Source organism: Triturus cristatus, chromosome 5_1, assembly GCF_964204655.1.
Source record: "Triturus cristatus chromosome 5_1, aTriCri1.1, whole genome shotgun sequence".
Taxonomy (NCBI): Eukaryota; Metazoa; Chordata; class Amphibia; order Caudata; family Salamandridae; genus Triturus; species Triturus cristatus.
This window is the reverse complement of record NC_140587.1, coordinates 82,874,532-83,451,247: the sequence shown is the minus strand read 5'-3', so window position 1 is coordinate 83,451,247 and position 576,716 is coordinate 82,874,532. Positions and strand designations below refer to the sequence as shown.

The following is a 576,716-nucleotide window of genomic DNA, read 5'->3' as shown; positions in this document are numbered from 1 at the left end:
GGCCCCTGCGGTGGCTAATGCAAATGCGGGGCGAGAACCCCAAGCTGCTGCGGTGGTCCATCTCGCTACAAGGGATGGACTTTGACGTTGAACATCGGCCCGGCAATGACCACGCCAACGCCGACGGCCTGTCCCGCTTCTTCCGCCTTGACGAGGAGAATCCCCAAGGAGATGGGTGACTCTCCATGCCTTCGGCTGGGGGGGACGCCTGTTGGACCCGGCCTCGTGGCGTGGTCCTTACCCCCGTGGATTGTGCCCGTTCCCCGCCCCGGCCTTCGCGGGCCACCCTTCTGAACTGTACCGAGACCCTTCATCCTGAGCTGCACGAGGTCGCATACCCCTCGTGGCTCCGCCATCTTGTTGGCATCCACGTGACTCTGTGCACCAGCCAGCGCGACCCCGCTCAACCCGGCCTCGACCCCAGCGAAGCCCCGACATCGAGGCACCACGAACTGGCCAGGGGGTGCCGCAGGAACCATTCATCGCCCCCGGCGGAGGACAGTATCGATGGGACCCCCAACTGTCCTCCCCTCTCTAGGTGTGATCGCCCTGCAACTCTCTTGGGCCTGGCGCCTCTCCTGCTGGGCGTCTGGCCACCTCCACCTGGCCTCTCCGCCCCCCCCGGGCGCCTGGGTCCGGACATCAAAGGGCTCCAGACCTATATCTGGGGCGACCCCGCCACAGACCGGCAGTTGTATCCCGGAGTCGAGAGCCCTGCTGATTGAATCGCGGCTGACCCTACGGAGAAGAACTTTTGTCGGAACCATCACGAGCCCTGCTGACTGCGTCGCGGCTCCCTCTTGTGAACACTTCGAAGCCACCCGGAACATCGGAGCCCTGCTGACGCTGTCGCGGCCCAACCTCGCTAAAACCTCCCTCGGAGCCCTGCTGACGACGTCGGGGCTCGAGCTGAGCAGAAACCATCTCGAGAGCCCTGCTGATTTGATCGCGGCTCTCCACGAACTATACGCCAGAGCCCTGCTGACGCCGTCGCGGCTCGACCCCTCTGAGATCCGGAGGTCCTCCAGCTTGAGGATAAGAACTGGGCCCCGGGTACCCTCGTACCGCACTCCTGCCAAAGACTGTCCCGCTACCCCTACCCTTCCAAAGAGACACTGAGACTTTTGGTGGATCCCTCGATCCCTTCGTGTAAATATTGACCTCGTAACCTTTTGAATGCTGATAAAGAATTGCTTGTCTTGAGTCAACCTCCTTGAGTCCTGTGTGGTGGTGTTACTGTGCTAGTACGTAATAGGAGAAGGATCTCTCAGGAGACTTCTCGGCAGCGCTCGGCTACTTCGTGCAGTGTGAGGGCCCCCCCTTGGTGGTCTCACCGACTCCTCGGGGTCCGCCTTCCAACAACAGTGTTTTACTGCTAGTCTGTGAGGGGTGTGAGAGTGTTTCGGGCAGTGTGTTACTGCTAGTCTGTGAGGCGTGTGAGAGTGCTTTGGGTAGTGTGCTACTGCTAGACTGTGAGGGTGTGAGAGTGTTTCGGGCAGTGTGTTAGTGCTTGTCTCTGAGGGGTATGAGAGTGTTTCGGGCACCGTGTTACTGCTAGTCTCTGAGGGGTGTGGGTGTGTTTCGGGCAGTGTGTTACTGCTAGTCTCTGATGGGTGTGAGAGTGTTTCGGGCAGTGTGTTACTGCTAGTCTCTGAGGGGTGTGGGAGTGTTTCAGGTAGTGTGTTATTGCTGGTCTCTGAGGGGTGTGAGAGTGTATCGGGCAGTGTGTTACTGGTAATCTCTGATGGGTGGGAGAGTGTTTCAGGTAGGAGGGGTGTGAGAGTGCTTTGGGCAGTGTTACTGCTAGTCTCTGAGGCCTGTAAGAGTGTTTCGGTTAGTGTGTTACTGCTAGTCTGTGAGGGATGTGAGAGTACTTTGGCAGTGTGATACTGCTTGTCTCTAAGGGGTGTGAGAATGTTTTGGGCAGTGTGTTACTGCTGGTCTCTGGGTGGTGAGAGAGTGCCTCGGGTAGTTGGGGTATTAGAGTGCTTTGCGCAGTGTTACTGCTAGTCTCCGAGGCCTGTAAGAGTGTTTGTCTCTAAGGGGTGTGAGAGTCTTTTGTGAAGTTTGTTACTGCTAGTCTATGAGGGGTGTGAGAGTGTTTCGGGTAGTGTGTTACTGCTAGTCTATGAGGAGTGTGAGAGTGTTTCGGGTAGTGTGTTACTGCTAGTCTATGAGGGGTGTGTGATTGCTTCGGTTATTGTGTTACTGCTAGTCTCTGAAGGTGTGAGAGTGTTTCGGGTAGTGTGTTACTGCTAGTCTCTGAGGGGTGTGAAAGTGTTTCAGTTAGTGTGTTACTGCTAGTCTATGAGGGGTGTGCGAGTGCTTTGGGTAGTGTGTTACTGCTAGTCTCTGATTGGTGAGCGAGTGCGTCAGGTAGTAGGTGTGTGAGAGTGCTTTGGGAAGTGTGTTACTGGTAGTCTCTGAGGAGTGTGAAATTGTTTCGGGTGGTGTATTACTTCTGGTCTCTGAGGGGTGTGAAAGTGTTTTGGGGAGTGTGTTACCACTGATCTCTGAGGGGTGTGGGAGTGCTTTAGGTAGTGCGTTACTGCTAGTCTTTGAGGGGTGTGCGAGTGCTTTGGGTAGTGTGTTACTCCTGGTCTCTGAGGAGTGTGAGAGTGCTTTGGGTAGAAGGGGTGTGAGAGTGCTTTGGGTAGTGTGTTATGCTAGTCTCTGATTGGTGTGAAGGTGCTTCGGGTAGTGTGTTACTGCTAGTCTGATTGGTGTGAGAGTGCGTTGGGTAGTAGGGGTGTAAGAGTGCTTTGGGTAGTGTGTTACTGTTGGTTTTTGAGGGGTGTGAGAGTGCTTTCGGTAGTAGGGGTATAGGAGTGCTTTGGGTAGTGTGTTACTGCTAATCTCTGAGAGGTGGGAGAGTGTTTCTGGTAGTGTGCTACTGCTAGTCTGTGAGGGTTTTGAGAGTGTTTTGGGCAGTGTGTTATTGCTAGTCTCTGAGGGGTGTGAGAGCGTTTCAGGTAGTGTGTTACTGCTAGTCTATGAGGGGTGTGAGAGTGTTTCAGGCAGTGTGTTACTGCCAGTCTGTGAGGGGTGTGAGAGTGTTTCGGGTAGTGTGTTTCGGATGGCCTCTGAGGGGAGCGAGAGTGTTTCAGCTGGTGTGTTACTGCAAGTCTAAGAGGGGTGTGCGAGTGCTTCAGGTAGTGTGTTACTGCTAGTCTCTGGTGTGAGAGCGCTTTGGGTAGTAGGGGTATGAGAGTGCTTTGGGAAGTGTGTTAGTGCTAGTGTCTGAGGGTTGTGAGAGTGTTTCGGGTAGTGTGTTACTGCTGGTCTCTGAGGTGTGTGAGTGCTTTGGGTAGTGTGTTATTGCTGGTCTCTGAGGGGTGTGAGAGTGTTTCGGGTAGTGTGTTACTGATAGTCTCTGATGGGTGCGAGAGTGCTTCGGGTACTAGGGGTGTGAGATTGCTTTGGGTCGTGTGTTACTGCTAGTCTGTGAGGGGTGTGAGAGTGCTTTGGGTAGTATGGGTGTAAGAGTGCTTTGGGTAGTGTGTTACTGTTAATCTCTGAGAGGTGGGAGAGTGTTTCTGGTAGTGTGCTACTGCTAGTCTGTGAGGGTTTTGAGAGTGTTTCGGGAAATGTGTGTTACTGCTAGTCTCTGAGGGGTGTGAGAGTGTTTCGGGTAGTGTGTTACTGCTAGTCTCTGATTGGTGTGAGAGCGCTTCAGGTAGTATGGGTGTGAGAGTGCTTTTGGAAGTGTGTTACTGCAAGTCTCTGAGGGGTCTGAGAGTGTTTCCGGTAGTGTGTTACTGCTGGCCTCTTAGGGGTGTGAGAGTGCTTCGGGTAGTAGGGGTGTGAGAGTGCTTTGGGTAGTGTGTTACTCCTGGTCTCTGAGGGGTGTGAGAGTGCTTTGGGTAGAAGGGGTGTGAGAGTGCTTTGGGTAGTGTGTTATGCTAGTCTTTGATTGGTGTGAAGGTGCTTCGGGTAGTGTGTTACTGCTAGTCTGATTGGTGTGAGAGTGCTTTGGGTAGTAGGGGTGTAAGAGTGCTTTGGGTAGTGTGTTACTGTTGGTTTTTGAGGGGTGTGAGAGTGCTTTCGGTAGTAGGGGTATAGGAGTGCTTTGGGTAGTGTGTTACTGCTAATCTCTGAGAGGTGGGAGAGTGTTTCTGGTAGTGTGCTACTGCTAGTCTGTGAGGGTTTTGAGAGTGTTTTGGGCAGTGTGTTATTGCTAGTCTCTGAGGGGTGTGAGAGCGTTTCAGGTAGTGTGTTACTGCTAGTCTATGAGGGGTGTGAGAGTGTTTCAGGCAGTGTGTTACTGCCAGTCTGTGAGGGGTGTGAGAGTGTTTCGGGTAGTGTGTTTCGGATGGCCTCTGAGGGGAGCGAGAGTGTTTCAGCTGGTGTGTTACTGCAAGTCTAAGAGGGGTGTGCGAGTGCTTCGGGTAGTGTGTTACTGCTAGTCTCTGGTGTGAGAGCGCTTTGGGTAGTAGGGGTATGAGAGTGCTTTGGGAAGTGTGTTAGTGCTAGTGTCTGAGGGTTGTGAGAGTGTTTCGGGTAGTGTGTTACTGCTGGTCTCTGAGGTGTGTGAGTGTGCTTTGGGTAGTGTGTTATTGCTGGTCTCTGAGGGGTGTGAGAGTGTTTCGGGTAGTGTGTTACTGATAGTCTCTGATGGGTGCGAGAGTGCTTCGGGTACTAGGGGTGTGAGATTGCTTTGGGTCGTGTGTTACTGCTAGTCTGTGAGGGGTGTGAGAGTGCTTTGGGTAGTATGGGTGTCAGAGTGCTTTGGGTAGTGTGTTACTGTTAATCTCTGAGAGGTGGGAGAGTGTTTCTGGTAGTGTGCTACTGCTAGTCTGTGAGGGTTTTGAGAGTGTTTCGGGAAATGTGTGTTACTGCTAGTCTCTGAGGGGTGTGAGAGTGTTTCGGGTAGTGTGTTACTGCTAGTCTCTGATTGGTGTGAGAGCGCTTCAGGTAGTAGGGGTGTGAGAGTGCTTTTGGAAGTGTGTTACTGCAAGTCTCTGAGGGGTCTGAGAGTGTTTCCGGTAGTGTGTTACTGCTGGCCTCTTAGGGGCGTGAGAGTGCTTCGGGTAGTAGGGGTGTGAGAGTGCTTTGGGTAGTGTGTTACTCCTGGTCTCTGAGGGGTGTGAGAGTGCTTTGGGTAGAAGGGGTGTGAGAGTGCTTTGGGTAGTGTGTTATGCTAGTCTCTGATTGGTGTGAAGGTGCTTCGGGTAGTGTGTTACTGCTAGTCTGATTGGTGTGAGAGTGCGTTGGGTAGTAGGGGTGTAAGAGTGCTTTGGGTAGTGTGTTACTGTTGGTTTTTGAGGGGTGTGAGAGTGCTTTCGGTAGTAGGGGTATAAGAGTGCTTTGGGTAGTGTGTTACTGCTAATCTCTGAGAGGTGGGAGAGTGTTTCTGGTAGTGTGCTACTGCTAGTCTATGAGGGGTGTGAGAGTGTTTCAGGCAGTGTGTTACTGCCAGTCTGTGAGGGGTGTGAGAGTGTTTCGGGTAGTGTGTTTCGGATGGCCTCTGAGGGGAGCGAGAGTGTTTCAGCTGGTGTGTTACTGCAAGTCTAAGAGGGGTGTGCGAGTGCTTCGGGTAGTTTGTTACTGCTAGTCTCTGGTGTGAGAGCGCTTTGGGTAGTAGGGGTATGAGAGTGCTTTGGGAAGTGTGTTAGTGCTAGTCTCTGAGGGTTGTGAGAGTGTTTCCGGTAGTGTGTTACTGCTGGTCTCTGAGGTGTGTGAGTGTGCTTTGGGTAGTGTGTTATTGCTGGTCTCTGAGGGGTGTGAGAGTGTTTCGGGTAGTTTGTTACTGATAGTCTCTGATGGGTGCGAGAGTGCTTCGGGTACTAGGGGTGTGAGATTGCTTTGGGTCGTGTGTTACTGCTAGTCTGTGAGGGGTGTGAGAGTGCTTTCGGTAGTATGGGTGTAAGAGTGCTTTGGGTAGTGTGTTACTGTTAATCTCTGAGAGGTGGGAGAGTGTTTCTGGTAGTGTGCTACTGCTAGTCTGTGAGGGTTTTGAGAGTGTTTCGGGAAATGTGTGTTACTGCTAGTCTCTGAGGGGTGTGAGAGTGTTTCGGGTAGTGTGTTACTGCTAGTCTCTGATTGGTGTGAGAGCGCTTCAGGTAGTAGGGGTGTGAGAGTGCTTTTGGAAGTGTGTTACTGCAAGTCTCTGAGGGGTCTGAGAGTGTTTCCGGTAGTGTGTTACTGCTGGCCTCTTAGGGGTGTGAGAGTGCTTCGGGTAGTAGGGGTGTGAGAGTGCTTAGGGGAGTGTGCTACTGCTAATCTCTGAGGGGTGTGAGAGTGTTTTGGGTAGTGTGTTACTGTTTGTCTCTGAGAGGTGTGAGAGTGTTTCGGGTAGTGTGTTACTTCTGGTCTCTGAGGGGTGTGAGAGTGATTTGGGTAGTGTGTTACTGCTGGTCTCTGAGGGGTGTGAGAGTGTTTCTGGTAGTGTGTTACCACTAGTATCTGATGAATGTGAGAGTGCTTTGGGTAGTAGGGGTTTGAGATTTCTTTGGGTGGTGTGTTACTGCTGGTCTCTGAGGGGTGTTAGAGTGTTTCGGTAGTGTGTTGCTGCTGGTCTCAGAGGGGTGTGAGAGTGTTTCGGGTAGTGTGTTACTACTAGAATCTGATGGGTGTGAGAGTGCTTCGGGTAGTAGGGGTGTGAGAGTGCTTTGGGTAGTGTGTTACTGCTAGTCTCTGAGAGGAGTGAGAGTGCTTTGGGTAGTGTGGTACTTCTAGTCTATGAGGGGTGTGAGAGTGTTTCCGTAGTGTGTTACTGCTAGTCTCCAAGGAGTGTGAGGGTGCTTTGGGTAGTGTGCTACTGCTAGTCTCTGAGGGGTGTGAGAGTGTTTCGTGAAGTGTGTTACTGCTAGTCTTTGAGGGGTATGAGAGTGCTTCAGGTGGTGTGTTACTGCTAGTCTGTGAGGGGTGTGAGAGTGTTTCAGTAGTGTGTTACTGCTAGTCTATGAGGGGTGTGTGAGTGCTTTGGGTAGTAGGGGTGTTAGAGTGCTTTGGGTAGTGTGTTACTGCTAGTACCTGAGGGGTGTGAGAGTGTTTTGGTAGTGTGTTACTGCTAGTCTCTGAGAGATGTGAGAGTGCTTTGGGTAGTGTGATACTGCTAGTCTCTGAGGGGTGTGAGAGTGTTTCAATAGTGTGTTACTGCTAGTCTCCAAGGGGTGTGAGGGTGCTTTGGGTAGTGTGCTACTGCTGGTCTCTGAGAAGTATGCCAGTGCTTCAGGTAGTAGGTGTGTGAGAAACTTTGGGTAGTGTGTTACTCCTAGTCTCCAAGGAGTGTGAGGGTGCTTTGGGTAGTGTGCTACTGCTAGTCTCTGAGGGGTGTGAGAGTGTTTCGTGAAGTGTGTTACTGCTAGTCTTTGAGGGGTTTGAGAGTGCTTCAGGTGGTGTGTTACTGCTAGTCTGTGAGGGGTGTGAGAGTGTTTCAGTAGTGTGTTACTGCTAGTCTATGAGGGGTGTGTGAGTGCTTTGGGTAGTAGGGGTGTTAGAGTGCTTTGGGTAGTGTGTTACTGCTAGTACCTGAGGGGTGTGAGAGTGTTTTGGTAGTGTGTTACTGCTAGTCTCTGAGAGATGTGAGAGTGCTTTGGGTAGTGTGATACTGCTAGTCTCTGAGGGGTGTGAGAGTGTTTCCGTAGTGTGTTACTGCTAGTCTCCAAGGAGTGTGAGGGTGCTTTGGGTAGTGTGCTACTGCTAGTCTCTGAGGGGTGTGAGAGTGTTTCGTGAAGTGTGTTACTGCTAGTCTTTGAGGGGTATGAGAGTGCTTCAGGTGGTGTGTTACTGCTAGTCTGTGAGGGGTGTGAGAGTGTTTCAGTAGTGTGTTACTGCTAGTCTATGAGGGGTGTGTGAGTGCTTTGGGTAGTAGGGGTGTTAGAGTGCTTTGGGTAGTGTGTTACTGCTAGTACCTGAGGGGTGTGAGAGTGTTTTGGTAGTGTGTTACTGCTAGTCTCTGAGAGATGTGAGAGTGCTTTGGGTAGTGTGATACTGCTAGTCTCTGAGGGGTGTGAGAGTGTTTCAATAGTGTGTTACTGCTAGTCTCCAAGGGGTGTGAGGGTGCTTTGGGTAGTGTGCTACTGCTGGTCTCTGAGAAGTATGCCAGTGCTTCAGGTAGTAGGTGTGTGAGAAACCTTGGGTAGTGTGTTACTCCTAGTCTCAGAGGGGTGTGAGAGTGTTTTGTGAAGTGTGTTACTGCTAGTCTCTGAGGAGTGTGTGAGTTCTTCTGGAGGTGTGTTACTGCTAGTCGTGAGGGGTGTGAGAGTATTGTGGGCAGAGCGTTACTTCTAGTTTGTGAGTGCTTCAGGTAGTGTGTTACTGCTAGCCTCTGAGGGGTGTGAGAGTGTTTTGGGCAGTGTTTTACTGCTAGTCTGTGAGTGCTTCAGGTAGTGTGTTACTGCTAGTCTCTGAGAGGTGTGAGAGTGTTTTGGGAGAGAGTTAGTGCTAGTCTGTGAGTGTTTCAGGTAGTGTGTTACTACTAGTCTCTAAGGGTGAAGGAAGTGACCCAACTAGGGTCACTCTCGACCTCCTCTAGCCTTCTAGTAATAAATGATGATACAGTAGAGAATACAAGCAAACTAGTTTATTCACAAAATACACTGCAGTGGAGTCCAGTCTGACCAGCCTCCTATGATGGCTGTCGATGGACTGACTCTAACAAGCATAAAGTTACATTATGTAGGTTGTGGAATCCACAAAGACCCGCCTACTATAGAAAAGTACTGGTAGCTGTCGTAGTACAATGGGGGCACAGAACATCGATTCCACAGCCTGGTACAAGCTATCTACTATCCAAGGACGTCTGGCCTATCCTCCGCTCTACAAAGTGGGAGAAGGCCTCTATGTAACATAAAAGGCATGCATTAATGAGCAAGTTTCAACATTGGAGAAATTAAACTTACCAAGGACCATTTCTCATAAATGAGCAAGTAACTGTTTCGATTATAATGTAAAACGGCGTCTTTGAGAACTAAAATGGTGGCACAGATTTCAACCTAACTAACGCAACACCTGCCTCAACTGATTGCGTCTACACACAATATGCAAATATAATGTATTAGCTATGTAAATGCTATCATAATATTGGGTAGAACACAAATAAGATGACAATATTATGTTTCAATTCTATCAGACCCTCCTTTTAGCATTATATGCTAATACGGACACCTTCATTCTTGCTATCATGTTAGTTTGTTTACAATTCTAACAGAGTAAAGGAAAATATAGTTATACAGACGATAATATGTCAGGTACGAATATGTATATAGACGTTGCCAACGTAACGAAAAATATGACCCTAAACATTAGCAGTTCAAGGAACATCAGAAATAGAACGTGTAAGGGAAGTAGTTGAACCAAAAACTCCTTCATTCAACTGCATGATAGTATCAAGCTCTTTTTGAAGCATTATAGTTGCATTTGTATCATGAATCAAAATTCTTTTGGGAGTGAGATACGTAGTACAGTATGAGCAACACAAGGGAAGACACTGAATCAAAACACAGCAACAAATTAAAAGGACAATAAAATATATCACCTTTTCTAGAATCCAACCCCATCCACCGCACAAAGACCAGCTCCAATTTCTGCTCTCCATCCCTTTAACATTTTCCAAAATGTCTAAAATATGTTGTGTAATATTCTTCTTTTTCATATTCTTAATACCGACTATACACTGCTCTCCTATTATTGCACATGCACCACCGTTTTTGTCTCAAATAAAATCTACTGCATATCTTGTTTGTTTGGTGTGTATGTGCATACTTTCCAACTGAGTGGTGATGTCCCATATAGCTGCCACTGTAGAATTAGAAAAAGGATATATCCAAAGGTGATACCATTACTATAATTATTAACTTCCAAATCAGTAACTCCCTCACAGAATTCCTTGGTCAATGTTCTTTTTGCCAATCTTATATTTGGTCTATTTAACCTACAAGGTACCCCAAGAGGTAGCACCATTCCCAAAGCCACGTCCTCTGTACCATTGTACATATTTGAATACGTACCATATGATAAAAAATAAAAACCTGGATGTGCATAGAGTGGACCTTGATAATCTAATAGAGCATATCTAGTAATCATTCCCTTCACACTGGGATCATCCTTTCTCCCTAAACGCATTACATCATTACATTTTTGTACATTACTTCTCCAGAACAATTGAGATACAAATAAGCATAAGTACTATTTATTGCAGGGCAACACGCAGGATAAATACCTGCCCTATGAGTGACAGTCAGATCTTGGTAGTGCCAGCCTGTCAGGGTGATACTTTTTTTTACTAAGGAACAGATCACCACAATACATTTCAGGCATGCATTCAGGGTACCCTGTTCCCCTCGGCTTTCTGTAGTATAAGCAAGGTCCAGGATATCCCAGGCCAAATTTACCTTTTACCTCTACGAATTGGGGAGGACGAACATATGTGTAATTCACCAATTACAAGGGATAAGCGGCGCATAAACTTGTAACAGAATCAGTGGGCTAACAAGCTGTGTTATACCAAAGTATTTTTGATGTGTGTCTAAGAAGACATTGCTATACATGGCTCTTTTGCTACCATCTGAGGAAACAGTCTCATATAAGACACATGATGAGGTAACTCCAGAGTACTCCAATGCCCAGAAGAGCCACCCTCCCACCAATAGAAACAACAATGTACCTACAGCCCAAAATGTTTTCTTCCTGAGCAACCATTCAAAACTAGTCTGCCCCAGTCGCAGGGTAACAAAAAACTGTTCATCTTCTACAAGGGGACAACCAAATAGATACATGTTCGCTATAATCTTTCAAATAGAATCACCAGAGAAAGAGACGTCATGTAATGGAACCAAGGATGGAAAGGACACAAAAAAAGAAACAATGAAAACGTTGAAAAGATCAGGGTCCATCACAAGCCTCCCTGGCAGGCTTCTATTGTTCACTCCTCGGTGGTGCTATTGAACACTTTCGCGTTGGAGCCACACTGTTGCAGCCCATCATCAAATGTTCACTGTTCTCAGGATAGGCACTCTCCCTCCTTGGAAAATACCCTCAGCTCATCCTGTCCTGCGTCACAAGCAGTGCACTAACATTTTCCAATCCCTAGTCTAATGGGAAAATGCAGAAATTAGGGGCATTGGCACTAATCTTATCCAATAAAGTCCATCCCTAACTACGCTCACTTCTCTTCTGATGCACTACCCTTTTCGTCGAGGACGCAAATTGTACCTTTCTACTCCAAGCACCTTGGAGAAGAATTTGAAATTAAGGGAGTGTTGGAGACCGATACTTACGCTCCTGTGGATCAGATGGAGGAGCCTGGGCAGCCCTAATTTCTGGGGAAACTGCCGCATTCAGAACTGCCTCACTTTCCTCCTCCGTCTGTGTCCAGGTTAGTTGGGAATAAATCGAGGGACCCTCTCAGTTTCGTAGTCCCCTATCCCCTCGTGAACACAGGCATCATAGGGGAGAGGGAGCGGTACTCGCTGACAATGAGAGGTGTGGATCCAGTGCTTCTGGCTGTCCACTCTCATTGCCGTCCTTTTCGTGATGAGGACCAAATATGGTCCTTTCCATCTGGGTTCCAAGCTGCCTCGCCTCTGGAAATTCTTGCCAAGCACGTAGTCGCCGGGCGTATGATTTGCCTGGGCCCCTCTGGTGCTGGAGGCAAAGCCTCGTGAATCTGTTGATGAATAGAATGTAAACTTTTAGTAAGATCATATAAATAATCGACCAACAGAGGATAATCAATTTCAGAAATCCTTTTCGGTCTAGGGACGCACCACACATTTGCGGGATGGCCAAAGACCACCTAATAGGGCGATAATCCTGTTCTAGAATGCGCTGTCATTCTTGTGGACAACAGGGCAAGGGGCAATGCATCTGGCCATTGCAACCCAGTACTTTCCTTAAATTTTGCCAATATTAGGTTGAGAGTATCGTTATACTTCTCAACTAAACCTGCTGACTGAGGGTGATTGGCTGCATAGAATTTTTGCTTGATGTGAAAACCATTGCACACCAGTTGGATCACCTTTGCGTTGAAGTGACTTCCGTTGTCACTCCAAATCAAACGGGGCAATTTGTAGCACAGGAAAAACTCCTTAATAAGAGCCTTTGCCGTTGCCATGGCAGTGTTTTCCTTTGTTGGGTAAGACTTAATCCATTTACTAATGCACAAACTACCACTAACACAAATTTCAAATTATTAACTCGCTGTAGCTCTGTGTAATCCATCTGCAGTACCTCAAAAGGGAAAGAACGGGGTGCAAAATAACCAGAAGGTGTAGGGGTTGTGTTTCAAACAAATCATGCAGTGTTTCACCAGATGAGCAGCAACTTTTGAAATGTTCCCATTTTGCCACACAGGATCTAACAATTTACAAATGCCTTTGGTGCTAATATGAGCCAGACCATGTGCCATGGTAACTACTGGAAGTACATATGCATCTGGTAGCATCCATCTCTGTTTCTTGGATTTATCAGTCCAACATCCTTTGTCATCTAGGCGCCCTGTACTCTCCTGCCACACTGCCAACTCCTCTACTGTTGCCTCACTCTAGATTTCTCTAACACTCTCCAACGAATCTCAAAACATACCAACATCTGGCACCCATCTAGCAGGATCTGCCACAAACATTTTTGTCGTTCTCGATCTGGCTGTCTCTTTCGCCATCTGATCTGCAAAGGCATTTCCCCTCCTGCCTCATCAGTAATTGCGAGTCATTTGGGAAGAGTCAAAGCTGTCAGGAGTCTCTCTATCAACAGGCCATGCTGAATTTCGGCCCCATGTGAAGTCAAGAATCCTCTCTCTGCCCAGAGGTGTCCAAAATTATGGGCCACCCCAAATGCATTCTGGCTGTCAGTATAAATATTGACGGCCAGTCCTTCACTGAATTCACATGCTCTTAAAAGAGCTATTAGCTCAGCAGCTTGTGCTGAATGATGAGGAACACGTGACGTCTCAACTACAGTGCGCTGGGTGGTGATAGCATACGTCGCTGTAGTGGTGCCATCTGACAATTTGAAGCAAGAGCCATCGACATATAGTACCCCATGAGGATCAGATAAGGGAATGTCAGTCAGGTCTACCCGTCCCTTTGTCTCCTCCTCTGTACGGAACAGACAATCATGGATGTCCTTGTCCTCTTCTTGCGAAGTGAGGGGAAGTAACGTGGATGGATTCAGTGTGGTATAACTTTTGATAGTAATATGAGGTGCAAACAATGTTAATTTATAACCAGTCAGATGAGCACTGGTAAGGTGCTGCTTCTTTGTTTTGTTCAAAAGTACATCCACAGCATGCAGTACCAATAATGTGAGATCAAGATTAAGAACAAGCCCTACCGATTGTTGGATAGAGACCACCGCAGCCGCGGCGGCTCTTAAACAACTCGGGAGGGCTCTGGCGACAGGGTCAAGCGTAGCAGAAAAATAAGCACACAGCCTCTGCTTACCTCCAAAAGCTTGTGTTAACACAGAGAGTGCACATTCAGCCGCTTTGTTTACATACAACACGAAGGGCTTCTTATAATCAGGTGTGCCAAGCACAGGTGCAGAGCAAAGCACAACTTTTACTTGTTCAAAAGCACGCTGACATTCATGTGTCCAAGGCAAAGGTTCATGCACATCTTTAGTTGTTAAGCGAAGCAGAGGCTGTATTATTAAAGAATAAACAGGTATCCAGTGACGAAAATACGAGGTGATGCCTATGAAAGCATGCACATCCCTCTGAGTCACAGGGACAGGCATCTTAAAAAGCAAAGCCAAATAAATACTGGCTGTCAGGATGGACAGGAATGCTAAAAAAAACATTTTTCAAATCAGAAAAGAAATTAGCTGTGGAAGGAATCATTGTTAAAAGGACGGCAATATCAGGGACTACCGGAAACTGAGGGACAACTATTTTGTTTCTTTCTCGCAGATCAATCACAAAACGATAGACATCAGGATATGCATCAGGGGAATCCACAGGTGCCTTTTTAAGAATAGGGAGAGAATGGGGCTATTGCACACGTTTGCCACGGTCTCCTCAACCACGCCCGATTTGATCACGTCCTGTATAATCTGCATCAAAGCCTGTTACCCAACCTGTGATATTTTGTATTGGAGAATACGAGGGAGCACAACATTATCTTTGACCTTGATTGAAACCGGTGGTATCTACAACAACCCCACATCCTTATCTCCTGTGGCCCACAATGAAGACGGCACATTCGTAAATTCAACAGGAAGCGGTGCATCTTTCACCAAACACTGTTTTGGCAGATAAACACCATCCAGGGAACAATAAATGGTAGTATATAACTTCTTCAACAAATCCAATCCTAATAAATTTCCCACACAATTTGCTGTGAACAAAAATGGGGAGTCCACAGTAAAAGCAAGAGGTCGGGAAATGGGGCACACAACGGGTATGCCTGAAAAACCTACAGAGATATTATTACGGCCATACAAATCTGCCCCCGGGACCAGCGGATGAGAAACAGGGCTATTCATTGCACCTGTATCCACCCAAAAAGTCTGTGCCGAACCATGCAAATCTACTGTGACATAAGGACCACACTGATCTACAGGAATTTGGACTGGTCCCTCACCCTGACCCTTGCTGTCCTAGCTATAGGACATCCCTGTAACTTCATCCATATCATAATCATCATGATAGTACTGCCTTCCCCGGGCATCATTGAAATAATTTTGATCTGTACAATCCCCTGAAGATGTACCAACTTGATCCTCTTCCCGATCAACCTGTCCACAGCCCCTTCCACCTGGACCCTGCCCCCTGGGTACTGCAAGCTTCTGTAACAGTTCTAGACACTCGCTTCACCAATGTCCTTCCTTTTTACAATACGCACTTTACAATACGCACACTGATTTGGCCCCAAGGGCGCACCACCTCTACCAGCACCCTGTGACCTTAGAGTCGGACCAGTGCCTCGGCCCCTTCTGGACCCCCTTGCAACCTGCTGTAGCAACACCCACGTCTTCAAATCCTTACTCTTTTTCTCCACCTCACCTTTTCCTCATTTTCTCGATGCTCATAACACTGAGCCATACTCAATATCACTGAAGGGGAGGAAGTAATCCGAGTACTCTCAGAAAATTGCAGCCGGGCCGCAATTTCAGGAAGCAAATTCGTAACAAATCTATTCACAAAAAGACGAACACTGCCTTTGACTGACAAATCCTGCCCACTGAAATCTAAGAACACCCCTTCAAAACGAGTGAAAAGATCTGACACACTCTCCCCTTTCTTCTGACGACATGCCTTTAACTTGACCCAATCCACCCGTCTAGGTGGGATAAGAGAATGCATATAGGTAATAATGCGGCTTGGCAAAGCCAACATTTCAGCTTTGGGCTTTTCACCAGCCTTTCTCTCCTTGTCCCATGCCCTAATCTCATTCCAAGTACCACCCAGCTCCACCACATGATCCTGCGTATGCACTTACCACCAAATGTCCACTGGCACCAAAAGCCCCAAAAACATCTCAATGTCTGCTAGAGTCATAACTGACGAGGAGGCAGCCTCTGTTAATTATTTATAATATGCGGTAGGATTTTTCGTCCCATAACTGACTCTTAAGAGCAAGCACCTCACTTTTCTCCCATAGGGTATAGACCCATTGTTCCTGAAAATGAGCCTCTACCCGCTGCTGAACCACATCTCTATTCTGGTTGCGCTGTTCTGGGATCTCAGGGTAAAAAACAGGGTACACCTCTTGTGAGAAGTTGGCCTGGTATATGATGTTCACTAGTTAAAGTGACCACCTTGTACCATGCCAAGCAACCCTTATGGTGTGGTTGTAAGTCAACCTTTTCGGACTAGCTGCCCTAGTGGTAGCGTAGGCTAAGCAGTCTTTGAGGCTAAACTCGTGAAGCGTGTTAAGCAGGCTGTTTTACCAAATGTAACCCCCTTTTATACCAATGAAAGGACACCACACAGATATATATTGAAAATAAATATGTATTTATTTCTCAAAGTATCCCCTAGACTCTTTATGAGCACAGGAGCACAAATCGTTAAACAAGAAAACGTTAGAATACACAGAAGTTGCACTTTATATGGATAGGCCCTGGTGGCCGCTCAAACCATATACTAAAATAGTGGTATAAGTACCACGAACAGAAAAGGGAAAAGGCCTAGGGCCTCTAGAATCGCTGGGCCTACAAGGAGCTAACTTCAGTTAGTGACCAGGAGGTCCACGGGTTGCGTGTGCAGAGCAAATAATCACACGCGAGCTCCCATAGGTTTTCAATGGGTGCGTAAAAGTTACAAAGTTACTGCAAAAAGGATCTTCCGGATGGACTATGAACTCAAGATTCGAAACACAGACACTAGAGATGATACTCTACACTTGGGCACCGGAGTGCCAGCTTTACCTCACCCACAGGAAGCGGGTGCATAGGTCTCGAAGTGCGTCGGGTTTCTTCTATCTGTTCAATGGAGCCTGTAGTCAAAGATGCTGCAGGCGATCGGTCCGGAAGAGATGCGGTGGATCCCAGAGTGGATCGGAGTTGTAGAAGACCTGTAAGCAGAGGGGACAGTGTTCACAGTCACTAGCAAGTGACCAGCGTGGCACTAGGTGGGTACCAGGCGATGTCGGGTGCAAACAGGAAGGAAGGTGTAGCTTGTCTCTGCAGCCACGTGGTCCCTGAAGGTCGACGACGTCCAGGAGTCGGTTCACGAGCTGTCCCACGCAGGCTCTCGCTGTCGGCGGTGTCGGCCACTTGATCGAAGCAAACAAGCCTTGGCAAAAGCAATTGTGGTGGAAAACGAAATAAGCTGATGGTTCTGACCAGCAAGGTCAGAGGGACTGCTCCTTTGGAGGGGAGCAAGGGCCAGTCTGGAGCAACCAGACCAGCGGTGTAGTTCTTGAAGTTCGTCGCCAAGATGGCCACTAGCCAGCGGGCCAGCAACCGGTTAGGCGCGTCGAGTGGCAAAATGCAGAAGGGCCCCACGCAGATCGTGGAGATGCTGGAGGGCTCACCTTTGGTGCAGATGCTGCTCGGATGTTGGGCTTCTCAGATCCCAAAGCACAACTTGGAGGGAGCCTCGGTTGTTGCACTTGCAGCTTGTCGTGGTCTTTTCAAGATGGCTGGCTCCACGTGTCTCGGTGCCTCCACGGGTCTCCTCTTTTCAGGGACTGTGGATCGGGCGGTGAGAGGTCTGGAGGTCCAGGTCTTGTCAGTCTCTGGGCTCGGGCTCCGGCGGGAGGCGGCGGCAAAGCAGACATTGATTCGCTGGATGGTGCTTGCGTTAGCAAGGTGGTCACTCCCTGACCACAGGGGAGATTGGCTTCAGTCCTCTGTGCGGCAGAGCGTCGAAGTTCCCGTCATCTTCTTGTAGTTAAGTTGATTCCAGGATGTCTGAAGTCTTAGGACACAGCTCCTACCTTTAAGCGGATTCTAGGGGCCGGACTACCTGATAGGTCCCTCCCTAAGGGTGGGACCAGGAAGGGGGGTGGTTACACCCCCAATCCTTTGTCCAGCTCGCCCCAGGCCCGGGACTGGTGTGCCCCAGGACTGGATTGAACTGGCATATGCACCGAGGCTCCTTGTGAGCCTCACGCATGTCTGGTTTCTTTCAAGCCCTACCTGACCAATACACAAAATCCTGTCTGGGGTGGTGCACGCACCTCCCCTGGCAGGAAACCCTTTGTCCACACCTCCCAAGCTGGAAGGACTCCCAGCAGCAGGAGGGCAGACTTGTGTCTGTGGTCCAATTCGTATGACACCTTACTCGACATGTTTTGATAAAGCCAAACCAAAGTTAGCATTTAACCGCGAGGTTCATAATGCACTTAAGAGTATATGGTATGACGATATCTGGAAACAGTAGAAGGAAGTTGTTCTGACCACTGCAGACAGGCTCAGCTCATGCCAGAGCACCATCTCACATGGAACCAAGCACTCTGCCTTCAGGATTGTTAAGGCCTGCCATAGGAGTGACTTATAGGTTAACATGTGTCCCATTTAAGGTTAGGTATAGGTATACTACACCTAAGTAAGAGGTGGTTACACCAACTTACCCCAGCTGAGTGATCAGCCAGTTGTGTCAAATTTGTTAGGCCAAGCCTGGGGTGTCATAATACATGCTTCAGCCCCTGGCAGGCCTTAGATACACCAATGCCCTGGGTACCTAGTGTACACTGGTACAGGGGCTCACAGGGTGATCCACTTCCAATTGGTTATGCACCTAGGGTGCATAGTGTAAATTTAGTAGAGAGAACAGCAGGCTGGGGGTCTGATTGGCAGGCCCACAGCCTCAATATGTCAAAAACCAGTGAAGCAAAAAGCAAAAATTTGGGGTGACCATAGGATAGCAGACCCTACTCTCCTACACAACCCCCCCCAAACGCAGGGACATTAAACTAGCCTTGACCAGTCTCGTCTTCATGTCCTAAGTGGAAGTACCTGGAGAGACCATCTGCATTCCCATGGTCAGTACCTGGCCGGTGCTCCACTGTAAAGTCCATCCCCTGTAGGGAAATGGACCACCTAAGCAGTTTGGGGTTCTCACCCTTCATCTGATTTAGCCACAAGAGGGGCTTATGGTCGGTCTGAATCTTGAAGTGAGTGCCAAACAAGTATGGCCTCAGCTTCTTCAGGGCCCACACCACAGCAAAGGCCTCCCTCTCAATAGCTGACCAATTCTTCTCTCTGGGGGTCAACCTTCTGCTAATAAAACCAATGGGTTGGTCTTGACCATCTACATTAAGTTGTGACAGCACAGCTCCCACACCCAACTCAGAAGCATCTGTTTGGACAATAAACTCTTTGGAGTAGTCAGGACTTTTCAGGATAGGTGCAGAGCACATGGCCTCCTTCAGGTCATCAAATGCCTTTTGACAGCTTACTGTCCACTGAACCTTTTTGGGCATCTTCTTGGATGTCAGATCATTAAGAGGAGTCACAATGGACCCATAGTTCTTAACAAACTTCCTGTAGTACCCAGTCAAGCCCAAGAAAGCTCGAACTTGAGTCTGGGTGGTTGGAGGGGACCAGTCCTTGATGGATTGTATCTTACTCTCCAGTGGTTGAACTTGGCCTCCACCTACAAGGTGGCCCAAATACACAACCTTACTCTGCCCTATCTGGCACTTAGTAGCCTTGATAGTGAGGCCTGCCCTTTGCAGAGCCTCAAGAGCCTTCTTCAGGTGGATCAGGTGATCCTCCCAGGTGGAGCTAAAGACAGCAATGTCATCAAGATATGCTGCACAAAAGTCATCCAACCCAGTAAGGACTTGGTTCACCAGCCTTTGGAAGGTGGCAGGTGCATTCTTCAGACCAAAGGGCATCACCACAAATTGGTAGTGCCCACCTGGGGTTGAGAATGCTGTTTTGGCCTTAGACTCCTCAGCTAATCTGATTTGCCAATAGCCAGCTGTCAAGTCAAATGTGCTCAAAAACTTAGCAGAAGCTAGTTTGCCTATGAGCTCATCTGCCCTTGGAATAGGGTGTGCATCTGTCCTGGTGACAGCATTGAGACCCCTGTAGTCCACACAGAACCTCAACTCTCTCTTGCCATCTTTGGTGTGAGGTTTGGGGACCAGAACCACTGGGCTAGCCCAGGGGCTCTCTGAGGGTTCAATGACACCTAATTCCAGCATTTTATGTACCTCAGCCTTTATACAGTCCCTGACGTGGTCAGGTTGTCTGTAAAGCTTGTTCTTTACAGGCAGACTGTCACCAGTGTCCACCACATGGGTACACCAGTCAGTTTGGCTAGGTATTAGGGAAAATAGATGTTGAAATGATTGTAGAACTTGTCTACATTCAGTCTGCTGATGGGCAGTGAGGTTGCCCCCAAGGGTCACTCCTTCAACTGAGCCATCTTCAGGGTTCTGAGACAACAGGTCTGGGAGAGGGTCACTCTCTTCCTCCTGTCCCTCATCTGTAGCCATGAGCAAGCCCATGTCTGCCCTGTCAACATATGCTTTTAACCTGTTAACATGGAGTACCCTGTGGGGACTCCTGGGAGTTCCTAGGTTCACCAAGTAGGTGACCTCTCCCTTCTTTTCCAGGATTGTATGGGGTCCAGACCATTTGTCTTGGAGTGCTGCTGGGGCCACTGGCTCCAACACCCATACCTTCTGTCCTGGCTGAAACTCAACCAAGACAGCCTTTTGGTCATGCCAAGCTTTCTGTAAGGCCTGGCTTGCCTCAAGGTTTTTGGATGTCTTCTCCATATACTCAGCCATCCTGGAGCGGAGACCAAGTACATAGTCCACTATGTCTTGTTTAGGCTTTTTGAGAGGTAACTCCCATCCTTCCTTCACTAAACACAGTGGGCCTCTTACAGGGTGCCCAAACAACAATTCAAAGGGGCTGTAGCCAACCCCCTTTTGTGGGACCTCTCTGTAAGCAAACAGAAGGCAGGGTAGAAGGATGTCCCATCTTCGCCTGAGCTTTTCAGGTAATCCTTTGATCATACCCTTTAGGGTCTTGTTGAATCTCTCAACAAGCCCATTGCATTGTGGGTGATAAGGGGTGGTGAACTTGTAGTTGACACCACACTCCTTCCACATAGCTGTCAAGTATCCTGACATGAAGTTGGTACCTCTGTCAGAAACTACCTCCTTAGGAAACCCCACTCTGGAGAATACTCCTAGCAGGGCCCTGGCCACAACAGGAGCTGTAGTGGTCCTAAGGGGAATTGACTCTGGATACCTGGTGGAATGATCCACTACCACCAGTATAAATCTGTGCCCAGACACAGTGGGAGGATCCATGGGACCCACTATATCTATTCCCACTTTTTCAAAGGGGACCCCCACCACAGGTAGTGGTATTAGGGGGGCCTTTGTTGTGCCACCTGATTTGCCACTGGCTTGGCAGGTCACACAGGAGTGACAAAACTCCTTTGTATCTTCATTCATATGAGGCCAGTGAAAGTGAGGGACAAGCCTGTCCCAAGTCTTGTTCTGGCCTAAGTGTCCTGCTAAAGGAATATCATGGGCCAAGGTAAGAAGGAAGCCCCTAAATTGCAGAGCTATAACCAACCTCCTGGTTGCACCAGGCTTGGGGTCTCTAGCCTCTGAATAAAGGAGCCCATCATCCCAATACACTTTATGGGTACCTTGAGCATTCCCAGCAGCCTCAGCAGCAGCCAGCTGTCTGAGGGGTTCAAGAGAGGGACAGGATAACTGAGCCTGCCTCAAGTCAGCCCTTGAAGGTCCCCCTGTCCTCAGAAACTCAACCTGATCAGGTTCAAGCTCTTCAGGGATAGTTCCTTCAGGGTTCTCTAGATCAGCTTCCTGGGAAGGTTGATCATCACTCTGAGGCAGGGGGGAAGGCACAGCCTTGACCCTCCTGTTCTTCTTCTTGGTAGGTGCTTGGTCCATTGTTCCAGGATCCAAGACCTGTGGTTCAGTAAGGCACTTTTTGGCCTGTGACCTGGTCACAGCAAGGACATGTGGTGATATACCTAACATCTCTGCATGTGTCCTGTACTCCACTTCAGACCATAGAGAACTCTCTAGGTCATTGCCCAACAAACATTCTACTGGGAGGTCTGCACTAACCACAACCCTTTTGAGGCCAGTTACCCCTCCCCATGAGAAGTTAACAACTGCCACACTATGTGAAGTAGTGGCATTGCTGGCATTGGTCACCAGGTAATTCTCACCTGGTATGTACTGTCCAGGATCCACAAAGCCTGGTGTCACCATAGTGACACTGGCACATGTGTCCCTGTAGGCTTGAGCCACTTTTTCATTAATTAAAGGAGTCTGTCTGTACTTGCCCAGGTTACTGGGGCTCACAGTCAGGGACAAATCTATGTCCCCATCACAGATCAAGACTGCCTGTGTCAGGGTTCTGTCTAAGTCAGAATCTCCTTCAGTTCCCATAGTGATTCCCACTACACCCTTTGTCTGGGCACCAACACTGCTAACAGTAGTACTGGGAGCAGGTGCCTTAGGGGCAACAGTGTTGGGGGCTCCACCCTTTTTACAATCACTAGTCCAGTGAGTTGTATTCGTGCAAGAGTTGCACCAGGGTTTCTTTTGACCTTCTTTCTTCTTCCCTTTAGGCTGGGACCCACCCTCTTTAGTACTAGTTTGGGGCCCTGTTGAAGTCTTCTGGTATTTAGATTTCTGATCTCCACCCTTTTGGTCTGTTTTCTTCTGATCACCCCCTTGGTCCTGGTTCTGGTTCTTTTGCTTAACCCTGGTTCTGACCCATTTGTCTGCCTTCTTTCCCAATTCTTGGGGAGAGGTCAGATCAGAGTCAACCAAGTGTTGATGCAGTTGCTGGTTTTGACAGTTATTTAAAATCTGTTCTCTCATCATCAAATTGTACAATCCTGTATAATCAGATACCTTACTTACCAGCAACCAACCCTCCAAAGCCTTATTGGCACATTCAATGTATTCAGACCAGTCCTGAGTCTGTGTCTTCTGGGTGTCTCTGAACATTAACCTGTACTGTTCAGTGGTTAAGCCTAACCCATCAACTAGGACACTCTTCAGGACTCTGTAATTTCTGACATCCTCTTCTCTAACAGTGAGGAGTCTATCTCTGCCTCTCCCCTCAAAGGAGAGCCATAAGATTGCTGCCCACTGGTCTTCAGGAACCTGCTGCACTTTGCAGGCTCTCTCAAGAGCAGTCATCCATTTGTGGATGTCATCCCCACTTTTGTAGGGGGGCACAACCTTGGACAGGTTCCTATTATCAAAGACCCTATCTTTGTCCTTAGGGACAATGCTGCCACCAGTGGGTATAGACCCACTCTCTCTAGGTTGCCTAGCCTTGTTCAGTTTCTCTTCCATCAGGGCTACCTCTAACTCCTGCTTCCTGATCCTCAGCTGGGCTTCCTGCATTCTCCCTCCTCTGAGGGGTGGTCATCCTTCTCCTGGAGTGATCTTGAGAGCCTCTAGAGGTATGAGAAGCATTAGATTCACCTGAGTGATTCCTTTGCCTCCCAGACCCCTGGTTAAGTCCACTGGGGAGATCCAATGGGGGGATCCCATTGTCAGTCCCCAATAGCCTTAAGTTAGCTGGGCCACGTATAACACTTGGCACTGGGCTAATTCTCCCTTCATCCTCACTACCTTCTGTATCCCCACCACTTTCCTCCTCTGTAGTATGATTCTCATCTAAGGGATGGCTATTGGAAAGGGGTACTTCAGTAGCATCTTCAGAAGGGGGGCCTCCTGTTCCTGTCCCCAAGGGGCCTAACTGGGAGGCTTTCCTGAGAGCTTTCTGATCTTCATCAGCCTGTAAAAGCTCTCTGAGTTCAGCAGAAGTAGGATTCTTGGGCTGTTTAAGGCCCCTGATATTTGCCAACTGCCTGAGCCTATTTTGATTAAGGGTAGCAAAGATGGATGGTGCCCTCTGGGGGTCACTCTCAACAGAGATGGGTACATTGGACCCCTCTGCCCCAGCCATTGCTCTTAAGTGTGGGTGGATGTGTTGCAATCTACCTACACTTGGGTTTACCTACTAAACCTATCTAGTAGTTGTAGTCAGGGTGTGCTACTCCCTTTGCTCTACAACACTAAGTTCAGTAGAACTTAAGTATATCTAATCTTGTTTTATATGTACCTATAGGTACCTATGTGATCTTTCAATTGGTAACCAAGAGATTACAATGGTAAAACACAGCAAGCTCAAATCCAACCGCTGCTCACCAATGAGAAGTTGGCCTGGTATATGATGTTCACTAGTTAAAGTGACCACCTTGTACCATGCCAAGCAACCCTTATGGTGTGGTTGTAAGTCAACCTTTTCGGACTAGCTGCCCTAGTGGTAGCGTAGGCTAAGCAGTCTTTGAGGCTAAACACGTGAAGCGTGTTAAGCAGGCTGTTTTACCAAATGTAACCCCCTTTTATACCAATGAAAGGACACCACACAGATATATATTGAAAATATATATGTATTTATTTCTCAAAGTATCCCCTAGACTCTTTATGAGCACAGGAGCACAAATCGTTAAACAAGAATACGTTAGAATACACAGAAGTTGCACTTTATATGGATAGGCCCTGGTGGCCGCTCAAACCATATACTAAAATAGTGGTATAAGTACCACGAACAGAAAAGGGAAAAGGCCTAGGGCCTCTAGAATCGCTGGGCCTACAAGGAGCTAACTTCAGTTAGTGACCAGGAGGTCCACGGGTTGCGTGTGCAGAGCAAATAGTCACACGCGAGCTCCCATAGGTTTTCAATGGGTGCGTAAAAGTTACAAAGTTACTGCAAAAAGGATCTTCCGGATGGACTATGAACTCAAGATTCGAAACACAGACACTAGAGATGATACTCTACACTTGGGCACCGGAGTGCCAGCTTTACCTCACCCACAGGAAGCGGGTGCATAGGTCTCGAAGTGCGTCGGGTTTCTTCTATCTGTTCAATGGAGCCTATAGTCAAAGATGCTGCAGGCGATCGGTCCGGAAGAGATGCGGTGGATCCCAGAGTGGATCGGAGTTGTAGAAGACCTGTAAGCAGAGGGGACAGTGTTCACAGTCACTAGCCAGTGACCAGCGTGGCACCAGGTGGGTACCAGGCGATGTCGGGTGCAAACAGGAAGGAAGGTGTAGCTTGTCTCTGCAGCCACGTGGTCCCTGAAGGTCGACGACTTGACCGAAGCAAACAAGCTTTGGCAAAAGCAATTGTTGTGGAAAACGAAATAAGCTGATGGTTCTGACCAGCAAGGTCAGAGGGACTGCTCCTTTGAAGGGGAGCAAGGGCCAGTCTGGAGCAACCAGACCAGTGGTGTAGTTTTTGAAGTTCGTCGCCAAGATGGCCACTAGCCAGCGGGCCAGCAACCGGTTAGGCGCGTCGAGTGGCAAAATGCAGAAGGGCCCCACGCAGATCGTGGAGATGCTGGAGGGCTCACCTTTGGTGCAGATGCTGCTCGGATGTTGGGCTTCTCAGATCCCAAAGCACAACTTGGAGGGAGCCTCGGTTGTTGCACTTGCAGCTTGTCGTGGTCTTTTCAAGATGGCTGGCTCCACGTGTCTCGGTGCCTCCACGGGTCTCCTCTTTTCAGGGACTGTGGATCGGGCGGTGAGAGGTCTGGAGGTCCAGGTCTTGTCAGTCTCTGGACTCGGGCTCCGGCGGGAGGCGGCGGCAAAGCAGACATTGATTCGCTGGATGGTGCTTGCGTTAGCAAGGTGGTCACTCCCTGACCACAGGGGAGATTGGCTTCAGTCCTCTGTGCGGCAGAGCGTCGAAGTTCCCGTCTTCTTCTTGTAGTTAAGTTGATTCCAGGATGTCTGAAGTCTTAGGACACAGCTCCTACCTTTAAGCGGATTCTAGGGGCCGGACTACCTGCTAGGTCCCTCCCTAAGGGTGGGACCAGGAAGGGGGGTGGTTACACCCCCAATCCTTTGTCCAGCTCGCCCCAGGCCCGGGACTGGTGTGCCCCAGGACCGGATTGAACTGGCATATGCACCGAGGCTCCTTGTGAGCCTCAGGCATGTCTGGTTTCTTTCAAGCCCTACCTGACCAATACACAAAATCCTGTCTGGGGTGGTGCACGCACCTCCCCTGGCAGGAAACCCTTTGTCCACACCTCCCAAGCTGGAAGGACTCCCAGCAGCAGGAGGGCAGACTTGTGTCTGTGGTGGCAGCATCCATTTTGTGGAGCTGAGGCTATGTCTGATTTTACCCGGGTTTCAGGTACTGTACATGTCGTGTCCCTCTTGAAGGGTGGAATGCTAACCCCGTCGCCAGAATTGGCGAGGGGTTAGTATTCCAATTCGTATGACACCTTACTCGACATGTTTTGATAAAGCCAAACCAAAGTTAGCATTTAACCGCGAGGTTCATAATGCACTTAAGAGTATATGGTATGACGATATCTGGAAACAGTAGAAGGAAGTTGTTCCGACCACTGCAGACAGGCTCAGCTCATGCCAGAGCACCATCTCACATGGAACCAAGCACTCTGCCTTCAGGATTGTTAAGGCCTGCCATAGGAGTGACTTATAGGTTAACATGTGTCCCATTTAAGGTTAGGTATAGGTATACTACACCTAAGTAAGAGGTGGTTACACCAACTTACCCCAGCTGAGTGATCAGCCAGTTGTGTCAAATTTGTTAGGCCAAGCCTGGGGTGGCATAATACATGCTTCAGCCCCTGGCAGGCCTTAGATACACCAATGCCCTGGGTACCTAGTGTACACTGGTACAGGGGCTCACAGGGTGATCCACTTCCAATTGGTTATGCACCTAGGGTGCATAGTGTAAATTTAGTAGAGAGAACAGCAGGCTGGGGGTCTGATTGGCAGGCCCACAGCCTCAATATGTCAAAAACCAGTGAAGCAAAAAGCAAAAATTTGGGGTGACCATAGGATAGCAGACCCTACTCTCCTACACCTCTCTTATTGGAAATTGGGACACTGTAGTTGGAGTACGGTGATGTAATCTTTCTCGATAACCGAGGAGTGTCCCAACATTATCAAAAACTTCTGCAGGGGCCATACCAACTGAATATACACGATCTCGAATATCATAAATAAATTGAGGAGCTATGCCTCCAATACACTGTTCACACAAGCCAATCAATGTAGTCGACATATGTTGAAGGGCATACTGTTGTACAAACGCATCAAAATCTTTCATCACACTCCATATATCTTCCACACTATAAATTGGATTCTGAACCCATTGTGCTGCCTGATTTGCAACCATCTTCTTCTCCTCTTCAGCCACATCGGACCGAATCAATGCCTGCAACATACGCTCCCGTGTCGCCCCCCAATTCCCTCCATCTGACCCCCGTATTGGTGTTCCAATACTACCCAACACCACGGATGAAATGCCATGTGGAAGACACAAGAGGTACAGACGCAAGTGATAGTGTCAGCAATGACTGTGTGCTGGGTGTAAGAGTAGGAGGAGAAACATGAGGGGAAGCAGCAGACACTGTGAGGATGCCTGCATTCACCACACTCGCAGGTTGCTAATTTGGAGGGGAGACAGATAGGGCTGGAGCCGAAGCTGTTGAATCTGCAGAAAAACCAGATGGAGGCGGTGGGGCAACGGAGGACTGAGACAATGGAACAGCAGAATATATAAATTCTCTGCGAGGCATAGGGAGGTGGGGGACGAGTGTCCAACAGATTCTCCACAAAGGGATCCTCATCCTCTTGAACAACATAGGACTTATTACATTGCAATCAAAACTTCCTATCTGCACACCTTTTTCTGTTTGGCCCTTATCATAAGCTATAGCTTTCTGAACCACTGTTTGCATTGCCTTCTTCTTGGACTCTTTCTCGGCACGTATACGCCTCTGCTTAGCTTCCTTCTGCCTTACCTGCAAAGTATCAAACATCGACTGCCTACTTCTTCTAGCAAATAATTTATCCTGTAAATAATTCAATTTTTGTTCATCAAAGGTACCATCTAGTGGCCACTAAAGCTCAGTATTGTCCCTCGTATACTTGTGCCACAATGTACGACACATAATAGGGCCAATACCGTGATTCACATACATCTCAAAACTCGGAGTGCCTTCCGGAGGCGCAGGCTGCCTGTCCTCCAGCCCATGCTCAGCAGGACAACAGCGGCACCCCAAGCACAATGCTATACTCCAACAAGGCATTCTAGCATCAGAAGCATTCACTCTCCACCCAAATCAACACACACACACAATAAGAACACACAAACAAAAGAGCTCACCAAGTCAGTCCTCAGACTGCACCAAGACAAGTCAGTCCACAGACTGCACAAAGACAAGATAGGCTCTAGCCCCAGACATTTTCAATATTAAACTAAATTCAGCAAGTGGCCTGGCAGAACATTAAAAAATGCTCCGTATCACACGGGTCCACAGACCCACCAAGTTAATCAAGACGGCGCCGCTCTTACCAAACATCAAGATGAACTCACCTGGTGCACATAGGTCAAACCAGAGTATTCTCCACTTTAGACTCTTTGAACAAAATGGTCAGATCCAAGGGTTTTGTCTTTTCAGGACCCCAGCAGAGATGACCAATAGACGAGGAGCCGCCCTATCAGACAGGCAGGGCAGCCGCGAGAACCAAGCTCTATCATATGCGGATCCCTGATCCGACCGGACACAACCCCGACCTCTTCGACCGGAGTACGGGCAGGTTGGGTCACCTGGTGGAGTCCCTGTTCGGGCACCAACTGAAGGAAGTGACCCAACTCAGGTCACCCGGGTCACTCTCGACGTCCTCTAGGCTTCCAGTAATGAAGAGTTGATGACGCAGTAGAGAATACAAACAAACTAGTTTATTCACAAAATACACTGCAGTGGAGTCCAGTCTGACCAGCCTCCTATGATGGCTGACGAGGGACTGACTCTAACAAGCATAAAGTTACATTATGTAGGTTGCGGAGCACACAAAGACCCGCTTATTATGGAAAAGTATTGGTAGCTGTCGTAGTACAATGGCGGTACAGAACATAAGTTTCAATTCCTCAGCCTGGTACAAGCTATCTACTATCCAAGATCGTCTGGCCTGTCCTCCTCTCTAGACAGGTGGTAGAAGACCTCTATGTAGCAGAAAAGGCATGCGTTAATGAGCAAGTTTCAACACTGGAGAAATGAAACTTACCAAGGACCATTTCTCGTAAATGAGCAAGTAACAGTTTCAATTATAATGCAAAATGGCGTCTTCGAGAACTAAAATGGTGGAGCAGATGTCTACCTAACTAACGCAACATCTGCATCTACTGATTGCGTTTACACACAATATGCAAATATAATGTATTAGCTGTATAAATGCTAACAAGCACGACTAAGATAACAATTTTTTCAAGGGGTGTGAGAGTGTTTTGGGCAGAGCGTTACTGCTAGTCTGTGAGTGCTTCAGGTAGTGTGTTACTGCTAGTCTTTGAGGGGTGCGAGAGTGTTTTGGGCAGTGTGTTACTCACAGTCTGTGAGAGGTGTGAGAGTGCTTCGATTAGTGTGTTACTGCTAGTCTCTGAGAGGTGTGTGACTGCTTCGGGTAATAGGGGTGTGAGAGTGGTTTGGGTAGTGTGTTACTGCTAGTCTCTGAGGGGTGTGAGAGTGTTTCATGTAGTGTATTACTGCTAGTCTCCGAGGGGTGTGAGAGTACCGTCGGTATTTAGAGTCTTTGGGGTTTCCACCTTTCCACCATGAGGGCTTTAACAGATCCCCTCATGTCTTCATTGAGTCTGCGTCTGAAGAGACACTGTGATGACTTAAGGAAGTCTTATTCTTGAAATAACTCTGCAACAACCATTTCACTTATGACCCTTGGCGGTCTTCTTTCTTCCTCTAACAAGGCTGCACAAAGACTGGATGGTACATGACTGTCCATTTATTTATTGCGCTCAAAGAACTGTATTTATTGTCATTACCAAGGGCTAAGTGAACCAGTGAACAGAGTCTGAGCCCCCTTGTCTTGAATTTATAGTGAATTCATACACATCTGCTCCAGGTCTCCGCCTCTGGCTATGTGGTGAACAATGAGCTTGACAAGAGCAGCTGGTTTGCCACCAGGCAACATCACAATTTTGCACATATACTGAAGAGCAGTTACACTTGCATGCACCAATGAGTGTCTTATTCACATACTATATACACTAATATAGATGGGCAGAGCCAAGATGTTGACTGGGTAGGACATTTCTTTGATCCTCCACCTGGATTCATCTGTATACCCACTACTCTGACAATCCAATTCCCTGGTGATGCTGCTGGGTTGCGGAGAGACACTCCAGAGAGACTGGGTGGACCCAAACAGTAAAAGACATTGATTGATTAAGGTTGAATAGTGACCATAAGTGCTAGGGCATTGCAGCAGAACATGAGTAAGTAGGAGTGTGATGACCAGGTAGGGCACCCCAATGCGAGAAGAAGCAGCAATGTCCAGCAGAGGTGTCTGAGCCGGAGGCAGACTAGAGGAGCACCTGCCTGGGGCAAGGGGAACATGGATCTTGACTTGGCCTGTCTACCCTCAAAAGTAAGGTTTTTAGAGTATTGCCTAAGGACAGAAGGATCACTGTGGGAAACAAGGAAATGAAGGAAGACAAAATGAAGGCCCTCAAGGCTAGGGTGGAACTCATAGAGCGCCACAAGCACTGGAAAGGTAAATGACCCAAGGTAGTGGGGAGGAAGAACGAGAGGAGGGGGAGCAGGAGATATTTTCAAGAGCAAGTGGCACTCGTAGAGCTGGAGGAGAGATCCCCGGCAGGAAGGAAAGAAGAGCCAGGTTGTGCTTAGAGCCCAGGGACAATAGAGACCCTGAGACATCAGGCATGGGTGCCAGAGTCAGATTGCCCAATGGGATTGTCCGTAGCTATGTACCAGGGGACGACAGAGACAAGTGGCTGATATGAGAGAGCTCTCAAAATGAAGAAGGTGGTTACACAACACTGGGGAGCACTAATATGGGTATCAGTGCCAGTAGTTGGTAAGGATAGACTGCTTACACCTGAGGATGATGTAACAAAATCCTACTGGCACATGAAGGCAGCACTTGAGTTGTTTGGTCTCACACCTAAGGAGTACAGAGAGGACCTTCGGACATCACACAAAGGGGCAATACATACATGGGTGGACATTGTAGGGCACCGGATGGTTGGGTAAAAGGATACCAGGTCAGTACCTAAGGAGGGCTATATAATCTGTTGGTAAAGGAGCACATCCTTACAAATTGCCCCTAAGAAAAGTTACACCAACATCTAGAAGAGTCAAAGCTAATTGGTCCACGACAGCTGGGCAAGATAGCTGATGAGTGGGTTAAGACAAGAGTAGCCAAGAATGCCCACTGGATGATACCAAGAAGGGGGCAGGTGTTAGGCTCACAGAAGGGGAGAAAGGAAGGGAGTAAACCTACCAAAGATGGTCCCTCAGAACCCTAAGAAGTGAGCAAAACCCAGCCCACCTCCAGCAAGCAGAGTAGTTGGGACCCAGGGCTGAAGAATCTCTTCAACAAGAGGTTGTGTTTTCACTGTCAGTGGCCAGAACACCACCAGGGGGCTGCAGCATGCCCCAAAAGAAAGGTTACCACTAGGGTAACTAGTATAGCCTTTGAGGAGGACACCTCAAATGAGGTCCTAGTAGCTTTGAATTGGGAGAAGGGTCCAGATGGTAAGCTGGTGAGCTCTGAGGGTAGGAGTAGGCACTTCCACCACCTCAAGGTGAATTGGATCCCAACCACTACACTGAGAGACACAGGTGTCAGTCACACGCTAGTGGTGGACAGGTTGGTGTCCCCAGACCAGTATTTACCAGGAGAGGAAGGGGAGGTCACAGACAGCCATGTGGCCTTGGTGTCCCTAGAGGTAGGGAGTACCCTTAGCTGGCATAAGGTGGTAGTCAGTCCTGACCTCCCCTTAGATTTCCTCCAAGGCAATGACCTCCCAGAGGTTGGTCTGAGCCCAGAAGGGGCAGCCATCTATGGCGCTGCCAGTCCCAAGGATCCTGGGGGTCTTGTCCCTAAGATTAGGAGACGTAGGCCCCAGAGAGGAGATATGGGTGGGAAAGAAAGGTCTTAGTTAGAGACCTAGGGATTCAGGGGAAACCTACAAAAAGTAAAGGAGGACCCCAAGACTGGCCCTGGTGAGGTCTCTCCTGACACCAAAGAAGTGCTGGGGTGAAAGGCAACTGCTCAGATTCAGGATGCTAGCAGGACCTCAGGTAGCACATTCACCTGTCAGTGGGGATCTTAGGGTGTGGTTCTGGGCACTGACAGCTGTCATTAGCCTCTGTTGGGTGCTTGCCATTGTGGACCACTATCCTTGACATAGCCAATAAGTCTCGCCTTTGGGACCTTCTAAGTGTTTAGTTATCCAGCACAATATCCTTGGTGCAACAACATTAACCGTTGCATGGCTAAACACTTATAATGTCCCAAAGTCGAGACCTATTGGCTATGCCACTGCTTGTTTTACTAGTTGAAAACCGAGGGAGGAAAACCGGAGCTATGTCTGCAACTTTTACGTAGACGTGGGTTTGTGTACATTTGAAACGAACCATTAATCATGCTGTCAGTTTGGTAACGTAATTATTTTGATCGTTTACTCATTCTCATGATAACCATATTTAGCGCTTGAAAAATGACCTGTCCTGCAGTGCATTTTCATGTGCGTTTGTGTAATTATCAACGATTAAAATCTCTCACAGTTTTCAGACTCCATATTAACCATCCGTGCTTCTAACATGGCGGCCTCTGCACAGTAACGCGACTTTCCTTGGGGCACTACTAAGCATTTGCAACTCAAGCCTGCACAAGACAGGCGTATTCTGAGCTTTAACACAATGCAGACTTGAAGGAGTCCTTTTAAAAGCATGGTCTAGCCCCAAACTTGAAATAATAACTTGCAGTGACGCACAACCTGACTTTGATTGCAAAACATTGATAAATATGACACCAATCAGGTATTTGGAAGGGTTGTCAACCACACGCCCCTTTCTGACACAGAATCAGTAGCAATTTGGAATTCCATTTTAGGAGTCAAAAAGCATTTCCCACTTCTCAAATTAGAGTGGTAAGCAGCAATAAGCATTTAAATGGTCGCGAAGGCCGAATTATAGCATTGTTGACCGTTAAAATGATTTGTTCACCTGGCCCTGCGATATCTCGAGCGGTCCAGCGGGGAGAGGAATCCCGGCCTTATGCAGGCCTGCACACCATGAACATAAGCTGGGCAGATGTGCTTTGAAAGTTTGTTTACATATTAAGTGGAACTAATGCACAACTTTAGAAATGTTAATAAGAGAAATGTGTATATCTACGGTTAAGTGGTGTTAAATAAGTTAAGGTCCCGCCCCCAAAGCTTCAAATAAGGTCCATGTTAGGCAGAGGTGGTTAATGACAGACCGCTGCCTGGCATCCGAAATGGGTTAACAAAGGCCCCTGCAGGCAAGGGACCATTCAAGAGGGGTTCCATTCAACCCAATGCCAATGAATGTGGAGATATGGGAGACTCCGGGGTCCGTCAGCACATCCTGAATGGAGGCTGTGGTAAATTACTTGTTAGCTTTTCTTCACTGTGCTCTGATGGAATGTTGCATGACATCATGGAATGCCTGGGTGCCTCTCTAGGGGAGATTGTCAGTTGGTGTACTCAGGCTAAAGAAGTATCTTACATGAACTAATGGACTCTGTACTTCTTTACAACAGAGGCCAGAGTTAAGTGGGGTGGGGTATGATGTAAGCGATGATCTACGTTAGAAGCCAGCCACACTACTTTATTCCTGAGAAATATATATGAAGGCCAGGGCAGGAGGCATGCGACGTGGCACTGTGCACAACACCGCTTCCGAGCAGATGGCCAAAGGGGCATTTTCATTCTTTCTATCACGTTTTTCTGAGTTGTTTTGTTATCATGCAAGCATCATTAAAAAGGCTCTCCGTCTGCGTATGTGTGTGTCCTCGATCACGACAGCATGGTGAGACGATCGATGCCTAAGGTTTCGCAGCAAACTACACTTGGCTGGGGCGGAAAAACAAATGCTCGTATCACAGCCCCATCTCCTTCTTACTCTGTCTACTTTCCACATGCAGCAACATTACCAAAGGCTCCAGACTGTACCCGATGATCGGGACCACTTGGCAAGCTCGCTAGAGGCAGAGATGTAATGCAATTGACTGCAGGTTTACGATTCCCCCACCCCACGCACTAATGCACTTTATACTTCAGGGACTTCATCGGCAAGAGGCTATGCTGTTTGTCCTGTGTCAGCTAGGATGAATGAGTTAAGACTGCGCGCCGCGAGTGGGGGAAGCCTGACTAAGCTGCCGCACCTTGGCTGCTGCACCTTGGCGTGCACGCAGGCTGCCACAGCTGATGGCTGCCACATGAATCTGATAGAGCGCTTTCAGCACTCTATATTGTATGGTGCACTGTACTCATGGTTAAGACGCACTTATGTGTATTCTTATCATTTGCAGTGTTTTATGATTATTAAGATGTATTTAGTTGAACCATTTAAACAGTAAGCGTAGTGAATACATTTAAGTAGGACAACGTATGTATTGTAATTCCTGAATGTATAAGGTATTATACATATTATATTCATATAATGTAATTGTGTTTAGTTGAATTTGCCCGAGTCTAGGCCCAAATTTGCAGATTGTTTATAGTTTCACATCTCCTTGATCTGTCGAGAAATAAATAATTAAATACATGTTGTGTTTGAAAAACCAAATGTTCTCATCCTACTGCAGGTGCCGGAATGCAAAACTCATTATTGGCAGATTGAAGGAGATACCCGGAATGTCTTTGAAGATGGCTGAAAGGAGAGAAGGGAGGATGCCTTCCATGTCTGGCCTATCTGGGAACCAAGGCCATCCGAACAAAGAAGGTTCATCATGCCCCTGGCTGGAAAATCACCACACAAAGTTGCAATGGAAATGTTTTGATAACATATTGCAGATCGAACCTCATTTTGGTATGATGTGTAGGGAAAGGACAGTGAAACCAGACTTTTGCTAGCTTTCTGAGGAGAAGGAGCATCTTAGAGCGAGCTCCAAAGCCTTAAGCTAATCAACCCATTTGACGTGAGTGCTTCTTAGGAAGTCAACACGTGCTGACACCTTTGGGAAATGATGGAAGGAAATTAGGTAGAAGCTCTATTTAGAACACTGTAGGGAAAGTTTTTGTTTATTCCTAATCAAAAAAGATCTGGACTCCGCATCTATTCTTTGTTGCATTCTGATTTTGGAGTTCATTATCCCATGCCTTTTGTGTCGAATGACCTATATTCGTAGACTCGGCTCTGTGTTGATCTTTCTATATCTATATGCTTTGATTCTCCGCTGTTTCTACATCCAATTGTTTTTGGCCTTATAATAAATCGACAAAACTGAAGTTCGGAGTCTGTGGTCCTTTAAGGCATGTATATATTGAAAGTATAATCCTGAATTGTTTTGCTACCCTCAACCACTTTTAGTAGGTAACTAAAAGACCATCTGCGCCAAATCTAGTAGGAAAGATAAGGGGTGCAAGTTGGCGTAATCAAATCTGTCAAAAGCCTCTGAACTCTCCCGCGGCAAGACCAGAAAGGAACTTTCACTCGCAAGTCAGTCCCGAGGTAGGAGCATTTATCCTAGCGTACTCGCATATGCCTCACATTTGCTTTTGTGTAACAGGCAGCGCTTATTTGAGTGAAACGGATAACTTTTCTATCCCTTAGTACCCGACTCAGTGTGGTGGGAACAAACTATTCAGCCCTTCCAATCGACTTGTGGGAGCGTTTCAGCTCAAACAAACTAGTCTAACGAGTCACGCAAGGTCCTGGGAAACCTGTCAGCCATGACTTTCTGTACTCGTAATGACTTTTGTGAATCTACCCTTCTGTGTTTACGGGGTACTGGGAGGATTGCACTGTGACCGTAATGAGGAATGAATGTGCTGGGTGTCTGTTCTATGACTGATACCCAGCTGTGAGTGTCAGGAGGCGCTTCACCCTTGGGATGTCATCAGCCAACCCAGTGTGTTCTGGGAATTGTAGTCATAGCGGCTGCCATTGCTGACGGTAAACAACCTTTACAACGAAACTTTTACAACGCGATGCCATTACATCGCGGTCTTTACAACGCAAGTCGTTACAACGACTTGCGCTAGATGGCGCTCTAGGACAAGGAATAGTATAATTTACTATCCAACACCTTCCCTACTGTACGTAGACTGGAGTTGGAATAGTAAATTATACTACTCCTAAGTCCAGCGCCCTCCAACGCAAGTCGTTGTAACAACTTGCGTTGTAAAAACCGCGTTGTAATGTACCGCGATGTAAATGTATGCGTTGTAACGTCATACATCCATTGCTGACTGCGCAGTACCAGTGTGAGCGATCTAATGATTTGTGTCAGAAAAGCCCAAGGCTGGAGAGAGAGAGATGATTCCGTAGTACAGTGAGTGGGGGATTGGGGCGCACAGGGTGATACTGGCTTTGGAGGCTGGAAATATGAGTATGGGTGCAGTGTGGAGACAGCAGTACTTTGGGGACAGACGTGGTGCCCTCGCTCTCCGAAGCTCCTTTCATGCTGGTGTCTGGATTGCATCTGACAGGCTTTGCTCTCGGAGGCATGTGCTCCTCTGCAGTACTTCCATACATTTGCAGGAGAACCGCTGGGCCCAGTCCGGTATTTGTCTTTGAAGTCGTGTGGAGCCCGAAGCGCCGGCAGGTAGCGCACAGCGTTTACACAGTCTGTGCTTCTGCGGTGGGTGTGTAACCTTTTTACCTCTCCCGCCTCGGCCCTCGGTAATTGCCGCGCTGGTCTCTTGTTGACTGTCACGCCATAAAGCTATCTCTTGAGAGGAGTGCAAACAGGAAGAGGCCCGAGGTAGACGGACAGGGGCTGACAGCGCAGACACTTACGGCAGGAGCAGTGGCGCGCACACACAGATAACAAGCAGGAGTGGTGCGCGCACGTCGACATAAACAGATGGCCCCTGCGTGCCGCTGCTGGTGTTTCAGTGCGAGAACCACGGCCTGCATGAGGGGGGAGAGACACTGAATGGGACACAAGCGCAGGCATGCTAATTAAAAACAGATTGCCCCCTGCGCGCCGCTGCTGGCTCCAGAGAGCAAAACGCTCTGGGAGTAAACATTTCACAAGAAGCTGGGACCTCCACACGCCTTTGGCCAATTGCATACTAAAGCCAGACGCAAAGGCCAATCGCATGTGAGGACCACAGGCACGAGCTTCTACTAAAGCTGGAGTGATTCAAAGAGGTCAATTTCCTATGCAGCGCATGCGCACTGCCATATGCTTGACCTAAAAGGGGCCATCCAAAGAAGGAGATGTCCCAGGCAGAGGAGAGATATAGAGGATTTCTTATAGACGCCAGATCTCTAATCAAAAGCAAAACAGAATTTGCCGAATTTCTTGGCCCTTATGATCAAGAATGGGTATTTCCAGCGATCCCTGAGCGAATTACTCTTCCGGTCCCAATCTGTTGGATGCTATCACCCCTGGATATTTGATCATCAGACTGGATAGAACAAACAGACTAGGATGTGGCCTAGCAATTTCTCCGTAAGGCAATATATCGCTGCTTAATGGATCCCTTTCAGAACGCTAGCACCTATGAGGCACTGCATTTCTCTATAAATATACACCCAACAAAATCTTTTGCAGGCACCTTTGTATTTAGACCAGCTGGTCCGAGAACTGCCTTCATGGCAAAACTAGCAGATATGATCGAACTGCTCCTCTGTAAAGATAATCTTACCTTCATGGGAGATTTAAACTTCCATTTGGAGTATGAGAGGTGTAAGGACTCTATGGACTTTCTGGACTTAATGCCGTGTTTTGGACTCCCCCAGATGGTCAATGCTCCCACACAGGAAACAGCCTTTACGGAGGCAGAACAATAACAACGTCTTTACAAGAAATTATTTTACAACGAGTATGCCACAAATGCCATAACGAATTTAGTTGCATTAAAGGTAAAGGCATATTCGTAGTAAAAAAAAATGACATCCATTACGGCCAAAAGAAATCGTAGTACCCTTTTGCCCGTAATGGAGGAGGAGTAATGTGCACTACATAACCACTGGCACGACTTTCATAGCATTTGATAAAGGCTGTTCTGCTGCAACGCGTTATGCTGTATGAAAGGAATGCACATTTTAAAATGAAAGCACTGAGCTGAATAAATGCATTTTCATAACCTCAAGAGTGCTCCATTTGTTTCAGGTGGCGGAATATTGCTGAGGATTTCAAACGTGCAGGGCAGATACACGCTGGAGGCACCCGTCTAAAAAGAGTCCCGCAGACTGTGTGGCAATTGTTGGATGATATATAGATATAAATATATTCTCAACAAAACCCCTCCATTTAGAAGAAGTAGAGGCCACTCGGGGAAACCTTTTGGAAACACTTTAATGGACAGCTTCAGGCATGATGCATTTCGGCTATTACTGCCTTCGTCGGATGCCGCTGCTTCCAGGGTGTTGTCCCAACCACGCCTTTTGAAATGTCCTGCAACCCTCCCATTGGTGGGGGCACTCACCACCCCAGATCATGTGCTTGCAAACCAGTTGCAGCATGATTGAAACTACAGCTCCCAGAGTTCTCCATTCCTGTGTAAGTGATGCGTGGGGAGTCTTAACAGATTTACGCCCAATTAAGCTGGTGCTGTGCAGGGCAAGGCGTGGCGTTCCCAATTTTGACAAGTCCCGGTTTTTGTTATGTCCTGGTGCTTCCTCGGGTCCCCTTTATGTTCTAGCCCCCAATTCAAGTGTCCACCGGGCCGCAGGCTGTAATTACAATGAATCCCAACCTCTCGTGGAGTCACTAGCCGCACCTGGCAGCAGCCCTTGCTTGGCTTGCACTGTGAGGCGGGCCAGAGCAATTCCAATACCTTGGATGACAGCAAAACTACAGAAGCAGACACCAGTTTACGCTCCAGCCAACTTGCGGAACGGGGCCTCTTATCGCGTCTCTGGCTGACGTGATAATTATTCACAACAAAACCCCTCCATTTGGAAGAAGTAGATGCCACTCGGGGAAACCTTTTGGAAACACTTTAATGGATAGCTTCAGGCATGATGCATTTTGGCTATTACTGCCTTCGTCGCTGCTTCCAGGGTGTTGTCCCAACCACGCCTTATGAATATATATATATATTACCTACTGGCGGTCGCCAGTAGGTAGTTATAGTTAGGACCACGTTTCCATAGGAAAACCTCAACATTCTATTTTGAATAACTTTGGCGCCGGTCGACGAATCCTCGCGAATTTCTCAAAATAGGTGGGGCGCTACGCTCCGCTCCTACCCTGAAAGTCTCGGGGGGATCCGTCAAGCGGGGGCTGAGATAAAAGGGGGGTCCCAAAACGCGTTTTTCCCATGCATTTTTCCATAGGACCTTTAGAACGAGCTACAGCCCGAACGGCTGAACAGAATTACTCAAAATTTGGCAGAGAGGTAGTCCCTAGGTCAAGGAAGTGCCTTTTGTAGGTTTGGTGTAAATCTGTTCAGTAGATTCTGAGAAAATAGCCTTTAAATCAATATATATATCTGAGCCCGCTTACGGTACGCTTACCGTACGCTTACGGTAAGCGTACGGTGGCGTGCGCGAGCGCGATTCTGATTGGCTCTTAGATCTTAGTAAACATTCGAATCGGTCGAAACCAGGAAGCGGCGGCCGCCATTTTGTGTATTTCACTCTGAAAAAAAAGAGTGAAAACAAGGAAAGGGGGCAATGAGGAGAGTTACAGACCCCCTAACATTTGTAAGGGGGTCAAAGAAGGACAGAAAAGTACAAAAAAAACATTTATTGATTTTAAAAAAAATCACGGGGTACGCGTACGGTAAGCTTACGGTAAGCGTACGGTAGGAAAAAAAAAAAAAAAAATGAAAATCAGATTTAAGTGTTTAGATATTAGGGGGCTCTAAAAAGAGCCGTTGTGTTTATGAAATGATTTTTTAGTGGTACCTACAAGTAAGTACCGATGCAGAGTCTAAGGTTCAAGAGGAAGACTCTGTTCCCTTCATCATTGAAGTGCACACCATCTCCTCTATAAATGTCTTGCATGTCATAACGCAAGTTGTTGTGGTAAATGGCACCCATACCATAGTCACGGAGGAAAGCAGAAACAGATTTGTTGACGTGCTTTCTTGCTTTGTCATCGCACCGCGTGCCCACCGTGCGTGCACGGCACTAACTGCGTAAAGTGGGCGCGCGGTGCGCGAAGCGCACCGCGTGCTCACTGTGCGCGCACGGTGCGCGAAGCGCACCGTGCGCGCACGGAACGAACTGCGTTAAGTGGGCGCGCACGCCACGAATGGCGTAAAGTAACTTAGCATTTAAAAAACCGTACAAATTCACTGAAAAAACCATAGGTTTCACACACGTTATAGTTAGGAATTAGCATTTAAAAAACCTTGCAAATTCACTGAAAAAACCATAGGTTTCACACATGTTATAGTTAGCAGAAATTTTACTGATAAAAAACCAATGAAATTCCCCCGTTATAGTTAGTGCAGGCAACTATAACTCACGCGACCGCAATCTTCTGCTGATGACATATGTGTCTTTATGAAAAAAAAATATTTGTAATATATGTATAGCTAAAAATGTATGGAAGAAGACATGGGCAAATAAGTGTCTAAATACAGTATTAGCATCAGCAGAGGATTGCGGTCGCGTGAGTTATAGTTGCCTGCACTAACTATAACGGGGGAATTTCATTGGTTTTTTATCAGTAAAATTTCTGCTAACTATAACATGTGTGAAACCTATGGTTTTTTCAGTGAATTTGCAAGGTTTTTTAAATGCTAATTCCTAACTATAACGTGTGTGAAACCTATGGTTTTTTCAGTGAATATATATATATATATTACCTACTGGCGGTCGCCATTCGAATCGGCCGAAACCAGGAAGCGGCGTCCGCCATTTTGTCTCTCGCACTGAGTGTTATTTATCAAAAATGAAGCCCAAAAACATGTAAAGGGGCTGTTTTGACAACTCCCACCCACATAGTCATGTTGAGGGAGTCCCCAAAGATCCCCCAAGAGCAAAAACGTTTTTTTTTTTTTCGGCAATTTCGCCGAGTACGCTTACCGTACGCGTACGGTAAAAAACTAGAAATAAAAAAAACACTATCCACACTCACCCCACCCCCTGTGCTTTTGGTGTCCGCAGGCCAACAAATGTACAGGGCATATTGAAGCTGAAAAAAAATCTAAATTTTGTCAACATGAAATTATAAAATCGAAATAAAAAAAACACTATCCACATTGACCCCACCCCCTGTGCTTTTGGTGGCCGAAGGCCACCAAATTTTAAAGGGCTTATTAAAGTTGATAAAAACCGTGCACGGAACGAACTGCGTTAAGTGGGCGCGCACGCCTCGAATTGCGTAAAGTAACCTAGCATTTAAAAAACCGTACAAATTCACTGAAAAAACCATAGGTTTCACACATGTTATAGTTAGCAGAAATTTTACTGATAAAAAACCAATGAAATTCCCCCGTTATAGTTAGTGCAGGCAACTATAACTCACGCGACCGCAATCTTCTGCTGATGACATATGTGTCTTTATGAAAAAAAAATATTTGTAATATATGTATAGCTAAAAATGTATGGAAGAAGACATGGGCAAATAAGTGTCTAAATACAGTATTAGCATCAGCAGAGGATTGCGGTCGCGTGAGTTATAGTTGCCTGCACTAACTATAACGGGGGAATTTCATTGGTTTTTTATCAGTAAAATTTCTGCTAACTATAACATGTGTGAAACCTATGGTTTTTTCAGTGAATTTGCAAGGTTTTTTAAATGCTAATTCCTAACTATAACGTGTGTGAAACCTATGGTTTTTTCAGTGAATATATATATATATATTACCTACTGGCGGTCGCCATTCGAATCGGCCGAAACCAGGAAGCGGCGTCCGCCATTTTGTCTCTCGCACTGAGTGTTATTTATCAAAAATGAAGCCCAAAAACATGTAAAGGGGCTGTTTTGACAACTCCCACCCACATAGTCATGTTGAGGGAGTCCCCAAAGATCCCCCAAGAGCAAAAACGTTTTTTTTTTTTTCGGCAATTTCGCCGAGTACGCTTACCGTACGCGTACGGTAAAAAACTAGAAATAAAAAAAACACTATCCACACTCACCCCACCCCCTGTGCTTTTGGTGTCCGCAGGCCAACAAATGTACAGGGCATATTGAAGCTGAAAAAAAATCTAAATTTTGTCAACATGAAATTATAAAATCGAAATAAAAAAAACACTATCCACATTGACCCCACCCCCTGTGCTTTTGGTGGCCGAAGGCCACCAAATTTTAAAGGGCTTATTAAAGTTGATAAAAACCGTGCACGGAACGAACTGCGTTAAGTGGGCGCGCACGCCTCGAATTGCGTAAAGTAACCTAGCATTTAAAAAACCGTACAAATTCACTGAAAAAACCATAGGTTTCACACACGTTATAGTTAGGAATTAGCATTTAAAAAACCTTGCAAATTCACTGAAAAAAACCATAGGTTTCACACATGTTATAGTTAGCGGAAATTTTACTGATAAAAAACCAATGAAATTGCCCCGTTATAGTTAGTGCTGGCAACTATAACTCACGCGACCGCAATCTTCTGCTGATGACATATGTGTCTTTATAAAAAAAAATATTTGCAATATATGTATAGCTAAAAATGTATGGAAGAAGACATGGGCAAATAAGTGTCTACATACAGTATTAGCATCAGCAGAGGATTGCGGTCGCGTGAGTTATAGTTGCCAGCACTAACTATAACGGGGCAATTTCATTAGTTTTTTATCAGTAAAATTTCCGCTAACTATAACATGTGTGAAACCTATGGTTTTTTTCAGTGAATATATATATATATATATATATATATATATATATATATATATATATATATATATATATATATATATATATATATATATATATATATATTCACTGAAAAAACAATAGGTTTCACACACGTTATAGTTAGGAATTAGCATTTAAAAAACCTTGCAAATTCACTTAAAAAACCATAGGTTTCACACATGTTATAGTTAGCTGGACATTTCACTCGTGAAAAACCATTGAAATTCCCCCGTTATAGTTAGTGCAGGCAACTATAACTCACGCGACCGCAATCCTCTGCTGATGACGTCAGATATTACATCACTGTATTTAGACACTTATTTATCCATGTCTTCTTCCATTAATTTTTAGCTATACATATATTACAAATATTTTTTTTTCAGAAAGACACATGTGTCATCAGTGATGTAATATCTGACGTCATCAGCAGAGGTTTGCGGTCGCGTGAGTTATAGTTGCCTGCACTAACTATAACGGGGGAATTTCAATGGTTTTTCACGAGTGAAATGTCCAGCTAACTATAACATGTGTGAAACCTATGGTTTTTTAAGTGAATTTGCAAGGTTTTTTAAATGCTAATTCCTAACTATAACGTGTGTGAAACCTATGTTTTTTTCAGTGAATTTGTACGGTTTTTTAAATGCTAAGTTATGTATTTATTTAATTTTTTTAAAGGTTTTTCACCGTGCGCGTACCGTACGCGCACGGTGCGCTTCGGGCACCGTGCACGCGCTGTGGGCGCACAGTGCTCTTCGCGCACCGCACGCCCACGTTACGCAATTCGCGGAATTTTTCAGTTTCTACAGTACGCGCACGCTACGCGCACTCCGCGATTTTTCGAAACAAAATTAAAAGAAATTTTGGCCCTTGGGGGTCCTTCTGGGACCCCCTGACAAAGGCTAGGGGGTCAGGAATTGTCCACCCTGCCCCCTTTTCACGTTCTCCACCTTTGTTTTTCACCCCCTCAGACTGCGAAAGACAAAATGGCGGCCGACACTTCCTGGTTTCGACCGATTCGAATGTTTACTAAGATCTAACAACCAATCAAAATCGCGCTCGCGCACGGCAGCGTGCGCGTACGGTAAGTTTTACCGTACACGCACGGTGCGCGCTTATAGATATATATATGCTTTTAAATGCTATTTTCTCAGGAAATACTGAACAGATTTACACCAGACCTGCAAAAGGCACATCCCTGACCTGAGGACTACCTCTCTGCCAAATTTCAAGTAATTCTGTTCAGCCGTTCGGGCTGTAGCTTGGACTAAAGGTCCTATGGAAAAATGCATGGGGAAAACGTGTTTTTGGACCCCCCCTTTTTCTCAGCCCCCGCTTGACGAATCCCCCTGAGACTTTCAGGAAAGGAGCGGAGCGGAGCGCCCCACCTATTTTGAAAATTTCGCGAGGATTCGTCAGTCGGCGCCAAAGTTATTCCAAATAGATGTTGCGGATTTCCTATGGAAACACGATCCTGACTATATCTACTGGCGACCGCCAGTAGATAATATATATGTATATATATATATATATATATTCACTGAAAAAAACGTAGGTTTCAGGGACGTTACAGTTAGTTGGACATTTGACTCATATAAAACCAGAGAAATTCGCCCGTTATAGTTAGTTTAGCTAACTAAAACTCGCACCTCCGCAATGCACTGCTGATGACGTCACATATTACATCACTCATGACATGGTCAGTGATATCACTGATGACATCACTGATGACATCTCAAATGACACCGCAGAAGGGGTGTCCATCACTCATAGCAAAGTACCTTCTATGAGAGACTCCCTTGTTACCACTAACCCTGAGATCATTGAAAACTCTACCTGGTTGTAAACGCATAATGGATTTTACAAATGCAAGACGTGCAAAGCATGTATCCATGGTGTCAATACTGACACCTACTCCACCCCATTTTGCAATTGGAAATACAAAATATCAAAACTCCTCACTTGCAAAATCGAATACGCGATTTATGTACTTGTGTGCCCATGTGGCCTGAAATACATAGGAAGTACGAAACTCCAAGTACACAAGCGTATTCTGCAACACCTTTGCGCCATCACAAATCAGAATAATACATATCCAGTAGCCAGACATTTTAAAAAACTCCATCAATCAAATAACAGAGACCTTAGCTACTTCGTGATTGACGCCGTACCCCCTAGCAGAAGAGGTGGAGACAGACATTACAAACTCAGAAAACTAGAAACCAGGTACATTTTACAATTAGACACCAAGTACCCAGGGGGTCTTAACGTTACAAAAGACCTATATACATGCCTATAATAACGAGATGTCCAGTACAGTTTGGGTTTATACACTTATGCCTAGTTGGTCACTGTAGAAACTGTCAAAACTTGAGAAATATATAGGGAATTTTATTGTTTGATACATTTTTACCATTATATATTGGTTTTATGTATTTTATTAGGTGATGACCTTATTTATGGCAGATGGTTTTTACAGGAAAGATGTATATGTATATGTATATATTTATGCATTTAGGTATTTATATATTTATTGAATTATCTATTTATAGGTTTATCTACATTCAGTTATTCTCATTGAGATTTTTTAGAACTAGCACAAATCCATCTTGCACGTTTATCTTGCACATTTGCACTCTACCCGTAGATCAGGAGGTACATAAGAATTCTATTTCAGATTCTATCAAACAATAGTCGCAGTTACTAACTTTACCTCTGACCGGTATCCCGGCATTGTTAATTCATCCAGGGAGTATAAAGTATTTTACTTTTATAAATCAATTTATATTTTGTTCCTATCGCACCATGTATATATCTCTTAGGCTCAGGAATAGAGCTATTTCAGCACACAATCAATTCCTGAACCATCTCATGATTTGTATGTGACACAACAACGTGGAATACATACGGTATTCCTATCATGAGTGTTTCTTCTATTTTTCTAATGAAATTATCAGCTGCTTTTTTATGATAACTATTTTATAGCAGGGGCGTGGCTTGAGCGCCGAGGTGTCATGGCGGATCCTGTGTGAGCTCCGCTCCGTCGCGGGACTCAGAAGCGACTTTGGAGCCTCACTCACGCATTTCTATTGTAAGGAGGGACTGCCATGTGATGTGGGCATCGCGGTGAGTCTTCTGGCCGCTTTTTTCCTTGCGCTTCATCGATTTAGACGGTTTTCACCGTAACGGCAGTTTTTTCCTCTCAGAGATGCGAGCGGCTGCCATTTTGTCGCGCATATCCGCGGCGCTCGCATCTCACTCTCCTGAATGCGTCTTCACAGACTGGCATCTGAATTGAGGCTTTTATGCCTCCAACCAGTTTCCTTACAGTCTGAAGCCCACCACGGGCATTAATATTTACAATAATTTCCGGTTTTCAGTATCTCCTGTTGCTGCAATGGTTTTTCATCGATTCATCGTTTGCTACAGTCTAAGTGCTTTTCCTCCCATGTACTATATAGCGTGAACTGCCTATATCTTTCATGGTTTCTTCAATTTTTGCTGGTTTTGTGAGGTGCTTTCTCTCTGCCGTCGTTGTGCCACTTTCAGTCATGGTGTGGTTCCATTGAACTTTGTTACAGTGTCCATCGGTATAATAGCCTTGGGATAGAATATGCCTCGTAAAAGTCTGGGCTTACCTCCATATCAGGTTGCCAAACCTTGATTTTACGCAGTGTCCCTGCTTAAGTGGTGTTACTACTTCCCTGCATTAAAGTGACGTCAAGTTTTTGTCGCTTTGGGATTACTGTGTGTCTGTCTTTCTGCTGTTCAATGATGGCTAGCGATCCCCACGTACCCAGGCCCTCGGTTTCTGGTACAAAACCGAAAAGGCACAAAAATGATCCGCCTTCGCCAATTTTATCATCACAAAATCCAGTCCTGGATTCCATTTTAGATGAGGTTCGAGGCCTTCAGCCCTTCATGTCCGCTACCAATGACAAGCTTAAACAAATTGAGGAAAGATGGATTGTTATGGAAAGTAAGGTACTAGACCTTAAGCAACGGGTCAGCGACATACAAGATATCTCTACAAAGATTCCTTTACTTGAACAAGAAGTTCTTAAACTAAAACTCCACACAGAGGATCTTGAAAATCGCAATCGTAGAAATAATCTACGCCTTTTTGGCCTGCTGGAAAATGTTGAAGGGGCTGACTTAGTATCATTCCTAAAGAAATTCCTTCCAGAGCTTCTAGACCTTCAGTCTGCATCAAATCCTCTCAACATACAAAGAGCGCACCGGTTGGGTCGGCTTCAGCCTTCTGCTAACAAACCACGTGGAATTATAATGCTGTTCTTGGAATTTACCGAACTCATGCAAGTTTTGAAGGCTGTTAGAATCAAACGTCGTCTTATCTGGTCTGGACATAACATTTTCATATCTCAAGATATATCTATTGCTACCAATGCCAGACGCAAAGAATTCCTGGCTCGTCGGCCTCAGATGCGGCAGCTCAATATTCAATATAGAATTCTTCATCCCTGCCTTTGCAAAATCCCTCATGAGGGTCGCACACGCTCTTTTGAGGATCCAGATAAACTCAAACTTTTTCTTCATAATTTCTCCTCACATGGCATGGATACTGGTTCTTGATTTCATTCACATTGCCGGATTGTTTCTTTTTTATTTGTTATATTGATTTGCCTGTTTTCTTCTATTGATTTTCTGTCCTCTTTATTCTTGTGAGGCTCATATTCCCTTCATTGTTTTCTGTATCTGCTCTCACTGTGGTCCGCGTCCTTCGGTGTCACTACGCTCCTCGCTCTTAGATCTTCTTTCTTTTTACAGATCTGGATGTTTTTCCTTGATCTGTTTACTTTTTTCTACTTCTCTCTTTTGCCTCTCTTTCCTCTTCCTTTTATTTATCTCTATTTCCCTTTTCCTTGTTTTTCCTCATTTTTAATCCTGTTTCCATGTACAGGTTTTTCTCCTAAGACTTGGTCTTTCGTTTTACTTACTGAAAAATGTCTTTCCTTCTTTTTTCTTGTCAATCCCGCAGTCCTGTGGTCCTATGTCCGTACGTTCTCCTGCATCCAGAAGTATGGTTAATGTCGTTTCGTGGAATGTTCGTGGTCTGGGTCACCCCGTCAAGCGTCAGAAGGTATTGTCTCATCTAGCTAAACTTAACACCCAGGTTGCTTTTTTACAGGAAACCCACTGCAATGACAAAGAATCACTTAAACTTAAACGTCAATGGGTCAATCAGATTGTTTTCTCTCCTGCTATTGATCGGCATGGTGGTGTCGCTATTTTATTTCATAAATCTATTAATGCACAAATTATATCATCTGAGTGTGATCCGAATGGTCGATGGGTATTGACTGAGGTTATCATAAATAAAAGACAAGTAACTTTGTTTAATGTTTATGGGCCTGTTAAACCTAACACTGAATTTTGGCAATCTATAAAACTGAAACTATTGTCAATTTCCAATTCTAATATTGTGGTTGGTGGTAATTTTAATAATTGGTTAGACCCGTTCACTGATAGGAAATCCAAATGCAAGTTCAAACCTGACAAGTCCCACAAATCATTTCAAACAGCCATCTCCTCTCGCCCACTATTTGATACATGGAAAACATGTAACCCTGATACCTCAGAATTTACATTCTTTTCACCTGTACACCATACTAGGTCTCGTATTAATTATATTCTTGTTTCCAAATCACTGCTACCTTGTCTCCAGTCTTCTGACATTGGGTCTATCTTTATATCTGACCATGCCCCTGTCTCCACCCATATTGACTTCTCTCTCACCACTTACAAACAAGGTAGATGGCGTTTCAATAATTTCCTTTTATCAGATCGTACTTTTACTTTAGAAGCAACCTCCTTTATTAAGGAATTCTTTTCTTTCAATAATTCTTTAGATACCTCCTTACACAACAATTGGGATGCTTTTAAAGCATCTTTCAGAGCCTTCACTATTGCCTATTCCTCAAAGAAGAAAAAATTGCTGCATACTAAATATAAAGAAACCTTAGCCCGTATAAAATCGCTAAAACATAATTATTATTCTTCCAAATCTCCCTCATCACTACAAGAATTAATCAAAGCTAAATCCACCTTGAATAAGATAGTCACAAAGGATGCCTGTAATATCCTCCTCAAGATTAAGTCAAAATATCACGGAGGCCAACACAATGCCGGGAAAATGCTAGCAAATTATCTAAAAATTAAATCAGAACGTAAAGTTATTGGCCCCATTCATTCAGAATCGAACGATTCACTCCTTTCGTCTGATTCTGATATTATTGCCACATTTCAATCATATTACAATCTCTTATATACAGAAACTACCAAGCCCTCTGAAGAAGATTTTGCTTCTTTTTTCCGTGATATCCCCAAGCCCAAAACTTCCCAAGACAATTTCCAACCCCTTGAAGAAGATATTTCCCTACAAGAATTAACTGATGCTATTAAATCTTTGAAGAAAGCAAAAGCTCCTGGCCCCGATGGCTTTTCAATTGAATTACTTTCTGCTTTCTCCTCAATTTTTGCGCCCAAATTGTTAGAACTTTTTAATTCTTTTATCTCCAATTCTCAAGCCTGTGGTTCTTTTTTGGAAGCCCTTATCATTGTAATCCCCAAACCAGATAAAGATCCCTCCTATTGTAAAACTTTTCGTCCTATTTCACTAATTAATTATGACTGTAAAATTTTTGCTAAAATATTGGCTTCTCGTTTAGAGAAAATTATCCCTATACTCATTAACCCAGACCAAGTTGGTTTTGTTAAAGGTCGTTTGGCCTCTGATAATGCCAGAATGTTTTCCAATATTCTTGCTCTTAGTAAAAAATATCCTTCCCCACTAGCTGCTCTATCTTTGGATGCAGAAAAAGCCTTTGACCGTGTTAATTGGGAGTTCTTGATTCATACATTACAATGGTTTGGTTTTGGCCCGAAGTTTATTTCATATGTTAAATTGTTATATACCAATCCTAAAGCATGTATTTTTGTTAACGGTCTCTTTTCCTCTTATTTCTCCCTTCAAAGAGGTACGCGTCAGGGCTGCCCTCTTTCACCATTATTTTTCCTGTTATGTTTAGAGCCATTTCTGGAACGTATTAGAAGTAACCCTCTCATTACTGGTTTTAGTCTCAAGACTCAACAAATTAAGTTGTCTGCCTATGCTGATGATGTTCTTATTTATATGTCTAATCCTGTATCTTCCTTACCCCCCTTTTTGCAGGAAATCGCATCATTCGCTAAGGTTTCAGGATACAAATTAAACTTCTCTAAAACTGAGATTTTACCCTTAAATCCTCCATGTTATAGGTATATGTTTGAATTGTCTAATTTCACATGGTGTCCTCAAAAAATCAAGTATCTTGGCATATGGTTCTACCCCAACATTTGTGATACATTATCTCATAATTTCTCTGCCTTAAAACTTAAAATTACTAATTTGTTAAATCTCTGGTCTCCTTTGTTCCTCTCTTGGTGTGGCAGACTTGATACAATTAAAATGATGATTGTCCCCCAGATTCTGTTTATATTGTCTATGCTACCATTTAAAATTCCTAAATATTATTTTTCTCAGATTAATTCGTTATGCACCAAATTTCTATGGAATAACAAACATGCACGTATTGCTTTGTCTAAACTGATTCGACCTAAAAATGAGGGGGGGGGGGTAAGATTCCCTGATTTTAATTTATACCATAATGCATTTTTGATTCGTCAATTTTTTGCTTTGTCCAAGGATTATCAGGATTTATCTAAGCCTTCATGGGTTAATGTTGAATGCTCACTGTTAAATGATTTTTCAATACGAGATGTTGTTCACATGACTAACTGTACTTTTATTTCCAAATACCCTATTTTGAAACATTCTCAAGTTTTGTTACACACACTTTTCTTTAAGAAATTGAACAATTACCAATCCTTTCTAGTGTAATCACTTTGGTTTAACAAGTACATCAAATTTCGCCACAAATCATTCTACTACAAACAATGGAAAGAAAAGGGTCTCTTTTATGTACACCAAATGATTGTTAATAATGTGATTCTTTCTTTCCATCAGTTGCAAGAATCTTTTCAACTGCCTGATTCCTGTATTCAGCAATATGATACTTTAGCTTCAATTCTACAGGGGTGTCTACAGAAATTCCTCTCTCTACCAACTCCTACTTCCTTTCTTCCTGATTCTTCATTATATCAAATCTCTACTGATACTATTCCTAGTGCCTCTTTTATCTATAAATCTTTATCTACCCCTATCTGTACACGGATCAAATCTAAGGTTGAACTGGAGTGGGAACAGGACCTCTCTTTGACACTATCGATATCACAATGGGATAAGTTTTGGCAGAAACTATTCAAGACTTCCAAAGCTGCTAATCTCACACAGTCCCTATTTTTTATTTATAATAGAGTCGTCATTACTCCTCTTATATTACATAAATTCAACCACTCTGTCACATCATCTTGTTGGTCTTGCCCTAATGCTGAAGGTTCTTTATTGCATTTATTATTCTATTGTCCTAAGGTTTATGCTTTTTGGAATGATATATGGTCAAAATGTACACTGATTTTTTCTCATAATGTACAACTTAATATTCAAAATGTATTTTTAGGCACTGTGTCGCCAGATTTTGATCTAGTTACTCCTGTTTCACCATTATTGGATTTATTTCTTGCTGTGGCTTTTAAAGTTATACTAACTTGCTGGAAAGACAATTCTAAATTATCCATTTTTCATTGGTGGAACTATATATGTGATGAACATAGAATCGCCTCTATTCCTCAATCTTCCATTCATCTACAAATTAAATCTGACTTACTATGGCTACCCTTTACGTCTTTTCTATCATCAACAGCATAATCTCTTCCTACTCTTAGTATCTAGTTCTCCTTCTCTGCCTTTCTGTCCTCTCTCTTTCTTCTCCTTTTCCTTTCTTCCTCTTTTCATCCTCTCCTTCTTTCTTTTCTCTCTTTCCTTTTTGATAAAAAATTAACCTCCTATTTAAATAGTATATTCATTCTAGTTACCTACTCAGGATCTTTTTATTCCATTATAGTATAATAATCCTTGCTTTTGTTTCTTGTTCTTAGCAACATTAATATTAATGCTTACATAGTATGTAACCTTTTTATGTAGAATTCGACTATTGTATAGTCACTATTCATATATGCTTGCTTGCTTATATTTTTTGTTCTTATTGGCTAAGTCCATATTTGTAATCCTGTGCTTTCTTACCTTCAATAAAAATTATTTAACTAAAAAAAAAAACATTTTATAGCACTTTAGCACTTTATCCAGCACTATTTATTCACTTTTATGGACACGTAAGGATACAGTACATAACAGTTTAGTATTTAGGGTATTTCCTGTTCTCTCATTAAATGTTTAAATTAAATTAGAAATGAGTTTGGGGCATATTGTTTTTATAGATGATACTGTGAATATAGGAACCGTATATGCATGTATTTTACATAAATATCTTTGGTTTTTAAAATTGTTAATTATTTTTAAACAATTCATATATCTTGTAATCAAATATAATTTTACATCAGGGGTTGTTATTATTTGAAATTGCACTTGACAGCGAAATACACAAGTAACTTGTCTATGTCTATAGTACTGTTGACCACGTGGGGTCTGTTTCAGTTGCACAGTCACTTTAAAAACACACAGAAAATGCACTCCTTTGTCAAGTGAACAAGGCTCACGAGAGCCGAAACGCGTATTGACGACAATGGAAGATTAAAATAATCTTAGCACCTACTCTGGGTCCGTGTCCGTCTCTGGTTTCCTGCACTGTGGATTCCAGACGGAACAAAGTTATGTATATATATATATATATATAAATGTATGTCTATATTATCTACTGGCAGTCGCCAGTAGATAGTTATAGTTAGGACCGTGTTTCCATAGGAAATCCGCAACATTCTATGTGGAATAACTTTGGCGCCGATTGACGAATCCTCGCGAAATTTTCAAAATAGGTGGCTCCGCTCCTTCCCTGAAAGTCTCGGGGGATTCGTCAAGCGGGGGCTGACAAAAAGGGGGGGTCCCAAAACGCGTTTTCCCCATGCATATTTCCATAGGACATTTAGTCCAAGCTACAGCCCGAACGGCTGAACAGAATTACTTGAAATTTGGCAGAGAGGTAGTCCTCAGGTCAGGGATGTGCCTTTTGTAGTTCTGGTGTAAATGTGTTCAGTATTTGCTGAGAAAATAGCATTTAAATCAATATATATATCTATAAGCGCGCTCCGAGCGCGTACGGTAAGCTTACCGTACGCGCACGGTGCCGTGTGCGAGCTAAATTCTAATTGGTGGTTACATGACTGTAAACATTCGAATCGGTCGAAATCAGGAAGTGTCGGCCGCCATTTTGTGTGTCTCACAATGATAAACAAAGGTGGAGAACGTGAAAAGGGGGCAACGAAGAGAGTTGCAGACCCCCTAGCATTTGTCAGGGGGTCCAAGAAGGTCACAAAAGTATGAAAAATACATTTAAATTTTTTTTTTTTAAATCGCGGGGTGCGCGTACGGTAAGCTTACCGTACGCGTACGGCAGAAAATAAAAGATAAAAAAAATAGAAGTAAAAATCAAATTTAAGTGTTTAGATATTAGGGGGCTCTAAAAAGAGCCGTTGTGTTTATGAAGTGTTTTTTTGTGGTACTTACAAGTAAGTACCGATGCAGAGTCTAAAGTTCAAGAGGAAGACTCTGTTGCCTTCATCAGTGAAATGTACACCGTCTCCTCTATAAATGTCAATCTGCGGACAAAATTGGTTGGACCAGTTCCACTCTTGCCTTTGGCATATGTTAGAATATACAAAGGCAGATTGAGGAAAAAGCGACATCAATTGCACAAAGGTGTCCTTAATAAGCATTTCCAGACCTACCCCAGTTAAAGTGCCTAGGTCATTTCCACCACAGTGCACAATAATAAGGTTAGGCTGTGGGAGATGTCGAAAGGTTTTCACCAAAGGCATTAATTGGTGCCACTTTAACCCTCTCTGACCAATCCATTTAATGTCTACATTTGGCAAAGCAAGGTCTCTCACCATACCTCTTTTTTCTGCATACTTTTCACTCCAGAAGACATAGCTGTGACCTACAATCCACACTGTGAACATCTTTCAAGGAGATCTGGATGCACTCAGGAGGTGTCTTTCAGTAGAATGGCAATATGAAATGAAAGACAGTTGTAAAATGGAGGCATACATATTTTTTTTTAAATAAAAAGAACTCATTGGCTGATTCAAATCATTTTACAGTTAAAACTAGGCTGTATGTGTACATTTTTAGAAGCATGTTTTGTATTGGTTCAGAAAATTGTGTTCCCACAGAAGATTAATTTGGATTTGCTGTTAGGTTTGACAGGTGAAGCACTCTTGCTCTTTGGATTTGAAACATTGTGTGCTGAACTTCTGACCTCTCTGCTCACAGCAGTGTTCCAGGAGCTGTTGCTATGGTAGCAGGCAGAAGTCAAGTTGGGGGAAGGGTTCATTTGGAAAAGGGTTGAAGTTTTCAACCAATAGAAATGTGTGATTTCATTTGAAAAAATGTGGGAAGCACTGAGATTTGTAATTAACATGTATATGTGTGAAAAAAGAGAGGGAAACATTGCCATTTACTGGTTCTGGAGAGAGGAGAGAGGTGTAGAGCTCTGATATTCTGACTCTGATAGTCTGCGGTTTGAGTGCCACATTTCTTTCTCAACTAACTAATTTTAAAGGTGAGATATGAGTTTGAGAGAGGATGTATGTGGTGATTTTTTGATATAAATATTAGAATTGTGATTCTTCTTTAAAAGTTATGTTTTACATTTTGTGGTTTGGGAGATATTTAACTGTCTTGAACTAGTAAAATATTATGGAGTGTGTTTTCACCATAAGTTAAGGTGTACTGATATCACTGAGGAATACTGTTTTGTGCCTAGAATCAACCCATGAGTCTGTGTGCACACAGGAATTGTTGTCAGAGATTTTAATTGTGTTGGTCCGGTTCTGTAAGAATGGCATTTGTAGGAAAGGGGCAGCTTTCTTTTTGTAAATATGATGGTTTCCATTCAGCATAAATCAGTAACACACAAATGGGAGGCAAATGCTAACACATTTGAAATTGATATAGCAGATTTTGCTTCTAATCATGCAATTGCTGAGCTTGGTCATACATATACAAAACTGCAATTAAACCTTGCCACACATGTACTTTTACATACATTACTACAATGTTTATGCTGTTATGGATGCATGCATGGATATGTCTCTTGTAACTGAAAATACACAGTCTGCAGAAGCAGACTCTTAGCACACACCCAGCTGTTTATCCTGTAGAATCATGCTTAGTATTCACAAGTGAGTGGTGTTTCAGGTAGCAGTGAGTAACGCTAATACATTCAACATCACTAAGGCTGTTTTCTTTTGCTGGAGTGTAGTCAGTCACCAAGGTTACACATGTTCATGGTCTCAAAAAGCTGTTTGCACATGTGCTGTTTTCTGTTTCTGAAAACTGTAATGAAAATGTATCAGACTGTTAGAGTACTTATCACTTGCAGAAAAAAACAGTAGTAAGTGTGCTTTGAAATTGGCAAGCAAATTTCGTTTTCTACCTAGAATCACACCATGAGTCTGTGAGCACACAGGAATTGTTGTCAGAGATGTATTTCGTGTCACTCTGGTTCTTTTTGGATGTATCCATGCATATGTCTCTTGTAACTGAAAATACACAGTCTGCAGAAGCAGACTCTTAGCACACACCCAGCTGTTTATCCTGTAGAATCATGCTTAGTATTCACAAGTGAGTGGTGTTTCAGGTAGCAGTGAGTAACGCTAATACATTCAACATCACTAAGGCTGATTTCTTTTGCTGGAGTGTAGTCAGTCACCAAGGTTACACATGTTCATGGTCTCAAAAAGCTGTTTGCACATGTGCTGTTTTCTGTTTCTGAAAACTGTAATGAAAATGTATCAGACTGTTAGAGTACTTATCACTTGCAGAAAAAAACTGTAGTAAGTGTGCTTTCAAATTGGCAAGCAAATTTCGTTTTCTGCCTAGAATCACACCATGAGTCTGTGAGCACACAGGAATTGTTGTCAGAGATGTATTTCGTGTCACTCTGGTTCTTTTAGAATTGCATTCGTAGGAAAGGGGAAGCTTGTTTTCTGGAAATGTGATGGTTAGCATTCAGCCCAAAACAGTATCTCAAATAAGAGGCAAATGCTAACATATTTGAAATCAACATGGTAGATTTTTCTTCCACTCGTGCAATGGGTCATGTAGTTGCCACATGCTAAAAACTCATATTAACTCTTATCACACATGTAGTCTTACATACATGTTTACAGTGTTTATGCAGTTATGTAAGGGTCCATTCAAGTCTCTCTTGCACCTGACAGTAGACAGTCTCCAGAACCACACTCTTAGCAGAGAGCTAGCTGTTTTTCCTATACACTCATGCTTACTAATCAGCACTGTGTGGTGTTTTAGGTAGGAGTGAGTAATGCTAATGCATTGAACATCACCAAGGCTCATTACCTTTGCTGGAGTGTAGTCAGTCAGCCAGGTTACTCATGTACATGGTCTGAAAAAGCTGTTTGGACATGTGCTCTTTTCTGCCTCTCTAAACTATAAGGAAAATGTGTCAGACTGTTATAGTTATTTTCACTTGCAAAAAAAACAGTAGTAAGTGTGCTTTTGAATTGCAAATCAAATATCGTTTTCTGCCTAGAATCACACCAAGAGTCTGTGTGCACACAGGAATTGTTCTTAGAGATGTAATTCGTGTTGGTTTTATTGTGTATTTCACTTGTAGGAAAGGGGTAGATAGTATTATAAGATTTGAAAAGCTCATAAAAAATATAGTAATATATTTAAATTACAAAAAGGTATTTTTTTTTAGTTTCTTTCAGGTATTGCTGCAGAGCAGTGAAGGAAATATAAGATGCCTATAAAATCAAGAAAGCGAAAAGAACAGAAAAAACATGTATATTTGAAGACAACTGGAGGACCCAAGTTAGTTGAAGATGCTCATGTTGGAAAAAAGAAAAAGTCTTCTGGTAAGCAGACAAAGGAATTCTTTAAAAATATATTCAAAAAAAGGAAAAATTTCAAAAATGTCCCCACTGGAAAAACTGTTTCAAGTAGAAAACAACAGGACAAAAGTGAGAATTTACTAAATGCTAATGTACAAGCAGAAGCAATAAAGATTGACTTAAAAAGAAAAACAGCATTTAAAGAGATCCGTAGAAAAATGTTTCAAAGAAGAGTGATGTCCAATTTGCTAAAGGATGTGAAAAAATATAAGAAAAAAATGAAATTGTACAAGAGAAAAAAAGATATTGAAGCCATTGTAGCTAGGGCTTTAGAATTGAAAAGAAAACTATTCATTTTAATTTTGAACAGGATGCGTACATTAGAAAAAATGGTCAATGTAATGAAGTCACAAAGCAAAAAGAAAAGAGTAGTGAAAAGAAATAACTTTTGTAAAGTGTTTTTAGGAGAATGGATGCATAGTTCAAGTACTGAACCATTTTTTAATGAAGAGAGTTATCTTCAAAGTAATAGTTTGCTGAATGCAGTTGACACCACTGGACAAGCTTATGAAGTGAAAGATGGTTGTATAATGGAAAAGGAGAAAATGGTTCCAAGAAATGAGGAAGAAGTGATTGCGGATGAGGTTATGGGGAGACGTCCTAAAGCCCCAGTGTATACTTGGAATTGTAGTAGTATTTGTACTTTGCGACAGGAATCTATTGATAAATTACGTGAGTTTTTAAGAGAATATAGTAAAAAGAGTGTTAAACAGAAGATTAAGGTGCTTCAAGGACTAGACCCATGCAGAGTGAGAGAGAATACTGGTTTGCAAGGACATTCTCTTGCTTGTCTATCTAGGAAGTTTGCCAAAGTGTTTTTCACCATTTTAGGATGCTGGCAGTTCATCATACTGAAATTAGAAAATTTGTGAGAAGATTGTACTTTGCTAAAAGTCCAGCACTAAAGTTAAATGAGTTGAATAGGGCTCTGTTCCGTGGAACTGTATCAGATGTTGAGAAGGTTACTGATGAAATTCAGTTAAGTTACTTTGGTCCAGAACAAGAAAGTGCAGGGAATGACACAGTTATTGAGGAAAATGTGGAAGAGAATGTAGAACCCTCCGTAAATAAGAAATTTGAAGATCAAATAACAAAATTTGCTATCATGTCTAATGAAAGACCAAATATTACTTGTATTTGTTGCCGGAGAAGCCATTATAAAATCCAAACAAGGAATGTTGATCTCTACAAAAAAAGTGAAGAAGAAGATAATTATAAGTGGAAGGATTTTGCAACATATATATTTCTTGAAAATTGTTTTGATTTGGGTGAAGATCATCGTATTTGTAAATACTGTTACAACAAGTTAGAAGAAAATAAAATGCCAGCTAGAGCTGTACATAATAATTTAGAATTGGTTGATATTCCTGCAGAACTTTCTGATTTAAATACGTATGAGTCTATACTCATTCAATGTGTCCATCCGTTCCAGACCATAGTACGTATGGAGCCCAAAACTGGTAAATTACCTCCTTCAGATTTACAGAGAGGTTTAAAAGGAAGAGTTGTCTATTTGCCGTTGGATTTGAAAAAAAATATGGAAACTATTGATACAGATACTTTGGAAACTGAACCATTAGTTATTCTGGTTAATGGTGTACCTACAAAGAGTAAGAAAATTTGGCAGGAGCTGGTAGATGTACGGAAAGTACAAAGAGCAAATTTATATTTGAAAAGGAATAATAAATGGTATGAATCAATTTATATAGATGACGATGAAGAAGATTTACTAGGAGACACAGACACACCAACTGGGCAAATTGAAAAAGTGGACAAGTCAAAAGAAGAAGAAATTTATGAACATTTCAGCATACATCCTCTTCATTCAAAAGAAGTTATGGCAAACACTATTGATCTGTTTCAGATGAAAAAAGCCAAAGGAACTCCCGTAAGTGTATGGGAGGAGAGTTTGGAAGCTCGTTGTTTTCCCCAGCTGTTTCCTACAGGAGAAGGTGGACGATACGATGAACGTCCAGTCCAGATTCCTGCTTCTGAGTATCGGACTACAAGATTATATGCAGAAGATCCCAGATTTCGTCAAAGTATTCCTTATTTGTTCCATCTGTTATTTGAAAGTGACTTGTCTGCACTATCTTATGCAGTAAATCACATTTTAAAAAGTGGAGTACATTTACATAATGTGTCTGCTAAGGATTTTATTAACAAAGTGCAGCAGCGAGATGATCATTTGGAATCACAATTGATCAATCTGATGGCTTGTCAGCGTGGGACAAATGAATATTGGTACCGACGCCATGGAGAATTGAAATGTATGTTACGGAATTTAGGAACTCCTACATGGTTCCTTACCCTAAGCTGTGCAGAGTACGCTTGGGATGATCTTCTGGATTTTCTTCGAGAGGCAAATTCAAACATTAAAAACATCGAATATAAGACAGCAGGAGAACTGTGCTCATTGGATCCGGTTAATGTTTGCAGATATTTCAATCATAGATTTGAGGCTATGATGTCCTTCATCTGCAATAAAAAAAATCCACCTCTTGGAGAAGTTGTGGATTTCTTTTGGAGAAAAGAGTACCAAGCAAGAGGTGCTCCTCATATTCATATGCTGTTGTGGATCAAGGATGTCCCAAAATTTGGAACAGATGCTGATGAAGCAGTTTTATCTTTCATCGAAGAATATGCAACATGTGCTATACCTAAAAGCACAGAAGAGAAAAAGTTAAAAGACCAAGTTTTGCGTTTCCAAAGTCATCGGTGTGGAAAATACTGTCGACGGAAGTACAAGAGCAAAGATAAATTCTACACAAAATGTCGATTTGGATTTCCCAGACCTGTTCTTTCAAAAGGAAGAGTTTTATGTCAGCTGTGCGACATACTATTACAAGAAAATCTCCAAAAAATACGTACAACCTAAGAAGAAAAGAAGAGTCAAAATATATAAATGACTACAACCCAGTCATTTTATCCATGTGGAATGCTAACATGGATATGTGGCAGACAATTCTATTGCTGTTGCTCGGTATGTCACATCGTACATTACTAAATCTGAGAAAACGGAATTGAAGGAAATGTGGGAAGAGATTTCTCACGAGAAAACTGTCAGTAAGAAGCTATACAGTTTCAGTTTAAAGATGTTATCGCATCGAGAAATTGGATCCTACGAATGCTCAGATAGGTTATCATCTGCAAGTCTGTACTCGAAATCCAGAAGAATAATTTGGGTAAGTTTAGGCCTTGCAGCAATGCGAAATCGGGTACTGAAATTTGTTGCAGAAATTGAATATTTGGCCTAGAACGACCCGGAAAGTACAGATATTTTGAAAACAAACATGTTGGACACGTATTACCCAAAAAGAAGTTGTCATCTTGAGAACATGTGTCTCTATGAAGTGCTGCAAAACTACAATTTTTCACGGAAAGCCACAGAAGACATCAAAAATGGAAAATATAAAGTCATTGGTGAGGAAGGATGTTTGGTGAAGCAAACAAAAGGAAGTTTGATTAATCATAAGAAGCTGAGTTGCGACACTACTGACAAAAAGGAATTTTACTACTTGGCACTTTTACAGCTGTTTAAACCATGGCGTACAGAGGACGAACTACTTGGAGAATTTCAAAGCTATGAGGATTCATTCAATGCATGTAAAGATACGATTGAATGCAGTACTTTCATAAATTATGTGCAAATGTTAAATGAAGAAATTGAACAGGAAGCAACAATTGCAGCTGAAGTAGCTAGAGACAGTTCTCAAGACAGCCAAAGTTCTGAAACGCTCAGTCAAGATCCCCTAGGACAACCAATTGTAGAAAATGAAGCTGCAATAGCCATGAATGAAGTTGAAACAGCTATGAATCAAGCTCAAGAAGATGTAATAGACTTACCAAATTTGGAACAACAACTGAATGAAGAACAACAACAAATTTATGAAGAAGTCAGAAAAAAAATTGATCACGGATTACTACATGAAAATGAAGAGTGCACATGCACATCATTTGAGCCAATCAGGATGTATGTGAGTGGACAAGCTGGAACTGGAAAAAGTTTCCTAATTAAAGTCATCAGAAGATACCTACAGCAAAAAACAGATTCAACTTTGTCTTGTGTTGTTACTGCTCCAACTGGGTTAGCAGCATATAATATAAAAGGAATTACCTTACATCGCTTGCTAATGTTACCAGTGGAGCATGAGAACAAAATAGAATATCACAAGCTTACAGGAGAAGCATGCTTCGAAGTTTCAAGAGTGTTGAAGAAGATGCAAGTTCTCAGTATTGATGAGGTAAGCATGGTATCAAACTTAATGCTTGCCTTTGTGCATTTAAGAATGCAGCAAATTCTAAAGAGAGACTATGACGTGTTATTTGGAGGAAAACATGTTATAGTTTTTGGGGATCTTCTACAGCTTACTCCAGTTAAAGGACAACCAGTGTTTAATACTGTGACACATGAAGACATGAAGAAGTCATTAGGAAGCATTGGTAATGCGAATATTTGGTCATTCTTTGAGTACAAAGAACTTACTACCAATATGAGGCAAGCAAACGATGAAGATTATGCAAGTATTCTGAAAGATATCAGAATTGGACTACTCACAGAAGTTGGCAGAAAAGCATTACAGAGTCGGTTGCTACATAATTTATTTCCAAAGGAAGAAATAGTTGCAGAGAAAATATACAAGAACATTGCAGAAAATAATACTGTAATCTGCTTAATGCCAACACTACGTGAATGCTCGATATTCAATGAGGAACTTTTGAAATTGGAAAAGGAAGAGATTAAGAAAATGGAAGCAGTTGATAAAATTCAGCATGAGGGAATTACTATTACATTAACAGGCAAACTGAACAATAAATTGGATTCTCTAGAGAAGAACATTTCGAAAACAGCTGGATTAGAAAAAAATCTATATCTTTGCATGAACTGTCGAGTATTTTTAAGGAGAAATTTGGATGTTGAAAAAGGTTTAGTGAATGGAGCTATGGGTAAAGTTGTGGGTTTTGTGAAATACCAGAAAAAAGATGGAATTGAATTTTTAAAAATGAAATTTGATCAGATTGCAGAGGTTAAAGAGATTAGTCGTTGTTCAGTCCGTTTTTTGCTTGTAAAAGTCTTTTATGTACGTAGGAAGCAGTTTCCATTTTCTCTAGCATATGCTGTAACTATTCACAAGTCTCAAGGATTAAATGTAGATAGTGCTTTTGTAAACATTGGTTCTACTGTGTTCAAAGAAGGTATGGCATATGTTGCTTTGTCACGAGTGAAAACATTATGTGGTTTATTCATGATAGAGTTTGATGACTCAAAAGTTAGTGCAGATGCAAATTGTGTAAAGGAGTATAATAGATTAAGAAGAAGCTATGCTCCTCATTTAGGTCAGTATCCTGTGTTGGAAAAACGTGTTGTTTCTCGGAAAAGGAGATTTGAGAATATCTGTAATGAGGATGTAGAGAAGAGAAAACAAAAAGAGACTCATGTGATTGCAAGCAAAAAGAAAAAGGATAATGTTGAAGAGGTTGTTGGTTGTCATTTTGAAAATAGCTCTGGTGTCAACTGCTACGCTAATGTAGTGCTAAATGTTGTATTTTATCTTGAACGTTTGCAAGAGCAGATAATAGTAAATCATGATAAAAGCTTCTGTTCTGTGCTAAGTCTCCTTTATGAGAAGCTGAGTATCGATAAAACTAAAATAGAAAGTGCTACTGGAATTAGAAATCTTTTAGATGTATGTTCAGGACGTACACAGTTTACTCAAAATGTCCAACAAGATGCACAGGAATTCTTGATGTATGTCCCTATGGTACTGGAAGATGAAGGCATAGATATAGGGAATATGTTCGGTCTCTCTTATAAATGGGAACATACTTGTGAAAACTGTTTCTACACATGCAGCTCTAATGTTGATTCAGAAAGGTTTATCTATTTAACATTGCCAGAAAGTAAATCAGTGAGTTTTAGTAAATTAGTTAAAGATGCCAATCATAGCATGGAATGCTGTGAATCTAAATCTGACATGTTTTCAACGTTATTTTTAAAGAAATATGGACAGTATGTAATTTTAATGATGCAACGTTGTAGAGCTGATGGTTCAAAATTGGACACTTTAATAAAGAAGTTTATAGGACAGCAATTATCAATTTCAGGAAAAACTTTTGTTACAGTTGCAATAATTTTCCATGATGGACCTACTGTAACTTCTGGTCATTACACAGTTTATCTTAAATGTGAAAAAGGCTGGACACTGTGTAATGATTCTCAATTGGTTTTTAAGCAACGTTTGCCTTTTGATTTAGCAAATTCCTATTTAATTTTTCTGAAACCAAAATTTTAGATAGAATTTGCAACATCTGTACAAATCATTTTTGCAATTTTATTGGATTACCATTGGAAATTTCATCAAAAAAGATTTTAAAAATTACCATTTGGCCTAAAGGGAAGGTAACAATTTGTATTGTGGACTTCTTTGACACATAATATTTTGGTGATTATGCTTATGCAACAAAAATTTTAAGACGATATTTAGTGGAAATAGTTATTGTTCTTAGATGATATTTTTAAAAAATATGTTACATTTCTATAAAGGTATGTTTTAGTGAGAAGAGATTCTGGGCTTTTTTTAAACAATCTTTCAGATTGTTATTTTTTTTTGCCCGCTGTTAAGTGATGAATGCAATTGCTTTCACGATTTACAGTGAAATGCAATATATTCTGAAACCAGCAAAAAAAGGGCAAACAATTGTTTTTAAATATGAAAATATGTGTACTGTATTCTAAAATGTATTATTAAATATTAATACTTTTTTCTTTTTCTTCAGATTGAGAAAAAAAAATCACGAAAAAATAAACCTTTTTTCTAGCAATTTAAATGAAGCATTTATTAATAAATACGTTATTTTGTTGGTCAGGTAAGTGTGAAATTTCTGTATTTATCACACATTTAGTTTCATGCTGCTTTTTTTTCACTTCTCCTCTCTCTGCTTTTCTCATTTCCGTTGTACTCCCTCAAGGACCTTGTAGGGTAAAAAAAAAAAAAAAAGGGCGTACCGTACGCGCACGGTAAAAAAAATAAAATAAAAAATTAATTAAAAAAAGTTGTGAGGTAAGGTTGACTCTTAAAAGAGCCGTTGTGTTAATACAGGGACAGAGGAAAGAAAGAATGGGAATATTAACAAGGACCACAGATGTGCTGGTCTATTTTATTGTTTATTAGGGAAACACTGCTCTCCCCATGAACAATTAGACCATAACATCTGGTGCACCTCATTTGTACCCTCTGAAATCGAGGGTTCGTTTCCAGAGGAGCAGAAGAGGGTGATGCTCCCATCGCAGAGGAAGGGCTCGGCTGAGCTGCCGAAGATGTACTCAGCTGAGCTTCTGCGGGTGTGCTCGGGTGACTTTCTGAAGGGTTTGCTTCAGAATGTCAAGCAAAAGTCCTGGGATGTACATCCCTAATGTGTCTCAGCATAGTGTGATTACCAAAGGAATACTTCTTCCTTGGGTTACCTCTAGATAAGACACGCTCACAAAGTGAGCAGGTGACTAATGGAGCATTTACCTTTTTCTGCCCCTCTGGAAAAGTAAAATACTCCCAAACAAAAGAATTCTTTTGTTTCCTCCTTCTCTGCCTGATGATGCTGCTGCCCTGCTCACTCTCAGAAGAGGTCTGCTGCTCTGCCATTGTATCCCAAAGACAATTCAGCTCCTTCTCCTAAGAAATCACAAGCAGTAATGAGGGGAATGGGTGTGGTGTACGAAGATTCCAGAACTGAAAGTAGTTTAAACCAATCAAAAGTGTAGTTTCTTGATCACATGACCAACCGTACGCGCACGTTAAGCTTACCGAGCGCGTACGGTAAAAGTACGCATGCGCGTACGAAAGACACGCGCACGCGCGCATGCGCATTGCAGGCACGCTCGTACACTTCCGCGTAACGTGCGCGCGCGCGTGCGCGTGTAACACATGCGCTTACGCGTCGCGTAGGAAGTACGGACGCCTACGCAAATTGCGTAAGCATGCGCAAACAGAGTAGAAATATTACGTACGCTCACCGTACATAAAGTGAAGCGTGCACTTACGGTAAGCTTACCGTACGCGCACGGTAAAAAAAAAATTTAAAAAAAGGTTTGTTGAAGATATTAACTATGTTATACAACTATATCTAACCATTTATTTAAAAAACGTGAATCATTATAAATTGAAGAATGATTTAAAACCATGAATATATACATAGGTAGAATAGTGTTTAAAGGAAAAAATAAAAAGGAAAAAAATGATGTAAAAAAAAAAAGAAATTCAATAAAAAACCATAGGTTTCACACACATTATAGTTAGGAATTAGAATTCAAAAATCCAAGCAAAAACACAAAAAATATAGATTTCACACGCGTTATATTTAGAAATTGGCATTTAAAAAACCTTGCAAATTCACTGAAAAAACCATGGGTTTCACACACGTTATAGTTAGGAATTAGCATTTAAAAAACCTTGCAAATTCAATGAAAAAACCATAGGTTTCACAAATGTTATAGTTAGCTGGACATTTCGCTCGTAAAAAACCAATGAAATTCCCCCGTTATAGTTAGTTCAGCTAACTATAACTCGCGCACCCGCAATCCACTGCTGATGACGTCACATATTACATCACTCATGACATGGTCAGTGACATCACTCATGACATGACTGATGACATCTAAAATGACATCACTGATGACATCACTGATCATTTCAGATGTCATCAGTGATGTCATCAGTTATGTTACTGACCATGTCATGAATGATGCAATATGTGACATCATCAGCAGTGCATTGCGGGCGCGCAAGTTATAGTTAGCAGAACTAACTATAACGGAGGAATTTCTATGGTTTTGTACGAGTGAAATGGCCAGCTAACTATAACACCCTTGAACCCTAGGTTTTTTTCTGTAGATTTCTAAGGTTTTTTACATGCTAATTTCTAACTATAACGTCTCAGAAACCTATGGTTTTTTTCAGTGAATTTCAAAGGTTTTTTAAATGCTAATTTCTAAGTGTGATAGTAGTTATACCAATTTTTTTGTACTGATTTTCTACAGTTTTTTAACTGTTTATTTATAAAGATTTTATTAATTAAATAACATATATTTTTCTGAAAATTTCAACAACAAAAAAATTGATATTGAAATCTTGATTACTTTTTTTGTTTTCATTTTTTATTTTAATATATTTATATTATTTTCTTTTAAAAAAATGTTTTGGAGTTTTGGAGTCGCGCACTCTAAGTGTACACATCACGGGGGGTGCGCGGATTCTAGCTGCCATTTTAGAAAAGTTGTGAAGGATCCGCGTACGGTGTGTGATGGCTGCGTGTTTTTCAGTTACATCATAAACATTTAATATTACGTGATGTGCACGATTGGTATGCGACCAGTCCGCGACTCCTGCTCCCACGCATTCGCAACACATGTGCATTACTGTACGAGATGCTTGCACGGTGGTGGGTCGCGCGTGACGTCATATACGTGCTGGGGCGCGCTGGGAGCACGACTCCCGCAAAAAAAAGTATTTTCCAAAATGATATGTATGTGTATTTAATATACATATTAGGGCAAAAGATTATCGAAGAAATTCATAAAAATAATATATTTGTACTTATGATAAACCTATATTATTTTTAAATATATTTTCGCGAAGTCGGGTGCATGCATCGTGAGTGCAGAGAACCAGGACAGCAGAGCTGCTGTAGAGCCAGAGAAACCAGGTCAGCAGAGCCGTTGTAGAGCCAGAGAACCAGGTCAGCAGAGCTGCTCTAGAGCCTAAGAAGCAGGCCAGCAGAGCTGCTCTAGAACCAGAGACCCAGGTCAGCAGCGCTGCTCTAGAGCCAGAGACCCAGGTCAGCGGAGCTGCTCTAGAGGCCGAGAACCAGGTCAGCAGAGCTGCTGTAGAGCCAGAGAAACCAGGTCAGCAGAGATGCTTTAGAGGGAGAGAACCAGGCAGGTCAGCAGAGCTGCTCTAGAGGCAGAGAACCAGGTCAGCAGAACTGCTTTAGAGCCAGAGAACCAGGTCAGCAGAGCTCCTTAGAGGGAGACAACCAGGTCAGCAGAGCTGCTTTAGAGCCAGAGAACCAGGTCAGCAGAGCTGCTCTAGAGGCAGAGAACCAGGTCAGCAGAACTGCTGAAGAGCCAGAAACCAGGTCAGCAGAGCTGCTCCAGAGCCAGAGAACCAGGTCAGCAGAGCTGCTTTAGATCCATAGAACCAGGTCAGCAGAGCTGCTCTAGAGGCAGAGAATCAGGTCAGCAGAGCTGCTTTAGAGGGAGAGAACCAGGTCAGCAGAGGTGCTTTAGAGCCAGAGAACCAGGTCAGCAGAGCTGCTTTAGAGACAGAGAACCAGGTCAGTAGAGCTGCTCTAGAGCCAGAGAACCAGGTCAGTAGAGCTGCTTTAGATCCATAGAACCAGGTCAGCAGAGCTGCTTTAGAGCCAGAGAACCAGGTCAGCAGAGCTGCTCTAGAGGCAGAGAACCAGGTCAGCAGAGCTGCTTTAGAGGGAGAAAACCAGGTCAGCAGAGCTGCTTTAGAGCCATAGAACCAGGTCAGCAGAGCTACTCTAGAGCCAGAGAAACAGGTCAGCAGAGCTGCTTTAGAGCCATAGATCCAGGTCAGCAGAGCTGCTCTAGAGGCAGAGAACCAGGTTAGCAGAGCTGATTTAGAGGGAGAGAACCAGGTCAGCAGAGCTGCTTTAGAGCCAGAGAACCAGGTCAGCAGAGCTGCTCTAGAGCCAGAGAACCAGGTCAGTAGAGCTGCTTTAGAGCCATAGAACCAGGTCAGCAGAGCTGCTTTAGAGAGGAAGAGAACCAGGTCAGCAGAGCTGCTCTAGAGCCAGAGAACCAGGTCAGCAGAGCTGTTCTAGAGCCAGAGAAACCAGGTCAGTAGAGTTGCTTTAGAGGGAGGGAACCAGGTCAGCAGAGCTGCTTTAGAGCCAGAGAACCAGGTCAGCAGAGCTGCTGTAGAGGGAGAGAACCAGGTCAGCAGAGCTGATTTAGAGGGAGAGAACCAGGTCAGCAGAGCTGCTTTAGAGCCAGAGAACCAGGTCAGCAGAGCTGCTCTAGAGGCAGAGAACCAGGTCAGCAGAGCTGCTTTAGAGAGGGAGAGAACCAGGTCAGCTGAGCTGCTCTAGAGCCAGAGAACCAGGTCAGCAGAGCTGCTCTAGAGCCAGAGAAACCAGGTCAGTAGAGCTGCTTTAGAGGGAGAGAACCAGGTCAGCAGACCTGCTCTAGAGCCAGAGAACCAGGTCAGCAGAGCTGATTTAGAGCCATAGAATCAGGTCAACAGAGCTGCTCTAGAGTCAGAGAACCAGGTCAGCAGAGCTGATTTAGAGGGAGAGAACCAGTTCAGCAGAGCTGTTCTAGAGCCCAAGAACCAGGTCAGCAGAGCTGCTCTTGAGCCAGAGAACCAGGTCAGCAGAGCTGCTTTGGAGGGCGAGAACCAGGTCAGCAGAGCTGCTCTAGAGGGAGAGAACCAGGTCAGCAGAGCTGCTCTAGAGCCAGAGAACCATGTCAGCAGAACTGCTTTAGAGCCATAGAACCGGGTCAGCAGAGCTGCTTTAGTGCCAGAAAACCAGGTCAGCAGAGCTGTTGTAGAGCCAGAGAACCAGATAAGCAGAGCTGCTCTGTAGCCTAAGAACTAGGTCAGCGGAGCTGCTCTAGAGCCAGAGAACCAGGTCAGCAGACCTGTTGTAGAGCCAGAGAAACCAGGTCAGCAGAGCTGCTTTAGAGGGAGTGAACCAGGTCAGCAGAGCTGCTTTAGAGCCAGAGACCCAGGTCAGCAGAGCTGCTCTAGCTGACACTGACTGACTGACATTGACTGATTGACACTGACTCACACTGATTGACTGACGCTGACTGACACTGACGGACACTGATTGACTGACACTGACTGACTGGCAATGACTGACACTGACTGACTGACACTGACTGACTGACTGACGCTGATTGAGTGACACTTACTGACACTGATTGGCTGACACTGACTGACTGACTAACACTGACACTGACACTGACTGACACTGACTGCCTACTCTCTACTACTCACTCTCTACTACTCTCTCTTTACTACTCACTCTCTACTACTCACTCTCTACTACTCACTCTCTACTACTCTACTACTCTCTACTACTCACTCTCTACTACTCTCTACTACTCTCTACTACTCTCTCTACCACTCACTCGCTACTACTCTCTACTACTCACTCTCTACTACTCTACTACTCTCTACTACTACTCTCTGCTACTCACTCTCTACTATTCACTCTCTACTACTCTCTACTACTCACTCTACTACTCTCTACTACTCTCTACCACTCACTCTCTACTACTCTACTACTCACTCTCTACTACTCTCTACTACTCTCTCTCTACTACTCACTCTCTACTACTCACTACTCTCTACTACTCACTCTCTACTATTCACTCTCTACTACTCACTCTCTACTACTCACTCTCTACTACTCTCTACTACTCACCCTCCACTACTCACTCTCTACTACTCGCTCTCTACTACTCTCAACTATTCACTCTCTACTACTCACTCTCTACTACTCTACTACTCTCTCTACTACTCACTCTCCAATACTCACTCTCTACTACTCTACTACTCTCTACTACTCTCTCTGCTACTCACTCTCTACTACTCTCTACTACTCACTCTACTACTCTCTACTACTCTCTACCACTCACTCTCTACTACTCTAATACTCACTCTCTACTACTCTCTCTCTACTACTCTACTACTCTCTACTACTCACTTTCTACTACTCTCTACTGCTCACTCTCCACTACTAACTCTCTACTACTCGCTCTCAGCTACTCTCTATGACTCACTCTACTACTCACTCTCTACAACTATCTCTACTACTCACTCTCTTCAACTCCCTCTCTACTACACACTCTCTACTACTTGCTCTCTACTACTCGCTCTCTACTACTCTCTACTACTCACTTTACTACTACTCACTCTACTACTCACTCTCTACTGCTCTCTACTACTCACTCTCTACTACTCCACTACTCTCTACTACTCACTCGCTGCTACTCACTCTCTACTACTCTACTACTCTCTGCTACTCTCTTTCTTCTACTCACTCTCTACTACTCACTCTCTACTACTCACTCTCTACTACTCACTCTCTACTACTCTCTACTACTCACTCTCCACTACTCACTCTCTACTACTCGCTCTCTACTACTCTCCACTACTCACTCTCTACTACTCACTCTCTATTACTCTACTACTCTCTCTACTACTCACTCTCCAATACTCACTCTCTACTACTCTACTACTCTCTACTACTCTCTCTGCTATTCACTCTCTACTACTCTCTACTACTCACTCTACTACTCTCTACTACTCTCTACCACTCACTCTCTACTACTCTAATACTCACTCTCTCTTATACTCTCTCTCTACTACTCTACTACTCTCTACTACTCACTTTCTACTACTCTCTACTGCTCACTCTCCACTACTAACTCTCTACTACTCGCTCTCAGCTACTCTCTACGACTCACTCTACTACTCACTCTCTACTACTCTCTCTACTTCTCACTCTCTACTACTATCTCTACTACTCACTCTCTTCAACTCCCTCTCTACTACACACTCTCTACTACTTGCTCTCTACTACTCGCTCTCTACTACTCTCTACTACTCACTCTACTACTACTCACTCTACTACTCACTCTCTACTACTCTCTACTACTCACTCTCTACTACTCCACTACTCTCTACTACTCACTCGCTACTACTCACTCTCTACTACTCTACTACTCTCTGCTACTCTCTTTCTTCTACTCACTCTCTACTACTCACTCTCTACTACTCTCTACCACTCACTCTCTACTACTGTCTCTCTACTACTCTCTATTACTCACTCTCTACTACTCACTCTACTACTCACTCTCTACTACTCACTCTCTGCTACTCTCTACTACTCACTCTCTACTATTCTCTACTACTCTCTCTCTACTACTCTCTCTCTACTACTCACTCTCTACTACTCACTCTACTACTCTCTACTACTCACTCTCTACTATTCACTCTCTACTACTCACTCTCTACTACTCTACTACTCTCTGCTACTCTGTCTACTACTCACTCTCTACTACTATCTACTACTCACTCTACTACTCTCTACTTCTCTCTAACACTCACTCTCTACTACTCTACTACTCATTCTCTACTACTCTCTCTCTACTACTCACTCTCTACTACTTTACTACTCACTCTCTACTACTCTCTCTCTACTACTCACTCTCTACTACTCACTCTCTACCACTCACTCTCTACTACTCTCTACTGCTCAGTCTCCACTACTAACTCTCTACTACTTGCTCTAAGCTACTCTCTACTACTCACTCTACTACTCACTCTCTACAACTCTCTCTACTTCTCACTCTCTACTACTATCTCTACTACTCAATCTCTACTACTCCCTCTCTACTACACACTCTCTACTACTTGCTCTCTACTACTCGCTCTGTACTACTCTCTACTACTCACTCTACTACTCACTTTCTACTACTCGCTCTCTACTACTCCACTACTCTCTATTACTCACTTGCTACTACTCACTCTCTACTACTCTACTACTCTCTTCTACTTTCTCTTCTACGCACTCTCTACTACTCTCTACTACTCACTCTCTACTACTTACTCTCTACTACTCTCTACTACTCACTCTCTACTACTCACTCTACTACTCACTCTCTACTACTCACTCTCTACTACTCTCTACTATTCACTCTCTACTACTCTCTCTCTACTACTCTCTATTATTCACTCTACTACACACTCTCTACTACTCTCTACTACTCTCTCTCTGCTACTCACTCTCTACCACTCACTCTCTACTACTCACTCTAATCCTCTCAACTACTCACTCTCTACTACTCTCTACTTCTCTCTTATACTCACTCTACTACTCACTCTCTACTACTCTCTACTACTCACTCTCTACTACTCACTCTCTACTATTCTCTACCACTCACTCTCTACTACTCAACCTCTACTACTCACTCTACTACTCTCTACTACTCTCTGCTACTATCTTTCTTCTACTCACTCTCTACTACTCACTCTCTACTACTCTCTACCACTCACTCTCTACTACTGTCTCTCTACTACTCTCTATTACTCTCTCTCTACTACTCTCTCTCTACTACTCACTCTCTACTACTCACTCTACTACTCTCTACTACTCACTCTCTACTATTCACTCTCTACTACTCACTCTCTACTACTCTACTACTCTTTGCTACTCTGTCTACTACTCACTCTCTACTACTATCTACTACTCACTCTACTACTCTCTACTTCTCTCTAACACTCACTCTCTACTACTCTACTACTCATTCTCTACTACTCTCTCTCTACTACTCACTCTCTACTACTCTACTACTCACTTTCGACTACTCTCTCTCTACTACTCACTCTCTACTACTCTCTACTACTCACTCTCTACTACTCACTCTCTACCCCTCACTCTCTACTACTCTCTACTGCTCACTCTCCACTACTAACTCTCTACTACTCGCTCTCAGCTACTCTCTACTACTCACTCTACTACTCACTCTCTACTACTCTCTCTACTTCTCACTCTCTACTACTATCTCTACTACTCAATCTCTACTACTCCCTCTCTACTACACACTCTCTACTACTTGCTCTCTACTACTCGCTCTGTACTACTCTCTACTACTCACTCTACTACTCACTTTCTACTACTCTCTACTACTCGCTCTCTACTACTCCACTACTCTCTATTACTCACTTGCTACTACTCACTCTCTACTACTCTACTACTCTCTACTACTCTCTCTTCTACTCACTCTCTACTACTCTCTACTACTCTCTACTACTCACTCTCTACTACTCACTCTCTACTACTCTCTACTACTCACTCTCTACTACTCACTCTCTACTACTCTCTACTATTCACTCTCTACTACTCTCTCTCTACTACTCTCTATTATTCACTCTACTACACACTCTCTACTACTCTCTACTACTCTCTCTCTGCTACTCACTCTCTACCACTCTCTCTCTACTACTCACTCTACTCCTCTCAACTACTCACTCTCTAATACTCTCTACTTCTCTCTTATACTCACTCTACTACTCACTCTCTACTACTCTCTACTACTCACTCTCTACTCACTCTCTACTATTCTCTACTACTCACTCTCTACTACTCAACCTCTACTACTCACTCTACTACTCTCTACTACTCTCTTTCTTCTACTCACTCTCTACTATTCACTCTCTACTACTCTCTACTACTCACTCTACTACTCTCTACTACTCTCTACCACTTACTCTCTACTACTCTACTACTCACTCTCTACTACTCTCTACTACTCTCTCTCTACTACTCACTCTCTACTACTCACTCTACTACTCTCTACTACTCACTCTCTACTATTCACTCTCTACTACTCACTCTCTACTACTCACTCTCTACTAATCTCTACTACTCACTCTCCACTACTCACTCTCTACTACTCACTCTCTACTACTCTACTACTCTCTCTACTACTCACTCTCCAATACTCACTCTCTACTACTCTACTACTCTCTACTACTCTCTCTGCTACTCACTCTCTACTACTCTCTACTACTCACTCTACTACTCTCTACTACTCTCTACCACTCACTCTCTACTACTCTAATACTCACTCTCTCTTATACTCTCTCTCTACTACTCTACTACTCTCTACTACTCACTTTCTACTACTCTCTACTGCTCACTCTCCACTACTAACTCTCTACTACTCGCTCTCAGCTACTCTCTACGACTCACTCTACTACTCACTCTCTACTACTCTCTCTACTTCTCACTCTCTACTACTATCTCTACTACTCACTCTCTTCAACTCCCTCTCTACTACACACTCTCTACTACTTGCTCTCTACTACTCGCTCTCTACTACTCTCTACTACTCACTCTACTACTACTCACTCTACTACTCACTCTCTACTACTCTCTACTACTCACTCTCTACTACTCCACTACTCTCTACTACTCACTCGCTACTACTCACTCTCTACTACTCTACTACTCTCTGCTACTCTCTTTCTTCTACTCACTCTCTACTACTCACTCTCTACTACTCTCTACCACTCACTCTCTACTACTGTCTCTCTACTACTCTCTACTACTCACTCTCTACTATTCTCTACTACTCTCTCTCTACTACTCTCTCTCTACTACTCACTCTCTACTACTCACTCTACTACTCTCTACTACTCACTCTCTACTATTCACTCTCTACTACTCACTCTCTACTACTCTACTACTCTCTGCTACTCTGTCTACTACTCACTCTTTACTACTATCTACTACTCACTCTACTACTCTCTACTTCTCTCTAACACTCACTCTCTACTACTCTACTACTCATTCTCTACTACTCTCTCTCTACTACTCACTCTCTACTACTTTACTACTCACTCTCTACTACTCTCTCTCTACTACTCACTCTCTACTACTCACTCTCTACCACTCACTCTCTACTACTCTCTACTGCTCAGTCTCCACTACTAACTCTCTACTACTTGCTCTCAGCTACTCTCTACTACTCACTCTACTACTCACTCTCTACAACTCTCTCTACTTCTCACTCTCTACTACTATCTCTACTACTCAATCTCTACTACTCCCTCTCTACTACACACTCTCTATTACTTGCTCTCTACTACTCGCTCTGTACTACTCTCTACTACTCACTCTACTACTCACTTTCTACTACTCACTCTCTACTACTCCACTACTCTCTATTACTCACTTGCTACTACTCACTCTCTACTACTCTACTACTCTCTTCTACTTTCTCTTCTACTCACTCTCTACTACTCTCTACTACTCTCTACTACTCACTCTCTACTACTTACTCTCTACTACTCTCTACTACTCACTCTCTACTACTCACTCTACTACTCACTCTCTACTACTCACTCTCTACTACTCTCTACTATTCACTCTCTACTACTCTCTCTCTACTACTCTCAATTATTCACTCTACTACACACTCTCTACTACTCTCTACTACTCTCTCTCTGCTACTCACTCTCTACCACTCACTCTCTACTACTCACTCTAATCCTCTCAACTACTCACTCTCTACTACTCTCTACTTCTCTCTTATACTCACTCTACTACTCACTCTCTACTACTCTCTACTACTCACTCTCTACTACTCACTCTCTACTATTCTCTACCACTCACTCTCTACTACTCAACCTCTACTACTCACTCTACTACTCTCTACTACTCTCTGCTACTATCTTTCTTCTACTCACTCTCTACTACTCACTCTCTACTACTCTCTACCACTCACTCTCTACTACTGTCTCTCTACTACTCTCTATTACTCTCTCTCTACTACTCTCTCTCTACTACTCACTCTCTACTACTCACTCTACTACTCTCTACTACTCACTCTCTACTATTCACTCTCTACTACTCACTCTCTACTACTCTACTACTCTCTGCTACTCTGTCTACTACTCACTCTCTACTACTATCTACTACTCACTCTACTACTCTCTACTTCTCTCTAACACTCACTCTCTACTACTCTACTACTCATTCTCTACTACTCTCTCTCTACTACTCACTCTCTACTACTCTACTACTCACTCTCGACTACTCTCTCTCTACTACTCACTCTCTACTACTCTCTACTACTCACTCTCTACTACTCACTCTCTACCCCTCACTCTCTACTACTCTCTACTGCTCACTCTCCACTACTAACTCTCTACTACTCGCTCTCAGCTACTCTCTACTACTCACTCTACTACTCACTCTCTACTACTCTCTCTACTTCTCACTCTCTACTACTATCTCTACTACTCAATCTCGACTACTCCCTCTCTACTACACACTCTCTACTACTTGCTCTCTACTACTCGCTCTGTACTACTCTCTACTACTCACTCTACTACTCACTTTCTACTACTCTCTACTACTCGCTCTCTACTACTCCACTACTCTCTATTACTCACTTGCTACTACTCACTCTCTACTACTCTACTACTCTCTACTACTCTCTCTTCTACTCACTCTCTACTACTCTCTACTACTCTCTACTACTCACTCTCTACTACTCACTCTCTACTACTCTCTACTACTCACTCTCTACTACTCACTCTACTACTCACTCTCTACTACTCACTCTCTACTACTCTCTACTATTCACTCTCTACTACTCTCTCTCTACTACTCTCTATTATTCACTCTACTACACACTCTCTACTACTCTCTACTACTCTCTCTCTGCTACTCACTCTCTACCACTCACTCTCTACTACTCACTTTACTCCTCTCAACTACTCACTCTCTAATACTCTCTACTTCTCTCTTATACTCACTCTACTACTCACTCTCTACTACTCTCTACTACTCACTCTCTACTACTCACTCTCTACTATTCTCTACTACTCACTCTCTACTACTCAACCTCTACTACTCACTCTACTACTCTCTACTACTCTCTTTCTTCTACTCACTCTCTACTATTCACTCTCTACTACTCTCTACTACTCACTCTACTACTCTCTACTACTCTCTACCACTTACTCTCTACTACTCTACTACTCACTCTCTACTACTCTCTACTACTCTCTCTCTACTACTCACTCTCTACTACTCACTCTACTACTCTCTACTACTCACTCTCTACTATTCACTCTCTACTACTCACTCTCTACTACTCACTCTCTACTAATCTCTACTACTCACTCTCCACTACTCACTCTCTACTACTCACTCTCTACTACTCTACTACTCTCTCTACTACTCACTCTCCAATACTCACTCTCTACTACTCTACTACTCTCTACTACTCTCTCTGCTACTCACTCTCTACTACTCTCTACTACTCACTCTACTACTCTCTACTACTCTCTACCACTCACTCTCTACTACTCTAATACTCACTCTCTACTACTCTCTCTCTACTACTCTACTACTCTCTACTACTCACTTTCTACTACTCTCTACTGCTCACTCTCCACTACTAACTCTCTACTACTCGCTCTCAGCTACTCTCTACGACTCACTCTACTACTCACTCTCTACTACTCTCTCTACTTCTCACTCTCTACTACTATCTCTACTACTCACTCTCTTCAACTCCCTCTCTACTACACACTCTCTACTACTTGCTCTCTACTACTCGCTCTCTACTACTCTCTACTACTCACTCTACTACTACTCACTCTACTACTCACTCTTTACTGCTCTCTACTACTCACTCTCTACTACTCCACTACTCCCTACTACTCACTCGCTACTACTCATTCTCTACTACTCTACTACTCTCTGCTACTCTCTTTCTTCTACTCACTCTCTACTACTCACTCTCTACTACTCACTCTCTACTACTCTCTACTACTCACTCTCCACTACTCACTCTCTATTACTCACTCTCTACTACTCTCCACTACTCACTCTCTACTACTCACTCTCTACTACTCTACTACTCTCTCTACTACTCACTCTCCAATACTCACTCTCTACTACTCTACTACTCTCTCTACTACTCTCTCTGCTACTCACTCTACTACTCTCTACTACTCACTCTACTACTCTCTACTACTCTCTACCACTCACTCTCTACTACTCTAATACTCACTCTCTACTACTCTCTCTCTACTACTCTACTACTCTCTACTACTCACTTTCTACTACTCTCTACTGCTCACTCTCCACTACTAACTCTCTACTACTCGCTCTCAGCTACTCTCTACGACTCACTCTACTACTCACTCTCTACTACTCTCTCTACTTCTCACTCTCTACTACTATCTCTACTACTCACTCTCTTCAACTCCCTCTCTACTACACACTCTCTACTACTTGCTCTCTACTACTCGCTCTGTACTACTCTCTACTACTCACTCTACTACTCACTTTCTACAACTCTCTACTACTCGCTCTCTACTACTCCACTACTCTCTATTACTCACTTGCTACTACTCACTCTCTACTACTCTACTACTCTCTTCTACTCTCTCTTCTACTCACTCTCTACTACTCTCTACTACTCTCTACTACTCTCTACTACTCACTCTCTACTACTCACTCTACTACTCTCTACTACTCACTCTCTACTACTCACTCTACTACTCACTCTCTACTACTCTCTACTATTCACTCTCTACTACTCTCTATTATTCACTCTACTACACACTCTCTACTACTCTCTACTACTCTCTCTCTGCTACTCACTCTCTACCACTCACTCTCTACTACTCACGCTACTCCTCTCAACTACTCACTCTCTACTACTCTCTACTTCTCTCTTATACTCACTCTACTACTCACTCTCTACTACTCTCTACTACTCACTCTCTACTACTCACTCTCTACTATTCTCTACTACTCACTCTCTACTACTCAACCTCTACTACTCTCTCTATTACTCTCTACTACTCACTCTCTACTCTCTATTACTCACTCTCTACTCTCTACCGCTCTACCTCTCTACCTCTCTCTCTACAACTCTCTACCTCTCTACCTCTTCCTCTCTACCTCTCTACCGCTACACCTCTACCTGGCTACCTCTCTCTACCTCTCTCTACATGCAAAGATATGCACATATATATATGCATATATATGCATATGCATTTATATATATGTGTGTCTATATTATCTGCTGGCGGTCGCCTGTAGATAGTTAAAGTTAGGACCGAGTTCCCATAGGAAATCTGAAAATTCTATTTTGAATAACTTTGGTGCCGGTTGACTTATCTTCGTGAAATTGTCAAAACTAATGGGGCTCTCCGCTCAGCTCCTACCCTGAAAGTCTCGGGGTGATTCGTCAAGCGGGGGCTGAGAAAAAAGGGGGGTCCCAAAACGCGTTTTCCCCATGCATTTTCCCATTGAACCTTCAGTCGCAGGTACAGCCCGAACGGCTGAACAGAATTACTTGAAATTTGGCAAAGAGGTAGTCCTCAGGTCAGGCATGTGCCTTTTGCATATATGGTGTCAATCTGTTCAGTAGTTCCTGAGAAAATTGCAGTTAAATGTACATAAATATCTATATGCGCGCACCGCGCACCAAATGTCCGCGAGCGTAATTCTGATTGGTGGTTAGATGTCAGTCAACATTCCAATCGGTCGAAATCAGGAAGTGTCGGACGCCATTTTGTGTGTGACAGTGATAAAGAAAGGTGGAGAACGTGAAAAGGGGGCAGGGTAGAGAGTTCCTGACCCCCTAGCCTTTGTCAGGGGGTTCCTGAAGGACCCAGAAGGGTGAAAAAAACATTTTATTTTCTTTCAAAAAATCGCGGGGTGCGCGCACGGTGCGCGCATGGTGCGCGCACCGTGAATACCCTTAAAAAAACAAAAAAACATTTTAAACTGTTTATAAGTTTATAGAAGATATTAACTATGCTGTTCAACTTTATCCAAATAAAAAAAAAAAGAGCTGAGCCATTCCATATTACAGGATACAGTCAATCTATAACTATATACATAGGTAGTTTATTGTAAAATAAATATATAAAAAATATAATAATACATACATAAATTAGCATTTAACCCTTTCCGTGCTCATGACGGAACCACTCCGTCATGAGCCACGGGTGCCGTGTGCTCATGACGGAGTGGTTCCGTCATGCTGCGGCCGTTGGCGGCCGCTCCGCCCACGCGGCGCTAATTCCCCGCCTGTGCGGGCGATTAGCGCAGTGGGCGGACACGTGACGGAACCACTCCGTCATGAGCACAGCTCACCCGTGGCTCGTGACGGAGTGGTTCCGTCACGAGCACAGCGCCACCGCACCTGCCCCCAAACCCCCCAAGCGCCGCGGCGGAATTCCTGCCACGGGCGAAGGGGTTAAAAAACCTTAGAAATTCACTAAAAAAAACATAGGTTTCACACACGTTATAGTTAGAAATGAGCATTTAAAAAACCTTGCAAATTCACTGAAAAAACCATAGGTTTCACACATGTTATAGTTAGCTGGACATTTCACTCGTACAAAACCATTGAAATTCCCCCGTTATAGTTAGTTCAGCTAAGTATAACTCGCGCGCCCGCAATCCACTGCTGATGACATCATCCAGTGAATATGTGTCTTTCTGAAAAATAAATATTTTTTATATATGTATATCTAAAGGTTAATGGAAGAATAAATGGGTAAATAAGTGTCTAAATGGATGTTTTTTTGGTAAAATTAATTGTATAACTGACTTATTAACAGTATCTTAGTGAATACAGTGATGTAATATGTGACGTCATCAGCAGTGGATTGCGGACGCGCGAGTTATACTTAGCTGAACTAACTATAACGGGGGAATTTCAATGGTTTTGTACGAGTGAAATGTCCAGTTAACTGTAACATGTGTGAAACCTATGTTTTTTTCAGTGAATATATATATATATATACACACATATATAAACATATATATAATCTGCATTTCTATATAAATACAAATATAAATGCATGCATACATATACATATACATATATGCATACATATGCATGTTATGTACATGAAAGTTTGAAAAACACTAATACAAGCAAAGCTAAAAAGCCACCTAATTACAAACAGAATTGCTTTAACTTAAACGAGGGCGAGACCTATTGCATTTTCAATGCTTGTCTACTTTGGTTCCATCAAGAAGGCATTCAGATGTGTCACAAATTTGCCATAAATTCTGAATGGTAGCACTCTAGTTGCTCATTAGATCACTGTAGTAAAGCTACTGCTCACCAGGGAAGTCTGCTGCTGGTATTCAAAGTGCATGTTTCAGTCTGCATGTCAGAATTTTTTAATGAAATAGAAGACGATTTGAGAAGTCAAAATGTGCCCTAATTTTCTTTCTGCAGCACTAATCATAATTTCTGTGGCAAAATGAACCCCCTCATTTTTTTCCTTTGCAAATTAAATGTTTAAGTGTTACCACTTTATTTCAATCAAGATGGCTTCAGGTGTGCCATACTTTTGTCATAAGTAAGACTGTTAGCTCTAGTTGTTCTTTAGGCTTGGGCTCTTTTGTCTCTGGTGGTCATCTTGGGAGACTTATTTGTTATGAAGTTTCCTAATTTCCTCATTTACTACAGTCTCCTCAGTAGGAAATACTTTCAGTTTTTACTTTGATTCCATCAAGAAGGCATTCAGATGTGTCACACATTTGCCATGAATTCGGAATGTTAGCACTCTAGTTGCTTATTAGATCACTGTTCTCACTGATCACTGATCACTACTACTCACTCTCTACTACTCTACTACTCTCTACTCTCTCTACTACTCACTCTCTACTACTCTCTCTACTACTCACTGTCTACTACTCTCTACTACTACTCTCTACTACTCACTCTTTACTACTCTCTACTACTACTCTCTACTACTCACTCTCTACTATGCACTCTCTACTACTCTCTACCACTCACTCTCTACTACTCTACTACTCACTCTCTACTACTCTCTCTCTACTACTCACTCTACTATTCTCTACTACTCACTCTCTACTACTCACTCTCTACTACTCGCTCTCTACTACTCTCTACAAATCACTCTCCACTAGTCACTCTCCACTACTCACTCTCTACTACTCGCTCTCAACTACTCTCTACTACTCACTCTCTACTACTCACTCTCTACTACTCACTCTCTACTACTCTACTACTCTCTACTCTCTCTACTACTCACTCTCTACTACTCACTCTCTACTACTCTCTCTACTACTCACTGTCTACTACTCTCTACTACTACTCTCTACTACTCTTTCTCTACTACTCACTCTCTACTACTCTCTATTACTCACTCTTCTACTCTCTACTACTCTCTGCCACTCACTCTCTACTACTCTACTACTCACTCTCTACTACTCTCTCTCTACTACTCACTCTCTAGTACTCACTCTACTACTCACTACTACTCACTCTCCACTACTCGCTCTCTACTACTCTCTACTACTCACTCTACTACTCACTCTCTACTACTCTACTACTCTCTACTACTCTCTCTACTACTCACTCTCTACTACTCTCTACTACTCACTCTCTACTACACACGCTCTACTACTTGCTTTCTACTACTCACTCTCTACTACTCTCTATTACTCACTCTACTACTCACTCTCTACTACTCGCTACAACTCACTCTACTAGCCACTCTCTACTACTCTCTACTACTCACGCTCTACTATTCCACTACTCTCTTCTACTCACTCTCTACTACACACTATCTACTTCTCTACTACTCCCTACTACTCTCTCTCTACTACTCACTCTCTTCTACTCACTCTCTACTACTCTCTACTACTCACTCTCTATTACTCTCTACTACTCACTCTCTACTACTCTCTCTCTACTACTCTCTACTACTTACTCTACTACTCACTCTACTACTCACTCTACTACTCACTCTCTACTACTCTCTACTACTCACTCTCTACTACTCTCTACTACTCACTCTACTACTCACTCTCTACTACTCTATACTACTCTCTCTCTGCTACTCACTCTGTACTACTCTCTACTACTCACTCTCTACTTCTCACTCTCTCTCTACTACTCTCTACTACTCACTCTCTATTACCCACTCTCTACTACTCTCTACTACTCACTCTCTACTACTCACTATCTACTACTCTCTACTACTCACTCTCTACTACTCACTCTACTACTCTCTACTACTCACTCTCTGCTACTCTCTCTAGTACTCTCTACTACTCACTCTCTAATCTCTATTACTCATCCTCTACTCTCTACCTCTCTACGTCTCTCTACCTCTCTCTCTACTACTCTCTACCTCTCTACCTCTCTACCTCTACACCTCTACCTCTCTCTACCTCTCGCTACACGCACACATATGCACATATATATATATATATATGCATATATGCATTTATATGTGTATGTGTGTATATATATATACATACATATATACACATATATATAATCTGCATATCTATATAAATACAAATATAAATGCATGCATACATATACATATACATATATGCATACATACGCATATTATGTACATGAAAGTTTGAAAAACACTAATAAAAGCAAAGCTAAAAACCACCTAAGTACAAACAGAATTGCTTTAACTTAAACGAGGGCGAGACCTATTGCATTTTCATTGCTTGTTTAGTTTGGTTCCATCAAGAAGGCATTCAGATGTGTCACATATTTGCTATAAATTCAGAATTTTGGCACTCTAGTTGCTCATTAGATCACTGTAGCAAAGCTACTGCTCACCAGGGAAGTCCGCTGCTGGTATTCAAAGTGCATGTTTCAGTCTGCATGTCAGAATTTTTTAATGAAATAGAAGAGGATTTGAGAAGTCAAAATGTGCCCTAATTTTTCTTTCTGCAGCACTAATCATAATTTCTATGGCAAAATGAACCCCATCATTTTGTTCCTTTGCAAATTAAATGTTTTAAGTGTTACCACTTTATTCCAATGAAGATGGCTTCAGGTGTGCCATACTTTTGTCATAAGTAAGACTGTTGGCGCTCTAGTTGTTCTTTAGAACGCTCTGGGACATTCTGTCATTGGACTATACTTGGGCTACATCTGGGTGATATTTGTGCTACATTTGAGCTCTTTTGTCGCTGGTGGCCATCTTGGGAGACTTATTTGTTATGAAGTTTCCTAATTTCCTCATTTACTACAGTCTCCTCAGTAGGAATACTTTCAGTTTTTTACTTTAAATCCATCAAGAAGGCATTCAGATGTGTCACACATTTGCCATAACTTCAGAATGTTAGCACTCTAGTTGCTCATTAGATCACTGTAGTAAAGCTACTGCTCACCAGGGAAGTCTGCTGCTGGTATTGAAAGTGCATTTTTCAGTCTGCATAACAGAATTTTTTAATGAAATAGAAGAGGATTTGAGAAGTCACTCAAAATGTGCCCTAATTTTTCTTTCTGCAGCACTAATCATACTTTCTATGGCAAAATGAACCCCTTCATTTTGTTCCTTTTTAAATTAAATGTTTTTAGAGTTACCACTTTATTCCAATCAAGATGGCTTCAGGTGTGCCATACGTTTGTCATAAGTAGGACTGTTAGCGCTCTAGTTGTTCTTTAGAACACTCTCGGAAGCTGCAGTAGAACACAAAGGAATCAACTGACAGTCTCTGCCCTTGTTGGATGTACATGTTTTACTGAGAATGTCAGACTTTATTCTCACATGACTAAGAAAGATAATGTGAATTTACAGAAAGTATGCTCTCAGTTTAGCTTATAGATTGCCTTCCAAACCTCTGTGGGAAAAGCATGAGAAAATAGTTTTCTCTCAAACATGATTCATGATATCCCAGCAGAAGGCTTTTTCACATGGTAAAATCACCTTAGAACACACCACAATTCCTTAAATGAGTATGGTACCATCAACAAATGATTTATAATGTAACTAAAGTCTTAAAACCTTCTATTAACTGCAATGCTTTTTAATGAGGTGCTATCATGTATATTGGTCCCAAGATGGCTGCCAACACTTCTTGGATTAAGTGCTGACAGCCAATCAGATCTCACGATGAGATGTGCGGTTAGGCTCCGCCCAGATATATATGTAATTTTACTTTTGATTTTCTCAGGAACTACTGAACGGATTTACACCATTTAACATAAAAGGCACGAGTGTAAACCAAGGGCTACCTTTTAGCCGAATTTGGTGTAATTCCGTTCAGCAGTTCGGGCTGTAGCTGCGATTAAAGGTTCCTATGGAAAATTGCTTGGGTAAAATATGTTTTGGGACCCCCCTTTTGTCTCGGCCCCCGCTTGATGAATCACCCCGAATCTTTCAGGATAGGAGCGGACTGGAGCGGTTCACCAGTTTTGAAAAATTCGCGAAGATTCGTCAACCAGCGCCAAAGTTATTCCAAATAGAATTTTGCGGATTTCCTATGGATAATAGGTCCTAACTATAACTACCTACTGATGACCACCAGTAGGTAATATATATATATATATATATATATATATATATATATATATATATATATATATATATATAAATAAATATATATATATATATATATATATATATATATATATATATATATTACCTACTGGCGGTCGCCAGTAGGTAGTTATAGTTAGGACCCCTTTTCCATAGGAAATCCGCAACATTCTATTTTGAATAACTTTGGCGCCGGTCGACGAATCCTCGCGAATTTTTCAAAATAGGTGGGGCGCTCCGCTCCGCTCCTACCCTGAAAGTCTCGGGGGGATTCGTCAAGCGGGGGCTGAGATAAAAGGGTGGTCCCAAAACGCGTTTTTCCCATGCATTTTTCCATAGGACCTTTAGACAGGGCTACAGCCCGAACGGCTGAACAGATTTACTTGACATTTGGCAGAGAGGTAGTCCTCAGGTCAAGGAAGTGCCTTTTGTAGGTTTGGTGTAAATCTGTTCAGTATTTCCTGAGAAAATAGCATTTAAAAGCATATATATATGTGGGCGGAGCCTAACCACACATCTCATCCTGAGATCTGATTGGCTGTCAGCACTTCATCCAAGAAGTGTTGGCAGCCATCTTGGGACCAATATACATGATAGCACCTCATTAAAAAGCATTGCAGTTAATAGAAGGTTTTAAGACTTTAGTTACATTATAAATCATTTGTTGATGGTACCATACTCATTTTAGGAATTGTGGTATGTTCTAAGGTGATTTCACCATGTGAAAAAGCCTTCTGCTGGGATATCATGATTGAGAGAAAAATATTTTCTCATGCTTTTACCACAGAGGTTTGGAAGGTGATCTATAAGCTAAACTGAGAGCTTATTTTCTGTAAATTCACATTATCTTTCTCAGTCATGTGAGAATGAAGTCTGACATTCTCAGTAAAACATGTACATCCAACAAGGGCAGAGACTGTCAGTTGATTCCTTTGTGTTCTACTGCAGCTTCCCAGAGTGTTCCAAAGAACTACTAGAGCGCTAACAGTCCTACCTATGATAAACGTATGGCACACCTGAAGCCATCTTGCTTGGAATAAAGTGGTAACTCTTAAAACATTTAATTTCAAAAGGAACAAAATGAGGGGGTTCATTTTTCCATAAAAAGTATGATTAGTGCTGCAGAAAGAAAAATTAGGGCACATTTTGAGTGACTTCTCAAATCCTCTTCTATTTCATTAAAAAATTCTGACATGCAGACTGAAACATGAACTTTCAATACCAGCAGCAGTTTTCCCTGGTGAGCAGTAGCTTTACTACAGTGATCTAATGAGCAAAAAGAGTGCTAACATTCTGAATTTATGGCAAATGTGTGACACATCTGAATGCCTTCTTGATGGAATCAAAGTAAAAAACTGAAAGTATCTCCTACTGAGGAGACTGCAGTAAATGAGGAAATTAGGAAACTTCATAACAAATAAGTCTCCCAAGATGGCCACCAGAGACAAAAGAGCCCAAATGTAGCCCAAATATCACCCAGATGTAGCCCAAGTATAGCCCAATGACAGAATGTCCCAGGATGTTCTTAAAAACAACTAGAGCGCTTACTGTCTTCATTATGACAAAAGTATGGCACACCTGAAGCCATCTTGATTGGAATAAACTGGTAACACTTAAAACATTTAATTTAAAAAGGAACACAATGAGGGGGTTCATTTTGCCATAGAAATTATCATTAATGCTGAAGAAAGAAAATGAGGGCCATTTTGAGTGACTTCTCAAATCCTCTTCTATTTCATTAAAAAATTCTGACATGCAGACTGAAACATGCACTTTTAATACCAGGAGCAGACTTCCATGGTGAACAGTAGTTTTACTACAGTGATCTAATGAGCAACTAGAGTGCTAACATTCAGAATTTATGGCAAATGTGTGACATATCTGAATACCTTCATGATGGAATCAACGTAAAAAACTGAAAGCATTTCCTACTGAGGAGACTGCAGTACATGAGGAAATTAGGAAACTTCATAACAAATAAATCTCCCAAGATGGCCACCGGAGACAAAAGAGCCCAAATGTAGCCCAAAATCACCCAGATGTAGCCCAAATATAGCCCAATGACAGAAGTGTGCAAAACACTTATTATTTAGTGTTTTTGCAGTGTTATATAGTGCAGACTTGTCAGGTATTGGAGTGCTTTACATGAGCATTGGTTACATCACACAAGCACATATTCATTTTGGTTGTAGACATGGGGAGACTAAGTGATTTGACCAGAATCACAGAATGTCGAGCTGAAGCAGAAACTTCAACCTGGTTCCCCAGTTGCAAAGTCTGCAGTTCTGGAAGTAACACCACATCCTCTCCCCTAAGTGCAACATTTAATCAAGTGGTCAACTGGATAAAAAAACATAAAGATAACAAATAATTTAAAAGTGCTTTGTCGCTATTTGAAAACTCAGACAAAATGTCCTTATTTTAGTCTTTTAGAGCACTAACCATAATTTTGATGCCAATAAGACCCTCTCATATATGTAATTTCTAAAGGAAATGCTCTAGGTATTACAGTTTTGATTACATCAAGATGATGTCAGGCGTTCCACACTTTTGTAATAAATATAGAATGTTAGCAATCTAGTTGTTCATTGGGATACTGTTGAGAGGCAAAGGCCAGGGGCACGGACTCTGAAAATTGAAGGCAGGTAGGAGAGTGCAAAGGCAACAATTTAACCACACTGAGCAGGCAGGAAGGGCCGTGGAAGCACAACAGACTATGGAGGGCAGTGGAAAGGGGGGCAGGGGCAACAAACCAACAATACAGGACTTGCAAGAGAGGCTGTTGGAGGGAAGATCTATTACGGGTCAAGGAAGCTAGAGGCGGTCCCCAGAGCCCCGGGAGCCACCACAGAACTGAGCAGGAGAGTGAGTCAGGGACAAAAGGGGCACCTTAATTTGAGCCGGGGTGCCTAGGAACGCTTGCTCCAAAAATGAAGAAAACAGACATATGAGACATGGAATTGGTGGCAGAATACAATGGCAGTTTAATGAGAAGATACAACTTCAAAGAAACCGCAGAATAGAGACATAAAGTCCAAAATACAGAATCCAGATAATCATACAGCTGTCATGATATTCTCTGTATCTCAATTAATGTACTGACAGAGAGAGAGAGAAAACACATCTATAAATGCATCATGAGAAACAAGTTACACCAAGGAAAATGTTACCTAGGAACACTCACGTTTACTCTTAGAGCAAGCATCCCTGCAATTACAATACAAAATCTTTTAAATGCAAAAGTAAAGAGAACAATGGTTAAACATAACATGACATTTCATATAGGTAAAATAGAATAAGATACTTCAAGCAAAGCAGAGCAAGACATTTTAAGCAAAGGAAGACAAGAGCTCCCAGCTCTTGGGGAAAACCTGCACAGCCTGTTAACCTACATACAGACGGCGAGGTAGTCCGTCGATATCTGTGGGTGCTCCCTTTTCATATCATTTTGTGGGCTCCTTTGCACGCTACATCTACCTACGTATGCTACCCAAAAGCTTCGTCTGCAGATTTTACCAGACATTTCGTCATTTACCCACTTAATGCTGACAATGGACTGGGTGAAAAGGTCAGTCTCTCAGGCCAATCGCTTATCGTAAGTTCCATAGAGCAAGCAGAAAATAATGGGTATTGTACGGGAATTCAATATATTCATGTACAAAATCTCCTCAGTTCTCCTAACTTGACGCTCTGCGGTTGCCACTTCCTTAAAAGCGGGAAACCTGCCCAGGAAGCAAGTACCAGTCCAGGATGCAGCCTACTGTATGTCGACAGCTTCAGTGGGATGTTGAACTTTGATACCGAGCACGGAGCACTCGGGTAGGGTGGGGGCTACTAGTTTGGAGCAGAAGGCCTCGCAGACCTGCCTTCAGACTGCTATACACTAAAATTGCAGAGCTATGGTCAATTTAACAAAGAGGCCTACATATTGAACAGAAGGGCCTACACAGGGGTTTTATGCTGGCTGAGTGGTAAGGATGTCTCAGGATAATTATATAGCAACACAGGACCCGCTGGTCAATTTAATACGGCCTACAAATGCGGCTGGCAGGGCAAGGACAAGGGTCTCATACTTCAGGTGTGGACAGAACGGGCCAGGGGCCCCCTGTGATACAAAATCTACCCTCCTTCAAGGCTGTGGCAATGTAATAGACCATTGTGGGCAGAAGGAAGAGGCAATGGCAGTACAACCATACATGCCAACAGACCCGATTCAGCCAGGAAACGTCCAATGTTTTTAAGCTCAAATGGGCTTTATTTGATCTGTCTCCTGTCTACAATATCCTCTTTTTCAATGTAACTCAAAGGGGAAAATCAATACCCCAGTTTTTTTTCAAAATCTCCCTCTTACCAAGTTCAAAATGTTCGCAAGTATGGTACATTGGATCATGGAAGGAAATGGGATAGGGACATGGACTTGGATAACAGAGGACAAGAGGGACATGGAGAGGTGCACCAAACTGACCCTGCAGGGCAGGCATCAGGGTTTGCAGCAGCACAATACACCACACAGGGCATGCAGGACGGGAGTGCAGCACAACAATCCATAGAAAGCAAGAGGGAGGGGACAGGACCATGCACATGGACAACAGAGAACAGAGGGGCAAGAGGCAATGGTAGCTAGCTGACCATAATGGACAGACAGGAGAGAAAGCTGCAGCATTACAGACCATAAAGGGCAGTAGGGACGGATCAGGGGCATTACAATGGAACAGACAAGCCAGGAGGGAGGGAGTAGGGGTCTTCATATGTAAACAGAGGGCTGGGGGCAAGGGGGCAGGGCAGGAGCAGCAAGATAGCCATGGAGGTCAGGCAGGATGGGCACTAGAAGCAAGACACACCATGAAGAGCAACAGTGAGACTGTGATGGCATACACACAGACCATGGAGGGAAGGTGGGAGGGGGTCAGGGGCAGCTAACTGACCACACAGGGAAGGTGGGAGGGGCCATGGCAGCACAGAAGACCAATGGCTATGATGGGCAAGAAGGAGGGTGCAGGGGCATGCACAAAGGACGATGGAGGATAGAAGGGAGGGTCAGGACCTGTGCACAGACAAGAAAGTTCAGGGGAAGGGACCTCACAACAGACCACACGGGGCAGGCAGGAGGAGCAGTTGCAGCACAACAGACCAGGGAGGGCAGAAGGGTGTGGCAGTACAATGGACCATGTAGGACAGGAGGAAGAGGATAGGGGCATGGCATGTGGACAGGCAGGGTGGAGGTGGCAGGGACAGGTTACAGTCATCTGACAATGCTAGGCAGGTGGGAGGGGACTGGCAGCTCAACAGAACACTCAGAGTAGATAGGAGTGGCAGGTCCATGGGACATGGTGGGCAAAAAGGATGGAGCAGGGGCATGCACAAAGACATCGGAGGGCAGGGGGAAGGAGAATAGGGGCAGCAAGCTAAGCACAAAGTTTAAGCAGGAGGTCAATGATGGGGCATAGAATTGGGCAATGGAGGGCAGGAGGAGTGGACTGGTACATCATACTAAATTGAGGGCAGTGGCAGCACATCAGACCATGCATGGCAGGAGGGAGGAGGCTATTCCATGGATTCACACAACAGAGGATAGGGAGGAGGGGGATGGGGCAGCAAGCTAACTGTTCAGAGAAGGCGGGTATTAGGAACTTTATTGTTTTTAAAACATTGAGTCTGTGCGAACTACTTAAAATATGAACAAGTATGCAGCATAATCTCACTTTTATTCAGGAAGAAGAGGACGTTTGTGACTGTGACTCCGGGCTCACTTGGCAGAAACACCCCCTGACCCTCCACCCCCTATCGCAAAATGTAATGCCCGTGAAAAGGGTAGGTGAACACAGTGTTATATAGAACATAGTCCTGAGAGCACGATTGAAAATGAAAACTAGATATAGTGTATGGTATAAACTATGCACCAAAAAGTGTGATATAAGATGAACCGGGCGTGAAATATAATATGCAATACATTGTGCGCAATGACAGATTCATTGGAGAGCGCGAGATAGCACAGGCACTAGCGCGTGCTATGCGATATGCGCCTTGGAGTGTAATATGCACAGGGCAGTGTTGTGTAACCTAACTAGTCTCTAAAGTTGTAATATAAAATATGTGCTGGGGAGTGTAACGTTGCATATGCACTGTGACACAGATATGGATCGCAGATTGTAATATGTATGGCATAGCACTGTGCGTTATAACATAGGCATCGAGGAAGGCACGTTAGATGGGGCAATATAACCCGTGCGAAGACAAGTGTGGCATGACATATTCACGGGGTGGTGTTACAGTGCACATGGGCTAAAGAGTGTCATAGCATATGCACTAGCTAGTGGAATACAACACAGAGGTGTGTGGCACTCGGCAGGCAATGGTGGGTGTAACACAGCATTGGGCTCTGTCAGGAGCGCGCTGTGACTCTCAAGTGATGTTCGTCCCCTTTCCAGAGAGTAAAATAAAAAGTATTACACATCCGGCAGTGGATGTGTGTTTTATTAACCGTGAGGGGGGTTTCTTGCATAGTTTTGGTCGAATTTTTGTCGAATCCCCTTTGAATGGCTTGGTGTGCATGTGTATTAAATGTGCCCGTCAATAGCTACCCATGTTTGTATAAATAAACGACAAGGGTGTCTACCGGGATTAGGCACGGTAGGGCATCAGACATGTCAGAGCTTCACTAGTAGTGTAAATACATTCCACGTGGATTCATTGCATGCATAGTCGCCTTTTAATGAATATCCCGCAAATCGTCATGGTGATAGGTACGTACGGTTTGTCCAGCATGTCCTAGGTGTGTCTATAAATAAATATTTTTTTAAAATAATAAAAAACAGTGGCCGGCCCTAGGGATTGGGGTCAAAAAAATATAATTAGGAGACAGGCCCTCGGGGATGGGGTCATCAGGGCCAATAAATTAGAATAAGAAGGGGAACCACACAGCCCCCCTTCTTAAAAAATTAAAATAAATAAAAGACTGGCATCGTGCCGGAGGCCATGCCCCCTCCGTGCAGCACTCTGCAAACGCGCCCCCAACAGGCATCTCCAGTATGCGCCAGGGAGCTGCGCTGCAGACAGGTGTTCTGAGGCCAAGCCCCTTTTTACACCTCTCTGCAACGCAGCTCTGTGGCGCTTACTGGAGGTACCTAGTGGTCTAGTTTGACCCTAGGGACCCTTAGGATTCAAGGGGACTTAATCTCTCAACTTAGAACAGCCACAGGGCGCGTTTACACAGTGGTGAAGGGAGGGGACGGGGCCTGAGGTGACGTGTGCAAACACGCACTATGGCACGTTTTAAATTGGGGATATAATTTCCCTTCAATACTGAGGGCCCCTGGGGGCTAACTAGCCCACCAAGTGCTTCCAGTAAGCGCCACTGAGCTGCATTGCAAGGAGGTGGTCCAGGCCGTGCCACTTTTTACACCTCTCTGCAACACAGCTCTGTGGCATTTACTGGAGGTACCTAGTGGGCTAGTTGGACCCTAGGGACCCTCAGGATTCAAATGAACTTAATCTCCCAACTAAAAATGGACACAGGGCGTGTTTACACAGTGGTGAAGGGACGGGACGGGGCCTGAGTTAACGTGTGCAAAAACGCCCTGTGGCTTGTTTTAAGAGGTAGTTTTAATCCCCATGCCCTATTATGTACTAGGGGCTTACAGAGGAGGTCATGCTAATCACAGGGGGACCCCAACGCATAATGTTCCCTAGTGTATGTAGGTGTTTTCACTGTATTCTAAGTGTCTTTTAACATAGCACTGGCTCTAGGACTGGCTAGTCAGACTCAGTTACCACCAGTATCCGTCTGAAAAAGTTGAGGGTACAGGATGATTTTGCAACAAGGCTTCTTTCTGCTCTTCTTTTTGTTCTTTCTGCACGTTATCCTTCTTCCTGCACTTATCTTCGTATTTGAGGACTTCTGTTGGTCCTTTCTGCACTTCTTTTGTTTCTTTCTGTGCATTTTTTCTTCTTTCTTCACATGTCCTATCTCTGTAGGCATAGTTAGAAATTAGCATTTAAAAAACCTTTGAAATTCACAGAAAAAACCATAGGTTTCATGCACGTTATAGTTAGGAATTAGCATTTAAAAAACCTCAGAAATTCACTGAAAAAACCATAGGTTTCAGGGGTGTTATAGTTAGCTGGACTTTTCACTTGTACAAAACCATTGAAATTCCCCCGTTATAGTTAGTTCAGCTAACTATAACTCGCGCGCCCGCAATGCACTGCTGATGACGTCACATATTACATCACTCATGACATGGTCAGTGACATCACTCATGACATCACTGATGACATCTCAAATGACATCACTGATGACATTACCCTGAAAATTGCTTCGAGAAATGTGCTCGTAACAAGCTGCTGGGGAGTGCGGCCTTGCCTGCGGGCAACTTTGGAGCTTGATATATATATATATATATATATATATATATATATATATGTTTATACTTACCTGTAAAATAGATACATTAATGGGGTAAAGGCAATCGTGGTAAAGGCATAGTTGTTATAAAAAATAGTTGTGGTTTAGACTAAGTAGTGGTTAAGGAGTCAGTGTTTTGATTGTAGTTGTTCAAGTGGTCGTTGTTTCATCATACAACCCTCCCACACATAGCGCATGGCACACCTTGAATGTTATATTTTCCAATGATTCTCGATTGAGGCTTAGCAAGATCCTGTCGCTTAGTTGGTCAGGCCACTACGCAGTTGCACTTTGCTGACCGGGTAGACAAGAAGATTTAAACAGTAACAACATTAGGGCATGTAGACGTTGTATAAGATTATTGGGAGAAACTCTGTCTAAGGCACTTAAAGCCAGGGACAGTACTGACTATGAGGAGGTGGAACTGGCCACAGTGGAGTTCTCATCCTAGCTCAGCTTTGCACTAGATGTGGTAGCCCCCATCAAGAAAATCTAGATGCATAGAAAACTGCCCTCAGCTCCCTGGATTACTGAGTGGCTCAGATTACCGAGACACATAAAAGACACATACAAGACTCATATTAAGGACTATAAAGCTGCTATTAGGGGAGAGAAATCAATTTTCTGGACTAATACGATTAACTTGGCCAAATATACGAGGGAACCTCTCAAGGCTGTTAATCTCTTATCTGCTCCCAAAGTCGATACTAACACAAAGGCATCCCAGGAATTCTGCAACAAACTGGCAAATTATTTCTAATCTAAAATTCTTACAATTTACAGGGAATGTGATCTCCCCATTGACAAATTACAGAGGTCAGAACTTCAAACTGAGCCTAACTCCTCTGGGCTCAGACAAGAAATAGGGGTGCATACAGCTGATCTAATATGCTTCACTCCCAGAACAGTGGACCAAATGGAGCATCATCTTCAGGGTATAACTTCAGGGTCCTCCTTTTCACTATGCCCCCCGAATGTAATGCATCTAGTAGCCAATACCATTGCTCCCTTCTTGACTTTTGCTATGAATAAGGCCATGAACACAGGATGCTATCCAAGTATGTGGAAACAAGCCTCAGTCAGGCCTTTACTATAAAAGCTGAATCTGGATCCCAGTGACTTAAAAAAGCTACTGTTCCATCTCTTTGCTCCCAAAACGTCTGGAGAAGCATCTCAATGTACAGCTTATGTCCCATATTGAACAACAGGATATGTTAGATGTTTCTCAGTTTAGATGTAGGAGCAGTCATTGCGCGAAAACAGCTTCAGTCGGGCGTTGGACAGTATTAGATCCATGGTTGATATGGGTCAGGCCGCAGTACTGATCCACTTGGATCTGTCCACAGCCTTCGATATCATCTCCCCGTCCATTCTGATAGATCAACTTCAGTATCTAGGGATCAAAGATTGCTCACTAGATCCACCAAGATGCTTTTTCACAGATAGGTCACAGATGGTGACAATCAACCAATTCAAGTCGGACTCTTTCACCCTCCCATGTGGGGTTCCCCAGGGATCTTCCCTGAGCCCAAATTTGTATGTATGTATCCCCACTGGCAAACTGATTTTGACGTTTGGATTACAGGCACTGCTATACGCCAATTATACCCAAATAATTGTCTCTATCACTAAAGACATTGAGTCCGCCTCAGCCATCTTCAGCATTGTATGAAGATGGTGGCGAAGTGAATGAGAGATAACTGCCTAAAAATAAATGGAGAAGACAAGACAGAGGTCCTAATTTTAGGTAACCAGCCCCAACTGCCAAGCCATGCCTTTCCTGGACCGGAAACAAGCTTCCTAGGACCGGTTTCTGGCATTTCTGCCGTCTTCAGCCAGGCTTGCTTGAATCCAGTGGCAAAGTGAGCAAGGGACTCACGTCTGAGCATACCCTGCCAACTTATGGCGAACAGAGCGGTACAAAAGGGGGTGGTGATGGACGGAGCATCAGAACCAATCAAACACTCACACCCAGTCAACAGATCCGGGTTTGATCCATCACCGTTTTTTAGCCCACTCTGCCACCCCAGTTCAGACATGGCCATACGCAAATCAGTCTGACCCTGTGCCTCATGGGAAAAGTCCAGCCCGAACTGCCAAGCCATGCCTTTCCTGGACCGGAAAAAAGCTTCCTAGGACCGGTTTCTGGCATTTCAGCCGTCTTCAGCCAGGCTTGCTTGAATCCAGTGGCAAAGTGAGCAAGGGACTCACGTCTGAGCATACCCTGCCAACTTATGGCGAACAGAGCGGTACAAAGGGGGTGGTGATGGACGGAGCATCAGAACCAATCAAACACTCACACCCAGTCAACAGATTCGGGTTTGATCCATCACCGTTTTTTAGCCCACTCTGCCACCCCAGTTCAGACATGGCCATATGCAAATCAGTCTGACCCTGTGCCTCATGGATACAGTCCAGCCCCAACTGCCAAGCCATGCCTTTCCTGGACCGGAAACAAGCTTCCTAGGACCAGTTTCTGACATTTCAGCCGTCTTCAGCCAGGCTTGCTTGAATCCAGTGGCAAAATGAGCAAGGGACTCACGTCTGAGCATACCCTGCCAACTTATGGCGAACAAAGCGGTACAAAAGGGGGTGGTGATGGACGGAGCATCAGAACCAATCAAACACTCACACCCACTCAACAGATCCGGGTTTGATCCATCACCGTTTTTAGCCCACTCTGCCACCCCAGTTCAGACATGGCCATATGCAAATCAGTCTGACCCTGTGCCTCATGGGAACAGTCCAGCCCCAACTGCCAAGCCATGCCTTCACTGGACCGGAAACAAGATTCCTAGGACCGGTTTCTGGCATTTCAGCCGTCTTCAGCCAGGCTTGCTTGAATCCAGTGGCAAAGTGAGCAAGGGACTCACGTCTGAGCATACCCTGCCAACTTACGGCGAACAAAGCGGTACAAAAGGGGGTGGTGATGGACGGAGCATCAGAACTAATCAAACACTCACACCCAGTCAACAGATCCGGGTTTGATCCATCACTGTTTTTTAGCCCACTCTGCCACCCCAGTTCAGACATGGCCATTTGCAAATCAGTCTGACCCTGTGCCTCATGGGACCAGTCCAGCCCCAACTGCCAAGCCATGCCTTCCCTGGACCGGAAACAAGCTTCCTAGTACCGGTTTCTGGCATTTCAGCCGTCTTCAGCCAGGCTTGCTTGAATCCAGTGGCAAAGTGAGCAAGGGACTCACGTCTGAGCATACCCTGCCAACTTATAGCGAACAAAGCGGTACAAAAGGGGGTGGTGATGGACGGAGCATCAGAATCAATCAAACACTCACACCCAGTCAACAGATCCGGGTTTGATCCATCACCGTTTTTTAGCCCACTCTGCCACCCCAGTTCAGACATGGCCATATGCAAATCAGTCTGACCCTGTGCCTCATGGGAACAGTCCAGCCCCAACTGCCAAGCCATGCCTTCCCTGGACCGGAAACAAACTTCCTAGGACCGGTTTCTGGAATTTCAGCCGTCTTCAGCCAGGCTTGCTTGAATCCAGTGGCAAAGTGAGCAAGGGACTCACGTCTGAGCATACCCTGCCAACTTATGGCGAACAAAGCGGTACAAAAGGGGGTGGTGATGGACGGAGCATCAGAACCAATCAAACACTCACACCCAGTCAACAGATCCGGGTCTGATCCATCACCGTTTTTTAGCCCACTCTGCCACCCCAGTTCAGACATGTCATATGCAAATCAGTCTGACCCTATGCCTCATGGGAACAGTCCAGCCCCAACTGCCAAGCCATGCCTTCCCTGGACCGGAAACAAGCTTCCTAGGACCGGTTTCTGGCATTTCAGCCGTCTTCAGCCAGGCTTGCTTGAATCCAGTGGCAAAGTGAGCAAGGGACTCACGTCTGAGCATACCCTCCCAACTTATGGCGAACAAAGCGGTACAAAAGGGGGTGGTGATGGACGGAGCATCAGAACCAATCAAACACTCAAGCTATCCTGGCTGAAGAGGGGTGAAACCCCGAAACCGGTCCTAGGATGCTTGTTTCCAGTCCAGGGAGGACCTGGCTTGGCAGTTCGGGCTGGACTGTTCCCATGAGGCACAGGGTCAAGACTGATTTGCATATGGCTGGGTTCAAACTGGAAAGGCATGGTGAGCAAAAAAACGATGGATTTAGGCCCAGATCTCTGTATTGGGGTGAATGTATGACATTGTTCTGCATTCTGTCCATCTATTGTTGTTTTTGCATTTGTCACCCCGAGTGGAAAGGGTATGACCAGACGTGGGTCCCGTGCTCTCCATGCCACTGGAATCAAGCTATCCTGGCTGAAGAGGGGTGAAACCCCGAAACCGGTCCTAGGATGCTTGTTTCCAGTCCAGGGAGGACCTGGCTTGGCAGTTCGGGCTGGACTGTTCCCATGAGGCACAGGGTCAAGACTGATTTGCATATGGCTGGGTTCAAACTGGAAAGGCATGGTGAGCAAAAAAATGATGGATTTAGGCCCAGATCTCTGTACTGGGGTGAATGTATGACATTGTTCTGAATTCTGTCCATCTATTGTTGTTTTTGCATTTGTCACCCCCGAGTGGGAAGGGTATGCCCAGACGTGGGTCCCGTGCTCTCCATGCCACTGGAATCAAGCTATCCTGGCTGAAGAGGGGTGAAACCCCGAAACCGGTCCTAGGATGCTTGTTTCCAGTCCAGGGAGGACCTGGCTTGGCAGTTCGGGCTGGACTGTTCCCATGAGGCACAGGGTCAAGACTGATTTGCATATGGCTGGGTTCAAACTGGAAAGGCATGGTGAGCAAAAAAACGATGGATTTAGGCCCAGATCTCTGTACTGGGGTGAATGTATGACATTGTTCTGCATTCTGTCCATCTATTGTTGTTTTTGCATTTGTCACCCCGAGTGGGAAGGGTATGCCCAGACGTGGGTCCCGTGCTCTCCATGCCACTGGAATCAAGTTATCCTGGCTGAAGAGGGGGGAAACCCCGAAACCCGTCCTAGGGTGCTTGTTTTCAGTCCAGGGAGGACCTGGCTTGGCAGTTCGGGCTGGACTGTTCCCATGAGGCACAGGGTCAAGACTGATTTGCATATGGCTGGGTTCAAACTGGAAAGGCATGGTGAGCAAAAAACGATGGATTTAGGCCCAGATCTCTGTACTGGGGTGAATGTATGACATTGTTCTGCATTCTGTCCATCTATTGTTGTTTTTGCAATTGCTTTTTCGTCAGTCTTCACACCTGCTGACTTAGAGGCTGCCCGCCCACCCGGTTTAGATGTTGCTGGTTCTATGGCCGAGAGATCGCGCCAGTCCTGCTCCCCCCGCCTGGAATCTTCTCCCTTGTTGACAGTGGCACAACCAGAAGCGACTGGAGGTGGGACTCCAGCCAAGAGTCCAGCTGAGCTGATTACGAAGTGCCTTCTCACCAAGGCAACTGTGGTGGGATGACCTCCAACTTTGAGTTAGCCGAATTGAAGGAAAAGAGGTAAAAACCTGCCTTTTTTCCTGTTTCCTCTTCCGTTTCTGTCTTGTACCTCATCGTCCAGGTCCCTCCTTTGGTGCTCTGACTCAGCCGTGATGCCAAACGACTACGTTGTCACCGAGATCTAAGGTAAGCTACTTGTACTATTGTCTTATTTATAGTGTGTTGACAATCACTGTAGACTTGTGTTGTGTGTGTGGCATGAAATATGTAAAACAAATGGACATAACACATTGCCTACATATTTATTGCATGCAAACATGACACATACGAGTATTGATGCAATAATAAGTTGTACTTAACTGTGTCAAACCACCATAAACCTCACTCCATCAGCAAACCACCCCCAAGACACCGCCAGGTCAACGAGAACATCTAAATCAGCTCAGCACAAAGCCTGGAGCCCGACGGCAACTGAGTACTGTGAGCCAGCAAAGAAGACCGCAGCTGTCTTCTCTCCATAGCCTCAACATTTAAATATGGCGGCCGGACCACAGTCAGCTTGGCAGAGTACTTGGGACATCTGTTGCAGCAAGACGGCGGTAGTCCGATCAAGATTTAAATCAGGCCCTAATTCTGGACATTCCTAAATACCAGTTAGTATCAGACAAACGAATTAAGCTGCACTGGTTACCAGTACAAAAGTGCATTCTGTTTAAAGCCTTGTGCCTTGCTCACAAGGCTCTAGATAAATTGGGTCCTGGAGGAATGAGATCTATTATCCAGAGATATGTCCTCACCAAACATCTGTGTTCAGCAAATCAAAACTTGGTAGTTATCCCCAAATTTCGGCAGGCAAGATTGGGAGGGAAAACCTTCTCAGTTGCTACAGCCAAGTTATGGAATTCTCTTCCTCAGCAAATCTCTAGCTTGGAGACCCATGCTTCCTTTAGAAAGGCACTGAAAACTTGGCTTTTTACTCGGTAATCCTACCGATATAGCTCAGAGAGTCCTTTTTGTTCACTTCGTATCTAAACTACCTAGTCTTTAGCGTCTTCACGCCTTCAGTTAAGTGGGTGCTCTAATAAATCTCATTTCATTCATTCATTTCATGATGGCACTTGTCTTTTACCTCTGGTGGCCTGGGTCCACCTTACTACTAGACCCAAACTGAGGACTAAGTGCACCCCTACAGCACTTGATTATTAGGGTAGTGAAGAACAGCAGTCAGAGGCTTAATCAGGGAAGTGATATGGGTTAGGCACTATCAGTGACATGCATCAAAATGAGAAATTGCGAGTCCTTATTTGCGATTTTTTAGGAATCGCAAATAAAGACTCGCAAAACACGATGCACCAAAAAAAATGCGAGAAAATAGCGATTCGCTAAAAATCGCTAATGAAATTGCGATTTCGGCATTTGCGAACTCGCTATTAGCGATTTCGCAATTAGCGAAATCGCAAATACCGAAGTCGCTTTTTGATGCATCCTGATGACATCACAACCAGGAAGTGAGCAGCTCCAGCCTCATTTCCAGTGCACAGTCTCAGGGAGAGGAGGGAGCTGGCTCTGGGAGCTGAACAGGAGTGTGACAGAGACAGTAGAACAACTTTTTCAAACTAATGGAAGCCTCACAAACAGCAGAGGAGAGCCCAACAGGCAGGAAACGCAAAATTAAATTTGCAGAAAAAGAAATTGACACCCTCATTGAGGGAGTAGTCCACAGCCATGATAAGCTGTTTGGAAAGGCATCATTGAAAGTGGCAGAGCAGGAGAAAAGGAAAATCTGGCTCCGGATCCAAAACAGGGTCAATGCCATTGGGGTGACACACCGCACCATTGAAGAACTGAAAAAAAGATGGTACGACTTGCGCAGTCGGGCTAAGGTGCGCATTGCTGACCGGCTCAAGGAGGCAAAGAAGACAGGAGGGGGAACACCAACAGACACTGGGAACACTCCCATGGAGGACTTGGTTGAATCCACCATCCAGCCAGAAGCTGTTGTTGGTGTGACCCAGCTGGACACGTCCGGAGCAGCAAACACATCTGAAGGTAAGATGAATGTATGTTACCTTTTTTTTTAAATATAAAGGTAGAACATGACCACAGTACAGCCCAAGTGCAGACTTTGAACATCCACTACACAATGTATTCAGTAGGTGAGGGGCATTATGGGAGATGTATTCAGGTCAAGCAGTTACAATGTCAAATCTCAGAGTAACAACCCAAAAAAGTTTAATAGAGTATATATTCATTAACAAAGGCAAAAATGTATTACTGTGAAATTTTTATCACAGACATTAAATAATGCAGTTTTGCACTGTTTCACCTCACAGATGCTCAACGTGTAGAAGCTGTGGATAGCGATTCCCCAGACATGCAGGACACCAGCGCAGGTGAACAGATGGACACACCCGTGGTGCAAATAAATCCCTCACGTCCAACAAAGTCACGCAGGGCTACTGTACCATCCCTAGTCACCATGGAGTGTGATGATGAGGCTGATGCAACACCAGGTGGCAGCCATGGCCAGACAACTTCCATCCCACAACCACAACCACAGGTCCCCAGAACCAATCACAGAGTCCGGCGTAGGAGAGGAAGAGCACTCAGGACACAGCAGGAGGAGCAACCAAGTGATGTCTGGGGTGGTCTTGAGGGACAGATGCTCCGTATGCAGCACCTGCAGACAAAAAACACACGTTTAGTACAATTACAAATTGGCAAGATGGCTAGCAACATAGCAGTACTGTCTGAAAGTGTGCAGCAACTGAGCAAGGTGATGCATGAGGGAAATGTATCCCAGAAGAGACAGCATCGTCAACTAATGCTGCACCTGAAAATGTTTGCAAAATCAAACAATAGGTTGGCCACGACAACTGCACTGCTGGCACGTAGGTCTGTGACCATGCAAACTGAAATGTGCCATTGGAGCGGGGATGTGGCCAAAGCACTGGACCAGGTGACCAATGCAGTTGAATTGCTTAATGCCTCCACAATTGCGGCAAACATGTCCACGCCGGAAGGGGGTAGTGAGGGTGGCTCAAGCCTAAGTAGTTTGGCAATTCCAGTCCACACTGCAGGAAGACGCAACACACGCAGCAGTACCCCCGCCGCTTCCAACATTACGGATGACAATGCTGGGTCTGACAGGCGTCTGGGTGTTCGTGGGAAAAAGCGCTAGACTGGCATGTACAAGTACATTCCACTATGGTGACGTAACCATTGATTTGGATTTGACTTTTCACTGACTGACAAGTAAATTTACATTTGCAAACCACTTATGTTCATTGCACTGGTCAGATTACAAGTGTGCTTGAACACTCATGACATTTTTATTTAATTAAAGAATACCTTGATAGCAATATTCAGTTTCTGTGTCATCATTACTCACCTCAGAAATAATTTTGTGTGATGTCAAATCTTCTCCTACACCCTTCTGCTGCGCTTGCCCCTTGTGCTGCATGGTGGTGTGGCACTTGCTGGTTCCCATCCTCCGATTCGCTGTCAGACACCTCGATGTCCATTCCTCCCCTTGTCGCTATATTGTGCAGCATGGCACATGCTGCTACTATCTTGCAGCATTGTTCAGGGTTGTACTTCAGTGCTCCACCGGTCTTATGTAGACATCTAAATCGGCTCTTCAGCAGCCCAAATGTGCGCTCTATGATGTTCCTTGTCGAAATATGTGCTGCATTGTACCTCTGTTGATTGGCAGTTGTGGGATTGAGGTAAGGCGTCATAAGGTAATTACGCAAGGCGTATGCGCTGTCACCTACATGTAATGGAGCAAAGAGTCAGTGGCAGCTTCACATTGACATACGTACAATGACAGTGATAAACTATTACATATATTTACCAAGCAGATGTCCCTCTCCAAATTCTCCCCTGACAAGACGGGTGTGTATGCCACTTTGCCTGAAGATATAAGAGTCATGTGCACTACCTGGAAATTGCGCAACAATGTCAGTGATTATGTTTTTGGCATTGCAAACAACCTGAATATTGAGGGAATGGTAACATTTCCTATTTCTATATAAATATTCCTGTGTTGCAGGGGGACATATTGCCACGTGGGTGCAATCAATACAACCCAAAACATGTGGGAAACGAGCTATCTGGTAGAACTCCTGTTTGGTTTTTGCAAGGTCAAGCGCAGTGGTAGGGAACTTGATGTGAGACCCGATCAAGGCCATCATAGCATCAAGGAATGCTTTCAATATTCTTGAAAGTGCGCTTTGTGACACACCTCCCGCTACAGCAATGACCCCCTGAAAACTGCCTGACGCCAGGAGGTGTAGGCAACATAGGACCTGCACATGCGTTGGGATGGCATTGGTCCTACGTGTCTGTCGTTGCATAATGGGGTCCAATTCATTGATTAGGTCATGGATCATTGCTGCATTGAGCCTATACTTATCGTATATCTCATCCTCTTGCTGGCCTAGCAAAGTTATGCGGACTCTGAAGATGCGCTCATTTATTCGCCTCCGTCTCTGTGCGGCAGCCTGCAGCCTCATCCTCCTCGCCATCAGGTAAATCCCTGCCATTGTGAACAGTGCTGGCTCATTCTGGCTGTGTTTAAATGGGTTTCAGTTGGTTTTCACCTGTCTCTGATTTGCACTCATGATTACCACCTGGTTGTGATCCTTCTTATTTAGCTATCGCAAAAATGCGATTTTCATGGGAATCGCTATTTGCGATTTTTCATGCATCCATTTAGCGATTCTCTGTTTGCGATTCCCTATTTGGGAGATGCTAATACCGATTCGCTATTTGAATCGCAGAATGTTTTGCGATTCCTTATATTTGCGAAAAGTTGGTTTTTCGCAAATCTACAGTTGATGCATTTCAACACTGTCATTTGCGATCGCAAACGGCCAATTTTTGCGATTCGCACCGTTTGCGATCGCAAAAAGGTTTGATGCATGTGCCTGTAAGAACTCTGCAACGCATGCAATAACACTTCATTAATCAATACCCAGCCAGCGATTTCACTTTTAAAAAGGCAAATTACTTAAATGCACAAAACAGTTAATACTAATCATAGAATAACAAATGTATAGAATGAAAACTTCACTTCTGTGGGGAGCTCTCTCTGCTTTCTTGCCTTTCCCTTCGCCCAAACTTCTGTGCTACAGCCTTAGCCCAGGGGACCGGAGTCACCCACATGGAGGGAGCTGCAAGTGTCGGGAATGCAGCGAAACGGACCACAACTCCCAGATGCCCTAGAGGCACGCACAGCGTACCGAACATCAGAACCCGCCTGGTGGCACTTAAAACATCAGTCGGGCTCCCGCAGCACTGGAGCTCTCTCTGCTTTCTTGCCTTGCCCTTTGCCCAAACTTCTGTGCTACAGCCTTGGCCCAGGGGACCGGAGTCACTCACATGGGAGGAGCTGCGAGTTTCGCAAGTGCCGCGAAACGGACCACAACTCCCAGACGCCCTAGAGGCACGCGCAGTGTACCGGACATCAGGACACGTCTGGCGGCGCTTAAAACATCAGCCGGGCTCCTGCAGCATGGGACACGTGGGTGCACCCGGGCCAAGGGTGGGCCCGTCCGAGCCCGTCAGAGACCGAAGGAGGCCGGGCAGGGCTACACCACTGATTGCTGGGACTTACTGATAAGGTACTGTGTCAAATTATTGTATTGCCCCATTGGCTTTCTCTGTATCACGGGACACCAGCATGAGTAAGACTAAGGCTATAACAGGGCAGAGTGGCGTGGGGACCTTGGATGCCTTCCTTTTGAGGGCTGAGTCAGTCTTAAATCATGAGATCGGACTTACTGAAAGAAGATTATCCCTCGATCCACAAACCTCATCTACACGGAATGCTTCCCCTATCGCTTTGCCTTCTTCCAACACGGAGGTAGTTTCTTCTCCTCCAAATAGATCAGATACTCCAGAGTTAGGGCCAGTAGTCATAATGGCACCGGAGACTAGCGAAATATCGCATAGATCACCTGTTACAACTAGGGGTACAACTAGGGGTCAGAAAGCCAAGATAGCGCATGGCCATACTCTCGCACCGCCAGTCAAGAAAAGAAAAGGGCAGGGTAATTGTAAACAAACTCAATCTATGTTGAAACATACAGGCCGTAAAGTCTGTCAATCAAATAGCGAGCCCACACAGGGGATGACACCGGTCCTGAAAGAGACGCTGAAAGAAGTGGAATTAACACTTATTATGACGAAAGAAGATCTTCTATGTAAACTATAATTAATGTTATCGTCCCTATTAGATCCCGTAGTGCAACTTTCCCAAATCGAAGCCAGGCTAGCCTGCCTCGATAAAATTATACTGGCCCCCTCTCGAACATCATTAGATAATTCTGGGAGGAGGAGTGAAGACATCATAATAGTTAATCATCCAGAGAGTCTTGGAACCAATAAGGGCCAGTCTAATTCTAAACCTGACCTTCCCCTCAGGCCTATTCTCCCCGTATCTGAATCCAGAAACATGGATAAAGTAACTGTAGAGGCCCCCTCAGCCGTGGGTGATGCAAAACAGGGAAGTGCCTTACCCACACAGGGTCCACCTAGGGATGTTGCAAGTACGGACAATCATACTCGATCTACGAGAGCCCAGCTTTTAACCTCTATGAGGAGACAGTCTCCCATTCATGTGGTCTCCCAGAACCCACCTACTAATTTACATTAACCTCCAGAAGTAACCCCATACACCGTGTTGTTGGCAAATATCCCTACTGTATCACCCAGTTCCAATGAGCACTGGTCTTTGCTGATGAATAAATCTCTTAATTTCCTCAGCGTAAGGACTGGGATTAAATTCAACCCTTTATTCTCAGAATTTAAGATGGTTCGTAGAATAGGCTGGGTCGGTCAGTCCAGAAAGCAACTCAAAGGGGATTGTGCTGTGCTATCATTCAGGTCTCCGTATTTGGTCCAGCTAATATTAGACAGGGCGGGTAAAGGGCCTGTTAGATCAGATGAGATCGCCATATTACCCTTGTGGTATTTCTATCCTACTCTTGCATACCCACAGCATATTGCCGAGGTGAGGGGGCCCCTTCATGATAACTGGTCAAGATATGCAGTTCCAGTCAGTAATCACTTCGACATCTTTAATACATTAGAAGATGTCGACTGACTGACCTATAAGAGTAACCGTATAAGACCCGTAGACAGGCAAGTTGGTTATTTTGGACACAAGGTGTCTAGGCAAGAAAATAGACCTCCACTTTTAACAGAGCATGATAAGCCTATATCATATATGGCACGCAAAGTAGAAGAAGCACAGGTTATGGGGTTTACTCTTTGGGATCAGACCCCTCTCCTGGATTCTTTAACCTGACAAATGTCAGTGGAAGAACCCCAGGTCACCGATTCTACTGCTTGGGACCAGGCTCTGCTACCTAAATTACCTAAGCCCCGGACCACAGTCCAGCAGCAGATATGTCACAAAGCTGGTAACTCTCATGATCTGGTGGTATCCACCTCCCCCCTCACCACTGTGAGCACTGGTTTTAGTCTTGTATCATGAAATATATCAGGATTACGTTCCAAGATCAGTAATCCTCAACATACGACATTATGTGCTTTCAGGAAACGTGGCTTAAGGAACCATTACACATGAATGGCTTTAGAACATTTAACACTCATGCCATAGGGGGTCTACACGGTAGAGCCAAAGGTGGGCTCTGCACATACATATCTAATAAGTTACATTTTACTAAAACTGAATCTTACCTTGAGTCCCCTTACTTTCAAGTGTTATTATTGTACTCAACCGCCTCTCACTGTACGCTATTGGTTAATTTCTACAATAAAATCTCATCTGAAAGTGTCTCTAACGTGGTTAAGAAACTGTGCAATGAACTAAGAACATTGCGTAATGCAAATGCCAAAGATAAAATGCTTAAATGTGGGGATTTTAACTGTGCCTTGTGCCCTTATGAGGATGAAGAAAGGACGCCCTCCTTTTTCTGGATAACCTAAGACTATCTGGGGAAATCGTTAAGCCAAGTGTCCAGCAACATCAGATGGTTCTTACTACTTTTAGTTTGCAACCATACCTAATATTTGTACCCAATGGTTTGATAGGTTGCTACTAATAAGACTGAGACTGGGGACCATCCATAGACTTGTTTCTTTCCCAAATATGAATGACTGGGCAAGTGAGTTACAACCATGTCCATGAGAGAATCAATTGTTCCAATCCTCAATTCATATTTTGCAAATTTTATGCAGAGCTAAGAAAGATCTGGATAGTTCCAATTTTAAAAACCTGGGGGTTGAGACAATGCCAACCAGCCTTTATCAAACTCCAGTTCCTAGAAAATGAACATGTAGCTTGGAGGATATCTATATTTTTTTTAAAAGTCCTTCATCTAAGAAAGAGTATCGTGATTTAGGTCTCAAGAGGTTATCATTTGTATGCTCATTATTTTATTCTTTTTCAAATATATATATTCATGAATTACACATCAAGTTTACAAAAGTTTTTATTGGATACTGTATTTTAATCCTGATGTAAATTTGCGCACTATTCTTGAATTTTCTTATCTGTGCTTTTATGATTGTTATATCACTATCGAAATAAAGCTTATTTAGATTTGATTTGACTTCTGTGGTCTGTTGTGATCTAGAGATCTGAGGGAGAAGGGTTGTCAATGCTCAATAATGTAAGGCCTCTGTCTACGGTCTTTGACATGGAATTCTTAATGAAAAACCTATTTCTTTTGTGTTTGTCACAGAGAATTCGCAACAAAAAACTGCCTTCCTATTATATGTCCCAGAGTTCGCAACCTAAAACTCCTTTCTGTTGTATTTGTCAGAAAGATCACAATACAAACCCTTCCTATTGTTTGTATCAAAGAGTTCACAAAGTAAAACCTCTTCCTACTGTGTTTGTCATGGGGTACATCATACAAAGCCATTTTGTGATGGGTTTAACATAGGGTCAGTGTTAACAATGAGTTTATCACGTATGTACAATGGATTTACTTCATGGTCAGCCTAAAACAATTGATTTCTGTTGGACCCGGCCGCGTGGCGTGGTCCTTAACCCCCTGGATTGTGCCCGTTCCCCACCCCGGCCTTCACGGGCCACCCGTCTGAACTGCACCAAGGCCCTTCACCCGGAGCTGCACGTGGTCGCATACTCCTCGTGGCTCCGCCATCTTGTTGGCATCCACGTCACACCGTGCACCCCCGCTCAACCCGGCCTCGACCCCAGCGAAGCCCCGACATCGAGGCACCACGAACTAGCCAGGGGGTGCCGCAGGAACCATTCATCGCCCCCGGCGGAGGACAGTATCGATGGGACCCCCAACTGTCCTCCCCTCTCGAGGTGTGATCGCCCGGCAACTCCCATGGGCCTGGCGCCTCTCCTGCTGGGCGTCTGGCCACCTCCACCCGGCCACTCCGCCCCCTCGGGCGCATAGGTCCGGACATCAAAGGGCTCCAGACCTATATCTGGGGCGACCCCACCACAGCTCGGCAGTTGTATCCCGGAGTCGAGAGCCCTGCTGATTGAATCGCGGCTGACCCTACGGAGAAGAACTCTTGTCGGAACCATCACGAGCCCTGCTGACTGCGTCGCGGCTCCTTCTTGTGAACCCTTTCTGAACCACCTGGAACATCGGAGCCCTGCTGACGCCGTCGCGGCCCAACCTCGCTGAAACCTTCCTAGGAGCCCTGCTGACGACGTCGCGGCTCGAGCTGAGCAGAAACCATCTTGAGAGCCCTGCTGATTTGATCGCGGCTCTCCACGAACTGTACGCCAGAGCCCTGCTGACGCCGTCGCGGCTCGACCCATCCGAGATCCGGAGGTCCTCCAGCTTGAGGATAAGAACTGGGCCCCAGGTACCCTCGTACCGCATTCCTGCCAAAGACTGTCCCGCTACCCCGACCCTTCCAAAGAGACACTGAGACTTTTGGTGGATCCCTCGATCCCTTCGTGTAAATATTGACCTCGTAACCTTTTTATTGCTGATAAAGAATTGCTTGTCACAAGACAACCTCCTTGAGTCCTGTGTGGTGGTGTTACTGTGCTAGTACGTGATAGGAGAAGGATCTCTCAGGAGACTTCTCGGCAGCGCTCGGCTACTTCGTGCAGTGTGAGGGCCCCCCCCTTGGTGGTCGTACCGACTCCTCGGGGTCCGCCTTCCAACATTTGGTGGCCAGCGACGGGATCCGAGCCGAACGCAGTACGTACCAGCCAGTACCCACTAGCTACCCATCCAAACGAACAGCATCATGAGCAGCCAGGAAAACAACGCGACAATGGAGTTCCAGCCCGAACGGCTGGAAGAATATACGCACAAAGAATTAAAACAGTTCTGCAAAGACAAAGGCATTGCAACCACCAGCCTAGGTACCAAAGAGGAGATGCAGAAAGCTCTGAGGGCATGGTTGGAGGCCGGGGCAGGCCCCTCCCAGGAAGAAGGGCCCTTGCCCCTGACTGAGACCACAGCAACCGCACGGACTCCGGCAACCGGAGGAAGAAAGAGCCTAGAAACCGGCCTCTCCGAAGAAGAAATACAAGAGCGGGAAAAGGTCCGGAGCCACGAGCTAGAGCTCGCCCGACTGCGGCTGGACGGCGAACTCCAGCTGGCAGAAAAGAAACTGGCCCTAGAGCAGCTGCGCCTTCAAGAAGAGATAGAGGAGAAGAGACGACACCGGGAGTTGGAGGAAAAGAAACTAACTCTTGAGCACGAGCGCAGTCTCAAGGAGCTCGAGATCAAGGCCAAGAACGGAGGGACCGACACCCCCAGTACTAGAGACACTCTACCGCCTTCCGAGGCCAAGGTACATATCCCGAAAGAGGTCGTCAAGGAGTATTACAAGAATGACGACATCCAACAATGGTTCAAGGCCTACGAGGTGGCCATGACCTCTCATCGGGTGCCCCGAAAAGACTGGGGCGCGGGCCTGTGGGGGCGGTTCCTGAGTGAGGGGCGGGACACGCTGCTCCAGCTACCGGAGGAGGTGATGACCTCCTACGATCACATGAAGGAGGCCCTGCTCACCCGCTACGGGCTAACAGCGGAAATGTACCGCCAGCGGTTCAGAGACTGCAAGAAAATCCCGGGTACCACATGGGTGGAATATGTGGACTTTTTCAGTCGGGCCTTAGAAGGGTGGATCAAAGGGAGCAAAGTAACCACCTACGGGCAGCTGGTCGACCTCATCGTGTGGGAACACCTTTCCAACAATTGCTTCGTGGAACTGAGACAGCACCTCCTCGACAGCAAAATGACCGACCCGCGAAAACTTGCCGTCGAGGCCGATCGATGGGTCAACTCCCGGGTCCCCCGGAACTCAATGGGGGAGTACCAGAGGAACCCCAACGGACCCCCCCGCCAGCGCGGTGGGGGGGGAGGGCCGAACAGGAACCGAGACCCTCCCGCCGGGGCCCCCAGGAGCCCCCCTCTAGGGCCACCGCAGCCACATCTCTCCCCGAGCCTAGCCCGAAGGGTGGGCCCGGCCTGACCCGGACCACGGCCACCCGTGACCTGCTACGGCTGCCAACAAACCGGACACTTTGCCAGCGATCCGGCCTGCCCCCTGAACCGAAGAAACGGGGCCGGCGGGCCCCCGCCCCGGCAGCTGACAGCCGCCGCCTTGGGGGGAGGAGAAGAGGAAGAGGAGGCCCTCGACCGAGAGAACACTGAGTGGGAGCCGGCAGCCATGTCCCTGGTCTGCCTGGGTAGCCGAGAGATGGTACCCTGCACCCCCATCCCAACCAACACCCAGAAGTACCGGCAGCAGGTCACGGTCAATGGACAACGGGCCGAAGCCCTTCGTGACACAGGCGCCAGTATCACCGCTGTCCGCTGCCACCTGGTGACCCCTGAACAGATTCTACCGAATGTGCTGTGCCCCGTACGGACGGCCGACAACAGTGAAAGCCTATGCCAGATGGCCCTGGTCCCCTTCGAGTGGGGAGGGGTGACGGGCCTGCTGAAGGTGACAGTGCGCGACGACGCCCCGGTCGACTGCCTCCTGGGGAACGACTTGGAAAGTTCCCCCTGGGCTCAAGTAGAGCGACGAGAGCACCTCCGAATGTTGGGACTGGCTGATTGGGCCTGCGCCATCACCCGGTCCATGACCACCCAGGCCCCCCGCTCATCCTCGACCTCCGGGACCGCCCAACCCGAGGGGCTCACACCCCCTCCCACCAGCAGCGAGGAGGAGGCGGACACCGACCCTGGACCCAGCGAATCCTCCCCCGAAGAGATGGCTTCTCCGAGCGCCCTCCCAGAGCTGACACAATGGCGACACGAAGGGGGCCCCACCCGAGAGCAGTTCCAGCAAGAACAACAGTCCTGTCCCTCTCTCGAAGGGGTCCGACAACAGGCGACCGCACAAGCCAACGGTGACCAGACCGGCACCCACTGGGTCTACTGGGCCGAGGGCCTGTTGTACAGTGAACAGAAAGTAGCAGAACTCGGGGCCAGCCGCGTGTTGGTGGTCCCCCTCCGCTTCCGGGAGTTCCTTCTCAACCTGGCCCATGATGTGCCCCTCGCCGGACACTTGGGGCAAGACAAAACGTACAGTCGTCTGGTGACCCACTTCTACTGGCCCCGGATGCGGAGAGATGTGGACAACCACTGCCGGTCCTGCCAGACCTGCCAAGCCAGCGGAAAGACGGGGGGTCGGGTCAAGGCCCCCCTCCAGCCCTTTCCAGCCGTCAGCACCCCGTTCGAACGGGTCGGAATCGATATTGTGGGACCCCTGGACCCCCAAACCGCCCTGGGCCACCGCTTCATCCTGGTCCTCGTGGACCACGCCACCAGGTACCCGGAGGCGGTCCCGCTAAGAACTATAACGGCCCCTGTGGTCGGCCGGGCCTTGATGGGGATCTTCTCCCGAGTGGGATTCCCCAGCGAAGTGGTGAGCGACCGCGGCACGAACTTTATCTCCAGGTACATGCGGTCCCTGTGGCAACAGTGCGGGGTCACATACAAGTTCACGACCCCCTATCACCCTCAGGGGAACGGACTGGTTGAGCGGTTCAACCGAACATTAAAAGGGATGATCCAGGGCCTGGAAGAACCCCTCAGGCGGAAATGGGATGTCCTGCTGCCCTGCCTCCTGTTTGCCTATCGGGAGGTCCCGCAGAAGTCCCTGGGGTTCAGCCCGTTTGAACTATTGTATGGACACACGGTCCGCGGACCGCTCAGCCTGGTCAAGGAGGGCTGGGAGATGAAGCCCCGAGGCGCCCCTCCTGACGTCTACCGATACCTCCTGACCCTCCGAAACCAGACCCGCAGGTTCCGAGCCATGGCCGAAGCCAACCTCGAGGCCAGCCAGGAGGACATGAAGCGGTGGTACGATCGCAACACCTCTACTATAGAATTCGAGCCAGGTCAGAAAGTAGGGGTCATGGCCCCGGTCGAACCCGGCGCCCTCCAGGACAAGTGGACCGGGCCCTTCAAGGTGGTGGAGAAGAAAAGTCCCGTCACCTACCTGGTCGATCTGGAGTCCCCCCGGAACCCCCTCCGGGTCCTACATGCTAACAGGCTAAAACCCCACTTCGCCCGGACCGAACTGAGCCTGCTGCTGGCGACTGACGAAGGGGGCGAGGACGATTCCGAGCCCTTGCCCGACCTCTTGCAATCCGACATTCACGATGGATCAATCGAAGGGGTCCAACTCGCCTCGTCCCTGACCCCGGAACAGCGCAACGACTGCCAGCAATTACTGCGGGACTACGCAGCCCTCTTCTCTCTCACCCCGGGGGTGACCCACTGGTGCGTCCACGACGTCGACACCGGGGAGAGCCCCCCCATACGACACAGAGCCTACCGGGTGCCTGACCGAGTGCGGGCCTGCATCCAGGCCGAAGTAGCGAAGATGCTGGCCCTGGGGGTCATCGAGCCGTCCGACAGCCCGTGGGCCAGCCCTGTCGTCCTGGTGCCCAAGGCCGCAGCTCCCGGTCACCCCCCAGAGTTGTGATTCTGCGTGGACTACCGAGCCCTGAATGCAGTAACCAAGACAGACGCACACCCGATACCCCGGGCCGACAAACTCATCGACCGCCTAGGGGCCGCTCGCTACTTGAGCACGCTGGACCTCACCGCCGGGTACTGGCAAATCCAGCTCACCCCCGGCGCCCAAGAAAGATCCGCCTTTTCGACCCCGGATGGGCATTACCACTTTCGGGTGATGCCCTTCGGAATGAAGAACGCCCCGGCCACCTTCCAAAGACTGGTGAACAAGGTGTTGGCCGGGCTTGAGGCCTTCAGCGCGGCCTACTTAGATGACATTGCTGTGTACAGCAACCACTGGGCCGAGCACCTCCTCCACCTGAAGGCCGTCCTGGCCGCCCTCCAGCGGGCCGGACTCACGATCAAGGCCAGCAAATGTCAAATCGGCCACGGATCCGTGACCTACCTGGGCCATCAAGTGGGGAGCGGGCAGGTGGCCCCCCTCCAAGCGAAGATAGATGCCATCCAGACCTGGGAACCCCCCACTACCCAGACCGCTGTCCGGGCCTTCCTGGGCCTCACCGGATACTACCGGCGGTTTATCCGGGACTATGGGAACATTGTTGGCCCCCTCACAGAGTTAACGTCCAAAAAGCAGCCCAAGAAGGTACACTGGACACCCCGCTGCCAAACAGCCTTCGACACCCTAAAGACAGCCATGTGTACTGCTCCGGTGCTGCAGGCCCCGGACTACCAGAAGGAGTTCGTGGTACAGACGGACGCCTCTGAGTATGGGATCGGGGCCGTCCTATCCCAAGCCGACGAAAAGGGGCTCGACCGACCAGTGGCCTTCATCAGCCGACGACTACTGCCCCGAGAGCAACGCTGGAGCACTATTGAGCGTGAGGCCTTCGCTGTGGTGTGGGCCCTCAAGAAGCTCCGGCCCTACCTCTTTGGCACCCACTTCCGGGTCCAGACCGACCACCGGCCCTTGCAATGGTTAATGCAAATGCGGGGCGAGAACCCCAAGCTGCTGCGGTGGTCCATCTCGCTACAAGGGATGGACTTTGACGTCGAACACCGGCCCGGCAATGACCACGCCAACGCCGACGGCCTGTCCCGCTTCTTCCGCCTTGACGAGGAGAATCCCCAAGGAGATGGGTGACTCTCCATGCCTTCGGCTGGGGGGGACGCCTGTTGGACCCGGCCGCGTGGCGTGGTCCTTAACCTCCTGGATTGTGCCCGTTCCCCACCCCGGCCTTCACGGGCCACCCGTCTGAACTGCACCAAGGCCCTTCACCCGGAGCTGCACGTGGTCGCATACTCCTCGTGGCTCCGCCATCTTGTTGGCATCCACGTCACACTGTGCACCCCCGCTCAACCCGGCCTCGACCCCAGCGAAGCCCCGACATCGAGGCACCACGAACTAGCCAGGGGGTGCCGCAGGAACCATTCATCGCCCCCGGCGGAGGACAGTATCGATGGGACCCCCAACTGTCCTCCCCTCTCGAGGTGTGATCGCCCGGCAACTCCCATGGGCCTGGCGCCTCTCCTGCTGGGCGTCTGGCCACCTCCACCCGGCCACTCCGCCCCCTCGGGCGCATAGGTCCGGACATCAAAGGGCTCCAGACCTATATCTGGGGCGACCCCACCACAGCTCGGCAGTTGTATCCCGGAGTCGAGAGCCCTGCTGATTGAATCGCGGCTGACCCTACGGAGAAGAACTCTTGTCGGAACCATCACGAGCCCTGCTGACTGCGTCGCGGCTCCTTCTTGTGAACCCTTTCTGAACCACCTGGAACATCGGAGCCCTGCTGACGCCGTCGCGGCCCAACCTCGCTGAAACCTTCCTAGGAGCCCTGCTGACGACGTCGCGGCTCGAGCTGAGCAGAAACCATCTTGAGAGCCCTGCTGATTTGATCGCGGCTCTCCACGAACTGTACGCCAGAGCCCTGCTGACGCCGTCGCGGCTCGACCCATCCGAGATCCGGAGGTCCTCCAGCTTGAGGATAAGAACTGGGCCCCAGGTACCCTCGTACCGCATTCCTGCCAAAGACTGTCCCGCTACCCCGACCCTTCCAAAGAGACACTGAGACTTTTGGTGGATCCCTCGATCCCTTCGTGTAAATATTGACCTCGTAACCTTTTTATTGCTGATAAAGAATTGCTTGTCACAAGACAACCTCCTTGAGTCCTGTGTGGTGGTGTTACTGTGCTAGTACGTGATAGGAGAAGGATCTCTCAGGAGACTTCTCGGCAGCGCTCGGCTACTTCGTGCAGTGTGAGGGCCCCCCCCTTGGTGGTCGTACCGACTCCTCGGGGTCCGCCTTCCAACAATTTCCAATCAAATAACTGTAAAGAACATCTCCAAGGGGCGGAGCCACCGTGGACCCTTCTTATCTTTGAACCCAAACGCAGAAACAAGTCCCTCCTATAGCACTTGACCTCGGGGTAATGAGGCAGAGCAGTCCAGGGCTTACGTCGAGAGCGGTGTAGGTTACAAACTCTGAACTCCGCAAAGAATACAATGACCCTTAATAGATCAATGTCCAGCCAGTGCTTTTAGTTTAAAAAAGGAAAAGTACCACAACACAACCACATACTAAACATAACCTTAGAAATATACACATTCATTTGATGATAAGTGAGGTCTACATGTAGAAATGTTATTAATGATTTATTATGAATTTGTTAAGACGTTGTGAATTATGAATAAATGATGGACATTTGTAGAGCGCACGGCTACTCAACATGAGTGTCCCAGCGCTAAAAGTCTTGGACTAACAGACCAGACATCCACCCATGCTCTAGAAAAACCAAGTTTTAAGAAGTCTCTTAAAAATCGCCAGATCAACCGTAGGTCTGAAAGAGGCCGGGAGACGGTCTCATGCTTGAGATCCCAAGAGCCTGAAAGATCTTCCCCCAGAACGGGCGAGGCGTATTCTGGGGACACAGGCCATGGCCATGGAGGATGACCTCAGAGTTCTGGCTGGCAAGTAGCGGCTGACTCTTGTCCTGGGATAGCTAACACCCCTTCCATGGAGGGCTTTAAAGAACAGTACTAGGGCCTTAAATTTGATCCTTTTGCTTATAGGGAGCCAGTGTAATGCCTTTAGGCGCAGGGACATGTGTGTACTGGGCTTGAGCCTAAGGAGTACTCTGGCCACAGCATTTTGAACCACTTATAGGCGCTGGAGGAGATGACTGGGAAGGCCCAAGTACAAGATGTTGGCATAGTCCAGTCTGGAAGTAACCAGAGCCTGGATCATGGTTTTCCTGATGTCCAGACAGAGAAGAGGAAGACATTTCCTGAACATACGTAGCAGGCCATAGTAGATGCCCACTACGGACTGGACTTGGGATCTCATTGAGAGAGTGGTATCTATGTGGATACTGAGATTTGTTACCGTGGTTTGAGCCGAGAGAGGCAGAGGCTTCTCCTCAGGCCACCAGCGTCTCCAGTCCTCCACGGACAGGGTACCAAAAAAGATTATTTCTGACTTCTCTGTATTACATTTCAGTTGGTTCCTGCTGAGCCAACTGAACACCATGGTGAGGCACGATCTGATCCTATCGCCATCAAAATCAGCTCCCTTCTCAGTGTATGATATTATTTCGGCCCCACAGGCTTCCGCCAAAGATGCAAGGGGCGACATATATAGATTAAAGAGAGTGGGGCTCAGATCAAACCCTGAGGGACCCCTACTTTCAAGCTGGGAAATGTGGACGCGAATCTAGTTGCTCAAATTTCTTGGCTTCTGTCCTCCAGAAAGGATGCCAGCCATTCCAGTGCAGATCTGCCTATACCATGGTCTCTCAGACTCTCCAGGAGTCTATCATGTGGGACCTGTCGAAGGCCGCCGACAGGTATATTAAAATAAGAATAGCTCTACCACCATGGTCAAGCTTCTCTTTGATGTGTTCAGTAACCCCCAAAAGAGCTGTTTCAGTGTTAAAATTGGCCCTGAAGCCAGATTGACTGATGTGAAGCAGATTATTATTCTCTGCAAAGTCAGAAATGACTCTATTCACATACTTCTCCAACACCTTAGAGAGAGATGGTAGAAGAGAGATGGGCCTGTAATTGGCAAGCACAATATGGGAATTCTTATAGCTTATTTGAGTCAAATAAAGAATTGACTGAGCATCTCTACATCCAAAGCAAGGCCTCTGTAGCGCCTGCTCGGTATCTGTCTCAGATGTTTGGTGTTGGGGTACCGAGAGCCCCTTTCTGTGTTATTTGTTACAGAGTTTCACAATGTAAAATCCCATCCTATTGCATTTGTAAGAAGGTTTACAGTATGAACCCCTTCCTACAGTATGCATCAAAGAGTCTGCAATGTTAAACCTCTTTCTACTGTCTTTGTCTGGGGTTGATCTATGCAGACCCACGCCCTGTGTGACACGGGGTCTGCATTAAGAATATCTCTATCTGGCCTGGGCATTGGAGCTGCTTTATAGATGGGGACACACAGCTGCTGCCCAATCCAAAAATACTAAAGAATACAGGGCAAAGCCAATGCCCAGCTCTGCCAAATACCACGCATCTCGGGTTACTATAACGCATGTTAGTGCTGGTGTCTGCATTATCGCACCAAAATGCTATGACACGCATAATAACTAGGGGTGGGAGAGTTGGCGTTGCGCCACTACGCGGACAGGAGCCCACGTCCTGCGGCCAGCCGAGTGTCCGTGTGCCCGGGACAGGGGTCCTTCATGCTTGGGCAAGCTTCCCGATCTCCCCGGCCTGGCTGGGTTGAGAAGCAGGGACCAGCCCCAGGGCTTGGATTTCGGGCAGCGCCTGGGGTGCCTGGTACGGATCCACCTGAGCCCTGCAAGGCAGATGGGTGTCCTTCGGTCCCAGCCACCTGACCATGCATTTTCCCCTCGGCCATCTGGTCATGCACAATGCTTTTCAATGGGGTGACTAGATGGCCGGGCTTGCCTGGAAGTTCCGATGAGGGCTCGTCCGACTCCCCGATCCCAGTCAGGGATCCAGGAGGTCAGGTGTCCCCTCCATCACTCGGTGCGCACGGTTACCAGAAAGAGGGGTAGCTATCCTCTGGATTACTAGGGGCAGGGTATGCCGGAACACCCCACCTTGGCTGGCTGTTCTCAGCCGGGGACCAGATGGGCTAGGCCCAGACACCACCTCCCCACCATCCAGGTGCTCCCTCCTCCAGCCCACGGCATGGCAAAGTGCCTGGGATGAGCTTCATCGGTCCTGGGCAGCCCTCCCCTGGGTGTCTGGGCCCGATAGCTCCTGCGGGCCTCCCCATGACTGAGGCCCAGCCGGGGTCTCCGACCCCCGGGAAGCGGAGCCCCCGAGCACTGCAAGGGCAGGCGGGACTCCTACCACGAAGGCTCGGGTGGGCAGATGGGCGTCCTTTGGTCCCAGCCATCTAATCGTGCCTTTTCCCCTTGGCCATCTGATCGCGCGCACTGCTTTACAATTGGGCAACCAGATGGTCGGGCCCGCCTGGAAGTCCCGATGAGGGCTCATTTGTCTCCCCATGAGGGCTCATTTGCCTCCCCGATCCCAGCCAGGGCTCCAGGAGGTCAGCGCGTCTGCGCCTAGGGTTACCAGAAAGGGGAGTGCCCTTCCCTCAGATTACAAGGAACAGGGCACTCCGGAACCACTCTTGGCCTAGCATTACTCAGCCGGCAGCCAGACGGGCCAGGACACCCCCCCCCCAGCCCGGGTTCCGTCCTCGGTACTGCCACGTGGCAGGGTGCCCAGGACAGGGTGCTACGGGCCTGGAGAGGGTGCCCCTGTGCCTATGGGCCCGGGAGCGCCGGCTGGGTCCAGGGCCCCTGGGTCAGGTGCTCCAGCCCAGGGCCCGTGGCCTGCCCCTCTGCCAAGGGCCTGAGACGGGGTTCCGTCGTGCCCCGGGGAGTCTCCCCCTGCTTGGCTGGGTTCAGTACCTCCCCACCCAAGGCTCCGTCCTCGGTCCTGCCGCATGGCAGGGTGCCTGGGATGGGGTCCCACGGGCCCCGGGAGGCTTCCCCTGTGCCTCTGGGCCCGGAAGTCCCGGCTGGCTCCAGGGGCCCCGCCGGGCCCCGGGTCGGGTGCTCCAACCCTGGGCCCCAGCCTGCTGCTCTGCCAAAGGCCCGATTTGGGCTTCCGTTGTGCCAATGGAGCCTCCCGCTGTTTGACTGGGTTCAGAAGCTCCGGCTAGGGCCCTGGGGAGGGCGGCCTCCCCTTCCCGGGGTCCGTCCTCGGTCCTGCTGCGTGGCAGGGTGCCTGGGATGGGGTCCCACGGGCCCTGGGAGGCTTCCCCTGTGCCTCTGGGCTCGGAAGTCCCGGCTGGCTCCAGGGGCCCCGCCGGGCCCCGGGTCGGGTGCTCCAACCCTGGGCCCTATCCCCCAGCCTGCTGCTCTGCCAAAGGCCCGAGTTCGGCTTCCGTTGTGCCAAGGGAGCCTCCCCCTGTTTGACTGGGTTCAAAAGCTCCGGCTAGGGCCCTGGGGAGGGTGGCCTCCCCTTCCCGGGCTCCGTCCTCGGTCCTGCTGCGTGGCAGGGTGCCCGGGACAGGGTCCCATAGGCCCGGGGAGGCTTCCCCTGTGCCTCTGGGCCTGGGAACCTGGCTGGGTCCAGGGGCCCTGCTGGGCCCCAGGTCGGGGGCTCCATCCCTGGGCCTCCTCCCCCGGCGTGCCACTATGCAAAAAGCACCGAGATGGGGTTCTGTTGTGCCTGGGGAGCCTCCCTCTGCTTGGCTGGGTTCAGAAGCTCTGGCTGGGGCCCCTGAGGGCCCCGGCAGGGCGGCCTCCTCACCCCGGGCTCCGCCTGAGGTCCTGCCACATGGCAGGGTGCCCAGGCCGGGGTCCCGAGGGCCCTTTGAGGCTGCCCCTTCGCCTCTGGGCCCAGGAGTCCCGGCTGGGTCCAGGGGCCCTGCTGGGTACCGGGTTAGGTCATTCAGCCCCGGGCCCCATCCCCCAGCCTGCCGCTCTACCAAGGGCCCGGGACGGGGGTCCGTCAGTCCCGTGCAGGCCTCCCCCGCTTCGCCTGCTTGTCAAGGTTTCAGCGGGCCCTGACCCAGAGGGCCCGTCGGCTCCTCCTTGCAGCTTCCATGGCTGAGGCCCAACTGGGGCCACGGGCCTCCGGCCCCCCATGCCCCAGTGCCCGCTCACTCTTTCGTTAGGGCACAGAGCGACCAGATGGCCTCCCTTTCGAGCCCGGTCATCTGGTCGCGCCTTTCCCCTCGACCATCTGGTCGCACCTTTCCCCTCGGCCATCTGGTCGCATGTAATGCTTTCCTATCGGGTGACCTGATGGCCGGGCTTCCCTGGAAGTCCGGATGAGGGCTCATTCGCCTCCCTGATCCCAGCGAGGGCTCCAGGAGGTCATGCACATTTGCTCCTTTGGTTCCCTCTGTCACCTTGTGTGCACGGATTATAAGAAAGGGGGGGTAATTTTCCTCCGGATTTCCTTCGGAATATTAGGGAGAGGGTCAGGCAGACCTCTGTGAGGTCCGGCGATTCTTAGACAGGGTAAGGCAGAACCCGGGCCTGCCCACCGGGGCCCCCAGGGGCCCGGGTACACACCTGCCTCTCGGCCCCTTTCCCAAGGGTCCTTTCCTCTGAGCCTGTTCAGTTAGACCTCCGTGAGGTCCGGCGATTCTGAGACAGGGGAAGGTAGCACCCGGGCCCCCTGGCCGGGGGCCCCAGGGGCCCAGGTCTGCACCTGTCTCTCAGCCTCTTCCTGATGGGCCTTTCCTCTGAGCCTGCTCGCCCCGGGAGCAGGCAGGGATGAAAAGTCGGCATCCCTCCCCACACACAGGGCAGCCTGCCAGGGGATGCCCCGGCCATACTCTGATCGATTGGGCACTCTCGCGGAGCGCCTGGTAACGCTTTTTTCCTCCCAACGGTGCAGTCAGACTCCCAGAGGGGAAGCCTTGAACAGGGCCCCCGGGCTGTCTTGCTGCGTGGGCAGTGGACGGACGTCGTCACCTTTCTCCCACCTCTCCTGCGCCCGCAGGTGGTGAAGGACTGGGCAATTTTTAAGACCCAGCGGTACCAGGGGACAACACCAGAGACCTTCGGGGTTCCCCTGTTTTGGCATACTAAACAAACAGAGACACGGGACTCATCCTCTGGCGTCGAAAGATCGTGTTTAATGACTGCAGTCAGGAACAGAAGTCACAGAAGTATCATACGAGATAGATTCTACGGAGACTGCTCGATTTGTACAAAGCAGGTCGCTCCTTAAATACTGAATATTATGCCTCGGGCAAACATTCCTACAAGTTTACAATTATTCCCGTTTCTGTATTCCAAACAATAAGATCACACAACATCACATTCCCATCTCCAGGTGTCCGGCCTTCAATCACACAATTCTGACATCCCTCTATTGAAAGGCCGGACCGCCCCATAATAAAATTGCTCACCTCCTCATCATAAAAGGCTAGAGGGAAATACAGGGACAGATGCAGAAAATAGGAGAGTCAGATAAGACATATTCGTAGGCAAATAAAAGAAGCGTGGTCTATTGTATCAGGGTCAGTAATCTTGCTCAAGCAGGACAAGACAGAGAACCGGTGTGGCAGGGTCAGCTTCGGGCGGCAGAGTCAGCTTTCGCCAAGTCATGCGGAATTCAGCAGAACGTACACTAAGGAATACGTGTCCTCGTGAGGTTACCCAAACAGGGTCATCGCTCGGACATCGCACATTCACTGACTATGTGAGGGCAATGATTCAAAATGGATGTTGTGCACAAAATGAAACCCGTAGGTTTGAACACGAAAACCAGCAATATATGACAAATCCTTCAGTGCAGCGTTGCGAAAACACTCGCCCATACTAAACTCATCATTTGCGATTCACTAATACCAAAATCGTCACGGTGCCATTAGGTCCAAAACACGGGTTCAGTTTTCACGGAACCTCAGACCCTCCTTTTGCCCTTACATAGGCAAGCACTAATCGATATCTGAGTTGATACCTATTTTCATCAAATCACTGAGGTGTTGCTGAAGCATCATCCTTTCCATCAGTACCTCTCTAGTAATAGGCGGCCTTCTTATACAAGTCGCAGCACAAAGGCCACATAAGGCAGGACCACACTGGACACAGAGACAGCACGAAAACAGGAGAACTAAAACAACCCCAATGACCATCAGAATCTTCCATCCCCACGCAGATAATAGATTCCAAACCCATCCAGTTAGCGACCATTCTCCTTCATCCACATGTATAGAATCAGAGATCTTATGCAATTTGGAAATGGCCTCATAAACTGTCAGAGCATTATCCGGAATGAAAACACAGCAACTCGATCGGATCACTTTACATACTCCACCTCGATCTGCAAGTACAACGTCTAGAACCATACGATTCTGCAACGTCATAAGGCGATCCGCTTGAAGCTCAGCTGTCAAGTTACCAAGGGCACCAGCCGTTACATTAACAGTGGATTCAACTACACGAGTCAGTTGTCTCAGGTTCCTACTATTGACCATAGGTCCCCAAAATGGCAGGAAACCCATGAAGAAGTCTCCCACTTCCTGGCCAGCAGTATCCTCCTGACTAACAACACCTCTCACAACTCTAGTCTTGTGATAATCAGAGGCAGCAGTAAATGTCGGCGGTAGTAAGTTAGCAACATAACATGTTCCCGAAAAATCAGGGGGCAACCATGTGTATGCTCGATCATAACAGACAAAGTATGTACCCTTGGCAGCCAAAAACGCAGGGGAAGACTGTGATGGGAAAACGTACGTTTCAGTACAGTCACTCTTCCCTAGCTGAGCTCTCGGATTCTGACCATTGCCTTGCAAACAAAAACAACCTAAGTGGGGTACGACCCAAATCGGAGACGAACTCTTGCGCTGTTTCTCGCCCAGACTAATGCTATACCCAGTCGCATTCCAACCCACATAAGCTCGCAACTCATCTTTGGGAATGGATGAATATGCATCGATATCTCTACTCATATCGGTAACTCCTCTTACCATGGCTTTATTGCTGGAGCTATATTTTGTGCAGCGCGGTCGTCGCGGGGGATAGGTCTCCAGTGCAAAAAGGAACATAGTCTGGAATGCCCACGATGACCCATTATAGCTAAAAGGCAGAACTAGATACGGGATACCCTTATCAGCGGTATGCGGCATCAAACCACACACCCAGCAATTAGTCATATTCATCACTAGTTGGTGTTGGTGCAGGAGTTGAATAAACAAATTGTTTACAAACTCAGAACATCTAGCTTGTTCGTGTTCAGGCAAAGGGTGGAAGGAATGCGAAGAAGCAGTAGTAGCGGAAAAAGAAACGTGAGGAGGCACCGTAGACATAGCAGGTACAAAAATTAACTGGATAACAAAAACAACTCCACCCACCAAAGTTATCAAGACAATCAAAAACATTAGGGCACACTGGATCAGGAAACATTTGTTGTGCAATATTTCATGCCATTTCACTTTACGCTTAATCACAGTATTAACACCTCGCAGCTCAGGAAGCTCCATCCTCTACTCGAGCCGTCCGTGGCGGTTGGTTTGTACCTGTTCAGAAATACGTCCGTTAGCCTTGGGAGTTCCCAAAAACTAACCGGGGAAACCAACCTAGTGTCTGGTAACCTGCAAATCAAAACTAGGCACACGTCACGGCCCGACGGCGAACCCGGATGGCCGGTTCAAGAACACACATACAGCAAACTTCCTGGCTGAGGAGAATACAATTGTCCAAAAATGAGTTGTCAGGGCAGAGGAGGCAAAAGAAAACAAAAAAAGGGGTATTCACTTTATTAGTCCTTGGAATGGGAGCGTAAAGAGTAACGATGTCTTCCAGGTTGTTTCTGCTCTTCGAACAAAGGACCAGATGACAAAACAGTGTTCAATTGTTCAGGTGAATGTTTGAATGGAGTAATGTTCGGATCCAGGGGCAAAGGCACAGTTCCAGGTGGAGCAGCAGTGTTCTTCAGTTTAGCTGACTCAAGACTGTTGAATCATGCATCGCTGAACGGGACAAGCCTAGGAACACACTCTGTCTCAGAACTGCCAATTCCCTGTCTAATCCACTTGTCATATGGTAAAGGAAGTGGTACACGCTTCGTATGGGCAGCGTGCACCAAATGCTTTCTTCCAGCCAATCGAACAGCAGTCCGTGTTGACAACAGGACCTGGAACGGTCCAATATATCTTGGCTCCAAGTTTCTGGATTTCCCAAAGTTCTTTACGACAACCAAATCGCCAGGTTGTAAGTTGTGTCCTGGTCCCTCTGTTGGTTTTGGCAGAGCCTCAAAAACCTGTTGATGAATGGCACTTAGTTTAGCAGTCAAGTCATAAAGGTTATCGATCAACATGGGATATTCGAGCTGGGTAAATTCCTTAGGTCTAGGGACTCCCCAAACGTTCGCAGGACGACCAAACACAATTTCATACGGGCTAAGCCCTACTCGAGAGTGAACAGTCGCCCTAGTGGACAGAAGAGCCAAAGGCAATGCATCTGACCATGACAATCCAGTAGTTGTTTGGATCTTGGCTAACTTCAATTTCAGAGTCCCGTTATAACCCTCAACAAGACCTGCGGACTGTGGATGATTTGCACTATGGAACTTCTGCCTAATCCCCAAACCCATACACACACTCTTCATAACCTTTCCCACAAACTCACTTCCATTATCCGACCATACAATCCGTGGCATGCCGAACCTAGGGAAGAACTCTTTGAGAAGGACTTTGGCTGTAGACAGGGCTGTATTATCTTTCAAGGGGTAGGCTTCGATCCATCGTGAAAATGCACAAACTACAACAAGGACATACTTAAGGTTGTTACACCTTTCCATATGAATGAAATCTAATTGAATAATCTCAAAGGGACAAGCCGCGGGACCAAAATGACCAGCTGGAGTTGGAGTTCCCTTGCCAGGATTATGCATCAGGCACACCATGCAATTCTTAACCACCCTCTCCGCACACTTAGAAATTCCATCATTCTTCCATACTGGGGCCAACAACTTGCAAATTCCTTTCGCACTAATGTGTGCCATTCCATGTGCCATTGTAACTACTGCAAGCACATACGCATCGGGTAACATCCATCTCTGATGTTCAGACAGATCAATCCAATAACCAGTCGAATCTAATTTACCCATACTTTCTTTCCACACATTCTTCTCACTCTCAGTAGCCTCCTTCTGAATTGACTTCACACTCTCAATCGTATTTTCACACATTCCAGCATCCGTAACCCATCTTGCAGAACTTGCAACATACATTCGACTCATCATGTTCTTTGCCGTCTCTTTCGCAACCTCATCTGCAAACGCATTACCACGACCAACATCATCCATAACCTTCCGATGCGCACTGCACTTCACAATCACAACTTGCTTTGGCAAAGTAAGTGATTCCAGAAGCTCATTCACCAATTGTCCATGCTGTATTTTTGTCCCGTGGGACGTCAAAAATCCTCTCTCTTTCCATAATCGTCCAAAACTGTGTGCAACACCAAACGCATACTGACTGTCGGTAAACACATTCACTCTCTTTCCCTCGGCCAAGACACATGCTCTCGTCAACGCAATCAACTCTGCAGCTTGTGCAGAATTCTGACTTACTCTCGCAGTCTCAACAATCGTAATCAATGTCGTCACAGCATCCGCAGCAGTCACATCACCATTCGGCAACTTAAAGCACGAACCATCCACATACAAAGTACCATCCGGATCTGACAACGGGGTATCTTTCAAATCGATCCGACCCTTCGTTTCTTCTTCAGTTCGCAAACAACAATCATGTGGTTCTGAATCACTCGACTCTACAGTAGTCGGCAACAATGTGGCTGGATTCAACACACTACATATTTTAATCTGGATATGGCTTGCCAAGAGTGTCATCTCATAGCCTGACAACCTAGCACTCGTAAGATGTTGAGTTTTCGTCCTGTTCAATAGAGTATCTACTGCATGTGGAACCATTACCACTAACATATTATCCATGACCAGACCAGCAGACTGTCGAATAGACACAGCAGCTGCCGCTGTCGCTCTAAGACAACTCGGCAATGCTCTTGCTACTGGATCTAAAGTCGAAGAAAAATACGCACACGGACGCTGTTTATCACCAAATTGTTGCGTCAACACACTCAACACACAACCCTCTCTTTCGTGAACGTATAGTGTAAACGGCTTACTGTAGTCGGTAGTTCCCAACACAGGAGCTGAACACAACGCATCGCGTAACTCAGAAAAGCTCTTCTGACAGTCATCAGACCAAGGCAGAGGATTCGAAACATCTTTGCACGTGAGAGCTAACAAAGGCTTTGCTAACAAGGAAACATTTGGGATCCATTGTCTGCAGTATGATGTGATACCTAAAAAGGCACGTACTTCTCTTTGAGTGCTTGGCACAGTCATTTGAGCAATTGCTCTAATTCGTTCCGGGGTCAACCTTCTTCCCTCCTTTGACAAGAGATGACCTAAGTAGGTTACTTCTTGGCAACAATATTGTAACTTAGAAGGAGACACCTTATGATGTAAATCAGACAAATGCTGTAGCAAGGAAATCGTAGCCGCTTTGCAAGTTGCCTTGTCATCAGCAGCTACTAAAAGATCATCGACGTACTGGATCAGAGCAGCACCAACAGGTAACACAAAGGTATCAAGCTGGCTTTTCAGAGCCTGACTATATATCGAAGGACTCTCACAATAACCTTGAGGTGCGCGCTTGAATCTAAAGCTACGACCACCCAAGGAGAAACCAAAAATGTCCCTACTCTCTTCTGCTATCGGGATGCTAAAGAAGGCATTCTTCAAGTCAATCACCGAGAACCAGGCAGCTGAAGCAGGAATCAATGTCAATAAAGCTGTAATGTCGGGAACCACAGGAAACTGTGGAACCACAATCTTGTTCACTTTTCTAAGATCAATTACAAACCGATACACAGGAGGTTGGGAAGAATCGGTACGTTTCAAAATCGGCAAAACAGGACTATTACACACGTTACCTCGTGTTTCTTCAATCAGACCCTTCTGGATCAAATCATGGATGATCGCTAAGAGTGCTCGTTCACCATCGCTCGAAATTCGATATTGCGGAATTCGCGGTAATCTGACATTCGGTCTAAGCTGAACAACATATGGAGGAATTTCCAAAAGACCCACATCATTAGGACCCGTAGCCCAAAGAGATTCAGGGAGTGAACGCAGTTCTGGTGGAAGTCTATCTGTCGACACATACATAGGAGAGATCACTTTCCTACCCAATGTAAGTTGTACTCCCGAAGGGGAACAATGCAACATCGCATACAATTGTTTCAACAGGTCCAAACCCAACAAGTTCTCACCACAACCAGTAGTCAAAATCAACGGTGCTTCTAACTCACGTGGTCCAATTGAAAGGGACAAAGGACTAGAGACTAGATTACGAACAGGGGCGCCAGAAAATCCTACTGAGACATTCGTTAAGCCAGACAAAGGTGCGCCAGGGAGTTTAGAATGTATGATTGAACTTTTTGCCACACCAGTATCCAACAGAAACGGCTCAACCACACTTAATATAGCTACTGAAACGTAAGGCCCACTCTGATCGACTGGAACTGACACTACTCCCTCTCTTTGTCCATGGCTATCCTAGCAATCATTATACGCAGCACTCTCGCCCTCGACATAGTAATCATCTACATGGTACTGTGGAGATCTACCAGATTGCACCTTCGATTGATCAAAACAATTAAGAGAACTCTGTGACGGAAGAGAACGCTCATTCTGAGAAAACGCAACACCACGTCCTCTACCTGTAGAGACTTGTTGAAAACCACCACGACCTCTCTGAACTAGCACACCATTCATACGTTGTCGCAAAACAGGGCACTCGTTCTTATAATGACCCTCTTCCTTGCAGTATGCACATTGATTCAATCCTAACAAGGGCCGAGAAGCGAAATACTCCGGTCTCAGTGGTACTTTCGGGAACTGTGTCTGTTGCTGAAATTGCGAACGTTGCTGCAAATCGTTCTGATTCGAGCGAGGCAGATACGCCTGCTGCAACAACACCTTAGTCTTCAAGTCCTTCGTTTTCTTTTCTACTCGTTCCTTTTCTTCCTTATCTCAGTTCTCGTAATATTGGGCTGTAGCTAGAATCTGAGCCGTTGAAGAAACAGCCCAAGCACTTTCTGAGTCTTTCAATTTGTTGCACAAGTCAGGCAACAAGTTAAACACGAATTTATCGACAAATAGTCTCTGGCCTCCCTCCGAACTCATGTCTTGACCACTGTGGTCCACAAAAGTCTCTTCAAATCGCGTGAAAAAGTCGGACACACTTTCATCCTTCTTCTACTTACAAGCCGACAATTTATCCCAGTTAACTCTCAACGCTGGCATCAAAGTCTTAATCAAATTAACCATCCTATTCGGTAACTCCGCTACTAGGGGCTCAGGCTTTGCACCTCCTACTTGGAGAGCATCCGCAGATAAAATAGCCATCCAGGTACCACCTAACTCGTTCGGATGAACCTCATGGCGGATCTTTGCCCATATCGGTTGTGGCACTACATTGCCAAACAACATCTCCATATCTGCAATGTTCATAATACAAGCGTCCACTGTCTGGGACAATTCCTTATAGTAACCAGCAGGATTCTTACGTGGGTCTGGCAAAGTCTGTTTTAATGCTAATACTTCAGACCTTTTCCATGGGACATGTATCTAAACTCTCTGAAAATGTGCTGGAGCGGCCTGAATACCTCTCCCTGCATCAGCCTGTACCGCATCACGCCATACTGGCGGGACCTCTCTCATAGGATACTGTCCTAACGTCTTCATTGCCGAAGAATCATTCGCAAACAAAGCTCTAGAGGGCAGTACAGACCTATAGGCAAGAAGCCGTTCTAACGCATGTCTAGCTTCAGAACCCACTATCATACCTTTCGCAAATTGACTCTGGAGTTCGAGCATTTCAGTAGGGGCTGAGTCTAATTCGTTGTTATCCCATTCATCTCGCAACAACTTACACATCTCCTCAAACACATACCTCTGAGTCGGTTCATTCCATTGAGAAAATGTATCGTAAACTATACGAGAACTATACCAATCGGGTTTCAAAATCCACCTATGAGCCATCGAATCTAATAAGGCTCATTCCCCAGGGTCAGGGAGCTGGCTACGTCTCTGCGTGGAATCAGAAACGACGGGCGCAATTAGCGACCCAAAAAGAGGAGTCAGAAAACTAGGGACGGTGTTGGTTACTCGCCGACGAACGGAAGGTGAAATAGACATAAGAGCAGGAGAGACAGCGTTCAATGAAAGCAAAGGAGCAAAAGGAGTAACAGAAACAGGAGTAACAGACGTAGTAAGGTGAGGTGTAGTAGTTAAAGACGAAAGAGGCAACCCAGGAAGAGGGGGTGCCGGAGGAACATAACCCAGCTGAGGAACAGGAGCAGGAACAGGTGGTGGAGGAGGAACTACCAAAGGCTGACCAGCAGCCGGTTGTACAGCAGGGGGAACCAAAAGAGCTGTAGGACTTTGTACATAAGGAGGTGGCAACTTCAATAAATAAGACATCAGAGGATCCTTTTCAGGGTCCTCTATCGGCTTATCGGGACATGATGGCAAAACAGGGTAGCACTTATCAATTGCCATGCTATATTGTCTAGTGGAAATCTCGATCGCTTTCTCTTCTTCACCTTCCTTAAACTGCCTAGCAGCTTGCATAATCGTGACACCTTTTTCTCGTTTATCCTTTTTAGCCTGTTTGATTTCTTTCTGCTTGGCTTCTTTGCGCCATAGACGAAAGGAGTCAAACATCGCCGGCCGGGTTTTCTTCTTAAATAATTTCGCTTCCAAATTATCCAAAATTGAAGTTTCAAAGCTACCATGTTGTGGCCATCTGAGAACACCATCTTTCCTCGTATAGTGGACCCATACCGCATTATACGTGATGGGGCCCACACCATGCTTCGAATAGAGTTCATAAGTCGGAGTTCCAACCGGAGGTATCGGACAAGAGTCCTCCAATCGGGAATCCTTGTTGCAACATCCAAGACAAGACAAGAAACCAAGACTACGGTTAGGCATCTTCGCTCACTAACCGAGTTTCAAACTTCAAGGGGCTATCTCTACCGATACACTCGTAAATGTGCAAGACCCTCGGTTTTTGGGAACTGCAGCTACCAAATAATCCTAAGGACCAAACTAAACCAAATGCAATGGAACCATGCAAACCAAAACTAAGGACCAAAGAACTCAAGTTACCAAACAAAACTAAGGAACAAACCTGAGGACTGGGAGCGACCCACTTATACTTAACTGAAAGATCAATGACGTCACCAGGAAGACCCGTCTATCGTCTCGCCGTACTAAGGACTACGCCAGGCTCCAAAACAGGTCGATAGTCAGGGCGCCAGTCCTTTGCAGATGTCTGGAAGCGGGAACCTTCGCGGGGAAAGACCTTCGGACCACTTATGCGACATACATGGATCGATGAAGTGGGGTGCACCTCCCTCGGAAATTTCACACGAAGCTCCTCACAATCTTCAGGCTAGGACTGGGACCGCTCGATGTCGAGCCACGCTTGGGCGCCAACTGAAGGACTGGGCAATTTTTAAGACCCAGTGGTGCCAGGGGACAACACCTGAGATCTTCGGGGTTCACCTGTTTTGGCGTACTAAACAAACCGAGACACGGGACTCATCCTCTGGCGTCGAAAGATCGTCTTTAATGACTGCAGTCAGGAACAGAAGTCACAGAAGTATCATACGAGATAGATTCTACGGAGACTGCTCGATTTGTACAAAGCAGGTCGCTCCTTAAATACTGAATATTATGCCTCGGGCAAACATTCCTACAAGTTTACAATCATTCCCGTTTCTGTATTCCAAACAATAAGATCACACAACATCACATTCCCATCTCCAGGTGTCCGGCCTTCAATCACACAATTCTGACATCCCTCTATTGAAAGGCCGGACCGCCCCATAATAAAATTGGTCACCTCCTCATCATAAAAGGCTAGAGGGAAATACAGGGACAGATGCAGACAATAGGAGAGTCAGATAAGACATATTCGTAGGCAAATAAAAGAAGCGTGGTCTATTGTATCAGGGTCAGTAATCTTGCTCAAGCAGGACAAGACAGAAAACCGGTGTGGCAGGGTCAGCTTCGGGCGGCAGAGTCAGCTTTCGCCAAGTCATGCGGAATTCAGCAGAACGTGCACTAAGGAATACGTGTCCTCGTGAGGTTACCCAAACATCGCCCATTCACTGACTATGTGAGGGCAATGATACAAAATGGACGTCGTGCACAAAATGAAACCCGTAGGTTTGAACACGAAAACCAGCAATATATGACAAATCCTTCAGTGCAGCGTTGCGAAAACACTTGCCCATACTAAACTCATCATTTGCGATTCACTAATACCAAAATCGTCACGGTACCATTAGTTCCAAAACACGGGTTCAGTTTTCACGGAACCTCAGTGGGTGACCGTTTTCGAGAAGTTGCCTGTGACTCTTGGCTGTGGATCACTCGGCTTGCGCTTCAATGAAGAACGCTGCTAGCTGCGAGAATTAGTGTGTTCCTCCGTCTGTCTGAGGGTCGCTCGATCGTCAATCGCCCCGGGGCTTCCCCAGGACGCACCTAGGGCTGTTGCAGGGTTAGCTCCGCTGCCCTTCGTCCCCCCACAAGGTCAGACCCCGATCGACCGTGGCAGGGTCCCTCACTGGGTCCTGCCATGGAGGTACACTGCCGGTGCGCCTAGCCCCGCTTCCCCGCCTCGGCGAGGGTGGGGGGTAGGCAACCGGTCCGCCCCGGGCCCGACCTGGGGCACCTGGCTACGTGCCGCATGTGGCTGTCTGTGGTGCCCCACCGGCTGCCCGCACGCATGTGCCTTGGGTGCCCACCTTCACAGCTGGCTTCCTGGGGAAGGCACCTGGCCTTCCCCGGCGGCTCCCCCCGACGCTTTGGCATTTTTTGCCGAATACGACCTCAGATCAGATGTGGTGACCCGATGAATTTAAGCATATTACTAAGCAGAGGAAAAGAAACTAACCAGGATTCCCTTAGTAATGGCGAGGGAAGAGCCCAGCGCCGAATCCCTGCCCATTGGCAGGCGCAGGAAATGTGGCGTTCAGAAGACTGACTCCCCGGGGTCGCTCAGAGGGTCCAAGTCCATCTGATCGAGGCTCACCCCTTGGATGGTGTTACGTCAGGAGCGGCCCCCGGCGCGTCAGGATTGGGTCTTCTCAGAGTCGGGTTGCTTGGGAATGCAGCCCAAAGCGGGTGGTAAACTCCATCTAAGGCTAATTAGGGGCACAAGACCGATAGCCAACAAGTACTGTAAGGGAAAGTTGAAAAGAACTTTGAAGAGAAAGTTCAAGAGGTCGTGAAACTGTAGAGAGGTAAACGGGTGGGGTCTGTGCAGTACGCCCGGAGGATTCAACACAGCGGGAATGTCGGTGGCCCGGGAGTTCCGGATCCCCTCTGCGGAACTGGTGCCCAGGCCCTACCCAGCCCCCGCAGGGCACATTCCCTCCGCGGCTTTGCGCTGCGACTGGCTCCGGGTCATCTGGGAAGGCTTCGGAGTGGCAGGTGGCCCTCCACTCTGGCAGAGGGTGTTACAGCCCCCTGGCAGCAGCTTTGCCATGTCCGTGGGGCTGAGGGAGATTCAACTGCCTCTGTGCCCTCCCACGGATACCTGTTCCCGGGGGAATGGGGCCCCCTGCTCCCGGCTCGACTGTCGACTGGTGCGGACTGTGCTCAGTGCGCCCTGACCGCTTCGCGCCACCGGAAACTCTGGTGGAGGTCCGTAGCGGTCCTGACATGCAAATTGGTCATCCGACCTGGGTATAGGGGCGAAAGACTAATCGAACCATCTAGTAGCTGGTTCCCTCCGAAGTTTCCCTCAGGATAGCTGGTGCTCGGAGCTCCCAGTTTTATCGGGTAAAGCGACTGATTAGATGTCTTGGGGCCGAAACGATCTTAACCTACTCTCAAACGTTAAATGGGCAAGAAGCCGGGCTCGCTGGCATGGAGCCGGGCATGGAATGAGAGTGCCCAGTGAGCCACTTTTGGTAAGCAGAACTGGCGCTGCGGCATGAACCGAACACCGGGTTAAGGCGCTTGATGCCAACCCTCATCAGACCCCAGAAAAGGTGTTGGTTGATATAAACAGTAGGACGGTGGCCATTGAAGTCGGAACCTGCTAAGGAGTGTGTAACAACTCACCTGCCGAATCAACTAGCCCTGAAAATGGATGGCGCTGGAGCGTTGAGCCCATACCCGGCCATCGCCAGAGCTTAGAGCCGCGGGGGCTAAGCCGCGACGAGTAGGAGGGCCGCTATGGTGCACACAGAAGCCCGGGGCAAGGGCCCGGGTGGAGCCCCCATCAGGTGCAGATCTTGGTGGTAGTAGCAAATATTCAAACGAGAACTTTGAAGGCCAAAGTGGAGATGGGTTCCATGTGAACAGCTGTTGAACATGGGTCAGTCGGTGCTAAGAGATGGGCGAGCGCCGTTCGGAAGGGACAGGCGATGGCTTCCATTGCCCTAGGCCGATCGAAAGGGAGTCTGGTTCAGATCCCCGAACCCAGAGTAGCTCAGACGGGTGCCCTTGCGGCGTCCAGTGCGGTAACGCAAATGATCCCAGAGAAGCCGCCCTGAAATGGGTTCACCCGAGAGAGGAGCCCGAGCCTTGGAAAGCGTCGCGGTTCTGGCGGCATCCGGTGAGCTCTCGCTGGTTCTTGAAAATCCAATAGAGATGGTGTAAATCTTGCGCCGGGCCGGACTCATGTCTGCAGCAGGCCTCCAAGGTGAACATCCTCTGGCATGTTGGAACATTGTAGGTAAGGGAAGTCGGCAAGTCAGATCCGTAACTTCGAGATAAGGATTGGCTCTATGGGCTGGGTAGGTTGGGCTGGGCGCGCGCTGCGGCTGGATGAGGCACCTCCCCCGGGTCGGCGGCGGCTCCGGACACAAGCTGGGCCCTTCCTATGTACTGCCCCAGCTGCGGTGGTCACCTCTCACCATGCCCCCTCCATGGGTGTGGAGCCGGCGTTCTGCCTCAGCCGGCGCCTAGCAGCTGACTTAGAACTAGTGCGGACCAGGGGAATCCGACTGTTTAATTGAAACAAAGCCTCGCGAAGGCCCGAGGCGGGTGTTGACGCAATGTGATTTCTGCCCAGTGCTCTGAATGTCAAAGTGAAGAAATTCAATGAAGCGCGGGTAAACGGAGGGAGTAACTACGACTCTCTTAACCTATTCTCGGTTGTAGTGGCCTTTACCTCCCAGTGGTCCAGCCGGTAACTGCCTCTATAGTGCTAGACTCTGCGTAGAGAAGTCTATAGATACAGGCCAAACAAGGTTCTATCATGGCGGCAAGTGTGATAGTGAGAAATGGCGAAGCAAACAAACAGAATTCCAGATGGGGTCGTTCCTGGAGATTAAAAATCCTGTTAAGATGGCGTAAGGAGGTGCTGTCTTTTCCAGAAATCATTCACCTCCTCACTAAATTTGACAATCCAGCACCCGCTTCAAACAATGCAACAAGCAACAACGATTCAGATCACGATATAGGCCTTAGTTCACCCTCCATAGCAGAAGAAGACACAACAGTAGACCTCAGCGAAACAATTGAGTTTGTGGCCTCCTCAGCCAAGAATGACATCGTCACAGCCAACTTTGAAAATCTAACTGATGTGTACGAGGCCAGCAAAGAATCAATAACAAAGAAAAGTGACTACACAAAAAAAGTCACATATTGGAAATACCCAAACGAAAAGTATAAATGTGACTTGTGTGGAGACATATTGGGAACTTTTAAAGATTTGAGAAAACATGTCTCCAACAAGCATAAAGGCTTCTATCTCAAAACTTATTGCTCAAAATGTGACAAAGAAGCCGAATACAAGAATATTGCATGATATTATGCCAAATGTAAAGGAAGACCCCAAAAAGGAGAGCTGCCATTCCTGTGAAGCTGCTGTGACCTCAGATTTGGAACAAAGATTGGAGTTTCATAGCATGCTCGGCATGCGCATCCAAGAGCGCAAAATTAGGCTAGACTATCAGCTCTAGCAAGCAGCAAACCATCAAAATTATGGTCACAGGAAGAAATACTGCTATTAGCAGAATTGGAAAAAGTGTATGAGAACAAGAGAAATATTAATGTGCTGATGGTTCCACAAACAGAAAACAAATTGCAGAAAAAAGAAGAGGTAGAAGAGATAAGAGTAAAAAAATCGGCAAAAGATGTACTGCAAACATCAAGCGTTTCTGAGAATTACTCTTGCGTAGAACCAGAGGTTACAGTGAAAGTAACAACAGAAAAGTGAAGAGACTTTGTCAATTGCAAACGTCCGTAAAAATTCAAGAACTTTGAGCTGGAGGATAGAATCACAGAAGTCGAGAAGTACACCCAAAACATAGAGCAACACGATGCTGCTATGGATCTGATGGATGAGATAGTGACATATATCTCAGAAAACACCACTGATATAAGTCCTGGACCAGCAAATCGTAGAGAATCAGCAAGTGAACTCAATAATGAGCCTATGAACTCTGCTCAAGATGAGGTCCAGAATGCCTCAGTAGGAAACTAGATAACAAAAAAGACAAGAAAAATGGAAGGCTTAATCGGACACACAAGAAAAATTATGCAAAAGCTAAGGGCAGCTATAAAGAATACCAGGCAATGTTTAAAAAAAGACAAAAAGAAAATTGCCAGGATTATCACTGATGGGGCAGAAGATGCCACTTGCCAAATCAGTGATGATGACATTTTCCAATACTACAAAGGCATAATTGAAACAGAAAACAAGAAAAACCCTAAATTCATACCCATTCATAGAATACCGGACGAATGGGAAATTGGGAATTTATGTAAAGAAATTAAACTGCTCGAAATCACTAATGCTTTTAGAAGACTCAGATTTAAAGAAAGCAGTGGGGCCTTATAAGATTGGTCTGAATGACTTGTATAAGTTGCATAGCAGGCAACCAAGAATGCTGCCCAGAATTCTATCGTCTTGGTTATCGATGAGAAGAGTACCAGAAAGTATCAAAAAGAACCGATCAATATTGATACCTAAGAATGTACCGATTAGTGAACTTAAAAAAATCAGTAATTGGCATCCAATTACCATTGGTACTGCATTCATGAAGGTATTCACAAAAATATTAACTAAGAGACTCTCATTTTTGGTTGAATTGAATACAAGACAAAAAGGCTTCATGAAGGTCACTAGCAGTAGTGTTCATATATATCTCAAAAGCCTTTGACTCTCTCAGCCATGGTCACACGGTCACATTCTACAGAGCTCCATCATACATCAGAGACATAATTAAAGACTTAAACATTGACTCAACAACATTTTTCAAGGGAAAGAACAACAAAGCAACTCCTGAAATAACAATGAAATCTGGGGTTAAACAAGGTGACTCTTTATCCCCACTGCTATTTAACATTGCCATGGATCCTCTGATCTGTGATCTTCAGAAAAACGGAAAGGGCTTAACATTCGGATCTGATGGTCTTATTGAGCAACTCACCGCTCTCGCCTTTGCCAATGACATTGCAGTACTCAGCAGCACCTGGGAAGGAATGAGTACAAATCTGAAAATCATTGACAAATTCAGTAAAACAACAGGATTAAAACTTAATGTGAAAAAGACACATGGATTTTATATCACCATAAAGATAAAATCCTGATTAACAATTGTAAACCATGGCAGTTTGAAAAACAAAATATTGAAAACATTCATCCAGGAAAAAGTGAGAGATACCTCTGATTGACCTTTGATCCACACACTGGCCATACAAGCAGCAGCAAAATTAATGAGGTTCTTGTTAATTGGGCTCAAAAACGTGATAATCTACCACTTAAGCCCACGCAGAAAATAGAAATTTTGTGTCAGTGGGGAAAGAAATCCCTGTTGAGCTTGACTCTTGTCTGGCACTATGAAGAGACCTGAGAGGTGTAGGATAAGTGGGAGGCCCTTGGGCTGCCGGTGAAATACCACAACTTTTATTGTTTTTTCACTTACCCAGTGAGGCGGGGGGTGAGCCCCATGGGGCTCTCGCTTCAGGCTCCAAGCACCCAGTTCCAGTCGGGCGCAACCCGCTCCGTGGACAGTGGCAGGTGGGGAGTTTGACTGGGGTGGTACACCTGTCAAACGATAACACAGGTGTCCTAAGGCGAGCTCAGCTAGGACAGAAACCTCCTGCGGAGCAGAAGGGCAAATACTCACTTGATCTAGATTTTCAGTATGAATACAGACCGTGAAAGCGGGGCCTCACGATCCTTCTGACTTTTTGGATTTCAAGCAGGAGGTGTCAGAAAAGTTACCACAGGGATAGTAGGCTTGTGGCAGCCAAGCATTCATAGCGACGTCGCTTTTTGATCCTTTAATCTCAGCTCTTCCTATCATTGTGAAGCAGAATTCACCAAGAGTTGGATTGTTCACCCACTAATAGGGAACATGACCAGGGTTTAGACCGTTGTGAGACAGGTTAGTTTTACCTTACTGATGATGTGTTGTTGCAATAGTAATCCTGCTCAGTACGAGAGGAACCACAGGTTCAGACATTTGGTGTATGTGCTTGGCTGAGGAGTCAATGGGGCGAAGCTACCATCTGTGGAATTATGACTGAACGCCTCTAAGTAGGAATCCCCCCTAAACCGTAATGATACCGCAGTGCAGTGGAGCCTCAGTTGGCCTGGGATGGCATGCCTGTCTCGGGGGGCCGGTGCGAAAAAAATGCTCGCTTGGGGACTGGAGTGCGGACGGAAGGGGGCTGCCTCCATCGCCCTTAGTGCACCGCATGTTCGTGGGGCACCTGGTGCTAAATCATTTGTAGACAACCTGATTCTGGGTCAGGGTTTCGTAAGTAGCAGAGCAGCTACCTCGCTGCGATCTATTGAAAGTCATCCTCTGAGCAAAGTTTTTGTCTTTCCGTGCGTGGGCTTCCGTGGAAGCCCTCCTTCACCACACACAGGGGTGGGTCCCTCTGCCGCCGGGACGGTGGGAGGGACGCGGAGGGGGCGACTTGGACTCACGGAAGGCTGGCTCCACCATGTGCCCTCCAGCACGGAGACTTCCCCCTCCCGTCCCTGTGCCACTGGGGTGTGGGGATGGGGGCCACCATTCCTTGCAGGTCAGCAGGATGACCAGATAGCCTGGGCCAGCCGGCCCCACCCCCCTTCCTCCAAACAAGTCGAGCAGGGAGGTGAGCAGCCCCGGGGAATGAGCCTCCCGAGCAGCAGCCTTGGAGCGCCTGGCCACCATCACTGTCATCGGATGGCACAGGTGACTGGGTCTGACTGTCTCAGGCCACCTGGGCACTGGGTCCTCCTGGGCCATCTGGTTGCTTGGCTGCGCGACCAGATGGCCCCGCAGGCTGGGTGACCAGATGGCCCTGCGGGCCGGGCGACCAGATGGCCCTGCAGGCCGTGTGACCAGATGGCCCTGCGAGCCGAGTGACCAGATGGCCCAGCAGGCTGGGTGACCAGATGGCCGGCCTACAGGCTGGGCTTTATCTGACTTTTGTCCTTACCCAGGATTCTGTAAGCCTCCACTGGGAGCTTAATAGTCGAGGAACATGGGGTCCCCGGGCAGGCTGGCGGGGAGAGGACGTGGCCTGGGCTTAACTCTCTTTGGTTCCTGCCGAGGGTCCGGGTACTGGGGTCGGAGGTCCAATGGGGCCTGGGGACCTGGGAAGGCTCTCCTGCCTGTCTAAGGTTTGGAAGCTGGGACTGGGCCCAGGGCTCGAGCTCTGTCCGGCAGGCCCCGGGGTGCTGGAGCCCCCTGTCCTGCAAGCCAGCTGAGGGTCCGAGCACTGGGGATGGGGGTCTACCTGGGCCCGTGAAGGCTCTCCCCAGCCTGGCTAGGGATCAGAAGCTAGGACCGGGGCTTGAGCTCCGTCCGGTGGGCCCCAGGGTGCGGGAGCCCCCCGTCCTGCAAGCCAGCCGAGGGTCCGAGTGCTGGGGACGGGGGTCCACAAGGGCCCCGGGAGGCTCTTCCTGGCCTGGCTAGGGTTTGGAAGCTGGGACCGGGCCCGGGGCTCGAGCTCCGTCCGGCGGGCCCCGGGGTGCGGGAGCCCCCCGGTCCTGCAAGCCATCGGAGGGTCCAGGCGCAGGGGACGGGGGGCCATCAGGGCCCAGGGAGGCTCTCCCCGGCCTGACTGCGTTCAGAAAACCGGCCGGGGAGAGAGGGTGGCTAGCTAACTCCGCTCCTCTGGTGGAGCGGAGGTTTCTGCCCACCCATTGCTAGCTCCTCAGATGTGCAACGCGACGCAGTGCTGCACCTCAGAAGGGTGTTTGAGGGTGTTTACTTAGCAGCCTGCCAGTGGAAGTATGTGAGCAGGCCCAGGCAGAGAGGGGACTGGTTATGGAGATCTCTCTCTGTCTCGGCCCAGCTGCGTTTTTTTCCTTTACTTTGTTACAACCCTTGTATCCTTCCTCCTGTTCTGGATGGCCTTAGCTGTGCTGATCGCGCTTTGATGATAACTCTTCCTGCTCCACACCAGCAGTGCTGTAGAATGTGTAAAAGCTGCTCAGAAACAGCACAACATAACATCAGACATGCTTCACAGCCTGGGACCCTGGACTAGCTCCCCATCACTTAATACATCTCTATGCATAGGCACCACAGGGGCCAAGAGTGCTACAATACCATCGGAAGACTTCACTGTACAGCCTATTGTGATGTAATGTGGAAAGGGGAAAAAGACACATCTTCAAAGAAAGGAGCCTTAAAGAAAATGTAGCCATGCAAAGTGATTCTCACAAGAAAAACAGATCCACAATGTATAATCATGGTTTTTGTGCTCAAGCGATTTTTTTACCGAACTGACACTTGGCACTTCTTGGTGGTGTGTCAGCAGTATCAGGTCATGTCAGCAGTATCATGTCATGTGAGCAGTTTTTGTCATGTCAGCAGTATCAGGTCATGTCAGCAGTATCATGGCATGTCAGCTGTATCAGGTCATGTCAGCAGTATCAAGTCATGTCTGCAGTATCAGGTCATGTCAGCAGTATCAAGTCATGTCAGCAGTATCATGCAATGTCAGAAGTATCAGGTCATGTCAGCAGTATCAGGTCATTTCAGCAGTATTGCGCCATGTCAGCAGTATTATGACATGCAAGCAGTATTATTTCACATCAGCAGCATCAGGTCATGTCAGCAGTATTATGTCATGTCAGCAGTATCAGGTCATGTCAGCAGTATTATGTCATGTCAGCAGTATCAGGTCATTTCAGCAGTATTGCGCCATGTCAGCAGTATTATGACATGCAAGCAGTATTATTTCACATCAGCAGCATCAGGTCATGTCAGCAGTATTATGTCATGTCAGCAGTATCAGGTCATGTCAGCAGTATTAGGTCATTTCAGCTGTATTATATGTCATGTCAGCAGTAGTATGTCATGTCAGCTGCATTATTTCATATCAGCAGCATCAGGTCATGTCAGCAGTACAAAAAAAAAAATGAAATGTTGTACTTGTATAGCGCACTGCTGTCCCAGCAACGGGGCGTCCTGGTACTTGTAGTCATACAGCTGTGGAACCCTTCCTGGCTTTCCCTGTGAAATGTCCACTCCTGGGCACCCCCAAGGTGAAGCCAGGCATCCCCAGCGCTGTTGAGGCCGTTGTGGAGATTAAGCAAGCTATTGCCCAGAGTTGCAGAGTGGGACCCATGATTAGAGTAGCCACTGAGGCGAGAATTATCAGGTCCGAGGAAATTGAGCCCAAGACCCGCCGAGGTGGGAATTGAACCCTGGTCCCGGGCCAGCTCTCTGCATCAGGGTCTGCCGCTCTAACCATTGAGCCACACTTCTCCACAAGTATCAGGTCATATTATCAGTATCATGTCATTTCAGCAGTATTTTATCATGTGAGCAGTATCATGTCATGTCAGCGGTATCAGGTCATGTCAGCAGTATCAGGTCATGTTAGCAGTATCATGTCATGTCAGCAGTATCAGGTCAATGCAGCAGTATCAGGTCATGTCAACAGTATCAGGTCATGTGAACAGTATTATGTCATGTCAGCAGTATTATGTCATTTCAGCAGTATCAGGTCATGTCAACAGTATCAGGTTATGTCAACAGTATTACGCCATGTCATCAGTATTATGTCATGTCAGCAGTATCAGGGCATGTCAGCTTTATCAGGTCATGTGTGCAATATTATGTCATGTCAGCAGTATTATGTCATTTCAGCAGTATTATGTTATGTGAGCAATATTATCACATGTCAGCAGTATCAGGTCATGTCAGCAGTACCAGGACATGTCAGCAGTATTACATCATGTCAGCATTATTACGTCACGTCAGCAGTATTATGTTATGTCAGCAGTATCAGGTCATGTCAGCAGTATTATCACATGTCAGCAGTATCAGGTCATGGCTGCAGTATCAGGTCATGTCAGCAGTATCATGTCATGTCAGCAGTATCATGTCATGTCAGCAGTATCAGGTCATGTCAGCAGTAATAGTTCAAGAAAACACTGCAGGCTTTAAATACACTAAAGCTGTGGAACTGAACCCTTTTGTGTGTTTTGCTTCTCTGACAGGAAGTCAGAGGTCAGCAGCAGAGGTCGCAGCAGAGGTCACAGGCAGAGGTCGCAAGCAGCCCCAGGATGTTTTCAACAGCATGAGGGGGCTTCAGCTGTCTCCCAATTCAATAAAATATTAGCCAAGTCAGGCTTAATGTACACCCCAATGACTTGTGTCTGAGGCACAGCTGCAGCCGCATCCTCCAGGTTTGTTTGTGTGAATTGGCCAGTAGAGTGGAGATACTGGGAGCTCGCAGCCCTCGTGATCCTGCTGCCCCATTCCTGCAGCCTCTCTGCCCCACGGAGCCTGGAGTGGAGACATTGGGAACTCGCAGCCCTCAAGACCCTGCTGCCCCATCCCTGCAGCCTCTATGATCCACGGAGCCTGGAGTGGAGATATTGGGAGCTCACAGCCCTCGAGATCCTGCTGGTCAGTCGCTGCAGCCTATGTGCCCCACGAGTCTGGGGTAAAGAGATTTGGAGCTCGTAGCCCTCGAGATCCTGCAGGCCCATCTCTGCAGCCTATGTGCCCCAAGGAGCCTGGAGTAGAGATATTGGGAGCACCCAGCCCTTGAGATGCAGCTGGCCCGTCCTTGCAACCTATGTGCTCCACGGAGCCTGGAGTGTGGATATTGGGAGCTCAAGGCCCCCGAGACCCTGCTGGCCCTTCCCTGCAGCCTATGTGCCCAACGGAGCCCAAAGTGAAGATATTGGGAACTTGCAGCCCTCGAGATCCTGCTAGCCCACCTTTGCATTCTCTGTGCCCCATGGAGCCTGGAGGGGAGATATTGGGAGCTCGCAGCCCTTGAGATCCTGCTGGTCTGTCCCTGCAGGCTACATGCCCTATGGAGCCTGGAGTGAAGATATTGGGAGCTCGCAGCCCTCGAGATCCTGCTGGACCATCCCCGCAACCTCTGTGCCCCCCGGAGCCTGGAGTGAAGATATTGGGCTCTCGCAGCCCTCAAGATCCTGCTGGTCCGTCCCTGCAGCCTATGTGCCCTACGGAGCCTACAGTGACGATATTGAGAACTTGCAGCCCTTGAGATCCTGCCGGTCTGTCCCTGCAGCCTATGTGCCCCATGGAGCCTGGAGTGAAGATATTGGGATCTTGCATCCCTCGAGACCCTGCTGTCCCGTCCCTGTGCTGCATCCAGCCTCTGTGCCCCACAGAGCCTGGAGTGAAGATATTGGGAGCTCGCAGCCCTCGAGATCTTGCTGGCCCATCCTTGCAGTCTCTGTGCCCCACGAGCCTGGAGTGAAGATATTGGGAGCTCGCAGCCCTCGAGATCCTGCTGGCCCGTCCTGCATCCTATGTGCCCCATGAGTCTAAAGTGAAGATATTGGGAGCTTGTAGCCCTTGAGATCCTGCCAGCCCGTCTCTGCAGCCTCTGTGCCCCGCGGAGCTAGGAGTGGAGATATCGGGTCCTTGCAGCCCTCAAGATCCTGCTGGACCATTCTGCAGCCTATGTGCCCCCAAGGAGCCCGGAGTAGAGATATGGGGAGCTCACAGCCCTCGAGACCCTGCTTACCCGTCCCTACACTGCCTGCAGCCTATGTGCCCCATGGAGCATGGAGTGAAGATATTGGTAGCTCGTAGCCCTCAAGATCCTGCTAGTCCGTCCTTGCATTGCCTGCAGCCTCTGCGCCCCACGGAGCCCGTCTTAATACTCACAGCAAGACAGACTGACTTGAGGCTCTGCGAGTAGGTGTCAGAGCAATGCCCTGATCTGGCAGTCGGCGCTCCTGTACAAAGGTGTCATATGAGGAATATTTGAGGCAGAGGCGTAGCTTCAGGGGGCTGTTTGGGGTGTCACACCTCCCTAAAAATGGTATTTTCTAGTAAATAGTTGGACACAAGTTGGGTATGGTGAAGTGTCTGTCGGTTTTTACCTGGGGGTTTTACATGCCCACTCTGGCAACACTAACTCTAAAACTCTCTCTCTCTCTCTCTGTCTCTCTCTCTCTCTCTCTTTCTCTTTCTCTCTCTCTCTCTCTCTTTCTCCCTCTCTTTCTCTTTCTCTCTCTCCCTCTCTCTCGCTCTCTATCCAATTCGGGAAACAGCGTTCACAACGCGTGCATTACAACGCGTGCCTTTACAACGTGGTTGTTACAACGACCGCGTTGTTACAATGTGAACCATTACATCGCAAGTCATTACAACGACTTGCTGTAGGTGGCGTGCTGGTGTTAGATTTAAAATCCAACGCCTTTCCTGCTGTTGCACAAACTGGAGTAGGAATAGTAAATAATACTATTCCTAAGTCCAGCGCGCCCCCTACAGCAAGTAGTAATGACTTGCAATGTAATGGTTCTCGTTGTAACAACGCAGTCGTTGTAATGACCATGTTGTAAACGCATGCGTTGCAACGTCATACATTCCTCTCTTCCCTCTCTCTCTCTCTCTTTCTCTCTTTCTCTCTCTTTCCCTCTTTCTCTCTCTCTCTCTCTCTCTCTCTCTCTCTTTCTCTCTCTATCCCCTCTCTCTCTCTCTTTCCCTCTCTCTCTCTCTATATCTCCATCTCTCTCTCTCTCTCTCTCTCTCTCTCTCTCGCTCATTCTCTCTCTCTTTCTATTCTCCTCTCTCTCTCTCTATTCTCCTCTCTCTCTCTGTCTCTCTCTTTCTCTCTCTCTCTTTCTCCTCCTCTTTCTCTCTCTCTTCCTCTCTCTCTCTTTATCCCCCTCTCTCTCTTTCTCTCTTCCTCTCTCTCTCTCTCTCTATCCCCACTCTCTTGCTTTCTCTCTCTCCCTCTTTCTCGCTCTCTCTCTTTCTCTTTCTTTGTCTCTCTCTTTTTGAAGGCTTCAAAATGTTGATTAGTTTGAAAAATGTGCTTTACGTGCCCCTAATAATCCTCCCATCTCTCTCTTTCCATCACCCCTTCAGCACTCTCATGTTCTGCTTCTCATAGAACAAGTTTTAACAAGATATCTGAGCCTGATTGTTGGGAAATCTGTCTTATTCTTGCTCAATCTCATTGAGCAAGCTACGCCCCTGATTTGAAGATGCGTCTGATGCATGTTTTGGAGGAGAATGGCTCAGTGGGGTGGGAGAGCATTTCATGCTACAAGGAACTCCTATTTGTCATTTTCTTTTAGGAGTTTTCTAAAGCGCTGGTAAGAGATGGGTTGCCAGTTCGTAGTGGTGAGAACAGTGAAAGAGGAGGTATTTTTGTGTTTATCTGTTAGACTTTCTCATGCATTTTACGGCGAAAGGCCTGGGTAGACTAAATGGGTGAGGCTGTTCCTGAAATACCCAGACTGCCTCCCAAACATGCACCACACAGCACCTCACCTCTGTTGCACCCTGAAAAGTAGGTATTTGCCTCAACTGCGCTCCAGAGCCTCCCCCAAATGCGCAGCTTTGAAAGGCCTGCTGCGCATTTGGGGGCAACAGATGTGAGGTGCTGTGTGGTGCATGTTTGGGAGGCAGTCTGGATATTTCAGGAACAGCCTCACCCATTTAGTCAAATAAATCTGATTATTTCAGGACATGGTGATGCATGTTTGGGGTTCAGCTCAGTGCATTTTGAGGGACAGCCTAGTGCAGGGTTTCCAACCTGGGGGCTGCGGCCCCATTGATGGGTCACTAGCTGATTTTTGGTGGGAGCAATAAATAAAGATGTCTTTAAATTCTATGTATAACTTCACACATGCTTGAAAGGCAGAGGTCAAATGTCAGCTATGTCTTCTGATAAATGGCTGCAGAATTGGGGTGAACTTTTCTTGCTCGGACTACAAAGTGAGAGGAGTTTTTAAAGTGAATTATGTGACCCTCTTGCTGGAGTACAAGGAATGTGAAGGGAAGGCTCTAGGATGCTGTTTTTTGCAACAAACAACATGTAAATACCTGTAGATGAACTAAATGCAATTAAGTTAAGAAATCAAAAATAAAGCACGTGTGTTTTGTAATTCTGAAATGGGCTGGCAGGGTGGGACTGAGACAAGAAATAGGCCCCGGCACCACAATAAAAGTACCCCCCATTAGAGAATTAGAAAGCTAAAAAAGAGGCCCATGTTTGCAAATTCGGGCAGTATTGAGCTTTGCTGTGTTTGCTGAAGGCAATTTTTGTGTTAATATCAGGAAAATCAACAGTAAAAACTGTCCCAGGACACCACAAAACAGGCCCAACAACCGGCCCACACACTGACCAGTCGACCAGCCCGCCCGACAAAGCCAGGTTGCCATATAAGCCCGTCAGATCTTGTGTGCTGGAAACAGAGATTTTAATAAGATCAAAGAAATCCAGACACTTTACTTGGTGCTGCAGAATTGATCAATATTCACAGAAACCCGCTCTCCACACATGGTCTTTTGTTTGCAGTATAGTTCTATCAGTCAAACATAATGTCAGTGGAACGTTCCAGGCAACTGCAATTGAAAATGTGCTGTCCGTAAATGACAACGTGCTACCACACAAAGCTTTAGATACATTTTAAAATCGCCCCCCTCGTGTCTCTTGCAGGTAGGTGGGTCACAAAAGTTCAAGCTTCTAAAAAGTTTGGGAACCACTGGTCTAATGCAAGTTTGAGGTGCTGTCTTAAGCACATTTGTTGTACACTGATTGTCAATGATTGGATGTTGTCCCCGACACATTCTCTGGCACCCTTAGCCCGTTTAAGGAAAAAGCAGCACTAAGAATGAGTCAGCCCCTTGGTTCACCCCATCTAAAAGACCTACATAGTCAATGTAAAAAACTGGAAAAACTATGGAGAAAAGACTATAAACCAGACGTCATGGAGTCTTTTAAATGAGCACTTGGAGCATACCATCAGCAAATTAGAGTAGAAAAGAGGGCATACTAGTTCAATTTAATTAATAAGGCTGACAGTCCAAAAACTATTTTTAATATTGTTAAATCATTTATCAATCCACATTGTTTTGAACAAGAAATCCCTCCTTCACAGGATCTATTTGATCAAATTGCTGATTTCGTTGAGGAAAAAGTCATAGACCTTAGGAAAGATTTTACGGACGGTTTTTCTCCTCCCAATGACAATCAACTCCGGGAAAATAGCGAACTCATCGGTTTTAAAGAGATTAATTTGGAACAATCTAGACAAGCAATTCTTTCCTGTAAGTCAGGTTCCCCGTTCGATCCTTGTCCCCTAAAAGTTCTACATGCGCTAGTAGATATAATAAATCCAACTGGCAATCAGATAATTAATTCAACTTTCAGGCTAGCGAAAGTTCCTGAAAATTGGAAAATTGCAGCTGTGAAGCCTCTTCAAAAAAAGAAAATCCCTGCCCCTACCACCCTTTCCAATCTCAGACCAATCTCAGCCCTTCCTGAGCAAAATCGATGAGAAATTAGTAAATACACAAATAAATGACTTCTTCCAAAATGCCAATATATTACACCCCAAGCAATCGGGTTTCAGACCGGACCATTCAACAGAGTCAGTGCATCCAAAACTTTGAGATTCGCCCTTTATGAAGGCAAGGATGCAGTGCTGGTTCTGCTGGACTTGTCAGCCACGTTCGATACTGTCTCTCATGATATTTTGAGAGATAGGCTTGCACATAGCAGAATTACGAACAAGGCACTAGCATGGATCACATCTTTTTTGGAAAACAGGCACCAGATAACACTGGGTAGTTATAAATCTGAGAAAAAACGGGTGTCTTCAGGGGTACCTCAGGGTTCCTCCCTGAGTCCAACTCTTTTTAATATCTATATGGCGCCACTCCTCACCCTGCTATACACATTTGATGTTGAAACCATAGCCTATGCCGATGATACGCAGTTGATTTTTACTCTTGACAAAAACTCTTCAGTACCAGAAGAGAAACTTCATCACTGCTTAACAGCAGCGATAGACTGGATGAAACTGAATCATCTAAATGCAACAGTTCAAAAACAGAATGATGATGTTTGGAAAATCTAATTCATTTTGCCCAATTCAGTGGTGGCCTTCTAATTCAGTCCCGCCTCCCAATACAGTGGATACGGTGAGAAATATAGGAATCTGAGAACGTTTTTTGATCTTCTTCCGTTACCCGCTAGGAAAACGGTTACAGCTGCTTTAATTCTATCTTCTTTGGACTATTGTTATAGTCTGTACGCAGGATCGAAAAAGACGGTCTTGAAATGACTGCAGATTGTCCAGAATGCTGCAGCGAGGTTGGTCCTGAAATTGCCAAAAGGCTCTCCCTCAGCAGCAGCACTGAGAACTCTTCACTGGCTGCCTATTCATAAGAGGATTCTCTTCAAAATCCTGACTATTACTTATAGAGCCACAAGAGCCACGGGACCAGGATACCCAAGATCAAGAATCACTTCATACACTACTATTCCATTATATCCGCCGATGATGCCGTAGGTCTGGAAGCATAAAGTGCTCCAAATGCGGACACAAACTCATTTAGAATTTCCTGCACTCCGTATCTCTGTTCCCCTTACCGTTTCGAATCATCTGGATAGTCTGTGGTGTTCGGCCGTCGCATATTTTAGCCGCTAAGTATCTACCCACTCTACCCCCCTCTCCATAGGCCCTCGCTACCTGCCTCCTTGCCATATATTTGAGTTCATCATCAGCATAGTTTTGATATTCAGATAGAAGAACTCTAATGTCTCCTAGTATTTTGGCGTCTTGTGTCCGCTCGTATTCACCTTCCAGAGTGCGCAGCTTATCTTCCCGCATTGTCAGTTGCTGCCGTATGTCCTTAAGAATACCAGCGTTTGTGCTTATACAGACGCCACGGATCGTTGCTTTAAAAGCGTCCCAAAGCATGCCGGGATCTTTCATAGTTGGCGCATTTTGATCAAAATATTCCTGTATCGCCTGACCTATAGTGTCTACATATAAGGTATCTAGCAATGCTTTTGCGTTAAACCTCCAACTGAAGGGGGGTGGCGCATAATGTGGCATTTCCAGGGAGAGGATCACCGGGTTATGATCAGACAACGTTCTGGGTAAATGCCTAACCGCTCGTGTCCATAATGCTATATCATCAGAGACTAACCAGTAATCTATGCGGGACCAGCTACCATTTGCTGCCGATGCGTGTGTGGCCTCTCTCCCCTCTGGATTCCTTCTTCTCCAAATGTCAGTAAGTCCCCTATCCACCATTTTGTCCTTTAATGTATGCAGCGCCCGTCTGTGTGTCTCAACCGTAGCCCCAGATCTGTCAAAGTGATCACATAGTGCGATATTAAAGCCTCCTCCCCATATCAAGAGTGTGTCCTGTAAATCCCTTAGTATACCCCACAATGAATGATAAAATTGCAGGTCATCAACATTTGGACCATACGTGTTCAGAATAGCCAGTCTTTACCCCCGTAACATACCTGTGACAAGAACATAGCGCCCTAAGTCATCCGCCACAGTATTATCAATAGTAAACTGTAGCCCCTTTTTAACCAGAATTAGAACTCCTCTAGAATATGATGAATACGAAGAATGGTGTATTGTCTCAGCCCACTTGCGCCCAACACTATTGTGAGCTGTCGATGCACAGTGCGTCTCCTGCAGGAGAGCAATGTCTATGTGCAATCCATCCAAATAGGCTAGCGTTTGCCTGATTTTTTGGGGGTTATTAAGCCCCCATACATTCCACGTTAGCAAGTTTAGATGTCTAGCACTCAACAGTACATCAACCATCTTCCATTAGTGATACCAACGCAGACATATGACAAAGATTTAGTTAGTGCCTTCCAACTAAGTTCCAAGCATAAAGTGACCTCATTATTCTTCTGAACATATATGTGGATTTCAGCGATGCTTCTCATGCACCGTGGCCAACAAAACAATTCCCCAACCCAAGCCATCCTCCCACCACCCACTTCAGCATCCCAACCATGCCAAAGACATACCCCACAGAAAAGAACTAACATAAATTAAACTGATTTCGGGGGTTACCCTCTTCGGGGGTCCACCAAGAACACACATCTCCATCCAACTAAATGGATGTGGACAGGTACACTTAAGATTTGGAGCTGTGTAATTACTGCAACATTACATTCGGCCTACTATCTAACAGCTTGTCGTTACTTATCCACTTTGCCCATGATATCCATCCATTCTGTAGCACACTACAGCTGCCTACGGGAGTGCAGTGGTTCCCACCCCTCAGCAACAAAACCAGCAGTCAATTCCTGTGATGCTACATAAAGGTGAAGATCGTCACTTAGGAGCAGTTCCCAGCCCCCACCCATCCCATCCGCCCCGTCATTCCTTATACCCCCAGTCTTATTACTGCCAGGCAGAGTTCAGCAGTGACATCCTACAATGTGGCCTTGTGGTTTAATGCAGTATCTCCTCTGCCAGGAATCAATAAAACGACCCCGGCCCCACCAGGTCTGTACGCCCTATGAAGTGATATAGTTCCAACAGTTCGTGCGCAAAGTCAGCATAGTTCGTATCGTTTATACTTACAGTCACCACCAGACCTGTCTAGTCCCCAGCCAGCGTGGATTACCGGGGTCCTCTTCCAGGACCTCTGAGACTGGCTCATTACCTTTACCTTATCATGTGTAACAGACACATCAAACTCTCACGCCCCGCAGGTAACATCCAAATTCCACCTCATCTGCCCTTAGTCTGCGTCTCAGTTTTGCTCCGTTCTCTGTTGTTCCTTGCGTTTGGCGCCAACCTTTTTAATGAAATCCAGTGCTCCTTTGGGCGTTTGAAGGAGTGTTGCTCGACCCTCATGCGTCACTCGGAGCCTAGCAGGATATAGCATGGCATAATCCCTGCCAAGGTCTCGCAGATTTTTTTTCACCGGGTTGAATTCTTTCCGCGCCAGCTGGACCGTAACTGTGAAGTCTGGATAAAATTCCAACGTATTACCCTGATGTGTGATTTGCCGTTTCTCTCGCGCCAACCTCAGTATAGCATCCCGATCTCTATAGTTAACCCCTTCAGTGCCCATGACGAGCTGGACTCGTCATGGGCCGCGGTTGCGCTGTGCCCATGACGAGTCCAGCTCGTCATAGACCCCGCCCGCTAATGCAACGGCCGGCACAGGGCGGGGAAAGGGGCGGGCACTGAAGGGGTTAAGGACTCTGGCAACTATAGGTCAAGGGAGTGCGCCAGGTTTTGGCCGCGGAGCCAGAGACCGATGTGCTCGCTCAATCAAGAACATCGAGGAGAGGTGTTCCGTGCCAAAGATACCGTGGATCAGTTCCTCCACATACGTTTCCATCCGCCAAATATTTGTGGATTCCGGAACCCCCGTGATTCTGATGTTATTTCGCCGTGACCTCGCCTCCAAATCCTCTGCCTTATTTTTTAGCACGTCTAATAGCTGTTCCACCTCTGCACATTTTTGGGCCGTGGCTTGTGACACATCCTCCACTGCTCCGATACGATTTTCCGCCTCCACCAGTCTTTCCCCATGCCCATCCAGCTTGGCCGCCATATTGTCGACACACAGCGTGATAGTATCCAGCTCACCGTTTATGTCTTGCAGACTCTGTTGGATAGCTTGCAGTACTCCTTCCATTCCCGTGGATACCACCTCACCAGCGTCAAGAGCAGCGTCCGAGATTGTGGCAGCGCACTTTGCCTGTCGTTTAGTTTTGAATGGGAGTTTGGATTGGTGCTTCTCTGGTTTCCCCATGTCCTGCTCTCCCACAGCCATGTACTAAGAGAAGCAGAACCGCGAAACTCCTCTGTGCAGACACCTCAGACTGTCGCTTGCAGGTGCAGTGGACCCAGGCAGCCCAGCACACGAACCTCCTATATCTGTCTAGCTTCTCAGGCGTCTATGTCCGCACCTCCGCACTATGTGCAGATCTTCAGCTGTTAGTCTCTTGCAGCCATATGACATGCAAAGCGGGCATCAGAACTCAGCGCGTGACCTTCTTCACCATGAGCTATGATTTCTTCCACCAGGTTCGCAGCCAAATTCACCTCAGCCGTTGTTCCAGGCAGACTTTACCCGCAACTCGCTACATACTTCAAGGAGCAGATAAGAGGGACGAAAGCCAGTCCAAGCCCCCTACATTTGATTGCGGCTTTAATGGAGCCAAAATGCACCGGATCGTCGCCCTCTACCTCCTCCCGTACAGCGCCGCTCTCAGGGGCCAGATATCTTCAAGTCGCCCTCACTGCATCCGGGTCGCCCTGCAGTTACATTAGTTAACCGCCATTCTCCATCCAGCCAAGCTTGCAATCTTTCCCTCTGGGGCAGCCTGACGCATCTCATTTCCACAGGGATCCTACACACTCCCCACTCGTACCTTTGAAGTGTTGGGTGTCCGTGTATATTTTGGCGGCAGCGCTTTAAGTTCTACCCATACTCCTCTCCACAGCGCGCTCTCACCGGCAACGGTTAGCTTTGTTATCAGCAGCCGTAATTTCGAGGCCTTTCCAGGAGCCTCCGCAGTAGCTTTCATACAGTCTTCAGGACAGAAGCGCGAGCACAGCACACTGGGTCATTATTGGCGCCTTCAATGCCGGGGCAACAAAGCGTCTCGCAGAGATAGTCCCTTGGTCTCCTCGACGCGTTCCCCAGTCTCAGAGGTCTCCGTTCTTTCCGCACGGCGCCATCTTGTTGTCCGTCAATCGCGTCTTTTTCGTATCGTCTTTATTCGAATTGTGGGTTCTACAGCAACATTATATGGTCCTCCTCACCATCCGGGCGTGGGCACCTGTGTCCGATCACGAATGCGGCCGTTCTCCGCTAGTTTTCAGCTCAGTGCATGGTAGTTATTGACGCTTTTCGAACCTGTCCGGCGGAGCTGTCTTAGGAGGCAGCCATTCCGCTGTGCGCCCTCTAGCGCCCCCCCCCCCCCCGAGCCTGAAGGCATGATTTACTCTGTCACTGTAATAGTTAGCACAATGAGTTCTGCAGCCCACTGGTGACATTTAACCCCTTCGCTGCTAGGCCTCCCCCCCCCCCCCCCCCGTGCTAAGCCTTTTATTGGCTATTTGGGGTAGTGCGCGCTTAGGCCCTGTAACTTTTTGACCACATAAGGTATCCACGCCAAATTTGCGTCCTTTTCTTCCAACATCATGGGAATTCTAAAGGTACCCAGGGTTTGGGAATTCCCCTGGAAGGGTCCCAGAAATTAGCCAAATTACAGCTACATTTTGGTTTTTGGGGGAAAAAGGGCTGCAAATGTAAGTGTCTGGGTTTTTCCCTGCAAATGGTATCAAAAAAGAGTTTGTGGGGCTGAAATCACCATTTTCCCAGCTTTTAGGGAACGACAGACTTTTGTCAGAAAACCAATTTTTTTACACAGTTTTGACATATTTCTGGGACATAGCCTATTTTTGCTATTTTTTGTGCTTCCAACCTCCTTCCAGTTAATGGTAGAAATGGGTATGAAAGCAATAATGGAGCCTGAAAAGCTATACATTTTGAGAAAAGTAGACAAAATTCTGAATTCAGCAAGGGGTCATTTGTGTAGATCCATCAAGGTTTCTTTATAGAAACTAACAGTTAAATATAGGAAAAATTGAAAATTAGTTGAAAAAAAACAGCATTTTGTGTCAACGTTTTCACTTGTAACTTCTGCTAATTATGACAGCTCTTTGAAAGCAATATACCGTTACATCCGCTGGACCTTTCTGGTTGTGGGGATATATAGGATTTGTAGGTTCACCAAGAACCCGACGAACCCAGAGTCAAAAACTGAGCAGCAGTTTGCAATGGCTTTTTATTATGTACCGGGTATTTAGCAATTATTGGGGGAAAATGTATACATGGAAAAATTGGCATGAAAGACACCTATGTATTTCTGAAATGGGAACACATTATAGAGTTTAGAAATAGTAGATATTTGCACATTTTCGAAATTGGGAATCATCATACTAGCATGAGAATTATCGGTCATTTTTCAAAATGTCTTCTTTTTTACACAATGTCTTTCATTTGGAAGGCAGAAATGCATCGAAAGTAGTAAATAGGTAATAACAGTTGCTTTACAAATCTGAATTACCTTAAGTCTCCCGGTACAAATGGTACCTCACTTGTGTGGGTCGGCCTAGTGCTCGCGACAGGAAATGGCGCAAAACGCAACGTGGTCACACCTCAATTTCGCAATGAAAAATGACCCTTTTTTGGCAAAGTGCCTAGATGTAGTTTTTTAATGAAAGCTCTGCCGGCACCTAGGGAAACCAAGCCAACCTATACATTTTTGAAAACTAGACACCCAGGGGAAACCAGAATGGGGTGACGACTGCCTCCCACCAGGTTATGTTACCCAGAATCCCTTGCAAACCTTAACAAAAGGCAAAAAAAAACACATTTTCCCCACATTTCTGTGGTGGAAAGTTCTGGCATCTGTGTGGATCCACAAATTTCCACCCACCCTGCGTTCCCCAAAGTCTTTTGAGAAAAATGGTACCTCACTTGTGTGGGTCGGCCTAGTGCCCGCGACAGGAAGCGGTGCAAAATGCAACGTGGTCACACCTCAATTTCGCAGTGAAAAATGACCCTTTTTTGGCAAATTGCCTAGCTGTAGTTTTTGAACCATAGCTCTGCCGGCACCAAGGGAAACCTGGCAAACCAATATATTTTTGAAAAGTAGACACCAAGGGGGATCCAGGATGGGGTGAATTGACTACCTCCCACCAGGTTCTGTTACCCAGAATCCCTTGCAAACCTAAAAAATTTGCAAAAACAAACACATTTTCCCCAAATTTCGGAGGTGGAAAGTTCTGGCATCTGCGTAGATCCACAACTTTCCACCCACCCTGCATCCCCCAGGGTCTTGCGAGAAAAATGGTACCTCACTTGTGTGGGTCGGCCTACTGCCCGCATCAGGAAACGGCGTGAAACGCAACGTGGTCACACCTCAATTTCGCAGTGAAAAATGACCCTTTTTTGGCAAAGTGCCTAGCTGTAGTTTTTTAACCAAAGCTCTGCTGACACCAAGGGAAAACTAGCAAACTTATACATTTTTGAAAACTAGACACCCAGGGGAATCCAGGATGGGGTGACTTGACTGCCTCCCACCAGGTTCTGTTACCCAGAATCACTTACAAACCTAACAAATTGGAAAAAAAACTAATTTTCCCAAATTTCTGTGGTGGAAAGTTCTGGAATCTGCGTGGATCCACAAATTTCTACCCACCCCGCGTTCCCCAAAGTCTTTCGAGAAGAATGGTACCTCACTTGTGTGGGTCAGCCTAGTGCCCGCAACAGGAAAACGCAACGTGGACACACCTCAATTTTGCAGTGAAAAATGACCCTTTTTTGGCAATTTGCCTAGCTGAAGTTTTTTAACCATAGCTCTGCCGGCACCTAGGAAAACCTAGCCAACCTATACATTTTTGAAAATAAGACACCCAGGGGACTCCTGGATGGGGTGACTTGAATGCCTCCCACCAGTTTCTGTTACCCAGAATCCCTTGCAAACCTAAAAAATTGGCAAAAAAACCTAATTTTCCCCAAATTTCTGTGGTGGAAAGTTCTGGCATCTGCGTGGCTCCACAAATTTCCACCCACCCCGCGTCCTCCAAAGTCTTACAAGAAAAATGGTACCTCACTTGTGTGGGTCGGCATAATGCCCGCGTCAGGAAACGGCGCAATACGCAGCGTGGTCACACCTCAATTTAGCAGTGAAAAATGACCCTTTTTTGGCAAAGTGCCTAGCTGTAGTTTTTTAACCTTAGCTCTGCCGGCACCTAGGAAAACCTAGCAAACCTATACATTTTTGAAAACTAGACGCCCAGGGGAATCCAGGATGGGGTGACTTGACTGCCTCCCACCAGGTTCTGTTACCCAGAATCACTTGCAAACCTAAACAATTGTCAAAAAAACCACATTTCCCCACATTTCTGTGGTGGAAAGTTCTGGAATCCGCGTGGATCTGCAAATTTCCACCCACCCCGCGTTCCCCAAAGTCTTCCGAGATAAATGGTACCTCACTTGTGTCTGTCGGCCTAGTGTCCGCAACAGGAAACTGCACAAAACGCAACGTGGACACACCTCAATTTTGCAGTGAAAAATGACCCTTTTTTGGCAAAGTGCCTAGCTGTAGTTTTTTAACCATAGCTCTGCCGGCACCTAGGGGAACCGAGCAAACCTATACATTTTTGAAAGCTAGACACCCAGGGAAATCCAGGATGGGGTGACTTGACTGCCTTCCACCAGGTTCTGTTACCCAGAATCCCATGCAAACCTAAACAATTGTCAAAAAAAACACATTTTCCCCACATTTCTGTGGTGGAAAGTTCTGGAATCCGCGTGGATCTGCAAATTTCCACCCACCCCGCGTTCCCCAAAGTCTTCCGAGATACATGGTACCTCACTTGTGTCGGTCGGCCTAGTGTCCGCGACAAGAAACTGCACAAAATGCAACGTGGACACACCTCAATTTACAGTGAAAAATTACCCTTTTTTGGCAAAGTGCCTAGCTGTAGTTTTCGAACCATAGCTCTGCCGGCACCTAGGGAAACCTAGCAAACCTATACATTTTTGAAAACTAGACACCCAGGGAAATCCAGGATGGGTTGACTTGACTGCCTCCCACTAGGTTCTGTTACGCAGAATCCCTTGCAAACCTGACAAATTGTCAAAACAACCACATTTTCCCCACATTTCTGTGGTGGAAAAGTTCTGGAATCCGCATGGATCCACAAATTTCCACCCACCCCGCATTCCCTAAAGTCTTCCGAGATGAATGGTACCTCACTTGTGTCGGTCAGCCTATTGCCCATGACAGGAAACGACACAAACCGCAACTTGGACACACCTCAATTTCGCAGTCAAAAATTACCCTTTTTTGGCAAAGTGCCTAGCTGTAGTTTTTTAACCATAGCTCTGCCGGCACCTAGGAGAACCGAGCAAACCTATACATTTTTGAAAGCTAGACACCCAGGGAAATCCAGGATGGGGTGACTTGACTGCCTTCCACCAGGTTCTGTTACCCAGAATCCCATGCAAACCTAAACAATTGTCAAAAAAACCACATTTTCCCCACATTTCTGTGGTGGAAAGTTCTGGAATCCGCGTGGATCTGCAAATTTCCACCCACCCCGCGTTCCCCAAAGTCTTCCGAGATACATGGTACCTCACTTGTGTCGGTCGGCCTAGTGTCCGCGACAAGAAACTGCACAAAATGCAACGTGGACACACCTCAATTTACAGTGAAAAATTACCCTTTTTTGGCAAAGTGCCTAGCTGTAGTTTTTTAACCATAGCTCTGCCGGCACCTAGGAGAACCGAGCAAACCTATACATTTTTGAAAGCTAGACACCCAGGGAAATCCAGGATGGGGTGACTTGACTGCCTTCCACCAGGTTCTGTTACCCAGAATCCCATGCAAACCTAAACAATTGTCAAAAAAAACACATTTTCCCCACATTTCTGTGGTGGAAAAGTTCTGGAATCCGCATGGATCCACAAATTTCCACCCACCCCGCATTCCCTAAAGTCTTCCGAGATGAATGGTACCTCACTTGTGTCGGTCAGCCTATTGCCCATGACAGGAAACGACACAAACCGCAACTTGGACACACCTCAATTTCGCAGTCAAAAATTACCCTTTTTTGGCAAAGTGCCTAGCTGTAGTTTGTGAACCATAGCTCTGCTGGCACCTAGGGAAACCTAGCAAACCTATACATTTTTGAAAACTAGACACCCAGGGGAATCGAGGATGGGGTGACTTGACTGCCTCCCACCAGGTTCTGTTACCCAGAATCCCTTGTAAACCTAAACAATTGTAAAAAAAAAAGAATTCTCCCACATTTCTGTGGTGGAATGTTCTGGAATCCTTGTGGATCCACAAATTTCCACCCACCCCGCATTCCCCCAAGTCTTCTGAAAAAAATGGTACCTCACTTGTGTTGGTCAGCCTAGTGCCCGCAACATGAAACGGCGCAAAATGCAACGTGGACACACCTCAATTTCGCAGTGAAAAATGACCCTTTTTTGGCAAAGTGCCTAGCTGTAGTTTTTTAACCATAGCTCTGCCGGCACCTCGGAGAACCGAGCAAACCTATACATTTTTGAAAACTAGACACACAGGGAAATCCAGGATGCGGTGACTTGACTGCCTCCCACCAGGTTCTGTTACCCAGAACCCCTTGCAAACCTAATAAATAGACAAAAAAAACACATTTTCCCCACATTTCTGTGGTGGAAAGTTCTGGAATCCGCGTGGATCTGCAAATTTCCCCCCACCCCGCGTTCCCCAAAGTCTTCCAAGATAAATGGTACCTCACTTGTGTCGGTCGGCCTAGTGTACGCGACAGGAAACTGCACAAAACGCAACGTGGACACACCTCAATTTTGCAGTGAAAAATGACCCTTTTTGGCAAAGTGCCTAGCTGTAGTTTTTGAACCATAGCTCTGCCGGCACCTAGGGAAACCTAGCAAACCTATACATTTTTGAAAGCTAGACACCCAGGGAAATCCAGGATGGGTTGACTTGACTGCCTCCCACCAGGTTCTGTTACCCAGAATCCCTTGCAAACCTGACAAATTGTCAAAACAACCACATTTTCCCCACATTTCTGTGGTGGAAAGTTCTGGAATCCGCATGGATCCACAAATTTCCACCCACCCCGCATTCCCTAAAGTCTTCCGAGAAAAATGGTATCTCACTTGTGTCGGTCAGCCTATTGCCCGTGACAGGAAATGGCACAAACCGCAACTTGGACACACCTCAATTTCGCAGTGAAAAATTACCCTTTTTTGGCAAAGTGCCTAGCTGTAGTTTGTGAACCATAGCTCTGCCGGCACCTAGGGAAACCTAGCAAACCTATACATTTTTGAAAACTAGACACCCAGGGGAATCCAGGATGGGGTGACTTGACTGCCTCCCACCAGGTTCTGTTACCCAGAATCCCTTGTAAATCTAAACAATTGTAAAAAAAAACACATTTCCCCCACATTTTTGTGGTGGAATGTTCTGGAATCCTTGTGGATCCACAAATTTCCACCCACCCCGCATTCCCCAAAGTCTTCTGAGAAAAATGGTACTTCACTTGTGTAGGTCAGCCTAGTGCCCGCAACAGGAAACGGCGCAAAACGCAACATGGACACACCTCAATTTCGCAGTGAAAAATGACCCTTTTTTGGCAAAGTGCCTAGCTGTAGTTTTTTAACCATAGCTCTGCCGGCACCTAGGAGAACCGAGCAAACCTATACATTTTTGAAAACTAGACACCCAGGGAAATCCAGGATGCGGTGACTTGACTGCCTCCCACCAGGTTCTGTTATCCAGAATCCCTTGCAAACCTAAAACAAAATTCCAAAAAAAACACATTTTCCCCACATTTGTGTTGGAAAGTTCTAGAATCTGCGTGAATCCACAAATTTCCACCCATCCCGTGTTCCCCAAAGTCTTCCTTAAAAAAAGGTACCGCACTTGTGTGGGTCGGCCTAGTGCCCGCGACAGGAAATGGCGCAAAATGCAACGTGGACACACCTCAATTTTGCAGTGAATAAAGACCCTTTTTTGGCAAAGTGCCTAGCTGTAGTTTTTGAACCAAAGCTCTGCCAGCACCTAGGGAAACCTAGCAAACCTGTACGTTTTTGAAAACTAGACACCCAAGGAAATCCAGGATGGGGTGACTTGACTGCCTCCCACCAGATTCTGTTACCCAGAATCCCTTGCAAACCTAAAAAATTAGCAAACAAAAACACATTTTCCCTACATTTCTGTGGTGGAAAGATCTGGAGTCTGCGTGGATCCACAAATTTACACCCACCTTGCGTTCCCCAAAGTCGTCCGAGAAAAATGGTACATCAATTTTGTGGGTCTGCCTAGTGCCTGCGACAGGAAACGCTGCAAATTACACCATGAACACACCTCAACTTCTCAGTGAAAAATGACCCTTTTTTGGTTCAATGCCTAGCTGTAATTTTTTAACCCTAGCTCTGCCGGCACCTAGGGAAACCTATTAAACCCACACAATTCTGAAAATGGTATGGCTTGGGTGGATCCCCCAAGGTTTTCTTACCCAGAATCCCCTGCAAACCTCAATTTTAGATGAAAAAATCACTTTTTTCAAACATTTTTGTGTGGGAAAGTTGTGGCGTCACCGGGCTGACACAAATTTCATACCACCCAGCGTTCCCCCGGGTCTCCCGATAAAAACCGTACCTCACTCATGTGGGAGGCCCAAGTACCCGCGACAGGCAAGGGCCCAAAACGTAGTGAGACGACATCAACATTTCCTATCTCAAAGCAACCTGGTTTTGCAAGGGGGGTACCCTGGGTTCTTGGCCCTGTGCTCGGCGGCCACCTAGGGAAACCTACCAAACCCACACATTTCTGAAAACTAGACACCCGGGGTCTTCCAGGGAGGCATGGCTCGTGTGGATCCCCCAACGTTTCCTTACCCAGTATCCCCTGCAAACCTCTATGTTAGCTGAAAAAATCACTTTTTTCGCACATTTATGTGTGGGAAAGTTGTGGCATCACTGGGATCTCACAAATTTCCTATCACCCAGCGTTCCCCCAGGACGACCAATACAAAGAGTGCCTCACTTGTATAGGTGGCCCAAGTACCCGCAACAGGCAAGGGCCCAAAATGTAGTGAGGCGACATCAAAATTGCCTATCAAAAAACGACCTGGTTTTGCAAGGGGGGTACCCTGGGTTTTTGGCCCGTTGCTCGGTGGCCACCTAGGGAAACCTACCAAAACTACACATTTATGAAAACTAGACACCCAGGAGATTCCAGGGAGGTATGGTGTGAGTGAATCCCTCAACGTTTCCTTACCTAGAATCCCCTGCAAACCTAAATTTTAGCTGAAAAAATGCACTTTTTTCACACATTTTTGTGTGGGAAAGTTGTGGCATCACCGGGCTGACACAAATTTCCTTTGCAAAAAAAGGGCCTGTTTTCACTGTGAAAATGTGGTGCGTTTGGGCCGTTTCCTGTCGCAGGCACTAGGCCTACCCATACAAGTGAGTTACCATTTTTCACGGAAGACTTTGGGAAACACGGGGTGGGTGGAATTTTGTACATCCACGCAGATTCCAGAACTTTCCACCACAGAAATGTGAGGAAAAAGTGTTTTTTTGGACAAATGTTTCGGTTTGAAAGGGATTCTGGATAACAGAACCTGGTGAGAGCCAGTCAAGTCACCCCATCCTGGATTCCCCTGGGTATCTAGTATTAAAAAATGTATAGGTTTGCTGGGTTTCCCTAGGTGCCGGCAGAGTTAGGGTTCACAATCTACAGCTAGGCGCAATCCCCAAGCAGAGATCCACTAGGGAGGGGTACCATTGGAAAGGGGAGATTCTCCCCTTTCCAACGATACCTCTCCTGAGTTTCTATGTGCTCAGGGGGCTGAGATAGTCCCCTGAGCACGTAGAAACTGAAACTGAAATGAGCCTCTTGGCTCATTTCAGTTTCGGTTTCACTGAAATTACATCAGCGCGACGTGCGCACCGATCGTCATTTCAGGGAAACCAGGGGGGGCCTCGGGAGCTGGGGAAGCTCTTCCCCAGCTACCGAGGCTTTAGGGGAGAAAAGGGAATCCCTCTGGTGCCCGCACCAGAGGGATTTCCGGTGCTGTGTGTTATGACGAGCTGGACTCATAATGAGCACACGACCACTGTGTGCCGTGACGACTCCAGCTCGTCATAAGCACCGAAGGGGTTAACTTATAGGCCCTAGATAGACTGTGAGTACAATATATTAGGGACTAAAAAGTAAGGTAAATATTCCAATCAGGGGAGTACCAATGTTGCAATGTTGAAAGAATGAGCACAAGCATTTTATCAATGGTTATCAGGGGTAAAGTGCACAGAGTTCAATAGCTAGTAAAAATAGAGCTCTGCAGAAAGGGCAAATTTACAACACCTCCTACCTCCCTTTACCTCTACCTGCCAATTGAAACCTAAACTACCCTTACCACCATTTATCACTACCCAACACTGAAACCTAAAACCCCTTAGTACCCGGTACCCTTACCCATGTCTAAATGCTAAAAACACCTTTACTGGTCTTACAATCCTCTTTCTTAACCCACATCTGAACCCTAAAACCTCTTAAAAACCCTTAACACCCAGAACCCTTATAAACAGAAACATGATTTTTCACATTTAATGTAATTACTTTGCAGAATGTAGGTAAGTTGTAAATGACAATAAAACATACACCCTGTGATTACATGCCTGCCTTTCGATTATCCTTCGAAAGAATGATTATATACATTTATCAGAATCTGCGGCTCACAGACCACTAGCAAATTTTTTAGGGTCAATTCAAAGTCCCCAAGGCTGTCACAGTCCCCCCCAGAAATTGCCCACTATCTTCCATGTGCTGCAGGGTCCCTTTTGAGCTGCAACATACCTACCACCTCTTCTTATTAAATGGAGAGCCTTTTCCTATTTATTGTTATGTTTCTGTTAGTATTTCCATTTGTTCCAGTTCTTGTAAACGAACACACACAACTTTATTCTTTCTATAACTCTCCCATCTGAATGTTTCAAAAAGTTGCCACAAGTCAAGGCACTTACGATTCTTCCTCTGGTGTCATTCTAGCTGTAAGGAAGGGTTCTAAGTCTACCCTCCATGGCTTAGGCTCTTTGTTACCATACCAAGAGAGGCTGCCCTGAAGTTATCAAGTGCCTGATAATGAGTTTCTCCGTGTAATAATGCCAGGGCTTAAACCCCTGTTTACACACGGGTCGTAATTACAAGTTTATAGGTATTCATTCTGTTGTGTAGATCCCACTAATCCGTAGGATCTGCACATTTGCGGACAGCGTAAACTTTGGGTGAGGTGCCTAAATGATTCAAAGCACCCCCGCAGGTTATGTTGGCCTAGAGCTAGCTCACAGTACCACCATAAGCCCCCCTAACCCAACAAGTGAGCGAATGGTTTCTGGCAACCACTGAACATGACAACCCCGACCCCTCAACGATCGTGGTAATAGATCAGAACCCTTCCGCTCAGTCACTCGTGTTCTTTTGTTCGCAAAGAAATATACAGTGAAAACACAATGAGACGTTTTCAATATATTTATTGAACCAATGTTATTCTTGTATAAAATACATGTACTGCGATAATCATTAGACAGAAGCAGATGAAAGTGATTACAAGTGCGAAAAGAGTAAATAGCAGATAAAGTTCCACCATTGTATTAAGACAGTGTATATATGCAGGCATATAAAACAAGGAAGTAATCAGGCATATTTCTCCTATGCAATCACTACACTGTGTAAGTCTGGAGGGTGTGTAGGTCTCGAGCCAAGAATACCCCCCTTGGGCTAATGCAACCCCCTTACCTGGCGGGAGAGAATGTAGGACCCCGTCTTGGTCATGAATTGAGCACCCCTCACAGGGATGTCAGGTACATGTTCTGCAAAGCCAAAGCACACAGGCCCCTCCGTGTCAGCTGAAGTGCCTCCTCTACTAATCCTCTGAGATGCTTATTATTTATAATAAAAAGCATCCTTGCATTGTACATATAGATTAGCAATGTTTTGGATATGTAGATAGCCCTGCCACCCCGTGGATGAAGATAGAACGACATTAGTACATCATGCGTCAAGGCCTTGTACTCGTGTTTGAGACATGGTGATAATGTCGTGCAAAGTCAGATGTGTAAAGAAAAGTAGTTTCAAGGAAACGAATCCCACATTATCACGCACGCGAATATGTGCGAAAGGTCACAGCAGTAATGTCATTGTGTAGAAAAGATGATAATGTAGTAAAATGTGTAGCGTTGCTACATGGGCCGAACTCGGGCATCTAACAACTGCCCCCAATCCTGATCGGATGCCTTAAATAACTCAAGCTTCCTCAAACTTTGCAGGCCAAACCGGCCAAAATGTGATAGGGGAAAACCTACAGTATTTACAGTAACACCAAAATCACCATGTTATCACCCACAAACTCAAAATAGGTGGTATTTATTGCCCCCAATAAATAAGGTATCCTGTATTACCGGTATTTATTAGGTGCGATGAACAGCATCTGAGCTCGGATTCAGGGCCCAAGTCTCCGACTCTTGCAGCAGCAGAATCAGCCCTCAGTGCAGAGGATGCGAGAGAGACCAGAGCACCATCAAGAGGAGACAAAGAGCCCGAGAGGACACAGAGCCCCTCGGAGGGGACTAAGATAAGGGATCCCAAGCCCCACCTCGCAGCCAGGCCCATGGGAACAAGTGCCCTCTGAAACTGAAAACACTGAGAGCCTGAGAGGGAGGGGAGGGGAGACATAGAAAACAGACTCCCTCTGACAGGAGATAAAGCTGCTATTGGTGGGCAGCGCGGGAAGCAGAGGCAGACCCTTTAGAGTGGAAGAATTGTTCAAAGAAGAAATGCCATGAGAGAGGAGATCGGACCCTGAGAGATGACGGAGCCTTTCAGAGAAGGAAGAGAGACCTGCAAGGACACAGCCCTCGGCGCCCCATCCCTCGGTCTCTGTCCCCTTCATGCCCACTGCAGGCTGAGAGCGAGAGAAGAGGAGCCGCTAAAGGACCCAGAGACAAAGGTCTCACCATAGCGAGATGAAGTCCACAACGTGGGACCCACGCACATAGTTCTTTGAAGCAATGTAACTGGCGCATCCATGGACCCACATGGAAACTCGGTGCCCATGAGCGCTGCACTGTGCTGAGTCCTAGCGATGGCACAGACTGGCACACTGCACATGGTTCAAGATCAGACAGCGTGATGCGAGAGCAGCTGGGTACTAACGGCTGCAGCAGGTATTGTGCCACCCTAAGGGAACCACCCCCAAACGTAAAAGGATGTTGACAGGGCACAGCACCAATCAGGCAAACAAGAAAGACGGGAGAAATTATAAAAACAAAGTCTGAGACAATAGAGAACCAGATGGAACCAGGAAGAGCCAAACTCATTACAAGAGTACAAACAACATACAAACAATCTCCACTTTAAAATTAGGGGTCCAATGGAGAGAGGGGGATCAGGTGACCTCAAAACAAAACCGATTCAGCCGGGAGTTTTCAAGTCAGGGAAGTATTGGACAGCTGGCCGAGTTAGTACAAAATAAACAGCCGGGAACTGAGGAAGGAAACATAGAGTATCCTAGGCACCCACTTGTGCCAAGACTATCATGCAACGAGGCTACTACAGAGTCCCCAAGTAATCGCGACACCACCGTCCCTGAAACAACTAGGAGGGACACATGCACCGTATGGTTCACACCAGAATATAGATCTAAAGGAAGACATGACATCATGAACCAAGGTAATATACTGCGTTTGCTGTCTCATATACCAACCTTGACAGAGGTGTCGACGTCAGACTTGGCTTCAATAAAATGCATTAAATGTAAGGACGCCGTGGAAGGAGAAAAAACAAAAACAACCTGGACATCAACATCAATTGCACAAAAAATACTTCTAGAAAGCAACACCTTTAAAAATTGGGGGATAAACATCACCCCGTACACCAAACCAGAATACCCTGATTTGCTTAGCCCAGAAAATATAATGGCAAGCGAAGCAACTGCAAATATATCAATAACTTCGGTGCTAAAAGGAGTTGTGGGGCCCAGTCAATTAAATAAAGAGCTTCCTCCAGCAAATGTCAGAAACTGCCAGGTTTCCACCACACAATCAAATTGGGAAACAGATCTAAGATGGATCTCAAGGACAATAAATAATCGAAAAAATTGACAGCACAACAGTCCATTGAGAAGGACCAGCACAAAAGGGTACCTACGAATATGCTTATGGAATGTAAATGGATTAGCCAATAAACTGACAGACATAGACGTTGTCACTTACACAAGAGCTTTTGATGTCATAGCATTACAAGAAACCTGGCAAACTGACCCTTTGCACCTTCAAGGATACTTGCGCTTCTTTACTAGTGCACTTAAGGGGGCAAAATATGGTCATCTTCAAGGAGGACTAGTAACGTATGTCTCGATCTCAAGCATATCTACAGCTCGTGAAATTGGCCCAACATCTCCAGCAAAAAAAGGAAAAAACCTGCATCCTGGTTCTGGGGCAAGACCTGACTTGAAGACACGTTGGAATATAAAGACCTCGACGTGAAGATAGATAAACAAGGCCGATTCAAGGCACAGAAAGACAGCTTTAGATATAAAGGTCTTGCCTTTGCAATCTCTCAAAATGCACTAAATAATAAATTAAATGGTCCATCGATTCTGGCCTTGATACAAGTGGCACGTGCTAAGATTCTGCCAACAATTACCTCTGGCAGCGAGGCGCAGAGAGGTAGAGACGCTAAAACACTTGACACTACGGTCACAGCTTCTTACAGGGTTATTTTTGGTCTGGCCAAATATACTTCACCTGCGCAAATCAGGCTAGAGTTTGATATACAAAAACAGTCCTTGGCAAGAAAAGGGGCGTATATTATCATCTGGGACAAATTGCGGAAATCCACACAAGGAACACTAAATGAACACCTGTGGAAGGAGGTACAACAAACCGCCTCACCGGCTGCTAAATATCTCAAAAGCAGCCTGCACAATATGGGTCTGAATCATCTCTGGGATACCCCCACATATACTAGCTCATTTGAAAAATTGGTCTGGAAAACGGTCAAATATCTTTCATGGATTGAGGACAAGGCATCACTCTCGAAAAGGGCACACGGATGGATGGCCCTGAATACTTACACAACCCCAGCTGCTGAAAACTATTTTGATTTGGGCTATACTAAACCCACAAAAATAAGTTCTTGAAGCACAGACTTGATCTGTTACCCTGTATACAGCACTTTCCAAATTGGCTAAAGGAAAAAGCGGGTATGATCTGCCGCTTATGCGGCTCAGCGCAAAAAGATCTGCTCCACCTGCTATGCACAAGTAAAGATCTCTCACAAGAACGGAAAAAAACGATTGAAGCTATGTGAAAAGAAAATTCCAGTACAACTGCAATAAACTATTCTAGTCAGTACGGAGGATCTCAGAGATTGTTCCCCGTTTTATTTATTTAAATCTGGACAGTAATGCACTTTACTACAGTGTAAAGTACTTTTTGCACTTTTATTGAAGCAGTAGTGAAGGGAATAAATGGACTGGAATTAAGTACCTTCAACCTTGAAAACTGATAATAACTTGATTAGGAGAACCTGTTTTCTCTGTTATGAATCTTTTTTTTAATGTGTATTATGAGACCTTTTATGTAAAACCATTTTAACTTGATGTTATTTTGTATTTCAACGGTTTTAAGTAACTATGCAAATAAATTACTTACTTACTTACTCCCCTGAATCCTAATCTTGGTTCATGATGCTGACACCGTCTTCCTCAGAGAAATCCCCTTGCCACTTTCGTTGCTTTATTTAGAACAGGAAAGCTCCTTTATGGAACACTCATTTTGGATATTTTGTCTCACTTACGTGATTATCTTTTTCCTCATAATATACAATTTTCTGTTGCTTGATTATTTTAATATGTATGCCTGGATGATTTATTCCCAGAACGTTTTCACACCAATTTCTGTCAATGCTCTGTCATTGCTTTCACTGCGATTGAAATATATATCAGATGTCAACTCCTTTCTTGCACTTCAAGTCGACAATGAAAGGTCCATACGACCAGTGGTGGAACCTTATTGATGACTTTACCAAGAGATTGACTTTCAAGCATCCCTGCTCTATCAAGTGCCAGCAAATGGAGGATGGTTTGTGTTAGAAATGAGGGGGCTCTGGTTGGCGCAGGTGTGTACCCACAACAAGCAGGGACCCTTTACTTCTTGTCAGGGCGAAGGATGACTCCCCAGAATAACCCCTGCTTACCCTCTAGGTGCGTGGCGCGAGCAGTCTAGGCTAAGTCTCAGGCGTACACGGTTAAGCAAATGCAATTACACATACAGTAAGTCCCTTGCATACACCACAAACGGACACCAATCAGGAAGTATATAAAAATGAGCTTTTATGTAGATTCAGCAGATTCAATACAAGGCCCAGTAACGTTAAACTGATGGGGCCAAAATTCTTAGGAATACGGTAAAGTTCTCTTTGTTACGGAAGGTAACTGTGGGTCTCAGCGCACTTCGTGCTGAGGCGGCGACCGGGAAGCACACGGCAGATGACAGGGAAATCAGAACGTTGCGGACCCTGGATCCGATGCGAGCTCGCGGTCGAGTTCGTAAGTACAGTACCTTGTTTCTTGACGCAAAGGCGGGTGCGGGATTTCAGCGGCTCTTCGACAGAAGGGCGAGGCGGCGTCCAAGGCTCCCACACTTCACGATGGGGGTCTGATCTTCAGGCTCACGACAAGAGTGGGGTGTTGCAGGTGGCGGGTGAACAAAGCGGGGCAGCCGGGCATGCAGATTACGTCCGGGCCGTCCGAGGCTTGGAGATGCTCACAACACCGATTCCGGCGGGAGGGTGAAGGTGCACAGCGAGCCTCCAGCGAGCGAGGTGACAGGGGCAGCCCAGCACAGCGTAGGGGGAGCGGCTCCGATCGAGTGAGGCTCTTCCCAAGGCGGGGGCGGCTAAGCAGTCCTGGTCACGGCTCAGGGAGGGACTGGGGCACGAGGGTCACAGCTCCGGCGAGGGAAAGGACACCACAGTCCAGCGGCAGGCGAGTGAAGATCAGGTAGAGCCCAATGGTCCTGGGGCTCCGTTCAGGGGACAAGCTCAGTTCCAAGCCCTTGGAGATCGTTTTGGAAAAGCACAAGTCTTGAAAGTAAAAATTAAGCAAAGTTTTCAGCAACAGTTTCTCTTCTCCCCTTTGGCAGCAAGGTCACCACTGCAGGCCAATCCCCCAGGACAGGGACAGTCTTCCTCCTACAGCTTTCCCGGTGCCTCCTCCTCAGGCAGAGATTCTTCTTGGTCAAAAGCGGATCTAGTTTCTTAGGAGCAGGGCTCCTACATTTATACAGCAAATCTTTTGTTCTCCCAGGCCAGGGGGGCCCTTGCCTAGTTCAGTCCGGTTTCTGAGCACTTTGTTTACGCGATGCAGGCTTCTTCTTTCAGAGTGCAGGGCAGAGTCATCAGACGCTCCACAGGGGGCGGAGCCGGCATTGAGGTGGCAGAGCACTGTCCTATTCAGAGCCTAGGAGTACTCCTCCCACCCATCTACCTGTCGATCGTCCTATTCACCACCAGGCTACTTAGCCCTGTCCATCTGGGTTCCCCCAGCCCTGTCACTCACACCAGCCAGACATCAGACACACATCACGCAGAGTCGGCTGAAATGTTTAGGCAAGCAAAGGCCAGCTTTCTAAAAGCGGCATTTGCAAACGCGGAATATTAAAATAAACTTTGGGAAAAGATGTACCTTATTATTCCGAGTTCAGGCATACTAAACTCGATCTTCTACCATGTTCCCTGGGTCGGCTAGGATCATAGGATGTAACAATCCCAGCCGCCCATACTGGCCTATGAGAACAGGGTAGCCTTACAGTAGTGAACAACAAGATGGCGGTCATTCACTACTAGGACATGCCACGCATCCAGGCTTGTCCTACCTTATGCTTGCAACGCACCCTGCCCGTGGGCCTACCAGAGGGGTGACTAACATGAAGTTAAGGGAAGGATTAGGGACCGGCAAGTGTGGGCACTTGCCAGTCAGCATGTCAGTACCAGACTGCACGCAGGTTCTGCGATGGCAGACCTTAGACATATTTTACCGGCCGCTTCTGTGGGTGGCACAACCAGTGCTGCAAGCCCACCAGCGGTGTTTGCATTTACATGCCCTGGCGCTCCTGGCGCACTTTACTGGGGTCTGACAATAAACCAAACAATCCAAACATGGAATCCAACCAACATATACAATTTACCTAGGGAGCACTCGCACCGCGACACTGGTTGGCAGTGGTACAGCGCGCTGAGCGGCCAACACCATAAAAACACATGAGGCACAGCGACAAAAAGAGGGAGGGAGGCTAGGCCAAGGTGCCAGGTCTAACAGTTTGTTACTGTAGTGTAGTTTGCTACAATAGTATAGACAGGATGTAGAGCGGGGTCTCCAACATTTTCTGTAATATGAGCTACCTATGTTCAATTAAACGCATCGAGAGCTACTAATATTATTAATGTAGTAATAGTGACCACATCAAACAAGATGACATTAGTAGCCACTATATTCAAGATTAGGACCAGCGATCAACTCAGTGAGTGGAGCGGGCTTGGTTGCTAGCAATAATGTAAAAAAGGCTTTGTCAATGTGGAATTCCACTGCATGGGTAATACATAACAGCCATAGGTGCAATGCCTCTCGCATCAGAGCAATCACATTTGTAAACAGCCTCCCCAGTGCCACATGATTTATCACTCAAATATCAGCTTTAAATATTTTTTAGAAATTCAGCAGATTTTTCTCCAAATATCATATTATGACTTTTGAAAATCGGTACATTTGCGACTTAAATAACCACTCTCAATTTTGGTAGACATAAATTAATTAACCCATGCAAAAGCTTCTATTTAGTAAGCTTAGCTGCACACAGGATAGCTACTCACAGGTAGCTGGAGAGCTACCAGTAGCTCACGAGGTACTTGTTGGATAAGCCTGATCTAGAGCTTGCTCAAGTCCAGTCCATGTCCCTAAAGCTCCTGGCCCAATTTGGAAGATCAGCGGTGTTTCAGCGGTCCTGAAGGCATTCGCAGTGGTTGAGGAGTGAGTATAGGAAGTGTTTCTAAAAGTGGTATTTTCAGAATTGTGACTTAAAATCCAACTTTACCATTGAAAGGTTTTTTAAATTAAAATTATTTAGAGAGAAAACTCAACATCCCTTCCTACTCCCAATCAAACGTTATCACATATTAAATGTAATGAGGCAACCTAATGTTATCCTAATGGAGAGGTGCAGTTGTGAAAAACACATTTACAAGTTTTTCACGACCAGGACTTGTTAAAACTTAAAAGAACATGTCCAACTTTTAGGTACACTTCACCCTGGCCTTTGGGCTTCGGGTGACAGACTGATGGTTTAGGCCTGAAAAGAGTTATTTAAAACTTAAATCATAGTTTAAAACTGCACACAGGCTGCAATGACAGGCCTGAGGCATCTTTTAAAGGGCTACTGAAGTGGCAGAATCAGGGCTGCATGCCATAGGAAGCAGTTAATTTACAATCCCTGGGTACATGTAGTATCACTTTACTACAGACTTACAAGTAAATTAAATGTGGCAATTGAGTGTAAGTAAATGATAGCATGTTTAAAGGGGAGAACTCAAGCACTTTAGAACTGGTTAGCTGTGGTAAAGTGCACAGAGTCCTAAGGCCAACAAAAACAAGTGCAGAAACAGGAGGGGTAAAGGCAAAACGTTTTGGGGTGACACTGCAGAGAGGGCCAAGTCCAACAGTTCACCGTTTTGAATGGTGTCATGCGTTCTTTTCCATCCCACTTCACAAAAAGAGTCTGTTTCTCTTTGCATTTTGGTACTAAAATAGAATTTTGCCATGTTGCTGTGTCCCACAAAGGTATCCCGGAAAGTCCCTCAATCTTTAACCAGATCTTGAAAAAGAATCTGGAGTCTCTGAAATTGCCATGCAACTCAGTCCCTGTGCAGCATATTTATGATCTGCTGATGTCGGTGTCTTGTTTGCAGGGTTCTTGTATCACAAGAAGCCTGCAAACAAAACACCATTGTATAGTTGAATCACTTGGTTGAGAACGGACATAAAGGTGCCGATTCCGATCCGGTAAAAAAAAATTCCGTACGACTCGTATCCGTATTTTTTTCCGAACGAATCGTACAAGTCACATCTGTAGGAGAGTAGGGTCTGCTATCCTATGGTCACCCAAAATTTTTGCTTTTTGCTTCACTGGTTTTTGACATATTGGGGCTGTGGGCCTGCTATTCAGACCCCCAGCCTGCTGTTCTCTCTACTAAATTTACACTATGCACCCTAGGTGCATAACCAATTGGAAGTGGATCACCCTGTGAGCCCCTGTACCAGTGTACACTAGGTACCCAGGGCATTGGTGTATCTAAGGCCTCCCAGGGGCTGAAGCATGTATTGTGCCACCCCTGGCCTGGCCTAACAAATTTGACACAACTGGCTTAACACTCAGCTGGGGTAAGTTGGTGTAACCACCTCTTACTTAGGTGTAGTATACCTATACCTAACCTTAAATGGGACACATGTTAACCTATAAGTCACTCCTATGGCAGGCCTTGTCAATCCTGAAGGCAGAGTGCTTGGTTCCATGTGAGATGGTGCTCTGTCATGAGCTGAGCCTGTCTGCAGTGGTCGGAACAACTTCCTTCTACCGTTTCCAGATATCGTCATACCATATACTCTTAAGTGCATTATGAACCTTGCGGTTAAATGCTATCTTTGGTTTGGCTTTATCAAAACATGTCGAGTAAGGTGTCATACGAATTGGAATACTAACCCCTCGCCAATTCTGGCGACGGGGTTAGCATTCCACCCTTCTAGAGAGACACGACATGTACAGTACCTGAAACCCGGGTAAAATCAGACATAGCCTCAGCTCCACAAAATGGATGCTGCCACCACAGACACAAGTCTGCCCTCCTGCTGCTGGGAGTCCTTCCAGCTTGGGAGGTGTGGACAAAGGGTTTCCTGCCAGGGGAGGTGCGTGCACCACCCCAGACAGGATTTTGTGTATTGGTCAGGTAGGGCTTGAAAGAAACCAGACATGCCTGAGGCTCACAAGGGGCCTCGGTGCATATGCCAGTTCAATCCGGTCCTGGGGCACACCAGCCCCGGACCTGGGGCGAGCTGGACAAAGGATTGGGGGTGTAACCACCCCCCTTCCTGGTCCCACCCTTAGGGAGGGACCTAGCAGGTAGTCCGGCCCCTAGAATCCGCTTAAAGGTAGGAGATGTGTCCCAAGACTTCAGACATCCTGGAATCAACTTAACCACAAGAAGAAGACGGGAACTTTGACGCTCTGCTGCACAGAGGACTGAAGGAAATCTCTCCTATGGTCAGGAAGTGACCATCTTGCTAACGCAAGTACCAACCGGCTATTGAACGTCTGCTTTGCCGCCGCCTCCTGCCGGAGCCCGAGCCTAGAGCCCAACAAGACCTGAACCTCCAGACCTCTCACCGCCCGATCCACAGTCCCTGAGAAGAAGGAACCCGTGGAGGCACCGAGACACGTGGAGCCAGCCATCTAGAAAGACCGACGACAAGCTGCAAGCGCAGCAACAGAGGCTCCCTCCGAGTTGTGCTTTGGGTCCTGAGAAGCCCAACCATCGAGCAGCATCTGCACCCAAGGTGAGCCCTCCAGCATCTCCACGATCTGCGTGGGGCCCCTCTGCACTTTGCATCTCGACGCGCCTGCCCGGTCCCTGGCCCGTTGGCTAGTGGCCATTTTGGCGACGAAACCTAAAATCAACGACGCTGGTCTGGTTGCTCCAGACTGGCCCTAGCTGCTCCCCAAAAGAGCAGCCCCTCTGACCTTGCTGGTCAGAAAAATTAGCTTTCCTCTCTTTCCATGACTCCTGCCTTTGCCAAGGCTTGTTTGCTTCTTTTGAGTCGCCGACACCGCCGACAGTGAGAGCCTGCGTGGGACAGCTTGAGAACCGACTCCTGGACGTTGTCGACCTTCAGGGACCACGTGGCTGCGGAGACAAGCTACCCTTCACCACCTGTTTGCACCCGACATCGCCTGGTACCTACCTGGTGCCACGCCGGTCACTGGCTAGTGACTGTGAACTCTGTCCCCTCTGCTTTCAGGTCTTCTACAACTCCGATCCACCCTTGGATCCACCGCATCTCTTCTGGACCGACCGCCTGCAGCATCTTTGTCATCAGGCTCCATTGTATCGATAGAAGAAACCCGACGCACTTCGAGACCTATGCACCCGCTTCCTGTGGGTGAGGTAAAGCTGGCACTCTGGTGCCCAAGTGTAGAGAATCATCTCTAGTGTCTGTGTTTCAAATCTTAAGATCGTAGTCCATTCAGAAGACCCTTTCTGCAGTAACTTTGTAACTTTTACGCACCCATTGAAAACCTATGGGAGCCCACGTGTAACTTTCCTCACTGCACACGCGACCCGTGGACCTCCTGGTCACTAACTGAAGTTAGCTCCTTGTAGGCCCAGCGATTCTAGAGGCCCTAGGCCTTTTCACTTTCCTGTTCATGGTACTTATACCACTATTTTAGTATATAGTTTGAGTGGCCACCAGGGCCCATCCATATAAAGTGCAACTTCTGTATATTATCACATTGTCTTGTTTAAGAGTCTAGGGGATACTTTGAGAAATAAATACATATATATTTTCAATATATATCAGTGTGGTGTCCTTTCATTGGTATAAAGGGGGGTTACATTTGGTAAAACAGCTTGCTTAACACGCTTTAACGAGTTTAGCCTCAAAGACTGCTTAGCCTACGCTACCACTAGGGCAGCTAGTCCGAAAAGGTTGACTTACAACCACACCATAAGGGTTGCTTGGCATGGTACAAGGTGGTCACTTTAACTAGTGAACAGCATATACCAGGCCAACTTCTCACATTGGTGAGCAGCGGTTGGATTTGAGCTTGCTGTGTTTTACCATTGTAATCTCTTGGTTACCAATTGAAAGATCACATAGGTACCTGTAGGTACATATAAAACAAGATAGATATACTTAAGTTCTACTGAACTTAGTTGTTGTAGAGCAAAGGTGATAGCACACCCTGACTACAACTACTAGATAGGTTTAGTAGGTAAACCCAAGTGTAGGTAGATTGCAACACATCCACCCACACTTAAGAGCAATGGAGGGGGCAGAGGGGTCCAAGGTACCCATCTCTGTCGAGAGTGACCCCCAGAGGGCACCAACTCTCTTTGCTACCCTAAATCAAAATGAGCTCAGGCAGTTGGCAAATATCAGGGGCCTTAAACAGCCCAAGAACCCTACTTCTGCTGAACTCAGAGAGCTTTTACAAGCTGATGAAGATCAGAAGGCTCTCAAGAAAGCCTCCCAGTTAGGCCCCTTAGGGACTGGAACAGGAGGCCCCCCTTCTGAAGATGCTACTGAGGTACCCCTTTCCAATAGTCACCCCTTAGATGAGAATCATACTACAGAGGATGAAAGTGAGAAGGGTACTGATACAGAAGGTAGTGAGGATGAAGGGAGAACTAGCCCAGTGCCAAGTGTTATACGTGGCCCAGCTAACCTAAGGCTATTGGGGACTGACAATGGGATCATCCCATTGGATCTCCCCAGTGGACTTAACCAGGGGCTTGGGAGGCAAAGGAATCACTTAGGTGAATCTAATGCTTCTCATGCCTCTAGAGGCTCTCAAGGTCACTCCAGGAGAAGGATGACCACCCCTCAGAGGAGGGAACATGAGGCCAGAATGCAGGAAGCTCAGCTGAGAATCAGGACACAGGAGCTAGAAGTAGCTCTGATGGAAGAGAAACTGAGTAAGGCTAGGCAACCTAAGGAGAGTGGGTCTATACCCACTGGTGGCAGCATTGTCCCTAAGGACAAAGATAGGGTCTTTGACAATAGGAACCTGTCCAAGGTTGTGCCCCCCTACAAGAGTGGGGATGACATCCACAAATGGATGACTGCTCTTGAGAGAGCCTGCAAAGTGCAGCAGGTTTCTGAAGACCAGTGGGCAGCAATCTTATGGCTCTCCTTTGAAGGAAGAGGCAGAGATAGACTCCTCACAGTTAGGGAGGAGGATGTCAGAAACTACAGAGCCCTGAAGAGTGTCCTAGTTGATGGGTTAGGCTTAACCACTGAACAGTACAGGTTAATGTTCAGAGACACCCAGAAGACACAGACTCAGGACTGGTCTGAATACATTGAATGTGCCACTAAGGCTTTGGAGGGTTGGTTGCTGGGAAGTAAGGTATCTGATTATACAGGATTGTACAATTTGATGATGAGAGAACAGATTTTAAATAACTGTCAGAACCAGCAACTGCATCAACACTTGGTTGACTCAGATCTGACCTCTCCCCAAGAATTGGGAAAGAAGGCAGACAAATGGGTCAGAACCAGGGTTAAGCAAAAGAATCAGAACCAGGGCCAAGGGGGTGATCAGAAGAAAACAGACCAAAAGGGTGGAGATCAGAAATCTAAAGACCAGAAGTCTTCAACAGGGCCCCAAACTAGTACTAACGAGGGTGGGTCCCAGCCTAAAGGGAAGAAGAAAGAAGGTCCAAAGAAACCCTGGTGCAAATCTTGCAAGAATACAACTCACTGGACTAGTGATTGTAAGAAGGGTGGAGCCCCCAACACTGTTGCCCCTAAGGCACCTGCTCCCAGTACTACTGTTAGCAGTGTTGGTCCCCAGACAAAGGGTGTAGTGGGAATCACTATGGGAACTGAAGGAGATTCTGACTTAGACAGAACCCTGACACAGGCAGTCTTGATCTGTGATGGGGACATAGATTTGTCCCTGACTGTGAGCCCCAGTAACCTGGGCAAGTACAGACAGACTCCTTTAATTAATGAAAAAGTGGCTCAAGCCTACAGGGACACATGTGCCAGTGTCACTATGGTGACACCAGGCTTTGTGGACCCTGGACAGTACATACCAGGTGAGAATTACCTGGTGACCAATGCCAGCAATGCCACTACTTCACACAGTGTGACAGTTGTTAACTTCTCATGGGGAGGGGTAACTGGCCTCAAAAGGGTTGTGGTTAGTGCAGACCTCTCAGTAGAATGTTTGTTGGGCAATGACCTAGAGAGTTCTCTATGGTCAGAAGTGGAGTACAGGACACATGCAGAGATGTTAGGTATATCACCACATGTCCTTGCTGTGACCAGGTCACAGGCCTAAAAGTGCCTTACTGAACCACAGGTCTTGGATCCTGGAACAATGGACCAAGCACCTACCAAGAAGAAGAACAGGAGGGTTAAGGCTGTGCCTTCCCCCCTGCCTACAAGTGATGATCAGCCTTCCCAGGAAGATGGTCTAGAGGACCCTGAAGGAACTGTCCCTGAAGAGCTTGAACCTGATCAGGTTGAGTTTCTGGGGACAGGGGGACCTTCCAGGGCTGACTTGGGGCAGGCTCAGTTATCCTGTCCCTCTCTTGAACCCCTCAGACAGCTGGCTGCTGCTGAGGCTGCTGGGAATGCTCAAGGTACCCATAAAGTGTATTGGGATGATGGGCTCCTTTATTCAGAGGCTAGAGACCCAAAACCTGGTGCAACCAGGAGGTTGGTTATACCTCTGCCATTTAGGGGCTTCCTTCTTACCTTGGCCCATGATATTCCTTTAGCAGGACACTTAGGCCAGAACAAGACTTGGGACAGACTTGTCCCTCACTTTCACTGGCCTCACATGAATGAAGATACCAAGGAGTTTTGTCGCTCCTGTGTGACCTGCCAAGCCAGTGGCAAATCAGGTGGCACAACAAAGGCCCCCTTATTACCACTACCTGTGGTGGGGGTCCCCTTTGAAAGAGTGGGAATAGATATAGTGGGTCCCATGGATCCTCTCACTGCATCTGGGCACAGATTTATACTGGTGGTAGTGGATCATGCCACCAGGTATCCAGAGGCAATTCCCCTTAGGACTACTCCAGCTCCTGTTGTGGCCAGGGCCCTGCTGGGAGTATTCTCCAGAGTGGGGTTTCCTAAGGAGGTGGTTTCTGACAGAGGTACCAACTTCATGTCAGGATACTTGACAGCTATGTGGAAGGAATGTGGTGTCAACTACAAGTTCACCACCCCTTATCACCCAAAATGCAATGGGCTTGTTGAGAGATTCAACAAGACCCTAAAGGGTATGATCAAAGGATTACCTGAAAAGCTCAGGCGAAGATGGGACATCCTTCTACCCTGCCTTCTGTTTGCTTACAGAGAGGTCCCACAAAAGGGGGTTGGCTACAGCCCCTTTGAATTGTTGTTTGGGCACCCTGTAAGAGGCCCGCTGTGTTTAGTGAAGGAAGGATGGGAGTTACCTCTCAAAAAGCCTAAACAAGACATAGTGAACTATGTACTTGGTCTCCGCTCCAGGATGGCTGAGTATATGGAGAAGGCATCCAAAACCCTTGAGGCAAGCCAGGCCTTACAGAAAGCTTGGCATGACCAAAAGGCTGTCTTGGTTGAGTTTCAGCCAGGACAGAAGGTATGGGTGTTGGAGCCAGTGGCCCCAGCAGCACTCCAAGACAAATGGTCTGGACCCCATACAATCCTGGAAAAGAAGGGAGAGGTTACTTACTTGGTGGACCTAGGAACTCCCAGGAGTCCCCACAGGGTACTCCATATTAACAGGTTAAAAGCATATGTTGACAGGGCAGACATGGGCTTGCTCATGGCTACAGATGAGGGACAGGAGGAAGAGAGTGACCCTCTCCCAGACTTGTTGTCTCAGAACCCTGAAGATGGTTCAGTTGAAGGAGTGACCCTTGGAGGCAACCTCACTGATCATCAGCAGATGGAATGTAGACAGGTTCTACAATCATTTCAACACATGTTTTCCTTGATACCTAGTCAAACTGACTGGTGTACCCATGTGGTGGACACTGGTGACAGTCTGCCTGTAAAGAACAAGCTTTACAGACAACCTGACCACGTCAGGGACTGTATAAAGGCTGAGGTACAAAAAATGCTGGAATTAGGTGTCATTGAACCGCCAGAGAGCCCCTGGGCTAGCCCAGTGGTTCTGGTCCCCAAACCTCACACCAAAGATGGCAAGAGAGAGATGAGGTTCTGTCTGGATTACAGAGGACTCAAGGCTGTCACCAGGACAGATGCAACCCTATTCCAAGGGCAGATGAGCTCATAGACAAACTAGCTTCTGCTAAGTTTTTGAGCACATTTGACTTAACAGCTGGCTATTGGCAAATCAGGTTAGCTGAGGAGTCTAAGGCCAAAACAGCATTCTCAACCCCAGGTGGGCATTATCAATTTTTGGTGATGCCCTTTGGTCTGAAGAATGCACCTGCCACCTTCCAAAGGTTGGTGAATCAAGTCCTTACTGGGTTGGATGACTTTTGTGCAGCATATCTTGATGACATTGCTGTCTTTAGCTCCACCTGGGAGGATCACCTGATCCACCTGAAGAAGGTACTTGAGGCTCTGCAAAAGGCAGGCCTCACTATCAAGGCTACTAAGTTCCAGATAGGGCAGAGTAAGGTTGTGTATTTGGGCCACCTTGTAGGTGGAGGCCAAGTTCAACCACTGGAGAGCAAGATACAATCCATCAAGGACTGGTCTCCTCCAACCACCCAGACTCAAGTTCGAGCTTTCTTGGGCTTGACTGGGTACTACAGGAAGTTTGTTAAGAACTATGGGTCCATTGTGACTCCTCTTAATGATCTGACATCCAAGAAGATGCCCAAAAAGGTTCAGTGGACAGTAAGCTGTCAAAAGGCATTTGATGACCTGAAGGAGGCCATGTGCTCTGCACCTATCCTGAAAAGTCCTGACTACTCCAAAGAGTTTATTGTCCAACCAGATGCTTCTGAGTTGGGTGTGGGAGCTGTGCTGTCACAACGTAATGTAGATGGTCAAAACCAACCCATTGCTTTTATTAGCAGAAGGTTGACCCCCAGAGAGAAGAATTGGTCAGCTATTGAGAGGGAGGCCTTTGCTGTGGTGTGGGCCCTGAAGAAGCTGAGGCCATACTTGTTTGGCACTCACTTCAAGATTCAGACCGACCATAAGCCCCTCTTGTGGCTAAATCAGATGAAGGGTGAAAACCCCAAACTGCTTAGGTGGTCCATTTCCCTACAGGGGATGGACTTTACAGTGGAGCACCGGCCAGGTACAGACCATGGGAATGCAGATGGTCTCTCCGGGTACTTCCACTTAGGACATGAAGACGAGACTGGTCAAGGCTAGTTTAATGTCCCTGCGTTTGGGGGGGGGGGTTGTGTAGGAGAGTAGGGTCTGCTATCCTATGGTCACCCAAAAGGTTTGCTTTTTGCTTCACTGGTTTTTGACATATTGGGGCTGTGGGCCTGCTATTCAGACCCCCAGCCTTCTGTTCTCTCTACTAAATTTACACTATGCACCCTAGGTGCATAACCAATTGGAAGTGGATCACCCTGTGAGCCCCTGTACCAGTGTACACTAGGTACCCAGGGCATTGGTGTATCTAAGGCCTACCAGGGGCTGAAGCATGTATTGTGCCACCCCTGGCCTGGCCTAACAAATTTGACACAACTGGCTGAACACTCAGCTGGGGTAAGTTGGTGTAACCACCTCTTACTTAGGTGTAGTATACCTATACCTAACCTTAAATGGGACACATGTTAACCTATAAGTCACTCCTATGGTTGGCCTTGACAATCCTGAAGGCAGAGTGATTGGTCCCATGTGAGATGGTGCTCTGGCATGAGCTGAGCCTGTCTGCAGTGGTCGGAACAACTTCCTTCTACCGTTTCCAGATATCGTCATACCATATACTCTTAAGTGCATTATGAACCTCGCGGTTAAATGCTATCTTTGGTTTGGCTTTATCAAAACATGTCGAGTAAGGTGTCATACGAATTGGAATACTAACCCCTCACCAATTCTGGCGACAGGGTTAGCATTCCACCCTTCTAGAGGGACACGACATGTACAGTACCTGAAACCCGGGTAAAATCAGACATAGCCTCAGCTCCACAAAATGGATGCTGCCACCACAGACACAAGTCTGCCCTCCTGCTGCTGGGAGTCCTTCCAGATTGGGAGGTGTGGACAAAGGGTTTCCTGCCAGGGGAGGTGCGTGCACCACCCCAGACAGGATTTTGTGTATTGGTCAGGTAGGGCTTGAAAGAAACCAGACATGCCTGAGGCTCACAAGGAGCCTCGGTGCATATGCCAGTTCAATCCGGTCCTGGGGCACACCAGCCCCGGACCTGGGGCGAGCTGGACAAAGGATTGGGGGTGTAACCACCCCCCTTCCTGGTCCCACCCTTAGGGAGGGACCTAGCAGGTAGTTCGGCCCCTAGAATCCGCTTAAAGGTAGGAGCTGTGTCCCAAGACTTCAGACATCCTGGAATCAACTTAACCACAAGAAGAAGACGGGAACTTCGACGCTCTGCTGCACAGAGGACTGAAGGAAATCTCCCCTATGGTCAGGGAGTGACCATCTTGCTAACGCAAGCACCAACCAGCTATTGAACGTCTGCTTTGCCGCCGCCTCCTGCCGGAGCCCGAGCCCAGAGCCCAACAAGACCTGGACCTCCAGACCTCTCACCGCCCGATCCACAGTCCCTGAGAAGAAGGAACCCGTGGAGGCACCGAGACACGTGGAGCCAGCCATCTTGAAAGACCGACGACAAGCTGCAAGCGCAGCAACAGAGGCTCCCTCCGAGTTGTGCTTTGGGTCCTGAGAAGCCCAACCATCGAGCAGCATCTGCACCCAAGGTGAGCCATCCAGCATCTCCACGATCTGCGTGGGGCCCCTCTGCACTTTGCATCTCGACGCGCCTGCCCGGTCCCTGGCCCATTGGCTAGTGGCCATTTTGGCGACGAAACCTAAAATCAACGACGCTGGTCTGGTTGCTCCAGACTGGCCCTAGCTGCTCCCCAAAAGAGCAGCCCCTCTGACCTTGCTGGTCAGAACAATCAGCTTTCCTCTCTTTCCACGACTCCTGCCTTTGCCAAGGCTTGTTTGCTTCTTTTGAGTCGCCGACACCGCCGACAGCGAGAGCCTGCGTAGTACAGCTCGTGAACCGACTCCTGGACGTTGTTGACCTTCAGGGACCACGTGGCTGCGGAGACAAGCTACCCTTCACCACCTGTTTGCACCCGACATCGCCTGGTACCTACCTGGTGCCACGCCGGTCACTGGCTAGTGACTGTGAACTCTGTCCCCTCTGCTTTCAGGTCTTCTACAACTCCGATCCACCCTTGTATCCACCGCATCTCTTCTGGACCGACCGCCTGCAGCATCTTTGTCATCAGGCTCCATTGAATCGATAGAAGAAACCCGACGCACTTCGAGACCTATGCACCCGCTTCCTGTGGGTGAGGTAAAGCTGGCACTCCGGTGCCCAAGTGTAGAGAATCATCTCTAGTGTCTGTGTTTCAAATCTTAAGATCGTAGTCCATTCAGAAGACCCTTTCTGCAGTAACTTTGTAACTTTTACGCACCCATTGAAAACCTATGGGAGCCCGCGTGTAACTTTCCTCACTGCACACGCGACCCGTGGACCTCCTGGTCACTAACTGAAGTTAGCTCCTTGTAGGCCCAGCGATTCTAGAGGCCCTAGGCCTTTTCACGTTCCTGTTCATGGTACTTATACCACTATTTTAGTATATGGTTTGAGTGGCCACCAGGGCCCATCCATATAAAGTGCAACTTCTGTATATTATCACATTGTCTTGTTTAACGATTTGTGCTCCCATGCTCATAAAGAGTCTAGGGGATACTTTGAGAAATAAATACATATATATTTTCAATATATATATGTATGGTGTCCTCTCATTGGTATAAAGGGGGGTTACATTTGGTAAAACAGCTTGCTTAACACGCTTTAACGAGTTTAGCCTCAAAGACTGCTTAGCCTACGCTACCACTAGGGCAGCTAGTCCGAAAAGGTTGACTTACAACCACACCATAAGGGTTGCTTGGCATGGTACAAGGTGGTCACTTTAACTAGTGAACAGCATATACCAGGCCAACTTCTCACAACATCCGACCCGTGAAGTACGATTCGTACGGGAAAAAGTACATAATAATCGGCCCGATCCGTACGAATCGTAGCGGGAAAAGTTGTACGAGACATACCCGGACACTTTTCCGTACGATTCGTAAAAATACAGTCCGAGCGTACAAGTACGATCCGGACCGGCTATCCGATTTACGAATCATACGGAAAACGTCCCGTACACGGGGAATGACTCTACCCGCTACGAAGCGAACTTTGTATGACTCGTAGCCCGGGAAAAGCTGTTCCCGGGGTACGAGTCGTACAGGCCCCCGCGTATGTACATACCATACCCCCCGCGTATGTACGCACCGTACCCCACCGCGTATGTACGCACCGTACCTCCTGCATATGTATGCACCGTACCCCCCCCGCGTATGTACGCACAGTACCCCACCCGTGTATGTACGCACCGTACCCCCCATGTTTGTATGCACCGTACCCCACCCGCATATGTACGCACCGTACCTCCCGCGTATGTACGCACCATACCCCACCCGTGTATGTATGCACCGTACCCCCCCGCGTATGTACTCACCGTACCCCCGCGTATGTACGCACCGTACCCCACCCGCGTATGTACGCACTGTACCCCACCCGCATATGTACGCACCGTACCCCCCCACGTATGTACGCACCATACCCCACCCGTGTATGTACGCACCGTACCCCCGCTTATGTACGCACCGTACCCCACCCGCGTATGTACGCACCGTACCCCCGCGTATGTACGCACCGTACCCCACCCGCTATGTATGCACCGTACCCCCCCACGTATGTACACACCGTACCCCACCCGCGTATGTATACACCGTACCCATACGGTGCATACATACGCGGGTGGGGTACGGTGCGTACATACATGGGGGGTACTGTGCATACATACGCGGGTGGGGTATGGTGCGTACATACGCGGGGGGTACGGTGCATACATACGCGGGTGGGGTACGGTACGTACATACGCAGGGGGTACGGTGTGTACATGCACGGGTGGGGTACGGTGCGTACATACGTGGGGGGGTACGGTGCGTACATACGCGGGTGGGGTACGGTGCGTACATAGGCGGGGGGTACGGTGCATACATACGCGGGGGCCTGTACGACTCGTACCCCTGGGGACTCAGCTTTTACGGCTGTTATTGGCTCCCGTAAAAAAAGAGCCGTACGGAGTGCCGTAGGGACGAATCGTACTTGCTGGGCCGTAAAACGCTGCTTACATACGTACGGATGTTGCGTACAGGCTGTTCCGGATCAGATTCGTAGGGTTTTTTTACCCGTACAGTCTTTTGTACGATTCGTACGGAAATAGGCTTTCTGTACGAATCGTACTTCCTAGGTTGTATGGACAGTTTACTGGGTACGAGTCGTACGGAGAAAACGCTCCATACGACGATTCGTAGGGCCTTTTTACAGGATCGGAATCGGCACCAAAGTGTTCCTGAGTAAAATGCAGTATTGTCAGAAAGAGGCACTGTATCTGGGACATCACATTGAGAAGAGGGGAAGCAAGTTGTTGCAAGAGAGATTCTCTGCCAATCTGAAAATTAACCCTCCCACTATTCAGAGAAGTCAGGCTGTTTCTGGGAAGGATGAGCTACTGTCGTCAGTGGCTTCCTCACTTTTGAAAAGTGGCCAAACCTCTGCAGAGGTTAACACACAATAATGTGTCTGATCAGATACCATGGGACAACAACAGCATGAATGCTTTCCTAGAGCTGAAGGAAAATCTTGGTCGAGTCACAGCTAGATTGCAGTGAATGGGAGGGCTGTGCACTTTCAGTGCTTACCAAAATGCATGGTGATTCCTGAAGACCAGTAGCATATCTTTCTGCCAAACTTGACCCCATAGTCGCAGGACTGACCAGCTGTGTAAAGCGGTCGCAGTGGTTGGTGTTAGTATCAAGAAGAGTGGGAAAGTCATGGTATATCCTCTTACAGTGATGGTTCCTCACATGGAAATATTACCTACTCGTACCAAGACCCAACATTTGATAAATAGATGGCCCACACTTTATGAGAAGGTCATACCAGCTCTTCAAAATCTCCTGAAGCTTAAATCATGCCAAATTGTTACCTCTGCCTGAATCGAAAACTGAAGGAGGAAGTTGAACATGGCTGTCTCAATGTCACAGAATTGTGCACCGACCCAAGACCCAATATCAAATAAGAACCCCTTGAAAAGCCTGATTATGCACTATTTGTAGACGGCTCTTGCTTGAGACATGATGGGGGAAAGTTGAGAGTTGCATATGCAGTCTGTACCATTCAAGATGTGGTGGATACCTCATGGAACCCCGGTGGGACCTCTGCCCAAGTGGTTCAATTGGCTGCACTTCCCATAGATTGCTATGTCTCAGCCAAAGGAGAGTTACTATTTTCAATGATAGTTAGTTTAGCTTTGGTATTGGCAACTGTTTTGGACAGGGGGTTCATGACGCCTCCTGGATCTCTGATTCGGAAAGGAGAAGGAGAATGTGTAATAAAACTACTTGAAGCATTGAATATGGCCAAGAGATTACTGCAGGTAAATGTGCAGCACAAATGAGGGGTAATGAATATGCAACAGCTGGCAAACCAATATGCAAATGAGGTCACCCAGTACTGCATTCTAGTGTCCTGTGCACTTCATGGGTGATATTCAAAGGAAGCTTTAAGTGAGACAAATCTCAATTTATTGTTGTCTGTTGTTATTTGGGAGGAAGAGATTGCATGAAGACGTGCCAGTGGTAGAACAGCAGGCCTGGGTCAGAGCAGGTTGTGCAAAGAATGAGGGTGGGATTTGGGTTTCAGCTGATGGAAGACCTGTGTTGCCAGACAGTCTGTTGTGCCCGATGGCCAGACATTTCAATGGTCTCATACACAGTAAACAGACAAAATATCGAGTTCAAATTATCGACCTGCCAGAATATCGATGTTGAAATATCGTCATGCCACAATATCCACAGTCAGAATATCGTCGACAAGAATATCGAGTTGAAGGTAAGAAATATCATTTTTTAAAACATCGATGTTAAAAATATAGTTTTTTTAGTTAGTGTTAGGTATGTTACTATTGAATTTAAATGTATGTGTTCTATATTTTTTGTGTAAGTATTGCTTTTGTATTTTAGTATATCTGTTAAATTTTTATAAGTTATTCATTTTGCTTTTTAGTTCCGTAGCAGTTTGTGGGTTTATAGGGGAATAGGGTGGGAAGTAATTTAATTATAATACATTTATCAATAATTTTTAGAAGTTATTAATTATTTTTTAAATACATTTTGCGTTTTATTTCCGTAGCGGGTTGTGGGTTTATAGGGGAATAGGGTGGGAAGTAATTTAATTATAATAAATGTATTAATAATTTTGATAAGTTATTAATTATTTTTTAATTACATTTTTCGTTTTATTTCCGTAGCGGGTTGTGGGTTTATAGGGGAATTGGGTGGGAAGTAATTTAATTATTAATTCATTAATAATTTCTATTAATTAATATCTATGTATCAATAATTTATAGCGTTAAATGTAATTAATTTAATATTAATGATTTATTAATTTGTTATTAGTAATGATTAATTAATTGTTAAATATGTTAATTGTCTTATTTTTTAAGAGTGGGCTGTTGGTTTATAGGGGAGTGGGGTGGGAAGTACATTAATTATAATTAATTAATTGATGTTTTTATTAATCAATTTTCATGTTTTTCATATTTTATATTGTTAAATGTGCTTATTAATTTATTATTAATTATTTATAATTCGGGATTAATATTTATTAATTAATTAATAATTATGTTAATTATGGGTTTTTGTGCGTTGATAGGGGAGTAGGGTCGGAAGTAATTTAATTTTAATAATTTTTTTTTTTTTAATGGAACGCCATTTTATAGTGTTAATTGTGTGAACTAATTTATTAGTTATTGTTTTTAATTTGCTTGTTAATTGTTATTAGTTAATTAATTGTCAATTATGTTAATATTGTCATGTTTTACAATATTGGTAGTGTTGTTTATAGGGGAATATGGTGGGAGGTAAGTTACTTTTTGAATAATTAATTATTTGTTAATTAATGATAATTATTTTGCTGGAGTGGGAATACTAAATTATTACCCTCCGCTATCCAACACTTTCCCTACTGTTTTATGTGCTGGAGTGGGACTAGTAATTTTTACCCTCCGCACCCCCGTTATCCAACACTTTCCCTACTGTTGCACTTGCTGGAGTGGGAATAGTGATTTTTACCTACCCGCTATCCAACACTTTCCCTACTGTTGCACTCACTTGAGTGGGAATAGTAATATTTACCTAATCACTAATATTACATCAATTTTATCTTTTTGTCACAATTTCACTGCATTGGTAAAAATAAGTATCACAATTTCCTTAAGAATACTCTAAAAAAGGTATATTTCTATCAAAACTATGCAACTAGGTACCCCCTGGAGACTTACATATACACAATCCCCAAATTAAAAACATCTTTATAAAAAACAGTTGATCAAATAAACAAGTTGTCGACGCGGCGTTTCAGTGGATCACAGTTGGTCAACTCGACCTTCTTCAGGACAAACTTCGAAAACAAGGATGTTCTTTTTAAAATCTCCTCCAAATTATAAGGTGTCACTCAGAATAATTAAAAATAGATCAACCTCGTGGAGTCAATCATACTTCCTCACATGGAGATTCAAGGATGACTTTGTAACCTTAATTTAATATAATTCTGGTCCGTATGCCTTGAACAAAGCATGTTTTTAAGTCGTAGCTGTTTCTATCCTAGGTTCAGAGAGAATTTCAAATTTTGTATTTAGCGAGACATCAATATATGTATCTCGCTCCTTGCATATCGGTAAATCTGCAACTCGTCCTCCCGATCAAGTATTCCAAGTTTCTGCAGCGAACCGGCTCCACCACCACGCTCCCCAGTCTCTCCCAGGAACACTGTGGGACCTCATTGCTACCTCATACCTCTTGAACCCTGACTAATCTCACAACTAAGCACAAATCCTTGATATCCTCCTTGGCAAAATCCACCCTCCACTCCAGATATACTAAAGACAAGCTGCCACTATTGGAACTGGACTCCACACTCTTGACTTTTATGTCCAGTTCCTTCATTCGTCTCTCATGCTCTGAGAGCATCCACTCCAATTTATTTTCCTCCCTGTCACTCTCTTTTCCAACCTGAGCTACGCGAGCGCCATCTCATGCACTCTGCTTCTCTCTGTGTCCTCCAACTCCTCTGGAGACAGCCCCTTTGAAGACACACTGCTGCCCTCCCTAGAAAGCATCCTCCCTTCAGGCAGAACCAATAGCCCATCCTCTGCTAAACTAAATTCTCTGCCTCCAGGATAGGCTCCTTGGTATGCCCACTGGCATTCCTTGCTTCCCACCAGGTCCTCGGCGCTTTTTTGTATCCCTCCTTTCTGGTGAGGCCTCTCACTGAGATTTTAAATTTCTTGCGGATGGATTTCAATTGTGGCACAGTGTAAGTTTCCACCCTATCCTCTTCAAAATCGATATATGCAGATGCCATTGATCCTGGTTTGACAATGACGAAAATTGGCAGTTCACAAGTTGCAGAAAACTCCAAAAAGAAAACCTTCACCAAATGGTATGTGGATGCGTAATGGTCTACATTATCTTAGTAGTGTACACCAATCACTGTATATTAGGCACAAATGCTGGTACTTATCCCACCAATGCCACCAATGTTAGAAATGGGAGTCTCTAGTTGGCAAAGGTTTGCACCTTTGTCCAAGTAGGGACCCTTGCTTCTAGCCAGGGTAAGGGAGTACCCCCTTAGACAACCCCTGCTCAGCCCATTGGTAGCTCGGCACGAGCAGACAGGCTTATCTCAGAGGCAGTGTGTAAAGCATCTGTGCACACATACAGTAACACAGTTAAAACACTGCAAATGGACACCACACCAGTTTAGAAATAAAAGGAAATCTTTATCTAAACAAAACAATACCAAAACGATAAAATAAATCCACCTTACATATGTCAAGATATCACCAAAAATAGGTTATTAATAGAAATAAAGCTTGTAGCAACAAATGGCTAGACCTTTGGCTATTACGACATTGTATAAAGTACAGCACCGACCGCAAGGTGCGTGCCATCGGGCTCGGAGTCACAAGGTCCCCTAAGAACAGTACTTTGGCAAACGATGAAAACAAAGACGGTGCACAGCGTCGGCAAGGTGATGTTTCATTGGCGCTGGGCGGCGTTGGTTCCTTACGACCAGAAGGGATTTGAGGCATTGGTTTCTTACTGCACTACAAGGGAGGTGAGGTGTCGGTTCTTTACTGTTGCCAGGGAGGTGACATCGCGGTGGTGTCGAGGAATCAGTTTCTTACGACGATGCGGGGTCGATGGATTTGGGAGGTCACACATGTCAGGTATTGACTCCGCAATGATGAAGCACCGGCATCGGTGAGGTCGGGGCTGTGGTGAAAGTCAGGGCGATGCATCGTGAGCGTCACAAGCAACAAGCAGTGCCCTCGGCACTGGTGCAGGCAGCGGCCTCGGCAACGGCGTCAGAGTCGGTATGGTGCAGCAGGCGGCAGGTGGGCGGGGCTGCGGTGAAAGTCGGGACGGTGCGCCTTGCACTTCACAAGCGTGGCCCACGACTTCGTTGCAGGTTGCCTCGCCGTCATTGGTGTTGCTATTTCCCTCTGTGGCAGCTGAAACAGCAGTTCCAGCTGCAGGAGGACAGAGGAAACAAAGTATTTGCATCCCTGAGACTTCAGAACAGGAGGCAAGCTCTACACCAAGCCCTTGGAGATCTTCTTCAAGCAGGATACACAGCACAAAGCAAAGTCTTGGTCCTCTGCTTAGCAGAAACAACCACTGCAGGTCAACCCTACACAGCACACATCAAAGGGGCAGTACTTCTCCTATAGCTTTCCCAGCTCTTCTCCTTGGCAGAGGTTCTTCTTGAGTCCAGAAGTAATCTAAAGTCCAGGTGTCTGGGCCCCAATTTTTATACTCAATTTCCTTTTGTTCTTTTGTGGCAGAGAGGCTCTGTGCTCAGTCAAAACCAGTTCCGCCCTCTCTGGTCCAGCTTCCTGGCATTAGGTGGAGACAGCATTGTCCAAGGCAGACCAGGCCTATTCAGGTGCAGGGAAATCCCCTCCCACTACTCTAAATGCCTTCCAGGTCTATTCAACCCAACCCTGACTCATCCAACAAAGGCAGGACTCACCTCAACCCCCCGTGACTCTCTGAAGAGAATGCACATCCCCTGCCACGTCACTCAAAGCCAGACAGTCAATCTACAAACCAGCAGAGGCACATAGGATGGCTAAGCAAGAAAATACCCATTTTCTAAAAGTGGTACACACAACATAAAAATAATCTTTACTAAAAGATGCATTTTAATATTCTGAGTTCAGGCATACTAAACTCCATCTTTCTATCTTGTCCCAGTGGGAAGTTATACTTATAAGATGCTATAAATAATCTCCCATTCTATCCCATGGGACAGAGAGCCTTCCCATAGTGAAAAATGAAATACACTGTATTTCACTATCAGGACATGTCACACACGCCAGTATATGTCCTACCTTTCACATACACTGTAATCAAAGGGAAGGTTAGGGCTTGGCAAGTGGGTGCACTTGCCAGGTCAACAGGGCAGTAGAGACTGCATGCAGACACTGCAGTGGCAGATCTGAGACCCCTTTGAAAGGCTGCTTGTGTGGGTGGCACATTCTGTGCTGCAGGTCCACTGGCAGTATTTGACTTACAGGCCCTGGGCACACACAGTGCACTGTACTAGGGACTTAGTAGTAATTAAAATAAGCCAATCATAGAGCACTTGCACTTAGTAACAGCAGTGGCAAAGTGCCCAAATCATCTAGTCCAGCAAGAACGAAGTCCAGCACACAGCAAATATACAACAGACAGAAGCAAAAAAGACAGGGGAAAGCCACGCCAAGGATGCCAGGTCCAACAGCTGTTGTCCAGACTGCACCCATACCTGCCAGGGTCCCATGCCATGTGTGGCACATCCAAGCAGACAAAAAAAATGATAGGAATGTCTGTAATTTGCCTAACCACTGGCAAATGCTCGGGTCACATCCTTCAGGAAAGTGCCCCCTTTTTCACATGGTCACTCACACTTTTTGCCTGGCATTTGATGACATTTTGTCTGAAGTGCACTGTGTTCTGCTAACCAGGTCCCCAGTGCCAGTGTTCTTTCCCGAAAACAAGTTAACTGCAATTGTTCCCCAATTGGAAAAACATTTAGCATCTCTGTAAGTCCCTAGTAAATGGTACCCCAGGTACCTAGGTCCTGGGCACTAAAGAGGTTCCCTAAGGTCTGCAGCATATATTGTACCACCCGAAGGGACCCACCACCAAACCCATTTCCTCTCCCCTGATATCTCAATGATGGGCATTCCTGCTTCACGATCGCGCACAGCGTCGCGATCGTGGAGCAGGGATGCCCCACTAGACACCAGGGATGTGTTTTTTCTGTTTAAGAAGCGACCCCTTGGGCAAGGGTCGCTTCCTTGGGGCCAAATAATTAATAAAGACTTTTCTGGGGCAGATCGGTCACCTAACTAGCCGTTTCTGCTCCCAGGGGGGGGGGGGGGGGGCAGAAAAGCCCACTAGACACCAGGGATGTGTTTTCTCTGTTTAGGAAGCGACCCCTTGGGCAAGGGTCGCTTCCTTGGGGCCAAAAAATTAATTAAGACTTTTCTGCCCCCCTGGGGGCAGATCGGTTGCCTAACTAGCCGTTTCTGCTCCCAGGGGAGGCAGAAAAGCCCACTAGACACCAGGGATGTTATTTTTTGAGTAAAGGAAGCGACCCCTTGGGCAAGGGTCGCTTCCAGCGGGCAATTTTTTTTGACCATTTGGGTAGTTACATAGCATATTATAATGTTTTTTGTTATATTTTTTGTGAATTGCAATTGTAATGTTTTTTTTTTTAACTTTTTTGTTCTAGGTGAAGGCTTTTGCTCTTTCCAGTTTGCGGTTTCGTTACTGGTGGTTCTGCTGTTTGTGTAGTTTGGTAAGAGACTTTTTTCTTTACAATGTAAATGTGTTTGATTTCTCTGCATGAATTCTTTTTGCAAATGGTGTAATAATAGCAGTATGTTTTGTTTTTGAGTGACAAAAACTGTTTGCATTGGTGCACGATGTGTATTTATTTTGTTGTCTTGAGAGTAATTTTTTTTTCTTCTTCTTTCTAGTTGGATATCGTTGGTTTTTGCTATGTCACTGCAGAGTAGGTTCTGGTGAGTAGCTGTCTCTTGTAATTGAATTGTATAGTTTTTGAGTACATTGATCTTTGTTGTAAAGGTACACATTTCTTTACTTACTTGGTTTGCACATTGTTGGTTGTTGTTGACTTGTTTGTGCAGTCTTCTATCTTAGTAAGTATAATGGCTAGCCGCAGGATTACTGCTCAGCAGGTTGTTGGTTTGCTGTTTGAGTCTTCCTCTGACCATGGTTCAGAGACTGACTCTGCATCTGAGGGAGAGGAGGCAGGGGACGATTCTGGCAGTGAGTTTTCTCTCCATATGGAGTCATCGGATGATGAAGATACTCTTAGTGCGGATGAAGTGCCTGTGTTAGAGGAGGAGACTGATGTGCCAATAGTGCGGCAAGATGCATCTGGGCTGCAGCCTGCGGCTGCAAGGCTTCCCGTTGGTGTAGTTCGGCAAGAGGCTTCTGGGCTGCAGCCTGCGGCAGCAAGGCTTCCCGTTGGTGTAGTGCGGCAAGAGGTATCTGGGCTGCAGGCTGGGGCTGCAAGGCTTCCCTTTGAAAGTGATGACCTCTGGGTTGCCCCTGGCATGGTGCAGGCGGAATTGCCAGAGTTTACTGGTGTTCCAGGGTGTAGAGTGAATACTGAAAACTTTTTGCCGATACATTTTTTTCAGTTGTTTATGGACGATGTGTTTTTGGCAGAGATTGTTGAGCAGACTAATTTGTATGCCGAACAGTTTTTGAGGGACAACAGTGCCAGTCTTAAGCCACACTCTAGAGCTACCCGGTGGACTCCCACAAATCTTGAAGAGATAAAGAAGTTCTTGGGTTTAACTTTTTTGATGGGCTTGCTAAGGAAGCCATTAATGTCTTCATATTGGTCTAGCAGTCCCTTGATGGCAACGTCTATTTTTCCAGCAGTCATGAGTCCTGACAGGTATTTGCTTCTGCTTCGGTTGATGCATTTTGTTGATAATGGTTTAGCGTTGCCACGAGATCACCCTGAGTGTGACCGTCTTTTTAAGATTAGGCCTGTTCTTGATCACTTTGTTGATCGATTTTCTGAGATTTATGCTCCTGGGAAAGAAATTGCAGTGGATGAGTCTTTGGTGTTGTTCAAGGGCCACTTGGTTTTTAGGCAATACATTCCTAGTAAGAGGGCACGCTATGGAATAAAGCTGTATATGCTGTGTGACAGTAGGACTGGATATGTCTCTAATTTCAGGGTGTACACCGGTAAGGAATTAACCCCCCTGGTTGTCCGTCCACTTTTGGAGAGAAAATTGTTTGGGAACTTGGTAGAGGATTTTTTAACAAAGGTCACCATTTATATGTAGATAACTTCTACACTGGTGTGCGGTTGTTCAGGGAATTGGCCAAAGTGGACACTGTTGCTTGTGGCACAATCTGCTCTAACCGTAAAGGTTTCCCAAAAGAACTTGTTTGTCAAAAGCTTGTGCGGGGACAGTGCAGTGCGTTGCGTTGCGAGGAGCTTCTTGCTGTAAAGTTTTCAGACAGGAGAGATGTCTACATGCTGACTACCATCCATGATGAAAGCACTGCACCTCTGACTGTTTGGGGTCAGGTCGCTGAAGCGCGCAAACCTGTGTGCATTTTAGACTATAATAGGCACATGGGTGGTGTTGACAGAGTAGATCAGAGGTTGGAACCGGATGTATGTCGTTACAACGCACACTTTTACAACGCATGCACTTACAACGCATTTTTTACAACGCAACATCCATTACAACGCATTCCATTACATAGCATGACACTACAACGCATTTTTAAAAACGACCTTTACAACGCATTCCATTACATCGCATACTACCTTTACAACGCATACCATTACAACGCATAATATTAAATTGCATTCAAGGTAAGTATTAGATAGTATAGGGGTAAAAATTACTTTTCTAACTCCAGGGGGTGCAACAGTAGGGTAAGTGTTGGATAGTATAGGGGTAAAAATTACTATTGTAACTCCAGGGGGTGCAACAGTAGGGAAAGTGTTGGATAGTATAGGGGTAAAAATTACTATTCTAACTCCAGGGGGTGCAACAGTAGGGAAAGTGTTGGATAGTATAGGGGTAAAAATTACTATTCTAACTCCAGGGGGTGCAACAGTAGGGTAAGTGTTGGATAGTATAGGGGTAAAAATTACTATTCTAACTCCAGGGGGTGCAGCAGTAGGGAAAGTGTTGGATAGTATAGGGGTAAAAATTACTATTCTAACTCCAGGGGGTGCAACAGTAGGGTAAGTGTTGGATAGTATAGGGGTAAAAATTACTATTCTAACTCCAGGGGGTGCTACAGTAGGGTAAGTGTTGGATAGTATAGGGGTAAAAATTACTATTCTAACTCCAGGGGGTGCAACAGTAGGGAAAGTGTTTGATAGTATAGTTGTAAAAATTACTATTCTAACTCCAGGGGGTGCAACAGTAGGGTAAGTGTTGGATAGTATAGGGGTAAAAATTACTATTCTAACTCCAGGGGGTGCAACAGTAGGGTAAGTGTTGGATAGTATAGGGGTAAAAATTACTATTCTAACTCCAGGGGGTGCAACAGTAGGGAAAGTGTTGGATAGTATAGGGGTAAAAATTACTATTCTAACTCCAGGGGGTGCAACAGTAGGGTAAGTGTTGGATAGTGTAGTGTAATATTATGCGTTGTAATGGTGTGCGTTGTAAAGGTAGTATGCGATGTAATGGAATGCGTTGTAAAGGTAGTTTTTAAAAATGCGTTGTAGTGTCATGCTATGTAATGGAATGCGTTGTAATGGATGTTGCGTTGTAAAAAATGCGTTGTAAGTCTAGTGCATTGTAAAAGTTGCGTTGTAAATGTTGTTCCCCGTTGGAACCTTACACTGCTCTTCGTAAGGCTTACATTTGGTACAAGAAGTTGGCTATCCATCTTTTCCACTTGGCAATGTTTAATGATTTTGTTGTGTTCCAGGATTCTTGCCCTGAGTCAAAGATGACTTTTGCTGAGTTTCAGGAGTCTGTGATAGGCAGCCTTGTTGTAGTGGAACAGGCAAGTGTTCCTAGAGTTGGAGTGGTGGAGGATGTTGCTAGATTGAAAGATCGCCAATTTCCTGATCACATTCCTCCCACACCCTCAAAAGATTTTCCCAGTAGGAGATGTAGAGTCTGTTGGCGAAGAGGTACGCGGAAGTAGAGTCGTATGTACTGCCCCGACTGTCCTCCTCAACCTGGACTGTGTGTCCCTGCTTGTTTTAGAGCGTACCACACGCAAAAGAATTTTTGGGAGCATTCATGAGTGGTTAAGTGAACTGCCTGATCTGTATTCTTTGGAAAATTTGATTCTGTTTCAAGGTTGGTGTTAGTGCAATGTATTTAGTTGCTGATTTTGTGTTTGAAGATTTGTATCTATTTGGGATTTGTTTGTGTTTTTATTTTTTTCTAAAAAAATCCTAAATGTGATGGTGGTGTGTGTAGGCTGGCGCTAGGCTGTTGGTGTGTGTGGACTGGCACTTGGTTGGTGGTGTGCGTGGAATGGTGCTTGGCTGGCAGTGTGCGTGGACTGGCGGTGTGCATGGACTGGCGGTGTGCGTGGACCGGTGCTTGGCTGGTGGTGTGCGTGGACTGGAGCTTGGCTGGCAGTGTGCGTGGAATGGTGCTTGGCTGGCGGTGTGCGTGGACGGGTACTTGGCTGGCGGTGTGCGTGGACTGGTGGTGTGTGTGGACTGGTGCTTGGCTGGTGGTGTCTGTGGACTGGAGCTTGGCTGGCGGTGTGCGTGGATTGGCGATTGGCTGCCGGTGTGCCTGGACTGGCGATTGGCTGGCGGCGTGCCTGGACTGGTGCTTGGCTAGCGGTGTGCGTGGACTGGTGTTTGGCTAGCGGTGTTCGTGGACTGGCGCTCTGCTAGCAGTGTGTGTGGACTGGCGCTCGGCTGGCTGTGTGTGAGTAGTGACTTTCTGCTGGTCACTACACACACTGCTAGCTGAGTGCCACTCCACGCAATCCATCAGCCTGTGTAGTTGCTGTGTCAGGATTGTGGGCATGTGAAAGTGATGGGCCCTTGAATGGCGCTGTGTGCTGGTGTGAGTTTTGTTATGTGATGGGCCCGCGGCTGGCGGTGTGAATGGTTTTGTATGTCTCACACGTATGAAAGGTGTATGAATGGCCTGTAAAGAGGTTGGTGCCTTGTTGTGGCTTTACAGCTCACGAGCTGTGAGTCAATGGTTCAGTTTCTCGCCCTTTCAATTATTAACAGTGCATTTCATTTTTGTGAAATCACTTTCTAATACAATTGTATCTACTGAACCATCACTCACCCTCGTGCCAAATCCAACCAGTATGTGTGTGTGCTTGAGGATTAGATGGCTGTGCAGTAATATTTGTCTTTCTGAAGCAGGGTGATCCTTGTCCCTTTTTGTGAATTTTGTAATGTGTTTTGCTTTTGTGCGTGGTGGTGTGAATGGTCTTGTTTGTATCATGTATGAAAGGTGTGTGAATGGCCTGTAAAGTGGTTGGTGCCTTGACGTGGCTTTACAGCTCACGAGCTGCGAGTCATTGGTTTGGTTTTTTGTGAATTTAATTATTGACAGTGCATTTCATTTTTGTGAAATTTCTTGTTAATAAAATTTAATACACTGAACCATGACTCGCCCTCGTGCCAAATCCAACCAGTATGTGTGTGTTTGAGGAATAGATGGTTGTGCAGGAATCTTTGTCTTTAGTTTCTCTGCCAAGGTGTACTTTCCATGTAAGAATAACCCACCAACTGTAGATATTGTTGAAAACCCTTGGGAGTTCATGGTGATGTCTCTTGTGAATTCAAAAAGTTTTTTAATCCCCAATGTCCTGCAAACCTCAACATGTCTGCCACATTTTCATTGCAATATTGTTCCAAAATTCTCACGCTGTAGAAACAAACCAATAATTATGTCTAAACTATCTGGTTTTGGAAAGGGGGTCATTTGGGTTTTTGGCCCGGTGCTTGGCGGCCATCTAGGGAAACCTACCTAACCCATACATTTCTGAAAACTAGACATCCGGGGGCTTAAAGGGAGGTATGGCTTGTGTGCTTCCCCCAACTTTTCCTTACCCAGAATCCCCTGCAAACCTCAATTTATCTGGGAAAATCACTTTTTTCACACATTTTGGTGTGGGAAAGTTGTGGCATCACCGGGCTCACACAAACTTTCCACCACCCAGCGTTCCCCCAGGTCTCCCAGTAAAAATGGTGCCTCACTTGTGTAGGAGGCCCAAGTACCCGCGGCAGGCAAGGGCCCAAAACGTAGTGAGGCGACATCAAAGTGGCCTATCGCAAAACCACCTGGTTTTGCAAGAGGGGTCACTTAGGTTTTTGTCCCGGTGCTCGGCGGCCATCTAGGGAAACCTACCAAACCCATGCATTTCTGAAAACTAGACACCCGGCGGCTTCCAGGGAGGTATGGCTTGCGTGGATCCCCCAACATTTCCTTACCCAGAATCCCCTGCAAACCTCAATTTTAGCTGAAAAAATCACTTTTTTCACACATTTTGGTGTGGGAAAGTTGTGGCATCACCGGGCTCACACAAATTTGCCAACACCCAGCGTACCCCCAGGTCTCCCGGTAAAAATGGTGCCTCACTTGTGTGGGAGGCCCAAGTACCCGCGGGACAGGCAAGGGCCCAAAACGTAGTGAGGCGACATCAAAGTGGCCTATTGCAAAACCACCTGGTTTTGCAAGGGGGGTCACTTGTGTTTTTGGCCCGGTGCTCGGCGGCCATCTAGGGAAACCTACCAAACCCATGCATTTCTGAAAACTAGACACCCGGCGGCTTCCAGGGAGGTATGGCTTGCGTGGATCCCCTAAAGTTTCCTTACCCAGAATCCCCTGCAAACCTCAATTTTAGCTGAAAAAATCACTTTTTTCACACATTTTGGTGTGGGAAAGTTGTGGCATCACTGGGCTCACACAAATTTACCACCACCCAGCGTTCCCCCAGGTCTCCCGGTAAAAATGGTGCCTCACTTGTGTGGGAGGCCCAAGTACCCGCGGCAGGCAAGGGCCCAAAACGTTGTGAGGCGAAATCCACATTGCCTATCAAAAAAATGTTTGGGCCCTTGCCTGCCGCGGGTACTTGGGCCTCCCACACAAGCGAGGCACCATTTTTACCGGGAGACCTGGGGTAACGCTGGGTGGTGGTAAATTTGTGTAAGCCCGGTGATGCCACAACTTTCCCACACCAAAATGTATGAAAAAAGTGATTTTTTCAGCTAAAATTGAGGTTTGCAGGGGGTTCTGGGTATGTAAACGTTGGGGATCCACGCAAGCCATACCTCCCTGGAAGCCGCCGGGTGTCTAGTTTTCAGAAATGCGTGGGTTTGGTAGGTTTCCCTAGATGGCCGCCGAGCACCGGGCCAAAAACACAAGTGACCCCCCTTGCAAAACCAGGTGGTTTTGCAATAGGCCACTTTGATGTCGCCTCACTACGTTTTGGGCCCTTGCCTGCCGCGGGTATTTGGGCCTCCCACACAAGTGAGGCACCATTTTTACCAGGAGGCCTGGGGGAACGCTGGGTGGTGGTAAATTTGTGTGAGCCCGGTGATGCCACAACTTTCCCACACCAAAATGTGTGAAAAAAGTGATTTTTGCAGCTAAAATTGAGGTTTGCAGGGGATTCTGAGTAAGGAAACGTTGGGGGATCCACGCAAGCCATACCTCTCTGGAAGCCGCCGGGTGTCTAATTTTCAGAAATGCGTGGGTTTGGTAGGTTTCCCTAGATGGCCGCCGAGCACCGGGCCAAAAACACAAGTGACCCCCCTAGCAAAGGCCACTTTGATGTCGCCTCACTACGTTTTGGGCCCTTGCCTGCCGCGGGTACTTGGGCCTCCCACACAAGTGAGGCACTATTTTTACCGGGAGACCTGGGGGAACTCTGGGTGGTGGTAAATTTGTGTGAGCCCGGTGATGCCACAACTTTCCCACACCTAAATGTGGGAATAAAGTGATTTTTTCAGCTAAAATTGAGGTTTGCAGGGAATTCTGGGTAAGGAAACGTTGAGGGATCCACGCAAGCCATACCTCCCTGGAAGCCCCCGGGTGTCTAGTTTTCAGAAATGCGTGGGTTTGGTAAGTTTCCCTAGATGGCCGCCAAGCACCGGGACAAAAACCCAAGTGAACCCCTTGCAAAACCAGGTGTTTTTGAGATAGGCCACTTTGATGTCGCCTCACTGCGTTTTGGGCCCTTGCCTGCAGCGGGTACTTGGGCCTCCCACACAAGTGAGGCACCATTTTTACCGGGAGACCTGGGGGAATGCTGGGTGGTGGTAAATTTGTGTGAGCCCGGTGATGCCACAACTTTCCCACACCAAAATGTGTGAAAAAAGTGATTTTTCCAGCTAAAATTGAGGTTTGCAGGGGATTCTGGGTAAGGAAACGTTGGGGGATCCATGCAAGCCATACCTCCCTGGAAGCCGCCGGGTGTCTAGTTTTCATAAATGTGTGGGTTTGGTAGGTTTCCCTATGTGCCGGCAGAGCTAGGGTTCAAAAACTACAGCTAGTCACTTTGACAAAAAAGGGTCATTTTTCACTGCAAAATTGAGGTGTGACCACGTTGCGTTTTGCGCCGTTTCCTGTCACAGGCACAAGGCCGACCCGCACAAGTGAGGTACCATTTGTCTCGTAGGACTTTGGGCAATGCGGGGTGGGTGGAAATTTTGTGGTTCCATGCAGATTCCAGAACTTTCCATTACAGAAATGTGGGGAAAATTTGGTTTGTTTGTCAATTTTTTAGGTTTGCAAGGGATTCTGGGTAACAGACCATGGTGGGAGGCACTCAAGTCACCCCATCCTGGATTCCCCTGGGTGTCTAGTTTTCAAAAATATATAGGTTTGCTAGGTTTCCCTAGGTGCCGGCAGGGCTAGGGTTAAAAAACTACAGCTAGTCACTTTGACAAAAAAGGCTCATTTTTCACTGCAAAATTGAGGTGTGACCACGTTGCGTTTTGCTCCGTTTCCTGTCGCGGGCACTAGGCCGACCCGCACTAGTGAGGTACCATTTTTCTCGTAGGACTTTGGGGAACGCGGGGTAGGTGGAAATTTGTGGATCCACGTAGATTCCAGAACTTTCCATCACAGAAATGTGGGGAAAATGTGTTTTTTTTGTCAATTTTTTAGGTTTGCAAGGGATTCTGGGTAACAGACCATGGTGGGAGGCACTCAAGTCACCCCATCCTGGATTCCCCTGGGTGTCTAGTTTTGAAAATATATAGGTTTGCTAGGTTTCCCTAGGTGCCGGCAGGGCTAGGGTTCAAAAACTACAGCTAGTCACTTTGGCAAAAAAGGGTACGTTTTTCACTGCAAAATTGAGGTGTGACCTCGTTGCGTTTTGTGCCGTTTCCTGTCGCGGGCACTAGGCCGACCCGCACAAGTGAGGTACCATTTTTCTCGTAGGACTTTGTGGAACGCGGGGTGGGTGGAAATGTGTGGATCCACGCAGATTCCAGAACTTTCCATCACAGAAATGTGGGGATAATGTGTTTTTTTTGTCAATTTTTTAGGTTTGCAAGATTCTGGGTAACAGACCATGGTGGGAGGCACTCAAGTCACCCCATCCTGGATTCCCCTGGGTGTCTAGTTTTCGAAAATATATAGGTTTGCTAGGTTTTCCTAGGTGCCGGCAGGGCTAGGGTTCAAAAACTACAGCTAGTCACTTTGGCAAAAAAGGGTCATTTTTCACTGCAAAATTGAGGTGTGACCATGTTGCGTTTTGCGCCGTTTCCTGTCGCGGGCACTAGGCCGACCCGCCCAAGTGAGGTACCATTTTTCTCGTAGGACTTTGGGGAACGCGGGGTGGGTGGAAATTTGTGGATCCACGCAGATTCCAGAACTTTCCATCACAGAAATGTGGGGAAAATGTGTTTTTTTTGTCATTTTGTTAGGTTTGCAAGGGATTCTGGGTAACAGACCATGGTGGGAGGTGCCGCGGGTACTTGGGCCTCCCACACAAGTGAGGCACCATTTTTACCGGGAGACCTGGGGTAACGCTGGGTGGTGGTAAATTTGTGTAAGCCCGGTGATGCCACAACTTTCCCACACCAAAATGTGTGAAAAAAGTGATTTTTTCAGCTAAAATTGAGGTTTGCAGGGGATTCTGGGTATGGAAACGTTGGGGATCCACGCAAGCCATACCTCCCTGGAAGCCGCCGGGTGTCTAGTTTTCAGAAATGCGTGGGTTTGGTAGGTTTCCCTAGATGGCCGCCGAGCACCGGGCCAAAAACACAAGTGACCCCCTTGCAAAACCAGGTGGTTTTGCAATAGGCCACTTTGATGTCGCCTCACTACGTTTTGGGCCCTTGCCTGCCGCGGGTACTTGGGCCTCCCACACAAGTGAGGCACTATTTTTACCGGGAGACCTGGGGGAACTCTGGGTGGTGGTAAATTTGTGTGAGCCCGGTGATGCCACAACTTTCCCACACCTAAATGTGTGAATAAAGTGATTTTTTCAGCTAAAATTGAGATTTGCAGGGGATTCTGGGTAAGGAAACGTTGAGGGATCCACGCAAGCCATACCTCCCTGGAAGCCGCCGGGTGTCTAGTTTTCAGAAATGCGTGGGTTTGGTAAGTTTCCCTAGATGTCCGCCAAGCACCGGGACAAAAACCCAAGTGACCCCCCCTTGCAAAACCAGGTGTTTTTGAGATAGGCCACTTTGATGTCGCCTCACTGCGTTTTGGGCCCTTGCCTGCAACGGGTACTTGGGACTCCCACACAAGTGAGGCACCATTTTTACCGGGAGACCTGGGGGAATGCTGGGTGGTGGTAAATTTGTGTGAGCCCCGTGATGCCACAACTTTCCCACACCAAAATGTGTGAAAAAAGTGATTTTTCCAGCTAAAATTGAGGTTTGCAGGGGATTCTGGGTAAGGAAACGTTGGGGGATCCATGCAAGCCATACCTCCCTGGAAGCCGCCGGGTGTCTAGTTTTCATAAATGTGTGGGTTTGGTAGGTTTCCCTATGTGCCGGCAGAGCTAGGGTTCAAAAACTACAGCTAGTCACTTTGACAAAAAGGGTAATTTTTCACTGCAAAATTGAGGTGTGACCACGTTGCGTTTTGCGCCGTTTCCTGTCGCAGGCACTAGGCCGACCCGCACAAGTGAGGTACCATTTTTCTCGTAGGACTTTGGGCATCGCGGGGTGGGTGGAAATTTTGTGGTTCCATGCAGATTCCAGAACTTTCCATTACAGAAATGTGGGGAAAATTTGGTTTGTTTGTCAATTTTTTAAGTTTGCAAGGGATTCTGGGTAACAGACCATGGTGGGAGGCACTCAAGTCACCCCATCCTGGATTCCCCTGGGTGTCTAGTTTTCAAAAATATATAGGTTTGCTAGGTTTCCCTAGGTGCCGGCAGGGCTAGGGTTAAAAAACTACAGCTAGTCACTTTGACAAAAAAGGCTCATTTTTCACTGCAAAATTGAGGTGTGACCACGTTGCGTTTTGCTCCGTTTCCTGTCGCGGGCACTAGGCCGACCCGCACTAGTGAGGTACCATTTTTCTCGAAGGACTTTGGGGAACGCGGGGTGGGTGGAAATTTGTGGATCCACGTAGATTCCAGAACTTTCCATCACAGAAATGTGGGGAAAATGTGTTTTTTTTGTCAATTTTTTAGGTTTGCAAGGGATTCTGGGTAACAGACCATGGTGGGAGGCACTCAAGTCACCCCATCCTGGATTCCCCTGGGTGTCTAGGTTTGAAAATATATAGGTTTGCTAGGTTTCCCTAGGTGCCGGCAGGGCTAGGGTTAAAAAACTACAGCTAGTCACTTTGGCAAAAAAGGGTACGTTTTTCACTGCAAAATTGAGGTGTGACCTCGTTGCGTTTTGTGCCGTTTCCTGTCGCGGGCACTAGGCCGACCTGCACAAGTGAGGTACCATTTTTCTCGTAGGACTTTGGGGAACGCGGGGTGGGTGGAAATGTGTGGATCCACGCAGATTCCAGAACTTTCCATCACAGAAATGTGGGGATAATGTGTTTTTTTTGTCAATTTTTTAGGTTTGCAAGGGATTCTGGGTAACAGACCATGGTGGGAGGCACTCAAGTCACCCCATCCTGGATTCCCCTGGGTGTCTAGTTTTCAAAAATATATATAGGTTTTCTAGGTTTCCTTAGGTGCCGGCAGGGCTAGGGTTCAAAAACTACAGCTAGGCACTTTGCCAAAAAAGGGTAATTTTTCACTGCAAAATTGAGGTGTGACCACGTTGCGTTTTGCGCCGTTTCCTGTCGCGGGAACTAGGCCGACCTGCACAAGTGAGGTACCATTTTTCTAGTAGGACTTTGGGGAACGCGGGGTGGGTGGAAATTTGGGGATCCACGCAGATCCCAGAACTTTCCATCACAGAAATGTGGGGAAATATGTTTTTTTGTAAATTTTTAACGTTTGCAAGGGATTCTGGGTAACAGACCATGGTGGGAGGCACTCAAGTCACCGCATCCTGGATTCCCCTGGGTGTCTAGTTTTCGAAAATATATAGGTTTGCTATGTTTTCCTAGGTGCCGGCAGGGCTAGGGTTCAAAAACTACAGCTAGTCACTTTGGCAAAAAAGGGTCATTTTTCACTGCAAAATTGAGGTGTGACCATGTTGCGTTTTGCGCCGTTTCCTGTCGCGGGCACTAGGCCGACCCGCCCAAGTGAGGTACCATTTTTCTCGTAGGACTTTGGGGAACGCGGGGTGGGTGGAAATTTGTGGATCCACGCAGATTCCAGAACTTTCCATCACAGAAATGTGGGGAAAATGTTTTTTTTTGTCATTTTGTTAGGTTTGCAAGGGATTCTGGGTAACAGACCATGGTGGGAGGTGCCGCGGGTACTTGGGCCTCCCACACAAGTGAGGCACCATTTTTACCGGGAGACCTGGGGTAACGCTGGGTGGTGGTAAATTTGTGTAAGCCCGGTGATGCCACAACTTTCCCACACCAAAATGTGTGAAAAAAGTGATTTTTTCAGCTAAAATTGAGGTTTGCAGGGGATTCTGGGTATGGAAACGTTGGGGATCCACGCAAGCCATACCTCCCTGGAAGCCGCCGGGTGTCTAGTTTTCAGAAATGCGTGGGTTTGGTAGGTTTCCCTAGATGGCCGCCGAGCACCGGGCCAAAAACACAAGTGACCCCCCTTGCAAAGGCCACTTTGATGTCGCCTCACTACGTTTTGGGCCCTTGCCTGCCGCGGGTACTTGGGCCTCCCACACAAGTGAGGCACTATTTTTACCGGGAGACCTGGGGGAACTCTGGGTGGTGGTAAATTTGTGTGAGCCCGGTGATGCCACAACTTTCCCACACCTAAATGTGTGAATAAAGTGATTTTTTCAGCTAAAATTGAGGTTTGCAGGGGATTCTGGGTAAGGAAACGTTGAGGGATCCACGCAAGCCATACCTCCCTGGAAGCCGCCGGGTGTCTAGTTTTCAGAAATGCGTGGGTTTGGTAAGTTTCCCTAGATGTCCGCCAAGCACCGGGACAAAAACCCAAGTGACCCCCCCTTGCAAAACCAGGTGTTTTTGAGATAGGCCACTTTGATGTCGCCTCACTGCGTTTTGGGCCCTTGCCTGCAACGGGTACTTGGGCCTCCCACACAAGTGAGGCACCATTTTTACCGGGAGACCTGGGGGAACGCTGGGTGGTGGTAAACTTGTGTGAGCCCCGTGATGCCACAACTTTCCCACACCAAAATGTGTGAAAAAAGTGATTTTTCCAGCTAAAATTGAGGTTTGCAGGGGATTCTGGGTAAGGAAACGTTGGGGGATCCATGCAAGCCATACCTCCCTGGAAGCCGCCGGGTGTCTAGTTTTCATAAATGTGTGGGTTTGGTAGGTTTCCCTATGTGCCGGCAGAGCTAGGGTTAAAAAACTACAGCTAGTCACTTTGACAAAAAGGGTCATTTTTCACTGCAAAATTGAGGTGTGACCACGTTGCGTTTTGCGCCGTTTCCTGTCGCAGGCACTAGGCCGACCCGCACAAGTGAGGTACCATTTTTCTCGTAGGACTTTGGGCATCGCGGGGTGGGTGGAAATTTTGTGGTTCCATGCAGATTCCAGAACTTTCCATTACAGAAATGTGGGGAAAATTTGGTTTGTTTGTCAATTTTTTAAGTTTGCAAGGGATTCTGGGTAACAGACCATGGTGGGAGGCACTCAAGTCACCCCATCCTGGATTCCCCTGGGTGTCTAGTTTTCAAAAATATATAGGTTTGCTAGGTTTCCCTAGGTGCCGGCAGGGCTAGGGTTAAAAAACTACAGCTAGTCACTTTGACAAAAAAGGCTCATTTTTCACTGCAAAATTGAGGTGTGACCACGTTGCGTTTTGCTCCGTTTCCTGTCGCGGGCACTAGGCCGACCCGCACTAGTGAGGTACCATTTTTCTCGTAGGACTTTGGGGAACGCGGGGTGGGTGGAAATTTGTGGATCCACGTAGATTCCAGAACTTTCCATCACAGAAATGTGGGGAAAATGTGTTTTTTTTGTCAATTTTTTAGGTTTGCAAGGGATTCTGGGTAACAGACCATGGTGGGAGGCACTCAAGTCACCCCATCCTGGATTCCCCTGGGTGTCTAGTTTTGAAAATATATAGGTTTGCTAGGTTTCCCTAGGTTCTGGCAGGGCTAGGGTTCAAAAACTACAGCTAGTCACTTTGGCAAAAAAGGGTACGTTTTTCACTGCAAAATTGAGGTGTGACCACATTGCATTTTGTGCCGTTTCCTGTCGCGGGCACTAGGCCGACCCGCACAAGTGAGGAACCATTTTTCTCGTAGGACTTTGGGGAACGCGGGGTGGGTGGAAATGTGTGGATCCACGCAGATTCCAGAACTTTCCATCACAGAAATGTGGGGATAATGTGTTTTTTTTGTCAATTTTTTAGGTTTGCAAGGGATTCTGGGTAACAGACCATGGTGGGAGGCACTCAAGTCACCCCATCCTGGATTCCCCTGGGTGTCTAGTTTTCAAAAATATATATAGGTTTGCTAGGTTTCCTTAGGTGCCGGCAGGGCTAGGGTTAAAAAACTACAGCTAGGCACTTTGCCAAAAAAGGGTCATTTTTCACTGCAAAATTGAGGTGTGACCACGTTGCGTTTTGCGCCGTTTCCTGCCGCGGGAACTAGGCCGATCCGCACAAGTGAGGTACCATTTTTCTCGTAGGACTTTGGGGAACGCGGGGTGGGTGGAAATTAGGGGATCCACGCAGATTCCAGAACTTTCCATCACAGAAATGTGGGGAAATATGTTTTTTTGTAAATTGTTAATGTTTGCAAGGGATTCTGGGTAACAGACCATGGTGGGAGGCACTCAAGTCACCCCATCCTGGATTCCCCTGGGTGTCTAGTTTTCGAAAATATATAGGTTTGCTAGGTTTCCTTAGGTGCCGGCAGGGCTAGGGTTAAAAAACTACAGCTAGTCACTTTGGCAAAAAAGGGTCATTTTTCACTGCAAAATTGAGGTGTGACCATGTTGCGTTTTTCGCCGTTTCCTGTCGCGGGCACTAGGCCGACCCACACAAGTGAGGTACCATTTTTCTCGTAGGACTTTGGGGAACGCGGGGTGGGTGGAAATTTGTGGATCCACGCAGATTCCAGAACTTTCCATCACAGAAATGTGGGGAAAATGTGTTTTTTTGTCATTTTTTTAGGTTTGCAAGGGATTCTGGGTAACAGACCATGGTGGGAGGCACTCAAGTCACCCCATCCTGGATTCCCCTGTGTGTCTAGTTTTCAAAAATATATAGGTTTGCTAGGTTTCCCTAGGTGCTGGCAGGGCTAGGGTTCAAAAACTACAGCTAGTCACTTTGCCAAAAAAGGGTCATTTTTCACTGCAAAATTGAGGTGTGACCACGTTGCGTTTTGCGCCGTTTCCTGTGGCGGGAACTAGGCCGACCCGCACAAGTGAGGTACCATTTTTCTCGTAGGACTTTGGGGAACGCGGGGTGGGTGGAAATTTGGGGATCCACGCAGATTCCAGAACTTTCTGTCACAGAAATGTGGGGAAATTTGTTTTTTTTGTCAATTTTTTACGTTTGCAAGGGATTCTGGGTAACAGACCATGGTGGGAGGCACTCAAGTCACCCCATCCTGGATTTCCCTGGGTGTCTAGTTTTCAAAAATATATAGGTTTGCTAGGTTTCCCTAGGTGCCGGCAGGGCTAGGGTTCAAAAACTACAGCTAGTCACTTTGGCAAAAAAGGGTCATTTTTCACTGCAAACTTGAGGTGTGACCACGTTGCGTTTTGCGCCGTTTCTTGTCGCGGGCACTAGGCCAACCCGCACAAGTGAGGTCCCATTTTTCTTGTAGTACTTTGGAGAACGCAGGGTGGGTGGTAATTTGTGGATCCACGCAGATTCCAGAACTTTCCATCACAGAAATGTGGGGAAAATGTGTTTTTTTTGTCAATTATTTAGGTTTGCAAGGGATTCTGGGTAACAGACCATGGTGGGAGGCACTCAAGTCACCCCATCCTGGATTCCCCTCGGTGTCTAGTTTTCAAAAATATATATAGGTTTTCTAGGTTTCCTTAGGTGCCGGCAGGGCTAGGGTTCAAAAACTACAGCTAGGCACTTTGCCAAAAAAGGGTAATTTTTCACTGCAAAATTGAGGTGTGACCACGTTGCGTTTTGCGCCGTTTCCTGTCGCGGGAACTAGGCCGACCCGCACAAGTGAGGTACCATTTTTCTCGTAGGACTTTGGGGAACGCGGGGTGGGTGGAAATTTGGGGATCCACGCAGATTCCAGAACTTTCCATCACAGAAATGTGGGGAAATATGTTTTTTTGTAAATTTTTAACGTTTGCAAGGGATTCTGGGTAACAGACCATGGTGGGAGGCACTCAAGTCACCGCATCCTGGATTCCCCTGGGTGTCTAGTTTTCGAAAATATATAGGTTTGCTAGGTTTTCCTAGGTGCCGGCAGGGCTAGGGTTCAAAAACTACAGCTAGTCACTTTGAGAAAAAAGGGTCATTTTTCACTGCAAAATTGAGGTGTGACCATGTTGCGTTTTGCGCCGTTTCCTGTCGCGGGCACTAGGCCGACCCGCCCAAGTGAGGTACCATTTTTCTCGTATGACTTTGGGGAACGCGGGGTGGGTGGAAATTTGTGGATCCACGCAGATTCCAGAACTTTCCATCACAGAAATATGGGGAAAATGTGTTTTTTTTGTCATTTTGTTAGGTTTGCAAGGGATTCTGGGTAACAGACCATGGTGGGAGGTGCCGCGGGTACTTGGGCCTCCCACACAAGTGAGGCACCATTTTTACCGGGAGACCTGGGGTAACGCTGGGTGGTGGTAAATTTGTGTAAGCCCGGTGATGCCACAACTTTCCCACACCAAAATGTGTGAAAAAAGTGATTTTTTCAGCTAAAATTGAGGTTTGCAGGGGATTCTGGGTATGGAAACGTTGGGGATCCACGCAAGCCATACCTCCCTGGAAGCCGCCGGGTGTCTAGTTTTCAGAAATGCGTGGGTTTGGTAGGTTTCCCTAAATGGCCGCCGAGCACCGGGCCAAAAACACAAGTGACCCCCTTGCAAAACCAGATGGTTTTGCAATAGGCCACTTTGATGTCGCCTCACTACGTTTTGGGCCCTTGCCTGCCGCGGGTACTTGGGCCTCCCACACAAGTGAGGCACCATTTTTACCAGGAGGCCTGGGGGAACGCTGGGTGGTGGTAAATTTGTGTGAGCCCGGTGATGCCACAACTTTCCCACACCAAAATGTGTGAAAAAGTGATTTTTGCAGCTAAAATTGAGGTTTGCAGGGGATTCTGGGTAAGGAAACGTTGGGGGATCCACGCAAGCCATACCTCCCTGGAAGCCGCCGGGTGTCTAATTTTCAGAAATGCGTGGGTTTGGTAGGTTTCCCTAGATGGCCGCCGAGCACCGGGCCAAAAACACAAGTGACCCCCCTTGCAAAGGCCACTTTGATGTCGCCTCACTACGTTTTGGGCCCTTGCCTGCCGCGGGTACTTGGGCCTCCCACACAAGTGAGGCACTATTTTTACCGGGAGACCTGGGGGAACTCTGGGTGGTGGTAAATTTGTGTGAGCCCGGTGATGCCACAACTTTCCCACACCTAAATGTGTGAATAAAGTGATTTTTTCAGCTAAAATTGAGGTTTGCAGGGGATTCTGGGTAAGGAAACGTTGAGGGATCCACGCAAGCCATACCTCCCTGGAAGCCGCCGGGTGTCTAGTTTTCAGAAATGCGTGGGTTTGGTAAGTTTCCCTAGATGTCCGCCAAGCACCGGGACAAAAACCCAAGTGACCCCCCCTTGCAAAACCAGGTGTTTTTGAGATAGGCCACTTTGATGTCGCCTCACTGCGTTTTGGGCCCTTGCCTGCAACGGGTACTTGGGCCTCCCACACAAGTGAGGCACCATTTTTACCGGGAGACCTGGGGGAACGCTGGGTGGTGGTAAATTTGTGTGAGCCCCGTGATGCCACAACTTTCCCACACCAAAATGTGTGAAAAAAGTGATTTTTCCAGCTAAAATTGAGGTTTGCAGGGGATTCTGGGTAAGGAAACGTTGGGGGATCCATGCAAGCCATACCTCCCTGGAAGCCGCCGGGTGTCTAGTTTTCATAAATGTGTGGGTTTGGTAGGTTTCCCTATGTGCCGGCAGAGCTAGGGTTCAAAAACTACAGCTAGTCACTTTGACAAAAAGGGTCATTTTTCACTGCAAAATTGAGGTGTGACCACGTTGCGTTTTGCGCCGTTTCCTGTCGCAGGCACTAGGCCGACCCGCACAAGTGAGGTACCATTTTTCTCGTAGAACTTTGGGCATCGCGGGGTGGGTGGAAATTTTGTGGTTCCATGCAGATTTCAGAACTTTCCATTACAGAAATGTGGGGAAAATTTGGTTTGTTTGTCAATTTTTTAAGTTTGCAAGGGATTCTGGGTAACAAACCATGGTGGGAGGCACTCAAGTCACCCCATCCTGGATTCCCCTGGGTGTCTAGTTTTCAAAAATATATAGGTTTGCTAGGTTTCCCTAGGTGCCGGCAGGGCTAGGGTTAAAAAACTACAGCTAGTCACTTTGACAAAAAAGGCTCATTTTTCACTGCAAAATTGAGGTGTGACCACGTTGCGTTTTGCTCCGTTTCCTGTCGCGGGCACTAGGCCGACCCGCACTAGTGAGGTACCATTTTTCTCGTAGGACTTTGGGGAACGCGGGGTGGGTGGAAATTTGTGGATCCACGTAGATTCCAGAACTTTCCATCACAGAAATGTGGGGAAAATGTGTTTTTTTTGTCAATTTTTTAGGTTTGCAAGGGATTCTGGGTAACAGACCATGGTGGGAGGCACTCAAGTCACCCCATCCTGGATTCCCCTGGGTGTCTAGTTTTGAAAATATATAGGTTTGCTAGGTTTCCCTAGGTGCCGGCAGGGCTAGGGTTCAAAAACTACAGCTAGTCACTTTGGCAAAAAAGGGTACGTTTTTCACTGCAAAATTGAGGTGTGACCACGTTGCGTTTTGTGCCGTTTCCTGTCGCGGGCACTAGGCCGACCCGCACAAGTGAGGAACCATTTTCCTCGTAGGACTTTGGGGAACGCGGGGTGGGTGGAAATGTGTGGATCCACGCAGATTCCAGAACTTTCCATCACAGAAATGTGGGGATAATGTGGTTTTTTTGTCAATTTTTTAGGTTTGCAAGGGATTCTGGGTAACAGACCATGGTGGGAGGCACTCAAGTCACCCCATCCTGGATTCCCCTGGGTGTCTAGTTTTCAAAAATATATATAGGTTTGCTAGGTTTCCTTAGGTGCCGGCAGGGCTAGGGTTCAAAAACTACAGCTAGGCACTTTGCCAAAAAAGGGTCATTTTTCACTGCAAAATTGAGGTGTGACCACGTTGCGTTTTGCGCCGTTTCCTGCCGCGGGAACTAGGCCGATCCGCACAAGTGAGGTACCATTTTTCTCGTAGGACTTTGGGGAACGCGGGGTGGGTGGAAATTTGGGGATCCACGCAGATTCCAGAACTTTCCATCACAGAAATGTGGGGAAATATGTTTTTTTGTAAATTGTTAATGTTTGCAAGGTATTCTGGGTAACAGACCATGGTTGGAGGCACTCAAGTCACCCCATCCTGGATTCCCCTGGGTGTCTAGTTTTCGAAAATATGTAGGTTTGCTAGGTTTCCTTAGGTGCCGGCAGGGCTAGGGTTCAAAAACTACAGCTAGTCACTTTGGCAAAAAAGGGTCATTTTTCACTGCAAAATTGAGGTGTGACCATGTTGTGTTTTGCGCCGTTTCCTGTCGCGGGCACTAGGCCGACCCGCACAAGTGAGGTACCATTTTTCTCGTAGGACTTTGGGGAACGCGGGGTGGGTGGAAATTTGTGGATCCACGCAGATTCCAGAACTTTCCATCACAGAAATGTGGGGAAATTTGTTTTTTTTGTCAATTTTTTACGTTTGCAAGGGATTCTGGGTAACACACCATGGTGGGAGGCACTCAAGTCACCCCATCCTGGATTCCCCTGTGTGTCTAGATTTCAAAAATATATAGGTTTGCTAGGTTTCCCTAGGTGCCGGCAGGGCTAGGGTTCAAAAACTACAGCTAGTCACTTTGGCAAAAAAGGGTCATTTTTCACTGCAAACTTGAGGTGTGACCACGTTGCGTTTTGCGCCGTTTCCTGTCGCGGGCACTAGGCCAACCCGCACAAGTGAGGTCCCATTTTTCTCGTAGTACTTTGGAGAACGCAGGGTGGGTGGTAATTTGTGGATCGACGCAGATTCCAGAACTTTCCATCACAGAAATGTGGGGAAAATGTGTTTTTTTTGTCAATTATTTAGGTTTGCAAGGGATTCTGGGTAACAGACCATGGTGGAAGGCACTCAAGTCACCCCATTCTGGATTTCCCTGGGTGTCTAGTTTTCACAAATATATAGGTTTGCTAGGTTTCCCTAGGTTCCGGCAGGGCTAGGGTTAAAAAACTACAGCTAGTCACTTTGGCAAAAAAGGGTCATTTTTCACTGCAAAATTGAGGTGTGACCACGTTGCGTTTTGCGCCGTTTCCTGTCGCAGGCACTAGGCCGATCCGCACAAGTGAGGTACCATTTTTCTCGTAGAACTTTGGGGAACGCGGGGTGGGTGGAAATTTGGGAATCCACGCAGATTCCAGAACTTTCCATCACAGAAATGTGGGGAAAATGTGTTTTTTTTGTCAATTTTTTAGGTTTGCAAGGGATTCTGGGTAACAGACCATGGTGGGAGGCACTCAAGTCACCCCATCCTGGATTCCCCTGGGTGTCTAGTTTTGAAAATATATAGGTTTGCTAGGTTTCCCTAGGTGCCGGCAGGGCTAGGGTTAAAAAACTACAGCTAGTCACTTTGGCAAAAAAGGGTACGTTTTTCACTGCAAAATTGAGGTGTGACCTCGTTGCGTTTTGTGCCGTTTCCTGTCGCGGGCACTAGGCCGACCCGCACAAGTGAGGTACCATTTTTCTCGTAGGACTTTGGGGAACGCGGGGTGGGTGGAAATTTGTGGATCCACGCAGATTCCAGAACTTTCCATCACAGAAATGTGGGGATAATGTGTTTTTTTTGTCAATTATTTAGGTTTGCAAGGGATTCTGGGTAACAGACCATGGTGGAAGGCACTCAAGTCACCCCATTCTGGATTTCCCTGGTTGTCTAGTTTTCACAAATATATAGGTTTGCTAGGTTTCCCTAGGTTCCGGCAGGGCTAGGGTTAAAAAACTACAGCTAGTCACTTTGGCAAAAAAGGGTCATTTTTCACTGCAAAATTGAGGTGTGACCACGTTGCGTTTTGCGCCGTTTCCTGTCGCAGGCACTAGGCCGATCCGCACAAGTGAGGTACCATTTTTCTCGTAGAACTTTGGGGAACGCGGGGTGGGTGGAAATTTGGGAATCCACACAGATTCCAGAACTTTCCATCACAGAAATGTGGGGAAAATGTGTTTTTTTTGTCAATTTTTTAGGTTTGCAAGGGATTCTGGGTAACAGACCATGGTGGGAGGCACTCAAGTCACCCCATCCTGGATTCCCCTGGGTGTCTAGTTTTGAAAATATATAGGTTTGCTAGGTTTCCCTAGGTGCCGGCAGGGCTAGGGTTAAAAAACTACAGCTAGTCACTTTGGCAAAAAAGGGTACGTTTTTCACTGCAAAATTGAGGTGTGACCTCGTTGCGTTTTGTGCCGTTTCCTGTCGCGGGCACTAGGCCGACCCGCACAAGTGAGGTACCATTTTTCTCGTAGGACTTTGGGGAACGCGGGGTGGGTGGAAATTTGTGGATCCACGCAGATTCCAGAACTTTCCATCACAGAAATGTGGGGATAATGTGTTTTTTTTGTCAATTTTTTAGGTTTGCAAGGGATTCTGGGTAACAGACCATGGTGGGAGGCACTCAAGTCACCCCATCCTGGATTCCCCTGGGTGTCTAGTTTTCAAAAATATATATAGGTTTTCTAGGTTTCCTTAGGTGCCGGCAGGGCTAGGGTTCAAAAACTACAGCTAGGCACTTTGCCAAAAAAGGGTCATTTTTCACTGCAAAATTGAGGTGTGACCACGTTGCGTTTTGCGCCGTTTCCTGTCGCGGGAACTAGGCCGACCCGCACAAGTGAGGTACCATTTTTCTCGTAGGACTTTGGGGAACGCGGGGTGGGTGGAAATTTGGGGATCCACGCAGATTCCAGAACTTTCCATCACAGAAATGTGGGGAAATATGTTTTTTTGTAAATTTTTAACGTTTGCAAGGGATTCTGGGTAACAGACCATGGTGGGAGGCACTCAAGTCACCCCATCCTGGATTCCCCTGGGTCTCTAGTTTTCGAAAATATATAGGTTAGCTAGGTTTTCCTAGGTGCCGGCAGGGCTAGGGTTCAAAAACTACAGCTAGTCACTTTGGCAAAAAAGGGTCCTTTTTCACTGCAAAATTGAGGTGTAACCATGTTGCGTTTTGCGCCGTTTCCTGTCGCGGGCACTAGGCCGACCCGCCCAAGTGAGGTACCATTTTTCTCGTAGGACTTTGGGGAACGCGGGGTGGGTGGAAATTTGTGGATCCACGCAGATTCCAGAACTTTCCATCACAGAAATGTGGGGAAAATGTGTTTTTTTTGTCATTTTGTTAGGTTTGCAAGGGATTCTGGGTAACAGACCATGGTGGGAGGTGCCGCGGGTACTTGGGCCTCCCACACAAGTGAGGCACCATTTTTACCGGGAGACCTGGGGTAACGCTGGGTGGTGGTAAATTTGTGTAAGCCCGGTGATGCCACAACTTTCCCACACCAAAATGTGTGAAAAAAGTGATTTTTTCAGCTAAAATCGAGGTTTTCAGGGGATTCTGGGTATGGAAACGTTGGGGATCCACGCAAGCCATACCTCCCTGGAAGCCGCCGGGTGTCTAGTTTTCAGAAATGCGTGGGTTTGGTAAGTTTCCCTAGATGGCCGCCGAGCACCGGGCCAAAAACACAAGTGACCCCCCTTGCAAAACCAGGTGGTTTTGCAATAGGCCACTTTGATGTCGCCTCACTACGTTTTGGGCCCTTGCCTGCCGCGGGTACTTAGGCCTCCCACACAAGTGAGGCACCATTTTTACCAGGAGGCCTGGGGGAACGCTGGGTGGTGGTAAATTTGTGTGAGCCCGGTGATGCCACAACTTTCCCACACCAAAATGTGTGAAAAAAGTGATTTTTGCAGCTAAAATTGAGGTTTGCAGGGGATTCTGGGTAAGGAAACGTTGGGGGATCCACGCAAGCCATACCTCCCTGGAAGCCGCCGGGTGTCTAATTTTCAGAAATGCATGGGTTTGGTAGGTTTCCCTAGATGGCCGCCGAGCACCGGGCCAAAAACACAAGTGACCCCCCTTGCAAAGGCCACTTTGATGTCGCCTCACTACGTTTTGGGCCCTTGCCTGCCGCGGGTACTTGGGCCTCCCACACAAGTGAGGCACCATTTTTACCGGGAGACCTGGGGGAACGCTGGGTGGTGGTAAATTTGTGTGAGCCCCGTGATGCCACAACTTTCCCACACCAAAATGTGTGAAAAAAGTGATTTTTCCAGCTAAAATTGAGGTTTGCAGGGGATTCTGGGTAAGGAAACGTTGGGGGATCCATGCAAGCCATACCTCCCTGGAAGCCGCCGGGTGTCTAGTTTTCATAAATGTGTGGGTTTGGTAGGTTTCCCTATGTGCCGGCAGAGCTAGGGTTCAAAAACTACAGCTAGTCACTTTGACAAAAAGGGTCATTTTTCACTGCAAAATTGAGGTGTGACCACGTTGCGTTTTGCGCCGTTTCCTGTCGCAGGCACTAGGCCGACCCGCACAAGTGAGGTACCATTTTTCTCGTAGGACTTTGGGCATCGCGGGGTGGGTGGAAATTTTGTGGTTCCATGCAGATTCCAGAACTTTCCATTACAGAAATGTGGGGAAAATTTGGTTTGTTTGTCAATTTTTTAAGTTTGCAAGGGATTCTGGGTAACAGACCATGGTGGGAGGCACTCAAGTCACCCCATCCTGGATTCCCCTGGGTGTCTAGTTTTCAAAAATATATAGGTTTGCTAGGTTTCCCTAGGTGCCGGTAGGGCTAGGGTTAAAAAACTACAGCTAGTCACTTTGACAAAAAAGGCTCATTTTTCACTGCAAAATTGAGGTGTGACCACGTTGCGTTTTGCTCCGTTTCCTGTCGCGGGCACTAGGCCGACCCGCACTAGTGAGGTACCATTTTTCTCGTAGGACTTTGGGGAACGCGGGGTGGGTGGAAATTTGTGGATCCACGTAGATTCCAGAACTTTCCATCACAGAAATGTGGGGAAAATGTGTTTTTTTTGTCAATTTTTTAGGTTTGCAAGGGATTCTGGGTAACAGACCATGGTGGGGGGCACTCAAGTCACCCCATCCTGGATTCCCCTGGGTGTCTAGTTTTGAAAATATATAGGTTTGCTAGGTTTCCCTAGGTGCCGGCAGGGCTAGGGTTCAAAAACTACAGCTAGTCACTTTGGCAAAAAAGGGTACGTTTTTCACTGCAAAATTGAGGTGTGACCACGTTGCGTTTTGTGCCGTTTCCTGTCGCGGGCATTAGGCCGACCCGCACAAGTGAGGAACCATTTTTCTCGTAGGACTTTGGGGAACGCGGGGTGGGTGGAAATGTGTGGATCCACGCAGATTCCAGAACTTTCCATCACAGAAATGTGGGGATAATGTGTTTTTTTGTCAATTTTTTAGGTTTGCAAGGGATTCTGGGTAACAGACCATGGTGGGAGGCACTCAAGTCACCCCATCCTGGATTCCCCTGGGTGTCTAGTTTTCAAAAATATATATAGGTTTGCTAGGTTTCCTTAGGTGCCGGCAGGGCTAGGGTTCAAAAACTACAGCTAGGCACTTTGCCATAAAAGGGTCATTTTTCACTGCAAAATTGAGGTGTGACCACGTTGCGTTTTGCGCCGTTTCCTGCCGCGGGAACTAGGCCGACCCGCACAAGTGAGGTACCATTTTTCTCGTAGGACTTTGGGGAACGCGGGGTGGGTGGAAATTTGGGGATCCACGCAGATTCTAGAACTTTCCATCACAGAAATGTGGGGAAATATGTTTTTTTGTAAATTGTTAATGTTTGCAAGGGATTCTGGGTAACAGACCATGGTGGGAGGCACTCAAGTCACCCCATCCTGGATTCCCCTGGGTGTCTAGTTTTCGAAAATATATAGGTTTGCTAGGTTTCCTTAGGTGCCGGCAGGGCTAGGGTTCAAAAACTACAGCTAGTCACTTTGGCAAAAAAGGGTCATTTTTCACAGCAAAATTGAGGTGTGACCATGTTGCGTTTTTCGCCGTTTCCAGTCACGGGCACTAGGCCGACCCGCACAAGTGAGGTACCATTTTTCTCGTAGGACTTTGGGGAACGCGGGGTGGGTGGAAATTTGTGGATCCACGCAGATTCCAGAACTTTCCATCACAGAAATGTGGGGAAAATGTGTTTTTTTGTCATTTTTTTAGGTTTGCAAGGGATTCTGGGTAACAGACCATGGTGGGAGGCACTCAAGTCACCCCATCCTGGATTCCCCTGTGTGTCTAGTTTTCAAAAATATATAGGTTTGCTAGGTTTCCCTAGGTGCTGGCAGGGCTAGGGTTCAAAAACTACAGCTAGTCACTTTGCCAAAAAAGGGTCATTTTTCACTGCAAAATTGAGGTGTGACCACGTTGCGTTTTGCGCCGTTTCCTGTGGCGGGAACTAGGCCGACCCGCACAAGTGAGGTACCATTTTTCTTGTAGGACTTTGGGGAACGCCGGGCTGGTGGAAATGTGGGGATCCACGCAGATTCCAGACCTTTCCATCACAGAAATGTGGGGAAATTTGTTTTTTTTGTCAATTTTTTACGTTTGCAAGGGATTCTGGGTAACAGACCATGGTGGGAGGCACTCAAGTCACCCCATCCTGGATTCCCCTGGGTGTCTAGTTTTCAAAAATATACAGGTTTGCTAGGTTTCCCTAGGTGCCGGCAGGGCTAGGGTTCAAAAACTACAGCTAGTCACTTTGGCAAAAAAGGGTCATTTTTCACTGCAAAATTGAGGTGTGACCACGTTGCGTTTTGCGCCGTTTCCTGTCGCAGGCACTAGGCCAACCCGCACAAGTGAGGTCCCATTTTTCTCGTAGTACTTTGGAGAACGCAGGGTGGGTGGTAATTTGTGGATCCACGCAGATTCCAGAACTTTCCATCACAGAAATGTGGGGAAAATGTGTTTTTTTTGTCAATTATTTAGGTTTGCAAGGGATTCTGGGTAACAGACCATGGTGGAAGGCACTCAAGTCACCCCATTCTGGATTTCCCTGGGTGTCTAGTTTTCAAAAATATATAGGTTTGCTAGGTTTCCCTAGGTGCCGGCAGGGCTAGGGTTAAAAAACTACAGCTAGTCACTTTGGCAAAAAAGGGTCATTTTTCACTGCAAAATTGAGGTGTGACCACGTTGCGTTTTGCGCCGTTTCCTGTCGCGGGCACTAGGCCGATCCGCACAAGTGAGGTACCATTTTTCTCGTAGGACTTTGGGGAACGCGGGGTGGGTGGAAATTTGGGGATCCACGCAGATTCCAGAACTTTCCATCACAGAAATGTGGGGAAATATGTTTTTTTGTAAATTGTTAATGTTTGCAAGGGATTCTGGGTAACAGACCATGGTGGGAGGCACTCAAGTCACCCCATCCTGGATTCCCCTGGGTGTCTAGTTTTGAAAATATATAGGTTTGCTAGGTTTCCCTAGGTGCCGGCAGGGCTAGGGTTCAAAAACTACAGCTAGTCACTTTGGCAAAAAAGGGTACGTTTTTCACTGCAAAATTGAGGTGTGACCACGTTGCGTTTTGTGCCGTTTCCTGTCGCGGGCATTAGGCCGACCCGCACAAGTGAGGAACCATTTTTCTCGTAGGACTTTGGGGAACGCGGGGTGGGTGGAAATGTGTGGATCCACGCAGATTCCAGAACTTTCCATCACAGAAATGTGGGGATAATGTGTTTTTTTGTCAATTTTTTAGGTTTGCAAGGGATTCTGGGTAACAGACCATGGTGGGAGGCACTCAAGTCACCCCATCCTGGATTCCCCTGGGTGTCTAGTTTTCAAAAATATATATAGGTTTGCTAGGTTTCCTTAGGTGCCGGCAGGGCTAGGGTTAAAAAACTACAGCTAGGCACTTTGCCAAAAAAGGGTCATTTTTCACTGCAAAATTGAGGTGTGACCACGTTGCGTTTTGCGCCGTTTCCTGCCGCGGGAACTAGGCCGACCCGCACAAGTGAGATACCATTTTTCTCGTAGGACTTTGGGGAACGCGGGGTGGGTGGAAATTTGGGGATCCACGCAGATTCCAGAACTTTCCATCACAGAAATGTGGGGAAATATGTTTTTTTGTAAATTGTTAATGTTTGCAAGGGATTCTGGGTAACAGACCATGGTGGGAGGCACTCAAGTCACCCCATCCTGGATTCCCCTGGGTGTCTAGTTTTCGAAAATATATAGGTTTGCTAGGTTTCCTTAGGTGCCGGCAGGGCTAGGGTTCAAAAACTACAGCTAGTCACTTTGGCAAAAAAGGGTCATTTTTCACTGCAAAATTGAGGTGTGACCATGTTGCGTTTTGCGCCGTTTCCTGTCGCGGGCACTAGGCCGACCCGCACAAGTGAGGTACCATTTTTCTCGTAGGACTTTGGGGAACGTGGGGTGGGTGGAAATTTGTGGATCCACGCAGATTCCAGAACTTTCCATCACAGAAATGTGGGGAAAATGTGTTTTTTTTGTCATTTTTTTAGGTTTGCAAGGGATTCTGGGTAACAGACCATGGTGGGAGGCACTCAAGTCACCCCATCCTGGATTCCCCTGTGTGTCTAGTTTTCAAAAATATATAGGTTTGCTAGGTTTCCCTAGGTGCTGGCAGGGCTAGGGTTCAAAAACTACAGCTAGTCACTTTGCCAAAAAAGGGTCATTTTTCACTGCAAAATTGAGGTGTGACCATGTTGCGTTTTGCGCCGTTTCCTGTGGCGGGAACTAGGCCGACCCGCACAAGTGAGGTACCATTTTTCTCGTAGGACTTTGGGGAACGCCGGGCTGGTGGAAATGTGTTATCCACGCAGATTCCAGACCTTTCCATCACAGAAATGTGGGGAAATTTGTTTTTTTTGTCAATTTTTTACGTTTGCAAGGGATTCTGGGTAACAGACCATGGTGGGAGGCACTCAAGTCACCCCATCCTGGATTCCCCTGGGTGTCTAGTTTTCAAAAATATACAGGTTTGCTAGGTTTCCCTATGTGCCGGCAGGGCTAGGGTTCAAAAACTACAGCTAGTCACTTTGGCAAAAAAGGGTCATTTTTCACTGCAAAATTGAGGTGTGACCACATTGCGTTTTGCGCCGTTTCCTGTCGCGGGCACTAGGCCAACCCGCACAAGTGAGGTCCCATTTTTCTCGTAGTACTTTGGAGAACGCAGGGTGGGTGGTAATTTGTGGATCCACGCAGATTCCAGAACTTTCCATCACAGAAATGTGGGGAAAATGTGTTTTTTTTGTCAATTATTTAGGTTTGCAAGGGATTCTGGGTAACAGACCATGGTGGAAGGCACTCAAGTCACCCCATTCTGGATTTCCCTGGGTGTCTAGTTTTCAAAAATATATAGGTTTGCTAGGTTTCCCTAGGTGCCGGCAGGGCTAGGGTTAAAAAACTACAGCTAGTCACTTTGGCAAAAAAGGGTCATTTTTCACTGCAAAATTGAGGTGTGACCACGTTGCGTTTTGCGCCGTTTCCTGTCGCGGGCACTAGGCCGATCCGCACAAGTGAGGTACCATTTTTCTCGTAGGACTTTGGGGAACGCGGGGTGGGTGGAAATTTGGGAATCCACGCAGATTCCAGAACTTTCCATCACAGAAATGTGGGGAAAATGTGTTTTTTTTGTCAATTTTTTAGGTTTGCAAGGGATTCTGGGTAACAGACCATGGTGGGAGGCACTCAAGTCACCCCATCCTGGATTCCCCTGGGTGTCTAGTTTTCAAAAATATATATAGGTTTGCTAGGTTTCCTTAGGTGCCGGCAGGGCTAGGGTTCAAAAACTACAGCTAGGCACTTTGCCAAAAAAGGGTCATTTTTCACAGCAAAATTGAGGTGTGACCACGTTGCGTTTTGCGCCGTTTCCTGCCGCGGGAACTAGGCCGACCCGCACAAGTGAGGTACCATTTTTCTCGTAGGACTTTGGGGAACGCGGGGTGGGTGGAAATTTGGGGATCCACGCAGATTCCAGAACTTTCCATCACAGAAATGTGGGGAAATATGTTTTTTTGTAAATTGTTAATGTTTGCAAGGGATTCTGGGTAACAGACCATGGTGGGAGGCACTCAAGTCACCCCATCCTGGATTCCCCTGGGTGTCTAGTTTTCGAAAATATATAGGTTTGCTAGGTTTCCTTAGGTGCCGGCAGGGCTAGGGTTCAAAAACTACAGCTAGTCACTTTGGCAAAAAAGGGTCATTTTTCACTGCAAAATTGAGGTGTGACCAAGTTGCGTTTTGCGCCGTTTCCTGTCGCGGGCACTAGGCCGACCCGCACAAGTGAGGTACCATTTTTCTCGTAGGACTTTGGGGAACGCGGGATAGGTGGAAATTTGTGGATCCACGCAGATTCCAGAACCTTCCATCACAGAAATGTGGGGAAAATGTGTTTTTTTTGTCATTTTTTTAGGTTTGCAAGGGATTCTGGGTAACAGACCATGGTGGGAGGCACTCAAGTCACCCCATCCTGGATTCCCCTGGGTGTCTAGTTTTCAAAAATATATAGGTTTGCTAGGTTTCCCTAGGTGCTGGCAGGGCTAGGGTTCAAAAACTACAGCTAGTCACTTTGCCAAAAAAGGGTCATTTTTCACTGCAAAATTGAGGTGTGACCACGTTGCGTTTTGCGCCGTTTCCTGTGGCGGAAACTAGGCCGACCCGCACAAGTGAGGTACCATTTTTCTCGTAGGACTTTGGGGAACGCCGGGCTGGTGGAAATGTGGGGATCCACGCAGATTCCAGACCTTTCCATCACAGAAATGTGGGGAAATTTGTTTTTTTTGTCAATTTTTTACGTTTGCAAGGGATTCTGGGTAACAGACCATGGTGGGAGGCACTCAAGTCACCCCATCCTGGATTCCCCTGGGTGTCTAGTTTTCAAAAATATATAGGTTTGCTAGGTTTCCCTAGGTGCTGGCAGGGCTAGGGTTCAAAAACTACAGCTAGTCACTTTGCCAAAAAAGGGTCATTTTTCACTGCAAAATTGAGGTGTGACCACGTTGCGTTTTGCGCCGTTTCCTGTGGCGGAAACTAGGCCGACCCGCACAAGTGAGGTACCATTTTTCTCGTAGGACTTTGGGGAACGCCGGGCTGGTGGAAATGTGGGGATCCACGCAGATTCCAGACCTTTCCATCACAGAAATGTGGGGAAATTTGTTTTTTTTGTCAATTTTTTACGTTTGCAAGGGATTCTGGGTAACAGACCATGGTGGGAGGCACTCAAGTCACCCCATCCTAGATTCCCCTGGGTGTCTAGTTTTCAAATATATATAGGTTTGCTAGGTTTCCCTAGGTGCCGGCAGGGCTAGGGTTCAAAAACTACAGCTAGTCACTTTGGCAAAAAAGGGTCATTTTTCACTGCAAAATTGAGGTGTGACCACGTTGCGTTTTGCGCCATTTCCTGTCGCGGGCACTAGGCCAACCCGCACAAGTGAGGTCCAATTTTTCTCGTAGTACTTTGGAGAACGCAGGGTGGGTGGTAATTTGTGGATCCACGCAGATTCCAGAACTTTCCATCACAGAAATGTGGGGAAAATGTGTTTTTTTTGTCAATTATTTAGGTTTGCAAGGGATTCTGGGTAACAGACCATGGTGGAAGGCACTCAAGTCACCCCATTCTGGATTTCCCTGGGTGTCTAGTTTTCAAAAATATATAGGTTTGCTAGGTTTCCCTAGGTGCCGGCAGGGCTAGGGTTAAAAAACTACAGCTAGTCACTTTGGCAAAAAAGGGTCATTTTTCACTGCAAAATTGAGGAGTGACCACGTTGCGTTTTGCGCCGTTTCCTGTCGCGGGCACTAGGCCGATCCGCACAAGTGAGGTACCATTTTTCTCGTAGGACTTTGGGGAACGCGGGGTGGGTGGAAATTTGGGAATCCACGCAGATTCCAGAACTTTCCATCACAGAAATGTGGGGAAAATGTGTTTTTTTTGTCAATTTTTTAGGTTTGCAAGGGATTCTGGGTAACAGACCATGGTGGGAGGCACTCAAGTCACCCCATCCTGGATTCCCCTGGTTGTCTAGTTTTCAAAAATATATAGGTTTGCTAGGTTTCCCTAGGTGCCGGCAGGGCTAGTGTGGTAAATAATTTAATTACCGGGACTTAATTTGATACAGAATCTTAATAAAATAGCTCAGTAAAATAAGAGGCAGAATCCGTGGTATAAGAGGTTCAGAATGGGCTTTATTCCAATGGACGATTCGAATCGTGGCCTCCAAGTTCCATCACCACGGGGGTTCAGGAAGTGAAGTACATACTTTATTGATAAGTAATCATTTTTATAGAACAGACATTACAATGAAACAAATGCAGGAGGCGTAACAATTGATAAGGAAGATAACATTATACATGCGTAATGAAAATGGGCGTGATTGAGCGTAACAAAGGAACGTCATTGGTTGTGATGTCACACAGGGTGGATCTATGAAATAATTTCGCAAAGTCAGCAGAAATACTTGGCAGAGATGCGCACGCAGCAGCATGACGTGTGATTGACGTGCAACTAGGGGGTGAAGGGGACTTGACATTTAGCTCTACATGTGGAGACAAGAAGTCTGGGGGGTCAAGTCAACCTAATCCCAAATCATATCTAACATCCTATGTTTAAAGAACTATGTTATCCACAAAGGAAGGACTCTTGGACAAAATCTATTCTATACTGACTGTGTGTGCGTGCACAAGCGTCTAAGTGTCTACATGAGATGCAAGGGGCAGAAACCTTCCATGGTAACGGGGCTATGAATTACTTGTATGAGGACAGAGAAGCCGGGCCTTTTGCTCAGTAGCTGAAGGAAATGTTTACTTAAACTACTAGACAGGAATGCATCGGCTGAGGAGCGAAACAGATAACTTGAAGGTGAAATACAGTTTTTGGCAGGCAGGCAGACCGGCCGAGGCAGGCACCGTTAGCCGCACAGGGAGTAGGACAAAGTTCATGGATACAGATGCGAGCTCAGACTGGAGCTGTCAGAGGCAGAAAGCAGGGAAAGGCTTGATGGCAGAATCAGGGCCTACTCGCCTGAACTGCAAAAATGGAGTAACTAAGCCATATAAAGTCGGTGGCCTTTCGTACTTAGGAATCGAATATCCAGCCCATTCATGGCGGATCTGAAAGAGGACATGTTGACGGTGGACGCACATGTATTTGCGTCTTCATAACTGGAACTGGAGGGAACATACATGTACTTGTAACATGCACATAGAACCGTTGGGGTCCAAGATAGGGGACATAACTGACCAGAAAAATCCATATTTCCACATTCCCTCCTTGTCCCCTACTTGCCCGTCAAGAGATATCAATCTTCATTAATCCATCGATCTGTTCATATAGCATCATTTGTTCTTCTTTCTTCTTCCGGGATCTTGAATGAAAATCTTGATGTGGAATACACGATGTGGCACACAGACCACAAATCGCTGGTCCACATTGCAGGCATAAGCAGCAACTGAATAGTATAAGAAGGCCAATACCTAGGAAGGATAGAACTCTCCATCCCCAGGCTGATAACACGCTCCAAAACTACCCGGACCAAGTCCAAGTGCCTGGATTCTGGTGTATCTGGCTCACAATCTTATGAAGGCGGGTTATAGCTTTATATACAGATGGCGAATTTTCTGGTATGAATACGCAGCAGCTTGATCCGATGACCCTACAAGCTCCGCCCCTATCGGCCAGGATGACGTCAAGGACAAGACGATTTTGAAGAACAACAATCCTCATCGCAGACTGCTCCTCTGTCAAGTTGCCTAGGGCGGAAATAGTTTCATTCACTACGGCTTCAAGAGTCCTAGTTAATCTACGTATTAGCTTACTATTGGTAACTGTACCTATATAGGGAAAGAGCCCTTTATTAAAATCTACATACTTTTCCCATGTCGTCTCAGTGTAATCGACAATTGGGAGATCTCTCCGTTCTCTATTGTGTACTAAATGAATATTTCTGTGGTAATCAGGAGGAGCTAGGAAAACAGGTGGCAAAAGGAATGCAATGTAGCAGGTACCATCCCAATCTAGAGGCAAACGTATATATGCAGTCTGACCACATACAAAGTAGGAATGGCGAGAAGCTCTAAACGAAGACTTGCCTTGATCACTGAATTCTATTACAGTAGTGCATCTACTATGGCCCATATGTATGGAACCATTCTTTCTTACACACAATTCACCCTTAGCTGGGAACACTGACATGGCAGGCAAAATTGGTGCAACTTCGGATTCGATATTCAGGATCATGAGATTAAGTGTAAAATTACCTAATCCATATACTTCATTTTCTAGATCAGTTCCTGTTCTCTTGGGACGACCCTCCTTGTCGGGGTAGCAGACTTTGAGTAAAACTAAGTTCAGATTTCCCCATACCCAATTGTCTTGATAAACTGCTGTGTTTGAGTCTAAGGAATTAATTAAACTAAACCATGCTCCACAGGAGCCATTGTGTGTAAACGGATATGGAAAGAGAGGTAGAATTCCTTTATAATTCTGATAGGGAGGGAGTCGGCCACATATCCAACAATTTGTAGCATTGCTAACCTGATGGGAATGATGTAACATACTAATAAAAGTGTTATTGCGCAGCGCAAATCTATATGACAATTCATGCGGAGGTAATTCACTAAAAGAATGTTCAGCAGTAACATTATAAACATGTCTAAAAATAGGATAACATATGTGCAACAGTATACTTGCAGTAATTATTAAAAGACTTAGGAAAAACAGAATTAATAACGTCACTGTGCAATGACTACGCAGTGATTTACAGTACGCATGTCGTTTCAGTTTTATCCTTTTGTTTCTTTCTCTGTACAGGTCTAAGGGATACATGTCAGAGACAAATTCGACCGCTTCACATTGGAGAGGACTTAAACAATCAAATTGCCTGACTGGTTAGACCTGAGTTTTAGTTTATATAGTTCACGACTATTTAATTCAACCAAAGGAAGTTTAGAGTCACTCGGGAAAGACACGCAAGGTGTGTCGTTTACATCTAATGGTAATCCATGAAATTTCTTGATATGACTTGAATGTATCCAGCCTTTTCTGCCCTCGATCTTCACGGCTGTCCTTGTGGTGAGCAGGACCAATTGCGGCGACTTCCACCTAGGATCCAGCTGAGTCTTCCGATCAAAGTTCCTCACTAAAACTAGATCCCCCGGAACTACGTCATGGGGTTTCACCTCAGTGTTGTCAGGAAAGGCTGCAGCTACCTGTGAACGACAAGATTGTAGTGCAGACATCAAGGAAGCCAAGTAATCTGTCAGCATATTACAGTCAACATCAGTTATTTTACGGGGTATAGGCGTCCCCCACATATTCGGTGGTCTTCCAAAGATCACCTCATAAGGGGATAGCCCTGTTCGAGAGTGTGCTACCATTCTCATGTGAAAGAGTGCAACTGGTAAAGCTACTACCCAGTCAACACCTTTCTCTCTACATATTTTGGACAATCTGATTTTCAAAGTTTGATTATGTCGTTCCACGAGACCTGCTGCCTCGGGGTGTCGGACACAATGAAACTTCCACTGATATCCTAGCAGAAGTGAAACATGTTTCATCAGTTCGGATGAGAACGGCTGGCCGTTATCTGAATAGACAACACGTGGTAAACCGTACCGTGGGAAGAATTCTCGAACTAGCTGCTTGGCAGTGGTCGGGGCAGTGTAATCTGATACTGGGTAAGCTTCGGTCCAGCGGGAAAGAGCGCAGACAACTACGAGAACATATTTGAATCCTCGACATCGTTCCATCTGGATATAATCCATCTGGAGGACTTCAAAAGGGTGATCAGGAGGCTGAAATCCACCCTGCTCTACGGGGATGCTTTTACCTGGGTTAAACTGACAACATATCATACAGGTACGGACTTTTTGCTTCGCTGCTGCTCGTAAATGTTTGTTGAACCAAATATGTTGAATGCTGTCTAGCATAGCTTTCTCTCCTAGATGCGCTGGACTGTGTATTGTATTTATGATAGCTTGGACCATAGAGTCAGGAAGAAACCATACAGATTTCTCCTTCGTCATCCATCCCTGGTCCGTTTGGATCCCTCCTAATTCCGTCCATTTCTTTATTTCGTCTGGTGTAGCATGTGTCTGTATGTCAATTACATCAAGAGCGGGATCCTTAATCGTCATACAATGTGTTGGTGTCTGGACTATTGTCTTTGTCATGTCGGATGTGCGAGTTTGCGCAGTCTGTTTAGCTGTTCTGTCAGCTAAATCATTGCCTTGAGAAATGATATCAGTAACTTTCGTATGAGCTTTGCATTTCATAATCGATATTGCAGTGGGTAAATGTATTGCATCTAACAGAGCATGAATGAGGGACCCGTGCTGAATGTGGGCACCGTGAGAAGTTAAATAACCTCTCTCTCGCCACAGCACGCCGAAGTCATGTACAACTCCGAATGCATAACGTGAGTCAGTGTATATGTTGACTTTCTTATTTGTGGCTTGGATACAGGCTTGTGTCAGAGCAATAAGCTCTGCTGCTTGAGCTGACAAGGTATTTATACAGTTTGTTTCAATGACTTCAGTATCTGTTGTGACTGCATATGCGGCCACTAAATCTCCTGTACTTGTTCTCATACATGAACCATCTACATACAACGTCAGGTCTGGATCTAACAATGGAACATCTGTCAAATCTTGTCTGGGTTTCGTCGTTATTGTAATAACTTCAATACAATCATGAGCTAGTGGGTCTGTTCCGATTACAGGTAAAAGTGTGGCAGGATTCAATGTATTACAGCGTCTGATTTCTATGTGTGGCTGAAACAATGTTAATTCGTACCCTGTAAGTCTCGCTATGGTCAAGTGTTGTGTTTGCGTTCGGTTCACAAGAACCTCTACTGCATGCGGTACTTGTACTGTCAATGGATGTCCTAACACTATGGCATCGCTTTGTCTTATTGCTAAAGCTGTTGCTGCCACTGATTTCAGGCACGCAGGCAAAGCCTGGGCTACGGGATCTAATGTACTAGAGAAATAGGCACATGGTTTGTGTGATCCTGCTTGTTCCTGAGTGAGTACGGACAAGGCAGTACCTTCTCGTTCTGTAACAAAGAGTGTAAAATGTTTTCTGTAACATGGTGTTGCTAAAACAGGTGCTTGGCATAGAGCTTTCTTTAAGCTTTCAAAAGCTAGTGTGTGTTCCTGAGCCCAAGGGAGGACAGTCGATGTGGCCGCCTCCTGTGTTGTCAACTGAATGAGTGGTTTTGCTAAAAATGCATATTGAGGGATCCACTGCCTACAATATGAAGTGAGGCCTATAAAAGCCCGCACCTCCTTTTGTGTCTTGGGTATTGGCATATTTGCAATTAGCTGGATGCGATCTGGTGTAAGCTGCCTTCCCTCCTTGGACAGCGAGTGACCAAGGTAAACAACTCGCTGGACACAGAATTGCAGCTTAGAAGGGGACACCTTGTGTCCCTTTTCTGCCAAAAATTGTAATACCGTCAGTGATGCTTTCTCACATTCAGGTTCGTTTCTAGCGGTGATCAGCAGATCATCGACATATTGAAGCAGGGCAGTGTTGACTGGCATGTGTATACTGTCAAGTTCTCGTTTCAGTGCTTGGCTATAGATGCTGGGGCTTTCTGTAAATCCTTGAGGTGCGCGTGTGAATTTAAAGCTTCGTCCATTTAAACTAAATCCGAACAAGTATTGGCTCTCCGGATCTATTGGGACGCTGAAAAAGGCATTCTTGAGATCAATTACAGTAAAGAATGTTGCGTTCGAATCAATGGCTGTCAGTAATGACGAGATATCGGGGACCACAGGGAATTGTGGCACAATGCATTTGTTTAATTCGCGCAGATCAATAACCAATCGATATACTGGTGGAGCCTTTGGATCAGTTCGTTTAAGAATCGGAATTATCGGTGAATTACATACATTGGAGTCGGTCTCCACAACCACTCCTTGGGCAATGAGCTCGTCAATGATTTGCAGTAAAGCCACTACAGCATCTGGTGGTAACTTGTATTGTCGTATTCGTGGTAGTACCACTCCTGCCTTTAGTGTGACTCGATATGGTGTAATGTTCATGCAACCAACATCTGTAGGGCCTTGTGCCCATAAATGTGTGGGTAAAGTCTGCAGTCGGGAATCCATGTCTCGGGTCACATAGTGCCCTTTGAAATCTCGTAAAAACAATCTCACTCCTTCCGGAGAACAACATATTATCGCTCCTAGAGCTTTCAATGTTTTTATACCTAACAAGTTTTCTGGACATGATTTAGTAAGCAATAAATCTGCAGTTCGGGTCAAGGGTCCGATCGTAAGTGGAAGAGGCTGTGATACTTCATTAACAATAGGTTTTCCTGAAAAACCAAGGGAAATATTCTGTGAGCCTGAGAGGGGTGCCTCCGGAACTTCACTACGTTTTATAGTTGTTCGACTTGCCCCTGTATCAAGTAAAAATTTTCTATCTTGGCCTAATAGTTCACTATGTACATAAGGTCCTTCTTGGTCTACAGGGACCTCGATAAGGGGTAAGTCAACTTCCCTCTCTAGGCTGGTTCATGCGTATCGTTGATAATCAGGATAGTCATACTGTGCGGTCTGGTACAGCTGTCGTGTCGTTGTTTGTGTGGCAGCAACAGGCAGCGCTGGTGCAGCTGGCACAAACTGTATAGACTGTTGTGGAGCTGGCATGGACTGGGCATGCTGCGGTGCTCCTTGTTCATTCTGATCCTGTCTGAGTGGCCGTGGCCTTTCCTTTGCAATACCTATGGCGATATTACGTTTCAGGACTGGACAATCGTGTACATAATGAACTGCCTGTTTACAATAATTGCATGTCCCTTTTACAGGAACTGCTGAATCTCCGGAATGTGTCACACCCTTTTTGTGACCGTCAGTTGGAACTGTCTGGGAGACTAACATTTTCATTTTTGTGTCTTTCATACGTCTTTGTTCATGTTCTTGTTCTTCTCTTATTCTATTGTGATGATACTGTAACATTTGTAACATTTGTGACGGGGTGTTACCTTGCCAGGTACTTTCGAATTTCAATACTCTATTCTTCACTTGGGGCAAGGAATTTTCAACTAATTTTGTCACAAACAGATGTGGATATGACTCACTACTTGCTTTTATGCCACTATTTATACCAAAACATTTCTCGAATCGGGCATAGAAATCACTAGTGTCTTCATCTTGTTTTTGCTTACAGGCTGAGATTGCACCCCAGTCTTCCTTTTTCGTAGTTAATAAACGTGGCAGTACCTGTACTAGTAAACCTGGTAGCGCTTTAACTTTATCCCCGAGCCCTGAACCTGCAGTTCGGGCCTTTTCTTCTGCTTCTAATGCTGTCCAGTCTATCTTTTGGTCTCCCACTTCCCACTCTTTTTCCTTAAGTTTTTCATAAATGCCAGCAGGCATTAATACCTTTAATATTGTCATAATGTCAGGATAGGTATATTCTCCCATGAGTAACATGTCTTTAATTTCTCGGTGAAAACCCGCTGGGTCTTTGTCATGACTGGGTACTACTTTCTTCATTTCTAACAATTCTATTTTAGATATGGGCGTATATACAAATACGCGTTTAAACTGATTGTCTTCGCCTTTTATTGGGTGCACTTCTCGCAAGGGATTCTGTCTATCTATGTAATACGGCGTTCTTTCCTTGATGGGCAGTGAGACATGTTCTGGGCATACAAAGAGAATGTACTGCTTTCTGGATTCTAGTATTTCTCTAATTAACTTAGTACCTGAACCTCTCCATCTATTCGTGAGTAATTCAGTCAATATATCAGGTAAAGGACCAGGATCGGAATGTTCGTTCTTGTATAATATAAGAAGTTGTTGAATCATATAAATCCCAGCTAAACGCTGTTCATCTGGGCTGAGGTTCAAAAACGTGTGTGGGCTCAGGGTCATATCTACAATCTACTAGAAGTTCCTTAAGTGTGCGGGTATTTATAAGTTTGGGCGTACGTGGATGTGCTGATTCTTGAAAAGTAAGTTTATTTATTCTGGGTGGCGTAGAATACACGCTGGTAGCACCTCCGGTAGCCCCATCTGGGGTACTGGGCGCGAAAGGATTCGTTGATCGTGATACAGCAACTATAGGTGTGGACACAGCTGTAGGAGCAGCTGTAGGAACAGATGTGGAAACAGATGTGCTTGCCGGAACTTGTGTCAGGATTTGATGCTGTAGGGATACAGCTACAGGATCTTGGCGTTGAACCTCCCCGGCAGACGGTCTATGTGGTGCAGGGTTAGCATACTCGGGAGCTGCGTCATCTAAATATGAGGAAAGAAAAACATCTTCTGCGGTTCTGGGATGCCTCTTTGGTTGTGCTTTTATTGGAAACAATGGGGGTGGCAAGTCTTTTGGTATCTCCGGAGTAGCCTTAGGTAATCCTTCGGCCAGAAGGGGATACATACCATTCATAAGGGCATTTCTTTGTCTATCTACTTGTTCTGATTTTACTCGTGTACCTTCTTCAATTAACAGATTTTCTCGAACTTTATTTGAATTTTCCTTACTTTTCTCTTCCTGTCTACGTGCTTTTTCTGTACGTCTATACGATTCTTTACGCCATAATTCAATGGCGTCTTTCTGTGACTGTCTAGCTCTCCTTTTCCATAACTCTTCTTCTACTTTCATGATGCACTCTGCATCCCAGGTCCCAGCTGCGGGCCACCTCTGACTTTCTGGTAATTCCTTGGTGTAGTCCACCCATAAATCAAGAAATAATATGGCGTCTAAGCCATGTTTGTGATACATAAAGTGCCCTGGAGTGTCCCTAGGAGGAATAGGAACAGCTTCTTCGAGTACCCCTTTTCTAGTTGAGATCTGTCTTAATTTCGAAAAGAGCGGCATACTGACAACTGATCTGATACTTATTCTTAAACACACTTAATACAAAAGCACAATAATGAACAGTCATTCATACCACAATATGCAGAACGTATTTAAAACATTTAACATTTAACATTTAATGAACAACAATGATGGCCGTTCACTAAGCATAATACCCGATACTAACTAGATAATTCTGACTTCATATACTAGACATACTCGATATACTGCTAAACAGTACATATACACTGCTGAAACAGTGCAGACCGGATTTGTGTACCCAAATCCGTCTTGACCGGCACAACCTCTGTGCACGTCAGAACGCCTCCCCAGCAATGGTACTCACCGGGTAGCTCGGAACGGAAGGCCTCGGAACGGAACTGAACTGAACTGGACTCGACTCGACTCGAAAACTTCGGAAACTTCGGAACATCGGAAACCTCGGAACTTCGGAACTTGGTGGGCCTCTGTATACCTCGGATCTTGCTCTCTCAGCTAGGCTCTGGTTGGGATACTTCGCACTTCTCACCGCCTCGTCTGGGTGTTGATCGCAGCCTCAGTCGCCCCCGCTTGACCGGAGGGAGATACAGGAAATCCTGCTGGTACGCGTTGTTGTCCGTCCAGCTGTGGCAGGAGACCGGGCCTGCAACGCACCACCGGCGCGTGAGATGAGAAAGTGTCCCTGTTCGGGCGCCATTCATGTGGTAAATAATTTAATTACCGGGACTTAATTTGATACAGAATCTTAATAAAATAGCTCAGTAAAATAAGAGGCAGAATCCGTGGTATAAGAGGTTCAGAATGGGCTTTATTCCAATGGACGATTCGAATCGTGGCCTCCAAGTTCCATCACCACGGGGGTTCAGGAAGTGAAGTACATACTTTATTGATAAGTAATCATTTTTATAGAACAGACATTACAATGAAACAAATGCAGGAGGCGTAACAATTGATAAGGAAGATAACATTATACATGCGTAATGAAAATGGGCATGATTGAGCGTAACAAAGGAACGTCATTGGTTGTGATGTCACACAGGGTGGATCTATGAAATAATTTCGCAAAGTCAGCAGAAATACTTGGCAGAGATGCGCACGCAGCAGCATGACGTGTGATTGACGTGCAACTAGGGGGTGAAGGGGACTTGACATTTAGCTCTACATGTGGAGACAAGAAGTCTGGGGGGTCAAGTCAACCTAATCCCAAATCATATCTAACATCCTATGTTTAAAGAACTATGTTATCCACAAAGGAAGGACTCTTGGACAAAATCTATTCTATACTGACTGTGTGTGCGTGCACAAGCGTCTAAGTGTCTACATGAGATGCAAGGGGCAGAAACCTTCCATGGTAACGGGGCTATGAATTACTTGTATGAGGACAGAGAAGCCGGGCCATTTGCTCAGTAGCTGAAGGAAATGTTTACTTAAACTACTAGACAGGAATGCATCGGCTGAGGAGCGAAACAGATAACTTGAAGGTGAAATACAGTTTTTGGCAGGCAGGCAGACCGGCCGAGGCAGGCACCGTTAGCCGCACAGGGAGTAGGACAAAGTTCATGGATACAGATGCGAGCTCAGACTGGAGCTGTCAGAGGCAGAAAGCAGGGAAAGGCTTGATGGCAGAATCAGGGCCTACTCGCCTGAACTGCAAAAATGGAGTAACTAAGCCATATAAAGTCGGTGGCCTTTCGTACTTAGGAATCGAATATCCAGCCCATTCATGGCGGATCTGAAAGAGGACATGTTGACGGTGGACGCACATGTATTTGCGTCTTCATAACTGGAACTGGAGGGAACATACATGTACTTGTAACATGCACATAGAACCGTTGGGGTCCAAGATAGGGGACATAACTGACCAGAAAAATCCATATTTCCACACTAGGGTTAAAAAACTACAGCTAGTCACTTTGGCAAAAAAGGGTCATTTTTCACTGCAAAATTGAGGTGTGACCACGTTGCGTTTTGCGCCGTTTCCTGTCGCGGGCACAAGGCCGATCCGCACAAGTGAGGTACCATTTTTCTCGTAGGACTTTGGGGAACGCGGGGTGGGTGGAAATTTGGGAATCCACGCAGATTCCAGAACTTTCCATCACAGAAATGTGGGGAAAATGTGTTTTTTTTGTCAATTTTTTACGTTTGCAAGGGATTCTGGGTAACAGACCATGGTGGGAGGCACTCAAGTCACCCCATCCTGGATTCCCCTGGGTGTCTAGTTTTCGAAAAGATATAGGTTTGCTAGGTTTCCCTAGGTGTCGGCAGGACTAGGGTTCAAAAACTACAGCTAGCCACTTTGCAAAATAGGGTCATTTTTCACTGCAAAATTGAGGTGTGACCACGTTGCGTTTTGTGCCGTTTCCTGTCGCGGGCACTAGGCCGACCCACACAAGTGAGGTACCATTTTTCTCGTAGGACTTTGGGGAACGTGGGGTGGGTGGAAATTTGGGAATCCACGCAGATTCCAGAACTTTCCACCACAGAAATGTGGGGAAAAAGTGGATTTTTTTGTCAATTTTTAGGTTTGCAAGGGATTCTGGGTAACAGATCATGGTGGGAGGCAGTCAAGTCACCCCATCCTGGATTTCCCTGGGTGTCTAGTTTTCAAAAATATATAGGTTTGCTAGGTTTCCCTAGGTGCCGGCAGAGCTAGGGTTCAAAAACTACAGCTAGACTCTTCGCAAAAAAATGTGTAAATTTTCAGTGTGAAAATGTGGTGTGTTCACCTTAGGTTTTGAGCCACTTCCTGTCGTGGGCATTATGCCTACCCACACAAGTGAGGTACCATTTTTATCGAGAGACTTAGGGTAGTTCAGATTTGTAAAGCAACTGTTATTACCTATTGATTTTTGATGCATTTCTCCCTTCCAAATGAAAGACATTGTGTAAAAAAAAAAGTCATTTTGAAAAATGATCAATAATTGTCATGCAAGTATGAGTATTCCCAATTTCGAAACTGTGCAAATATACACTGTTTCTAAACTCTGTAATTTGTTCCCATTTCAGAAATACATAGGTGTCTTTCATACCAATTTTTCCATGTATACATTTTCACACTATAATTGCTATATACCCGGAACAAAAAAAAAAACCCATTACAAAATGCTGCTCAGTTTTTTACTCTGGGTTCGTTGGGCTCTTGGTGAACCTACAAGTCCTATATATCCCCACAACCAGGAAGGTCCAGCGGATGTAACGGTACATTGCTTTCTAAGAGATGTCATAATTAGAAGAAGTTACAGGTGAAAACGTTGACACAAAAGGCTGCTTTTTTCAACTAATTTTTAATTTTTCCTATATTTCACTGTTAGTTTCTATAAAGAAACCTTGATGGATCTACACAAATGACCCCTTGCTGAATTCAGAATTTTGGGCTACTTTTTAAAAATGTATAGCTTTCCGAGATCCATTATTGCTTTTCTACCCATTTCTACCATTATCTGGAAGGAGGTTGAAAGCACTAAAAATTGCAAAAATAGGGTATGTCCCAGAAAAATTTCAAAACTGTGTAAAAAAAGTTGGATTTCTGACAAAAATCTTTCATTCCCTAAAAGCTGGAGAAATTGTGTTTTCAGCCCCACAAACCCTTTTTTGACATCATTTGCAGAGAAAAACCCAGACGCTTTCATTTGCAGCCACTTTTCCCCATTTTTCACAAAAAAAACAAAATTTTGCTGTATTTTGACTAATTTCTGGGAACCCTCTAGGAGAATCCACAAACCTTGGGTACCTTTAGAATCCGCATGATGTTGGAAGAAAAGGACGCAAATTTGGCGTGGATACCTACTGTGGTCAAAAAGTTACAGGGCCCTAAGCGCGCACTACCCCAAATAGCCCAAAAAAGGCTTAGCACAGGAGGGGAAAAGGCCTAGCAGCGAAGGGGTTAAGTACATGTACTGGGCACTGGTCATTACTACACGATGGCTTTACTGAAACTTATGGTGTTTGGTATCTAACACCTATTCTTAATAAATCCCTACTGATGCAAGTAGTAGATATGTTAAAACATGCACCATGTGGGCACCTTAGCGGTGCCCATGCAAACCTGCCAGCCTCTTAGTGTGCTGGCTGACTGTTATTGTCCAGCCTGCCACCACAACTTATTAATGACCCCCTGCATATGAGAGCCCCCTTGATTCCCCTAAATTCAGTATTTAGGTGCCCCCCTGATACCAGGAACTCAGATTCGTATGACTGAAGAAAGAAGAGGACAAAGAATAGCCGAAGAAGCGAGAACTGCAGACTGCACGTAGACTTTGACGCTAAACCCTGCCTGCCTACCTGCTCCTGTCCCGACAATCATGACAACCTGACTTGTCCTGCCGCTGTGCATCCTCCAAAAGCCTTGGAGGGCCTCCAGTACTTCACCCCGCCATCAGCCTCTCCCTTGAAGTGGAGGAGCCACTTCCCCGCAGCCTCCAGGCACCGCCCGCAACTTCCGGTAAACCGTTCTGCTGTTCACCGGGGCCACAGACACAGCAGCTAACCAGCAATAGGTCACTGTGCTCCAGGAGGTCAGATCCATCTCTCCACCAAGTGTTAAGATGCCAGGACCAACCTGAGCCGCCCTGCACCAATTCCAGGGGCACAAGACCCCATGCAGCAACCAAAGCTTGTTTGAATGTCCAGTCCGGACTCCAACACCGAAACAACCGACCAGCCTAACAAGGAAAGTCAGCATCGCAGAGGCCAGCACGAGAGTGCTCCAGCTGTCCTGTTTTGTCCCTCTCTCCAGGTCTAAAGGAGAACTATGAGTGGCTTTGACGCACGGGCCCAGCCGACCAAAACCCTGTGTACCTGAGCTCCCGGCACAGTTCTACGACAACCGACTGTGACCCCGCTTCTCCCAGGACCCTCACATACTGAGTACCCTATTGGGAACTCCGGGACTTGTACCCAAGTCCCCCTTTGCAGCCTGTTTCTAGTTAGCCCCCCTCTTTGCCTACGGTGTAGCACGCAAGGCTACCATCCCATCCAGCACCTCTGCGCCCGGATGCTCCAGGTCAGGTAAACTCAAACTGATGGTGGTACTTTTAACCTTGGCCCCCTACCACCTTACCTCCTAAAGGGGACCCACGGAATACGTTTGCAAGTACCTGCATGCAGTATATGTTTCTTTCTCTATAGGAAAGTATTACCTCATAAAGACACATTTGTGCTACCCTATTTGTGCTACCCTACATTTGTGCTACATTTGTGCTACCCTATTTGTTCTTGCCCTGTAAAAATTTAGATTTTGAAAATACTTACCCAATTACAATGTAGTTGGTGTTAAAATATATACAAAAGATACTTGTTATTTTTCTAAAATGGTCTTTAGTTTCTTCATGAGTGTGTCTCATTTATTGACTCTGTGTGTTCAACAAATGTTTTAACACAGCCCTCTGATAAGCCTGTGCTCGCCCACACTACCACAAAGAGAGCATTTGGGAATATTCATTTATGCCCTGTAAGCCGATAAGGATCGTCTGGACTTTCTACATAGTGTAACTCATTTTGGTGCACTACATAAAAAGCCAGCTCCCTACACATCCCAAACCATCCTTCTTTCGCTCGCTGTGCCACTGGAGCCAAGCTGTACCCGACTGAAAAGCCCCCGTCAGTGTGAAACCTGTCCTGGGTCACTTGTGTTCTGCTGCAGGAAGGACCTGGTCAGGCAGTTCGGGCTGGACTCTTTCCCTATTGGAGCAGGGTCAAGGCTGATTTGCATATGGCTGGCTCCATACTGAGGTGGCGCGGAGAGCAAAGGAACGATGGATTGGGTTAGACAGATTGAAGCATTCCTGCCACCACCTTCTGTGTGTTTGATACCTCGAGCAGTCCTGGCATTTTAGCTCACAGCTCTCGCTTGCCATGAGTTTTGAGATATTACTCGTCTCATAATGTAAAACGACAAACTACAAGTCCCAGAATGCACTAAACGCCAAAGATCAGCTATAGGCGTTCCTGCTCTGTGCATTAAAGGAAGCTTGCATTGGTTCAACCCCTGCTGTATCTGTTTATGGCCAGTTAATGAAGCTTTGTGAAACCTTCAATTATGAAAAAGCTGAAGCGTCTTCTATTCCCTCGTCCTTTTCGTTCCTCCACCTCTTGTTGCTGCCTTTTCTCTTCAGACATTCTTTTTTCTCCCCTCTCTCTGCCTTTGTGTCCTTCTTTCCTTCTCTTCCCCTTTGGTTCTTTCACACAATGTTTTACCACCCGTGTATTCCTTCTGCTTTCCCTTGTTTTCTCAGAGTGAAAGTCTTGGTTTCACTTTGAAGTTCCTGTATTTCTCTCATCCCTCTGCCGTCCTCTCACGTGGCCCACCCAGTCTGGGGTGATTCCTCAGCCTCTCCGAGGATCGGGTTGCTGCAGTCAGAGGTGAACTTTCACATTAGCGCTGCGATGTCTCTTTGGGGGCTGTAAGCGCTCTATCCATGCAATTACAATACAATTAGCGAGGCCGTATTTAGTGGACCCAGAGGAAAAGTGTCAGGCGTGTTTGAGACTATTCACCTTTTTAGCAGCGACCAGTGTGCCATTTAGGGCAAAAAACTCAGTGCAACCGGAATTAGGGAGTCCGGGACACGCAAGAGAAGACACACAGACACTCCTACTTTACAGAGAACCAGAAGGTCCCAGTCCACAGAGGAGGAGACACACAGACACTCCTACTTTACAGAGAACCAGAAGGTCCCAGTCCACAGAGGAGGAGACACACAGACACTCCTACTTTACAGAGAACCAGAAGGTCCCAGTCCACAGAGGAGGAGACACACAGACACTCCCATTTTACGCAAACAGAGAAACGAAACGTAATTTTACCTTCCTGCATTCTTGGGACCATGGCTGCCGCAGCTCAGGGCAGAAATCTCAAAGAGGAGGCCTCTTGTTCCATCTGTTTGGAATATTTTACTGATCCTGTGACTATCGACTGTGGACACAACTTCTGCCGCGTCTGCATCACTCAGAGCTGGGAGGGAAGAGATGGAAACTTCCCCTGTCCGCAGTGCAGAGAAATATCTCCAGGGAGAAGCCTCCGACCCAACGCGCAACTCGGAAACATTGTGGAAATGGTAAAACAGCTTCACCTGCCCCCCGTGGAGCCCCCACAGGAGAATCTGTGCGAGAAACACGGGGAGAAACGGAGGCTGTTCTGTGACGAGGAAGAGAGGTTGATATGTGTGGTCTGCAGGGAGTCCAAGGACCATAAATCCCACTCAGTGAGACCCATCGAGGAGGCTGCAGAGGAGTACAAGGTATGTGTGCGGGTGTTATGGGATCACAAGTTAAGTCACTCCCTGAGACTCAAAGGGAAGGGTGCAGAGGAGTACAAGGGAAATATTTACAAGCCCCTTGCACCACCCGTGTGGCACATTTTGATCCCCCATATTTGCAAGGACATGTAAAGCCACACAGCTGGGCTTTTTGTGTCCTTGTAAATACGTCCCTTTTCATGTAGCACTATGCGTGAAAGGGGCGTTCCATGGATGTTGCTGTGTGTGTTCCCACGCAGCACCCATGGATTCTGCCCCATTCCCAGATTTACAACCTTTCGTAAGCCTGGGAATGCATCAGAAACCTACAGCTCCCCAGGGGCCCGTAGGGAGGCGCAACGAGGAGAAATGTTTTCATTTCTCCTCGATTTTTCCTCTTTCTATGCGTGCAGCACGCATAATGCAGCACGCATAGAAAGAGCAAAACACCTCTTGTGATTGTTTTTATGCAGGAAGGTGTCATTTCCCACAACCTCCCCACAACATAGGCACCCTTGCACCATGGTGGAAGGGTGCCTGCATTGGCGCATGGCAGCCAATTATGTGCCAGCGCAAGGGAAAGCACAGGGATGCGACATATTATTGTAAATATGACGCATCACTGTGCTTTAAAAGTGACTCAGTGCGGCGCAGCCAGATGGCTTGCAGTGCTGCGCTGAGTCTCTTTCTTGTCAGGTTGTCATGGGATCACAAATGAAGTCACTCCTTGAGTAATATAGGGAAGCAGGTCCGGTTCTAGAGAGTGGGCCAGGCCCACCCAAGGAAGTGCCCTGGCCCACCCAAGGCCAATGAGATCTGGAAATCCAGGGTTTGTTGTGTTATCCCTAATGGTCACCAGATAAAAAAATAGGACTACATTGAGAGGGCTGTCCAGGAGTAGAAAGGTGTCCCAGCTCTAGGGTCACAAGTCCCACACATTGAGACCCGTAGAAGGAGCTGCAATTTACACGGTGTGTCTGTATCAATTCAGACATAGGTAATTGCTTACTAAGGGCTCCATGGATAATTCTGCCCAGGAGCACAGCGTTGGTCTGTAGGAACTCAGAGATCACTCATTGCACTGCAAGGTCTCCCTAGACAATTCTGCACAAGAGCACAAGGTGTGAACCCCATAGAAGGGACTTAACAAGATAACAAGGGATGGTATGTCTGTGCCAGCCCTGTGGTCACATGTCCAACACCTTTAGCCCCACAGAAGATGCTGCAGAGGTGCACAAAGTAAGTCTGTGGGTGTTCAGGGTTTACCAGTGAAGTCACTCCATGAGTCCCATAGCGAAGGCTGCAAAGTATGACAAGTTTTGTGCCGAGATGAATGAGATACAAGGCACTTCAAAGATTCCATAGAGAGGGGTGACAAAGATCACAAGGTTTGTGTGTGGGTGTTCAGGATTCACATATGAAGAGACACTTTGTGAGTTCATACAGGAGGCTGCAGAAGAACATAAGGTGTGTCTGCAGGGGTTCAGCGATCATTGCATTCCTAGGACTCCAGAAAAGGCAGCTCAAGGGCAGAAAGGCATGTGCGTCACAGCCTGGGGCGCATAAGGCCTGCACCCCGAGTCCCAAGGAAGAGGCTGCAGAAGAGCACAAGGTATGATTGTCATAGACCTACAATCACACATCCCACACCTCGAGTCTCATAGGTGAGTCTGAAGGATGCCCAAGAGTACACAGAATGGCTGTGAGTGTCCAGGGATACTTAGTGTTTCTATGATCTTGATTGATAAGAAGGCCAGAGACTTCTGTCTATGAGGACTTCATGGTACCATAAGCAATGGTCTGGGATCTATTAAGAAGGTGGTCCAAGCGTGTATGACGTGTGTGTGTGTGTGTGTGTGTCTCAGGATTCCAAGCACAGTGAGTGATTAGAAGTTGTTGGAAGGCGGACCCCGAGGAGTCGGCGAGCCTACTCAGGGGGGCCCCCCCACACTGTACGAAGTAGCCGAGCGCTGCAGAGAAGCATCCTGAGAGATCCTTCTCCTATCATGTACGAGCACAGTAACACCACCACACAGGACTCAAGGAGGTTGTCTCGAGACGAGCAATTCTTTATCAGCACTTAAAGGTTACGGGATCAATATTTACACAAAAGGGGATCGAGGGATCCACCAAAAGTCTCAGGGTCTCTTTAGAAGGGAAGGGGTAGCGGGACAGTCTTTGGCAGGAGCTCGGTACGAGGGTACCCGGGGCCCAGTTCTTATCCTCAAGCTGGAGGACCTCCGGATCTCGGAGGGGTCGAGCCGCGACGGCGTCAGCAGGGCTCTGGCGATCAGTTCGGGGAGAGCCGCGATCTGGTCAGCAGGGCTCTCAAGATGGTTTCTGCTCAGCTCGAGCCGCGACTTCGTCAGCAGGGCTCCGAGGGAGGTTTCAGCGAGGTTGGGCCGCGACAGCGTCAGCAGGGCCCCGATGTTCCGGGCGGCTTCAAGGTTTCAACAAGAAGGAGCCGCGACGCAGTCTGCAGGGCTCGTGGTAGTTCAAGCAAGAGTTCTTCTCCGTAGGGTCGGCCGCGATTCGATCAGCAGGGCTCTCGACTCCGGGATACAACTGCCGGTCTGTGGCGGGGTCGCCCCAGATATAGGTCTGGAGCCCTTTGATGTCCGGACCCTTGCGCCCGGGGGGGGGCGGAGAGGCCGGGTGGAGGTGGCCAGACGCCCAGCAGGAGAGGCGCCCGGCCCAAGAGAGCTGGAGGCCGATCGCACCTCGGTGTGTGGGGGCGGTTGGGGGTCCCATCGATACCGCCCTCCGCCAGGGAGATGAGGTGTTCACGTGACACCCCCTGGCCAGTTCTTGGTGCCTCAACGTCTGGGCCTTGCTGGGGCCGAGGCCGGGTTGAGCGGAATCATGAGGGCTGGCATGCAGGGTCACGTGGCAGGTGACAAAATGGCGGAGCCTCGAGGTGTAGGTGACCTCGTGCGGCCCGCACGGGTAGCTCGTGGAGGCTAGGGCGGGGAACGGGCCCAATTCCCGGGAAGTCAGGACCACGCCACGAGGTGCTCTGTAGAGAAGGAGGCTCAAGAGAACACAGTGTGTCTGTGTGTGTTCTGAGACCTCGAGGGGTGCTGGACTCTGTAGCGCAGGAGAAGCAGAACTACACAGTATGTCTGTGAGTGTTCAGCGATCTCAAGCCCTGTGGGATCTATAGCGAGAGAGACCCAAGAGTACACGGTGCGTCTGTGTGTGTTCTGGGACCTCAAGGGGTGCTGGGCTCTGTAGCGCAGGAGAAGCAGAAGTACACAGTATGTCTGTGAGTGTTCAGGGATCTCAAGCCCTGTGGGCTCTATAGCGAGAGAGACCCAAGAGTACATGGTGCGTCTGTGTGTGTTCTGGGACCTCGAGGGGTGCTGGGCTCTGTAGCGCAGGAGAAGCAGAAGTACACAGTATGTCTGTGAGTGTTCAGGGATCTCAAGCCCTGTGGGCTCGATAGCGAGAGAGACCCAAGAGTACACGGTGCGTCTGTGTGTGTTCTGGGACCTCGAGGGGTGCTGGGCTCTGTAGCGCAGGAGAAGCAGAAGTACACAGTATGTCTGTGAGTGTTCAGGGATCTCAAGCCCTGTGGGCTCTATAGCAAGAGAGACCCAAGAGTACACGGTGCGTCTGTGTGTGTTCTGGGACCTTGAGGGGTGCTGGGCTCTGTAGCGCAGGAGAAGCAGAAGTACACAGTATGTCTGTGAGTGTTCAGGGATCTCAAGCCCTGTGGGCTCTATAGCGAGAGAGACCCAAGAGTACACAGTGCGTCTGTGTGTGTTCTGGGACCTCGAGGGGTGCTGGGCTCTGTAGCGCAGGAGAAGCAGAAGTACACAGTATGTCTGTGAGTGTTCAGGGATCTCAAGCCCTGTGGGCTCTATAGCGAGAGAGACCCAAGAGTACACGGTGCGTCTGTGTGTGTTCTGGGACCTCGAGGGGTGCTGGGCTCTGTAGCGCAGGAGAAGCAGAAGTACACAGTATGTCTGTGAGTGTTCGGGGATCTCAAGCCCTGTGGGCTCTATAGCGAGAGAGACCCAAGAGTACACGGTGCGTCTGTGTGTGTTCTGGGACCTCGAGGGGTGCTGGGCTCTGTAGCGCAGGAGAAGCAGAAGTACACAGTATGTCTGTGAGTGTTCAGGGATCTCAAGCCCTGTGGGCTCTATAGCGAGAGAGACCCAAGAGTACACGGTGCGTCTGTGTGTGTTCTGGGACCTCGAGGGGTGCTGGTCTCTGTAGCGCAGGAGAAGCAGAAGTACACAGTATGTCTGTGAGTGTTCAGGGATCTCAAGCCCTGTGGGCTCTATAGCGAGAAAGACCCAAGAGTACACGGTGCGTCTGTGTGTGTTCTGGGACCTCGAGGGGTGCTGGTCTCTGTAGCGCAGGAGAAGCAGAAGTACACAGTATGTCTGTGAGTGTTCAGGGATCTCAAGCCCTGTGGGCTCTATAGCGAGAGAGACCCAAGAGTACACGGTGCGTCTGTGTGTGTTCTGGGACCTCGAGGGTTGCTGGGCTCTGTAGCGCAGGAGAAGCAGAAGTACACAGTATGTCTGTGAGTGTTCAGGGATCTCAAGCCCTGTGGGCTCTATAGCGAGAGAGACCCAAGAGTACACGGTGCATCTGTGTGTGTTCTGGGACCTCGAGGGGTGCTGGGCTCTGTAGCGCAGGAGAAGCAGAAGTACACAGTATGTCTGTGAGTGTTCAGGGATCTCAAGCCCTGTGGGCTCTATAGCGAGAGAGACCCAAGAGTACACGGTGCGTCTGTGTGTGTTCTGGGACCTCGAGGGGTGCTGGGCTCTGTAGCCCAGGAGAAGCAGAAGTACACAGTATGTCTGTGAGTGTTCAGGGATCTCAAGCCCTGTGGGCTCTATAGCGAGAGAGACCCAAGAGTACACGGTGCGTCTGTGTGTGTTCTGGGACCTCAAGGGGTGCTGGGCTCTGTAGCGCAGGAGAAGCAGAAGTACACAGTATGTCTGTGAGTGTTCAGGGATCTCAAGCCCTGTGGGCTCTATAGCGAGAGAGACCCAAGAGTACATGGTGCGTCTGTGTGTGTTCTGGGACCTCGAGGGGTGCTGGGCTCTGTAGCGCAGGAGAAGCAGAAGTACACAGTATGTCTGTGAGTGTTCAGGGATCTCAAGCCCTGTGGGCTCTATAGCGAGAGAGACCCAAGAGTACACAGTGCGTCTGTGTGTGTTCTGGGACCTCGAGGGGTGCTGGGCTCTGTAGCGCAGGAGAAGCAGAAGTACACAGTATGTCTGTGAGTGTTCAGGGATCTCAAGCCCTGTGGGCTCTATAGCGAGAGAGACCCAAGAGTACACGGTGCGTCTGTGTGTGTTCTGGGACCTCGAGGGGTGCTGGTCTCTGTAGCGCAGGAGAAGCAGAAGTACACAGTATGTCTGTGAGTGTTCAGGGATCTCAAGCCCTGTGGGCTCTATAGCGAGAGAGACCCAAGAGTACACGGTGCGTCTGTGTGTGTTCTGGGACCTCGAGGGGTGCTGGTCTCTGTAGCGAAGGAGAAGCAGAAGTACACAGTATGTCTGTGAGTGTTCAGGGATCTCAAGCCCTGTGGGCTCTATAGCGAGAGAGACCCAAGAGTACACGGTGCGTCTGTGTGTGTTCTGGGACCTCGAGGGGTGCTGGTCTCTGTAGCGCAGGAGAAGCAGAAGTACACAGTATGTCTGTGAGTGTTCAGGGATCTCAAGCCCTGTGGGCTCTATAGCGAGAGAGACCCAAGAGTACACGGTGCGTCTGTGTGTGTTCTGGGACCTCGAGGGGTGCTGGGCTCTGTAGCGCAGGAGAAGCAGAAGTACACAGTATGTCTGTGAGTGTTCAGGGATCTCAAGCCCTGTGGGCTCTATAGCGAGAGAGACCCAAGAGTACACAGTGCGTCTGTGTGTGTTCTGGGACCTCGAGGGGTGCTGGGCTCTGTAACCCAGGAGAAGCAGAAGTACACAGTATGTCTGTGAGTGTTCAGGGATCTCAAGCCCTGTGGGCTCTATAGCGAGAGAGACCCAAGAGTACACGGTGCGTCTGTGTGTGTTCTGGGACCTCGAGGGGTGCTGGGCTCTGTAGCGCAGGAGAAGCAGAAGTACACAGTATGTCTGTGAGTGTTCAGGGATCTCAAGCCCTGTGGGCTCTATAGCGAGAGAGACCCAAGAGTACACGGTGCGTCTGTGTGTGTTCTGGGACCTCGAGGGGTGCTGGTCTCTGTAGCGCAGGAGAAGCAGAAGTACACAGTATGTCTGTGAGTGTTCAGGGATCTCAAGCCCTGTGGGCTCTATAGCGAGAGAGACCCAAGAGTACACGGTGCGTCTGTGTGTGTTCTGGGACCTCGAGGGGTGCTGGGCTCTGTAGCGCAGGAGAAGCAGAAGTACACAGTATGTCTGTGAGTGTTCAGGGATCTCAAGCCCTGTGGGCTCTATAGCGAGAGAGACCCAAGAGTACATGGTGCGTCTGTGTGTGTTCTGGGACCTCGAGGGGTGCTGGGCTCTGTAGCGCAGCAGAAGCAGAAGTACACAGTATGTCTGTGAGTGTTCAGGGATCTCAAGCCCTGTGGGCTCTATAGCGAGAGAGACCCAAGAGTACATGGTGCGTCTGTGTGTGTTCTGGGACCTCGAGGGGTGCTGGGCTCTGTAGCGCAGCAGAAGCAGAAGTACACAGTATGTCTGTGAGTGTTCAGGGATCTCAAGCCCTGTAGGCTCTATAGCGAGAGAGACCCAAGAGTACACGGTGCGTCTGTGTGTGTTCTAGGACCTCGAGGGGTGCTGGGCTCTGTAGCGCAGGAGAAGCAGAAGTACACAGTATGTCTGTGAGTGTTCAGGGATCTCAAGCCCTGTGGGCTCTATAGCGAGAGAGACCCAAGAGTAAACGGTGCGTCTGTGTGTGTTCTGGGACCTCGAGGGGTGCTGGTCTCTGTAGCGCAGGAGAAGCAGAAGTACACAGTATGTCTGTGAGTGTTCAGGGATCTCAAGCCCTGTGGGCTCTATAGCGAGAGAGACCCAAGAGTACACGGTGCGTCTGTGTGTGTTCTGGGACCTCGAGGGGTGCTGGTCTCTGTAGCGAAGGAGAAGCAGAAGTACACAGTATGTCTGTGAGTGTTCAGGGATCTCAAGCCCTGTGGGCTCTATAGCGAGAGAGACCCAAGAGTACACAGTGCGTCTGTGTGTGTTCTGGGACCTCGAGGGGTGCTGGGCTCTGTAGCCCAGGAGAAGCAGAAGTACACAGTATGTCTGTGAGTGTTCAGGGATCTCAAGCCCTGTGGGCTCTATAGCGAGAGAGACCCAAGAGTACACGGTGCGTCTGTGTGTGTTCTGGGACCTCGAGGGGTGCTGGTCTCTGTAGCGCAGGAGAAGCAGAAGTACACAGTATGTCTGTGAGTGTTCAGGTATCTCAAGCCCTGTGGGCTCTATAGCGAGAGAGACCCAAGAGTACACGGTGCGTCTGTGTGTGTTCTGGGACCTCGAGGGGTGCTGGGCTCTGTAGCGCAGGAGAAGCAGAAGTACACAGTATGTCTGTGAGTGTTCAGGGATCTCAAGCCCTATGGGGTCTATAGCGAGAGAGACCCAAGAGTACACAGTGCGTCTGTGTGTGTTCTGGGACCTTGAGGGGTGCTGGGCTCTGTAGCGCAGGAGAAGCAGAAGTTCACAGTATGTTTCTGAGTGTTCAGGGATCTCAAGCCCTGTGGGCTCTATAGCGAGAGAGTCCCAAGAGTACACGGTGCGTCTGTGTGTGTTCTGGGACCTCGAGGGGTGCTGGTCTCTGTAGCGCAGGAGAAGCAGAAGTACACAGTATGTCTGTGAGTGTTCAGGGATCTCAAGCCCTGTGGGCTCTATAGCGAGAGAGACCCAAGAGTACACGGTGCGTCTGTGTGTGTTCTGGGACCTCGAGGGGTGCTGGTCTCTGTAGCGCAGGAGAAGCAGAAGTACACAGTATGTCTGTGAGTGTTCAGGGATCTCAAGCCCTGTGGGCTCTATAGCGAGAGAGACCCAAGAGTACACGGTGCGTCTGTGTGTGTTCTGGGACCTCGAGGGGTGCTGGGCTCTGTAGCCCAGGAGAAGCAGAAGTACACAGTATGTCTGTGAGTGTTCAGGGATCTCAAGCCCTGTGGGCTCTATAGCGAGAGAGACCCAAGAGTACACGGTGCGTCTGTGTGTGTTCTGGGACCTCGAGGGGTGCTGGGCTCTGTAGCGCAGGAGAAGCAGAAGTACACAGTATGTCTGTGAGTGTTCAGGGATCTCAAGCCCTGTGGGCTCTATAGCGAGAGAGACCCAAGAGTACACGGTGCGTCTGTGTGTGTTCTGGGACCTCGAGGGGTGCTGGGCTCTATAGCGCAGGAGAAGCAGAAGTACACAGTATGTCTGTGAGTGTTCAGGGATCTCAAGCCCTGTGGGCTCTATAGCGAGAGAGACCCAAGAGTACACAGTGCATCTGTGTGTGTTCTGGGACCTCGAGGGGTGCTGGGCTCTGTAGCCCAGGAGAAGCAGAAGTACACAGTATGTCTGTGAGTGTTCAGGGATCTCAAGCCCTGTGGGCTCTATAGCGAGAGAGACCCTAGAGTACACGGTGCGTCTGTGTGTGTTCTGGGACCTCGAGGGGTGCTGGGCTCTGTAGCGCAGGACAAGTAGAAGTACACAGTATGTCTGTGAGTGTTCAGGGATCTCAAGCCCTGTGGGCTCTATAGCGAGAGAGACCCAAGAGTACACGGTGCGTCTGTGTGTGTTCTGGGACCTTGAGGGGTGCTGGGCTCTGTAGCGCAGGAGAAGCAGAAGTACACAGTATGTCTGTGAGTGTTCAGGGATCTCAAGCCCTGTGGGCTCTATAGCGAGAGAGACCCAAGAGTACACAGTGCGTCTGTGTGTGTTCTGGGACCTCGAGGGGTGCTGGGCTCTGTAGCGCAGGAGAAGCAGAAGTACACAGTATGTCTGTGAGTGTTCAGGGATCTCAAGCCCTGTGGGCTCTATAGCGAGAGAGACCCAAGAGTACACGGTGCGTCTGTGTGTGTTCTGGGACCTCGAGGGGTGCTGGGCTCTGTAGCGCAGGAGAAGCAGAAGTACACAGTATGTCTGTGAGTGTTCGGGGATCTCAAGCCCTGTGGGCTCTATAGCGAGAGAGACCCAAGAGTACACGGTGCGTCTGTGTGTGTTCTGGGACCTCGAGGGGTGCTGGGCTCTGTAGCGCAGGAGAAGCAGAAGTACACAGTATGTCTGTGAGTGTTCAGGGATCTCAAGCCCTGTGGGCTCTATAGCGAGAGAGACCCAAGAGTACACGGTGCGTCTGTGTGTGTTCTGGGACCTCGAGGGGTGCTGGTCTCTGTAGCGCAGGAGAAGCAGAAGTACACAGTATGTCTGTGAGTGTTCAGGGATCTCAAGCCCTGTGGGCTCTATAGCGAGAAAGACCCAAGAGTACACGGTGCGTCTGTGTGTGTTCTGGGACCTCGAGGGGTGCTGGTCTCTGTAGCGCAGGAGAAGCAGAAGTACACAGTATGTCTGTGAGTGTTCAGGGATCTCAAGCCCTGTGGGCTCTATAGCGAGAGAGACCCAAGAGTACACGGTGCGTCTGTGTGTGTTCTGGGACCTCGAGGGTTGCTGGGCTCTGTAGCGCAGGAGAAGCAGAAGTACACAGTATGTCTGTGAGTGTTCAGGGATCTCAAGCCCTGTGGGCTCTATAGCGAGAGAGACCCAAGAGTACACGGTGCATCTGTGTGTGTTCTGGGACCTCGAGGGGTGCTGGGCTCTGTAGCGCAGGAGAAGCAGAAGTACACAGTATGTCTGTGAGTGTTCAGGGATCTCAAGCCCTGTGGGCTCTATAGCGAGAGAGACCCAAGAGTACACGGTGCGTCTGTGTGTGTTCTGGGACCTCGAGGGGTGCTGGGCTCTGTAGCCCAGGAGAAGCAGAAGTACACAGGATGTCTGTGAGTGTTCAGGGATCTCAAGCCCTGTGGGCTCTATAGCGAGAGAGACCCAAGAGTACACGGTGCGTCTGTGTGTGTTCTGGGACCTCAAGGGGTGCTGGGCTCTGTAGCGCAGGAGAAGCAGAAGTACACAGTATGTCTGTGAGTGTTCAGGGATCTCAAGCCCTGTGGGCTCTATAGCGAGAGAGACCCAAGAGTACATGGTGCGTCTGTGTGTGTTCTGGGACCTCGAGGGGTGCTGGGCTCTGTAGCGCAGGAGAAGCAGAAGTACACAGTATGTCTGTGAGTGTTCAGGGATCTCAAGCCCTGTGGGCTCTATAGCGAGAGAGACCCAAGAGTACACAGTGCGTCTGTGTGTGTTCTGGGACCTCGAGGGGTGCTGGGCTCTGTAGCGCAGGAGAAGCAGAAGTACACAGTATGTCTGTGAGTGTTCAGGGATCTCAAGCCCTGTGGGCTCTATAGCGAGAGAGACCCAAGAGTACACGGTGCGTCTGTGTGTGTTCTGGGACCTCGAGGGGTGCTGGTCTCTGTAGCGCAGGAGAAGCAGAAGTACACAGTATGTCTGTGAGTGTTCAGGGATCTCAAGCCCTGTGGGCTCTATAGCGAGAGAGACCCAAGAGTACACGGTGCGTCTGTGTGTGTTCTGGGACCTCGAGGGGTGCTGGTCTCTGTAGCGAAGGAGAAGCAGAAGTACACAGTATGTCTGTGAGTGTTCAGGGATCTCAAGCCCTGTGGGCTCTATAGCGAGAGAGACCCAAGAGTACACGGTGCGTCTGTGTGTGTTCTGGGACCTCGAGGGGTGCTGGGCTCTGTAGCCCAGGAGAAGCAGAAGTACACAGTATGTCTGTGAGTGTTCAGGGATCTCAAGCCCTGTGGGCTCTATAGCGAGAGAGACCCAAGAGTACACGGTACGTCTGTGTGTGTTCTGGGACCTCGAGGGGTGCTGGTCTCTGTAGCGCAGGAGAAGCAGAAGTACACAGTATGTCTGTGAGTGTTCAGGGATCTCAAGCCCTGTGGGCTCTATAGCGAGAGAGACCCAAGAGTACACGGTGCGTCTGTGTGTGTTCTGGGACCTCGAGGGGTGCTGGGCTCTGTAGCGCAGGAGAAGCAGAAGTACACAGTATGTCTGTGAGTGTTCAGGGATCTCAAGCCCTGTGGGCTCTATAGCGAGAGAGACCCAAGAGTACACAGTGCGTCTGTGTGTGTTCTGGGACCTCGAGGGGTGCTGGGCTCTGTAACCCAGGAGAAGCAGAAGTACACAGTATGTCTGTGAGTGTTCAGGGATCTCAAGCCCTGTGGGCTCTATAGCGAGAGAGACCCAAGAGTACACGGTGCGTCTATGTGTGTTCTGGGACCTCGAGGGGTGCTGGGCTCTGTAGCGCAGGAGAAGCAGAAGTACACAGTATGTCTGTGAGTGTTCAGGGATCTCAAGCCCTGTGGGCTCTATAGCGAGAGAGACCCAAGAGTACACGGTGCGTCTGTGTGTGTTCTGGGACCTCGAGGGGTGCTGGTCTCTGTAGCGCAGGAGAAGCAGAAGTACACAGTATGTCTGTGAGTGTTCAGGGATCTCAAGCCCTGTGGGCTCTATAGCGAGAGAGACCCAAGAGTACACGGTGCGTCTGTGTGTGTTCTGGGACCTCGAGGGGTGCTGGGCTCTGTAGCGCAGGAGAAGCAGAAGTACACAGTATGTCTGTGAGTGTTCAGGGATCTCAAGCCCTGTGGGCTCTATAGCGAGAGAGACCCAAGAGTACATGGTGCGTCTGTGTGTGTTCTGGGACCTCGAGGGGTGCTGGGCTCTGTAGCGCAGCAGAAGCAGAAGTACACAGTATGTCTGTGAGTGTTCAGGGATCTCAAGCCCTGTAGGCTCTATAGCGAGAGAGACCCAAGAGTACACGGTGCGTCTGTGTGTGTTCTGGGACCTCGAGGGGTGCTGGGCTCTGTAGCGCAGGAGAAGCAGAAGTACACAGTATGTCTGTGAGTGTTCAGGGATCTCAAGCCCTGTGGGCTCTATAGCGAGAGAGACCCAAGAGTAAACGGTGCGTCTGTGTGTGTTCTGGGACCTCGAGGGGTGCTGGTCTCTGTAGCGCAGGAGAAGCAGAAGTACACAGTATGTCTGTGAGTGTTCAGGGATCTCAAGCCCTGTGGGCTCTATAGCGAGAGAGACCCAAGAGTACACGGTGCGTCTGTGTGTGTTCTGGGACCTCGAGGGGTGCTGGTCTCTGTAGCGAAGGAGAAGCAGAAGTACACAGTATGTCTGTGAGTGTTCAGGGATCTCAAGCCCTGTGGGCTCTATAGCGAGAGAGACCCAAGAGTACACAGTGCGTCTGTGTGTGTTCTGGGACCTCGAGGGGTGCTGGGCTCTGTAGCCCAGGAGAAGCAGAAGTACACAGTATGTCTGTGAGTGTTCAGGGATCTCAAGCCCTGTGGGCTCTATAGCGAGAGAGACCCAAGAGTACACGGTGCGTCTGTGTGTGTTCTGGGACCTCGAGGGGTGCTGGTCTCTGTAGCGCAGGAGAAGCAGAAGTACACAGTATGTCTGTGAGTGTTCAGGGATCTCAAGCCCTGTGGGCTCTATAGCGAGAGAGACCCAAGAGTACACGGTGCGTCTGTGTGTGTTCTGGGACCTCGAGGGGTGCTGGGCTCTGTAGCGCAGGAGAAGCAGAAGTACACAGTATGTCTGTGAGTGTTCAGGGATCTCAAGCCCTGTGGGGTCTATAGCGAGAGAGACCCAAGAGTACACAGTGCGTCTGTGTGTGTTCTGGGACCTTGAGGGGTGCTGGGCTCTGTAGCGCAGGAGAAGCAGAAGTACACAGTATGTTTGTGAGTGTTCAGGGATCTCAAGCCCTGTGGGCTCTATAGCGAGAGAGACCCAAGAGTACACGGTGCGTCTGTGTGTGTTCTGGGACCTCGAGGGGTGCTGGTCTCTGTAGCGCAGGAGAAGCAGAAGTACACAGTATGTCTGTGAGTGTTCAGGGATCTCAAGCCCTGTGGGCTCTATAGCGAGAGAGACCCAAGAGTACACGGTGCGTCTGTGTGTGTTCTGGGACCTCGAGGGGTGCTGGTCTCTGTAGCATAGGAGAAGCAGAAGTACACAGTATGTCTGTGAGTGTTCAGGGATCTCAAGCCCTGTGGGCTCTATAGCGAGAGAGACCCAAGAGTACACGGTGCGTCTGTGTGTGTTCTGGGACCTCGAGGGGTGCTGGGCTCTGTAGCCCAGGAGAAGCAGAAGTACACAGTATGTCTGTGAGTGTTCAGGGATCTCAAGCCCTGTGGGCTCTATAGCGAGAGAGACCCAAGAGTACATGGTGCGTCTGTGTGTGTTCTGGGACCTCGAGGGGTGCTGGTCTCTGTAGCGCAGGAGAAGCAGAAGTACACAGTATGTCTGTGAGTGTTCAGGGATCTCAAGCCCTGTGGGCTCTATAGCGAGAGAGACCCAAGAGTACACGGTGCGTCTGTGTGTGTTCTGGGACCTCGAGGGGTGCTGGGCTCTGTAGCGCAGGAGAAGCAGAAGTACACAGTATGTCTGTGAGTGTTCAGGGATCTCAAGCCCTGTGGGCTCTATAGCGAGAGAGACCCAAGAGTACACAGTGCGTCTGTGTGTGTTCTGGGACCTCGAGGGGTGCTGGGCTCTGTAACCCAGGAGAAGCAGAAGTACACAGTATGTCTGTGAGTGTTCAGGGATCTCAAGCCCTGTGGGCTCTATAGCGAGAGAGACCCAAGAGTACACGGTGCGTCTGTGTGTGTTCTGGGACCTCGAGGGGTGCTGGGCTCTGTAGCGCAGGAGAAGCAGAAGTACACAGTATGTCTGTGAGTGTTCAGGGATCTCAAGCCCTGTGGGCTCTATAGCGAGAGAGACCCAAGAGTACACGGTGCGTCTGTGTGTGTTCTGGGACCTCGAGGGGTGCTGGGCTCTGTAGCGCAGGAGAAGCAGAAGTACACAGTATGTCTGTGAGTCTTCAGGGATCTCAAGCCCTGTAGGCTCTATAGCGAGAGAGACCCAAGAGTACACGGTGCGTCTGTGTGTGTTCTGGGACCTCGAGGGGTGCTGGGCTCTGTAGCGCAGGAGAAGCAGAAGTACACAGTATGTCTGTGAGTGTTCAGGGATCTCAAGCCCTGTGGGCTCTATAGCGAGAGAGACCCAAGAGTACACAGTGCGTCTGTGTGTGTTCTGGGACCTCGAGGGGTGCTGGGCTCTGTAGCCCAGGAGAAGCAGAAGTACACAGTATGTCTGTGAGTGTTCAGGGATCTCAAGCCCTGTGGGCTCTATAGCGAGAGAGACCCTAGAGTACACGGTGCGTCTGTGTGTGTTCTGGGACCTCGAGGGGTGCTGGGCTCTGTAGCGCAGGACAAGTAGAAGTACACAGTATGTCTGTGAGTGTTCAGGGATCTCAAGCCCTGTGGGCTCTATAGCGAGAGAGACCCAAGAGTACACGGTGCGTCTGTGTGTGTTCTGGGACCTCGAGGGGTGCTGGTCTCTGTAGCGCAGGAGAAGCAGAAGTACACAGTATGTCTGTGAGTGTTCAGGGATTTCAAGCCCTGTGGGCTCTATACCGAGAGAGACCCAAGAGTACACGGTGCGTCTGTGTGTGTTCTGGGACCTCGAGGGGTGCTGGGCTCTGTAGCGCAGGAGAAGCAGAAGTACACAGTATGTCTGTGAGTGTTCAGGGATGTCAAGCCCTGTGGGCTCTATAGCGAGAGAGACCCAAAGGTACACGGTGCGTCTGTGTGTGTTCTGGGACCTCGAGGGGTGCTGGTCTCTGTAGCGCAGGAGAAGCAGAAGTACACAGTATGTCTGTGAGTGTTCAGGGATTTCAAGCCCTGTGGGCTCTATACCGAGAGAGACCCAAGAGTACACGGTGCGTCTGTGTGTGTTCTGGGACCTCGAGGGGTGCTGGGCTCTGTAGCGCAGGAGAAGCAGAAGTACACAGTATGTCTGTGAGTGTTCAGGGATCTCAAGCCCTGTGGGCTCTATAGCGAGAGAGACCCAAAGGTACACGGTGCGTCTGTGTGTGTTCTGGGACCTCGAGGGGTGCTGGTCTCTGTAGCGCAGGAGAAGCAGAAGTACACAGTATGTCTGTGAGTGTTCAGGGATCTCAAGCCCTGTGGGCTCTATAGCGAGAGAGAGACCCAAGTGTACACGGTGCGTCTGTGTGTGTTCTGGGACCTCGAGGGGGGCTGGGCTCTGTAGCGCAGAAGAAGCAGAAGTACACAGTATGTCTGTGAGTGTTCAGGGATCTCAAGCCCTTTGGGCTCTATAGCGAGAGAGACCCAAGAGTACACGGTGCGTCTGTGTGTGTTCTGGGACCTCGAGGGGTGCTGGTCTCTGTAGCGCAGGAGAAGCAGAAGTACACAGTATGTCTGTGAGTGTTCAGGGATCTCAAGCCCTGTGGGCTCTATAGCGAGAGAGACCCAAGAGTACACATAATCTGTACCGGGATCTCAGTAGGTTCTGTGGCTCTTTGCAGAGAGGGCGCCAGGAGTACAACTTATGTCTGTGTCTGTGCCGGGATGATAGATCTCATGCCATGAGCCCCATGTGCAGAAAAGCACAAGGTATGGCTGTTGCAGCCCAGGGATCAGTAGTCACTAACTGAGAGTCCCAGTCCCACAGAATTGGCTGCTGAAGAGCACAGGGCGTGTGTGCCACAGTCTTCCAATCACACTTTGTACAAGTGAGCTCCAGAGAAGAGGCTGCAGAGGAGCACATGGTTCATCTGCTACAGCCCTGGGAGTACAGGCTGCACACTTGAGCCCTACACTAGGGTGTAGAAGAGCAGTGATCATTCACCACACTCTAGAGCAGCCACAGAGAGCCCTGCCAGGAATGCAGCCCCACCTGTGATTAGCGAGGTAAGGGCCTGAGTCGCGCCCAGGGTTGAACACACTGGCCCATAGTTGTCATTGCACCCAGGAGGAGATTGCTGAGAGGTTTTCTCCCGCTGGGTCCTCTCCCCCCCCACCCCCCACCCTTCCCGAGGGGCTACTTTCTTCTTCGAGTTGGATTGACTGTAGATTGTCCGAGATAAAGGGACTCTTCAGAAGGAGGGAGGAGTGGCCTAAACCACCTGTGCTCAACCAGGGGGGTTGTCTTTGGCAGGAAGGGAGTAGGGACCCCTCACTGAGCCCTCTTTGTCTCTGTTCCCGTCTGAGTTAAAGCAGCACATTCCCGCCCACCCATCCCTAAGATTCTTCATAGCAGAAGATTTTAATTTCGCCATAATTGTGGTAAAAACAAAGATTATTGGCAAGCTTATGGCACCTGGAATTGAAATTGTTCAAAACTCACCTTGATGTGGGCTACGTGCTGGTGACCGTTGCCTTCAAGCTCTTCCCGGGGGAGCTCACATCATGGCGTCTCTTTTGCTGGGAGGGCTGTGAAGCGCTTGTATCATTGCTGGCTCTCGCTCCCTGGTTATTTGACGTCACTCTTGTAAATTCCTGATATGCCGCATTGTAAAGAAAATAATATTATGCCCATGATGAATATATTTTGACAACAATGTTAGAAAAAGAAAGTTACGCCGAACTGATCAAGATGTTAAGACTTGCAATGTTGCCATGGTGTCAGTCTGCAAGATGTGTCATCACAGTCCTAATGTCTATCATGTCTTATTCCTCACATTTCAAACTGTGCACCCAATTTATTAGGAGCAAGTTAAAATTGTTGTGTTTCACCCACCACTTCAGAGGTTTTATGGTAATTGTAAGGATTAGAAGAGCAGGGATTACTCCCAACATTCCAGAGCCACAGAGACCCCACCCAGGAGTAACTGAGTGATGACCTCATCGGAGTTTGGCAGATGCGGGGATCCACCAAAATGCGTCGTCCGCTCCGCTTAGAGTCAGGAGAAGCACCATGTTTCCATAAGCAGCACCTACCAGGCCTCCATCAGCAGCACCCCCCTGGGCTCCATCAGCAGCACCTCCCTGGCCTCCATCCTCCCTGGGCTCCATCAGCAGCACCTCCCTGGGCTCCATCAGCAGCACCTCCCTGGCCTCCATCAGCAGCACCTACCTGGCCTCCATCCTCCCTGGGCTCCATCAGCAGCACCTCCCTGGGCTCGATCAGTAGCACCTCCCTGGGCTCGATCAGCAGCACCTCCCTGGCCTTCATCAGCAGCGCCTCCCTGGGCTCCATCAGCAGCACCTCCCTGGGCTCCATCAGCAGCACCTCCCTGGCCTCCATCAGCAGTGTGAGAAGGTGGCCTGATATATGTTGTCCACTAGTTCTAGTGGGCACCTTGTATCAGTCCAAACAACCCCTTATGGTGAATAGGTTAAAGACAAGCTTTATTGAAAGCTCTCCTAGTGGTAGCTATGGAGAGCAGCCTTCAGGCTAAGTCTTGAAGGAATGTAAAGCAGCTTGTTTTACCAGTCTATAATCTCTTGAATGATCAAATGAAAGGACAACCACACCAGGTATATATTTAAAATATATGTATTTAGGATAAAACACACCCCTCTAGTCTCCTTATGAGACTGGAGTTCGAAGTACTTAGTTTACAAGTTAGCAATCTACAGTAATAGCACAAATACACGTTTGGGCCCTAGGGGCGTACCAAACCATATACCAATAAAGTGGTATAAGAACCACGACTGAACTAGACACTAGGCCTAGAGCCTGTAAAATCGCTGGGACCCCACGGAACCACCCAAGGTAGTGACACAGGGGACTCACGGAGGCCGCGTGCAGTGTGTAAACACAACCGCGGGTTCCTGTTAGCTTCTATGGGCAATGTTGCGGTTGGAAATTTAAAGATTAGGGACACTTAGAATCGAGTCAGGACCAAAGCATTTTTGGACTTAAGAAGTTCTAGGGCTAGCACCCAGGGGAGCACCGAAGTAGTTGAGTTACCTCACCCAGGTAAGCCGGGTGCATACTAGTCTTTTGGTGTCGGGTCGCGTCGTCGATTGCAATAGAAGCTGGCAAAGAACTGCGGCTGCCATGAAGAGGAGAAGTGTCCGAAGAGATCCAAGCCTGGATCTAGGATGGAAGGAACCTGAAAGCATAGGGGACAGTCTGGGTCACTTACCAGTGACCGAGGGCAGGATGGACCAATGCCCACAGATGTCGGGTGCTTCAGGTGAGTTGACGGGTGTCTTGACTCTTCAGCCACGAGGTCCAGGAGGAGTCGACGAAGTCCACGAGCCGGATTCAAGCCGTGCCACAAAGTCTGTAGAGTGCTGCATTGTTGGCAACCAGATTGGACCCAACAATCCTTGGCAACGGCAAATCTCGTGGAAAGAGAAGAATGATGTCGGTGCAGACCAGCAAGGTCTGAGGGACTCACCCAGCGAGGGTAAGTCAGGGCACTTCTGGAGCAACCAGTAAAGCCCAAGCAGCAGAGAAGATGCCTTCGTGGGGACTCACTAGCCAACGGGCTAGCGATCGCGAAGGAGCCTCGAGCGGTCGCACTGGAACCTGGCCCACAGGTCACTCGTTGAGTGGAGGCCAGAGATCTTTGGTGCAGTCTGTGCTCAAGGCTGGGGCTACTCGAAGCCCAAAGCAGAACTTCGAGGCTGAACAGGAAGTTGATGTACCAGCAATAGTACGCGGTGCCCTGGGGTCATGGTTTCTCGTCACCCACAATAGCTACGGGCCTCAGCTTTGCGGTGGACTCAGGGAAGCCACGGGTAAGTCAGGAAATCCACCTCTGGTGATGCAGAGACTTCGGCGTCCAAAGGGAGCTTCGGAATTGCAGGCCGGACAGTTGCTTCTTTCGTGCCTGCCAATCAGGGGAGTCACTCCTTGACCCCAAGGGAGATTTCTTCAGTCTTCTAGTCAGGATAGAACGTCGAAGGTCCAGGATATATGTTACAGAGTTTCGTCCAGGGTAATCTAAAGTCTCAAGCACTGGGTTCCCATACTTATACTAAGTTTGGGGGTTGGACATACTCTAGAGACCCACCTATGGGAGGGTTTGGAAAGAGGGGTGCTTACAAAGGAAATGGGTGTCCAGATTCACGCCAGAGCAGGGGCAGGTAGCCCCTGCAACCGGTTTGAACTGGACTATGCACAGGGACACCAAGTGTGCCCCCAGTGCAGGACCTCAAAGCACCAGAGAGTGCACATCTGCCTGTCTGGGGAGGTGGTTGCATCTCCCTGGGACAGGAAACCTATTGTCCAGGCCTCCCCTGCTGGAGTTTCGGTCAGCAGCCGGAGGCCAGACCCGTGTCTGTGGCAGAGGCATCCATTTTGTGATGCCAGGGCTCTAGAAAGTCCTACCGGGTTAGACCTGTGTGAACATGTCTCTCCCTCTAGAAGTGTGGAATGCTACCCCAGCCACCAGAACTGGCGGGGGGATAGTATTCCAAAGCGTTTGACACCAAACACAACATGTTTCCGTGCAGCCATCCCAAAGTTAGCATTTACCGCAAGGTTATAATGCACTTAAGAGTATATGGTCAGCATCAGAGGAGGTACTCCGAACGCTGCAGAGGGGCTCTGCTCATGCAGGGACACCCTCTCACATAAAAACCAAGCACTCTGCCTTCAGGATTGTTAAGGCCTGCCATAGGAGTGACTTATAGGTTTTATATGTGTGTGCAATGATAGTGATATAGGTAGCCTATACCACAGTAAGGGGTGCAAGCACACCCTTACCCAGGTTGCAGTAGCAGAGCCGTGGTGCCATTTTGGAGAGCTTCCCAGGGGTGGCATAATACATGGTTCAGCCCCTGGTAGGCCTCTGAGGTACCTATGCCCTAGGTACATAGTATACCATATACTAGGGGCTTATATGGCACTCCAGAATCCAATTAGATATATACCTAATGTACATGCAAACCATTTTAGAGAGGAAGCAGCTAGGCTGTGGTCCTGATTAGCAGGGCCACAGCCAGACTAAGGTTGAAAAACAGTGAAACACCAGCAAAAAGTGGGGGTACCGAAGTGAAGCAGATCCTACTCTCCTACACAACCCCCCCCCAAACGCAGAGACATTAAACTAACCTTGACCAGTTGAGTCTTCATGTTCTAAGTGGAAATACCTAGAGAGTCCATCTGCATTGGCATGGTTACTCCCAGGTCTATGTTCCACTGTAAAGTCCATCCCCTGTAGGGAAATGGACCACCTAAGCAGTTTGGGGTTTTCACCCTTCATTTGTTTTAGCCATAAGAGGGGCTTATGGTCTGTCTGAACAAGGAAGTGAGTACCAAACAAGTATGGCCTAAACTTCTTCAGAGCCCAAACCACAGCAAAGGCCTCCCTCCCTCCTTGACCAACGTTTCTCTCTAGGGGTCAGCCTTCTGCTTCTTAAAGCTATTGGCTGATCCTGACCTTCATCATTCAATTGTGATAGTTTCTCCCCTACCTCCAATTCCGATGCATCTGTTTGGACAATTAACTTCTTGGAGTAGTCAGGACTCTGCAGAATGGGAGCAGTGCACGTGGCCTTCTTCAGGTCATCAAATGCCTTTTGAAATCCAGCTGTCCACTGAACCTTTTTGGGCATCTTTTTAGACGTTAAGTCATTCAGGGGTGTCACTATTGATCCATACCCCTTGACAAATCTCCTACACTACCCAGTCAGGCCTAAGAAGGCTCTCACCTGAGTCTGGGTAGGTGGAGCAATCCATTCCATTATGGTTTGGATTTTGCTCTGTTGTTAAACCTGGCCTCCGCCTACAAGGTGGCCCAAGTACACAACCTGACTCTGCCCTATCTGGCACTTAGTAGCCTTGATAGTTAGGCCTGATTTATGCAGGGCCTCCAAAACATTCCTCAGGTGGACCAGGTGATCCTCCCAGGTGGAGCTAAAGACAGCAATATCATCTAGATTTGCTGCACTAAAGTCTTCCAGGCCTGTAAGGACTTGATTCACCAACCTTTGGAAAGTGGCAGGTGCATTCTTCAAACCAAAGGGCATTACCACAAATTGATAGTGCCCACTAGGGGTAGAAAATGCTGTCTTTGGCTTTGCATCATTAGCTAGTCTGATCTGCCAGTAGCCAGCTGTCAGGTAAAATGTGCTTAGAAACTTGGCTGAGGCCAAAGTATCCATTAGCTTATCTGCCCTGGGGATGGGATGGGCATCAGTCCTAGTGACTGCATTGAGACCCCTGTAGTCTACACAAAACCTCATCTCTCTTTTACCACCACTGGCGTGAGGTTTAGGTACCAGGACTACTGGACTAGCCCAAGGGCTAACTGAGGGTTCAATCACACCCAGATCCAACATCTTTTGGACTTCTGTCCTTATACAGTCCCTAACATGGTCAGGTTGCCTGTAGATCTTATTCTTCACAGGTAGACTGTCCCCAGTGTCCACTTCATGAGTGCACCAGGTGGTCTGACTTGGAGTCAGAGAAAACATATGTCTAAACTGGCTGAGAAGGTTTCTGCAGTCAATTTGCTGCTGGGCAGTGAGGCTCCCTGCCAAGGCTACACCATCAACTGAATCATCATCAGGGTTCTGAGAAAGCAGGTCAGGGAGTGGGTCACTCTCTTCCTCCTGTCCTTCATCAGTAGCCATGAGCAAGCCCATGTCTGCCCTGTCAACATATGGTTTTAGTCTGTTGACATGAAGTACCCTGTGGGGACTCCTAGGGTTCCAAGGTCTACCAAGTAGGTAACCTCCCCTTTCTGTTCAACTATTGTATGGGGGCCACTCCATTTGTCCTGGAGGGCTGCTGGGGCCACAGGCTCCAACACCCACCCTTTCTGTCCTGGCTGGTAAACAGTCAGTACAGCCTTTTGGTCATGCCAGGCTTTTGCAGTTCCTGGCTAGCCTCAAGGTTTTTGTTTGCCTTTTTCATGTACTCGGCTATCCTGGAGCGGAGACCAAGCACATAGTCCACTATGTCTTGCTTTGGGGGCTTGAGAGGTAACTCCCATCCTTCCTTCACCAAACACAATGGACCCCTGACAGGGTGACCAAACAAAGGTTCAAATGGGCTGTAACAAACCCCCTTTTGAGGCACCTCCCTGTATGCAAATAAAAGGCAGGACAAGAGAAGGTCCCATTTTCGCCTAAGCTTCTCTGGGAGTCCTTTAATCACGCCCTTTAAGGTTTTGTTGAATCTCTCAACTAAACCATTGCATTTTGGGTGATAGGGTATGGTGAACTTGTAGTTCACTCCACACTCCTTCCACATAGTAGTCAAGTAACTAGACATGAAAATTGCTCCCCTGTCAGATACTACCTCCTTAGGAAAGCCTACTCTTGAGAATAAACTCAAGAGAACTCTTGCCACCACAGGTGCTGTAGTGGTCCTTAGGGGGAATTGCCTCTGGGTACCTGGTGACATGATCCACCACCACCAGTATAAACATGTGCCCAGATGCTGTTTGGGGATCCATGGGACCAACAATGTCAATCCCTACCCTTTCAAAGGGCACCCCCACCACAGGTAGTTGTATTAGGGGGGCCTTTGTAGTGCCACCTGCTTTGCCACTGGCTTGGCAGGTTACACAAGAGCGACAAAACTCCTTTGTGTCCTCAGACATGTGGGGCAGTGAAAGTGAGGGACAATTCTGTCCCAAGTCTTGTTCTGGCCTAGGTGTCATGCTAGGGGAATATCATGGGCTAGTGTCAATAGGAAACCCTTAAACTTCAGAGGTATAACCAACCTCCTGGATGCATCAGGCTTGGGGTTTCTACTCTCTGAGTAAAGGAGTCCATCATCCCAATAAACTTTATGGGTGCCACTAGCATTCCCAGCAGCCTCATCAGCAGCTTGCTTTTTGAATGGTTCAAGAGAGGGGCAGGTTTTCTGCTCCTGGCTCAGATCTGACCTGGAAGGGCCCCCTGTCCCCAAGAACTCAACCTGGTCGGGTTCAAGCTCCTCTGGGACAGTTCCTTCTTCAGGCTCAAGATCATGTCCCTGAGGAGACTTGTCAGTATTCTGAGTCAGGTGGGTAGGCTCTGCCTTAACCCTACTGCTCCTCCTCTTGTGAGGCACCTGGTCCATTATTCCAGAATCCAGGGCCTGTCCAGTTTTAGACGTTTTGGCCTGTGACCTAGTCACAGCAAAGACATGAGCAGGGATCCCTAACATTTCTGCATGTGTCCTGAGCTCCACTTCAGCCCAAGCTGAAGTCTCTAGATCAATGCCAAGCAAGCACTGTACTGGTAGGTCTGCACTTACCACAACCTTCTTAAGGCCAGTTACCCCCTCCCCAGGACAAGTTGACAACTGCCAGAGAATGGTCTGTTCTGACATTGCTAGCATTGGTCACTTGGTACATTTCACCAAGTATAATCTGCCCAGGATCCACAAGATCTTTTGATACCATTGTGACACTTGCTCCTGTGTCCCTGAACACCCAAGCTTCTACTCCATTTATCAAAGGCTGTTGTCTGTATTTGATCAGGTTACTGGGACTCACACAGTGGGACATATCCATGCCCCCATCACAGACAAGCACAGCCTGAGTTGGAACTCTGACTAGGCCAGAGTCCATCTCAGAACCCAGGGCAACCCTACTATACACTTATTCTGAACATCGCCACCACCTATTGTAGCTGTACTAGAGGGAACAGTTGCCTTAGGGGCAATGGTGGCTAGAGTAGATTCTTTGGACTTGGTGCAGTCACTGGTCCAGTGAGTTTTCTGTTTACAGATTTTGCACCAAGGTTTCTTTTGGCCTTTTCCCTTTGACTATGACTCCCCATTAGAATAAGATTTTTGGGGCCCTTGCGAAGACTTCTGGTCTTTACCCTTGTCCCCACCCTTGTCAGAGTTCTTAGAATCCTGCTTCTTTGGGTCACCACCTTGGTTCTGTCCCTTCTTCCTCACCCTGGTTCTGACCCATTTGTCTGCCTTCTTTCCCAATTCTTGGGGAGAGGTCAGATCAGAGTCCACCAGGTACTGGTGCAACAGCTGATTTTGACAGTTATTAAGAATCTGCTCCCTCATTATCAGATTGTACAATCCTATGAAGTTACACACTTTACTGCCCAATAACCAACCTTCCAGAGCCTTAGCAGCACAGTCAACAAAGTCAACCCAGTCTTGATTTTGTGCTTTTTGGGTATCTCTGAACTTTAACCTGTATTGTTCAGTGGTTAGGCCAAACCCATCTATCAGTGCACTTTTCAAGACCTGGTAATCATCAGCATCCTCTTCTCTTACAGTGAGGTGCTTGTCTCTACCTTTGTCTGCAAAGGAGAGCCATAAGATTGCTGCCCACTGACCTTGAGGGACCTTCTGTACTTTACAGACCCTCTCCAAGGCAGTTATCCATTTGTGGATGTCATCCCCACTCTGGTAGGGAGGGGCAATCTTAATTAGGTTTCTATGGTCATAAGACCTCTGCCTATCTCTAGGGAAATTGCTGCCACCAAGGGACTCTAGTCCCTCCTTTTTACTAGCTCTGTAGAGCTCTAGGGCTTCCCTATCTAAGGCCATCTGCTGCTTTCTGAGATCAAACTTGTCTTGCTCATATTTCAGCAGTCTCTCTCTCCTTTCCTGGGAGGTTTCCCTCCCTCTGTGAGAAGAGACAGAGGTCCCTATAGAGGAATTAGACTGGACAGATCTCCTTGACAGAGATCTAACCCTTCTCGCCCTACTTTCAACTCTGCCTGGAGGAATAAAGGAGGGAGCATTGTTGTCATCCGCTTCATCCTCATCCAGGAGAGCAGGGTTCACCAGATTCTGATCATTGTCATCAGTCTGGTCAGCATTAGAGTTAGGGTCAGGGGAGTTTCCACCCCTAGGCCCACCCTCACCTGCTGCCCCACCCACACTGCCTACCCCATCAGGCTCACTAGGCCCTGAGATATCATCCAGCTTAAGTATCTTTATGTGCTGCTGGGTGGTTGGGCTTTTGCCTGTCTTCAGCTTCCTAATGGAACATAATGCCCTAAGCTGAGCAAAGGAGAGATCCTCATATTTATAGGGGAGGAGCTCACTGGCTCCTGGCAAGGACCCACTGGTTCCTGGCTGACTAGACATTACTAATGTGGTGTGGTGTATTGCACTACCTACACTAGTGTGGCCTACTAAACTGTCTTGAGTTGTAGAAAGGGTGTGCTATCCCTTAACACACAACTCCAAGTTCAGAAGAACTTACTGTAGCTAAACTTGATATTATATGTACCTTAGGTACCTTTAGTGGTTTTCAGTTGATCAATTAAATTGAGATTATCTGGTAAAACAATAGCAAGCTGGAATCCCACACACTGCACACCAATGTGAGAAGGTGGCCTGATATATGCTGTCCACTAGTTCTAGTAAGCACCTTGTATCAGTCCAAACAACCCCTTATGGTGAATTGGTTAAAGACAACCTTTATTGAAAGCTATCCTAGTGGTAGCTATGGAGAGCAGCCTTCAGGCTAAGTCTTGAAGGAATATAAAGCAGCTTGTTTTACCAGTCTATAATCTCTTGAATGATCAAATGAAAGGACAACCACACCAGATATATATTTAAAATATATGTATTTAGGATAAAACACACCCCTCTAGTCTCTTTGAGACTGGAGTTCGAAGTACTTCATTTACAAGTTAGCATTCAACAGTAATAGCACAAATACACGTACCAAACCATATACCAATAAAGTGGTATAAGAACCACAAATGAACTAGACACTAGGCCTAGAGCCTGTAGAATCGCTGGGACCCCAAGGAACCACCCAAGGTAGTGACACAGGGGACCCACGGGGGCCGTGTGCAGTGTGTAAACACAACCACGGGTTCCCGTTAGCTTCTATGGGCAATGTTGTGGTTGGAAATTTAAAGGTTAGGGACACTTAGAATCGAGTCAGGACCAAACCCTTTGGTTCTAGGGCTAGCACCCACGGGAGCACCGGAGTAGTCGAGTTACCTCACCCAGGGAAGCCAGGTGCATATGTGTCTTTTGGTGTCGGGTCGCGTCGTCAATTGCAATGGAAGCTGGCACAGAACTGCTGCTGCCATGAAGAGGAGAAGTGTCCGAAGAGATCCAATCCTGGATCTAGGATGGAAGGAACCTGAAAGCAGAGGGGACAGAGTCTGGGTCACTTACCAGTGACCGAGGGCAGGATGGATCAATGCCCACAGATGTGGGGTGCTTCAGGTGAGTTGACGGGTGTCTTGACTCTTCAGCCACGAGGTCCAGGAGGCGTCGATGAAGTCCACAAACCAGATTCGAGCTGTCCCATAAAGTCTGTCAAGTGTTGCGTTGTCAGTGACCAGATTGGACCCAACAAGCCTTGGCAGCGGCAAGTCTCGTGGAAAGAGAAGAAGGATGTCGGTGCAGACCAGCAAGGTCTGAGGGACTCACCCAGCAAGGCTAAGTCAGGGCACATCTGGAGCAACCAGGAAAGTCCAAGCAGAAGAGGAGTTGCGTTTGTGGGGACCCACTAGCCAACGGGCTAGCGATCGCGAAGAAGTCTCGAGCGGTCGCACTGGAACCTGGCCCACGGGTTACTCGTGGACTGCAGGCCAGAGATCTTCCGTGCAGTCTATGCTCAAGGCTGGGGCTACTTGGAGCCTAAAGCAGAACTTCAAGGATGAACAGGAAGTTGATGTACCAGCAATAGTACACGGTGCCCAGGTGTCACAGTCCCACGATAGCCACGGGCCTCAGCTTTGCTGTGGACTCAGGATAGCCTTGGGGAAGTCAGGAAATCTACCTCTGGTAATGCAGAGACTTCGGTGTCCAATGGGAGATTCAGAATTGCAGACCCGACAGTTGCTTCTTTGGTGCCTGCCAAGCAGGGGAGTCACTCCTTGACCCCAAGGGAGATTTCTTCAGTCTTCTAGTCAGGATAGAACGTCGAAGGTCCAGGATATATGTTGCAGAGTTTCGTCCAGGCTAATCTAAAGTCTCAAGGACTGGGTTCCCATACTTATACTAAGTTTGGGGGTTGGACATACTCTAGGGATACACCCATTTCCTTTGTCCAGTTTCATGCCAGAGCAGGGGCAGGTAGCCCCTGCAACCGGTTTGAACTGGCTTATGCACAGGGACACCAAGTGTCCCCCAGTGCAGGACTTCAAAGCACCAGAGAGTGCTCCCGCCCAGCCCCAATACACATCTGCCTGTCTGGGGAGGTGATTACACCTCCCTGGGACAGGAAACCTATTGTCCAGGTCTCCCCTGCCGGAGTTTCGGTCAGCAGCAGGAGGCCAGACCCATGTCTGTGGCAGAGGCATCCATTTTGTGATGCCAGGGCTCTAGAAAGTCCTACTGGGTTAGACCAGTGTGAACATGTCTCTCTCTCTAGAAGGGTGGAATGCTACCCCCACCACCAGAACTGGCGGGGGGTAGTATTCCAAAGCGTTTGACACCAAACACGACATGTTTCCGTGCAGCCATCCTAAAGTTAGCATTTATCGCAAGGTTATAATGCACTTAAGAGTATATGGTCAGGCTGCACCACAAACTGCATCAGAGGAGGTACTCCGAACGTTACAGAGGGGCTCTGCTCATGCAGGGGCACCCTCTCGCATAAAAACCAAGCACTCTGCCTTCAGGATTGTTAAGGCCTGCCATAGGAGTGACTTATAAGTTGTATATGTGTGTGTAATGATAGTGATATAGGTAGCCTATACCCTAGTAAGGTTTGCAAGCACACCCTTACCCAGGCTGCAGTAGCAGACCTGTGGTGCCATTTTGGAGTGCTCCCTACACACTATTGTGATGAGACTATTTACAACTGAAAACAAAATTTGGTGTTGCATCTAGGAATGCACACACCTTCATTTTTTTTAATTTGTTTTTTTTTGCGTATTTTCTTCCATTGCGTGTCTAAAAGTTATACACACAATTCTAAGACATTCTCCCTTCATTATTAGATAAACATTGGTTGGCATGAATTACTGCAATCATATTAGGGAGTAACTCATCTATTTTTATTCATGTATCACATTCTTTTTATGCATATATATTTATAATGGCAACTTCATCTGAACCTCCGCATTTTTTGTCTGAAAAAGGAGAACCTGTATTGCCATGGAAGAGATGGAAATTAATTTTCGACTCTTACCTCATAGCTATAGGGGGTGAGAAATGTTCTGCATGTCTCAACCAAGCGACATAATTTACATAATTTAGGTATTGATTGGAGATGTATTTATAAAAGCCTTGACTTAACTGAAATTGGAAATGAAACTGGTGAGCCTAGTAATGTATATGACATGCCTGTTTTAATATTTTGGTTCACATATTAATGTAGTTTTGGAAAGACATAAATTATTTTCTAGAGTCCAAGGTAAGACAGAGAAAATATCTAAAACATTAGCTCGTACATGTGATTTTGAGCATTTAACTGATTCTTCGATCAGAGATCACATTGTTAGATGCACAAATAATGTCAAGATACAAGAAAAATTATTGAGCAAAAATCCTAACTTAAAAGATGTAGTCGCTATTATTGAAGGTATGGAAAACACCAATATGTGGGTACGTGAGATGCGTGAAGGGAAAGGTAAAGATAGTTCAGGTTAAAAAAATGGCTGTTCAGAGTCATCAGTCAATGAGGTAAACAGGATAGATAAACTGTGTGACAAAGATAATGAAAAAACTGGATCTTTAGTGAATAAGGATGTTGAAAAGAAGTTTGATAAAAAAGAAATATACTCAAAATGATACTAAAAATAGTAGTCCTAAATGTTTCAGATGTGGCAGTGAAGGACATTGGACAAACAGTCCAGGGTGCTTTGCGAGATTTGCATTTTGCAAAAATTGTGGCAAAAAATGACATTATGCTTGAGTATGTCGTGGACTTAAACGACAAAATGTGAATTATTTATGTGATGAAACTAAAATAGTTTCTAGTATACGTGAGGATGGGAGTGTGGATGCAGATCCCATTAAGATGCCTGAGTGTGAGTTTTCAGTGGGTGGAAAAAAGAAATATCTGTGTTGGCAGATTCGGGATCACCCTATACAATGATAGGTGATAAAAATTGGGAAACCACATTTGGTTGTGAGGATATTGAACTGTTACCTTCGGACATTAATCCTGTAGGTTATGGTGGTGTAAGAATTGATGTTTTGGGTTATTGTGTTAAAAAGATTCAATTTGATGATCGTGAGACTGTTGGTAAGATTTACATAGCAAAGAGGGGTGACAACCTCCTCGGTTGGAGACATCAGAGAGACATGGGAACTACACTTAATCCCAACAGTAAACAGAAGGTTTTATTACTCTCTAGGGAAGATTTACCTTTAGACATTTGTACGAATTTTCCTGAAGTTTTTAGTAGTAATCTTGGTCTTCTAAAAAGTTTCGAACATAAGATTATTTTGAAGAATGGCGCAACGCCTTTTGTAGCTAAAGTGAGGAAGGTTCCTAATATGATGATGGAACCATTAGAACGTGAAATTAAGAAACTCAAGGACAAAGGGGTAATTGAAGAGATTGAAAGCTCGGAGTGGCTGGCTCCGTTAGTTTTGGCACCAAAGGATGGTGGGAAGGAGATTTGGCTTCGTGCAGATTGATGAGGTTTAAACAAATTTGTTTTGGTTGACAGACAACCTTTACCGAACATCACCGAAACTTTAGCTCTCATTAAGGATGCAAAAATGTTTAGTGTAATGGATTTGTCCTCTGCTTACCACCAGGTTAAGTTACATCCAGAATCTAAACATTTGACTTCATTTGTTAAACCCATCGGAGCATTTCAATTTGTGAGAATGCCTTTTGGACTTGCCGCGGCATGTTTCCAAAGAATAATGAAGCAAGTGTTGCAAGGTTTGAACAAAGTCTTGTTTTTTCAGGATGATATATTGGTCCACGGCAAAGATCTTGAAGAACATGATGACATTTTATAGAAAGTCTTAGAAAGGTTGCAGTCTGCAGGGTTGGTGATTAAAAAAGAGAAATGTAAGTTTAGAGTTACTTCAGTGACTTACCTTGGTCACACGATTTCTGGTGAAGGAATCAGTCCTAAAATGGAGTTGGCAAAGAGAATAATTGAGGCTACTAAAACTGTTAATAAGGATCAGATACGTTCATTTCTTGGTTTGGCAGAGTTCTGCTCTAAATTGATTCCAAAGTTTGCTTCCATTTCTCAGCCTTTGAGATCTCTATTAAAGAAAGGGTCTCAGTTTGTTCGGTCAGATGAGTGTAATGAAGCTTTCAATCGTGTGAGGAGTTGTATTTCAAAGTTACCTACTTTAGGCAACTTTGATGTGAATAAAAAAACGATTTTATCCACAGATGCAAGTATCTGTGGATTAGGCGCTGTTCTTTCTCAGATTGTCAATGGTGAGTTGAAGGTAGTTGCATTTGCTTCCCGTGCTTTGAGAGGTGCGGAAGAAAGATACTCAGTGATTGAACGGGAAGCGTTGGCAGTGTTTTGGGGAATTCTTAATTTCAATTATTCTTTATGGGGGATACCGTTTACAGTGAGATCTGATTATAAACCTCTTTCAAGGATTTTTACTTCTAGAGAGATTGACAACCTTTCTCCCAGAATTTCTCGTTGGGTTGATGGGTTATCCAATTAGAATTTTGTTGTTGAGTTTGTACCTGGTTCAAAAAATTGCATGGCAGACTGTATGTCGAGGTTACCTATCCAGTCTGAAGTTGTCAGTGTGGATGTTTCATTTATAAATTGGATTTGTGAGTCAGCTTTGGAAGACAAAGAGTGGGCTGACGCTTACGTGAGTGATCCTGATTTCAAAATTTTGAAAGATTTCATTGTGAAAGTTTGGCCAGATAAGAAGATGTTGTCTTCCACTATGAACAATTACTATTGTGTGAAAGATGAATTAAGTATTTTGAATGACAAAATATTGAGAAGCAGACGTTTAGTTGCTCCTTCAGTGTTAAGATGCAAATTGATTAATTTGGCACATGAGGGCCATTTGGGTCGTAACAAGACAAAAGCGAGACTTCGGGAGTGGTACTGGTGGCCAGGCATGGACCATGAGGTGGAATGTGTTGTGAAAGACTGTAATGTGCCAACAATGATAAATCTAAAAAAACGTTCTCTGCACCAATTTCACCAGTAGAAGTACCTCTTGAACCGTGGACAAAATTAGGTTTGGATATTGCTGGTCCATTTGAGTTGCTTACCCGTGATGACGTTTTGTTATTTTACTTGTGGTCTACACTTCTAAATGGGTGGTAACAAAGTGTGTTCTAGTAGCTAATTCTCGAAGTGTAATTGATTTCCTCAAGGAGGAGTTCTCTTGAGAGGGATTTCCTAAGACCCTTATTACTGATAATGGTGCACAATTTGTGTCTTTGGAGATGGAACAGTTCCTTTCTATTCTAGCCATTATTCATTTTAAAGCTGCTCTTTACTCACCACAAGCAAATGGGCTCGCTGAGAGCATGAACAAAATTGTTAAGAGTTGTGCTGAACGAGCAATCCAAAACAAATTATCCTTGAAGGTGGCCTTGAGAGAGACTTGGTGCACCTAATAGTGTGACATCTGTATCACCTTTTTCTGTTCTCAGGGGATGGAAACCTCATTTTAAGTTAAATCCAGTTTGGTTGTGATTAGATACTTCTGTTCTTGACCAACCCTCTGTGTCTGATATTAATGTACGAAGAAAGAATTATCAAAACAGATATAAAACCAATTTTGATAATAAACATTGCACAAGGCAGGCTCTGTGGTGTGTTGGCGATACTGTTCTTGTGCGAAAACCTGGTTTTGTAAAAAAAGGTCTTTCTAAATTTATGGGTCCTTTTGTAAACTCTGCTGTCAAAAGAAATGTTGTGGAGTTGGATTCTGGTGATATTTGGAATATGTGTAAACAATAAGTATGAAGTTCCTATCCGAAAGAAAGATGACGAGTCATAACTGTGGGGTTGAAACCAGTGAAACACAGTAGAGCAATCTCCTTGTTGGAAAAAGACCCTCACCCACCTGACAAGTAGGTGTCTTGCTTCATCATCGGGTCTGCTACTACTCGGGCCGGCGCTGCAATGCCCGATCAGGCACCCGTGATGGGGCCTACTTCACCGGCGCCTGAGATCTTTATTCCAAAGCCGACAGGTGAAGTGTGAGTAAGGGTCCTAGTGTAGGTGAATGTGGATTCTAAAGTGAAGTTAAAATAGAGAAAAATAGTCCAATCCAAAATAATTTTAATGAAGTTGGCTACTTCCCTAGTTAAAATGAGAAAATCGTGTATCGTCACTCAATGTTGTGCATTGGTACGCTTAAAAAGAGGTCGACATGTTTCATGCCCTATTATCAAAATCGATGGCAATTCTTCAGGACCTTATCAAGTACTACCTACACATTTTTTGGTGGTGGTCACCCAACACAGCCAGTGAGAAGCGGCCACCTTTACAGCACCCTAAAAAATGTGGGGGTACCTTTGGTATCAACAAAGATTATCAAGTATTAACCTGTAATGATAAAAACAGTTAGGACAGTCAGAAAACAAAGTAATAAAACGTCATTTCAATAATAGCCAACACTATTGGTTCAAAAATAGTGACAGTGCATCAAACACATGCAATTGGCCCATGGGCTGTGACATGCTTGATGCATTCAAACTGTATTCAATCAGTCTAAGAGCGCTCAAGTGATGAAGAATAAAGATGAAGATGCTTAGAAAAAATAATATATAAAAAAGTTGAATTTTTCGCAGTAGAGATTTAACACGGAAAGTCTAGCTGTTCCGAAATCAGATTAACACACCACAAGAAAGTACCTCACCCTCATTGAGTCCGTTTCGGGACATAACGGTACCGGTCGCCGTCGACACTGTAATCTAGTGTCCTGATATGTAGTAAATCATATTAGTTCTTAAGAAGATGCAGAACAAAATCAGTTAGGATCCTATTAGATAGAGTGCCAAATGTATAAATCATCTTGGTAACCAACGATGCAATAAAAATCACTGTGGAGTTGGTCAAACACGCATATGGGTATCGAGGGTCCGTTTGAGTTACTCCCACCCATGTGAATGGTACTGAACGCATAGCGTGGACCAGGCGGAAAAAGCCCGTGCATACTAGTATATTGTAAACAGTAAGCGGTAACATCAATACAGGCTGAGAAGAGGCGGCAAAGCCCGTGTAAACTAGTAAACCCCAAGTAACAAGCGGTAACAATATTAAAAGTAAATTTGCTTACTGTGGAAGGGGTTATGCCAAACTCGGCAAGGAGTGCCGCGGGTCTCAAAATACGGTCGTACTGCTGCGTGTAGCAAAAATAGAAACGATATGTTTACTCACGGTTCCCTTAGTCGAATCACAGAGTTAATCCTACCCCAAACGGAACGCCCGGTCCACACGGTCTGGTAACCGGAATATTACAGCCTCAGGTATATAGGAAGGCAAGACGAGGAGGGCGTTTCCCCAGCGCTTCCGGGTGGGTGCATGGAAAGCTAGAGCGCCGTACAATAACCCGCGCCATGTTGGAAGAGTAATCACGTGACTCAAGTAGAGACAAGTGAAAGTACGAATGATGGAACACAGGAGCACCTTTAGATGTGCTAAGACCAACACTAAAATGACCACCCACTTTAAAGATAGACAACATCCTCCCGATTCTCACTGGCTGTGTTGGGTGACCACCACCAAAAAATGTGTAGGTAGTACTTGAAAAGGTCCTGAAGAATTGCCATCGATTTTGATAATAGGGCAAGAAACATGTCGACCTCTTTTTAAGCGTATCAATGCACAACATTGAGTGACGATACGCAATTTTCTCATTTTAACTAGGGAAGTAGCCAACCTCATTAAAATTATTTTTGATTGGACTATTTTTCTCTATTTTAACTTCACTTTAGAATCCCCATTCACCTACACTAGGACCCTTACTCACACTTCACCTGTCGGCTTTGGAATAAAGATCTCAGGCGCCCGTGAAGTAGGCTCCATCACGGGCGCCTGATCGGGCATTGCAGCGCCGGCCCGAGTAGGAGCAGACCCGATGATGAAGCAAGACACCTACTTGTCAGGTGTGTGAGGGTCTTTTTCCAACAAGGAGATTTCTCTCCTGTGTTTCACTGGTTTCAACCCCACAGTTATGACTCGTCATCTTTCTTTCTGATAGGAACTTCATACTTATTGTTTACACATAGTCTTTCGGGCGTGTATGCTGGACCTCATTATAAAAGCCCGTGCCATTACTTCCCCTCTTTGTTGACTCTGATATTTGGAATATGTCTTGTTTAGTGAAAACTTAAAATCAAAGTTCTCGACTTATTCATCATGTTGGTATAAACCATTTTAACAACACTTCCAATAGAGATCTTATGAGACTAAGAATGAAACATAGATGGTATAACGATTATATAATGTGTTCTGGTTAATTACAAATTGTTGCTTTCTTTTGCATTCATGACTACTTTCACAGTTTAGCTTATGCTATTCTACGCTCTCTTATGTCAAATTTATCTTGAAGTAGTTTTCACTTATTTTAATTGAATTTTGCATGTAATTTTTTTTTGATTTTATAGAAGGGAAGATTTGTTGTGGTTTTCTCATCTTTAGAATTGTCACCACGTCAGTACATGATGATGCTCATGCTCTATATTCTATTTTGTGTTGGTTCTGTTTAGAACCTCATCTGGCAGTTTGAGCTGGATCGAGGTCCGTGAGGGTTGTTGTTTAATACTTCTGAAATTAAACTACATTTGGATCAATTCGTGTTGGGATTCATACTTTAAAACAGCATAATACATGCTTCAGCCCCTGGTAGGCCTCTGAGGTACCTATGCCCTAGGTACATAGTATACCATATACTAGGGGCTTATAAGGCACTCCAGAATCCAATTAGATATGTACCTAATGTACGTGCAAACCATTTTAGAGAGGAAGCAGCTAGGCTGGGGTCCTGATTAGCAGGGCCACAGCCAGACTAAGGTCGAAAAACAGTGAAACACCAGCAAAAAGTGGGGGTACCCATGTGAAGCAGATCCTACTCTCCTACAAGCAGCACCTCCCGGTGGTCCATCAGCAGCACCTCCATGGGCTCTATCAGCAGCGCCTCCCTCGGCTCCATCAGCAGCACCTATCTGGCCTCCATCAGCAGCACCTCCCTGGCCTTCATCAGCAGCGCCTCCCTGGGCTCCATCAGCAGCACCTCCCTGGCCTCCATCAGCAGCGCCTCCCTGGGCTCCATCAGCAGCACCTACCTGGCCTCCATCAGCAGCACCTCCCTGGGCTCCAGCACCCCCCTGGGCTCCATCAGCAGAAACCCTTTCTAAAGGCCCATCTGCTGCTGAACCCTCGGTCACTGTACGAAAGATGGAAGTTGTTCTAGAGTCCACTTTTCCTGACTTGTGCCGCTAGGGGGCGCCTGGTGATCTAACACAGGAAACCAAAGACATTAACCCCCTCGACCTGGGAGAAAAGTCAATTAATTTTCCTTTCTTGTTTTTCTATAACAACATATGGGGCTGGTTTTGGACTTTTTAGCAAAGCTGCCATGTCTTCAGCGGCTCCGCTGTTACCACAGTGATCTGCCTAGCGGAGATCTCGCAGTCGGGCTTCGATCCAGTCAACGGTGGATCTCTGACCTCTGACCCGGCAGCGCTGAGCTTGGACTCCATGCACAGCTGCCCACCTACTGCATATGATGACTGCTCTGCTGCTATCTCTACCGCACGGCACGCGCTCTCTAATGTCATCATACAACTTAGGTAAATAACAAGTCAGGGGCTGATTTAGAGCTTGGCAGAGTAATTTATTCCCGCCATACCAAGGAACCAGCGGCCGCCAAATGTAGAGGTGTCCGCCAGCCTTGCGGCCAACTCTAAACATTGGGAGGAACCGCTGCTACGGCGGTTCGTGCCAATGTTGTAAAAGCCTGACCCATGGCTCAATCAAACATGAGGGCCACCTGCCAAACTTTTACATTTTACTATCTGCCAAAGCAAACTCCCAAAGAGGGCGTTCGTTTTTGGAAACTGTAAGGTAATGACCCCCTGCACCATCTCAGTTGCCTCCCGTCACCTCTGAATCAGGCAGAGGGTGTTAAATGTCACCCCTGACGGCAGGAACTCCACAACGTCAGTGACGTAGCCGGAGTCGGCTCTGTCACTGAAATACTTGCGGCCCAGGGGTGGATTGGGATCGAAAATAGGCCGGGCACCCTATTAAAAGTAGCCCACATTTGCGGATTGTGCCTTTTCTTAAAACACTGCTTCAGTGTTTTAAGTATTATAAAAAAGATGGAGGGGGTTCTATAAAAAAGGCATGTTTTCTTAACTTCACTGAGATAAAAAAAAAAAGTGCAAATGTTGCCAGGACCCTTTGTGCACTGATTAGTTCACAATGGTGAACCACACCTGAATATAATAACAAATCCAGAGCACTACACAGTTATGTCATCATGGTCTGACAATGCAGCAGATGCAAAGCTTTATTGTCGAGGCATCCAAAGTTCAGTGACAAGCAGGTCAGTATCATGGGACAACAAGCATTTACAATGCAATGGTCTCGGCCTTGGTAAAGTTAGAGCTATTGGCATTGCTCATGACATTATTTTTGTTTATGTGCTTGTTTTTAAAACATTTCAAGAAACGGCATTGTCATGAGCAATGAGCCAATAGCTCTAACTTTAACAATGCCGAGACCGTTGCATTTAAAGAAACGGCATTGTTATTTACAATGTCAATAGCTTAATCACTCTCAAAAGCGAGATTTATTATGCGAGCATTATTTGGGAAGTTTGGCAAACCCATAATTATGAGGAAAACGCTGCAGCATCGCAAAATGCCCGTGGCCCACACTAATATGCATGATGAGTATTTGGATCCCATGCCCATTCCTTCTTTGTCCTCTCTGCTGAAACTGCTCTCTGAAGTGTCAAATTTTATTAATACTAAACAAAAATCGCACTACCGTGCCAGAGCCAGACTTGGCGTTGATAATGATTGTTTGAAAAGGGAACTTTGAAAGGATACGAACTTGAGCAATTCTGGTTTCAAAATACAATAGAACACTGTAGAGGCATGCGTCTACTGACTGTTATATATAATTTGGGATATATTTCTTAATCTGTCGAGTTCAGCCACTGCATGATTATATTGTTGTCTCTTTTTGAAACTCAGGAGCAGTAACCTTGTCGTGGTGTCACTAGGGCTTCAAGTGGATGCTTTCTCAATATTATATACAAGCCACAGTTACTGCTAATTTATCTTATGCAACTAACAACGATTGACAAAGCCAATAGTCCTAACTTGTTGTAGGTAGCATGTTACTTGCTGTATCAATATGCCTGGTTGCAATGACAAAAGAGACAGCAAAATACAATTCGTATCGACCCGGCGCAACACCGTCCCCCACCCCCACCCATGTTTTTTTATCCCACTTAAAGCCCTGGGTAGGATACTCAACAACAGGGCCGAACTGGAACCCCAAAGTAGGCCTGGCAATTATGTCGGACCAGCTGGAGGGTCATGGGGGAACATTAACTAGCAAGTCGTCAAATAGCAAAGGAAGCCAGCGCCGGGCATTTTACCACTTTGTACTATCTTACCAGCTAGGACAACCTACAAGATACATATCTTCTTTACTAAATAACAATTGTCGTTATTGGTAAAAAGTATTAACTGGCGCTGACGGCCCTCTCTCCAAGAGGCCTGGTTCTCCCAATTCCAGGAATGGCGAAGGAGAGACGTTTTGACACCTGCTTCAGGAACTCATTGCTACCCTTTCACCAAAAAAAAGCATATTCTTCGCGAGGGTAGCTCAAAGAGCACCTCGGGAATAAGGTAAAGAGTTATTCGCTTGTACCAGCTCCATCAAAAGCAACAGTAGTGCAACAATCAGTTCCACCTCACACAAGCCACACTAAGTTGCAGCAACGAAACCAACTGCTCCCGATCACTACATGCAGACTAAAGATTGCCGCTGTCTCCAAAGCGCAGCACCTCATGCACTAGAGCAAGCTTCACTGGCAACAACAGCACTGACACAAAAAGCAACGCTGACAATAATACCAAGAAACGCCATCACTATATGCTAGCTGCTGCAGCACCACTTCCTCATCACCACAAGTAGGAGTGCCACCATCAGCACTGACACTGCAACCAGTTTTAAGCACCCTCGCTGTCAGCTCGAGCCATCAAAACAACTGCCACCAGCACCAAAACTATGCTCATTCACCACCACTACTGCTCTCCTAATAATCCCAGAACACCTGCAACAGCACAGTCAACAGAGCAACGCCCTCAAGCCACCCCAAGCAGCCGTACCATCACTGTTACTAACGCCACTACCTCTAAGATCGATTCGAAAAGCACAGGGATAACGCAAGTGAAGGCCGGGTGACGGTCCCATGTCAGACACCCCGTTCTCAGACAAGCAGAGCACCTCTTACCTCCCGCACTGGCCGCCCAACAGAGAAACAGCAGCAGCGCTCCTGGAGCTGCCATATCCGAGCGCAGGGACTGCTGTATCGGAGGTTCCGCCTACCCCCCTCTTATTACGCTTCCTTCTTTCCGCTTTGTTCGCTGAGCGCCGGAGGTATGGGCCGGGCACACACACTGAGCGGCGGCCCTTTCACCGCTCCCAGTGCTACCCTACCCTCCCACCCCCGCCTGACGTCATTCACCCGCCATGTTCCCCCACCCTCAAAGGTTCAAGAGAAGCACCCTATGCACTGCACATGCGTAAAACCAGCGGCCACGTTAGGGCCAGGCAACGTGCCAAGAGCGCTTAGTTTAAACGGCATTGGCTTTCATTCTGCTCGCCTTCGTTTGCAATTTTGGCTAGTGGGTTATTAAGCTCTGAAGCCTCTTGTTTTGTTCTAGTCACATCCACTGCATCCTGCTTTGAATGACAGCAACTATACGAGAGGAGCGACCAGTCATCCAATAACAAACGAGCTTTCACGAAATAGGCCGTTTGTTGGTTGCTCATATGAAGTAGAAACAATTTGTCCAATCCTATAGAAGTACTACGATCCTATCACTGTGTTTCAAAACAACGTCAGTAAAAGCGAAAAAGGACTACAGTAATCATCACAGTAGTGGTCTTTTTGGAACGGGGTTCGTTTTAAAACACAGAATAGCTCGCAAGATAAAATGCAAACAACGCAGCGTCCTTTTCGGATTCGGGGGCGTGTTTGTCTTTTCTCTCCTCCAGCCATTGGCTGGAGGAGAGAATGAGACTTTCTTTAAAAAACACGCCCCCCCGATCCGAAAAGGACGGGGCATGATTGGAGTGACGGGACCTCTTCTCCAATGGCTGGCCAGCATTTACTAGGCCAGCCAATGGAGAACAGGGGAGAAGAGGGGCGGGTGCAAGCCCCTCTTCTCAAAGACATTAAATCTCCGGACTTCCGGTCTGCCGACTGGATGGTCCCGAGACCTAAAAACAGCCGACACGTGTTTCGCCTTGGACGTCTTTCTCAAGCCTGTTGATCGAAGGAATGCATGACAAATGTATACTATAAAAATAAGTAAGACACAATATCTTGCAATTGCTTGTGCTTATTCTTATTTTTTTTTTACATTTTTGCTACCCTTTTCCTCCGTAATAACATTGAAGGATAGAAAGTTCTCTTCTGCAGAAACCACGGCTAGAAGAAAAAAGCTTTGTATCTGCTACCTTGACAGACCATCATGAAATAACTGTGTAGTTCTCGGAATTTATTATTGCATTAACATATGGAAGAGCTTCTTTTTCATGTATATTTCTACAATAGTTGGGTGGCTTAGTGTTTGTCTATGCATTTGAGCACACACTACTTGTTTTGTATACCTACTTGCCCTACATTTTGGATGTGCAAGCTGTTTGGTTGTTACCACTGCCGCCTCTTTGTATTGTTCACACCTGAATATAAGTGAGACCACTTCTGCTCAATCCCCCTGCTATATCTGCATACATTGGCTGGCCAAACAGGAGACTGGAAATTACACCTCCGCTTCCTTAGTAAAAGGGTAAATGGAGGCCCAAATGCCCCCAGAAAGGCCGCTCAAGCCACCACTGGGCCACCTGCAGCATCTGAACAGCACAGACACAGCACAAATCGGCCATCACTACTGGCCAAAAGAGCGTCCCACAGCTGCAATTCAGATACTGGCCCATAGCTCATTGCCTGAGTTGCTTCCTAACCAATACGACCCTGGGTCTGCCTGACTGCAAATGCGGCAGGTGGACCTTAAGGTTAGCAGAGTGGGTACTCCCTGTCCATTATGATAACGTACTCTCTCTGCCGAACTCTAAATCAGCTCCTAAATGGTCAGTGTGGGTTAAGGATAAAAAAGGAAAGAGAATGTGGTGAACGCATCTGGAGACGCACTTAAGACTCCAATAAAAATCAAAGTTGAAAGGCTCACGGGTGGCAGGGCGGGCGGGTCGCGGGCAGACCGGGAGGGGGTCACTTTGGGGGGGTTGCTCATATTTAACAAAAATAAAATACAAAAATAAAAATAAACTTACCTTTGCGCCGGGACCCGCGTCCCCGCCCCTGCTGTTCTTTGTCTCAGACGGAAGCACAGCCAGGCCCCACTGACCAATCACAACGCTGCAATGCAGCGGTGTGATTGGTTTTGAACATCCCGGTTGGAGGCTTAACCAAGGAATGTGAGTCTGGGCTTGATCTCTATTAAGGCTGTAATGCAGCCAGCATGGACAACAGGGAAAATGCGCATGACTAGTTTGGGCAGCCCGAGAGGGCCCACCAAACAGTCACTGCGCACTTAGGAGTGGGCAAACCACTCCTCCCCTGCCCTGCTCCAAAAGCAGAGCAGCCCACCCACACGCCTACCTGCAAAGCAGCAGGAAGCATAAAATGATAATAACAAAGTTATTATCATTTTATGCTTCTTCGCAGTGCTTAAAAGCAGTGAGGCGACGCTCCTCCGCCATAGCAGAGGAGCCGCTACTGGTTACCCTTTTCATGCCGCATGGGGTATTGTGGTGGCTGGCCCTTATTCTCTTACCTCTGCTGCTCATGGTATGCCTTAAGCCAGCATGCCCCTGCCAGGTGACCCTGCCTATGGTAATAGTAGCACTCTCTAATGTCTGTCTGCAGCCAGCCTCCCTGGCCTCTACTACCGTAACCTGTCTGAAACCCTCTACAGTTTTTAGCCGGATCCCCCATTGTGACTGGTGCCATCTGTATGGCTGCGGTCATCTCTGCTCCCTCGAATGGAGTCTTTTTCAGCTTATGCTGCACTCATTTTGCTTTGCCTCTTTGGGTCTGCTCCTGCTTCTCTCTATCCTTTTCTTGCTTTTTTATGTAGTGGAGTATATGAGCTTGTATTTCCTGCCAGGATTTGGTATCTAAACCAACTACGCTGTCCAGCCTGTTCTCTATCTCGGAGGGTAACCCTTTCTTCATAATATTATAAAATAATGTGACTTGTGGGCCTGTGTTGGCCCACGGCTTTTCAGCTTCCTGTCCCCATCTCTACTTTATGCTTTCCTCTTGCTTCATGGTCTCTGCCATTAGCTCTCCTACACCTGGGCGGTCAGAGAATATTTCTCTCAGAGCGGTCCATATCGGGGTCCTGTACATAATCAATGCCGCCCGTCATGCAGGATATTTGTTAGGGTGATTGCTGGAAAGCCAGCTTGGGTGAACACTGTGTTTGTCTGCTCCCAAATTAGGCTGCTAAACAAGCACTTAAAATCGCCTATCGCTAGGTTCATACCTGCATGTAATACATTTTCCTGCCCCATCCAGCAATGACGGTAACTTTGTTCTCAAACCCCTCTTTGTCCATCTGAGACCATGGCATGTATATAACCCATGCCGCAATCTTCTGTAGTAAAGGGTAGATTCTCTGTCTAGGTGACTCTATGGGTTTCTACTCAACACAGCATTCCTATCTTGTGAGGCATTGCTGCATGTATAGAAAATCTCAATTGATGTTTCCTCATTCATGCCTGATGCAATCCTCCGCTACTGCCATGTCCTCTGGCTTAAACAATCCTTCCCTCGACCAAAACCTGTCATATTGGTCCCTCTCACATGTGAATATCAAGGACCCCCTGTAGAACAGTGTAGTTCCTGGGACAGGGCAAAAACACAATGAAAAATATAGTTCCCAGGCAACCTAAATTCACATAAATACAATATTGTACAAGAAATGAGTTCAATAAATGAGTTTCTAAAAATCAATAATATTTAATCAGAAACCAAATATATAAAAAATTACATCAAATTCTTAACATTATTTAATTTATATTGCACAAAATGTCTGTAATAATTAAAAACAATAAGTGGCAGAGATACATTCTTCAACAATGAGTAGCAGAGATAAATTCTTCGACGCGCATTTCGGCACAGTGAGTGCCTTCGTCAGGAATTGCCACCAATAATCCTAAAAATTGATTAAAAAAGGGGCATTTAGAACTCATTCTTGTGATAATTACATTCTTGTGCTTTGTATTATCAATATAAGGCTGTGTTACAGTCTGCTAATGGCTGTTAAATATACAATAACAAATAACAGCATTTAATTAAAATGTTATTTTTAAAAAATTGAAGAGAGACAAAAGAGAAAAAACAGATAAAGAAGATCAGAGTAGGTGAAAATCTAAGTAAATAGTGAAAAGATAGAATAGACCAGATTCCCATAATGTTGCCTTTATCTATGTCTGTTTCTTTAAAGGTCACCGATGTGACGATAAAAGGATATATATAAACATATTCTGATTCTTACTTATATTGGGAATATATGAAGTTTGGGTCAAATAAAATGTGGATGACCCCAGGATATTGAGGAACAATCTCACTCTGAAAATGTTGAAAATAATCTTTCATGAAAAAGGAGTTATCTTGTAATATTCTATAATCTATTCTATAAATGATTTCTGTGATGACGGTAAATTACTTTTAGCGGAAGAGCGACGATGCTAATAAAAGATGATCCGAAGGAAGTAAATTCTCAATTGGTTGTTCTGGATTTAAAATCTATAAATGTTGAATATGAGAGACTTAGCATAGTACGAAGATAACAATGGAGACTTTCTATCACCCTAACTTGTCTGCAAAATTGCTCCATATGTATTGAAATATATTTAATAGGGTATTTTGGGCTATCGTGGCTATTCTAGTTTGTCTAATAATTGCTCTGTTTTGGTTAAAATTTAGCTAGCTATTTCAGGAATAATGAAAAGGCGCTTTAATGAGGCTTACCTTAAAAATAGAGAGTAAGTATCAATACGTATGTTCGGTGGCGCTACTATAGGAGTCTTCATATCGGGTATGTTAAAAGTATTTATCTAATAAATAAAATATAAATAAAAGGCTACTGAAATATATATTCTCACATAGCAGTCTAGAAACTGTGTGATATTAGGTTTCTATAGTCCAAACCCCTCTTTGTCCATCCGAGACCATGGCATGCATATAACCCATGCCGCGATCTTCTGTAGTAAAGGGTAGATTCTCTGTCTAGGTGACTCTACGGGTTTCTACTCAACACAGCATTCCTATCTTGTGAGGCATTGCTGCATGTATAGAAAATCTCAATTGATGTTTCCTCCTTCATGCCTGAAGCAATCCTCCGCTACTGCCATGTCCTCTGGCTTAAACAATCCTTCCCTCGGCCAAGACCTGTCATATTGGTCCCTCTCCTCAGTTCAATCTGATAATAGGTCACATAAGGAGTACGCAAAAGTCTTACCTTCCTTTTTGGCTATTATCTCCCTTGGGGTTAGTTTATCTTTGTCATGCACCCGGGCAGAGCAGCCCATATCCTCTTTGCTGCTTCCCTTGTATGCACGCACAGGTGCAATTCTGTTTTTCCTACATCACTGGTGGGTAAATACCAGGATGCTTGATCCCTTATTTTCTATTCAGTCCCTCTCTTTTGTTGACTAGACGGTGTGGCTCTCGGCCCTGATAGTAGCATTTCATCTACCTCTGTTTCTTTTCAGCACTGCACCCTGTGCCTGGCCCTGTGTCCCTCATGAACGGAACACACTGTCCTGTATTATTACTATAATTCCTTGTTGCGTGCTCTTTCTCTCTCGAGCATCAGATCATGCATTTTTCCTCGTGCCATCTGGCCTGTCTCCTTTGCTCTGAGGTATGTGCTGCTTTCATTGACATGGCGTCTCCTTCAAATTCTCTCTCCGTTTCCTCTTCGGCTACCTGGGCAATCCCTGTAGCCCCACCCTTGTCATCCGTCCCCGGGGGACTGGAGCTCCCTTCTTCTCCCGAGCTTGCTAAGTCGCTATTGAGAGCCACCACAAACTTTCCTGACACTCATTTATGCTCACCTGAACCAGTGGGAATGTGTGCTTTACTTGCCTGTGAGGTTCCATGTGTTAAGCGTTGTGGACGGGAAGTCGAGCTTTTGGGAACCATCCCTAGGGACTTGAGCTGAGCTGAAGGTGTCTGGGCTCGCTTGCTTTTGTTTCGCTCGGGCTTGGACCTAACTGTCCTTTTTTCACTGGGGGGCTTGTCGGCTTCTTTAATTGCTGGATTTGAGTATCCCAATGCAAGGGGAGCTGTTGTGTGTACATCCATCCCTGCATATGCTGGGGGAGGTGCCGATGCCTTGCTCGCTATAGGCATTGTGAGGCTATTTGTATTAGCCTCCTCAAAAATGGCCCATAATTCTAATATTGACTCTCTTTTGTCTCTCTTTTGACCTGCATTAAGGTTTTATATGTGTATTAGTATGTTCAATTATATTTGTGTGCCTCCTTAAGCCAGGGATATGTGTGTGCCTTTGTGTATAAGTTATACAAAACAATAGGGCAACCCAATAAACCCCAAGGATTTGGGTATAATGTAATTCCAAAAAATATATAAACCTTGAGGATTTATTTCATTAATCTTTCTTAGTCATACAGTCACCTTAGTGAGCTTAATTTCAAAAAGAACCTAGAGGTAAACAGTAATTAACACAGTTCATTATTTATTCATTTTTTTTAATTCTTTTTTTAAATTTCAATATAGCAAAAATTCGTATATACAAAAAGGAAAAGATACATTTTCATTTATACACTGGCAACAAAAGACTACTGTCAATTCAATACACATAGAAAACAGTAGTTATTGACACTTTTTACAATGATGAACCATCCACAGTTTGGTCATGTATCAAGAAAACTCTTGTTTCAATATTTGTAGTATCAAAGCACATCAGATGGGTACTTGTTTACACCAAAGAAGTGTCACAGCGTCGACGTTTCGGTATCCTATTAGAAAATGTTAATCAACGAGACCATCTTCAGGACCAAAGTTGCGCCATGTATCTATTATAAACAAATGTATTACATTACTTAACTCATTAATACAAATATACATCTAAGTTCTTCATATTGGTATTGCCTATACAATGAAGGAAAACAGGTGTATCCAAGGATAAAAACCGATCTAGTGAACAAGATCCCAAACACCATAAAGTATATGACTTACATTTAAAATCTCCAAGACACAACTCCATTAGTCAAGCCAGTACGTGAAATGTAACCACTAATTAATATTTCTCACGCAGCGTGACCCTCACCACTTTGTGAACCTATTTATCATGTTAATGTGGTGGAAACGTGCCACTTACTATATTGAGACCATAGGTTAATCAAGGTCTATTGAATCAATTCTTCCGCAGTCTTCAAAAGAAGAGCTTGGTTTCTAAAAATGTATACAAAACGCCGCAAATCAAAAGACTATCAAAGACATATTAAAAACTTTCCATAAGTGCACTGTTTCGAACAAACAAAGTATAACATAACAAGAAAGCCTCTCAGCCACTACTTACAGGAAACGCCCCCTATCGTCGGCGGTGTATGAGTCCTTATTCTGTGAACAAACAGACACCCGCATAATCAGTAAACGTCAATGCCATGTCTATAGTGTCTTTCTCAATCAAATCAGCAATCCATCATACTTTCATGACTTACTATTTAGCAGAAGTCTACAGCTATTCTCCTTCCATTACGCGTCTCGCCAAATAGTCCGAGCATGAATGCTGGGGCGACGCGAACCTAAATAATGGCGTGGTCTCAGACATCATTAGTACGCGGTAGACAGGTCGGCCATCTTTGAGTGTAGTACACGCGACGGACTACCCTAATATCCGGCTGGCTTCCAGATACGTCACAACTAGTGACAACCAATTCATGACAAAATAAACCGCCTAATTACAGGCGTCCATCTGTCTTACGAAAATTTATTATATTTAGTGACACCACAACTGTTATGAAGTCGCTTATGCGGAACCATGTCCAAATCGTCTTATTACAGGTGAAAAACTGTCGGCCATTTTAAGGTGGGCATATTTGCACTACAAATAAGCAGATAAAGTTCCGACCTACTGCCACCATACTTGTTTCTCCCTGGAGCTAGAGTAGTAGGAGAGCAAATCAGAAAGCCACAAGTCTAACCACACAACCTAGCTAATACTATCCATGTAAGCTAGGAAGCCACTTAAACCCATAAGTGTTGATGACTATATCAGAAGTATGAATCAGATGCTTTCATTATAGAACTGATAGGTGGTATATAGTCCTACAACATCAAAGACAACAAAATGGTGATCATATAGTTTACAGTGTCGCCAAAGTTTGCCATTCAATAAAGGAATTTAATCCCCTCTCCACCGTTTTAACTAGCCAAATCCACCTGTTTTCCTTCAGAGTCAATAGGCGTTCAACATTCTGTCGCCTTTTTGTGTTCTTAATAGTCTCTAGTACAAACCATTTCATTTCAGTAGGGTTATGTTCTTTTTCCACGTAATGCTCTACCATAGGTGCAGTAATGATTCCACATCTAATACGCGATTGGTGTTGTATTATATGCTTTTTGACTTCTTGTGTTGTTTTCCCTATATAGTATAGGCCACAGGGGCATTCTATACAATATATGACATTTCTTGTCAGACAGTTTGTATGTTGGCGTATTGTCCACTTAATTCCATTCAAGACACAGGATTTTACTACTGATGTCGTTGGGCAGGCTATGCAATGCCCACATGGGTAGTGACCAGTTATGGGTGCTAGCCCCCACAGGTTTGTTAGTGTAGTCGGAGCAGGTTCTTTATACGCTTTTACGAGCGAGTCCCTTAGATTCTTTGCTCTTTTGAACGCAAACCACGGTCTCGAAAGCTGTTGTTCAACTTTCTGTACCAAATGCCAGTTTTTTGACACAATCTTTTTGATGGAATTAGACTCAGTGCCAAATGTCATGACACAGGTAATGATTTCAGATGTGGGAGCACGTTGGTCCTTACTCTGTAGGAGTGCCTCCCGATCATAATACCAAGCCCTTTTGAGTGAACGTTTCACAAGCCTGTATGGGTAGCCTCTCATCCCCAGTTTTGTCTGTAAGATTTTGGCCTCTCTGAAATAATCCTACCGTCTGGTACAGTTCCGTTTTATACGAAGGAACTGACCAAACGGGAGGTTATCCCGTAGGTTCCGTGGGTGGTGACTAGTGTATTCGAGCAATGTGTTTCTTGCTGTCGGTTTTGTAAATAGACTAGTGGCTAATGCTCCTTCATCATTCCAAATTTTTAGATCCAGAAAATTAATAGACTGTTCATCAGAGTCTAAGGTAAATTTGAGATGATCACTTTGTTCATTAAGCCATACATGGAACTCATGTAGTCTCGAAGTAGGCCCCTCCCAGATCATAAATACATCATCGATGTATCGAAGATATTTTTTAATTTCATTTTTGAAGGGGTTGTTGTTGTAGATTACCTCTTCTTCAAAGGCAGCCACATACAAGTTCGCTATATCCGGAGCAAAAATTGCTCCCATAGCGACTCCCTTTACTTGGCCATAGAAGTCGCCATTGAACAGAAAATAATTTTGTTCCAAGGCAATCTTTGCACATTCGATAATGAAGTCAGATGGTACCTGATGGGGACGTGGCCTTCTTTCTAATGTCATATGAATTACTTCTAGGGCCTCTCTTTGCGGGATACTTGTATACAAGCTTTCTATGTCCATCGTGACTAGAATGTTATGCTGCTTGTTAAAAGGTTGACCTTCTACTGCTGTGATCACATGTGTGCTGTCTCTAGTGTAAGATTGTGTTAACATTACAAAAGGTTTTATGAAGAAATCAACATATTCAGCTAATGGTTGTAAGATGGATTGGCAACCAGCCACAATTGGTCTTCCGGGTTTTTTTTTGTCGTCCTTATGTATCTTAGGTAGCGTGTAGAACGCAGGTGTGGAGAAGTCATTTTTGTTAAGATAAGCAAATTCTTTTTGGCTCAACCATAAGTTGTCCAGTCCATTCCTCGTTAGGTTTAGGATCTTTGATCTGATCTTATCTGTGGGGTCTCTCATTAATTTAATGTAATGGGTAGTGTTGTTCAATTGTCTTAATGCCTCCAAATCATAGTCAGATTTATCTTGTATGATGATACTTCCCCCCTTGTCAGCAGGTTTGATAATAATATCATCTCTGCTGGCAAGCGTTTTTAGGGTATGATGTTCCTCCTTGGTTAAGTTATATTTATTTTTGAACATTTGTTCAATTTCCATGAGTACCACACTTTCAAAGGTCACTAACTCCCTCGGGATCAGATTAGTGGCGGGATAGAAGGTAGAAGAACATCGCAAACCTGTGACATTATTTTGTGTGACACTGGGAGTCCTATTGAACATGTATTTAAGACGAATCATCCTAAAAAACTTATATAGTTCAATCTGTGTTGTGAAGATGTCATTTCTGTTAGTCGGTACATAGGAAAGGCCATGACTCAGTAACTCAATTTCCTTAACAGATAGTTTATGTTTAGAAAGGTTGAAAATGGGGACTACCTCCAAATTTCCTCGGTTGTGGTCAGTCATTATACTTGAGTTCTCCTTTGTGAGCGGATCTACCACTCGTAGTATGTGTTCCTGGTTTGTCTGTGTATAAGTGTCACTCTTACCAAAACTTATATGCTTCAATCTGGAATCCATAACAATTTTAGTAATTTGGAGAAAATACAACTCAAATAACATTTTTGAAGTTTTGTTTGTCTAATCGTAGGGGCAGTCGTACACGTTGCACTCTTACAAACAATGTACTGGGAGCTCAGCAATTTTGCAATAATGCATCAAATAATTTGACTGAACATTTCAATAAACACAAGCTAAAAAGTGCATATGTAGTATTACAACACAGGGCGAATATGCAATATGTTAGAATAGCATCTGCACAATCTCACTTTTTGCAGTTAACACAGTTTGCAATTAATAATCAACATCAGCACATACACAATACAGTTTAATAATGGTTGATATAAAAAATAACTTTGTCAAAAAATGTGTACGCTCTCAGCACAGATTAACCTCTAAAAAGGGAAGACTTGTGTGGAACATGTTCCTAAGTTAGCTGGATCGTCTGCCAATATTTGCTTCTAGACAAAGATGGTATTCATAGAAACCTGTAGTAATAACCAGACTCTGTTAGCCACACAGAAGTTACGCCCAGTTTCCTTGGTCCAATTTTCCCCCATGTCTGAATTCCACCCTGTTAGATGCCCAGGGTCCAAGGTAGATGCACCTTCCACACTCTTTCCAGATACTAAAGGTGTTAAGAAACCTGTTAGCACTTAGAAATCGTTGAATCTAAAAAACTATGAGACTGAGGTAGCACGTCCGCCCAATCAGGGTAGATGTATCAAAAATTAGTATCCTGGGAGTTATCAAGGGCTATCTTTACCTTCTCTAGCATGCTCAGCTATTGAATAAAGGTGACTTCCGCGGGAGCGCCTCCAAGGCTGCCTTACGACTGTTACAGTTAAGACATATAAAATAGGTAATATGCCAGATCCTGGGTGTGGCAAGGTGCTTAGGTTGATCTTTTTGTGCTTCTCCCTAATTTACCATACGCCAAATGCTGTAGACTATGTTTTAAGTTCTGATATAGTTTCTTACCCTCTATGATGGTTGCTTCAGGATGGACCACTGCCCTGGGGATTCAGCAGAACTTTCAATCAATTTCAGCGTCTGCCCGCTTTTCTTGTTTGCGCAATCTTGAATCCATCTTGGTGGACTCTCCTTTCTTCGCCTGCAGTCGGTTTCGAGGTCCCAATCAGCTCCTGGCTGGCTCCTCAAAATGTTGCAGAAGACAAGAAGTGTTAGATTAAACAGGAACAGTTTGTTTAATTAAACATTCTGGCCGGGAGAACAGTTACAGGCACAAGGTCTGATGACTGTCAATTTACAATCTGTAGGTATCTTTCTTTTATACAGAACATGTTGGGTTGTAAAAGTTTTCGGCGTACCATATACGGTGAGAAACTCCTCTCTCCTCCGTCCTCCCTCCTCCCCCTGCCCCTTATATTTCCAAGGAAGTGTCTGAGGACGATAGCAAGCGGATTAGTGGCCTTGAGATTGAGTGGATTCTTGTGATAGTGTGGTAAGTCGCAAGAGGTGCGAATATCTAGGGCATGTTAGTTCACCGAATTCAGAGCTTAAGAGGCCCATAAAAGGGCGGCACTAATACGAAAAAGAGGCCCGTCACCCTGAATAGAGAAAGAGATGTGCTCCATGCCAAACACATGACACAGCCTATGCAGCCACCCCTGTATCCAAGGTGCCTTTGCGGAGCCCCATGTTGAGAGAATATTCTGCGAAGCCGCCCCTAAAGCAATGGCCATCTGCTTCCCTTTGCGTGATTTGAGGGGAAATGTAAGTCTATCAGAGACGCCTAAAATAACGTATTCTGGAAATCGTAGGATAGTGGTGTCAAAATAGAGGTCTATGTCATCCAAGACCTGTGTCCAGTAGGGCATGAAAATGGGGCAATCCCACAGGATATGCAGAAAGGTGCAGACAGCTCCACATCCCCTCCAGCAGCTCGGAGAGCGCTTAGAGTCCCTCTTGTGTAGCCTATGAGGGGTAAGGTAGCAGTATGTTGCGATCTTAGTGGCAGACTCTACATTGGAGATGTTGCGTGCCGTGTGTCTGGCATTATATTGAATGTCGCTCCACTCTTTCCGAGTCAATGCCCGCCCAAACTCTGCTTCCCATCTTGTCTGCCCTACGGATTTAATCTCTTGTTCTGGGAGGCGTAGGATGTGATAGAGTTCTGTGATGAGTAGTTTGGAGAACTGTTTGGATAGTAACCAACGCTCGTGGGGGTAAGCCTTCTCTCGGCTCCTTGACGCACCTGGGGCAGCATCACCCAGTGCCGAATTTGTTGGTAATTATATCATTCCGATTCAGGCATGGCAAAATCAGCTCCAAAATCTTCAAAAGACATAGGCCCCTTCTCATTGAAAAAGTGTCCTATTGATCTGTAGCCCTCTTCTCCCTTTGGGAAAAGGCTGTCTGATCAAGTCCCGGGATGAAATCAGTGTTGCCCATGATAGGAGTGAGGGGTGATGGGAAAGTGGTGAGGCCATTGCAAGTGGCCATAGAGTCCCAGGCGGTAAGCGTGGCTCGCCCGATCGGGGAGCTGGAGAGACCTGGAGGCTTTGCAGAGAAAAGGGACCTTCAACAGGGGCTGCCCAGCAAGTGCTCGCTCCATAAAGAGCCAATGCTTCTCGGAGACCGGCTGAGCCTGAGTTTGGATCTGAGAAGCCTTGTAGTAAAGGTCCAGGTTGGGCATTCCCAAGCCCCCTCCCCGGGGGTTCTGAAACTCATATCTCTGCTCATCCGTGGCTTCATGTCTGCTCAGCCAAAAGAAGAAACTTCTGCTTGGAGCTTCTTCAGCATACCCGTGGGCGGCTCCACAGGCAATGTTTGAAAGAGGTAGAGAATTTTGGGGAGGATATTCATTTTGGGCCAGATGTAGATAATCCATGAAGACCGAATTCTTAATACCGAATTCGGTATTAAGAAATCGGTATTTCTTACGTAGCTAATGAATCAGTAAAAAAAACCGATTCCTTAATATTACTTATTACCGAATTGGTAATACCGATTCGGTAATAAGGAATACCTACCCATTCATTCCTATGGGCTTGGAGGCCCATAGGAATGAATGTAAAGCCATTCTGTATTAGCGATTCGGTATTACCGAATTGGTAATACCGGGAGGTATTTCAAGGGTGGCAGGGTGTCCAAAGGACACCCTGTTGCACCACTGAAATGTGCCTGTGTACACATGTGGCGCACATACATGCCCTAAGGGCATGGATGTGTGCCACATGGCACTTAAAAAAAATTCAAAAGTGAATTTTTAAAGGAGTTCGTTAATTACCACCAACATGAAGTTGGTGGTAATTAACAAATTCTATAAGCACTCTTTTATGTGCTTTCTACATTGCATTTGCCGATTCATCACCTACATTAGGAATGGGTAAATACCGGTCGGTAACCCTGAAATTTACCCAATTTCGGGGTTACCGACCAGTATTTAGCCACCTACATCGGGCCCTTTAAGAGCTGCTACCTGACCCAACCACGAGAGGCCAAACGGGCACCAGCGCTGCAGGTGATGCCGTACCTGTGTTAGTAAACGCATATAATTTAACAAGACTGTTTCCGTGACTGAGGTTGCCAGCGTTATACCTAGGTAGGGGGTGGTTTTTCGATCCCACTGAATTGGACATGCATGGGCGAGGGCGTCTACAGTTGGAGGCTCCAAGGCCTGCAATTTAGCGACATTTACATGGAAGCCAGAGGCGATAAAGAACTCCTCCTGCTCCGCGAGGAAGGCCGGGACAGACCACCCTGTAGCTTCTAGCATGGCTATGATGTCGTCTGCATAGAGGCTGATGGTGTGCCTCTCCCCCTGAAAAGAACCCCACAGATTCTCTGGTTTTCCCGGATCCTCTGGGCCAGCGGCTCCATATGAAGAGCGAATAGGAGTGTAGAGAGCGGGCAGCCTTGTTGCATGCCCCTGGCTATCGGAAAGGGTTCAGACGTGTAGCCATTCACCCGGACGGTGGCTGAGGGATGGCTATACCCACTAATCACCCACTTGCGGAATCTATTTCCTATTCTAAATCGCTCCATCGTGGTCTCTAAGAAAGGCCAGTGCACCCTATCGAATGCCTTTTCAGCGTCGACCGCAAGTACCACTCTCTCCACTGCTTGGCGGTGCGCCTTGCCCAGGAGATGAAGCAGCCTCCTATTGTTGTTGTTGCACTGCCTCGATGCCACAAATCCGGTTTGGTCTGGTCTGGTTCTATTAATCCAGGCATCAACTGGCCCAGCAAGCGCTCGCTCCATAAAGAGCCAATGCTTCTCGGACACCGGCTGAGCCTGAACTCGGATCTGAGAAGCCTTGTAGTAAAGGTCCAGGTTGGGCATTCCCAAGCCCCCACTGCCCCGGGGCTCTGAAACTCATATCCCTGCTGATCCGTGGCTTCAAGTCTGCCCAGTCGAAAGAAGAAAATTCTGCTTGGAGCTGCTTCAGCATACCCGTGGGCGGCTCCACTGGCAATGATTGAAAGAGGTAGAGAATATGGGGGAGGATATTCTTTTTAAGAGCTGCTACCCGACCCAACCACGAGAGGCCAAATGGGCACCAGCGCTGCAGGTCACACCGTACCTGTGTTAGTAAACACATATAATTTAACAACACTGTTACCGTGACTGAGGTTGCCAGCTTTATACCTAGGTAGGGGATGGTTTTTCGATCCCACTGAATTGGACATGCATGGGCGAGGGCGTCTACAGTTGGAGGCTGCAAGGAAAAACCCAAGGCCTGCGATTTAGCGACATTTACACGGAAGCCAGAGGCGATAAAGAACTCCTCCTGCTCCGCGAGGAAGGCCAGGACAGATGACCCTGTAGCTTCTAGCGTGGCTATGATGTCGTCTGCATAGAGGCTGATGGTGTGCCTCTCCCCCTGAAAAGAACCCCACAGATTCGCTGGTTTTCCCGGATCCTCTGGGCCAGCAGCTCCATATAAAGAGCGAAAAGGGGTGGAGAGAGCAGGCAGCCTTGTTGCGTGCCCCTGGCTATCGGAAAGGGTGCAGACGTGTAGCCATTCACCCGGACGGTGGCTGAGGGATGGCTATACCCACTAAGCACCCACTTGCGGAATCTATTTCCTATTCCAAATTGCTCCATCGTGGTCTCTAAGAAAGGCCAGTGCACCCTGTTGAATGCCTTTTCAGCGTCAACAGAAAGTACCACTCGCTCCACAGCTTGGTGGTGCGCCTTGCCCAGGAGATGAAGCAGCCTCCTAGTGTTGTTGCTGCACTGCCTCAGTGCCACAAATCCGGCTTGGTCTGGTTCTATTAGTCCCGGCATTAACTGGCCCAGTCTTTCACCAGATTCCCAGTAAAGATCTTGCGGTCGATGTTCAACAGGGAAATACGCCTGTACGAGGCACAGTACTTGCCGTCTTTGCTGGGCTTGGGCAGGACTACTACAGATGCCATGAGCATTGTGGGGGGCATCACTGAGGTGTCTCCAATTGCATTGAATAGCCCTGTCAAAATTGGGGATAGACAGAGCAAAAAGTTTTGTAGAATATAGCTGTGAACCTGTCCAGGCAGGGGATTTGAGGAGCTTAAGCCTTGCAATAGCTGAGATTACCTCCACAATTTGAATCGGGCTGTCTAAGGTGGCGGCCTAGTCAGGTGATAAGCAGGAGTGTGTTATGTCCCTGAAGTATGCCGAGGGATTTTGCTCTGGGATTTGCTGTGCCGAATATAAGTTAGCATAAAAATCCCGAAAGGCACAAGAAATATTTGCTTCTCAGGAGAGTCCAGAGCTCTTCTCATCTATTATTGTTGGAACCGCCGTTGCTTGACATTGAGCATGGAGATTGTGCGCCAGTAAGTGGCCAGATCTGTCTCCCCCAGTATAGAACATATGTTTAAGTCAAAGGGCTGCGTGTTCCGCTCAGTCGAGGTACAAGCTAGCAAGTTGGGCTCGTGCAGCCTTTAGTTGCCTCCATACTCTTGGAGCGCCTGTTCTTTTGTGGATCCCCTCAAATTCGGATACTTGCTGAGAAAGCTCCTCCCTTTTCTCCCGATGGACTTTTTTGTCTGTGGAGAATGTAGCTTGAGTTCTCCCCTTGCCACTAGTTTGAGTGTTTCCCATAGGGACACTATGGATGATTTGGGAGCATCATTCACGGGTAGATAGTCTTTTAATGTCTTGGTGAGGCGGGCAATGACTTTGGGCAGTGGAGGAGTGTGTCTCTAAGCCTCCACGAGAAGGATGGGCCAGAGGCAAAGTGAGACAGCAGCACCATAGTCAATGCTGCGTGGTCTGACAGCGACTGTGGTTCAATAACCGAATGTTGTAGGGGAGGAGAGATCGGGACCCTAAAAAGTAATCTAAGCGAGCATATGTTCTGGGAGAATGGGAGTAGAAAGTGTAATCGTTTGAGTGGGGGTGAAAGTGACACCACACATTGAATAACCTCCGATCATGAAGCCACTGCCTCGTGCCATCCGATAAGGCGCCAGTCTGTCCCTGCTTCTGCGCTGAACGGTCTTGCTGGCCATCAAAAACAATATTCAGATCACCCCTATAAGTATTTGCCTGTCCGAGGAGGTCGTCAAGTCGGCCACTGCTTCACGTAGAAATGTCTCTTGATCTTTGTTAGGGGCATAAATAGTAGCTAATGTGATCGTGTGTGACCCCACAGTGAGAGAAAGCACTAAAAGTCTCCCCCGACTCTTCAGCACCTTCGCCCCCACCATCCCAGGGAAAGAGCGGGAGAATAGAGTAGCGACCCCAGCCTTCTTAGTTGGGAGAGAGGAAAAGTATTGCTGGGCAAAGCCTATGTTTATCACTGTGCAGTAAATGGGTCTCTTGAAGCAAGCAAATGTGGGCAATGGCGTTCTCCAGGTAAGACAGGATGGCTTTGCGTTTGACAGGGTTGTTAAGCCTTTTCACTTTAAGGGTGAGGATTTTAATACTCATCTGGGCAGGTAAAGAGGGAACATTGCAATCTAGTTGCTATGGAGCATATCATGCATACCCTGTTCAGGTCAGTGTGGGGCAACATCCATGAGGCTCTAACTAGGCAAGAGTCACAGCCATGCAGGCAGGCCAAGAGATGCGCATGGGGGAGGGGAGGGAACCCATTACAAACAAGAAAAACACCCCAACAAACTGATAAAATTGAGAACAAAAAATTTCAAAGAGTCATTGTCCAGAGCGTACTGCTCCTGAGAGAAGGAGAATAGGGTAAACAAGGCAAGCAGCTCCCCGCTCCCCCCAAGTGGCTCCCAGCAAGGAGGAAACTTTGTCCAGCGGTCGGCCACCGTTATGGACGCTATGACTGCCCATTGTTCTCTGGCCATAGTGTCCGTATCTGGGTGTGATGACGTATTGAGAGGTTTGATAGTGGTCCTCCCATGTCCACTGCGGCGGCTACTCCCAAAAGATTGCACGCTGCCGACAGGAATCGGATTTGTCTCCATTCTCTCTTGAATTGAAAGATCAGTATAAAAGGGTGCACCCAGGAATGTTTGATATCAGCGTCTCTGAGAAAGGATGTGATCGTGTAGAAAGTGTTGTGTTTGAGTAGGGTGGAGTCCGCCAGATCCTGGTACAGTGCAGGCTTTGAACCTTCGTAGATGAAGTCCAGGCACTGTCGGGCCTCCCTGTGGATCCGCTCCCTTAGTTGATAATCATGTACGCATGTCAGGATACCCGCTGGTGTGGATGGCGCCTTCCTCCTGGGGCCCACCCTATGGGCATGGTCCAGCTTGATGGGGAACTCAGGGAGCTCCCCCAAAATGGAGCGAAAAAGGCCCACCACCAATGCCTAGATGTCACCCTACCCCTTGCCCTGAGCCATGCCACGTGTGGTAAATAATTTAATTACCGGGACTTAATTTGATACAGAAACATAATAAAATAGCTCAGTAAATAAGAGGCAGAATCCGTGGTATTAGAGGTTCGGAATGGGCTTTATTCCAATGGTCGATTATAATCGGTTGCTCCAGGTTCCATCACCACGAAGGTTCAGGAAGTGAAGTACATACGTTATTGACAATCAATTACTTTTATACAATAAGCATTACAGTGAAGCAAATACAAGAGGCGTAACAATTGATAGTGGAGATAATATATTCATACGTGGCAAAGATAGGCGTAATTGGGTGTGTTTAGAGAACGTCATCAGATGTGATGTCATAAGAGGGTGGTTACATGAAAGAATTTCGCAATGTCAGCAGAAATACTTGACAGAAATGCGCGCGCAGCAGCATGACGTGTAATTGACGTGCAACTAGGGGGTGAAGGGGACTTGACATTTTAGCTCTACATGTGGCGACAGAAGTCTGGAGGGTCAAGTCAACCTAATCCCAAATCATATCTAACATCCTATGTTTAAAGAACTAAGTTATCCAAAAGAGAGGTCTCTTCGAGTAGAATCTTATTCTATACTGACTATACTGACTATTAGTGCGTGTACAAGCGTCTAAGTGTCTATACTAGATGCGAGGGCGGAATCTTCCATAGTAACAGGGCTATGAATTACTTGCATGAAGACAGAGAAGCCGGGCCTTTTCTCGATAGCTGGCAGAATGTTTACTTAAGCTACTAGACAGGAATGCATTGGGCAGGGAGCGGAGCAGATAATTTTCGAAGGTGAAATACAGTTTTTGGCAGGCAGCAGGCTGATGTCAGGCTTCGTGAGCCGCGCAGAGAATGAGACAAAGTTCATGGTCACAGATGCAGGCTCAGACTGGAGCTTTCAGAGGCAGAAGGCAAGAAGAGTTTGATGACAGAATCAGGGCCTACTTGCCTGGACTGTATAAATGGCATAAGTGAACCATATAAAGGCGGTGGCCTTTCGTACTTAGGAATGGAATATCCGGCCTATTCATGGCGGGTCTGACAGAGGACACGTTAACGGTGGACGCACATGTATTTGCGTCTTCATAACTGGAACTGGAGGGAACATACATGTACTTGTAACATGCACATAGAACCGTTGGGGTCCAAGATGGGGGACATAACTGACCAGAAAAATCCATATTTCCACATTCCCTCCTTGTCCCCTACTTGCCCGTCAAGAGATATCAATCTTCATTAATCCATTGATCTGTTCATATAGCATCATTTGTTCTTCTTTCTTTTTCCGGGATCTTGAATGAAAATCTTGATGTGGAATGCACGATGTGGCACACAGACCACAAATCGCTGGTCCACATTGTAGACATAGACAGCAACTGAATAGTATGAGAAGGCCAATACCTAGGAAAGATAGGACCTTCCATCCAAAGGTAGATAATACACTCCAAAACCAACCGGACCAAGTCCAGGTGCCTGGATTCTGGTGTATCTGGCTTACAATCTTATGAAGGCGCGTTATAGCTTTATATACAGATGGCGAATTTTCTGGTATGAAAATGCAACAGCTTGATCCGATGACCCTACAAGCTCCGCCCCTATCGGCCAGGATGACGTCAAGGACAAGACGATTTTGAAGCACAACAATCCGCATAGCAGACTGCTCTTCTGTTAAATTGCCTAAGGCGGAAATAGTTTCGTTCACTACTGCTTCAAGGGTTCTAGTTAATCTACGTATCAGCTTACTATTAGTAACGGTACCTATATAGGGAAAGAGACCTTTATTGAAATCTGTGTATTTTTCCCATGCTGTTTCAGTGTAGTCGACTATTGGGAGATCTCTCCTTACTCTATTATATACTAAATGAATATTTCTGTGATAATCAGGAGGAGCTAAAAAAACAGGTGGCAAAAGGAATCCAATGTAGCAAGTACCATCCCAATCTAGAGGCAAACGTACATATGCCGTCTGACCACATATGAAATAGGAATGGCGGGAAGCTCTAAATGTAGACTTGCCTTGATCACTAAATTCTACTACAGTGGTGCATTTACTATGGCCCATGTGTATGGAACCATTCTTTCTTATACATAATTCACCTTTTACTGGAAGTATTGACATAGCGGGCAAAATTGAAGTAGCTTCGGATTCGACATTCAGGATCAGGAGATTAAGCGTAAAGTTACCTAATCCATATACTTCATTTTCTAGATCAGTTCCTGTTCCTCTGGGAAGTCCCTCCTTGTTGTGGTGACAGACCTTAAGTAAAACTAAGTTCAGATTTCCCCATACCCCATTGTCTTGATAAACTGCAGAGTTCGAATCTTGGGAATTAATTAAACTAAACCATGCTCCACAGGAGCCGTTGTGTGTGAATGGGTATGGAAAAAGAGGTAGAATTCCTTTATAGTTCTGATAGGGAGGGAGTCGGCCACATATCCAACAATTTGTAGCATTGCTAACCTGATGGGAATGATGTAACATACTAATAAACGTGTTATTGCGCAGTGCAAATCTATAAGACAACTCAAGCGGAGGTAATTTACTAAAAGAATGTTCAGCAGTAACATTGTAAATATGTCTAGAAATAGGATAATATATGTGCAACAATATACTTGCAGTAATTACTAAAATACTTGAGAGAAATAAAATTAATAACGTCACTATGCAATGACTACGCAGTGATTTACAGTACGCCTGTCGTTTCAACATTTTTCGGGTGCTTTCTCTATTCAGGTCCAAGGGATACATGTCAGAGACAATTCAACCGCTTCACCTTGGAGAGGACTTAAACAATCAAATTGCTCGACTGATTGGGCCTGAGCTTTAATTTATAATGCTCAGAATCACTTTTTTCCACAAAAGGAAGTTTTGAGTCAATGGGTGAAGACACACAAGGTGAGGTATTCACATCTGATCTTAGTCCATGAAATTTCTTGATATGACTTGAATGAATCCATCCCTTTCTGCCTTCGATCTTCACGGCTGTTCTTGTGGTGAGCAACACCAGCTGAGGTGACCTCCACCTAGGTTCCAGCTGAGTCTTTCGATCAAAGTTCCTCACGAGGACCAAGTCTCCCGGAACCACGTCATGGGGTTTCACCTCAGTGTTGTCAGGAAAAGCTGCAGCTACCTGTGAACGACAAGATTGTAGTGCAGACATCAAGGAAGCCAAGTAATCTGTCAGCATGTTACAGTCAATATCAGTTATTTTGCGTGGTATAGGCGTCCCCCACATATTTGGTGGTCTGCCGAAGATCACTTCATACGGGGATAGCCCTGTTCGAGAGTGTGCTACCATTCTCATGTAAAAGAGTGCAACTGGTAATGCTACTACCCAGTCGACACCTTTCTCCCTGCATATTTTGGACAATCTGATTTTCAAAGTTTGATTATGTCGTTCCACGAGACCTGCTGCCTCGGGGTGTCGGACACAATGAAACTTCCACTGATATCCTAGCAAAAGTGAAACGTGTTTCATTAATTCGGATGAGAACGGCTGGCCGTTATCTGAGTAGACAGCACGTGGTAAACCGTATCGTGGGAAGAATTCTCGAACTAACTGTTTGGCAGTAGTCGGAGCAGTGTAATCTGAAACCGGGTATGCCTCCGTCCAACGGGAAAGAGCACAAACAACTACGAGAACATATTTGAATCCTCGACATCGTTCCATCTGGATATAATCCATCTGGAGGACTTCAAAAGGATGATCAGGAGGATGAAATCCACCCTGTTCTACGGGAACGCTTTTTCCTGGGTTGAACTGGCAACATATCATGCAGGTACGAACTTTTTGTTTCGCTGCTGCTCGTAAATGCTTGTTGAACCAAATATGTTGAATGCTGTCTAGCATTGCTTTCTCTCCTAGATGTGCAGGACTATGTACAGTGTTAATTATAACTTGGACCATTGAATCAGGAAGGAACCACACAGATTTTTCCTTCATCATCCATCCTTGATCGGTTTGGATCCCTCCTAATTCAGTCCATTTCTTTATTTCGTCTGGTGTAGCATATGTCTGTATGTCAATTACATCAAGAGCGGGATCCTTAACCATCATACAATGTGGTGGTGTCTGGACTATTGTCTTTGTCATGTCGGATGTTTGAGTTTGAGCAGTCTGTTTAGCGGTTCTGTCAGCTAGATCATTGCCTTGAGAAATGATATCAGTAATTTTCGTATGAGCTTTACATTTCATAATCGATATTGCAATGGGCAAATGTATTGCATCTAATAAGGCATGAATGAGGGGTCCGTGCTGAATGTGGGCACCGTGAGAAGTTAAATAACCTCTCTCTCGCCACAGCACGCCGAAGTCATGTACAACTCCGAATGCATAACGTGAATCAGTGTATATGTTGACTTTTTTATTTGTGGCTTGAATACAGGCTTGTGTCAGAGCGACGAGCTCTGCTGCTTGAGCGGACAAGGTATTTATACACTTGGTTTCAATAATTTCAGTGTCTGTGGTGACTGCGTAAGCGGCCACTAACTCTCCTGTACTTGTTCTCATACATGAACCATCTACATACAACGTCAGGTCTGGATCTGACAATGGAACATCTGTCAAGTCTTGTCTGGGTTTCGTCGTGATAGTAATAACATCAATACAATCGTGGGCTAATGGGTCTGTTCCATTTACAGGTAAAAGTGTGGCAGGATTCAATGTGTTACAACGTCTGATTTCTATATGTGGCTGAAACAATGTTAGTTCATACCCTGTAAGTCGTGCTATAGTCAAGTGTTGTGTTTGCGTTCGATTCACAAGAACCTCTACGGCGTGTGGTACTTGTACTGTCAATGGATGTCCTAACACTATGGCATCGCTTTGTCTGATTGCTAAAGCTGTCGCTGCCACTGATTTCAGGCACGCAGGCAGAGCCTGAGCTACGGGATCTAATGTACTAGAAAAATAAGCACACGGTTTGTGTGATCCTGCTTGTTCCTGTGTGAGTACTGACAAGGCAGTACCTTCTCGTTCTGTAACAAAGAGTGTAAAATGTTTTCTGTAACATGGTGTTGCTAAAACAGGTGCTTGGCATAGAGCTTTCTTTAGGCTTTCAAAAGCTTGTGTATGTTCCTGAGTCCAAGGGGGAACAGTCGATGTGGCTGCCTCCTGTGTTGTCAACTGAATGAGTGGTTTTGCTAGAAATGCATACTGAGGGATCCACTGCCTACAATATGAAGTGAGGCCTATGAAAGCCCGCACCTCCTTTTGTGTCTTGGGTATTGGCATGTTAGCTATTAACTGAATGCGGTCGGGTGTAAGCTGCCTTCCCTCCTTGGACAGCGAGTGACCAAGGTAAATAACTCGCTGGACACAGAATTGCAGCTTAGAAGGGGACACCTTGTGCCCCTTTTCGGCTAGAAACTGTAAAACCGTCAGTGATGCTTTTTTACATTCAGGTTCGCTTCGGGCGGTGATCAGCAGATCATCGACATATTGAAGCAAAGCAGTGTTAACTGGCATGTGGATACTGTCGAGTTCTCGTTTCAGTGCTTGGCTATAGATGCTGGGGCTTTCTGTAAATCCATGAGGTGCGCGTGAGAATTTGAAGCTACGTCCATTTAAACTAAATCCGAACAAATATTGGCTTTCCGGATCTATTGGGACGCTGAAAAAGGCATTCTTGAGATCAATTACAGTAAAGAATGTTGCCTCGGAATCAATAGCTGTCAGTAATGAAGAGATGTCTGGAACTACGGGGTATTGTGGTACAATACATTTATTTAATTCGCGCAGATCAATTACCTATCGATATACTGGGGGAGCCTTTGGATCAGTTCGTTTAAGAATCGGAATTATCGGTGAGTTACATACATTGGAGTCGGTCTCCACAACCACTCCTTGGCCAATAAGCTCGTCAATGATTTGCAGTAAAGCCATTACAGCATCTGGGGGTAACTTGTATTGTCGCATTCGTGGCAGTACCACTCCTGCCTTTAGTGTGACTCGATAGGGTGTAATGTTCATGCAACCAACATCTGTAGGGCCTTGTGCCCATAAATGTGTGGGTAAAGTCTGCAGTCGGGAATCCATATCTCGAGACACATAATGACCTTTGAAATCACGTAAAAACAATCTTACTCCTTCCGGAGAACAACATATTATAGCTCCTAGAGCTTTCAATGTTTTTATTCCTAACAAGTTTTCTGGACATGATTTAGTAAGCAATAAATCTGTAGTTCTGGTCAAGGGTCCTATCGTAAGTGGAAGAGGCTGTGATACTTCATTAACAATAGGTTTTCCTGAAAAACCAAGGGAAATATTCTGTGAGCCTGAGAGGGGTGCCTCTGGAACTTCACTACGTTTTATGGTTGTTCGACTTGCCCCTGTATCGAGTAAAAATTTTCTGTCTTGGCCTAATAATTCACTATGTACATAAGGTCCTTCTTGATCTACAGGGATCTCGATAAGGGGTAAGTCAACTTCCCTCTCTAGGCTGGTTCATGCATATCGTTGATAATCAGGATAGTCATACTGTGCGGTCTGGTACAGTTGTCGTGTCGTGGTTTGCGTGGCAGCAACAGGCAGCGCTGGTGCAGCTGGCACAAACTGTATAGTCTGTTGTGGAGCTGGCATGGACTGTGCATGCTGCAAGGCTCCTTGTTCATTCTGATCCTGTCTAAGTGGCCGTGGTCTTTCTTTTGTAATACCCGTGGCGATATTACGCTTCAGGACTGGACAATCGTGTACATGATGACCTAGTTGTTTACAATAGTTGCATGTCCCTTTTACAGGTCCTGCTAAATCGCCAGAATGTGTCGTACCCTTTTTATGTCCTTCAGCTGGAACTGTCTGGGAGACTAGCATTTTCATTTTCGTGTCTTTCATGCGTCTTTGTTCATGATCTTGTTCCTCTCTAATTCTATTGTGATGATACTGTAACATTTGTAACATTTGTGATGGAGTGTTACCTTGCCAGGTACTCTCGAATTTTAATACTCTATTCTTCACTTGGGGCAAGGAATTTTCAACTAATTTTGTCACAAACAGATGTGGGTATGACTCGCTACTTGCTTTTATACCACTATTTATACCAAAACATTTTTCGAATCGGGCATAGAAATCACTAGTGTCTTCATCTTGCTTTTGTTTACAGGCTGATATTGCACCCCAGTCTTCCTTTTTCGTGGTTAATAAACGTGGCAGTACCTGTACTAGTAAACCTGGCAGTGCTTTAGTTTTGTCCCCAAGCCCCGAACCTGGACCTCGGGCCCTTTCTTCATTTTCTAATGCTGTCCACTCTATCTTTTGGTCTCCTACCTCCCACTCTTTTTCCTTGAGCTTTTCATAAATGCCAGCAGGCATTAATACCTTTAATATTGTCATAATGTCGGGATAGGTATACTCTCCCATGAGTAACATATCTTTAATTTCTCGGTGGAAACCCGCTGGGTCTTTGTCATGACTGGGTACCACTTTCTTCATTTCTAACAATTCTATTTTTGATATGGGCGTATATACATATACACGTTTAAACTGATTGTCCTCGCCCTTTATTGGGTGCACTTCTCGTAAGGGGTTCTGTCTGTCCATGTAATACGTGGTTCTTTCCTTACTGGGCAGTGAGACATGTTCTGGGCATATAAAAAGAATGTACTGCTTTCTTGATTCTAGTATTTCTTTAATTAGCTTAGTACCTGGACCTCTCCATTTATTCGTGAGTAATTCAGTCAATATATCAGGTAAGGGACCAGGATCTGAATGTTGGCTTTTATATAGTATAAGAAGTTGTTGAATCATATAAATCCCAGCTAAACGCTGTTCATCTGGGGTGAGATTCAAAAATGTGTGTGCTACTGTATTATCACCATACATTCCGGGACTGTCAATCCAATGAACGGCTGACCTAGCTAATTCTTGTTCATCCATAGAATCGAGAAAATGATAACCCCTTCGTTCTCGCAGTAATTTGTCAGCGGCTTGGAATGAATGCTCGTTAGACCTTATATTTATTATTGGCGTTTGAAAATTCCTGTTATTTTCTAGACATATCGGACGTATCGGACCAGTAAGACATCTAGTACTATTACAAGATTTTCCTCTACCTACATAGGCTATGGTTTCTGACTGTCCTGTGGACGGTCCTGATCCTTCTTCCTCCTCGTTTTGTTCAAACTGGTCTACCGTTAATCTTTCTTCGTGTAGGCGTTCTATTTCTTTACGGATCTTTCTGCACATGGCTATTATACATTTTTGCCTATCATGTCTCCCTTCTGATATATTCTGGCTCCATCTGGTAAGAGTTTGCATTATTTCCGGATCTACCCCCGGTCGGTCTTGATTTCTGATCACGCAATTTATGAGGAAACGTAACAGTTCCCCCTGTATCTCCACTTTCTGGTATTCCATAGCTCTGTTAATACATTCAGAGTATCGCCCTGTTTGGACATAATGATATATATTATCTAGATGCGCAGTTATTCCTGGTAACTTCCCTAAATACACCGCGGCTCGTCTGATACGTAATGATGCCAGGATCATTTCGTCCTCTTTTCCGGGCACAGGGTCATATCTACAATCTACTAGAAGTTCCTTAAGCGTGCGGGCATTTATGAGTTTGGGGGTACGTGGATGTGCTGACTCTTGAAAAGTAAGTTTATTTATTCTAGGTGGCGTAGAAAAGATATTGGTAGCACCTCCGGTAGCCCCGTCTGGGGTATCGGGTGTGAAAGGATTCGTTGAACGTGATACAGCAACTATAGGTGTGGATACAGCTATAGAAGTAGCTGTAGGGACAGATGCAGAAACAGATGTGCTTGCCGGAACTTGTGTCAGAACTTGTTGCTGTAGGGATACGGGTACTGGATCTTGGCGTTGAACCTCCCTGGCAGGCGGTCTATGTGGGGCGGGATTAGCATACTCGGGAGCTGCGTCATCTAAATATGAGGAAAGAAAAACATCTTCTGCGGTTCTAGGATGCCCCTTAGGATGTACCTTTATTGGAAATAATGGGGTTGGCAAGTCTTTTGGTATCCCTGGAGTAGCCTTAGGTAATCCTTCAGCCAGAAGGGGATACATACCATTCATAAGGGCATTTCTTTGTCTGTCTACTTGTTCTGATTTCACTCGTGCACCTTCTTCAATTAATAGATTTTCTTGAACTTTATTTGAATTCTCTTTACTCTTCTCTTCCTGTCTACGTGCTTTTTCTGTACGTCTATACGATTCTTTACGCCATAATTCAATGGCGTCTTTCTGTGATTGTCTAGCTTTCTTTTTCCATAATTCTTCCTCTACTTTCACGATGCACTCTGCATCCCAGGTCCCTGCTGCGGGCCACCTCTGACTTTCTGGTAATTCCTTAGTGTAGTCTACCCATAAATCGAGAAACAATATGGCGTCTAGGCCATGTTTATGATACATGAAGTACCCTGGAGTGTCCCTAGGAGGAATGGGAACAGCTTCTTCGAGTACCCCTTTTCTAGTTGTGATCTGTCTTAGTTTCGAAAAGAGCGGCATATTGAGAACTGGTCTGCTACTTGATCTTGAACAAACTTAATACAATAAAACACAATAATGAACAGTCATTCATACCACAATATGCAGGACGTATCAATACATTTAACATTTAACATTTAAAATGAGCAGCGGTGATGATGACGATGATCTAAGAAAAACTTAATCACTAAAACATAATACTCGACATTAACTGACTTATTCTGAACTTATATACTTGATATACTAGATATACTGCTAAACAGTACAGATACACTGCTGAAAGAGTGCAGACCGGATTTGTGTACCCAAACCCGTCTGGACCGGCACAACTTATGTGCACGCCAGAACGCCTCCCCAGTAATGGTACTCACCGGGTAGCTCGGAACGGAAGGCCTCGGAAACTGAACTGAACTTGAACCGGACTGGACTCGACTCGAACACTTCGGACACTGGACTCGACTTGGGACTTCGGAAACTGGTGGGCCTCTGTATACCTCGGATCTTGCTCTCTCAGCTAGGCTCTGGTCGGGATACTTCGCACTTCTCACCGCCTCGTCTGGGTGTTGATCGCAGCCTCGGTCGCCCCCGCTTGACCGGAGGGAGATACAGGAAATCCTGCTGGTACGCGTTGTTGTCCGTCCAGCTGTGGCAGGAGACCGGGCCTGCAACGCACCGCCGGCGCGTGAGATGAGAAAGTGTCCCTGTTCGAGCGCCATTCATGTGGTAAATAATTTAATTACCGGGACTTAATTTGATACAGAAACATAATAAAATAGCTCAGTAAATAAGAGGCAGAATCCGTGGTATTAGAGGTTCGGAATGGGCTTTATTCCAATGGTCGATTATAATCGGTTGCTCCAGGTTCCATCACCACGAAGGTTCAGGAAGTGAAGTACATACGTTATTGACAATCAATTACTTTTATACAATAAGCATTACAGTGAAGCAAATACAAGAGGCGTAACAATTGATAGTGGAGATAATATATTCATACGTGGCAAAGATAGGCGTAATTGGGTGTGTTTAGAGAACGTCATCAGATGTGATGTCATAAGAGGGTGGTTACATGAAAGAATTTCGCAATGTCAGCAGAAATACTTGACAGAAATGCGCGCGCAGCAGCATGACGTGTAATTGACGTGCAACTAGGGGGTGAAGGGGACTTGACATTTTAGCTCTACATGTGGCGACAGAAGTCTGGAGGGTCAAGTCAACCTAATCCCAAATCATATCTAACATCCTATGTTTAAAGAACTAAGTTATCCAAAAGAGAGGTCTCTTCGAGTAGAATCTTATTCTATACTGACTATACTGACTATTAGTGCGTGTACAAGCGTCTAAGTGTCTATACTAGATGCGAGGGCGGAATCTTCCATAGTAACAGGGCTATGAATTACTTGCATGAAGACAGAGAAGCCGGGCCTTTTCTCGGTAGCTGGCAGAATGTTTACTTAAGCTACTAGACAGGAATGCATTGGGCAGGGAGTGGAGCAGATAATTTTCGAAGGTGAAATACAGTTTTTGGCAGGCAGCAGGCTGATGTCAGGCTTCGTGAGCCGCGCAGAGAATGAGACAAAGTTCATGGTCACAGATGCAGGCTCAGACTGGAGCTTTCAGAGGCAGAAGGCAAGAAGAGTTTGATGACAGAATCAGGGCCTACTTGCCTGGACTGTATAAATGGCATAAGTGAACCATATAAAGGCGGTGGCCTTTCGTACTTAGGAATGGAATATCCGGCCTATTCATGGCGGGTCTGACAGAGGACACGTTAACGGTGGACGCACATGTATTTGCGTCTTCATAACTGGAACTGGAGGGAACATACATGTACTTGTAACATGCACATAGAACCGTTGGGGTCCAAGATAGGGGACATAACTGACCAGAAAAATCCATATTTCCACACACGGATGCGGATGTTATTCCAGCAGGACCGGTTCTCTAGGTCCTCTGTGTGGGCCTGGAGGGCCAGGTTCTGTTCACGCAGTTTAAGGACTTCTTGCTGGAGGCGCTCCATTTCTTAGTCACTGCCCGCCACGTGGTCTTCCAACGTGTTTATTCTTTCCCCCAGAGAATCCACATTGCGCTGGACTTCTTTCATGTTCGCTGAGTACTCCCATTTCATGGTGATCAGATCCTCGTGGAGTGATGAGAATAGCGACTCTAAGAAGGATTGGCTGATTGGATCTTCCGGAACCACACCGCCTTCAGCCACATCCGGGTGCTTTGTCGGTGGCGGGCCTTCCATTTTCTGAGCCGCCGGCTTGAGAAGAAAATCTTTGACTGACCTGCCTTTCGGGCCGCCATTTCTTATGTTCTGTGGGGCCTTTCAGTATAAGCGGCGACCCGGAGTGGGCGGCCTACCAGGCAGGATGGCGCAGGAGGACTCAGATATGCCAAGGTGCCAGTGTGCCATGCTCTTTGTGCCCACTCTCACCCGTGGATGCTGGCAAGTACGTGCTCGTTGTGCCACTAGAGGCTCAGCTTTGCGTCAGCCCTACGTAAGATCCAGTGGAGGCGAGTGCAAGGGTGTCTAAATAGTAGTGCAGTAGGGCCCTTCAACTGCTTTATGTTTGCTTATGCCCCATGTAGGGAAGCCACTCAGTCCCAGTAGTGTTCGTGGAGCGCCGGTCTCCGACCCCTCAGACGTGTGCAGGCACAGAGGAAGCCCAACAAGGCCAGCCAGCAAGGAGCCCCCATGGAGCGTGCAGCCCGGGCTTGCCCCCAATGCCTCTGATTTGTAGCTGTGCTATGCTGCTGGGGGCACTAACTAAGCCTAGGCGTAAATTTCATTCCCCTCGCGGTATTTGTGATATTTTGACATTTCCGCGTTTCACGGAGAACGCGGAAATGTCGAAACGTCCGCGATCTGCCTCGAAAAGGAAGTGTTTTCTTGTTTGCACTTTAAAAATGCGTTCTGGCACGCGCTGTAGCGACTTACCGGGTCCCTGCATTTGCTGACGAGTTTTCCTATCCGTTTGCGTGTGCCACGAGATGTTGGATTGTTGGTGGCTGGTCGCGCTATCCCTCGAGCGTTTGCGATCGCGAACACGTCATTCGACCCGGAACAGGAAATAAGCATCACGAGCAAGATGGCCGCACCCATTAGCGACCGCATGGGCAAGTTAGAGATATATTTCCCCGCAAGCACGCAAAAACACATCGCGAACGGGCGGGAAAAGCAATCTCCGCGTTTGTGCGAAAGTTCCGCGTGCTCACGGAGATTTGGAGCAATTTTGCGATAATTTGCGGAGGGCAACTTCTCAAATTCCATCCTCCCCTAGCGCTAACAGGTGCAGAGCAACGTAGTGGTGGCGGCCCCGTATGCCAGCCTAGAGGCTAGAGACCACGTGAGTGCCCTTCCCTTCCAATGCGGGGGAGTCTATGTGCTGCGGGACCCTCTGTCTGCCAGATGCTAATGGCCGCCCTTCAGGCTAATGGTGCTGCAGTGAAAGCCTGCCTGGGCCGGCCAGACCGTGGGCCCCGGGGAAGAGCGCGTCCCAAGCTCACCTTCTTCACTGCCAACGGGACCCGGGTCAGCGCCGCCCGGAACGTTGCCGGAGGGCGGGTGTGGTGTTCTGGTGTCGGCTCCCTTATAACTCTCCGAGGCCCGCCGGAAAGTCTGCTCTAGCTTCAGGTGTGGTCCATTCAGGGCCTTCAACAGTGCGAGGCCCCCCTTCTTTGGTATGTATCCGGTCTGTATCCCTGAAGTTGTTGGCTCTGAGGAGGCCCGGCCAGGCCTGCCGAGCCGGGACCTCATGCAGGTTGTGTCTCCCGGATCTCCGTCCGCCACCTCCAATGTGTGCTCCTCCGGCTGTCGTCCGGGACTCTGCGGACTGAACGATGCGTGATGGCACCGGCAGCCCCCTAATCCTGCTCCGGGGGGCGCCCTGGGCTCCCACAGGGGTTAAGAGGTTCGGGCTCACGGTCTCGGCCGCCCTCGGAGCTCTGGCGCAATCCCAGCTGCTCCGCCTCAGGCTCCTCGCAGCCCCACTCCTCGGGGATCGGGACACCACTTCGTCCCTGGGTGTGCCGCAGCTCTCCCTCGACCTCTCGGGCTGGCTCTGGCGTTGCTGTGGTCACTGGAAGCGCAAAGACAAGCCCAGTGGGAGCGGAGAGCTGAACGGCCATGCCTATCGAGATGCCATCTTGGCCACGCCCCCTTGAACCTTTGTAATGTCACTGCCCCTATCGGTGGAATTGATCAAGAGTTTCCTCCCCGAGCGATAGCCTGCCTGCTACGCACCCTCCCACCTGTGACCTGTCAATCAGCAATCCTGGACCTTGCTCTGAGGTTCTGCTTGACTACATATTTGGGAGTCTGGATCACAACGGGTGAATCTGCTAATAAGGACAAGATTTAATTTTCATCGACAAATGCATCGTTTTCTATATTAACATTAACATGGTGGTCTTTCCCATTGGAAAGCACTGGGTTAGATTATTCCACCTTAAACTGCCTAGCTGCAGTTTGGGCGTTTCTAGAACAATGGTTCAAATTCTCAAATTATTAGGAGTTTAAAATCCAACCCGATGGTAAAGTCGGATTTTAAATTACTATTTTGAAAATGTCACCTTTAGAACGTTGGCATTTTCCTACCCAAAGTTTCTAGTAGCGGCTTCTGATGAAACCCAGGTCCCATCACCTGAAATATTCTGTTGCCCTCCTGCCAGTTGGTTTGAATTCCTCCCACAAGGAGAACAAAGGGCCTGTTGTTGGGAGGAGGTGTGACCTCCTCCTGATAGGATGACCAGGGGAGTTTATGCCCGCAGATGTCGAGCTTCAAAGGGAGGTCTTCTGTCACAGGCAAATGCGAGTCACACTTTAGTCTGCCCTCTCCTTGTCAAGAAAGTGTAATTATGCATTGCTTTTGCCAAAATGCGTCTGGATAAATTGTATGATGGTATACCTGGCAGTGTGCTCCCTCCCCTCTTTTTGTGTTTGGCTCGTTGGTGAGTTTGTCTGACGAGATCTGAGATACACCTGTGCTCTGGGAGTGATAATGAAACATGAGTAGACCCCCCAAATTTAACTTGGTACTCTTTATTGAAGAAGGACAAATGTATCCTGAAACATGCATCTAGAGATACACAGCACTGTCTGCACCAACAATGGTGAACACTAAAGAATGTCGACTAAAATAAGTGTAATTATGCACAGCATTTGCCACAATGCATCTGGATGAATTGTGTTTTGGTATGCAAAGCAGTGTACCACCTCCCCCTTTTTGTGATTGAGTCCTCTTAGTACATGCCTACTCATAACACTACTCTCCCTCTACTCACCTTTCATCACCCCCTCTGAATAGATGTCTTCTCATCACCCTACTGTGCTCCCTCTACTTGCCTGTCATTGGCCACTCTCAGCACTTGCCTACTGAACACCCTACTCCTCTCCCGCTACTCATCTTTCATTGCCACCCTCAATAGATGCCTACTATAAAAAATTGGGTTGTTAGTTGACTGGGGTGTGAGCGGTGGTCAAGCTGGAACCATAATCCTTGTCAGGGTGAGGCACAAGCCAACCCTAAATTAACCTGTGCTCAACCCTCGGTTTGCTTGGCATTGAGCAGTCAGGCTTAATGTAGAGGCAAGGTATAAAGTATTTGTGCAACACTTCAAACAGTAATAAAGTGAAAACACGTACACAAAAATGAGCCCACACTAAGTTAAAGGCATAGAACTTTCCTTATTCAATAAAACAAGACAAGAATGGCAAGAATTCAATCAGTAGAAACGGAGATATTTAAGTTTAAATATTTTAGTGAAAATAGCGCCAAAAAACACAAAGCACCAGCTGTGGATATCTGGTTGTGGTGGACCAAGACAAAATCACAAGTTCAGGCAGACAGCGGTGGAGTGCAGCCCAGCTACAGGGACCCAGTTAGACCCCCTGAACAGAGTACCTTAAATCCTGGTTTGCAGAGCACTGCGAGGATCCACTTTGAAGATGCATCATGCAGCCTAAGTGATGCGTTGGTTAAGATATATGGCGAGGCAGCGATGCAAGGGCCTGTGTCGTTATTGAGGATCCCATCAACGGGGCTTGTGATGCAAAGTCTGGTATCCAGGATGTGGTGTCCTGTTGGGCGAATGCATAGGGTCCGAAAAGATGCAAGGCTGCAATGCCAAATCTGGCGTCGAGGCTGGTGTTGATGAGGGATGGGAGAACCTGCACCGAGGATGTGTCACACACGGGCGGTTCCGATGAGGCTGCAGGTCTTGACAATGGGTGCAAACCAATCAGCAGCGGCACTGTGTCGGTTCTGCCTGGGCTTGCACCTCACAGCTGAGGAGATGCATCGGTTACGTTGTGTTCACTGAGGCTGACAGAGCACCTTAAGCCCACTGCCATGGGTTTACAACTGGGGTGGCACCATTTGGCAGGGTAGACTCACAGATGGCAGAGTCCAGGTGCAGGTTCAAGGTTGTTGGCAGCCTTTGTGTCCCTGAGGCTTCAAACCAGGCGGTCATGCAATTACCCTTTGGAGTCGCTCTGAGGATCCAGGTTCAAGAGATGCAGGTCCAATACTTTTCAAGTAGGAAAGAAGGCAGAAGGCAGCCAGTCAGCATAGCATTGCAGCAGTACTTCAAGTCGCAGTCCAGCAAAGTGGCAGTCCTTTCAGCAGCACAGCAGTCCATCTTCCTGGCAGAGTATCCACAGACCAGAATTGAAATGAAGTGGTGGTGTCTGAGGTATAGTACACATGCCCAGTTGTCCCTATGAAGTGGGGAGAAGCTTCTAGAGGCAGGCCTTTGACATTCACAGATACCCTAACCTGGCTCCAGACTAACTTCAGGGGGAATTCAGCTCATGGTGTGGAGAGAGGACACAGTCTATTCAAGTGTAAGTGGGGTTGGCTTCAGCTCCTCACTCTCGTCCTGCCATTGATGGCCCATTCAGACACTCTAAGCTCCCTACTGTGTCTGGCTGTCTAGGCTGAATACACAAAGCCCTACTATCATCCAAAGTTAGCAAACAGGAAGCTTGAAGGCAGAAAGTTAGGGGGAAACCAGGCCAAGGATGCCAGGTCTAACACCTACTTTTCACTATACTGCTCTTCCTCTACTCACCTCTCATTGGCCCCTCTCAGCATATGCCTACTGAAGGCCTTAATCCGCTCCTTCTACTCAGCTCTCACCGGCTCCTCTCAGTACATTTTGCAAAAATGTGGACTGCTAAAGGTACCTCTCCTCACCCATAGGCTGGTTCCTGTAAACCTTCTAGTTAAATAGGCAATATTGTTGCCCACCTCCCCGGATCAACCGCCCCAAATCTAAACTTCTAAATTCATACGCAAACAGATTGGCAACAACAACCAAAGTATAACAGTCTTTAAGTCCAAATAACCAAGGAAGTCCACACTTCTTTTTTAGATGGATCCTTTATTCTTTTTCCAGTAAACAGCATATGACTCAGCAAGACAGCTAACACGTTTCACTGTTGTATCACAAGCTTCATCAGGGCTGCAATTATCAAAAGCGTGTTTTTATTTGCTATTAAACATATAGGATTTATACAAAATACTCTTAAAACTAGTAGCAACCCCTATTGAGGCAAAATGTATAAAACAAAGAACATGAAAAGGTGAAAGGAACAGACCTTAATGAAGCTAAGCAATACAAAGCAAATCTATTATATTTGGATAAGTGATGCTGAATCTTTTAACTTGGAAAACTGTGGCTAAATCTTACAAATCAAGATATGTCTAACTGGTGATCAAAATGTGAATATGTGACTGGTAATTACAGTCTGCATCTGTGTGGATCATTATGTAGTGTTTATGATCAAATGATCGACTTCACTTTACAGATCCTCAGTTGTCACTTGTGCTCTTTCCTCACTGCAGGCTAAGATCCAGGACTGGCTGGGTCATCCGAGGAGAGAGATGGGATACATTCTGGAGTCTAAACTCAGAAAAGAGGAATATTACACCACTATGAGGGTGAGTGGCAGCCGTGAGTCCTGTGCAGATAAAGATTTATCATTGTGTATGTGCGGTTTGTGCATGTGCCTGTCTAGTTTGGAGATGCAAAGAGGCCTCTGGTTTACCCTCTAGCCTGGGTCATACCTCCAAGGGGTAAATGTACTGGCGGGGAGCCATGGTCCGAGGGTTTGCGACCCAGATCTTTCCAAGGGTCTTCCTGAAAGAAGCAAAAGCAAGAATTACTCTCCCAACCTTTAAGCAATAATTCCATGATTACATGGCCTGTGTCGGAGTAAGTATGCATGGACCTTAGGCATCTGGTTTTAAATGTGTCCATGGAGACATTTGTCTATTTATTTGTATGCATGTGGCTGTGTTTGTGTGTGCATGGTAACAATCAGTTGTGGGAGTGCATGCATCTGTGTGTGTGTTTTCATATGTGTGTATGCGTTATTAGTCATATCTTTGTGAGCGTGCTCTTACCTGGGTCTGTTTGTACCTGTCTGTGTATAGGTTTGTGTATGTCTGGGTGTGGAAGAATTTGTGAGTATATGCATCACTGGGTCAATAGTGCATCTCTTTGAGTGTGTACGCAACTGGATTTGTATATGAATGTGTCAGGAATTATCTGTCAGTAAGTTTGGACAGCAACTGAGTATGAATGTGTGTATGCATTTTTCTGTGTGTCTTTGCACTGTTACTTTGCTATCATAATCTGAATTCCAAAATGTCTTCTAGAACACATCTTGATTCCAGAATATTGACTACAGTATTGACAAAGGGTGCTTACTATTGGCTTGTCACTAGCCACAGAATAATGTCTTTGTAACATGCCAGTGGATAAGTGGTGTACTGAGCATGACGAGGGAATGTGTTATTGTAGTCACTATTGAATTGGTGGCCTTTTATTGTTGACGCTTGTGCCTGTTGACCTTTGTTGAGTTTAGATTATGTCCTAAAGCGTTGTAAAGGTGCCGTGTCAGTTTGGATATTTTCTAAGTAATGTCAATTTTATCTCCTTGGGTAAGAGATGTACTTCTCAAATAATTTCTAATCAAGAATAATACAAGGTATTGATGTGTTTTGGAGAAATGTTGGATCAGCTAAGGTCCTGCATAAGTGATTAGTTCATGTTCTGGATGGGTTTAGAAGAACTGAGATGCATCATCAGTGATTCTTTCCTCTTCTTGATGGGTCTTGTATAAAACCAGCTGAAATCCACAGTCAGTGACTATTTTATGAGTCTGTCTGTAACACATTATGGGAAGCCCTTAATACAGTATTTAGGGAGAAAGACAAATCCTATGTAGCCCATAACAATTGATTAAAAGATGCAGAGGTTAGCAATGTTAAAACAAAAATACTCAAAATCTACTATGAAGACCTCACTACCACTGGAATTAGAGATCTCTAGAGAATCTCTCTGACAATTGACATTAGACACAGCTAGATTAACATGGATAGCATCTCTACGGAGAGTATGTGAGATGAGGACAAATCGTGTAAACTGTTGTACTAGTTGACACAGAGGGACCACCTCTAGACCAGTCCCCTATATCCGAGACACTTCCAGAATATTGCGAACAGATACCCTTGACATAGCCGATGTAGTCACAGACTAATATCACTCTTTGTATGTATTACTCCAGGCCCATTCCCAAAATAGAACACCTGTCTCACCCGAAAGGTGACCTTCCCCTTCAAGGTATATCCAATGATTTTTAGAACAAACTTCAATCTTCACTCACTGAAGATGAGTTTGCCAGTGTCTTGGTTGGAATGCAAACCGGTAAGACGCAGGCCAAAACAGATTCAAGTCATTTCTGCAGATTGCATCAAATACGTCACCTCACCTGCTGTATGTTGGATGAAGCCAGTTTGAACAGGTCTTTGCCTGGAGAGCTCCAATCAGCTACAATAACACTTTTACTTAAACCCGGCAAATCGCCCGACATCTGTCAATTGTTTAGGCCAATCTCAATAATTAAGTTAGAAGCCAAGGTCCTTGCCAAGGCATTGGCCAACAGGTTGATGAGGGAAATTGGCTCCTTGATATGAAGAGACCAAAATGGTTCACGCCAAACAGGGCAATAGTCATTGCATCCGAAGAGTTCAGACTGCATCTCACGTGAATGCGGGACTTCTCTGGCCCAGTGCGCTATGGCTCCTTGATTTTGTAAAGGCCTTTGATTCTCTGGTCTGGCCCCCATGCAGCATGTTCTTACTTGATTGAACTTCAAGCCTTACTTTCTCGCATACATACATTTATTGTATTATATTCTCATCCAGAGTTAGAATGAATAGTGTTTTGTCTTCTGCATTTTTTCCCTTTTTATTCTTCCTCACCTTCAATCTTTGGCAACAAGGAATGGGATGATGGGCTGGTACAATAATTGCACCGGAATTATGAAGACCATTTTTCTCTGTACTCCTTTTTTGCGATATACCAGGTGGATGAATCAGAGACTTAAGCAGATGCTGCATTTATATGGGCAGTAATCAGGACTCCGCGTGAACTGAGATAAATCTATTCTGGTTTAGAGAAGGAGGGAGGTTTGAGAGGAGTGTAGAACCAAGAAAAGCCCACCTCAAGGAGGAGTGGGGGCTTGGTGGTGCAGGAATCGCCTGAGTCTACTCTTACCCTCCTTATATAATAAAGTGGACCCGGAAACCTTCGTCTGCAGAGAGAACCACCTTTATTACAGTAGCCCGGGCTATGGAACAGAATCCCAAGCTAGTCAGAGACAAAACCCAGGAGGCTGCTGCTTTACTCCACAGCGAACAAGCCTTATATACATTTTTACTCCACTCTTTTGGTATTCAGTCCATTGTTCAATCAAGGCGGTGTTTGCAGTTGATAACCTGATCAAGGCGATGTTTGTAGTTGATGACCTGATCAAGGCTCGGCATTCAGACCGTTGTTCAATCAGCTTGATCAAGGCTCTGCATTCAGATCATTGTTGAATCAGCTTGATCAAGGCTCGGTCAGTCAGACCATTGTCCAGATAACCTGATCAGGGTGTCAAGGATGTTTATATATTCACATTAAAGGTTAAATGAAAAAAACTTTTTTTCGATACCTGGAAGGGTAGAGAGGTTACAGAGTTAGAGTAACTCCTCCTGTTTATAATCAATTAATCACTTAAATTACTCTAACAAATCAAACGTGGTTGATATGGATGCGCTTCAGTGGGGAGAGATGTGAAGGATTTAGATAAGGTAAACTCTTTACGTCTTCACCAAAAGGTGAGCAAGGAAAATCTTCCTTTTTGTTTATTTACCCTCACACACCCTAGTGGTGTCATGCTTCATCATCGGGTCACCCCGACGCCTATAAGTCGGGGTGGGCTCAACCACAGTGTTGGGAGCTCTTGTTAGAAGTTTTTGACCTGGGGGGCTGAAAAGTTAAAATACCTCAGACAGATCCCCGGTATCCCTTTATTCTTGGGTCTGTCTGGGTTACTAAAAAAGAATATTGGGTCTTATTGGGAGTCTTATGGTCCTAAGACCCTAGTGCCAACATGTTTCAGTCCAATAATGGCTGTAAAGGTCCTGGACTTTCTTCAGGGCAAAGTAGGCCTCCCTAGGAGACAGGACAGACGGGAATTCCCTATCCTGTACGTAGTGCAAGGGCAGAGTAGCTGCTCCTTGTTTAAGTGATTGATGATTTATCAATCATGTGTTATACTCCATCAAAGTCTTGAATGGTTTCTGTGTCTCAGGGGACCGAAAAGCATCTAGGGGTAGCTCTATAGTCAAACCTTCGTCAAGAGTCCTGCCCCGCATGCACACCTACTTGGCTTCGGTTCCCGGCTTTCGTCAAGGATGTTTACCAAGCAGGAAGCAGAAGATGAAAAACAAGCTTGTTTACACAGGGAGTAGGTGTCTCATGGCTTTCTGTTGATGAATTGGCTAACTGTAAAGAACAGGGGGACTTGGGTATGCGATAGTTTTGAGCGTCAGCAGAAATGGAGGCTGTAGGCAGGGTTTTGTCACGAGATGGCAAGGAAATGGAGGAATGTAAGGAAATGAATAGTAAAAACTCATTTTCTTCAGACCCTCCTTTTGCCATTGAGTGGCAAAACATGTTTCTTAGGAAATGTCTATCTGCATTAGGTCGCCAATCGCTTGTTGAAGCATTATCCTTACGTTGGTGTCACGTGTACTGACCGGGGAACTTTTAAGGGGCTGTGTACACATAGCACAAAGCATAGGCAAGCACTGGATACATAGGCAGCATGAGACGATGACTGCTATTCCCAAGGCAAGAAAAATGAGAAACCCCATCCCCATCTGGAAAGGAGGCCCCAAATCCAGCCCATGAGGGACCAGTCGTCTTGTTGCTGATGAATCTCTGAGGAAAGTTTATGCAGATGTTGGATAGCTTGATAGACTGATGGAGCGTTATCAGGTATGTAAATGCAGCAGCTGGAGCCGATCAGTTTACATACACCACCACGGTCAGCAAGGATGATCTCAAGCACCATTCGATGTTGTAGCGTCATCCGCGGTCTGCCTGAAGCTCCGAGGTGATGTTGCCCAACGCCCCTACTGTTTCATTAATGGTTGCCTCCACCACTCGGGTATGGTGTTGTATGTTGCGGCTGTTGAATATAGGGCCCAAGAATAGCAGGAAACCTTTGAAGAAGTCCCCCTCCTCCTGTCCTGCAGTGTTATCGGCTTCAATTACTCCCCTAGGCATACGATGGTGGCGGTGGGGATTCATCAAGTGATGCGTCCCAACAGCAGTAAAGGTAGGGGAGAGTAAGAAAGGCCAAATAACACACACCAGACCAATTTCTGGGAAGCCAGGTATAAGCAGACTGTCCACAAACAAAATATGTATTTGGAGAAGCGATTAGGAGTGGTGGTGAGGTAATATTCAGTGTACTGACTATTGCACAGTCACTGACTCCTACCTCCCAGGTCCCCAACCCTTTCAGGCACACCTGGCCATGCGTGCTGATCACATTGAAAGCCTGCAATTTGGTGGGATCTTTGCGTCTGGACCGGAAGCGAGAAAAAATGGTTCTACTCGAGGTGTTGAACACAACCATCTCATTGCGTTCAGCACGAGAAATGTTCAAGATGTCAGATGTTGTAGTAGGGCAGAAAGGGTTACTGACATTGCCTGTTCTGTTTCGGGTGAAAGTGTCATAAAAATCGCCAATGATGGAGCTCGTTGTTCCATTGATCGTATATGCATCGGTGACGAGCATCCTCCAAGCCAGACAGGACCCGAAAACAGAAAATGGATAGACAAAATAGGGGACAGTGTGTGTCATAGAGTGTGGCATGAGCCCACATACCCAACAGTTCGAAGTATTAATCACAAAAGTATTGTTCATGAATTCCAGGCATCGTAGTAGTTTATGGGGTGACAAGGTGGCGTGGAGATGTTCCGCAGGTGTCGGTGTCATAACCAGAGGAGCTGGGGGGGAGGTCAGTAACAGAAGCCATCCCACAACCAGCAGGATGAGGAGGGCAAAAAGTATAACTATCGTGGAAAGGGAACATTTATTGTTCAGAAGTTTAACATATTTCTTGTGCGCTTCAGATCCTCGGACTGCTGCCATTGTGCTCCGCCTGTTGTCACTAGCGGCTGTCTGTGATTGGTGGTTGCTTCACTGGATGTGGATACCAAGAATCCTATGGACATCCTCTTGGTCCAGCATACCAGCACCAGTCTCAGCCGGGATATCACAGCCATACAGCCTATAGACATCAAACAGAGTCAAGAACCAGCCCCTTTTCTTGGTCTAAAGTTGTAGCGAGTGGAAGAGGGTATGGAATGGTCTGGAAAGAGAGCTTCTTGTTCCTTCCCCTGATCCTGCAGAGGAGGGACAATTGGACCCCCCAAGATTCGATCAGTTTCGGCTTCCTTAGTGGTGTAATGAAGTCGAGCATCACTGAAAGGGAAAAAGGTCGGTACTAGTTCTGTGTCGCAATCCGTCACTCCTTCTTTCACCCATTGGTCGTACGGAGGGGGGAGAGGCACCCTCTTGCAGTGGGTAGCATGAATCCAGTTCTTTCTTCCTTCGACTTTTACAGCAGTGCGGGTGGCCAGAAGAACCTGTCAGGGGTGCGACCAGCGGCGCTCCAGACACTTTTTACGCTGGATTACCACCCAGTCACCTGGCTGGATGGTGTGACCCGGGCCTTCGCTCTTGTCGGGGATAGAAAGGTGTACCTGATGATAAAGAGTACGAAAGTAATCAGTTAACTGGTATAGGTAATCAGTCAATACTGGGAACTCAACATCAGACAATTTCTTTGCCCTTGGTACGCCCCATACATTAGCTGGTCTACCGAATACCAATTCGTAGGGAGATAATCCTATCCTTGAGTGGGCAGTCGTCCTTACTGACAAGAGAGCAAGGGGTAGGGCATCTACCCAGGTAACACCGGTTTCCGCCACTATTTTGGCCAATTTTAATTTAAGTACCCCATTGTATTTCTCCACCAACCCGGCTGACTGGGGGTGATTAGCAGCATGAAACTTTTGTCTGGCACCAAGCCCGAAACACACAAACTAGACCACATTGGCTGTAAAATGTTGGCCATTGTCACTCCAAACCAAACGGGGCAACCCAAATTGGGGAAAGTATTCTTTCAACAAAACTTTAGCCGTTGTAATAGCTGTGCAATCCTTGGTGGGTAGGCCTCCACCCATCTGCTATAGGCACAGACCACTACAAGGACATATTTCAAATTCGCACACCTGTTGATGTGGATATAATCCATCTGGATGGCCTCAAAAGGAAACGTAGGAGGGGAGAAGCCACCAGCGGGGGTAACTGTACCTTTTCCTGGATTGTGCATAAGGCAGATCATACATGACTTAACCACTTGATCAGCATATAGGTGTATTTTTTCATTATACAATGTTGGTTCTAGTAACTTGCATATTCCGTTTGCACTGATATGGGCAGGGCCATGGGCCATAGTGACAACCGGGGGGACATGACTGTCTGGTAACATCCATTGCCTCCCTTCGGATATACGCACCCAACATCCCTCTATCTCTTTCTCTGCCAGATGTTCCTCCCACGTGTGCAGTTCTTTTGCAGTGGCATGAGATTGAATCTCAACCACACTCTGACTAGTATTTTCCAACTTTTCTCCTTCCACCACCCATCTGGCTGGTCCTGTCACAAACATTCCATCTGATTTACTTAGAGCAGTCTGTCTTGCTGTTTGGTCTGCAAGGGCATTGCCTTCCCCTACATCATCAGTCACTTTCTGGTGGGCTTTACATTTAATCACTGCAACTTTTCTAGGTAATGTCAAGGCGTCTAGAAGTCTGTGTATCAGGGGACCATGTTGTATTCTAGTCCCATGTGAGGTGAGAAAATTTCTTTCTTTCCAGAGTCTGCCAAAATTGTGAGCCACCCCAAAGGCGTATTGATTTCACAAGCTCGTTCCAAGGCCATTAATTCATCCGTTTGGGCCGATGCTTGTGGAATTTGTGCTGTCTCAACTACTGTAACAAGAGTGGTGAGGGCATATGCAGCAGATGTAGTTCCATCCGATCTTTTAAGACATGAACCATCTATGTATAGTGTTCCCTCAGCGTCTGTTAGGGGGGTGTCTTGTAGATCCACACGACCCTTTGTCTCTTCTTCAGTCCTTAATATGCAGTCATGAGGGTCAGAATTGTTCCCTTGTGTCTCAGTAGGGAGTAGTGTGGCTGGATTTAGAATATTAAATCTCCTAATGTCAATGTGACTGGTAAAAAGAGTGAGCTCATAACCTGTATGTCGTGCACTGGTAAGGTGTTGTGTCTTGGTGTTGTTGAGCAAGGTATCTACTGCATGTGGGACCATTAAGGTCAAGGGTGAAGACATAACAATACCTGCGCTCTGGCAGACGATAAGTGCAGCAGCAGCAGTTGCGCGTAAACATCCAGGGAGGGCTCGGGCTACTGGGTCAAGTGTAGCCGAGAAATAAGCACAAGGGCGATGTTTGTCTCCAGAAATCTGAGTTAAGACCGCGCAAGTGCAGCCATGTGTCTCATGGACAAAAAGAAAAAATTGTTTGCCATAGTCTGGGGTGCCTAACACTGGAGCTGTACATAAGGCATCTTTGAGTGTCTGAAAGGCAGCCACATGTTCAGTTGTCCATGGAAAACCTCTTTCTGGCATATCTTTAGTAGTGAGAGCTAAAAGAGGTTTGACAATGGCCGAGAAGTTAGGGATCCATTGTCTGCAATAGGAAGTGAGGCCTATAAAGGCACATACTTGTTTCTGTGTCAAAGGGGGAGGCATGGAGGTAATAAGGGACACTCTGTCAGTGGTAAGTTGTCTTCCCTCCTTCGAGAGAAGGTGGCCGAGGTAGGTCACTTTCTCTCAACAAAATTGCAATTTGTTCAATTAAACCTTATGATTGTGCGAGGCAAGGTGGTGAAGCAGACGTACTGTTGCTTGTTCACAAAGTGAAGCAGAAGTGGCTGCAATTAAGAGATCATCTACATATTGCAACAGAGTGGCTCCTGCTGGGAGCGTCAGGGAGTCCAACTGATTCTTGAGAGCCTGACTATAGATGCTGGGGCTTTCAGTAAAACCTTGGGGGGCAGAACCGGAAACTCCGCCCTCCAAGGGAGAAACCAAAAAGATGTCTACCGTCCGGATGTATGGGAATGCTGAAAAACGCATTCTTTAGGTCAATAACAGAAAAATGAGTGGCGGTCGCTGGGACCATGGTCAAGAGTGCTGTGATATCAGGGACAACGGGATACTGTGAGACCGTAATTTTGTTGAGAGCCCGCAGATCGATGACAAACCGATAGATTTTGGGGGCCGCGGGAGAGGGATCAATACAATGTTTAAGAACTGGAATAATTGGGCTGTTACACTCATTACCACGTGTCTCCTCAACTACTCCTGTCTTCACAAGATCTGATATTATAGATCATAGGGCAGCCTCACCTTCTTGGGGAAGGCGATACTGGCAAAGCCGGGGCAGTTGGGCACCTTGCTGGATACGGACAGTATGCGGACAAATGTCGAGAAGTCCTACTTCAGTGTCAGAAGTGGCCCAAAGTGATGAGGGTAAGGCCTGCAGAACGGGAGGGAGGGGTCCAGAGAGGAACATAGTGGCGGAGGAATCTGGTAAGGGACACGCCATCAGGACTACAAGAAATGGTAGCATGTAAAGCCTTTAACAAATCCATACCCAGCTAATTTTCACTACATCCAGTCGTGAGAATCAAAGGAGCATCCATATGAGCTGGACGGAGATCCAGCGGGAGAGGCATAGAGACGGGGTTGGTGACAGGGACCCCAGAAAAGCCCACGGAGACATTGAGAGAGACAGAAAGGGGTGCCTCCGGTATCAAGGTGTGCGCAACAGAGGATCTAGTAGCCCCGGTGTCTAGGAGAAACTTCTTTTTATCCCCTGCAACTGACATCCGGACATAAGGACCTCGCTGATCCACAGGAATCGGCACTCTTACATTACCCCTTTCCTGGCTTTCCTATGGCTGGAAGAAACCTGTCTCATCGATCTCATCATAATCATCGTTAAAGTATGTCCTAGGGGCCTCATACCTGTTGTCAAATCTGTTAACTGTACCCTGGGGCGAACCCATACGGGGTCGAACATTAGGATCTGGTGCACGTCTCTGCCTAGGAGGTCCCATATTTCCTTCCCTTTGGGTTTGGGGCCTAGTTTTTCCTTACTGAATATTCTGGGCTAATACCGGGCATTCACTAACCCAGTGGCCATAAGCCTTACAGTAGGCACACTGGTCTTTATCAACAGGACCTGCCGAACTGATGGACTTCTGTAAAGGAGACTGAAGGGAGCGCTGTGGCAGCCTCTGGAACTGGTCCTAAGGCGGACCTTGGCCTCTAGCATTTTGTCCCCGGGGTGGATAAGCTTGTTGTAACAAAACTTTTGTTTTAAGGTCCTTGTTCTTCCTACCCTCTTTGTCTTTATCTTCATTCTCTCTATTCTCATGATATTGGGCCATGGCAAGGATGCCTGCCATAGTCTGAGCTGACCACGTACTCAACCTTCTTAAGGCGGGCCGAGAGATCCGATAATAAATTAGATACAAATTTATCAATAAACACTGAACCCGAGCCAGGGGCTCTAGGGTCCAATCCACTGTGACTTTTGTACTCAGTTTCGAAGCGGGTGAAAAAATCAGCAACAGACTCATCCTTACTTTGTTTACATGCATTTATCTTATCCCAATTAACATCTATTTCGGACAAAAGGGTCTTAATGAGTTGCAACAGATGGCCTGGGAGAGCCAGAATAGCCGGATCAGGCTTAGTCCCTCCCTCTCTGTCATTCTCAATCCTCTCAAAGTCGGTCCAGTCACCATGAAAAGCGGCATTATGGTTGACATGGCGTATTTTGTCCCATATGTCGGGTGGTACTACTGACCTGAACAATAAGTCAATATCCTCTAAGGTAAGGACACCAGATGAAACAATCTGACCTAATTCCTGATAGTAAAGAGCTGGATTCTTACGGGGGTCTGGTAATTGGGATTTTAATTGAAGAACATCCGCTCTTTTCCATGGGACATGCACCCACATCCTACGCCAGTGGGCTGGGGCTGCTCCAAGACCCTGGTTATTGGCGAGCACTGCAGGGATAATGACGGGAGCTGTCTCTCTCATAGGATGGCTTTGTCATTCGGAGGTGGCGAAAAAGCCGTTGTGTCTCTGAACGCAATCATGGTAACAAGGGCTTCATACATATCATCTCCCTGAACATGACCCTTGGCAATAGTTAGTTTTAAATCAATCAATCCCAGGGAGTATCTATGAACAATGCTTCGTATCTCTTCATTATAAGTGTGCACATGTACTCGGCCATGTCTGTTTGTTGTATGGCCGTCCATTGTCTAAACGTCAGCCAGATATCTTTAACGCTATAAATATTACCATTATTTTTCCAAAGTGCACATTGTTTTCGCATAGCATCCCTTTCACTACCCCCAGCGAGTTCAGCAGACCTCAAAGACTCCTTTCTAGGGGTACCGAAGAATCCAAACAGGGTATTGGGCAAAAGAGAGGGCCATGTTGTTCGGTCCGGGGTGGCATAAGGGTCACCAACAGGGGTTCCAATAGACTGATTATCAAGCAGACGGGAATGTATGGTCGGGGTTGGGTTAATAGGTGGAGCGGTATGAACTGTTGGAGGGAGGGGTGCTGGCAGGATGACGGGAGTCAAAGGATCAGGCAGTGGTACAATGGGTGAGGCAGCCTGAACAACCACTGGTGGGGGTGAAGCGTTAGGAACATTTTGAGGAAGAGCGGGATACATAGGAGCCGGAGCATAGGCAGGAGGTGGACCTTCAAGAATAGCATTCAACAATGAGTCCCCCTCTTATCCTTCAACCTCAAGGTCCCTGGGAGAACGAGCGGGGTAACATTTTGTCACCTTAGCCCTATGATGCCTATCTGCCATTTCAACCCCTTCCTGAACCTTATTTTCTAAATGCGATTTCAAATGATCAGCCATAGACATCCCCTCTTTCTTTTTATTCAACGCTTGCTTTTTTCTCATTCTTTGATCTATTTCTTTCCTCCACAACGCGGTAGCGTCAAACATGGCTTGACGAGACCGTTTGCGGAGCAGCTGCTCCTCCAGGCTCGTAAGGGCCTGGAGATCAAAGGAGCCAAACTGTGGCCACTGTAATTCAACATTGCTTTGTTTCGTATATTTTACCCATAAGGAAGAAAACATGATAGCAGATGGCCCATATTTAACATACATCTCATAACTTGGAGTTCCTTCTGGAGGAAGCGGGCAGGCTGCCTCCAGGAGGGAGTCCTCTGTACATACGCAACAACATAACTTTCGGAACTTACTACTGACTGGCATATTTTTACTTCAGGCAGACAACAGTTGGAGAAAAACACTCACCTCACTGGCTTGGCTTTTGCAAAAGTCAATACAGACAGAAAACAGAGCACAAGTGGTGGATGATCAGTCCACCCTTACCCGAAAATGTTGTTCACTTCTGCAGACGTAGGCACGGGTCCAGATCCAGACAGAGACCACACTTAAGGGGACACCAGCGGGACGCAGTCAGGTGGCCCAGACCAGATGGGGAAGACCGTGTGCAAGACTTCTGGTCTACCGGACTCAAAATGGTCCTTCTGGTAGGGTACCACCGTCGGACTTCCACCACGGGCCCCCTCACGACCACCGGGTCAGACCTACGTCTCCGTGGTGTCCCTGTTCAGGCGCCATTTGTAGAACCTAGAAAAGCCCACCACAAGGACGATTGGGGGCTTGGCGGTGCAGGAACCACCCGAGTCTACTCTTACCCTCCTTATATAATAAAGTGGACCCGGAAACCTTCATCTGCAGAGAGAACCACCTTTATTACAATAGCCCAGGCTATGGAACAGAGTCCCAAGCAAGTCAGAGACAAAACCCAGGAGGCTGCTGCTTTGCTCCACAGCGAACAAGCCTTATATACATTTTTACTCCACTCTTTTGGTATTCAGTCCATTGTTCAATCAGGGCGGTGTTTGCAGTTGATAACCTGATCAAGGCGATGTTTGTAGTTGATGACCTGATCAAGGCGGTGTTTGTAGTTGATGACCTGATCAAGGCGGTGTTTGTAGTTGATGACCTGATCAAGGCTCGGCATTCAGACCATTGTTCAATCAGCTTGATCAAGGCTCGGCATTCAGATCATTGTTCAATCAGCTTGATCAAGGCTCGGTCAGTCAGACCATTGTCCAGATAACCTGATCAGCGTGTCAAGGATGTTTACCAAGCAGGAAGCAGAAGATGAAAAACAAGCTTGTTTACACAGGGAGTAGGTGTCTCATGGCTTTGTGTTGATGAATTGGCTAACTGTAAAGAACAGGGGGACTTGGGAATGCAATAGTTTTGAGCGTCAGCAGAAATGGAGGCTGTAGGCAGGGTTTTGTCACGAGATGGCAAGGAAATTGAGGAATGTAAGAAAATGAATAGAACCTAGTAAAAACTCATTTTCTTCAGGACAGAGTCCATTGGTGGAGCTTTGCATACTTTTAGCTAAAAGGGACATCACTAAACATCGGAGAGTGGAGATGGCACCACCATTAGATGCATAGCTGAGGTGGGTAGATTGAGGAAGAGCCCTTTCATTTGGCTTGAGAATGCCCCACCAAATCTGTTTCTTGTTGGTCCCCTCCCCCGCTTCTGTCTTCTTCCCCCCTACCTTCCCTCCTTATCACAGCCCTCCCTCCCCCTTCCTGATTCTCTTTACTCTTCCGGGCACACAGATGCAGATACACAAACCATTACTTCTGGGGGAGAACCACCAATGCAAACCTTATCACCCTCTGCTCTACTGCTTGAAGCAGGGTATATCATATCTCTCCCGCCAAACAGCAGGGGACCCTGCCAGTCCAGCGAACTGGGTCCACACTCCCTTACCCCCCCCTTGCTAGCGCATACCCCCCTTATGATCCTCTATGGTCTCATCATTCAAACACTGGGAGCACATCCCTCTCCCCCTACCCAGACTGGTAACCCCGGCTCCCATCGTCCCCCCTTCCTAGCAGGCCTAGGCCGATGACACATCGACCCTTCACACCTAGCGGGATACATCACAACGTCAGAAGGGGGGCTAGCTATGCCCCACGGGTACCATACCTCCCCTCCTTCCCTTCTTCCTCCCCCTTCCCCCTGTTTGACTTGCATTGCATTATATTGCCTGATGCTCTTAAATTGCATTACACTGTCTGATGCTCTCAAATTGGTATACCACACTGTGCAATTGTTATTTAAAGTTGTTGCAATAAAAAATTACACATCACACAAAAAAAAGAAAATACCCAACCAAACACAAAAAAATTTGGGGCCATGGTAGAACTACTTTTCATCCTGGTTACAATGGAACCTAGTGTGCAAGTATCTCCCAACACCAAGGGGCCACACAGTATATGCACATTATACATGTTCTGTTTGGAAGATATTTATACATTGTGTAATTGTCTGGATGACATACATTCTGGTTAATGTTTTTAGGTCTCGCATAGAACAGCGCACGCGCTGCCTCTACGAGGCATCAAGTAATTAGCATTACTAGTTAAACTCCACCCATTGCATTTCTCTTTGCTTCGCCACTTACCATTGGTTAAATCTGTCATTGATCTTCTTAACGTGCTCTTTGTTGGCTGGTGGTCCATCACGTCATTTCCGTTTTCTTTGTTTCTGGCAGGAAGCAGCATGAATGAACTACTGTTAACTTGCGCTGCTGGGCGGCATCTTTTAATGTAGGCACTACTTTGGGTTCCATGGCGCGCCCCTTGCTCCTTGTTGTTGTCTGTAGGCTGAGGTCTTCCAGCCTGTATGTACAGGGAGCCGCGCTGGCTCTGCTGCTCCAGCCGCCTACCCTTGTTCTTACACAGCCAGTCGCCATGACCCCTCCCACTCCCACTCATTAAGCAAGGAGGTGGATATGGGAGGCCTCACACCTTTCATATTTTCTGCACAGCTGTGCTTGATTACTTCGAGCCGCGTCTACATTCTGCACAGCGATGCTTGTTTTAAATTTGTTTCTCCTACTGTGGGCACGACGTGCTTTCATCGCCATGCCCGCTTTCACTTTCAAGCAGCCCCGGACAGTGGCGGATGGATGAAAAGTACAGTTCTGCAGCCACACTTTTCCAATGCGAGCAGCGTACCTGGCTCGTTGGGTAAGGCGGGAGCGATGCTTCATTCTCCAGCCGGTGGTCCGCGTGGGTCCCATCCTTCTCCCACGTCTTCCTCCTTAGGCCGTCATGGGCCCCTCATGCGCCTAGGTTCCTCAGCACTAATCACAAAGAGCAGTGGGGGCATCTTGGGGGCGGGCACCTGTGACTATCGTTTGACAACGCCCAGGGCAAGGAGGACATATCAGACGGTAAAAACGCCTGCTAGCGAAGACTTTAGTGAACCTCCAGGGCACCGGTTAAGATCCAGGAAAGGCTGACTCAGCCTTTCATCCTTCTGACGTCCACAAGCAGGGTACAGCTGAGTAGCCTGTTATTTACAGCCCCACCAAGCCGCAGATAAAACATACAAATGCTTCATGATCGGAATGTAACGGACACGGTTCCTAGGCACGAATCACTAAAGAGCAGTGGGGGCATCTTGGGGGCGGGCACCTGTGACTGTCGTTTGACAACGGCCAGGGCAAGGAGGACACATCAGACGGTAAAAACGCCTGCTAGCGAAGACTTTAGTGAACCTTCGGGGCACAGCTTAAGATCCAGGAAGGGCTGACTCAGCCTTTCATCCTTCTGACGTCCACAAGCAGGGTACAGCTGAGTAGCCTGTTATTTACAGCCCCACCAAGCCGCAGATAAAACATACAAATGCTTCATGATCGGAATGTAACAGACACGGTTCCTAGGCACGAATCACTAAAGAGCAGTGGGGGCATCTTGGGGGCGGGCACCTGTGACTGTCGTTTGACAATGCCCAGGGCAAGGAGGACACATCAGACGGTAAAAACGCCTGCTAGCGAAGACTTTAGTGAACCTTCGGGGCACAGCTTAAGATCCAGGAAGGGCTGACTCAGCCTTTCATCCTTCCGACGTCCACAAGCAGGCTACCACTGAGTAGCCTGTTATTTACAGCCCCACCAAGCCGCAGATAAAACATTACAAAGTCTTCGGTAGAGTGGAACGTAACAGACACGAAGGACGAGAGGACACCTCACCCAGGACCTCGGATCAGGAAAACGGTACTATGGGCAGAGCCATGGTAGCCGTGCGTGAAACCAGGCACCAGCCCCGGCAAAGATCATTGTGTCATTGAGCGGTCTGTCCTCTCGGTGGACAGACTCGATCCGGACAGATCTAGGACACCAAGCTTCAATTACCAGCTGTATGCTAATGCCCAAAGCCCACTCATCGGGGTGACTTTGCTAGGCCGATCAGATCATTGGTTTTGATCGCACCTCATTTGAGACATAAAGGTTTCAAAACTGCTTCCGTGCTTCTATTACGGGCTGCAGGAACAAACGAAGGCCGCCTCGGATCAGTAGTGTGCCAATAAACTGGATGGGTGCAGACCAGGACGCACTGGTTCAGAGAGTGTCCCCGTGACTTCATTATCATTGTTTTAACATGTGGAGAGCGGCTGGCCAAAGGTTTCCCCTCATTAGTAACAGTTTAGCTCTTAAATACTTCAATAAGCAACTAAAATGTGGCCATTTACCGTTTACAAAAGATCATGCACTGCGTAGCAACACTTAGCATTTTTAGTAACTTTTGACCCATTTGAGCCAGAAAAAATTCTGCTAATTATGCAGTAGATGATGGATTATGTGGCAAAAACAGCAAAACAATAAGTATGCGGAAAATACCACGGCTGCAGCATGGCATAATTCCAGTGGGCTTGCCCATGCCTGAGAGCGGAAGAGTCCTCCTAAAGGTTCTTTATGCCCTGAGGGTGGACTCTGGTTTGATGAGATTCCCGTCGAGGAGGTGCCCCTCAGCATCGTGGATCCCACTCTCCCGGTAGCCGAAGGAGACTCTCCCCCTATTCGATTGTGCGGCCACTCCGACCCAGGTGGGCCGGAGCAGCATTACGGTGCAGTGGGAATAATCAAGATTTAGATCATTTAATGTATATCCCGGAGGTGGTACCACATTTCTTAAGGGCCTAGGCTTTCTCTGTGTCTCTGTTATATACCGCAATGTCTTCAGCATGTAAGGTCATTGTCTGACTTATGTCAGCTAGTCCTTCAGAAGCTGGCTTTGTTTTTCACGCCTCCAAAGCTGGTGGGATCGAGGTCTTTCAAAACAGTAAAGGAGCCCCTGGCGTTTCTGCGCGTCCTAGAATGGGTAAGTTTCTTAACTGAATGCGTTTTTAAACAACTTCTAAAATCCCCAACGTCTTGTTACGGACCACCTGTACGAGGCAGTGATGGTAATGGCCGTGGACCGGCTGTTTTCCAAACCCTTTGCACAGTGTTTTGTGTACCATTTGCTTAGAAATATAGCCGGAAGAAAACATGCGCGCGTGCAGCCGAAATGATGAGTGATAAAACATAAGACTGCCGAAGACACTTTATGGGCGCGTAGATCCGCCCGCCGTAATTAATGGCTGAGGCGCTGTTGAATACCGCGTTGTAATTGTCGCTCAAAAAGGCACTTGGGGTCTATTTTCAGCCACTTGCGTAGCAGGGGAGCTTTAAAAAGCTCGTGCCTTGTGTATGTGCAGGTGGCATTGGGGAGGGCTCTAAATGGCTTGTTCACGGCGGGGCTTTGACTGTTAAATGTTCTCTCACTTTGAAGAGGTGACACCTTTGGCTTCAGTGCGATGCCTGGCAAGGTACCATCCTTACGGAGCGAAATGTCAGCTCTGTATTTGCTCGGGAATAAAAAAGGAGGGAAAGGGACATTTCAAACGTGCCATTCAGGGATGTGGTGTAAACAAAAACAGCCCAGGTCATGTGGTAACGCTGATGGTTTTCTGCACCAATGCACACAGACTCTTATTTGGGGAAGTGAGGGCGTTTTTGCATCTCTTCGCGTGCATTATCCACATGAATGAGATGGGAACGGAAATACGTCCAACATTAAGCGTTTGTGTCGCTTATAGTCGTAAACAGCACGATTCGTCTTAAATATTGCAAGTCCTTCATGTGTGGTGGTTGTTACATATCTCGAGGTTTTCATCTGTCTGGGTCTGCCTGGCTATGCATTTCTCTCCAGAAATGACTGTAAATGTCAGGAATGCAGAACATTGCTGCAAGCCTTTCATCATGTACATGCACAGATGCTTTAGACGTTTGCATTGGTCATCCTGCTCAGTATTTTTCCTTCTCATGTCTAAATCATTCTCGTATTTGGGTCGAGCAAAGAAGGAGGAAGATAATTGGTCAGTTGCGCAATGTCACTGTTTGTTTCTCTGATGCTGATTGGTAGTGAAATCTGCAGGTCACGTAACATCCATAGCCAGCAGGGCTGGACAACCCTCGAAACCCAAACTAAGTAGTCCGGCAACTGGACCCATTAGAAAGGTTATAAGAGCCAAGCTACTCCCAACAATTACATACGGCCAACTAGCATTTCCCACGGCATCAATCAACATCATGGAACGCGCCAATTGCTGAGCATTTAAACAGATCTTTCATATCCCCGCCCATGCTCGGAACACCTTGGTACGTCTTGAATTTGGGCTAAATAAACAGCGCTACGAACATTGGGCATCGTTTGTTCGTTATTATCGAGGGGTTTGTGCTGCCCCCCCCAAACACAATGAAGGCAATCTTAAAGGAAATTTTCGGGGAAAATGACAACCCATGAGCAAATGGCCTTCTAACTGCTTGCACTGAATTGCACCTGGGACTTGTCCAATTGGCAGGATTTTATTTATCAATCTGGAATTTTAAAAAGCATTTCAAAGAAACAAGTTAGATTGCTATCAAAGGAAGAGGACTTGAAGGAACTAGAGTCCTCCAGTAGCAACATCAGGCTATTAGCCAGCTCCTTCTACGATAAACTGAGCCAGCCATACCTTGACTCCGCCTTGAACAAGTCAATCTTAAAGCAAATCCTGTCTGTGAGATTGATGGTACTACCGATAAAAGACATCAACTGCCGTTGGAAAAAATTAGAGGTAGTCACTACTTGCAGATTGTGCCACCAGCATGAGGAATCCATGGCCACATAGTCTGCATATGTCACCGTTTGAATCACACACGTCGCATTTTATTGAAACCCTTGTTTTTAAAATATGAGATGCGCACCTGCACAGACGCCATGAAACTTCTCTTCAAGCTGGAGATCCCAATGGAGCTAGCAAGATTAGCGTAATTTGCCCACAAGGTGAAAGTTCTGCTATATAATGACTCAGTTAAAGACTAGAGACAAACTGTAGTCTTGATCTTGCGGTCCCATCTTTTCTCAAAGTAGCAACTACCAGAATGTTTTAAAGAAATGATTATGTCTAATAGCTGATTAACAGATTTGTTAAATGAAATGATCATGTTTTATCTAAACTCAAAAAAGTGTCTGGACGGAGTGCGCTCCAACCAGCCTTTTTAGGTCTCGCCTGATCCAGCGCATGCGCTGGTCTGGCCGAGACATTTTGTATACAGCTTTTCAAAGTGCTGCCTGTGGCCTAAAGCTTGAGTGCAAGTGAGCGTGCACGCGCGCAGCACCATGTGTCTTTCCTCCGCCGCGCTCGCAGCGCGCAATCGCAATCGCGATCACTTTCACTTTCACGGCCGCCTCACTTTCGCGGCCACGTAGCCAAAGCTTGTTTATTTTAATGCTTTAGTCATTCGTGGCCGCGGCGGCCTCACTTTCGCGGCCGTGGCCGCGTGGCCAATGCTTGTTTGCATTTTCTATTCATGCCCTTTATTGCATTTAATGGGCAATCTGCTCACAATAAACGCATTTTGTTTCTGCGCATGTCTCTCTTTTTTATTTGAATTGAATTGTTTTGTTGGTGGTTTTTATTTCGGTATCTTCATCTTTAGGTCACATTATTCATGCAGTTTCAGTTTTTCAGGCCTGACGATTCAGCAAGCTGCGGAATCATCAGTTTGTGGGAGACAACTTGCTCGTTGAAGCCCGAACATTAAACTCCACTGTGAAAGTAGCACAGCCTGCGATATATGTACAAACTTTGCATTTCAATTCTCAACCCACACTGAAAAATCATTTTGTTTTGACAGTCAATTAAATGCAGACTTTCGAGTGGTTTTGTCAGTGCAAACAAAGCTTCATATTGCAATGCTGGAAGGACGATTACCACTTTAGAATTTTACAGCTCAAAGTAAGGTGCCTATGTTTGTTCCTTAAACATGTTTTATTCTTATCAGGGAAAACTCGTTTTTTGGCAGGAGTTCTGCACCTTTAACATTCAAACATGTTTTGTCTAGAGAAACAGCTGAAACCTCCGAGTCAGTTCACATTCCTTGTTTAGAGCTGGCAGACGTTCAGTCTGCTGTGGAGTGACATTGACATCACTGCACTCTTAATACTGCAGACGGGACATCCGTCACTTCCTGTCAGATATCCCACTTCCGCGCAACTCGAAATAAGCCCTTAGACTTAGAGATTTCCCAACGAAGGAACTTCAAAAATGAGCCTTCAAGTTTTTACATTAATAATCATACTTGGTGGTCTTATGGTGTTTTTAACTTCATTTTAATTATGCATTCATATGATACAGTTAATGCAAATGTAGAACCCCTATTTTTGGTTAACAGTCACACGCACAAACAGAATAATAAATTACACTGCATTCTGGGTATCACAATTACCGGGTACAAGAGCCCGATACAATCGGTGTCTCCATCTGGAGGAGATATATTTGTTGAGCATCATGGTTCTTTACTGACAGTATGATATTTTCCCTGCTAAAGAGGCAGCGTATCAGGTGGGTACAGTAAATCGTCAATGAGTGCACTCCCCTCCATTAGATCTTCTCCCTCTCTAGATGGACCTGCCGTGTGGCTATCTCTTCTGCATGGGACGGATCCTCCACACCCCCGGCAATCCCTGTTCAGTGAGTAGGAGGCTCTACTCTCATTTGCTGGGTCTGGCTAGTACTAAGGTTAACAGTGCTGCCCTTTTCATTATTTGGGCTTTGGTCTTAATCATTTATAGACCTATCAGGTATGTAAACAGGTCCAGTGCAGTTCATCGTCCAGTAACTTCATTATCTCGCCACTTAATTCCCGCCGTTCTAGTCATTTCAGCCTGACCAAGCCAGAGAGAAGACTGTGCTCTCCCCATTTTACATTTGAGACATTTCCCCGATGTACCTTAATATATCGTGTGTATCATGGCCACAGTTACTTATGCACTGTGTACGATGTTAAACTGGATGAGGTGTAAGTTAGCTTTCCTTTACTATTTTTTTGATGTTTGATAGGGCTTTGTTGCAGTCTTAGTCTGTAAATCCCAGTACACTGTAGATGTCTTATTTGTACCTCACTGAAAGTGTCTGCTTCGGCATATTTACAGAGAGTGCCCTTTATATTCTTGACCCATGACTATTTGGAGTCCTGCATATTTACTATTACAGTTAGTGTGTGCAGCACCATCTGTGCAACACCACAGCTCGTGAGTACATTCCCCAGTTATCCCAAACCGCCTTAGGATTTTTTTTACATTCGTTTTTGTTAGGCACGGGGAGATTAAGTGATTTGCCCAGAATCACGGGATGTTCACCGTCATTGCCGAGACTCGAACCCAGTTCCCCAGATTCGAAGTCAACCGCCCTAGCCGTTAGGCCAAATCCTCTCCCCTTGTAGTAATCCCTTGTACTGTAGAAATGTGCTCTAGGTCCACCTGAAATGGTTCCCTTGACCTCTCGAAAGTGATGTCTCAATTTAACATAGGTCACCCATCCCAGGAATCTCCAGGATTTCCATTGTTCTTGTCAACGTCCATCTTGCATTGCACTAACCAAATGCAGCATGCACCAAAGAGTCGCATGTGTGGCATACACTGGTGAATAATTGTAAAATGTCATTGCCCCTTCCATTCACCTTCCATTATTATCCGGTGGGAGACTATTACTTGTTACTTAATAAACAATCACTTAGCGGGATCTCGTATTAATGTGAATTTCTCAACAGTCCTTTGTCTACACTGTGACTCTGGCAGGCATCTAGCCACAAACATCATTTGAGACTTAAGGGTCTAGTAGTCAATGTCTGGTATATACACCCTTCCATCTTCTTATGTTAGACGCACTGTTTTGAGAGCTTCTCTTGCCACCCCATATTAATCTAGTCATTATGTCCTTTAGATCTTTCAATGGTATTTTAGAGAATGGGTACATTCTACATCGAAATAAATACAGACAGCTGGGTAACAGCATTATCTTACTCAAAGCCGCTCTTTCCATCAGCGTTGTTGTAAGTGTAATCTAGAAGCCAGGAGGCTTTAAGACCCCCAACAGACCTGTCCATGTTTAGAGCACTACAGTCTCACTCCGTTTGTGCTATCTGCACCCCAAGGTGTCAAAAAGTATGATATGCCTACTTTTTTTTTTTAAACAAACTTTATTGATTGTTTGCAGGCCTGACACAAATAGTCTAAGAAAGATTCATATTAAGATACAGACAGTGGGGTGAGCAACATCGCCATCATGGATGACACAATTATATTAACTAGCCCATACAGAATAGTGCCCACCCACCACCCCAAGAAATCCCATGTTGTGTAAGAGTCGATGGCACTCATTTCAGTAATTTATCTTAAATCAATTCTTGTCACTCATAACTACCCCCCCCAACAATCCCTCCCCCCAGGCATGTCACACACAATCAACAGCGTAAGCTAGTGTAGTCTACTGCGTGTTAGTTTCTCAAATGTACCAAGAATAAAACTTTAATAACTATTCCACCATATAGGCTGGGTCGCCCTGCATGTTGCACATAGGACCTCCATGATCCGCAGAGCACGGGGGTAGACTACCTATTCTGCTACTTCAGGAGTTGCAATCATGGGAATTTTGTCACTGTCCGGGATCTTTAGGAGCACCACTAAGGTTTCCCACGATTTTACTGGTTCTAGTGCCCTCTCACTTGCCGCCTTATGTCTAATGTTGGCCAAACCAGTTCTGTCCGACTGTCCGTAGGTGTGGTAAGAATAACTGAGCTCAATAATTGTGGAGCTATTTTTATGGGTATTATTGCACAATGTATAAGTGACAACCAGGACATTATCTCAGCCTTGGTGATGGATTTAGGGCTTCATTTAGAGTCTAGCAGACCAATACTCTGTCCCAAACATGACCGATATGCTGTCCACCTTATTACAAGTACATTATAGTATAATGCACTAGTATTAAGACAGAGATGGGGTCCACCTTATTACAAGTGCATTACAGTCTAATGTGCTTGTATTGTAATAAGACAGATAGAATAACCGTCACGTTTGTGACAGAATACAATACGCCACGCGTTAAATCATTCCCTTATTTTTAGGTCTCGCTGAGCCCAGCACATGCGCTGGCTCGGAGAGACATTTTGTATGTGAGTTTGTAAGTTTGTAAGTGCTGCTGGCTGGCCTAGCGCTTGCGTTCATGCGATCGTGCTCGCGCGAATCGCCAGCCTTCCGCAGCACTTTGAAAACTTATCAAAGAAGGCATCCTTCCCTGCAGCGACCATCTGGCTCACCTCTCTGCTCCTCCCTCCTGGCTCCTGCGCATCTTCATTTATTACCTCTCAGTAAACAAGCTTCAAAGGGGCTGCTATCATCATTCACACCTCCCATGCTTAGCTGGCAGAGCGGTGCTCATTTGCCGTGCATACCACGCTCCTTTTGGCCGGCGACCACAAAGCTGAAGCCATTAATCCAGTAGTCTAACAAGCTGCTCCCACACAGGCGACTCCAGGCTCTACAATGTTTCACTTTACTACCGAAGTCTTTTTTGGGGTGCGTTTGCAGTTTTGTTTAGGGGTTTCAGTCTCCAGGTCAGTAATAACCATGTCCACCTGTAATTACCGGTTCCCTTGCCGCTGGCTTATACCTGATTTCAGGGACATCTCTGCTACCATTTACCACATGCTTTGAGCGCGCGCGCTTGATGGGTTGCGCACTTGTTGGGTTTTGCTGTGTATTAAACTTTACAGCGAAGCTAAGAAGAGCGTCTAGACACCTGCATAATTCGTGTTCATGTCAGATAGGAAGGTTAATGTGTGTTCACGTTCTGACCTCTAGCAGTGGTCTGTGAGGATGATGCCGCCGCCTCATCGCCTTTCATGTTGGCTATAGACGGAATTCTAGGCGCAGACGCGCAGATGCGCACCCGGCTGCCACTCGCAAACGCTTCTATGCGCACGCACAGACATACATTGCTATTCAGGCTGCATCAATACTTTCCTGTTGCACAAAACTCACACATTCTGGGCTCACAGACAAACACCCACCTGCGAGGTGCACACATGTACATTTCTAGACGAGAACACACATCTTATGCCCAAAGCTCGTGGCCGCGCATTTAAACACACGTACAGCAGTTCAGTGAGCACAAGGACACTTTCAAGGCGTGCACACACCATTCAGAGGCGCACGCACAACGCTTGAAGGAGCACACCGCTGGCACTTTCAATGCACGATAATGCACACAACACCTTCAGAATGTCAGCATACACGCGTACAAAGGCGCACACTCGCCCACAAACTGCCAAAGCACTTTTAGGGTTTACTCACGCAGCTGCACCCGGACACCAGCCGCATGCTCACCCCTCAAGGTCCTCACAGCACATATTTAATCTTCGCCCTCATCCATCCATTCATACAAGGTGGACGCATGAAAACATACTTCCAGGAACACCCCTGGTAGATGCATAGATGCGTGTGCACCCACACCGCCAAACTTTCGCGTATGTCTTGGCCCCCACTCTGCTTTTCACTCCTTTTGGCTTCACTCTGCCAGCCCTGCCTCCCTCGGCATCCTTCCTTCCAATCTCTTGCTCCCTCTGTCCTCTCACCTCACTGTACCCTTTCTCTTCCCAGCCCCTCCTCTCTGCCCACACTCCTCTCGGCTCTACTTCCTATGCTCACGGGGTGCCGAGGCTTCCATCTCCCATTTCCACCCCCCACTTCCCCGCCCCTTTTTTTATCTTTTGTTTTAGACACAGCAGTGCGCTGATGGCGCGCCGAGGCTTCCATCTCCTCCTTTCCACCCCCCACTTCCCCCACCCCTTTTTTATCTTTTGTTTTACACACAGCAGTCCGCTGATGGCGTCTCTGCTGGTTTCCTTCAAATCTGCACTAAGGCAAACAGGGGGACAGAGCAGGAGCTCTGTTTACAGACCTTATGCCTGGTGCTGCCACTGACCCCACGTGTGTCTCGATAGTGTAGTCCAATTTGCAGTCTCTGGAGCCTGTGGTGACCCATCAGATAGGTCAGCCAGTTCTGCCGCGGTGCCACATTGCTACACTTTACCAAATTTCTTGCACACATTCTTACCGGCAGTTGCCGCCACTTCCCAGCTGCCTTGAGCCAGCAGGGAGTGAAGGCACAGGTCAGAAACAGCATTCAGTCATCATCATTGTCTACATTTTTTTATGTATTCATCAAAAGGAAACAGTTCCTCTCTTGGGGCCAAAGTGAAAAGTATCACTTTCCTAAATTGTTAGCACACCAAACGGAGGAACATAGCACTGCCAGCGTGATACAGTGGCTCACCCTTCTACAACTCGGCGTACTTCCCCCACTTGGCGCACCCGCTTCGCGGGTGCCCCTTCGCCTGTGCTGAGGAGGGGAACATACCTGACGTTCGTGAGGAGCACTGAGGTGGTAAGGAGGAAAAGCGGCATCAGGCGTGTGGCTGCAGCGGGGCTGCGAGCGTGCGGGGACTTCAATTCCCAGAAGTCCCTGCTAGACCGACGGAGAGCTTCCGGTCCGCTCTCCCTGCTGGCCCGCCCCCCGCCCTCCTGAGGCTTCATAACATCAGTTTGCTACCAAAACGAGTGGGACACTTTCCTAAATTGTTAGCACACCAAACGGAGGAACATAGCACTGCCAGCGTGATACAGTGGCTCCCCCTTCTACAACTCGGCGTACTTCCACCACTTGGCGCACCCGCTTCGCGGGTGTCCCTTCGCCTGTGCTGAGGAGGGGAACATACCTGACGTTCGTGAGGAGCACTGAGGTGGTAAGGAGGAAAAGCGGCATCAGGCGTGTGGCTGCAGCGGGGCTGCGAGCGTGCGGGGACTTCAATTCCCAGAAGTCCCTGCTAGACCGACGGAGAGATTCCGGTCCGCTCTCCCTGCTGGCCCTCCCCCGCCCTCCTGAGGCTTCATAACATCAGTTTGCTACCAAAACGAGTGGGACACTTTCCTAAATTGTTAGCACACCAAACGGAGGAACATAGCACTGCCAGCGTGATACAGTGGCTCACCCTTCTACAACTCGGCGTACTTCCCCCACTTGGCGCACCCGCTTCGCGGGTGCCCCTTCGCCTGTGCTGAGGAGGGGAACATACCTGACGTTCGTGAGGAGCACTGAGGTGGTAAGGAGGAAAAGCGGCATCAGGCGTGTGGCTGCAGCGGGGCTGCGAGCGTGCGGGGACTTCAATTCCCAGAAGTCCCTGCTAGACCGACGGAGAGCTTCCGGTCCACTCTCCCTGCTGGCCCGCCCCCCGCCCTCCTGAGGCTTCATAACATCAGTTTGCTACCAAAACGAGTGGGACACTTTCCTAAATTGTTAGCACACCAAACGGAGGAACATAGCACTGCCAGCGTGATACAGTGGCTCACCCTTCTACAACTCGGCGTACTTCCACCACTTGGCGCACCCGCTTCGCGGGTGCCCCTTCGCCTGTGCTGAGGAGGGGAACATACCTGACGTTCGTGAGGAGCACTGAGGTGGTAAGGAGGAAAAGCGGCATCAGGCGTGTGGCTGCAGCGGGGCTGCGAGCGTGCGGGGACTTCAATTCCCAGAAGTCCCTGCTAGACCGACGGAGAGCTTCCGGTCCGCTCTCCCTGCTGGCCCGCCCCCCGCCCTCCTGAGGCTTCATAACATCAGTTTGCTACCAAAACGAGTGGGACACTTTCCTAAATTGTTAGCACACCAAACGGAGGAACATAGCACTGCCAGCGTGATACAGTGGCTCACCCTTCTACAACTCGGCGTACTTCCACCACTTGGCGCACCCGCTTCGCGGGTGCCCCTTCGCCTGTGCTGAAGAGGGGAACATACCTGACGTTCGTGAGGAGCACTGAGGTGGTAAGGAGGAAAAGCGGCATCAGGCGTGTGGCTGCAGCGGGGCTGCGAGCGTGCGGGGACTTCAATTCCCAGAAGTCCCTGCTAGACCGACGGAGAGCTTCCGGTCCGCTCTCCCTGCTGGCCCGCCCCCCGCCCTCCTGAGGCTTCATAACATCAGTTTGCTACCAAAACGAGTGGGACACTTTCCTAAATTGTTAGCACACCAAACGGAGGAACATAGCACTGCCAGCGTGATACAGTGGCTCACCCTTCTACAACTCGGCGTACTTCCACCACTTGGCGCACCCGCTTCGCGGGTGCCCCTTCGCCTGTGCTGAGGAGGGGAACATACCTGACGTTCGTGAGGAGCACTGAGGTGGTAAGGAGGAAAAGCGGCATCAGGCGTGTGGCTGCAGCGGGGCTGCGAGCGTGCGGGGACTTCAATTCCCAGAAGTCCCTGCTAGACCGACGGAGAGCTTCCGGTCCGCTCTCCCTGCTGGCCCGCCCCCCGCCCTCCTGAGGCTTCATAACAATATCCTACTCCCGCAGCGCGGGACGCAGCCCGGGCGAAGACGGGGCAAAGACAGGGCCGTTTTAGGCCGTTAGAGACCGTTTAAGACCGGACCGGGCCATTCCTCTTGGCTTTTAATTTCAGTGTTACATTAGCTGGCCTTCCTGCACTACTCATATATTTAATTGTAAATCCCTTCCACACAATGTCCTCGCGCGAAACTAGGAGTAAGGCTACTAAGACCTCCAAAAAGGCTACAGGCACCTTAGATGATTTTATCACCAGGACCAGCCTCTCTATTGATAATGAAATAACTAAAATTCAGCACAAAGTCTCAATAGAACTTGAGTGTGCTAGGAGGCTCTCAACTGAACTTGCACTCAGAAAAAAATCTTCTCTAGGCAGCATTGCAACCTCCAAAACGCCTCAACGCATTACTGGTCCAAAACCAATTATAACCTCGGCTGAGGTTTACTCAACAGTAGAAGAAACAACCCCTCTTATTAATCAAGAACCTCCTGGGCCTTCCGTTAGAGCCGAATCTGAAAGCCTATCACCGCTGAATTTTTCAAAGGAGAGTGCTGAGGATATCGCAAATGAGGTGCCCTGTCAGCTACCAGCTGAGACAGAGTCTAATAAAAGCAAGTCACCCGCCAAGGCACCATCAAAGCATAAAAGAAAGCGCAAACACCTAACCGCTTTCGCTAGGAAAAAAGCAAAAGTAGCCCTTAGCCATAATATCACGGGGGGAACACCAAGTATGCCTACTGTAACAATTGATAACACTGTACACGATGTAGCGCCAGCAACTGTAGAAAATACTAATGTTAACAATCTATCGTCTTGTCTGATCACTCAGCCAGTGAGGGGCAAAGAGTCTCGTCTGATATGGCAGAACAAGATGGTGGAAGGGAAGAATTCTTAAAAATAGTGTGGGAGACGCTTAAGAGACTACTTAAACCACTAGAAATCAGGCTAACTGGCATTGAGAACCAGCTACTTGAAGTTGAGAAAAGTGTTATCACTTTGTCAAGTTTAAGCCTTAACTGTACTGAAGTGCCTAGAGCCACCCAGCAAGCTCCAGTCCCCGTCCCGGTCTTAACAATAAATACAAATTCATCGAATGTGCAGCAAAAAAAGGAGGGGATAGTAAGAAATACAAATGTTAAACAACCAACTAGCACTAAAGAAAAACTTAATCCAACTCCCTCAACTTCTACAGCTGTAAATATTACTAGTAAACCTTCACAGAAAAATCAGGTACATAGTAATACTTCTCAATTGCCAATTCTTCCCTCTACCCACTCTTCCAACCAGAGCGTATTAGTCCCAAATAAACCCCAATCCAATCCGCCTGCATACCCTTACATTACTCCTGCAAGCAATAAATCCTTGCCTGATAAATCTTTTATAAATACCACTCATAAGTCAAACCATCAGTCTAGCCACACGTACAGTAATTTTAGAGGAGGGTATATAGATCTGCCACCAGACGCTAGTCCATTTGTAGCTGTCCTCACAGGGGTGCCAGAATTGGATAGCCAATATGAAGAAAACTTCCAATCTTTAAAAAACAAAGTGATTTTTTGGCTAGACAAATATAAACCCATTCCTAACCAGATGAAAAGTAAGATCCTTATGGTTAGGAGGGTACCATGGGTAGGGCCAACGGCCAAATCAACCACGGGTGACTGTATTGTCATATCCTTTGAAGAACCCCAAAGTGCTGATCAAATATGCAATTGGAAATCGTATGGTGCGAATCCTCCCATTGAAGCTAGACCCCTATCATTCTTTTACCCTCCATCTAGATCCATTCATCATGTCCCCAAGTGGAACCCTGTCAACCAGTATTATGGCAGTGCTCCCAATTCGGCTAGACATGGCGATTATAATATGTGGTCTGGTATCCCCACCTTCAATAGATTCAGTTGCCTTGACGCTGTCGATTGACTTGTCATTATGCCTGACTGTATCTCTAATTTATATGACACCTTCTGTAGTATGGACAAAGGTAATTCCAAACTAAAAAATGTCCTACAATTGCATGATGATGATCAGATCATTAAGGTTAGGATGCATAGGACCATCTCAAATCCCCTGAAAATGGAATTATCTTATAAAGCCGGAAATGTATGCTATAGTAAAGCTAAGGGTGGTCCGGATGGGGGATCTAATACTGTAGTGAAAGAAAGAGCCAGGGATGCAGAGAAAGACATGCTAAACCTACAGCTAGGCAGTTTATCTAAACAGTGTGTAGTCAATCCCTCCCCTGACACTCAGAGCCTATTACCTCGCTTACTTATTCTATCGTGGAACATCGCAGGTGTTTGCAAGAACTTAAAAGTCCCTGACTGGGCAGATTACATTGACACCTGTGACATTTGTCTGCTACAAGAAACCTGGGCTACAGAAGTTCCACACCGGGTAGGATATAAAACATATGGTATTGAGGCAGTCCAGTCCGACCGAGGAAGACCATCAGGGGGCCTAATAATTTGGCTAAAAATCACCTTGGTCATGAAGGTTGATCTTGTTGATACAGGCTCTCCTGACATCTTGGCCTTAAGGGTTACTCCACCCTGTGGAAACGAATGTTATATCGTTAATGTTTATAACAGACCGATCGGCCACTCCAAGGTTTCACCAACACTTGAAGCCCTGGATCTCCTCTTGAAAAACGTAGTTGGAGACACCCCTGTTATCTTGGGAGGAGACCTAAATTGTAATTACGAACCTGTTTCGGGCATCTCTGATGTGTTTGAAGATGAGGACCAAGCGTATAATATTCCCCAGCTTGAAACCACAAAATCTGTTAAATACTCCACATTGGCCAGCCAATTATTAAGACTCACCGCAGATCACGGCCTTAGAGCAGGCAATGGCCGTCTCCCATCGGACTTGCAAAAACAACCAACCTTCTCTAAAGCCAAAAGCAATCTAGATTTTGTACTTGTTTCTCTTAGTATCTGGCACTTTTTGATTGATCTGAAAGTAATAAGTAGGGGGGAAAGCGATCACTATCCTTTGGAACTTTACATCAACATGAATATGGTTAGTGACACCATCATAACATCAACTGAGAATATCCATGTAAGCATGTGTGAGGATGTCCACACAAACAACAACAGACGTGCAGTAAGATGGCCAGGTGTTCTGGCGGATGGTAAGGCCTTAGCGTTGGTGTACTCTCTTTTTGAGCAAACGTTTGCACATATAGTTGACCATGCCTTCTTACCTGAACATTTTGATCATTTCGTTGATCTTCACAAAATCTTATTTTCAGAACTAAAAACGTATCTATCAAAAATGCCGAGAAAAAAGCAACAAAACATAAGTGTGGCCAATCACGGAAAGTTATGGTATGACCACTCGTGCAGGATTGCTAAAAGAAACTTATTGCTTGCCATTAAAAACAAGGCAAAAGAAGAAGTTAAATTTGCAAGGGTGGAATACAAACGTATACTAAAAACATTCAAAAAACTATGGGAGGAATCAATTTGGGCTGAAATGTTAGCTGCTGCAAAAGTTAATGATAATGTTGGCTTTTGGAGGCTGGTGGCTAATGGGGGGCACGCTGGGAGAGCTGTGAAAGATGTATTCCTGGATGAGATGACCTGGGTAACTCACTTTACAAATCTTTATAAACAATACGATGGCGACAGTAAAGGGAGCTTATGGTGCCCCCCCCTTATTGAACCCCTCAATTTTACACTGGATGAGACAGTAAGGGCGATCAACGAACTTAAAAACACCAAAGCCCCTGGCCCGGATAAAATACCGGGGGATCTTTACAAACACGAAGTTGACGTCTGGGCCCCATATGTGAACCGCCTGTTTAATGCTTTATCATCAAACTGCAACTTTCCTGATAGTTGGCGTGCAGCGGAGGTTGTGTTAATATTTAAAAAGGGGGACAGGCTGATACCCTCTAACTACAGACCCATTAGTCTGATGGACACGCTCCAAAAATTATATGCTAAAAACTTGCTATTCAGGATTAATGGCTGGCTGGAAGATTCGAACATAATTTCCAAATTCCAAGCTGGTTTTAGGAGTAAGACCAGCACTATTGACCAAATTTTTCGATTTTGTTGTTTGATTTGGAAGTATGTGCACATTAAAAAAGGTCACTTGTATGTAGCCTTCGTTGACCTGAGGGCCGCATTCGATCTTGTCCCACGCAGTCTACTTTGGAAAACTTTAAGAGAAATAGGTCTACCGGGATGCCTTCTAGCCCAAATAGTTGAGCTGCATGCTGCCAACTTTGCAAACATCAGGTGGGGCCCTAATGGCGAGTTGACACGCAATATTCCTATTGAACGCGGGGTTCGCCAGGGATGTGTCCTGGCCCCTACCTTGTTTTCTCTGTTTATTAATGATGTCCCCGAATATTTGAATGTTTGTGTTAATGACTCGCCGCAGCTCAATGGTGAAAGGGTGCCTGCGTTGCTCTTCGCAGATGACACAATACTTATATCTCAAACAAAAAAGGGCCTCCAGGCACTCCTTAATTCCTTCAGTTGCTATTGTCAGACAAAGGGCTTGGAAATTAATGCTGACAAAACAAAATGCATGTCATTAAATCCCAGTATGCCAGATAGAGGGTTCCTGACCCTGAATAGCCAAAAATTAGGTATTGTGGAAAACTTTTCCTATTTGGGTGTTGTGCTCGATTCCAAACTAAGTTGGAAAGCCCAAATCGAGAAAAGCAAGATAACATATGCCCAAAATGTCAAGCCAATTTTATGCAAAATGAATACTAGCACGAGCAAAAGTGTAACCCCGGTTTTAGAACTTTTTAAATTTAAAATACAATCTGCTGTGCTATATGGAGCAGAGATATGGGGCCCATGGGCCAAGAATAGTTTTCAAAATCTGGATAACAAAATCATGCGTGCTTCTGTAAGGGTCCCTAATAGTACACCTCTTTTACCTCTCCAACTTGACCTGAACTTTAGGAGAACAGACCACCTAGCTATCCTAAGACCATTAATATTCTGGGTTAGGCTCTGGACCACCCCGGAACTGATAGAATACAGAAATGGTCTACATGAATTGATGACTCTTGATTCCTTTAATTCCATCCAATGGCTAGTGCATATTAAAAAATGGTTTACACTCCTGGGCTTATATTCAATGTGGGAGACTCCCGACAAAATGTCCACCTCTTCCAAACTAATAGTTAAGCGAGCTTTTCGGACCCACATGAGCGGAAATTTAGTGGATGGAAGTAGTGTTGGTTCCGCAGTCCAGGTCTTTCTGTCATTTAAGGATGAGTTCCGTTTTGAACCATTCCTGTGTGGTAAATATTTAATTACCGATACTATTTTTGATGCAGTAGAATATATTAAGAATAACTCAGTAAAATAAGAGGCAGAATCCGTGGTATTAGAGGTTCTGAAAGGGCTTTATTCCTTTACAGTTCGAACTGCAGGCATCATATTCCATCACCACGGGGGTTCAGGAAGTGAAGGCAATACATTATTGACAGGTAATCATTTTTATAGAAAAGGCATTCAATGAAACAGATGCAGGAGGCGTAACAGTTGATAAAGCAGATAAAATATGCATACGTAACTAAAATAGGCGGGCATGTGGGCGTAACTAGAAAACGTCATTATACATGATGTCACAAATGGGTGGATCCATAAAAGAATCTTGCAATGTCAGCAGAAATACTTGGCAGAGATGCGCGCGCAGCCGCATGACGTGTGATTGACGTGCAACTAGGGGGTGAAGGGGACGTGACATTTAGCTCTACATGTGGAGACAAAAGTCTGGGGGGTCAAGTCAACCTAATCCCAAATCATATCTTACATCCTATGTTTAAAGAACTGTGTTATCCAAAAGGAAAGGTCTCTCGGACGAAATCTATTCTATACTGACTGTGAGTGCGTGTACAAGCGTCTAAGTGTCTACATGAGATGCAAGGGGGCAGAAATCTTCCATAGTAACAGGGCTAAGAATTACTTGCATGAAAACAGAGAAACCGGGCCCCTTGCTCGGTAGCTGGAAGGATGTTTACTTAAACTACTAGACAGGAATGCATTGGATGAGGAGCGGAGCAGATAATCTTGAAGGTGAAATACAGTTTTTGGCAGGCAGACAGGCCGAGTCAGGCACCGTTAGCCGCGCAGGGAGTAGGACAAAGTTCATGGGTACAGATGCGAGCTCAGACTGGAGCTGTCGAAGGTAGGAGGCAGAAAAAGGCTTGATGGCAGAATTCAGGGCCTACTCGCCTGAACTGCAAAATGGAGTAAATGGGCCATATAAAGTCGGTGGCCTTTCATACTTAGAAATAGAATATCCGGCCTATTCATGGCGGATCTAAAAGAGGACATGTTGACGGTGGACGCACATGTGTTTGCGTCTTCATAACTGGAACTGGAGGGAACATACATGTACTTGTAGCTTATACATGGAGACGTTGGGGTCTAAGATAGGGGACATAACTGATCACAAAATTCATATTTCCTCATTCCCTCCTTGTCCCCTACGGACCCTCAGGAGATATCAATCTTCATCAATCCATCGATTTGTTCGTATATCATCATTTGTTCTTCTTTCTTCATCCGGGATTTTGAACGAAAACTTTGATGTGGAATACACGATGTGGCACATAGACCACAAATCGCTGGCCCACATTGTAGACATAAGCAGCAACTGAATAGTATGAGAAAGCCAATACCTAGGAAGGATAGGATCCTCCATCCCCAGGCTGACAACATGCTCCAGAACCAACCGGACCAAGTCCAGGTGCCTGGATTCTGGTGTATCTGGCTTACAATTTTGTGAAGACGGGTTATGGCTTTATATACAGATGGCGAATTTTCTGGGATGAATACGCAGCAACTTGATCCGATGACCCTACAAGCTCCGCCCCTATCGGCCAGGATGACGTCAAGGACAAGACGATTTTGAAGAACAACAATCCGCATCGCAGACTGCTCCTCTGTTAAGTTGCCTAAGGCGGAAGTAGTTTCATTTACTACGGCTTCAAGGGTCCTAGTTAATCTACGTATCAGCTTACTATTGGTGACTGTACCTATATAGGGAAAGAAACCTTTATTGAAATCTGTATATTTTTCCCATGCCGTTTCAGTGTAATCGACAATTGGGAGATCTCTCCGTTCTCTATTGTGTACTAAATGGGTATTTCTGTGATAATCAGGAGGGGCTAGAAAAACAGGTGGCAAGAGAAATGCGATGTAACAGGTACCATCCCAATCTAGAGGCAGACGTATATATGCAGTCTGACCACATACGAAGTAGGAATGGCGAGAAGCTCTAAATGTAGACTTGCCTTGATCATTGAATTCTATTACAGTGGTGCATTTACTATGGCCCATATGTACTGAACCATTCTTTCTTACACACAATTCACCTTTAACTGAAAATACTGACATAGCGGGCAAGATTGGTGCAGCTTCGGATTCAACATTCAGGATCATGAGGTTAAGCGTAAAGTTACCTAACCCATATACTTCATTTTCTAAATCAGTTCCTGTTCTCTTGGGAAGTCCCTCCTTGTTAGGGTAGCAGACTTTGAGTAAAACTAGGTTCAGGTTTCCCCATACCCAATTGTCTTGATAAACTACTGAATTTGAATCTAAGGAATTAATTAAACTAAACCATGCTCCACAGGAGCCATTGTGTGTGAACGGATACGGAAAAAGAGGCAGAACTCCCTTATAATTCTGATAGGGAGGGAGTCGGCCACATATCCAACAATTGGTAGCATTGCTGGTCTGATGGGAATGGTGTAACATACTAATGAAAGTGTTGTTGCGCAGCGCAAATCTATAGGACAATTCATGCGGGGGTAATTCGCTAAAAGAATGTTCAGCGGTAACATTGTAAGCACGTTTAGAAATAGGGTAATATATATGAAGCAATATACTTGCGACGATGATCAGAAGACTTAAGAAAAACATAATTAATAAGGTCACTATGCAATGACTACGAAGTGAGTTACAATACGCATGCTTTTTTAGCTGCATCTGTTGATTTCTTTCTCTACTCAGGTCTAGAGGGTACATGTCAGAGACAAATTCAACCGATTCACCTTGGAGAGGACTTAAACAATCAAATTGTCTGACTTGCTAGACCTTAATTTCAGTTTGTAAAGTTCTTTATCCGACTGTTCAACCAAGGGGGGCTTTGAATCAATCGGCGAAGAAATGCAAGGCGTAATGTTCACATCGGATGGTAGTCCATGAAATTTCTTGATATGACTCGAATGTAACCACCCTTTACGACCTTCGATCTTCACGGCTGTCCTTGTTGTTAGCAGAACGAGTTGAGGCGATTTCCACCTGGGATCCAGCTGAGTCTTCCGGTCAAAATTCCGTACCAGCACCAGGTCCCCGGGAACTACGTCATGGGGTTTTACCTCGGTGTTATCGGGAAAGGCTGCGGCTACCTGTGAACGACAAGATTGTAGTGCAGACATCAAGGAAGCCAGGTAATCTGTCAGCATATTACAGTCAACATCAGTTATTTTACGAGGTATAGGCGTCCCCCACATATTTGGTGGTCTACCGAAGATCACTTCATACGGGGATAGCCCTGTTCGAGAATGTGCTACCATTCTCATGTAAAAGAGTGCAACTGGTAAGGCTACTACCCAATCAACACCTTTCTCCCTACATATTTTGGACAATCTAATTTTCAGAGTTTGATTATGGCGTTCCACGAGACCTGCTGCCTCGGGGTGTCGGACACAGTGGAATTTCCATTGGTAACCTAACAAAAGTGAAACGTGTTTCATCAGTTCAGATGAGAACGGCTGGCCGTTATCTGAGTAGACGACACGTGGTAAACCATACCGTGGGAAGAATTCTCGAACTAACTGTTTGGCAGTAGTCGGGGCAGTGTAATCTGAAACTGGGTAGGCTTCGGTCCAACGGGAAAGAGCACAGACAACTACGAGAACATATTTGAATCCTCGACATCGTTCCATCTGGATATAATCCATCTGGAGGACTTCAAAAGGGTGATCGGGAGGCTGAAATCCACCCTGTTCTACGGGAATGCTTTTACCTGGGTTAAACTGACAACAGATCATACAGGTACGAACTTTTTGTTTAGCTGCTGCTCGTAAATGTTTGTTGAACCAAATGTGTTGAATGCTGTCTAGCATAGCTTTCTCTCCTAGGTGTGCTGGACTATGTATTGTGTTAATGATGACCTGAACCATAGAGTCGGGAAGAAACCATATAGATTTTTCCTTCGTCATCCATCCTTGATCCGTTTGGATCCCTCCTAATTCAGTCCATTTCTTTATTTCTTCTGATAGCATGTGTCTGTATGTCAATTACATCAAGAGTGGGATCCTTAACCGTCATGCACTGTGTTGGTGTCGGAACTATTGTCTTTGTCACGTCAGTTGTGTGAGTTTGAGCAGTTTGTTTAGCTGTTCTGTCAGCTAGGTCATTACCCTGAGAAATGATATCGGTAACTTTTGTATGGGCTTTGCATTTCATAATCGATATAGCAGTGGGTAGATGAATTGCGTCTAATAGAGCATGAATGAGGGGTCCGTGTTGAATGTGGGCACCGTGAGAAGTTAAATAACCTCTCTCTCGCCATAGCACGCCGAAGTCATGTACAACTCCGAATGCATAACGTGAATCCGTGTATATGTTTACTTTCTTATTTTTAGCTTGAATACAGGCTTGTGTCAGAGCGATGAGCTCTGCTGCTTGAGCTGACAAGGTGTTAATACAATTTGTTTCAAGGACTTCAGTGTCTGTTGTGACTGCATACGCGGCCACTAACTCTCCTGTAGTTGTTCTCATGCATGAACCGTCTACATACAACGTCAGGTCTGGATCTGACAATGGGACATCTGTCAAGTCTTGTCTGGGTTTCGTCGTGATAGTAATAACTTCACTACAATCATGTGCTAGTGGGTCTGTTCCGTTTACTGGCAAAAGTGTGGCAGGATTTAATGTACTACAACGTCTGATTTCTATATGTGGCTGAAACAATGTTAATTCATAACCGGTAAGTCTTGCTATAGTCAAGTGTTGTGTTTGCGTTCGGTTCACAAGAACCTCTACTGCATGTGGTACCTGTACTGTCAATGGATGTCCTAACACTATAGCATCGCTTTGTCTGATTGCTAAAGCTGTTGCTGCCACTGATTTCAGGCACGCAGGAAGAGCCTGAGCTACGGGATCTAACGTACTAGAGAAATAGGCACATGGTTTGTGTGATCCTGCTTGTTCCTGAGTGAGTACTGACAAGGCAGTACCTTCGCGTTCTGTAACAAAGAGTGTAAAATGTTTATTGTAACATGGCGTTGCTAAAACAGGTGCTTGACATAAAGCTTTCTTTAAGCTTTCAAAGGCTTGTGTATGTTCCTGAGTCCAAGGGAGGACAGTCGATGTGGCTGCCTCTTGTGTTGTCAACTGAATGAGTGGTTTTGCTAAGAATGCATATTGGGGGATCCACTGCCTACAGTACGAAGTGAGGCCTATAAAAGCCCGCACCTCCTTTTGTGTCTTGGGTATTGGCATGTTAGCAATTAACTGGATGCGGTCAGGTGTAAGCTGTCTTCCCTCCTTGGACAGCGAGTGCCCAAGATAAACAACTTGCTGGACACAAAATTGCAGCTTAGAAGGGGACACCTTGTGCCCCTTGTCGGCCAAAAATTGTAAAACCGTCAGTGATGCCTTTTCACATTCAGGTTCGCTTCGAGCGGTGATCAGCAGATCATCGACATATTGAAGCAAGGCAGTGTTGACTGGCATGTGGATACTGTCAAGTTCTCGTTTCAGTGCTTGGCTATAGATGCTGGGGCTTTCTGTGATTCCTTGAGGTGCGCGTGTGAATTTAAAACTTCGTCCATTTAAACTGAATCCGAACAAGTATTGGCTTTCCGGATCTATTGGGACTCTGAAAAAGGCATTCTTGAGATCAATTACAGTAAAGAATGTTGCTTCGGAGTCAATGGCTGTCAGTAATGAAGAAATGTCTGGGACCACGGGGTATTGTGGTACAATGCATTTATTTAATTCGCGCAGATCAATAACCAATCGATATACTGGCGGGGCCTTTGGATCAGTTCGTTTAAGAATCGGAATTATCGGGGAATTACATACATTGGAGTTGGTTTCCACAACCACTCCTTGGGAAATAAGCTCGTCAATGATTCGCAGTAAAGCCACTACAGCATCTGGTGGTAATTTGTATTGTCGCATTCGTGGTAGTACCACTCCTGCTTTTAGTGTGACTCGATATGGTGTAATGTTCATGCAACCAACATCAGTGGGGCCTTGTGCCCATAAATGTGTAGGTAAATTCTGCAGTCTGCGATCCATATCTCTGGACACATAGTGCCCCTTGAAATCACGTAAAAATAATCTTACTCCTTCCGGAGAACAACATATTATAGCTCCTAGAGCTTTCAATGTTTTTATACCTAACAGGTTTTCTGGACATGATTTAGTAAGCAATAAATCTGTAGTTCGTGTCAACGGACCAACCGTGAGTGGAAGAGGTTGTGACACTTCATTAATGATAGGTTTTCCTGAAAAACCAAGGGAAATATTCTGTGAGCCTGAGAGGGGTGCCCCTGGAACTTCACTACGTCGTATTGTTGTTCTGCTTGCCCCTGTATCAAGTAAAAACTTTCTATCTTGACCTAATAGTTCACTATGTACATAAGGTCCCTCTTGATCTACAGGAACCTCGATAAGGGGTAAGCCAACTTCCCTCTCTTGGCTATTTCATACGTATCGTTGATAATCAGGATAGTCAGTTTGTGCATACTGGTACATCTGTTGCGTTGTTGCTTGTGTGGCAGCAATAGGCTGCTGCTGTGATGTGACTACGTTCCGTTGTGGAGCTGGCATGGACTGTTGTGGGGCTGGCGTGGACTGTGCATGCTGCGGGACTCCTTGTTGATTCTGATCCTGTCTAGGTGGCCGTGGTCTTTCCTGTGTTTTACCTGTGGCGATATTATGTTTTAAAACTGGACAATCGTGTATATAATGACCTGGCTGTTTACAATAGTTGCATGTCCCTTTCACAGGACCTGCTGAATCACTGGACGGTGTCATACCCTTTTTATGACCGTCAACTGGAACTGACTGGGCAACAAGCATTTTCATTTTCGTGTCTTTCATGCGTCTTTGTTCATGTTCTTGTTCCTCCCTAATTCTATTGTGGTGATATTGTAACATCTGTAACATTTGTGACGGGGTGTTACCTTGCCAGGTACTCTCGAATTTCAATACTCTATTCTTAACTTGGGGCAGGGAATTTTCAACTAATTTTGTCACAAACAGATGTGGATATGATTCGCTACTTGCTTTTATGCCACTATTTATACCAAAACATTTTTCGAATCGAGAATAGAAATCACTAGTGTCTTCATCTTGCTTTTGTTTACAGGCTGAGATTGCACCCCAGTCTTCCTTTTTCGTACTTAATAAACGTGGCAGTACCTGTACTAATAATCCTGGTAACACTTTAGTCTTGTCCCCAAGCCCTGAACCTGGGGCTCGGGCCTTCTCTTCTGTTTCTAATGCTGTCCAATCTATCTTTTGGTCTCCCACCTCCCAATCTTTTTCTTTGAGTTTTTCGTAAATGCCAGCAGGCATTAATACTTTCAATATTTTCATAATGTCGGGGTAGGTGTATTCTCCCATGAGTAACATGTCTTTAATCTCACGGTGGAAACCCGCTGGGTCTTTGTCATGACTGGGTACCACTTTCTTCATTTCTAATAATTCCATTTTAGATATGGGTGTGTATACAAACACACGTTTAAACTGATTGTCATCGCCTTTTATTGGGTGCACCTCGCGTAAGGGATTCTGTCTATCCATATAATACGTCGTTCTTTCCTTGATGGGCAGTGAGACATGTTCTGGGCATACAAAAAGAATGTACTGGTTTCTGAATTCTAGTATTTCTCTAATTAAATCAGTACCTGAACCTCTCCATTTATTCGTGAGTAATTCAGTCAATATATCAGGTAAAGGACCAGGATCGGAGTGTTGGCTTTTATATAATATAAGGAGTTGTTGAATCATGTATATACCAGCTAAACGCTGTTCATCTGGGGTAAGGTTCAAAAACGTGTGTGCTAGTGCATCATCACCGTATTTTCCGGGACTGTCAGCCCATAGTACTGCTGATCTAGCTAATTCTTGTTCGTCCATTGAATCAAGTATATGATATCCCCTTCGTTCTCGGAGTAAGTTGTCAGCGGCTTGGAATAAGTGTTCGGGAGATCTTATATTTATTATAGGGGTTTGGAAATTTCTATTATTTTCTGGACGCATCGGACGTACCGAATCATTAAAGCATCTAGTATTATTAGAAGATCTTCCTCTACTTACATAAGCCATCGTGTCCAATTGTCCTGTTGGCATTCCTGATTCTTCCCCCTCCTCTCTGTCTTGTTCAGGCTCGTCTATCTCTAATCTTTCTTCGTGTATTCGTTCTACTTCTTTGCGGATCTTTCGGCACATAGCTACTACACATAACTGTTTATCATGTTTCCCTTCTGATATATTCCGCCCCCAAGTGACAAGTTTTTGCATTTCTTCCGGATTTACCCCAGGCCGGTCTTGATTTCTGATTACACAGTTTATGAGGAAACGTAACAGTTGCCCCTGTACCTCCGCTTTCTGGTACTCCATGGCTCTGCTAATACTTTCAGGACCTCGCCCTGATTGGACAAAGTGATATATACTTTCTAAATGTGTCGTCATTCCTGGTAGCATCGCTAAATATATTGTAGCTCGTCGGATACGTAATGATGACAGCAGCATTTCGTCCCGTTTACCGGGCACAGGATCATATCTACAATCTACTAGAAGTTCCTTAAGCATGTCGGGAGTTGCTAGTTTGGGCGTACGTTGGTGTGCTAATTCTCTAAGGGAAAGTTTATTTCCTCTGGGTGGCGTAGAAAAAATGTCTGTCGTACCTCCTGTAGCACCGTCTGAGGTGTTGGACGTAAAAGGATTTGTTGGATGTAAGACAGAAACCGTAGATGCGGGAAAAGCGGTAGAAACAGATGTGCTTGTCGGAATGTGTGTCGGAGTTTGTTGTTGCGGAGGTACAGACGGAGGGTCTTGGCGTTGAGCACCATCGGCAAGTGGTCTAGGTGGTGCGGTGTTAACATACTCGGGGGCTGCGTCATCTAAATAGGAGGAAAGGAAAACATCCTCTGCGGTTTTGGGATGCCCTTTGGGATGTACTTTTATCGGAAACAATGGAGGTGGCAAATCTTTGGGTATTTCCGGGGTAGCCTTAGGTAACCCCTCGGTCAGAAGAGGATACATACCATTCATAAGGGCGTTTCTTTGTCTGTCTACTTGTTCTGATTTTACTCGGGTACCTTCCTCAATTAATAGATTTTCTCGGGCTTTATTTGAATTCTCCTTACCTTTCTCTTCCTGTCTGAGTGCTTTTTCTGTACGTCTATATGATTCTTTACGCCATAATTCAATGGCATCTTTCTGTGATTGTCTGGCTTTCTTTTTCCATAGTTCTTCTTCTACTCTCATGATGGAATCTGCATCCCAGGTCCCAGCTGCGGGCCACCTCTGACTTTCTGGTAATTCCTTGGTGTAGTCTACCCATAAATCAAGAAATAATACGGCATCTAGGCCATGTTTATGATACATGAAGTACCCTGGAGTGTCCCTAGGAGGAATGGGAACAGCTTCTTCGAGTACCCCTTTTCTAGTTTTGATCTGTCTTAATTTCGAGAAGAGCGGCATTTTAAGATCTGGTTACTTAGTATGGAACACACTTAATACAATAAACACAATAGTGAACAGTCATTCACACCACAATATGTAGAGAGTATTTAAACATTTAACATTTAACATTTAACGAACAATAATGACTATAGGGAACTAGTCACTTAGCATAATACTTGACACTAACTAGGTGATACTGAATTATATACTAGGCATACTAGATATACTGCTAAACAGTACAGATACACTGCTGAAACAGTGCAGACCGGATTTGTGTACCCAAACCCGTCTTGACCGGCACAAACTATGTGCACGTCTAAATGCCTCCCCGGCAATGGTACTCACCGGGTAGCTCGGAACGGAAGGCCTCGGAACTGAACTGAACTGGACTGGACCGGACTGGACTCGACTCGACACGGAACTTCGGAACCTGGTGGGCCTCTGTATACCTCGGATCTTGCTCTCTCAGCTAGGCTCTGGTCGGGATACTTCGCACTTCTCACCGCCTCGTCTGGGTGTTGATCGCAGCCTCAGTCACCCCCGTTTGGCAGGAGGGAGATACAGGAAATCCTGCAGGTACGCGTTGTTGTCCGTCCAGCTGTGGCAGGAGACCGGGCCTGCAACGCACCTCCGGCGCGTGAGATGAGAAAGTGTCCCTATTCGGGCGCCAATTTATGTGGTAAATATTTAATTACCGATACTATTTTTGATGCAGTAGAATATATTAAGAATAACTCAGTAAAATAAGAGGCAGAATCCGTGGTATTAGAGGTTCTGAAAGGGCTTTATTCCTTTACAGTTCGAACTGCAGGCATCATATTCCATCACCACGGGGGTTCAGGAAGTGAAGGCAATACATTATTGACAGGTAATCATTTTTATAGAAAAGGCATTCAATGAAATAGATGCAGGAGGCGTAACAGTTGATAAAGCAGATAAAATATGCATACGTAACTAAAATAGGCGGGCATGTGGGCGTAACTAGAAAACGTCATTATACATGATGTCACAAATGGGTGGATCCATAAAAGAATCTTGCAATGTCAGCAGAAATACTTGGCAGAGATGCGCGCGCAGCCGCATGACGTGTGATTGACGTGCAACTAGGGGGTGAAGGGGACGTGACATTTAGCTCTACATGTGGAGACAAAAGTCTGGGGGGTCAAGTCAACCTAATCCCAAATCATATCTTACATCCTATGTTTAAAGAACTGTGTTATCCAAAAGGAAAGGTCTCTCGGACGAAATCTATTCTATACTGACTGTGAGTGCGTGTACAAGCGTCTAAGTGTCTACATGAGATGCAAGGGGGCAGAAATCTTCCATAGTAACAGGGCTAAGAATTACTTGCATGAAGACAGAGAAACCGGGCCCCTTGCTCGGTAGCTGGAAGGATGTTTACTTAAACTACTAGACAGGAATGCATTGGATGAGGAGCGGAGCAGATAATCTTGAAGGTGAAATACAGTTTTTGGCAGGCAGACAGGCCGAGTCAGGCACCGTTAGCCGCGCAGGGAGTAGGACAAAGTTCATGGGTACAGATGCGAGCTCAGACTGGAGCTGTCGAAGGTAGGAGGCAGAAAAAGGCTTGATGGCAGAATTCAGGGCCTACTCGCCTGAACTGCAAAATGGAGTAAATGGGCCATATAAAGTCGGTGGCCTTTCATACTTAGAAATAGAATATCCGGCCTATTCATGGCGGATCTAAAAGAGGACATGTTGACGGTGGACGCACATGTGTTTGCGTCTTCATAACTGGAACTGGAGGGAACATACATGTACTTGTAGCTTATACATGGAGACGTTGGGGTCTAAGATAGGGGACATAACTGATCACAAAATTCATATTTCCTCACCTGGATGAGATAGAGCCACCCATTGCAAAAACCCTTTACTTAAAGTTCAGGTACGGGATACTTATGCTTAATTACAAAGATGGGCACAAAAAAGACTGGGAGAATTGAATGTTAAAACGGGGTGTTGCCCTATGTGTTCCAATGTCTGTTCTGAGAATGAGGTTCACATGTTTTTTGTTTGTAGCGCCTACATGAATGCTAGAAAGAAATGGCTAAAACCAATGTGCAACCTCTTGGGAACTAGGTCCTACGCAATAGCTTTTAGGATCATGAAAACTAATTCAACCGAGTACATTGTATTTAGCATAAGTAAATTCCTATACTCTGCCTACACAACCCGTAAGAAACAAGGACAGGTACTCTGAGTTGGAAAGGTGTATATGTTTACATAACTCTTACATTTTTAATATTTTTATATATTTTCTAAAATTGAAATGAAATATATTGCGTGTTTTTTTTTTTTTTTTTTTGAATTGTAAAAGCTATTCTTTCTCCATGTACCATTTTCTTAATTGCTGCCATGCTTACAGCTTGATTCTTTATGTATGTATGTGACTTTTATGGCCAAATTGGCCAAAATAAAGTAATTAAAAAAAAAAAAAAAGTATCATTGGCTTCCTACAATATTGGTGGTATCTGGGGAGATCTGAATTTCAGATCTTAATGCCCTCACACACCTGTTAGGGTGTCATGCTTCATCATTGGGCGCTCCTCGTCGGACCGGCGCTGCAATGTCCAACGGGCCTGGTGGCATCTTTATCGGAGATCTTCTGATCTGAGAACGCCGTTAGTGAGTGAGGTTTGTGGGAATACTGGAAAACAATGTCTTCTGATATGTGAGAAAAGTCGTTTAAAATAGGCCCTGGCACTGTTGATTCTCTTTAATAAGTGTTCATGGCTGGGACTAAGTAAAAACCAGTGAGGCTACTCTAATGAGTCAAGGTATTGAGGGTAGCCTTTAGTTGACTGGGGTCAACATGTTTCATGTCTTTTGTGCTCCGAGATAGAGCGACACTTCTTCAGGACCGGGGGGTGGATATCTATATGTAGTGACCTCTGATGGTCAGACAAGGGATGTGATCTACCCCTCTTGAGTGCAAGACCCTAATTCAGGGTTCTTGAAAGGACGCTCCACCTAGAAAGATAGAGACAGGGGACAAAAGGGGCAAGAGGGAGGAGATACCATCAGCGACTGGGGAAGGTGAAACTATCCAGCATGATCAAAACCGGTATATCACCATAGTTAGAACCAGAAAATAACTGGTCTTCTCTAGCAACAATTAGTTAAAGATAAAAGGGGGTTAAAAGTGTATACGAACTAACGCTAGGGGGGAAACGGAATTAAAGGCATTCAAAACTCTCTTCTATGACATATGTGATGAGTCCAAAACCATGCCAACAAGGGAGTGGGTCAGAAAAGGATCATAGTCAGTTCTTACCTCACAGGAGTGGGGCGGAAGGCCTCATAGATAAGGAAAGACGACCCGACCACTCGAACGGGTTCAAATTTTTTTATGTCATGACTCATTCCCTTATCAGGAGAACGAACGTAGCAAATGCCACCTAATTAAATTGTTCGTGTATCCAAGGCCTGTAAACTTTAGGGGAGTTTTAGTGGAGGAAACTGCCTTCTTCTACAGCAAAATGGCCGCCACTGAGCAACAGCAGTTGTAAATGCGAGAAAGACTTATGGAGGGGCCACGTTGATGGCCTCCGTAAAACCATCATTGGATCATAGCCCGAGACGCACGTTATTGTTTTTGGGAAAAGGTTGCGATCTCATTCCGGATTTACTTTCATGAAAACATAACAATAAAATACACACAATTTGATATGCACATTTATTTGCATAATTATTACAACATTCCTTTCCCCAAATTACACAGTAGACAAGTCATCAAGTTGTCAACAACCCAGTCTCCCCCCTGTGTATCCAAACATTGTTTGTGAATTCACGGTTTGACTTTCCACCCGGTCCCCCAAGCAAAGAAAAGTGTCTCTTATGCAACCCCCCAGGCCCAATTCTCTTAAGCTAGAGGCCTATCCACCCTTATCCCCGAGCATCCCAGCTGGGGTATGCATTGTATAAAAATGTGTTCTCAGGTTCTTATGAAGTTTATTTGCTGTTGCTGTCCTCTTCACTAACAACTGGTAGCTTTTTCAACCATGTCTAGTTGTTTCGGTGTTTGAATGCTTCTATAATATTTCTGCTTCCTTAATAAAATGCTGAGATTCTCACGTCTTCTCGCACGGCCCGTCACGTACACCTAAACTCTGGTTCACCTAGGTTCTCCATGCAAGCTCCTCTTGGAGGGGTTTGCAATCTGCCTCTATCGCTTTGCTCGTGTGAAGCCTGGATGCCTACACAATTCTCCATGTCACCTCGCCCCTAATGTGGGCAGTGGTTAAACAGCCATCTTCTATTTCAGACGACACTTATCACAATGCACCTTAAAACCAGCTTGTCACATTGTTGAGCCACGTGTATCTCACCAGATGTCCCAGCCTCCGCATCCTTCTCTATGCAGTGGCCATCAAAGCCTCTCTGCCCATCTAGCTGTCCTCTCTCTTCACTAGTGCACCCTGAATGAGCAACCTTTACATGCAGCTGCACAGGACCATGGATGCCATCTCTCAAGTCACATTTCAAGCTTTTAAGTCTACCTCTCTCTCTACCTCTCTCCCTACCATCTCTCTATCTCTCTCTCTACCTCTCTCTACCTCTCTCTCTACCTCTACCTCTCTCTACCTCTCTCTCTATCTCTCTCCCTACCATCTCTCTCCCTACCATCTCTCTCCCTACCATCTCTCTACCTCTCTCTCTCCCGCCCTCTCACACTCTCTCTCTCTCTCTCTACCTCTACCTCTCTACCTCTCTCTCTAAACCTCTCTATCTCTATCTCTACCTCTCTCTCTCTACCTCTCTCTCTACCTCTCTACCTCTCTCTCTACCTCTCTCTCTCTAACTCTCTACCTCTCTCTCTACCTCTCTACCGCCTTTGGGACCTTATAAGTGTTTAGCCTGCAACACTTGATGTTGTTGCACCAAGGATATTGTGCTGCATAACTAAATACTTATAAGGTCCCAAAGGCGAGACCTATTGGCTATGCCAATGCTTGTTTCTTTTGTTAACAATTTTAGTTAATTGAAACAATAAACAAATAGTGCTTTTCTTCGTTACAACCCTCGAAACCCCACGTGAGCGGAAAGTTCATTGCCCATCATACCGCATTAGTCAGATATTCTTCACTGTGTATACTTTGGGCGCTGGTAGTTTTTGTGTGATTATTTTTTAAATGACTGCATGTCCCTGAACGTGTTGCTATAATGTGTTGTAATAGTTTGTTTAATAAACCTAGTTTTTGCATTATTGTGATGTGCATTTGCTGGTTATTTCACGAGGCATATATGATATGATCAACGCAATGCTGTTTGTTTATTGAAAACAATGTGCATTGACAATAAAGTTTTCCTGGAAATAGGAACAAAGAATAAAAGAAAAGTTGTATGTACAATATCTGTTTACCTTCAGAAAGTGATGGGGAATTTCTCCTGTATCGCCTTTTGATGTCTATATAGTATATCACGCATTAGCCAAACATAAGCCTCATTAAAATGAGTCAGTGTCGCCGAGTTTATCCTAACGTAAGTTACGTAACCCCTACCTATTAATGAATTACATCACATATGTGTATTGTGCAGTGTTTACTAACTCCGCACTGCCACGCGGCCGCCGCCTCCAAAACAGTGCCACCTGGGGCGTCCGCCCCCCTCGCCCCCCCCTGGCTACGCCACTGCAGTGTCAACATCCTTTGACTATTTCACAGATGGGAAAATGCCAAAGCATGGTTTATTGATTCCCGCCAACATTTTGACACTGTTACGGCCTAGTATTGTGTTCGGCAGATCACTGACATTGTAAATATTTCTTTTTTTTGTAGCTGACCACAGTCTGATTCAGCTCATGGTGATGTGGAAACTGTACGTGTTCGTATAACGTTTGGTGGGGTGACTATGTCCCATTCATTGCATTCTACGAGTATAGATTTGCTATTTAAGGATTCGGGCCGGAAGGGCTTTGCGTGCCTTCCTTCCTTTGTCAGTCCTTAGGTACAAGGAGGGTCACGACTCTGATACATGAAACTTCAGTACAAAGAAATGCTGGCATTCCCAGTATCCTTCTGTGTTTTCCTGCTTCCATCGATCTAGACGGATTTAGTTACAGAAACCACTGTTGGTCTTTGGCGCAGTCCACCAGCATCGGAAAAGAATGTGGAAGTAATGACGTACATGTTATGGCTGCTTTAGGGCGGAAACAAGTGAATAACTGACATTGGTTTTCCATCGATACTCTGGGATGGCAGGGTTTCATGGTTACGTGGACTAGTTCCGGGTCTCTACCGTGCTGCCTGAGGTCCCTAACATGTCCATCGCATGCAGCGTGTTCCTCGACAGCACATCCTGCCTGGCTCACTGTGGGATGTTACATTGCAGTGTACGGAACCACAGGAAAACAATGTAATGACAAAAGTCACCATCACTCGGCTTCATCTATCTTCTCAACTAGTCTTGGTGCTTCTTCTTGTTTTCTTTACTAAGTCCTTCGTGTTTATTTTGTGCCACATGGTATTTACTTTTCTTTTCTTCGCTTTTCTTGTCTCGACACACAACAGTACCGTATTCTGTTTTCTTTCCCATATGCACGCGCTCTGCCTGTGGTTGATATATAGCAAACTCATGCCCAGCAGCACTGTCTACTGTCTGCGAGAAACAGTCCTTTTCTAATCTATCACACCATCTATTGTGTGTTCTCAGTTAGCTGCTAAACACGCTTGTTTTGGTTTCTATACCTCCAGCTGCGCCTTTAGCCCTCCCTCACAGCTTCAATGACCCTTACACACAGCAAACAGCCAGACTGGACGGCGCCTTTAGCGCATCTACCAGTTACATTTCCTGTTTGACACTTCCACAAAACTTGTGAAACTTTTAACATCAGTGCCAAAACAATACAACAAATAATCTTACAATGCATTCTGTTACTGTAGCAACAGCCATCTTATACTAGTCACAAAGCTAGAATGACCATTTTGTCAGTGGACATCACCCTGCACAGCAGCACTAGCCTTATGCTAATATGTTAATGCACCTTTCATTTTGCCTTTAAATACTGATTTCATCCACCCTTTGCACAAGCTACACACTTTTTTCAGCACTTTCCACACTAATTCCCAGGAACATTTATAACACATACTACTCAAAAGACAGTTCGCCCATTGCTTCCATACTCGCCTCCCCTCCCCCCTCAGCCTAGCCGTCCCTGTCCACTCTGTCCAGCACTCTGTCCAGCCACCTAATATCATGTTCTTGCCTCATTGTGACTTTCATTTGCTCCGCACTATATCCTAACAGTTATTCTCAGATTTATAACTTCGTGCCTGTCCCTCTGCCCCGCACTCTACCCTAACACTTATCCTCATGTTAAAAACTCGCCGTGCTTATCCCTCTGCCTCACACTTTATCCTGCCACCTAATCATATCCACGCATTCCACCTCTGCTTCCGCCTGGTGCCCCGCACTCTATCCTGCCACCCAATCATATGCACACATTCCACCTCTGCTTCCACCTGGTGCCCCACACTCTATCCTGCCACCCAATCAAATGCACGCATTCCACCTCTGCTTCCGCCTGGTGCCCCGCACTCTATCCTGCCACCCAATCATATGCACGCATTCCACCTCTGCTTCCACCTGGTGCCCCGCACTCTATCCTGCCACCCAATCATATGCATGCATTCCACTTCTGCTTCCGCCTGGTGCCCAGCACTCTATCCTGCCACCTATCCTTGAGTTATTGCCTTATCGTGCCTTTTACTTTGCCCCTTGTGCTGTCCTCCTACCTAGACTCATATTCTTGCCTCACCTTGACTTTCACTCTGCCCCGCACTCTGTCCTGTCACTTTTCCTAATGTTTTTCGCTCGCAATGCCTATCTCTCTGCCTCACAATGAGTCCTGTCACCTAATATCATGTTTTTGCCTCGCCGTGCCTTTCATCTGCCCCCTACTCTGTCCTAACAGTTATCCTTATGCTTTTCCCTCACCGTCCCTCTCCCTCTGCTCTGCACTCTGTCCTCACAGTTAGCCTAATTTTCCTCACTCACTGTGCTTGTCCATCTGCCTTGCACTCTGTCTTGCCACCTACCCGTATATTATTGCCTCGCCCTGCCTTTTACTTTGCCCTGTTCTCTGTTCTCCTACCTATACTCATGTTCTTGCTTTGCCCTGCCCTTTCTGCTTGTCCCTCTGCCCTGCACTCTATTCTGCCACCTAAACATATGCATGCGCTCCACCTTTGCCTGCACCTGATTGCTCACTCCCTTTTTTAGGTCTCAACCTTGCTACCGCGTAAGCGATCGCAAAGCGATACTATAGAAAGCGGGTTTGAAAAGTGCTCCCAAAAAGCGGATTGCATGGCTAGCACGCGCACAATCACGCGCATCGTGCCGCCATGCAATCCGCCTTTTGGGAGCACTTCAAAGGGTCTGCTCCCCCGCCGCCAAGCGCGCGCGCGCCACGCTCCGCCGGGCTTGTTTTGTTTTCTTTTTCTTTTAACTTTAAGCGCGAGGCACGCGTGCGGCCAATGCTTGTTACACCTACCTACGAGTATCGACGTTCACCAAATGCGTGTTACACCTACCTACGAGTATCGACGTTCACCAAATGCGTGTTTTATTGTCCGGAGCACCTCTAAGATATTCATGGAATCTTGTCCTAATTAGGGACGGTAGTATAGGTTAATAGGCAGGGAAACATACCAGCCAAGAGACTTGCTTCAGTCATTGGGCCATAAAGGGTTAAGCGAGCTTCCTTTGCATTATTCTGCATTTGTCTGCCATCTCGGGAGGGTCGAGGGCACCATTAACAGAGGTTTTTGGAGGCAATCGGTGACGTCAGCAGCTCTGGTATGTGTTTCTCCTGGATGGAGGGAGTTACTTGTGTTTTCTTTAGTGGTAATTAGGGGCCACTTGGGCCATATGCTGTGGCTTCATTTGTACAAACAGACTGCAGCATTAGTAAGCCTCTGCTCTGCCTTGTACACCACATGGCCCCAGCCAGGCTGCCTTCTTCCTTTGCAGTACAGCAAATAATGTTACCAGAGGAACCGACGCAATACTGGGCCTTTTTTACCCATCGACTGGATAAACCAAGCTGGCCCAAGACTACAAACCCCAGAATACATTTGGCATAGTCAGTCTGGTAACCGTACAGTGGAGGTTGCCTCATCACCATACCTGTCTTTGCCCTTAGACGCCATTACTGTATCCCATGTATTTTCGAGTCCTTTTCCTGATTTTGTCCTTTGTCACTCTTAACTATTTCCGTGTACGTAGGTAGTTCCGTATATTTACAAAATTTTCTCGCGGGAACATTTTTATCTTACTTCTCAGCCTCGTACCATTCCACATTTTATCCCTGGCCCTCTTATTCCATTCTATTCGGTATACTGGACATCTTTGGAAATCTCTAGCCTGTCTCTGTTGAGAGTACCCGCGTTGCCTTCCTCGCGACACCCATTTCTTACACTCAGCATCGTGTGACTCTATATATATATATTTTTTTTGCATTTATATAGCGCAAACTCGACCCAAGGGTATTGGAGCGCCTTACATGAGCGCCAGCTACTTTACTCAAGGATACATTGATTTTTTGGAAGGCACGGGGAGATTAAGGGCCTCATGTAGGTAAATAAATTTTACCGGTTCTTAAATACCGAGCCGTACCGAATCGGTAAATTAGAATCGGTAAGTTATATGTAGGTAAAAATTCGGTAACTGTTACCGATTCTGTAACATTCGGTAATCACGAATCGGAATTCACCGAATCGGTAAATACCGAGGTGGTATTTACCGAATCGGAAAATACCGAGGTGGTATTTACCGAATCGGAAAATACCGAGGTGGAATTTACCGAATCGGAAAATACCGAATCGGAATGTACGGATTCGGTAAATAAAATCACATGACTGGACGAAACAGCTAATCCTGTGCAACGACAGCCCACCCAACCAGGAAGTGCCCACACCCAGGCAGGTGTACATAATTAGCCGAAGTGGCCACACCCAGGCAGGTGTACATAATTAGCCGACCCTGGAGAGGCTTGGAGTGCAGAGGAGAGGCAGGGAGCCGTTGCATGTGCGAGCGGGTAAACGAACAGCATGTCCAGCCAGAGAACACAGAAAGACGGAGGGGAAAGGAGGAGGAAGCTGAAATTTAGCCCCAAGGAACTCCAGGTGCTGGTGGAGGAGGTGGTGAAGCAGCACCAGAAGCTGTTTGGAAGGCAATCCCTGCAAGTGCCTGAGGCGGAAAAGCGCAACATATGGCTGGCCATCCAGGCGCAGGTCAATGCTGTGGGAGTGACCCACAGGGACATTGAGGTCCTCAAAAAGCGCTGGTATGACCTGAGGATTGTAACCAAGAGGAAGATGGGCGACATCCAGAAGGAGGCCAGCCAGACCGGAGGTGGAACCAACAGGGCACCTGCCCTCACCGAACTGGAGGAGCTGGTGGCGGCCACAATCCAGCAGGAGAGCGTCGTGGGTCTTGGGGACGCCGACAGCTCTGCCAGAGCCGCAACACACCAAGGTAAGACGAAAGCACAGCAATGTAGCCCCCCCCACCCCAATCCCACATCCCCCATTGTGAAACGAGAATCACACTGCAGTCCACACGTGTCAGTGCAGACAGGCAATGCATTCCGGGAGATGTAGTCAGGGCAACACTAACCATGCCGTAAATGTTACAGGGCAACAAGGCATGTCACGCACTCGAGGCACAAGGAGACAGAGGACATATTGGAATGTGAAATGTGTTATTGTGACGCTTGCAATGCAGCCCTTCGGGGACACTGAGCCAATGTTGTATTTCTGTCCACAGATGTGACATCATGCAGGACAGGGCATGCTGCAGGAGAGACGGCACACCTGCCACAAGTATCACCTCTAGCCAGCACAAGTACAGACCAGGGAGCAGGCCCACTGGCAGCCGCACCACCAACACAGCCAGCCTCGCCGCACCGAGAGCCAGCATCACCTCACCGAGAGCCAGCATCACCACAACCAGAGCCAGCATCACCACAACCAGAGCCAGCATCGCCACTCATGTTCGAATCACCGGCCACATCTCCGCTTGCAGGTGTGAGAATGAGGAGGCGTCCAGCAGCCAGGCTACGAGCCTTAGACACCTCGTCAGACGACAGCATGGGCCCAGAAGACCGCACCGGGCCCCAGGAAGGGAGCCATGCCACTGTGCCCCACATCTCACAGGCAGCACAGACGGGAGCAAGAGGGCGCCGCAGGTCGCGTGTCCAGAGTCCACCAGCACCCACTGACGGCCATGGTGTCTTCTTGGGTCTCGAGGGCCAAATGTTGAAGCAACAGCGCCTGCAATCAAAGGCAGTCATGTCAGTCCAGAGGCACATGCGGGTGATGAGGACAACATTAGTCAACATGGACAGTAACATTAGCGGCATGGCTGCGGGCATTCGGGACATGTCCCAGTCAATCCAGCAGTTGTGCAGCAAATTAGATGCTGACATCGAAGCACGGCGCCGGGAACGCCAGAGAAGGGACACTACCAGCAGGGCACTCAACCGTCTGGCAACTGCGACTTCTCTACTGTGCCGGCGCTCTGTGACGATGCAGGAGGGCCTAACACAGTGCTGCAGCGACCTGTCTCGGGGGATGGTGCAGGTGACAAGTGCACTAGGGGTGCTATTGACTAGTCAGGCGTCGACAACTGCTGCAGGGGATGCTGCGGAGAGCATCGACACCAGCAGCAGCATCACACCCCCCGTCCCAGAAGCACGCAGGAGCAGCAGGCGGCTTGGGGTTGGCTCTAGTGAGGATGCACAGGCCGTGCAATCCACCACTGCAGCGCGTATGCGCAAACATTGATGTAGCCCTGCTAAGCCACTTCCCATTGGGTGACGTAACCCTGGACATACTCCTTGTATAGATGGTATATTGCCTGATTGGCCTGTTCATGTGTTCATGGCGTGGTGCCACATTAAAACTACGTCATGACTTCTCACAACTCGCTGTGTCCCCTCACTTACTCAGAAATAGTTGCATGTGATCTCTGCCCGTCTCTCTCTCCCATCGATTGCAGTTGGCACTCTAGCTGCGTTGCCCTCTGGCTGGCCTGACTCATCCTCGTTGTCCTCAAAATATGTTAGTTCCACATCTGTACCTTTTTTCGTGGCAAGGTTGTGCAGCATTGCACAAGTGGCAATAATCTTGCAGCAGGTGATGGGTTTGTACTGGCGTGCGCCTCCGCTCTTGTGCAGGCAGCGGAACCTGCTCTTCAGTAGTCCAAACGTGCGCTCCACCACATTGCGTGTTGTTTTATGTGCCACGTTGTATCGTCTCTCACTCTGGGTTGCTGGGTGTAGGTAGGGAGTGAGGATGAATGACCGGCATGCATATGCACTGTCGCCTGGATGAGTAAAAGGGAACCATCAGTAACATGCCTCTATACACTATGATTTGCAGGTTTCAAGGGGCGTCACTGTTACTTACCTAGCAGGTATCCCTCTCCGAATTCTCCGGCACTCAGTCGTGTGTAGATCCCACTATTCTGGAAGATGTAAGAGTCGTGGGTGCTCCCAGGAAACTTAGCAACAATATCTGTGATGATGTTCCCTGCATCACAGATCACCTGCACATTGATGGAGTGGGTGGACTTCCTGTTCCTGTAGATGTGCTCTGTATCAGCTGGTGGACAGATTGGGATGTGTGTACCATCAATACAGCCGATGACATGGGGGAACTGTGCCATGTGATAAAAGTCTGTTTTTGTTTTCTGCAGTGCAGCCTGTGTGTTTGGGAAGCTTATGTAGTGGTGCATTCTCTGCATCATGGCATCCAGGAACTTCCTGAAGAAACGTGACAGGCAACTCTGGGATACCCCACCCACCGCAGCTATCACCACCTGATAACTGCCGGATGCCAGCAGATGTAGGCTGCAGAGCACCTGCACATGTGGGGGTATGGCGTGCGCCCTTCTTATTGGCTGGTCCAGGAGTGGGTGAAGGTCCCTGATTAAGTCCATGATGGTTTCGGGGTGTAGCCTGTACCTCTCATGTATCTCTGCATCAGTCAGCTGGAATAGTGTGATGCGCTGTCTGTAGATTTGTTCCTCCCGTCGCCACACCCTCAGTCCTGCTGCCTGTAGACGTAGGCGCCTTGCAATGACGTACATGGCGGCCATGTTGTCCACGCTGTTGCATTTTGGGTTTGCCTATATGCATTGTTGATGGTTACCACCTGCTTTCAATCCGTGTTAATTACCGACTCTTATTTACCGATTTTCCTGGATTTCTTAATTACCGAGTGCTCCTACATGTCATTTTCAATTTTACCACTTCATATTTACCACTTCATGTTTACCGAATCGTTAATTATGTATTCGGTAAATCTGATTCGGTATTTTAGAATTCGGTAAATATGATTCGGTATTTACCGCCTCATATTTACCGAAAAGTGGTTTTTGGACTCCTACATCTCACTTGTCTGAATACCGGTCGGTAACGGCATATTTACCGAAAATCGGCCGTTACCGACCGGTATTTGGCTACCTACATGAGGCCCTAAGTGATTTGCCCAGAATCACAGGATGTTGAGGTGAGCAAGACTCGAACCTGCCTCCCCAGTTCCGAAGTCGGCAGCTGTGATCGTTGGGCCAAATCCTCTATTGCAATATATGAAATCGACGCTGCCCCTTTCTTGCCATAGTCTGTTACCTTGTGAATTGTTGCTCTACACTCCTATGACAATGCATGTGGCCTGTGTGATGCTCCCAGGGTATTTATTGTTCAGCAATACTCCCCGTCACTTCTCAGTACCACCATAGTACAATTTTTCACTAAAGCAACAACAGACATAAATCAATGTAAAGCAGGCGGGTAAAAGTGTATATTTTGGGGGGACAATCAAATTCACAAATCTAGCTTTGTTGCCTTACAGAATAAGCATCCTCCTAATAGGGGAAGGAAACGTCGTTTTTCAGTACAAATGGACACCTGTGCTATAGGTCTCTCACCCCTACATATATGCCAACATTTCGTTACAAGAAAGAGGGAGATTGTGAGAAAAATAAATCGGGGTAATTTATTTTTCTCATTGACTAACATTGAAAAAGAGGAAAACTTAGGCGGGAGACAGCTAAAATAAAGCCTTTTTTTTTGCTTATAGAAATCATGAGTCTTCCCCAGAATCTGTCTCTAGGTATGCGTGCCCATAGGTCTGCCATTGCTTCATGTGGAAACAAGCATTTGCAATGCAATAGGTCTCGCACTTACGAGAGTTACAGCTATTGGCATTGTAAATAACAATGCCTTGTATTTATGTTTTTAAAACAAAAATAAAAGGCATTATTATTTGCAATGTCAATAGCTCAAACAAGCGTAAATGCGAGACCTATTGCATTGCAAATGCTTGTTCTTTATTAACCCCTTCGCTGCTAGGCCTTTTCTCCTCCTGTGCTAAGCCTTTTTTGGGCTATTTGGGGTAGTGCGCGCTTAGGCCCCTGTAACTTTTTGACCACAGTAGGTATCCACGCCAAGTTTGCGTCCTTTTCTTCCAACATCATGGGGATTCTAAAGGTACCCAGGGTTTGTGGATTCTCCTAGAGGGTTCCCAGAAATTAGTCAAAATACAGCAAAATTGTGGTTTTTTTTGTGAAAAATGGGGAAAAGTGGCTGCAAATGAAAGCGTCTGGGTTTTTCTCTGGAAATGATATCAAAAAACGGTTTGTGGGGCTGAAATCACCATTTCTCCAGCTTTTAGGGAATGACAGATTTTTGTCAGAAATCCAACATTTTTTACACAGTTTTGACATTTTTCTGGGACATACCCTATTTTTGCTATTTTTTGTGCTTTCAACCTCCTTCCAGATAATGGTAGAAATGGGTAGAAAAGCAATAATGGATCCTGGAAAGCTATACATTTTTGAAAAGTAGACAAAATCCTGAATTCAGCAAGGGGTCATTTGTGTAGATCCATCAAGGTTTCTTTATAGAAACTAACAGTTAAATATAGGAAAAATTAAAAATTTGTTGAAAAAATCAGCCTTTTGAGTCAACGTTTTCACCTGTAACTTCTTCTAATGATGACATCTCTTTGAAAGCAATGTATCTTTACATCCGGTGGACCTTCCTGGTTGTGGGGATATATAGGACTTGTAGGTTCACCAAGAGCCCAACAAACCCAGAGTTAAAAACTGAGCAGCATTTTGTAATGGTTTTTTTTTTGTTCCGGGCATATAGCAATTATTGTGTGAAAATGTATACATGGAAAAATTGGTATGAAAGACACCTATGTATTTCTGAAATGGGAACAATTTACAGAGTTTAGAAACAGTGCATATTTGCACATTTTCGAAATTGGGAATACTCATACTTGCATGACAATTATTGGTCATTTTTCAAAAATACTTTTTTTTTTACACAATGTCTTTCATTTGGAAGGGAGAAATGCATAAAAAATCAATAGGTAATAACAGTTGCTTTACAAATATGAACTACCCTAAGTCTCCCGATACAAATGGTACCTCACTTGTGTGGGTAGGCATAGTGCCCACGACAGGAAGTGGCTCAAAACCTAAGGTGAACACACCACATTTTCCCACTGAAAATTTACACATTTTTTGCGAAGAGTCTAGCTGTAGTTTTTGAACCCTAGCTCTGCCGGCACCTAGGGAAACCTAGTAAACCTATACATTTTTTAAAACTAGACACCCAGGGGAATCCAGGATGGGGTGACTTGACTGCCTCCCATCATGATCTGTTACCCAGAATCCCTTGCAAACCTAAAAATTGACAAAAAAAACACTTTTTCCCCACATTTCTGTGGTGGAAAGTTCTGGAATCTGCGTGGATCCATGAATTTCCACCCACCCCGCGTTCCCAAAAGTCCTACGAGAAAAATGGTACCTCACTTGTGGGGGTCGGCCTAGTGCCTGCGACAGGAAACGGCGCAAAATGCAACGTGGTCACACCTCAATTTTGCAGTGAAAATTGACCCTTTTTTGGCAAAGTGCCTAGCTGTAGTTTTTTAACGCTAGCCCTGCCGGCACCTATGGAAACCTAGCAAACCTATATATTTTTGAAAACTAGACACCCAGGGGAATCCAGGATGGGGTGACTTGACTGCCTCCCACCATGGTCTGTTACCCAGAATCCCTTGCAAACGTAAAAAATTTACAAAAGAAACACATTTTCCCCACTTTTCTGTGATGGAAAGCTCTGGAATCTGTGTGGATTCACAAATTTACACCCACCCCGCGTTCCCCAAAGTCCTACGAGAAAAATGGTACCTCATTTGTGCGGGTCGGCCTAGTGCCCGCGACAGGAAACGGCGCAAAACGCAACGTGGTCACACCTCAATTTTGCAGTGAAAAATGACCCTTTTTTGGCAAAGTGCCTAGCTGTAGTTTTTTAACCCTAGCCCTGCCGGCACCTAGGGAAACCTAGCAAACCTATATATTTGTGAAAACTAGACACCCAGGGGAATCTAGGATGGGGTGACTTGACTGCCTCCCACCATGGTTTGTTACCCAGAATCCCTTGCAAACGTAAACAATTGACAAAAAAAACACATTTTCCCCACATTTCTGTGATGGAAAGTTCTGGAATCTGCGTGGATCCACAAATTTCCACCCACCCCGTGTTCCCCAAAGTCTTACGAGAAAAATGGTACCTCACTTGTGCGGGTCGGCCTAGTGCCCGCAACAGGAAACGGCGCAAAACGCAACGTGGTCACACCTCAATTTTGCAGTGAAAAATGACCCTTTTTTGGCAAAGTGCCTAGCTGTAGTTTTTGAACCCTAGCCCTGCTGGCGCCTAGGGAAACCTAGCAAACCTATATCTTTTTGAAAACTAGACACCCAGGGGAATCCAGGATGGGGTGACTTGACTGCCTCCCACCATGGTCTGTTACCCAGAATCCCTTGCAAACGTAAACATTTGACAAAAAAACACATTTTCCCCGCGGGTACTTGGGCCTCCCACACAAGTGAGGCACCATTTTTACTGGGAGACCTGGGGGAACGCAGGGTGGTGGTAAATTTGTGTGAGCCCGGTGATGCCACAACTTTCCCACACCAAAATGTGTGAAAAAAGTGATTTTTTCAGCTAAAATTGAGGTTTGCAGGGGATTCTGGGTAAGGAAACGTTGGGGGATCCATGCAAGCCATACCTCCCTGGAAGCCGCCGGGTGTCTAGTTTTCAGGAATGTATGGGTTTGGTAGGTTTCCCTAGATGGCCGCCGAGCACCGGGCCAAAAACCCAAGTGACCCCCCTTGCAAAACCAGGTGGTTTTGCGATAGGCCATTTTGATGTCGCCTCACTACGTTTTGGGCCCTTGCCTGCCGCGGGTGCTTGGGCCTCCCACACAAGTGAGGCACCATTTTTACCGGGAGACCTGAGGGAACGCTGGGTGGTGTTAATTTTGTGTGAGCCCAGTGATGCCACAACTTTCCCACACCAAAATGTGTGAAAAAAGTGATTTTTTTCAGCTACAATTGAGGTTTGCAGGGGATTCTGGGTAAGGAAACGTTGGGGGATCCACGCAAGCCATACCTCCCCGGAAGCCGCCGCGTGTCTAGTTTTCAGAAATGCGTGGGTTTGGTAGGTTTCCATAGATGGCCGCCGAGCACCGGGCCAAAAACCCAAGTGACCCCCCTTGCAAAACCAGGTGGTTTTGCGATAGGCCATTTTGATGTCGCCTCACTACGTTTTGGGCCCTTGCCTGCCACGGGTACTTGGGCCTCCCACACAAGTGAGGCACCATTTTTACTGGGAGACCTGGGGGAACGCTGGGTGGTGGTAAATCTGTGTGAGCCCGGTGATGCCACAACTTTCCCACACCAAAATGTGTGAAAAAAGTGATTTTTTTCAGCTAAAATTGAGGTTTGCAGGGGATTCTGGGTAAGGAAACGTTGGGGGATCCACGGAAGCCATACCTACCTGGAAGCGGCCGGGTGTCTAGTTTTCAGAAATACGTGGGTTTGGTAGGTTTCCCTAGATGGCCGCCGAGCACCGGGCCAAAAACCCAAGTGACCCCCCTTGCAAAACCAGGTGGTTTTGCGATAGGCCATTTTGATGTCGCCTCACTACGTTTTGGGCCCTTGCCTGCCGCGGGTGCTTGGGCCTCCCACACAAGTGAGGCACCATTTTTACCGGGAGACCTGAGGGAACGCTGGGTGGTGTTAATTTTGTGTGAGCCCAGTGATGCCACAACTTTCCCACACCAAAATGTGTGAAAAAAGTGATTTTTTTCAGCTACAATTGAGGTTTGCAGGGGATTCTGGGTAAGGAAACGTTGGGGGATCCACGCAAGCCATACCTCCCTGGAAGCCGCCGCGTGTCTAGTTTTCAGAAATGCGTGGGTTTGGTAGGTTTCCCTAGATGGCCGCCGAGCACCGGGCCAAAAGCCCAAGTGACCCCCCTTGCAAAACCAGGTGGTTTTGCGATAGGCCATTTTGATGTCGCCTCACTACGTTTTGGGCCCTTGCCTGCCACGGGTACTTGGGCCTCCCACACAAGTGAGGCACCATTTTTACTGGGAGACCTGGGGGAACGCTGGGTGGTGGTAAATCTGTGTGAGCCCGGTGATGCCACAACTTTCCCACACCAAAATGTGTGAAAAAAGTGATTTTTTTCAGCTAAAATTGAGGTTTGCAGGGGATTCTGGGTAAGGAAACGTTGGGGGATCCACGCAAGCCATACCTCCCTGGAAGCCGCCGCGTGTCTAGTTTTCAGAAATGCGTGGGTTTGGTAGGTTTCCCTAGATGGCCGCCGAGCACCGGGCCAAAAACCCAAGTGACCCCCCATGCAAAACCAGGTGGTTTTGCGATAGGCCATTGTGATGTCGCCTCACTACGTTTTGGGCCCTTGCCTGCCGCGGGTACTTGGGCCTCCCACACAAGTGAGGCACCATTTTTACCGGGAGACCTGGGGGAACGCTGGGTGGTGGTAAATTTGTGTGAGCCTGGTGATGCCACAACTTTCCCACACCAAAATGTGTGAAAAAAGTGATTTTTTCAGCTAAAATTGAGGTTTGCAGGGGATTCTGGGTAAGGAAACGTTGGGGGATCCACGGAAGCCATACCTACCTGGAAGCGGCCGGGTGTCTAGTTTTCAGAAATACGTGGGTTTGGTAGGTTTCCCTAGATGGCCGCCGAGCACCGGGCCAAAAACCCAAGTGACCCCCCTTTCAAAACCAGGTGGTTTTGCGATAGGCCATTTTGATGTCGCCTCACTAAGTTTTGGGCCCTTGCCTGCCGCGGGTACTTGGGCCTCCCACACAAGTGAGGCACCATTTTTACCGGGAGACCTGGGGAAACGCTGGGTGGTGGTACATTTGTGTGAGCCCGGTGATGCCACAACTTTCCCACACCAAAATGTGTGAAAAAAGTGATTTTTTTCAGCTAAAATTGAGGTTTGCAGGGGATTCTGGGTAAGGAAACGTTGGGGGATCCACGCAAGCCATACCTCCCTGGAAGCCGCCGGGTGTCTAGTTTTCAGAAATGCATGGGTTTAGTAGGTTTCCCTAGATGGCCGCCGAGCACCGGGCCAAAAACCCAAGTGAACCCCCTTGCAAAACCAGGTGGTTTTGCGATAGGCCATTTTGATGTCGCCTCACTACGTTTTGGGCCCTTGCCTGCCGCGAGTACTTGGGCCTCCCACACAAGTGAGGCACCATTTTTACCGGGAGACCTGGGGGAACGCTGGGTGGTGGTAAATTTGTGTGAGCCCGGTGATGCCACAACTTTTCCACACCAAAATGTGTGAAAAAAGTGTTTTTTTCAGCTAAAACATCACCATGAACTCCCATGGGTTTTCGACAATATCTACAGTTGGTGGGTTATTCTTACATGGAAAGTGTACCTTGGCAGAGAAACTAAAGACAAAGATTCCTGCACAACCATCTATTCCTCAAACACACACACATACTGGTTGGATTTGGCACGAGGGCGAGTCATGGTTCAGTGTATTAAATTTTATTAACAAGAGATTTCACAAAAATGAAATGCACTGTCAATAATTAAATTCACAAAAAGCCAAACCAATGACTCGCAGCTCGTGAGCTGTAAAGCCACGTCAAGGCACCAACCACTTTACAGGCCATTCACACACCTTTCATACGTGATACAAACAAGACCATTCGCACCACCAGGCACAAAAGCAACACATTACAAAATTCACAAAAAGGGACAAAGTACTGCTTCAGAAAGACAAATATTACTGCACAGCCATCTAATCCGCAAGCACACACACATACTGGTTGGATTTGGCACAAGGGTGAGTGATGGTTCAGTAGATACAATTGTATTAGCAAGTGATTTCACAAAAATGAAATGCACTGGTAATAATTGAAAGGGCGAGAAACTGAACCATTGACTCACAGCTCGTGAGCTGTAAAGCCACGACAAGGCACCAACCTCTTTACAGGCCATTCATACACCTTTCATACGTGTGAGACATACAAAACCATTCACACCGCCAGCCGCGGGCCCATCACATAACAAAACTCACACCAGCACACAGTGCCATTCAAGGGCCCATCACTTTCACACGCCCACAATCCTGACACAGCAACTACACAGGCTGATGGATTGCGTGGAGTGGCACTCAGCTAGCAGTGTGTGTAGTGACCAGCAGAAAGTCACAACTCACACACAGCCAGCGGAGCGCCAGTCCACACACACCGCTAGCAGAGCGCCAGTCCACGCACACCGCTAGCCAAACACCAGTCCACGCACATCGCTAGCCAAGTGCCAGTCCAGGCACACCGCCAGGCAATCGCCAGTCCAGGCACACCGGCAGCCAATCGCCAATCCACGCACACCGCCAGCCAAGCTCCAGTCCACGGACACCACCAGCCAAGCACCAGTCCGCACACACCACCAGTCCACGCACACCGCCAGCCAAGTACCAGTCATGCACACCGCCAGCCAAGCACCATTCCACGCACACCGCCAGCCAAGCTCCAGTCCACGCACACCACCAGCCAAGCACCAATCCACGCACACCACCAGTCCATGCACACCGCCAGTCCACACACACCGCCAGCCAAGCACCTATATATATAAATATAAATGGTGGCCTTTGTTAAAAAATCCTCTACCAAGTTCCCAAACAATTTTCTCAGTCACTCCAAAAGTGGACGGACAACCAGGGAGGTTAATCCTGGATTCCTTACCTGAAATTAGAGACATATCCAGTCCTACTGTCACACAGCATATACAGCTTTATTCCATAGCGTGCCCTCTTACTAGGAATGTATTGCCTAAAAACCAAGCGGCCCTTGAACAACACCAAAGACTCATCCACTGCAATTTCTTTCCCAGGAGCATAAATCTCAGAAAATCGATCAACAAAGTGATCAAGGACAGGCCTAATCTTAAAAAGACGGTCACACTCAGGGTGATCTCGTGGCAACGCTAAACCATTATCAACAAAATGCATCATCCGAAGCATAAGCAAATACCTGTCACGACTCATGACTGCCGGAAAAATAGACGTTGCCATCAAGGCACTGCTAGACCAATATGAAGACATTGATGGCTTCCTTAGCAAGCCCATCAAAAAAGTTAAACCCAAGAACTTCTTCATCTCTTCAAGATTTGTGGGAGTCCACCGGGTAGCTCTAGAGTGTGGCTTAAGACTGGCACTGTTGTCCCTCAAAAACTGTTCGGCATACAAATTAGTCTGCTCAACAATCTCTGCCAAAAACACATCGTCCATAAACAACTGAAAAAAATTTACCGGCAAAAAGTTTTCAGTATTCACTCTACAACCTGGAACACCAGTAAACTCTGGCAATGCCGGCTGCACCATGCCAGGGGCAACCCAGAGGTCATCACTTTCAAAGGGAAGCCTTGCAGCCCCAGCCTGCAGCCCAGATGCGTCTTGCCGCACTACACCAACGGGAAGCCTTGCAGCCGCAGGCTGCAGCCCAGAAGCCTCTTGCTGCACTACACCAACGGGAAGCCTTGCAGCCCCAGGCTGCAGCCCAGATGCCTCTTGCCGCACTATCGGCACATCAGTCTCCTCCTCTAACACAGGCACTTCATCCGCACTAAGAGTATCTTCATCATCCGATGACTCCATATGGAGAGAAAACTCACTGCCAGAATCGTCCCCTGCCTCCTCTCCCTCAGATGCAGAGTCAGTCTCTGAACCATGGTCAGAAGAAGACTCAAACAGCAAACCAACAACCTGCTGAGCAGTAATCCTGCGGCTAGCCATTATACTTACTAAGATAGAAGACTGCACAAACAAGTCAACAACAACCAACAATGTGCAAACCAAGTAAGTAAAGAAATGTGTACCTTTATCACAAAGATCAATGTACTCAAAAACTATACAATTCAATTACAAGAGACAGCTGCACTCACCAGAAACCAACTCTGCAGTGACACAGCAAAAACCAACGATATCCAACTAGAAAGAAGAAAAAAAAACAAATTACTCACAAAACAACAAAATACACATCGAGCACCAATGCAAAAAGTTTTTGACACTCAAAAACCAAACATACTGCTATTATTACACCATTTGCAAAAAAAATTCATGCAGAAAAATCAAACACATTTACATTGTACAAAAAAAGTCTCTTACCAAACTACACAAACAGCAGAACCACCAGTAACAAAACGGCAAACTGAAAAGAGCAAAAGCCTTCACCTAGAACAAAAAAGTTTTAAAAAAAACATTACAGTTGCAATTCACAAAAAATATAACAATAAACATTATAACATGCTATGTTACTACCCAAACGGTCAATCGGGTTGTGTGCCAGGTGGGGCAGAAAACAGCAGGAAAAAAAAAAGGCTACTCTGTCCCGGGGCGGGTGGGCCAAATACATATTATAAACAATTGCACCCTGGAAGCGAGGGGTCACTTCTATTTTTATTTAAACTAATTCCCTGGTGTCTAGTGGGCTTTTCTGCCCCCCCGGGACCAGAAACGGCTACACAAAAGACCGATCTGCCCCCAGGGGAGGCAAAAAAGTTTTGAAAAAAATTTGGGCCCCCAGGAAGCGACCCTTGCCCAAGGGGTCGCTTCCTTTATGCAAAAAAATAACATCCCTGGTGTCTAGTGGGCTCTTCTGCCCCCCCTGGGACCAGAAACGGCTACACAAAAGACCGATCTGCCCCCAGGGGGGGCAGAAAAGTCTTGAAAAATATTTGGGCCCCCAGGAAGCGACCCTTGCCCAGGAGGGCCGCTTCCTACAATAAAAAACACATCCCTGGTGTCTAGTGGGCTTTTCTGCCCCCCCTGGGAGCGGAAACGGCAACAAAATTAAACCGATCTGCCCCCAGAGGGGGCAGAAAAGTCTTCAAAAAAAATGGAGGCCGAGGAAGCGACCCTTGCCCAAGGGGTCGCTTCCTACAATAACAAACACATCCCTGGTGTCTAGTGGGCTTTTCTGCCCCCCCCCCTGGGAGCGGAAACGGCAACAAAATTAAACCGATCTGCCCCCAGAGGGGGCAGAAAAGTCTTCAAAAAAAAAATGAGGGCCCAGGAAGCAGCCCTTGCCCAAGGGGTCGCTTCCTACAATAACAAACACATCCCTGGTGTCTAGTGGGCTTTTCTGCCCCCCCCGGGAGCGGACACGGCAACAAAAATAAAACCGATCTGCCCCTGCCCCCAGAGGGGGCAGAAAAGTCTTCAAAACATAATGGGGCCCCAGGAAGCGACCCTTGCCCAAGGGGTCGCTTCCTTTACTACAACAAAGCATCCCTGGTGCCTAGTGGTGGCATTCCTGCAGCACGATCGCGACGCTGTGTGCGATCGTGCTGCAGGAATGCCCTGTATTGAGACATTAGGGGAGAGGAAATACTCTTTCCTCTCCCCCGATGCCTCAATCGCTAAAAAATCACCCCCGCGGCCCCACCAGCCAGCAAAACTTACCTGCCCCTTCCTGGGACGCCTGGAAACAAATGGCTTCCAGACGTCCCAGCGCTTCCTGATGACGTCGGCGCGCGCTGGGGGGCTCGGGGGTGGCAGCGGAAACTCTTCCGCTGCCATCCCCCTCTGTGGGGGCAGGATCGATGCCCCAGGGGGGGAGCGCCAGCGCTTCCCCCAGGGGCTGTGCTCATGACGGAGCGGTTCCGTCATAAGCACAGCCCAACCGATGCTCATGACGGAACCGCTCCGTCATGACCATCGAAGGGGTTAAGTCCTTTGTGTTTACTTTTTTGCCACATAGTATTTACTTTTCTTTTCTTCGCTTTTCTTGTCTCCACACACAACAGTACCGTATTATGTTCCTTTTCACCTGCACTCTCTCCTGCCACTGTTTATATGCTATGACAAAAGATCTAATATTGAATATTGAATATTGAACAACGACAATTGACTTGCATAAGTTCATGTACTATATACCAACTAACTCAAAACACCAATAAACAACACAAATATACTAATCCAACAACCCTAACTCAACCTAATGCGAGACCTGTTGCATTGCAAATGCTTGTTAGGTCTCGCCCTGCTATCGCGTAAGCGATCGCAAAGCGAGACTATAGTAAGGGGCTCCCAAAAGTGCTCCGAAAAGCGGATTGCATGGCGAGCACGCGCACAATCACGCGCATCGTGCCGCCATGCAATCCGCTTTTGGGAAGCGCTTCAGCCCACTGGCGCCCTCGGCATCAAACTTCAAAGGGTCCGCTCCCCCGCCTGTAATGCACTCCCCCGCCCCCGCCAAGCGCGCGCGCCACTCCACCGTGTCACAAATTTACTTTCACTTTTGCGGCGGGCGCTTGTTTATTTCAGCAACACAGTTTATTGCAGCAACACAGTATTTTGTGTGCTTTTGATACATGCACAACGGCCACCACTGCCTCATGTAACGTAACTTTTGTTTTAGTGTTTTGAGTATCTGCCATTTATTGCGATTATAAAACTAAAGCGAGTTTCACGCTCGCTGCTGACATCAAGTGGGACGGTATATTTACAAGACTCATTACTAACGAGAACTCACCCTACTATCCTTACGCACTCGGTACATAGCATACCATTCAGAGTGAGTGAACGTGCAAATATAAAACTAAAGCGAGTTTCACACTCGCTGCTGACATCAAGTGGGATGGTACATTTACAAGACTCAATACTAACAAGAACTCCCCCGACTATCCTTACGCACTCCGTACATAGCATACCGTTGATAATGAGTGAACCTGTAATTATAAAACTAAAGCGAGTTTCACGCTCGCTGCTGACATCAAGTGGGATGATATATTTACAAGACTCAATACTAACAAGAACTCACCCTACTATCCTTACGCACTCAATACATAGCATACCATTGGTAATGAGTGAACGTGCAATTACAAAACGAAAGCGAGTTTCACGCTCGCTGCTGACATCAAGTGCGATGGTATATTACGGCACATATTTCTAACATTAGCTCTGCAAACCCTACGCAGTCAGTACATGACAGAGCATTTATAAAGAATTCCTAAAACCAGAGGTCAAAACTAGATTACAACTGAAAGCGCTGAGCCCTTATTCAGTATAACATAAGCAAAGCTTTAACAAATAATGCTTTGTTTTGTGCAGATGCAAAAAACAGCTTAAAGGGCTGACCCATATTTAGTATAGTACACGCATAGCTTAAAATAATGTTTCGTGTTATGCATATGCCTGTGCAATTTGAAACTGAAGCGAGTTTCACGCTCACTGCTCACATCAAGTAGGATGGTATATTTACAGGACTCAATTCTAACAAGCACTCACCCTGCTATCCTTACGCACTCAGTACATAGCATACCATTGAGAGTTAGTGAACGTGCAATTATAAAACTGAAGCGAGTTTCACGCTCGCTGCTTACATTAGATGTTAAGGTATATTTAGCGCACTTAATAAGGACATCAACTCACACTGCTATGCTTACACAGTCGGTACATAGCATACCATTGATAGTGAGTGAACGTGCAATTATAAAACTGAAGCAAGTTTCACGCTCGCTGCTGACATCAAGTGGGACGGTATATTTACAAGACTCAATACAAACATTAACTCACCCTGCTATCCATGCGCACTCGGTACATAGCATACCATTCAGAGTGAGTGAACGTGCAATTATAAAACTAAAGCGAGTTTCACGCTCGCTGCTGACATCGACCGGGATGGTATATTTGCAACACTCAATACTAACAAGAACTCACCCTACTATCCTTACGCACTCAATACATAGCATACCATTGATAGTGAGTGAACATGCAATTATAAAACTGAAGCAAGTTTCACACTTGCTTATGACATCAAGTGTGATTGTATATTTACAGGACTTAATTCAGACATTAAATCACCCTGCTATCGTTACAAAGTCAGGACATGGCGTGCAATTTGTTATAAATTGATAAAGAGACAGGGAAGAACTGTAAAACTGCATAAAGCGCTGCACCTATGTACACCATAACACTAGTGTTTTCTACCCGCGTCAATACAACACCCAAGCAGCCACTTCGCATTGTCCTTTAATTGGGAATAGGATGTGAAAAAGAGAGACAGAAAGTCTGGTACAGTGTGAAGTGTCAGCTTGTTTGCGCCAGCTGAGAAACGAAACCAGGACGAGATAATTAAGTGCTTTAAGATCGGCAGTAAAGATTGCAATCTCTTTGTTCCCAGCATCAGTGAGATGCAAATGAACAAACAGCGTGACGCCAAAGGTCTTATTTTTTTAAAACCAAACCAGGTCACTGCTACAGTGAAAGGAACAACAAGCATTTGCAATGCAATAGGTCTTGCATTTACGCGAGTTTAAGCTATTGGCATTGTAAATGACGATGCCTTTTATTTACGTTTGAAAAAGTAAAACACAAATAAAAGGCATTGTTATTTGCAATGTGAATAGCTCAAACTCGCGTAAATGCGAGACCTATTGCATTGTAAATGCTTGTTTTCTTTATGTTATTCCTCAGTTAATGTCTTTAATTTGTTTATCGTTGTCACAAATCCTCAAAAAGTCAAATAAAATAGAATATGGTGAGACAAGAATATATATGAAAGGAAGTTTTGAAAGAAGATAGTCTGGAATAAAGTAGGGTGTGTGAATATGAGGTGAGTTACTAGAAAGTGACTGGAGAAGGAAGAAAGAGAGGAGTGTGTCAGGATGGAGAGAGATGGGGCATGCATATAAAAAGTGTGAGAGGAGGGTATGTGAGATAAAGAAAGTGAAGTGAGGGATGAGAAAGAGGAAGGTGGGAGAAGCGTGTGATTAAGAGGAAGACAGGAATCTATAGGCTGCATGAGTGAACATGCTAAGGTTTGGACTGATTGGCGTAGTTATAGAGGAATTGTTATGGAGGCGATGGGGTTGGCAGAAATCTGAGATGCAGGATATTCCTGTTTGAGGAAGCTGTTCTGTAACCCATGCGCTGATCATGTGAGCTGTTTATTCATATTTAAACTTTATAACTATTCTTATTCTGGGGCCAATTATGATGTCGTTCGGAAAGGCTCCAAACGGCTTTGGGATTCTCCAAATCCGTTTCAGAACCTATGTTTCCGACCGATTTGGAACACTTTCCTAATGAGCGATCACAATGCGAGGTAAGCGTTCGGTCTGTTAGAATCATTTCCGAACTGCATTGGGATACTACGCAATTCGTACAGCTCTATGGACCACGTTTCCGACCGAGCAAATACAATGTCAGATTCTGACAGCCGTTTGGATTTGACGTATCTGACACGAAACGGTTGTTGCAGTCTGATTTTGGGGGCCCGTAGAAGGCCCCCCTTCACCCGGAGACCTCTAGGTTGGGCCTGTGGGGGTACCCAAGGGACCCCTCTTTCCAACCATGCACAGTGTGGCAGGCACCATGGGGTTTCAATAGGAGCCTGTCTTGTCGTTCGGAACACAGGCTCCCGTTGAAAACAATTGGAGTCATGCCAAACAATGTCCGTAAGCATTGTAATTGGTTGGTCGGACTCTCAGAACCCTAGTCGTTCGGAAATGATTCCGAAACCCAGTCGTTCTGAGCCGTTTCCCAACAACATTGTAATGAGGCTCTCTGTGTGAAAGGCAGAATGCAGGCGTCAATTTAGGGGAATGTTTAGCATGTCTGAACAATTTCAATAAAAATCATATTATAAAAAAGAAGAGAAAGGAGAAAGGATATGGAGAGGAGAGGATTGAGTATGGTTTGCAGAAGGAATACTAAATGACTGCCTCGGCTACCTCCTGCAGAGGATTTCATATTACCAGTATCAGCAGAGAACATGGCTCCGTTGCTTGGGGGCATAGGGTTGGTAGAGAAAATTGATACTTTTTCCAGGGCAGTAAAAATCCTTGCATTGTTCCTAGGAGGTGGATAAAAAGAGTGACATTGGAGATAGGAGAGAGTAGGGGAAAGAATGGGTGGAACAGCGAGGAAAAAGGAAGTGTGACACAGAAAAGGATGCAAGAGAACAGGATGGGAGAGGAGAGGAGAGAGTGGAACAAAGGCAATTATGGATAAAGAATGATGCCTAAGAGAATAGCAAGAAACCAGAAAAGAAGAATAAACATGAGAAGAGAGTGAAAAAAGAGAGAAATGGAAGCAGAGGAGGTAAACACAAGAGAGAAAAAAAGGGAAACACATATTCTCCTCTTGAATGTTCTACTTGGAATCACCCTGGAACCCCAACTGCAAATTACAATTGCTCCAAATCCCCCTTCACTCATTCTGCTAGTGGCCCATTCCATGACCCTCCCTTTACTATCTAGGAATGACCGAACCCGCCTGTTCACAGGTCGCCCATCCCCTAGGCACTTGTGCTGTCACCAGACAGTTGTCTTGGGTCCAATGTGTCTTTGTGAGTTGCTCACAAGTGAATAATTCCAGATTGATTAATCTTGCTGTGCTATTTTGTATTTATTTTTGCATAGAAGTTTGACCATTTATCCCAGTTTTTTTCAAAACCTAATGCTGCTGTACCTGATGTGTAAAGGAGGAAAGCTTGTAATGCTGTTGCACCTGCTGTTGGAGGTGAGGAAGCAGTTAATGCTGCTGCACCTGTTGTATAAGGGAGGGAAGCTTGTAATGCTGCTGTGCTTATTTTGCAAGTGAGGACATCTTGTAATGCTGCTTTCCAAGCAATGGCCACTGTATGATGGAGTAAAGATTGTATTGCTGCTTTGGGTTCACTGACACAATATTGTGGTAAAAAATATTATGTCAAAAATATTGTTTAACTAAAATAGAAATGACAAGAGAATATCGTTGAAAACAGGTAGAAATTTTGTTTTTTAATCTACATACACACTTAAAAGTAATATATTTTAAAGATTAAATGCATACATTTAATATAATGCAACATAAATTGTAAAACATATTGCCTAAATTAAATATTTACATAAATATTGTCCAAAATAATATTATTTAAAAGTTCACATCAAATAAAGAAATTAAAAATTAAACACATGTTTTGAAGATTTATATCAAATATATCTATAGTTTTTTCAGTGAATTTCTAGGGTTTTTTAAATGCTAATTCCTAACTATAACATGTCTGAAACATGTTTTTTTCAGTGAATTTCAAAGGTTTTTTAAATGATATTTTTAAAATGTATTTCTTGTTCTAATTTTTTTATATTCTTTAATTACCTTTTTTTAATCTACTTATTCATTATTTTTTTTAAATGACTACACATATTTAAAAAAAATATGTTTTCAAAAAATAAATATATATATTTTTTTATTATTTTAAATATACTTATATTATTATTTTTTTTGCTTGGAGTCGCACACCCAACGCATTAGAATAGTGCAACCGAAGCGTAGAAGTGGTGCACCAAACGCGATGGAGTCGCACACCCTACAGGTTAGTAGTCGTGCATCCAACGCGTGCACACCAGGGGGCCGCGCTGGATGCGTGACTCCTAATTTTACCGTAAAAAAAAAATAGCCACTATCACAAACTTTTATTATCCCCAGGGACCCCATCCCCCGGGGCTTATAAAAAACGTTGGGGACCGTGGGGGGAGCCCCAACGCCCCCACGGTCCCAGCCGGCTCCCCGCGTCCTTTGGGAGCCGGCATTGCTTTTACACATGGAAAGCTGCTGACATGCAGCTCCCCGTGTGGAAAATCAAAATGGTTTGGATTTTGAAAGAGAGAGCAGGTTTCCCTGTTCTCTCTTTGAAAATCCAAACCAAGTTTGCTATGGGAGGGCGGGAGACTCCCGCCCTCTCATAGCAAACAACAGTGTCCTGGGGGTGGGCACCCAATGATACTGCAGGAGCCGGCCCTGGGGCGTGGCGGTCCCCAGGGCCCTCGAGGGCTCCAGGAGGGGGGCCACGCAGCCCCCCTCAATACATAAAGCCCTGGGGGGTGGTGGTCCCCGAGGCTTGGGGGTCCATTGAGCCCCCCCACAAATTATACTGGGAGGGGCTTTTGAGCCCCTCCCAACTTATTTTGTAGCCCCGGGGGGGTGGCAATCCTGGAATTTGGCCCCCCTGGGGGCTAACTATAGAAAAAGCTCCCTTTTATTTATTTTTTTACGGCAGGACCCGCGCACCCTGCGCACACTTTGCGGTGTAAACATTTTTTTTTTAAATTGGGGACTCAGGGAGTCCTTCTGGGGCCCCCTAAGCGAGTCTAGAGGGTCAGGGTATTTCTACCCTGCCCCTTTATATGTTTTGCACACTTATTCCACAGACTTCTTCAGCCTCGCTTCTACCGAGGCACAAAATGGCTGGCAACAGTTCCTGGTTTCGAATGTTGACAACCACTTGACAGCCAATTAGCATTCAGCGCATGATCGGGAGGGTGCGCTCAGTGTGCACGGATCCAGCATGGCCATAGATATATATGTACTTTTAACTGTAATTTTCTCAGGAACTACTGAACAAATTGACACCATTTAAGTAAAAGGCACGATTCTGAACTGAGGACTACCTCTTTGCCAAATTTGGTGTAATTCCGTTCAGCAGTTCGGGCTGTAGATGCGGCTAAAGGTCCTATGGGAAATTGCATGGGGAAAACACGTTTTGGGACCCCCTTTTTTCTCGGCCCCCGCTACACGAATCATCCTGAGACTTTCAGGATAGGAGCGGACCGGAACTGGCCAAAAGTTTGAAAATTTTGCGACGATTCGTCAATCGGCGCCAAAGTTATTGGGAATAGAATGTTGCGGATTTCCTATGGAAAATAGCTCCTAACTATAACTACCTACTGGCAACCGCCAGCAGGTAATATAGCTAAATCTATATATATATATATATATATATATATATATATGTGATCACGCATAATTAATTAGTAGGTGGAGCTATCTCAGCGCTTTCCGGCGACATTCTGTTGATAAAGAGGTGAACGCGTTTGGTGTGTGGCCGAATGGAACATTATTGGTGACCTTGATTGTTCATACCTGTGATTTGGCTTTGGGGGAGCCACTCGCTGCTCGAGTGCGGTTCGTCCGAGAGACACTCCCCACCGAGCTTCATATATATATATATATATATATTACCTACTGGCGGTCGCCAGTAGGTAGTTATAGTTAGGACCCTGTTTCCATAGGAAATCCGCAACATTCTATTTTGAATAACTTTGGCGCCGGTCGACGAATCCTCGCGAATTTCTCAAAATAGGTGGGGCGCTACGCTCCGCTCCTACCCTGAAAGTCTCAGGGGGATTCGTCAAGCGGGGGCTGAGATAAAAGGGGGGTCCCAAAACGCGTTTTTCCCATGCATTTTTCCATAGGACCTTTAGACAGGGCTACAGCCCGAACGGCTGAACAGAATTACTAGAAATTTGGCAGAGAGGTAGTCCTCAGGTCAAGGAAGTGCCTTTTGTAGGTTTGGTGTAAATCTGTTCAGTAGATTCTGAGAAAATAGCCTTTAAATCAATATATATATCTGAGCCAGCTTACGGTACGCTTACGGTAATCTTACCGTACGCGTACGGTGGCGTGCGCGAGCGCGATTCTGATTGGCTCTTAGATCTTAGTAAACATTCGAATCGGCCGAAACCAGGAAGCGGCGGCCGCCATTTTCTCTCTCGCACTGAGAGTGATTTAAAGCCCAAAAACATGTAAAGGGGCTGTTTCGACAGCTCCCACACACATAGGCATGGTGAGGGAGTCCCCAAAGATCCCCCAAGGCCCAAAACGGAATTTTTATTTTTTCGGTAATTTCGCCGATTACGCTTACCGTACGCGTACGGTAAAAAATTATTTAAAAAAAAAAAATCATCCACACTCTCTCCACCCCGTGTGCAATTGGTTGCCGAAGGCCACCAATTGTGCATGGCTTATCACACGCGAGATAAACTAAAATATTTAAAAAAAAAAAAAAATTATCCACACTCTCTCCACCCCGTGTGCAAATGGTGCCCGAAAGGCACCATTTGTGCATGGCTTATAAAATATACGAAAAATTCAAATATCACCTTTCAAAACGAAGTACATCATATGTCCTCCATGTGCGCACGGTGCGCGAAGCGCATCGTGCGTACATGGCCCATCTAGCGTAACCGCGCACCGCGGGCCCACCGTGCGTGCCCACCGTGCGTGCATGGCACTAACTGCGTAAAGTGGGCGCGCGGTGCGCGAAGCACACCGCGTGCTCACTGTGCGCGCACGGTGCGCGAAGCGCACCGTGCGCGCACAGAACGAACTGCGTTAAGTGGGCGCGCACGCCACGAATGGCGTAAAGTAACTTAGCATTTAAAAAACCGTACAAATTCACTGAAAAAACCATAGGTTTCACACACGTTATAGTTAGGAATTAGCATTTAAAAAACCTTGCAAATTCACTGAAAAAACCATAGGTTTCACACATGTTATAGTTAGCGGAAATTTTACTGATAAAAAACCAATGAAATTCCCCCGTTATAGTTACTGCAGGCAACTATAACTCACGCGACCGCAATCTTCTGCTGATGACATATGTGTCTTTATGAAAAAAAAATATTTGTAATATATGTATAGCTAAAAATGTATGGAAGAACACATGGGCAAATAAGTGTCTAAATATAGTATTAGCATCAGCAGAGGATTGCGGTCGCGTGAGTTATAGTTGCCTGCAGTAACTATAACGGGGGAATTTCATTGGTTTTTTATCAGTAAAATTTCCGCTAACTATAACATGTGTGAATCCTATGGTTTTTTCAGTGAATTTGCAAGGTTTTTTAAATGCTAATTCCTAACTATAACGTGTGTGAAACCTATGGTTTTTTCAGTGAATATATATATATATATATATGTATGTATGTATGTATGTATGTATGTATGTATGTATGTATATATGTATGTATATATATAAAATAAAAAGTATGCACAATTAAAAAACTACATTAATAATATGAGCAGTACAAAACATTCTTTGTATAATGAATTCTTATATAGAATGTAGGTTGCATATCTTTACATTTTCATGGAATTATTGCTATATTTATTGCACTACTTTCCTTCTTTTTCAGACGTTCAAAGATGGCGTAATGATTTGTCGCCGATTCATGATTAGTCTGTTTTCTGTCTCCACACCGGATATTTCGAATGTGCTTTAAAAATGTGTAATGGCCGCCGCGTTTCATTGCAGAAATTGATGAAGGCTGAGTGCCGAAACGCGTCTTTGCCCAGGGTTCAAGCAATAAATCTTTTTTGAACTCTCCCCCGTGAGTGCTGTCGTCCGTGATGGGTACGATTACCCGATGGAACTGTGAGCTAAATATTTGAAGCGGGAACACCCCCGCTTGGCGTGCACCCGTTCGAGAGTGCAACTGGCTGGTGTTGTGGAGCATGAACATTGATTTTTCCAGCTGCACCGTGACTGCGGGATTATTGGAGATCGAGTGCCGCGGCATCCGAGTTTACTGGGTTAACATCGCCGTGTCTTGAGACAGACGGCTGAGACAACTTCTAGCCCGGTAAGGTGCCGTAGGCACAAACACTCCATCTATTCTCCGCATTTTTCACTGAACGAGGGGGAGAAGGGCACGAACATTACAGTTGTGTACACAACTATTTAAGAACCTACATGATGTTCTGCGAAACGGAACGCAGAGAAGCGGCCGCAAGCATTTTCAAAAAACAAAATGGAACTAACAGAAATGCAAGAAATAACAACGGAACGCCTGTGACGTCAAACCTAGCCTCCAAATTCTCCAACTTAGAGCGTCTCTACAAGCGAGAGATTCGGAAGTGGTGGGAGGCCACCTCCCTGCAAAATTATTTGGAGGCAGACAGAGTTCCGAGAGGCCTTCGAATCTACACAGTACCGGCCTATGAGAATCCGGATCCCTTGTTGATGGATGCATGGGCGGAACATACGGCCAAGTCCTGCAAGGGAATGCTTGAAATACTTGTACGGTTTGCATGGAGCGACCGTGAGAAGGCCTTAATATTGATTAAAGAATTGGAGGATGATTTGCTCAAGGAAGAAGATCAAACCAACGTGGACACAAAACGTGAACAAATGAAAAAAAGATTGAAAACATATGAACAAAAAATTAAGCAGCGTAAAGAAGAGAAGTTCGACCGGGATGAAAGAGACTATAGCCAAGGCAGAATACTAACATTCGCCAAGAAATATGATAATCCCAGGAGAGAACTACGACAAAAACCAACTCAACCTTTAGCAGTGGCCCCAGATACATCAGAATCGGAGGTTACAGGAGATGAATCCTCCAACGAAGATGCAGTGAGTGGGGCGCTAATGGATGCACCTCCTTTTCACGAGGAATTTCGACTCATCAGGAAACAGCAATTGCAGGGAGGCAGAGGCAAGCCTCCAGAACAGGCAGTAAGAGGAAGACGAGGCGGGGGGGCGGGGGCCAGAAAATTCGAAGGCTCGCCACCCATGACCCGCAACAGGAAGTATTTCAACAAACGGAAGTGAATGAACAAAATTTGACGATAATCAACTTGACTCCTAGAGTGTTAACCATGGAAGAAGAATCGGTTCTGAAACTTGGTCTCTCATTCTGTCCACAGAGGAGTATTGAATTCACCCAGACAAGGATTGACCTGTTTAAATTTACTCGTAAGCTGAAGCTTCACAAGTACTTTAAATTGAAACCTTCTACCAGGCAAAATATGAATCCTAGTCAGAGAACAACTACACCAGATGCTTTGACTGGTAGAGACATTGCAACTCTGAAAGTACTGGAGGATCTGAGAACCGAAACAACTGAGACTGATAGCACTGGCATCAATCCAACACAACTCATGGCCCAATATGAAATACAACAAAGTGGAGGATCAAGTCCATTTAAACCAGCATCAGCATTTCTTCCACAAATGGCCAACGATGCGATTGACACATTCTCAGATGCCGTGATTAAAGACCTCACTCGCTTACGTCATGACAACAAATATAAAAAGAGTACTACGAACTTCTCTAAGCAGCAACAGAAGGTGTTGGACAATTTATCTAAGGACACCTCTCTGGTTTGTAAGCCATCGGACAAAGGAGGGAATATAGTCCTACTGACTAAAATCCAGTATGAAACTGAAGCATATCGTCAATTAAATGACACTGTATGCTACGAAAGAACCAGTACACAGATGTACAATCAGAGCATCACTGATTATCATGAGTTGATTTCTTCCTGGTATAAAAAGAATAAACTTAATCTAGAGGAACATCTGTTTTTGAGATGTTTGAATCCTATCATTCCTACTTTTTACTACCTGCCCAAGGTCCATAAAGACATTAAGAACCCTCCAGGGAGACCTATTATTGCCTCTCAAGGTAGTCTTACAGAACACCTTTCTATGTATGTCGACTTTTTTATTTCTCAACATGTGGTTACATTGAAATCATATTTGAGAGATACAAAAGATTTTTTAACACACATCGATGAGTTCGAATGGCAAGCTAGTTACTGTCTTATGGTTCTTGACATTACGAGCCTTTATACATGCATTGCACATACTGACGGTCTAGAGGCTATACGTTTCTTTTTAGAAACTCGTGATTTGAGATTTTATGAACATAATAAGATGATTTTGGAATTTGTCAATTTTTGCCTGACTCACAACATTTTTTTGTTTCAAAAACAGATGTTTAGACAGATGTTGGGGACCGCCATGGGAACCTGCTTCGCCCCCAGCTATGCAAACTTGTTCGTTGGCTGGTGGGAGGAGCGGGTGGCCTGGGCGGAGCCTAATGCATTTTGGAACTTGAGGATAAAGGCTTGGTATCGCTATATTGATGATTTGTTCATTGTATTTGATGGTCCACCTGATTTGGCTAAATCATATATTGAGGTTTTAAATTGCAACAATGTGAATCTAAAATTTTCAGGAGAAGTTAGCACTAAGGAGGTCAATTATTTGGACCTCACTGTGTATGTAAATGATGGATAGCTACAAACTAAACTCTATCGGAAAACCACCGCAGGGAATTCCACCCTTTTTGCTACTAGCAGCCACCCTAAAAAATTGGTTGATAGTATCCCATATGGGGAGTTACTTAGGCTGAAAAGGAATAACACCAGCCATAAGGAATTCAAAAAGGCAGCAGAATTGAGTATGCAACGCTTTAGAGTGAGAGGCTATAGCGAAGCAGTTCTGGGATGTGCCCTAGATAGAGTGAATAAGATCCCGAGAAGAGACCTACTTGCGGAGAAAGTTGTCAATAAGTCCAAAAACGGCGCTTTCCGCTTGATCACCACTTTTTCTGAAAATGCCAATCAATTGAAGAGGATATTGCGCAAGAACTGGCATATCCTCCTCACTGATCACATCATTAAAGAGGATCTACCAACGAATCCTTTAGTTACGTTCAGGAAAGCTAGATCACTAAGAGACCATTTGGTCCACAGCTATCATGATGTAGAACCCACTAGGACATCTTTTAAAACACTTAATGGTATTTACCCATGTGGAAAGTGCAAAGCCTGTAAGAAAAGCAAACGCACTTTAACGTATGATGTACCTGGTCTTAGTACACCTAAAAAGATCACCAAGTTTCTTACATGCACTACTCCTTATGCTATATACTGTTTATTGTGCCCTTGTGGGCTCCGCTATATCGGGAGCACAATTCATCCGGTTAAGATTCGGATCCTCGAACATATGAGGGCGATAAACAACGTAGATGAATCCTACCCAGTAGCGAGACATTACAACAAGATGCATTGTAACAGCAAGGATCTCCTATCTTTCTTTTGTTTAGATCATGTACCACAAAGCCCTAGGGGTGGTGATAGGATACAGAAACTTAGGCGTTTAGAATCACGCTACATCATCGACTTACAAAGTAAGAATCCACTGGGTTTGAATAGTAGTGAAGAACTTGCTGTGCAATTAGGATGAATTGATTCACATAGCTAAATTTTGATGGATTTTTTCCTCTGATTTTCCTCCAATTCTTGTATAAAGTCTGCATTTTGTATTTTCATTTTTTGGACACGAATTGTACTATATGTGTATGTATATGTGGAGCGAATTTTCGAGCCCCGTCATAGGAGACAGAATACGAGCCCATTTGTGGGCAAGATTCACGTATGACTCCCCTATGTTGTCGTGTTCTAATTAGTTCTGGTGGTATTTTTGAGGCAGTATATTAATGCCCATCTGTGGCCTAAATCAAATTATATGTTTTTCCAATAATGAATTCTTATATAGAATGTAGGTTGCATATCTTTACATTTTCATGGAATTATTGCTATATTTATTGCACTACTTTCCTTCTTTTTCAGACGTTCAAAGATGGCGTAATGATTTGTCGCCGATTCATGATTAGTCTGTTTTCTGTCTCCACACTGGATATTTCGAATGTGCTTTAAAAATGTGTAATGGCCGCCGCGTTTCATTGCAGAAATTGACGAAGGCTGAGTGCCGAAACGCGTCTTTGCCCAGGGTTCAAGCAATAAATCTTTTTTGAACTCTCCCCCGTGAGTGCTGTCGTCCGTGATGGGTACGATTACCCGATGGAACTGTGAGCTAAATATTTGAAGCGGGAACACCCCCGCTTGGCGTGCACCCGTTCGAGAGTGCAACTGGCTGGTGTTGTGGAGCATGAATATATATATATATATATATATATATATATATAGGTGATCACGCATAATTAATTAGTAGGTGGAGCTATCTCAGCGCTTTCCGGCGACATTCTGTTGATAAAGAGGTGAACGCGTTTGGTGTGTGGCCGAATGGAACATTATTGGTGACCTTGATTGTTCATACCTGTGATTTGGCTTTGGGGGAGCCACTCGCTGCTCGAGTGCGGTTCGTCCGAGGGACACTCCCCACCGAGCTTCATATATATATATATATATATATATATATATATATATATATATGTATGTATGTATGTATGTATGTACGTATATATGTATGTATATATATAAAATAAAAAGTATGCACAATTAAAAAACTACATTAATAATATGAGCAGTGCAAAACATTCTTTGTAAACAGTTCCATTACATGATTAAATAATTAATTCAATTCCACTGCAGTCTAGGCAACAGTAGGGAAAAGGTCGGACTTTGGAGGAGTTAGAATTACTATTCCCACTCCAGTCCAAGAAACAGTAGGATAAGTAGTTGGACTTCAAAGTGGTTAGATTTACTATTCCCACTCCAATTTAAGTCACAGTAGGGAAAGTGTTGGACTTCAAAGAAATTACATATAAAGAATACAAGTCCTAAACATTTTCCTAAATACTATAATATCTAATAAAGAAATTATTGAATAATATTATATAAAAATAATATTGTTACTTAATAAAAGTACAATATAATACCATTCACTTAGTGAAATACATAAATTCAAAATATTACAATAGGTACTACATTATTTAATTTAAATTAATACTTAAAAACAAACAACATTTTAAAACAAGAATCATTTCACAAACATAATAAAAAACTTTGCATTAATGTAATTATGAATCCAAAAATATATGACTAATCTAAGTACAAGAATAACATTATACACAATTAATTATCAATTACATCTAAATAAATGTCAATATGACATATTAGAACATTAATATCTTACCATCCTATGCCCCTCAAATAAGTAACACAGTATTAAAAAAATGCATACGCAATAAACATATAAATATTCAAGTACACGTTAAAAGAAATGAAAAGCTACAACAATTAAACAAAAATGAATACAGGCAGTAAGTAACAGAATTAATAGTCACATAATATATGATTTACCTAAAAATAAGTTAATATTAAATTGAAATACATTTTATTTTACTTAACTTCTCACCCGATTCCCTTACAAACCCAACAACTAAATATAAATTACCATTACTAATAATACAATTGAAATATACATAACAAATTAATCGAAGAATATAATATAACAATTAAACAATTTACATAAATAATAGTCAATTAAATAATTAATTTACGATAAAGAACCATTTACTATACAATTGAAATTATTCAGATTTTAGTTTAGTTTAGTTCTAATCCGTTTCCTCTACAAACCCACAAACTGCCATAGGTACCCCCCCAACTGCAGCCCCGACCCCCCAGGCTCTGAGGGGCCAGCTATGGGCCCCCACAGCAATTCCCGCCAGCCTTTCCATGGCAGCAAAGCCGCCATGGCAAGGCCTTCACCTCACACCATCCTAATATGGATAGGGGTGCCTGTAGTGCACTGCCACCATATTAGGGGCCAATTCCGCCCGGCAGAAAATCGTAACGATTGCCGACTGGCGAAAAAGCTGTGGACAGACTTTCCGTCCGCCGCGGTACCCCCCGCCATGGCAATATGGCGGGGAGTAAATGTGGTTGTGATGGCGGGCAAATCCACCCGCTATTATAATCACCCCCTTAGTCTTCAGGATGGCCAGCGGCAAACTTTGGCCCTTCTGGAGTCATGCGGTTCACTTGTGGGTCACACAGGCCACCAGCAGGAGCTTATCTGAGCTTCAGTTGGGTCTGCCACACAGGCAAACTGCTCCAGGTGCCTTGGTTGATATAACAGGGATAAAGACAAAGATCATACTGCCAGGTCCGATAGTATGGTGATTCCTTCAGCGCACTTGCTTAACAAGTCTATGTCGGATGGAACCTATTCCTGCAGCAGTCCCTTCCACAATTAACTCCTCGTACAGGGCTGGTTCTTCCTTACTTCGTTCTCAGGCAGGATGTCTTGGCACCCAAGGCAGTCCAGTAAATCCTCCTTCAGATTGGAGTTCAGGCTATGTTCCCTCGCCTCTGGAGAGTTTGCTGTTAGTGCAACACCAACCTTGGCTGCATAGTAGTCCCTTAGTTTTCTACCAAATACCCCTTCCTCAGTAGAAGAAATCACAACAATGAACAATGGGTCTTAAGGTCCCATCTTTATAGCGATTTCACAGACAGAGGATGTGCATTCCATGTCTTCTTCCTTGGAACTAGTTTGGGTTCGTTCCCCTTTAATGTGTCCTGGCCAGGCCACCTTCTAGGCCTGGCCTTTGTCTGGAATCATGCTCTGTCCAGCATGACTATCTCCAGGAGTGCCCACCGCAGAGGGGTGTGAGCAGGCTTCACCCCGGTAACAGGGATCAAGAAGAGACAAGAATCTGTGCCTCTTCAAATGACTCATTTCCCTATAAACAGATACCGGAGGCCTCACCCCACCCCCTGCCATCTCCTGCCAGAAGCTGAAGTCAGAGTATTTTACTGTCCAATGTATCAGGAAGGGCCCAGGAACTTCTAAAGAAAGCATGTCTCCTCTTTCCTTCCTTTAGTGCCTGGTGCTCCCCCTGTCATCCAGGAGACGGCAGCAATACACATATGAGGTCTAGGAAAAGCAACCTCTCCTCCTTCTAGTCTCTGGTCCAGGCTCTTGCCTTCCAAAATGGATCTCGCAGGCCTGTATCACTCATGCACGGCACCCTATCGATCCTAGCACACAAGCACATCACACGTACAACACCCGGGATGTCATTATTCAGGATTCCTGTTTCATCGTGTGCAGCGGAGCGTTAGATGAATGGGCCTGGAAGCGTGTATTCATGTCTCACAGGTAAAAACGCCTGTCACTATAATTCAAAATCCTTGGTACGCTGCTACTACCATGCTCCATGCGGCAAACCCACAACACCAATGGTACTCCATCAATCGGTGGGTGTGCAATTCAGAACAAGTTCCAGAACCAATCATTGCCACAGACCAGGCCTAGATCACACAGGATCAGTGTGTGGCTTGATCAAAAATAAAGAAACAGAATCACAGCTATATGCAGTTTAAGCACACAGGGCACAGGACACAACCTTACATCACACAAGTGACATTTCCATACGAACAATGATGCAAGTTAAATGTGAAAAACAAGCTCAAAATATAAAGCGGTACATAGCTGAAAGATGGAGCCCCATGTGATTACATTTATGGTTATGCACTGGATGAGGGCACACACAGTTCAATCACTAGAAACACACAGTTGTGAACATCATCAACCCCAACCACCAAATATAGACAAAGGTGACACCTTGACCTTCAAACCAGACCTCTTGAAAAAAGAGCTAAAAGTTTTAAACATGACTCTCTGGGGTGAAAACATACTCAAGAGAATAACACACATTAAAAGGATTATCAGGAAAGGACAACACTGAAGGACTACAGAGAGAAACGCACAGAGATACAGACACACAAAGGATATTATGATATAACTCCTACTGTTTGTACAAACATGGCACAAAAGAAAAATATGTCTTACACAAGAAGGGATAAGCAATAGTAGCATCTTTGTCGTCGATAACAGTAATGATGCCCTGACAGCACTAGTAACCAGCCATAGTTGTCTGTGTGCCCCTGGACGCATCTCAACAGTAATAGCAGCCAGTGCTGCCTGTTGAAGTAGCAGACAGTGCTGCCTGAGTGGGGAGCAGCCAGTAGCATTGCCCTGGTCTGCTCCCCCAGAGACCACCATAACCAGGCATTACAGTGAGTGCAGCCCTGGAGAGAGCAGGTTGTAGTCCTCCTAAATGTCTAATACAAAAATATCTATGACCAGATATCGATGTCAAAATATCTGCTACTAAAATATTGAATTTCTAAACCTAATATTAAAATGACTAAAACATTGTGTGTAAATAATAGAGAAACTATACAAATTTCTACTACCAAAATATCTTCTACTGCATTATAGAATTTTAAAGTAACAGCAGAATTTACAAATAAAATCAACAAAAAAATATCGGGCTCGATTCACAAAAGTAATCTGAGACAAAATCCTAACTTTACGACTTTCGGTATTCACAAAAGGCATTTAGGAGTAGTAAAGTTAGGATTTCATCTTAAGTTTGGTTTTAATACAAAATCCTAACTTAAGTTAAACTTAAGTTAGGATTTTGTCTTAAGTTTGTCTTAAGTTTTGGTCTTAAGACAAAATCCTAACTTAAGTTAAACTTTAGCTAGGATTTTGTTTTAAGACCAAAACTTAAGACAAAATCCTAACTTTATGTCAGGACTGTCAGACCAAGGGTATTAGGAAAGTCATCAGTCAGGGTAAAAGGATTTAGAAAGAATGCTCTGAAGAAGAAGTGCGGTCTTTCAAGTTCATGTAGAGACCAAAAGGAACCCAAGATGGCTGCCGAGATAGGAACGTTGGAGCAGCAGGTTAGCGCTCTAGCATTTCTTCACAATCATGATGTTGCAGGTGCAGAGCAGTCACAGCGGCGCACTTCACCAAGTTCCTTAGGAGAGTAGGTCGAGAGGAGAGACGCATCGCAAAGTTTAGTCAGGGAAGTCTCTTTGTCGCGTTCGCAGCACTTGAGTATTCAGAGTAGTGTCTTTAGAGGAAGTTCGTTCGAGGAAGAAGAAAATACCTGAGAGAAAAGTATTTCGTAAGTAAGACTGTTCCAATTGCATGCAAGATACAGATGGAGAAATGTTTAGTATCCAGTTCGCATTTGTAGTTTTAGTCAAAAGGTTCTCTCTCATGCAAAGGTAGGGAAGCACAAAACTGTTGGGTCGTTAAAAGAACAGCGCTGAGAACATATATATATGTAAGACAATATCCTAGAATAACAGGAGTTTAGGTGTCGCATTTAGGAGGCGAGAATTTCAGTTCCTAGTGAGAGAAAAAGAAGCACGCACATCACGAGTAGTAGAGAAGCGTAGCTTGCACCAAATAGTAGGTGAGGTGCGTAGCTCGCACCGGAGTTCCTGAGGAGAGAATAGCACTTCATTGGAAGAAAGAAAGGAAAAGACTCATACACATTAAAACATCGAGAAACAAGAGAACAAGGATGTGTACATAACCTACCTACCTTTCACAGAATCCAGTTGAAGAGCGCAATCTGAGTTCGAGGGTAAGGTGTAGAACACAAGCATTAGAAGAGTAGAAGAGTAGAGGAAAAGGCCAGAACAAGAGTAATTATATTCCTTTATAGTTGCAGTGATAACGCAGGAACTACACAAGATAGTAGTCCAAAGAAAGAAAGAAGAGGAGCATTGGTCACAAGAGGATAGGGTAGGTACACGGAGAGAGAATTCACAATACACAAAGATCAAGTTTGAACTAGGAGATTATAAGGAGTATAATAATCATTTCTTTTCCCATATAGAGAAGACACACCTATCCAGTCTCTTCAGAAGATAGAGGAGCGATATACCGAAGAACCAAGAAGGTTGAAAACGTGACTGTCTCTTCTCTGTCCCATCCCCTTTCCCCCCCTAGAGTTCCTCGGTGTCCTAGCATACTAAAGGCGTGGAGCACTGGGAACGCTGGGAGTGGCATTGGGAACTTGCGACATTCTGCTCCCGTGTGTAGAGTAAGGAGGTCAGGCACGCCTTGACAGAGTGAAGTGCCCACGTAGTTGTTCGCACCCGAGCAGAATGGCGGAAGGTTTGGACCTAAAAAAGTTAGGAGACATCCTGGAGGGAATTCAAAGGGAGTTGGGTTTAGTGAGAGAAGAGAATAGGGAGTTGAGGAAAGAAACTACAGATTTAACCTTAAAGATGAATAGTATGGTGTCTGGTTCAAGATATTCCGCATATCCTGAAGGAAGCTCCAGTGATGCACCAGACTCCCAGTCTAAGGTCACTACACAAGTAATTCACTCCCTGTCCCCAGTAATTCCTTTGGCACCCCCTGAACGTTTCAGTGGAGACCCCCAAAAGGCGCAAGTCTTCTTGACACAATGTACATTACACTTTATGTGTCGTCCAGCACTTTTCCCAGATGCGCAGTCTCGAGTGGCATTTATCCTGTCTTATTTAAGTGGGGATGCAGCGTCTTGGTCCATGCCCTTGGTGACCAGCAATGCTTCGCTCTTATATGATTTAGACGAATTTAAAAAAGAATTCCTCCGAATCTTTGACAGAAGAAGAGTCTCACAGGCAACTGATAACGAACTATTGGAAATAAGACAAGGCAATCGAGATTTGGTGGCATATTTGGCTCAGTTCAATAAATTGGTGGTGGAGACAGAATGGCCGGAGAACAAGAGAGCAGCGGTGTTCTACCGAGGGTTGAGAGACGAATTAAAGGATGCATTAGCACAAGTACCTAATCGACCTGCAGAAATTTCGGCACTAATAGATCTAGTTTTAGAAATCGATTTCCGTCAGAGTGAGAGAAGAGGAGAGAGGAAACGAGACTATCGCCCCAGCGTGGCCAGATTTGATCGTGTGAGGACAGAAAGCAGCAAGGAAAATGACTCGACTCGTGGGAGTGAACCTATGCAAATAGGAACCATCCGAGGACCGCTCTCTAAAGAGGAGAAGGAAAGACGGAGGGCGAACAAGCAGTGTCTATATTGCGGCGCTTCTGGTCATTTTGTCCGGGATTGTCCTAAGAAGCCCAAACAGAAGACGTCGGAAAACGCCTTGCACCATCAGTAAGTGGAGTTGGACTGGTGGTTGCTAATTCAGAAACAGCTCCAACCAAACATACCTTGGCGAACACATTACAGTCGGCGGCACCACATATGGTGATGATGATGACGTTACGGTACAGAGAAAGAACCTTGAAACAAGTAACAGTTATGGTTGATTCAGGGGCGACAGGCAACTTTTGTGATTTAAAATTTGCAGTGAAGATCGGGCTAAAGGCAATCATGAAGGAAAAAAGTGAGGCTGTCAGAGCGGTCGATGGAACAAATCTATCATCAGGGCCCATAGTGAGCCATACTGAACCAGTGGAATTGGAATCTGAGGAAGGACATCGAGAAAGTTTACAATTCAATTTAATTGATGCTCCACAGTTCCAGTTGATTCTGGGGCTGCCATGGCTCACAGAGCACAACCCTACCATCGATTGGGAAGCACGTACAGTAACACTAAACTCCAAGTACTGTAGAGAAAACTGTTATCAGGAATGTCAACGAGATCAAGAGAAGATGCCCGCCTTTCATTTAAGTGAAAGAGAATCCGCAATCTGTGTGATAAACACCATAGAGTTGCCTGTGGAATACCTCGAATACCAGGAAGTTTTCAGTGAAGTGGAGGCTGAGAAGCTTCCCCCACATAGGGGTTATGATTGTAAAATAGAATTAGAGCCAGGATGCAATCTCCCTTGTAGCAGAATTTATGCCTTGACTGAGCGGGAAGATGAACATTTGAAAAAATACCTGCAGAAGTATTTAGAAAATGGATTTATAAGACCATCGCAATCCCCAGTCTCTTCTCCACTTTTTTTTATTCCGAAGAAGAGTGGAGAATTGAGAACGTGTATAGACTACAGGGCAATTAATCGGATAACTATTAAGAATCGATATCCTTTGCCATTAATCTCTGTACTCTTGGACCAGGTGAAGGAAGCTAAGATCTACACCAAGCTGGATTTACGAGGGGCGTACCATCTAGTCCGAATTCGTGAAGGAGACGAATGGAAGACGGCATTCAGGACAAAACATGGTCTTTTTGAATATCAACTGCCATCTATCACTCTCCTCCTGGAATATAGCTGGCCTCCAATCTAAAGTAATTTCTCCTGACTGGGTGGCTTTTATCGACCAGGTGGATATCTGGTGTTTCCAGGAGTCGTGGGCGGCTGACCCTATTTTTCGAGTAGGGTATATGAATTACTTTAAACCAGCCACCAGGGGCTCCAGAGGGAGATCAACGGGTGGTCTGACAACCTGGGTTCGCCAATGCGAAGGCATAGTTGCTGTGGAAGTGACGATAGATAGCCCTGACATATTGGCCACTCGTATTACCTCTTCAAAGGGTCTAAATATTCTCGTTATTAACATTTCCTCTAGGGGAATTCCCGGAGGTAAATGCTCCCCTACAGTTCTTGTATTAGAACAGTTTCTCTGTAATTCTACAAGAGACGGTCATTGGGTTGTGGCAGGTGACTTCAACACCTGTTTTGAAACACTGGGGTTAGACGCTGGAAAATTATCTGAAGCGGAGGACTCCGTGTGGGGTATACCGCAATTAGGTTTACCACCTATTAGTAAATGGACTCAAGCAGCCGTCTTTTTGAAGGGGATCTGCTTGGAGATGGGGTTGAGGGCCGTTAATGGCAGAACAACATCTGACAGGCAGGGGAAGATAACTTTTAATAATGGTAGATGCAGGAGCAGAATTGATTATATTCTAGTGAACTGTGAGATGTGGGTCGACGTAGTCGATATGGTTGTGTCTGATAGATTAGAAAGGGACCATAACCCCCTGATGTTGACCTTATCGGACAGTAGCTTTGCCAAGCCATATAGTGATGTTGGAAGTGTCCCGCATGTGCAAGCTACTCTGTCTCTGGACATGAGAAGGGTTCGCTGGCCTAAAATTGCTTCGGACCCCTCTACCCGGGTCGCTATCAGGAATTTGATTATTGCAGCAACGCTTAAGTTATCTAACTGTGAATCAAGGGAGGGGATCATAAACTCCATGTCGGACATTCATAGTGAACTGTTTACAGGGCTTAAAATTTTTTTTATTAAAATTGTCCCTGCCACTACTAAACCGGTTTCCAAGCCAGAAAACTCTTGGTTTGATGGTGGTTGCAGAGCCTCACGCAAAGCACTGATCTCAGCAATCAAATCTAGACACCCGCAAACGATCAGGAGCTGTAGAGCCGCTTATAAACTTGCCCAAAGCTTGGCTAAATCTAAATGGGACGAATCACGTTGGCAAGAGTTATTCGAGGCCTGCGAGGGCAGAAACATGACCCACTTTTGGCACCTTTTAAAATGGGGTAGGAATCCACATGCTATGATACCGGCTAACCATGTAGCTCCTGACCAGTGGGTCAGCTATTTTGAAAACCAATTTTTTTCTAGGGTGTTGCCTTTAGAATCCCCACGGGTCTTTAGTGGTGCTGCTCCACTAGAGTTTACCTCTAGTGAGGTAGTGTCTGTTTTGAAATCATTGCCGTCGGGAAAAGCCCCAGGCCCCGACGGTATTCCCGCCGATCTATTCAAGCAGGAACAGGATCTATGGGTTCCCTACCTTCAAACTTTAGCCAATGCCCTGGCTGGTGGCGCATCGGTCCCGGTGTCTTGGTTTGGGGCAGAGATATTGCCTATCTATAAGAGGGGTGATCGCTCTGCCCCTGCCAACTACCGCCCTATTAGTCTCATCGACGCAGTTCAAAAAATTACTGCCCGTCTGTTGTTGGGTCGTATTACAAGCTGGATCAACGAACACGATATTCTAACGCCTCTCCAGGCAGGGTTTCGGACACATGTCGGGACCATAGATCAAGCTTTTAGGTTCATGCTTCTTTATTGGAAGGTAGTTCATTTGGGGGGGGGAAGCTTTTTGCAGCTTTTGTGGATCTCAGGTCCGCATTTGATACGGTGCCTAGGGCTAAATTGTGGGATGTTGTGAGAAGTTGGCCTGGTATATGATGTTCACTAGTTAAAGTGACCACCTTGTACCATGCCAAGCAACCCTTATGGTGTGGTTGTAAGTCAACCTTTTCGGACTAGCTGCCCTAGTGGTAGCGTAGGCTAAGCAGTCTTTGAGGCTAAACTCGTGATGCGTGTTAAGCAAGCTGTTTTACCAATAGCAACCCCCTTTTATACCAATGAAAGGACACCACACAGATATATATTCAAAATACATATGTATTTATTTCTCAAAGTAACCCCTAGTCTCTTTATGAGCACAGGAGCACAAATCGTCAAACAAGATTATCACAGAATACACAGAAGTTGCACTTTATATGGATAGGCCCTGGTGGCCACTCGAACCATATACTAAAATAGTGGTATAAGTACCACGAACAGAAAAGGGAAAAGGCCTAGGGCCTCCAGAATCGCTGGGCCTACACGGAGCTAACTTCAGTTAGTGACCAGGAGGTCCACGGGTTGCGTGTGCAGAGCAAATAGTCACACGCGTGCTCCCATAGGTTTCAATGGGTGCGTAAAAAGTACAAAGTTACTGCAAAGAGGATCTTCCGGATGGGCTAGGAACTCAAGATTTGGAACACAGGCACTAGAGATGTAATACTACACTTGGGCACAGGAGTGCCAGCTTTACCTCACCCACAGGAAGCGGGTGCATAGGCCTCGAAGTGTGTCGGGTTTCTTCTATCTGTTCCGTGGAGCTTGAAGACAAAGATGCTGCAGGCGACCGGCCCGGAGGAGATGCAGTGGATCCAAGAGTTGATCGGAGATGTTGAAGACCTGTAAGCAGAGGGGACAGTGTTCACAGTCACTAGCCAGTGACCAGCGTGGCACCAGGTGGGTACCAGGCGATGTCGGGTGCAAACAGGAAGAAAGGTGTAGCTTGTCTCTGCAGCCACGTGGTCCTTAAAGGTCGACGACGTCCAGGAGTCGAGTCACGAGCTGTCCCACGCAGGCTCTCGCTGTCGGCGGTGTCGGCGACTTGATCGAAGCAACCAAGCCTTGGCAAAAGCAATTGTTGTAGGAAAGGAGATAAGCTGATGGCTCTGACCAGCAAGGTCAGAGGGACTGCTCCTTTGGAGGGGAGCAAGGGCCAGTCTGGAGCAACCAGACCAGCGGTGGTTTTCGTAGATTTCGTCGCCAAGATGGCCACTAGCCAGCGGGCCAGCAACCGGTTAGGCGCGTCGAGTGGCAAAATGCAGAAGGGCCCCACGCAGATCGTGGAGATGCTGGAGGGCTCACCTTTGGTGCAGATGCTGCTCGAGGGTTGGGCTTCTCAGATCCCAAAGCACAACTTGGAGGGAGCCTCGGTTGTTGCACTTGTCAGCTTGTCGTGGTCGTTTCAAGATGGCTGGCTCCACGTGTCTCGGTGCCTCCACGGGTCTCCTCTTTTCAGGGACTGTGGATCGGGCGGTGAGAGGTCTGGAGGTCCAGGTCTTGTCAGTCTCTGGGCTCGGGCTCCGGCGGGAGGCGGCGGCAAAGCAGACGTTGATTCGCTGGATGGTGCTTGCGTTAGCAAGGTGGTCACTCCCTGACCACAGGGGAGATTGGCTTCAGTCCTCTGTGCGGCAGAGCGTCGAAGTTCCCGTCTTCTTCTTAGTTTCAAGTTGATTCCAGGATGTCTGAAGTCTTAGGACACAGCTCCTACCTTTAAGCGGATTCTAGGGGCCGGACTACCTGCTAGGTCCCTCCCTAAGGGTGGGACCAGGAAGGGGGGTGGTTACACCCCCAATCCTTTGTCCAGCTCGCCCCAGGCCCGGGACTGGTGTGCCCCAGGACCGGTTTGAACTGGCATATGCCCCGAGGCTCCTTGTGAGCCACAGGCATGTCTGGTTTCTTTCAAGCCCTACCTGACCAATACACAAAATCCTGTCTGGGGTGGTGCACGCACCTCCCGCAGGAAACCCTTTGTCCACACCTCCCAAGCTGGAAGGACTCCCAGCAGCAGGAGGGCAGACTTGTGTCTGTGGTGGCAGCATCCATTTTGTGGAGCTGAGGCTATGTCTGATTTTACCCGGGTTTCAGGTACTGTACATGTCGTGTCCCTATAGAAGGGTGGAATGCTAACCCCGTCGCCAGAATTGGCGAGGGGTTAGTATTCCAATTCGTATGACACCTTACTCGACATGTTTTGATAAAGCCAAACCAAAGTTAGCATTTAACCGCGAGGTTCATAATGCACTTAAGAGTATATGGTATGACGATATCTGGAAACAGTAGAAGGAAGTTGTTCCGACCACTGCAGACAGGCTCAGCTCATGCCAGAGCACCATCTCACATGGAACCAAGCACTCTGCCTTCAGGATTGTTAAGGCCTGCCATAGGAGTGACTTATAGGTTTCCAGGTGTCCCATTTAAGGTTAGGTATAGGTATACTACACCTAAGTAAGAGGTGGTTACACCAACTTACCCCAGCTGAGTGATCAGCCAGTTGTGTCAAATTTGTTAGGCCAAGCCTGGGGTGGCATAATACATGCTTCAGCCCCGGGCAGGCCTTGGGTACACCAATGCCCTGGGTACCTAGTGTACACTGGTACAGGGGCTGACAGGGTGATCCACTTCCAATTGGTTATGCACCTAGGGTGCATAGTTTTAATTTAGTAGAGAGAACAGCAGGCTGGGGGTCTGATTGGCAGGCCCACAGCCTCAATATGTCAAAAACCAGTGAAGCAAAAAGCAAAAATTTGGGGTGACCATAGGATAGCAGACCCTACTCTCCTACACAACCCCCCCCCCAAACGCTGGGACATTAAACTAGCCTTGACCAGTCTCGTCTTCATGTCCTAAGTGGAAGTACCTGGAGAGACCATCTGCATTCCCATGGTCAGTACCTGGCCGGTGCTCCACTGTAAAGTCCATACCCTGTAGGGAAATGGACCACTTAAGCAGTTTGGGATTTTCACCCTTCATCTGATTTAGCCACAAGAGGGGCTTATGGTCGGTCTGAATCTTGAAGCTAGTGCCAAACAAGTATGGCCTCAGCTTCTTTAGGGCCCACACCACAGCAAAGGCCTCCCTCTCAATAGCTGACCAATTCTTCTCTCTGGGGGTCAACCTTCTGCTAATAAAAGCAATGGGTTGGTCTTGACCATCTACATTAAGTTGTGACAGCACAGCTCCCACACCCAACTCAGAAGCATCTGTTTGGACAATAAACTCTTTGGAGTAGTCAGGACTTTTCAGGATAGGTGCAGAGCACATGGCCTCCTTCAGGTCATCAAATGCCTTTTGACAGCTTACTGTCCACTGAACCTTTTTGGGCATCTTCTTGGATGTCAGATCATTAAGAGGAGTCACAATGGACCCATAGTTCTTAACAAACTTCCTGTAGTACCCAGTCAAGCCCAAGAAAGCTCGAACTTGAGTCTGGGTGGTTGGAGGGGACCAGTCCTTGATGGATTGGATCTTACTCTCCAGTGGTTGAACTTGGCCTCCACCTACAAGGTGGCCCAAATATACAACCTTACTCTGCCCTATCTGGCACTTAGTAGCCTTGATAGTGAGGCCTGCCCTCTGCAGGGCCTCAAGAGCCTTCTTCAGGTGGATCAGGTGATCCTCCCAGGTGGAGCTAAAGACAGCAATGTCATCAAGATATGCTGCACAAAAGTCATCCAACCCAGTGAGGACTTGGTTCACCAACCGTTGGAAGGTGGCAGGTGCATTCTTCAGACCAAAGGGCATCACCACAAACTGATAATGCCCACCTGGGGTTGAGAATGCTGTTTTGGCCTTAGACTCCTCAGCTAATCTGATTTGCCAATAGCCAGCTGTTAAGTCAAATGTGCTCAAAAACTTTGCAGAAGCTAGTTTGTCTATGAGCTCATCTGCCCTTGGAATAGGGTGTGCATCTGTCCTGGTGACAGCATTGAGTCCTCTGTAATCCACACAGAACCTCATCTCTCTCTTGCCATCTTTGGTGTGAGGTTTGGGGCCCAGAACCACTGGGCTAGCCCAGGGGCTCTCTGAGGGTTCAATGACACCTAATTCCAGCATTTTATGTACCTCAGCCTTTATACAGTCCCTGACGTGGTCAGGTTGTCTGTAAAGCTTGTTCTTTACAGGCAGACTGTCACCAGTGTCCACAACATGGGTACACCAGTCAGTTTGACTAGGTATCAAGGAAAACATATGTGAAAATGATTGTAGAACCTGTCTACATTCAGTCTGCTGATGGGCAGTGAGGTTGCCTCCAAGGGTCACTCCTTCAACTGAGCCATCTTCAGGGTTCTGAGACAACAGGTCTGGGAGAGGGTCACTCTCTTCCTCCTGTCCCTCATCTGTAGCCATGAGCAAGCCCACGTCTGCCCTGTCAACATATGCTTTAAGCCTGTTAACATGGAGTACCCTGTGGGGACTCCTGGGAGTTCCTAGGTCCACCAAGTAGGTGACCTCTCCCTTCTTTTCCAGGATTGTATGGGGTCCAGACCATTTGTCTTGGAGTGCTGCTGGGGCCACTGGCTCCAACACCCATACCTTCTGTCCTGGCTGATACTCAACCAAGACAGCCTTTTGGTCATGCCAAGCTTTCTGTAAGGCCTGGCTTGCCTCAAGGTTTTTGGATGCCTTCTCCATATACTCAGCCATCCGGGAGCGGAGACCAAGTACATAGTCCACTATGTCGAGCTTAGGCTTTTTGAGAGGTAACTCCCATCCTTCCTTCACCAAACACAGTGGGCCTCTCACAGGGTGCCCAAACAACAATTCAAAGGGGCTATAGCCAACCCCCTTTTGTGGGACCTCTCTGTAAGCAAACAGAAGGCAGGGTAGAAGGATGTCCCATCTTCGCCTGAGCTTTTCAGGTAATCCTTTGATCATACCCTTTAGGGTCTTGTTGAATCTCTCAACAAGCCCATTGCATTGTGGGTGATAAGGGGTGGTGAACTTGTAGTTGACACCACATTCCTTCCACATAGCTGTCAAGTATCCTGACATAAAGTTGGTACCTCTGTCAGATACTACCTCCTTAGGAAACCCCACTCTGGAGAATACTCCCAGCAGGGCCCTGGCCACAACAGGTGCTGTAGTGGTCCTAAGGGGAATTGCCTCTGGATACCTGGTGGCATGATCCACTACCACCAGTATAAACCTGTGTCCAGATGCAGTGGGAGGATCCATGGGACCCACTATATCTATTCCCACTCTTTCAAAGGGAGCCCCCACCACAGGTATTGGTATCAGGGGGGCCTTTGTTGTGCCACCTGATTTGCCACTGGCTTGGCAGGTAACACAGGAGCGACAAAACTCCTTTGTATCTTCATTCATATGAGGCCAGTGAAAGTGAGGGACAAGTCTGTCCCAGGTCTTGTTCTGGCCTAGGTGTCCTGCTAAAGGAATATCATGGGCCAAGGTAAGAAGGAAGCCCCTAAATTGCAGAGGTATAACTAACCTCCTGGTTGCACCAGGCTTGGGGTCTCTAGCCTCTGAATAAAGGAGCCCTTCATCCCAATACACTTTATGGGTACCTTGAGCATTCCCAGCAGCCTCAGCAGCAGCCAGCTGTCTGAGGGGTTCAAGAGAGGGACAGGATAACTGAGCCTGCCTCAAGTCAGCCCTTGAAGGTCCCCCTGTCCCCAGAAACTCAACCTGATCAGGTTCAAGCTCTTCAGGGACAGTTCCTTCAGGGTCCTCTAGATCAGCTTCCTGGGAAGGCTGATCATCACTCTGAGGCAGGGGAGAAGGCACAGCCTTGACCCTCCTGTTCTTCTTCTTGGTAGGTGCTTGGTCCATTGTTCCAGGATCCAAGACCTGTGGTTCAGTGAGGCACTTTTTGGCCTGTGACCTGGTCACAGCAAGGACATGTGATGATATACCTAACATCTCTGCATGAGTCATGTACTCCACTTCTGACCATAGAGAACTCTCTAGGTCATTGCCCAACAAACATTCTACTGGGAGGTCTGCACTAACCACAACCCTTTTGAGGCCAGTTACCCCTCCCCATGAGAAGTTAACAACTGCCACACTATGTGAAGTAGTGGCATTGCTGGCATTGGTCACCAGGTAGTTCTCACCTGGTATGTACTGTCCAGGGTCCACAAAGCCTGGTGTCACCATTGTGACACTGGCACATGTGTCCCTGTAGGCTTGAGCCACTTTTTCGTTTATTAAAGGAGTCTGTCTGTACTTGCCCAGGTTACTGGGGCTCACAGTCAGGGATAAATCAATGTCCCCATCACAGATCAGGACTGCCTGTGTCAGGGTTCTGTCTAAGTCAGAATCTCCTTCAGTTCCCATAGTGATTCCCACTACACCCTTTGTCTGGGGACCAACACTGCTAACAGTAGTACTGGGAGCAGGTGCCTTAGGGGCAACAGTGTTGGGGGCTCCACCCTTTTTGCAATCACTAGTCCAGTGAGTTGTATTTTTACAATGATTGCACCAGGGTTTCTTTTGACCTTCTTTCTTCTTTTTGGACTGTTGGGACCCACCCTCCTTAGCAGTAGTTTGGGGCCCTGTTGAAGACTTCTGGTCTTTAGGTTTCTGATCTCCACCCTTTTGGTCTGTTTTCTTCTGATCACCCCCTTGGCCCTGGTTCTGGTTCTTTTGCTTAACCCTGGTTCTGACCCATTTGTCTGCCTTCTTTCCCAATTCTTGGGGAGAGGTCAGATCAGAGTCAACCAAGTGTTGATGCAGTTGCTGGTTTTGACAGTTATTTAAAATCTGTTCTCTCATCATCAAATTATACAATCCTGTAAAATCAGATACCTTACTTCCCAGCAACCAACCCTCCAAATCCTTAGTGGCACATTCAATGTATTCAGACCAGTCCTGAGTCTGTGTCTTTTGGGTGTCTCTGAACATTAACCTGTACTGCTCAGTGGTTAAGCCTAACCCATCAACTAGGACACTCTTCAGGACTCTGTAGTTTCTGACATCCTCTTCTCTAACAGTGAGGAGTCTGTCTCTGCCTCTTCCCTCAAAGGAGAGCCAGAGGATTGCTGCCCACTGGTCTTCAGGAACCTGCTGTACTTTGCAGGCTCTCTCAAGAGCAGTTATCCACTTGTGGATGTCATCCCCACTTTTGTAGGGGGGCACAACCTTAGACAGGTTTCTATTATCGAAAACCCTATCTTTGTCCTTAGGGACAATGCTGCCACCAGTGGGTATAGACCCACTCTCTTTATGCTGTCTAGCCTTGCTCAGTTTCTCTTCCATCAGGGCTACTTCTAGCTCCTGCTTCCTGATCCTCAGCTGGGCTTCTTGCATCTTGGCCTCATGTTCCCTCCTCTGAGGGGTGGTCATCCTTCTCCTGGAGTGACCTTGAGAGCCTCTAGAGCCATGGGAAGCATTGGATTCACCTGAGTGATTCCTTCTCCTCCCAAGCCCTGGGTTAAGTCCACTGGGGAGATCCAATGGGGTAAACCCACTGTCAGTCCCCAATAGCCTTGGTTTAGCTGGGCCAAGTATAACACTTGGCACTGGGCTAGTTCTCCCTTCATCCCCACTCACATCTGTATCCCCATCACTTTCCTCCTCTGTAGTATGGTGTTCATCTAAGGGATGGCTATTGGAAAGGGGTACCTCAGTGGCATCTTCAGAAGGGGGGCCTCCTGTTCCTGTCCCTAAGGGGGCTAACTGGGAAGCTTTCTTGAGCTCTCTTCGATTTTCATCATCTTGCAAGAGTTCTCTGAGCACAGCGGAGGTAGGGTTCTTGGGCTGTTTAAGGCCTCTAAGAGTTGCCAAATGCCTGAGCTCATTCTGATTAAGGGTAGCAAAGATGGATGGTGCCCTCTGGGGGTCACTCTCAACAGAGATGGGTACAGTGGACCCCTCTGCCCCAGCCATTGCTCTTAAGTGTGGATGGATGTGTTGCAATCTACCTACACTTGGGTTTACCTACTAAACCTATCTAGTAGTTGTAGTCAGGGTGTGCTACTCCCTTTGCTCTACAACAACTAATTTCAGTAGAACTTAAGTATATCTAATCTTGTTTTATATGTACCTACAGGTACCTATGTGATCTTTCAATTGGTAACCAAGAGATTACAATGGTAAAACACAGCAAGCTCAAATCCAACCGCTGCTCACCAATGTGAGAAGTTGGCCTGGTATATGATGTTCACTAGTTAAAGTGACCACCTTGTACCATGCCAAGCAACCCTTATGGTGTGGTTGTAAGTCAACCTTTTCGGACTAGCTGCCCTAGTGGTACCGTAGGCTAAGCAGTCTTTGAGGCTAAACTCGTGATGCGTGTTAAGCAAGCTGTTTTACCAATAGCAACCCCCTTTTATACCAATGAAAGGACACCACACAGATATATATTCAAAATATATATGTATTTATTTCTCAAAGTAACCCCTAGTCTCTTTATGAGCACAGGAGCACAAATCGTCAAACAAGATTATCACAGAATACACAGAAGTTGCACTTTATATGGATAGGCCCTGGTGGCCACTCGAACCATATACTAAAATAGTGGTATAAGTACCACGAACAGAAAAGGGAAAAGGCCTAGGGCCTCCAGAATCGCTGGGCCTACACGGAGCTAACTTCAGTTAGTGACCAGGAGGTCCACGGGTTGCGTGTGCAGAGCAAATAGTCACACGCGTGCTCCCATAGGTTTCAATGGGTGCGTAAAAAGTACAAAGTTACTGCAAAGAGGATCTTCCGGATGGGCTAGGAACTCAAGATTTGGAACACAGGCACTAGAGATGTAATACTACACTTGGGCACAGGAGTGCCAGCTTTACCTCACCCACAGGAAGCGGGTGCATAGGCCTCGAAGTGCGTCGGGTTTCTTCTATCTGTTCCGTGGAGCTTGAAGACAAAGATGCTGCAGGCGACCGGCCCGGAGGAGATGCAGTGGATCCAAGAGTGGATCGGAGATGTTGAAGACCTGTAAGCAGAGGGGACAGTGTTCACAGTCACTAGCCAGTGACCAGCGTGGCACCAGGTGGGTACCAGGCGATGTCGGGTGCAAACAGGAAGAAAGGTGTAGCTTGTCTCTGCAGCCACGTGGTCCCTGAAGGTCGACGACGTCCAGGAGTCGAGTCACGAGCTGTCCCACGCATGCTCTCGCTGTCGGCGGTGTCGGCGACTTGATCGAAGCAACCAAGCTTTGGCAAAAGCAATTGTTGTAGGAAAGGAGATAAGCTGATGGCTCTGACCAGCAAGGTCAGAGGGACTGCTCCTTTGGAGGGGAGCAAGGGCCAGTCTGGAGCAACCAGACCAGCAGTGGTTTTTGTAGATTTCGTCGCCAAGATGGCCACTAGCCAGCGGGCCAGCAACCGGTTAGGCGCGTCGAGTGGCAAAATGCAGAAGGGCCCCACGCAGATTGTGGAGATGCTGGAGGGCTCACCTTTGGTGCAGATGCTGCTCGAGGGTTGGGCTTCTCAGATCCCAAAGCACAACTTGGAGGGAGCCTCGGTTGTTGCACTTGTCAGCTTGTCGTGGTCGTTTCAAGATGGCTGGCTCCACGTGTCTCGGTGCCTCCACGGGTCTCCTCTTTTCAGGGACTGTGGATCGGGCGGTGAGAGGTCTGGAGGTCCAGGTCTTGTCAGTCTCTGGGCTCGGGCTCCGGCGGGAGGCGGCGGCAAAGCAGACGTTGATTCGCTGGATGGTGCTTGCGTTAGCAAGGTGGTCACTCCCTGACCACAGGGGAGATTGGCTTCAGTCCTCTGTGCGGCAGAGCGTCGAAGTTCCCGTCTTCTTCTTAGTTTCAAGTTGATTCCAGGATGTCTGAAGTCTTAGGACACAGTTCCTACCTTTAAGCGAATTCTAGGGGCCGGACTACCTGCTAGGTCCCTCCCTAAGGGTGGGACCAGGAAGGGGGGTGGTTACACCCCCAATCCTTTGTCCAGCTCGCCCCAGGCCCGGGACTGGTGTGCCCCAGGACCGGTTTGAACTGGCATATGCCCCGAGGCTCCTTGTGAGCCACAGGCATGTCTGGTTTCTTTCAAGCCCTACCTGACCAATACACAAAATCCTGTCTGGGGTGGTGCACGCACCTCCCCTGGCAGGAAACCCTTTGTCCACACCTCCCAAGCTGGAAGGACTCCGGGCAGCAGGAGGGCAGACTTGTGTCTGTGGTGGCAGCATCCATTTTGTGGAGCTGAGGCTATGTCTGATTTTACCCGGGTTTCAGGTACTGTACATGTCGTGTCCCTCTAGAAGGGTGGAATGCTAACCCCGTCGCCAGAATTGGCGAGGGGTTAGTATTCCAATTCGTATGACACCTTACTCGACATGTTTTGATAAAGCCAAACCAAAGTTAGCATTTAACCGCGAGGTTCATAATGCACTTAAGAGTATATGGTATGACGATATCTGGAAACAGTAGAAGGAAGTTGTTCCGACCACTGCAGACAGGCTCAGCTCATGCCAGAGCACCATCTCACATGGAACCAAGCACTCTGCCTTCAGGATTGTTAAGGCCTGCCATAGGAGTGACTTATAGGTTTCCAGGTGTCCCATTTAAGGTTAGGTATAGGTATACTACACCTAAGTAAGAGGTGGTTACACCAACTTACCCCAGCTGAGTGATCAGCCAGTTGTGTCAAATTTGTTAGGCCAAGCCTGGGGTGGCATAATACATGCTTCAGCCCCGGGCAGGCCTTGGGTACACCAATGCCCTGGGTACCTAGTGTACACTGGTACAGGGGCTGACAGGGTGATCCACTTCCAATTGGTTATGCACCTAGGGTGCATAGTTTTAATTTAGTAGAGAGAACAGCAGGCTGGGGGTCTGATTGGCAGGCCCACAGCCTCAATATGTCAAAAACCAGTGAAGCAAAAAGCAAAAATTTGGGGTGACCATAGGATAGCAGACCCTACTCTCCTACAGATGTCCTCCGTGAGATGGGCATGCCGGCTGAACTATTGCGGTTCTTAGTTATTTTACATTCTCATACATATGCACAGGTCCGATGGGGCAAACCAGGCGAGGTGACAGCGAGATTTAACGTGACCAAAGGGGTCAGACAAGGGTGTGTACTGGCCCCCACTTTGTTTTCCTTGTTTATCAATGGTGTAACTAGGTATTTTTTAGATTTTCCAACAGATGCACCCACGTTAGCAGGTATGAAAGTTCCCCTGCTCATGTTCGCGGACGATACTCTTCTTATTTCCAAAACCCGCCAGGGGCTTCAATTAGCACTGACTCGGTTTGAGTTATTTTGCCGCGACCATGAGCTTGAGGTTAACGTGGGGAAGACAAAGTTTATGGTCCTTCGTGGCACCCGCCCAGTTAAAGCCAGGGTTGATATGGGTGGCGCAACGCTTGAACAGACCTCCACTTTCACCTATTTGGGGGTCACATTTAGTGACAATTTAAGCTGGAGGCCCCAGATCGACCTCCTTAGTCTTAAGCACTCACAATTAGGTGGTGCGTTGTATAAAGAACATAGACTATCTTGCACCAAACCAGTAGCTCCGTTGATCAAAATCTATGGGTCCAAAATTATCCCAGCAGTTATGTATGGTGCTGAGTTATGGGGGTTCAGTAAACTGGACCCTCTGAGGGTGGCCCAAAACAACTTTTTGAGGTCTATAGTTGGGCTACCCACATCAGCCCCACAAATTCCCTTGCTATACGATCTAGGATGTCAGCCTATTGAAGATATGTCCCGGTATAGGCCTTTGGCGTTTTGGCGTCGCCTATGGACCACCCCGGAGTTATCTCATTATGCAAGGGCACTGCTGGAGGTAAAAGACATGGGGGGCTCCCATAGAATTAGCTGGTTAACAGAAATTAAATCTATTCTGATAGATATGGGTATGGGCGATCTGTGGTCTAACCCTGTGACGGCCGTTTTTCCCCCTAAAAAAGTCTTCAGGGATTCCTACTGGCTTTGGTCACAGTACAAACGTCATTCCTCCTTGACTGCCAACTCTTTGACAACATGTTATCTGTCTATTAAGGATCAACCCACTCTTGAGGCATACTGGGATGTAATAACTAAGAAGCTGGACCGGAAATTGTATCATCAATTCAGAATAGGGTCCCTCCCATTATGCTCTTTCACTTCTGGTTGGTCTATTAACGGCAATGACAAATGTCCAAACTGTAAGAATTTAGTCGAATCAGACGATCACTTTTTATTTGTCTGTCCGGTATATGACCGACCTAGAAGAGTTTGGTTGCGGCCTGTGTGTCGTGAACTAGGTGTAAGATCTGCCCAGGCTGCCAAAAGGATTCTTAAGACTGATACATCTCCCCTCGTGGTTATTGGTTTAGCTAAATACATTAGATGGGCTTGGCTCCTACGGAGCAGGCATAATTCTTGTAACACTCTGCCTCCTACTACAGAATTATAGCAATTTTGACTCTCTTGGAGTCCGTTTTAACTAATTCAAGTCGTGTTCTTTAACTATTTAATACCTTTTTATTCCTGTTTTTAAAGAGTTATGTATTTATAAATGGTTTTTATGGAAATGATGTAAACTATCGCATATTTTCTTAAATGTATTTTTTATCTATGTCTTTTAAGATGAAATATTCGAAATAAAGACTTTCTTGACTTGACTTGACTAGAATATCAAGTAATGCCCTATGGCTTGTGCAACGCCCCAGCCGCTTTTCAACATTTCATAAATGATGTGTTGAGAGAATTCATTGATAGAAACGCCATCGTGTACATTGATGACATTCTAATCTACTCGAACACCGTAGAAGACCACACAGAGCACGTTAAGAAGATCTTGCAGAGATTGCGAGAAAACAGTTTGTTTGTCAAATTGGAGAAATGTGCTTTTAGCGTATCCTCTGTGGAGTTCTTAGGTTTTGTGCTAGCCCCAACTGGAGTGACCATGGATGAGAATAAGATCAAGGCAGTGTTAGAATGGGAGTCTCCAAAGACAGTAAAAGAAATCCAGAGTTTCATAGGATTTGCAAATTTTTATAGGAGGTTCATTCCCAGCTTTTCTCAGAAATTGATTCCAATGACAAGGTTACTCAAGAAGGGAGTCCATTTTGAATGGACTTCGGAAGCAGAAGAATCATTTAATCAACTAAAAAAGGACTTCACCACGGCACCAATATTGCTCCATCCAAATCCATCAGAGCCATTCTTTGTGGAAACCGACGCCTCCAATTGGGCTTTGGGGGGTGTGTTGTCTCAAAGACACAAAAGCACCGGGCAGCTGCATCCAGTGGCTTATCGTTCTAGGAAGTTAACGGTAGCAGAAGCCAACTACACAATTACTGAGAAAGAGCTGTTAGCTATCAAAGATGCGTTCAAAGAATGGAGGCATTACCTGATGGGGGCGAGACATGTGGTAACTGTTTATACTGACCATCGAAACTTAAAATTTCTGAAGTCAGCCAGAACCTTAACCCCCAGACAATTACGTTGGTCCCTATACTTCGCGGATTATGACTTTGTCATTACTTACCGTCCTGGTTCACAAAATGGTAAGGCCGATGTTTTGTCCCGAAGAGGAACAGAAGGGGTTACAGAAGAAGTCAAGGTGCAAACCATCCTACCAGCAGAAAAGATCATTGGGGCGGTATTGAGTGAATCGCAAGAAGAGCAAGATCAGGTATCGATGCCTCTGGCTGAAATGGAGAGTTGGGTAAAAGAAGATCCAGGGCGAGAGATACGTGGAGGTTTACCGTATCATCATGGAGCTCTTTATCTGCCAACACTCGAAATGCAGCAAAAGGCCTTGAAGGAAAGTCATGATGACATCTTGGCTGGACATAAGGGCATTGCAAAGACTGAAGACCTGGTGAGACGGCGTTTTTGGTGGCCAAACATCATAAAGGATGTGAGACATTACGTAACCACTTGTGAGACTTGCGCTAGGGGAAAGTCTGAACGACAAGCGCCTAAGGACTTAAGCAACCCCTGCCCACTCCCCCTCACCCATGGCACACTATAACCTTAGATTTGATAGTTGATTTACCGTCTAGTAAAGGTTTCGACACAATATTGGTGTGCATAGACGCATTTACCAAGATGGCCCATTTCATACCATTAAAAGGGGTTCCCACGGCAGCAATCTTGGCACAGGCCTTTAGTCAGAACATAGTTCGAGCTCATGGTATCCCTAAGGTGTTGATATCAGACAGGGGCTCCCAATTCTTATCGCATTTCTGGAAGGCCTTCACACAAAAATTGAGTATAGATTCTAGGTATACCACTAGCTATCACCCAGAAACCGATGGCCAAACCGAACGAACCAATCAGGAACTAGAGCAGTACCTAAGGTTATGTTTGTTAGAGCAAGAGGGTGATTGGCCGGATTATTTGTGGGCAGCAGAGTTTGCACATAACAATGCAAAAAATATGTCTACCGGTTACTCACCTTTTTATTTGAACACAGGAAGGCATCCCCACCAATCTTTAAACTTTCAGGAGGTAGATGTGCCCGCGGTGACAGATTTGGTAGAACACCTAACACGAGTACATAAATCAGCCACTGACAATTTAACCAAAGCAAAGGCAAGTTACAAATTTTATGCTGATAAGAAAAGAAGAAAAGAACCAGACTTACAGGCAGGGGATAAAGTATGGCTAAACACGAAGAATCTTAGACTCAGGGGAGTAAGAAAGTTTCAGCCAAGATTTGTAGGCCCATATTTGATCGAGAAAAGGCTAAGTGCAGTCAATTATCAGTTGCAATTGCCTAAAGGCTTACGGGTTCACCCTGTGTTTCATGTCTCCTTATTAAAAAAGGTTTCAAATGCTTTACGAGTAAAGAAATCTCCAAAACCCATCCAAACTGAGCAGGGAGAGGAATTTGAGGTACACCAGGTATTAGATGCTAAGGTACGAAAGGGACAATTGTATTACTTGCTGGACTGGAAGAACTATGGGCCTGAGGAAAGATCCTGGGAGCCATCCTCTAATGTACATGCCCCTCAATTGATCAGGGAGTTTCACAGAAGATTTCCAAATAAACCCAAGCAGGGAGGAGGCTCTTTGAGAGGGGATACTGTCAGGACTGTCAGACCAAGGGTATTAGGAAAGTCATCAGTCAGGGTAAAAGGATTTAGAAAGAATGCTCTGAAGAAGAAGTGCGGTCTTTCAAGTTCATGTAGAGACCAAAAGGAACCCAAGATGGCTGCCGAGATAGGAACGTTGGAGCAGCAGGTTAGCGCTCTAGCATTTCTTCACAATCATGATGTTGCAGGTGCAGAGCCGTCACAGCGGCGCACTTCACCAAGTTCCTGAGGAGAGTAGGTCGAGAGGAGAGACGTGTCGCGAAGTTTAGTCAGGGAAGTCTCTTCGTCGAGTTCGCAGCACTTGAGTATTCAGAGTAGTGTCTTTAGAGGAAGTTCGTTCGAGGAAGAAGAAAATACCTGAGAGAAAAGTATTTCGCAAGTAAGACTGTTCCAATTGCATGCAAGATACAGATGGAAAAATGTTTAGTATCCAGTTCGCATTTGTAGTTTTAGTCAAAAGGTTCCCTCTCATGCAACGGTAGGGAAGCACAAAACTGTTGGGTCGTTAAAAGAACAGTGCTGAGAACATATATATATGTAAGACAATATCCTAGAATAACAGGAGTTTAGGTGTCGCATTTAGGAGGCGAGAATTTCAGTTCCTAGTGAGAGAAAAAGAAGCACGCACATCACGAGTAGTAGAGAAGCGTAGCTTGCACCAAATAGTAGGTGAGGTGCGTAGCTCGCACCGGAGTTCCTGAGGAGAGAATAGAACTTCATTGGAAGAAAGAAAGGAAAAGACTCATACACATTAAAACATCGAGAAACAAGAGAACAAGGATGTGTACATAACCTACCTACCTTTCACAGAATCCAGTTGAAGAGCGCAATCTGAGTTCGAGGGTAAGGAGTAGAACACAAGCATTAGAAGAGTAGAAGAGTAGAGGAAAAGGCCAGAACAAGAGTAATTATATTCCTTTATAGTTGCAGTGATAACGCAGGAACTACACAAGATAGTAGTGGAGCATTAGTCACAAGAGGATAGGGTAGGTACACGGAGAGAGAATTCACAATACACAAAGATCAAGTTTGAACTAGGAGATTATAAGGAGTATAATATTCATTTTTTTTCCCATATAGAGAAGACACACCTATCCAGTCTCTTCAGAAGATAGAGGAGCAATATACCGAAGAACCAAGAAGGTTGAAAACGTGACTGTCTCTTCTCTGTCCCATCCCCTTTCCCCCCCTAGAGTTCCTTGGTGTCCTAGCATACTAAAGGCGTGGAGCACTGGGAATGCTGGGAGTGGCATTGGGAACTTGCGACATTCTGCTCCGGTGTGTAGAGTAAGGTCAGGCACGCCTTGACACTTTACCACTCCTGAATGCCTTTTGTGAATACCGAAAGTCGTAAAGATAGGATTTTGTCTCAGATTACTTTTGTGAATCGGGCCCAGTGTTTCAAAGTATTGCTAATGTAATAAAGTAATTTATATTTTGTTTATTCATAATGATTAAAGTTCATTAAAATATTAAATATTTAAACAATATACATTATAAAATGCTTCTCTAAACAAATCTTTTTTTAAACAAATGTTATCAATTTTCCATGGTATACCATGTTGCATCAGTTTATATCTTACACAGCCTTAATGTTGTTTTTCCACATCCTGTTATAAGTTTTTTAATATATCGTGTCATATCGTGTCACCTTACAAGCGATTGAGACTTTACAGTATCCAAAACATATCATGGTGTGGGAAAACAAAATATGTCTGTTTAACAACTTAACTCTAAAAATGCAAAAAAATAAACCACTGAGATACAATACAGTCGTACATATACCATAGTATTCTAGAAGGGTGCGTCCATCGTTGGTAGGGCAGTACGGCAATCCACGCTGATGAATTACATTCTAGTGAAGGCCTAATAAAACATTTTTTATTCTAAAACAGTAGCTATTTGGTACACTGTGGTGCCGATTCCGATCCTGTATTTTTTTTTCCCGTACGACTCGTATCCGTATTTTTTTACGTACGAGTCGTACAAGTCCCGTACAAACGGCGAAGTACGATTCGTACTGTAAAAATTCATACGAATTGCATCTGAAAAGTCTACGAGACGTCCCCGGACCGTTTTACGTACGAGTCGTAAAACTGAAGTCCGAGCGCACAAGTCCGATCCGTACCGGCGTCCTGCATACACAAGCGTATGGAAAACGTCCCGTACGGACCGAACTTTGCATGACCCCTACCCCGGGTACACTTGGGCCCGGGGTACAAGTCGTACGGCCCCGCCACCCCACCCGCGCATGTCTGCGCCGTATCCCCCACCCCTAGCACCCGCATATGTACACACCGTAACCCCCACCCCAGCACCCGCATATGTTCACGCCGTACCCCAGCACCGCGTATGTACGCGCCGTACCCTCCCACCCCAGCACTCGCGCATGTACGCGCCGTACCCCAGCACACGCATATGTAAGCGCCGTACCCCCACCCCAGCACCCGCTTATGTATGCCCCGTACCCCCCACCCCAGCCCCGTACTTGGACGCACCATACCCCAACACCGTACCCCAGCATCGCGTATGTACGAATCGTACAACACCATTGCATTTGTGATCACTGTACAACAACATAGCAATGGACGCACCTTACATACGCGAAAACAACTCGTACTGAACCAGGACACTGTAAAACAGCCCAAGGAGGGTCAATTCGACTCGCACAACACCACAAAACACATCTACAGGACACGAAACATTTAAAAGACTGATCTGACACATCCAAACAGGCAAACAGAGGCCCAAACTCACAACCACCTCTTATAACACACCCACCAAAAGTTCAAACCCAGCCACACCCACAAATGGACCAATAGAAAGGGCCCACAATCACAAACCATGAGCCTTTGCAACAGACACACTGCTGACAGATATCACACACAAACAACTGCACCCATACACCTTAACTTACACACCTTCACACAACCTCCTTCACACAGACCCCCTCTACAAATACACACACACCTACACATTCACACCCACACACCCACAACCATCCACACCTACACCCCACACCATGCCCACAGACAAGAATCCAAAGTGTACAAGGGAGGAGCTGGACATCCTTGTCAACGAAGTCATCAGAGTTGAGCCACAGCTCTTTGGAACATTGGTCAGACAGACCAGCATAGCAGAAAAATCACGGCTGTGGCAGAGGATCGTCGATTGGGTGAATGCTGTTGCGCCCATCAGAAGGACCAGGAATGAATGCCAAGCCAGGTGGTACGATCTGCAGAGGGCAGTCAAGCGCAAAATGAATGAGGACTACGCCCAGAGTAACATCACAGGAGGTGGGCTGCCCCGCAGACCGGTACATTACCATCCCTGGGAGGAGAAGGTGATGGCCCTGCTTCCGCCGGTGGGAGTACACGGAGTCAAAGGAGTTCGCGAGCCTGGTGAGTACACAAACAACTTACGTAACATGGGGGGAATGGCATCCACACCCCAAGTACAACAAATGCCCTCACCTACCCCCAAGCCCTCATCTGACACAACCACACTCTAAACAATGCTCATGCCACTAACATGAGTATGCCCCATTCACAAAGCAAGGCCATGCCATGTCCCAGCCTACACAAACCACAAACCCAAGACAGGATGTCCGGGATGCTGGGAGGGTGGGGATCACCAAACATATTGTACAACTCTGAAACAGACACTATTGCCCTCAGCCCATATGGCCCAGGTACATACCCATGCACCATGCGCAATGCACAGGGACTGGCAAAGTACTGACAAGGGGTAGCTGACACTTGGCCCTGCTGTAGGCAGCACAAGGCCCTCCTGTGACAACTGCAAACTCCAACACAAACACAACAAGCTCAGAAATTATAGGGCAGGAACTCACACTCACTGACATGGCAGCATGCGCCATGGTGGGACAGATACATCACCTGGGAGACCCACTGCCAAATCACACCACACCCACCAGCAGGCACCGTCAAACAATTAACAATCGATCAGGGTACTTGTAAGGCGCGCTTCTTACCTGTGAGGGTCTCAAGGCACTGAGGGTGGGGGGGTTCCACCACTGCTCCAAGAGCCAGGTCTTGAGGAGTCTCCTGAAGGCAAGTAGGTCTTGGGTCAGTCGTAGGTGGGTTGGGAGGGTCTTCCAGGTCTTTGCGGCGAGGTAGGAGAAGGATCTGCTGCAGGCGGGCGTACGTTGGATGCGGGGGACAGCTGCGAGGGCGAGGCTGCCGGAGCGGAGCTGGCGGGTGGGGGTGTAGAAGCTGAGTCTGATGTGCAGGTAGGCGTGTCCGGCGATGTGGAGTGCCTTGTGTGCGTGGGTGAGGACCTTACAGGTGATCCTCTTGTCGATGTGGAGCCAGTGCAGGTCACTCAGGAGGGGGGTGATGTGGCTGTGGCGGGGGCCGTTGACGACGTGTTGTCCCGAGGCGTTTCCGAAGCGTTGTAGCCGCCGTTGGTGTGTGGATGGGAGTCCTGCGTAGAGTGCAGTGGCGTAGTCCAGTCAGCTGCTGACGAGGGCCTGTGTCACTGTTCTACTTGTTTAGGTCGGGATCCACCAGTAGATCCGGCGGAGCGTGCGTAGGGTGTCGTAGCAGCAGGAGGAGACGCCGTTGACCTGCTTGGACATGGAGAGGGAGGATGCGAGGATCAATCCTAGGTTGCGTGCGTGTTTGGTGGGTGTCGGTGATGTCCCCAGAGCGATCGGCCACCAGGAGTCGTCCCAGGCTGAGGGTGTGGGTCCGAGGATGAGGACCTCCGTCTTGTCCGAGTTCTGTTTCAGATGGCCGCTCCACATCCAGTCGGCGATGGCCCTCAGACCCTCGTGGATGTTTGTCTTGGTGGTGTGAGGGTCCCTGGTGAGCGAGAGGATGAGTTGAGTGTCGTCGGCGTAGGAGATGTTTTTGAGGATGTGGCGGCGGGCCACTTGTGTGAGGGGGGCCATGTGGATGTTGAACAGCGTCGGGCTGAGGGATGATCACTCACCCCTTACACAAGCACACACCCCCGGGGCAGCCAATGGAGTCACACACTCTCACAATGGACATGTGACACAACAAGATCAAGCCACAGCCAAAAAAGCATCCAAGGCCAAATGCGACATGTCAAACACCCTGGATAACATTCCAATCAGTCCCCTGCAACATACCCATCCACAAGTTAACATTGATGTGAATGCTAGGCACTTACAACTACCTGGAGGAACTGTGGCAACTAGAATATGTATGAAACATGGATGTCGCATGAAACAGCATTAACATTGTCTCTCTCTCTCACACACAGGGCAACGTCATGGATCTCCCCCCAACACTGGGGGGGAACAATCACAGGCCCAGGCTCGGCAGGAAGATGATCCCACCGGCAGCGATGATTCTCAGCACTCTGTGGATGACCCCAACCAACATGGACCCTCTGGTGCCCAAGCCCCTGCAGCACCTGCGTCAGGTACATCTGTGCAAACCACCACCCCCATTCTTGCCCCATCCCAGAAGACACCCAAGAGCCCTGCCCGCACAGAACAACTGAGCCAGTCTGACCTGGAGGGACAAGGTTCTCCGGCCACCCAGGAGGAGGCAGACAACCCTGCAAATGCCATCCCTCAGGGGTCCGGTAGACCCGATGTGCCCACAACGGCAGGCCAGGCTCGTGTGGGCAGGGGTGGTGGGAGTGGAGGCAGACGGAGGCACAAACCTGACCAGCCAGCTGAGGGAACCGGTATGTCACACATACGCCACATCTTGGACACATACCAGCGTGACACCAGGGGCATCAGCCAGGTAGTGGCGACCCTCAACGAGATTAAGAACCAGCAGGCCGAGCAACACGCCAGTCAACAACAACACCAAGGACGGATGGAGGCAAGACTGGCTGAGCTCCTGGCGGTGCAAACGGACATAAGCCGTTCACTCCGTCAGATCGCCGACAACATGGCCAACCCTCCCTGTGCCCCCAGGTGAAGACCACCACCAGCCACAGGGAGGGAGGAGGAGGAATCGTCCGACGGAGCATCACAAGCATCGTCAAGGCCTGCATCTGAGGGTCCTGCGAGGAAGGTGGGTCGTCCACGGAAAAGACCGTGAGAGGCAGCGGACCATCCACATCTCCCAGATCACCTGGCCTGGCACCTGGCCCTCATGCGCAATAGCAGCACCTCATCCAATGACATTCTCTGCCACATGAACTTGCTGGTCACAGTCTGACCAATGATGACCAACACTGTGGTCTGGACTCTGATGACTCCAAATGACAAGGATCCCATCTCCCCCTGTGAGCTTTGGATTCCATGCACACTGTATAGCACCTATTTGTCCACACTAAACACGCCCCCCACCGAGAATAAATCTTAATTTCTTCAATAAGATGTTGCATTGATTTTGCATGAGTACACAACCTACGTGTGGGGAAATGTCAAACTATGCATGAGTGTTGAACTAACTCCAGCCATCCATACCCTGGGATCAGAGTCTGGTACAGGACACACATGGGTCACAAGGTATCATTCAATGTAGGCATGGAGTACAACACTCACCTGTGATGGCCTCTGGCTGCTGAGGGGGGGCATGCAATACTGTGCGGACAGACCAATTGGGAAGAGTATCATGAAGGCGTAGAGGTCATGGCTCATGTGGATGTTGCCGGGAAGGGAGTAGCAGGTATGTCTTGCCAGGTGGGAGAACTATGTCCTGCATGCTGGAGTACGATGGATGTGAAGAATGGTGGTCAGGGCAAGGTTGGATGCACGGAGTTGGCACAACGGGGTCTCGGATGACAGGCGGCCAAGGTCGGTTTAGGGTCTGGGGTTGTGGCCTTCTTCCTGAGTGTGGGTGAGGAGTCTGAAGGTCATCCTGCCGCAGACACTGATCCATTGCAGCTATCTCTGGTGGACGGTGATGTGGCTGGGGCGCGGGATGTTGAAGCAGAGGTTTGCACATGCAGCCTGGATGTGGACAAGTTTCCCGGGAGTTTGGATGTACTTGCTCCGTAGAGGGCGGGGCAGTAGTTGGCACGGCTGGTGTCGTGGGCCTGGGGGATGGTCTGTCTTTTCTTGGAGTGGATCTATTTGTGGATCATGTGCATCATGCAGAGGGTGTTGCACCCTGAGGTACAGATGCTGGTGATTAGCATGGCAAATGTGAGTGACGAATCCATGATGCACACCATCTTTTGTGCGTGGCCACTGGGTGCATGTGCAGGGCTCTTGCAGGTGGGACACAAGCAGTTGACCCAGCTGTAAAGGGACAATCCTCAGATGATTACCTCAGTCCTGTACAAGTCCAGCCTCAGGTGGCTGATGTTCAGCCATTCATCAATGGATCTTATGCCTTCTTGAATGTTGGAACTGGCAATGGCTGCGTCTTTTGTGAGGGTGAGGAGCACCTGGCTGTCAATGGCATACGAGCTGATGATGAGGTGCTGTGCGCATGTGATAGCGGAGAGGGGGACCTGGACACATTGAAGATTGACACGCTGAGAGATGATACCTGGGCCATGTGCCAGATGATGCCACTATACTACTTGCTGAAGGCTTGAGTCCCACTCCCATGGCCTTGATGGTGTACGGAGCCGGTGGGGAGTAGGAGGGACATGACCTGGTTGGTGTGTCAGGGCTTGGAAGGCGGGCCAGCGCTGTGTAGGCAGTTGGAGTTGCACAATCATCATGCAAAGGTGTCGTGTGTGCGCCTAGGGTATGCCTGAGAGCAGGCGGTAGAATTTCGGATGGACAATACTTGGAGGGTGGCTGCAACATCAGACTGTAGTGTGATGTGGGTCATGCAAGGACATGAGGGTCGTGCAATGTGCACGTTGCATGTGCTGACGGTCCAGCCTTTGGCACCGCGTGGCCGCAACAGTGGCACAGACAAGCTGATGACAGCCAAATGAATGGGTGGAGGGAGGAAGGGAGGAGCATCTTTGAGGTGTGTGTGTTGCCAAATCCGGGAAACTCTGTGGGCCCTTGCTGCAGGGGCCGGAGCAGCAGGCGGCATGTCATGGAAACTATGCCACAAGTTGCATACAAAGACAAGGATGTCAGAAAGGACAACTGCAACAGGCGTATGTAAAGGAAGGAGTGTCCGGTTTCCCATGGCACACCCAGAGACAATGGATGCACAATCACCAAAGATGACTGACACAGGATCAGGAAACTGAAGGCCGAGCTGCGCACAGGATACACACCCTCAGCAGGTGTTGACGGCCCGTTGTGGTGACCAACATGCCCAAATACATACACAACCATGGACATCATGCACAATAGAGATTCTAATCCATGAAGAACTGCATGCATGTTGCTAAACTACACATAGACTCATATGCACAATCTTTGACAACTATGCCAAAGATGCCGCATGCAAAGTGGCAAGAGACCTGCATTGACAGAGATGAGGCACCTTGGAGGGTGAGGAACACCTTTATTACTCAGGTTCACACCTAGGGAAATGCATCAATATGAACAGACTCACAGGTCATTTGGCTGAACATGTGAGACCTACACTGGACACCCCCTTCACAACACAGATGCTGTAAATCCATTGAACTGGCACACAAGTGAAGGGGGTGAGCCAAACACCCCCTGCTGCACACGGAGGGGCTGCAATTCCCCATTGATCCTCTCATGGGGATGTCCCACACTATGTCCACCCGTAGCATCCCGTATGTTTCAGAGGGAAGTTGTACACACATTGATGCCTTCATCAGAATCCACAGTCCCATTACAGATGACTGTTACGAAGGGTGCCTATCAATTCATGAGAGTCATGCAACATGTCATGTGCCCCATGGTGAGTCAACATGTATGTATAGTAACACAACATGCACAGGAGCAGTGCCCACACATTCCAAACACCTACCCACGCCAAAATGCCTTGCAGCAATCCTTAACCAAAAAGACTTTTCACCATGTCCGTGCATGGGACGCTGATTCAGCACACGTTGCAATACTCATGAGGAATAGCGGGAGGCCAAGGATGACACGAGCAGACAGCATGCGGAACTACCTGGGGATGACAGACACACAAGAAGTCAGCGAAAAGATTGTCATCCGCATGCATGGTCATTTACTCTACAGGAATAAGTGTGTCACCATGCTATTTTAAAATTTAGTGTCTCAGCTAAAATGTGTGGAATGACATCATCACTCGAGTGACACAGCTGAACACACCTCTAAGTCACTTAGCATACAGTCAGCTGGACACACACATTGCAACACATGCCACACAAGGCTCCAAGCGTGCACACTCAGACCCAGGGACTCACCATTATGAGAAGAAGTTGCGTATGAGCTGACTCCAGATGTCGTCCTCCTCCTCATCCTCACTTGCCTCGTGACCAAGCCCTTCATCCTCCACGGGTGGATGTTCCTGCTCATCCGGATCCAGGATGAGTGGCACAGCCTTCTCCACTGCCATGTTGTGCAGCATGCAGCACACGAGGAACATTTTACAGACCTTCACCGGTGCATATGGGAGGGACCCGCCTGTCTTGTGAAGGCACCGGAATCGGCTCTTCAGGAGGCCAAACGTCATCTCAATCACTCGCCTGGTCTGCCCATGTGCGTTGTTGTAGCGGTGATCTGTAGCTGTTCTGGGGTTGCGGAGAGGCGTCATCAGCCATGGCATGTTGGAATAGCCAGAGTCCCCTACATGGAAACATCATGTAAAGAAGTGGGTCAGGAGATGCCGTAAGATACAAAGATAGCGCTAAACAAAGGACAAACAGAGTATACCCACCAACAAGACATGCTCGTTCATTGTGCAGCCGCAGCATCATTTGTGGCACCATGCTACGCCTCATGATGTAGGCATCGTGTGCTGACCCTGGAAAACGTGCACAGACATGGGAAATCAGCATGTTAGCAAGACACACCACAAGGGCATTTATAGAGTGGTAATGTTTACGGTTGCGATAGGCGACCTCCTGTGCCTGTGGTGGTACCAAAGCCACATGTGTCCCATCAATAGACCCAATTACATGGGGCATCCCTCCCAGGGCATAGAACTCACCCTTGACACCTGTCAACTGCTCACGAGTTGGAAAATGGATGAATTCATCCAAGTGCTCCAACATGGCTTCTAAAACATCATGCAGGACACGGTTGAACATGGTCTGTGACATGCCACCAACATCAGCTATGGTGAATTGAAACGTACCAGTGGCAAAAAAATGTAGGGCTGCCATCACCTTCATCTTGGGGGTCAGCGCAGTAGGATACCTGTGTCGCGGTTGGAGGTGTGGTTCCAGCTTTGCGGTCAAGTTCTCAATCAACTGTTGCAAGAAGCGGTAACGTCTTATGCAGTCACGTTCCCTCATGGCACCCAAGTCTGGCATTGGTCGAGGGAGAGGCGGTGCCCTGCAGAAAATTGGACGGAATAACGAAGAGTGAGTACATAACAACATCAATGTCAATGAACTGAGCACATGCTCAACTGCTACTACACATCTGCTAAGTACAGAGTCTGGTCTGTGCAATACATCCAGGACACGTATGCCAGCCAGGTGATACTCCTACAAAAAGCCAGCTACACCCGTTGATTGTCAAGTTCTACATGACATGCCCCAAAACTCGCTGTGGGCCAGTGAAGTGAACAGCCAGAGACATCACAGGAGTGACATTGAGGAAATATGAATTTTATGATCAATTATGTCCCCTATCTTAGACCCCAACGGCTCCATGTACATGCTACAAGTACATGTATGTTCCCTCCAGTTCCAGCTATGAAGACGCAAATACATGTGCGTCCAACGTTAACATGTCCTCTTTCAGATCCGCCATGAATGGGTCGGATATTCCATTCCTAAGTATGATTGGCCACCGACTTTATATGGTATACTTTTCACGTTTTACAGTTCAGGCGAGTAGGCCCTGAATCCTGTCATCAAGTCTTTTCCTGCTCTCTGCCTCGGAAAGCTCCAGCCTGAGTTTGCATCTGTATCCATGAACTTTGTCCTACTCCCTGCGCGGCTAACGGTGCCTGACGCGGCCTGTTGCCTGCCAAAAACTGTATTTCACCTTCAAGTTATCTGCTCCGCTCCTCATCCAATGCATTCCTGTCTAGTAGTTTAGGTAAACATCCTTCCAGCTACCGAGCAAAGGGCCCGGCCTCACTGTCTTCATGCAAGTAATTCATAGCCCCTGTTACCATGCCCCCTCGCATCTCATGTAGACACTTAGACGCTTGTACACGCACTAACAGTCAGTATAGAATAGATTCTGCCCGAGAGACCTTTCCTTTTGGATAATACAGTTCCTTAAACAAAGATCTTAGATATGATTTGGGATTAGGTTGACCTGACCCCCCAGACTTCTGTCTCCTCACGAAGGGCTAAATGTCACGTTCCCTTCACCCCCTAGTTACACGTCAATCACACGTCATGCGGCTGCGCGCGCATCTCTGCCAAATATTTCTGCTGACATTGCAGGATTCTTTTATGGATCCACCCACCTGTGACATCATTTTAAATGACGTTTCTAGTATACGCCTTTATGCACGCCTATTATAACGCCTTTTTCATTACGTATGTGTATTCTTATCTGTATTATCAGCTGTTACGCCTCCTGCATCTGTCTTAATGTAATGCATTTCATATATATACTATTACTTGTCAATAATGTATTGCCTATCCCTTCCTGAACCTTCGTGGTGATGGAATTCGATTGCCTGGTTCGAACCATAATTCCTTTGTAAGGAATAAAGTCCTTTTTTAGAACCTCTAATACCACGGATTCTGCCTCTTATTTTACTGAGTTATTCTTCCTGAATTTTACCGCATAAAAATAGTACAGGTAATTTAAATATTTACCACATAAATTGGCGCCGAATAGGGACACTTTCCCCATCTCACGCGCCGGAGGTGCGTTGCAGGCCCGGTCTCCTGCCACAGCTGGACGGACAACTACGCGTACCCGCAGGATTTCCTGTATCTCCCTCCGGCCAAGCGGGGGTGACTGAGGCTGCGATCAACACCCAGACGAGGCGGTGAGAAGTGCGAAGTATCCCGACCAGAGCCTAGCTGAGAGAGCAAGATCCGAGGTATACAGAGGCCCACCAGGTTCCGAAGTTCCGAGTCGAGTCGAGTCGAGTCCGATCCAGTCCAGTTCAGTTCCGAGGCCTTCCGTTCCATGCTTCCCGGTGAGTACCGTTGCTGGGAAGGCATTTAGACGTGCACATTAGTTTGTGCCGGTCAAGACGGGTTTGGGTACACAGATCCGGTCTGCACTGTTTCAGCAGTGTATCTGTACTGTTTAGCAGTATATCTAGTATATCTTGTGTATAATCCAGTATTATCTAGTATTAGTATTATGTCGGTAACTAGTTTTCTTCTAATTATCATTGTTCGTTAAATGTTAAATGTTTTAATATGTTTTAAAAATTGTGGTATGAATGAGTGTTCATTATTGTGTTTATTGTATTAATTGTGTTCAAGTCCAGGTATTAAGAGTTTGAGTAAGAATCAAGTAGCAAGGTTTAAAGATGCCGTTCTTTTCAAAATTAAGACAGATCAAAACTAGAAAAGGGGTACTCGAAGAAGCTGTTCCCATTCCACCTAGGGACACTCCAGGGTACTTTATGTACCATAAGCATGGCCTAGATGCCGTATTATATCTTGATTTATGGGTGGACTACACCAAGGATTTAGCAGAAAGTCAGAGATGGCCCGCAGCTGGGCCATGGGATGCAGATTGCATCATGAGAGTAGAAGAAGAATTATGGAAAAAGAAAGCCAGACAGTCACAGAAAGATGCCATTGAATTATGGCGTAAAGAATCGCATAGACGCACAGAGAAAGCGTTCAGAAAGGAAGAGAAAAGTAGGGAGAATTCAAATAAAGCCCGAGAAAATATATTAATTGAGGAAGGTATCCGAGTAAAAACAGAACAAGTAGACAGACAACGAAACACTCTTATGAATGGTATGTATCCTCTTCTGGCCGAAGGTTTACCTAAGGCCACCCCGGAAATACCGAAAGATCTGCCACCTCCATTACTCCCGATTAAAGTACATCCCAAGACCGCAAAAGATATTTTCCTTTCTTCCTATTTAGACGATGTAGCTCCCGAATATGTTAATGTTCCAACACACCCACCACCTGTCGATGGTGCTCAACCCCAAGATCATCCGCCCCCAACTCCGCAACAACAAACTCCTCCTCACATTCCAATAGGTCCATCTGTTTCTACCGCTTTTCCTGCATCTACCATCTCTACCTTACATTCAACGAATCCTTTCGCGCCTAGCACCTCAGAAGGTGCGACAGGAGGTGCGACAGCAATTTTTTCCACGCCACCGCCAGGAAATAAATTGACTCTTAGAGATTTAGCATACCAACGTACACCCCAAACAGCAACTTCCGATATATTTAAGGAATCTCTTGCAGATTGTAGATATGATCCAGTACCCGGTAAAAAGGACAGAATGTTGCTATCATCACTACGTATAGGACGAGCTTCGAACTATTTAACGATGCTACCAGGAATGGTTGCTCATCTAGACAATATATATCGCTTTGTCCAAACAGGGCAAGGCCCTGAAAGTATTGACGAGGCCATGGAATACCAGAAAGTGGATATACAGAGATTCTTGTTACGCTTCTTCATAAACTGCTTGATCAGAAACAGAGATAGGCCTGAGGTAGATCAGGATGAAATGCAAGTACTTACCAGGTGGGGTCAGAATATATCAGAAGGGAAACATGATAAACAGAAGTGTATAGCAGTTATGTGCTGAAAGATCCGAAAAGAAGTAGAACGAATACATAAAACCAGATTAGAGGCAGACAAAACTGAATCAGAGGGAGAGGAGGAGGAAGAATTAGATATGACCACAGGACAATTAGAACTACAAAATAGAGAAACAATAGCTTATGTAGGTAGGGGAAGATCTTTTAACAATACCAGACACTTTAATGATCCAATACGTCCGATACGTCCAGAATGTAACAGAAATTTCCAAGCCCCTATGTTAAATACGAGGTCCCCTGAACACCTATTCCAGGCTGCTGATAAATTACTCCGAGACCGAAGGGGGTATCATATGCTCGATTCCATGGATGAACAAGAATTAGCCAGGTCAGCGGTACAATGGGCTGACAGTTCTGAAAAATACAGTGATGATGCGCTAGCACACACGTTTTTTAATCTTACACCAGACGAACAGCGTTTAGCTGGTATACACATGATACAACACCTCCTTATATTATATAGAAGCCAACACTCCGATCCTGGTCCCCTACCTGATATCCTGATAGAATTACTCACGAATAAATGGAGAGGTTCAGGTACTGATTTAATTAAAGAAATTCTAGAATATCGACACCAGTACATTGTCTTCGTTTGCCCAGAACATGTTTCAGTTCCCACCGTGGAAAGAAAAACGTATCACATAGACAGACAGAATCCCTTACGCGAAGTGCACCCAGTCAAAGGTGAAGACAATACTTTTAAACGCGTGTTTGTGTACACGCCCATAACTAAAATTGAATTATTAGAAATGAAAAAAGTAGTACCCAGCCATGACAAAGACCCAGCAGGTTTCCACCGTGAGATACAAGACATGTTACTCATGGGAGATTATACCTACCCTGACATTATGAAAATATTAAAAGTATTATTGCCTGCCGGTATTTACGAGAAACTCAAAGAAAAGGAATGGGAGGTGGGAGACCAAAAGATAGATTGGACAGCATTAGAAAACGAAGAAAAGGCCCGAGCTGCAGGTTCAGGGCTTGGGGAAAAGACTTCAGCATTACCAGGATTATTAGTGCAAGTACTGCCACGTTTATTAACTACGAAAAAGGAAGACTGGGGTGCAATTTCAGCCTGTAAACAAAAACAAGACGAAGACACTAGTGATTTTTATTCCCGATTTGAAAAATGTTTTCATATTAATAGTGGCATAAAAGCAAATAGTGAGTCGTATCCACATCTGTTTGTGACAAAACTAGTTGAAAATTCCCTGCCCCAAGTTAAGAATAGAGTATTGAAATTCGAGAGTACTTGGCAAGGTAACACCCCGTCACAGATGTTACAAATGTTACAATATCACCACAATAGAATTAGAGAAGAACAAGAACATGAACAAAGACGTATGAAAGACACGAAAATGAAAATGCTTGTTGCTCAGTCAGCTCCAGCTGACGGTCATAAAAAGGGTACGACACAGTTGAGTGATTCAGCGGTTCCTGTAAAAGGGACATACAACTATTGTAAACAGCCAGGTCATTATATACACGATTGTGCAGTTCTGAAACATAATATCTCTACGGGTAAAACAAAGGAGAGACCACGTCCACCTAGACAGGATCAGATCCAGCAACAAGTACCTCAGCATGTGCAACCTATGCCAGTTCCACAACAGACCGTAGCAATACCACAGCCGCAGCCTATTGCTGCAACACAAGCCACGACACAACAAATGTACCAGTATGCACAAGCTGACTATCCTGATTATCAGCGATACACATGAAATAGCCTAGAGAAGGAAGTTGGCTTACCCCTTATTGAGGTTCCTGTAGACCAAGAGGGACCTTATGTACATAGTCAAGTATTAGGGAAAGACAGAAAATTTCTAGTTGATACAGGGGCAAGCAGAACAACTATAAGTCACAACGAAGTTCCAGGGGCACCCCTCTCAGGCTCACAGAATATTTCCCTTGGATTCTCAGGAAAGCCTATTATTAATGTAGTATCCCTACCTCTTCCACTTACGGTTGGTCCATTGACACGAACTACAGATTTATTGCTTACTAAATCATGTCCAGAAAACTTGTTAGGTATAAAGACACTGAAAGCTCTAGGAGCTATAATATGTTGTTCTCCGGAAGGAGTACGATTATTTTTGCGGGACTTTAAAGGTCACTACGTGTCCAGAGACATGGATCACCGGTTACAGACTTTACCTGCACATTTATGGGCACAAGGCCCCACTGATGTTGGTTGCATGCACATTACACCATATCGAGTCACACTCAAAGCAGGAGTGGTACTACCACGAATGCGACAATACAAGTTACCTCCAGATGCTGTAGTGGCTTTGCTGCAAATCATTGACGAGCTCATTGCACAAGGAGTGGTTGTGGAAACCGACTCAAATGTATGTAATTCCCCGATAATTCCGATTCTTAAACGAACTGATCCAAAAGCACCGCCAGTATATCGATTAGTTATTGATCTGCGCGAATTGAATAAATGCATTGTACCACAATACCCCGTGGTCCCAGATATCTCTTCATTACTAACAGCCATTGATTCAGAAGCAACGTTCTTTACTGTAATTGATCTCAAGAACGCCCTTTTTAGCGTCCCAATCGATCCGGAAAGTCAATATTTGTTCGGATTCAGTTTAAATGGACGAAGTTTTAAATTCGCACGTGCACCTCAAGGATTCACAGAAAGCCCCAGCATCTATAGCCAAGCACTGAAAAGACAACTTGACAGTATCCACATGCCAGTTAACACTGCCCTGCTTCAGTATGTCGATGATCTGCTGATCACCGCCCGAAGCGAACCTGAATGTGAAAAAGCATCACTGACGGTTTTACAATTCCTAGCCGACAAGGGGCACAAGGTGTCCCCTTCAAAGCTGCAATTCTGTGTCCAGCAAGTTGTGTACCTTGGGCACTTGCTGTCCAAGGGGGGAAGACAGCTTACACCTGACCGCATTCAGTTAATTGTTAACATGCCGCCACCCAAGACACAAAAGGAGGTGCGGGCATTCATAGGCCTCACTTCGTACTGTAGGCAGTGGATCCCTCAATATGCATTTCTAGCAAAACCACTCATTCAGTTGACAACACAGGAGGCAGCGACATCGACTGTCCTCCCTTGGACTCAGGAACATACACAAGCTTTTGAGAGCTTAAAGAAAGCTTTATGTCAAGCACCTGTTTTAGCAACACCATGTTACAGTAAACCTTTTACACTTTTTGTTACAGAACGCGAAGGTACTGCCTTGTCAGTACTCACTTAGGAACAAGCAGGATCACACAAACCATGTGCTTATTTTTCTAGTACGTTAGATCCCGTAGCTCAGGCTCTTCCTGCGTGCCTGAAATCAGTGGCAGCAACAGCTTTAGCAATCAGACAAAGCGATGCCATAGTGTTAGGACATCAATTGACAGTACAAGTACCACACGCAGTAGAGGTTCTCTTGAACCGGACACAAACACAACACTTGACTATAGCAAGACTGACGGGTTATGAACTAACATTGTTTCAGCCACACATAGAGATCAGACGTTGTAGTACATTAAATCCTGCCACACTTTTGCCATTAAGTGGAACAGAGTATTGAAGTCATTACTATTACGACGAAACCCAGACAAGACTTGACAGATATCCCATTACCAGATCCAGACCTAACATTGTATGTAGATGGTTCATGCATGAGAACAAGTACAGGAGAGTTAGTGGCCGCTTATGCAGTCACGACAGACACTGAAATCATTGAAACAAATTGTATTAGCACCTTGTCAGCTCAAGCAGCAGAGCTCATCGCTCTGACACAAGCCTGTATTCAAGCCAAAAATAAGAAAGTCAACATATACACAGATTCACGTTATGCATTCGGAGTCGTCCATGACTTCGGCGTTCTTTGGCGAGAGAGAGGTTATTTAACTTCTCACGGTGCCCACATCCAACACGGACCCCTCATTCAAGCTTTATTAGACGCAATTCATCTACCTACTGCAATATCGATTATGAAGTGCAAGGCCCATACGAAAGTGACTGACATTATTTCTCAGGGTAACGACTTAGCTGACAGAACAGCTAAACAGACTGCTCAGAATCAGACTCATACAACTGACACGACAAAGACAATAGTTCTGACACCAACACACTGCATGACAGTTAAGGATCCCGCCCTTGATGTAATTGACATACAGACACATGCTACACCAGAGGAAATAAAGAAATGGACTGAACTAGGAGGGATCCAAACGGATCAAGGATGGATGACGAAGGGAAAATCTATATGGTTTCTCCCCGACTCCATGGTTCAAGTCATCATTAACACAATACACAGTCCAGCACACCTAGGAGAGAAAGCTATGCTAGATAGTATTCAACACATTTGGTTCAACAAACACCTGCGAGCAGCAGCTAAACAGAAAGTACGTACCTGCATGATATGTTGTCAGTTCAATCCAGGTAAAAGCATTCCCGTAGAGCAGGGTGGATTTCAACCTCCCGATCACCCTTTTGAAGTCCTCCAGATGGATTACATCCAGATGGAACGATGTCGAGGATTCAAATATGTCCTCGTAGTTGTATGTGCTCTTTCCCGTTGGACAGAAGCCTACCCGGTTTCAGATTACACTGCCCCGACTACTGCCAAACAGTTAGTTCGAGAATTCTTCCCACGGTATGGTATGCCCCGTGTCGTGTACTCAGATAACGGCCAGCCATTCTCATCCGAGCTAATGAAACACGTTTCACTTCTGTTAGGCTATCAATGGAAATTCCACTGTGTCCGACATCCCGAGGCAGCAGGTCTCGTGGAACGCCATAATCAAACTCTGAAAATTAGACTGTCCAAAATCTGTAGAGAAAAAGGTGTCGACTGGATAGTAGCCTTACCAGTTGCGCTCTTTTACATGAGAATGGTAGCACATTCTCGAACAGGGCTATCCCCGTATGAGGTGATCTTCGGTAGACCACCAAATATGTGGGGGACGCCTATACCTCGTAAAATCACTGATGTTGATTGTAATATGCTGACAGATTACCTGGCTTCCTTGATGTCTGCACTACAATCTTGTCGTTCACAGGTAGCTGCAGCTTTTCCCGATAACACTGAGGTGAAGCCCCATGAAGTGGTTCCAGGTGATCTGGTGCTTGTGAGAAACTTCGACAGGAGGAGCCCGCTGGAGCCTCGTTGGCAGTCGCCGAAACTGGTTCTTCTTACAACAAGGACAGCAGTGAAGATTGAGGGTCGCAAAGGGTGGCTGCACTCGAGCCATATCAAAAAATTTCATGGATTACCATCAGATTTGAACTTTCAGCCCTGCATTCCCTCACCGACTGACTCAAAACTCCCCCTGGTTGAAAAGACTGAGCGCGAGAATTATAAACTGAAACTAAGGTCTAGCAAGTCAGACAATTTGATTGTTTAAGTCCTCTCCAAGGTGAATCGGTTGAATTTGTCTCTGACATGTATCCTCTAGACCGAAATAGAGAGAGAAATAGACAGAAACAGCTCAAGAAACATGCGTACTGTAAATCACTTCGTAGTCACTGTATAGTGACATTATTAATTATGTTTTTTCTAAGTCTTCTGATAATTGTCGCAAGCATATTATTACACATGTATTATCCTATTTCCAAGCCTGCTTTCAATGCTACTGCCGAACATTCTTTTAGCGAATTACCTCCGCATGAGTTGTCCTATAGATTTGCGCTGCGTAACAACACATTCATTAGTATGTTACATCATTCCCATCAGACCAGCAATGCTACAAATTGTTGGATATGTGGCCGACTCCCTCCCTATCAGAACTACAAGGGAGTTCTGCCTCTTTTTCCGTATCCATTCACACACAATGGCTCCTGTGGAGCATGGTTTAGTTTGATTAATTCCTTAGATTCAAATTCAGCAGTTTACCAAGACAACTGGGTATGGGGAAACCTGAACCTAGTTTTACTTAAAGTCTGCTACCCTAACAAGGAGGGACTTCCCAAAAGAACAGGAACTGATCTAGAAAATGAAGTATATGGATTAGGTAACTTTACACTTAACCTCATGATTCTGAATGTTGAATCCGAAGCTCAACCAGTCTTGCACGCTATGTCAGTATTTCCAGTTAAAGGTGAATTATGTGTAAGAAAGAATGGTTCAATACACATGGGCCATAGTAAATGTACCAATGTAATCGAATTCAGTGATCAAGGCAAGTCTACATTTAGAGCTTCTCGTCATTCCTACTTCATATGTGGTCAGACCGCATATATACGTTTACCTCTAGATTGGGATGGTACCTGTTACATTGCATTCCTTCTGCCACCTGTTTTCCTAGCCCCGCCTGATTACCATAGGAATACCCATTTAGTACACAATAGACAGCAGAGAGATCTCCCGATTGTCGACTACACTGAAACGGCATGGGAGCAATACACAGATTTCAATAAAGGTTTCTTTCCCTACATAGGTACAGTCACTAATAGTAAGCTGATACGTAGATTAACTAGAACCCTTGAAGTAGTAGTGAATGAAACTACTTCCGCCCTACGCAACTTAACAGAGGAGCAGTCTGCGATGCGGATTGTTGTTCTTCAAAATCGTCTTGTCCTTGACGTCATCCTGGCCGATAGGGGCGGAGCTTGTAGGGTCATCGGATCAAGTTGCTGTGTTTTCATTCCAGAAAACGCGCCGTCAGTATATAAAGCCATAACTCGCCTTCATAAGATTGTAAGCCAGATACACCAGAGTCCAGGCACCTGGACTTGGTCCGGTTGGTTCTGGAGCGTGTTGTCAGCCTGGGGATGGAGGATCCTATCCTTCCTAGGTATTGGCTTTCTCATATTATTCAGTTGCTGCTTGTGTCTACAATGTGGGCCAGCGATTTGTGGTCTGTGTGCCACATCGTGTATTCCACATTCAAGTTTTCATTCAAGACCTTGTAAAAAGAAAGAAGAACAGATGATGCTATATGAACAGATTGATGGATTGATGAAGATCGATATTTCATGAAGGGTCCGTAGGGGACAAGGAGGGAATGAGGAAATATGAATTTTATGATCAATTATGTCCCCTATCTTAGACCCCAACGGCTCCATGTACATGCTACAAGTACATGTATGTTCCCTCCAGTTCCAGCTATGAAGACGCAAATGCATGTGCGTCCAACGTTAACATGTCCTCTTTCAGATCCGCCATTAATGGGTCGGATATTCCATTCCTAAGTATGATTGGCCACCGACTTTATATGGTATACTTTTCACGTTTTACAGTTCAGGCGAGTAGGCCCTGAATCCTGTCATCAAGTCTTTTCCTGCTCTCTGCCTCGGAAAGCTCCAGCCTGAGTTTGCATCTGTATCCATGAACTTTGTCCTACTCCCTGCGCGGCTAACGGTGCCTGACGCGGCCTGTTGCCTGCCAAAAACTGTATTTCACCTTCAAGTTATCTGCTCCGCTCCTCATCCAATGCATTCCTGTCTAGTAGTTTAGGTAAACATCCTTCCAGCTACCGAGCAAAGGGCCCGGCCTCACTGTCTTCATGCAAGTAATTCATAGCCCCTGTTACCATGCCCCCTCGCATCTCATGTAGACACTTAGACGCTTGTACACGCACTAACAGTCAGTATAGAATAGATTCTGCCCGAGAGACCTTTCCTTTTGGATAATACAGTTCCTTAAACAAAGATATTAGATATGATTTGGGATTAGGTTGACCTGACCCCCCAGACTTCTGTCTCCTCACGAAGGGCTAAATGTCACGTTCCCTTCACCCCCTAGTTACACGTCAATCACACGTCATGCGGCTGCACGCGCATCTCTGCCAAATATTTCTGCTGACATTGCAGGATTCTTTTATGGATCCACCCACCTGTGACATCATTTTAAATGACGTTTCTAGTATACGCCTTTATGCACGCCTATTATAACGACTTTTTCATTACGTATGTGTATTCTTATCTGTATTATCAGCTGTTACGCCTCCTGCATCTGTCTTAATGTAATGCATTTCATATATATACTATTACTTGTCAATAATGTATTGCCTATCCCTTCCTGAACCTTCGTGGTGATGGAATTCGATTGCCTGGTTCGAACCATAATTCCTTTGTAAGGAATAAAGTCCTTTTTTAGAACCTCTAATACCACGGATTCTGCCTCTTATTTTACTGAGTTATTCTTCCTGAATTTTACCGCATAAAAATAGTACAGGTAATTTAAATATTTACCACAACATACATCCACATATCTGCATTTGAAGGATGTCATCCCATACAGACAGCTGGCGGCAAGCTAGACGCACAGGTCACATGTCATTGAAAATTTACAGATCACACACATTACGATGAAGGGGTACATGTGATAAACGGAAACACAGACATGGATATGGCGCAGATATGTCCTCATGTCAAAAAATCATCTTCGAAGCATCCAGACACACGTAACGTGTGAATCCACATGTGGCATGGTGTGCGTATATGTGTGCCATGCCCATCTACACACAGACACATGTTGGATGCAGCAACAGCAGATGCAGTTGACGGAACACCAACAGCAAGCTCATTGGAACACATGACACACACATGACATAGTCACATTGGGGCACGCTGGTACTTAGATGTCAGGTGTTAGTGTCCCTGTCCCAGGCATCAGGGGACAGTTGCGGGTGTTGGTGACTGTGCCATACCAGTGATGCAGTGCTTGACACGTTTGTACTACATGCACACATGTGCAAAGTGGGAAGGGGAAGTGTGCCACATAGTGCCCCATCACACATGACATGTGTACACAGGTCATCACACATCTATTGTGCTAAAACATGAGGAGACATGTGCCATATCACTGCCTGACACACCTAGGCCCTGCACATGAAGGACTGCAATGACAATGACTTGATGTACAGCCTTGCGCGAGTCTGACAGCTCCATACCTTTCGTGTGCGCCTCCTATCACCAGTGTAAGCTGTGAAACGTCCAGTACACACGCTCTGCCGTAGGGGTACGTGTCAAACGCACCGTACCTGTGTGTGGATTTCAAAATTACATCGGGACACATGAGGGACAAGTATGAGGGCCTAAATGCATGCTGGTTGTCATGGATACCGAGTTTCCAGTTTACATTTTTACATCAGGTGGCCTGGAAAAGTCCATTGGCAACAAAATACAATGTTGCAAAGTCGGTGTTGACTTCACATGATGCTCACATTTTGAACCATGCAAAGGCACTCACTGGTGTATGTTTAAAGGGATTGGAGGAAACGTAGGATGCAAATGAGTCTGAACAATCATTCTGTACTCCTGTAAATGAAACAGCCCAGCAAGGCAGATATAAGTCAGCCAGAACCCATGAGAGGGCACTTGCCTGCACAACCTTTCAGTCGACACCACTGCTGCTGTCTGTGCTTCCTCTGGCACCATGTCAAGGTCTGTGGAGAGGGCCCAGCCATTCACCCAGGAGGAGAATGAGGCCTTGCTGGACGTCATCCTCCCACAGTACCCCAGCCTGTTTGGGAGACCAGGAGAGCAGGTGAGTGCTGACTCCACTACCTTTTACTGTGCACCTTTTTTGTGACTGTCACTTCTGGCATTGTGTCCAGGTGTGACAGACATGCAATGTTGTTTATAGTGGGTCCCAGGGGTGGGAATGGCTTATGTCTCTCATGCAGAGCATGATGTAGTTCATGTGTGCACTCCCCACTTGCATTGTGCTTACTCTGACCTTCACTGCATAGTGCATGGCACATTCAGCCTGGCTAATCCTTTGGGCCATTTTTGTCCTATAGTCCTGAGGTGATTCAGTGGTCCCCCAGGTGTGACAGGTGACTGTATCCACAGATGTGTGTGAGTTGAGTGGAGCTGTGGTGAGAGTGTCCAAATGATGTGTACGCCCCCTGGACATTGATGTGTGTGAATGTTCCTTGTCATGTGGGTGAGTGTCTATGTGGAGTGTTGCACCACAGCTGCATGGAGGAGGCAACAGCTCTACCCATCTGATGTGAGAAGTAAGCCGTGCTGTGTGTCTGACTTGCTGAGCTGGCCCCACACCTGTGACACCCCACAGGCAAGTGGCACATGTGCAGAGTGAGGTTTGTATCCACTGTTGCCAATGGCAAGTGATTGATCTGTGCCTGTGTGTGTCTGTGTACTCTGCTGAGGTTGCATCAGTGGCCTGGGGCATGTGACTGCTTTGCGGTGCTGTCCATCAGCCTGGTGTTGCTTGTGATGCACAGTGTGTGCCATGATCAGGGAGTATGTCGCACCCCTCATGCCACCTGTGTACTTTCAATGCCATGTAGTGCATTGGGGCTTCCACAGAGGCTAATGTCCCTATGACAAAGGTGCTATTCGTTGGCAGCATACTATGCCCTGTTCAACATATCAAAGATGTTCAAATGTGTGTCTCTGTGACATGGAGCAGGTGTAGTGATGTTGTCTCACTTTGTCATCCTCACAGGTAACTGCCTACGAGAAGGGGAAGATATGGAAGCGGGCCGTCAGGGCCGTGATATCGGCGGAGGGTCGCAGTCGGCGCCTAGCCCAAGTGAGGAAACGCTGGCAGGACATCCGGTGCTGGACCCGGAGGATCGCCCGGGTCCAGCTGAAGGGCTCACCTCCACGCAAGCACGGCGGGCGCCGACGCCTGACCCACCAAATGAAGCGTGTCCTGGCGGTGGTCTTCCCTGACCTGGATAGGCGGTTACAGGAGATGCAGCAGCAGGCAGGGGGTAGGTACATGTGTGTTTGTTGTGTGTCACCAGCTTTTGGAAGTGCTCAGTCGCCTGGATACACTGCGAGGGTTTATATGTGCAGTGCATATCCTGTTCCCCCAAGTAAACCGGTGCTGTTCTTCCTCCCTTCCCCTCCTTGACATGTGTTCCCTGGTCTGTGTGTAATCACTATTGCACATGGTCATCTAGGCTGCCAGTTAATCCAAGTGCACATTGCTTTCTGCTTCATGTGGGGGGGGGGGCCTGAGACTTGTGATGTTACCTTGCCTGTGCCCTGTCCTGTTCAGTCATTTGGGGATCTATATTAGTTGGCACTGATGCTGAGTCTCAACATAGGAGTGTGAGGTTTCAAATGAACAGACTTGCAGCATGCATGACAGATGTTGTGGCCTCAGACATGATGTGCATGAGTGGGAGATATGCATAGTGCCAGGACGGTTGCTCATGTTACGGTCAGATCATTCCAGGACCATGGAGCAGTGTGCCCACTACAGTCCCCTAAGACACCCTTGCCTCAGAATCATGTGTGTCATCCAACACTGTGCCCATTCTCAGTGTGTTCAGCATAGGTTGACCTCTGTGGCATTGTTTCCTGGCCTCATTTGTATTTATCTAAAGTGTGCTACATGTGCCCATTGTCCAGGCTGACCCCATATGGCTTGTGCATCCTCACACTGGGCAGTGCCTGTGTGTCTATGTACAACTATCTGTTGATGGTTGTTTGTCACAAATATGTGTTGGCAGCATCACGAGGTAATGTGGAGTACATTTAGGAATTCTTGATGCACATTTTAGTAAACCCAGATTAAGAGGTGTAACTTCTTGATCTGTCTCAATCACATTGTCTCAGGTATGGGGGGGTTTGTGCGGGCAAGACCTACATGTCCAAATCTTATGTCTCCTTGCCAGGTCTGACCTGTGTGTGATAATTGTCTGGACAGACACTCAACATGCAGTGACCCAGTCATGTTGTGCAGGGTTTAATGTTTGTGCTTTGCAGCATGTGTCAAAAGTTTAAATACATGGTTCATGCTCATCCATTTTTGCCACCAGTGTGTGGTCGAGATGCTACGTAGTTTGGTCTGTGTGTGCTGACATCTGTGTGGACATTCTTGGTTCCCATGAGGGTGTCTCCTCAGTGCAGGTGCTCCTTATCCCGACACAATTGCAGGCCCATTATCTAATGCATTGTCCTGTGTTTGGACATGTGTGCCACTCCACATGACAGGCAGTGGGTCAGATGTGTTGCCAACTGTGTCCTCATGGTACGGATGGCCATGTGACAGGTGGCATGATTCAAGTTGTTAGTCAAGAAGTATTGTACCTTGGCACTCATTACACTTGTCAACATGTCTGAATTTTTCATATGCTTGACTTTGATGTTTTGTTGTAAAGGACATTAATGTGCCTGCATGACAGATGTCTCCCAAGGAAGTGCAAAAGAAAGTACCTTTACACATTCCGGGGACACGCTGGCACATTTTAAAGAAAGGCACAGTTCGATTACCACTTGTTTTCTGATTATACATATCCATGTTCCCACAGTGTGTTTGCATTTGGGTAAGTCCTTGGTTGTTGCTGATACCAACTTACTAGTGTCAAGTCATCCAGACCACCGTGGTGCCATGTATATGTACTTACTGATACCCCATTTCTTCATTACAGTGGCTTATTTGAATTCGGCAGGCAGCTCATAAAATGACTGTGTAAATGTAGTTTTGTGTGCACCTCCTTGTGTGACTTCTGTTATACAGGCACATGTGTGTTCTGTTCACAAAGTGGCACATTCACACATTCTAAACATGTACATTGTGTAAAGTGTTGTGAGTCCCAAGGGATCACAATGTTTTTCGTTTGGGTTTCCAAAGTACTTACAGGTCTCTGAGTGTGGGGACACCTTCAGGATTGAGGTCTGTTATTTGGCCTTGGGTGCACCAATACTGTTTTGTTCACAGTGAACAAGAGGTGGCATGCCTTCATAGTCTTGCTGTGCTCAACTGTTCCCAGACACTAGCTTCTCAGTATAATTCGATATCAAGTTATTTGCTGTTGTGTCATAATCTCCATTGTTTCCAAGTGGCATGGTGGGTCAACCAACTGAGGAGTGCATGGTTACATATGTGCGGAGTATTCTGGATGTTACTCATGATGCATTTCCTGATATGCACTGTGACATATTTTGTTTGGACTCATGTGTCAGATGTATACAGGTGACTGATTATTTTCTGTATCTTCACCTTGCCCACAGCATCATCGGAGGACACCGAGGGAGACACCTGCACGGACGTGGAGGAGGGATCCAGCACCGCTGCCACCACTGCTGGCGAGTCTGCGGGAGCAAGTGGCACGGAGGGCGAGGGGAGTCAGGCGGAGGACCTGTCTAGTGGCAACATTGACTACGATGCTGACGGGTCTGAGGCTGAACTCCTCGAGGGGGCGGAGGCTGCTACAACACCTGGCAGCAGCACTACATCTGTCACCGCCCCCTCCATTCCCATCACCGCCCTCCCAGTTGCTCTGGTCCCTTCTGTCCGTGCAAGGCACCACCATGTCTCCTTCGTGCCAGGCACCGCACCCCCTGCCCCTGTCCCCCCTGCTGCCCTCACTGCTGAGCCTGTGGACATTCTGCGGCAGTTGCAGGTTGGCCAGACATCGATGCTGAATGTCCTCCATGGCCACACCAGACTGATGACACAGATGGTGTCATACATGGAGGGCATGTCATCAGCGATGTCTGACCAACGGATGTTGCTGAGGTCCATGGACTCTTCAATGACGGCAGCAGTGAGTCTCCTGCAGCGCTTCATCCCCCCTGCCCCAGGGGGGATGCGTCCGTCCCTGCACCCACCCCACCTACCCTTACACCTCCTGTCCCTGCGGTGCCTGGTCCTTCCCCACATGATGCCCCCCCCCAGTCGACGAACCTGAGGGTTCTAATGTGCAGGCAAGCTAGGGGAGACGCGTGGCCATGTGTCCCCCCCCCCCCCCCCCCAAGGACTACTGATCTGGACTGGCCATGTGCCTTTGTAAATAGTGTCCTTTTATAATTTTGCTTTTCATGCTGAATAAAGCATTTTCTTTTCACTTTGAACACTATTGCATTTCAGGTATTGATGTGGGTGCTGATGCTCCAGGAGTTGGGGTTGTGGTAATGTGTTATGTTTCAGGGAAATGTTGTAGTCTGATGCTCATGGGGTGGACCATGGTATCTGTGTGCCATCACAAGGTCTCTGCAAAGAATCTTTGGTCGTGTGTGCTATTTGTGTTTGGAGACATTGTCCCAAGGAGTGTTCCTTCCTCTGTGGCACCTGACATCTTCCCTGCAGGGAGTTGCACAATTGGTGTGCTGACCTGTGTCTACATTTCCTGTGTTGGTGATGGATCCCTTCAACTATGGCCATGCCTGCTCAGCAATGTCTCCGGCTGCATCGTCTGTGCCATCCTTGCTATTCACTGTACTTGTGTATTGAGTATGTTGTAATGCCTTAATGGCGAAATTCTCCATTTTCCGCACTATGCATGTGTGTTATCCCAGCCTAGCGCACAATTGGTACTTGTTCTGCAGGGTATTTGGGCACCTGACTGACAATTGTGGGAATTGTATCTGTGGGAACTCCACCCTATTCCTTCCATGAGAGACAATATCTTGGTGGCTGTCCCAGCACCTGTACATTCCTATCTGTCCTGGGATGTGCGTGACGGTGTGTGTTCCCTTTGGCTCTCTTAGTTTAGTAGGCATTGACATGACTATACAGTCTTGTGGCATGATCTCTGTGTGTGTATTGTGCTGCATCCGCCATGGGTGGGTATGCATGTGTCATTTGTCCTCACACCCACATGTGGTGTGTCATGCAGTGGGGAAAAGACATCCATCCTCATGGGAGTGGGACACTGCTGTCAGTGATGTGTTGTTATGGCACCATCAACATAGTCGAACATTAGGGATGCGTACATACACCCATGGAGTTGTGTTCATCTGATAATGATGTACACACCCCCATGTCTCTGTCCACTGCTGGTATTCCTCTGCAACCACCCCTCACATGTCTCTGTCCACTGCTGGTATTCCTCTGCACCCACCCCTCACATGTCTCTGTCCACTGCTGGGAGTGATAGGCACCCACCCCCGTGTCTCTGTCCACTGCTGGTATTCCTCTGCACCCATCCCTCACATGTTTCTGTCCACTGCTGGTATTCCCCTGCACCCACCCCTCACATGTCTCTGTCCACTGCTGGGACTCCTAGGCAGACACCCACCCACCCACCCGCACCCTTGGTGCTGTACACTGCTGTCCTGGCCATGAACACACCCCAATATACTGGTTATATGCTGCACCAGGCCCTAAGCCAACATTCGTGGCGTGTGTACGCCTTGTATCACAAATGTACTGGTGCCCTAGGGGTACGGGTGATGCGGTCCGTACCCTCGCATTCATAGGTTGGGTACGGTCCGTACCACGCGTACCCCTACATCACCACTACAATGGTGGTACGGGCCGTACCCACGCCCTCAGAGCGTGTGTACGGCCCATACCACGTGTACCCCTACATCACCACTACAATGGTGGTACGGGCCGTACCAACGTTTTGAGGGCGTGGGTACGGCCCGTACCACCATTGTAGTGGTGATGTAGGTGTACGCGCCGTACCCACACCCTCAGAGCGTGTGTACGGCCCGTACACATGCTTTGACGGCGTGGGTATGGCCCGTACCAGCATTGTAGTGGTGATGTAGGGGTACGCGTGGTATGGGCCGTACCCACGCTCTGAGGGCGTGGGTACGGCCCGTACCACCATTGTAGTGGTGACGGGTACGCGTACGCGGGGATTGGTGGACACGCCCCCCGAAGTGACCAGACCCTGGTGGTAATGTATGTACAGTATATGGTATTTTTAAAATTAGGTAGAGGTTATGTTTCCTGCCCCTCGCCCCCCCTTTGCCCCTGGGTGTTGTGCTGACCTTCTGCGGCGTGCGCAGCAGTTTCGGTGCACCAGGTCGTAGGCTAGGAGGGCTGGGATGACACGTAGGATGGGGTCCATGGCTGTCCGTCGTGTACCGCTGCTCCTTCTTTGCGTCGTCCTCAATTTCCCGGGAGTTTTTGGCTGCCGTAAAAAATGAGCCGTGCGGAGTGACGTAGGCACGAATCGTACTTGCTGGTCCGTAAAACGCTGACTGACTCCGTCCGGACGTCACGTACGCGATGTCCCGGATCGGAATTGTGGGTATTTTTTTGCCGCACGTAGTTTTGTACGATTCGTACGGAAATGGTATTTCTGTACGAATCGTACTTGCTGGTTTGTGAGGAGGATTTCCCGGGTACGAGTCATACGGAGAATACGCTCCGTACGACCATTCGTACCCGGGTTTTACCCGATCGGAATTGGCACCTATATGTACATTATTGCCCATCATTGTCGGCGGAGAAAAGAATCTTCCCTATACTGTCCATAGAAGGGCAATCCTGCAATATTGCTTTCTGCCCACACCCCCAGGCACAGTCTTGTTTCCTCAATCCCAACTTTATTTACCCTTTCAGTCCTTCACCCTCACACTCCACTCAGTAAATCAACTATTTTCTCCATACCCATAGACCAGGTCATTTGAAGCTTTCCAGGTCACAGATAGCTGGTGGCGAGCTAATATTAATGCCGCGTCTATGAATCTTGATCTAACCGCCTTTGATTTGGCCATAGGGAAAAGTCCTAGAAGACAGGTGGCCTGGGATTTAGTAATGTTCCTTTGTGGATATGTGAACAAACTGCATAATTGTTTCCCAATATTTTGTTAGCGTCGGGCACTCTCACAGCATATGGTAAAATCTGTTCCCTCTGTTACATCTTAGGAGGCTGCATGCCGCCTGGGGACACGAAGAGGATCCTTTTATTAGCGAGATGCACCTTATGCAGGTAGTAATACTGAAGTAATTTAAATCTGGAGTTTCTGGGAACTCGGGGAGGGAGGTAGATTTCAAAATGTTGCCCCAACCCCCATCAGTAGGTGGTGTCCCCATATCCATGGCCTATAGTTCCCACAGACCAATTGGCTCACCCTTGGATTGCGCAAGTAGCACCTGACCTAAAAAAAAATAATTCGCTCTCTGCTTCCTATTGGTTGTGCACAGGTCCTTCAAACAACCATGCTCTGGGGGCTTTACTATGCCTTCCAGCCAACAATTCTGCATTGTAGCCACTAGTGCCCCATATAAAAGAAAAGGCTGCAGTGAGATCTCGTATTCGCTTACCAGGTCCTGAAACTCAACTATTCCTCTGTTCTCTAACAACAGAACCACAGTGTCCAATCCCTTCCCCTACCAAGTATATAGTCCACTACAGCTACTCCTGTGTTGCAAAAATAATAAAGACGCCAACAGCAACTTTCACTCATCCAGTATTTGTGTGTTTATCCTCTGGAGGGCCCTAACCCATATTTACCGCAACTTTCTGACCGGAAGCCCCCCGGTGAAACTGCCCCCTGGAGATGGAATAAGAAATAGACTCAGAAGAGTGCCCTGAGAGGCTACATCCAGCTCTCCATTATCCAAAGCACCACAACAAATATCCCTCCATCTTGCCGCCCACTGCACTCGCGCCACAAGACAGTAAAAGTCTAGATCAGGGACTGCCATCCCCTCCTTCATCTGTCAGAAGTCTAAGTTTGGTCAATGCTGGGCTGCTTTAATATTTCCATCCAACAGTTCGATATATTGCAGTCCCAGGTATTTGAAAGCGCTTCGATTCTACCAACGTTCCTCACTGATTTCCGGAAGCTTATTCCTCTCCAACAGGGGAATGCGATGAATAAGCATTAAACCTTCACCAATTCACCCTTAAGGCAGACAATTTGCTGGAGTGCTCTATGGCCTCAAAAGTGATTGCTACACCTGATTGCTTTCCACATACTATTAAAACATTCAGGGCCATATTTACAAGGAAGAGGCGGAAGGAGGCGTTAGCCTCCTTGGCTTAACGCCGCGCTCACCACTTCTGAAACTCAGGGCTGCACCGTATTTACAAGAATACGGCGAAGCCTTGCATTTCCCCTTGCGCTGGCGCTAATTTAGCTGCCTCACTCCAACGCAGGCGCCCTTGCATAATAGTGCAAGGGTGCCTGCGTTGAGGGGAATAATTGTTTATGTGCAGGAAGGTATTCCTTCCTGCACATGAACAATCTGAAATGGCGTTTTGAAACTTCTATATGTGCTGCTTAATGCAGCACAAACAGAAGTTGCAAAACTTAATTTTTTTTAAATTATTGTTTATGTGCACATAAACAATTAATGGCGTTTTACTGTTTCTATGTGTGCTGTATAAGGCAGCACACATGGAAATAGCAAAAACTAGCAGAAATGAAAGATTTCTCCTTGTTGTTCCACGGTAAGACCAGGTTTACCATGGTCTTAATTTTGGCGCTGCCCCATATTTACGCCACCCTTGTAAGATTGGAGCAGCGTCAAAATCAAAGGGTGTGGCGGTGGAACACCCCCCACAACACCCATTTCCTGCCCCTATCACGCTAAGTATAGCGTGAAAGGGTGCCTTATTCACAATGCGACGTTAAGCCACAATAAGAATAAGGCGAAACTCCTATCGCCACCACAACATCGAGAAAAGTGAAGTAGTGGTGGTGATAGGGGCTTGTAAATATGCCCCTTAGTCCACATATAGCGAGATATACAATGGTGATCCATTAACCAAACATTATTGGTAACAATTTCCCTATCAGATCATCAGAGCTACTCGCTCTACAGCTATAGCAAGCAGTACTGATGAGAGTGGGTAACCCTGCCTCATGCCCCTACTAATTACACCTTTATCTGAAATGATCCTCCCAGTCTTTATACGGGCTGTGTGCCCATTTTAGGAAGCCGCTTCCCAACCCCATGGTCGCCTTAACTGTGAAGAGAAATTCCCTTTGCTGAGAATTAAAGGATTTTTTAATATCTATGGAGAGTGCTAATGCCTTAGGAAAGTCTCTCCAGGAAGAATTTAATATCTGCCCTGGCCGCCTTATATTTGCTACCGTACTTAATGTGGGGACAAACCGCAAGTGATCAGGGTGGATCAGCTCCCTTAATTATAAGGAGCAGCCCGCACAGCAAATAGCTGTGTATATTAGGCCCTGAAAGTTGCATGTATTTCTCCCTGTACCTAGCAGCCCTTCACCAATTCATATCTTTAGCATTGAGGAGTCTCTCTTTATGCTCCTTGGTGATGTAGCTTCAATAATCTTATCCTTTTAACAGGTTTATCATTCTGAATAACTTTCCCCTCTCTTCACGCAAGTTGTGTCTGGCATCCTGGTCACTCACAACCATTTTCTCTAGCTTATATTTATTTATTTACGAGATTTGTAAAGCGCGCGATTACCAAAAGAGGTGTCCTGGCGCTGTCCACTGCTCCAATTAGGCTTACTCCAGAATTATTTGACAAATAGCCAGGTCTTCAATGCTTTCCTGAATTGAAATAGATTTTCCATGGCGCGCATATGAGGAGGCAAACCGTTCCACAGCCTTGCCGCACCATATGAAAAACTGCGGCCACCCCGGTTAACTTTCTTTGTTGGGGGACCATGATCAGATTTGCATCGGATGATCGAAGATGTCGGGCAGGTATATACCTCCCAAGCCTGTTGATCAGGAAGTCTGAGCCTACTCCATGTAGAGCCTTAAAAATCAGACATAATGATTTAAACTGGACCCTGCTCTTAATAGGGAGACAGTGTAGGTCCTGAATGGCCTTAGAGATATGGGCAGATTTAGGGAGGCCTGTTAGGAGTCTGGCCGCGGCATTCTGCAGCAACTGTAGTCTATATAGTAAGCCTTCCTGGATGTTGAGGTATAGACTGTTACAGTAATCCAGTCTTGAGGTTATCAAGGCCCTTACCACAGTCTGTCGATGCTCCTGTGGAAGCAGGAACAGAATCTTCCTCAACATTCTCAGGATGTAGCTAGATTTGGAGGCTACCGAATTGACCTGTAATGTCATGGATAGTTTGGTATCCAATACCATTCCAAGGTTCCTGGCATGATTAACCGGGGTGGGAAGTGCACCCAGTTCCTGCGGCCACCATGTAGGGGCCCAGAAATTAGGGTTATTCCCAAATAACATCACCTCGGTTTTGTTGGAATTCAACCTGAGGCAATTGTTTGCCATCCAACGAGCTACCTCTGACATGCAGGACTGAAAGTTGTGGTCCATCCCAAGTTCATTACCAGGTAGAAGGGACACAATAATTTGCGTATCATCCGCATAGGAGGTTACGCTGAATCCATGATTTCTGATGATAGGCGCTAGGGAGGAAACATATATATTAAACAGTGTGGGACTTAGTGAGGATCCCTGCGGGACCCCACATGGCAGTGAGAAAGGTTGGGAAGCACAGTTTTCCAATGACACTATTTGACTCCGATCGGAAAGGAAGGACTTCAATAGCTCCCATGCCTTCTGCTGGATTCCACTGTTTCTTAATTGTTCCATTAATAGACCATGGTGGACCGTGTCGAAAGCAGCGGATAGATCTAAAAGGATCAACGCTGCCTTTCCCCCCCGATCCACCGTAAGCCTAATCTGATCCGTAGCCTCTATCAGCGCGGATTCGGTGCTATGACCCTCGCGGAAACCGTGCTGCGAAGGATCCAACAGTGAGATGTCCTTCACAAAGGTGGTAAGTTGATGGTTTAGCACCCTTTCCACTAGTTTGGCCGGGAATGGAAGGCGCGAAATGGGTCGAAAGTTATTCGGATCGGAAGGGTCCAGACTAGGTTTTTTCAACAAAGGGAGAATTGACGCCTTTTTCCCAACTCCTGGGAATACCCCTTCATCAAACATGCCATTGAAAATAGCTGTAAGATGATTTGCAATAGGTACTGGTGCCAGTTTGATGATTTTGAGCGGGCAGGGGTCCAGAGGGGATCCGGATTTAACTTTAACCATTAACTCCAAAGTGTCCTGGGGGGTCAGATGTGTGAATTCCTTGAGGACAAACGGTGGCTGAGGTTCGCTAGGCTTATTCCTGCCATCCTGGTGGCTATGAATGGGGCCACTGAGACTAGTGAAGATGGTATAAGATGTTCTCTTGTTTAGGAGTCTTGGGCCAGATGTGCAAAGGCTTTTTGCAATCACAATAGGTTCAATTAGTAGATTGCACAATGCGGCTGCCCGTGGCTCACGCAGTGGGCCACCTAAAAAGGCGGCCACCTTAGTGCCACGAGGCACACCATCACCCCCTATAGTCTTGGGACCCTGGGGAGGAGTCCCACAGCCCGATGTGCGGGCTGCATCATTTCCGGCGCACATAGGGTTGGGGGAAGGTATTTATGTTGCCGGACACGCTGTCTCCTGCATGTCGTTGAAGGTCACGCTCTTCGGTTGCCGGTAAGCGAGGTGAAGGGCGTGACCCCTCCCCCCTGGTCTCACCACTAAGGGCCATTGCCCTTAGGTGACCTATCGGCACCCTAATTCTCCCAATTTTTCCGGCCACCCCCGGCTGAATGGCGAGGTATGGTGGTGTCGGAGCCCGCAGGGTGGCAAGGGGCACGAGACAGAGGGGTGGGGCAAGACTCCTGCCACGTGCATTCCGCAGTCTGAGCTCTCAGGCGGGGTGCGCAGGTTGGAAAACATGTGGCGCTCTGACGCATCAGCCCGGTTAATGCACAGCGGCAGGAAGGCCGGACTTTCCCCCTACGCTGTGGGAGACCCCCGGGCCTTCTCGGCACCAGGCCCGGTTCTAACGGGTGGGCCAGGCCCACCTACACAGGAGCTTTGGCCCTCACAGTGAGGGCTTGAAGGCAGGTGCGCAACGGCATTGGGCTCAAAGGGCTGTCTGTATGTGCGTGTGCGCCCGGGCTGAGACAGCTTCCCGGGCGCATACACACACAGACAGTTTTTGAGATTATCGCAGCCACACCCGAGTACTTCACAGATCTTTAAAAGACCATTTACATGTTAACCCCTTCCATGCTGCGCAGATTCCGCCGCTGTGCTGACGGAATCTTGCGCGGGCGTGGTCATGACGGAACGGTTCCGTCATGAGCACAGCTCAACCGTGGCTCATGACGGAACCGTTCCGTCATGAGCACCGAAGGGGTTAACGAGGCTTTGTTTATTTTTTCACCCCTTCATCTCCACATGGCGAAAGGCGACAAATCCTTTCTTTGACAAGGGTAACCGTTGCCTACTGTTCTGCTGCGTGGATATTTCTTTTTCTATGCAGCGCAGGAGACAAGAAGTTTGTTTATTCCTGTTCACCTTTCCGGACCCCTGCAGCTGCTTATCACATCAGGCTGTGACACAAAGTTTGACTCATGGAGTAGTAGGTAAGAGAATGTGTTACTATTTGTTTTTCTTTTATAAATCTGCACAGGCCCAGCAGGACACATACTTCGTGCGTGCTTCATTTGAACAGTTTTTATCATTATCATGGCTGATGCAGGACAACAATAAGACAATAAAAGATGCCCAGATAACGCTGGTGATTAATGACCCTGCTGGAGGGCAATTATTTGTCTGTTAGTAGTTTTTAAATGTAGATGAACTGTATTTTATGTGGAAGCTCAGTGGGTTACTGCCTTTGTCACAGAGATTCTTATGTTACTTGCAGTTCAGAAGTTACAATCCTAACATAGGACAGTGACCAATGAACTGTCACCAAAGAGCTGCATACAAACATGAATGGTATAGTCAGAACTTCGCTTTTCTTTTTTTGTGAAATAGTTAGAACCTCCTCAGGCTTTCATTATTCTAATGTTGCTAAAATGAGTATGTTTGGGCAGATATACATTTTTATCAGTAAAGCCACCCCCCAACCACTGGAGAACTCTTTAAATCCTGAGTTTGTGCTTCTCCAGACCAAACCCCCGTAAAATATACTGCCCACCGGTATGGATGACATGTGATTCATACACCTTGTAATCCTCATTGCTTATTTGCCATTCCCTATAGACTGATTTACATACTTGTATGATTCGTTGTCTCTGTATAATGTGTGCGTGGTGTAAAGTACTGACACACACTCACTGATATGAGTAGCGCTATACAACAAATGAAATGCATATGAGAGAGGGGCTACGTAAAGATGAGGGGCACTATTGGAGGGTGGCAGTGAGGGAATCAGAGGAGGTGGTAGTGGGAGTGGCTATGGAGCGATGAGGGGCACTGTTGGAGGGTGGCAGTGAGGGAATCCGAGGAGGAGGTCATGGGGTGGAGGGGGGAGCTAGGGAGAGATGCGGGGCACTGCTGGAGGGTGGTAGTGAGGGAATCCGAGGAGGAGGTCACGAGGGGGATGGGCTACAGAGAGATGAGGGGCACTGTTGGAGGGTGGCAGTGAGGGAATCCGAGGAGGAGGTAATGGGGTGGAGGGGGGTGCTAGGGAGAGATGAGGGGCACTGTTGGAGGCTGGCAGTGAGGGAATCCGAGGAGGAGGTCATGGGGTCGAGGGGAGAGCTAGGGAGAGATGCGGGGCACTGCTGGAGGGTGGCAGTGAGGGAGTCTGAGGAGGAGGTCACGAGGGGGATGGGCTACAGAGAGATGAGGGGCACTGCTGGAGGGTGGCAGTGAGGGAGTCTGAGGAGGAGGTCATGAGGGGGAGGGGCTATGGAGAGATGAGGGGCACTTGTGGTGTGAGTCAGTGAGGGAATCCGAGGAGGAGGTCAATAGGGGGGGCCATGGAGGGATGAGGGGCACTGTTGGAAGGTGGTAGTAAAGGTATTTACGGAGAAAGAGGTTATTGGTGTGGCGCCAAAAAAGACTTTCACATCAGCACTAAAGCCGGCCCTGTCATGGCCTTTCTGTTTTTGTTTAATTAATTAGCAGTCGGGACATAAGGGCTACTGTGGAACTTACTTTAAAGTGCGTGCTAATTATATTTACTGCTATATTCAATGTTTTAAGTTTGAAGGTGATTCAACTAATGTTTTTACTGGGAAAAATGAAAGTGGAGCCCGATGGTGCCTGATATGGGGCTGGGGCCCAAGGTCAGCTGTGAGATAAGGTGCACTGGAGAGGAGTAGTGGATAATCAAGCCTGTAAGGGGGTGCATTGCAGAGTCTGGGGTCAGGTGGAGGTAGTAATGAAGAGGGATTCTTCCTGAAGGCTCGCACAGAGGGAGCCTGTAAGGGAGTGCGCTGCAGAGTCTGGGGTCAGGTGGAGGTAGTAATGAAGAGGGATTCTCCCTGAAGGCTCGCACAGATGAAGCTTGTAAGGGAGTGCGTTGCTGAGTCCGGGGTCAGGTGGAGATAGTAATGAAGAGGGATTCTCCCTGAAGGCTCGCACAGAGGGAGCCCGAGAAGTGTCACTTGCCTGATACTCTCACCTCAGAAACCTCCTCTTCCCATCAAAGGAACATTACATGGAAAAAACACTTTTTGAGAGTGATAATATTTAGAAAGAGATTTGGAAAAGAGTGCGTTTTACAGGGCCTTGTAAGACTAAGAAGAGATAAAGGAGGGCCCTGAAGCAGGCCTGCCTAGACATATATGCGACAAATTTAGCCCGCAGTGGCCCACTCAAATTCACCCTTGGTCCACCCAAATAAAGGTTCCTGGAGCCGGGCCTGCTGGGCACTGTGGCTCGGACGGGATTGTCTGTCTCGCTGTGGCAGCATGTGAGCCCTTATATGCCTCAGAGAACGGTTTCTAAATTGCGCTCACCTGTCTCACAGTTCAGCTACATTGTTGGCATTGCTGGGCAGGAGCTCTGATTGAGTCAGGAGAGTTGGCGTTGAATCGGCTGGTTAGATCTCTCCCCACCACTTTGTGTCCCCTGTCTCTTGCAGACAGGACTATTTGCCCCCCCCCCCCCCCGATTTGCAGATGTTGAATGCACATGGGCCGCGCGGAAGCAGCACCGTGGCTCGGGTCGGGCCAACGAGACGGGGGCTGGACATCCCTCTTCATTACTACCTCCACCTGACCCCAGACTCTGCAGCGCACTCCCTTACAGGCTCCCTCTGTGCGAGCCTTCAGGAAGAATCCCTCTTCATTACTACCTCCACCTGACCCCAGACTCTGCAATGCACCCCCTTACAGGCTTGATTATCCACTACTCTTCTCCAGTGCACCTTATCTCACAGCTGACCTTGGGCCCCAGCCCCATATCAGGCACCATCGGGCTCCACTTTCATTTTTCCCAGTAAAAACATTAGTTGAATCACCTTCAAACTTAAAACATTGAATATAGCAGTAAATATAATTAGCACGCACTTTAAAGTAAGTTCCACAGTAGCCCTTATGTCCCGACTGCTAATTAATTAAACAAAAACAGAAAGGCCATGACAGGGCCGGCTTTAGTGCTGATGTGAAAGTCTTTTTTGGCGCCACACCAATAACCTCTTTCTCCGTAAATACCTTTACTACCACCTTCCAACAGTGCCCCTCATCCCTCCATGGCCCCCCCTATTGACCTCCTCCTCGGATTCCCTCACTGACTCACACCACAAGTGCCCCTCATCTCTCCATAGCCCCTCCCCCTCATGACCTCCTCCTCAGACTCCCTCACTGCCACCCTCCAGCAGTGCCCCGCATCTCTCCCTAGCTCTCCACCCACCAAGATATGCGTGAAAGGTCCGCAGGGCGGCATTATGTTAGGGGGCTGGCAGAGGGATTTGGCTAGCCATAATCTTGTGCTGCATGGCTGGGGGCTGTACACCAGCTACACCTGGTGTGTCCCATGCGCACAACATCACCCCAGGAGGTATCCCCAGGGGTCACGCTAGCCCTGGGAGTGGCTTTATTGTTGGCCCACCGGGTCGCAATTGTGGGGTCCGCGTGCTCGCCTTCCCCACACCCTGTCTTCTAGGCCTAATACTGGCACTCTCAGGCTCTCTGGCAGTGTTTCGGGAGTAGCGCAGCTGGTCAATCGCTAGAAATGTCTAGGGCGCGAGTTTAATTCCCATAAAGGGACACACAGGTGCCTAAGGTACTGCGCCTAGGGTGTTGGCTTGTTTAGGGGCCCGGTCGGGGTGGAGCTGCGGAGCACGTCCTTTCCCGATCGGGTCGGGGGTGAGCTAATTGTCGGCCTACTAGCACGCTGCACCAACCCGTGGGGTGACGCTGCCCAAGGTGCGCGGCGCAGGCTTAGAAGTGAAAGGGGTGGGGCTGCCCTGCAAAACGGGACTTTGATGGTTGTGGGAGTAGTCACGGCCTCTCCCCTGGTCATGGCTCACCACGCCTTGCGGCAGTCAGAATCGATCAGGTGTGCGGCTTTGCACTCGACTGCTGGTCAAGTGAAAGGGGGCAGAGAGATGGACCGGGCCCTCTCGTTTTTCTTCAGGCGTGCCTGTGCACCGCCCCAGCAGCTCGGCAAGTCTGGGGCTGTTCAATTAATAATTGGTGCTCGACTTCGCAACCGACCACAGGTCGAGCGGGTCTGCAGGAGATGCAAGCGACCGCCAGAGAGTGTGGGCTCTAGAGAGCACGGGCAGGCACTCCAGTACTGGATGGCTGACAAGGCACAACGCCACCGCCTCATCGGTTCCCCTGCCAGTAGCTGCACTACGGCCGCATGACCTCAGCGGGATCTCTTCTGGTAGTGGGTGGATGATCCAAGGGAGGCTGTGAGCTGCTGTGCTCCTCATGAGGAGAGACAGCCTCCTCAGCAGTTAAGCGCACAGCTTCTGCCGCGTGACCAAACACCGAACTCCGGGGGGAGTCTGCATGACCCAAGGAGGGCGGGTGTGACCCGCCATACCTAGCATCCTGGTCGGAAGAGGCCAGCTCGGAACCTTGGTGTTTCCCGCAAGTGGTTGGCACCTCTGCCATGAGCTTGCAATTAGTTACCTGTGGTGCTGATTATGGGTCCCATTATCTTGGTACCACGGGTGAAACCTAGACAGGGGCTCTGCTCCTCATCCGGACAGCAGGAGGGAATATTGAGACTCCCCGTCTGGAGTGGTAATTACCACATTTCCAGTAAAAGAGGCCTGGAGGCTTTTGTGCTCCACGTGGTGAAGATATTACCAGAGATTGGGCATCAGGAGGGTGTAGAAGCTGCACCCAAGTCCCTGCGTGAAGCCAATTGTACGCACCACCATGGTGATCTGTGATACCTAAGTTTAGCATGAGATACTTATGATATGTGCCCTGCTACTAGTGTTAGTAGGGTACACTGCTGATTAAGTTGATGCATAATGTGTCATGCTAAGTACAGTTCCTACCAGCAACTACTGGGCTGTGCTAACTGATCTGTAGGACAGTGGCCCGATTGACCTACTGATTAATCTAATCTCTGTGAAGTCATGACGAGGTTTGGTAGCACAGTGTAATATATGCAGTTGGAACTAAGTTTTTCTTTTATGGAGGATATGAAGGATAATTTTAAATAACCTTGTATGGAGTCTCTTTTGTGGTGTGCCTAGTGTGCCACTGTGGGTGTGCGGGTGGCACATTAAATTTACACTTTCTCTGGGATAAGCCCTATGGCTCTGCCTAGCTACCAAGGGGGTGAGCAAGCATTAGCTTAAGTGTGTACTCCCTTCTCCTGACTAGAGTGGTGGGTTCGACCAGGCTTACGTGCATACCCTAGCCAACCAGAAACTCCATTTATAACATTGGTAGAGAATGCCTCGGAGTCATTTGCAACTGCCCCACAGGGGGAATGTTTTAGGCCACATGGCTTGTAGAGGGCTCTTGTGGGGGAGCCTGGTTGAAGAGCTAATGTCAGGCAAGTGTGTCTTGTGCTTTCATCGCACTGTTATGTCCCAGTCACAAGCTGATTGGATCAGGGTGAGCTGGCTGTGGGTCAGGGAGCGCAGATGCACCAGAAGCAATGAGCAGCTTTCAGCCACATGCAGTATGGTTGGTATCCGATGCAAGGCGCATCTGTTGGACTAGAGCTGTACTCAGATGTACCGCCTTCAGTGCTTGGAGGTCTGTTGGCACCGCCTTTTCAATGGAAGCCATTGTCTAGTGGGTTGCTCTGAGCGGAATATTTGCAGGCTTAAGTAACATCAGCTACCAGTTGAAACATGCATCTTTCACAAATTTATTTCGCTATATCGCCAGAGGGCAAATAATACTAATAGTCCGCCATGCCAGTCAGGCCTAGATAACTCAATTTAGGTTCAGTCTAGAGGAGATCGGAGGTTGGCCTAACGGCAGCGTTGACCAGGACCTGCAGTCGGACTAGTTCCAGACCCCCCCATTATAATTTCAAGTAACATCGTCGTTAGATGACATTAAATAGCGCCATAAGCTAACCCTTCTGCAGCATACAGGCATAAGGACTGCGGAATCCTGCGGATAGAACCTGGTGCTTAGTAAACTTAGATTGAGCACAGGGAGACTCATTGTCAGCAGGTCCACAGCAATCCCCTAGACGCACCCTGGCTCTGGTAGAAAAGCTACCCGCAATTTCAATTTATTATTATGATATAGAATGTCTTATTAGGATTGGCCCAGTGCAGTCATCCCATTGACTATTATTCTGTGACTGGAAATTGGGCCATGTCCAGTTTAAGCGGCGTGGGGCGAGTGTGTGTGTTCTTCGACCAGTTTGTTTTATCTTTTAAAGGGGAGGAGATATGTTGGGTACCAATTACTTACAACGAGGCACATTAAGGTGGGCGCAATCTGGGAGATTTTCCCATTGATGTAAGCAACTGCTCTCATTGCTGGCACTTAAGAAGCCTGGGAGGTCTGGGGGTTACCACCACAGATGTAACTGAAAAGGCGATATTCCTGTATGAAATGAGCGTTACATGGCAAGTACATGAGGACGCCTTTGCCTATTGTCACATATTTCTAAGTATATCGGATAGTGTGCCTACACACATCCTTGTAGGATAGTCACCTACGTGGAATAGGCGATTGGGTTCGCCTTGCCAACATATTGGCACACACTTCAGACGGATTGGAGCCCCTATAAAGATAAATGATGGAAACACGGACTGGGGTTTGTTTGGCTCAAAAACCACCATCACCTAGCAGCAGTGCGTCAACTTGTGTCGAGGTGTCTTTCAGTGGCCGGCAAGTGCGTTATGGGAGCTGGATTAGGTAGCGAGGGTCCCAGCTGGCCAACAACAGGGGGCGGTGGCTAAACAAGAAAACGGGAATCTTACCTTCCAACAGTATCATTGTTAATAATACGCAAGACTCTGGCTATGCGGGGTACGAATGTTCCAGCTTGAGTTACAAGATAAGTAGAAGGTAAGCCATACTCTGCTTTGATTTTGTGAAGGGCAATCTATTCCGGGAATAGCAAAGTGAACTAGGTCTATAGCTGGATTCAGCACCTAGCGTCACAGCTGGCTGGCTGGTAGTGTGTATCTGTGATCAGGCTTTATTTAACAAGCCTGGTGGGCGGCGTAAGTTGCCATTTCAAAAAAGGGTGCTGGGACTGCAATAGTGTGCACAATACGTACATTCCCTCAAACTAGAGTTCGACACCATTACGGTGTTCGCCATGGTTTAGCAAGCGAAAAAGTCTGTGCAAATGCCTGGTCAAATGCAGCAAAGTCTGTGCACTCTGTACCCGAGGGCATGTTACAGGTTGCTTCAGTTAAGCAAAAATTCCCCGCCCTGTTAATCCTAGTAGATAGGCTGGTTGTGGAAGTGGTCAGCTAGCAAGTGTGCTGCTGTCCCAAAAGTTGGGGAAACTATAGGTGCTAAGGCACAAAACGTGCTAGATGGATGGCAACTACAGGTTGCAGGAGGTTAGAGTCTGCATTAGGTTGAAGGGTATTAAAGCTGTGGTTAAGAGTAGAGCTCCCTACAGGGCACACACCTATCAGAGGAAGATAGGGAAGCAGTCCAACTAGAAGAACGGTAACGGCAGGTTGCTGGAGGTTATAGAGCCTCCAATAACGTGAAGGGTAACAAAGCTGTGGTTTAGAAAAGAGCAGTAGATCCTCTCCTCCCGGGAAGGCCATCTCATTCCGACAGATAGGAATTAAAGCCATGGACAAGCCCACCAAGCTGGAGGGCATGGTTCAACTCAAATTCAGTATGAAATATGAAGGGCTAGGTAAATTGGCGTGGCCTTTTCGTGTAACACACATGGTCCCCGATAGGGATGGGGCATACCTGTCAGAGGTAGCGAAGGAGATGGCCTACCTAGAAGGACTAAAGGTCAACAAAGAGGAGGACAGGCTGCACCTGTCTAAGGTGGGCATGTATCTGTTTTAAAGGGACATTAGTGAAGCGCTGGAAACCGAAGTGAAGGAAACGGTAGACCTTGGTGGGGGGCCCTGGAGGCGACGGTGGCCACCTCCAGTGCTTTGGCGGAGTTACAGGGCGATCCGGACGTGGAAGGGTACAGAAGAGTACCTCTTCAGGAGCACAATAGGGGTGCCTGTGCCAAACCCCAGGAGTCTTTACAGCGAGACCCTGGAGAAAGAATCGTCGGTGCCTCGCTAGTCCTTCGGGCGGTTGTAAGCCTGTGTAACCGGGGGCTTGCCTTGCAACGCTCCGCCCTAAAAAGGGCGTGAGTAAAGTGATGAACCAGTGGTTAACGGTATTCAAGGGGGGAATCCCCTCATAACTGGTAGCACCGATTGGATTGGTCACGGTGCAATTTGACTCTTCAGGTGGGCAGGGCAGCGTAGGCCAGCCACCGCTACCTGCCCTTGGATCGCCGTAAGTTAACCCACCATGTTGCATACTTTTGTATGGAAAAAAACCTGCAGCAATCTTTTCCCAACAAAGAATTGTATTGTGTATTTATTTATTCCATTGTGCATGCTAACTCTGCAAAGGATGGGGAGTGTTGCCTATATTGGTACTAAGGCTTTTTGCCACGTTTGAAACCCAAATTGCTATTCGGAAGCATGTTGCAGAATCACTATTTGGATTTACATACTGAATCGGTATTTGCAAGGATCGTATTTTCAGCATCCATCTGTCAATGTGGAAACCCGCGTCCGGGCTGTCCGAATCCTCTCATCTCCATAGGCTGCCCGCAGACTATTCTGGATTGAGAGTGGTGTAGTCCCTTGCCAGGGCTTTGGTGCTCCCCACTGGACCCGTAGGGGAAAGGCATTCACAAATGGGAGCGGGTCCCCAAAGGACCCCTTCCCCTCTGTGAATATTGACATTTTTTCTATAGTAGGCAGTGGTTCAGTGGCCTCCTTTTGAAAAATGTTATCTAATTTATTTTAGTAAACATATCCCATTTTCCTTTATGGAAGGCAAGTTGCATTAAAAAAATGATTTATTGAAAAGCAATCACTAGTAGTCTGCTGACCCCAGAAGGCCACCATCCCTATAATGGCTTGAATCATTGTAGGCCGCAGTTTGCAACCTTCCTCATTAATATTCATGAGGTAGGTCAAATTTCGACCCGCTACATTTCAACATTTTGCAAACTGATCTATTAGTACATTGGTCCGTTGTCAAAATACAACAATGGTAGCAAATAATACTGGTCGCAAATTGCAACCAGTATTTTGCAATCAGCGCATTATGCATCTGACATCTGGCCCTGACCAAAATCTTGAACGCCTCCCACTCCACCAGCAGGGACGATGCCTTGCCCTTATTTTCAGTAAAATAATTGCGAATGGTTTCCCCTAGTGTATCTTTAAAAAATGGATCCTCTAACATTTCTACATTAAGTTTTCACTTCAGGATAGCCTTTCCGGAGATATCCCAGATCAATGACCGCATGAATGTGCCATAATTTGAGCACGCTTTAGCAAGATACTCAGCATGCGTAACCCATGCATACAGGTATTGCACAGCAAATTACCTACCCATACATGTAGGTCATGTATCCCAGAATAGTACGTGTACTCCTTACTCTCAGGATTGCGTGCCCTCTTTGAGTCTATCAATCACCAGTGAAGCATCCAACTGCGAAAGGAACGAGACGTTTACAGACCAAAATAGAGGGCATTGGAGGGTGAGACCTGTCTAATGCAATGTAGGTCAAAAAACAAGGGAAACAAAAAAGTGATGGATGGAATGCTTGAATAATCTCAGCCACAGGTAATCACTCAGGGCTGCATCGCAATTCATGGTTATTTTGCACACCATGCCCTCTCAGTTTGAATCTAGCTATATGCAAATCAGTCTTGACCCTGTTTCTCATGGGAACAGTCCAGCATGAACTGCCAGGCCAGGTCCTCCATGAAGGATAACATAAGCAACATAGGACCGGGTTTGCCTTTGTTATGGTCTCTTCAGCTGGGTTCCAGTGGCACAGTGAGCCCGGCACCAATGTATGGGCATACCCGGCAGACTTAGAGCTTCAAATGCAAAAGCAACAGGGTGATGGATGGAATGCTTGAATCAATCTCAGCACACGTAATCACTTAGGCACATCAATACAGAATTCCTGCTAGTTGCCAAGAACAAGAATCATGGAACAAGCTCTCTCTACTGACTTTAGGGACTTCAGAGCTGCTGCCCAAGCCCTCAGAGTCTCGCATCTGGCTGGTGTCAACGTCCACGACCTGACCAGACTCTACAGTGCACTCCTTAAGGGCATCCCACAAGCCGCAGAAGACTCATCAAGAGCCCGGAGAAACATACCCACATCACCCGTATCGTAAAGGAACCCTACTGGCTCCCATTCCTGGCCTGCACTGTTCTCAAAACCAACTGCATCATCTAAAACACCATCACTACCAGCACCTCAGACAATTTCACTTAGTACCCCACAATCTCTGTTGTCCCTGGCACATCACAGCAAGAACACCAATGGGCTGGACAAGAATAATTGCAAAAACGAATCTATCCTCTAGAACTTATTAGTTTTACTTTTGCTTTTTAGCAATGCTGCACAGCATCGTGAAGATGCTGTGGAGCATGGGCAAAAGAAAGCGTGGGTTCTTTTTCTAAATTTATGGGCATGGGTACTTTTTTTTAATTTATGGGCCCTAGATGGAGTTTGTTGGAAAGTGGGTTATTGGTAGGGGCAAATGTAGGTCTGCCACTGGCAATAAGGCCACTAACACATGATAGGACCCAGCATAGGTCTTAAAAAATTATTCCTATGCTCAACTCTTGGTAACGTGGCTGCGAGCAGACAGGCTTAACTTCAAAGACAGGTATGTAAAGCATTCAAAAACACTATTTCAGTAAATAATTAAGACACAACACAAAATAAAAATCCAACACCAATTTATAAAAATAGGCAATATATGTATATTTTAAATGACATCAAAACAAAACAAAAATCCACTGTAGGGAACCAGAGATATGAATATTTTAAAGATTAGTCACTTTCTAGGGCTTAGAAACCAACAGTGCCCCTTTTAGTAATTTTGTTTTCTCTGACAGGGACAAACCTTTAGAAACAGTTCTGGAAAATATCTCACCACTGTGTTGTGCCGCCTTCTCCAGCAGGCGGGTCCAGTTAGAACTCCTTCCTGTAGTTCTGCTTGCTGGTCCCAAAGTATCCAACACACAGTCCAAGGTTCTGGAATCTCCAAGAGGGTCCTTGAAAGTGTGAAACTTCAATTCCGCAATCCATTTGAACAAAACCCTTACAAATCAACCAGTACTCCAGGATGGGAATTCTTTGTGGGGCTGTCCAGGTGAGCTCTGTTAACCTGTAGCTTGCAGGGAGTTCCACTCTTGAGTCCTTTGGCAGCAAGGTAATGCACAGGGCTGCAGTTTCACTTGGTGCAGTCTTCAGAGGCCAAGCCTTAGAGTTCCTTGCACAGCAAAATCTTTTCAGCCGGGAACTTCTTGCATCATTCAGTTTCAAGCAGCAGATCTGGAGGGCTCTGTCCCTCTCAGATACTTATTCAAAATTCTCTGGGTCAAGCACCAGGTCACTTCTGACCAATGAGAGCAGGGCAACTCCTCATGGTTATGACCACATACTGTAGAGTGTGGCATTATTTTGTCCCAGAGTGCATCATTCTTCCAAATCCATAATGGCTGATTTTCCAATAAGGAGGTAAGAGCTGGCTAAACACACCTTATGGCTTATTTCCATGGACTCTCCCCCTACCATCTGCACATACCTTCCTTAAGCCTGGCCCTGACTCTGGGTCAAGAGTGTCAGAGTGAAACTGAAACCCAGGCCTCCCCTCTGCCTTTGAAGAGCATAGTTTACGACTCCACCTCCTGGCCTGGCATTCCTATAGACCAGCACACTGCCCTCCCAGCAGAGTGGTTCTATATCACCTCTTCAAAGCAGCCCGGCTAATCCACTTAACTCTGACCAATCAGGGTAGACCACTGGAAGGTTGAATTTGGACTTTCAAACAAGAAAGTCTAACTTTTTGTATGTACACTTTAGGAGAAATTCAACAATATAATATTGTTGGATTTACTACTACCATTCTAGGAAGTCTTTGAATGGTCCGGCTAGTCCTCTCCTGTCAATATTTATTAATTAATAACCAGTGTCAATGTGGTGCACACACCACTCAGTGATGCCTGGGGTCAAAGAGAACAGGCCAGCAAACTGCTCCAGGACCTGCTTACAGTCTCTGTGCTGCTGGTCTGTCAATTTGGGAGAGAGTACAAACTCCCTCCACTGTCCCATCTTGCACATTAGTGGAGAGGAGGTCGGGCACAGGCTCCGTTTCCTCCTCCACACCCTTATCAGTGACCAGTAACATGGTCATGTCTGCCCTGTCATGGTGGGGTTTCAGTCTATTCACATGCAGGACCCTGTGAGGGTTCCTGGGGGTGCCAAGGTCAACCAAATAGGTAATCTCGCCCTTCTTTTCTAAGATTGGATAGGGCCCACTCCACTTGTAACGGAGGGCCCTGGGAGCCACAGGCTCCAACACCCACACCAACTGTCCTGGAGTATACTCAGGCATAGTAGCCTTTTGATCATACCAGTGCTTCATGAGCTCCTGGCTGGCCTCCAGTTTCCTGTTTGCTTTGTACATGTACTCTGCCATTCTAGATCTCAGGCCTAGCACATAATAAAGCACATTTTCCTTAGCTTCCTTAAGAGGCTTCTCTAAAAACTCTCTTAGCAGGCTCAATGGCCCCCTCACAGGGTGTCCAAACAACAACTCAAAGGACTGAAACCAACCCCTTTCTGTGGCACCTCTCTGTAGGCAAACAGTAGACATGGGAGAAGAACATCCCATCTCCTCCTGAGTTTCTCTGACAACCCATTTATCATGCCCTTCAGGGTTTTGTTGAATCTCTCAACAAGACCATTTCCTTGTGGGTGATAGGGGGTGGTGAACTTGTAGTTGACACCACACTCATCCCACATAGCAGTCAGATAGCTGGACAGGAAGTTCGTGCCCCTATCTGACACCACCTCTTTCGGAAAACCCACTCTGGTGAACACACCAAGCAGTGCTCTAGCCACAGCAGGAGCATCAGTGGTTCTAAGAGGGATGGCTTCAGGGTATCTAGTGGCGTGGTCAACTACCACTAAGATATACCTATTCCCTGATGCAGTAGGTTCGTCCAGGGGACCAACAATGTCCATCCCCACCCTTTCAAAAGGAACCCCAACCACTGGCAGTGGTATTATGGGAGCCTTTATCTTGCCCCCTGCCTTGCCACTAGCCTGACAGGTGACACAGGAGCTGCAAAAGTCCTTTACCTTTTCAGACAAAAGGGGCCAGTAGAAATGGTTCACCAACCGGTTCCATGTCTTTGTCTGTCCCAAATGTCCTGCCAAGGGGATATCATGACCCAAAGTCAGGATGAACTCTCTGTACTTCTGGGGCACCACCAACCTCCTGGTGGCCCCCTCCTTGAGGTTTCTGGCCTCAGTATAAAGCAGTCCATCTTCCCAGTAGAGTTTGTGAAACCCACTGTCATCCCCCTCCTCTTGCTTAGAAGCAATCCGCCTCAAGCTTTCAAGGGTGCGCTGTCCCTGACTGAACTCCTCTCTGGAGGGTCCACCTGCTCCTGTCAGTTCTGCCAAATCTGACAGCTCTGGCAGGGATGGAGTCCCTCCCTCAGAGGCCAGATCCTCCCCATCAGGGTTTGATTCTTCCTGCACCTCTGGAGTTCCCTGGGCTGGCTCACCAGGCCGAGTGCCCTTGCCCTTGGATGCTTGACCCTTTGTTCCAGGGTCCAAGTGTCCAGCCCCTCCCTTCTGGCTAGTCTGTGACCTAGTCACAGCACATACCCACTCAGGGAGCTCCAATATTTTCATATGGATTTCTCTCTTCACCTCTGACCACACAAGATCATTGCCCAGTAAACACTGGACTGGGAGCACCTTTGACACAGCTACCTTCATAGGGCCTGTCACACCTCCCCAATCCAAATCCACCACAGCCATAGGATGGAGTTTGGTAGTGCTGTCTGCATATGTCACCTGGTGAAACTCACCCGGTAACAACCTCTCTGGTTCATCCAGGACCATAGTTACACTAGCCCCAGTGTCTCTGATAGCCTCAACCTCAGCCCCATTCACTTTAGGCCTCTGCCTGTACTTGTCCATGTTTGGAGGTAAGGCAGCAAGGGTTGCAATATTCACCCCACCCAGGGACACTAAGGTTGCTTCTATCACCTGACTACCCCTCTCTGGGGCACCATTCTCCACCCCTACCCCTACACTGGCAATCCCTGTGGATGACCCCTTAGGGGGGAGCTTCTTGGCGCAGACAGCATCTCCCCGTTTGTGCCCTGGCTGTTTATAGTCAAAGCACTTACCCACCTTTGAGGGATCAAAGAACCTACCATTCTTTCCCTGATGCCCCCTCTCTTTGAATTTGGGTTGGCTCGGGGCCCCCCCTCCTTGTGCAGGTTTTTTGTGGATCTTTGGAGGACTCTTGGTTTTGACCTTCCTTTCCCTGGGCTTTCCCCTGGGGCGGGACCTGTCCTCCTTTCTTCTGGTCACCCCCTGGTGCTGAATGGAAACCCGGGTTCTCACCCACTCATCATCTGCTTCTCCCAGCTCTCTGGGGTCTGTCAGCTTAGAGTCCACTAGATACTGGCGTAACTTCTCTTCTGCACAGTGAGTCAACATATCTTCTTTTAAAAACAAACTATACAATCCCTCATATGAGTCAACTGTGTTACCAAAAAAACAGCCTTCCAGTGCCTTCACTGAAATGTCCACAAAGTCTACCCAAGACTTTGAACTCAATTTCTGGGTGCCTCTAAACTTCACCCTGTAATGCTTTGGAGTCAGACCAAATCTCTTGACTAAGCATGCCTTCATCTGCTGATATAATTCTGCATCCTCTCCCTTCAGGGTCAGGAGCCTATCCCTCCAAGCCACTGGAATCAACTCCCACAGGAGTGCACCCCAATACTTAGAGTGGACCCTACTCATTTTAAGGGCCCTCTCAAAAGCTGCTACCCACTTGTCAATGTCATCCCCCTCAATGTACTTGGGTACTATGCCCTTGGGAAGTTTAGGTTCAAATCTACCACCCCAGGACATCTCAACATCTTCTTCACTTTCGTTGCCACCATTCCTCTTCTCCTCCTCCCTCTCCCATCTTCTCTTAGCCAGTTCGAATTTCTCCTTCTCCAAGGCAAATAAACTCCAATTGAGCCTGAAGCTGTCTCTCTGCAAGGGACAGTAGTGGTACCTGAGTAAGGGACCCTTCCCCCCCTCCCACCACCTGGGATCATATGGCTAACACTAGAAACAAGCATTTGCAATGCAAATAGGTCTCGCATTTGTGAGTTAGAGCTATTGACGTTGTTAATTTCTTTTTTACCTACACGTTTTATTTTTGGATTGAATGTATGTAGTGTGCAAAATCCCTTGGAAAGGTCCTGCACTTCGTAATAAATATATTGAAAAAGACGCAGTGTGGATTGTGTCAATAATTGCTTGGCACGTACCTCATGGGTGAAGTGACTCCACACATGCACACCGTGGTGCTTTAATAATGCTAAACTCATTAATAAAATTAGTGCTTACAGACTAAACAACGCAATCGGGATCGGAGCATGTGAATCTGAATCCCGGCTTCTTTTTCATTTTCTGGACTATTTGACTCACTATCCTGCGTCTTGGTTATCGCCAAAACACTGTCAGGCAATGAAGTTTGCCAATGGGGCAGGGGCATGGGGGCTTCGGGGGTACATGAAAATGTATTCATTGCCTAGTAGTCAAAGGTCGCCCAGTGCTATTAGTTAAAAGAGTGCAGATTTCATTAAGATATTAAGAGTACTTTACTCGCATCCATGAAGAAATCGACATTAACTAAACAAAATGCCAGAATGCGTGTCAGCTTTCACTGTGTTTTAGACAGTACTGGTTGCTTAGTTTCATTGCATTAATTTTTGTATTTACTCTTTTACACAGCATCCAAAGTAGGTTACCTAACCCCAAAGCCCCGAGTTGTTAAATAACCCATAGAAGGGAGTCTTTTACAGTTGAGCAAATGTGTCCAAATGTAGTTTTGGTAGTGCCATGGAATGATCAGCCAATGAGGTACTCGGTGAGCAGTTATTTAACTACACGTTCAAAACGTACGGTATTGTGGCTGTTGTTTGTTTGTACCCAACCACCTCTTTGAATGTGTTTATTAACACAGAGGTTCATCTACCAGACAGTGCTCACAGAGGGACGACTAAAGCACAGAACAAAATGTATTCATTTATCCTGAGTGTGAAGGCACCTGGAAGGCTTAGGTGCTCGCCCGGAGAGGCTAGGGATCCTAGCTCTTCTACAGACTCTGCCGTGCTCCTCTGCACCAGCAGGGCACAGCTCAGAATCTGCCGCTTCTGATAAGAATAGGTGAGGGGGATGAGGTTGGGGCATGCAGGAGTTGCCGGCAGATTTACAGGTTATTGAAAGTGATGATTCTGACGTGAGGCTATGGAGGCAACTTTGTCTGTTTGTCTGCACCAGTCTATTTTTCTACCATCTACCGGGCTCACTCTCATGTATCCATTCATCTCTCTTTGTTAGAGGTGCGCAAGCCAATATATTAATTAGCAGGTAGAGCCAGCTGGAGAAGAGCCAAGCGTATACGAGCCAGTGGGCGAGATGTGAAAATGATCGGCATGTGAATCGTACAATAAACATGATGTAAATGTGCAATAATGTCTCTTCAGAATTAAAAAAAATTGCATTTCTTCAGCACGTCACCTCAGTACACAAGATTATAGCACTGAATTGAGAGGAAGTTATTAAAAGTGCTTGTTTTAAGTATGAGTTAAAACACTGCCGCTCCTCCTGCCCGACAACAATGCCATTTGTGAACTAAGAGTTGCCATGCATACCCCGAATGTTGCCTAGAGTCTTATTATATTTAGAGTAACATTAAAATCTAGTTCATTAAATAAGAGAAGTTTTTGTACAGCACACATCCTGAACGTACATATTTCAAGGTGGCAATAATAAAGATGAAAACGGAAGTGCCGGCAGGCAAGAAAACACGAATGAGAGTCGGGGGGGAGGGGCAGGGGAGGTTGAAAAGTCACAGACTGAGGGAGGGGGCGATGGGGTGGGGAGACAGGGAAGAAAATAGTGTTAGGAGTAAAGGGGCCAATAGCCATGGAAGGCTACAAATGAAGAATGAGGAGGGACTAACAAGCCTCAAATCAATCGGAAGGCAGCATTTAAGACAAAAGCCAATGGGCAGAGAGTGAGTGGAGCTTCCACGAAGCTTCCACACTACAGTATATACTGCATGCCTCGCAAAGCGATGGCAGCGCATTGGCGCTGCAACGCTAGGCGAGACCTAAAAATGGAAGGGGCATCATCCTCACCTCCCTCTTGGGTGAGGTTGGGGGGCTCACCCTCCATCCCCCCTTGCATCTCCTCAGCTACCCCAGCTCAGGCCGTTAGGGACTTAATCAACGCTGTCTTCTTAACCCCTTCGCTGCTAGGCCTTTTCCACCCCGTGCTAAGCCTTTTTTTTGCTATTTGGGGTAGTGCGCGCTTAGGCCCCTGTAACTTTTTGACCACATAAGGTATCCACGCCAAATTTGCGTCCTTTTCTTCCAACATCATGGGGATTGTAAAGGTACCCAGGGTTTGTGGATTCCCCTGTAGGGGTCCCAGAAATTAGCCAAAATACAGCAAATTGTTGTTTTTTTGGGGAAAAATGGGAAAAACGGGCTTCAAATGAAAGCGTCTGGGTTTTTCTCTGCAAATGGTATCAAAAAAGGGTTTGTGGGGCTGAAATTACCATTTACCCAGCTTGTAGGGAATGACAGACTTTTGTCAGAAAACCAACAATTTTTTACACAGTTTTGACATTTTTGTGGGACAGAGCCTATTTTTGCTATTTTTGTGCTTTCAACCTCCTTCCAGTTAATGGTAGAAATGGGTGTGAAAGCAATAATGGATCCTGGAAAGCTATATTATACATTTGAGAAAAGTAGATACAATTCTAAATTCAGCAAGGGGTCAGTTGTGTAGATCCATCAAGGTTTCTTCATAAAAACTAACAGTTAAATATAGGAAAAATTGAAAATTAGTTGAAAAAAACAGCCTTTTGTGTGAATGTTTTCACCTGTAACTTCTTCTAATTATGACAGTTCTTTGAAAGTAATATACCCTTACATCCACTGAACCTTCCTGGTTGTGGGGATATATAGGACTTGTAGGTTCACCAAGAACCCGACGAACCCAGAGTCAAAAACTGAGCAGCAATTTGCAATTATTTTTTATTATGTTTCGGGTATATAGCAATTATTGTGGGAAAATGTATACATGGAAAAATCGGTATGAAAGACACCTATGTATTTCTGAAATGGGAACAAATTATAGAGTTTAGAAACAGTACATATTTGCACATTTTAGAAATTGGGAATACTCATACTAGCATGAGAATTATCGGTCATTTTTCAAAATGACTTATTATTTACACAATGTCTTTCATTTGGAAGGCAGAAATGCATCACAAATCAATAGATAATAACAGTTGCTTTACAAATCTGAATTACCCTAAGTCTCCCGATAAAAATGGTACCTCACTTGTGTGGGTAGGCATAGTGCCCACGATAGGAAATGGCTCACACCACATTTTCACAATGAAAATGTACCCTTTTTTTGCGAAGTGTCTAGCTGTAGTTTTTGAACACTAGCTCTGCCAGCACCTAGGGAAACCTAGCAAACCTATACATTTTTCAAAACTAGACATCCAGGGGAATCCAGGATGTGGTGACTTGACTGCCTCCCACCAGGTTATGTTACCCAGAATCCCTTCCAAACCTAAAAAATTGTCAAAAAAACCACATTTTCCACACATTCCTGTGGTGGAAAGTCCTGGAATCTGCGTGGATCCACAAATTTCCACACACCCCGCATTCCGCAAAGTCTTCCGAGAAAAATGGTACCTCACTTGTGTGGATCGGCCTAGTGCCCGCGACAGGAAACGGCGCAAAACGCAACGTGGACATACCTCAATTTCGCAGTGAAAAATGACCCTTTTTTGGCAAAGTTCTTAGCTGTAGTTTTTTAACCCTAGCCCTGCCGGCACCTAGGGAAACCTCACAAACCTATACATTTTTGTAAACTAGACACCCAGGGGAATCCAGGATGTGGTGACTTGACTGCCTCCCACCAGGTTTTGTTACCCAGAATCCCTTGCACACCTAAAGAATTGAGAAAAAAAACAAATTTTCCCCACATTTCTGTGGTGGAAAGTTCTGGAATCTGCGTGGATCCACAAATTTTCATGCACCCCGCGTTCCCCAAAGTCGTCCGAGAAAAATGGAACCTCACTTGTGTGGGTCGGCCTAGTGACCACGACAGGAAACGGCGCAAAACGCAACGTGGTCACACCTCAATTTCGCAGTGAAAAATTACCCTTTTTTGGCAAAGTGCCTAGCTGCCGCTTTTGAACCGTAGGTCTGACGGGACCTAGGGAAACCTAGAAAACCTATACATTTTTGAAAACTAGATGCCATGGGGAATCCAGTATGGGGTGACTTGGCTGCCTCTCACCAGGTTATGTTACCCAGAATCCCTTGCAAACCTAAAACATTGTCAAAAAAAACAAATTTTTCCCACATTTCTGTGGTGGAAAGTTCTGGAATCTGTATGGATCCACAAATTTCCACCCACCCCACGTCCCTCAAAGTCTTCAGAGATAAATGGTACCTCACTTGTGTGGGTCGGCCTACTGCCCGCGACAGGAAACGGTGCAAAACGCAACATGGTCACACCTCAATTTCACAGGGAAACATGACCCTTTTTTGGCAAGTACCTAGCTGTAGTTTTTTAACCTTAGCTCTGCCGGCATCTAGGGAAACCTAGCAAACCTATACATTTTTGAAAATTAGACACCCAGGGGACTTCAGGATGGGGAGACTTGACTGCCTCCCACCAGGTTTTGTTACCCAGAATCCCCTGCAAACCTAAAAAAGTGTCCAAAAAACCACATTATCCCCACATTTCTGTGGTGGAAAGTTCTAGAATCTGCGTGGATCCACAAATTTGTACCCACCCAGCATTCCCCAAAGTCTTACGAGAAAAATGGTACCTTACTTGTGTGGGTTGGCATAGTGCCCGCAGCACGAAACGGCACAAAACGCAACGTGGTCACACCTCAATTTCGCAGTGAAAAATTACCCTTTTTGGCAAAGTGCCTAGCTGTAGTTTTTGAACCCTAGCTCTGCCGGCACCTACGGAAACCTAGCAAACCTATACATTTATGAAAACTAGACACCCAGGGAATCCAGGATGGAGTGTCTTGACTGCCTCCCAACAGGTTCTATTACCCAGAATCCCTTGCAAACCTAAAAAATTGTCCAAAAAAACACATTTTCCCCACATTTCTGTGGTGGAAAGTTCTGGAATCTGCGTGGATCCACAATTTTACACCCACCCCGCGTTCCCCAAAGTCTTACGAGAGAAATGGTACCTCACTTGCGGCGGTTGGCCTAGTGCCCGCTACAGGAAACGGCGCAAAATGCAATGTGGTCACACCTCAATTTCGCAGTGAAAAATGACCCTTTTTTGGCAAAGTGCCTAGCTGTAGTTTGTGAACCCTAGCTCAGCCGGCACCTAGGGAAACCTACCAAACCCACACATTTTTCCCACCACCCAGCGTTCCCCCGGGTCTCCCGATAAAAATGGTGCCTCACTTGTGTGGGAGGCCCAAGTACCCCCAACAGGCAAGGGCCCAAAACGTAGTGATGCGACATCAAAATTGCCCATCTCAAAACCACCTGGTTTTGCAAGGGGGGTCACCTGGGTTTTGGGCCCCGTGCTCGGCGGCCATCTAGGGAAACCTACCAAACCCACACATTTCTGAAAACTAGACACCCGGGGGCTTCCAGGGAGGTATGGCTTGCGTGGATCCCCCAACGTTTCCTTACCCAGAATCCCCTGCAAACCTCAATTTTAGCTGAAACAATCACTTTTTTCACACATTTTTGTGTGGGAAAGTTGTGGCATCACCGGGCTCACACAAATTTTCCACCACCCAGCAATCCCCCAGGTCTCCCGGTAAAAATGTAGTCAGAATCCCAGAGAAAGAGGTGGGGTAGGTAGCAGGATTAATTAGGAGGTAGTTGGCAATTAGTGGGTTTGGCCACCCCTCTGGAGTTCATCCACAGGATGCAGAGCAGACGAAGCTGAGAGCAGTAACAGGTTACTCAATAAGGTTCCACCGGGACCTTCTAGCACCAGCCCAAGTCTGCAGAGCACAAAGGGGGAAATCGAGCAGTCTTTTGACCTGCTCCCGGTCGTTCACAAAATCGTTCCTTCCGCCCAGTCAGTTACCCTCCCTACCCAGGTCCAGCCCAGGAGATATTTACCTGACCACAAAGTTGTTGGGGCCACAGGAGAGAGGTAGTTGGTTTGTTGCACTGGGGCCCAACAGGAGAACAAACGGGAAATGGGGGCTGAAGATGGAAAGTCCCTTGGGAGAAGGGGCGCCCCGTCAGACACATGTTAATTCAAGAAGCACCCAGTCAGGCCAGGTGCCACGTCTGAAGCACAATGTTATGAGTTGCACCGGACAGTTTCACACAATGATGAGTTGCATGTGGCATACCTCCCTGGAATGAGGCACAACGCTGGATTGCGATGGTACAGTAGCACCAGCCAGTTCCATACAACGATGAGTTGCAATAGTCATACCTCCCTGGAATGGGGTACAATGCCCATCACACAATGGTACGGGTCGCACCAGACAGTTCCACACTTTGATGAGTTGCAATAGTCGTACCTCCCTGGAATGGGGCACAATGCTGGCGTGCGATGATACGGGTCACACCAGACAGTTCCACACAATGATGAGTTGCGATTGTCATACCTCGCTGGATTGAGGCACAACGGTGGCACGTGATGATACAGAAGCACAAGCCCCGTCAAAGCCACACAACAATGAGTTGTGAATGCCTCACCTCCCTGGCATGAGGCACAACACTCGGTGCTCGCTGTACCGGTCGCACCAGCTAGGTGCACTTCACGATGAGTGGTAAGCGCTGTACCTCTCTGGAATGAGGCACAACACACGGTGCACAGTGATACGAGTAGCACCAGACGAACTCCAGCCACACACACACAACTCAAGTTCAGTAGGTCCAGAGGAGGTAGTCTGAGGCATGCTACGTGTACACCCCCACCTCCGAGGGTCGCACCCTGTGAATTGGACTCCTCACGCAATGATCATGCACTCGACGTGTCACACGGGAGAGATGCGGCACAGCTAACAAAGGGCAAAGGCCTGTCATTCCAGTTGCCTGCCCAGTTGTTTTATAGCCATCTTTGTGGAATGCATAGATGTGCTCCCCTCAACCTCCAGCATGGCCGAGAGTCTGACGGAAGGCACGCAAGATTGTTAAACACAGAGAAATGCCCATAGTCTGAAAGTTATCTAACATACAAGGGGATGATCCTGTTCAGGTGGTGGGGGCGGGATCAAGTACAATCAAATATACAGCATAAGTACCCCCTACACCATAGAAAGATATATTACTTCGGTAAACAGATAACCATTACACGTGCCGTCGGGCAATTAATGCCTCTGATCTATGGATTTGTGTACTCCCTACCCCCCTCTCTATATCATATTCATAGATTTTTGTTGTCATATATGTGTTTATCCCTTACTCCAAAGAGGCATCAATATAAACACAAACAATAAACATAGTCTGACATAAAACAACTACTGATTTGTCATGAAAGCTTTTTATTTGGTTATTCCTCATGTAAATTCAAAGTGCAAATGTGAAAACATATAACATTTATACATTACGCAAGTAATACAAATTAGACATACAAATATTTCAACATGTCAATTCCATATATAATGCCTGTGCAGACATAACACTTAAGTATACGTGTCCAAATGAACATTCTCAAACAAAACATTTGGGTTATAGTATGCTCCCTCAAACAATTGATCCCATAGGTATCATGTGGTCCTATGGGTTTGGGGTTGAAATAAAGAATATTCTAACGCAATGATCTTAGAGAATATCAATGTGCGCTTTGGGTTCACCCATAAGTAACTTAATCTTGTTGTGGGGATATGCCCCCTCTGGACACTTTTTTGAGTACTCCGACGCATTTCGACCTTCACATTGGGCCGCCTGTTTGTCTTGAGGGTCTTCCTCAGGGCGGTTTTACCTTGTTTGAACTCTACATTGAAAACAAAAATATACGTGGGCACCAATTATATGGTAGAAAAGGGAAAAAAATATTTATAAAGATTATTTAAAAGGATTTAAAAGCCAACAGTATGCTTTGGTTTGTAGAACATACCAGTCATGTTCCTAGATGAATCTTTTGAAAAGCCCAAGTGCCTTTCTTCTGGTGTTGCATTGGTAACTTTCTTTTATGAAAAAGGGGCATGAACTTATATTTGCGAAACTAAGCGAGATGTGCACAAGTGGTCGTCTACAGTCCTAACTGACTCTCCTTTGCATTCCTTATTATATGGGTTGATGAGCTGCCTGTTTCTGTGCCTGTTCACCATGAGGCCATCTGATCAAGACAGCTGCAGGTAGGCCCATTCCTGCTCATCCATAACCCGGCACCACGACTTATCCAACAGGGGCTGGGGGGAGTGTGCTACCAGATATGGTCCGCATCTGGCTCTGACGCCCATCAGAAGACTTGTTGGTTCTCTGCATCTCCTGCTGGGTACTCAGTGGGGCCACCACCTCAACAAGGTAGACCAGAGAGACTCAAACAGTATCACCTCTCTCGAGGAAGGGTAAGAAAAGGAACCGCTGAGAGCATTTAAACTGTGGACACATATAAACTGCACCTGAACTTGGTTCACACTACTCCTGACTCACCAGAAGGGAGGGGGACCCTAAATCAGTGGGATCACCGGGAGGAGTATAGAATAAAAGGGGTGATGGTAGAGCCTTCGAGGGATTACACCTAAGAACACTATCTTGTGTCCTCATTGAAATGTGTAGCATTGAGTACAACTGTGTGATTAAAGTACTTTTTTTCTTATAAAGAAAAAACACTGGGCTGGACTTCAAGGTTATTGTGTCTTTTATTGAATTGTTGAATGCTGAACTTGAACACCCCCACACTACCTTCCCGAGAGGCCTGTGACTCCTCTCCCTCGCTCCCCGAGTGTCAGGTGTGAAAGGGTTGTACTTGACCCACTTTGCAGGGCCATCTTAGGGCTGGACATGTGCCTTCATTGGCATATGACTTCAACTCCCCATGGTTGAGGACCTCTAGCCTCTGCCTTCCCCATGGCTCCCCCAGCAGGGTCTGACAAGTGGTAAACCACATTGACCCCTGGCTCTGCCATGGGGATTCTCAGTAGTACTTTTTGGCCAATCTTTTAGTGGCGCTCACTTTGAATATTCTGATTCAGTCCCCAGCTAGTCAAGGACTCTTTCCTGACCTCTGGGATGAAATGTTGCAGTACATCTCTGTCCTGGGTGGAAAAGTGTGTGAAGTTCTTTCATTCAGGGAGCGACTGCAGTCGTCTCTATTCAGCGGGGTCTATACTCCTGTACGCCATGCATAACTCATTGGGCCACGATGCTGCAGTCTTTGCCCCTACCCAGTCAGTGGGTGGGGGGACAATTCATGAGAAGGGTGGTGATGATAATAACCTTAATTATCCTCCGGCAGTGCCAGCACCATTCAATATGAGGTTGTGACGCGGTTGTGATGCTTGTGATCAAGGAGATCCTGACCACTAGCTTGGGTTCTTCTTTAGCCTAATTTCAAACCCAAGCAAGCAGCTACTCAGCATCTGTGTCACAGTGGTTAGCTCTTTGTGCAGGTGAAGTTACCTTCTGATGGTGCCACACTTCTTCCAGCACATGCAGCTTCTTCATGCCCAACCACAGATGGTATCCAAAACTTCTTTAGTTCTTCAGATGCTACTTGGTGTTAGATGGCACAGCATAACTGCCAGCTTGTTGAGTTTCAAGACACTCTAGGCCTCAGGTGTCAGCACAGCCACCGTCACTGAGGAGACAATTCCAGGACCTCGGACCTCACCTGTAGTACAGCGGTAATGACCTGGTCTTGTATTACAGTGTGGGTTTAAAGTTGTCTGGCATCCTCTGCATCCCCTCTTCTCACCTGTCTCTTTCTCGTACAAGGGCTCTCCTGAGCAGTCAGTCAGGTCACTCCTATAGAGCAGGGTCAAGGTCACCCATCCTTGCAGACTAGTCAAAACTCCGCATGCAAGGGGATTTGGCAGTAGCCACTGCAACTGTGGGTTCTAAAGAATCTCCCAGTCAATACCTGACTGTTGCCCCTCGCTTCTAGTCAGGAAAGCTTGGCACAGTCACTGGAAGTTAGTTTTCCAAGTTGCAGACAGACATTGTGTATTCTTGCAGCTTAGTTCTGAGACTGGTTCTGAACAGTTTGCACCATTTTGCATTTTTCAGGCAGATTTGTCACCCATGGTCTTTGTTCCAAACCCTTCTAATCAATCCGTATTTGTTAGGAAATGTTTGGCCATGGTGGAGGCTGATGGTATGGTTTTAAGAGGAGAAAAATGAGTTATTTTGGAAAAGGACTCAATTACGACTGTAATAAATCGATAATCTCCTGCAGGAGGTGATGTAAGGATAAAAGCAGTTGACATCCTATGCCATGGTTCAGGCGGTACAGGTTTAGATACAAATGGTTTGGAATGCATTCATTTTCCGTGAGTGTAAAGTTGGACAAGCCAGAAAATTCTGCTCGACATCCTTATTTATGTATGGCCACCAGGAGGATCTCTACTAACAAGAGAGTGGTTGTGGGTCCTCCGAGGCAGGCTGTGGCAGTGTCACTATACATTCACAAAACCTCTTCCGTAAGGTCCTTGGCAGGAAGGATTAGAGGCTGTTGTTGAAAATACATATCTCCTTGGACGGTCAGTGATTCGGTTAAGTCTTTAAGAACCTTGGGATTTAACTGAGAATGAGTGAGATGCACTTGTTCAAATGTTTGTACAGCACCAGTTATTTGATTGGGTTGAATGATTGCTTGAGCAAAGGTGATTGGATATCTTAGTGGCAGCGCATCAGCAAGCGTGTTCTTGGACCGAGGGATATAAGTGACGAAGAAGACATTTATTTATTTATTTATTTATAGAGCGCGACATTCATCCCATGGGATATCAAGGCGCTGATAGCAAGACCGAGGGTATTAGGCTGCTGGAACAGGCAGGAAGGTGTTAGTTTTTAGGGAACAGATGAGTTTTCAATTTTTTCCGGAACTCCAGATAGTTGGATGTGAGTCGTAGGTCTGTGGGGAGATCATTCCATCTCTTGGCTGCCAGGTATGAGAAGGAGCGTCCTCCGGACCTTACTTTCTTTATACGTTTTGTTCTGGCTAGTGCTAGCTATGAAGACCGCAGGTTCCTTGTAGGGACATAGAACTCGATTCTCCCCTGTAGTATTTTAGGGCCATTTTGGAATAGTGCTCTGTGAGCGTGGCTGAGCAATTTGAAAACAGCTCTTTGGTGCATAGGAAGCCAGTGCAGGTCTTTCATGCACTTTGATGCTGAGCTCAGTCTGTTTTTATTGCATACCAGCTTGGCTGCAGCATTTTGGAGCACCTGTAACCGCGTGAAGAGAGACTCATTCATGCCCACAAATAGAGCGTTGCCATAGTCAAGCTGGCTCATAAGCAAGCTCTGCGTGACTGTTCTACAGTCTAGTGGGATCCATGGAAAAAGCCTGTGCAACAATTTCAAGGTGGCAAAACCCTTGTCACAAAGGGCCCGCACATGGTCCTTCATCCTGAGCAAAGCAGTGGCGACTGTTCTCACACTGTCCATTACAGAGGCTCTCTGCATTTCCATGATGGCTTTGAATCTCAAATGGCCTCCTATATTAGGATTTAAGGATGTCTCCATTATGTGTGGATGAGTTTCATTGCAAGACTTTTGTGAGCCTGTGCAGTTCCCCTCACAGACAGTCTTTTAGTAGGTGAGAAAGGTGGAAGATCAGGTGTTCATGTCCAGTCTAATCCTGAGATTGCAAATCAATTATCTTTAGTCTAATCACTTCTATTATCTTCCTGAAACGTGTCACTATCATCAGATTCAAGTGATCCATAATCAGATTTCCTATTTGAATCATCTCCTTTCTTGAATATCTTGCATTGGAAGGGGGGTCGGAGGTGGGCTCTCTATCTGGGGTGAAACGGTTGATAGAAGATATGCAGAGTTTGTTAAGGATATAATATAATAAAAGGACAAGGCCATCCTCCTGCCTGGCAGGAGGACCGCCAGAACTATTTCCAGCACCTGCCTTCCTCCCCAGAATTTGCTTTTCAACTGAGACTAGATGCTCCATTCATCATAGTTAAAACAGTCATTCATTGTATGTAGTTCCTTCACAATATCACAGATATGATCAGTCCGTTCCAAAGTACTCGGTGAGAGGGTGGCTTGGGTGGGCAGTGTTCAGCTCAGTGAGGGCTTTGTGGATGGACAGTGCGTAGCTCAGTCCTGTTCTGGGTGGGTGAGCTGTGCACACCTCTGTGAGTAGATAGACTGAGGAACTGAGGGCTTGAGCAGTGCACAGCTCAATGGGGGCTCTATGGATGAACAGCGCACAGCTCAGTGGGGGACATGTTGTGAGTGGAAAGTACAGAGCTCAGTGGGGAGCTATGTGTGGGCCATGCTCAACTCAATGCAGTGCTGTTTGGGGTCTGTGTGTGGGCAATGCACAGCCTAGTGAGGTTCTGTGTGGGTGGAGGTGTACTGCTCATTGGGAATGTATGTGGAAGACTGCATGGGTGGACAGTACCCAGCTCAGTGGAGGGCTGTGTAGGTGGGCAGTGCACAGCTCAGTGGAGGACTGCCTGGGTGGATAATGCACAGATCACTGTGGGCTTTGTGTGCAGAGTTTGGTGGGTGAGCAGTATACAGCTCAGTGGGGTCTGTGTAGGTGTGATTATACAGCTACGTCAGGGGCTGTGTGGGTATGTAGTACACAGCTCCGTGTAGGGCTGAGAGGGTGGGCAGTGCCCAGCTCAATGGAGGGCTGTGTGCTGGCCAGTGCACAACTCCATGAAGGTTTGTGTGAATGGATAGTGCAGGGCACAATGGTGGAAGGTGGGTGGGTAGTGCACAGCTCAGTGAGAAGCTATGAGAGCAGTGCACAGCTCAGTGGGGGTATGTGTGGGTGTGCAGTGCGCAGCTCAGTGAGAAGCTATGAGAGCAGTGCACAACTCAGTGGAGGTATGTGTGGGTGTGCAGTGCGCAGCTCAGTGAGGGGCTGTGTGCAGTGCACAACTCCTTTGAGGGCTCAGAGGACTTTGTAGGTGGGCATTGCACAGCTCAGTGGAGGTCTGTGTGCTTGGGCACTAAGTAGCTCAGCAGGGACCTGTGGGGTCTGTGTTCGTGGGCAGTACACTGATCAGTGGGAGAGGTGGGTGGGAAGTGCACAGCTCAGTGTGGGAAATGGGTGGAAGCGCACAGCCCAGTGAGGTTCTATGTTTATGGGAGCGGAGAACTAAGACAGTAAAAGGGAAGGTAGTAAGAGTGTGCAGCTTCAAAAGCCACCTTTTTCTCACTTAGCTTTAGCTGCGCACCGCCTGCACCCCTAAAAATGGCTCCAGGCCTAGAGTTGTTGGTTTCTGTCAGAACGCCTTGTTCCCCAACCATTCATCCCGTACACTACATATGGCGCTGCTCATTGACGTGTTCCCAGAATCTAACCATCATTTTTTTTATGTTGATAGAACAATGTGAGAGCTGAGAAGCCGAAAATTGCCTCTGAGATTGAAGAGCTGCACCAGCACCTGAGAGATGAAGAGCAGAAACTGTACCGGAGACTGGAGGAGGTGGAGAACACAATTACCATGGTAGAAAATGCAAATATCTCCAAACTGTCCAATCAAATCACTTCTCTTGATGCCCTGATAACTGACTTAGAGAAGAAATGCGAGGAGCCAGCGTCGGACCTCCTGAAGGTGAGACACCGCTGGGTAAATACAAGACAATACAGAAGCGCTACATTCAAATGGTGTGAGGCGTTGAATGTAAGTGGAGAACATGCATGATCAGCAGACAGAGTTAATTTACACGGACCTCACCCACTGAGCTGTACAGTCAACAAAATATACTGACAAGTTAAACCAACGGCAAATCCTTCTGCTTTGACAGCCCAATGCAATGCACCGACTGATTCAAGTACTTACTTGTATAGTGGCAGCCCAACACGGTTTAAAGTACAGTTGTACTACGTCAAACGATTACTGTGCTGTGTCACGGCTGTATGACGAAACCATGCAAATATATTGCATGCCCTAACAACGGTGGCCCGATTCACAAAGGTAAAGTTAGACAAAAGTCTAACTTTACGACTTTCGTTATTCACAAAAGCAATTTACTACTCGTAAATGCCCTTTGTGAACACCTAAAGTCAAACTTTACGCCTTTCAGTATTCACAAAGGGCCTTTACATGTAGTAAATGCCTTTTGTGATTACCGAAAGTCATAAAGTTAGACGTTCGTCTCACTTTAACTTTGTGAATCTGGTCCGCAGACTTTACCTCGACCGCATCTTTACCACACATGCTTTTACCACGCATGTCTTGTTGTAAAGGCATGATTGGTAAAGGCATATGCATGAAAAAAGTACACCCAGCCCCCACCCTGAGCCCTAAAACTCAGTCCCCAGCCTTGAAAACTACCCAACTCCTTCCCTAAAACCTGGCCCCATCCCTAAACAAGCATTGGAAATGCAATAGGTCTCGCATTTGTTGGAGCTGGAGCTATTGGTATTGTAAATGGCAATGTTTTGTACTTTGAAAAAGGTCTTGTGTTTGTTGGAGCTATTCACATTGTAAATGGCAATGTTTTTTATTTATCCTTAGGGTTCTATATAGCACGAACTTAACAGCCTCTGTTGTGAATTTCGATTCATCAAAGTTTTGTGAGCCCTGAAATTTGCACAAGTAAAGTGCTAACAGTATAAATATGAGCACTGTTTAATAAACGAAGCCACTGCAATACAAGAGCAAAGGTGACCGAGTGACTGCTTCTGGGTTTACGGAGTTGCTTACACTCACTGCCCGTTAAAGCTAGCTAGCCCGCTACTATGAGTTTATCAAACTTAATGCTATGTTTTCTTATGTTATGTTATGCTATGCTACGCTATGTTTTGTTATGCTATGCCATGTTTTGTGTATGCTATGCTATGTTTTGTTATGCTATGCTTTGTTTTGTTATGCTATGCTATGTTTTGTTATGCTATGTTTTGTTATGCTATGTTTTGTTGTGTTTTGCTATGCTATGTGTTGTTTTGTTAGGCTATGCTATGTTTTGTTAGGATATGCTATGTTTTGTTATGCTATGCTATGTTTTGTTGTGTTTTGTTATGCTATGCTTTGTTATGCTATGTTTTGTTATGCTATGCTTTGCTATGTTTTGTTATGTTCTGTTATGCTATGCTATGTTTTGTTATGCTATGCTTTGTTCTGCTATGTTTTGTTTTGCTATACTATGCTTTGCTATGTTTTATGTTCTGTTATGCCATGCTATGTTTTGTTGTGTTATGCTATGTTTTGTTTAGCTATGCTTTGTTATGCTATGCTATGTTTTGTTGTGTTTTGTTATGCTATGTTTTGTTATGCTATGTTTTGTTATGCTATGTTTTGTTATGCTATGCGTCGTTATGCTATGTTTTGTTATGCTATGCTATGTTTTGTTTTGTTATGCTATGCTATGTTTTGTTTAGTTATGCTATGCTACATTTTGTTGTGTTTTGTTATGCTATGCTTTGTTACGCTATGTTTTGTTTTGTTATGTTATTTTTGTTGTGCTATGCTATGCTATGTTGTGTTTTGTTATGCTATGCTATGTTTTGTGATGCTATGCTATGTTTTGTTGTGTTTTGTTATGCTATGCTTTGTTTTGTTATACTATGTTTTGTTTTGCTATGCTATGTTCTGTTGTATTTTGTTATGCTATGCTTTGTTATGCTATGCTGTGATTTGTTGTGTTGTGTTAAGCTATGCTATGTTGTGTTGTGTTTTGCTATGCTATGCTATGTTTTGTGATGCTATGCTTTTTTATGCTATGTTTTGTTTTGATATGCTATGCTATTCCATGTTTTTTATGCTATGCTATGTTTTGTTTAGTTATGCTATGCTATGTTTTGTTGTGTTTTGTTATGCTATGCTATGCTATGTTTTGTTGTGTTTTGTTATGCTATGCTATTATTTGCTATGCTATGCTAGGTTTTGTTATGCTATGGTATGTTTTGCGATGCCATGCTATGTTTTGTTGTTTTTTGTTATGCTATGCTTTGTTTTGTTATGCTATGTTTTGTTTTGCTATGCTATGTTTTGATATGCTATGCTTTGTTATGCTATGCTGTGATTTGTTGTGTTGTCTTATGCTATGCTATGTTTTGTTGTGTTTTGCTATGCTATGCTATGTTTTGTTATGCTATGCTATGCTTTTTTATGCTATGTTTTGTTTTGATATGCTATGCTATTCTATGTTTTGTTATGCTATGCTATGCTTTGTTTTGTTATGCTATGCTATGTTTTGATATTTTTTGTTATGCTATGCTATTTTTTGTTGTGTTTTTTATGCTATACTATTTTTTGTTATGCTATGCTATGTTTTGTTGTGTTTTGCTATGCTAGGCTTTGTTTTGTTATGCTATGCTATGTTTTGTGATGCTATGCTATGTTTTGTTACGCTATGCTTTGTTTTGTTATGCTATACTATGTTATGTTATGCTATCAGTGGAAGCAAAGCGTGAAGGCGATACACTGAGGACAAATGAGTGTGTGGCAAAGGAGCAGAGAGTGATGTAAAGTTAACTAAGGACAACATAAGAGGAAGGGAGAGATGGAGAAACATGATGCAAGCGTCGATGTATAGTCATGAGCGAGGAAACATGAAAATCTGCTGCGCGCTGACAAACACACGTGCTGAAGACAAAGTTGAATGGAAACACAAGCGATTATCCTTACCGTTTGTCTGATCGTGCCGCGTTAGAGGACTTGCGCTGTAGATGATATGAAATGAAAGTACAAGCGATAATCCTTCACGCTTGGCTGCATGCTGTTAGTTGAAGATGGGTAAGACTTCCCTTGAAATCGGAACAAGCGCGTATGAATCAAGGCTCAGCAAAATAAAAGAAAATCAAAGGCGGTAAAAGGCTTGAAAAGTTTGTAGTGGCGAAAGTGAAAGTAATCGAGCAGAGCATCAAAGGGCTGGGTGAGAAGGGAGGGGGTAATGCAAGGGTCAAAGCGGCTAAAGTGAAAGAAAGTTATAGAGAAGGGAGGGGGGAGTGGAAAGTTTGTAGCGGCGAAAGTGAAAGTGTGTTGTGTTGTGTTTTGCTATGCTATGCTATGTTTTGTTATGCTAGGCTATGTTTTGTTATGCTATGCTATGCTTTTTATGCTATGTTTTGTTTTGATATGCTATGCTATTCCATGTTTTTTATGCTATGCTATGTTTTGTTTAGTTATGCTATGCTATGTTTTGTTGTGTTTTGTTATGCTATGCTATGCTATGTTTTGTTGTGTTTTGTTATGCTATGCTATGTTTTGTTATGCTATGCTATGTTTTGCGATGTTATGCTATGTTTTGTTGTTTTTTGTTATGCTATGCTTTGTTTTGTTATGCTGTGTTTTGTTTTGCTATGCTATGTTTTGTTATGCTTTGCTTTGTTATGCTATGCTGTGATTTGTTGTGTTGTCTTATGCTATGCTATGTTTTGTTGTGTTTTGCTATGCTATGCTATGTTTTGGTATGCTATGCTATGCTTTTTTAGGCTATGTTTTGTTTTGATATGCTATGCTATTCTATGTTTTTTATGCTAAGCTATGTTTTGTTTAGCTATGCTATGCTATGTTTTGTTGTGTTTTGTTATGCTATGCTATGTTTTGCTATGCTATGTTTTGTTATGCTATGCTATGTTTTGTTATGCTATGCTATGTTTTCTTGTGTTTTGCTATGCTATGCTTTGTTTTGTTATGCTATGCTATGTTTTGCGATGCTATGCTATGTTTTGTTGTGTTTAGTTATACTACGCTTTGTTTTGTTATGCTATGTTTTGTTTTGCTATGCTATGTTTTGTTATGCTATGCTGTGATTTGTTGTGTTGTGTTATGCTATGCTTTGTTGTGTTTTGCTATGCTATGCTTTGTTATGCTATGCTATGTTTTGTTATGCTATGCTGTTTTGTTGTGTTTTGTTATGCTATGCCATTTTGTGTTTAGTTATGCTACGTTTTGTTTTGTTATGTTATGCTATGTTTTGTTATGCTATATTTTGTTATGCTATGCTATGTTGTGTTTTGTTATGCTATGCTATGTTTTGTTATGCTATGCTGTTTTGTTGTGTTTTGTTATGCTATGTTTTGTTTTGCTATGCTATGCTATGCTTTGTTATGCTATGCGTTGTTATGCTATGTTTTGTTTTGTTATGCTGTTTTATGCTATGCTATGTTTTGTTTAGTTATGCTATGCTATGTTTTGTTGTATTTTGTTATGCTATGTTTTGTTATGCTATGTTATGTTTTGTTTTGTTATGCTATGCTATGCTTTGTTATGCTATGCTATGTTTTGTTTTGTTATGCCATTTTTTGTTATGCAATGCTGTTTTGTTCTGTTTTGTTATGCTATGCTATGTTGTGTTCAGTTATGCTACGTTTTGTTGTGTTTTGTTATGTTATGCTATGTTTTGTTATGCTATATTTTGTTATGCTATGCTATGTTGTGTTTTGTTATGCTATGCTGTATGCTATGCTGTTTTGTTGTGTTTTGTGATGCTATGCTTTGTTTTGTTATGCTATGTTTTGTTTTGCTATGCTATGCTATGTTTTGTTATGCTATGCTATGTTTTGGTATGCTACGCTACGTTTTGTTGTGTTTTGTTATGCAATGCTTTGCTTTGTTTTGCTATGTTTTGTTATGCTATGTGTTGTTGAGTTTTGTTATGCTATGCTATTTTTTCTTATGCTATGCTATGTTTTGTTATGCTATGTTTTGTTATGCTATGCTATGCTTTGTTTTGTTATGCTATGCTTTGTTATGCTATGCTATATTTTGTTTTGATACTTTTGTTATGTTATGCTATTTTTTGTTGTGTTTTTTTATGCTATACTGTTTTGTTATGCTATGCTATGTTTTGTTGTGTTTTGCTATGCTAGGCTTTGTTTTGTTATGCTATGTTTTGTGATGCTATGCTATGTTTTGTTATGTTTTGTTATGCCATACTATGTTATGTTATGCTATACTATGTTATGTTATGCTATACTATGTTATGTTTTGTTATGCTATACTATGTTTTGTTGTATTTTGTTATGCTATGTTTTGTTATTCTATGTTATGTTTTGTTTTGTTATGCTATGCTATGCTTTGTTATGCTATGCTATGTTTTGTTTTGTTATGCCATTTTTTGTTATGCAATGCTGTTTTGTTCTGTTTTGTTATGCTATGCTATTTTGTGTTTAGTTATGCTACGTTTTGTTGTGTTTTGTTATGTTATGCTATGTTTTGTTATGCTATATTTTGTTATGCTATGCTATGTTGTGTTTTGTTATGCTATGCTATGTTTTATGCTATGCTGTTTTGTTGTGTTTTGTTATGCTTTGTTTTGTTATGCTATGTTTTGTTATGCTATGTTTTGTGATGCTATCCTATGTTTTGTTGTGTTTTGTTATGCTATGTTTTGTTTTGCTATGTTTTGTTATGCTATGCTATGTTTTGTTATACTACGCTACGTTATGTTGTGTTTTGTTATGCAATGCTTTGCTTTGTTTTGCTATGTTTTGTTATGCTATGTGTTGTTGAATTTTGTTATGCTATGCTATTTTTTCTTATGCTATGCTATGTTTTGTTATGCTATGCTATGTTTTGTTATGCTATGCTATGCTTTGTTTTGTTATGCTATGCTTTGTTATGCTATGCTATGTTTTGTTTTGATACTTTTGTTATGTTATGCTATTTTTTGTTGGGTTTTTTTATGCTATACTGTTTTGTTATGCTATGCTATGTTTTGTTGTGTTTTGCTATGCTAGGCTTTGTTTTGTTATGCTATGCTATGTTTTGTGATGCTATGCTATGTTTTGTTATGTTTTGTTATGCTATACTATGTTATGTTATGCTATACTATGTTATGTTTTGTTATGCTATGTTATGATTTGTTATGTTATGTTATGTTAGGCGAGGCTATGTTTTTTTAGTTATGTTATGTTTTGTTAAGTTATGGTATGCTATGCAATGGTTGTGTTTTGCTATGCTAGGCTTTGTTTTGTTATGCTATGCTATGTTTTGTGATGCTATGCTATGTTTTGTTATGTTATGCTATACTATGTTATGTTATGCTATACTATGTTATATTATGCTATACTATGTTATGTTTTGTTATGCTATGTTATGATTTGTTATGTTATGTTATGTTAGGCGAGGCTATGTTTTTTTATGTTATGTTATGTTAAGTTATGGTAGGCTATGCAATGGTTGTGTTTTGCTATGCTAGGCTTTGTTTTGTTATGCTATGCTATGTGTTGTGATGCTATGCTATGTTTTGTTATGTTTTGTTATGCTATGATTTGTTTTGTTACGCTATACTATGTTATGTTATGCTATACTATGTTATGTTTTGTTATGCTATGTTATGATTTGTTATGGTATGTTAGGCGAGGCTATGTTTTGTTATGTTATGTTATGTTTTGTTAAGTTATGGTATGCTATGCAATGGTATGCAACGCTAGGCTATGTTTTATTATGTTATGTAATGGTATGTTTTGTTATGTTAGGCTATGTTCTGTTATGTTATGCTGTTATTTTATGTTAGGCTAGGCTATGTTTTGTTATGTTATGCTATGTTATGGTGTATTCAAGTCAAGTCAAGTCAAATTCCACTTTATTCGATTAATTAAAATCATAAAAGTATTCTACAGCAAATATCATACAATTCATATAAAACAGTATTAAACAATTGATAAATTTAAAAAGCAGATTAAAAAGGCATTATTTACATAAAATACATTACAAATGCACTCAACTATGCGATAAAGATGGGTTCAAATAACTATTGTTCTTCCAATCTTAGCCTTGATCTCTTGCATCTGACGGATGCGGCCAAAAAACTAGCAGTACAGTACATAATTAATGGAGAAAGCAACATCTGTAAATATAACAATGCAGGCTTATACTGGATAAAACCCAGGTCTTTCAAAATAGATTTTAAATATCTAGTGCGAGGTTCATGATAGAAGGAACAAAAAAACAGAAAATGGGCATTATCCTGAATAGAGAAACCATCGCATTTGCATGGAGACGATTCCTCGAGCTTGCACCAGTCTTTCTCATCCCACAGTACCGTATAAATTTGATTAAACCGAAATTTGGATAAAAGCCATCTATGAAAAGAATTGGTTACCACTGTTAAATAAGGAGCCAGCACACAAGATGGAGTTATCAATACATGGGCCCTCACAGAGGGTTTACATAAATCGTAAGCTTCGCACTCGGCCATGCGTATTCTAAAAAAAAATTTTTTCACCCACGGCAAATCAGCTTTACACAGGGCTTCTGGTCTACTAAAGATTTCAGGGCGTCCCAGAAGTGCTGCCGTGGATTCAATGTAAGACAGCCACTGAATATCCCTCCTGTGATCGAGTGCGAGGCAATCTTTGATGATCCGATGATTAAGGCTAAGGTTCGGGTTAAGCCAGACCTTTATCCACATCAAGAGTGGAGCTAGATTGATTGTGTCTAGGATGTAGCCCATCCCCAGCTCAAGGTGTACTGAGTGGGTAGCAGTTGACTGGGGTAGACCCAGCAATGAGCGAAGAAATTTATTTTCCTCAGTCTGGATATCTTTAGAATTAACATAACCCCAGACAGCTGCACCATATCTAGCAATTGCGACTGTCTTAGCTTTATAGACGGCCATAATAGCCTCCATAGGTTTCCCCCCCAATCTCTTAGCAAACCCCAAAATTGCAGCATATGAACTTCTTACCGCATTCATTTTAGATGTTAACTGCGGTGTCCAGGTTCCCCTTTGGTCAAAAATCACACCCAAATAGGTAAAGACTTTGACACTTGTGATCACCTCTCCATCACAAAAAAAGGTTTTTTCTTTACGCTTACCACATCCTACTGACATGGTATGTGATTTGTTTTTGTTGATCACCAGGTCGAGACTAGACATGAAATTGCCAAAGGCATCAAGTAGCTTTTGTAAGGCAACTGGGGTCCTAGCTATAAGTACCGCGTCGTCGGCATAGAGGAGCACCGGAATTGGTGCACCCCCCATGCTCGGGAAATCCTTTGTGGCAGACGTTAGGTAGCCCTCCAAAGAGTTCACGTAAAGCGTGAACAACATTGGCGCCAGGATGCATCCCTGGCGGACCCCTCTAGTGGATCTGAAACTCTCGGTACACTTTCCGTCGGTGGTCATTCTGATGCGGGCCCTCAGATCTTTGTGGAGCTCCGCCAGAAAGTGTACCAAGGAACTGTCGAGGCCCATCTTCAGGAGCATTGCCCACAGCTTAGATCTATTAACAAGATCAAAAGCTGTGGACAGGTCCATGAAACCAAGGAATAAGCTGCCCCCTTTTGCTCTGGTGTATTTAGAGAGTATGAGGTGGAGGTTGAGGCATTGGTCCTCAGTACTCCTCCCTGACCTAAAGCCAAATTGTGCCTCGGACAGGATGTTATTTCCCTTTGCCCACGCAGAAATCCTCGCCAGGACAGCCTTGCCTAAAATTTTTACCGAGGAGTCCAAAAGCGATATTGGTCTATAGCATTTTGGATCTCCTCTCTGCCCTTTTTTAAATATTGGGACAATTGTAGCTAAAGACCAGGTCTGAGGGAAACCCACTATTGCAGCAGCATTAAAAACTCTAGTTAAAATATTAGCCCAAAACAGCGGATTTGCCCTGAACATGTCCGCTGGCACTCCATCGGGGCCCGGGGCCTTGCGACCTGCTGTCTCTTCTATGGCTCTAAGTACCTCACTGGTTTCAAATCTCACGGGCTCCAGGGGGCTCTCATTAACAGGGATTGTGAAAGGGTCCGGCTCCCTGTTACTGTCATAAATTTTTTCGAAATGGCAAAGCCAATCCTCCTCTGGAATATTTAATTCCTGTACTGAGTTTTGAACGCCTGTAAGTAATGGGGAATTTATTATTGTCCAAAACTCAGCGCTGTTTTTTAGAGTGGCTTTATCCCTTAAGTCCTCCCAAGCTTTGCTTTTTAATTCATTTTTACGCAAAGTAGTGGCCGTGCTATAATCCTTTCTTAATCGCGCCACAAGCTCCTTGTCCCTTGGGCGAGTATTGAGGGCTTTTTTAAGGCGGTTATGAGCTTTACTGCAATTTTTATCAAACCAGCCTTTAGCCGGATTTTGTTTGGCCCCCTGCCCTTTGGCTGAGAGACTGCTAGACACAAACCGGCAAATATCTTCAAAGGAAGATATAATGTCCTTGTGCCCAGCTGACGGATTGGCACACACAATTAACTCTTCCGCGACTGAATTGGATAAAGTTAAGAAATTTTTTTCCGGTACAACCGTCTCCCATTTAAGTCTTCTCCCCTGATCCTTTTCCTTTACAGGCAATATGGTCCGATGGAGAACAACAGATTTTGACAAGAAGGAACTATTCGTTAACACCAATCCCACAGGATTATGATCACTCATAGGCATAGCAATTGCATTATATGAAATCACATAATTAAGGAAACATCTTGAGACAAAAATAAAATCAATTATCGAATCGCTAGCCCTTCCCGTGTAGGTGGCAACCCGTGTACTATTATCATAAAATTCAGGTTCAAATAGCTCATTTTCCTGCAATACATATTCAAGTGCCCGACCCTTCTGTGTGTGTTCTAAATGAGGGGGGGACACGCTGTCTGGCCCGTCTGTTTCCACCAGAACACAATGTGAGCACAAATGAACATTAAAATCACCCATTAAAATGAATCGACACAGAGTGGATTGCTTGTCTCCGTAGAGAATTAAAAAGTCTGATAGCCATTTAAAATGCATAGATTCTGGATTGCTATTAGGAGCACTATAACAGTTAACCAAAAGTAGTTTACAACCATCCTCTAAAGTTAACTCCAGAATAATAAAACTATGGGAGGCACGATCTATCGGGATCAATTTGCCTTTTATGTTCACCGAAGCCAGCATCATAAGACCTCCTTTATTCCGTCCTGCAGGAGAAGGCAAAGCAGGTACAAAATAGGATGTGAAGCCGTCTAACCAGTAATCACACTCCAAATCCCAAGTCTCTTGCAAAGCGATAATATCGTAGCGCTTTACAAAATTTGGCCAATTGGGGTCTCCCTTCTTGGACCGCAACCCAGCAATGTTCCAAGATAACAGTCTAACCGTGTCCCCTTTATCGGTAATAATCTCTGATGAACTGTTCTTTACCGCCTCAGAAGAAGGTACAAGGACCGCTGGTGTTGGGACCGCTACGGCGGCGTCCTCTGTACCCTCTCCCTCACCCCGTCAATCACAGAGGTCGAGGCCTGAGAGCGCATTAAATCTATTATACGTTGTAATGGGGGGACCAAATGTACAAGGGTTATCTCGGCCCTGCAACGAACTTTGATGAGCCCAACTGGACCCCACCGGGGTAAATGGATTTAGTCTTAGTCTGGGCAAGGAGGGAAAATTGGCCTGGTTGTAGAAATACCCAAGCGGGCGCACTCGGATACCGTTACTGTCCTCCAACAGGGATGCTGCCCGTAGGAGGACTGTGGCCACATGTTGTGGGTATTTAAAGTTCACGACCACGCAATCCCCTCTACATGTTTTCCTCGATGGGCCAATCCAGTTCACTCTCCTCGTCGTGATGATATCTCCAACATGTTTAGAAGGGAAACCACATTTAGCACCTAACCAAGCCACCACTTTGTTTTTAAGAGAATCATGCGCTTCCTCTTGAGGCTCAGAATTACCTGAGCAAAACGTCGGAACATTTGCAAGTACAATGACATAAGGGGCGCAATCCGGGGGCAAATAATAGTATTGATGCGCCTGCCTTGTGCGGCATTAGTGTTATATAAGGGGCCAGATCTCTGAGAGCGCCCAGCCTGATCAACATCCAGATCTACTGGTGGGGGATGGATGGCTGGGGGAACAGTAGGATTGTTAACCGTACAATTAACCAGAGGGATCAAAGAAGGTGGGTTGGGGGCTATTGTGGCACTTTTTCCTATGACTTCGGGGCTCACTAAACTAATTGGAGGAGGTAAGGGGTTCACCTGAGATAGTTTAGCCAACTGTTGGTCCAATAGACCTCCTAGTCTTTTAAGCTCCGCGTTCGCGGTGTCCAATTTAGCTGTAAGGCAGTCAATGGAAGCCTTAAGTTTTAGGTCAACAGCCGCCTCTATACGTTTTATTAGCAAACCAAACTGCTCAGGGCTCAGTGTAATACTGGGTTCCTTTGTGATCTCTACATTTGATTTGGATTTAGGGGAGATGTAGCTATCTGGCAGGTGGTTTTCCCCTCTTCTCCTGTGGACGGTCTTACCCCCCCTCTTGCTTTGCTGCCTTCTGCATGATCTAAAAGGTCTCTTTCCCTTAATTTCTTCAAATACTTCCGCCTCTTCCTCAGAGTCCGAGCATACCTTGTCAAGCATTGTAGGATCCATTGTTACAGTATCAAGCTCCCGGTGGATGGAAGCTACTATAATACTGGCTGGCTTGGTAGCGTTTTGATGACCTAACGTGCAGTCCACGCTGTTTTCGCCCTCTTGGGAATCCTCCAGTGTAGCAGCTCTAGCTGGAGGGGGGACGTAATCTAGAGCGTCTACTTTACCCAAAGAAGCCCTTCTATCATCGTTAATTTTGTTCACCATTTTAACGAGGAAGTTATTCATGGAACCAGCCCCCGTGACCACCTTATCTTTCTTAGAGCCAGACATGATAGGATATGGGACGTGGTTAAATGTCAGCTTTAACTACTGTCTTGCTGCCTGCAAGGTCTCACAGCCTTAAACCCAGACTACTCCAGGTAATAATGTGCGGTTTAACTCTCACGAGATCTTGGAACAATTAATATCTCTACTCTTGCATGGCAGTTGTCAGAGATCAGAAAGTCGCAAGCAGGCAAGAAGGTGTAATGCGGACACCGCGAACAGGATCCAGATTACAGCCAATGTACACTATCACTAACCGACTCCACAGCATCACACATGGAGCAGAGTGTGAGAAACAACAGCAGTACCTGATATGGGGCAGATGCCCTGATGTCCAATTTCAGAGGGATGGCCCAGCCCTGCCTCCTCCTGCCCCGGACGGCCACAGACGGCCCGCCCTTTGCCCGGGCTTCGCCCGGCACGTCCCGCGCGCGTCCCACGAAGCGGGCCTCAGTGCAATTTCAAGGCGCCTCCTGGCGCTGGCGTTGCGAGCGCTGACGTCGCTGGCGTCGCGCCGCCGCTGGGGCAACCGGGAGATGAAGTCCCGGGGCGGCGACGCGGGAGAGTGCCGGTTTCTGATTCAAGGTTATCCCCCTGTGACTCTTGGCAGTGGCGGCGTCGTATTACCCAGCAGGTAAGTTTCCGTATTGCTCCCCATGCTCCGTCGGCCTCAGTGCAATTTCAAGGCGCCTCCTGGCGCTGGCGTTGCGAGCGCTGACGTCGCTGGCGTCGCGCCGCCGCTGGGGCAACCGGGAGATGAAGTCCCGGGGCGGCGACGCGGGAGAGTGCCGGTTTCTGATTCAAGGTTATCCCCCTGTGACTCTTGGCAGTGGCGGCGTCGTATTACCCAGCAGGTAAGTTTCCGTATTGCTCCCCCTGCTCCGTCGGCCTCAGTGCAATTTCAAGGCGCCTCCTGGCGCTGGCGTTGCGAGCGCTGACGTCGCTGGCGTCGCGCCGCCGCTGGGGCAACCGGGAGATGAAGTCCCGGGGCGGCGACGCGGGAGAGTGCCGGTTTCTGATTCAAGGTTATCCCCCTGTGACTCTTGGCAGTGGCGGCGTCGTATTACCCAGCAGGTAAGTTTCCGTATTGCTCTCCCTGCTCCGTCGGCCTCAGTGCAATTTCAAGGCGCCTCCTGGCGCTGGCGTTGCGAGCGCTGACGTCGCTGGCGTCGCGCCGCCGCTGGGGCAACCGGGAGATGAAGTCCCGGGGCGGCGACGCGGGAGAGTGCCGGTTTCTGATTCAAGGTTATCCCCCTGTGACTCTTGGCAGTGGCGGCGTCGTATTACCCAGCAGGTAAGTTTCCGTATTGCTCCCCCTGCTCCGTCGGCCTCAGTGCAATTTCAAGGCGCCTCCTGGCGCTGGCGTTGCGAGCGCTGACGTCGCTGGCGTCGCGCCGCCGCTGGGGCAACCGGGAGATGAAGTCCCGGGGCGGCGACGCGGGAGAGTGCCGGTTTCTGATTCAAGGTTATCCCCCTGTGACTCTTGGCAGTGGCGGCGTCGTATTACCCAGCAGGTAAGTTTCCGTATTCCGTGTATTAAACTACTGTGGATTTTAGAACATCCAAAAGCTGATGAATGGAGCGGGCTTGCACGTCTTTGGGCTTGTGCGCTCTCCCCTCCCTCCCCCACGACAGTACTTTGCATTTTGCCCTATGTCTGTGTTTAGTTATGCTACGTTTTGTTGTGTTTTGTTATGTTATGCTATGTTTTGTTATGCTATATTTTGTTATGCTATGCTATGTTGTGTTATGCTATGCTATGTTTTATGCTATGCTGTTTTGTTGTGTTTTGTTATGCTATGCTTTGTTTTGTTATGCTATGTTTTGTTATGCTATGTTTTGTGATGCTATGCTATGTTTTGTTTTTTGTTATGCTATGTTTTGTTTTGCTATGCTATGCTATGTTTGTTATGCTATGTTTTGTTATACTATGCTACGTTTTGTTGTGTTTTGGTATGCAACGCTTTGCTTTGCTATGTTTTGTTATGCTATGTGTTGTTGAGTTTTGTCATGCTGTGCTATTTTTTCTTATGCTATGCTATGTTTTGTTATGCAATGTAATGTTTTGTTATGCTATGCTATGCTGTGTTTTGTTATGCTATGCTTTGTTATGCTATGCTATGTTTTGTTTTGATATTTTTTGTTATGCTATGCTATTTTTTGTTGTGTTTTTTATGCTATACTATTTTTTGTTATGCTATGCTATGTTTTGTTGTGTTTTGCTATGCTAGGCTTTGTTTTGTTATGCTATGCTATGTTTTGTGATGCTATGCTATGTTTTGTTATGTTTTGTTATGCTATGCTTTGTTTTGTTATGCTATACTATGTTATGTTATGCTATCAGTGGAAGCAAAGCGTGAAGGCGATACACTGAGGACAAATGAGTGTGTGGCCAAGGAACAGAGAGTGATGTAATGAATTAAGGCTCAGCAAAATAAAAGAAAATCAAAGGCGGTAAAAGGCTTGAAAAGTTTGTAGCGGCGAAAGTGAAAGTAATCGAGCAGAGCATCAAAGGGCTGGGTGAGAAGGGAGGGAGGAATGCAAGGGTCAAAGCGGCTAAAGTGAAAGAAAGCTATAGAGAAGGGAGGGGGGAGTGGAAAGTTTGTAGCGGTGAAAGTGAAAGTAATCGAGCAGAGCATCAAAGGGAGGGGGGAATGCAAGGGTCAAAGCGGCTAAAGTGAAAGAAAGCTATAGAGAAGGGAGGGGGGAGTGGGAGCAGCTGTGCACGTGCATGTGATCGTGCACTCAAGGTTTAGGCCAGCCAAAACTGTGGGTAGCACTTTGAAAATCCCACATACAAAATGTCTCTTCGAGCCTTTGGCTCGCGAGACCTAAAAAGTACCTCGACCCCAGCCCTAACAACACCCCAGCCCCGACAAACCAGGTGATGAAGAAAGGAATTTCTCGAAGAATGGTCCCGTTGTGAAATATGTTTGCATACTTGGTACAGCCGTATCAACAATATGTTTCATGCTTTTCAATAAGGTTCAGCGCTGTTTATCCAAACAGTAACTAAGCTCTAGGGCTCCTGGTTTTAAAGATTTCCTAACCTGAATTACGTTACTCCATTCATTTCATCATTTTTCTTCAAACTGGAACAATTCAGAGCGAAGTCCCATTTTTTACATGGAACGTAATTTAATGACTGAGGCTCAAGTTTGACCAATTCTCGACTGTATTAGGAGCCTCCTGTTTTGAATGAAAACTCCCTGGCATAGGAGACAGTGGTGCTTTTTCCTGAGTACGGGTTATACTCAGTTCTAGTGTTGCAGCTTGTGTGGATAGACGTTTTCTAACAGAAACAAGAGGCTTAAGGGTCTTATCCTGTGCTTTGCCCAAAATCCTTGTTTATTTACAGGTGACATTTAATTCCATATAAGAGCGTTAGAAGTATTTTGGCGTGGTATACCTTGAGCATGGATACCAGTTGTTCCTCTGGTACATCACCAATTATTTCTAGTGATGCGGGGGTTTTAGCAGCTGTGCCGCCTGATCTCAGGACCGAGAGACCATAATACATGGCGCATTCAGAATACATCAGTCTGTACTCCATCACCCCTCACTCACTCACAATTTAACATCTCTGCTGTCTGGTGGGCGCATTATGAATATCACAAACTGTGCTGTGTCATGCAATCCTATTCAGAATATCACAGGCTGTGTGTGTTGGGGGGTGAGATTGTCACCCTGGTGTCTCCTTAGATGAGATACTTGCATGTGTGGTACATTAACGTGAATTGCACAACTAATACCAAACTTCTCCGAGAATTTGAAATTGGTTGCGGAAACTGATGTCCTTCTTTTGTTTTGCAGGATGTCAGAAGCACCCTGGACAGGTAAGGCTGGTTTATTGTCCTCCTCTCAGTGTGTAAGGAGCAGGTCTGGCTGCAGTGTGGAAATGTCAGCACTGAACTCACACAGATCCACTCTGCTGACAGAGCAACGCCACCTCATACAATTACTATATGTAGATCACCTCATAGCCACTTTCTTCAAACAGTTCTGATCTCCCCTAGCTGTTCTCAAAACATCCACAGACTTTAAAAACTATTTTTCATTCTAAGAAACATTGGGTTTTTAAAAAACTACGTTGAAACTCTTCAAACTTCTAGTCCCATGGAAATAGCTCCTGACTCCAAGGAAACTCTTGTGTGTCTACAAAAAGCACCTTTATCCACAGAAACTACCTCAAGTTTTCCACAATTCCAGAGTACTCAAAACCTCCTTCAATACTTTTCTGAACCTGCCTCAACCTTTTAGTAAGGAGCCTGTGCAGAGCCCTAGCAGGCTACAACCCTAGTTTTATGCCCTAGTTTAAGGAACATACATAATGTATTGCTTGTGCCTATATGACTGCAAGTGGCCCCAGTACTTAGAGTTAAATTACCAATAGGAATGAAAGTGGGCCCAATTTGCAAAGTTTTTCTGGGACATTTGCAGCTACATGAAAGCACTAATTTTGAGATAATGATGGATATAGTAGAGAGACTTGTACTACAGTTGTTCAAACTGCGGCCAAGATTTGTGGTTGCTGAGTTACAATATTATAGTGCATTTCTTATTCAGGCTTACCCCCTTCAGGTTTAACTCTCTTTAGTATTATTAATGCCATAAACAAAAGGTCATCTTATGACAGTATCACCATCTCATGTACCCCATGTCATCATCATCATCATCAAAGTCTTTATTCCGGTTTTACAGTACCATAAAAGAGAGGAACACATGAATCTTGGTTGACAATGTTTGGAGTAAAAGGTACTATAAAATGCTCCCTATACAGACTCTTAGGAATATAAAGAGAGGAATATAAATTGACAAATTCTTGACGCAACTATACAAGTACAAAAAGGGACTAGAGCTAAACAAATTTCAATATTTAAATTATTATGCCTATCGGGACAAATCTAAAGTGCTAGTGCACTGATAAATATTGTTTAGATCTCATTTTGCTGATGAGTGCGGCCCGATTACGCAACAACAACCACTTAAAAACCTGTGCCCCAAGTGACCAATAAAAAGGATAAAAAGCTTAAAATAGTAACATAAAAACCAATTATTTGTTTTATTCATGCCAGTCGGGGAAGTAGAGATAGCCCTCCTTCTAATGGCCAAGAACTGGCCCAGAAATTTTGCAGTTGCACAAGCATAGAGAGGTCTCGCATCTGACTTTAAAATGCGTAGGGCGTCTTTGTGGCTGTGTGTCCCAAGTTGTCTAAATACTGGACTTAGCCAATTCCTTCTAGGTCTGGCATAGACAGCACAAGCAAACAAGCATTTGCAATGCAATAGGTCTCGCATTTACGCAAGTTTAAGCTATTGGCATTGTAAATGACAATGCGTTTTATTTATGATTCAAAAACCAAAACATAAATAAAAGGCATTGTTATTTACAATGCCAATAGCTCAAACTCACGTATATGCGAGACTTGTTGCATTGCAAATGCCTGTTGGCCTTAGTTTCTAATGTGTTTGAGAAGGGATGTGCAAAGCATGCCCTCAGTTTTTTTGACAAAGGCCTACCTTCCCTGTCATGGGATTAGCTGTTCTGGCAGCGGACTCTGCTCTCTGAATCAGTAGTTATAACCAGATCTTTTTATTTGTTCCACATGAGTGAAGGCCTATTGGCCCACTCAAGTAAAGTCCCACTGATATGCACTAACCGAGGTCCCAGCACTACAGTTCTAGTGCATATTTGGATGCACGAATGTATAGGTGTGGCCTGCATGATGCATGTTTATTGTGTGTATGAGTAAAACAGAGTCATGGAAGTCTGTGAGTTTCATTTTAAAAGCTTGTGTCCTGATGATCTTCACCAAGAGGAAGTGTGCTTTTTTCCAGACAGTAGAATTGTATTGCTGACGTTCATGAAGCTGTAAGGAGGAGGCAGGTCTCACTTTAGATTGATTTGATTAGGTCCTTTTTGCTGCATTGGGTTTCTGCTTGGTCTCCCTGAATGAATGAATGAATGAATGAATGAATGAATGAATGAATGAATGAATGATTCTTCTATAGCACACAGCTACTCAGAGGATTGTCCCGGTGCTTTTAGGCACTGAAGGGAGCAGAGCACAGAACCGCTGAGATCCTAACATCAGTGAAGTCTGAATAAGAGTGTTTTCAGCTTCTTTTTAAATGTAACTTCCTTGGAGATAGACCTCGAGTAATCAGGCAGCTGATTCTGCATACTTACCGCTCTGACCATGAAGGAAGAGCCTCACCTCCGTTGTCTTCGGAAGTGAGGTACTGCTATAAGCTTAGCATTGCTGAAACACAGGGACTTTATTCAGCTATATTCCTTAATCCATTCATTAAGGTACATAGGCTGAGCTTGGGCGGCTGATGACAAAGGGCAGTCTCCTTAACCCGGACACAGGGGTGGGAGGAGGGTAGATTTAGGTGTTGAGAGGGTGGGTACCACACGGGGAGAATTATTAAAGTTCAGTCAATGTTATGCAAAAAAAATAAAGGTAGTTAAGCCGCGCATGCAGACCAAAACTTCCCAATAAAGTGTAAAATAAAGTCCATCTAAAGTATTCACTCTATCTCAATCAATCAATCAATCAATCAATGGCATTTGTATAGCGCACTACTCACCCGGAGGGTCTCAAGGTGCTGGGTGGGGGGGGGGGAAGTTACTGCTCGAACAGCCAGGTCTTGAGTTGCTTCCTGAAGGCGAGATGGTCCTGGGTTGTCCGGAGGTGGATGGGGAGGGAGTTCCATGTCTATCTGAGGTCCGTGGCCGGGAGCCCCAGGTTCCAATGTTGTCCTCGGCTTAACATCCTGTGATTCTGCGCACTTCCCTTAATCTCAAAGTGCCTACGAGAAAATGAATATGTCCTCGTGTAATGTCACTGGAGCTCATTTAAAGCGCTCCAATACCTTTGTGTCGAGTTAACGCTATATACAATTAAAAAAATCCTCAAACTGCAGGCCCGCTGCATCAATGGAACTTTTTGCATTGTACATTTCACATTTAACATGCCGTTCCCTGGGAAGCAGCGAGGGGATGGAACGGGTTAAAAGGGTGGAGAGAAGGAACGTCTGTGACGGGGAGAAGAGGTCAAGAAAAACAAGCCCGGAAGTGGTGCTTGCGTGCGTGCGCAGACTTCACTTTTCAAGAACTGCACTCGTGCATGTGGCGCGCCCCTGCTCGCTCCCGCAAGGTGGATGCCGCCTGTGAGAAGTTGGCCTGGTATATGCTGTTCACTAGTTGAAGTGGCCACCTTGCACCAGTCCAATTCGACTCTTATGGTAGTAGGTTTGAGACAATCTTTTAAAGAAAGCTATCCTAGTGGTAGCTGTGGAGAGCAGCCTTCAGGCTAAGTCTCAGAGGAATGTAAAGCAGCTTGTTTTACCTTATAATCTCTTGAATTACGAAATGAAAGGACACCACACAGGTATATATATCAAATATATATGTATTTATTACTAGACACACTCTACTAATCTCTTTATGAGATTAGAAGTCAGGAACATATGCACAAATCAACGTTTCACAATAAATTAAGCACAAATATGGCTGGGGCCCTAGGAGCGTACCAGACCATATACTAAAAAAGAGACTTAAGAACAACGACTTGAGAAGGGACAAGGCCTAGGGCCTTCAGATACACTGGGGCCTCACTAATCCACCCAAGGCAGCTAAGTAAAGGACCCACGGGAGACGCATGCAGTGTGAGAACACAGCCGCCGATCTCAATTGACTTCAATGGAGCAAGTCGCGGTTGGAATTTTAGAGTTTTAGGATACTTCAGGAGAGTCTACAAGCAAGTCACTTACAGGGTAAGTAGTTCTAGAGCCAACACACACAGGAGCACCGTAGTGCTGGAGTTACCTCACCCAGGGAAGCCGGGTGCATTGGTGTCTTTTGGTGTCGGGTCGCGGCGTCTTCTTCAATGGGAGCCAAAGAAGACTTTCTGCTTGTGAAGACAGAAGAAGTGTCCGGTGGAATCCAAGGCTGGATTCAGAAGAAAGAAGACCTGAAAGCAGAGGGGACAGTGTTCAAAGTCACTTGGCAGTGACCCGGGGTAAGGAAGCTGGATGCCCACAGTCGTCGGATGATTTCAGGTGATCACTGGTGTCTTGACTCTTCAGCCATGAGGTCCAGGAGGCATCGATGATGACAGGAGCTGGATTCGGCGTGTCCCACAAAGCCTGCAGCTTACTGCGGTGTCGGTGACCAGATTGGAGCCAACAAGCCTCGGTAACAGCAAGTCTTGTGGAAAGTGTAAAAAGTCAGCAGTGCAGACCAGCAAGGTCTGAGAGACACACCCAGCGAAGGTAAGTCAGGGCAGGCCTGGAGCAACCAGGGAAGCTCTTTGGAACTGTAGAAAAGTCTTCTGGGGACCCACAGGCCAACCGGCAATGAATTGTGAAGACGCCTCGGGAGGATTCACTCAACAGGGGCCCACGGTCACTCGGGACGGGGTAGGCCTCTGATCTTTGGTGTAAATCCTGCTGGAGGCTGGGGCCACACGTGGTCCAATGTACAAGTTCGTAGAACATCGTGAAGGGGTTGCACTCAAAAATAGTGTACAGTACCCAGGGATTGCGGTTGCTCATCACTCGTGGGGTCCACTTGCCTCAGCTTCACTGGGGACTCGCGATGGCCTTGGAGAAGTCAGGAAATCTTCTTCCTGGGCTGCAGGGACTTCGGACTCTGGCGGGAGCGGGAACGTTTGCGACCGTTGATGCAAAGTTTTGGTGCCTTCCAAGCAGGGGAGTCACTCCTTGACTCCAAGGGAGATTCTTCCGTCTTCCAGAGGTAATGGAACGTCGAAGGTCCAGGACTCTTCTTCAGAGCTTCATCCAGGGATATCTAGTTTGCAATGGCAAGGGTTCCCTAACTTATACTAGAAGAAAGGGAGGGACTAGCTCAATGACCCTTCCTATGGGAGGGTCAGGGGAGTGGGTGGTTACACCCACTTCCCTTTGTCCAGTTTCGCGCCAGAGCAGGGGCAGGTAGCCCCTGAGCCAGTTTGAACTGGCATATGCACAGAGGAGCCTACTGCTTCCCCAGTGCAGGACTTCAAAGCACTCTAGGAGTGCACCCACCCAGCCCCAATACACTAAACCCTGTCTGGGAGGTGGTCACACCTCCCTGTGACAGGATACCTATTGTTGGGGCTCCTCCACTGCGAGTTTCGTTCATCAGCAGGAGGGCAGCCCAGTGTCTGTGACTGGTGGCATCCATTTTGTGATGCCAGGGCTCTTCAGGATTCTACCGCATTTCCACAGTAGGTACATGTCTATCCCTCTAGAAGGGTGGGATCATACTTCCACACCAGTTACTGGTGTGGCGGTATGATTCCAAAGCGTTTGACACCAAACACGACATGTTTTGATGCAGCCATTCCAAAGTTAGCATTAACCGCGAGGTTATAATGCACTTAAGAGTATATGGTTTGACCGCATTCACAAACAGCCCCAGAGAATAGACTCTGAGAGCTGCAGAGGGGCCCTGCTCAGGCAGAGGCACCCCCTCACATGGAAACCAAGCACCCTGCCCTAAGGATTGATAGGGCATGCCGTAGGGGTGACTGATCGGTTTAAATGACCCTGTCACCAGACAGGTCGCTCCCCCCATCCGCCACGCAGCCCCCTGTGGGTTGATCCTCCATTGCCGCTTTTGCCACCTGACTGTTCGCTCCCCTTTTTCACTTCTGTACCCCTGCGCTTGGCACTCTGTGCCACTTTGTTGTTTCATTCAGTTTTTTCTCGGTTTTTCCCCCGCCGCTGAGCCCCTGCGGCCCTGCCCCCTTCACCCCCATTGGCCGCCCCGCTCCCACCTCCCAGCTGCTCCTCCCTCCCTCTGCCCTCATATGGAGGCCGCGAAGCGGTGGTAGAGAGCGACCTTTGACCCTGTCACCAGGCAGGTCGCTCCCCCATCCACCACGCAGCCCCCTGTGGGTTGATCCTCCATTGCCGCTTTTGCCACCTGACTGTTCGCTCCCTTATTTCACTTCTGTACCCCTGCGCTTCGCACTCTGTGCCACTTTGTTGTTTCATTCTGTGCCCCAGTGTTTTTTGCTTTCTGTACCCCTGTGCCCTGTTGTCCCCCTCCCGCCGTCCTTTTCCCGCCGTTTTTTCTCTTTTTTTCCCCCGCCGCTGAGCCCCTGCGGCCCCACCCCCTTCACCCCCATTGGCCGCCCCGCTCCCACCTCCCAGCTGCTCCTCCCTCCCTCTGCCCTCATATGGAGGCCGCGAAGCGGTGGTAGAGAGCGACCTTTGACCCTGTCACCAGACAGGTCGCTCCCCCCATCCGCCACGCGGCCCCCTGTGGGTTGATCCTCCGTTGCCGCTTTTGCCACCTGACTGTTCGCTCCCTTTTTTCACTTCTGTACCCCTGCACTTGGCACTCTGTGCCACTTTGTTGTTTCATTCTGTGCCCCAGTGTTTTTTGCTTTCTGTACCCCTGTGCCCTGTTGTCCCCCTCCCGCCATCCTTTTTCTGCCGTTTTTTCCTAGTTTTTCCCCCGCCGCTGAGGCCCTGCGGCCCCGCCCCCTTCACCCCCAATGGCCGCCCCGCTCCCACCTCCCAGCTGCTCCTCCCTCCCTCTGCCCTCATATGGAGGCCGCGAAGCGGTGGTAGAGCGCGACCTTTGACCCTGTCACCAGGCAGGCTGCTCCCCCCATCCGCCACGCAGCCCCCTGTGGGTTGATCCTCTGTTGCTGCTTTTGCCACCTGACTGTTCGCTCCCTTTTTTCACTTCTGTACCCCTGCGCTTGGCACTCTGTGCCACATTGTTGTTTGATTATGTGCCCCAGTGTTTTTTGCTTTCTGTACCCCTGTGCCCTGTTGTCCCCCTCCCGCCGTCCTTTTCCCGCCGTTTTTTCCTGGGTTTTCCCCCGCCGCTGAGCCCCTGCGGCCCCGCCCCCTGCACCCCCATTGGCCACCCGCTCCCACCTCCCAGCTGCTCCTCCCTCCCTCTGCCCTCATATGGAGGCCGCAAAGCGGGCGCGCAACAGACGCGCGCAGCGGGCGCGCCGCTGGCGCGCCAAGGGCGCGCCTAAGACAAGCCCGTCTGTGCCTGTCTGCGCCTGGACCGCACCCAGTGCCAGAACCCCTGGACCCCGCATCCCCCGCAATGCCAGACTGCACTACGACGCAAGCACCCTCCACGCACTCAACACTAGACGAGACCACCCCTGCTACCGGGCTACCCCGAAATGCACCCTGGGTCCTTTCACCTGCCAGAACTGCAGATTCACCAGCATCCAACCCTCCACACCACCAGCCAGAGAACCCAACCACCTCTGCTGCATCCTCCTCACCAGCTCCGCTCGCAAGCACGCCATTGAACTCTGGGACCTCCTAGACTCCACCGCCCCCGACGTCGCCTTCCTGATGGAGACCTGGCTGAACGCCACCTCAGCACCAGACATCGTCATAGCCATCCCACAGGGCTACAAGATCTCCCGCAGAGACCGCACCAACGGAGTGGGAGGAGGAATCGCCATCATCCACAAAGACTCCATCAAAATCTCAACGAATACCGACGACACCCTCACCACCGCCGAGCACATGCACTTCCAGATCCACATCGACCCCAAGACCACCCTCAGAGGAACTCTCATCTACAGACCTCCCGGACCCCGCCCACAGTTCAGTGACACCATGGCCGACCGCATCAGTACCCACGCCCTCGCTTCCACGGACTACATCCTCCTCGGGGACCTGAACTTCCACCTCGAGAACAACAACGACGCCAACTCCACCACCCTGATCGACAACCTCGACAACCTCTGACTCAAACAGCTCGTAATGACACCTACTCACGCCGCTGGACACACGCTCGACCCCATCTTCTCGGCAAGCCCCCACGTCTCCTTCAACCACACCACCGAACCACACTGGACCGACCACAGATGCGTCCATTTCACCTTCAGAAAACCCACCACACACCACCGCACCCAACAGCTACAGCGCCGCTGCTGGTGCAAGGTCACCGAGGACCAACTGACTACCGCCCTCGCCCTGAGACCACCCACCGACCCCACCGACCCAGACACCGCCGCAACCAACCTCACACAGTGGATCAACAACTGCGCCAACACCCTCGCCCCTCTCAAGACCTCTACAACCAACCACACCAACAAGAAAGCCGCCTGGTTCACCGAGGACCTCCGGATCTCCAAGCACACCTGTCGGAAGCTGGAGAAGAAATGGCTCCATGACCGAACACCAGACAACCACACAGCCCTCAAGAGCGCCACCCGCAGACACCACCAACTCATCAGGACCGCCAAGAAGACCGCCTTCAAGGACCGCCCAGACAACAATGCACACAACACCAAAGAGCTCTTCAGCATCGTGAAAGAGCTCTCCAACCCCAGCTCCAACACCAACGACATCCCGCCATCTCAAGACCTATGTGACTCCCTGGCCACCTTCTTCCACCGCAAGATCACCGACATCCATGACAGCTTCAACTCCGATGCCCCCGCACCCACCACCGAGTCCACCACCCCTGTGACCACCACTCGCACCAGTTGCCTGACCGTCTGGTCCAGCGTCAGCGATGAAGACACCATCAAAACCATGAACTCCATCCACTTCAGATCCCCGTCGGACCCCTGACCTCACCACGTCTTCAACAAAGCCAGCACAACCATCGCGCCCCACCTCCGGAAAACAATCAACTGTTCCTTCGAGACAGCAACCTTCCCAGAAAGCTGGAAGCACGCCGAGATCAACGCCCTTCTGAAGAAGCCCAAGGCGGACCCCAAGGACCTCAAGAACTTCCGGCCCATCTCCCTGCTCCCTTTCCCGGCAAAAGTGACCGAGAAGATTGTCAACAAACAGCTGACCCGCTACCTCGAAGTTAACAACATCCTGGACCCTTCCCAATCCGGTTTCCGCAGCAACCACAGCACCGAAACCGCCCTCATCGCCGCCACTGACGACATCCGGACCCTGATGGACAAAGGAGAAACAGCCGCCCTCATCCTCCTGGACCTATCAGCAGCCTTTGACATGGTCTGTCACCGCACCCTATCAGCACGCCTCCATGACGCCGGCATCCAAGAGAAGGCCCTGGCCTGGACCACATCATTCCTCTCCGGCAGAACCCAGAGCATCCGCCTCCCCCCCTTCCGCTCCAAAACCACCGAGATCATCTGCGGCGTCCCACAGGGATCCTCCCTCAGCCCGACGCTGTTCAATATTTACATGGCTCCTCTCGCCCACGTCGCACGACAACACAACCTCAACATCATCTCCTACGCCGACGACACCCAGCTGATCATATCCCTCACCGAAGATCACCACACCGCCAAAGCTAACCTCCACAGAGGAATGAAGGCCGTAGCCGACTGGATGAAGGACAGCAGACTGAAGCTGAACTCAGACAAGAGGGAGGTCCTCATTCTCGGACCCACCCCATCAGCCTGGGACGACTCTTGGTGGCCCACATCACTAGGCACAGCTCCGGAACCCACGGACCATGCACGCAACCTGGGGGTCATCCTCGACTCCACTCTCTCCATGACCAGGCAAGTCAATGCCGTCTCCGCGTCCTGCTTCAACACCCTCCGTATGCTCCACAGGATCTTCAAATGGCTCCCCCACGACACGAGAAAAACCGTCACTCAGGCCCTCATCACCAACAGACTCGACTACGGGAACGCACTCTACTCAGGAACTACAAACAAGCTCCTGAGACGACTCCAACGCATCCAGAACGCCTCGGCCCGACTCATCCTCGACTTCCCCTGCTGCAGCCACATCACACCCCACCTGAGAGGCCTTCATTGGCTCCCCGTCAACAAAAAGATCACCTTCAAACTCCTCATCCACGCACACAAAGCACTGCACAACACCAGACCCACCTACCTCAACAACCGACTCAGCTTCCACACCCCCACCCGAAGCCTCCACTCAGCCAACCTCGCCCTCGCCACAGTCCCCCGCATCCGAAAAACCACCACCGGCGGCAGATCCTTCTCCTATCTCACCGCCAAGACCTGGAACACTCTCCCCCTCATCCTACGACAGTCCCAGGACCTACTGGCCTTCAGAAGACTCCTCAAGACCTGGCTCTTCGACCAGTAGTCCCCTGCCCCCCCCCCCAGCACCTTGCGACCCTCTCGGGTATGTAGCGCGCTTTACAAATGCAGTGATTGATTGATTGATTGATTGAAATGTGTGTGCAGGGAGAGATATAGTGAACCTATATCTCAGTGAGGAGTGCTAGCACCACCTCATCCAGGCTGCAGTAGCAGGCCTGTGGTGTCAGATTTAGTCTGCTTCCCAGGGGTGGCATAATACATGCTTCAGCCCCTGGTAGGCTGTGAAGTACCTATGCCCTTGGTACCTAAGGTACCATATACTAAGGGCTCATAAGGTACCACAGTATCCGATCACTAGTGCATCTAATATGCACTCCAAGTTGTTTAGAGAGAACAGAGAGGCTGGGGCCCTGATTAGCAGGGTCCCAGCCAGACTATAGCCAGAAACCAGTGTAAAGAAAAAAAAGTGGGAGCAACATAAGGTGCAGATCCTACTCTCCTACACCGCCACAAGCACAAGCGTGTGCTTGAAAATGAGCAGAGCGACGGCTAAAGGCCCTCCTATGCAGCCCATGCGCGCTGCGTAGGCGAGACCTAAAAAGACATGGCCTATTGTTTCATGAGGGCATGGGCAGGAGGGACAGCCCTTGGGCTGTGATGTGTTTGTCAGCCGAGAATTAGTGAAAGCATTAATGGGTAGACAGCCATGTCTGAACTGGGTATACAATTTCCTGTCTGCCGGCACTTTAATAAAATCAAGTTAGCTTTCTAGCCGGCTGATGGATTTTATATCAGTAAAAACATCAGTTAAACAGCCATGACAGATTTTCTGGAAATTCTTCTGTTCTACCCATGCCCAATACTGATATTTTAATTGATCCCTAGAGTAAATAGACCTTCTAGCTCCTTAGGCACGCCTATGCCTGCCCAAATGGTGTTTATGTGTTTAATGGAGAGGTGTGGCTCACTGGTTAGAGGCGGCAGACCCGTAAGCAGAGAATCGGCCAGGGACCAGGGTTCAATTCCCGACGCGGCAGGGTCGTGGACCAGGGTCAAAACGGACTTGATAATTCTCGCCTCGGTACCTACTCTAACCAGGAACACACTTGGCAACTCTGGGCATTAAGCTTGCCTCATCTCTACAACGGCCCCCCCACAGACGCTGGGGATGCCTGGTTTCACCTTGGAGATACCCAGAAAGGGACCATCTCACAGGGATAGCCAGGACGGGTTCCCCAGCGGTCTACAGCGCCGGGACGCCCCGTTGCTGGGGCAGCTGTGCGCTTTACAAGTCTACAACATTTACGTTTAATCCACCCAATGTTATGGTTTTTGTCCAAGGCAGAAACTTCAGTAAAAGCAGCGGCACAGGGGGCCACATCAGGGGTAGTGACCATTCTATGCCAAAAGAGCAGTGGGCGTAAGCTCACCTGGTCCTTAATAGACTTGACACCCAAGTCAAGTTTCAAGGGGAGAAGGGGAGTGCTTTGGGGGAGTGATACCGAGCTCCTAGGGAACTTGTATTCCACTGTTGAAAGGGTGTTAACATTTATGGCACTCTACAGTTCTGCCCCGTATAGCACACTACTCACTACCTTGCAGCTATACAACTTGAGTGCGGGGGCTACAGGCTTGGTATAAGAAAGGCAGTGCTCCCGCCGCAAGGCCCCAGTTAACTGGGAACATTTCAGGGATGCCTTCTCTAAGTGTTTCTTCCAAGCCATTCCCTCGGACAACTTGATTCCCAGGTAGTCAAAAGAACTAACTCGCTCGAGCGGAACATTATCTAGGACCAATTTGCCTTTAAAGGATTTGTGGGGATTTAGCATCATCAACTTGGCTTTATAAGTGTTGATGACCAAACCCCTCTTATCACAAAATGCCTTAAAATGATTTAGACGTTTTTGTAGGCCCATGGCGATTTTGGACACAAAAAGGGTGTCGTCAGCAAACAATAATGTAGCTATTTTGTGGTTTGCCAATGTGGGAGCGTCGGCCGGAATGGAAAACAAGAGATCGGCCACCTGGTTTACATATATGGAAAAGAGGGTGGGGCCAAGGCACACCCTTGGCGTAGCCCCTCGCTGGATCTTGAATGGCTCGGTGCTTTGACCCTGGTTTCCCCACCTCACGCAGGCAAAATTATCCTCATACAGCCTGATAAGTGATTCTAGGATTTCCAAAGGCATTCCCATGTTCCGAAAGACTTGCCAAAGTAGATCCCTGGGGACTAGGACGAAAGCTGTTTTGAGATCTATAAAGGCAAGTTATAAACTGCCTTTACCCAGCACAACTACCTTCCAATACAGCAGAACCAGGCGAAACGCCTGATTGATGGTGCCGGTCTTCCGTCGAAAGCCTGCCTGGAGAGGAGAGGGGATGTCATTTTCATCCATCCAGGTCTGGATTTTAACAAGGAGGGAACGGCAGAAGACCTTCTGGGCACAATCTATCAGGCTAATTGGATGGTAGTTGGTGGGCTTCGACCTGCCCCCTTTCTTAAAAATGGGTATTACTTCTGCCCCCTTCCAGGTGTTCTGAATACCCCCCCAAAAGCATTACCTTTGGCCAATTTCATGAAATAGGTTGCCCAGTTATCCCTATCAGCACGAAAGAGGTCACCAGGGATGCCATCGAGACCGGGGGATTTTGCAGGGATAATGGCATCTAGGAAGCACATTATTTCCTCCCTAGTGAATGTAAGGCTACATGTAGGAACACCTATATCGTGGAGCATCTGGGAACTGTCATTGGTAAAACCACTAGAATAGAACTCACTAAAATGTTTATGCCATTCTACGGCAGGAATGTTGTTTGCCAAGGGAGGTGTGTGTTCGAAGTTACTTTTAGACACAAGGTACCAAAACATCCAACTATCAGGATGCCCAATGGCCTCTCCTAGCTCTTCCCATCTCTTCTCATCCCATTCATTTTGGCTTTACCCCATATCATATTTAAGACATTCTCCATTACAATCCTCGTCTACATTTAACAGATCTCTTCAGCTTTGGTACACATAATATTTGTAGGGTAAAGTTTATATTAAAGACAAATCTGACCAAAATAAAAATGAAAACAACATCAAACTTCCAACAAAGCCCCTCCCCACCTCGCTTCCCACCCTCCTCTGGCATTGCTATTGCCTATTGCTATTCTGAGTCTGTCTTGATTCCTTCTTACTAGCTTCAGTATTCATTGTGTTTCTTGGGGCACTCCTGTGTTTGTTATCTGGAGGATCCGGAGATATCTTGGGCATGTAATTTCATGAAATTCCGCTGACAATAGGGCAAGAAGTGGTTTCCTAATATCTTTTAATGCCTCTTCAGTATTTGTCATTGAGGCATGTATCCGTTCCATCCCCATGGTATACCACATTCTCTGGAGCCAACCTGTGTTTGTGTATGTTATTTGTGTTCCCCAGTGTGCCCCTAATGCCAGACCCATGTGTTTACCTTTGCAAGACTTCAATGGGAACATTAAGCGGTTTGGGAGCACCAGGACAGTGTCGGAAGCCGTGGGATCTGTGTGTCAAACCTTAAATCAATTTTGTCTAATATTTTGACCCAATATGTTGCTATATGTGGGCAATCCAATAATAAATGCAGTAATTTTCTGTCCTTCTCACACCCTCTCAACACGTTGGGCTACAATTTGGATTCCCTTTATTGAGACGTACAGGGGTTAAATACCAATAGGTAGCTATTTTAAAGGCTGTTTCTTTGCTGGCTGTATTCTGTGCTGTGTGCTTAGCCCTTTAGTAAATTTCTCCCCATTCTTTCTTTGATAATTATTTTTCCCAACTTCTCTGACTAGTAGTGGAGTGTATAGGGGCTATCTGTCTTAGCATTTCATAAAGCTCGGAAACCAATTTGTTAAGTGAGTTTTTGGTAACCAGACACTTTTCGAATCTGGTCAGTTTTTGACTGACCTTTGGCTGAACATCTTGATGGAGTAACCAGTGCCGTAGTTGCATATAATGGTATCGCTCTGACTCAGATTTTGAGTAATCTTGTTGTAGCGGTGTATATAGGATGATTCCTTCAATGTCAAATAGATGTCCTGCCACTCTACAAGGAGTAGACTGCCATGTTGCAAATGCCCATGTGTCCAACCCTGGTGTAAATTCTCGATTGCCCGTCAGTGGTGCCATCGGAGACGGAAACAACGTAAGCCCCTTCTTGGTAGCCACCCCCTCCCAAACCTCTAGCAGTGGTTTTGTAACAGGTGGCCTCAGGAGACTCGGTGGTCTATCTGCCTTCTTTAAAAAAGGTATTTTCCATAAGGGTAACCCCGCCAATGCCCTTTCCTGGAATATCCAGTGCTTCTCTGATTCTGTTTTATTTCACTGTACGAAGTATCTTAGTTGGTCAGCCCTAAAATAGTCCAGGAGATTAGGGATCCCCAGACCCACCTCCCCTGGTTTCAAATAGCTCACATCTCTCGGCATATGTGGCCGACCGCCCGCCCAAACATATTGAGATATGTCCCTTTGCAGCTTCATGAGCGTTCCCTTAGGCGGAGAGGCCGGTAGCGTCTGAAAGAGGTATAATGCCTTTTGCAAAATTGGCATTTTAACGGCAGCTACCCGGCCTAAGAGCGATAGGCGGTGGTGTCTCCAGCTGTTTAGCTCTTTTGTGATCTGCCGGCTTAGCTTGGCATAATTAGGCGTAACCGTTTGTGTTACAGTTAAAGCCAGTTCGATCCCTAGGTATGGACTAGAGTCTGCTGCTTTAATACCCAAAGAGTGGTGTGCCTGTGCTACCGAGCCTAGTAATGATCCCGTTACGTGGAGAAGCTGTGACTTCCCAACATTAACTCTGAACCCAGAGACCTGCCCAAATGCTTCAATTTCTTCCAAGAAGGCCGGTGGCGATCTACCGGTAGACTCCAGAGAAGCGAGTATTTAATCGGCATATAAACTTATGGTGTGCTGTTCCCCCTCAACTGGGATGCACTTTACCATGGGATTGTCCCTGACCCTTAGGGCGAAAGGTTCAACATATAGGTCAAATAAGAGTGGTGACAACGGGCACCCTTGCCTGGTGCCCCGTTGGACTGAGAAGGGCCAGGAAGAGACGCCATTAACCCTGATTGTGGCTGTGGGAGAGCTATAGCATCCCGCTATCCATGAACGGAAGCGTTCACCTATGCCAAAGTGAGTCATGGTTCGCTCGATGAATCCCCAATCTACTCGATCGAAAGACTTTTCCGCATCCACAGTCAGTATTCAAGCGTCCATGCGTGTCTGGTGTGCTTAGTCTATTGTAAACTCCTTTTTGTGTTATCTCCCCTTTGCTGACCCTGGAAGAAACCCGCTTGATCCGGTTCAATAATCCCGGGCATCAGGGTACCTAGTCTTAAAGCTACTATGCTTGTGAACAATTTCAAGTCCACATTGGTAAGGGACACCGGGCGGTATGAACCACACACTATTTTATCCTTTCCCGGTTTGGGTAGGACCACAATTGCCACCGACACCATTCCGGGCTATATAGATCCTGGTCCCCCAAAAGAATTAAAAAGTCAGGCTAAACCTGGTGCTAGCATATGACAAAAGGATTTATAAAACCCAGCCGAGAACCCGTCTGGCCCTGGGGATTTAAGTGGTTTAAGTCTTGCAATCGCTCCAATCACTTCTTACAGCCAAATAGGGTCATCTAGCTTCTCTGCCTGTTCTTAAGCTAAATTTGATGTGTGGGCCCCTTCTAGATATGTCGACATGAGCTCTTCGGATCTATTCTCCCTCATATATAGTTCTACGTAGAAGTCCCTGAAAGCACGAGCTATATCTTCGTCCTCAGTGAGATCCTCCCCTTTATTAATTTTAATGGCCGGAATCTTGGTTTGTTGGGTCCGGGTTCTAAGTTTGCTTGCTAACATCCATCCTGTCTTGTCTCCCCCTATATAGTAGGAATATTTTAGCTGTAACGCCGCATAGCCAGCCCTGTCAAGGTTTAACCCTGCTAATTGCTTCTTCGCTGCCTTAAGCTGCCTCCACACCCTCGGTGCTCCTGTCCGTCTATGCACCCGTTCCAGTTCTAGGACTTGCGACAAAAGTTGGTCTCCTTTATTTCTGCTCCTTTTTCTCCCCCCTAACCACTGCCTTCATTGCCTCCCACAGCGTAGCTATAGAGATGTCTGGAGAGTCATTCATCTCTAAATACTCTTTAATGCATTTAGTGAGTTGTTTCTTCGCTGTGTCTTTATGTAATAAGCTTTTTCTTAATCTCCACCCCCCTGAGTGTCTCCGCTGTGCAGGTAACTGCAGGGATACAGTCGCCGCATCGTGGTCTGAAAGCGCTGCGGGCTCTATGCTCGTTTCCCTCACTAATTTGTCCAGCTTTGCTGTGCCTAATATGTAATCCAGCCTGGCATATGTCCCATGAGCATGAGAATAGAACGAATACTGCAAAGCGTGTGGGTATTTAGCCCACCACAGGTCCACCAATCCATTGGATCTAAGCCATCTAATCCCATCTTGTGAGATCTCACCCCCTTGTGTGTAGCGACTCCCTAATCTGTCCTTAGATGCAATTCAATTCCAACTCAAAAAGACTTTATTTCGGTCAAAATTACCTAAAGAGTGAAACACACAGCAAATATTTACGTCTAAAATTGCATCATGCTGTCTGTCATGAAAAAATAAAGTAAAAACAATGGTAATTGTACACACATTTTCATATTAGAGTACATTGGAATTTGGGATATAAGATTAAGCAAAGCTTTGGCTACTTACCCCCGGGCAAACCGGATTATTCCTGCCATTGTGGACTCCACCGGCGAGACTCACACAGTCTCCGTAGCAGTGGCACAGTCCTTTGCAGATTATTACTCCCAACTATACCGGGCTCGGGCGCCTGGGATCTCCCTTGCGGAGATGATGGGGACGAGCGGGGCGGACCTGGAGCACTTGGGACGGGAAGCTGGTGAGACCCTTAATTTGCCCATCACGCTGCAAGAAATTGATGAAGCGATCAGTCACCTGGCCTCCGAGAAGACCCCGGGACGGGACGGCTTCCCACAGGAATACTATGCCCACTACCGTGAAACCCTTGCCCCGAGGCTTCTGGACCTCTACGCTGAGGTGGTGGAGAAGGGTTTGTTCCCACCGGAAACGGACACGATAGTCGTCCTTCCCAAGACACAGCCCCCGTCACAGTCCTGCTCGGATTATCGGCTGATATCTCTCATCAATACCGAGCTTAAGATATACGCTACCATCCTTGCGCAACGGCTGCGCCCGCATCTTGTTTCACTGGTCCACCCGGACCAATGTGGATTTATGCCCAACCGAGGGACTAGGCACTGCTTGCGGTGCCTGCATCTCGCCCTAGCCCACCGGAACGCCTATCTCCTTATCTGGCCCTTCTGCTGGTCGACTTTGAAAAGGCCTTTGACTCGGTGGGGTGGGTCTATCTCGGAGAGATCCTGGAGCGAATGGGTTTCGGCCCCCAGTTTTGCGCCATGGTCCGTGTCCTGTACGCAGCTCCACGAGCCCGAGTGTTGGTGAATGGAGCTCTATCCCGCACGTTTTCCATTGGGCGGGGGACGCGGCAGGGTTGCCCGCTCTCGCCCCTCCTTTTCGCCCTGGCAATGGAGCCCCTGGCCGCTCTGATCTGATCGGACCCTACTCTCCGTGGGTGGGACTGGCCGGGTATGGTCCTTGATAAGATTGCTCTGTACGCGGATGACGTCCTTCTCTATCTCTCAGACCCGGCTGTTTCGGGTCCTCGTGTTCGCCAGATTCTTCGCCGGTTCGGTCAGGTGTCTGGTCTCCACCTAAACCCCAAAAAATCGGTCCTGGTTCCGTTGCACCCGTCTAGGGAATGTTTCGACTGGCAGTCTGATATTCCCCTCCGGAGACTCTCCTTTAAATATTTGGGGATCTGGATCACCCTTCTTCCGGAGCTCTGCTGGGCTCTCAATGTGGCTCCCATGGTCAATAAGACCAGATCAGACATGGTAAAGTGGCAGTCGCTCCCATTGAACCCATTGGGGAGGATTGCAATCTATAAGATGATGATCCTCCCCAAGTTCCTCTACATGCTACAGAACACGCCCTGCTCCTTCTCCCACTCCCGGTTCCGGGATATGGACAAGATTGCGACTAAGTTTCTCTGGGGGGGCAGTAGACCTCGTCTAGCCCTGGACCGTTGTCGGATTCCTTCATATGACGGAGGCCTGAGCATGACTAACCTTTACTTGTATTATCTTGCAACTCGGCTTCTGGTGGTTCATGATTGGTTCTCGGGCGGGTGGGATGATCCGGCCTATAGGCTAGAGGTGCAGCTCACGGGGTTCTCTTCCATTCAAAACATGCTCTACGGGGCGGTGGTCCCTCTGTCGCTCCCGGATGTTATGCGGGCCCCCTTCTTGGCATGGTGTGCCGCCTTACGACATACCCGCTGGTCGAGGACACGGACCCTAGTTACACCGCTTTGGCACGGCACTTGGCTGCGGGAGGTAGCGGAGTTAGAAGGGTTTCGAGCATGGGATCTTCTGGGGATCTCTCGTTTGGGTGACTTGTGGCGGGGGAGCTGCATGTGTTCCTTCCAGGAGCTCCAGAACCGGTTTTCTTTGCACCCTTCGCAATTCTATAAATACCTCCAGCTGCGCCATGCGAACCAGTCTCACGTCCCTCTAGATTCACGGATTCCAGACCATAACCCGCCTGAGGCTCAGGTGATGCTGGGGTGTCTTGGGAGGGGAGGAATCTCCCGTATTTATCGGTCCCTGGTCAATAACACCCCGGTGGATTGGGACGGACTGAGGCAGCGGTGGGAGACTTGGGTGGGACCATTGGACGAAGCTGATTGGAGGAACGCCCTTATGGCACCCAGGACGATTACGACATCGGCTAGGTTGCGGCTCATCCAGCTTTATTACCTGCATGCCGCCACCTGACCCCGGAGAGCCTCTACCGTGCGGGCCTTTCTCCGGATGCTTCATGCGCCAGCTGTGGGGTAGACCCGGCGGACTTCTTCCATATGGTCTGGACTTGCCTGCGCCTGGGGAACTACTGGGGCGAGATTGAACTTGAATTAACTGAGGCCCTGGGGTTGAAGGTCCCCCATGACCCCAAATTGGCTTGCTGGGGATAACGGATGGTTTGGACGGATCCCGCAACGAAAAATATTTTCTAACTACTGCTCTGGTAGTGGCTAAAAGAGATATCGCAGCCGCCTGGAAGCAGATCGACCCACCCAACTGTGCTAAATGGAGAAGGGGGGTGGACTGGTGCGCAGCACAAGAACAGACATTGTATACGGCTCGGGGTTGCCCCAAAAAGTTTCGCAGAGTATAGGGGAAATGGCTAGGGGGCCTGTTCTAGGGGGGGAGTGCAGGTGACGGGAGAGGGAGGTCGGGGGAGGGGGTGGGGGGTTTTGCTACTGATTGTCACTGATTCCGTGATATGTCATTTTGATGCCAGTTCAATCGGACTGTTGTATGTGCCTTTTGAGTTTGTTCTTTGACAAGAAAATAAAAATGTGCTTATCAAAAAAAAAAAGGGTTAAGCAAAGCTTACACAATTAATTTCGAAAAGTGCGTAGTGCAATAAATACATACATTAGCTAAAAAAAACATGTATAAAAAAAGCTAAAGCTCTTGAATTTAAAACTATACATGATATACAAAATAATTAAGGAGTTTACTATACTATCACAATTGCTACACCACAGGGCAGGGCAATCGATGCAACATTTCAAAATCTCAGGTAAACCCTTCTAGTGCACCACATTGAAAACAGGAAACCTGCGACCGAATATACTATTGGGATGCTAGAATCAGATTTCAATATCCTGAATACTTCGAGACAGCGCCTGTTGCCAAGATTCTTACAAATCTGGACCAACCAACGTCTCCTTGCCTTCTGATAGCCTAGACAGCTAAAAAAAACATGGAGGTCAGTTTCCTCAGGGTGGTCACATGCCGGGCACTGAATCATTTGTTGGTCTCTCCACTTAGATGTAAAGCAGCGAAGTGGAAGCACCCCATATCTGTGTTGTAAATAGAGCTTCCTACCCGCTGGTGGAATTATGAGATCTATTGCTGGCTCAAAGCAAGGAAAATCTTTTATTTCTAGAAAACCACTATTGAGTTTCCCAGTTCTGGAAAAGGTATGAAGTTGAGTCAGTCTGTACTCTTTATAACATGCCTTCATGTAATCCTTAGATGTTAGCAAACAGGCTGACTCGGGTTCAGACCAACAATCCCCTAAACCCATGCTAGTTAGCAGAGATTTAATGTGGTCAAACCACTGTATCTTTACAGCACCCCATGCCCTCAGTACCTCTAGTAATTCCTCCCTGCAGGATATGAGTTCGGGGGAGGTCCACAGGCGACGCCAGTACATTATAGGTTTGAGACTCGCTACTTCAGCTATTGGAATTATACTCATATCAAGACGTAGCGGTACCAACGGGGTGCTATGTGGTAGTCTAAATAACTGTCTTAAATATTGGTTCTCCACCTGTGTTAGTTTCTTCAGATTTAGGTGGTCCCATAGCTCTGCGCCAAATAGAGCCCCGCCTCTCGCCTGAGCCCTATAGATTTCTATTGCTGGGCTGACAATTGTTTTGCTAGACTTATTAAAGACCTTCATGATGCCACCTGAAGATTGTGCTAATTTTAGCGTAGATTTTGTGATGTGCGCCCCCCATTCCATAGACTCGGAGATTGTAATGCCTAAATACACGAAGGATGACACTCTCTCAAGGGGTTTACCATTTAAAGGCGGGTTAGGGCGTGTACTTTTTGGGCAATGAAATGTAAATGTAAATGTAAATGTACAGATATTTATATAGCGCAAATCACCAACTGGTCTCTAAGCGCTTGCTTAGGGAACCCGTCCTGGTATTCCCCTGTGAGATAACCCAGCAGGGCATCCACAAGGTGAAAGCCAGGCATCCCGCCGCGAGGGGCCATTGTGGAGATTAAGCAAGCTATTGCCCAGAGTCGCAGAGTGTGAACCCATGAATCGAGTATGCACTGGAGCGAGAATTATCGGTCCATGGACAATTTATGGACTCAAGACCCAGAGGAGCCGGGAATTGAACCCTGGTCCCGGGCTGACCTCTGCTTCCAGGTCTGCCTACTCTAACCAGTGAGCCCCATAGCTCTGCGCCATATAGAGCCCCGCCTCTCGCCTGAGCCCGATAGATTTCTATTGCTGGGCTGACAATTCTTTTGCTAGACTTATTAAAGATCTTCATGATGCCACCTGAAGATTGTGCTAATTTTAGCGTAGATTTTGTGATGTGCGCCCCCCATTCCATAGACTCGGAGATTGTAATGCCTAAATACACGAAGGATGACACTCTCTCAAGGGGTTTAGCATTTGAAGACGGGTTAGGGCGTGTACTTTTGGGCAAGGAAATGCTATAAATTTGGTTTTCTGTAGGTTTATTTCTAGGCCTCTATCTCTACAGAACATCTCAAATTTATCCAAAACCCTTTGTATCCCCATAGGCGATTTAGCTACCAGTAGGGTGTCGTCGGCAAACATCATTGCCAAGATTCTACGGGAGGCTAACTTGGGGGTATCAAGGTCTTTTTCTGCAAGCAAGACATCAATCAGGCCATTAATATAGAGGCTAAATAAGGTTGGCGCAAGCACGCACCCCTGGCGTACGCCACGGTTAATGGGTATAGTGGCTGTGAGATTGCCGTCCTTACCATACCTAATTTGCGCATAATTGCATTCATGTAAATGCACGAATTAAATATTCGGGGACCCCCATCTCACCCAAAACTAACCATAATTTCTCCCTAGGTACTATTTCAAATGCAGATCTCAAATCTACAAAGATTAAGAAGAGACTACCCCCCTGCACGCTTACAGTCTTCCAGTACAGCAATTGTAGTCTTAGTACTTGGTCCAGGGTCGACAACTTTTCCCTGAACCCGGCCTGGAGGGCGGACAGGACCTTCCTCTCTTCCATCCACGACTGCAATCTATGGAGTAAGACTCGCGCAAAAACTTTCTGAGAAATGAGGAGTGGGGAGCTCTTTTTAAAAATCGGAATTATTTCCGCACCAAGCCAGCTTGGAGGAATCTTCATACTTTGCATAATTGAATTAAAAAGCATCCAAAGATATGGAGCCCAAATAGCAGGTTCACTCTTAAAGAGGTCTCCAGGTATCTTGTCCAGACCTGGGGCTTTGCCCGGAGCTATTCTTGCTAGTGCGACATTTATTTCTTTTATGCTTATACTCAGGTCCACATCTCCATCAGTCAAGGGGATTGAACCCCAATTAACTGCAGGACAAACGACTGATGGGTCACAGCCATAAACAGAATCATCGCCGGGCAATCGCTCCTTAGCATACAGGGTTTCGAAGTGCTCCCGCCAAACCTGCTCGTCTAGGTTTGGTTCAACTGCACTTCGGGGGGTGGTTGTACCAGAATTAGCAAGTCCCCAAAATATCCTCATGTCTCTGTCCCCTAAAGCAGTTTTCATTGTGGCCCAATTTTCTTCTTCCCACCTTTGCTTAGCTTCTTGTGTAACTGCTTTATAGTTTGCTCTTGCCGACAGTATTAAGAGGCGATCTTTGGCTTTAATGGATATTACTATTGCCTTTTTAGCCTTACGGCAAGAAGTATTGTACAAAGGGTGGGAGGGCAACTTGTCCTGTTTCAAGATTTTATTTGGATAAAAAAATTCAAATCTGACTTTTCCTAATTTGACATGATTCAATTGGGCCTGCTGTAAATCTATACCCTCCTTACTCAGGCTACATAAATTGGACGCGTCTGTAAGAACCGGTAACAAGGCATCATATAAGCTGCCCAATCTGTCTTCGGATTGGCTAAAATATGAACATTTCATTCTCTTCCTGCAGTTCGAAACCACCACCCTAGAATCAAAAGGGTAATCTGTAACTAACAGACTACCCGTGTTCAATGCTTTAAGTTCTACTACTAGTGCAGAATGGTCGCTATCTAGATGTGGGATCATTTTAAAATCCATCATCCTATCCCAGAAGTGTGAATTAATAAAAATATAGTCTAATATAAACCCACGATTTTTGCTGTGGAACGTATAACCATTCGATGATTCGGATAGGGATCTCCCATTACAAGCTTGAAGGGAGTTTCTCAAAGTGAGACAGCTCATCTGAATCACCAGTGGGGACCATTTTTTGACTTTTGGACATCCTGAATCTGGGATTTTCAAAAAGTGATTCTCATCAAATAAGCTATCAGGAGGTAACCCCTCTAGCGGCTCAAACTGACAATTGAAGTCCCCACCTACTATAATCATCTGATTAGTGTCAATAGAACCTAGGAAAGTAGTTAACTCTTCCACTGTATTGGATTCATTGCTATTAAGAGTGGGTCGTGAATATACATTTATTAAGACAACAGGGGGCTTTGAAGGAAACCGTAACAAGACACTTAAAATGTCACTTGACCCTGTGTCAATTTGAACCGCTGTACACCCCAGATGTGATCCCACCCAGGTTGTAAGGCCCACGGATGGTCTCCCTATTCCCCCTGAGGTTGCTGGAGTGTTAAAACTAGCATAGCCTAATTTGGAAACCTCTCTTCTTGCCCAGGTTTCTTGGAACATGCAGATTTCAAAATAATCAATAAAAGTTCCCCATTCGGGGTCATCTAGTTTACTATTTCAACCTGCAATATTCCAAGACAAAACCCTTGTTGCCTGGGTGTTCAATAGGTTCTTATTTGGGGGCAGCAATATTGGCTGATTTGGGGAGACATTTATTAATCCAGTAGCATCGGGGGGCTTTGGCTCTAGATCCAATATTTGTTCAGAGTTTTCGAAATAGTTAAACCCAGAGAGAGGGCGGTCTGACTCTCTAGGTCTAGTGTTATTGAGGCTATTCCCTCATTATTAGTTGTATTTGGTCCCTCCAGTCAGTCCACTCCCTCAAGGGGACTGAACCTATTACCAGTTGAAATATTTAAAATTGGGAGATTATGCAACAGCTGGCCTGGGTTTGGAAATACCGCCCTTTTAGGGGGAAATCTCCTTCTCAACTGATGGGAATAATCTTGCTGGTAAGGCCTTGTTGGGGGATAGAAATATCCTAAAGGGAGTAGAATAATACTCCCCCTGTTTCTCCCATATTCTGTCGCTAAAATTTGTTTAATAATGCTTGGGTTTTTAAAATTAATTACTACGCGATCTCCATAAATATCCTTGTGATGCTCGCCTATCCATCCTACCCTTCATGTAGTTAATATCTTGTGGGTGTTCTCATAACCAAAATCACTATGATTTGCTAACCAATGAATGGTTTTGTGTTTTAGCTCTTGATGTGTTTTTATTAATCCCTTTCTTAATTCTGGGGCCCCTGCAAGTACCAATACGTATGGGGCTGACTCCGGCGGTAGATTTATAATTGGGGGGCAGTGTGTTTGATTTTTACGATCCAAATCACTACAGTCCTGATTTGGGGGGATATCAATCGCCCCCCGCCTGGGGATGTTCTCTAGTAACCCTCTCCCTGCCAACCGAGGGCGGGCCTGATGCACCAAATTTGTAGTCACTAAGCATTGCCCCGCAGAGGTATAATTTTTTCCCCTATCGTGCAAGGATTTTTCTTGAGTTATCGAGTTGCAAGATTCATTTGTAATTATGGGGGGCCCAATTTGCACGTTGCTCATGGACGCCTGAGCACACGGTATTCTGACTATATTAGTTATATCTTTAGACGTCTCTTTATTTTTTGCCCATCCGTTCCACTTTGCTGACAGCCCATCTAGCAATACCAATACAGGAATTAATTCTTCTTTAACAATAGTTCTTATTTGCTGCTGGAGATTCGTCACCAGCAGTGAAACCCACATGGGCTGTTCATTAATGGATTCTGACCTAGCCTCAGTGTGATTCCCCCCCCCTGGTTGCCCTTTTCCATATCCACTTCCTGCCCCTTTTTCCTTCTTATAGGTGGTTTAACATTGTGTTTTATTTTTTCTTTGCATTTTCTACCAGGGCACCGGGGGGTAACATCCCTAGAGGGTTCTAGGGTCAGTGGCTCCTCGGTTATAGATTGGTGTTTGGTGGACTCTAAGCCTGTTGCCCTTATGTCAATTGACGAGTCGCAAACTCGCGGGCTCAGCTCTAAATTTGGGGTAATCGATAGGCGCCTCTCTGTACGTTCTATTTCTGTGGCCACTGCTCCCAATGCTTTCTCAAGCATTCTGTCTATGGATGTAGGTTTTTTTTTACTTTTTGGGGGAGCAAGATTTTGTTGCTTCACAGTACAAGCCCGCTTCCCCATCTTAATTATGCACTTGTTTACTGAGGAGCGAGGGATAAAAGGAGCCTATGTTATGCTGTTACAATCCCAGGGTACAACAGAATCACAAAAGGATTAAACCATAAACACATTTATATCACTACATTTGTAACAAAACTCTGATTCAATGTCTGTACAGTGACCGTTTATTGTATTAAGTCAGCAATACCTCAAAGTCCAGTCAATAACTGTAGATGTTAGGGATGTTGCCCAGCCCAGCCTCCTCTGGCCTCTGACGGCCTAAGACGGTCCCGCCCTTGTCCCGGGCTTCTCCCGGCGCAACCCGCGTGTGTACCACGACGCGGGAGCTCCCAGGTGTTGTTATGCACCACCGGGAGCAGGAACAATGTAGGCGGCGTCCTGGCCGCAGGTGATGCCGGGAATTGTAGTCCACGGGCAGCAGCAACACAAGTGACCCGATACTCCGGGCGGCAAGTCAGCGTTTGCGGCAGTGGCAAGTCAGTGTATGCGGCGGCAGCGATTTTCAATGGTGAGTGCCCTCTGCTCAGCTTCAAGTCCCCCGCTTCACCGGAGCTCCCAGGTGTTTTTATGCGCCACCGGGCGCAGGAACAACGTAGGCGGCGTCCTGGCCGCAGGTGATGCCGGGAATTATAGTCCCCGGGTAGGCGGCAGCAGCATCACAGGTGGCCCGATACTCCGGGCGGCAAGTCAGCGTTTGCGGCGGCGGCAAGTCAGCGTATGCGGCGGCAGCGATTTTCAATGGTGAGTGCCCCCTACTCAGCTTCAAGTCCCCTGCTTCACCGGAGCTCCCAGGTGTTTTTATGCGCCACCGGGCGCAGGAACAACGTAGGCGGCGTCCTGGCCGCAGGTGATGCGGGAATTGTAGTCCCCGGGTAGGCGGCAGCAGCAACACAGGTGGCTCGATACTCCGGGCGGCAAGTCAGCGTTTGCGGCAGCTGCATGTCAGCGTATGCGGCGGCAGCGATTTTCAATGGTGAGTGCCCCCTACTCGGCTTCAAGTCCCCCGCTTCACCGGAGCTCCCAGGTGTTTTTATGCGCCACCGGGCGCAGGAACAACGTAGGCGGCGTCCTGGCCGCAGGTGATGCCGGGAATTGTAGTCCCCGGGTAGGCGGCAGCAGCAACACAGGTGGCCCGATACTCCGGGTGGCAAGTCAGCATTTGCGGCGGCGGCAAGTCAGCGTATACGGCGGCAGCGATTTTCAATGGTGAGTGCCCCCTGCTCAGCATCAAGTCCCCCCTTAGAGGCCTCCATTGCTTTATTTAAGTCTCCTCTGATTAATTTCAAACGGGTTTGGCTATTGAAGACCTCCGAGAGAGCCAATTTCAAAAACTCTTCTCGGCCCACATTGGGGCCATAGACTGACTCAACCGCTATGGTCTGTCCCTCCACCTGTAATGTGTATGCTAAAAGTCTCCCCTTGATCTCTGCTATTTTATCTCTCACTTCTCCTCGGAACCGTCTGCCAATCAGGATTGCCACTCCTGCTTTCTTGTCTGATGTGGACAAAAAGAATTGCTGGGGGAAGACTCTTGACCGCAACCGGTGCCACTCCTTGGATATTAAGTGGGTCTCTTGAAGGAGGCACACATCTGCTTCCAATTTCTCCAGGTATGAAAGGATAGCTTTCCTTTTTGTGGGGTTGTTAAGCTCCTTCACATTAAGTGTAAGGACTTCAAATTGTGGTATGACATGTCGTGTGGATAACATTTTTGCAATCCATAGATATTTCTGCAAGCGATGCCTCTTCTCCGTCCCCCGCCCTCCTTACCCCCTTGCTACCTAGCTCTGCCAGTAGATCTTTTCCCCCTATATTCCATCAATGCCAGACCCTCCCCCCCCCCCCAACCCCAACTGAAATACCAACAGTTCGCCATATTGTCCAGGAACCGCAGTTCGGTCCCACGTGTCTTTGGTGCAAAAAAGGTTGGCCGGGCCATAGTCAATGCACTTATCTGCCTTTTCCCCCACTCAATCGCCTTCCAGAGGTGTATTCTCTTTAGACAAGGAGTCTAGAACAGTTTGTCTCTCTTGCGCCATTGTGTAGGGATCCAGCTTCCCCGCACAGTCCTTTGTGCGGCCACCTCCTATTTTCTGCCAGCATCCCAGCGATGTTGAGTGGCCTCGTCCTCCGTTTTCTTCCTGGTCCATGTGTTCAATCCCCAGAATTTGGCAAACGTCCCACAATGAACGCATTTGATGTAATTTGCCCTGCCATTTGAATATTTACCTGATGTGGTGTCCCCAGGCGTATGCCCCCCCCTGTACCCGAAGATATGTTGTCGCCGGCCTGAATTCACTGCTTTTTTGCAGGGTTATTGCAGCGAGATTGTGAAACAATGCTACAGGATGGTCTCGATATTTAAGAGGTTGCTTGTCCCGGGCCTTACGTAGTATCAGCTCTTTCAACTGAAAGTCAGGTAAATAAGCTAGAATGTCCGGGGGAGGCGCTAGTGCACTTCATGGCATCCCCACCCTATGTGCTCAATCTATTTTGACCTCGAAGTCCTGAAGTACCTCTAGGATGTGTCGAAACAGGCCTTGTAGGTATCGAGTGATGTCTGAGCACTCTTCTTTGGAAGGACCCTCTTTGACTCAGATATTATTCTGGTTCGACCGGTTCTCCAAATCTTCTGCATGTGCCTGTAGGTCGATTTGTTGTGTCTTGAGCCGAATCACCTCCTTCTGCAATTGTTCCACTTCCTCTTCTCGAGCTTGGTTTTGATCCTACATCTCAGCCACTCTCTCGCCCACTGCATCTACGTCCCTCCTCACTTCTTTCAGCTCCGATGCTATTTCACTTTTCAGAGTTTGTAGGTCTTCCCATAGGGTAGTAAATAGCATCTCTAAGAAGGGCTGGGGGATGTGCGTCCTTCTCCTCCGATGTGAACAGGAGGCTAGGTGAGCCTTTCTTTAAGGGTATGGTCTTTCTCCCCATGTCCCGCAGCCATGTCAATGCCTGGTGCTACTTTCTTTTTTGCCGCTTCCTTTTCGCCGGTATCCTGGGGATCCCCTGTGTGCTAGGCCGCCTCTCTTGACAGAGAAATCAAGGCCCCATTGCGTCCTCTTAATGTTGTGGTCCATCGCACGTTCCCTGGTCTGCTCCTTCAATGGTTTCTACAATAGGGATGAACCGCCTCTCTCAGCTGCTGCTGCTATTGTGCCACGTCCCCCCTTTCCTATGATTTTTGGGACCAATTGCTGCTCGCCAGGGTCGATCGCTAGTGTGTATGCACCTCCTTCCTTATCCGGGTGTTATTGTGGTTTCCACCACCTTCCTAGGCACTCCCAGCTCTACTTTGAATTCAGCCGCTGTGGGCACCTGCGTGTGCCTTCACCCCTTTGTCTCGCCGCCCTCTTCACCCCCAAGTCCATGTATCTGCTTGTATCTGCTTGGGCGTGCTTTGGAGATCTTTCTTCCTCTCCAGTCCGCCTCTTATGGCTCCCTAAGTCGAGCCCTGGAGTGTTCTGCGGCCTTTTTTGCTGATTTACTTTACTCCAGAGTGCCCTGCTATGATTCAGGCCTCCTGCTGAGTTTGGGCTCTTTAAAATTATTTCTCAGGCTCCAAGGGGCCCCATGGGCACTTTCCCCGTGCCTTCCCGCTCTGATGGTTATCTGGCAGGTTCCTGCTGTGTCCGCGTCCCTCCGCCCTACTTACTTGCTTCATCGATTATTGATAAATGTCTATGCTAGAGGGTTGATGAGTGGAAGGGCATCACCAACCGTCTCTAGCCTGGACACATATATTAAATCCCTAAAGGGGTCATGTAATCCCAGCTGTCTTGGGACATTTTGGAATGTATTGTGGACAACACTATAATGGGTACAGATGGCGCACAATGACCGAATTGTAGCCTGTACTTTCTGAATAATCACGGTGTTCAATGTGATGTGTATTTCCACATGAAAATCCCAATAAAGTTTGTTTAAAAAAAAAAAAAAAAAAAGGGGGTCATGTAATTGGGATATTGCGGGGGATTTCAACTGCACGTTTGAGCCACTTGGCTTAGAAGATGGGAGCCTCACCTCTGATGAGGATGCTATTTGGAGTGTTCCGTCTTTGATGCTCGCCCCTATTAAGAAATGGACAGAAACTGTCCTACAGTTAAAAAGTGTAACATTGGAGAGAGGGCTTCGGGCTGCAAACGGAAGATCTAAATCTGATAGTAAAGGCAATCACACTTATTCTAACGGGCTAAGAAGCAGTAGGATTGATTACTTTCTTATCAAAATAGAATTCTGGCAAAGGATGAGGGACATGGAGGTTCTGAAAAGGCCAGAGAGTGATCATGATCCCCTGATATAGACATTAGAGGCAAAGCATTGTATGCCCCATAGGGGTAGTACAGATATCGTAACAGCAGACGTAATTATGTCTCATGATTCCCGTAGGCTAAAATGGGTACAGGTTTTTGAGGATGAAGGCATCATGACCCAGATCAAGTCAACACCTGCAGATTCACTTACAGTCCTCTCGCAACTTGACCTCAATGAGGCCACTCTTCCAGCCCTTGCAATAGCCCATGAGGCTCTTTTTGCCAAGTTGAGAACCTTTTGTATAAAACCAAAAAAAATAACTAATATGTACCCTATCTATAAATCAGCGAAATGGTATGATAGGGCATGAAGGATAGTCTATAGGGATTTGTCTAAAGCTATAAGGCAGGGTCAATGCAGGAGGTAAGGAAACTAAGATCTGAATATAAGGCAACCCAACAACGGGCAAAGAAGGCCTTTGATGAAAATAGATGGAGGGATCTGTTAGACGCTAGTAATGGGGAAAACTGTTGTTGATTCTGGCAATTAATTAAGTGGGGAAGTGGTAATGCCGGTCCAGTACCAGTTAATGATGTCCCCCCTGAAGCCTGGGTTGCACATTATCAGACCCAATTTTCATCGCTTACAAAGAGTACTGGGCAGTACCAATGTGCAGTCTCTGAGTCAGTTTTAACATTTACCCGTGTGGAAATTGAGCGCGCTCTTGATGGGGTAGCTGTAGGTATGGCCCCGGGCCCAGATTGCATCCTGGCGGACTTATTTAAATCTGACCGGGAGAAATGGCTCAAAAACATTTTTATTTTTGCGAATGGTTTGGCCAGAGGTGCCCCCATCCCGGAATCCTGGCACGGGGCTGAAATTATCCCGATATATAAAAAGGGGGATCGCGCCAGCCCAATTAATTATCGGCCCATAAGCTTATTGACAGCATGCAATAGCTGGTGGCTAGATTAGTGCTAAGCAGGGTAAACAGGTGGATTGATGATAATGAAATTTTATCCACCTATCAAGCAGGATTTCGTTCCCATGTTAGCACTATCGACCAAGTCTTTAGATTAATGTTAATATATTGGAATACAGTGATCTTAGCAGGGGGGACCCTCTATGCAGCATTTATAGATCTTAAATCTGCATTTGATTTAGTCCCCCGCAACAAGCTGTGGGACAGTCTTAATGAAGTAGGGATGCCCGCTGAGATCTTATCATTTATTATAAAATTACATGAATCTACTTATGCCCAAGTCCGATGGGGTCAACAGGGTGAGGTAACTGAACGTTTTTCTGTGGACAAGGGAGTTTGGCAGGGGTGTGTCCTTGCCCCTACCCTTTTCTCGTTCATAAATAATGTTATCCCATATTATACTGAATATCCTACGGACGCTCCTTCTCTTGCTGGATCAAGGGTCCCTCTCCTAATGTTTGCAGACGACACTTTAATCTTGTCTAAGACACAAGTTGGTCTGCAAAGAGCCCTTGATAGACTTAGTCTTTTCTGTAATGACCATGACCTTGTAGTAAATGTTGATAAGACAAAGTTCATGGTCTTACATAAATATAAGATAGTGAAAGCCAGAGTAGAAATGAACAACGCGCCCCTGGAACAAACTGACTCTTTCACATACCTGGGCGTCACCATGGGCAAAAGGATGAATTGGAAGCCGCAGATGGATCTGTTAGTATTAAGGCATAATCAATTAGCAGGGGCCCTTTTAAAAGAACACCGGCTATCACAAACTAAACCCGTTGCTCCGGTTCTAACTATATATCAAGGGAAGGTTAGAGCTTCAATCATTTATGGAGCGGAACTCTGGGGCTTCGAACATCTAGCTTCATTAGTCCAAGCTCAGAACAAGTTTCTGAGGGCATTGACCGGCCTTCCTCAATCGACACCACTCAGACCCTTACTTTTAGATCTGGGTTGTATTTCTTTTGAGGAGTGTTGGACTTGGCCCTTTTTGCAGGGTCATCCCTAAACTTTTTGCCTTCCTCCTGCATTTTTTCTGACCTGTTGTTGGCTGTTTTATGACTCTGGGCACTTTACCACTGCTGATCAGTGCTAAAGTGCATATGCTCTCCCTAATGTAAAATGTAAATGTTGGTTGGATTCCATGATTGGCTTATTTGATTTACTGTCAGACCCCAGTAAAGTGCACCAGGAGTGCCCAGGGCTTGTAAATACAAATGCTGCTGGTGGGCTTGCAGCACTGGTTGTGCCACCCACTGAAGCGGCCTAGTAAAATGTGTCTAAGGTCTGCCATTGCAGAACCTGCGTGCAGTCTGGTACTGTCATGCTGACTGGGCAAGTGCACCCACTTCCCACTTCCCAGTCCCTAAACCTTCCCTTAATTTCATATTAGTCACCCCTATGGTAGGCCCAAGGGCAGGGTGCATTGTAAGCATAAGGTAGGACAAGCCCTGATGTGTGTGGCATGTCCTAATAGTGAATTACAGCCATTTTCGTTTTTCACTATTGTAAGGCTACCTGTTTCCATAGGCCAGAATGGGCTGTTAGAATTGTTACATCCTATGATCCTAGCAGGCCCAGGGAACATGGTAGAAATTCGAGTTTAGTATGCCTGAACTCAGAATGATAAAATACATCTTTTAGTAAAGTTTATTTTAATATTCTGTGTTTGCAAATACCACTTTTAGAAAGTTGGTATTTGCTTGCCTAACCATTTCATCCCGCCTCTGCTATGATGTGTATCTGCCTGTCTGGTTTGTGTGAGTGACAGGGCTGGGGAAACCCAGAGGGGCAGGGCTAGGTAGCCTGGTGGTGAATAGAGAGATTGGCATCCAGATGGGTGGGAGGAGTGCACCTGGACTCTGAATAGGGCTGTGCTCTGCCACCACAATGCTGGCTCCACCTCCTGTGGAGCGGCTGATGTCTCTGCCCTGCACCCTGAATAGAAAGTCAGAGTCATGTCAACAAAGTGCTCAGGAACTGGTTTGGACTGGGCAAAGGCCCCTCTACCCCAGAGGAACAAAGGAATTAGGGGTAAAAGTATTGGGACCCTGCTCCCAAGAAATTAGATCCTGCTTGACAAGAAGAACCTCTGCCTGAGGAGAAGGAACCGGGAAAGCTGTAAGAAGGAGTACTGTCCCTGACCTGGGGGATTGGCCTGCAGTGGTTGCCTTGCTGCTGGAAGGAGAGGAGAAAGACTACAAAGACTTTATTTCAACTTGTGCTTCAAAAGATCTCCAAGGGCTTGGAATAGAGCTTGCCTCCTGCTGAAGTCTCAGGAACAACAGACTTCACCCCCCAGCTCCCCAAAGTTCTTTGGAAGTGCCTGCTGCTGTTGTTGGGCCTTTTGAGGGACTGCGTGTCGCAAGGAGCTGGAAGCGCGACTCAAGAAGGAGAAGCGTGCCGCCGTTGGAACTGCTGTCGTCGCATCGCGTAAAGGGTGTCGCCGCTGCAGCATCGCATCGAGCGGAAGCATCTCGCATCATCCAAGAAGTGTCTCGCAATGCCGAAGAAGCGCGTCGTCATCGCAGCCATCGTAGCTGACGCATCGCACCGCATCAAGAGAAGAGTCTCGCATCGAGAAAGAAGCGTGTCGCCATCGCAGCCATCCTAGCTGTCGCATTGCACAGCATCAAGAAAAGCGCCTCGCATCCAAGGAGAAGCATGCCGCCGTCGGAGCTGCTGTCGTCGCATCGCGTAAAGGGTTGTCGCCGCTGCAACATCACATCGAGCGGAAGCGTCTCGCAAACGTCGGAGAAGAGTGCCGCTGCCAAGGCCGCTGTCGTCGCATCGCGTAAAGGGGGATGCCGCTGTAGCTGATGCATCGAGTCGAGTCCTCTCGCAACATCCGAAAAGCGTAACGCATCTGGAAGATCTTCACGTCTTTATTTCTTTGCACCAAAATCTTCATCGCATCAGCATCATTGCAACACTTTTGTTGCCCTGCGTGTCGCATCTGAGGTACATTGACTTAAAGTGTCGCATTTAAGAACTTAAGAGAACTAAGCAAACTTCTACCATCTAAAGTAACAGTATTGTGTATTTTTGTCGTTTAATGGTCTTGTGGTAACTCTATATAAAGAATCCTTATTTTTAATATAAAACCTGTGTGGTGTCCATTTGTAGTGTTGTCACTTGGTTACTGTATGTGTTCACAAATGCTTAACCTATAACGCTCTGAGATAAGCCTTGTCTGCTCGCGCCAAGCTACCTAGAGGGTGAGCAGGGGTTATTTTAGGAGTGTAACCCCTTACCCTGACTAGAGGAAAGGTTCCCTGCTTGTCACAAGTACCTATCTGTGCCAACCAGAGAACCCGGATTCTAAGAAGGAGGCTGCGGGTTTTAGACCTCTTGCCTACTGGCGCAGACTATGGACCACACCGGAGTTAGCCCCTTATGAGCAAGCTGTTAAATATATTAGAGAAGTTGACAAATCTAATAAAATCACATGGTTACTAAAGATTAAGGCTATTCTATTGGATATGGGCCTCAACCATTTATGGGAGGACCCAGAAGGGATTTCTTTCGCCTCTAAAACAGATTTTTTTTTTTTTTTTTTTAGTTTTTCAAAAACTTTATTGAGATATAGTAAATAGACATAGCAGACTGCCGTATACTTCTTATACATAGGGTTACTTCAGAAAACACGTCTGTTACAGTCCCGTAGCTCTCACACAGCCATTTAGCCGACATCCCGGAGGGCCGGCGGCATTGCAGTTCTAAATAATACAGCCCGGGCTGAAGCACTTCCAACACATGTGATACGGATGCCCCCCCAGCCTGCACAGTGGTTTAACCAGCCCTCCCATCCAACCTGCGGGCAGTCCGCTCAAGCACCTGAAGTTTCGTATACCATATCTCAACACCCCACCCCCCACCCCGTTCGCTATCGTGCCACTGTCTTCACCCGTTTCATGTCTACTCATGCACGCTGTCTCTAACCAGGGCGCCGAACTCCGGGCGGACATCCCACCCCATGCTTCCAGGCCCGGCCGATCCTGCAGTTCCAGCTTTCGCTTCGCAAGCATACCGCAAGGTAGCGTACGCCTCATACAGGGGGCACCCCAACCCTTCTCCCGCCAACCAGTCACTCTCTCACACGCCACACTATCGTCATAGCCTATCTCACCTCTATCGAACTCTGATCCGGTGGCAAACCCTCCACTGCCCCACCACAGACCTCCGGGGCTTCATGCTGCGCCTCCCCTCGGCCAGCCTCCTCAGAATCTCCAGCTGTCAAGTAAGTGCTATACAGCGCCCAGAAGTTCTTAGGGCGACTCCTAGGGGGCAACAGTTCGCTATACGTTTCCGCCTGTGTGCTACAGTACAGCATATCCCTAGCCCATCTTTTCTTAGTGGGAAGAGGCCCTCTCATCCAGCAGGCCGCCACGACTCGTCTCGCAATCAGCAACGCCACATCCGTCAGTCGCCTCAGCGCCCGCGGAAGCGGCTTGGAGTAGCCCAACAGCACTAGAGCTGGATCAGGGGGGATCTCTTTTTCCAAGATCTGGCTCAACTCGCGGAATACCGCCGTCCAGAACCGGGCCACACCTGGGCAGAGCCAGGCCATGTGTAGGAAGTCAGCCACAAGAGCATGGCAACGCTCGCATTCCGCCGTGGGGCGCAGCCCATATCTATGTAGCCTTTCAGGGGTGTAGTAGACCCGCTGCAAGAACTTAAAGTGTATTAATCGGTGTCGACCGTTCAAAGAGACCTTTTTAGTGCTGGAGCAGCAGTATCTCCACATCTCATCCGAAATGTCCATTTCCAGGTCCGTTTGCCAGGCTCGCCGCGCAGCAGAGCACTGGGGCTCCCTGTGTTGATCCCCAATCTTTTTGAGTATCGAGACCAGCTTGGACGGCGCCGCAGTTTTAATGACATAGGTAAGCTCCGGGATCTCGGGCGGCTCCGCCGCAGTCGGCCCCAGGAGAGACAGCAGTGCGCCCCGAACCCTGTGGAATTGAAAGCGCTGGAGTAACGTGCACCCCGGCTGTGCCGATACAACACTCTCCAGTGTCTTAGCCACGCCGTCTTGGAACAGGTCAGCCATCCTAACTATACCCAACGCACCCAGCGCTCGCGTCACCCCTGCTTCTCGCAGAGGAGGGAGCCAAACTGCCCACTCCACCCGCATCAGCGGGGAGTATAAGAGGTCACATTCCTGCCGTTTCATAAGCATGTGCCACGCATGGGTGGTAGTTCCGAGCGAGTCCAACAGTCCCGCCCTCCGATCCACGGGCAGAAAGATCGTCGCCGGGAGTGGTACCGGATCCGCGAACAAGCGCTCCAGTAGCATATGTGGGACATCTGGTTCAGCGTGTATCCACGCATGCAGATGGGACGCCTGCGCCACCCTGTAATAACTTTCCAGGTCCGGAGCTCCAAGTCCCCCCATCTCGTATGGCAACGTCAGCACTTTCCACTGGACTCTCGCTTGCCCACCACCCCAAGCCAGTCGGACCAGGGTCTGAGTCAGCTGTGCAAAGAAAGACCTGGGCAGCACTATAGGAATGTTGGTAAAGAGGAACAGAAATCGCGGTAGGATGATCATTTTCATAATGGCTATCCTGCCCATCAACGAGAGGGGCAGCCTGTTCCACCCTTCCACCTCATCCACAAGTTTGGAATAAGCCACCCCGTAGTTTTCCCTCAGCAAGACCTCAGGGTCCCTGTGCAGCCGGATGCCCAGGTAGCGGATTGAGTCCGTCGTCCACTGCAGGGGGTATTCCATAGGAAACGGCAATGTTGCCGGGGTCAGCGGAAATGCCAGCGATTTGTTCCAGTTGACTTTGAGGCCCGACAGCGCCCCAAACCGGACCACCTCCCGCAAAATAGAGGCGAGATTCTCCTCCGGGTCTCTGATGTACAGTAGCGTGTCGTCCGCATAGGTAGATATACCAATCTTATAAGAGGGAAAGTTAATTCCCTCGAATCTGTGGTATTCTCTTATTGCGCACGCTAAGGGCTCCGCCACCAGCGCGTAAAGAAGTGGGGAGAGAGGACAACCCTGCCTGGTCCCTCTAGTGATTGCAAACGACTCCGTGACACGATCTCCGAGGCAAAGCCGGGCAGTAGGTCTGAAATACAATGCCCCGACCATCTGCAGGAAAGGCTCTCCTAGCCCAAGCTTCCTCAGCACCCGCACCATAAACGGCCACTCCACTGAGTCAAACGCTTTCTCCATATCAAGGAAGAGCGCTATGGCCTTACTCTCTGGGCGCACATGTTGCATGACTCCAAGGACCGTGCGGATATTGTACGTAAGATTCCTGGACGGGACAAAGCCCGCCTGCTCCGGCGCCACGAGCTCCGGCACTAGAAGCGCCAAACGCGTGGCCAGCACCTTCGCATATATTTTGGCATCGACATTGATCAGTGAGAGTGGCCTATAGGATCCGCACTGGTTGGGAGGCTTCCCGGGTTTTAGAATTGTAACAAGCAGGGCCTCTCGCATCGTGTCAGGCATACTGCCTTCGAGACAGATGTCGTCAAAAAGAGCCATAAGGTGCGGGAGAAGCTGGTCCTGGAAGGCCTTATAAAAGGCCACCGTCAGCCCGTCTGCACCCGGGGCAGTGCCCGCCCGCATACTTCCCAAGGCCTCCAAGATCTTGTCTTTTTGTATGGGCAGCGCCAACAATTCCCGCCGCGAGTTAGACAAAAACGGCATTTTGAGGTAACTGAGGTAGTCGTCTATCTCATCCTCCATGCGCGAGGACTGCGATTTATACAGTCCAGCGTAATAGGCCCTAAATTCTTCTATGATCCCCTCCTCCTCGGTAATCACGTCGCCCGAAGCAGTGACCAGCTCATCAATGACCAGGGGTCGCCTAGAGTTACGCAGTATTCCCGCTAGTAAGGATCCCGGGCGCTCACCCTCCCCGTACGTCCGGGCTGTGGCATACTTCCCCATATGTTGCACCTCTCGGTCCGCTTCACTATTGAACTCAGTGACCAAGTGCTGCAGCCTCGTGGCCACCTCCGGGTCCACCGAAGCCCCCTGATTCACCTCCAGCTGAGCTATCTGCGTCTCCAGGGCCCCGAGCCGCCACCGGATGGATTTAAGCACTCCCGAATGCTTAGTCATCGCTACACCACGAATATAAGCCTTGAACGAGTCCCACACTATTTGGAAACTCTGGACTGTGCCTGTGTTGACCTCAAAGAACGTGTCTATTTCGTCCGCCAGTTCCCCACGGAACACGTCGTCCAGCAGTGAGTACGGCGGCAGCCGCCACGTGAACGGCGGTACTCGCCGATGCGGGGTGGTCAGGGCCAGCAGCAGAGGGGAGTGGTCCGACAAAGTGCGCGGCAACACCTCGCAGTCCGTAACGCACGCGAGCAGTGACCGGGACACCAACCAGTAATCTATTCTGGTGTGCACATCGTGAAATGGCGAGTAATGCGTGTAGCCCCCTTTACCCGGGTGACGATGTCGCCAGACGTCAAGCATGTCGAGCCTGATCAACTCCGCCTGCATGTGTAGGGCGGCGGTCGCTGGGCGGCGGGCTGGCCCCGAGGAGCGGTCTAACTCCGGATTGAATGTGAAGTTAAAGTCGCCACCCCATACCATGCCAGTGGGCCCGTGCAGCCTGCATTGTGCCGCCAGTGCATCGAAGAAGTCGGGGGAATCATAGTTTGGGCCGTATACATTGACCACAATCAAGTCGTGGCCCTTACCCACGCACCTCGCTATTAAGTAGCGCCCGTCCGGGTCTGAGAGCAGCGACGTCAACCGCAGTCTCGATCGTGGGTTTACCCAGGTAATTACCCCCCTGGAGTGCGATGTAAAGCCTGCTGCCACGCTGGAGCCCACCAGGCCCTTGGCCGCTAACAACTTACTTGTAAGTGGGAGATGAGTCTCCTGGAGCAGTGCCAGGTCAATGTGGTGTCGGTGGAGATAGTTTAAAACTTTTCTGAGTTTGCGATAGTCATTCAGCCCTCGGACATTCCACGTCAGCGCTCTAAGAACTTCCCCACCAGTGTCACCCATCCGTTCACCCGTTCCAGCCATCCCGGTTAAGCATACAAAAATCACCTCTGCACATAGGGCAGCAGGAAGTCCCCGCCCACCCCGCAAGTTCAGACAGTCTGAGACAGCCACACACCAGTAAATCAAATAACGTGCCACGCAAAAGACAGTGCTTATCACAATCGCCCAAAACAGAACGTCCCCCTAACTTCCCAGCCCCCCACCCACAGCCGACCATCCCCAACCTGGCCAGACAGATCCCCCGTCACTCCCCCCACCCTACCCCACAACAACCATACAATACCATCCCTGAACCAGCCCCCGAGGGGGCCAGGAGAGCTATCAGCGCTGGGGCAGGGGCCTCCAGTGAGTAGCTACTCTAAACTCTCAAGAGTCCACCTTGTGGCCGTGCCCCCACCTCCAAACCCCCAATCTAAGTGCAGCTCGAGCGGATATCGCCTCCCCTCCAGTAGGTGCGGTGGGGGGGTATCCCCGCCCGCTCGTCAGCGGCGAGCTCCCCAGTCCATCTGAGTCTGCACAGCACCCCCCAACCACCCCCGGACAGTCAACCAGGCCCTAGCTCATTTATCTCGCAACTCAGCCCATGTGGTGCGCTCCAGGCGCCATACCCACTAAAGTCTCGCACTGCTTAGGGCCACAGGGCTATCCCGCCCCTGATCAGAACCGTGGAAGAGGACCAGTCTCTCGCCCCCCCATCAATTCTAGGGCAGCGTCACCCGGGGCCCCCCCAACACAACAGAACTTTCTCACCCAGCAGCAGCCTCAGAGTCCTCCAGGGCGTTCGTCGTCTCCTACACGCCGACAAAGTTCCAGCTGCCGCAGAGCCACCAGGGAAGCGGCAGTCACCGCAACAGGGCAGCGTCCCCTTGCCAGGCGACAAAGCGCATCAAGCGGTCACCGCCAGTGATCTAGTCCTGGCCCCCCAGGTCTGAGACCTCCGCCCGGGCAGTCGCGTCATCCTGTATTCCACGCCGCTGGTCCCTCGACCACTCTTTCAGGGATCGCTGCAGCTCCCTCGGGTCCGTGAAGAAGTGCGACTGCCCCTGCCTGTTGATTCGGAGCCGCGCCGGGTATAACATTGCATAGTCCAGGCCCAAGTCGCGGAGCTGCTTTTTGTAGGGTGCAAATTGCCTGCGCTCCTCCTGTACCTTCGCCGTAAAGTCGGGGTAGATGGAGATATCCATCCCTTCATATTGCAGCTTCCCCTTTTCCCTCGCCACACGTAGTGCCGTGTCTCGGTCTCTATAATTCAGCAGTTTTGCTATGATAGGTCTGGCTGGCGCCCCGGGCTTGGGTCGAGGGCCCAGCGAGCGATGGGCTCTCTCAACCACAAACATTGGGGAGAACACCTCCTCTCCAAGCAGTGCCCGCAGCAGTTTTTCCACAAAGAGTTCCATTCGACCCGTGGGCGTCGATTCCGCCACGCCGGTGATACGGACATTCGATCTCCTCGAACGGGCCTCCAAATCTTCGGACTTATCCTGAATGATCTGCAGAAGTTTGCTGAATTGCCGGCGGTCCGAGTCCCACGTTGTCTGCGTTTCCTCCACCTGAGTTATCCTCTGCTCGGTCGCATCCAGCCTCTCAGCGTTCTTATCCACTCGTTCCGACATGCGGTCCATGCGGTATGTGAGCGCATCAAGCTTAGTGTCTATCACGGCCAGACTGCCCTGTAGCCCCTTTTCCATTGCCGCCAGCGTTGCTTTTATGTCGGCGCACATGGAGCCCTCCGCAGTCGCCCCGTCCGGGGGCCGCACCAGCGAAGCCTCGACTGGCCCCTTCGGCTTGCGGGGGTCAAAAGACAGTCTGGACTGTGTTTTATCACTTTTGCCCATGGCTGCGCCGGAGGTCAGCAGCCGGCTCGTGGCCGCTTCTATGGTGCAAAGTCCCAGTCCTGCAGGCCGCCGCCGCCACCACTCAATGTCCGGGACGCCGACCCCCCCCGCGTCTCAGTTCCGCACTCCGGTGGCGAAGAGCCGTGCCCGCAGCTTCCAGTGTCCGGTCGCCTCCTCAGGGCCGAGTGCAAATGGGGCACGCCTTGCCCGAGTCAGTTATTCCTCCCTTCTCCGACTGTGGCGTTGCTATCCAGGACAGGGAGGGCGCCCCCAGGGCCGCAGCTGAATAACGCCGGCAACGATGGCCGCACCTCTGAGGGCCACAGCAGAACCGCGACAACACCAGCGGCCCCTCCACCACACACGGCCAAGCCTCAGCGTCAGCTGCGAAGACTAGTACTCCGGGCCACCGCCGTCACCCACCGGGCTTTCCACAGCACAGGTATCAGGCCGCCGCCGCTACTGGACACAGATCCGGGCCAGGATGAACAGCAATCCCTCTGCCGCCCCCGCGTGCTCGGATCAGCGCCTTCAGCGCGAGTGGGGGGCAGGGTGGCGAGCGCGCCAACCTCCAAGCGATCCACAGGTGCCCGCCGCTCCCCGGCACCCCGGCGCGGCTCCAATGTGTGTCCCGACAGCCTGCGCCGCCCCCCTGTACTTCCAGCGGGGGGGGGGCGAGTCTCACCAGCTCGTCGTCCAACTGCCTCGGGGGGGCCTCCGGGTCCGCGCTCCAGGGGTGGTTGAAGTTCGACGCAACGTGGGCAGCAGTTCCCACCAGCCGGCCCACTCAGCCAGCTAGCCAGGGGGAGGGAGGGGCGCCACCGCAGCTGTCCCTCCGTTCGTGTGTCCGGTGCGCCGGACCTCGCCTCACTGTCGGTTCCCCGGGACCCGGCCGTTGGACCACGATGGTCGGGTCCGCCTCTTGCTTGGCAGCCGCACGCCGGCTGACGCACGTCGGGGAGAGCCACAGGACAGCCCGGGGATCGCGGCCCAGTCCGCCTCCTCACTCCTCGCTCGCCGGTATCGATACACCAGGGCTCGATCGCCGCCGCCGGGCCCCCGAGACGACACCACCCAGTGCCAGAGGGGACCCCCCACACCAGTGCACGGTGCAATGCTGCTGTTCAGGATCCTATGTGCGGATAGTTAGGGGCTTAGAGCGAGAGCTCCGCACTCACACGTCCGCCATAGCCGCCGGCTAGCTCCGCCCCCCCTCTAAAACAGATTTCAAAGCCTTATATAGCAACCATCATTGACCTGCACATAGTTTGTTTTATATTCCTTGCTGTGTGCAGCAACTTCCATCCGGGTTACGTCTTTTCCTCTTTATGTTTTTACCTTTTTAATAGTTATTGAATTATGTTCTTTGGGTTCACCTAAAATGTGCAATCACACATCAATCCATTGCTTTTAGCCCCAGTGAGGGCATCAAAAGAAACAAGCATTGGCATAGCCAATAGTTCTCGCCTTTGGGACCTTATAAGTGTTTAGCCATACAACAGTTGATGTTGTTGTACCAAGGATATTGTGCTGCATAACTAAATACTTATAAGGTCCCAAAAGCGAGACCTATTGCCTATGCCAAAGATTGTTGGAGAAGTTTTTTTGGGCTTTGTGAAGGGACAGGTATGGCAGCGTCCGCACATTCCAAGTGTGGTTGGGGGACATCTGTGGCGGACGCCGGAATTCCGCATCTTCCCTTTTGAATGCAGGGCTGTTGAAAAGGAATCTATTTGGATTTTTTTAGCCTGGAGTGCTGAGTGCTGGGGCAGGTGAGGTACGTAAAGACCCAGCCAACCTGCTCCAAACTGTGCAAGAAAGAGGTGTGGTGCCGCGGCCAGGGTGACTGACTCCGGAATCTGGGGATCACGGTTCGATCGCCGGCGGCAGATTATCCCAGCACCATGTGACTCTGGGCAATAGCTTGCTTAATCTTCCCGACGGCCCTCGGCGCCTAGAGACCCTTACGGGTGATTGTTTGCGCTTTATAAATGTGTATTAAAAAAATGTATTATTGATTTGGGAAGGCTGAACTCTTGCTGAACCTTGGTCTGGGTTGAGGGGGCTGTCAGGACAAGACCACGCTAGGAGCCCTGGCAGCAGCGGCACCAGATCACAGCAGCTGCGTGGCGCAGCCTGGGCCAGCAGCCTGTCAGAGAGCTAGGGTGCAGGGCTCCTGCTGATAAGTGACTGGAGCAAATTAATAAATAGCATTATGGGGGGCGGTGGGGGGCGTGGCCTGGAAGCATCGGTGAAAGCATGACGTCATGCTGCGGGCATGCAATCGATGCATGATGCTACAGAGCATGTCGGTGCAAGCATGGCACGGTGCTGTAGTACATACAAGCAATGCATGATGCTACAGTACACATTGGTGCAAGCATGGCACATTGCTGTGGGCATGCTAGTGATGCATGATGCTACAGCAAATGTTGGTGCAAGCATGGTACGGGACTGTGGGCATGAAATCTGTACAAGTTGAGATATACCACAACATTCTGAGCCTAGTAGCTGCCACGGCATGATGGCAAAAGTCTACAGTACATCTGAAAAATAAACATAAGCGCGAGATATACTACAAATAAAATAACGTTAGTAGCTGTAAACTGTTTTGAGGGCTGTGGGTGTACGTTTAACTGTTTCCGTATAGAGGAATACATTTAGGAGAGAGAGGGCCAGTTACGGAAACGATATAAACATAGGTCAGTCTTTTGAGCGCATGCAGAAAGCTGTCAATAAGAAGACCAATTGAAATTTAAATTTATCATTTTAGATTTAGAAAAGGGAAAGAGTGAGAAAGAGAGAGAGGGTGAGAGAGAGCGTTAGGGGAGAGAGAGAGAGCAAGAGAGAAAAAGAGAGAGCGGGAGAGACAGAGAGAAAGAGAGAGAGAGAAATCGAGAGGCGAGAGAGAGAGAGAAAGAGAGCCCGGGAGTGCTGCGTGCGTGTGCTTGCAGTCTGCTCTTTTTGGAAACACATACTCGTGCTTGTGGCGCCCCTGCTCGCTCCCGCAAGGTGGATGCCGCCACAAGCACGAGTATGTGCTTCCAAAAAGGGCAAATCGATGGCTAAAGGTCCTCCTATGCAGCGCACGCGTGCTGCGTGGGCGAGTAACGCATGCGCGCTGCGTAGGCGAGACCTAAAAAGTTTATAAAAACAAGAAGTGGTTGGACTGCAGCAGTTGTTGAAAAAAGAGACAACATAAAATGGGCATGGATTATCTCAGTGTCATTCAATGCCATAAAGATGCACATGGAGGAATTGCACTTGAAGATTTAGCCCTGGGCTATTGAAAGTAGCAGCTGAATTAAGATGTCCTGCATGAACTAGAACACTAAGCACAGAAATGGGATTGAACCAGTGTCTGAGTCACAATGTCATGCATTGTCCAAATACAAATCCACTTGTCATTCTATAAAAAAGTATACTTTATACTTTCTCTACTGTTCCTCTCATTGTTAGATTTAGTTCTTTTAATGTGGATATTAATTCATCTGAATACTTTTCAAATTAATCCTACTTCTATGTTTACTTATTCTTTAGTATAACGCTTGCGTTTTCAAAGGGCTCCTCCGGTCCTCTGAAAGCAGTTTGGGTTATAAATGAGGGGCTGATCCTCTGGTACTTTGCAGAATGGAACCAGGGAGCAGTTCACTACAACAGGAAATAAAAGAAAAGTTGAGGACCCATCTTAGGGAGGTGTTAAAAGCAGCCAGAAAGAAGTAATCAAACCAAAGGCTCTAGACTTGAAATGAGATGTCCAGAAACAGCATTTGCAGCAGGGGTGAAGGTGCAGGACCTCAGAGAATACAAGGTGCAGGACCTCAGAGCCTCCAAGGTGCAAGTCCTCAGGGTTCAGGACCTGAGAGACTTCAAGGTGCAAGTCCTCAGGGTGCAGGACCTGAGAGACTCCAAGGGGCGGGACCTTAGAGACTCCAAGCGGCGGGACCTTAGAGACTCCAATGGGTGGGACCTCAGAGACTCAAAGGGGCGGGACCTTGGAGACTCTAATGGGTGGCACCTTAGAGACTCCAAGGGGCGGAATCTTAGAGACTCCAATGGGCGGGGCCTCAGAGACTCAAAGGGGCAGGACCTCAGAGACTCCAAGGGGCGGGACCTTAGAGACTCCAATGGGCGGGACCTCAGAGACACAAAGGGGAGGGACTTTAGAGACTTCAATGGGCGGGATCTCAGAGACTCCAAGGTGCAGAAGGTGCAGGAGCTTATAGACTCCAAGGTGCAGGGCCTGATAAATTCTGAGGTGCAGAACTCAGTGAGTCCACTGTGCAGGGTCCCAGTGATTCAGAAGTACAGGGATCCAGAGAATCAATGTGCAAAATCCCAGAGACTCTAAGATGCAGGACTTCAATGAGTCCAATTTTAGCTGTTCGAGATTTCAAGGTGCAGACATTCAGTTATTTCAAGGTACAGGGGTCCAGAAATTCCAATGTATGGGAATGCAGCGATTCTAAGATACAGGGATCCAGAAATTCCAAGATACAAGGGTCCAGAAATTCCAATGTGCAAAACTGCAGAGATTCCAAGGATCATGGCTCTACAGATTCCACAGTGTGTGACTTCAAGAATTCCAAAATACAAGATCTCTGAGATTTTAAAGTGCAGAGCATTTAGGGCAAGATGTAAAACCCTTTCATTTAGCGCCTCGCAACACATTGCGAGTCGCAAATTGCAAGGCACTAAATGAAATGTACAACAGTATGTCTACACTGTTTTGCGATTCCCAATGGGGTCGCAAATTGCGAGGCTCATTAATATTAGTGAGCCTCTCACAATTTGCGAGCCCATTGTGAATGCCAGCCTTCTCAGGGAAGGTGGCCTGCTGGACTCAGCAGCCATCCATGTATGTGACTGCTTTTTAATAAAGCAGCTTTTTTTTATGCAGATCGTTTTTCTTAAAGGACAACAAAATGCATAAAAAAATGAAACAATTTCGTTTAGTTTTTTAAGGGCAGGCAGTGGTCTCTAGGACCACTGCCTGCCTTGTCCCCTGAGGACCCCTTCCCATTTGCAAATGAATTACCACCTACTTATAGTAGGTGGTAATTGTGAGTGTTTTGCAACTACAATTGCAAAACATTAGTACATTGTTTTGAGACTCGCCATTTGGAAGGGAACGCCCCTTCCAAATAGTGAGTCGCAAAACTATTTAGAGCCTCACAAAAATTGGCTATGTACATGGCCCAATATGTTTATGCATGCGCAAACGGGTTCGCAAACCCGTTTGCTCATGCAAAAACGGGTTGTACATCTGGCCCTTAGAGAGTCTAAGGTGCATGGATCCAGAGATTCACGGTGTAGGATTCAGGGATCCCAAGGTGGAGGAGCTCAATGATTCGAAGATGCAGGACATTTAGTCATTCCAGATTGGAGACTTTCACAGGCAGGGTGAAGTATTTCGAGATACTTATAGTCAGTACTACTGAGATTTTTATGAGGGAGAGGGAGAAAACAAGAAAAAGACAGACAGAAAGAGAGTGCGACAGACAGACAGAGGCAGGAGACAGGAGATCATGAGAGTAAGTAGAAGATTGGAAGGCAATATATACAGAGTGAAAGAGGGAGTGAGAGGGATAGAGTGTGTGTGATTATTCACATCTGCCTGTGAGATCCCAAGAACTGTGACAGAAAGAGACAAACAAAGCAGGAGTGTTAGCGAGAAAGAGAGAGGGGGAGAGAGAGTGTATTTGTGTGTGTGTGTGCCTGTGTCTGTGCATATTGACATGTGTTATTCAGTTACAAAGAAGCAAAGAGGGACAGAGAGCGATACAGAAGCTGAGATAGAGATAGAAAAAGAGTGTGAGTGTAGTAACATCAATTGTTCCCAATTATGTGTGTGCTGTTAGAATCACACAGAGAGACAGAAAGTGGGGAAAGGAGAGAGAGAGAGAGAGAGAGAGAGAGAGAGAGACAAAGAGAGCAACAAAGTAAAATCAGTGTGGAATATATAGAGTGCATGAGTATTTTGTTCGTAGTAACAAGGAATGTTCACAGTTGCCTTTGGGATCTCCGTAGCTTTCTGAAAGAGAGGGAGTTAGGAAGAGACACTCATAGAGGCAGCGAGAGAAAGAAACACAAAGCGATGTGACAAAGGAAGAGAGAGTGACACAGGTAATCAGATAAATAGAAATAGAGATGAAGAGAGAGAGTGGTCATGTGTGTTGGTAACCGAGTTCTTTTTTTTTTTTTTTTTTTTAAAAACCTTTATTTATGTCAATCTGGGACACAGCTATTCAGCCGACATCCCGGAGGTTCGGCAGCCAAGTAAGAACAACACATGGAAGTGTCCACAGCTCTGGTACAGGATAAAACAAAGGTTCCTTTTTTAAAACAACCTAAAATAAATAACACAAGCAAGGCAGTGTACACAGTAAACACGTGCAGGTTCTCGATGGGGGCGCAGCCCCATTCGCAACACAGAGCAAAGCCGCCGGTCGGGTGGGTGAGGGAGAAGCAGGGGCACTAACAATCTAGCATATTATCCTTGGAAAATCCCAAGTTGGAAGTGAGGCTAGGGGGAAAGGTGCTCCTCCAACGGTTCAGTGGCCGGGGGCAGGCATATATCCCCCCTATACTGGTTCCATCGCCCCCATATCTTATGCCATTTCTTAGGCCGCCCCCGGGCACAGTACACCGTCTTCTCCCTGAACATGTTCCAGTCCATATTTTCCATCCATGCATCCACAGCGGGAGGTCTATGAGAACCCCACAGTCGCGCAATGTCACGCTTCGCCACCATGTTTCCCAGGGTCACCCATTGAGTCTGCGCGCATCATAGTCAGTAGGACCCCAGACATTCAAAAGACAGCGCCGTGCCTCTGGCAACAGTGCAAAGCCCGTGATCTCCTGCATCACAACATGAATTCGCTTCCAGAACTCCGCAATCACACCACATTCCCATATGATATGTAGGAAGGTGCCCACCATCCCACAGCCCCTCTTACATAGGCCGTCCTCGGAGAAACCCATATGAATCAGTCGGGGGCCCGTGACATAGACTCTATGAAGTATCTTAAGCTGTACAAGCCTTAGCCGTGCCGGGATCGCGACCTCCTTAGGAGAGGAAATGGCATATTGCCAGTCCTCATCATCCAGTTCGAGACCGTCCCTAGTCCACTGATCACGCACCCCTAGGAGGAGGTCGGTCCGGACATTAACAAGCTTCTTGTAGATTAAGGAGATTGTACTCTCCGGCATATGGCCATCCAGAATCCGATCCTCCAAGGGGGAGGACTCGGGCACAGCCACCCCCTCGACGAGGACAGACCGCAGAGCATGGCGCACCTGCGCATACCGAAAATATTCCGTACCCTCCAGATCGTACTCCGTCTGTAGCTCATCAAACGATTTCACTCGTCCCTTGACCAGGAGGTCCCCCACTCTGGATAGCCCAATCAGGTCCCATTTCGCGAACCCCTTCGTGTGCCAAAGTTTCCCCAACACATCGGAGTCAAACAATGGAGTGGCGCGGGTAAGCCTATCCTTCCAACCCAACGAGTTCGTAACAGCCTTCCACACTTGCACCGCCGTCTTGGTCGGTCCCGTGAGGGACCCGTCCATGGACTTGGAGTAGAGTGCTCTAAAGTAATTACCCCCGCGCAGCAACCATCGGTCCATGGCAAAGCCAGGGCTCAGCGCCGGTCCGTAAACGCCGTGGTTGATAGCACTCAACTGGGTGGCCCAATAGTATCGTCTGATGTCAGGAAGCGCGATACCCCCATCGTACCACGGAAGGGTCAGCTTTGCGATGGCTATACGCGGTCGGCCCTCCCACAGCAGCGAGCGCTGGAGGCCCTCAACCTCCCGAAAATAGCTGGCCGGGACCAGCTCAAAGGTATTCTGCAGGACATAAAGAAAGCGGGGAAGCGACATCATTTTGAACAGCGTGGCCCGGCCTAGGAGGGAAAGCGGCAACCGCCGCCAACCCGCCACATCCCGCCGCAAGCGCATCAATGGAGGGAGCAGGTTTCTCTCGTACCGAACAATTGGGTCGACGGAGATATAAATCCCTAGATAAAAAAAACCATCCCGGGCGATCCGGATCGCACAATTCCGCGGGAGAACAGGGACTTCACCCCACAGGGCGTACAGATACGACTTACCCCAGTTAATGGTGAGACCCGAGTTCCTACCAAAGGAAGCCAAAATGTCACAGACGACTATGAGAGACTTCCTGGGGGAGGTGAGGTATAGCAAGATGTCGTCGGCATACAGAGAGATACGGTCCTCATGGTCTGGTGACCATCGGATCCCCCTTATGTCCGGGTGCCATTGTATCCATGCCGCCAGCGGTTCGAGGGCAAGAGCAAACAACAACGGCGACAGGGGACAACCCTGTCTGGTGCCCCTCCCCAGCTCGAACGGGCAGGACGCCCTACCATTGACCGCAACTTTAGCCAAGGGTCCTTCATATAGTAATCTCACCCAGCCAACAATTCCAGGCCCAAAGCCGAATTTTGCAAGTGCGGCCCACAAATATGCCCACTCTATCGTGTCAAAAGCCATCGTGGCGTCAAGTGCGGCCACAACGGTCGACTCCCGCAGCGTCCCCGTCCGTGCAAGCACGCCGTGGATGCGCCTAAGGTTCAACGCAGTGTTACGATGCGGGATGAAACCGGATTGGTCCGGGTGAATCAAGTCCCCGATCACCCTAATCAAGCGGTTGGCCAGTATTTTAGCAAGGATTTTCGGCTCGGCATTAAGTAGCGAAATCGGCCTATAGGAGCTGCATTTATTCCTGGGCTTGCCATCTTTGTGTATGACCACAATTGTCGCCAGACATTGGTCAAATGGAAGGCATCCCATTTCCCGCGCCTCCACAAACATAGCTCGCAGATGCGGAGCAATCTTGTCCGGCCGGAGTTTATAGAACTCAATTGGCAGACCGTTCGGGCCCGAGGCCTTGCCCGGGCGCAGTGAACGGATAGCACCCGCGACTTCATCGGCTGTGATGTCACCATCCAGATCGTCCCTGTCTATATCAGAGAGGCAAGGCAGGGCCAGGTCACGCAGAAGTTCACACGAGTCCTCTACCGGCCTGTCCGACACCGAGGTGTAGACCGTGCGGAAATAATCCACGAAGCACTGAACTATGCCATCCGGCTCAGTAACGCTAACGCCAGTCTCTATAACAAGTTCTGGCACAACACGATTAACCCGCTCTTTTTTATCCAGCCACGCTATTAATTTCCCGGCCTTGTCCCCAACATCGTACAGTCGCCCCTGCTGCTCCCTACTCAGGGCTTTGGCCGCGTCCGTCACCAGGGCCCTATACTCCGACTGCTTAAGGCTCAATTTATGCAGCGTCGCTGCCGAAACCTCCTCCTCCAAGGCCAACTCTAGAGCCGCTATCTCCGCCTCAATCTGTGAGACCTCCGCATCCCTCCGACGCTTGGCCGCCGCTATCAAGGAAAGGGCCTCTCCTCTCAGCACAGTTTTAAACGCTTCCCACAAAGACACCGCAGACGCGACCGAGCCTAGGTTTTCCTGGAAGTAGAGATCGACCGCCTTCAGCACCGCGCTACGAGTCCTGGGGTCACGGAGATACCAGGGGTTAATCGGGGCCACCCTGCCCCCCACCTCTCGACCAACATCCATACAGATCCACACCGGCGAATGGTCAGAAATACCCCTAGCCATGTGCCTAGCCTCAGACACAAAGGAGGCATGTGCAGCCAAAGTAAGCACATAATCAATTCTAGAGAGACTGCCATGCGCCCCTGAGTGGAAGGTGTACTGCCGCTGAGTGGGATGCAGCAGTCTCCAACAGTCAACCAGACCAAGAGTATCCACGAAGTCTGTAAGCCATTTCTGCGCCCCCCCAGTGTTCCTTGCCGGGTGTCTATCAAGCAATCCGTAACCAACCGCATTAAAATCGCCACCCACCACCAACATCCCCTCTGGGAGATCCAGCAGAGCCCTCCCCAGGTCCTCAAATGTGGAGGGCTGCAGCGCAGGGGGGACATATACAGAAACCAGGACCAGCGTCCTGCCCTCCCACCTCCTCGCCACAGCCGCAAACCGCCCCCTGTCATCTACAGTAGTGGAATCAACCTCAAACGGCAGCGAGGCCCTGACAAGTATACCAGCCCCTCTGGATCCCGAGGAGAACCCCGAGTGCGCAACAAATTTGTAGCCCTTCCTATTGAGTGCGTAGCACATGTTACCTATCAAGTGCGTCTCTTGCAAGAGAACTATATCAGGAGAACATCGCTTCAGAAATTGCAGAACAATCCCTCGCTTAATGCGGTCCCCTAAGCCATTAACATTCCAACTGAGTATCTTCAAGCCCCTACCCCCCATCCCGGAATGTAAGGAGACCACCACCCCCCCCGAAGAACCGCATTCGAGCTACAGAAGCTTGCATCACTACGCCTTGCAAAACAAAAACCAACAACAACCATCCCAACAATCCCAATCCGCCCCCCACCCTGCACCCCTGTGTAAGCTTGAAAAGCCCCCCCAACTTGCAGTGTGCCTGTCGCCCTATTCTAAAACTAGTCTACAAAAAGAACCCCAGAGGAGGAAAAGCTCTCTTCATACCCCCGCCACCCCCCGGGATACTACCCTCCCGGAGAAACCGAAAACTGTCAGTCACTGTCCGGGGCAAAGTCAAAGTAATCTAGCACCAGAGTCCTCACTCTCGTTCGACACCGCCAGCTTCTGCTCCACCAGCATGCTCCCCGCCAGTCCGTCGTTGGGGCAATGTGTCCAGCCATTCTCCGACCATGTCCGATGATTCAAAAAAGAAAGTCCGCTCTTCATACACCACACGCAGTCTGGCCGGGAAGAGCATGGCGTATTTCAGTTCCATCCCTCTAAGCCTTCTCTTAACCGCCAGGAAGCTCTGCCTTTGCTTCTGCACCGCCTGGGTAAAGTCTGGGTAAAAGCTCACTGTGGTGTTCTGGAAAGCCGTCGGGCCGGACACTCTTGATGCCTGTAGAATGGCGTCACGGTCCCTGAAATTAAAGATCCTGGTGACAATAGGTCTCGGAGGGGCCCCCACCTTGGGCCTCCCACCGGGGACTCTGTGGGCCCGTTCAACAGTAAAGAACTTACTGAGGCCTTTGGGCGCCAGGTGGTTTACAACCAAGTCTTCCACGAACAGGTCCACCGACTGTTCCTCCGAGTTTTCCGGGACCCCAATAATGCGCACGTTATTGCGCCGTGCCCGGCCTTCGAAGTCCTCCAACCGTCGGGCAAAGAGGTCGTTTGCAGACCTCAAATTGCGGACTTCTCGCTGCAGGTCAGAGACATCACCCAGGAGACCAGAAGTTTTAAGGTCCAAGGATTGAACCCGTTCATTGGTTTTCCCCAGATCTGCCCGAATCAGGTTGACATCGATCGAGATGGTGTCCACTTTGTGTGCCAGGGTCTCGAATTGTCGCCCGATAGAGGCCTGCATCCCATCGATGGCCCCCATAACGTCCTGTAGGGTTGGTTCCGTAGCGGGGGGCAAACCATCCTTCAGGGCTTCCAGTGGCCGACCCGAGCCGCTCGGTGACTCCTTCAGCTGGGCATACCGGTCCATGTTGTTAGTTTGGGTGTACCCTCCCCGCCTGGTGCTCTTAGGCTTCTGCTTTTCGGCTTCCGATTTGGCTGACATCGTGATCCGCTGCCGAAAACAGTACCCTTGCCCATCCAGAGAAGACAGTGCAACAAATGGCCAGCACGGCGCACTCCCAGGCCAGGGCGCGATGGAACAGGAAAGTGAAAGCGAAAGTGGTGACACCGTCCGTCCGATGGCTCGCCCCACACACAGCCGCTGTTGTTCAATTAGTGCTCGGGCACCGTGCCAGCGCAAGCCCTGGGCATCTTCCGGGGAGTAGGCCGCAACCTTCCATGCGGCACAACTTCGGCGTCCGGTGAGCGATTTCAGTCCGGACAGCGACAATCACCTCAGCAACGGTTTGCCTTCAATATTCTGGGTGTGAAGGACAGGATTCATCACAGGATATTTGCCGGAGGGAGCGCGGGTCTCAGGAGCTCTGGGCTCACGCGGCCATCTTGGTCACGCGCTAGGCTCCTCCTCCAACCGAGTTCTTTTTAACTGTTTTTTTAGGTCTCGCCTGACCCAGCGCATGCGGTGGTCTGGTGAGACTTTTTGTGAGGGCTCAAAAAATTGCTACCACTGTAGCCTAGAGCTACAGTGCATGTGCGCGGGCGCGCGCGCCTCACTTTCGCGGCCGCTTTTATGTTCTCCGTGAGCCAGGGTTTTTTTCCTGTTATTTACTTCTATGTAGTAATGGTGGCACCCATGCGCCGCCATTACTACAGAGCAGTAATAAACAGAAACAAGCATTGGCATGGCTAAACACTTATAAGGTCCCAAAAGCGAGACCTATTGGCTATGCCAATGCTTGTCTCTAGATTGTGAAGCTTGTGTTATCATGTGCTAATCACAGCAAGGTTCAGAGCAGAGGAGCATTCATAGTGGGAGGGGGTAGAGTGTGGCTCTTTTTATGCCCTAGACCCCCTTTTTGTTGTGTGTGTGTGTGTGTATACCAAGTGCTGTCCTGCAGGCGCTCCTGTGATTACAGTACTCTATTTCTAATAGGGTGTTTGTGCTGTTCCTTTTAATATCCTGTTGCCTCTGTGACACTAAAATGATTTGTGTGTCCCTTCAGGTGTAAGGAGGTGACGTTCCAGGGTCCAGGACAGATCAAGAAATATAAAGGTAAGTGGACTTGAGCCAACAGGCCCCTTCCATCCCCTCCCCCACAGATCTGTGATAAGACCCCGTCTAAGTCCAGTTCCTATGGCCGTGACCCCGAACAGGAGCCATGAAAATGACGAACAATTCAAAGAGGTCCCTTCTGAGTGGAGCTCGATCCTGGGGCCTGTATACGCTGCAGTTAGTCTTTTCGCTGGGAGACGCAGCAAAGTGTGAATCAGAAGCAGACCTGCCCTACTACGTGTACTGCAGTTTGCAGTGTAGTACAGTGTAATCTCTAGTGCAGTGCATTGTTTAGTGCAGTGTGATGTCTAATGCTCTTTCTAGTGGGAGTTTTGCACCGTGTGCACAGTATGCCGTCTGGTGCAGTGTGCTATCTAGGACGGTCTAGTACCATGTTTGCTATCTAGTAGAGTGTGCTTTTAATGCATACTGATACTGTGGGCTCTGTAGTGGGTTTTGGGATAGGTGCAAGCTTCCCTCTCTCTGAATATGTTTAGGAGACGCAGAAGTGCACGCGTCTGTCGTTCAGAACAGGTCTAACACAGAAAGAAGTGCAAGTTTTCAGACCAGGTATACAAACATGGAAGTGCAAGCTTCCTTCTCTCAGAACAGGTCCTCCATTTGAAAAAGTGGTGCAAGCTTCCCTCACTGTACACATGTCCATGATATGCAGACGTACAAGCTTCTGTTACTCACAATAGGTAAAGCACACAGAAGTGCAAGCATCCGTTCCTCAGAGCTTGTCTAGGGCATGAGGGGTGGGTGATTCCCTCACTCGGAATAGGTGGCATAGCAAACATACAAGCTTCCTACACTCAGAACAGGTTTCACGCACAGACCAGGTATACACAAACAGAAGTGCAAGCTTCCCGTAGTCAGAACTCAGATCCACAGGTGCAAGCTTTCCTGTGTCAGAACATGTACTGCTTTCGCTAACAACGCCATTACCTTTCTCATGTATGACATCTTTGTTTTTGTCGGTGTTTTACTCACACTATAAACACACACATACACACTTATCTCTCCGATTTAAAAACATCCAAAATAATGGTAGGATGAAAATGTTGCCTGAAATGGAGGCTGTATCTGGTTATTGGCGTCTCTAGTAAACTATGGTATCTAGAGCAATGTGAGCTGTCTTGTGCACTGCGATGTCTTGTACGGTGCGCTCTCTAGTGCAGTGTTCCATAGGGTTCCTGCTAGTGCTGTCGTGCGCACTGTACTGTTGTGTACAGTGTGCCCTCTAGGGCAGTGTGCCATACAGTGCAAGGGTCTTGTTGATGCTGTCTTGAGCACTGAACAGTGTTCCACACAGTACAGTGTTCTTGCTAGTTGTACTGTCTTGTACAGCGTGCTCTGTAGGATATTGTGCTGTCTACTGCAGTGTACCACTGAATAGAGTGTGGCACTGTTAGAAATGAGATTTCTGGCAGGCTAGGGCAAGGGCCGAAGCCAGGTAAAAACCTCCACTCTAGTCAGGATAAGGGAGTTACACTCCTAAAATAACCCCTGCTCAACCCCTTGGTAGCGTGGCACGAGCAGCCAGGCTTATCTTAGAGGCAGTGTGTAAAGCGTTTGCACCAAGCCAACAGTAACACAGTGTACGCACTACAAAAGGACACAACACCAGTTTAGAAAAATAGCCAATATTTTTATATACGTTAAGACAAGACCAGACCAAATACGACAAAAAATCCACAATCGTATATTTAAAAATTGGCAGTTATCAAAATAAGTTTCACACAAAGCTCCTCAATGTCAATTGCTCCGTCTGGAGCTATCACGGCGTCGTGAACAACAAATCCAACAGTTCTGGCTGGTAGGGGGGTAGCGGTACCTGTGAGAAGTGCTGGACGATGGGGCCCTTGAAGTCACTCACGTTGCAGGTCAAGCTCCTCTCTGATGAAATCAGGAGCGCTGGCATCGGCCGGCATTGGGTGCTGCGGTGAGAAGTGCAGCGGTGCAGCATGCGGTGCCCCCAGGTCGCGGTGCGAGCAGCCGCTCGGTGGCGGCATCAGATGGCGTTGTCGGTGAGACCAGGGTCGCGGTGTGAGATGAAGGGGGTGCTCGCCACGGTGCTAGCGGGTCACTGTGCAAGCAGTGTCGTCGTCATTGCTAAAGCCCATCGGCTGATGAGCGGGAGTCAATGGTGCTGGCGTTGGTGGGCCAAGGCTGTGGTGCAGGATGAGGGCAATGCATCGTGTGACTTACGAGTGGTGCCCTTGAACCACGGTGCAAGCAGCGGCGTTGATTTTGGCATGGAGCAACGGTGTCGGGGAGGCTGAGGCGTCCTCGTGAAGCAAGGCGGTGCGGAGTGCGGTGCCCAGAGGTCGCGATGCAAGCAGCGGCTCGGTGGCGGCATCAACAGGCGGCGTGGTGAGGCCAAGGTGGCGTGCGGCATTGCGGCGGTGCTCTCTACAGTGCCAGAGCTGTGGCGTGAAGTGAGGCGGTGCGGAGTGTGGTGCCCACAGGTCGCGATGCAAGCAGCTGCACGGTGGCAGCGTCAACAGGCATTGTCATTGAGACCAAGGTTGCGGTGCGGCTGTACCCTCTGCGGTGCCTTCAGGACACGGAGTCGGCAGCAGCGTCGTAGATGTTGTCTGTTGGGTTTTCCTCTGTCACAGCACAAAACACACAGTCCCCAGTGCTGCGGGCAGAAGAGCTTAAAGTCTTTGCTGTTTCTGAGACTTCGTGAACAGGGGGCAAGCTCTACCTCAAGCCCTTGGAGCGACTCACAATTCAGGTTGAAAAAAGTCCAATCCAGGCCTTTCACTGCCCAAGACAGTAGCAGCCACTTCAGGTCAGCCCAGCAAAGCACTCAGCAAAGCAGTCCTTCCTTTTCGCAGTGTCTCCGGCTCTTCTTCTTGGCAGTCTTCTTGATCCAGATGAGTTCTAAAGTTCGGGGGCCTGGGCCCCAGTATTTGTACTCAAAAGCCCTTTGATCTTTGTGTCTGTGCCCGGCCAGAACCAGTTCGGCCTTCTCTGGTGTGATTTCCTGGCAGGAGGTGGAGACGGCATTGTCAGAGGCAGACCAGGCCCTTTGAGGTGCAAGGAAATCCCCTCCCTCTGCCCCCTTCGCAGCCCAGGTACATTCAGCCCTTTCCTGACCTACCTCGACTATCTGGAGCCACTCAGGCTGCCCAGGCTTCTGTCATCCAAAACCCAGACAGGCAATCCACATTCCACCAGAGGCACACGGGAGGACTGAGCAAAATAATACCCACTTTCTAAAAGTGGGCTTTACGAACTCAGAATGGAAAAAGCACCTTCGCTAAAAACTGCATCTTTAGATTCGGAGTTCAGGCATACCAAACTTCATCTCCTTATACCTTTTTCTGGGCTACGTACGTGGGTGGCACAATCTGTGCTGCAGGCCCAGGAGTAACATTTGATTCACTGGCCCCGGCACCCGTAGTGCACTTTACTAGGGACTGACACGTAAATTAAATATCCAATCATGAAAACATCAATCCATACACATTTTACCACAGGAGCACCTGCACTTTACCATTGATCAGCAGTGCGAAAAGTGTGCAGAAACGTTACGCCAGCAAAAACAGAGTCAAAACCGGGAGGTCAGAATGCAAAAACTCCAAGTCTAACACATGTCCACTCTAGCTTAAAGTAGGGAGAACTACCCACTCGCCTGGGAATTCTCTTCACTAAGGCGGAAGAACCTGGACAGGCCATCTGCGTTGGCGTGTTCTGTGCCAGAGCGGTGTTCCACCGTAAAGTCCATTCCCCTGTAGGGAGATGGACCACCTAAGAAGTTTTGGATTCTCCCCCCTCATCTGCATTAACAATCTGAGAGGACTGTGGTCGGTCTGAACCCGGAAGTGAGTCCCAAACAGGTACAGTCTTAGCTTCTTCAGCACCCAGACCACAGCGAAAGTCTCCCTTTCTATGCCACTCCACCTCTGTTCCCTGGGGAGTAGTCTCTGGCTAAGGAAGACTACTGGCTGGTCTAGGTCCTCTTCGTTCAGTTGTGAGAGCACCGCTCCCACTCCATGCTCTGACGCATCAGTCTGCACGACAAATTCCTTGGAGAAGTCGAGGGGCCTTGAGCAAGGGGGCCGTGCACATGGCGGCCTTCAGGGCATCAAATGCCTTCTGGAAGGACTCAGTCCAGATCACCTTTTTTGGCTGCTTCTTGGAAGTCAGCTCGGTTAAGGCGGCAACAATGGTGCCATATCCCTTCTCAAACCTCCAGTAGTACCTGGTGAGTCCTAAGAAGGCTCTCCCCTCTGTCTGGGTCTTGGGGAGCTCCCAAGACAGAATGGTGTCAATCTTGGGCTGTAGGGGTGCCACCTGGCCGCTCCCTACCTGGTGTCCCAAGTACACTTCCGAACCCTGCCCGATCTCGCACTTGCTGGCTTTAATCGTGAGGCCTGCCTTCTGCAGCACCTTCAAAACTTCCCTGAGGTGCTGCAGGTGTTCGTCCCAACTGGAACTGAACACCGCGACATCGTCCAGGTATACGGCGCTGGATTCCTCCAGCCCGGCCAACACCTGGTTGACCCACCTCTGCAAAGTGGCAGGGGCATTCTTTAACCAAAAGGGCATCACACGGAACTGGTAATGTCCTTCTGGGGTTGAGATTGCGGACCTCTCCTTGGCCCCCCCAGGTGCCGTAGCCTCATTCTTGTACTGTCATTTTGCTGGTTCTGCCGCGATTCTCGGAATTGTGGTGTATGTTTACTGTATAAACTTTTAAATTGCGTTGTTTTGCACACTTTGTATTATAACTGAATACGATTGGCTAATTTTTGACTTCCCTTTTTGCACAGTGTGAGTACTCCCTCACTTCCGGCGGCACAGAGCTAGGCGCCATTTTGTTTTGTAGGCGCTCTAGTCTCCAGCCCACCGGCACTATATCAATGCACGCTGCGCGTTCGCGCAGCTGACGAGCGCAGCGGGCACGCCTAAGGCAAGCCCATCTGCGCCCGTCAGCGGCGCGTCCGGGGCCGGGTCCATTCATGCTGCCCGTTGTGACTCGCGTCTCCCTTCTTACTTTAGCGAGCGCCTTCTACAGCTTCGTGGTTCATGCTGCAACCCTCAGATTTCTCCTGACCTCTATGGGGTACGTGACTTTGTTTGTGGTGCTTGTGGCTTTCGGTTTGAGCTGGGCACTACAGATGCCTCTACTACGGCCAGTACCTTTGTCATCTCGGCGGCGTTGCTCAACGTTCGCTCCTTGAATAAGCATTACACTGAGGTGTTCGAGCTCCTGGACGACAATTCGCTGGACTTTCTTTTTGTAACGGAGACGTGGTTAGACAGTTCCTCTGACCCGATCATCTCCATGGCTATCCCGTCGGGTTATAAAATTAGCAGGCAAGACGGGATAACAGGGAGAGGCGGGGGGTTGGCTGTTATCTTCAAAGAGAGGTGGGAGCTGTCCAAGTGTTCTCTCAGCACGTGGGGCGGCTGTGAAGCTCTTGATTTCACTATTCGCTGCTCCGCCCATTTCTCTCTGGGCGGCTCTCTGATTTATCGTCCTCCGGGTGCGGCTCACTCCTTCCTCCAGGCCTGTGTGGAGGCGGTCGCTTCAAGAGCCTTGCAGTTCTCTCATTATCTGCTCTTAGGCGACCTCAATATCCATCTTGACCAAAAAAACTCAAGAGACACACGTGAGCTCTTGGATATCTGCCAGTCCGCACTTCTCTCACAATGGGTCGATCAGCCGACTCACCTTGGGGATCACACTCTTGATCCTATCTTTTCAAACTTCCCTCTCTCTATCAAAGCCCCTATCCCGGTCCCTTGGTCTGATCACTACTTAATTGCCTTTTCTTGGGTTGTATCTTCTCCTAATTCTATACCTGTCGTCAGTCATAAGCCGGCGTTCAGGAAGGTCGACCCTATCCTCTATTTGAGGACGTTGGAGGCTAATAGGCCAATTCTGCCTCAAGACTTGGATCGCTGTCTAGCTGCCTTTTCCAACTGGCTTCAAGACTCCTTGGCGTTAATCGCCACCCCGACCTCGGCTAGACAGACTAGGGTCTCTCCCTCCAAACCCTGGTTTACGGAGGACCTTTATCATCTTAGGCAGGGATGTAAGAAATTGGAGCGTTCTTGGCGTCTCAGCAATTACTGCCCGGTAGCTAAGGCTAAGCTCAGGCAGGGCCAGAAACACTACTATAAAGCTATCTCTTCTGCAAAAAAGGCCTTCTTTTCCATCCGGATTGCCCAGGCCCAGAACAACCCAAAGGAAATTTTCTCAATCGTCCAGAGCTTTATGTCCCCTGCAGCGCAGAGCAGCATCCTACCGGTGACAATCGATTGGTGTGAGACGCTTTCAAAATTTTTCAGGGATAAGATTTTAAAGATACAGGGCAGCTTCTCTCGCCCGGCTGTGTCTGATGGGTCCACAGTCTCTCTGGACACATCGGCCTCCGCTCCCGGTGTATTGCCTTCTGAGTACTCCCTGCCTAACTTCTCTCCGGTGGACTTGTCCTGTACTTTAAGAATTCTGCAGGGCCTTAAGTCCATTTCTCCGGATGATCCGTGCGCGGCAAGACTCTTGGCCTCTGTGGCTGAGACGGTGAATGGGGAAGTCAACCATCTTATTAACCTGTCTTTTCAGGCGGCCAGGGTCCCAGGCTGTTGGAAACAGGCCAAAGTCCTCCCTCTGCTGAAGAAGCCTACACTTGACCCCTCGACTCCGAGTAATTACAGGCCGATCTCTCTTCTTCCTAGCCTGTCGAAGGTTTGTGAGAAGATTGTGAACAGACAGTTGTCGGAGTTTGTCGAGGGGGCGGGTCTTCTTCATCCAGCCCAATCTGGCTTCCGCCCTTCCTTCAGTACGGAAGGTGCTCTTGTGGAAGTGTCTGAGGCTATTCGGGAGTGTCTAGACGCCGGCGGGAAGGCAGCCCTGGTGCTGCTTGACCTGTCGGCGGCCTTTGACACTGTCCCCCACACAATATTGCTGCGTAGACTGTCGGAGATCGGGGTGTCCAATCTCGCTTGGGATTGGATTAAATCTTTCTTGGACGGCCGGCTCCAGCAAGTCTGGATACCTCCGCTGGTCTCGTCACCTCTTCAAGTGAGCACAGGGGTTCCTCAGGGTTCTTCCCTTAGCCCCCTTCTGTTCAATATCTACCTCACTCCCCTGGTGGCTCTAGCGGAGGGGTTGGGGGCTAAGGTCATTGCCTACGCAGATGACACTCAACTTTTGTTTACTTGGGAGAAGCAGGGGGCCTCGGTTGACCTTGTGCAGAGGTGTCTCTTCTCGGTTTTTAAGTGGCTGGCAGCTGCTCAATTAAAGTGTAACGAGGATAAATCGGATGTTTTAATGTTTGATGACTTTCCGCTTGGATTTAGAGAGTCCATCTGGCCTCTGGATTTCCCTCTGCCTGCCTCCACGAGTCAGACCGCGAAGAACCTGGGGGTCTATTTTGACTGTAATCTGTCTTTTGCTAGTCAGGTTAAGCGCCTTACAGGCTGCTGTTTCGGCCTCCTCAGAACTTTGAGAAGATTCCTTCCGCTTCTTCCTCAAGCGGCTAGGGAATCGGTTGTTCGGGCATTGATTCTATCTCGACATGACTATGCCAATGCTCTTTATGCTGGGATCCCAGCTTATGCTCTTAATAAGCTTCAGGTGATCCAGAATGCGGCGGCCCGCTTGTTGGGTGGCCTGGCTCCCTGGCAGAGCGTGCACGATTATTGCGCTTCCTCCATTGGTTACCAGTCAAGGCACGTGTGACATTTAAAGCTCTCACTATAGCCCATCGCGCCTTACATGGACAAGGCCCCGGCTACTTACAGAAGCGCTTCTTGTTTTATGTGCCGGGGAGATCCCTACGCTCCTCATCTCTCAGGCTGATGAAGATTCCTGGATTTCAGCGACACAGGCTAGGGGGCACCTCCTTGATTGTGTTCGCTGGACGCGCATGGAATGCGCTCCCCCTGTCGCTTCGCACTGTTGATGATCTTGGCACTTTCAAGAAACTGCTAAAGACACATCTCTTTTCTTAAGTTCTAGTTACAGTCTGTCTTTCCCTTGGGCCGCGCCGGGACACTCCTCGGAGTAGCTGCGCGCGTAAGAAATGTAGATAACATAACATAACATAACATTCGACTGCCTTCGCATTTAGGACCAGAAAAAGTGGGTGACAAGCCTGCCAAAGGTCTTGTCCTGCCCCAAATGTCCTGCCAAAGGCACGTCGTGAGCCAGACCCAGTGGGAAGGTCCAGAAGCGTGGGGGTATCACCACACACGGGCTGACCCAGGTTCCGCGATCTTAGGCTCGCTATACAGGAAATCATTCTCCCAGTAGATCCAATGTGATCCGGACTGATCACCAGTTGCCTGGGCTGTGGCCTGCCACCGCAGACCCTCCAGAGAAGGGCACTCTTTCTGCTCCCTATAGAATTCTTCCCTGGTGGGACCCCCTTCTTACTGCCAATGGGTCAGCTCAGAGATGTCCCCCTGTTCGGCTACCTGTTCCCCTGTAGGCACCGGGGCGTTCCCCTCAAGGTCCGCCTCCTCCCGGGCCGTGGGAACTTCGGGGGACGTTTTCCTGCACCCCATGCCCTTTCTCTTGGCAGGGACCTGGGCCACTGTTTCAGGCTCTGTGTCCCTCTGATCACCCTCTCTGGCCGCCATGGACCGAGTGAACACCAATGCCCATTCTGGCAACCCAAGCATCTCCAAGTGGGACCTGAGCTCAACATCCTTCCACAAGGACTGCTCCAGGCCGTTACTGAGCAGACAATCGACAGGCATGGAAGGGCTCACAACCACCCTCAAGTGACCTGAGACCCTCCCCCCCACTCGAAGGGAACCTGCGCCACCAGATACTGGCGCTCTGAATTGTCGACTGCAATTACTTTGTGGAAAGCCCTGGGGACTACCTGCTCCTCAGATACCAGGTGACACCGGACTGAGGTCACACTGGCTCCAGTATCCCTGAGAGCCTCTACTCTTGTCCCATTGATGGTCACCCAATGCTGTATTTCTTTGTGTCAGAGGCCCCGGGTTTCCTGGGACAATCTCACTGTCCCCTAGTGAGACGAGGGTCATTTCTGCGGTGTGCCCACCCTCCTGTGGGTACTCCTCCTCCTCCCCAAGCGCTACACTAACCAACACCTTGGACTGCCCACCGGTGGGTGGCTTTGCCTCCTTTGAGCACCTGGGGTCCCCCTTCATGTGCCCCACCTAGTAACATGCAAAAAATGTGCGGGGGCCGGTCTCAGAATGCTTTCCTTTTGAGACGCCTTGCTTCTTATCTCCGGGGGGATGGAAACCTTTACCCTGGGTGTTAGTTTGGGGCCCTTTAGAGAACTCCTGTGCTTTAACCTTGTGCCCCCCACCTGTCTGCTGGGGACCCTGCCCACCTTTGGCTGAGTCTCCCCCAAATGCTTTCTTGTAGACCCTGGTACTCACCCAGCGGTCCGCCTCCATAGCAAGCTTCCTGGGGTCAGTCAGCTTACTATCAACTAGGTGCTGGCGCAGATCTGCAAAACATAGACTGGACAGGTGCTCCCATGCAATCAAATTGTATAGCCCCTGAAAATCTGTCACATTACTGCCCTTTGCCAAGCCACCCAACGATCGGCAAAACACATCCACATATTCCAACCACGTGTTGGCATCGGACTTCTTACTGGCCCTAAACTGGTCCCTGTACTTTTCAGTGGTAAGACCATACTTAGTGAGGAGGGCCTCCTTCATGTCTGGATAGGTGAGGTGATACCCCTTACCCAAAGCTATTAAAGTATCCCTCGCTTCTTCGGGGAAGAGGGGCCACAATCCTGCTCCCCAATTCTCTTCAGGGACCCCATTCAGATGGATTGCTGCCTCGTACCCTAGAACCACCTTTGTATGTCGTCCCCCTTCTTGAACTTCTTGCCTACATTCTTGGGGATGTGCAAGATTCTGTCTGCCTGCCTTGATGAGTTACTGCCACCATCTGAGCTGGTTCTTTTCTCTCGATCCAACTCCTTCATTCTGATTTCATAATCTAATACCATTCTCTTTTCTTCCATGGATATTCTAATCTCTTCTAGTTCTGTGGCTACCTTCCTTGATTTCCGTCTGTCCTCCAGCTCCTCTGGGGACAGGCCAATGCTGCCTGGCCGGGAGGTTCCCATCCCTCCCAACAGCATATCCACTCTAGGACTAGCCTCCTCCGCCTCTCCACTAAGATCACCAGATTGCTCACTTGCGTCTCTGGCTGCTTCCCAGGCCATCAGCGCCTTTTGTAGCTCGTCTTTCCTAGTGAGCCCTCTGACTTGGACTTCTCTGAGGGAATCAGGAGCGCTGGTGTCGGCCGGCATCGGGTGCTGTTATGCGAAGTGCAGCAGTGCGGTGTGTGGTGCCCACAGGTCACGGTGTGAGCAGCGGCTAGGTGGCGGCATCAAATGGAGTCGTCAGTGAGACCAGGGTCGTGGTGTGAGATGAAGGCGGTGCGAGATAAAGGCGGTGCTCGCCATGGTGCTAGCCGGTCATGGTGCAAGCAGCGTCGTCGTCGTTGCTGAAGCGCTGTCATCGACTGACGAGCGGGAGTCGATAGTGCCGGCGTCAGTGGGCCAAGGCTGCGGTGCGAGGAGATGGCGGTGCATTGTGTGACTTATGAGCAGTGCCCTCGAACTATGGTGTAAGCAGCGGTGTTGATTTCGGCATGGAGTGGCGGTGTCAGGGAGGCCGAAGCGTCCTAATGAAGCAATGCGGTGCGGAGTGCGATGCCCACAGGTCGCGGTGTGAGCAGCGGCTTGGTGGCGGTGTCAACAGGCATCGTCGGTGAGGCCAAGTTCGCGTTGCGGCGGTGCTCTCTTCGGTGCCAGAGTTTCAGCGTGAAGCGAGGTGGTGCGGAGTGCGGTGCCCACAGGTTGCGATGACCAAGGTTGCAGTGCAGCATTGCCCTCTGCGGTGCCTTCAGGACAGGGAGTAGGCAGCGGCGTCGTAGTAGTCAGCAGTGGTGTCGTAGACGTCGTCAGTTGGGTTTTCCTCTGCCACAGCACAAAACACACAGTCCCCAGTACTGTGGGCAGAAGAGCTTGATGTCTTTGCTGTTCCTGAGACTTTGTGAACAGGGAGCAAGCTCTGCCTCAAGCCCTTTGACCGACTCACAATTCAGGTTGCAGAAAGTCCAATCCAGGTCTTTCACTGCCCAAGAAAGAAGCAGCCACTGCAGGTCAGCCCAGCAAAGCGCCCAGCAAAACAATCCTTCCTTTTCGCACCGTCTCTGGCTCTTCTTCTTGGCAGTCTTCTTGATATAGATGAGTTCTAAAGTTCGGGGTTCTGGGCCCCAGTATTTGTACACAAAAATCCTTTGATCTTTCAGGCAGAGGGTGTCTATGCCCAGCCAGAACCAGTTCGGCCTTCTCTAGTGTGATTTCCTGGCAGGTGGTGGAGACGGCATTGTCAGAGGCAGACCAGGCCCTTTGAGGTGCAAGGAAATCTCCTCTCCCTTCCCCATCGCAGCCCAGGTCCATTTAGCCCTTTCCTGACCTACCTAATCTATCTGGAGCCACTCAGCCTTCCCAGCCTTCTGTCATCCAAAACCCAGACAGGCAATCCACATTCCAGCAGAGGCACATGGGATGACTGAGCAAAATAATACCCACAATCTAAAAGTGGCCTTTGCAAACTCAGAATGGAATAAGCACCTTCGCTAAAATCTGCATCTTTAGATTCTGAGTTCAGGCATACCAAACTTCATCTCCTTATACCTTTTTCTGGGCTACGTATGTGGGTGACACAATCCGTGCTGCAGGTCCACGAGTAGCATTTGATTCACTGGCCCCTGCACCCGTAGTGCACTTTACTAGGGACTCACATGTAAATCAAATATCCAATCATAAAAACATCAATCCATACACATTTTACCACAGGAGCACCTGCACTTTACCACTGATCAGCAGTGAAAAACGTGCGCTGAAACGTTACGCCAGCAAAACCGGGAGGTCAGAAAGCCAAAACCCAGGGGATGCCAAGTCTAACAGACACTTTGTACAGTGCACTGCATAATGCAGTTGTCTATTTAATACAATGTATCCAATAGTGCAGTGTGCTGGCTAGTGCAGTGTGCTCTCTAGTATAGAATACCGTCTGTTGCTGTGTGTCATCTGGTGCAATGATCTCCATAGCACTGTGTACTGTCTAGTGCAGTGTGACACCTAGTGCATTGAGACCATTTGCTGCTTCAGAAAGAATTGCCCGCGATCTTGAGGTAACCACCCAAGATTCAGTCTCTGTCTCGACCCCCTGGAGTCATAAAATGGAAAGGAAAACAAAAGTGGAGACCAGACAAAATTAAAGTTGTGCATGAAGAGAAAAGTCTTGAGCTGTTTCCTAAAGATGTGGCTAGGAATGGGGATAGTGTGGCAAATCTAATGTTTACTACAGTGTACTGTCTAGTGCAGCACTGTGGTCAGTCTAGTATAGTGTACTGTGTAGTGCACTTTGCTCTCTAGAGCGATGTGTCAACTAGTACAGTGTTACATGTAAGCTGAGTGCGCATTATGGTGCAGCGTTTTGTGAAATAGCATATTGTCTATTGTGTTGTGCTCTCTAGTGCTGTCTCCTGCGTAGAACTGGGTGCTGTCTAGTACAGTGTATTTTCTAGTGCAGTGTGCTGTCTAATATAGTGTTAGTTCTAGTGCAGTGTATTGTGTACACTTTGGGCTGCCTATTTCAGTAGCAAACTCATGCAGTGTGCTAATTGGTAGAGTGTACTGTCTGGTACATTGCACTATTTTACGGTTCGGATGAATGGAGTGTGTGGTCTAGTATAGTATGCTTAATGGTGCAGTGTGCATCTAGGACTGTGTGCTCTCTACTGCACTGTAATGTCAAGTGCAGCATACCATCTAGTGCAGTGTGCTGCCTATCATTGTGTGTTGTCTAGAGCAGAGTGCAGCTTTGAACAGTGTTCCCTGTACTAAATTATACAATGATATGCTTCGTGTTGTATTGTACAGTGTGTTTTCTTTATCGTTATGATATATTGTGCAGCCTAACATCACGTACAGTGGTCTTTTGTGATGTGCTGTCTAGAGATGTGCACCATCTAATAGAGTGTGCTCTCTAGTGCAGTGTGCATAGAGCTGTATACTATCTTGTACCGTGTATTAATAAGTACCATTGAGTGCAAAGAGTGGCCTAGGCAGTATGCAGTTTAGTCGTGTGATTATCTATCACAGTGTTTAGTACAGTGGGCTCTCAAGTACAGCGTTCTGCCTAGGGCAATGAGGAGTACTCTAGCTCAGTGTACTCTCTGCAATGTGCTCTGCACTACTGCGAGTTGTCTAGTGTAGTCTACCATCTAGGACAGTGGGTGCTGTAAAGCCGTGCGCACTCTGCAGTGCACTCTGTAGTATATTGTGCTGTCTGGTGTAGTGCTCCATCTAGGACAGTGTCCTCTTGGCACAGTGGATGCTCTAGCATAGGATTTAGCTCAATGGTCTGCCTAGAAGTGTTCTGTGTAGTACTGTTACCTTTTTAGTGCAGTCTACCATCTGGTGCAGTATTTTGTGTAGTACAGTGGGTGTAAAGTACAATGTACTGTCTACAGTGTGTTCTGAAATACAGTCACCTTTTATTAATGCAGTCTCCCATCTGGTACAGTGTACTGTCCAGTACAGTGGAAGCCTAGTGCAGCGTGTACTGTCTACAGTGTGTTATGCAGTACAATGACATTTTTTTTAGTGCAGTTTACCATTTGGTGCAGGGTTCTGTCTAGTACAGTGGATGCTTAGCACAGTGTACTGGTAGCAATGTGACATACAGTACAGTCAGCTGTCTAGTGCACTCTGCCATTTAATATAGTGTACTTTCAGCAGAGTCCTCCGTAGTACAGTGAGCTGTGTAGTGCAGTCTGTCATCTAGGACAGTGAGTGCTGAAGCAGGGTTTAGTACAGCGGGCTCTCTAGCAAAGTCTTCGGTTTAGTACAGTGGGCTCTCAAGCACACTGCACTCTGTGCATTGTACACTGTACTGTGAAGGATGTTACCGATTTAGGGCCACCCGAGTCACTAATGACCACCTCTCAGCCTTCTGTACCAAATGAAGAGTCGGTCAGACAGTGGAGAATATGAACCAATAACTGCTTATCATATACACTGAGAGTGGAGCCCCGTCCAGTCACTAGGAGTGCTACAGAGAGGACTGACTTCAACAAGCACAAAGATACATTATGTACATTTCACAATTGGGCAAAGGCACACCCACGGTGGAATTTTCCAGGCAGCTGCAGCTGAACAGCAAAATACAGAACAAAAACATTTCCAACACTCATATCTTGCAAAGGAGACATAGTCCAAGGACATTCTATCCGGAGCCTGCCACCAGATATGGGGGAGAGGGCCTCTGCCTGGAGTGAAAGATATGCGCTAATGAAAACAGTGTATTCATTGCTTAAACAGAACCTAAGAAGAGAAACAAAACTCAGAAGGGGGCCTTTCTCGGAATTGAGCACAAACAGTTTTGAACAACTTAAAATGGTGCCTGGAAAGAAAATGGTTAGCGAATGCTAACTAAACAATAACATTACATGAGCATTTTCAGGCCTAATTTAACAGACCCTTGAGCTAAAGACATTTTTTTTATATGAATATAAAAGGAAAACAACAAAATGCATATCATTGGAATATCATCATAACAGCAGACATCTGTAGAAAAGCAATAGAACAGAATAACAAAATTCTGAAACACAGAAAGGAACTTGGGAATGTTCCTTATCATCAGTATCGGGAAGGGAAACAGCGAGGAGAGAAGAATCCTCAAAGATCCCTTCATGGATATTCATAAGATTGTCAACATCCTCCTGGAGAATCATTGTGGCATTTGTAACATGGGCTGATATTTTCTGTTTGGGCGTGAACATGGAGGCACAATAAAAACAGCAAAGAGGGAGACATTGGATGGGAACGCAACAAAGCACCAGCACCACTACAAAATAAATCAGTCGCTCAAAGATCCAATTCCAGCCTCCAAAAAGGGAACAACCCCAGTTCCCACTTCCCATGCCTTTGACATTCTCAATGATGTCTAGAATATGTTGTGTTATGTTTTTCTCCATATTTTCTATCCCCATAACACACTGGTCGTCAATTAAAGCGCAAACACCACCAGACTTGGCCAATAAGAAGTCTACAGCATATCTAGTCTGTTCGGAGTACACCCGCATACTCTGCAATTGGGTAGTGATATCTCTCAAAGCTGCTACTGTGGTATTGGATAAAATGTGTAACTTACACCAAAAATATTCTTTGGTTCTCTCCTCTCGGGCCACAGCCATACCACCCAAGGAAAATATCAAAGACAGGATTATCCAAACGTGATACAATTGTTATAGCTATTCACTTCAATATCTGTGACTCCTTCGCAAAATTCCTTTGTGAGAGTTCTCTTTACCTATCTCTTTTTCAGCTGAATGTCCTCAAACGGAACTCCCAAAGGCAACACCATCCCAAAAGCCACATCCTCAGTACCATTATAGACATTAGTGTAGGTCCCAATAGAGAGGAAATAAAACCCAGGGTGTGCATTCATCGGTCCTTCATAATCTACTGCAGAATATCTGGAAATAATTCTGAATGTACTGGGGTCTGATTTGTGCTCTAGTGAGAATGTCTGTTTGTACAATATCGTTCCAGAACAGTTGATATACAGAGAAGTGTCTGTAAAATTCCCTATAGGTCAACAAGCAGGGTAATAGCCAGCTTTTCACGGTACCATAATCTCTTTATAATGCCAGCCTATAAGTGTTATATTCTGCTCTTCCATATCAAAGTTGCCACAATATGTACTATTTTCACACCCAGGGTAACCCTCCCCCTGTAGTTTTCTGTAATACAAACATGATCTGGGTTAATCAAGGCCAATCATACCCTTGACCTCTACAAAGTCTGGTGGCCTGGTATATGTGTAGTTAACAAGCGACAAAGGATATGCTGTCCAAAGGCTGGCAACAGAACCAATAGGATAACAAGCAGCCCCATTCCCAAAAAATCTCCTGTGTGCCGACACAAACAGATTATTCGTGGTAGCTCTCTTACCTTTTCCCAAAGAAGCATGTCCACTCAGGTCAAGTGGGTGAGCATCATGTATATCCTCCAAAAACCACAACACCCCCCATACTGCTATTACCACCATCACTAGAACAGTGATATCTATTATTTTACTGCGGACAGACCAATTCATACGACATGGACTTAGAATAATCTGTTGTTCCTCCTGATCAACTAGTTTACCGAAAGGATGTATAATGTTATCAAACAAGGAAGCTCAAAATAATAGAACGTAAGTTTTCCCAGTGTCCATCAGAGCCTCGCTGGTAGAGGCTCCTATTGTCCATCAATTAGTTGGCACCCTAGAGCACCGGCGGTGGAGCTTGCTCTGTCCTAAGCTCTTTAAACTTATCCCACGTCAATGAAGATGGTATACCTTCAAAGTATACTTCTACTCTCCCTAACTAGTTCAAACTGGCAAAGAGAATGCAATGTTTATCCCTATTTTCGATTTTTTTTGTTGGTACTGTAACTCAGTACTACCTATCTTTCACAGTCCATCCCTAATCTTCCTTTTACTTAGACTCAGTAGCCCTCAGCCGAGGGCGCAGATTGTACCTTGCAAGCCCAGGCACTGTGTGATCAATGAACAGAGGCTCCTGAATAGCTCATATCTCTGGAGGAACAGCCTCATTCAAAACATGGTCATTCTCCTTATCTGTCCACATCTAGATCAACTGGGCATCACTAAAAGGAACACACCTGGATACCTGTTCACACTCACTGTCGCCAAATCCCTCTTTGGCAAAGGTAAAGGAATCCTCTGGCAGTGGGTGGCATGCACCCAGTTCTTCCGACCAGCAACCTTTACAGCCATCCGTGTCACCAACAGAACCTGCTCAGGACACTTCCAGCACGGCTCCAAACGTTTCTTCCACTGGAAGTTCCTGATGAGGCCAAAATCTACAGGTTGGATATCGCGGCCGGGTCCCTCTGGTACAGAAGGTAGGGACTTTCACACCTGTTGGTGAATAGAACGTAAACTTTTAGTTAACTGGCCAAGATAATCAAGCAACACTGGATATTCAATATCGAAGTATTTACGAGGACGTGGAATGCCCCAGACACTACCAGGTGGCCGAACACGACCTTATAAGGTGGCAATCCTGTTCTAGAATGAGCTGTTGTTCTAGTGGACAGAAGGGCGAATGGTAGGGCATCATGCCATTTCAACCCTGTAGTTTCCTGAATTTTTTGCCAATTTCAGTTTGAGAGTACCGTTGTACTTCTCAACAACACCTGCTGACTGTGGATGATTGGCAGCATGAAATTTCTAATTTACACGCAGCCCTTCACAAATCAATTGAACCACTTTTGCATTAAAATGACTTCCGTTGTCACTCCAGATAACTCGAGGGAAGCCGAAACGAGGAAAGAACTCCTTAAGGAGCACCTTTGCAGTTGTAATTGCCTTATTGTCGTTAGTGGGATAAGCCTCAACCCATTTGCTAAATGCACAGACAACCACTAAAACATATTTAAGATTATTGCATCTCTCCGATTCAATATAATTCATCTGAAGGACTTCAAAAGGAAAAGTAGGTGGTGAGAAATTACCAGGTGGTGTAGGGGTACCATTCCCTGGATTATGCATCATACAGACTATAAAATATTTCACCAAATGCATAGCTCTTTTGAAGATATTATCATTATCCCACACCGGGGGCTAACAATTTACAAATGCCTTTTGCACTAGTATGAGCTGGACCATGTGCCATTGTAACCACGGGAAGAACATACGCATCAGGCAGCATCCATTTCTGTTGCCCTGATTTATCAATCCAACAGCCTTCCTCATTCAATTGTCCTGTACTCTCCTGCCATCTCGCTAATTCCTCTATCGTGGCTTATCTTTGTATCTCCTTTACACTTTCAAGACTATTTTCAAACAAGCAACCTCGGGAACCCACCTAGTTGGACCTGCAACAAACATTTTCTTCAACTTACTTCGAGCAGTGTCCTTAGCTACCTGATCTGCAAATGCGTTCCCTCGGCCCACAGCATCAGTAATCTTTTTATGAGCACTACACTTATTTATTGCCAATTTATTGGGAAGCGTTAAAGCAGACAAAAGTCGCAATATAATGTGGCCCTGCTGAATCTTGGTGCCATGAGAAGTAAGGAACCCCCTCTCCGCCCATGAATCGCCCAAAATTATGCGCGACCCCAAATGCGCACTGGCTGTCTCTGTAAACATTGACACCCAGTTCTTCACTAAATTCGCAAGCTCAAATTAAGGCAGCAATCTCAGCAGCCTGAGCTGATTGATAGGGAACCTGTGATGTCTCTACCACTGTACGCAATGTACTGATAGCATAAGCTGCAGTGGTGGTGCCAGCTCGTCATTTAAAACAAGAGCCATCGACATATAGTTCCCCTTGTGGGTCTGATGAGGGAACATCAGTCAGGTCTACCCGTCCTTTTGTCTCTTCTTCAGTCAGGAAGGTACAATCATGTTTGTCAGCTGCATCGTTCTCAGAAGGGAGGGGTAGTAACGTAGCTGGATTCAGAGTGGCACATTTTTTAATTGTGATATGTTTAGCAAACAATGTCAATTCATATCCAGTAAGACGTAAGGTGCTGTGTCTTCGGCTTATTCAAAAGTGTATCCACAGCATGGGGTACAATGACTGTGAGGTCTCTATCAAGTACGAGTCCTGCTGATTGTATTATCGAAGTGGTCACAGCCGTGGCTGCTCTCAGACAGCTCGGGAGGGCTCTAGCGACAGGGTCAAGCACAGCAGAAAAGTAACACAAGGTGTCTGTCTATCCCCAAACCTTTGAGTCAAGACCGAAAGCGCCCAGCCAGCCATCTCATGGACATAGAGTGTAAACTGTTTACCATAGTTAGGTGTACTAAGCACTGGAGCCAAGCAAAGCGCAGTTTTTAGTTGCTCAAATGATTGCTGACATTCTGGCATCCAAGGCAAAGGCTCATGCACTGCTTTTGTTGTTAATGCAAGCAAAGGTTTGATTAATAAAGAATAGTTCAGAATCCACTGGTGACAGTAGGAAGTAATACCTATAAAAGCACGTACATCTTTTTGAGTTTGTGGAAGGGGCATTTTAACAATGGTACTGATACATTCGGGGGCAACCTCCTACCCTCCTTAGACAGCAGGTAACCTAAATAGATGTCCTCTTGTTGACAGTACTGAAATTTAGAAAGAGAAACCTTATGTAAATTATGTGCCAAATGCAACAATAATTTGACTGCACGATCTTTACAACCTTGTTCTGTGTCAGAAGCTATTAGTAGATCATCAACATACTGCACTAATACATTTCCTGAGGGAAGTGATAATGAATCCAACTGACCTTTTATTGCCTGACTATAAATACTAGGACTCTCAGTATAGTCTTGTGGAGCGTGACAAAATCTAAAACCTTTGCCGGCTAATGTGAGCCCAAACAAATACCTACTATCAGGATGTATAGGAATGCTGAAAAAGACGAACTTCAAATCAATAACAGAAAAACACTGAGCAGTAGATGGAACCATTGTCAAAAGTGTGGTGATATCAGGGACAACTGGAAATTGCGGTACCACTATTTTGTTAATCTATCGCAAATCAATCACAAAACGATGAACATCATCAATAGCATCAGAAGAATTTGAGGGTGCCCTTTTCAGAATTGGAAGAATCAGACTATTACAAATGTTGGCAAACGTTTCCTCAACCACTCCTTTCCGTATCAAAACCTGAATAATCTGTAAAAGGGCCTTTTCACCTGCTTGTTGAATTTTATATTGCGGAAGGCGTGGCAAGACAACATGTATAACTGTATAGAAACTGGTGGTATGTGTAACAAACCCACATCGGTATCACCTGTAGCCCATAATGCGGATGGTACCTGAGCGAACTCAACTGGAAAGGCATCCTGAAACAAACAGTTTCTAGCACTCACATCCGGACCCATAGTAATATAAACACCAGCAGCGGAGCAATAAATAGTAGCATACAATTTTTTCAACAGATCCAACCCCATTAAATTCTCACCACAGTTAGCCGTTAACAAAATTGGAGATTCCACAGTGAAAGGGCCAACAGTCAATGGATGGGGTCATGAAACGGGATTTACAGCCAGTACAATCAAAAAACCTACAGAAACATTATTGTGACCAGATAGAGCCACCCCAGGGACCATACATCGAGGAACAAAACTTTTTGTCGCACCTGTGTCCACCAAAAGTTCCTTAGTTGAGCCTTGCAAATCCGCTGTGACATAAGACCACGCTGATCTACAGGTTTCTGAAGTGGTCCCTCACCCTGTCCCTGGCTGTCCTAGCTGTAAGACATACCTGTCATATCATCAATATCATAATTATTGTGGTAATACTGTCCATCTCCAGGGTCATCAAAATAAATATGATCAGAGCGGCCCTGAGAAGTCGCAACATTCTGTGTGCTATCAGTCCCGTGACCTCTCCCACCAGAACCACTTCCTCTATGGGACGCAACCTTCTGCAAAAGAACAGGACACTGGCTACGCCAATATCCTTCCTCCTTAGAATATGCACACTGGTTCTGTCCCAAAGGTGTCCTCGAAGGCTGCCTCACACGCGGAAGTTGCTGTGAAGGACCTCCTCATCCTCTAACATTACCTCTAAATGCTGGCTTCAACAACACCTTCGTCTTTAAATCCTTATACTTTTTGTCAGTTTTATCCTTCTCCTCTTGATCCCGATGTTCATAATATTGGGCCATATTTAAAATGACAGAAGGAGAAGACGTGGACAAGGTGCTTTCAGATGACTGCAAATGAGTCATTATTTCAGGAAGAAGTTTAGTAACAAACCTATCAACAAACAAACAAACTCCTCCCTCTGTGGACATATCCTGCCCACTATAATCCAAAAACGTATCTTCAAACGAAGTACAAAAATCTGACATGCTCTAATCCTTCTTCTGTCAACAAGCTGTCAATCTATCCCAACTTACCTTCTTAGGTGGAATGAGTGTATGCATGTAAGTAATAATACGACCAGGCAAAGCAAGTATCTCAGCACGGGGCTTATCTCCTGGCTTCTTTTCCTGATCCCATCCTTTAATCTCATCCCATGTGCCACCCAATTCTGCAACGTGATCTTGAGTATGCACCTGTCTCCAAATATCAACCGGAATAAGAGGACCAAAAAACATTTCAATATCAGCAAGAGTCATTACAGTAGAAGAGGCAGCCACTGCCAACTCCTTATAATAGGCAGTAGGGTTCTTCCTAGGATCGGGCAAAGTCGCTTTAAGGGCTAAAACCTCACTTCTTTTCCATGGCGTATAAACCCACTGCTCTTGAAAACTTGCAGCTATACCTGCTGTAGTAACATTACTGAGCTGATCCGTTAATTCAGGTATTTCTGGATGATATATGTGATGAACCTCATGCATAGGCAACTGAGTAATTGTAGTAGGACTCATATCATGCAATCGAGCTCTGTAAGAAACAATAGTGGCAATGTTTGCAAGCACCTGTTCTGGGGCTAAATTAGCTATATAAACACGATCCTTAATTTCAAATAACACTTGCGGTGCCTCCGTCTTAATGTAAATTCGCCAAAGATCAATCAATGTAGCAGACGTGCTGAAGAACATGCTGTTGTAAGAAAGGCTCAAGCTTGCGCACAGTTCGCCAAAGGTCCTCAGTCCCATAAACTGGATTACTAGCCCACTTCATAGCCTGTTTCACTAATATATCTTTCACATCCTCACTTACTACAGAACACACCAGCGGACCCATTTGTTCCCTAAATTTCACCCTATCCCTGTCCTCAAGCCTTTGTACCGTAGTATCAGTGTCCACAAACATTGGGGGATGTATAACTGCAGGAGGAGGAGTGATAGAAGTATCCATGGTTGCACCGGAGGAGGGAGAACTGCGAACACAGAAGTTGGAAAAGTAGATAAAACAGAGGTCACAGATGACAAAGATGGTGAAGGCAAAAAAGAAGCAGGGGGCGCCGTAGCCAAAGCAACAGCCACCGCAGATACGGGAACAGCCAAAGCAGATGAAACAGGCTGTTGTGGCTGCAAAGGGACAATGGGATATATCCTCTGCAGGGCATAGGATGTGGGGGTCGAGTATCTAACAGTTCCCCTACAAACATATAATTTTCCTTCTTGGCTATATAGGACTTATCAAAATGCAACTGAAATCTCCTTTTCTCACACTCAATTCCGGTCTCCTGTTTTCTCTATCGTACGCCACAGCTTTCTGTGTATGAGTCTGCATTCTCCCTTTCCATGCATCTTTCTCCATTTTCAACCGCCTTCTTTAGCCTCCTTCTGCCAAATTCGGAGAGAATCAAACATCAACTGCCTACTTCGCCTCTTAAACAACTGTTCCTGCACAAACCCAATCTTTTGTTCATCAAAAGAGCCCATCAAAGGCCACTGCAACTCGGCGTTGTCTCGCGTATATTTGTGCCGTAATGTACCAAACATAATAGGGCCAAGGCTGTGTTTAACATACATGTCAAAGTTAGGGCTACCCTCAATAGGCGCCGGCTGAGCTTCCTCCAACCAGGCATCTGCAGAGCAACAACGACAACACAAACTCCAGATTTTGTTCAGACCAGGCATTATAAAATAAAAACAAGATCTCTTTTACCTGGCAAAGTGGTTGCAAACACTATTCATACAAGCGGTCCTTAGACCGTATCAAACCCAAACCATAACGATACATATCCACAAAGAACCAAAACAAACACCTGTTATCTCCACTGCCGACTCTTCAGATCAAACGGTCAGATCCAAGGGTTTCACCGTTCAGGAATCCAGTTGGGATGACCTCTGGGCGAGGTACCGTCCGGCAGGACAGAAGGAGCAGCTGCGACACTCTTCGTGCAAGGAACCCTAAGCCTTCAGTTCGACTCAACGATGTCCTTGGCCTCCCCTCCCCCCCGTCTGCGAAGAGGGGATGGGTCAATCACCCAATGGAGTCCCTGTTTGGGTGCCAACTGAAGGAAGTTACCCGTTTAGGGCCACCCGGCTCCCTAATGACCAACTTTCCGCCTTCCATACCAAATGAAGAGTCAGTCAGACAGTAGAGAATACAAACCAATAACTGTTTATTCAGGCACACTCAGAGTGGAGCCCCGTCTGTCCAGTCACTAGGAGTGCTACAGAGAGGACTGACTTCAACAAGCAGAAAGATACATTATGTACATTTCAAAATCAGGCAAAGGCACACCCACAGTGGAATTTTCAGGCAGCTGCAGCTGAACAGTGAAATACAGAAAAAAACGGTTTCAACACTCATATCTTCCAAAGGAGACATAGTCCAAGGACATTCAAACTGGTGCCTACCACCAGATAAGGGGGAGAGGGCCTCTGCCTAGTGAGAAAGGTATGCGCTAATCAAAACAGTGTATTCATTGCTAAAACAGAACCTAAGAGGAGAAATGAAACTCAGGAGGGTTATTTCTCGGAACTGAGCACAAACAGTTTTGAACAACTTAAAATGGTGCCTAAAAATAAAATGGTGTAGGAAATGCTAACTAAACAATAACATTACATGAGCATTTTCAAGCCTAATTTAACAACTGCAGTGTACAAACGAGTTCCTGTTTTGGATTGGCCCCATTCACCTCATGTTCCATATATAGTGCCTCGTGTGTGTGATGCTCCTTCTACAACAGAACTGTGTATAAAGCACATCTCTGCTCCTCCAGATAAGCGCTGTTTAGTGCAGTGTGCAGTACAATGCCTTCCCATAGGTGATGTCTATCACGGTGTACTGTACATAGCGCTCCTTACTGATAAGTACTTTCTAGTGCAGTACACACTACACAAAAGTATGCTTCTTTCAGATATGTGTTGCTAGTGAAGTACAGTACAGTGCACTCATTTCATGTACTTGCTGTACAGTGCAGACTTTTGTACAGTAGGGTGAGCCCCTTTCAGATAGGTACTGTCTAGGACAGTGTAAACTACAGTGTGGTCCTTTGAGATAGCTGCTGTCTAGTGCCGTGCACTGTACAGTGCAAACCTTCCAGATACGTTCCGTGTAGTACAGTACAGTGTGCTCCTTCCAGATAGAAATTTTCTAGTGCAGTGTACATTGCAAAAGTATGCTCTTTCCAGATAGGTGCTGTCCGGTGCAGTATCAAACAAGGTGCTCCTATGAGGGAGGTGCAGTATAATGCAGAGTGCTTCTTCCAAGGAGGTGCTGTATAGTGTGGTATATTGGCAGTTGAGTGTGCTCCTTTCAGATAGGTGCTGTCTTGTGCAATGTAAAATACAGTGCAATCCTTTGAAATAGGTCTTGTTCAGTGCATTAAAGTACAGAGAGCTTCTTCCAGATAGGTGGTGGTTAATGCAGTACATTGAAGTGCACTCGTTCCAGATAGGTGCTCTTAGTGCAGCACAGCACAGTCTGCTCCTTCCAGGTAGATGGTGTGTAGTGCAGTCTATTGCACAGTACAGTGTGCTCCTTTCGGATATGTGCTGAGTAGGGCAGTGTAAAGTACAATGCGGGCCTTTGTGATAGGTGTAAAGTACAGTGTGTTTCTTTGTGACAAGTCCTGTGTAGTGCAGTGTACAGTGCAGTGTGTGCTTGCCACTAAGGTACTATGCGTGCAGTATATTGTACAGTACAGTGCATTCCTTAAAAATAGATGTTGTCTAGTTCAGTTTAAAGTATTCATAAAGTGTGCTCCTTCCAGATAGGTGCTGCTAGTGCAGTACAATGCAGTACGCTCCTTCCATGTAGTTGCTGTATAGTGCAGTCTCTTGTACAGTGCAGTACAGTGGGCCCCTATAGGCTAGGCACTGTCTAGTGCAGTACAGTAGAATGTGCTCCTTCCAGGGAGGTGTGGTATACTACAGTGTATTGTATAGTACAATGTGCTCCTTCCAGGTAGGTACTGTCTAGTTCAGTATATTGTACAATACAGTGCTCTCCTTCCATATAGGTGCTGTATAGTGCAGTATATTGTGCTGTACAGTACGCTCCTTCGATGTAGGTGGGGTATAGTGCAGTATATTGTACAGTACAGTGCACTTATTCTGCATAGGTGCTGTCTAGTGCAGAGTAAAGTTCAGTGTGGTTCTTTGTGATAGGTCCTCTGTACTGCAGCTTAAATCTCTAATTCTGAATCTCTTCTCTGCAGTGATGGTGACTCTGGATCCAGACACAGCACATCCTCAGCTCCTCTTGTCTGAGGGGCGGAGACGTGTGGGACAGACATACACAGAAGAGCCCTTGTTGGTCAGCCCCAAGAGATTCATCACCCTACCCTGTGTGCTGGGGAGTGAAGGGTTCACCTCAGGCAGACATTACTGGGAGGTGCAGCTGTTGCAGCAGAGGAAAGGTTGGACTGTGGGGGTCGCAGCAGAGTCTGTGGAGAGGAAGAGTGCAACCACGTGGTCACCTGACAGGGGAGTCTGGGCTCTGAGGAAGTCATGGGATGATCAGTACTGGGCTCTCACCTCCCCTCAGACCCGTGTGTTCACTCGTGAGCAGCCCCTGAAGCTGGGAGTGTATCTGGACTACGAGGGGGGGAGGCTGTCCCTATACAACACGGACTCCATGAAGCTTCTCTACACTTTCCCCCAGACCTGCTTCACGCACAGGCTCTTCCCGATCTTCGGTCTGGATGACGGAGAGCTGAGGTTGGTGTAGGAGCTGCAGCCCCCCAGGGGCAGAGCTGAGGCTGGGAGAGGAGCTGCAACCCCCCCAGGAGCAGAACTGAGACTGGTGGAGGAGCTGCAGCCCTCTCCTTTGCCTCCACCATTGCATTTATTCTCCCCTCCCCCACTCCTAGAGGTCCCTAGGGGAGGGGCACCATTTGCTGAAGTCCTGTGAGGGGTGGGGTTGTGACTCCAGTGTGGAGAAAGGATAACCCTATTAGTGGTCCCTATGGGTGGAGTTGTGTGTATTAGTCTAATGTGGGGGAGGAGCTATGACTCCTGTGTGGGGGAGGGGCTTTGACACCTGTGTGGGGGAGAGGCAGTGACATTGCATTTCTCATCTCAGGATTAACCCCTTCTGCTTCTAATTTGTCATTTAATTAACATTCCAAACTGTAGTGTTTTGGTAACATATGCACCAACCCGTGTGGATCTGGGCGGACTATGTACGGGCACTACGTAAGAGACTGGGATGTGTTAAGGTGTGGTTAACAGAAGTATGATGTTATGCTTAGTGTATGAGTGTATGTTGGAATATAAATAATTATGAAACAGACCTCTGTGTGTGGCGTATTTCATTTATGTGCTACCAGACTGGCGACTAGTAGGGAATACATGCCCGAAAAAAACAGGGCTGCTTTCTCTGAGAGTTTGCAACAGTACAGCTAACTTCTCATGCATGCCACGTGTGTTTCGAATCGATGTAAAGCAGTCTGCCACTGCCACATGTGGATTCAAAGCCCTACTTCAGCCCGTACACGGCCACAGAAGAAGTCAAAGGCCCTGCAGAGGAGCGTATTCGAAACGCCCACCAATATTGTCGGTGAGGTCTTCAGCAGAAACGATGTGCAGTGCCCGAACACTGAGCCAATTATACAGATGAAGCAAAAGATATCGGTAGTGATAAGCAGGTATGAGAAACAGAGACTTTAGTCACCGCCAAGAGCAGTAAAAGCACTCTACAGCCTCAGATCACACGTAGCGACCCAGTATCAGGCACAATGACAGTGCTTGTCAAAGCTGCAGAAGCTACTGCTGTTACCTTAGGTGGCGAATGCTGCCTAAACAGCACGTGCCATCAAAAGCGGCACTGCGGCCGCGTACCTGAAGCCACCACCATTTGACACTGAAGAAGCATAATTCGGGGGAAACATCCTTAACCCCGCAGTCTTTACAATGACCAGCCTTTACTACGAAGTCAGTACCCTGAATGTGACGGTACCACGTGTTACTTCACTACGCAAGTCGTTACAATGACTTGCTGTAGGGGTCGTGTTGTTGGACTCGTGTTGGATTCTTAGGTCCAACACCTTCCCTACTGTTGCGTAGACTGGAGTTGGAATCGTAAGTTATACTATTCCAAAGTCCAGCGCCCCCTAAAGCCAGTTGTGGGTATTTTGTGAAGGATTCTAGCTGCAGCATTCTGGACCACTTGAAGTTTTTTTTATCACGTATTTTGGACTCCCTAAATAAAGTTTGTATAGTCTAGATGTGAGCTGATTAACCCGTTTAGGTATAGTGGTATTATATGTAAGAATTTTCTCAGGGATCTCAGAATGCCAAAACAGGACCCAACCAGTTTTTGGGCCTGTGTTTCCATAATGAGTTTGTCATCAAACTAGAAACCCAGACTTTTTACTGCCTGGGCAGTTTCAGTTATTTCTCCTAGTTGTTCTGGCCATAACAGTGTCAGCCATCTTGAACTGTTGTTACCGACCACAAGTATTTCCTTTTGTGACCATTAAGTTTCAGGCTACTTGCAGAAATGCAATCTGTAACCTCCTTGAGGCATGAGTTAAGCTGGGTGGAAGTTCGACTGACACCATTTGTAAGAGTCATGATGGTCGGTGTATCATCTGCATACGACAATAAGATTAATCCGTGTGCACATTCAATCACTGCTAAGGAGAGAATGTAAAGATTAAAAACTGTGGGGCTTAGTGAGGAGCCCTGTGGAACTCCAAACCATAGAGGATGGACAACTGAATAAAGCACATCTTTGCACACCTAGAGCTCCTATTTCTTAAGAAGGATTCCAGCCAATTATTGATGTCCCAGTTGATTCTGACTTCCTTCATGCTCCGGATTAGTGTAGGATGTGACATGGTGTTGAAGGCTGCCCTTAGATCTAACATTATGATGGCTGCTGAACCACCTTAGTCCAGAATTGAACATAGTTCCTCAGTGGCTACAAGCAGTGCAGTCTCCGTGCTACAGCCTGATCTTATGCCTGTCTGGGTGGGGTGGAGAATATCATGAGTTTCCAGAAAACTGGAATTATGTTTTTTGACATTGTTTCCAAGAATTTGCTTACTACAGGAAGCAGGGTGATGGGTCTATAGCTTTCTGCCAGAAGAGGATTAGTCATAGGATTTTTTAGTAGCGGTTTTACTATGGCATGTTTTCATGCTGGGGAATATTAACACTTGCCAGGGAGTGGTTAAGAATGTCCATAAGAATGGGCAAGAATACAACTATGATATTGTACACAAACTGGGGAAAGATCAAAACCCAGCAGATTAATTTTCACAAGAACTGCTGCATTGTCACAGATCAACTTCCAAGATGGCTGAAGAATATCTCAGCTTCATCGTGAGGTTCGGAACACCTGCGGTTCTGACTGTTGTACAAATTGTTGCTGCTATCAACAAGGACAAAGTTCAAAGCCCTCATTGCAACTCAATCGTGGAGAAAAGAACCCGGCCTCTAGCTGATTACATCAAATTCCAAAAGTTCACAAATGTACTGGATAAGCTGTCAGTCACCCTAGAAGGTATAATCTTGAGAAGCTCGAGAATCGTCATACCCGAGAGCCCAAGATAGCAGAATTTCAAGCTGGCTCATGAAGGACACCTTAGTTTTCTAGCCACCAAAA

General features: G+C 47.0%; 1 protein-coding gene and 1 pseudogene across 3 annotated transcripts; both read left to right on the top strand.

Annotated features, from left to right (window-relative positions):
* Positions 1 to 130,761: 130,761 nt before the first annotated feature.
* LOC146830263 (28S ribosomal RNA) lies at positions 130,762 to 136,725 on the top strand (annotated as a pseudogene).
* A 98,991-nt stretch (positions 136,726 to 235,716) lies between these two features.
* LOC146830262 (E3 ubiquitin-protein ligase TRIM39-like) lies at positions 235,717 to 574,397 on the top strand. Of its 3 annotated transcripts, XM_085604460.1 has the most exons (8): positions 235,717 to 236,640; positions 310,257 to 310,352; positions 479,001 to 479,231; positions 494,991 to 495,013; positions 513,139 to 513,159; positions 540,963 to 541,039; positions 548,176 to 548,196; positions 573,322 to 574,397. In XM_085604460.1, exons 1-8 carry the CDS (start codon positions 236,227 to 236,229, stop codon positions 573,831 to 573,833), a joined length of 1,395 nt encoding a protein of 464 aa, XP_085460586.1. In that variant the 5' UTR covers positions 235,717 to 236,226; the 3' UTR covers positions 573,834 to 574,397. The 3 variants fall into 3 exon arrangements, with proteins under 3 accessions (XP_085460586.1, XP_085460583.1, XP_085460584.1); XM_085604457.1 differs by lacking the exons at positions 513,139 to 513,159; positions 540,963 to 541,039 and having other exon boundaries at positions 548,147 to 548,196; XM_085604458.1 differs by lacking the exons at positions 479,001 to 479,231; positions 513,139 to 513,159; positions 540,963 to 541,039 and having other exon boundaries at positions 236,063 to 236,640; positions 548,147 to 548,196.
* The last annotated feature ends 2,319 nt before the right edge of the window (positions 574,398 to 576,716 follow it).

Bases quoted from the DNA above. Each gene is read 5' to 3' on its own strand.
- LOC146830262 (XM_085604460.1), top strand. From the start codon at position 236,227: ATGGCTGCCGCAGCTCAGGGCAGAAATCTCAAAGAGGAGGCCTCTTGT. The intron at 236,641-310,256 runs GTATGTGTGCGG...TCCTCACTGCAG, and splicing joins AGGCTGCAGAGGAGTACAAG to GCTAAGATCCAGGACTGGCT. The intron at 548,197-573,321 runs GTAAGTGGACTT...TCTTCTCTGCAG, and splicing joins ACAGATCAAGAAATATAAAG to TGATGGTGACTCTGGATCCA.